This window comes from Ahaetulla prasina, chromosome 11 (genome assembly GCF_028640845.1).
Source record: "Ahaetulla prasina isolate Xishuangbanna chromosome 11, ASM2864084v1, whole genome shotgun sequence".
Taxonomy (NCBI): Eukaryota; Metazoa; Chordata; class Lepidosauria; order Squamata; family Colubridae; genus Ahaetulla; species Ahaetulla prasina.
In genome coordinates, this window is record NC_080549.1 from 23,607,177 (window position 1) to 24,101,879 (window position 494,703).

At 41.9% G+C, this 494,703-nt stretch overlaps 2 protein-coding genes and 2 long non-coding RNA genes across 11 annotated transcripts; 2 read left to right on the plus strand and 2 right to left on the minus strand.

The window, feature by feature from the left end:
• Positions 1-65,475: 65,475 nt before the first annotated feature.
• ARHGEF9 (Cdc42 guanine nucleotide exchange factor 9) lies at positions 65,476-434,894 on the plus strand. Of its 7 annotated transcripts, none has more exons than XM_058154711.1 (14): positions 65,477-65,971; positions 101,923-104,054; positions 113,363-113,513; positions 120,741-120,850; positions 260,423-260,602; positions 286,918-287,112; positions 300,590-300,769; positions 310,185-310,417; positions 320,883-321,012; positions 337,547-337,678; positions 359,656-359,899; positions 362,892-362,960; positions 372,369-372,528; positions 432,269-434,892. In XM_058154711.1, exons 2-14 carry the CDS (start codon positions 101,994-101,996, stop codon positions 432,351-432,353), a joined length of 3,930 nt encoding a protein of 1,309 aa, XP_058010694.1. In that variant the 5' UTR covers positions 65,477-65,971; positions 101,923-101,993; the 3' UTR covers positions 432,354-434,892. The 7 variants fall into 7 exon arrangements, with proteins under 7 accessions (XP_058010697.1, XP_058010694.1, XP_058010698.1 ...); XM_058154713.1 differs by lacking the exon at positions 432,269-434,892 and adding an exon at positions 403,301-403,409 and having other exon boundaries at positions 65,478-65,971; XM_058154712.1 differs by lacking the exon at positions 432,269-434,892 and adding an exon at positions 402,004-402,690 and having other exon boundaries at positions 65,478-65,971.
• On the plus strand, positions 206,077-206,259 carry LOC131183930 (uncharacterized). The gene has a single exon (XM_058154718.1). The coding sequence runs from the start codon at positions 206,077-206,079 to the stop codon at positions 206,257-206,259; it is 183 nt and encodes a 60-aa protein (XP_058010701.1).
• LOC131183933 (uncharacterized) lies at positions 403,827-408,932 on the minus strand. Its single transcript, XR_009151878.1, has 3 exons — positions 405,587-408,932; positions 404,559-404,634; positions 403,827-403,966 (listed from the first exon to the last, which is right to left on the minus strand). It is a non-coding gene; the product is annotated as an uncharacterized LOC131183933 (long non-coding RNA).
• On the minus strand, positions 412,261-430,770 carry LOC131183932 (uncharacterized). Of its 2 annotated transcripts, XR_009151877.1 has the most exons (4): positions 430,553-430,770; positions 424,494-424,799; positions 419,745-419,940; positions 412,261-413,049 (listed from the first exon to the last, which is right to left on the minus strand). It is a non-coding gene; the product is annotated as an uncharacterized LOC131183932 (long non-coding RNA). The 2 variants fall into 2 exon arrangements; XR_009151876.1 differs by lacking the exon at positions 412,261-413,049 and having other exon boundaries at positions 419,114-419,940.
• Positions 434,895-494,703: the final 59,809 nt, after the last annotated feature.

Genomic DNA, 494,703 nt, shown 5'->3' on the forward strand with positions numbered 1-494,703 from the left:
GCAATAAGTTTAGTCTGCATGATCTGTTTTTCTTTCATGCCATCAGTTCATGCTTAGTAAAAGATACCTTTCTCTGCAATACATGGAGTTGGGATTTTTCTTTCTTGAGTTTTGAAAGGAAGCACACTTGACATTAAGCAAGATCTCAAACAATGTCAGCCATTCAGGAACTTACTGGGTGGGGGGCTGAAAAGATAACACTGGTAAGGATGCCAGATCCTGAATGCGAAGTGGTGGAAGAGGAGGGGGCGGCTACCACGTCACATGCCTCTCAGCTAGAAGAAGATTCAGCAGTCTGGCTGGAAAAACTGAAAATAGAGGACCAACGTGAGAAACACAAATAGTCCATAGGAGTGGGCAGATTACCAGAACCAGGGGAACTTCCTTCAGGCATTACGAAAAGGAAAAACATAAAGGAGGACTTTCTACCTGGCAGCAGGAAGAGGAGATCAAGGAGGACCTCCAAATTGCAGAGGCAGTCAGACTTTATAAAGACGCTATCCTAAGATGACAGGCTCGTGAAAGGTATGAGATATCAACCCAGATCACCTCGGGGCTGGGGGAGGAAGAGCCAGACTTAGGCGCCACTGGAGGGGTGACTTTTGCTGAAGACATTCCAGGAGACCGGGAGCAAGAAATACGATCCCCTGGGCCCCCAGATTCTGATAGAGGCTGGAGGCCCTCTGTTTGTCAAATGTTGCCACGCAGGAGGAAAAAGCCAAAAATCCCCCATTACCTGGGAAATTTAATAGAGACCCTAAGGAGCTTGGGCATTTCTTGGCCCTGGTGTGTAACCACATGGAGGACTGGGGGGAGGACTATTTGTCTGATGCAGTTCGAGTGAGGGGCATGACTCAAGTTTTGGGAGGAATGGCAGCTGATTGGTTTGTGACCCTACACAATGAGAACTGTCCACTACTGAGAAATTATGACCATTTCATGGCCGCCCTAAGAGCGAGATTTGAGGATCCTTTGGCTGAGCAGAAAGCCAGGATCCAGATGAAATCCATCAAGCAGGGGAGAAGGCCAGTGGCTGAGTACAACCAAGAGTTTCGTGAGCTGGTGCCCCAGCATGAGACGGTGGTTGGAAGTGGCCCTATTGGATTATTACAAGAATGGCCTAAATGGTGGCTCCAGTGACGTCACCGCTCCTGCTGAGTGCTCTAACAGAAGAGCTGTTAGAAGATTGTAAAAGTCAGTGAAACAGAAAAAAAAATCACTGTTCACTGAGCTTAGCATACCCTTTGGGCAAAAGAGGGTTATGCAGAGTTGTGGGAAAGTGGCAGGTCTGACAGGGGGTTTGCTCTTAAGAGCTAATTTTCCTGGATTTATGACCCCACCGAATTCCACTCCCTCCAACTTCAAACACGCTCCTGTTTTTTATCAGGAAAAAGGAGTGGAGAGTCGCTTCTGCTCAAAAGGACTTATTAAATTGATTGATTTCTAAGCAGACGGGAATTTCTGGCGTTCGATCTTTGATGTAGAATCAGCACGGCAAGTACCGACTCCCTTTTTGAAACCTGAAACCTTTCTTTGTCTTTGATTAATTGACTTTTAAAATGGCGTCTGAAAGTGAAAGTAAAAAATTTTTAGTACGATAAAGTAGCGTTATTTGTGGATTGTTACAAACGGAGTTTTTATACTGAAAGGAGGAAGGAGAGTTATTAAGTTTAAATTCCTGATTTTTTTGAAGACAGAATGGCAGCTAAACCTTTAAAGCCTTCTGGAAGAAGGGGATCTGAACCAAGTCTTGAGGAAATATTGAAAGAACAATTAAAACTTTCTGAAGATAGGCAAAAAGAAATGATGGAGGATTTTAATGCAAAAATAAGAAGATATTCTCATGGCAGTTCAAGGACTGAGTAAAAAAATTGAGGGATTGGAAGTGGAAATGCAACAGATCTCTCAGTCAAATAAGCATTTAGAAGACAAAATGAAAGGTGTTCAGAAAAAAGTGGATCAAAATGAAGATCAGGTTGTGATATTACAATATAAACTTATGGAAGGAGCTCTTAGAATTCGTGGTATGCAAGAAGAGCGAGAGAAGACTTAAGAAAAATTATATCAGAAGCATTGGCTGAATTTATTGAAGTGGAACCCCAAGAGGTAGCTTACCAAATTGATAAAATATATAGAGTTAATTCCTGGATTGCAAGACAGAGAAAGCTTCCTCGGGACATTGTGGTTTATTTTGTGAAAAGGACTATGAGAAATCAGATTCTGCAAGTTTCATATCAGACAACTTTAAAATTGGAGAACAGGAGCTGAAGGTGTTGAAAGAGATTCCTTCAAAGATGTTAAGAGATAGGAAGGAATTTGTTTTTACACAAGAACTTAAAAACATCAGATTCAATTCAGATGGGAGGTGCCAGTTGGACTGACAGTATTCTATCAAGGAAGGAGATATAGAATTGACACTGTTTTAAAGGCAAAGTTTTCTTTCTACAGTTTTGAAAGTCGAAATAGAAGTGATAGAAAAACTTCAAGAGATTCAAGAAGGCGTGGTGATCCAAGAGCCTTCATTGCTGCCAGTATTAGAGGAACCACAAGAGCAAAGGGTGACAAGAGGAGCTCTTAAGCGTAAAGAAGAGCAACAGTCTCAAAGTAAAAGTCAGGATCCCAGTATGGAAGCTGTGGGAGGAGCTAGATGGAAGATACCGGAGGAGGAGCTTCCGTTGTCTGCTTCAAAGCTTCAGGAGGCCAGTAATGGCAAATAGAATTTTGTCATGGAATGTTAATGGCTTGAATTCAGCTCAGAAAAGAAGGAAAATATTTCACTACTTGAAACAATTTAAAAATGATGTGATTTGTTTGCAAGAGACACATATAAAATTATCAGACCAAAAATATTTAATTAATTCAAAATTGGGTAACCATTTTGTTGCATCAGCTTTGGAAAAGAAGCATGGAATTGTTGTATATATCAGGAAGGATATACCAGCTAAGTTAATTGAGGCAGATATTCAAGGAAGATTTATTGCTATTGAACTGGTGATAGATGCAAAAAAGACTTTGTTGATAGGTATTTATGCACCTAATCAGCAACAAGAAAAGTTTTACAAAATGTTACATGAGAGGTTGACCCTCTGGGATTATAGTTCGTTTATTTTATTAGGAGACTGGAATGGAGTAATTGATACAAGAAGGATAAGAGAACCTCCTCCAAGAAGATACCTATACATGCAAAATTACCAAAATCCTTTTTGAAATGATGGAAGACTTTGAGTTTAGAGATATATGGAGGTTACGGAATCCAGATGAGAGAGATTTTACTTTTTTCTGATAGGCATCAATCTTTTCACGTATTGATTTTATTTTAATTTCTAATGACTTGCTTTCTAGGGTGAAGAAAATGAAGATATTTCCGAGGTATTTAACTGACCATAGCCCAGTATGGATGGAATTATTACAAGGGAAAAAAGGTGGTAGAACATGGAGGTTGAATGAAAATCTGTTTAGATATGAGGATAATGTAACTTATTGTAAGAAACAGTTAAAGAATTTTTGATTTTAATATGTACAAAGGGACACCTATAGGAACTGTGTGGGAGGCGAGCAAAGCGTTTATTAGAGGATATTGATTTACTTGGACAATAGGCAAAGGAATAATAAACAAAGGCAGCGTAGGTATTTGGAAGAAGAAATTCAAGGAAGCAACAGTTATTAATTCAAAACCCACAAGATCACAAACTTAAAGAGGCTATAAAAATATTACAGAGTCAATTTAATATGTTAATGGCAGACCAGGTGGCAACGAATATACAATATGCTAAACATAATACCTTTTGTAATGCAAATAAACCTGGGAGATGGTTGGCATATAATTTAAGGAAAAACAGAAAGCACGTGTCATACAAAAATAGAATATAAAGGTAAAGAGATATATCAACAGGATAAAATTAAAAGGCATTCTCAGAATTTTATACTGCACTATATGCAAAAGACAAAATATTGAATAGGGACATTTATGATTATTTGAAAGATTATAAGGTTAATATTCTAACATTAGAACAGAGGGAGGAGCTGAATCGGCCGATAGCTACTGGAGAAATAGTGGAGGCAATTAAACAATTAAAAATGGGGAAAACCCCTGGTACAGATGGTCTTACAGCAACTTATTATAAAAAAACACAGGATGAAATATTAGGCCCACTTAAAGAATTATTTAATCAGATACAATTAGGGTGGGAATACCCCGTCATGGAAAACATCTTTTATTTCACTGATACCAAAGAGGAGCAAGATTGCTCTAAACCTGGTAACTACAGGCCGATTTCACTTTTAAATAATGATTATAAGATTTTGTAAAAATAATAGCAAATAGATTAATGTTAGTTTTACAACAAAGAATTCATACTGATCAATCTGGTTTTATAAAGGGAGGCAGATGAGGAATAATGTTAGACAGATTATTAATATATTGGAATATTTGGAAGAAGAATACTTCAGCAGCACTTATTTTTTTGGATGCAGAGAAAGCCTTTGATCGATTGCATTGGGATTTTTTATTTAAATTAATAGAGAAAATGCAATTTGGAGATTGTTTTGTTAGAATAATTAAAGCGATTTATGGAGAGCAAACAGCACAGATTATAATAAATGATAGCTTGACAGAAGTTATTAAGATTGCGAAAGGAATGAGACAGGGATGTCCCTTATCACCATTATTGTTTGTTTTGACTCTGGAACCATTATTAGATAAAATATGAGAATTAACGAAAATAGAGGGAATTAAGATTAGACAATATGAGTATAAAGTTAGAGCTTTTGCAGATGATGTAGTGGTTACTTTAACAAATCCTATAAATTCAAGTAGATTTTTGTTGGAAGTAATTGATAAATATGGAAAGGTATCAGGATTTAAAATAAATCAGAATAAAACAAAAGTGATAATTAAAAATATGTCTATACAACAGAAACAAAAACTAGAGGAAATGACAGGATTTGAGGTAGTAAAAAAGGTTAAATACTTAGGGGTTTATATTAGCTCATCGAACAAGAAACTTTATAAGAATAATTATGACTTGCTATGGCAAAAAGTTCAGAATGATATGAGTGTCTGGAAAAAATTGCAGTTATCGCTATTGGGAAGGATTGCGGCTATTAAAATTAATGTGTTACCTATTTTTTGTTTCTGTTCCAGATGATACCAATAATTAAAAGGATAAAAATTTGGAAGATTGGCAGAGTGGGATTAATAAATTTATATGGCAGGGTAAAAAGGCGAGGGTTAAAATGAAAATAATACAGGACTCACGGAAAAGAGGTGGTTTAAGAATGCCTAACTTTAAACTATATTATGAAGCAGTAACCCTTTCAGTAATAAGTGACTGGTTTAACTTAACAGAGGAAAGAATTTTGAATATAGAAGGTTATGACTTGTTATATGGATGGCATGCGTACTTATTTTATGAAAAAAAAGTGGATAGGGCTTTTAAGAATCATGTGTTGAGAAGGGCTCTTTATGGTCTGGAAAAATATTCCTATAAACTAGATTACAAGATTCCTATATGGGCGAGCCCTAGACATGCAATAGAGAATATAAATATAGAACAGAAACAGGAAATGATTACTTATAAAGAACTTTTGTATGCTGAAGGAGGTAGATTGCAATTAAAATCATTACAGGTATTAAATGAAGAAGGGAGGAATTATACTTGGTTTCAATATGGGCAAATAAGTGCTAGATGGAAAGAAGATCAAAAATTGGTATAATGCAAAGGAGGAAAATTTAATAAAGCAAATTAGAAATCAGACCCAGGAGCATATAAAGAGATTGTATAATGTGTTGCTTGAAATAGATTCGGAAAAGGATTTGGTAAAGGATTGTATGATAAAATGGGCACAGAATATTCAGGAACCAATAATGTTGGAAACATGGGAGAAAATTTGGGTTAGAAATGTTAAGTTTACACAAGCACAGAATTTAAGGGAAAATTTTTATAAGATGTTTTATAGATGGCATTTAGATCCCAAAAAATTATCATGTATGTATCCTAATATCCAAGCGAAATGTTGGAGGTGTGATTGTGATGACGCTACATATTTTCATATTTGGTGGACTTGCAAGAAAATTAAGGTCTTTTGGATAAGAATTTGGTGGATTATTCAAAATGTACTGAAGAAGAAGATAAAGTTCCTGCCACAATTTTTCCTTTTGGGAATTATAATGGATTGTACAGGGATTGAGACTAAACTGATTCTGAATTTAATAACAGCAGCAAGACTGTTGATTGGACAATACTGGAAGAAAGAAGAGGTACCTACAATAGAAGAATGGATACTGAAAGTCATTAATTTGGCTGAGATGGCTAAAATCTCAGCTTTTTTAAAAGACAATACGCAGGAAAGATATTTAATTGAATGGAAAAAATGGATTGATTATCTACAAAATAGATATCAGATTAAGAAATATCAGATTGCCTTTGAATAATTAGAAAGTTATTTTATGTACTGGGGAGGGGGTTGGGAGATGAAAAGCTTTGGATGTGGTTATTTGGATTGGAAGGGAAAATTTTATTCTATGTTTGGTTTATGTATAACAATACCTTGTGATTGACCCGGAAAGCCGGGGGGGGGGAGGGGGGGGAGGGGTTTTTTTTGGGAGGGAGGGGGGAAAAAAGGGGGAAAAATGTTTTTGTTTTTTAAAACTCTTTCAATAATAAAAAAAAAAGAATGGCCTAAATGGAGACGTATATGCACTGTGCTGGGCGCGACCGTCCACCGCTACCCTCTATAGTTGGTTTACCCTGGCGGCGTAGATGGAGATTGAGTTGGCTAAGGACCGCAACCTAGGCGGCCGTACCTGGAAGCAAACCCCATTCAAGCCCCAGAAAGGGCCCTCGAAGGGTCCTGTTGCAGAGGTAGGTGGGAAGCAGAGATCTGCGGCGTGTTTCAGATGCGGAAAGGCCATAGAGCAGCCAACTGTGTGGTCAAGTTGGTCCCGAAGACGACCCCTGGTGGTGGCAAAGGAACCATGAAGCTGGCAGCCAAGACTCGAGAGGTCGCAAAAAGGGGAGCGGACATCATCAAGGCTGCTCCTCCCACTGAGGAAGAACTGAGAACTCCAACCAGTTCCGATGACAGCGAATCCACATCCGATGCCAATGAAGATCTCCTGGTGAGTTGGAAAGGGGCCCCTCTGACTGTCCCAGTTAAACTGCATGTCCCATCTTCAGGAACACAGGGGGAAATGCTAGCCATCTTAGACTCAGGCTGTATCAGGTGTGTCATCAGCCTCGAGGTGGTGGAAAAAATGGAGCTAAAATTAAAAACTCTAAGTAGACCCATAGCCTTTTGCCAGTTAGATGGGTCAGTGGCAGGGAAAGGCCCTGCCCATTTTATAACAGAACCAATAGAGATGATCGTAGGAGACCACTGAGAGACCCTGAACTTTATTGTGATGCCAGGGATAGACCAGCCTGTCCTGCTGGGACTGTCTTGGCTCTGGAAATGGAACCCGCAAATAAACTGGAAAATGGGGGTACTACGATTCTGCTCCAAATTGCAGAGGGTGGAGAAAAGGGTTGCAAAGGAGAAGTGCCTGTATCCACCGAACTACTGGGGTCAGTGACGGAGCGGCTGGATGGGGAGGAAACGATTCCCAAAGAGTACTGGGACCTTCAGGAGGTCTTCAGTGAGAAGGCCTCTGATGTGCTACCCCTCACATAGGCCTACGGACTATCCTTCTGGGGGTAAAGCTCCCGAAACCAAAAGCTTACCCCATGACACAGAAGGAATTGGGAGAATTGAGGAACTTTATAGACAAGAATTTAGAGCAAGGATTCATTCAACTGGCCAGGCCTCGGGTAGTGGCTCCAGTGATGTTCCGGGAAAAGAAAGATTGGACTTTTTGTCTCATAGTGGACTATAGAAACCTGAACGCGGTGTGCGTAGAAAATGTGTATCCTATGCCACTTGTCATTTGCACCTCTATAACTGTCTGGTTTGGTTCTGCAAGTGTTGTGCCACGCCTGCCCTCCTCTCCTCAGCCGGGCCCCTCCCATCTCCTGCTATCTGAGTCAGAGTCTGATAATGAAGAGGAATGGCCTGGCATGCCTCCAGCCCCCAGCCCTGGCACCATGCCCGGACAGAATGTCAGGAATGAGCAAACAAACCTCCCTCCTACAGCATGTGAGCACGAAGCCAGCCACGTGCTAGAATTGCTGGCAGCAGATCAGGAGGATGGAAAGTCACAGTGGACGGATCCCCGCTTCCGGAGAATGGAGAGGCGACATCAGCAAAAGGAAGGGAGGGGCAGGCCTGGATAAGTTCTGAGTCATGGAGCCACACCCCATGGCCTATATAAAGGATCTGCTTTTTGGCATTCCTTGAGTCAAGCAAAGTCTCATCTGGTTGCGGAAGTCACACCTTGGATTCCTGCCTGCCCTGAAAACTCTGACAGGAATTTGGCAAAGCTGCAGAGGCTTCGTGGCCACGCTTGATACAGACTTCCCAGACCCGGCCGTCGGAGGGGGAGTGGGACACGACAGCAACCCAACAAGAAAGACACAGGCTTCAGAGGATAATTAGAACTGCAGAAAAAATAATTGCTACCAACCTGCCTTCCATTGAGGACCTGTATACTGCACGAATCAAGAAGAAGGCTGTGAAAATATTTACAGATCCCTCACATCCAGGACATAAACTGTTTCAACTCCTACCCTCATGTTGTGCCTCGCCCGCCCTCCTCTCCGCAGCCGGGCCCCTCCCATCTCCTGCTATCTGAGCAGAGTCTGATAATGAAGAAGAACGGCCTGGCATGCCTCCAGCCCCCAGCCCTGGCACCATGCCCAGACAGAATGAGCAAACAAACCTCCGTCCTACAGCGTGTGAGCACGAAGCCAGCCACGTGCTAGAATTGCCGGCAGCAGACCAGGAGGACGGAAAGACACAGTGGATGGATCCCCGCTTCCGGAGAATGGAGAGGCGACATCAGCAAAAGGAAGGGAGGGGCAGGCCTGGATAAGTTCTGAGTCATGGAGCCACACCCCATGGCCTATATAAAGGATCTGCTTTTTGGCATTCCTTGAGTCAAGCAAAGTCTCATCTGGTTGCTGAAGTCACACCTTGGATTCCTGCCTGCCCTGAAAACTCTGACAGGAATTTGGCAAAGCTGCAGAGGCTTCGTGGCCACGCTTGATACAGACTTCCCAGACCCAGCTGTCGGAGGAGGAGTGGGACATGACACCTCAAAACGACGCTATAGAGCGCTGCACACCAGAACAACTAGACACAAGAATAGTTTTTCCCTGAAGGCCATCACTCTGCTAAACAAATAATTCCCTCAACACTGTCAAACTATTTACTAAATCTGCACTACTATTAATCTTCTCATCGTTCCCATCACCAATCTCTTTCCACTTATGACTGTATGACTGTAACTTTGTTGCTGGCAATCCTTATGATTTATATTGATATATTGACCATCAATTGTGTTGTAAATGTTGTACCTTGATGAACGTATCTTTTCTTTTATGTACACTGAGAGCATATGCACCAAGACAAATTCCTTGTGTGTCCAGTCACCACTTGGCCAATAAAAATTCTATTTTATTCTATTCTATTATGAAGGATATGCTGGCCCAGTTGTCAAAGGGGAAGTTTTTCACCAAATTGGACTTACGAGATGCTTACTACAGAGTGCGCATTAAGGAGGGAGATAAGTGGAAAACTGCTTTCAATTGTCCCCTGGGCTGTTTCCAATTTCGAGTGCTCCCATTTGGACTGCAAGGAGCCCCTGCGGTGTTCATGCAATTGATAAATGACGTGCTCCATGAACACTTGTTTAACGGGGTTTTGGTTTATCTTAATGACATCCTTATCTAAACGGAGACCATGGACGAGCATGTGAAACTAGTAAGAGCGGTACTCAAGAAATCGTTGGCTGCAGAACTATATGCAAAACTGTCTAAATGTGAGTTTCATCAAACAAAAATTGACTATTTGGGATACTGTATATCTCCTGAGGGATTGGAAATGGATCCAGGAAAGGTCCGAGCCATTGGAATGGGCACCCCCACGCACTCGCAAACAATTGCAGAGTTTCTTGGGATTTGCTAATTTTTATTGCCAGTTCACCTCCTCATTTGCAAAGATTGCCCTGCCATTCACAAATCTCTTGAAAACAAAAAGAAATGAAAAGCCTAAACTGTCCTTGCCACTAGAATGGTCGATGGAGTGCCAAGCGGCTTTTGAAAAACTGAAATGGCTGTTTGTGGCCGAACCAGTCCTCAAGCACCTTGAGATGGAGATCCCTTTTGTGATTCAAGCAGATGCCAATGACATGGCGGTGGGGCCATCCTGATCCAAACCAACGCTGAAGGGAAGTTGCAGCCTTGTGCACATACATCTCGGAAACTGACTGAAACTGAGAGGAGGTGGGCTATCTGGGAAAAGGAAGCGTTTGCAGTTCACTGGGCACTTTTAACTTGGAGACAGTTCTTAGAAGGAGCTAAACACCCTTTTGAGGTCTGGACTGATCACAAGAACTTAGAGGCCCTGAAAGCACCTAGGAAACTGTCACCAAAACAAGCTTGATGGGCCCAATACTTTAACTGTTTTAACTTCTCCTTGCGTTACATTCTGGGAGGGAAAAACTTCCTGGCAGATGCTTTTTCTTGATTGCCTCAGTATAATAGTACTCGCACGGACGTGGCTCAGCCAATCATCCCGGTGCAGCAACTTGCAGCCCCGGCAGTGACCCGGACCCAATCAAAGACTAATGCATCACTGCCAGATGACCTCACCAAGTTGTTGAAGGAGCCTTAAATCAGGGGTGAAATCTAAAAATTTTCCCTACCGGTTCTGTGGGCATGGCCTAATTGGTGGGTGTGGCTTGGTGGTCAGATGACTGGGTGGGTGTGGCCAATAAACCCTAGTCCCACCAGGCCCAAGGTTGACTCAGCCTTCCATCCTTTATAAGGTAGGTAAAATGAGGACCCAGATTGTTGGGGGCAATAAGTTGACTTTGTATATAAATATACAAATAGGATGAAGACTATTGCTAACATAGTGTAAGCCGCCCTGAGTCTTCAGAGAAGAGCGGGATATAAATGCAAATAATAATATTTTTTTTTGTTTTTGTTTACATTTATACCCCGTCCTTCTCCGAAGACTCAGGGCGGCTTACAGTGTATAAGGCAATAGTCTCATTCTATTTGTATATTTTTACAAAGTCAACTTATTGCACCCCCAACAATCTGGGTCCTCATTTTACCTACCTTATAAAGGATGGAAGGCTGAGTCAACCTTGGGCCGGGCTTGAACCTGCAGTAATTGCAGGCTACTGTGTTCTTAATAACAGGCTTTACCAGCGTGAGCTAAACCGGCCCCATTATATTATATTATTATAATAATAATAATAAAAAAACAATAAATAATAAAAATAATTAACAAAGTATAAAAAAACAATAAGAGGTACCAAAAACCAACTTTCACACTTTACACACACACAACACAACACAACTGATTCACACACAATGTAAAAGCAGCTGCACTTCACACTTCACACAGCCACAAAAAGCTCAAAAACCAACTTTCACACTTCACACACACAACTGACACACACACACACACAAAATGCCACATACAGATTTCTGAGATTTTGTGCGTTTGTGTAGTTAGAGTGAAACACTACAGAAACACACCAAATCTCAGAAAGCTGCACAAATATTTTATTTTATTTTATTATTTTATTTTATTTTATTGTGGACTTCAAATCCCAGAGTTCCTCAGCAAGCAAAGCCAGCCAGTTGATCACCGAGGAAATAGATTAGCTAAGCGATTGATTCTGTCTGGCTGAAAGTGAAACTGCTTTTGGGCTGGAAAAAGAGCCATGCGTTCATCAGTAATCAGGTAAGTGCCTTAGAATCTCTACTCTTACTTGTAGAAAACATGTTTTCTACAAGTCAGAGTACAAGTAAGGTTCTGCTGATGAGGAACTCAGGTGAGATCGCCAGAGGAGACTTTAATTTTTTTTTTTAAAGTTTAAAGTCTCTGTCGATCTCAGCTGACGGGCAGGATCCTCAAAGGCTTTTTTTTACTTTTAAAAGCATGTTTTGGCTGAAGCAAAACCGGCTTTTAAAAGTAAAAAAAAAACCTCTGCAGATGGTGCGGCTCAGCAGAGGCGGTGGGGCGGGGCCAGGGATTTTTGCTATCGGTCCTCTGAACCAGCAGCTGCCATCGCTACCGGATCGCACGAGCTGGTCCGAACTGGGAGCATTTCACCCCTGCCTTAAATACAGATGACTGGTTTTTAGCCCATTCACATGAATGGTACTCTCCGCGATTGTCTGGCCTGGGTGGGGGCTAAGTTGTATGTCCTAGCGAGTGCAAAGGAGAGCATACTTCGGTGTTGCCATGACGCCAAGATGGCTGGGCATTTTGGATTTATAAAAACCTTGCACCTCCTGAAAAGACAGTTTTGGTGGCCAGGTCTTAAGAAGGACATTGAGTCTTACATATCAAGCTATCCTGTGTGTGCAGCTGCTAAAAGACCGCCAGGTAAACCCCCAGGATTGCTACATACAGTTGCCCGCCCTGGAGCCCTGTGGAAAGAGATATCCATGGACTTTATAGTAGAATTGCCTGAAAGTGGAGGAAATACGGTAATATGGGTGGTAACCAACTTGTTCTCCAAACAAATGCATTTCATCCCATGTTCAAAAATACCCTCAGCAAAAACCCTGGCCAAGCTGTTTGTCCAACGCATCTACAAGCTACATGGGGTTCCTGAGCGAATAATCTCGGACTGGGGGTTCAGTTCACTTCCCAGTTCTGGAAGGAATTTTTACGACGCTTAGGCTCCGCCCAGGGATTAAGCTCCGCCCACCATCCTCAGACTAATGGATCGAATTCTCTCAGCGAAGTGAGAGATCGAATTCTGTGCTGGAGCAATATTTGAGGTGTTACATTAATTATCAACAAGCAGACCTACTACCATTTGTGGAGGTGGCCTACAATAACTCTATACATAGCAGCACCGGTTTCACTCCATTCAAAGTGGCTTCTGGTCAAGATTTTGTTCCAATCCCAGAGCTGCCTGAAGATAAACCATCTATTCCATCGTTGGCTGACTGGATAGTACAATTACAAAGCACCTGGAAAATTACTCGCAAGGCTTTAGATGATGCACATCAAGCACATAAGAAACAAGCGGATAAGAAAAGAGCTCCGGAGGAGAAGTTCCAAGTGGGAGATAAAGTTTTCCTCTCGACCAAATATTTACAAATGACTCAGAAATCAAAGAAACTTGGACCTAAATATGTTGGTCCTTTCCCCATTGTGAGTGTGATCAATCCAGTTACCGTTCAACTGGAGCTACCAAAAACTTTGCGAAGAATTCATCCTGTTTTTCATGTTAGTTTAGTGAAACTGAACATACATCTTCTATTAGATCCTTAGTTACTCCTCCTCCAGTGCCAATTCTTATTGAAGGGGAACAACATTTTGAAGTTAAAGAGATTCTAGACTCTAGAAAACACAGGGGTAAAGTCTAATACCTAGTGGTCTGGAAACATTTCCCTTTGTCCCAAGCTGAAGGGGTGAACAAGGAGGATGTGCAGGCCCCCAGAAAACTAGCACTATTCTATGAGAAGTATCCTGACAAACCTTAAGTAATCTCACTTTTCCTTCTAGGACTAACGTCCTTTCAGCAGGAGGACCGAATGTCAGCCTCCGCATGCTACTATAATTGTTTTATTACTTAGTTAATTGTTTTACTGCTTAGTTAATTGTTATATTGTTTTCTTTAGTGTTAAATATTGGGAATGGAGTAATGTGCCTTTAAAGCTGCTTCGGCTGCCATAATGGGGGGCGGGATGAGTTTTATTCAAAGTCCAAGAGCGGGCTCATGCCAACAAACTCTGAATACCAGACAAACTGAAGCCACCAGAAGAAGAACGCCACGTGAAGTGTAAGGAGAAATGAATTGGACTAGACTGTTTGACCTTTGGAGGGAGGAGGGATTTATGAGGGATCTCTATGTGCAAATCACTCCTACTATTCAGATCTTGTTTTTCTTTCGTGCCATCAGTTCACGCTTAGTAAAAGATACCTTTCTGTGCAATACATGGAGTTGGGGTTTTTCTTTCTTGAGTTTTGAAAGGAAGCACGCTTGACAAGAGGCATCAAAAACCAACCAAAAAAATCTAATTAGAAAGAGACAAAAATAAAAATGCCATAAAAGCAGAGGAAAAAAATAAGCACCAAAGGTACGAAGTCATAAAAAAGAGAAAAATAAAGAAAAAATAACCAGCCTCCCCCCATATGCAATATCCCAATTTCTTGGTTTCCTATGTTTCCAATGTTAGAAGAAAGAAAAACCCAAAAGTTTTAGATCCACATAGCAAGAAAAAGTAATAGTACAGTAGGTAATGTATATAAAAGAAAAAAAAATAGCAGTCAGACAGAACAGTCTTTAATCGTTTATTTGGCTGATAGCCCTTTTTCCCCCTTTCTCTTCCCCTTCTCTTCTTTTACTCCCCACAAATCACAAGACAATTTATCTTCAACGTTCTATTTCATCACTTATAAACATTACTCAAGGTCATTCTTCATTCTTTAGCTCTGTTATTTGTCCACACAAAGAAAAAGAAAAAAAGAAAACAACTTTTTGCACCACTAGATGGCACTGTACGCTGTAGCTCCGCAATTCACTTCCACTGATCTTAAGTCTATTTGATCTGACTTAGATCTTTCCACTGTAACTTTAAATTTTAAAAGTCCCAAATTTCCCGATATTTCAACCAAAAATCACTTTACCCAATCTGCTTTCCATTACTTTCCAAATCATTTCATGCTTTTTAAAAAGTTTCTTTTATTTTATGGCCGCCGCCTTTTTGCCACTAGAAAATGGGGAGGGAGCCGGATATCCACTTCCTCCCCTTTCTCTCTGCTGTTTTTCTTCAATTGTACCTCTTTTTAAAACTCAGGGAGTATGCTAAAAATAGGAGTCTTATTTCCAAGACGGAACTTTCACTCTCACCCAGATGATGTGCCTTGCTTTCTTCTGTCCTCCTCTTCACTCTTGGTGGCCCTAGCTTTGTGACAGCTCTCAGTGGCTGTCTTCCCAGCTGCAGAGTCGAGGGCTCTCTGCTGGCACTGCATGGAATTTACAACTTCCTTGTCCACACCAGCCTGTGTCCCCTTCCTTCACTGTTCCTACGGGACAGCTATGGTCCACCATGGACCCCTAAAACACCTGAAACATCGGCGCTCACCCTGGAGCCTCTGAAGCTCACATCATTTTGCTGTGGTGCTGGACATACGCTTGCGTGTGATGCTTCTGCGCATGCACAGAAGCATATGAGCAGGTAGGCGGAGTCCCCCGCCGCCACCGCTACTGGTTTGCCCAACCCGGGGCGAACCGGTAGCAACCCACCACTGTTCTGAATGTTACTATGTTATTATATTTCCCAGGCGTAATGGAGTACTCCCAAGTAAGTATTCCATTGAGAGGAAAATTGTGGACCTGGGTTCATGAAATGAACAAGGCTTTCTTCCTGGCATTTCCAAGAAATATCTTACTGCAGAAAGTTGGCCTACTTTTCATGAAATGACAGAAATTGCCATTATGCTAAGTAATAGAATGGAGATATTTAATAATAATAATAAAAACAACAACAAAAACAACAATAACAGAGTTGGAAGGGACCTTGGAGATCTTCTAGTCCAACCCCCTGCCCAAGAAGGAAACCCTACACCACTTCAGACAAATGGTTATCCAACATCTTCTTAAAGATTTCCAGTGTTGGAGCATTCACAACTTCTGCAGGCAAGTTGTTCCTCTTATTAATTGTTCTGATTGTCAGGAAATTTCTCCTTAGTTCTAAGTTGCTTCTTTCCTTGATCAGTTTCCACCCATTGCTTCTTGTTCTACTCTCAGGTGCTTTGGAGAACAGCCCGACTCCCTCTTCTTTGTGGCAGCCCCTGAGATATTGGAACGCTGCTATCATGTCTCCCCTAGTCCTTCTTTTCATTAAACTAGACATACCCAGTTCCTGCAACCGTTCTTCATATGTTTTAGCCTCCAGTCCCCTAATCATCTTTGTTGCTCTTCTCTGCACTCTTTCTAGAGTCTCAACATCTTTTTTACATCGTGGCAACCAAAACTGAATGCAATATTCCAAGTGTGGCCTTACCAAGGCATTATAGGGCCGCGGTGTGGCTCAGGCTGTAAGAAGCCTGTTATTAAAACACAGCTGCCTGCAATTACTGCAGGTTCTAGTCCCACCAGGTCCAAGGTTGACTCAGCCTTCCATCCTTTATAAGGTAGGTAAAATGAGGACCCAGATTGTTGGGGGCAATAAGTTGACTTTGTAAATATACAAATAGAATGAGACTATTGCCTTACACACTGTAAGCCGCCCTGAGTCTTCGGAGAAGGGCGGGATATAAATGTAAATAAATAAATAAATAAATAATAAAGTGGTATTAACCCTTCATGTGATCTTGATTCTATCCCTCTTTTTATGCAGCCCAGAACTGTGTTGGCTTTTTTGACAGCTGCTGCACACTGCTGGCTCATATCTAAATGGTTGTCTACTAGGACTCCAAGATCCCTCTCACAGTTACTACTATTGAGCAAGGTACCACATATATGGTATCTGTGCATTTTGGGTTTTTTTGCCTAAATGTAGAACCTTATTTATTTTTCAGATGACCAGTTCCAGCTCAGAATGGTTCAGAGGATTTAAGAAAACAAAAAACAAAAATGTTTTTGCAGCTTATGTATATAGATTGCAGACTGGTTCTGAGGGTTTCAAATAACAAAAATAAATGTAATAAAATGCAAGCAGTTATACCAAAAACTTAGTTAAGGGCAAAAGATCAGGGCTGAAATATTTTTGGAAACAGCTAGATGGCATCAGAGAGAAACCCTCATTTTGCTGCCACCTAGTGGTGAACTGGACATGTGCAGTTCCTAAACTTCATAACCAGGTGCCAGTAGTCCTCAATTTATAACCATTTGTTTAGCAACTGCTCAAATTTACAAGGGCACTGAAAAAAATAATGTATGGCTAGTATCGCAGCATCCTCACAGTCATGTGATCAAAACTGAGGTGCTTGGCAACCAGCATGCATTTATGACCTGAGGTCATGTGATTGCCATTTGCAACTTCCAACAAGCAAAATCAATGGGGGAGGCAGATGAATTCACTTAATGACAACATGATTCTCTTAAAAACTGCAATATTTTCTTTAAAAAGAACATAAAATAGGATGTGATTCACTGAACAACCCTCTTGCTTGGCAATAAAAATTCTGGTTCCAATTGTACCTATACAGGTAGCCCTTGATTTACAACTTTACAGTTAATTTACAGTTCATTTAGTGACAGTTCTTTCAGGGAATGTAGATTTAATAGCTGTAAGTTGATAGAAGGTTGTAAGCAGAGGCAACTGAAAGCTGATGCAATGAGAATGAGGCAGCAGGAGACCAGGAAAGGAAGGAGAGAGCGTTCAGCACAAACCAGCATCTGCAACAGTCCAGGATGCCGGCAGAGCAGCTGAAAGAGTTAACGTTGCACAGAGATGCTACATGTGTGGTTTTACTGAACCTTTCCAGAGACGCTGTCCTGAGAGGAGGAACAGAGCGCAGCGAGACAAGGGAGCAGAATTAATCAGCGAACGTGGAGTGGTTCTCCAGCGTTGTTTTCCGCAGCAGCAGCAGCATCTGAACACAACAGGAATATGTGGTTGTTGGACAGTGGGGCAAGCCAACATATCGTTAATGATCCACATGTGTTTTCTGGTTTGAAACCAGTAAGGAAAATGTGGGTTAGTCTGGCTGATATACAGAAAGCTGCTGTAAAAGGGGAAGATGATGTGTATGTACCAGAAATAGATGCTCCATTGTACAACGTCTTATATGTACCTGCTTTAGAGCATAATTTATTAAGTACATTCATGTTAGACAGGCAGGGGTATGAAATAATATTTGCTGGGGGATTATATACAATTAAGAAGAGTGGATATGTATGTGCACAAGGTGTTAAAAAGGATGGTCTGTATGTTCTGGGGATGCAAGAACATAATTGTGCACGTGTACTTAACAATGTTTCTACACATGATAACTGTATACACCTGTTACATAGAAGATTAGGGCATGCAAGTTTTAACGTGTTGAGGAAAATGCCAGACATAGCTGAGGGGCTGAAATTAAAGAAATGTGATGCATATTTAGATTGTTCTGTTTGTAAAGAATCAAAAGCTAAAATGTATCCTGTAAATAAGAAAAGTGCTAGAACTACAAGCAGGGTATTACAATTAGTTCATGCTGATCTGGTTGGTCCTATGATGCCCTCTTTAGGAGGTGCGAGATATGCATTAGTCATAGTTGACAATTACAGTAGATATGGATATTGCTATTTACTGAAAAATAAGACTGAGGTATTGCAGCAGTTCAGAAAATGGGTAACATTTATCGAATGGCAACATGCTTGTAATGTATGTCAGATTCAAACAGACAGGGGGACAGAGTTTATGTCAGAAGTTTCAAAGGTGGTTAAGGTATAAGGCATAGAAAAACAAACCCATTTTCACCTTTGGAAAATGGTGTGGTTGAGAGATGAAATGGTGTGCTACAAACAATGAAAGATGCTTTGCTTGCTGATGCAGGCATGAGTAAGACATTGATCGAGATCGAGATTTGAAGTCCATATTTATTTATTTATTTATTTATTTATTTTATCACATTTATATACCGCCCTATCTCCCTAGGGACTCAGGGCGGTTCACAGGCAAATAAAAAGTACATATAAATACAGACTAAAATAACAGTTAAAAAACTTATTCTACATGGCCGAATTATTAAAAAGCAATGTAAATAATAAAACCCATTAAAACCAGTAAAATTTAAAATCTAATCCAGTCCTGCGCAGATGAATAAATGTGTTTTAAGCTATGTTTTTGCAGTGGAGAAGTTGTAAGTTACATGATAATTTTTTCCTGAAACCAAATTGTTTGTTGGAGAGTAGGTTGTTAGTTTCTAAGTGTGAGGTAATGGATTGGTTGATGATAGATTCCATGACTTTGCAGGTGATGCAGCAAAGGGAGATCGGTCTGTAGTTTTCGACTAAGCTGGGGTCTCCTTTTTTGAAGATAGGGATGACTGTGGCTAGTGACCAAAGTTTGGGAAGAGAACTGGTAGTGAAAGCTTTATCAAAGATAATACTTAGGGGTTCTGTTATATTAATGGAAAAATTTTTTAAGAAGTAAGAACATTCTGGGGAGAAGCCATATTAACAGTGAATTATATTGTTAATAGGTTATGGAGCGAGGCAATACAGGAAACACCATATTTCCTGATGCATGGTGGGAAACCATCTTTAGGTCATGTAAGAACATTCGGTAGCTTTGCCTGGGTGCATATTCCGAAAGCTACTAGGAGAAAAGTTCAGACAAAGGCCAGAAAGCTTTGATTTGTTGGGTATTAGCCAGGAATGAAAGGGTACAGATTTACAGATGGTACTAAACGAAATGTAATCTCAAGGTCTGCTAGTTTTGCAGAGCAGAACTGGAACAAGATACACACTAATCATGAGGTGTTCATGCCAATACAGAGTTCAGAGCTATTGGAAGCTGAGACCGAGTCAGATGAAGATGTAGAAGATAGAGTTATGATAAAAAGCAAAAGTACAGATAACATAGATATAGTAGAGGAGAGGCCTGAAACAAGAACATGTAATTCCAAGGAGATCAGAGAGGAGTAACAAAGGTGTACCCCCTGAACGGTTCACTGCAAGTGAGGTGAGAGCATACAGTGTTAGATATGAACATCGAAGTTACCATGAAATGTTGTTATTGAAAGATGTTACTGAAAAACATGAATGTAAATGTTAAAAAGATGCTGTTTGATAGACATTAAATATTGTAACGTTAGAGAAGCTGTTCCAGTTCCAGTATTGTTCCAGTGAATGTAATTTAGTTGATATGTATCTGTAGAAAAATATAAGCACTATGTGAAAGAGTTCGGATTATCAGATGTACAGCTTTAAATGGGAGGAGGGAATGTAGATTTAATAGCTGTAAGCTGGTGGAAGGCTGTAAGCTGAGGCAACTGAAAGCTGATGCAATGGGAATGAGGCAGCAGGGGTACTGCCCCTTTAAGAAGCTGGGTCAGAAGCTGTCTATATAAGGGAAGCCATTAGAGGGTGCCTCCCTTCTCATTATGTTCTCTCTCGTCGTGTATTAATTACGCTGCCTAAACTCTGACAAGTTCAAAGTTACGTCACTGAAAAAAGTGATTTATGCATTTTTTACTTACGACCATTGCAGCAGCCTCATGATCACAAGACCATGGCAACTGACTCATATTAATGACGGTTGCAGTGTCCTGGGGTCATTTGATCTCCTTTTGCAACCTTCTAATAAACAGCCAATGGAGAAAGCAGATTTGTCAGATATGCCTCCTTCCAGTACTCAAGAAAGAAAAAACCCAACTCCATTTCTGTAGAGAAAGGTACATTTACTGAGTATGAATTGAATGCAATCAAAGAAAAACAAGGTCTGAGACAATAGGCACGAAAATCACATATAGGAAATGTCCCCAAAATCCTCCCCCCCAAAGGTCGAGTCAGAATTATCCAATCCACAATCCTTCAGGGGATCATGTGGGATGCAGCTTCAGTAGCTCCATCCTTCTGGTATGCTGGGATGGTTGGTCTTGACTGGTTATCAGCACGCCTCCCAGCTGCAAAGAAAACGCTGAGGGAAAGTTCCTCCAGTCTTCCCCCTCGCTTTCCCCCTTCCTCCATAACCAAGACAGCTCCCCCCTTCCCCCTGTTATAATGACAGCCGTAGCAAGCAAGCAAAGCATGTAATAATATGAAGCGGAGGCTGACAAGATTCACTTAACAACCGAGTTACTAACTTGACAATGGCAATGATTCACTTAATAACTGTGGCAAGAAAAGTCATAAAATGGGGCAAAGCTCACTTAACAAATGTCTCACTTAGCAGTATAAATTTGGGGTCAATTATGGTCGTAGGTTGAGGACTACCTGTAAGTTGACGACAAATGTCAAGAAACAATGGCTGGAAATTAACCAAGGAGAGAAGCAACCTAGAACTAAGGAGAAAATTCCTAAAGGTTAGAGCAATCAATCAATGGAATAGCTTGTCTTCAGAAGTTGTGGGTGTTCCATCACGGGAGGCTTTCAGGAAGAGATTGGATAGCCATTTGTCCAAAAGGATATAGAGTCAATTTCAGACAACCATTTGCCTGAAATGATATAGGGCTTGAGCAAGGGGTCGGACTGGAAGATCTCCAACATCTCTTCCAACTCTGTTATTCTATGTTCTATGACTACCTGTACTGTAGTGTCAAAAACTCTTAAAGGACTGAAAGGAAGAAGTATCCTCTGGCTTTGTTTAGTTTTATTATAGCTTTGCTCCTCCTCTCTTATTCCCCCTCTTCTTTAATTAAGAGAGCGGCAAGCAGGTGATTAGCATGCCTTAGCATGTTACTTACGGGACCGCCTACTGCTACCGATTGCCTCCCACCGACCCGTGCGCTCTCACAGAGAGGGACTCCTCAGGGTGCCGTCAGCGAGGCAATGTCGTCTGGCGACGCCCAGGGGAAGGGCCTTCTCTGTGGGGGCTCCCACCCTCTGGAACGAACTACCCCCAGGACTTCGTCAACTTCCGGACCTCCGAACCTTCCGTCGCGAGCTTAAAACACACTTATTCATCTGCGCAGGACTGGACTAGATTTTAAATTTTGGTTTTAAATGGGTTTTATTATTTATATTGTTTTAACAATTCGGCCTTTTTAGAATAAGTTTTTTAATTCTTACTTTAATCTGTATTTATATGTTTTTATTTGCCTGTGAACCGCCCTGAGTCCTTCGGGAGATAGGGCGGTATACAAATATGATCAATAAATAAATAAATAAATAAATGCCAGGGAGCAGGTAAGCAAACACCCAAGTTGGAAATTTAGCAGTGAAACTTCTCACACAAAGCAGTTTGATCTGCTGGCATTGCATAAAGTGCTGGCGAGGAGAGCCATGAAGCTAATTTCTGAATGTCCGGCTGTATCAAATGTTGTGTGTGCCAGAAAAAAAACAATAAATGGCAGCAAACTTGGCAAGTGAGCAGAAGGCAGACAGGCCATAGATTCCCCCCCCACCCCCGTTGAGTAGATTCATCTGCAGGCCAAAACAAACCATTGTTACTTGTGTTCTGGATACAGCTGCCGTGAAAGCATGGAAGCTGATCTGAGCCCCTCTCTCCTTGAAGCTGATATTTTCCCCTGCAGGATATGCTTGTTTAAATCACCCTATTCCCTGTACAATAGTTGGAAGGAGGCAAGCAAAGAAGAAGGTGGATCTTTGCCATCAGGAAATGAGTGCCAGGAGAGAGGCTTAAAATGGTTCCAGGAACCAGTTGAATCAGAAAAACCTTCGGCTGTATTTGACCTCTCACCCATCCAGAAGACAAGAAATAATGAGGGGAACCTTGTCAAAGAGAGATCCAACATCGAAGTATAGAAAAGCTTTCTGAAAGTGAGAATCATTAATCAATGGAATAGTTTGCCTCCTGGGATTCTGGGTGCTCCATCACTGGAGGTTTTCAGAAATAGACTGGATAGCCATTTGTCTGGAATGATATAGGATCTCCTGCCCTGAGCAGAAGGTTGGACTAGAACAGTGGTCACCGGCCGGTGGTCCACAGACCACTGGTGGTCTGCGAGAAAATTTTGGTGGTCCGTGGACAAATCTTCATATTTTTGCTGGTGCACCCTGGTGGAGGAGCTGTGGTGCAAGCGGGCCAAAGCAGCAATTGCTATGGCTGGAAGCTGTGGGAGCAAAGCACTACTTGCACTTGCGCAGCATCAGCATTCCACCTTGGTATATTTGCCCAGCCAGTAGTGCAAAGCAGCCCTCGTCTCCTGCTGCTTGGGACTCGGAGCGGTAAATGGCGACTGGTCTGGGGAGCAGCCGGATTTTGCTTTCTATTGTGGATGCCAGTTCAGCCCCCTGCAAGCTCTCATCTCTCGAGGAGCGTTCGCTGAAGCAGCGTGGGAAACTTTGGCCGGGCTGGGGACCCCTGGACTAGAAGATCTCTGTCGTGTCCCACTCCTCCGCTGACGGCCGGGTCAGGGAAATCCGAATCAGGCTTGCCTCTGCAGCTCTGCCCAAAGTCCTAGCAAAGTCCTCAGAGCAGGCAGGAGACCAGAAAGTGACTTCAGCAAGATAAGTTCGACTTTGCCTGACTCAGAGACTGCCAGAAAGCAGATCCTTTATATAGGCCATGGGGTGTGGCTCCATGACTCAGCACTCATTAAGGCCTGCCCCTCCTTCCTTCACTGTTCCTACGGGACAGCTATGGTCCACCATGGACCCCTAAAACACCTGAAACATCGGCGCTCACCCTGGAGCCTCTGAAGCTCACATCATTTTGCTGTGGTGCTGGACATACGCTTGCGTGTGATGCTTCTGCGCATGCACAGAAGCATATGAGCAGGTAGGCGGAGTCCCCCGCCGCCACCGCTACTGGTTTGCCCGACCCGGGGCGAACCGGTAGCAACCCACCACTGTTCTGAATGTTACTATGTTATTATATTTCCCAGGCGTAATGGAGTACTCCCAAGTAAGTATTCCATTGAGAGGAAAATTGTGGACCTGGGTTCATGAAATGAACAAGGCTTTCTTCCTGGCATTTCCAAGAAATATCTTACTGCAGAAAGTTGGCCTACTTTTCATGAAATGACAGAAATTGCCATTATGCTAAGTAATAGAATGGAGATATTTAATAATAATAATCAAAACAACAACAAAATCAACAACAATAACAGAGTTGGAAGGGACCTTGGAGGTCTTCTAGTCCAACCCCCTGCCCAAGAAGGAAACCCTACACCACTTCAGACAAATGGTTATCCAACATCTTCTTAAAGATTTCCAGTGTTGGAGCATTCACAACTTCTGCAGGCAAGTTGTTCCTCTTATTAATTGTTCTGATTGTCAGGAAATTTCTCCTTAGTTCTAAGTTGCTTCTTTCCTTGATCAGTTTCCACCCATTGCTTCTTGTTCTACTCTCAGGTGCTTTGGAGTATAGTTTGACTCCCCCTTCTTTGGGGCACACATATTGGAGATATTGGAACACTGTTATCATGTCTCCCCTAGTCCTTCTTTTCATTAAACTAGACATACCCAGTTCCTGCAACCGTTCTTCATATGTTTTAGCCTCCAGGCCCCTAATCATCTTTGTTGCTTTTCTCTGCACTCTTTCTAGAGTCTCAACATCTTTTTTACATCGTGGCAACCAAAACTGAATGCAGTATTCCAAGTGTGGCCTTACCAAGGCATTATAGGGCCGCGGTGTGGCTCAGGCTGTAAGAAGCCTGTTATTAAAACACAGCTGCCTGCAATTACTGCAGGTTCTAGTCCCACCAGGTCCAAGGTTGACTCAGCCTTCCATCCTTTATAAGGTAGGTAAAATGAGGACCCAGATTGTTGGGGGCAATAAGTTGACTTTGTAAATATACAAATAGAATGAGACTATTGCCTTACACACTGTAAGCCGCCCTGAGTCTTCGGAGAAGGGCGGGATATAAATGTAAATAAATAAATAAATAAATAATAAAGTGGTATTAACCCTTCACGTGATCTTGATTCTATCCCTCTTTTTATGCAGCCCAGAACTGTGTTGGCTTTTTTGACAGCTGCTGCACACTGCTGGCTCATATCTAAATGGTTGTCTACTAGGACTCCAAGATCCCTCTCACAGTTACTACTATTGAGCAAGGTATCACATATATGGTATCTGTGCATTTTGGGTTTTTTTGCCTAAATGTAGAACCTTATTTATTTTTCAGATGACCAGTTCCAGCTCAGAATGGTTCAGAGGATTTAAGAAAACAAAAAACAAAAATGTTTTTGCAGCTTATGTATATAGATTGCAGACTGGTTCTGAGGGTTTCAAATAACAAAAATAAATGTAATAAAATGCAAGCAGCTATACCAAAAACTTAGTTAAGGGCAAAAGATTATTTTTGGAAACAGCTAGATGGCATCAGAGAGAAACCCTCATTTTGCTGCCACCTAGTGGTGAACTGGACATGTGCAGTTCCTAAACTTCATAACCAGGTGCCAGTAGTCCTCAATTTATAACCATTTGTTTAGCAACTGCTCAAATTTACAAGGGCACTGAAAAAAATAATGTATGGCTAGTATCGCAGCATCCTCACAGTCATGTGATCAAAACTGAGGTGCTTGGCAACCAGCATGCATTTATGACCTGAGGTCATGTGATTGCCATTTGCAACTTCCAACAAGCAAAATCAATGGGGGAGGCAGATTAATTCACTTAATGACAACATGATTCTCTTAAAAACTGCAATATTTTCTTTAAAAAGAACATAAAATAGGATGTGATTCACTGAACAACCCTCTTGCTTGGCAATAAAAATTCTGGTTCCAATTGTACCTATACAGGTAGCCCTTGATTTACAACTTTACAGTTAATTTACAGTTCATTTAGTGACAGTTCTTTCGGGGAATGTAGATTTAATAGCTGTAAGTTGATAGAAGGTTGTAAGCAGAGGCAACTGAAAGCTGATGCAATGAGAATGAGGCAGCAGGAGACCAGGAAAGGAAGGAGAGAGCGTTCAGCACAAACCAGCATCTGCAACAGTCCAGGATGCCGGCAGAGCAGCTGAAAGAGTTAACGTTGCACAGAGATGCTACATGTGTGGTTTTACTGAACCTCTCCGGAGACGCTGTCCTGAGAGGAGGAACAGAGCGCAGCGAGACAAGGGAGCAGAATTAATCAGCGAATGTGGAGTGGTTCTCCAGCGTTGTTTTCCGCAGCAGCGTCAGCATCTGAACACAACAGGAATATGTGGTTGTTGGACAGTGGGGCAAGCCAACATATCGTTAATGATCCACATGTGTTTTCTGGTTTGAAACCAGTAAGGAAAATGTGGGTTAGTCTGGCTGATGTACAGAAAGCTGCTGTAAAAGGGGAAGATGATGTGTATGTACCAGAAATAGATGCTACATTGTACAACGTCTTATATGTACCTGCTTTAGAGCATAATTTATTAAGTACATTCATGTTAGACAGGCAGGGGTATGAAATAATATTTGCTGGGGGATTATATACAATTAAGAAGAGTGGATATGTATGTGCACAAGGTGTTAAAAAGGATGGTCTGTATGTTCTGGGGATGCAAGAACATAATTGTGCACGTGTACTTAACAATGTTTCTACACATGATAACTGTATACACCTGTTACAAAGAAGATTAGGGCATGCAAGTTTTAACGTGTTGAGGAAAATGCCAGACATAGCTGAGGGGCTGAAATTAAAGAACTGTAATGCATATTTGGATTGTTCTGTATGTAAAGAATCAAAAGCTAAAATGTATCCTGTAAATAAGAAAAGTGCTAGAACTACAAGCAGGGTATTACAATTAGTTCATGCTGATCTGGTTGGTCCTATGATGCCCTCTTTAGGAGGTGCGAGATATGCATTAGTCATAGTTGACAATTACAGTAGATATGGATATTGCTATTTACTGAAAAATAAGACTGAGGTATTGCAGCAGTTCAGAAAATGGGTAACATTTATAGAATGGCAACATGCTTGTAATGTATGTCAGATTCAAACAGACAGGGGGACAGAGTTTATGTCAGAAGTTTCAAAGGTGGTTAAGGTATAAGGCATAGAAAAACAAACCCATTTTCACCTTTGGAAAATGGTGTGGTTGAGAGATGAAATGGTGTGCTTCAAACAATGAAAGATGCTTTGCTTGCTGATGCAGGCATGAATAAGACATTGATCAAGATCGAGATTTGAAGTCCATATTTATTTATTATTTATTTATTTATTTTATCACATTTATATACCGCCCTATCTCCCTAGGGACTCAGGGCGGTTCACAGGCAAATAAAAGTACATATAAATACAGACTAAAATAACAGTTAAAAACTTATTCTAAAAAGGCCAAATTGTTAAAACAATATAAATAATAAAACCCATTTAAAACCAATAAATTTAAAATCTAATCCAGTCCAGCAGATGAATAAGTGTGTTTTAAGCTATGCTGGGGTCTCCTTACATGATAATTTTTTCCAGAAACCAAATTGTTTGTTGGAGAGTAGGTTGTTAGTTTCTAAGTGTGAGGTAATGGATTGGTTGATGATAGATTCCATGACTTTGCAGGTGATGCAGCAAAGGGAGATCGGTCTGTAGTTTTCGACTAAGCTGGGGTCTCCTTTTTTGAAGATAGGGATGACTGTGGCTAGTGACCAAAGTTTGGGAAGAGAACTGGTAGTGAAAGCTTTATCAAAGATAATACTTAGGGGTTCTGCTATATTAATGGAAAGTTTTTTTAAGAAGTAAGAACATTCTGGGGAGAAGCCATATTAACAGTGAATTATATTGTTAATAGGTTATGGAGCGAGGCAATACAGGAAACACCATATTTCCTGATGCATGGTGGGAAACCATCTTTAGGTCATGTAAGAACATTCGGTAGCTTTGCCTGGGTGCATATTCCGAAAGCTACTAGGAGAAAAGTTCAAACAAAGGCCAGAAAGCTTCGATTTGTTGGGTATTAGCCAGGAATGAAAGGGTACAGATTTACAGATGGTACTAAACGAAATGTAATCTCAAGGTCTGCTAGTTTTGCAGAGCAGAACTGGAACAAGATACACACTAATCATGAGGTGTTCATGCCAATACAGAGTTCAGAGCTATTGGAAGCTGAGACCGAGTCAGATGAAGATGTAGAAGATAGAGTTATGATAAAAAGCAAAAGTACAGATAACATAGATACAGTAGAGGAGAGGCCTGAAACAAGAACATGTAATTCCAAGGAGATCAGAGAGGAGTAACAAAGGTGTACCCCCTGAACGGTTCACTGCAAGTGAGGTGAGAGCATACAGTGTTAGATATGAACATCGAAGTTACCATGAAATGTTGTTATTGAAAGATGTTACTGAAAAACATGAATGTAAATGTAAAAAAGATGCTGTTTGATAGACATTAAATATTGTAACGTTAGAGAAGCTGTTCCAGTTCCAGTATTGTTCCAGTGAATGTAATTTAGTTGATATGTATCTGTAGAAAAATATAAGCACTATGTGAAAGAGTTCGGATTATCAGCTGTACAGCTTTAAATGGGAGGAGGGAATGTAGATTTAATAGCTGTAAGCTGGTGGAAGGCTGTAAGCTGAGGCAACTGAAAGCTGATGCAATGGGAATGAGGCAGCAGGGGTACTGCCCCTTTAAGAAGCTGGGTCAGAAGCTGTCTATATAAGGGAAGCCATTAGAGGGTGCCTCCCTTCTCATTATGTTCTCTCTCGTCGTGTATTAATTACGCTGCCTAAACTCTGACAAGTTCAAAGTTACGTCACTGAAAAAAGTGACTTATGCATTTTTTACTTACGACCATTGCAGCAGCCTCATGATCACAAGACCATGGCAACTGACTCATATTAATGACGGTTGCAGTGTCCTGGGGTCATTTGATCTCCTTTTGCAACCTTCCTAATAAACAGCCAATGGAGAAAGCAGATTTGTCAGATATGCCTCCTTTCAGTACTCAAGAAAGAAAAACCCCAACTCCATTTCTGTAGAGAAAGGTACATTTACTGAGTATGAATTGAATGCAATCAAAGAAAAACAAGGTCTGAGACAATAGGCGCGAAAATCACATATAGGAAATGTCCCCAAAATCCTCCCCCCCCAAAGGTCGAGTCAGAATTATCCAATCCACAATCCTTCAGGGGATCATGTGGGATGCAGCTTCAGTAGCTCCATCCTTCTGGTATGCTGGGATGGTTGGTCTTGACTGGTTATCAGCACGCCTCCCAGCTGCAGAGAAAATGCTGAGGGAAAGTTCCTCCAATCTTCCCCCTCGCTTTCCCCCTTCCTCCATAACCAAGACAGCTCCCCCCTTTCCCCTGTTATAATGACAGCCGTAGCAAGCAAGCAAAGCATGTAATAATATGAAGCGGAGGCTGACAAGATTCACTTAACAACCGAGTTACTAACTTAACAATGGCAATGATTCACTTAATAACTGTGGCAAGAAAAGTCATAAAATGGGGCAAAGCTCACTTAACAAATGTCTCACTTAGCAATATAAATTTGGGGTCAATTATGGTCGTAGGTTGAGGACTACCTGTAAGTTGACGACAAATGTCAAGAAACAATGGCTGGAAACTAACCAAGGAGAGAAGCAACCTAGAACTAAGGAGAAAATTCCTAAAGGTTAGAGCAATCAATCAATGGAATAGCTTGTCTTCAGAAGTTGTGGGTGTTCCATCACGGGAGGCTTTCAGGAAGAGATTGGATAGCCATTTGTCCAAAAGGATATAGAGTCAATTTCAGACAACCATTTGCCTGAAATGATATAGGGCTTGAGCAAGGGGTCGGACTGGAAGATCTCCAACATCTCTTCCAACTCTGTTATTCTATGTTCTATGACTACCTGTACTGTAGTGTCAAAAACTCTTAAAGGACTGAAAGGAAGAAGTATCCTCTGGCTTTGTTTAGTTTTATTATAGCTTTGCTCCTCCTCTCTTATTCCCCCTCTTCTTTAATTAAGAGAGCGGCAAGCAGGTGATTAGCATGCCTTAGCATGTTACTTACGGGACCGCCTACTGCTACCGAATACCTCCCACCGACCCGTGCGCTCTCACAGAGAGGGACTCCTCAGGGTGCCGTCAGCGAGGCAGTGCCGTCTGGCGACACCCGGGGAAGGGCCTTCTCTGTGGGGGCTCCCACCCTCTGGAACGAACTACCCCCAGGACTTCGTCAACTTCCGGACCTCCGAACCTTCCGTCGCGAGCTTAAAACACACTTATTCATCTGCGCAGGACTGGACTAGATTTTAAATTTTGGTTTTAAATGGGTTTTATTATTTATATTGTTTTAACAATTCGGCCTTTTTAGAATAAGTTTTTTAATTCTTATTTTAATCTGTATTTATATGTTTTTATTTGCCTGTGAACCGCCCTGAGTCCTTCGGGAGATAGGGCGGTATACAAATATGATAAATAAATAAATAAATAAATAAATGCCAGGGAGCAGGTAAGCAAACACCCAAGTTGGAAAGTTAGCAGTGAAACTTCTCACACAAAGCAGTTTGATCTGCTGGCATTGCATAAAGTGCTGGCGAGGAGAGCCATGAAGCTAATTTCTGAATGTCCGGCTGTATCAAATGTTGTGTGTGCCAGAAAAAAAACAATAAATGGCAGCAAACTTGGCAAGTGAGCAGAAGGCAGACAGGCCATAGATTCCCCCCCCACCCCCGTTGAGTAGATTCATCTGCAGGCCAAAACAAACCATTGTTACTTGTGTTCTGGATACAGCTGCCGTGAAAGCATGGAAGCTGATCTGAGCCCCTCTCTCCTTGAAGCTGATATTTTTCCCTGCAGGATATGCTTGTTTAAATCACCCTATTCCCTGTACAATAGTTGGAAGGAGGCAAGCAAAGAAGAAGGTGGACCTTTGCCATCAGGAAATGAGTGGCAGGAGAGAGGCTTAAAATGGTTCCAGGAACCAGTTGAATCAGAAAAACCTTCGGCTGTATTTGACCTCTCACCCATCCAGAAGACAAGAAATAATGAGGGGAACCTTGTCAAAGAGAGATCCAACATCGAAGTATAGAAAAGCTTTCTGAAAGTGAGAATCATTAATCAATGGAATAGTTTGCCTCCTGGGATTCTGGGTGCTCCATCACTGGAGGTTTTCAGAAATAGACTGGATAGCCATTTGTCTGGAATGATATAGGATCTCCTGCCCTGAGCAGAAGGTTGGACTAGAACAGTGGTCACCGGCCGGTGGTCCACAGACCACTGGTGGTCTGCGAGAAAATTTTGGTGGTCCGTGGACAAATCTTCATATTTTTGCTGGTGCACCCTGGTGGCGGAGCTGTGGTGCAAGCGGGCCAAAGCAGCAATTGCTATGGCTGGAAGCTGTGGGAGCAAAGCACTACTTGCACTTGCGCAGCATCAGCATTCCACCTTGGTATATTTGCCCAGCCAGTAGTGCAAAGCAGCCCTCGTCTCCTGCTGCTTGGGACTCGGAGCGGTAAATGGCGACTGGTCTGGGGAGCAGCCGGATTTTGCTCTCTATTGCGGATGCCAGTTCAGCCCCCTGCAAGCTCTCATCTCTCGAGGAGCGTTCGCTGAAGCAGCGTGGGAAACTTTGGCTGGGCTGGGGACCCCTGGACTAGAAGATCTCTGTCGTGTCCCACTCCTCTGCTGACGGCCGGGTCAGGGAAATCCGAATCAGGCTTGCCTCTGCAGCTCTGCCCAAAGTCCTAGCAAAGTCCTCAGAGCAGGCAGGAGACCAGAAAGTGACTTCAGCAAGATAAGTTCGACTTTGCCTGACTCAGAGACTGCCAGAAAGCAGATCCTTTATATAGGCCATGGGGTGTGGCTCCATGACTCAGCACTCATTAAGGCCTGCCCCTCCCTTCCTTCTGTTGCCTCCGCCTATCCAGTCTTCTGATGCGAGGGTCACTCCAATCAGCAGCTGTTGGAAATAAACTTTCCTCAGTCTCACATGCTGTGGAGGAGGGGGAGGGGTCTAGCTGCTCCGTTTGCCTGGGCATGGAGCCAGGGCTGGGGCCGGGGGGTGCTCCCTCCTCTGCAGCCTGCTTGGGCATGGAGCCAGGGCTGGGGCCGGGAGATGCCCCCTCCTCAGCCTGTCTGGGCATGGAGCCAGGGCTGGGGCTGGGAGGACATTCTTCAGCGTTCGGAAGCAGATAAGCAGACCCCAGCTGCGGTGAGAGCGGGCAAGACACAACAATCTCTGATATCTCTTTCAGCCCTATGGTTCTATGATTTAGTTCTCCGTAGGACTTTCAGATGCTGGCTATTGTAGCAAAGGGCTATGGGAACTCTACTAGGTTGCTCCCTAGTGGTCATATGGTTACATGGAGTTCTGCAGCCCAAATCTGATGGCTGTAGCCAGCTATCCAAGTGAGGAGTAGAGTTCCTTATTATTGATCCAATCTGTTCGGAAGCTTTGAGTTTCAAGCATAGCAACACCTGGGATAGAAGCAGGACACCCTTCCACAACAAATGCAGGCCATTGGTGGTCTTAGTCCTGAAATATGGTCCTAGGAATTCTTGCCCCAGTAGGTCCTCCAACTTCATTTTTTCAGTTAAAAATAAAATAAAATGGTGTTGCAGGAGAGAATCGAAGGGAGGGAGGGAGGGAGGGAGGGAGGGAGGAAGGAAGGGGGTCTTGAACAAAATCTGACAGCTAAGTAGATGTTGGAAAGAGTCTTTGAACAATGTTGCATTTTCCTAAGTGTAGGTTAGGAGCTTAATGTTTCTAGAATTGCATTTTTTTTAATTTGAAGTGTGGTTATACATTTCCTATTGAAAAATAATGTCTATTTAAAACATTGACATACCGTTTCCCATTATAGGTTTTTTTTCAATACAGTTCAGGTCTCAGTTTAGCCGTCTACTCATTTCATATGACCCGGGCCCTTAAAATACATCTGTCGAAACATGCATTGAAGGAAAATACGAATTGGTCTATGTACTCATGTACACAAATGTAAAGAAACAGGATCAAGAAAGATTATTTATTTGGAAAAGATGCTGAGATGGGACTGAGCAGATCAAGCTCTTCATACTGCACCTGGTTGCCATGGTGATACACACAAGATAAAGATGAAGCGATGATTTACTGGCAAGGAAGGAGAGCAAACAGGTGAAGAAGGATATGGTATATGATCCTAAAGCAATCACAACTAGTCAAAAGGGAGCTTCTAACATCTGGACAGGTAGGCCCAGAAGATCCTGGTTTGCTCCAACAGTGCAAAACAAGCTGTGTTCCCCTTGAAAAAGGAGCTTCAGTTTTTTGTTCTCAGAGAGCTTTGCGATTGTCCTGGAATTTACTTTGCTGATGTTTTGGATTTTTCTTGGTTGTTGCAAGATGATGGAAAAGTCTGATCTCCATCCTGTCCCATCAAATCTCTCCATCATACTTCAGCTCTTAGGATTCTTTGATGGCCTGCCTGTTTTGAAAAAGCCACATAGATAAAGTTCAGGCCTTGCATCTTCATCCTTACAGATAAAAGAATTGATAAAAGACTTACTTGATAAAAGAATTCAGAACTCTGACAAAAGAAAGAGGGGCTGTCATGGAGAGAGGGTGGGAATGGTCAACCTATTTTTCAAAGCACCTGAAGGCCAGACAAGAAACAGTGGATGGAAACTGATCAAATGTCAACTTGTAAAGTTTTCAAGTTGCCATAAACAGGAGGGGGGTGGAAGGGGACGAAGCTCTACCTCCCGGAATCCCTATGAAACCTGATCCTCCAGAGGAGCCACCATGTTAAACTGGCAGGCCACTTCGGGTTCCTAAAGACTTAGATGGAGGCAATTCTGGTGGCCCGGCATAAAGAAAGACGTGGACAGTTATGTGAAAAGTTGAACCATCTGTGCCACAATGAAGAAACGACCAGGGCTGCTACAATCAGTAGCAGAGCCAACGAGACCATGGGAAGAGATTGTAATGGACTTTATAGTGGAGTTGCCAAAAAGTGGGGGAAATACAATGATCTGGACTGTAATAGACCTATTTGCGTAGCTTCTTTTCCAAAAACACCACACTACTAACCAGAGCATATAAAACATTTGCTAGACCAATTCTAGAATACAGCTCGCCTGTTTGGAACCCTCACCACATCTCTGACATCAATACAATTGAACGTGTCCAGAAATATTTTACAAGAAGAGTTCTTCATTCCTCTGAAAACAACAAAATACCCTATCCCACCAGACTTGAAATCCTAGGCTTAGAAAACTTGGAACTCTGTCGCCTACGACAAGACCTAAGTTTAACTCACAGAATCATCTATTGTAATGTCCTTCCTGTTAAAGACTACTTCAGCTTCAATTGCAATAATACTAGAGCAACCAATAGATTTAAACTTAATGTCAACCGCTTTAATCTAGATTGCAGAAAATATGACTTCTGTAACAGAATCATCAGTGCTTGGAATACTTTACCTGACTCTGTGGTCTCTTCCCATAATCCTAAAATCTTCAACCAAAAACTGTCTACTATTGACCTCACCCCATTCCTAAGGGGACCATAAGGGGCGTGCATAAGCGCACAAAACGTGCCTACCGTTCCTGTCCTATTGTTTTTCTTTTCTTCTTCCTATATACATATATGCTTATACCTCCTTATATTTACCCATATATGTGTTTATATATTATATAATCTTTTTGTATGATACCTACATATATTGTTATGACAAAATAAATAAATAAATAAATAAATATTTTCCAAACAGGCGCACTTCATACCATGCAGTGGACTACCCTCAGCCCACCAGTTGGCCAAACTGTTCCTGAAACACATCTACTGTCTGCATGAAGTACCAAGAAGAATTATCTCAGACAGAGGGGAGACTTGGAAGGGACTTGGAAGTCTTCTGATCCAACCTTGATGGAGTAGCAGACCCTGTAGTATTTGGACAAATGTCTGCCCAATCTCTTCTTGAAAATCTCCAATGTTCTCCAACTTCTGAAGACAAGCCATTCCATTGATCAATTGCTCTCACTGCCAGGAAATTTCTCCTTAATTCTAGCTTGGATCTCTCTTTGACATTACTCCAAATGTTGGGGTGAAAAAAATTCTTGGAGAAAATTAAAACCCAAATGCCATTTTCAGAAACAGAACTACTGGTGCCCACATATTGGTGACCTAGTGAGCTGACAGAGAGAACCCAAATGCTCAATTTGTATTTATTAGAGAGTAAACTCCGATTCCCTGCCATTGAAATTCCAGTCATGTTGGTTTCTCAGTAAATATGCCTAAGAGCAAGATGTAGAACAGCTTGACTCTGGGCCTATGGTATGATAACATTTTGAATAAACAGCAGGAAGTAGCAAATCTTTGGGATTTAGGCCCAATTTAATAATTGCTAAATGACAATAACGATTAATGAGTGCATATTCATTCTGAGCTGAGAGATGGCTGAGGGAAGAGCTCCACCTTGTTTGTTCAGCACCCATCATGTGCTATTAATATCCATTCATTTGTAAGCTGTGTGTGGTTATGTAATTCTTTTCAGATTGCAGTTAGTTATATTTCAGATTTCCATTCTATTTATTTATTTTATTTTTCAAATTTATATACCGCCCTATCTCCCTAAGGATTCAGGGCGGTTCACAGGCAGTTAAAATATATATAAATACAGATTAAAAACAACAATTAAAAAACTTATTCTATTGCCCAAATTTAAAATAGTATAAATAATAAAAACCCCTTAAAACCCATAACTTTAAAATCTAATCCAGTCCCGCGCAGATGAATAAGTGTGTTTTAAGCTCGCGACGAAAGGTTCGGAGGTCCGGAAGTTGACGAAGTCCTGGAGGGAGTTCGTTCCAGAGGGTGGGAGCCCCCACAGAGAAGGCCCTTCCCCTGGGTGTCGCCAGGCGGCACTGCCTAGCTGACGGCACCCTGAGGAGTCCCTCAGATTCTAGTATAAATACTGTGAATCATCAGAAAATATATTTTTAACTTGAGCTGAGGGACCTCTTCTCTTCTCTTCTCTTCTCTTCTCTTCTCTTCTCTTCTCTTCTCTTCTCTTCTCTTCTCTTCTCTTCTCTCCTCTTCCTCCTCCTCTCTCTCTCTCTCTTCATGTGTGTTATTCTAAGTTGACCATCTTGTCAATTTTAAAACTTGTGGACTTCAACTCCCAGAATTCTTCTCTTTCTTGCTATTTCTAATTGCAAAAATTCCACTAGAGTTAGTCCTCGATTTACAACCACAATTGAGCCCAACATTTCTGTTGCTAAGTGAGATAGTTAAGTGAGTTTTGCCTCATTTTATTATTTTTCTTGTCACAGTTGTTAAGTGAATCCCTGCAGTTATTAGTTAGTAACAAGGTTATTAAGTAAATCTGGCCTTCCCATTGACTTTGCTTGTCAGAAGGATGCCAAAGGGGATCACATGGCCACAGGACACTGCAACCGTCATATATGTGAGTCAGTTGCCAAGTGTCCGAAATTTGATCATGTTACCATGTCATAAGTGTGAAAAACGGTCATCAGTCTCTTTTTTCAGTGCCAATGTAACTTCAAATGGTCACTAAATGAACTGTTGTATTTTATTTATTTATTTATTTATTTATTGATCACATTTGTATACCGCCCTATCTCCCGAAGGACTCAGGGCGGTTCACAGGCAAATAAAAACATATAAATACAGATTAAAATAAGAATTAAAAAACTTATTCTAAAAAGGCCAAATTGTTAAAACAATATAAATAATAAAACCCATTTAAAACCAATAAATTTAAAATCTAGTCCAGTCCTGCGCAGATGAATAAGTGAGTTTTAAGCTCGCGACGGAAGGTTCGGAGGTCCGGAAGTTGACGAAGTCCTGGGGGGAGTTCGTTCCAGAGGGTGGGAGACCCCACAGAGAAGGCCCTTCCCCTGGGCGTCGCCAGACGGCACTGCCTAGCTGACGGCACCCTGAGGAGTCCCTCTCTGTGAGAGCGCACGGGTCGGTGAGAGGTATTTGGTAGCAGTAGGCGGTCCCGTAAATAGCCCGGCCCTATGCCATGGAGCGCTTTAAAGGTGGTTACCAACACCTTGAAGCGCACCCGGAAGGCCACAGTTGTAAATAGAGGATTACTTGTATTAAAAGCAGTGGGTGTCACTCATAAACTTTGGGATCTACTTCCTGGTGTGTTAAGCCAATATTCTTTCTGTGGGGTCCTTCATGCTCTCTGAGCTTGGTTGTTTTTTTGCAGACGTTTCCTTACCTAACTAGGTAATAGCATCAACACTTTTGGTAATGAAGCGTCTTGAAGAAAACAAGCTCAGAGAGCACCAAGGATCCCACAGTTCAAAACTGAGCTACAAATATTCTCTGTCAGTGTCTTTATATTTCTCTTGTCCTTGGTGCTTTGAATTTTGTTTGCAGAAATTTCATTACCTAACTAGGTAGCATCATTGGTGTAAGTATTGGGTTTGCTCACTGTTTATATACAGTAGTTTCCATTGCCAGTTTTGGTGGGGTGTGTGTGGTTTTTTCTTGGTAGTTTCTTGATTATGGCATTGTTTTCTATCTTTCTTTCTCTTGCTGACTCCTACGGTGTTAGCCAAGGGTTGGGCGGGTTTGGCTTTTGATTTCTGCACTGACTTGTGTTTTGTGTGTTTCTCTAGCTGTGAGTAACCTCTTCTGCTTCTATTACTGCATTTCTGCTATTTCTAACCCCTTGTGTGATGGAATATTTGGAGCATTTCTGAAGATTACACAAGCCAAGGATTTCCCGAACACAACAAGAACATGTCCCATTTATTTTGGTTTCTACTGTCCTGTATCTTCACAATGGAAGAACCGAGTAGGTCTATCCTCTAAAGTCAGTTGGAAAAGTTTCTGACATTCCTGACTGGATTCCCTGATTGGGAAAGCAAAATATTATTCTGTATTTTTCCTCTGCCTAATCAGAAAGGCAGAGAGTTAAAATGTCGGACTGCTCAGACTGCAAGGTCAACTTACAGAGCAGGGCTGGACTTTTCAAGCTCAATCCCTCCAAGACAGAGTGGCTGTGGATGCCGGCATCCCGGTACAGTCAGCTGAGTCCGCGGCTGACTGTTGGGGGCGAGTCATTGGCCCCGATGGAGAGGGTGCGCAACTTGGGCGTTCTCCTGGATGAACGGCTGTCTTTTGAAGATCATTTGACGGCCGTCTCCAGGAGAGCTTTTTACCAGGTTCGCCTGGTTCGCCAGTTGCGCCCCTTTCTAGACCGGGATGCCCTATGCACGGTCACTCACGCCCTTGTGACGTCTCGTCTGGATTACTGCAATGCTCTCTACATGGGGCTCCCCTTGAAGGGCACCCGGAGGCTTCAGTTAGTTCAGAATGCGGCTGCGCGGGTGATAGAGGGAGCCCCGCGTGGCTCCCATGTGACACCTCTCCTGCGCAGACTGCACTGGCTACCTGTGGCCTTCCGGGTGCGCTTCAAGGTTTTGGTAACTATCTTTAAAGCGCTCCATGGCATAGGGCCGGGCTACTTACGGGACCGCCTGCTGCTACCGAATACCTCTCACCGACCCGTGCGCTCTCACAGAGAGGGACTCCTCAGGGTGCCGTCAGCCAGGCAGTGCCGTCTGGCGACACCCAGGGGAAGGGCCTTCTCTGTGGGGGCTCCCACCCTCTGGAACGAACTCCCCCCAGGACTTCGTCAACTTCCGGACCTCCGAACCTTCCGCCGCGAGCTTAAAACACATCTATTCATCTGCGCAGGACTGGACTAGATTTTAAATTTATATTGGTTTTAATGGGTTTTATTATATATACTGTTATTTTTAATTATTTGGCTATGTGGAATAAGTTTTTTAATCGATATTTTATTCTGTATTTATATGTACCTTTTTATTTGCCTGTGAACCGCCCTGTGTCCCTAGGGAGATAGGGCAGTATACAAATGCGAAAAATAAATAAATAAATAAATAAATAAATTAGAAAAACGTGGTGAGCGGAATGAGGCTGCTCCTCTTTAAACAAACTAAGACTGTGTTGTGTTGACACAACAGACATACTCAGGATCCACTGAACCATAGGTTGATTGTATTAAGCCAATTTTCCTCATTCATACAATGCACTCAACTCTACACTGAACTCACAGGCTAAAATATGGTTGCCTGGTGTGTAGCATGAGGTGTCATATGAACACAGCCGCTGTTATGGTAGGCCCTTGGTGCTCTTTGAGCTTGCAGGCGTTTCATTACTCAGACTAGGTAACATCATCAGTGCTAGGTGGTTAGTAAGTTTGCCCCTTTTTATGACTTTTCGTGCCACAGTTTTTAAGCTGTTAAATTAGTAACATGGTTACTAAGTGAATCTGGCTTCTCCATTGACTTTGCTTGTCAGGAGTTTGCAAGAGGGGATCACGTGACCCTGGGACTCGATCTCCGTCATCAATAGTTGCCAAGTGCCTGAATTTTGATCATGTGACCATCAGCATGCTGCAATAGTTGTGTTTTTTCATGTTTTTTCGTGCCATTCGAACTTCGAACTTCGGTCTTAGATAGAGGGCTAGCTATATTTAGGTAGCTATGGCAATACTTGAACTAAATGGGTTCATGCATTTATTGGGCACCGTTTTTATTTATTTTTGCTTAGTGTATAGCATCTACAGAGGTCATGCAATTACTGATATATGATACTAATAAAACATATTATATGGATATACACAAATACATCTGTATTTGGGCATTGTATTTATTTATTTATTTTATTTTATTAAATTTTTATACCGCCCTTCTCCCGAAGGACTCAGGGCGGTGTACAGCCAAAATAAAATACAGAATATATACAATTAAAAGAATTTAAAATATTAATAAAACCCCAATTTAAAATATTAATAAAACCCCAATTTAAAATATTAATAAAACCCCAATTTAAAATATTAATAAAACCCCAATTTAAAATCAACTATTTATGCCAGTCCTGCTTGAATGAATAAATATGTTTTGAGCTCACGACGGAAGGTCCGAAGATCAGGCACTTGACGTAAGCCAGGGGGGAGTTCATTCCAGAGCGTCGATGCTCCCACAGAGAAGGCCCTACTCCTGGGGGCCGCCAGCCGACACTGTTTGGCGGACGGCACCTGAAGGCCCTCTCTGTGAGGCGTCTGGTCGATGGGAGGCATAAGGTAACAGCAGGCGGTCTCGTAAGTACCGGGTCCTAAGCCATGGGCGCTTTAAAGGTGGTAACCAGGATCTTGAAGCGCACCGAAGACTACAGGAAGCCAGTGCAGACTACGGAGCAGTGGTGTTACATGGGAGCCACGGCGGCTCCCATTACCACTCAGCGCAGCTGCATTCTGGACTAACTGCAGCCTCGGGTGCACCTCAAGGGCAGCCCATGTGAGAGCATTGCAATAATCCAGCGAGGCGTAACCAGGCGTGGTGACTGTGCATAAGGCATCCCGGTCAAGGAAGGGCGCAACTGGCGAACCAAGCGAACTTGGTAAAGGCCCTCCTGGAGCGGCCGCCAGATGTTCATCAAAGGACAGCCGACCATCCAGGAGGGCGCCCAAGTTGCGAACCACCTCCTTTGGGGCCACTAACTCGCCCCAACAGTCAGCTGCAGATGCAGCTGACTGTACCAGTGCCGGCATCCACAGCCGCTGTTATGGTAGGCCCTTGGTGCTCTTTGAGCTTGCAGGCGTTTCATTACTCAGACTAGGTAACATCATCAGTGCTAGGTGGTTAGTAAGTTTGCCCCTTTTTATGACTTTTCGTGCCACAGTTTTTAAGCTGTTAAATTAGTAACATGGTTACTAAGTGAATCTGGCTTCTCCATTGACTTTGCTTGTCAGGAGTTTGCAAGAGGGGATCATGTGACCCTGGGACTCGATCTCCATCATCAATAGTTGCCAAGTGCCTGAATTTTGATCATGTGACCATCAGCATGCTGCAATAGTTGTGTTTTTTCATGTTTTTTCGTGCCATTCTAACTTCGAACTTCGGTCTTAGATAGAGGGCTAGCTATATTTAGGTAGCTATGGCAATACTTGAACTAAATGGATTCATGCATTTATTGGGCACCGTTTTTATTTATTTTTGCTTAGTGTATAGCATCTACAGAGGTCATGCAATTACTGATATATGATACTAATAAAACATATTATATGGATATACACAAATACATCTGTATTTGGGCATTGTATTTATTTATTTATTTTATTTTATTAAATTTTTATACCGCCCTTCTCCCCAAGGACTCAGGGCGGTGTACAGCCAAAATAAAATAAAGAATATACACAATTAAAAGAATTTAAAATATTAATAAAACCCCAATTTAAAATATTAATAAAACCCCAATTTAAAATATTAATAAAACCCCAATTTAAAATATTAATAAAACCCCAATTTAAAATCAACTATTTATGCCAGTCCTGCTTGAATGAATAAATATGTTTTGAGCTCACGACGGAAGGTCCGAAGATCAGGCACTTGACGTAAGCCAGGGGGGAGTTCATTCCAGGCGTCGATGCTCCCACAGAAGGCCCTACTCCTGGGGCCGCCAGCCGACACTGTTTGGCGGACGGCACCTGAAGGCCCTCTCTGTGAGGCGTCTGGTCGATGGGAGGCATAAGGTAACAGCAGGCGGTCTCGTAAGTACCGGGTCCTAAGCCATGGGCGCTTTAAAGGTGGTAACCAGGATCTTGAAGCGCACCGAAGACTACAGGAAGCCAGTGCAGACTACGGAGCAGTGGTGTTACATGGGAGCCACGGCGGCTCCCATTACCACTCAGCGCAGCTGCATTCTGGACTAACTGCAGCCTCGGGTGCACCTCAAGGGCAGCCCATGTGAGAGCATTGCAATAATCCAGCGAGGCGTAACCAGGCGTGGTGACTGTGCATAAGGCATCCCGGTCAAGGAAGGAACGCAACTGGTGAACCAAGCGAACTTGGTAAAAGGCCCTCCTGGAGACGGCCGCCAGATGTTCATCAAAGGACAGCCGACCATCCAGGAGGACGCCCAAGTTGCGAACCACCTCCTTTGGGGCCACTAACTCGCCCCCAACAGTCAGCTGCAGATGCAGCTGACTGTACCGGGGTGCCGGCATCCACAGCCACTCCGTCTTGGAGGGATTGAGCTTGAGTCTGTTTCTCCCCATCCAGATTGTGATAGCAAAGATAAAATTGCTTCTGAGTCTCCTTTGACTTCCAGTGATTTCTTGGATCCATCTATCGTGAAGCTCGTTTAGTAACGGTATGGAAATATTTTGGATTTACCTTCTCTCTGTTTGACTACAACCATGGAATTTCATTCTGGGCTTCCATTCAAGTACTAACCAAGCCTCATCCATTTTACCTTATCAAGCCAGACAAGGTCAACTAGCTGCTTCCACCCACTGAGATGACGTCTGCTGTGTTGTGGTCCGCCAGCAGCCTGCAGACCTGGCAATGGAGTCAGAAAGTGAGGAGGCTGAGGATGACAATGGGCCAGTCCTGGAGTCAGGGGAAGGCCCGGACGAGGGCTCTGCATTGGAGGCAGAGATGGGGTCAGGGCCATATGGGATTGATGCACGGACTCCGGAGCCTCCAGGGGCGGATAGCAGAGAGGCAGAGGAACAGGAGGAGCCTGTTCCTAGTGCACACATGCGAAGAGCTGCCAGAAGGCAAGAGTAGCTGAAGAAAAAAGGACAACTCGGGAGTAAGGCCGGAAGATGATTGGCCACTCCCATAAGGCTTAAAAGAGCAGCAATGAGCCGTTGGGTTCTTTGTAGGAAAGCAACATTGATTTCCGTGCTTCTTGTCAGTATCTCTTGAACTGTGGGGTTTTTGCCAAGAAAAGCTTTTGGCAAGTTGCCAAAGACATCAAAGGTTGGTGATAAGGCCAACGGACTGGTTGTTAAGAATTTTGTTTTGGACTAAGCTGAGAATGAATTAATTCTCAGCTGTTTTAATAAAATAAGTTTGTTGAGGACTGAATTGTGTTTAGTAATCACTACTTGGGCCTTGGTTACAACATGCTGAAATAAATAAGAATGCAGGGGATTGAAGATAAGTTTCAGAAACAATCCTGAGGCAGTCAAGAAACATATTTACATTTATTTGTCAAACAAAAATTTCAAATTTGAATGAGCAAAATGAAAACAATTAAAATGTGACAGGGACCATAGGCACGTTAGTGCACTTATGAATGTTCCCTTAGATATGGGGTGAGGTCCACAGAAGTTAAGTAGAATTAAAAACTCTGAAAGTTAGTAGCGGAGACAACTGCATCGGGTAAGATATTGGCAGCTTTAAGATGTGTGGACTTCAACTCCCAGAATTCCCCAGACAACAAGAACAGAGGTGGTATTCAGCCAGTTTGGGCAAACTGTTAGTGGAAATTTGGCATGGTTCACCAAACCAGTAGCGACCTCTGACTGGCCATGCCCCCAAACCAGTCGCCCAGTCCCTGCTTGCTCACCCCTCTCGCCATCTTGATGCTCGCCCCACCTGCCTGCCCTGCCCGGTCCAGCCACTACTTGCAGAATCTAGCCGCATACTTCTGCTCACCACTGCTGGCAAAGGTAAGGCCGAAGGGCACGAACTGGTGGGGGGGCGGGGGAGGGAGAGCTGGTGGGGGGGTGATACCAGCGGCGGGTGGACTGATGCGTGCGGGGAGGGAGGGAAGTGTGCAGGAGATCGTGGCATCAGAGCTCTTCCCGTGTGTTTCCCCAAGCCGGCCTAGCCTGTGAGGGAAGCACAAGGGAGATCCTAGTGGTAGTTTATTCATAAGGAACATTGGCCAGGAGAGACAGGGGAAAGGCCAATGGTGCTCACGAGTAAACATGCTCACAAGTAAACTGCAGATTAGAGGCAGCTGGCAGATTGCTGGCTTACATGCTCTGCTGCTTGCCGCCCGTAGCTCGTAGGCAGTGAAAGAAACTGCCACTTCCTGCCTCCGCGCATCGTGGAGTCTGAGTAGCAGCGAGAAGAGCATGGACCTCCTGACATAGGAAGTGGCTGCCAGCGATGCCCTCAGGTGAAGATGTGATCAGGGAGGCTCGACCCCCCCTTAGGAGCCACAAACCACTTGCCGCCCCTCTGACACCTGCCAAGCCTTCTCCCACCGCGCTTCTCTTCCTCCTCACCATAAGCGCTTGCAATGACAAGACATCTGTTATTTTTGGGGAGACTGTGGGATTGCCCCCATCTGGTCTTGTACCTGGCTCATTGGCCTCCAGACATCAGATTCCCACCACCCAGCACCAGTTCAGAGGTTCCTTCTCCCCCACCCCCCCACATGGACAGAGAGAGAGAGAGAGAGAAAGAGTAATTTTTTTTCTGAAACCAAATTGTTTGTTGGAGAGTAGGTTGTCTCTAGGCGGAGAGTAATGGATTGGTTAATGATTAATTCCATGACTTTGCAACAGGGGTGAAATCTAAAAAAATTCCCTACCGGTTCTGTGGGCGTGGCTTAATTGGTGGGCATGGGTTGGTGGTCAGATGACTGGGTGGGCATGGCCAATAACAATAAATAATAAAAATAGCAAACAAAGTATACAAAACAATAAGAGGTACCAAAAACCAACTTTCACACAATACAACACAACTGACTCACACACAATGTAAAAGCAGCTGCACTTCACCCAAAATGGCCCCTGCAACAAGCAGGAACCTCACACTTTCACAGTTTACACACACACAACACAACTGACTCTCTCTCTCTCTCTCACACACACACACACAAAATGCTACATACAGCTTTGTGAGATTCTGTGTGTTTGTGTAGTTAGAGTGAAACACTACAGAAACACACCAAATCTCAGAAAGCTGCACAAATATTTTATTTTATTATTTTATTAATTAATTTTTTTAGATCAAGGTTCTCCAACCTTAGTAACTTTAAGGTTTGTGGACTTCAAGTCCCAGAGTTCCTCATTCAGCAAAGCAGGCAGTCAAAGCAGGCTGTAATCAGTAGCTGAAGTGGCGTTGCGAGCCCGAAAGGAGCAGTAATTATAGGTAAGTGAGGAGGGGGCATTGGGTGGGCATGGGTGGGGGCTCTTGTAAGTGGGGGCTGTTAAAAAATGATTTTAGAAGCCTGTGAGGATCAGGCAAGTCATCTGGGATCGCTAGAGGAAAAAAAGATTTTAAAAAGCTCCTCTGACGATCTCAGCTGAAGTTCCCTCATAGCAGCCCAGAACCTCTTAAAATAATTGTTTTAACAAGCTCTTCGGCGGAAGAGCTTGTAGAAAACATGTTTTTAAAGGTTCTGGTGATGAGGAGCTCAGGTGAGATCACCAGAGGAGCCTTTTAAAACTTTTTTAAAAAGAGTTTAAAGTCTCTGCCGATCTCAGCTGAACCGCAGGATCCTCAAAGGCTTTTTTTTACTTTTAAAGGCATGTTTTCGGCTGAAGAAAAACTGCTTTTAAAAGTAAAAAAAAAAAAAAAACCTCTGCTGATGGTGCGGCTCAGCAGAGGTGGGGGTGGGGGGTGGGGCCAGGGATTTTTGCCACTGGTTCTCCGAACCAGCCGCCACCATTGCTAACGGATCGGGCAAGCCGGTCCGAACCGGGCGAGCCGGTCCGAACCGGGAGCATTTCACCCCTGGTTTAATTTCATAATACTAGTTACGCTGCCTAAACTCTGACAAGTTCAAGGTTATGTCACTGAAAAAAGTGACTTATGCATTTTTTACTTATAACCGTTGCAGCAGTCTCATGATCACAAGACCATGGCAACTGCCTACCAGGTGGTATAAAATTAAAGTTTTGCTGTTTTGCCACCTACTGCTTTTCTGAATTTAGGTAACTCAGATCTGATAGCCCTGCCATATTGAAAGAGCAAAGGAAGATTCAGAGCTCTCTATTTATTAAACAAACCCCACTGCTAGTTACAGAAGAAAAAGAGAAAACCCATCTTGTTGATTGTATGTGCCCAAATGCAGTATTCAATTCCCAGAATTCCCCAGCCAGCATTGGGGAATTTATTCCAATGCTCAGCCAAACAGTTGTTTGGGGAAATCTGGGAGTTGCCAAGTCTACACATCTTAAAGTTGCCAAGTTTGAAAAACACTCTCCTAACAAACAAGAACAATATCCTCAAATCCCGAGTTTTTGAAATCCCCTTTCCTCCAAAGCTTGCTCTTCTCCTTTATAATTTGCCCTTCATTAAGGACTTGGCCAATTAAAACTGTGGATGGTTCCTCTTTCACCCAGCCAGAAGAAGAAAACAATCTGAAGTGGAAAGGAGCCTGCTGAATTGTTATGAAAACTGCCGAGATGGCTCTTAGAACTGACAGAAGCTACAGGGGAATCCGTGAATTGCTTTATCCTCCCTACCTTTCAAGGTGTGTCCTTGCCTCATGCACGCCCAGTTTAACTATTGCTCACGGCTATTTGCCTACTTTTAAGCAAGGCCTGTGCTAGTTTTGACTTGCTGTGGCTTTGGAAGCAGCCGTCTGACTGCCTTAGCATCAAAGCAAAGGCCTGCGTGCTTTGGAAAGTTGCAACCATCTCTGAGTCCTTCTTATCAAAAACATGCCATGGTTAAAAGAAGAATGTTGTGGCCAAGCAAACAGGTGCCTACTTGGAGGGAGCTCTTGATGTGATGGGGGCTACCAATGGAGCTTTCTCCAGGGGCTTTAAGACTCAGAATCATAGCTTTGCCCCATTTTACAACCTTTCTTGCCACAGTTGTTAAGTGAATCATTCAGTCATTAAACAAATTCCATCAATGGATGGAAACTAATCAAGGAGAGAAGCAACCTAGGACTAAGGAGAAATTTCCCAACAGAACAATTACCGTATATACTCGAGTATAAGCCGAGTTTTTCAGCACGTTTTTTGTGCTGAAAAACGTCCCCTCGGCTTATACTCGAGTTCACGCTCGGAACCCCGCACAGGAGGGGTACCGAACGGACTCCCATGGGAGGGACGGGAGCGGGCCCGCCGAGGTCTCGCGGATTTGTCGCCCCAGGCCGCCCCCATTCCCGTGTCTGGTGGGCGGAGGCGCAAACTTGGCGGGCTGTGCATTGGCGGGAAGCCCTGGTGGTGCAGTGTTCCTGTCACCTGGCCTCCTCCTCCGATCTCCTGCGCTGGGAGCGAGCAGCAGCCAGCGAACCAACCCGGGCACCGCGGACTTTGGCAAGGAGGAAGGTGGGAGGAAGCGGAGCTGCCGGCTGTGGGGGTTGAGGCGTGCAAGAGGAGTGGCGTGGAAAGGCCTTTTGTGTGTGTGTGCGTGTGTGCGCCTGTGTGCCCTAGGGAGGAAGCGGAGCTGCCGGCTGTGTGGGGGTTGAGGCGTGCAAGAGCGCGCCTCCTCCTCTTCCTCCACGCCGCCGCTCCTCTTGCACGCCTCAACCCCACCATCCCCCACCTCCGCTGAAGGTCACCTCCTCTTCCAGGCGGCGGCGGCGGCGGCGGCTCAGCGGCAGCGCGCCAGTCGCAGCCGGCAGCTCCGCTTCCTCCCTAGGGCACACAGGCGCACACACACGCACCGCTCGCAGTCCGCGCGCGGGCGGGGAGCCGCCAGCCTTCTCGGCTGAGGGAGGAGGTTTCAACGGTGAAAGCGCCGGCCGAGAAGGCTGGCGGCTCGCCCCACCGCGGACCTGTTAAGCGAATCCAGCCGAACGGTGAAAGCGAGCGGCGCCGCATGTCGCCACCGCTCGCTGACTGGGACCGTGGGAGGAAGCGGAGCTGCCGGCTGTGGCGCCCGCCGAGCCGGAGCCGCCGCCGCCGCCTGGAAGAGGAGGAGGTGACCTTCACGCTGGAGAGGGTGGGGATGGTGGGGTTGAGGCGTGCAAGAGGAGCGAGCGTGGAGGAAGAGGAGGAGGCGCGCCTCTTGCACGCCCCTCAACCCCCACAGCCGGCAGCTCCGCTTCCTCCCTAGGGCACACAGGCGCACACACACGCACACACACACAAAAGGCCTTTCCACGCTCACTCCTCTTGCACGCCTCAACCCCCACAGCCGGCAGCTCCGCTTCCTCCCACCTTCCTCCTTGCCAAAGTCCGCGGTGCCCGGGCGCTGGCTCGCCGCCGCCTCCCAGCGCAGGAGATCGGAGGACGGAGGCCAGGGCGAACGGGAACAGCCCACGCCCGAAGAGGGAAAGGGAGCGAGTGGGTGGGTGGCTGGGACGAGACCCCACCACAAACACACACACACACGCCTGTGAGACGCCTTGCTTGCATGTCACACACACGCACTCGCTGGGAAAAAAAGGATGGATGGATGGATGGAAGTAAGGAAGGAAGGATGGATTGATGGATGGAGGCGACCGCTTTGAAGCGCAACCCTTCTCCCGCAACTAAGGGGGGTCAATGTTTTCCCAATCCTAGGGTGTGGGAAACAGTCATTCTTTCTTCCCCTAGTCTCTCCGAGATCGCACTGCAGCGCCCATCATCCCCAGCCGGCAATCTGAGCTCGTGCCATCGATGTGGTCCTTGAACTTCCCCTGTTTCTAACCCAGCCTAGGATGGCCGGGCGTGGAGGGTGTGGTGGTGGTAAACGGCCAGGAGAAAGCTTTCGCTCTTTTCGAGAGGTCCTCTTGGAAGGCTGCCTTGGAAAGGGAAAGTGGGAGGGGCAGAGATTTCTCCTCAAAGGTCCCTTGGAAGGCTGGGTTGGAAAGGGAAAGTGGGGAGGGGGCAGAGATTTCTTCCTCGGGTCCTTCTAGAGTCCTTGAGAAACTGATATCATACAAGGTTAATAAATTATACTCCTCCTCCTCATTGATGAGTTTTTCATCCTGAAATTGATTGAAACATTGTACCATCATATGCTGCCATAGTATAGTGTTAACAACATCTGTAAAGATGATATATGAGCATGACACTAAGTTTTTCTATATTTCCCTTTATTGAAAAACTTCCATCATGCTTCTTTCTGAAAACAAAGGTCATTATAATATACCTCATTATATATTTGATTTGATGATATTTCAGTTAATAAATACCATTTAAGGTGTTAAGCTTCTTTTCTTTTTCAGCAGCAAAGTGAATTACAACTTTAAAGAACTTTATTACTTTATATTCATTTATTTTAAGTATAGATTTTAGATTTTTAAACAAATATGTTTAGAGCTTTTATATCTTTCAAGTTATTCAAATTATCCCCTCAGCAGGTATATAATGGCATCCAATTCCAATATCATGTTGGGGCTTTTGAGCAAGGGAGGAGGAATGTGAGCACCGCCTTTCGCTGGCATTCCGGGATTTCCTTTGTTTAGAGCTGGGAATCCTCCTTCCCCTTTGCACTCCTCCTCCTCCCTCTCTCTCTCTCTCTCTCTCTCTCACACACACACACACACACACACAGACTTCTAAAGTCGATTGGCACAATGAAAGGCAAAGACCACAATTGTTTTAAGAAAGAAGCTTTAGCAGGAGGGGGATGGGAGGGTGTTTTAAGTTTTGGCAAACAGCCAGGCCAACTGTATTGGAGAAGGTCACACAACTGGCCTTAACATTTTAGCTGCTGTCTTTTCCTCACACTTGGGTTTAATGATATTAGAGACCCTTATTGCCCTGCCAAAAAAAAAAAAAGAGCCACCCCAACGCCTATGAAAATTAACCTTCTCTGCCAAGAGACACTGTGCAGGGTATTTTCACTATTGGTGTGCATACAGGCTTAGATTTGTGCTGGGTTCTTAGTGCTTAGAGCACTGACCTTCAGAGGCACCCTGGTCCCTTGGAAGCTAAAGGAGGACTCATTTTCATGCTTGCAGTTGTATTGTCAATTTCTGTGAGACAATGTTGTTGAAGTAACTCACTCACTCATTCATTCATTCATTCATTCCTTGAGTGTCCAATCACACTTAGCCAATAAAATTTATTCTATTCTATTCTATTCATTCATTCATTCATTCATTTTATTTTGTCAAATACATATTAAATAATTATATAAATATAAGCATGAATTGAATACATAAAAGGAATACAACTAAAGGGAACATTAGGACAGGGACGGTAGGCACGCTGGTGCTCTTATGCACGCCTTACAGACCTCTTAGGAATGGGGTGAGGTCAATACTAGATAGTCTTTGGTTAAGGCTTTGGGGATTTTGGGAAGAGACCACAGAGTCAGGTAGCACATTCCAGGCATTAACAACTCTGTTACTGAAGTCACATTTTCTGCAATCTAGATTGGAGAGGTTCACTTTTAAGTTTGAATCTATTGTGTTCTCGTGTATTGTTGTGGTTGAAGCTGAAGTAGTCATTGATAGGAAGTACATTGTAGCAGATAATTTTATGAGCTATGCTCAGGTCATACCAAAGGCGGCGTAGTTCTAAATTTTCTAAAGCTGGGAATCCTCCTTCCCCCTTTTGCACTTTTATTGTTTTTCGTTCAAATAAATATTCATGTTATTTTACTTGGCTCTATCTTTATTTTTTACATTGACCAGTAGCTGTCTCATTTCCCACCCTCGGCTTATACTCGAGTCAATAGTTTTTCCCAGTTTTTGTGGTAAAATTAGGTGCCTCGGCTTATATTCGGATCGGCTTATACTCGAGTATATACGGTAACCAGTGGGACAAAGTGCCTTGAGAAGTTGTGGACCCCACATCACTGGAAGCTTTTAAGAAGAGACTGGATAGCCATTTGTCTGGAATGGTCTGGGGTCTCCTGCTTTTGCAGGGGGTTGGACTAGAAGACCTCCAAGCTCACTTCCAACTCTGTTATTCTGTTATAGGGTTGGAAAGGATCTTGGAGCTCTTCTGTTCCAATCTCAAGTCTAGAGTAGGAATCTTTACTCCATCCTGCACAAATGGATGTCCAGTTTTTTCTTTAAAGACCTTCAGCGATGCAGCACCCACAACTCTAGAAGACAAGCTGTTCCATTGATTAATTGTTCTTAATTTCCTCCATAGTTCCAGGTTGGATCTCCCTCTTATGAAGTTCCACCCATTGTTCCTTGTTCTGCCCTCAGGTGCTATGGAGAATAACCAATGCCCTCTTACCTGGGACAGCCCTTCCATTATTGGAAGGCTTCTATCAGCTCACCCCTAACCTTTCTCCTCATTCTCCTCTCCTGCTCTGCTGATGACAATGATTTCTCTGCCCTACAAAGCTCTGCATAGCCATATAGAGAAGACAGCAGGAGAGAACCAAATATGCCCAGCCAAACAATTGTTGCCAACTTGCGAGAGCCATTGCAACTTGTTGAATCCTTCGCAGAGAATGAATGGCAGCCTTGCAGAGATGCTGATACCAATCCTTGGATGGTGTTGAACAGAACAGAGGAACTGGATCCTGTATGCAAGTGGCAGGTCAAGTCATGAATAACATGAATAACAGTTAGCAGAATTCAATGGCACTGGAAAAAGTGACTGTTAACTGTTTTTCACCCTTATCACTTTTGTAGCATCCCAATGGTCACATGATCAAAATTTAGATGCTTGGCAACTGGTTTATATTTTTGATGGTTGCAGTGTCCCAGGGTCATATGATCATCTATTGCGGCCTTCTGACAAGCAAAGTCAATGGAGAAACCAAATTCACTTAAGAATTCACTATGTTACCAATTTAACAATTGCAGTGATTCATTTAACAACAGTGGCAAAAAGGTCATAAAATGGGGCAAAACTCACTTAACAACTGTCTTGCTTAGCTCCATAAATTTTGGGCTCAACTGTGGTCGTAAGTCAAGGACTATCTACACATGAGAAATTATGGAAAATTATACTTACAAATTTGATAGGTATATAAATAAATGTCCTTTTTTTATTCTTCTATGCTGAAGGAGTCGAGAAACTTCACTTTGGATCTGGGGCTACCCAGCCCAAGTGTAACCCCTGATTAAACAAAACAATGAAAAAAAAAATAGAGACGAATCCCTTTTCTTCAAAGTGCAGCATAAACAGAGTCTGGCTGTCATTCTGTTTTCTTGGGAAGCCAAATTTCCTGAAGGGAGAAGAATCAGACTTCGTCCAGTCGAGTGGGTTGTGTGTCATGCTCTTTCATGCTTTCATGACAACATTCCATGGAAGGAAAAGCCCTTCAAATGCACACAGGGGTGTGCCACAGAGGAGCCCTGCAAGTGCACAATCATATATGGTACACACAGCAGAGAGAGAGGGAGGGGGAGAGAGAGAAGGAAAAAACAACAACCCTGCTCTTGACTTACAATTCCTTCACAATCCCTGAGGGAAGGGAGTGATGTTTGTTTTCCTTCTCAGGAACAGCTCTGACTTCAAGCTTCCGGGAGGTTAAAAAATAGATTTCTCCAGCCAAAAGCTGGAGTTTGTGCATGGCCGGGGAGATTGCGGGTACTGCTTGAATCACTTGGGATTGCTGGCAGACTCCTTGGGGTGGGGTTCATGTCCCACTTGGCAAATTATATAGGTAGTCCTCATTTAATGACTGGTTCAAAGTTACAAGGGACCCCCAAAAATGTACCTATAACCCAGATTCCACGTTTTGACATTCCCCTTCCCGTGTAATTATGTGATCGCATCTGGGACACTCGCATTAATGAACATTAGCTGTGTTCAGTGATTTATGACATTTTTTTGGTCAGAAATCAGCATTACTTCCAATTTCAAGCAAAAAAACCCTCTCTTTGCGAACAATGGATTCTTCAGTGTTTGCTCAATGATCACTGCAAAAAACAAAAAACAAAAAAACCACCATGTAAAATCAGGCTGGGTATCACCTGCTTAATGACTTACTGCCCTAATTGCAGGCTCAATTACCGTCATAAATTGAGGTCTATCAGTATAGAGGCATGTGCATTCCCTTGCATGCAACACCACAAAACAGCTTGGAGTGACTCAGTCTGAGGACAATCAAAATAACAGAATAACCGTGTTGGAAGGGATCTTGGAGGTCTTCTAGTCCAACCCACTACTCAAGCAAGAGACCCTAGACCATGTCAGACAAATGGTTGTCCAATCTGTTCTTGGAAACCTCCAGTGATGGAGCACCCACAACTTCTGGAGGGAAGCTGTTGTCATGTCAGAGTTAGTTTTAGGTTAGATCTCTCTTTAATGATATTCCACCTATTACTTCTTGTCTTGCCTTCAGAAGCTTTGGAGAATAGGTTGTCCCCCTCGTCAGGCACATACAGTGGAATCTCTCATCCAGGAAGGAAAAAAAATCCAGCTATACAAATGTCACAGAACCAAATGAGGTGAATGGATCAGAGTCAAATTGTGGGCTTGAACCATTTCTGGCTGGGGAAGGCCCTAGAAAATGGGCCCAACTGGGAAGGGAGGACACTATTTGAGAAGGAAGGGACCAGAAAAGTAACTCCTTCTGACTCTGTGCAATATGTAAGAAAACTGACTGAACCATCCTTGAGAGATAGTTGGTCAGTTCCTTCATAAAAGCCTCCAGTGATGAAGAAGCCAAAACACCTAGGGTTAGACTGTTCCCCTCCGTTTATGGTGGTGAATTCCCAATCTCCATGAAAGCCAGATTGTATGTGGAAACTATTCAGTCGGATCTTTACCTAGGGATTACACAAACTTGGGTATCTTCCCACGACATATCTCATTAACCATGGATTATATTATTAACTTGATTGTCCAGTGTTGTGCTGTACATTGTAAGAGACTGGCTTTGCACAATTCACTAGACCAGTGTTTCTCAACCTTTGTCAACATTAAGATATGTGGACTTCAACTCCCAGAATTTCCCAGCCAAGTTCTTCTGAAAATATGCTGAAATTAGATTGCAATATCTATACACAAACACACATACACAAATATGCATTTGTTCACAAACCGAAAACATCAATGTATTTCTGTTTCCAAAATATATATGTTATTTTTATTAATGAGGACTTTTATAGATTTAGCCAATTTATTTAATTAAATTACATAAATAATCATCTAATTAAAGGAGGAATGAAAATGCATTTTGTACAGACTTGTCAGCTACGGAATGGAAAAAGTTGTGTATTGCCTGTTGTAAAACTTTGAACAAACTGTTGCTTAAACTTCTTCAGACCATTTTTCCCCCCCAAATGCCAGTAATTTCTCCTTTATCTTCTTGATATAGTCCTTTCACTTGTAAGATATCCAAGGAGCTGTGTTTTGACGGCCACAGAAAAGGTTATTTCCTACAATGGAATTTTAAGAGACATTTTTCTGTTTGGGAAATAGCCAACTTGGAGAAACGAAAAAAAAAAAAATCTACAAAGGAAAGAGCAGACAAACCACACAATGGCTAAAGATATTGAGAGAGAAACAGGAGGGCTGGCAAACAACTAGATCTGCTCAGTACAAAGAGAGGTCATGATAACTAAGAAGATAGTTAAGGGCCTTTTGGTCAGCCAAATTCTGTCATTCTTTTTTTTTTTTATTGCAAAATTTTTATTTTTCCATAATAATTCCCACAATTTGACCAGTGTACAATACAATCACTTATCCAACAATCAGTCCTATACTCAAATTATACTCAATCAGGGCTGCTCGACTGCCACTCCCCCCTTTAATCCTTTCTTCCCTTCTCATCCTTCTTAAACTTCCCCCACCACCTTCTCCTCGCTTTCCTACTTCCCCTCCTCTTTCCCACTTCTCACTACCATCCTTTCTAACCCTCTATCTTCTCCTTCTTCTCCTCCTCCTATCCTTTCTTCTCCCTCCCTTCTTTCCTCCCTACCCACCTGCCTACCTACTTTCTTCCTTCTTTACTCCTCTTTCCTTACCCTTTCCCTTCGGGAGTGTTTGCCGAGCAGTCCCGACATTACACCATTCCAACTTGTTTAATTCTACCATTATTCCTGTACAATGGTAACCAATCAATTTATAGTCTTCCCCTTCCCCCCCTCATTCCCCCCCCCCCCGAGATTTCCCAGAACAGAATACAGGGTATTGTAACTAACAAACATAATCTAATAAATTCTGTCATTCTTAAGGACTCTTGTACATAATGTGTTATTAATATATTTAAATGTAAAGACAATTTTTGCTAAACAAAATAAGAAAAAGAATACAGGACTTACAACACTACACTTGCTCATTGTTTGAAGTTACAATGGCACTGAAAAAGGTGATTTGTTACTATTTTTCACCCTTATGAATATTGCAGCATCTTCATGATCATGTGATTTACATTTGGATGCTTGGCAGCTGATTCACATTTATGACAGTTTTTAAAAAAAATTTACATTTATATCCCACCCTTCTCCGAAGACTCAGGGCGGCTTACAGTGTATAAGGCAATAGTCTCATTCTATTTGTATATTTACAAAGTCAACTTATTGCCCCCCCAACAATCTGGGTCCTCATTTTACCTACCTTATAAAGGATGGAAGGCTGAGTCAACCTTGGGCCGGGCTCGAACCTGCAGTAATTGCAGGCTGCTGTGTTCTAATAACAGGCTCCTTACAGCCTGAGCTATTCCGGCCCCAGGGTTGCAGGGTCATGTGATCCCAGTTTTGCAACCTTCTGCCAAGCAAAGTGTCAGGGTTCCAAGTAACACCCCCAACGAAAGAAGACTCCAAGGCTAGAAATTCCACAAAGTTCCATTTTATTAGAGACGTCTAATATTGGCATATCTGGGGGTAGGTGTTCTTCACGCACACGCCATTAATTCTATGAAAATCCATGCAGAGCCTCATCCCATCTTTTTTCTTTCTTTAAATAGTATGGGGACTGCCACTCTGGATTTAGTGGGATGGATAAAACTCCACGCTAATTTGGCATCAATGTATTTTCTTAACTCAGCCATTTCTTTTGGAGTCATAGAGTAAATCTTTGGCTTGGGTAGCTTTGCTCCCGGCACGAACTCAATCACGCACTCTGTTGGGCGGTCAGAGGGGAGGAAGTTGCAATCTTCCTCGCTAAAGGTGCCCGACAGGTCTCGGTATTCCCTTAGCACCTGTGGGCTGCCAGGAAGTTTGTCTGTGGTGGAGGCTGCAGTTTCTTGCTTGCTGGGGCTGCTGGGGTTTGTGGCCTTTTGGCAACTATCTGGTTTGATGGGTGGCAGTGGGCTGATGCCTATTCTTAGCTTTCAGTAGCTGTCTTCCCACCTGACGATCGGTCCCCATTTTCTAGCCAAGCGAGGCCCAATATAATTGATTCAGTCATTTTTGGAGCACTGACATATTGGATGAGTATTGGCGGTGTCCCATCTCCAGTCTAACAAGTTCTGTAACCAAAGTGGTGGGGCTCCACCTATTAGCATCCCGTCAACTTGTTCAAAATGAATGGGATGCGCTAGGGGTCTCATACCTATCCCTAGCTGTTGGACCATGGGGAGGCTGATCAGGCATCTGGTGCAGCCAGTGTCTATGATGGCCTCCACCTCCCCTTGGGCTCCCATTTCTGACACTAAGATCTGGGTTTTGATAGTGAAGGGGTGGATGGCTTCACTTACCATTGGGTCCTTTGGTGGAACCAGCATGGGTTTCTCTGGCTGGAGTTTCCTCATTCCCAGCTGAAAGAAGAGGAACCTCAACAGCCTGTTTGGCAATTCTCCCCTTGTCCAGTGGCTTCCTCAGGGTACTTCTTCCCCAGGGTGCGGAGGGGGTCCGGACCTGAGGGACTGGGCCAGGCAATCAGATGCCCTGTGCCTATGCTGACCACATCAGTAGCACTTGATCGCCCTGGATGGTATGGGTTGCAGCAGAGTTTGAGCAGAGTTCGGCGGCCCAGAGGTCTTCTTGCCAGTTTTTCTGCAATCGGCTTCCGATGGGGATGGATTTTCAGATCCATGGCCACTGCTGTATTGTACCAGGCTTGAATATGCTCTGGAACTCCCCTGCTCTGAACTGCTCTGCATCATCTAGCTCCAGGGCTCCCTCATCATGTAGTTCGGCTATCCACTCCGCCGCTTCTCCTTCATTCATGCCATTCACAATTGCCGAAATCATGTCCCGATTGGTCTGGTATTGGTCACCATAGCAATCAATGTGGGACCAAACCTGATTGAGAAAATAGGCCAGGTTTTCCAGGGTCCCATCAGACGTCACTCTGAACTGTGGAGGAGGAGGGCTGGTGGTGCCAGTTGCAGGCCTGGGGCTGGCTGTGGGGCCAGCGCGGGCAGTGGTGCCGGCTGAATGGCTGGTGCCTGCAGTGGGACCGGAGCTGGTGTCCATTGGTATTGAACCTACTCTTGGCTGGGGTAAAAGGCCCAGCTAGAGGGGATCTGGTTGGCAGGAGGCAATCTGGGGACCGGCTGCCGAGGGGGGCTGTTGGGTAGTCAGCAGTCCCAATGGTGGCCCTTGGAACACTAGACTATATTGGCTTAATGGGTCTTGCAGTGGCGCCACTCCAACTCCAGCAGGAGATGTCATTCCGGTAGACTGGACCAATGGGGAAGGCTATGGTGTGATCCGTTTCATGCCAAGTGAAATAAGGCCAATGCTCCACTCAATGCCACTGTGGTCCCTTGGCCTGGAAAGGTAAATGTGGGCTGACCCAGAATCCAACCAGGTGGGCCGGTGCTAGGAGATTGTGCAATGCTGCCTATGCTGAGCTGGTCGAACCACTCCAGTAGACCCGCCAGCGACTGGCTTTGCGTCAGCAGTGGAAAACCCCACTCTTGGGAATCGCTAAGAATGGCTGGTCCCAGTGCTTTCCATTCGAGGCCTTGGGTCTGTCTACTCTCCTTACTCCCATCTGTTGTTCCCGCAGCCTCGTCCCACAGAGAGGGATCTGGTTGAGCAGCTTGCCTCAGCGCTGGCTCTTTGGGCTGGGCAACCTCTCGGCGTTCTGCTTTGGCGGCCTCCACTGCCTTCACCACGGATTCAGAAGGGAAGTAGATGGTCTCGACGTGAACCATCGAACCAATCCCAGTGATTCCCTTTGTGGTCGCCATGCTCTCCTCCATCTTCCCTGAGTCTTCACACTGCCTGCTGTCAGGTCGGCGCTTGGGGCTCAGGATCCCAGACAGCACCCTGGAGTTCGGGGAGCTGGTTGAAGTTTTAAAGGAGATTCAAGTTAATGTCAGAATTCCAAGTAACACTCCCAATGAAAGAAGACTCTGAGGCTAGAAATTCCTCCAAGTTCCATTTTATTAGAGATGTCATTTTGGCACACCTGGGAAAACCCGAATCTGAAAGCTTCCAGGTTTTTCTCACCCAAAAGAAAGTCCAGGTCCCTTCCTCTGTACCCATATGTCCATCACATGGTCCAATCAATGGACCATCCCAGTCACGCCACTCTAGGTGCAGGCTCGAATGTCTTTGACAATCAGAGAAAGGAATGTTATTATGGCTAAATATCTCCACCACTCTATTTTATCCCCCCCTCCCATATTCCCACAGCATTAAGTGTGGCAGGCCTGAAGAGTGACCTTATGCACGGTCACTCATGCTCTCGTGACATCTCGCCTGGACTACTGCAATGCTCTCTACATGGGGCTCCCCTTGAGGAGCACCCGGAGACTCCAGGTAGTTCAGAATGCGGCTGCGCGGGTAATAGAGGGAGCCCCTCGTGGCTCCCATGTAACACCCCTCCTGCGCAGACTGCACTGGCTGCCTGTGGTTTTCCGGGTGCGCTTCAAGGTTTTGGTAATGATCTTCAAAGCGCTCCATGGCATAGGTCCAGGTTACTTACGGGACCGTCTGCTGCCACCGAATGCCTCCCACCGGCCTGTGCGCTCTCACAGGGAGGGACTCCTCAGGGTGCCGTCGGCCAGGCAGTGCCGACTGGCGACGCCCAGGGGAAGGGCCTTTTCTGTGGGGGCTCCCACCCTCTGGAACGAGCTTCCCCCAGGACTTCGTCAACTTCCTGACCTTCGGACCTTCCGCCGCGAGCTTAAGACACATCTATTCATTTGCGCAGGACTGGACTAGATTTTTTAAATTTTAAATGTCTAAATTTTAGATTTGGTTTTAAATTGGGTTTTATTGTTTATATGTCTATTTTAAATTTTGGCCGATATAATAAGTTTTTTAGATGAATGTTTTATTTTGTATATTTATGTGTTTTTTATATGGCTGTACACCGCCCTGAGTCCCTAGGGAGATAGGGCGGTATAAAAGTATGAATAAATAAATAAATAAATAAATAAGTAAGAGCCAAAGAAAAAGAAGGCCTCCAGGGCTCACACAAAGTTAATGGGGAAGCCAGATTCACTTAATAACAGTGTTACTAATTTAACAATTACAGTGATTCACTTAAACGTGGCAAGAAAAGTCATAAAATGGGGCCAAAATCATTTAATTAATTTCTCACTTAGCAACATACATTTGGGCTCAATTGTGGTCATAAGTTGAGGACTACTTATTCTATATTGTTCCTATTTAATGGTGAATGGTGGGTGAATGCTGATAGAGACACTTTTGGGGGGGAAACGGAACACATCCATTAGTATTGCTAGAGAGAAAATAAACGTTTGCAGAACTACTTCACCATTTGCCAAAGCTCCTGAAGGGATATAGGGTAACCACCAACCTTTAAAAACCGTAAAAGATGTAATTTGGGAGAACCATTGTGGACCTGTCCCATTTTCAAACCAAGTTGTGGGCGTTCTCACAAAATGGTGGCTAGTACTTTTCAAAACAGCTGTTTTTTTTATTAGGTCAACTGGTACTGAGGATTCTTTCTTACTCCCTGCCCAGCCTCTTAGGGTCTGCTCACCCCCTTTTTTGGGTGGATGGGTCCACCTCCAAGCAAACCTTGGTCATAACATTCACATTTATTTTTAAAGAATTGCTGCACAGAGGCATTTTTTTTTTTTGGAAATAAATAAGAAGCTGGCACTTTGATTTGCAGCATGCTTGTTCTCCGCTTTTCGAAAACGCTAGTAAAGATTGGTGATAGGTGTGGGATGGGGATATAGAATTTGCCAGAAACCCAAGGAGTGGTTTACAAGAATATTGGCATCCACAGCTACCATCCCCACAGCTGGAAAAGTAACCAGAAGCTTGATGGATTATAGGCAGCTGCAAGGAATATTCTTGCCAGAAGTAGTCTTCTAAATTAGAGCATCTTGCCAAGAGCTGTTAAATCTGGATTGCAAAATTCCAGTTGAACCAGTAGAGGGCTGCAAGGAAAAGGCGTTTTTAGGTTCTCTTTGCTGCCCTCTCATGGTTCTCTTTTACAGCTTCTTGGAGTATCCTTGGTCAAGATAACATTTCAAGCATTCTGTCTTCCAGATGTGTCCTTTGAAAGGAAATGAGAAGAGCAGAAGGCGGTCTGGCCTGCTGTGCCCTGCCCTTGGCCAAAAACAATGCCTTCTGATTAGAAATTAGAATATACGCAATCGCTTGGTGATATTTGCAAAATAAACTGATAGCCAATGGAACTCAGCAAACTCTTTGGTGTGGCTTTGTATCCTACATGTATCCTTTATTTCATACATGAAATCCTACATCTATCCTTTATTTTATACATGAAACCACCCAACCTGGGATTGCATCATATAGCAGGTGAAAATGGCATTGGTGGTAGTTGTTCTTCCTCCTCCTCTTCCTCCTGCTGCTGCTGCTGGAAAGGACCTTGGAGGTCTTCTATTTCAACCCCATGCTCATGCAGGAGACCTTATACCATTTCAGACAACTGAGCCCCACACAACTTCTGAATGAAAGCTATTCTGTTGGTTAATTGTTCTTGCTGTCAAGAAATTTCTTCTTAGTTCTAGGTTGTGTCTCTCCTTGATGAGTTTCCATCCATTTCTTCTTGTCTTGCCTTCAGGTGCTTTGGAGAATAGGCTGACCATCTCATTTTATAGGAGCTCCTCAAATATTGGACTGCTGCTATCAGCTCAGCCCTAGTCCTTTTTTACACTAGACTAGACATACCAAGTTTCTGCCACTGTTCTTCATTTACTCTGGAGTTAGTGCATTGTAGAAACTCAGTCCTAATGATGTGCATATGCAGTAAGTCTTCCATGCAGCATCTAGATCAAGAACTAGGAAAATTACATAATATGCATAATATGAAAGTGTGAGCAGGAGTTTTCCCTGTCTCCAATTATTTGAGGACTCTAATATATGGAAAAGAAAAGCAATTTGGCACTTTCATTTTTCTGCATTAAATCTTACACTTCTCAAAGAAAAAATTTGTAAGTAGATTTTCTAAAAACAACTGTTCGGTTGCAAAATATTTGATTAATGGGCAGACAATTCCCCTGATTTCTGCAAATCAAGGCATTCTCTCTTGGGAGCCAATATGGAGGTATTGGCTCCCAAGAGAAACTGCCTTGATTTGCAGAAATCAACAGGTGAAACAGTGCTGCAGATAAGCATAATCGGTTGGTAAAGACTGCAGGGGAAAAACTGCTCTTTCAGGTATAGGAGGAGAAGATTTTAAAAGCAGTTGACAAGCCTGCTTTCTGAGCAGGAGCTGAGCTCAGCTTCTCAGTCATCAAGGAAAGTTCATGCACACATGCCAAACCTTCCCTGGCTTGGCCCTCTTCACAAAAGCCAGATCTGCAAAAATCAACTGCTTAGCTCTGGGCAGCAGGAAGAGGACCAACACTGATGAAGATCAAAGAAATATTGGTCTTCTTGAACCAGGTGCTTTTCAGATTTTGGTTCCCAGCTTCCCAATCCACCAGAATGTAGGTGATGGTGATATTTACAAGAATAACTGAGCTGGAAGGGGCTTCTTCTAGTCCAACCCCTTGCTCAAGTAGGAGACCCTTTCCCATTTCAGACACATGGCTGTCCAATCTCTTCTTAAAAATGTCTGGTGTTGGAGCACCCACAACTTCTAGAGGCAAGTTATTCCACTGATTAATTATTCTCATTATCAGGAAATTTCTCCTAATTCTCCCTTGGTTTTCTCCTTGATTAGTTTCCATCCAGTGCTTCTTGTTCTGCTTTGAGATTAGAAATTTTACACTGAGAAACTGGGAGAGTATGCCAGAAAGCATCGTAAACTACAGATAGTGCTTAACTTACAATTGAAAAACCATTTGTTTAGTCACCATTTGAAGTAACAACAGCATTGAAAAAAGTGACTTATGAACAGTTCTGATACTTAATCATCACAGCAGCCCCACAAATTTTGTGGTCAAAATTTGGGTGCTTGGCAACCAGCTTATATTTATGATGGTTGCAATGTGCCATGTGATCACAGTTTGCAACCTGCCCAGCTGGCTTCCAACAAGCAAAGTCAATAGGGGAAACTGGATTTGCTTAATGGCTGTGTGGTCATTTAAACACTGCCCCAAAAAAGATCAAAAAAATTGGGTGTTTAACAGCCATCTTGTTAAGCAACAGAAACTCGAGGACCACCTGTATTTCTACGTTGCTGTCAAGATCGTTGGCCGTGGGATCACTGGGGACTGAGTTCGACTAGAAAGAGACTTTATTTTTAAAGTGTTGTTTTTAAATTTCAACAGTAGGTACTTACTAATAATTGGAAGAGTCACTTGAATACATCATCACAAACCCACCGCTGCTTCCCGAGTCCTCAGACTGCTCAAATGAGACTCTCCAGGCAAACTTTGGGTAAACCAGAACACCACCTGTTATGGGAAACATGGGCATGAGTGAGGAGCAGATTAATCCTTTTCCCCAGTTGTTGAAAGAAATGGGCTCTTTTGCTTTTAATGCCAAATTTAATGCATTTTATCACCAATGTGCTTAGTCTGATCATGAAGGATTGTTTACAAGATGATTTATTTATTATAAGTAATTCTTGATTTAGGAAAAGCAATACTGCGATACAATCCCCAAAATGACAGAATGATCTCAGTTCGAATCCAAGGCAAACCATTCAATATCACAGTAGTCCAAGTCTATGCCCCAACCACTGGTGCTGAAGAGGATGAAATTTGATTAAATAAATAAATAAATAAATACTGGTTCTATGAAGCCCTACAGTACCTGATAGAATTAACACCAAAAAAATGTGCCCAGGGGGATGCTGCAGTGGTCTTAAGTGTGAAAAATGGTCGTAAGTCACTTTTTTTCAGTGCTGTTGTAACTTTGAATGGTGAACTGTTGTTGTAAGTCAAGGGCCATCTATTTGATTCGATTCAGTCCTGCCCAACACCAGATGACTAATACCGCTTGTTTCCATACATAGCAAAGATGTTATTCAATGGTTTAAATCAGTGTTCTTTAAACTTGACAACTTAAAGATGTGTGGACTTCAATTTCCAGAATTCCTCAGCCAGCAGGTTTTAAAGGGTTCAGCTCCCAGAATTAATGCCAGCTGGGGAATTATGGGAGTTGAAATCCACATATCTTAAATTTGTCAAGTTTGAAACACATTGGTTTAAATGATATATTAGAGGCCAGGGATGTGCCAAGAAATCACAGCTATCTCCTGGAAATCTTTTTCAAGCTAAGCTGAGATGGGAGCTTGGAAACACACTCTCTGTGTGTATTCAAAGCATCTCTCTTAGCTACTAGCACATGGGTTTAGCAGGTGATTTTGGAGGCGTGACTGATGGAAACTAAAGTTGGCAACACCTATCCCTCAGGAAAGCACCATGCACTTTTCCTAACATTAAGGGATGACAGTCAATAGATACTGATGATTTCAAGGAAGATGTAAGGATGGGGAAATATCACAACAGCCAGGAAATACAACTTTTATGCTGCATGGGTCTCCAGCAGGAAGCACCAGTGTTTTACATATAAATACCAGGTGTGGGTACACATGTGCACAATTTCAACTCCCTAAAACCTTTGGTGTTAAATGTTGCCACTGTAGTCTTATTACTTGTCATTCTGTCCTATGAAAGAATATTTTATTTCAACCACTTTTTTTTCCTCCCTTATGTTTTCAGTTTTTTAGGGGTGGGCATCTTCCCAGCACATCATTTCAAGGCCAAATGTTACCCAAATCCCTCCCCTCAATTTATGTAATTCTATTGTAATAAGAAAATTGACTAAGACAAGGCTTCAGGGATTTTATTGATTATTCCAGTGATGGAATTCAATTTTTTTCACTACCGGTTCTGTGGCATGGCTTGGTGGGCATGGCTTGGTGGGCATGGCAGGGGAGGGATACAGCAAAATCCCCATTCCCACTCCACTCCTGAGGGAAGGATATTGCAAAATCCCCATTCCCTCCCCATTCTGGGGCCAGCCAGAGGTGGTATTTGTTGGTTCTCAGAACTACTCAAAATTTGCACTACCGGTTTTCCAGAACCTGTCAGAACCTGCTGAATTTCACCCTGGATTATTCCCTTGCAATATTGAAAGTCACTCTTGATCATAATTGATATGCTATCTTTGCAGCAAATTAGTAGGTCTGAGAGAATAGGTTTGAGTGGTACCAAAGTGACTCAGATTTAAATTCAGCCTCAGTTCCCCGCCCCAATTCTTTAGTCCATTTGTTCTCTCTCCGTCCACACTTAGCTGTTGTGAGGAAAAACAATAGGGGAAGCACTATATTTAGAACTTCAAAGTCCTGAATGAAAGATGGGCTGTGAATCCAGCAAAGAATTAAATAATAAAGCATCACAAAACCTAAAGCTACAGTATGTCCCATCTGGAATCTGCATTCATGACATGATGGAACTTCTTTGGTCATCAAGCCCAAAGAAAGTCTGGAATGGAAAGGGAAACACCAGAAGCCAGGACAAGGAACAATGGATGGAAACTAATTAAGGAGGGATTCAACTTAGAACTAAGGAGAAATTTTCTGACAGAACAGTTAACCGGTGGAACAGGTTGCCTTCAGAAGTTGTAGGTGCTTCATCACTGGAGGTTTTAAAGAAGAGATTGGAGAGCCACTTGTTTGAAATTGTATAGGGTCTCTTACTTGAGCAAGGGGTTGGACTAGATGACCTCCAAGGTCCCTTCCAGCTGTATTCTAAGGTATAGGATCTCCTGTCATTGGCAGGGGGTTGAACTAGAAGTCCCTTTTAATCCTATGATTCTATGGAAGACCCCACAGTATGTGGAATTGACATCAGAGAGAACATAGATAGGAACGCATGAGAGTAGGAAGTGAGAAGTGTCTGTTTTGATGTGCCCAAGGGCTTGAATTAATTTGCTGCAATGGTACCTTTCTTATGTGAGTTCCCTGTTAATCCAAGTCAGTGGCGACAACCTTAAAATGAGTAGACTTCAACTCCAAAATTTGTAATTTACACAATAAATACAGTAGGGGAAAATTTGGGTTAATTTCTGGTACAGATGGTCCTTGATTTACAACCATCATTTAGTGACTGTGACGTTACAATATCACTGAAAAAAAGGTGATTTATGCTTGTTTTTCACACTTACAACCATTGCAGCGTCCCCATGGTCGTGTGATCAGAATTCAGCTGCTTGGCAACCGCTTCGTATTTATGATGGTTGCAGGATCCCGGGGTCATGTGGACCAGCTGACAAGCAAAGTCAATGGGGAAGCTAGATTCACACAGATTAACAACACTAAGAACTGCAGTGATTGACTTAAGCACTGTGGCAAGAAAGGTCGTAAAATGGGGCAAAACTCACTTAATGGCCATCTTGCTTAGCAATAGAAATTTGGGGCTCAATTGTCCTAAATCTAGGACTACCTGTATCTGAAAGACCAAGTTGTAATATTTGCTCTCCCTGCTAAATCTGGCTACTTGTAACACTGTTTATTGATTTTTCATTTTTTGTGGCTTAGGGAGCCAGGCCAGAAAAGGAGTTTATTAGGTAACCAGGTTAAGCGGCTTGCATAAACCCAGCTACTTATGCTCAGTTGGGAATTTTCTGAAGCTAGCCGACTTTTAGGACGACACTGAAGGCTTCAGCCATTGGAAAGGAGCTGCGATCCTGCTTCCTCCTCTCCCTTCATGCGCCAGGAGGTCCGCTCCAGACCGCCGATCTTAAGGCTCAGGATAGGAGAGGGGGCGAAGCTGCCTGCAATTACTGCAGGTTCAAGCCCCACCAGGTCCAAGGTTGACTCAGCCTTCCATCCTTTATAAGGTAGGTAAAATGAGGACCCAGATTGTTGGGGGGGCAATAAGTTGACTTTGTATATAAATATACAAATAGAATGAGACTATTGCCTTACACACTGTAAGCCGCCCTGAGTCTTCGGAGAAGGGCGGGATATAAATATAAACAAACAAAAAAAAAGGCTCGCAGGACCAACTGGCATCGGCCTCCTCTAGACCGGTCGCGCTCTCCCAGGGAGCCCCCTCCCCTTTCGTCACTCTCCCAGGTGCTTCCCCTTCACACGTGCGCGCGGCCCGCCTCCCCTTCGCTTGGCCGAAGCTGGGGGAAAAGCCTTTGCGCCGCGCTTCCTCGTCCTGCCTCCGCCGCTCCGCCACCCCCGCCCGGCTTCCCGGGGCTCCCGCAACTGCCAGCCGGCCGCGCGTCACTCCGGCCCGGAACCAGCGCGGTGGGGATGCGGGTGTGCGCCGCGCCGCAAGGGACAAAGTAAGAAAGCCGCGGCTGCCAAAGGCTAGTCTAGAGCTAGAGCCGCTTCCGCCACGCGCAACTTTCTTCGCCCGTGGAAAAGTTCCCCGCCTGGAGCAGCGCCCGAGTTCGGCCAGCCGGGAAGTCGCGGCGCGCCGGAGAGGAAAGCGGGCGGCCGCAGCTGGGGCGCCTCTGGAGCTCGCCTGCCTGCTTGCCTGTCCCGGAACAAGGGACCAGCCGGCGCCGGGCTTGCCTGAAAGCGGCCTCGCCGGACTGCGCGCGGTGTAGGAGCTGCGCCCGCCACGCGCTTCGCCGAGCAGGTAACCGGAGGGAGCCGGGCTGCGGAGGGCGAGGGAGGCAGGGGCTTCTCGCCGGCCCCGGGGGCTCAACTCGCTCAATCGGGTGGGGACAGGGGGAGTTCCGCGCATCTGCCTAACTTGGGTCAGTGGAATCTTGGCTAGTTCTGGGTGCCAGAGCGTATTGCAGCAGCGCGGCGTTGAGGAAGCCGTGGGAATCCGGCCAGTTGGGTTCACTTCTCAACTTTGAGTCCGTGGGAAAACGTGCAGGGCTGGCTTCGCGGCTTCTCTTTCGCAAGTTGCTTTGGAAGAGGAGTTGCTGCTTGGCCAAGAAAGGGTTGCCCGTTGTGTCTCCGCGTGCGGCCTCTTTGCTCTAAAGGGACGGCAGGAGCATCGGCGACCGTGGAAGCCCAGTTTGTTATTCACCCTCTTTGGTTGTCTTCTGCCGAAAGTTAGGGTTAGGGTTGAGACCCTCTTAAGGGCACCAGCCTTGAACCTGACTGGCTCATTTGCAGGTGGCATTTTTCTTTTCCTTCTGATTGACATCGGGTTGTTTGGCAAGCAAAAGACCTTTGTTTAGAATTGTGGCATTGTTGAATGTTAGAATTGTGCTGTTGTGCTGGGGAGTATTATGGGTACAGTGCAGGTAATCCTCAACTTACAACAGTTCATTTAGTGACTCCAAGTTACAACGGCCCTGAAAAATTTAACTTATGCCTGTTTTCCATACTTACGACTGCTGCAGCAACCCCATGGTCACTTGATCAAAAGTTGGACAATGATCTTGCATGCGGTGCATAAATTCTGGCACTTTCTATTACAAGGAAGCCAGAAGTTCCATTAGTTTTTGAATACTAATTTAAAATGGTTTTAATTGTGAATATCATACAGTAAGCAGGATCAGTGCGAGTTAGAATTTGGGTAGGGGCCACTTGGGAATTTTGGGGCCATGGGCTAGACTGGGAATGTGGAAAAGCATGGCAAACCACTTCACTCCTGTCACTTCACTGTTTCTGTGAAGTGTACTTAGAGAAATCTTTACTATTTAATATATGCCAATGTAAGACAGTTTTTAAAAATATTTTGGTTGTTTATCATTGCCAGTAATAAAATATTATTGTTTTTGCTTATGTAAAGGTTCAGAATCATTTTAGGACATGAGTTTGTTCTAGTAGAGACTTGAAAACCAGAATGCAAATATTTTAATCACACAAAAAATTTGCATGTTTAAGCAGAGTACTTCCTGTTGTATTCAGTGGGACTTACTCTCATGTAAATGCTGAGAACTTGCAGCCTAAGTAAACACTTAATGTGCTTAAGAAGATACTTTGTTCCTGGGAATCTCATTTTTGGAAATGGCCAGGACCTCTGTAGGTCATCTTTTGCAATGTTATCGAAAGCAATTATTTTCAGACACCCTCTTTTTCAAAGCAGGCATGCATTTAATTAAAAATAGGTTTTTCTAACTTTCTGTTCGATTATAAAAAGAATGTCTTATCTTTCTAGAAAAATGATCATATAGAAAACAAAATGCATATCCAATAAATCTTGGTTATTTAATTCATCTTTAATGTACAAGCCACAATTGGTTAAATTTCCATAACATTCTGAGCCAAAATCACACAAAATCCCCTTTTGCAAGTTGCTTTGAAGGAGGAGTTGCTGCTTGGCCAAGAAGGGGTTTGCCTGTTGTGTCTCTGCATGTCACCTCAGTGCGCCAAAGGGACAATTACGATTTAGTGGATCAAATGAATTCAGATCATACACACCTCTAATGCTCACATCACACTGTCATGTTTGCTGTAGTTTCTTGAAGGGTGTTTGGCTTTGAATATGGACAACAATCTTTAAATCATATTTCATAAACCATAACACTCAAGTTCACACAAGATACTTAACTCTTAAGTTTAGGTTAACAAAACACAATGGCATAATATATTACGTCCAAAAAAATAAACAAGCAAATGGATTAATGGGATGGGCTGGTTTACATAATATTCCCAGATGGCTTTCTATAACCTTTCAACCACAAACTATCAAGCCACGTTTGAATCTCATCTAATGGGTTGTGAAATTCCTAGCAGAGTGTCACAAAGAGGAGAACCTTACTTTGAGTTAATTCAGAGCAAGCAACATAACAGAATAACGGACTTGGAAGGGACCTTGGAGGTCTTCTAGTCCAACCGCCTGCTCAAGCAGGAGATCCTATACTCGTGATGGCGAACCTATGGCACACGTGCCCAAAGTGGCACACAAAGCCATGTTGCCTGGCACGCACGGCGTCGCCTGTTCATCTTCCATTTTTCTGCGTGCACGATGATCTTTGGCACTCGGTGCCACATGCATGCACGGTCCCTTTTCGGCACTCAGTGCCAAAAAGGTTCTTTATCACTGCCCTATACCATTCTTGCCAATAGAACTCAACAAACTCTTTTGTGGGGTGTTGTATCCTATACTGAAGCATACATGAAACTACTCAAGCTGGGGTTGCGCTACATAGAAAATGGCATTGGTTCCTCCTCCTCCTCCTCTTCCTCCTCCTCTTAATCTAGCCCCCTGCTCAATCAGGAGATCCTGTACCTTTGCAGATAAGTGGCTATCCAATCTCTTCTTAAAACCTCCAGGGATGGAGTACCAATAACTTCTGAAGACAAGCCATTCCATTGGTTAATTGTTCTCACTGTCAGGAATTTTCTCCTTCATTCTAGATTGCTTCTCTCCTTGGTTAGTTTCCATCCATTGCTTCTTGTCTTGCCTTCGGGTGCTTTGAAAAATAAGTTGACCCCCTTCTTCTTTGTGGCAGCTCCTCAAATAATGGAACACTGCTCTCACATCTCCTTGGTCCCTCTTTTCACCACACTAGACATACCCAATTTCTGCAACCGTTCTTCATGTTTTGACTTCCATCCCCCTAATTGTGACATGAAGCCATGCCCCTCCCAGTGCTTCTACTCTTACCAGATCCTGGAAAGTAACAGGTTACCCATGAGAAGTTACTTCATGGGCGTATCTTTGGATATTGGTGCATAGGATTAGATTTTTGGCTAGATTGAAAGCCAATATTAGAGCCACTTTAGTCCAGTGGTTAAGGCACCAGGCCAGAAAGCAGGAGATTGTGAGTTCTAGTCCCACCTTAGACATGAAAGCCTTAGGCCAGTCACTCTTTCTCAGCCCAACCTATCTCCCAGAGTTGTTGTGGTGGGGAAAATGGGAGGAGGAAAGAATGTTGGATAAGTTCACTGCTTTAGGCTATTAGTTAAAAATAATAAAGGGATACAAATAAAATAAAAATATGTTATTCATTAGCAACGAGTAGACAGCCCAGTTTATTCAGTACAGTACTGTAGTGATTCACTTAACAAACGTTGCAAAAAAGGGTTATAAAATCAGATGCGACTCACTTAACCAACTCACTTGGCTCATTTAACAATGGAAACACTAGTCCCAATTGAGGCCGTAAGTTGAGGATTATCTGTACTATAGAGAGAGAGAACATCAGTTATAATGATATACAAAGCTATCTGTGGCTGGATTTGCATGTGATGCTGAGTCCATAATGTGACTTGGTTGGTATCTAAGTCACGTGGGTTGTAAATGACAATTTATGGCTTAGTGTTGTTTCTGATGATTGCTCAACAAACCATGGTTAAGCCAACTGACAGCGCTGTGCGTACCAAACTGTGCTGAGTTTTAGCATAGCACGAAACCATAATGTGTTTTATTTTGTGAATAGGTACTCCTCGACTTACACAACTGAGCCCAAAAAGGACAGTTGTTAAGCAAGTTAGGTCCCATTTTACAACCTTTCTTGCCATAGTTATTAAATGAATTACTGCAGTTGTTAAGTTAGTAACACGGCTGTTAAGTGAATCTGGCTTCCCCATTGACTTTGCTTGTCAGAAGATCACAAAAGATGATTGCATGAGCCGGGACACTGCAACCGTCATAAATATGAATCAGTTGCTAAGTGTCCAAATTTTGATCATGTAACTAGAAGGATGTGGCAACGGTTATGTGAAAACGGTCATTAAATTATTATTATTATTATTTATTATTTATTAAATTTTTATACCGCCCTTTTCCCGAAGGACTCAGCCAACAATAAAACACAATACATATACAATTAAAACCAACAATTAAAACCTAGCAAATTACAAAAGGCTGATAATTAAAAGTTTAAATTTAAAATTATAAAAGATTTTAAAAAACCCAATAAAAACCCAATTTAAGATTAAAACTATTAAAACATTATGCCAGTCCCGCTTGAATAAATAAATATGTTTTTAGCTCACGACGGAAGGTCCGAAGATCAGGCACTTGACGTAGACCAGGGGGGAGTTCATTCCAGAGCGTCGATGCTCCCACAGAGAAGGCCCTACTCCTGGGGGCCACCAGCCGACACTGTTTGGCGGACGGCACCCTGAGGAGACCCTCTCTGTGAGAGCGTACGGGTTGGTGGGAGGCATAGGGTAACAGCAGGCGGTCTCGTAAGCCATGGAGCGCTTTAAAGGTGGTAACCAGAATCTTGAAGCGCACCCGAAAGACCACAGGAAGCCAGTGCAGACTACGCAGCAGTGATGTTACATGGGAGCCGCGAGCGGCTCCCGTTACTACTCGCGCAGCCGCATTCTGGACTAACTGTAGCCTCTGGGTGCACCTCAAGGGCAGCCCCATGTAGAGAGCATTGCAGTAATCCAACCGAGACGTGACCAGAGCATGAGTGACTGTGCATAAGGCATCCCGGTCAAGGAAGGGACGCAACTGGCGGACCAAGCAAACTTGGTAGAAAGCCCTCCTTGAGACGGCCGCCAGATGTTCATCAAAGGACAGCCGTCCGTCCAGGAGGACACCCAAGTTGCGAACCACCTCCTTTGGGGCCACTAACTCGCCCCCAACAGTCAGCTGCGGCTGTACCGGGGTGCCGGCATCCACAGCCACTCCGTCTTGGAGGGATTGAGCTTGAGTCTGTTTCTCCCCATCCAGACCCGTACGGCTTCCAGGCACTGGGACAGCACTTCGACCACTTCGTTGGGGTGGTCCGGGGTGGAAAAGTACAGCTGAGTATCATCAGCGTACAGATGATAACTCACCCCGAAACCACTGATGACCTCGCCCAGCGGCTTCATATAGATGTTGAACAGGGTAGGCGAGAGAATCGACCCCTGAGGCACCCCACAAGTGAGGTGCCTCGCGGACGACCTCTGCAATGGTCACTAAATGAATGGTTGTCAGTCAAGGGCTCCCTGTATTGTAACTCTTGTAATTAGAAACCACTTGCCAACTCATTATTGGACCATAGGCTATGGTTAAACAAATCTTAGATTAGTGCAGGCGTGATTTCAGAAGGTGCTGAGTCAGCCAAGTATTCTTGTTGAAATTATTTTATCTGAAATACTGTTTTATTTGTATTGTTTCCCATCCCTCCTGAGTTTATATGACCCTGACACTGTTCGACTTTTGTGAAGTTGTAAAAATCTAGCAATGCAGTAATTTACTCCCTGAAGGGGCCTTGGTGGTCTCTGCACTTGGTTGTTTTCTTGAAGACGTTTCATTACCCAACTAGGTAACATCATCAGTACTAGGTTGTTACCTAGTTCGGATAATAAAATGTCTTCAAGAAAACAAGCAAGCTCAGAGGCCACCAAGAGCCCCTCATTTCAACCCTGAGCTACAAATACTCTCTTTTATTGGTAATTTACTCCCTGATAGTCTCTTCTGTTTATTAGAAGAGTTTCTGGGTTGGTCATCTTCCTTGTCCCCTGATGTGCTGGGGACATCACACATGTGCTGGGTTTACTCAAGTGTGCCAGTTGCTTACAGACGTCTCAGTAATTAAGGCAGCAGGAAGACAAAGGTTGCATCTGAAGGCTCTCTCCTCTCCTCTCCTCTCCTCTCACACACATTTGGAATTTAACAGAAACAAGAGATACCACAGGGAAGTTGCAGGAAATCTTTCTGAAATTCTTCTGTTCTCAGAAAGAAATTTTGAAATCCTTCCACTTTGGCATCACATTTTGACAGTCCTTCTCCTGAAATTGAATGAAGAAGCAGGTGACCTTGGGCCGGTCACTCTCAGCCCAACCTACCTCACAGGGTTGTTGTGGGGAAAATAGGAAGAGAAAGGTGTGCTGGTTATGTTATATTTAGCACACTCTCCTCCACCTTTGATGAGATTATTTGTAAAAATTATAAAGGCATGATACAAATAAATAAAATAGACCTGTCCATTTTTACTTAATTTGGTTATATCAGTGTTTTTCAAGCTTGGCAGCTTGAAGATGTGTAGAGTTCCACTCCCAGAATTCCCCAGCCTGCATGAAGTCTGGAAGCTGAAGTCCACACATCTTCATGTTGCCAAATTTGAAAATGGCTGGGTTATATCCTCCCTCCCTACCTGCATCTCCTGCCTGGCGATGATAGAAGATATGGATCTACTTGGAGGCTAGCACACCATGTGGGATTGAATAATTCCATCCTTCCTTAGCTGCTGCTTCTCAGAAATGATGCTCAGAAAAAATCAGGTTTTTCCTGTAAAATAAATTGTACCTTGTCATGACGAAGGAAACAGAAGACTTTGCATGCTGATGGGGTAATGGAGAAACAGGTAAGTCCTTGCTTAACAAATGGTCGCTCAGCACCTGTTCACAGTTGAGGTGGACCCTGAAAGGAACTTATGACCTGGACACAATCACATGACCACATTTTGGGCACTTGGTAAGTGGTTCAACTTCACAGCCAGTTGAAGCGTTCTGTGGTCATGGATTCACTTGACAATTGCCATATTCTTACAGCCTCAGCATTCACTTAATGACTGCTGCAAAAAAATCCTAAAATTGGGTAGAGTCATGTGGGTGCTTCAACTTATGACTATCAAGACTATCAAGATGGAAGTTCCAAATTCCATTATCATCATAAGTCAAGGACTACCTGTCTACACACTTTTTTTGCATCACTGTGTGACAATTTCTAGGTGGGGTGATACTACAGTAACTAGGGGCCTGTTGTGATATTGGCTGGGTGTTTAGAGTTCTGCAAAATCTGATTAGAATTAACCGTTTTGAATTTAATAATAATAATAATAATAATAATTTAATTTGTATACCGCCCTTCTCCCGGAGGACTCAGGGCGGTGAACAGGCAGATAAAATAAAAACGATACATTTCAATAAAAACAATATTTAAAAAACTTATTCCAATAGCCTAAATTTAAAATACAATACGAAATATAAAATAAACCCCAATAAAATCCATATTTAAAACCCTATTAAGCCAGTCCTGCTCGGAAGAATAGATATGTTTTAAGCTCGCGGCGAAAGGTCCGGAGGTCTGGAAGTTGTCGAAGCCCTGGGGGAAGCTCATTCCAGAGGGTAGGTGCCCCCACAGAGAAGGCTCTCCCCCTGGGGGTCGCCAGCCTGCACTGTCTGGTTGATGGCACCCTGAGGAGGCCCTCTCTATGAGAGCGTACTGGTCGGTGGGAGGCATGTGGTAACAGAAGGCGGTCCCGAAGATATCCCGGTCAAATTGAGATTGCTTCTGAATTTCAATTTTGAAAATCAACCTAATTCAATTCAACTTTTCAATTCAAAGTTGAATGAATTTGATTCCCATTTCTGTTTTGACAAAAAGAAATAAACCCCTGTATTCCTGTGCCTGACCCATCCAGGAGATTGCTGGGTATCTGATTGAGCTCCTGGAATCAACTAGCCATTCAATATGGAAAACTGATCCAGTTCAGAGTTTGCATCCTATTATCTTTAAATCTCTTTATGTATCCCTACTGAATATGATAAAAATAGAGTCAAAAACATTTAGAAAATGCTTGGGTGGAGATGTTTACCTTATTGCTGTTAAAAAAAAACACCTTAGAAAAATGCTGAAATGACCTCGTCACACATCAGGCCCCAAACCAAGAATGACATGGTGAATCTTCAAGCTGAGTTCTTTATTGTTTTCACACCAATAGACCAGATCTTGCAGACCAAGAACTCTAATATGCATCTACAATATATGATGTGGACTATTAAAAAGAAACTATCTTCATCCTCTTTCTCTCACACATGATCTCTGGGTTGAGTTTTCCTCTTACTCCTCTGAACTCCACTTCCTCCTAGGGATCCACCCCCTCAATTGATTCCATCCCACTATATTCTCTTGAGGACTCTTGTAACTATGTTGTCACCCCTATTTCGCAGTTAAGGACATTAGCATGGTTGGCCTAAGACAACCTTCCCATCTAAAGTCCTCTAGATCGGGGGTGTCAAACTTGATTTCATTGAGGGCTGCATCATGGTTGTGTTTGACCTCTGGGGGCCAGGGTGGGCATGGCCAGGGTGGGCGTGGTCGGCTTGATGTCACTCGTGTGGTGGTGCCTTAGGTGGCCTGAGCATTCTGCCAGTGAAAATGGGCTCCTGAGCTCCATTTTCAGCTGCCAGGGCCTCCTGCAACCTTCCTCATGTGACCCTCCCAAGCTCCATTTTCACTGGCAAAACCACCACGGACCGGTTCTTCCAGGGCAGCCCTGCAGGCCAGATCTAAGTACCCCACAAGTCAGATTCAGGCCCTGGGCCTTGAGTTTGACTCCCCTGTTCTAGATAGAATGTGGAGCTCCCAGAATCAGAATAACAGAGTTGGAAGGGACCCTGGAGATCTTGTAGTCCAACCCTTGCTCATGCACAAGGTCCAATTCCAGAGAACTGGTTGCCCAGTCTCTTCTTAAAAGCCTCCAGTGATATAGCACCCACAACATCTGGAGGCAAGTCATTCCACTGGTTAATTGTCCTCACTGTTGGGAAATTTCTCCTAAGCTCTAAGTTGCTTCTCTCCTTGGTTAGCTTCCATACATTGTTTCTAGTCCTGCCTTCAGGTGCTTTGAAGAATAGGTTGAGCCCTTCTGCTTTGTGGCAGCCCTTCAAATATTGGATCACTGCAGAATAAAAATGGATAGGGGGAAGTATCTCTCAAAAAAGAAGAGAAGAGAAGAGGAGGAAATGGGAAAAGATTGAGGGTGGAAATCATAAGAGTAAAAATTAGAGAAGAGAATATATCTCAGTAAAAATGGAGAAATTAGAACTTGAGGGCGAAAGAAGATGCGGCTTACATAAATAAGCATAGAAATATCAAGATACGATTAAAAATATTGAAAAAGAACATTTTGGCAGAAATTGCAACTAAGTAAAATGTATTTAGATAGGTTAAGTTGTATAAGATATGATATGGCCAATACTCTGTTCATAAAATATGTGGGTGTGTGTGAGGGGGAAAAAAATAAAAAAAATAGATTCAAAAAAATAATAATAATATTGGATCACTGCTATCATGTCGCCCTTAGTCCTTCTTTTCACTAGACTAGACATACCCAATTCCTGCAACCCTTGTTCATATGTTTTAGCCTCCATCCCCCGAAAACGATTCAACTTTGTTGTTTTTCTCTGCACTCTTTCCAGAGTATCATCATCTTTTTTATATTGTGGCAACCAAAACTGCATACAATATTCTAAGTGAACTCTTACCAAGTTTTTATAAAGCAGTACTAATACTTCACGTAATGTGATTCTACCCCTCTGTTAGTGCAATTTAGGATTACATTGGCTTTTTTGGCTGCTGTTACACACTGTTGGCTCCTATTTAAGTGATTTTTCCATAAGATCCCTCCTTCAGTTACTGCTATTAAGCCAGGTTTCACCTAATCTGTACTTATATCCCCCGGCCAGAGGGTTGCGTTCTTCTTCTTACACCCATCTGTTTTGAAATCCTTCTACAAGTGTACCCACCTAAAGCCAACTCGGTTGGCTGAGCTGTCCATTGTTGGACCAAAAGCTTTTGATGGCTTAACTGTGCTTTCTGTTCAATGAGATGCCAGCTTCCACTTCAGCACTGCCCTATTGTCTTCTTCAGAGGGCCGCCCTGCGTTTCATTCATCTCTGCATGGAAGGGCATCAGACTGAAACGTTCTAGCCAGCAAGTTGAGTAAGGCATCAACAATGACAACAATGGGCTGTTGTAAATATGAACCTCTGGAATGAACTTTTTTTATCCCAAAGAATAATGTTATTGGCTATGGTTAGGAGAGGCTGAAAGGAAGGAGGGATAATATGTGATTAATGATGGATAGACTGCAGATGACCCTGTTCATTTACTTTTTTGTCTTGTTTTGTCATGAATCTGGAGCTTCTTTCAGGAGACCACAGAATGTCACGGTGAGCTAAAATAAGTGGTTAAATAAAGTGGGATTGAAATTTAGCTTTGTGCCATGAGAGGCTGGGAAAGTCAAGATTATTTGTATTTAATCTTAAATTTGGTTAGAACACTATTTTTTTTTTATAATAGATAGCCAGGTTGTTTTGACTAGAACTGAATTTAGAACTGTCAAGGTCTGGATGTTCAGAATAGACAACTATTGTTAATGTATGGTATCAGTAACTTCTGTTTTACCCAAGAGTTGAAGACTTTATACATAAGATTCTCCCTTTGTTTTGTTCATCAAAACCCCCCAGATCTATTTCAGGGAGGTGGAACTGAAAAATTATGTCGTGTCCCACTCCTCCGCTGACGGCTGGGTCAGGGAAATCCGAATCAGGCTTGCCTCTGCAGCTCTGCCCAAAGTCCTAGCAAAGTCCTCAGAGCAGGCAGGAGACCAGAAAGTGACTTCAGCAAGATAAGTTCGACTTTGCCTGACTCAGAGACTGCCAGAAAGCAGATCCTTTATATAGGCCATGGGGTGTGGCTCCATGACTCAGCACTCATTAAGGCCTGCCCCTCCCTTCCTTCTGTTGCCTCCGCCTATCCAGTCTTCTGATGCGAGGGTCACTCCAATCAGCAGCTGTTGGAAATAAACTTTCCTCAGGCTCACATGCTGTGGAGGAGGGGGAGGGGTCTAGCTGCTCCATTTGCCTGGGCATGGAGCCAGGGCTGGGGCCGGGGGGGGGTGCTCCCTCCTCTGCAGCCTGCTTGGGCATGGTGCCAGGGCTGGGGCCGGGAGATGCCCCCTCCTCAGCCTGTCTGGGCATGGAGCCAGGGCTGGGGCCGGGAGGACATTCTTCAGCGTTCGGAAGCAGATAAGCAGACCCCGACTGCGGTGAGAGCGGGCAAGACACAACAAATTAGGACATAGGATCTCAATCCAAGACCTATGTTGTACTCACTACAGGTACTCCTTGACTTACAACAATTCATTTAGTAACTGTTCAAAGTTACAATGGCACTGAAAAATGTGACTTATGACCATTTTTCACAGTTGTGACTTTTGCAGCATCCCCATGATCACGCGATCAAAATTCACACTCTTGGCAAGAGGCTCATATTCACGATGGTTGCAGTGCCATCCATTTTTGTGACCTTCTGACAAGCAAAGTCAATAGGGAAGCCAGATTCACTTAACAGTTGTGTTGCTAATTTAACAACTACAGTGATTCATTTAACAACTGTGGCAAGAAATGTCATAAAATTGGCAAAACTTAACAAATGTCTCACTTAGCAACAGAAATGTTGGGCTCAATTGTGGTTATAATCTGAGGGCTTCCTGTATATTACAGCAACTACTTCAGTGCAGTCAACTGTATTATTATGGTTTTTAGAAATGAAAACTTCACTGACCTGGATCTGAATTTGGCACATATCATTCAACTACACAAAAGCCTTGCTCGCAAAAAAACAGACAGAGTTGCATCAGAGAGCAAGAATGCAGACATTAAAATAATACAATAATAATATTCCTGTCCTTAAGGAATTTGCTTTGATGTACAGCAGCCACTCAAGTATGCTAAGATGGTTTCAAAAGATAACACATTTTCTTCTGGGTATAGGTTCAAGAACAAAACAAGTTTTTGAGACGTTTGCATCTCTCTTCCCCTTTGAAGAGCCTTAATTGTTCTTAGCTTGATTGTTGTGCATGAATTATTTGACATCAGGAGCGTCTTAGAGAGAGAAGAATTCACAGAATCATCTATTGTAATGTCCTTCCTGTCAAAGACTACTTCAGCTTTAATTGCAATAATACTAGAGCAACTAATAGTTTTAAACTTAATGTCAACCGCTTTAATATAGATTGCAGAAAATATGACTTCTGTAACAGAATCATCAGTGCTTGGAATACTTTACCTGACTCTGTGGTCTCTTCTCATAATCCTAAAAGCTTTAACCAAAACTTTCTACTATTGACCTCATCCCATTCCTAAGAGGACCATAAGGGGCTTGCATAAGCGCACAAACGTGCCTACCGTTCCTGTCCTATTGTTTTTCTTTTCTTCTTCCTATATATATATATATGCTTATACCTCCTTATATTTACTCATATATGTGTTTATTTACTATATAATCTTTTTGTATGATACCTACATATATTGTTGTGACAAAATAAAATAAATAAATAAAAATAAATAAATAAAAGGGATTGTGGTCACCATCCTAACTTTCTTGGACCCTCCTGCAGATGGTCCTGGTGGTTGAGCTGTGCAGTTGGGGACATTCAGCTCCAACATATAGGTAGTCCTCGATTTAAGACCATATTTGAGCCTAAAATTTCCATGGCCAAGTGAGACAGTTGTTAAGTGAATTTTGCCCCATTTTGCGACCTTTCTTGCCAGAGTTGCTAAGTGAATTACTCCAGTTGTTAAGTTAGTAACACGGTTGTTAAGTGACATTGACTTTGCTTGTCAGAAGGTCACAAAAGAGGATCAGATGATCCTGGGACACTGCAACCATCATAAATGTGAGCCAGTTGCCAAGCATATGAATTTTGATTGTGTGATCATGGGGATGCTGCAACAGTCATAAGTGTGAAAAATGGTCATAAGTCACTTTTTTCAGTGCCGTTGTAACTTCAAATGGTCACTGAACAAACTGTTGTAAGTTGAGGACTACCTGTACTTAAATAATTTGGGGTTGGGCATGCATGAAGAATCCTGAATTCAAGCGGTAGGGGTTTCTACTTCCAAAATGGATACTACAGGTAGTGTTCAACTTACGACCACAATTGGGGCCAGAATTTCTGCTGCAAAGCAAGGTAGCTGTTAAGTGAGACATGCCCAATTTTATTACTTTTTTTTTTTTTGCTATGATTGTTAACAGAATCACTGCAGTTGTTAGTCCTTAAATCATGCAGTCCTTAAATAAATCCAGATTCCTCCTTTGTTGGAAGCCATCTTGGAAGGGCGTAAATGGTGATCACATGACCACAGGATGGTGTGACCATGATAAATCCATGCTGGTTGCCGAGCTCCTGAATTCTGATCACGTGACCATCAAGATACTACAACAGTTAAGTGCGAGGACTGGTCATGAGTCACCTTTTTCAGTGCTGTTGTAGCTTCAAATGGTCACTAACTGAAGGGTTATAGGTTGAGGACTACCTGCATGGGAGCCTTGTTGCATCACAAAATAGTGGCCATGATGGTCACGGCCAAACACTACCTTACCAATGCTCTGTTTTTATTTCAGATTTTACCCATCTTCTATGAACTCAGTGGGACTGTAGGCGTTGCCGTTAATCAGGGGTGGGAATCTTTGGGGAATCTTTTTGCAAAGGGTTGGGGGAAAAGGACTATAACATTGATGCAGTGCATTTTGTCTCTGACCTGAAGTGTCTTTGGAAAGATTTTTTACAATGGAGGGATATCTGTTTTAGAGCTTATAATGCCATTTGAGTGGGTTTCCCATCTCAACATGGAGCACCATCCATTGTCAGCAATTGCATCCAGTGGGTAGCAACAGAAAATCTGTTTTGTGTTGGTTGGACTTCTCTTTGGACATTAATGTGATGTTGGAACCCAGTCTTGGCAACTTTAAGATGTCTGGACTTCAACCCCCAGAATTCTGGGAATTGAAGTTCAGACATCTTAAAGTAGCCACGGTTGAGAAACACTGTGTTAGATGCTGGTTCTTTGCTTGGCAATTCGCCCGCCTCCTCCTAACTTTCTTTTCCTAATAGATTTTTGGGAGAAATGCCAGATAAAGCAGGAAATTTCTTGGATACCCAGTGAGGAATTTGGGGCATGTTGATGGCCGCTGGCACCAAGCTGCCTCCTATGCAATCTCCCCCACCCTGGATCGCATGTGTGAATTCCCCCAAGCGCCTTGCTTGTTTGATCTTGCAGCAAATGGTTCGTTTTGTTTGGATCACTGGATGGTTTTGTTCTATGTTGTTGTGAAAACAATGGAGGGAAGCCACCTGTGTGGGGTTAGGATTCTAGGAGAAAGGAAAACAGATTCTGGGTGGTTGGTTTTTAGTTGTTAGACCGATTGGTGTCCTAAATGGAGACAAAATGGAAGAGAGGCTGAAGAATGAAGGTTAGTAGCCAAGATCCAGATTGGAAAAAAAAAATGCATGTGCAATGGGAAAACATGAGGATTCTTGTATCTATGGAATAAAATGTTGTCATCACTATTTTAAAGTTAAAGACACTAGCATGGTTGGCCTAAGAGAATCTTCCCATCTGGGGTCCTCTAGATAGAACTTGGATTGGATGCTCCCAGAATCAGAATAACAAGAGTTGGAAGGGACCTTGGAGGCCTTCTAGTCCAACCGCCTGCTCAAGGAGGAAACCCTACACCAGGGGTGAAATGCTCCTGGTTTGGACTGGATCGGCTGATCAGTAGCGATGGCAGCGAGTGGTTCGGAGAACCAGTAGCAAAAATCCCTGGACGCCCAACCATGCCCATCCAATGCCCAGTCGCCCACTTCCCCACTTGCCGCTTCTTTTAAAAAATGCTTTTAAAAGGTAAAAAAAAGAGGTTCTGACAATCCTAGCTGAACTGCCTGAACGTCAGAGCCTTTTTTTTTTACTTTTGAAAGCATTTTTTTACAACCTATCGGCCAAATAGGTTGTATAAAAATGCTTTTAAAAGGTCAAAAAAAAGATCACGTGCCACAGCTGATCACACACACCCCTCCATGCGGTGTTCTACTTACCCCATGCCTCCTTTTGGCATGCACTGCGCGCACCTTGCATTTGGTGCATGGTGTGCACTGCGCATGCACGCACAGCCAACGAACCGGTAGTAAACCAGTTCAGATTATACCACTGCCCTACAACATTTCAGACAAGTGGCTGTCCAGTCTCTCCTTAAAAGCCTCCAGTGATGGAACATGTACAACTTCTGGAGGAAGTCATTCCACTTGTTAATTGTTCTCACTCTTGGGAAAACACATCTCAAAAATACTATATTTCAAAGGAATTCTATATTAATTAATTAAATTAATGCTATGTCTCACCAACATGGGGACAATCTTTTATTTTTTGCAAGGGGAAGAGTTAGTTGCAATTAATTTCTTAACCAAAAGCAATAGATAATAGCACTTCGGTTTGTTCGATTGTTCTTTTCCCCCTGAGACATTTGTGCAAATTTCAGGAGGGGGTGGGGATGGTGTGTATGTGTCACAACGTGGCATTGCAAAACATAAAAAAAAAAACCCAGAAGTGCTTCCCTTTGAACTGGGGGAGCGGGCAGGGGTGGGAATTTCCTTTTCTGCCTTTCTAAATCTTGAATGGGATGTTTGCCAACATCGCCCCACATTTTTGGGGGTGGGAATCAATGCCATAAATTATTCATTGTCATTAGTTATTGATTTGGATATTTGGCCTGAAATGGATCCTTCCTTCCTCTCTCTCTCTCAAAAAAAGCCAGAGGTGGAAGTCCCCCCATCCCCAGCCTTCTCCTGCCTTATCCCTCCCATTTCACCAAGGCTGTTCCTTCCTTCCTTCCTTCCTTCCTTCCTTCCTTCCTTCCTTCCTTCCTTCCTTCCTTCCTTCCTTCCTTCCTTCCTTCCTTCCCCGTCCAGCTGATCTGTTGGGCCCTAGCTGTCCCAGGTGTCAAAAAACCTAGGAGGAAACCTTCTTCTGTGCATGGGCTGCAGCGAAGCGCCTGGGAGGGAGTGGCCGTGGCCGTTGTGCCCGGGCAAAAGACTGGGGGAGGGCCAGCCGAGGAGAAAAGTTTGTGGCTAATAACCAGAGGCAAAAACCTTGAGGCGAAACAGGCAAGGAGAAGGGTTCGAGCCGAAAAATCCCATTTCTATTTTCACCTTTGAAAATCAAAGTCAGCATTTAAAGAAGTTCCTTCTTAATGTATCTTATTTATCCATGTGCCATTCCATTTTCTTCTATCAAAATCTGTGGAATCCATAACAGATGGATAATTTCTGACCATTCCTTACATAAAATGGGAATTCTCCATTGTAGAGCAAAACTGGAAGGGATGCTTGTCTGGCTGAGCCCTCCAGGCAGAAACACCAAAGTCTGATGCTTTGCTTGTGTATATGTTAATTTTTGTTGAACTGTGACTGAGCTATTTTCATAGCTCTCATGTTATACAATGTTACATCACATGCTGACACAGTAGGATTCTTCATGTGTAAATTACAAGTAATAATTTAAATTAGCACCCACCCAGCATTCTTAGCGCAAACTGAGAAGGCACGTTGGCTTAGCTTAATTGTGAAAAAACTAGGCCCCATGTCCTTTCCTTGTGCAATGTATAATCTTGACAAAGTACTTGCATAATACTGAATAACAGAGATTGAAGGGATCTTGGAGGTCTAATCCAACCCTCTGCTCAAGCAGGAGACCCTATACAATTTAAGATAAGTGGTTGTCCTAACAATTTTTGAAAACCTCCCATGACGGAGCACTAGCCATTCCACTGATTGTTTTCACTGTCAGGAAATTCCTCCTTGGTTGTAGTCAGAATGGGACTTTTCGGCTGGAACCCTTCTCCTTGCCTGCTTCGCCTCAAGGTTTTCACCTCTGAGTGAAAGTGAAATTAGACACAAACTTTTCTCCTTGGCTGGCCCTCCCCCAGTCTTTCACCCTGGTACAACGTCCCAGGCATTTCACAGCAAGGAGAAGGGTTCGAGCCGAAAAGTCCTAGACCCAAAGGGGGCAAGTGAAAATACAGATGAAACTTCCAAACGACACAGCTTCCTGCCTGTGATTTCCCTGATGCATTTTTCCTTTGAAGGTCTATGATAAACATCTATTTTGGGCCACTTTGTAGGAAACGGACTCCCTAAACTGGCCAGGATTGGATCACCTTCTAGGCCAGGGGTATCCAACCTTGGCAACTTTAAGATCTTTAAGACCTGTGGACCAACTCCCAGAATTCCCAGCCAGCATCGAGTTGAAGTCCACAAGTCTTAAAGTTGCCAAGGTGAGACACCCGTGGTCCAGGCGAAAATTCTGTAGTTTTTATTAATGAGTTAATTATGCAAAAAAGAAAAGAAAAGAAAAGAATAAAAACATTTTGATCCAAAGATTTACCAGATAAAGAAGACACTAGAGAGAGAGAGAAAATCTAAGTAAAGGACCGGTTTGTTCTTCGGTATAATTTATTTAACAGAAAACATAGAATAACAGAGTTGGAAGGGATCTTGGAGGTCTTCTTTTTTTGTTTTTGTTTTTTTGTTTTGTTTACATTTATACCCCGCCCTTCTCCGAAGACTCAGGGCGGCTTACAGTGTATAAGGCAATAGTCTTATTCTATTTGTATATTTACAAAGTCAACTTATTGCCCCCCCAACAATCTGGGTCCTCATTTTACCTACCTTATAAAGGATGGAAGGCTGAGTCAACCTTGGGCCGGGCTTGAACCTGCAGTAATTGCAGGCTGCTGTGTTCTAATAACAGGCTTCTTAACAGCCTGAGCTATCACGGCCCTTCTAATCCAACCCCCTGCTTGAGAAAAGACCCTATACCATTTCAGATAAATGGTTGTCATAATTGTTAATTTTAATTAATTAATTAATTAATTAATTAAATTTATTTATTTAATTAATTGTTTTAATGTTGAAGTCCCTGCTGAACTGTTGTGTTGCATGAAGGATCCAATTTTTTTCCACTACAAGTCTTGCATGCCAGACTGGTTCAAAGTCACCGAGGACATGACTCTTAGCCTCAGTCTTGAATTCCCACCGTACTTCAGTATTTTAGAGTTCCTCTGGATTCCAGGACAGACTAAAATCGTTTTCCCCCTTTGTTTCCATGCTGGGCGTGGCCTGCTGGATCCCTGAAATGAGCAAATGGTTTTATTTTAACTCCGCTTCCGTTCCGTACTAATTTCATGCACGGGAAGAATACATAACTTTCTCCCCCTCGTGTCTGCACACACAAAAGAAATAAGGAAAAAATAACCCTTTCAAATGACTTAGCAGGAACAATAGACTGTGTGCCCCTGGGGAGAATTTGGTCTGAAGGGAGGAGACTAATTTGCTATCAGCAGCCTGGCTGGAAACAATAGGAGCTATTTTGCACTTGGTGAACGAGTGTCCAGCTTGTTGAAAAAATAACATAGGGGACAAGGAGCCTGACCTGAAATGAAAAAAAACTGGGTTTTTTTTCCTTGAAAACGTTTCGCTTCTCATCCAAGAAGCTTTTTCAATACTTCAGTTCAGTTCAGTTCAGTTCAGCGAAAGGTTTTCAAGGAAAAAAACCCAGTTTTTTTCATTTCAGGTCAGGCTCCTTGTCCCCTATGTTATTTTTTCAACAAGCTGGACACTCGTGGTGTCTTGCAAGAAAATTAAGGTCTTTTGGATAAGAATTTGGTGGATTATTCAAAATGTACTGAAGAAGAAGATAAAGTTCCTGCCACAATTTTTCCTTTTGGGAATTATAACGGATTGTACAGGGATTGAGACTAAATTGATTCTGAATTTAATAACAGCAGCAAGACTGTTGATTGGACAATACTGGAAGAAAGAAGAGATACCTACAATAGAAGAATGGATATTGAAAGTTATTAATTTGGCTGAGATGGCTAAAATCTCAGCGTTTTTAAAAGACAATACGCAGGAAAGATATTTAATTGAATGGGAAAAATGGATTGATTATCTACAAAACAGATATCAGATTAAGAAATATCAGATTGCCTTTGAATAATTAGAAAGTTATTTTATGTAATGGGGAGGGGGTTGGGAGATGAAAAGCTGTGGATGTGGTTATTTGGATTGGAAGGGAAAATTTTATTCTATGTTTGGTTTATGTATAACTTTACCTTGTGATTGACCCGGGAAGCTGGGGGGGGGGGAGGGTTTTTTTTTTTTTGGGAGGGAGGGGGAAAAAAGGGGGGAAAATGTTTTTGTTTTTTAAAACTCTTTCAATAAAAAAAAAAAAAGGAAAAAAACCCAAGAAAGTCCAGTTCCCTTTTGGAAAAACATCTTTGGGACACCTGGATGATTGAGAATCTCCATAGGAACTGACTTAAGGATTGGCACCCTTGTGGGCTTGACAGTCCTCTATTAGGCAGCCTTGCTCGGGAGTAAATTTTGAAAAAGGAATCAGAGCTGCCCTTGAGGACAAAGGCATGTTCTACAGGTAGTCCTCAATTTACAACCGTTTGTTTAGTGACAGATCGAAGTTACAACAGCACTCAAAAAGTGACTTATGACTGTTTTACATACTTTATGATCATTGCAACATCCCACATGATCAAAATTCAGGTGCTTGACATGTATTTATGACGGTTGCAGTTGTCCCGGGGCTGCGTGATTCCTTTCTGCGACTTCTGACAAGGGGTGCGCGCATGCGTTGCATTATGAGTGTGTGTGCTTTTACGCACGCATGTGTGCGCTTTTGCCACTCAGTGCCAAAAAGTTTAGCTATCACTGCCCTATACCATTTCAGACAGGCAGCTGTTCAGTCTCTTCTTAAAAGCCTCCAGTAATGGAGAACCCACAACTTCTGAAGGCAACTTCTGTTCCACTGGTTAATTGTCCTCACTGTCAGGGTGTTTCTCTCCTTGATTAGTTTCCATCCATTGCTTCTTGTCCTGCCTTCCCATGCTTTGGAGAATAGGTGGAGCCCCTCTTCTTTGTGGCAGCCCCTCCAATACTGGAAGACTGCTATCATGTCACCCCTCAGTCCTTCTTTTCTGTAGATCAGCAATACCCAAATCCTGCAGCCATTCTTCATATGATTTTGTCTCCAGGCTATTAATCATCATAGTTGATCTTCTCTGCACTTTTTCCAAAGTCTTAACATTTGTTTTGATAAATTTCTTATTGAAAATCCTACTCTAGCCTGATTTTTCCAAGGGTTTTTTTTTTTTTGATCCAATACTTTTATGGGTAGGAACAACTAGAAGTGAATGGTTGTTTTATGGTGGTTTTAAATTAGGATTGAATTTCAGTGCTTTTCTTCAAAGCAAACCTTAGACGGCACTGAAGAGAACATCTTATCTGGAAAGTCAGCATTGTTCGGATTGGGCTCCAGGTCAGAGATTGAAGCGTGTGGATTAGTTTTGAGTTGCGTTTCTTTTTTCTGTTTACTCTTTGCAAGACCAGTGTGTGAAAGTTCTCCAGGAATGGCAGCATTTTAGCGACGTGTCACTTGTCATTGAGCATAGGTTATGCACTGACCCTGCAAAGTGGGTCAAGGGTGACACGTGGCTCTCCTTTTATGGGTCTACACACCGGCCTGTGCTCCGAGCCTTGGCTGGTGAAGTGCAACGAAGCGTCCATCCTTCAGCGGAGACCTGGGCCAAAGCCAAAGGCCCCCCTCTGCAGGCGCCGCTTGGAGGAAGCGCCGGCTGACCTCTTTGCTGGGACCGGGAGGAGGAAGATGCCTCGGCAAATGGCCTTCAGGACTGGAAAATATTAAAACATTCTTTAAGAGGAGGAATTGGGGACGGGGGCGGGGGGGCAGAGAGGCAGAAGGAAAACCAGAAGGGCAGGTTAATATACCATCTTAGCATCTAGCTCCTTCTTCAGGCTTAAAGTTTCTGCCTGAATAATAGGGATCTTTTTGTTAAGAGTATGCAGGAGAGAAGAGGAGAGAGATTTTTAAGGTGTCTTAATCTTGGGTAATACAAAGAGGGAGGGAAGAGGAATGGAGGCAGCCTTATTACAGGTAGTCATAGAACATAGAATAAGAGTTGGAAGGGACCTCGGAGGTCTTCTAGGCCAACCCCCTTGTTGGAGCAGGAGACCCTATTCCATTTCAAACAAATGGTTGTCCAGTCTCTTTTTGAAAGTCTTCAGTGATGGAGCACCTACAACGTTTGAAGCCAAACTGTTCCTTTATCTGATTGCTCTCACTGTCAGGAAATTTCTCCTTGGTTCTAGGTTGCTTCCCTCCTTGGTTAGTTTTCAAGCATTGTTTCTTGTCTTTCCTTTTAGTGCTTTGGAAAATAAGTCCTTGACTTATGACCACAAATGAGCCCAAAATTTATGTTTCTAGAGGAGATGGGTGCTATGTGAGTTTTACCCTATTTTACAATCTTTCTTGCCATACTTGTTAAGTGAATCACTGCAGATTAATAACATAGCAGTTAAGTGAATCTGGTCTCCCCATTGACTTTTTTTATTTTTTTTTATTCACATTTATATCCCGCCCTTCTCCGAAGACTCAGGGCGGCTTACAGTGTATAAGGCAATAGTCTCATCCTATTTGTATATTATATACAAAGTCAACTTTTATTGCCCCCAACAATCTGGGTCCTCATTTTACCTACCTTATAAAGGATGGAAGGCTGAGTCAACCTTGGGCCTGGTGGGACTAGATCCTGCAGTAATTGCAAGCAGCTGTGTTTAATAACAGGCTTCTTACAGCCTGAGCCACACCGCAGCCAGAAGGTTGCAAAAGGTGATCACATGACCCTAGGACACTGCAGCCGTCATAATATGAGGCAAAAGCTAAGCATCTGAATTTTGATCACATGATCGCAGGGATGCTGCCATGGTATTAAGTGCGAAAAACTTTGAACGTCACTAAATGAAGTGATGTACGTTGAAGACTACCTATATTACTAGTAATAGTAATAATCGAATAGAATTCAGGTGACAGAAGAAAGTAAAGTTTGTTCTAATAGTGATAGTTGCCTTGAGTACAATCCCAAAACATTTGGAACACCACTTGAACATCACTGGAATTGGCAAAATCACCATCAGTCAGTTTGCAAAAGCCACCTTTACTTGGAACAGCTTCCATCCTGTGACGGTACCTTTAATATTAAGCAACAGCATCTGCTTATCTCAGGTCTTGGGAAGGACTCCATAGGTAGATAAAAATGCCAAATCTATTCTAAACCTCTGGCTGGCTGTGTGACCATCCACAATAAGTTTGTAGATGATGTACACTATTGTTTTAGGGGCAGGTAGCAGTTGGCTCTTATGGGGAAAAATAAGTGAAGGTACCATTGTGGAAATTGGTGTTCTTGTGGTGCATTGGACTACAACTTCCATCTACCTCAGGCAGAATGGCTATCTGTGGGGGTTGTGGTGATTTCTCAGATGGCAGCTTCAGTATCCAAGCCCAGTTAGTAGCTTGCAAAGAAAACATGGTAGCATTTGTGGGAACAAGGGTGCCCTATTAAAATCCAGGTTCTTAAGCAATCATGTAGAGCTGGGATTGGTATTGTTTTAAAACTTGGTGGAGAATTTTGATAGAGGGCAGAATAACGGAGTTGGAAGGAAGCTTGGAGGTAGTCCAACTCTTGCTCAAGCAGAAGGCCCTAGTCCAGAGAAGTGGTTGTCCAGTCTCTTCTTAAAAGCCTCCAGTGATGGAGCACCCACAACGTCTGAAGGCAAGCTGTTCCACTGCTTAATTGTTCTCACTGTCAGGGTGTTTCTCCTCAGTTCTTGGCTGATTCTATCCTTGATTAGTTTCTATCTGTTGCTTCTTGTTCTGCCTTTAAGTGCTTTGGAGAATAGGTTGACCCCCTCTTCTTTGTGGCAGCCCCTCAAATATTGGAATAGTGCTATTATGTCAGCCTTAGTTCTTCTTTTCACTAGACTAGGCATACCCAATCGCTGAATCATATGTTTTGCCTCTAGACCTCTTATTAGCTTTGTTGCTCTTCTCTGCATTCTTTCTAGATTGCTCAAACTTTCTTTGTAAGAGTAAGTAATTGACAAGAAGGAAGCAAAAGACAGACTTAGCACTTGAACTTTTCCTGCAGTGTTTGGCTGCTATCTCGGTCTATCTAATCCATAATTGGCTAGGTGGAACCAGGTTTCCTGGCAAATCTGGCCCTGACCTGTCCCTGCAGCAGTGCTGATAATAAAAGAGTTCACACATATTTAACTAGGGCAAAATATGAGCTGTGAACTCAACCATTAGTTGAGTTTATAAACTTCATATCCTGTCTTAAATATTGGTTTGTTTTGGTCACAGATTGCTAAACAAGCCACAGCAGTCAGTTATGAGACCATATACTGTGGTTTATAAATCCAATTGTTGTGTTCCTGTTCATGGTTTAATTTGCTGTGGACATGCACTCAAGGACTGGCCACTGTTGAATAAGACAGAGTGAGCATGTTCATATATTATCTTGTTAAGACTCACAAATTACTTTATGATCATGCAAGATATGTGAACCTAACCAGTACCTATTTTCCACGTTGATTCTTAGCCCTATCCATCAATAGCTATTTTCTCTCTTTAATAGATGTTTGTTCCTTAATGGGTTTCTCAATGGAAAATTAGAAGCCACTGTATCTGGACCACCTCATCAGATTTTACAAATGAGCCAGGTTGGTTGCTCAAGACTCCAGCATTTGGGAGATATCAATCCAGGTTTTGCAACCGAAGGCTACTTCTGGCTTTCTTGCAACCAGGCAAGACATCATCCTGTTTTTATCATGGACCACAATTTTGCCTAATTCTCATCTCCGGCCTGTGACTGAGACAGGCTTGAGACTGAATTAATCTTAGCTATCTCTTTAGATGTACCAGTGTTTAAAAAAAGACATCTTTTGTAAATGGCAATAGTGGTGTTTTTAAAGGGACTACAGCTGATCCTCAACTTACAACCATTCATTTAGTGACTGTTGAAAGTTATTAAAAGACTGAAAAAAGTGACTCAGGGCTGGTACTCAAAATTATGACCATTGCAACATTCCCATAGTTACATGATCAAAGTCTGGGCACTTGAAAATTGGTAGGCATTTAAAATGGTTGTAGGGTCCTGGGTTGCTTGATTGCCATTTGTGACTTTCTCATCTGGCTGTCAGACACAAGAAACAGGAGGCAGGATAGAGTCCAAAAGCACTGCAAACCTATTCAGAATAACAGAATTGGAAGGGACCTTGCAGGTCTTCGAGTCCAACCACCTGCTCAGGCAGGAAACCCTCAACCATTTCAGACAAATGGCTGTCCAATTTCTTCTTAAAAACTCCCAGTCTTGGAGCACCCACAACTTCTGGAGGCAAGCTGTTCCACTGATTAATTGTTCTAACTGTCAGGAAATTTCTCCTTCCTTAGTTTTAGGTTGGTTCTCTCCTTGATTAGTTTCTATCCATTGTTTCTTGTTCTGCCTTCAGGTGTTCTGGAGAATAAGTGAACTCCCTCTTCTTCATGGTAGCCCCTTAGATATTGGAACACATACATAAGAAACTGATCTGCTAACTGTTAAGGCAAATTGGCACCTGATAAGAGTCAACAGATTTTTTGGGGGTGGGTGGGTGGGCTTAGGTCTCTTTTGAGGGCAAAGTGACTCCAGACTGATGATACATTTGACCCTGCCCTCAGACTCAGCCTGGTCATCTCTTACATCGACTTCCAACAAGCAAAGTCAATGGGGGAAGACAGAATCACTTAACAAGGGTAGTGGTTTACTTAAAAGATGTGGCAAAAGGTCACTAAATGCAACTCCCTTTACAACCACTTTGTTTAGCAGTGGAATTCCTGATCCCAATTAGAACATTGAATCATAAGGCTGGAAAGGACCTTGGAGGTTCCTTCCAGCCTTATGATTCAATATTTTAGTCTTTTAGTCCAACCCCCTGCTCAAGGCAGGGAATCTTGTACCATTCCAGTCTCAAATGCCTGTCCAGTCTCTTCTTGAAAACCTCCAGCAATGGAGCTCCCATAACTCTGGAAAGCAAGCTGCTTCATTGATTAATTGTTCTCACTGTCAAGAAATTTCTCCTTATTTCTAGGTTGGATGTCTCTTTAACAAGCTTGAACAATTATGTTTGTGCTTTGTCAGAACCCAGCTTGTTATTAACATCCAAACCCTTACACCGAGGTTTGATGGTATGGTCCATGTCAAAATGGTATCTATGATGATGTGATAGAAGAATCACAGGTAAAAAACAAGTGAGACTTTGATCTCAGCATCTCAGCCACCATGTCAACTTTTTGGACCATAACCTCTATTTCAGTATGTGCTTCTTCCCTGTTTAATATGGAGCTTGAGCACCACATAGACATATCTTAAAGATGCAAGATCAGGTTGGGACGTCCTGTTGCTGTCATTTCCACGGGGACCCAGTGGCTGCCTTCTTGGGTGGAGAGCCCCGAGAGGCAGAGGAGAAACAATGAGAGATTGAGGGAGACTCCCTGAAATGACCATACCATCTCTGGACTTTCCCCAGTCAAGGACTCTCAGGTTCCCCAGCCTTTCCTCTGGGGCAAGACCTAGGCATGGCTAGTCTAGTGAAGAGAAGGACCAGGGGTCATAGCAGTCTTCCAATATTTGAGGGGCTGTCACAGAGAGGAGGGGGTCAACCTATTTTCCAAAGACCCCGAAGGCCAGACAAGGAACAATGGTGGAAACTGATCAAGGATCACCTAGAAATAAGACATTTTCTGACAGTGAGAACAATCAACCAGTGGAACAGCTGTCCTTCAGAAGTTGTGAGTGCTCCATCACTGGACTAGAAGACCTCCAAAGTCTTCTGTTTCTGCTAAGGCTGTGGATTCGTGTGCCTTCCTTGCTGCACTGTCAGGTTTAATGAAATTCCTGGAGTGAAATTAACTAGAAGATGCATTAGGTTTAATAAGTTCCAGCAGCCTATTGATTTGCATTGACTGGCTGTGGATGTAATTAAACCGGGTGAATGAGAAAGGCAGAGGTTCTTCTATAGATAACTTTCCTGTTTCTCCTTTATGCATGTAAATGTCTATATGATGACTTTAAAAAGTGATTTGCTCCCTCTAAAGTATAAAAATATATTCATATCTTGTACTACTGCTTCACATTGCTTCCTTTTTTCTCCATCCCAATCATTTTTCTTTTTCTAAGCCTGGAGACAGAAACTGGGTTAATCTTAGAGCTGGTAATCCTGTCTGGGGAGCCTTGGGGTTTGGGGTGGGGTGGGGAGGGGAGAGGAGTTGAGTGAAAATGCCTTTTTCTTATTGTCAGCATCCTCAAGACCAATTCTGACCTTAGATGCATTTGGGACCAGTAACAGAGTGATCTTAAAAGAATTTGTGACATTTTTGGCTTGTATAGTGGTGCAGATACCTGATTTTCACTACTGTACTTATTAAGATTGTGCAAACTCTTCTAACTGAAATCATACAGTTACATCACTATGCAATCAAAGCAAAAACGGGTTTGAGGTTTTTGTCAAACAACCCAAACATCAGAACTCATCAAAAGACTGAAGAAAGTTAATTAGTTTAAAATTGAGTTGATTGTGAGCTCAGCCTCCAACATAAAATGCACCCCTATCTTTTCCTCGCTTCAATTAAATTTCCCCACTGGAAATTACTTTCTTAAATTCTTTCATGCCGGCAAGGAATTCCAAACCTGCTATGAAAATTGAAGTCAAGCAAAATCTTGTAAATTTCTCAGAAATTTAATGTTTAAACCCCAAACAAAGCCAACATTTATTTCTGAACATTTCTTCCAGTTTGGATAGTGTGTGGAAAAATAAAACTTTGGAATTGTGCTGGACTTTTTTTCAGGCAGATCCAGATTCATGGGACTCATGGAGTAATGTTGCACCAGCCCAAGATGATTATTGGGGAAAAAAATTAAAGAAAGTCCTCCCTTTGGGCTGCCCTGATTTCTCAATAAAAATAAAAATAAATAAATGGCAGGGTGTAAATGCAACAAAAAAAAATCAGGCATGAATCATATCAAAGCTTACATATTAGTCATTCACCTTTTGTCTTTGATCAGGTTGTTTAAGTATTTTGTACCACCCTTGTTTTTAAAAGAAAAGCTTTGGAAAGTGTAAATAGAAACAGCACTTAGTCTTATATACCACTTCACAGTGCTTTACGCCTCTCTGAGCAGTTTACAGAGTCAGCCTCTTGCCCCCCAACAATCTGGGTCTTCATTTTACCAACCTTAAGCCAGTCAGAATCGAACTCCTGGCTATGGGCAAAGTTAGTTTGCAAGACTGCATTCTGACCACTGTGCCACCAGTAACTTTCCCAAATTGAGATGAGGTTGCCCAATCACACCAAGTCACATCTTTGTATATTGTTTTAATCCAGCAAGTGCAGTATGTAAATCATAGGTTTTGTCTTACATTAGCACTTAGATTTATATACTGCTTCACTGTGCTTTATAGCCCTTTCTAAATGGTGTGACCAGAGTCAGCATATTGCACCCAACAGTCTGGCTTCTCATTTTATTGACTTCAGAAGGAATGGAAGGTTGAGTCAACCTTGAGCCGGTCAGGATCAAACTCCCGGCAGTTAACTGAATTAGCCTGCAATACTGCATTCTAACCACTGCGCCACCACAGCTGTTCAATGTTCAATGACACTGCTGCAATATTAGCCTCTCTTAACTTTAAAGATAGGTATTATTAATCTGCTCTTCTGCAAGCCAAAGGCCACCAAGCCCAATCTCCTGGTTTGTGAGAACTTTCTTCTTGTTCTCGAAATCACTGTCTGGTGATTCAATGACTATTAAAATAGCCACTTCTGGGACCCACCAAGATATTATTAAGATTTCAATGTTTGACCACCTTTGAGCTAAGTGTGCTTGTATCTAACACCGTTCGATCTCCTCACCCACCCCATCTTAACTTGCTGATGAGATAACATGCCCTCCTAAATATTTTTTTCGACCATGGCGTAAAACATCAGTTCCCGAGCCTTTTCCTAATGCCGTGGTTTGTTTCCTTCCCGGATTTGGTGTTGGAACATCTAATTGAGCTTGCTGAGATCCTAGAGAATCTCTTTAGCAGATGTTAAGCCTGCTGTATATTTAACCTGTCCCCAAATTCCAGTCAGCCTGATGTGGTAATTTTCAGAGCTCTTTTGTTCTGAGCTAATCATTATATTTATTTTGCTTATACCTGCAGGTTGCCATGTCGAATAAAGAATATAAATAACTTTCATCCAAGTCAGCAGTTTCCAGTTCTTTTCTTTCTGGTGCACCATTGTGTAGTGAAGTGGATAGTTACCGTATATACTCGAGTATAAGCCGATCCGAATATAAGCCGAGGTACCTAATTTTACCACAAAAACTGGGAAAAACTATTGACTCGAGTATAAGCCGAGGGTGGGAAATGAGGCAGCTACTGGTCAATGTAAAAAATAAAGATAGAGCCAAGTAAAATAACATGAATATTTATTTGAACGAAAAACAATAAAAGTGCAAAAGGGGGTCCCCAAAAAGAATATGGTATCAAAAATACAGTATCTTTAAAAGTAACAGCAACCAAGCTAACGAGAGCTAAAATCCCTCAAAACTGGAGTTCTCCTCCTCATCATCTGTTTGTCCAAACAGAGCTTCAGCTACTTCAGCTTCTGTGATGTTATCCGCATATACGTTGTCGTCATCACTGAGTTCACAGTCGTCATCATCACTGCTGTCACTCTCATACAATGCGCTGTCTTCACTGCCATCCATAGCATTACTAATGCCACATTTCTTGAAGGCACGTTGCACCATGTCCTCTGGAATATCTTCCCATGCATCACGAACCCACTGTGCTATTAGTTCTATGTCTGGCTTTCTCAGATTTCCAACTTTTGTCAGACGAGCTTGACCAGATGTCATCCATTCATGCCACATCCTTCGCACATGGTCCTTGAAAGGTTTATTTAAACTGACATCTAGGGGCTGCAATACAGATGTAAGCCCACCTGGAATAACGGCCAAAGTGACTTGAGATGACTTTGCCAATTTTTTTATGTCATCAGATGTGTGGGCTCTGAACATATCCCAAACTAACAGTGATCTTCTAGTCCAGTCCCCACTCCTCAAGCAAGAGATCCTATACTGTTTCAGACAAAGGATTGTCCAGTCTGTTCTTTAAAAACCCTCCAGGAATGAAGTGTCCAATAAGGTTCAAATTGCAAGTACCGGTAGTCCTCAATTTAAGACTGCAATTGAGCCCAAAACATTGTTTTGTTATTTTTCCCTAACCGTGTATGTATCCCCCTGCCCCCCATTTTACGTCAGGCTGCCATCAAAGCGAAGCACGGCTGAATATTATTATTATTATTATTATTATTATTATTATTATTATTATTATTATTATTATTATCATCATCATCATTATCATTATCATTATCATCATCATCATCATCATCATTATTATTATTATTATTATTATCATTATTATTATTATTATTATATGATGATGATGATTTTTTTGCATTGGACAGAGCGAGCTTCAGTTTACCAAACTTTGTATCTTTTAATGAAACGTGTTAGTCTGGAAGGGACTGTTTGAACTCACAAAACACTTGCAACTTTTAGTTCCGTGCTGAGGATTTTTGGAAAGCAGCCCAGCAATATTTATTTATTGCTCGGACTGCTCTTATTTTCACTCCCCCTTTTCTTTTCTTTTCCTTCCCTCCCTCCTTCTCTGCCTCTCTTTCGTCCCCCACCTCCCGGGATCCTTGCGGGTCGAAGGTTCTGCCCTGCCTTACACCAGCCGCCCACCTATGCCAAGGTCTCCCTGGCTCTTTCGCTCTCTGTAAGCAGCGGCTTCTCGGCAGCGTCGCCCCCCTCCCCTCCATGGATCGGCTCCTTCCCCAGCACTGAAGGCATCCTTAGGAATACACCTCCACCTCCAGGAAAATAAAAGGAGGCAGAGAAGGTAAATCGCCCGCCCCGTTCGGAAAGGAAGGGGAGAGGACTCCAATGGAAGAAGGGAGAGGAGAATTACCAATAACAAACACAAAGCGCTGGGTTAGAGGTGCCTTGTCATGTACAAGGAGATCAGAGAGGGCAACCACCGCGAAACAATAATCAGACTCAAAACAGGCTGCTTATTTGCCATTTGCTCTGGGTAGAACAGGTTTTTTTTTAAAAAATTGGTTTGGAGAAGGAAAGCTAATTTGCTGATCTGCGCGAGGGTCGGTTTCTTTTGCCTCCTTCTTCTTCCTCCTCCTTCTTCCCACCTAGCTTGCAATGCCCCATCTCCTCCTCCTCCTCCTCCTGCCCCCTCTCGGGGAGAAATTGTTTTGTTCTTGCCGTATTTCTCCGCTTTCCAAGAGGCTTTTCTTTTCACCTCTTTCTCCCCACCTCCCCAATTTCCATAGGGAAAAAAACCTGGGGAAAACTTGGCAAAAATAAAATAAAATAAAAAGTACTGAGTGCAAATGTTTTTTTATACTGTAGTTGGAGTTTTCCACGTTTCTTTTCACATTCAAGGCAGCATTCTCCCCATCCTCGCTGCTTTTCCAAAACATGCTTTGAAACCTTTGCATTTTATTGGGATGTATTCGTGACAAACGCCCCTCCGCCCCTCCGAGGCGAGAGGAGGGCAGTAAGAGGAGGCGAGTGACAAACAAATAAAAGAGAGTTCTTCTCGCCTTGGCGTTTGACACACTCGCCGTCCTCTCCAGCCGAAATTGAGTGCGAGCGGCAGTGGGGGTGGGTGGGTGGGTGGGTGGGGAGGCCGCCGTGAAGTGCCGGCTGGGGAGCCGGGATTGAAGTGCCGGCATGCTTTGCCAGCTCGGCCGGCTCGTTTGGGCGGCGGCTGGCCTCGGCGTTTTCTTCCGCCGCTTTTGATGGCGGCGGCGGTGGTCGGCGGAGGCGGAGGGGCGTTGACATTTCGCCCCTCTCACTCGTCCTCCTCTTGCCCGCGGTGGGGGCGGAGGCGTTGTCACCTCGCCCTCCTCTCCAGCCGAAATTGAGTGCGGCGGCAGGGGAGGCCGCCGTGAAGTGCCGGCTGGGGGCCAGGGCCAATCCCGGGCTCCCCAGCCGGCACTTCACGCGGCCTCCCCACCCCCACTGCCGCTCGCACTCAATTTCGGCTTTCGAGAGGAGGCGAGTGACAAACGCCAAGCGAAGAACTCTATTGTTTGTCACTCTCGCCAGCGGGCGTTGTCACTCTCGCCCTCCTCTCCGGCGAAATTGAGTGCGAGCGGCAGTGGGGGTGGGTGGGGAGGCCGCCGTGAAGTGCCGGCTGGGGGCCGGGATTGGCTCGGGCTCCCCAGCCGGCACTTCACGCGGCCTCCCCACCCACCCCCACTGCCGCCGCACTCAATTTCGGCTTTCGAGAGGAGGCGAGTGACAAACGCCCCTCCGCCCCTCCGCCCCTCCGAGGCGAGAGGAGGCGAGTGAGAGGGGCGAAATGTCGAGCGCCCCTCCGCCCCGCCCCTCCGCCGACCACCGCCGCCGCCGCCATCAAAAAGCGGCGGAAGAAAACGCCGGAGGCCAGCCGCCGCCCCAAAACGAGCCGGCCGAGCTGGCAAAGCATGCCGGCAGCATTTGGGCTCGTCCTGCCGGCCCAGCTGTTCCCGAGGGCAAAAAACCCTCTCCCTGGGTCGGCTCTGCAAGGGTAGACTCGAGTATAAGCCGAGGGGGCGTTTTTCAGCACAAAAAACGTGCCGAAAAACTCGGCTTATACTCGAGTATATACGGTATCTTGCTAACTTTTTCTTCATCCTGCTAATATGTCCTGAAGAACCTCCAGCTTTTTGTCATTTCTCCCACCTTAGGGCTTTGGAGAAGTGTTGGTCTCAGCTCCCAGAATCGTCAGTGATGGCTCCACTGATGGGAAAAATCTGGGAGTTGGAAGTAATCAGAAATTTAGAGATGCCCATAAATGAGGAAGGTTGCATTAGAGTCATTACTAATTGAGTTGAGTTGCTTTCCGTTCTTCAGGTGAGAGGTCTGGCTGTCATTCTTCCATTTGGTGAGCTTGTGAAGAGGTTGGATGCATTGTGTAGAATGGCCACGTCCCAGCCTCTGCTGTTACCTGCAATAAATATTTCAAGCTACCACAATACCTGGGATGCCTGGTGGTAGTTGATTTTGTCCATCATGAGATTGTGTAAATCTTGAGTTTTAGATGATTCTGTCACTAATTTTGGAGAATCCTAAAAGTCTCTGAATGTCATCTGCTCATTGGCCCAAAGTCACCCAACTGGCTTTCATGCCTAGAATTCACCATCTCTTGTTTTCTAGCCTGGTGCCTAGAAGGACTACAATTTATTTTATTTTATTTTTATTTATTTATTTATTATTTATTTTATTTGTCACAACAGTATATATAAACATAAGCATGAAAATAACTATATAATATATAAGAATATATATGAGCATAAGTATGTGATAACTATATTAATTGAATATAATGAAAGGAAACAATAGGACAGGAACGGTAGGCACGTTTGTGCTCTTATGTACGCCCCTTATAGACCTCTTAGGAATGGGGTGAGGTCAATAGTAGAGAGTTTTTGGTTAAGGCTTTGGGGATTTTGAGAAGAGACCACAGAGTCAGGTAGTGTGTTCCAAGCACTAATAACTCTGTTACTGAAGTCATGTGTTCTGCAATCAAGATTGAAACGGTTAACATTGAGTTTAAATCTATTGTTTGCTCTTGTATTGTTATTATTGAAGCTGAAGTAGTCTTCAACAGGAAGGACATTGCAATAGATGATTCTATGAGTTAAACACAGATCCTGTCGAAGGCGACGGAGTTCTAAGTTTTCTAAATTCAAGATTTCAAGTCTGGTGGCATAAGGTATTTTGTTGTATTCAGAGGAGTGGAGAACTCTTCTTGTAAAATATTTCTGGACATGTTCAGTTGTATTGATGTCTGAAATGTGCTATGGGTTCCAGACAGGCAAGCTGTATTCAAGAATTGGTCTAGCAAATGTTTTATAAGCTCTGGTTAGCAGTGTAGTATTTCTGGAGAAGAAGCTACGTAATATTAGGTTTACAACTCTTAAAGCCTTTTTTGCGATGTAGTTGCCGTGGGCTTTGGCACTTAGATCATTGGATATGAAAACTCCAAGGTCTTTAACAGGGTGGGGGTCATCTGTAAGGTAATGTCCATCGAGTTTGTATTTAGTGTTTAGATTCTTTTTTCCAATGTGTAAGACAGAGCATTTGCTGGTTGAGATTTGGAGTTGCCAAGTTTTTGACCATTCTGACACAAAGTCAAGGTCTTTTTGAAGGGTAGCTGTATTGTTGGTAGTGTTAAATAGTTTGACATCATCAGCGAAAAGAACACAATTACTTTTAATATGGTCATAGAGATCATTAATGTATAATATGAAGAGTGTTGGTCCAAGAACACTGCCTTGGGGAACGCCGCTATTGACAGAACAGGATTTGATAGAGGAGGGGTCTGGAGATGTCGTAGGATTTTAGTTTTAGGAGAAGTTTGTCATGTATCACTGAGTCAAAAGCTTTACAGAAGTCTATGTAAATTGCATCTATTGTTTTGCCTTGATCAAGATTTGGGTCTCCCCACGGTTAATTGGCAGCTTCCCCACTACAAACCACGTTGGACCACTCTTATCTTTGGAGTAGCAACTAGTGAAGCTTCATTATTTATCTGGCCCCCTTGAGCTGATAAAACTCAACTATGAAAAAGATCTTCCTGAAGCCGTATGGCCCAAACATCTGCTTCCTCCTTTTTTTCTTTAACTTTTTGGTGACAATGTAGAGCAGTGGAAATGCGGCTTGGGGAGGGGGGGTTGCTTTCTTTTTTTCTTTTTCTTTTCTTTTCTCTCAAGGGGAAGTTTGAGGCTCTCCGTTTAAAGAATGTCTGGGTTTCTCTCAAAGTTTGCCATTTGTTTGTTCCTCCTTCCTCCCCTCCCTCTCGCCTTCCTGAAGGGGGAACGGATATGAAGGCATTGAAACTCAGGCAGAATTTCCTTGACTGACTTGGAGGCCTTTGGGAAAACACTGCTTCGGTCTTGAGCTTTTACTCCCTCAGCAAAACAATGGTCCAGATGGCCAGCCTGTCCTTTTCCTGCTCCGCAACAGAAAGGACAGATGGGAGCAGTTGTTTCAGGAATCACAATCCCATTTAATGTTCTCTGAGTCCTGTAAGACAATGAGTGTGTCATGCAGTGCGGTCAGCTAATTCTGGGGCTACTTATGGACAAGATCCTCTGTGCTACGGCAGATGATATGGGAAGCTGCAGCTGACAAGGGTTGGCCTCTCAATGCTTCCTAAAGCATCTTTGCAGTGGCTGAAGTCACATATTTCCTGGGATTCCCCCCCTCCCCGTTTGTTCAAAAGAGCCAGTTTAGTAATTAAGGCACCAGCTATCATATCATCTGTAGTCCTTCTCTTCATTATGGTAGACATATCTTGTTCCCTTAATTGTCCATCATGTGTTTTGTACTTCCAGTCCCTTTATCATCTTCGAAAGAGTCTCAGCATTTTTTAAAAATTATACATAATATTCCAAGTGTGGCCTCACTAGTGTGGTACCACTACCATTAACCATAAACCGTTACCTATCTGATCTATTGCAAAATCTGTACAGACATGCAGAATCCATCCATCCATCCATCCAATTTCTATAGCCACCCATCTCAATCAATGACTCTGGGGGCTTACTGTATATTCCAGAAATGTATGTCTCTTACAACAAGACAGACTCCCAATTATACAAACATTCTATTCTCCAGTTTGAACTCTAGTATTATTAGAACTCTGTCTAAATCCTGTGTTGCTGTGTGAAAACAAATTCTGCATTTCTTATGATTTTTTTTATTCATTATGCATCTCTATGCCATTTTTATCTTTATTCTATTTTATTCTGTAAATTTTTGATTTGGATCAATGACTAACCTTGAGATAAAAGTCCACTATTTTCAGTTTTTGCCCAGTAGATGTCCTGATTTAAAATAACAGATAGGAGCACAGTAATTTCTGACAGATTAGGGAATAAAACTTCGAAGACCAACCAGACCAGCTAGTCTGGGACACATTGAGAAAAATTGGAGGTTGGAGGAACAAGACAGTAGAGAGAACATAGAATAATAGAATTGAAAGGGATCTTGGAAGTGTTCTAGTCTAAGCCCCTGCTCGAGCAGAAAACCCTATACCATTTCAGATAAATGATTGTCTAGTCTCATTTTGAAAGTCTCCAGTGATGGCGCACCACAACTTTTGAAGCCAAACTATTCCATGGGTTGATTGCTCTCACTGTTAGGAAATTTCTCCTTAGTTCTTCTAGGTTGCTTCTCTCTTTGGTTTGTTTCCATCCATTGTTTCTTGTCTTGCTTTCTGATGCTTTGGAAAATAGCTAAAATAACTCCTTGTCTTTGTAGGAGTCCCTCAAATATTGGAACTGTGCTCGCATGTCTTTTCTAGTCCTTCTTTTCAGAAAAAGTGAAGAAAATAGAGCTGTTAATCAGCCAATTATTTCAAAGCATGGACTAATTTATTTCTTGTTTCTCTGTATGACTGATTGATTACAGGTACCATCAAATCAGTGTCAATTCTTAATAACTATGTAGATGGACTTTCTCCATAGCAACCTGTCCTAATTTGGTTCTTCTGGTCTTCCAAGGGTGCTTCTAGTGCAGCTGTAATGAGTCCTTCCACCTTGCTGTTGGTTGTCCTTCTTTCGTTCCAACTTTCCTAGCATTAGAGCCTTTTCTAGAGAGCTTAGTCTTTGCATAATATATCAAAAATTATGATAATTTGAGCCAGATCATTTGTGCTGGAAGTGAGAACTCTGAGTTTTAGATTCAGCAGCTGCTATTTGCTAAGGAAAAGTATACCCTTTAGTGTAACATAGTGATAGCAAACATCATGACTTTCTCTGCCTGATAGAAGGTGTATCACTGGTCAATGCTGGTTCCTTTTTCTTTCCATCAAATTCTGCTTCTTTGGACGGATGGAAGTATTTCCTGATTCCTTAAGCAAGTATCTGTGAAATATTAATTCAGGAAGGAAGTAATGGTGGTGTGTTTGCTCAGGATCTCATGAATTCTGGTTCATGAATCTAATGAATCAAATGAACCTTTGATATTGTTGAAGTAAGGATTCAGTTGTTAGACTATTTTTGGACATGGAACATTTCTTTTTTATATAACTTTATGTTTTGAGGCAGAAAGCTTAACTGGATTATTTGCTGTTTCCTCCTCAGGTTCTGCAAAGGAGACACTTTTTGTGACAATGGAGGCCTGACATTTGGACCTGAGTGTTACCATTAGAAGTATGGAACTTATTGACCATTGCCAACATGGTTGCTCTACTCCAGTTCCAAATGGATATGGAACCAAGAATTTTCAAGCCAACCCAAAGGAAAGATGTACCGAACAGACGTATCCTAATCCAGGTGCCATTGGTGACCCTGGCAAAGAGGATGTGGGCAAGAATAAGAAGAAGGCCAGGGGCAGCTGGATTTGGAATTTTGTTGGCCGCAAGAAAGGATCCTCCATGAACCCCAAGCGGCCCCAATCCATGATATTCCTTGGAGATCACGTGGAGATCATGGAGCAGAATCGTAAGATGTCTTTCATGGAAAGAATGAGATCCTATAAGAAGCTACGGTCTTCTGGTCTATCCAGAAATACATCCAAAGCAAAGGCTATCATAATCTCGGTGGAAACTCAAGAAGATCTTGAACAAAAAGCACTCCATAGGATTAGAAAGCTCAGTGATGGCCAGCGGCCTTACCGTCATTCCTATGCTGGCTTCATTGAGGACTTGGATTCTTCATTTGAGGATATTGAACTAAACAGCTGTGTGTTAGATATTGAATCCAGCGAAAACAAATGGCACAGGGGGCTAGAGCTGGGAGTCAGTAGTAGCAATGCTGATAATTATTGTTACAACATGTTGGCTCAGAAAAATGTGGCCCCTGAATTTGAAAAAACTCCAGAGTCTCTGGATGCTGAAGGACATTCTCAAACAAGAGATGCTCCGGTAGCTCCTGAGAATAAGAAAGGAAGAAGTTCTGAGGTCTGGGGATATCTAAAGGGGGTTTCATTGACAGGCAAGGACTGTTCCAAGTTGGAGAACTCCACTGCAGAACCGGGTCTTCAGAGTTTGAAAAACGCAATGGAGACTCCTCCTCCTTATCTTGCTTTCGCTGCAGGATGCAAAGACAATGTTGGCCAGACTAAAAAGCCTGGCCATGGAGGGAAGGGAAATCATTTTGGTGGTGTCCTTAGGTTTTTTAATAGCGTGGCTGGGGCAGCTAGGAAATGGCGGGGATCTTCCAAGACATTTTCTCAGGATGAACCACAACAAATCTCCGACTGTGCACCGCAAAGGCTGGAGCGATCTCATAGAAGGCAGCCTTTGATCATTGCGAATGATAATGCTAACAGTTTCTCATTAACTAGACTGTCACCCGATTCTGAGATGTGGGATGACCCTAGTTCCAAAATCTCAGCTGGTCAAGCTCTGCTCCAAGGAGATACCAATGCTGAGATGTCTCATGAAGCCTTGAAGGACCACAGCAGTGAAAGACCTTGTTCATCTCTTAGGAAAAGTATGCCATCTTTTCCCTACTCAGAATGTCCAAATAATTGTCTGGTTCTCAATGGACACAGCTTACATACAGAACTGCTACAGAAGCAGAAGATTCTTCCTAACAAATTAAGTGATGAGGACCCAGGTTCTGCTCCAGGAGATCCCTGGATTTTGCCTCCTTGGGACCCAGAGAATACCCGGTCCTCTATTGCGGTTTCAGCAGATTCCCAGAGCTTGGATACAGAAGATTTAAAGTCTCAAGACCTGATAAAGGTCGAGATGGACATTGCAGGCCTGGAAAAGGATTCTTCTTTGAATTGTGAGGAATGGTGTGATAGTGAAATGGATATCAAAGTGGTGTGTACTTCTGCCGAGGATTTTAATGCCCTCACAAGTATAGCAGATACTCCAGATTTGGAGGAGGGATTAATAGATAACCAGATGTCCAAGCGGGCTCTAGGAGAAGACCCTCGCCATGCCAGTGTGCAAGGAAATAACCCGGGGTATGCAAGGACTTTGCCAAATGTTGGTGTTTCAGGTTCCTCTGCAGAAACTCGGAGTTTAGGAAGTATTTTGGAGGACGTTCGCAATCCTTGCATACCACTAGCCTGCTCATGCCACAGTCAGCAGGTCCTAGATCAAGAACGTTCTTCTATCAGAGCAAATGGCAGCACTTTTCTGCTACGACAGCCATGGAAATCCCGAGAAACGGAACATTTTAAGTGCGGGAATGTTTATTACCCTATTCAGATGAGCTTATGTACAATTGTCTCCCTCAATGAGTTAAACAACGGAAAGGTAAGATCCTGTTCGGTCTGATGATCAGTTTTAACTACTTTCTCTTTTTTTTTTTTTTGTTTACATTTATACCCCGCCCTTCTCCGAAGACTCAGGGCGGCTTACAGTGTATAAGGCAATAGTCTCATCCTATTTGTATATTTATATACAAAGTCAACTTATTGCCCCCAACAATCTGGGTCCTCATTTTACCTACCTTATAAAGGATGGAAGGCTGAGTCAACCTTGGGCCTGGTGGGACTTGAACCTGCAGTAATTGCAGGCTGCTGTGTTCTTAATAACAGGCCTTACCAGCCTGAGCTAAACCGGCCCCTCTTAACTGTTAAATGAAGCTGTGCAGGCAGTCCTTGATTTACAACCATTCATTTAGTGACCGATGTTACAACGACACTGGAAAAGGGACTTAACAACCATTGCAGCATCCCCATGGTCACATGACCAAATTTCAGGCACTCAGCAACTGGCAACGTATTTACAATGGTTGCGGTGTCCTGTGATCCCCAACCACCTTCTGACAAGCAAAGGCAATGGAGGAAGCCAGATTAGCACAATGGCCACTTGATTCACTTCATTGAATGGTTCACTTAACAACCATTGCAAAAAAAAAAGTTATAAAATCAGGCACATCTCACTTAACCACTTTGCTTAGCAGTGGAAATTCTGGTCCCAATTGTGGTCATAAGTCAAGGACTACCCGTAGTGCAGTGTTTCACAACCTTGGCTGGACCTCAACTCCCAGAATTCTCCAGCCAACAAAATGAAGTTGCCAAGATTGAGAAAAAATTGCTAGAGTGAGTTTGATAGAAAGCAGTGATGTATGAAGAGGGGTTTCACCCTGGGGTATTTCTTGAACTGGTTTCTTCAAACTCACAGATTTATGGTTTTTAATAATTTTTTCTTAACGTCCTGGTTCTAGTATTCATGGCAGGTTTCTTTCTGCACTCCATAGGTCGTCTAATATAGTGCGACACAATTGGGCCCAAAATTTATGTTGCTAAGCGAGGCTGTTAAGTAAATTTTGCCCCATTTTATGACCTTCCTTGTCACAGTTGTTAAGTGAATCTGACTCCCCATTGACTTTGCTTGTCAGGTGGTTGCAAAAGGGAATCTAATGAGTGCAGGACGCTGCAAGCGTTATAAACATGGGTCAGTTGCCAACTATCGGAATTTTAATCACGTGATTATAGGGATGCTTGGAATGGTTGTAAGTATGAAGAACGGTCATAAGTCTCTTTTCAGTGCCATTGTAACTTTGAATTGTCACTAATTGAACTGTTATAAATCAACCTGTAGTTAATTTGACTTTATAGTGTGCTTTTTTCTGATATTGGTAAAAATAGAATAGAATAGAATAGAATAGAATTTTATTGGCCAAGTGTGATTGGACACACAAGGAATTTGTCTTGGTGCATATGCTCTCAGTGTACATAAAAGAAAAGATACGTTCATCAAGGTACAACATTTACAACACAATTGATGATCAATATATCAATATAAATCATAAGGATTGCCAGCAACAAGTTATAGTCATACAGTCATAAGTGGAAAGAGATTGGTGATGGGAACTATGAAACGATTAATAGTAGTGCAGATTCAGTAAATAGTCTGACAGTGTTGAGGGAATTATTTGTTTAGCAGAGTGATGGCCTTTGGGAAAAAACTGTTCTTGTGTCTAGTTGTTCTGGTGTGCAGTGCTCTATAGCGTCGTTTTGAGGGTAGGAGTTGAAACAGTTTATGTCCAGGATGCGAGGGATCTGCAAATATTTTCACGGCCCTCTTCTTGATTCGTGCAGTATACAGGTCCTCAATGGAAGGCAATGGAATAAAAATAAAAATCAGTGTATTTCCATTCCCCCCTCCCCAAAAAAGCTTGGAAAAACTAACTCAAGAAACCATCTTCAAGCACCGTCGCCAGCCACAATAAGTGAAGTGCGAAAATACTTGCCTGTACTAGCAGACAGTATTGTCGTCCTCCCATTGTTAATATGGACTTTAAAAAAACGAAAACCCATTCGCCGTTGTTTATGTTCAGCAATGCGGATATTTTCTGGCTTTGCTTTTTCCTGCATCCCATAATAGCTACAAGTGGTCCACCGGTTGCAGAACTTCTTTCTTTCATCGTGGTCTTGAAGTGCCCTCTGCAGGTTGACTGTTAAATGTGGATTTTTTAGGAATTAGAGAAGCAGATTTTCTCTCCCTCATTTTGGTGTATTAAGATTTTGTCCCTAGTTTTCAGCCCAAAGTAATTTAACCCCTGCTGACCTAACTGAGAGAAGAGTTTTAATGTCAAGAGGTCCTTCAGGAGCAGTCTCTTCTTTATTTCAGTCTCTACTGTTGATATTTGAACCAAAGGCACTTTTTCAGAAAATGTTTTCAAAGAAAAAACCCAAGAAAGTCCAGTTGCCTTCTGGAAAAGAACATTTGGGACAACCATGGCCTGAATGACTGAGAGTCTCCATAGAATTCATTTTTTCCCCCCAAGATGGCGCCGCCAAAGGCTGCCTCAGTGAAATGCTCTCAACTATCATTAAATGTTGTACCTTACGATTCTTGATGAAGGTATCTTTTCCTTTATGTACACTGAGAGCATATGCACCAAAGACAAATTCCTTGTGTGTCCAATCACACTTGGCCAATAAAAAATTCCATTCCATTCCATTCCATTCCATTCTAATGACTTTGCTTAACAACTGTCTCTGGTGATTCTCAATCAACCATGTCTGACTGAGACATGGTTGTCTCAGACGTACTTTTTCAAAAGGCAGCTGGACTTTCTTACCCTTTTCCTTGAAAATGTTTCACTTCAAATCCAGGAAGTTTTTTCATAATATTTTCAAGGAAAAAAACCAAAACAGTACAGTTGCCTTTTGGAAAATCACCTTTCCAAAACCATGACCTGGATGATTGAGAATCTCCATAGATGCTGATATTTGAACTTGGTCCTGACTCCTGGTTCATCAATGAAATCCTGGGCCATAATGTATTGTATTTATTTTTGCAACATCCTTGTCCCACCCCTTGGCCAAGTGGTCTTCACTCATCCTTAAGTTAGAACTGAGTTGCCCAACTGGAAGATGTGTAGATTTCAACTCCTAGAATTTCCCATCCACTCATTTTAAAGTTGCCAAGATTAGGAAACCCTGAGTTAGAAGAAACCATAGTAGCATGAAATATAGTTGTTGGTCATTGTTCTTCCTTGGGTCTTGCAGCTGCTGAGTTCCCCCAGCCGTCAAACCTAACAACATTTCTCCGCTTTGAAATTGTCTTTGGACAGCATCAAATATGAGGCAAAAAGTATCTTTAATAATGGAATGATTAAGGAGAACAAGTGTGTCTTCTTGATGATCTGGAGATGAGATGAAGGCAATGCTATGGGAACATGACAAAAGAAACATGTTTTTCCATGGTGAGGGTCACACAGGGGAAAAGTTCACACAAGGTGCTCCATTATGATTGCTTTAGCCATGGTTAATGAATCCCACATTTGGGTTATTTTTGTTAAGCCATGATTTATCTCAGGGATTGAATTCACTACATGTCAGTCAGCCCTGTTAATAGCTTGAGGCCATGTCTGGCCTGCGTCTGTATGATTATGTAAGAGAGCTGGATACAAAGCAATTTTATGTAGTGCTTCCATTAGTCAGCCAAACAGTTGATTGTATTATTCAATTCTCTGTAGTAGAAAATATTTCTACAAAGAGAAGAATGGGGACCTGGCTTGCCACACAAAGAATCAAAAGTCTTACATTGAATCTAGGATTTCCGGCAGAGAGGAAATAGTTTGCCTGGTTTGTGTGTTTTATGCACACTCTTTCATTGGTGAAAAGTTAACACATTCTCAGTGCCGCTGTGATATCTAGTAAATAGGCTGTATGGCCGATAGATAAATACAATCTGAATGATCCCTCTGAGTGATGCACTAGGCTTTGGGGAGAAGAAAGGAATATTTTCAACTGCTAGGATTAAAGGAGACTTCTTCCCTTGTTTTTCATTCAATCCAACCCCTTGCTTGAGCAGGAGACCCTGTACCATTCCAGACAAATGGCTGTCCAGTCTCATTTTGAAAGCCTCCAGTGATGGAGCACCTACAACCTCTGCCGGCAAACCATTACACAGGTTAATTGTTCTCACCGTTAGGAAATTTCTCCTTAGTTCTAGGTTGCTTCTCTCCTTGGTTAATTTCCATCCATTATCTTGCCTTCTGGTGCTTTGGAAAATAGTTTGACCCCCTTGACTTTATAGGAGGCCCCTCAAATATTGGAATACTGCTATCATGTCTCCCCTAGTCCTTCTTTTTATTAGACTAGACATACCCAATACTGGTAAACATTCTTCATATGTTTTCGCCTCCAGCCCCTAATAATTGTTGTTGCTCTTCTCTGCATTTTATGTTGTGGTGACCAGAACTGGATGCAGTATTCCAAGAGTAGTCTTACTAAGGCTTTGTAAATTGGTACTAGAACTTCATGTGATCTTGATTCTATCCCTCAATTAATGCAGCCTAGGATTGCATTGGCTTTTTTGCTTGCTGCCGCACATTGTTGGCTCCTATTTAAGGGATTGTCCACTAGGACACCGAGATCCCTCTCACAGTTCTTTCCAACCCCATGGCAGGTTGAAAGGAAATTCTGTGATTGGGTCTACGGTCTACCTCTAGCATATCACCTGTCAGGGTTCCAAGTAATAAGTCCCATTCAATAAGAACTCTGAGGCAGACGATTGCCTCAAAAAACATTTTATTAGGACATATCAAACTGGCAACTTCCTGGTGGAAAACTGGTTCTAATTTGGTGCTGGTTTCCCCCCTTAATTAAAAGTAAAACTGCATCATTTCCCCTCTCAGAGTCTCAGTGACATGATCCAATCAGCATACAGTCCAATTGCAGGATGACCTTAGCCTCCATCCTGCAGACACCTGCATGAGCTTCCTTGATTTCCAGGGGAAAGAATTTCATTTAGACTACAACACTGCAGCTAATATCTACCAATCCCCTCCCTAGCCCCTTCTATGTGTGTCAGCCCTGAAGCCAGGAGAAAAGAAACCTCTCTAGCAACTACACAATAAGAAAATGGCCACAGTTCGGCCAGCTTTGGGGCTGACATCACCTCTTCTAAGCAGTATTGCTATTTTGGGATGTCTGAATGACAGGCTGGAAGCCCACTTCTTAGAACCCCTCCTGGCAACATTAAGCTGTGCCCATCCTATTCAATTCCTTGTCAATGCTGCCAATTGCCGGTTCAATTCAAAATTGAATCTGAGGCATGTTTTCCCTTGGAGCCAGTTCCATGAACAAGCTCCTGAATAACCATATTGGTCCAATATACAGGTGGACCTTGAAATATGACCACAATGGGGCCTTCCCATTATGGTTGCATGTTATGATGGTTGTGAAATGGGTCGGTCATCATACCGACCCAATTTTGCATAATTTTTTTGTGAAGGTCATTAAGTGACTACTTAAAGCAAATGTTGTAGTCATTAAGCAAACCAGTGGTTTGCTATGGATGTAGTTTTGCTAAAAACCGGAAATGCAAATTTTTGGTAAAATGTTGTCACGTGATTCTGGGATGCTGCAAACTGTTGCAAATGTGACCCTGTTGCTGAGCATCTGAAATTCAGTCAGGTGACTGCAGAGGGTGTCTGATCATGGGAACTTCAAATTTGGGTTGCAAGCCTCCTTTTTCAGGTCAGTCATAACCTGGAATGGTTGTTAAGTGACTGGACATTAGGAGTACTTGAATTGGAATTGACCAGCAGTGCAGGACTGCCTCCATTGAGTTTAGGAGATGAAGATCACATCACACACTGAGTTGTAATGATCAGAAGTGGTGTATTTACAGGCTACAGTTGCTAGTTCACTCTTTTCTATTTTTAAAATTAGTTTATCAAAATATAAAATATAGTGGTGTCTTGATCATCGTCATTACTCCTCAAGCAGTCGAGTACTGAGGTACCAGAGTACAAAGAAAAATGAAATTAGTGGGAAAATAACAACAGTGCTTAGACTTTTACACCTCTTCATAGTGCTTTACAGCACTCTCTAAGCACTTTATAAGTCAATGTATTGCGCACAACGAATAGGGGAAAAGGGGAAAAAGAAAGAAAAGCATTGACTTCTTACTCTTTTTAGCACCATGGAATAAGATAATAACACTACAGCCTCAACTTTTTACTTTTACATGCTTAGATATACCAGCCATTTCTACAACAAACCTTTCTAGTCAGCAAAATCCAAAATCAACAGCATTTTTTTTCTACCTCAAGCACGAAGTTCAGAAGTGGTTTCTAAGTGGAAGCAAAGTTAGCTGTATTCTTTTTCTTTGATTATGGCAGTCAATTTAGCTATCTTTGCTAATTATATCAGTTTTGCTGGTAGGTCATTCATTGTGGTAATTAATTAATCTTTCCATTTTTGTGCATAGAATAATTTGTTTATTCATGTCAGATGCATCAGAATTAAAATAAGGCATGCTGTATAATATAACGTTTAAAATATAAAATGTAACATTTAAAATATGTACAAATTTAACAGATCTTGCCCAGAAACTAGCAACATTAATTGCATTCTGTCACGGTGTCATGAAATCCTCAAGTGTGCACTGATTAAGACACAAAGGCCAGGTATACATATGTGTTGTTGTCTGCGTGTCACCACAATCACAAAGGGCAGAAGTCACCGGATAGTCCCATTTGCTGAGAGTGTCTCTGGATCTTGATGTACCTGTGCACAGCCTATTCAACAATTTCCATACTGCCCAGCTCTCATCAGACCAGGTGCTGTTTATTCCATTCAGTTGTGGTCCATAGAACAGTCGTTGGGTCACTCTTTATGAATTTCTACCTGACCATCATTCCTCTCCATGAGAGAGAGAAAAACAGATGACTAAATCTTGTGTATTTTTTGCACTAAACTCAAAGTAAGATGTTTGCTGTCTCTCTTTCTTCCATTGTGAGTTGCTTCCTTTCTAATCTAATAATGAATTGTGTCTTTCTTGACATTAATTGAAAGCAGCTCATTGATTGATTGATTTTCCCTGTGTTTGGAAGTTAGTGTGGAGGGACAAATCTCTTAATTGAGTTTATTTTGCTGTTATCTCTTTATTTCCTCTAGCAAGTTCATTTTGTTGTGGGACCTTTATCATTTTCTGAAAAAAAGAAGTTCCTTTTAGGGTGAAATGATAGGTTTTGAGTGTTTCATTTTTCAAAACGGCAGAAATGTGCAAAAGGGCCGGATTTTGACCATGGGCTTGTGGTTTCCATTTTGACTTTGTTGGACCCTTATCCCGGTTCCTTCTGAATCAAGGAACGTGCCAACCTCCAGCTTGATCCCCTTGGCGTTACAATTTAATACACATGACCAGAGCAATCTCACATTTCCTCTAAAACAAAAAATCATCTCCCATGAAAGAAATGGCTAAATAAAGACTTTCCAATTTTGTTGCCACAGGCAATAGCATTTCTTTTACGTTTTGTATGCTGTTCCTCACCCATCGAAAAATGCTGCATCTGCTTGAGGGTAAGAAATGTGACATGATACAGCAAAGGAGATGGAAAATTAAATAAAGTATTGCTCTTCACTCATTCCGGTTCAGTGTTTCTCAAAGTGAGTCATTTGAGCTGGGTTTTGTAATCCCAGTGAAGGTCAACCCACTAGTACCAAGACCTTGAAGATGGAGATAACCTAAGGTTGCTCCTTAGTCTTCTGCTCACGTTGCTTCTGCTGCCGCTGCTGTTGCCCATCGGTTGCAGATAAATCTGACAATTTTCCTTTTGGGGAAATGTTGTTGAAGGGGAGCAACTGTCCAGTTGCCATGTGACTTTTGGTGCCTAGAGGCAAGAGGTTGATGAGTGAAGCAGAAGGAAGCTTGCATGCAGAATGCAAAGCAGTCGACTCTGGAGGTAGTAGCCTAAGAGGGTATAGTTGCAACTGAAGCCATCTGTGAAATCTTGTCCTGAAAGCTCTCTGCTGCCTGGCCTCAATACCTCAGCAGAATTAGAAAATAAAGCCATTGAAAACAAAATGAGGGATTAGTGAAGCAGCTCCTCACTGAAGTTAGAAATTGTGTTGTCTTTTTCCTTTTTGGTCCTGGAGAAGTGTGGCTTTGCTAGCGCTGATTATTAGCATAATAGCACTGATGGTGTTACCTAGTTGGGTAATGAAACATCTGCAAGAAACCACCAAGCTTGCAGTATTTCCTGTTGTGTTTTTGAGAGATGGAGAAGTTTTAAAGACATGTTTATGTCTTAGAAATTATGGAGAGAGAAGACTTAACAAAACAGAATCATCTCCATATGCATTGGTTTTCTTGAAGAAGGACTCAGCAATGTTGCGTCTATAGAATCCCCAAATTCTGTAATTGGAGGAAAAGAGGGAAAGTTAAAAGCTTAAGATCTTAGTGATCTCACTCATATCCTATGACATTCTGAGCTGAGAATGGTGAACTATCATGGAGTATTGGACCTTTTGCAAGATCCAGTGGTTCAAGGAAATTTTCTAGATATGTGTTGTTTCTTGTGCCATCATGCTAAGGTTACTGAAAGGATTGTCAAAAATTAAGAGCGGGCTGGCAGCATCTTTTCAGACTAACATTATTAAAAGGCATTAGCTTTTGTGAGCTATAGTTCCCACCATCAGTTGCATAGATGGGCCAATTTGGGGTAGGCTTTGATGCATTTGCTGAAGTTTGCTAACAAAACCATATCTTTTTAAAAAATGCATTGGTCTAAAAAGCTGCTATCAAAAACTTTCTGATTTGAGGCTGCCAAAGACTCTCCTCCTACAATGTCTGAAAGGACTGTTGACTTAAAGACTGGAACCTAATAATGTAAAATAGAGGAAGGGGGGGAGAGAGGAAGGAGAGGAAGGAGAGGAAGGAGAAGAAAGGAAGAAGAAAGAAAGACAGAAAAAGAAAGAAAGAAGAGAGAGAGGGAGGGAGAGAAAGAAAAGAAAAGAAAGAAAGAAAGAAAGAAAGAAAGAAAGAAAGAAAGAAAGAAAGAAAGAAAGAAAGAAAGATGGATGAGTGTATGTTTGTTCCTGCTCATTGTCATTACTTTCTTGTTTGGGCCATTTCTTAAGTAAAAGCACTTTAACTGCACAAGAGATGATGGTATCTTTGAATGTGAGCAAATCCCACCTCAGTTGATGAAGATGTTACACATTGCATTTCAACACTCTGCTGCTCTTTCTTCTTGTACACGAGTGAAATGAAGATATCTTGGCATTTGGGGTGGTTTTTTTTTTACATTTTGTTAAAAAAAACCTTTGCAGTCATTTTGTCTTTACATCAATGTTCTCTCCCTTCCGTAGCCACGATCTCACCCTCTCTGCCCATCTCCAGCATCTCCTCCTCCATTCAAACTTTTTTTGGACCGATGTCACTCCCTCCCACTCTCCAAGAGCACCCCAATGGGATTGGATCAGCTGGAATGGAGACAGAAGCTCTTGATCAGCTCTGCTGGTAAGTCCCATTTTAATGGACCCTCCTAAGCCAGCTGTTGCCTTAAGAGGAAGCAGTGGGTAGAAGGTTGTGTGCTGTGTGAAATTTCCTAAGGGTTGTGCCTGATGTGCAAAAACCTGACTTTCGATTTCATGTGTGAATGCATGTTAAGAAAAGGGGCTAACGCTAGAAGATGGGGTTGGATTTTGGTGGCAGATCTGCTCATACAGGCTTCATGATGGCCATCTTGGGAGAATGCTGATGACACTTTCTGAAACTGCATCTCAGAAAGAGTGGAGGATTCTGTGCTACTTTTTCTTCAAAGCAATAATAAAACCTCACTTTTATGACCCTGTAATCCTGAGTTAGAGTCCTGGCGACTGCCTGGAGCTGAGCATTTACTGTCCGGATGCCCTTCCTGATGCCAGGTGGAATTCACAACAGATATTATTTTTTGCCACCCTAGGAGAGAAAAATCTGCGGCTACTTAGGATTGAACTCTTAACTTTCCGAAAGGGAGGCGAGTGTCCCCACTAGGCCACCTCACCACTCTTTCAAAGCGATATATTGGGCCGGTAAAATAAATTGCAAATCTTGTACAGGTAGTTTCAACCTACAACCATTGTTACGATGACATTGAAGAAAGTGACTTACAACTGGTTCCCATGCTTATAATTGTTGCAACATTCCCCATGGTCATTGTGATCAAAATTCAGGCACTTGGCAACTGTTATGAACAGATAGTCCTTGACTTATGACCATAACTGAGCCGAAAATGTATGTTGCTAAGTGAGAAATTAATTAAGTGAGTTTTGCCCCATTTTACAACTTTCCTTGCCACATTTGTTAAGTGAATCACTACAGTTGTTAAATTAGTAACACGGTTGTTAAATGAATCCGGTTTCCCCATTGAATTTGCTTGTCAGAAGGTTGTAAAAGGAGATCACATGATCCCAGGACACGGCAACTGTCATAAATGTGAGTCAGCATGTAAAGCATGTGACCATCGGGAAGCAACAGTCATAAGTGTAAAAAATGGTCATTTTTTGGTGTGTTGTAACTTTGAACGGTCACTAAGCAAACTGTTGCAAGTTGAGGACTACCTGTATTTATAATGGTTGCAGGGTAGTCACATGATTGCCATTTGCAACTTTTCCAGTGCCTTCTGACAAGCTGTCAGAGAAGGAAACCAGATTTGATTAACAACTGCATGATTCACTTAACAACCATGGCAAAAAGTCGTATGGTTGGGTGCAGCTTTCTTAACAGCTTCCTTGCTTTGCAATGGAAATTCTGGTCCCAATTGTGTTCGTAAGTCGCGGACTACCTGTAGTGTATGTCAGTCAGTCAAACATCTTCTCCTCTAGAATGGGGGCTCAGGCATGGCAGCTCCCAGCCCTTTCTCCTTTTTCATTGGATGTGCGTGTTCTGGAGTTATTCAAGAGCCGAGTCTTCATTGGATGAACTTGGTCCCCTTCGTTTGTTTGGGGCATTTTGGGTTTAACTTTTGTATGGTTCTGTTCTTCTAATTCACCTGGTTCATATTTATGATGGTTGCAGTGCCCCGGGGTCATGTGATCCCCTTTTGTGACCTTCTGATAAGCAAAGTCAATGGGGAAGCCAGATTCACTGTGTTACTAGTATAACTATTGCAGTGATTCACTTAACAACTATGGCATAATGGCTGTAAAATGGGACAAATCTCACTTAACAAATGTTTCACTTGCAACATAAACTGTGGGCTCAATTGTGGTTGTAACTCAATGACTACCTGTACTTTTCAAATTCTGGTGAATTTACATGGAATCAGAGCATTGTTTATCTAAACTGATTCTTAAAATCTCAGTTGGACATTCTTTGGATAATCTGTTCCCCATAATAGTAGACATGGAGAATATCTTTTTCCAATTTTTAAAAAAATATCAACTTACTCTATTATTCATCCTCACTGGAGTCATCTTATTCTGGAATGGAAATATAAAATAAGATGAAATGGGAACAGTTTCTCAAGGGGGATCAGAGCTTAGACTCCAGTTAGTAGAAATCTAGTTTGGTTCACTGCTGGTTTAGAGAGCAGGAGGGGGCATGGAGAGAGTGTAGGAGAGAAAGGGAGAGAGAAAGAGAGAGATGGATGGATGGATAGGTAGATATGGGGATAATGGAGAGTTAGATATAAACAAGATTGGTTAATTAATAATAAGATAATTGCAATAATTTCGACAATATCTTCAATATTATTAAACAACATCTGTCTATCCCAGATCCCTGGGAAGGATTCAGTGGGTACACAGACATGCCAAATTAGTCTAAACATCTGGCTGACTGTGCAACCAAGCCTAATAATAATAGTCCTGCTAGTATAGTTGTCTTTCATTGGTTTTTGGCATTCAACCAACCATCTTACCAGCCATTCAACCAACAGCCATCCAACCAACAATCCAAGCAGCCATCCAAGCAGCCATCCAAACAGCCACCCAACAATCCACCCAACCAGCCATCCAATCAACCATCCATCCAAACAACCTAACTACCATCCAACCATCTATACAACCATCTGTTGTACACAACCCCCAACCTACTAACATCCAAAACTAGGTATGCACGCCCCTTACCTCTTCAACACCAATCACTTCAGATCTCAAATGCAAATTGATAAATGCAAGAAGCATAGTCAACAAATTACCTGAATTTATCCTCTTATTAAACAGTGACACAATTGATATCATTTTTGTTTGTGAAACATGGCTGAACTCATCCCTTCCTGACTCCATTATCTCAAACAAAGAATATCAAGTCTATCGATCAGATCGTGAAAACCGAAGAGGTGGTGGAGTGGCTATCTTTTACAAAAAGTCACTGAATCTAAAAAATATCCAAGTAGCACATAAACTCTCTCTTCCTGAAACTATAGTATGCGACCTATCCCTTGACACTACTCTTCGATTCTTACTATGCTACAGAGCCCCTGACTATGACATTACCCATGCAAATATGCTAACCTCAATGCTAACATGGGCTACCTCTTGCCCATATCTTCTCATTTTCCTGGGTGACCTAAATCTACCTCTCATTAACTGGACAACTAATGAATGTTCAACTGACCCAATCCATACTACACTATACAACACTGTTACAAACCTAGGTCTTGAACAACTTGTAACTAACAATACAAGACTCAACAACTGCCTTGACCTCATCTTCTGCAACAATTCAAACTCAATTTACGGACTACAAATTAAAGAACCTTTTTCCAACAGTGACCACTGCATGATTGATTTTCGTCTCAATATACGTCCATACTTAAATCGTCATAACAACAGTACTCCCAACTACAACTTCAAAAAAGCCAATTACGACCTTATAAACAACGATCTTTCATTTCTGGACTGGCAAAATCTGTTTGCAACCTGCATAACCGCTGAAGACCACTATAGAGTCTTCCTACTTGAAATCAATAGAGTCATTAAACTATATGTACCACAAATGACTACCATGACCAAGAAAAACAAACTACCCATATCAATAAAAAAGCTTCAATCAAAAAAAAAAATCCCTCTGGAAAAGAAACAAAAAAGGCTATGTTACAAATTTCAAAAACCGCTACAGAAACATATGCAACCAAATAAAAACTGAATGCACAAATTACCACACCAAGCAAGAAGAGAACCTTCTGCGCACAAATTCCAATTGTGCCTTTTATAATTTTGTCAACAATAAACTTAAAGACTCAAGATCCATCCCACCACTAAAAGATTCTAACAACAAAGAATGCAATGACGAAACAGTCAAAGCAAACCTCTTCAACATTTTCTTTGGCTCAGTTTTTGTTAACTCCGATAACACATATCCGACATTCCATAAACGAACCAGCAATAATGACTATGATGATTTAACTCATATAGATTTCACAGAAGACAACGTTGGAAAAGCTCTTCACAACTTAAAACCATTGCTTTTTATTGGACCCGATGGACTATGTGCATACTTCTTAAAAAAACTTTCCATTAATATAGCAGAACCCCTAAGTATTATCTTTGATAAAGCTTTCACTACCAGTTCTCTTCCCAAACTTTGGTCACTAGCCACAGTCATCCCTATCTTCAAAAAAGGAGACCCCAGCTTAGTCGAAAACTACAAACCGATCTCCCTTTGCTGCGTCACCTGCAAAGTCATGGAATCTATCATCAATCAATCCATTATCTCACACTTAGAAACTAACAACCTACTCTCCAACAAACAATTTGGTTTCAGGAAAAAATTATCATGTAACTTACAACTTCTCCACTGCAAAAACATATGGACTTCAAATCTCGATCAAGGCAAATCAATAGATGCAACCTACATAGACTTCTGCAAAGCTTTTGACTCAGTAGCACACGATAAACTTCTCCTAAAACTAACATCCTATGGCATCTCAGGACCCCTCCACAAATGGATATCTGCTTTTCTGTCTAACAGACAACAAGTGGTCAAAATTGGCAATGCTCTATCAAATCCTATTCCTGTCAAGAGTGGCGTTCCTCAAGGCAGCGTCCTTGGACCAACACTCTTTATACTATACATTAATGATCTCTGACCACATCTCAAGTAATTGTGTTCTCTTTGCTGATGATGTCAAGCTATTTAACACCACAGACAATACTTCTATCATTCAAAACGACCTTGATCATCTATCCGCTTGGTCTAAAAATTGGCAGCTCCAAATTTCAACCAGCAAATGCTCAGTCTTACATATAGGAAAAAAGAACCCAAACACTAAATACATACTAGATGGACATTACCTTACAGACGACCCCCATCCCGTTAAAGACCTTGGAGTTTTCATGTCAAATGGATCTAAGTGCCAAAGCCCACTGCAACTACATAGCAAAAAAAGCTCTAAGAGTTGTAAACCTAATTTTGCGTAGCTTCTTTTTCAAAAACACCACACTACTAACCAGAGAATTTAAAACATTTGCTAGACCAATTCTAGAATACAGCTCGCCAGTTTGGAACCCTCACCACATCTCTGACATCAATACAATTGAACGTGTCCAGAAATATTTTACAAGAAGAGTTCTCCATTCCTCTGAAAACAACAAAATACCTTATCCCACCAGACTTGAAATCCTAGGCTTAGAAAACTTGGAACTCCGTCGCCTTCGACAAGACCTAAGTTTAACTCACAGAATCATCTATTGTAATGTCCTTCCGGTTAAAGACTACCTCAGCTTTAATTGCAATAATACTAGAGCAACTAATAGATTTAAACTTAATGTCAACCGCTTTAATCTAGATTGCAGAAAATATGACTTCTGTAACAGAATCATCAGTGTTTGGAATACTTTACCTGACTCTGTGGTCTCTTCCCATAATCCTAAAAACTTTATCCTAAAACTTTCTACTATTGACCTCACCCCATTCCTAAGAGGACCATAAGGGGCGTGCATAAGCGCACAAATGTGCCTACCGTTCCTGTCCTATTGTTTTTCTTTTCTTCTTCCTATATATATGCTTATACCTCCTTATATTTACTCATATATGTGTTTATTTACTATATAATCTTTTTGTATGATACCTACATATATTGTTGTGACAAAATAAAATAAATAAATAAAAATAAATAAATAAAAAAAGAAGCAAAACCTGGGTGGGAATACATTTCTCTTCCATCCAGCTGATTTCTGCTTGAAGTAACAAGGCCATCAGTTCTCTCCAGCTGAACATATTAATCTGTTTTATGTGTTCCACTGAATTTGCTGCCAATTAGCTGCCATTTGACTTATAAATTACCGTAAGTTAGTAAATAAAACCATGACTCCTGTCTTCAGTGATCAGTGTGAGCCTGAGAACAGAAGCCCTGCAGTCTGGAACCAGCTCTTTGTCCTCCAGGTGGATGGGCAGAATTGGTCCTGTTGGGCTCTGGGATTCACCAATGAACATAATATCTTTGTTGCTCTATTATCCTTCCTGGTGTGCTCCACGAGAGGTAGTCTTTGACTTACAACTACTATTAAGACCAAAATTTCTGTTGTTAAGTGAGACATTTGTTACGTGGTTTTTGCCGCATGTCAGGATTTTTCTTGCCATGGTTGTTAAGTGAATCCCTGCAGTTGATAAGTTAGTAACCTGGTTGTAAAGTAAATTTGGCTTCCTCCTTGACTTTGCTTGTGAAAAGATTGCGAAAGGGGATCACATGATCCTGAGGCACAGCAATGGTCATAAGTATGAACCAGTTGCCACGGATCTGAATTTTGATCAAATGATCATGGAAATGCTACGAAGGTTGTAACTATGAAAAATGGTCATAAGTCACTTTTTTCAATGCCCTTGTAACTTTGGACTAAATGAACTATTGTAAATTGAAGACTACCTGTATTCTCTTTCAGAACTTGAGAGTTTTCAGCCAGAGAGGGACCAGGAAATCCCCAAGCAAGTTTCCGTCCAGGAGACATTTAACTGAAATTAAAATTAAACACTTGGCTTTCATTGGAGGGCGTTAACGTGACTTAAATTTGAGCATCAGCAGCTTTCTGAATTATCATTTTATGATTGTAAGGAGAGAGAAGGGCTAAGATTGTGCAACATGCTGGATTAGGCTAAAAAGGGATTGAGAGGTTTATAATTCCAAAGAGTAGGAGCCCAGCCCTACAGGTTTGAGTGAATTCTGTCGACTAAGCAGCCAGATTAATGTAAACTGCCCAGAGTCACCCCGAGGCGAGATGGGTGGCAAACAAACTTAATATATTAATAAATAAAAACATGCCGTGGTTTAATTGGGTAGAATATATTTCCTACAAACATAGCAACTGTGCTTTCTGAACCTGACATTGGTATTTAGTACATTGTGTGAATTCAGCCTTGTTTTAGCAATAACCCCAACTCCTAAACTAGTTTGGTCCCTTTCTGCCCGAGCACCAGAGGTGGGTTTCAACAGATTCTGACCACTTCTGTAGAACTGGTAGCTGAAATTTTGAGTAGTTTGGAGAACCGGTAGTAAAAATTCTGACTGGCCCTGCCCCCATCTATTCTCTGCCTCTCAAGTCCCAGCTGATGGGAAGAAATGGGGATTTTGCAGTAACCTTCCCCTGGAGTGGGGTGGGAATGGAGATTTTACAGTATCCTTCCCCTACCACGCCCACCAAGCCATGCCCACAGAACTGGTAGTAAAATTTTTTGAAACCCACCACTGCCGGGCACCGAGGGGACATTTTGGAAACCGGTTGTGACAATGACTTCTCATTGTCTCAATGAATCTCATCCTGGCAGCTGAACATGATCTGGGGTCAAAGACATTGGAGGTGCGCCGAGACACTAAGAATGGCCGAAGTAGATGGAGACCTCTCCAGCCCGGAGCAGAGCAATTGCTACTCAATAAAGTAAGTCATCCTTCCTTCGTTTCTCTAACTGCCTCTGCCCTGACATAAGAGGGGTGTAAAATCTATCTCTATTGCAGGTTTGTCAGCTTTTGTATTACAGTTTTAGCCATTAGATTATGATATGTCATGGCAAAGTAAAAAATGCCACTTGGGCTTGAGATTGATCAGGGACTTGTAATCACCTTTCCTTCCGTTGGGATATTGGAGAGAAAAAAAACATTGGGGCAATTTTATTTATTTATTTATTTATTTATTTATTATTTATTATTTAAATTTTTATACCGCCCTTCTCCCGAGGGACTCAGGGCGGTTTACAGCCAGATAAAATGACAGTACTATTACAAAATAAATACTATTAAAATACCACTAAAAAACTTATTCAAATTGGCCGCAATTAAAATTTAGCAAATAATAAAACCCATTAAAAACCCATTCAAAACCCATTTAAAACCCCTTAAAAACCCACGAATTTAAAAAACTAATCCAGTCCTGCGCAGATGAACAAATAAGTTTTAAGCTCGCGACGGAAGGTTCGGAGGTCCGGAAGTTGACGAAGTCCTGGGGGGAGTTCGTTCCAGAGGCGAGCCCCCACAGAGAAGGCCCTTCCCTGGGTGTCGCCAGCCGACACTGTCTCGCTGACGGCACCCTGAGGAGTCCCTCTCTGTGAGAGCGCACGGGACGGTGAGAGGTATCCGGTAGCAGTAGGCGGTCCCGTAAGTAACCCGGCCCTATGCCATGGAGCGCTTTGAAGATGTTCACCAGAACCTTGAAGCGCACCCGGAAGGCCACAGGCAGCCAGTGCAGTCTGCGCAGGATAGGGGGCACACGGGGGCCACGAGGGGCTCCCTCTATCACCGCGCAGCTGCATTCTGACTAACTGAAGCCTCCGGATGCTCTTCAAGGGGAGCCCCATGTAGAGAGCATTGCAGTAATCCAGGCGAGACGTCACGAGGGCGTGAGTGACCGTGCACAGGGCATCCCGGTCTAGAAAGGGGCGCAACTGGCGCACCAGGCGAACCTGGTAAAAAGCTCTCCTGGAGACGGCCGTCAAGTGATCTTCAAAAGACAGCCGTTCATCCAGGAGGACGCCCAAGTTGCGCACCCGTTCCATCGGGGCCAATGACTCGCCCCCGACAGTCAGCTGAGGACTCAGCTGACTGTACCGAGATGCCGGCATCCACAGCCACTCTGTCTTGGAGGGATTGAGCCTGAGCCTGTTTCCCCCCATCCAGACCCGTCCGGCTCCCAAGCACCGGGACAACACTTCGATAGCTTCGTTGGGGTGGCCCGGTGTGGAAAAGTACAGCTGGGTGTCATCAGCGTACAGCTGGTACCTCACACCGAAGCCACTGATGATCTCACCCAGCGGCTTCATATAGATGTTGAACAGAAGGCGAGAGGATCGACCCTGCGGCACCCCACAAGTGAGGTGTCTGGGCCGACCTCTGCCCCCTGTCAACACCGTCTGCGACCGATCGGAGAGATAGGAGGAGAACCACCGATAAGCGGTGCCTCCCTCCCAATCCCTCCAACCGGCGCAGCAGGATACCATGGTCGATGGTATCAAAAGCCGCTGAGAGGTCTAATAGGACCAGGGCAGAGGGCATCCCTATCCCTGGCCCTCCAGAGATCATCCACCAACGCGACCAAAGCCGTCTCAGTGCTGTAACCGGGCGGAAGCCAGACTGGAACGGGTCTAGATAGACAGTTTCATCCAGGTGCAAGGAAACTGATATGCCACCATACTCTCTACAACCTTCGCCACGAAGGGAAGGTTGGAGACCGACGATAATTACCTAAAACAGCCGGGTCAGGAAGGCTTCTTGAGGAGGGGTCTCACCACCGCCTTTTTCAAGGCGGTCGGAAAGACTCCCTCCACCAAGGAAGCGCTCATAATAGCCTGGAGCCAGCCTCGTGTCACCTCCTGAGTGGCCAGTACCAGCCAGGAGGGGCACGGGTCCAGTAAACATGTGGTGGCATTCAACCTCCCCAGCAGCCTGTCCATGTCCTCGGGAGCGACAGGGTCAAACTCATCCCATAAAATATCCCCAAGACCACCCTCAGCCGTCTCACCCGCGTCACTGCAATCTTGATCTAGACCCTCCCGAAGCTGAACGATTTTATCGTATAGATAACCGTTAAACTCCTCAGCACGTCCCTGCAACGGGTCATCCCGCTCCCCCTGATGTAAAAGGGAGCGAGTCACCCGAAACAGGGCGGCTGGGCGGTTATCTGCCGATGCAATGAGGGAGGAGGCGTAGCTACGCCTCGCTTCCCTCATTGCCACTAGGTAAGCCCTAGTATAGGACTTCACTAGTGTCCGATCAGCCTCCGAACGGCTAGACCTCCAGGAACTCTCTAGGCGTCTTCTCCGGCGCTTCATCCCCCTCAACTCCTCGGAGAACCAAGGAGCCGGTTGGGACCTGCGCCGGGTCAGAGGCCGCAAAGGCACGACACGGTCTAAGGCCCCCGCCGCGGCCCGTTCCCAGGCCGCAACAAGTTCCTCAGCCGAGCCGTGAGCCAGACCGTCAGGAAATGGCCCAAGCTCCGTCTGGAACCCCTCCGGGTCCATCAGGCGCCTGGGACGGAACCAACGTATCGGCTCCGTCTCCCTGCGGTGGTGAATGGCGGTCAGAAAGTCCAGGCGAAGAAGAGTGATCTGACCATGACAAAGGTTCAATGACTATTTCCTTTAAGTCCAGATCTCTCAACCACTGACCAGAGACAAAAACCAAGTCCAGAGTGCCACCCCCGATGTGAGTAGGGCCATCCACTACTTGGGTCAGGTCCAAGGCCGTCATGGAGGCCATGAACTCCCGAGCTGCCGTTGATGACGAGCCGGAAGATGGCAAGTTAAAATCCCCCATGACTAAGAGTCTGGGGGTCTCAACTGCCACTCCAGCCAGCACCTCCAAGAGCTCGGGCAGGGCAGCTGACACGCAGCAAGGAGCCAGGTACGTGATCAGCAAACCCATCTGACACCTATGGCCCCATCTCACAAGGAGGGATTCACACCCGGCAATCTGAGGTACAGTGGTCTCCCTCGGCTCTAGACTCTCTCTAATCACAACCGCCACCCCCCCACCCCTACCCTGAGCCCTCGGCTGATGGAATGCACGGAAGCCCGGCGGGCACATCTCGACAAGGGGCACTCCCCCTTCCGTGCCCAGCCAGGTTTCCGTAACGCCTATAAGGTCCGCAGCGCCCCCCTGAATAAGATCGTAGATTAGGGGGGCCTTATTGACTACGGACCGTGCGTTGCATAACATCAGCCGAAGGCCCAGGCTCTGAGGGTCTTGACCATCCGGGAACGGAAAAGGGCGAGGATCGGGCGCGATCCCCTGCAAACATCGAGCGCGCCCCCCCCTAGGACGATATGATCCCCCCCTTCCGCCATATCTGCCCCTCCCACTTACCGTGCAAATCGAACCACCCTCACCAACAGGAACGTAATCTCCCCCCCTAACCTCCGAACCCGTTAAAAAACCGTCACGAGCACGCGCAGGGACTGGCTCCCCACCCGACGGGCTACCCCCGACGCCCGCCCTAACCCTCCCTCCCCTTAAAACCCTATCTAAAAACCCCCAAAGGCTCTTTTTTTTCGCATGCCACCTCTGTGGGTCCCAAGACCCGTCATTGAGGCCGGCCCTTGATAGTGCGGCGGGCCATTCCTGCGAGGCGGGGGCACCTCGCAGGCGCAAGAGTTCAAGTGCTGAATATCGCATAAATAAAGTGCATAAATAGAGGATAGAGGCCGACGAGAGGCGATGCTGTCCGGAGTGGTCAAATGTCATGCCAAAATCAAATGGACACCCATTGACTAATGATGATCAAATGGTGGCTGGCTTAAAGATGACGAAGGCTGGAACATAGGCAGAGCAAAGTCCATGATGACAAAGGTACTACTGCTCTGCCCAGAGCTCAGTCCTAAAGTCCATGACCTGGGGGAGGTGGTATTACTCTCCCTAACAGCGGTGTCCACAGATGTTTCCAATTAGATGTTTCCAAGTAAACAAGTCCAGAAAGTTACGTCCAGAAATAAGAATAAAAATAGAACTCCCTGTAGATCACAGATCGGTCTCCAGTCTTCTTCCACGGCCATTTTCCAGTTGTCTGCAGCTTTGATCCCCCCACAGAAATAACCTGAGCAATGTGCTGGGGCCATTCATTTTTTACAAAGTGGCTTCCAATTTATAGCATAACTGTTTCCCTCTCAGGTGAATTTGGAATTCACGGTGATATACAGAACCTTACAATAGCTTTCCTGTGGTCATAGACCCAAGTTAGGAAAAACAAGACCATTTGCCAAGAGTTTTAACTAAATATATAATAATATATAATATAAAAATATAATGAAATAATAAAATAAAAATGTATTTATATTAGACACACACACACATACAAAGACACACGTTTATGCTAAGGTTAAGCTAGATGTAGAGAACTTAGGCAATGTGTCATGGATCCACCCCCAGTCCCGTCTCTTGGGACGTGAGCTTAGAGGAGGAGGAAGAGTTTTAGTTGGCAGAGAAAAGTGCAGGGCTGAATGGTGGCCCGGATTGGGGCTTAGAGAGTGCTAGTCTGACGGAGCAGCCTCAGCTGGGTCAACCGGGCGACTGACAGGCTGAGGCTGAGCGAGGCGAGCTGCAGCTGCAGTGAGTTGGCCAGGAGGTTCCCGGCGAGGAACAGGAGTAGCTGCCGCCTGTTAGTGAGGAGGAGGAGGTGTTGGAGTCTACACCTCCTCCCAATCCAAGGAGACGTAGGGCAGAGAGGAGACAGGCACAAAGCCGGTTGTCTAGACTACTTGCAAGGAGGCAACCTCATCCCTTGTGAAGGGCCACCTATAGGTACTTGATCCCACCCAAGGACTGGAGAGTTCCTGGAGCAACGTGCCCAGTTTTGTGCCTTGTGTGTTTGTGGCCAGTATCCTGACCTGTTTGACCTGTGGATTGTTTTCCTGGATTTTGTGTGTGCCCGTTGGACTTGGTTTACTCGGTGATTCTTGCAGTGCTAAGCTCGGAATCCGAACTTGCACAATGAAGTTGCTTTCCAAGGACTTGTTTGTGGGGGTTGAATAAACACTTGTTTGTGTGTGTGAGGGGAGCAGTGCAAAACACAATGGCCTTAAAGTGCAGGAGGAAAATTATTACCAAGGCAACAGTCAGATAAAAGAGTACTGGTCCCAGGGCAAGAAGGTAGTGTGAATAAAAGTCTCAGACATGCTATTCCTAGTTCACACAAAGATAAAGTGAGGGAGGAGGAGGCACATTCAGTCTTCCACAATTCTGTCACTATATCTTGTCCGTTAAAATTAGTTTCAGATTTATATAGCCTTGGTTTCTTGATCTGATCTGGATTATAGGATTGAAACTAAGATCCATTGTGTTTGGATTTGGCCAAGTTGGACCATATCTATATTTTGTTTTATCTAGGCCAGCTTTCTCCACAGGGTTCCTTCTAGAGATCTTCTCTGTGTTCCAAATTGATCCTCCTGGGCTGTTTTCTTTGCTTGAGAGATCTTCCCAATGTTCCAGAACTGAGTCTGAAGATGTAAGGATTGCCTTTCCTCCTAACTTAAGAAAGTGAAAACTCTTGAAACGGAGTATTTCAAAAGGAACCTTTTATTAAGCAGATGTGACAGCAATGGATTCAAAGCAATGTCTGAATTAGGCAAGACAAGTAGGATTAAAGCAGTAGAGACCTCTCCTTTAGCCAGAATGCAGATTTTAGCCAATACACAAGTGTGAAGATTTTTCTTTACCAGCTGCCCTGAGAATCAGAGAAACATGTATTCCCATTGCTATCCTCCATTATCCTTTAAAGTGAAACAGCCCACATGGCCATCATAAACATTCCCCAAAGGTAAGGAGATCTCAGAGCGCTTTGGCGCCAGGATAGCCAGGATATAGGTTGTAAAATATGTGTTGACACAGGCAATGCTAATAAATCGAATCCAAGGACCCCCTTCTCCCAACTGAATGGCAATATCACTTTTAGGGATCTGACAGAAGACTTCTCTGTGTTCTGGATTTGTGTTTCAAATCTGTGCTCCAGAGGTCTTCTCCATTTTCCACATCTGTGTCCCCGAGGACCGATTGGCATTCAAAGCATCTGGAGGGCACCAAGTTAAGGAGAAGATCTGACGAATGGAAGCCAAGACAGACAATGGTCTATAACAGTTTATTTATGTGGAATTGGCAGGCCTTTTTGGGTGGGTGGATCAAAATATAGGCATAAAGATTGTATCTTAGATTGAGGGATACTCAGATGGTTAGGAGTACTAGAAACATGCAGGGAAGTGCCTGGGAAGAAACATGCAGCTTTCTCCATGAACATCCTGTGGTTTTCTCTATGGAGAGTCTCAATCCTCCAGGTCATGGCTGTCCCAAAGGTATTTTTCCCCCCCAAAAGGCACGTTGGACTTTCTTGGTTCTTTGAAAATGTTTTGCTTCTCATCAATTCTGAAAAAGCTTCTTGGATGAGAGGCTAATTGTTTTCAAAGAAAGAACCAAGAAAGGACCAAAGCACCTTTGGAACATGCTGTGGCTTTTACCAGTGTGATAAAATTCCAGCAGGGAGAACGAGTGGCTCTGGCTCGGCTAAGCAGGGAAACAAAGATTTTTGCATTCTGGTGTCAACAAACAAGAAGTGGCATAGTGTTGATCAAAAGACCAGTTTTCTTCTGAGCTCTAAATCCTGGCTGCTTCCTTGAGCTCCTGTATCAGGCCAGCAAGGGGTTGATTTCAAATTCTGGAGTCCTTCTCCTCCCTACAGTGTCCTGGGTGCCTGAAGCTTTGCTTGATTCGGGTGCACAGTCCTGGTTGGCTTCGGATGAGCTTCTACAGAATTACAGGTAGTCCTTGACTTAAGACTGATTGTTTAACAACCATTCGAAGTTATGATGGACTACGACCTATCCTCAAAGTTACTATAAGTAGTCCTCGACTTACAACAGTTCATTTAGTGGTCGTTCAAAGTTAACATGACACTGACAAATTTGACTCATGACTGTTTTCACAATTTCAACCTTTGCAACATCCCCATGATTATGTGATCAAAATTTGGACGCTTGGCAACTGGTTCATATTTGTGACAGTTGTAATGTCCCAAGGCCATGTGATCCATTCAACAACCATGACAAGACAGATTGTAAAATGGAGCAAAACTCACTTAACAAATGTCTCACTTGGCAAGAGAAATTTTGAGCTCAATTGTGCTCGTAAATTGAGGACTATCTGTACTGTTGCACGTGCATGTATGCTCTCTCACACACATACATCATGTGGTCACATCTCAGGTGCTTGGCAGCTGGCTTGCATTCATGTTCAGTTGTAGGGTCCCACGTGACTGGAATTTGTGGCTTTTTTTTTGCCAAATTCTTGCATATTTTGTTGCTTTCCAGCATAAGGGAAGCTGATTTCCTTAAGGACCACATGGTTTGCTTTACAAGCGTAGTGATCTGCTTTATGACCATCATAAAAATGGCCGTAAAATCAAATCTGGTCATGTGGCATCTCGACTTATGACCACAGCAACTTAATGACCAAAATTCCAGGCTGCATTGTGGTTGCTAGTCAAGGACTGCCTGTAAAGCTGTCATTGTCATTCAACCTGATTGACGTTTTATGCTCTTCCTTTACCTGCTACCTTGCAGCTGGCATTAGAGATGCACCCAGCTAGGGAAACAGTTGTATATGCAGGGAATAGCAAAAATCTAAACAAGGAAAATAGCAGTTTTGTTCCCCCAGAGAAGAAATGATGTTAAATAGCTTATCTTCTGGTAGGGTATATAAGCCATTATCTGGGGAGGCTGTTAACTTCATTATATCATAAGATAATGTTACTATTTGAGGGAACTGGAGCAATGCAGTCTGTCTCCGATCAGCCAAATTTAATAAATCAAAACCTTTTTGTTCTCCAGTCACGTACAGCCAACCTGCTATAAATTAACCAATTTACTCTATGGCTTGTTGGCCTTGTGGCCAGATGAAGCACACTTTTGGAGCAGGAGCGCCTTCTCTTGGGGATCATTACTCTCTCAGTCTTTCTGACCGCATTGGGATGGATGAAATGGAAGGTTTTTTATTGAGATTTTGCAGAACGAAAACAGAAGAGAAAACTGCAATTAACTTGAGTGGATTTCTTTGGTGAAAACAGTCCAAGGCTGAGCAATCCTTTGTGGTTTGGGGTGTGGTTGACAAAGGATCTATATGAAGGTTTCTAGCTTTCCGCTTTTAAAATGGTTCAGAAGGGATTAAAATAGGAAAAAAATTAACAGAAAAGAAACCCCATAAAATTTCTTCTCTATTTTATATATGCTCCCAAAGTGCTTTGCCACTATTGTCTCACAAATGGTTTTCTCAGCTCTGCAGTGGAGCCTCCGCACTTTGCATGTTCCCATGGTCTCTCATTCAAGTAATAATCAGGCCTAGTGTGGCTTTCTAGTTCCTGGGGTCAGCAGGTCAGATACTATCACCTGCTCTGGCTGGACATCAGTATATTGAAGATAGTTATGAGGAGCAGAACAGACACTAAAACAGATGCAGATAAAGAATCTCAAAGAGTGAATGAAAAATAGGAATAACACTGAGATGTTTGCAGCTGGATCACTTGGGGGTCTTCTACCCCAACCCCCTGCCCACAGCAAGAGTCCTTATACCATCCCGAATAAATGCAAATCATTTTTTTCATCATTGTCGTAACTTTGAATGGTCATAAGCTGAAGACTACCTGTCGTGTCCCACTCCTCCGCTGACGGCCGGGTCAGGGAAATCCAAATCAGGCTTGCCTCTGCAGCTCTGCCCAAAGTCCTAGCAAAGTCCTCAGAGCAGGCAGGAGACCAGTAAGTGACTTCAGCAAGATAAGTTCGACTTTGCCTGACTCAGAGACTGCCAGAAAGCAGATCCTTTATATAGGCCATGGGGTGTGGCTCCATGACTCAGCACTCATTAAGGCCTGCCCCTCCCTTCCTTCTGTTGCCTCCGCCTATCCAGTCTTCTGATGCGAGGGTCACTCCAATCAGCAGCTGTTGGAAATAAACTTTCCTCAGGCTCACATGCTGTGGAGGAGGGGGAGGGGTCTAGCTGCTCCGTTTGCCTGGGCATGGAGCCAGGGCTGGGGCCGGGAGATGCCCCCTCCTCTGCAGCTTGTCTGGGCATGGAGCCAGGGCTGGGGCCGGGGGGTGCTCCCTCCTCTGCAGCCTGCTTGGGCATGGAGCCAGGGCTGGGACCGGGAGATGCCCCCTCCTCTTCAGCTTGTCTGGGCATGGAGCCAGGGCTGGGGCCGGGAGGACATTCTTCAGCGTTCGGAAGCAGATAAGCAGACCCCGGCTGCGGTGAGAGCGGGCAAGACACAACACTACCTGAATTTCAGTCTAGGCATTGTATTGTGTAACCCACGTTAGTCGTGATCTAAAGACATGCTATGTAAATCTGATATGACTCGCAGTATGACGGAGTTTGTATACAGCTAATCCTTGACTTACGACCACAATTGAGCCCAAAATTTCTAAGTGAGCCATTTCTTACATGAGCTTTGCCCCATCTTGTGACCTTTCTTGCGACAGTTGTTAAGTGAATAGTTGAGTGAAACTGACTTCCCCCAATGACTGTGCTTGTCAAAAGGTTGCAAAAAGAGATCGCGTGATCCCAGGACACTGCAACCGTCATAAATACAAGTCAGTTGCCAAGCGTGTGAATTTTGATCACGTGACCATGGGGACGCTGCAAGGCTCATAAGTGTGAAAAATGGTCGTGAGTCACTTTTTTCAGTGCTGTTCTAACTTTGAACAGTCACTAAAACAACTGTTGTAAGTTGAGAACTACCTGTACTCTCTTTGTGCGAACCCAGTTAATTTTAATATATATGACCAGCCAGGGGAAAAGAATTCACAGCTTAGCAAGAGGTGTTCCGGAGTCAGAATTAAGAGCAAGATTTTAGCTGGGTGTTGTGTCTTGCCCGCCCTCAGAGCAGCCGGGGCCTTCTTACCTGCTCCCCAACACTGAGGAATGTAAGCCTCCCGGCCCAAGTCCTGGCTCCATGCCCCCACAAACTGCAGAAGAAGGAGCATCTCCCTGCCCCAGCCCTGACTCCATGCCCAGGCAAACGGAGCAGCTAGACCCCTCCCCCTCATCCACAGCAGGTGAGCCTGAGGAGGGTTTACTCCCAAGAACAGCTGATTGGAGTGACCCTCGCATCAGAAGATTGGAGAGGCGGAGGCAACAGAGGGAAGGGAGGGGCAGGCCTTAATGAGTGCTGAGTCATGGAGCCACACCCCATGGCCTATATAAAGGAGCTACTTTCTGGCAGTCTCTGAGTCAGGCAAAAGTCAAACTTATCTTGCTGAAGTCACTTACTGGTCTCCTGCCTGCTCTGAGGACTTTGCTAGGACTTTGGGCAGAGCTGCAGAGGCAAGCCTGATTCGGATTTCCCGGACCCAGCCGTCAGCGGAGGAGTGGGACACGACACTGGGTGCATAAAGAGTGCTCTGCCTCTCAAAATATAAGGGCAGCTGGTTAACTCTGGACCAATGTGTCATTTCTCACATCTGTTCCTACAAGACATTAGCTCTGTTTTCAGCCATTGATTTAAAACTCCTGAACTTGGTACTACCCAGTTTGGTCTAGTGGTTAAGGAACCAGGCTAGAAAGCCGGAGACTGTGAGTTCTACCCCGCCTTAGCCATAAAAGTTGGCTGGATGACTTTGGGCCAATCACCAGGAGACAGTGAGTTCTAGTCACGCCTTAGGCATGATAAACAGCTAGTGACCTGGGGCCAGTCCTTCTCTCTCAGCCGAACCCACCTCACAGGATTGTTGTTGTGTGAAAAATAGGAAGCATGTTGGATATGTTTGCCGCCTGGAGTTTTTTTTGAAAAAATATTAAAGGTGGGGTATAAAAATCAATCAATCAATCAATACTCTCTTTTTTGCTGCTGGAGATTGTGCTGGGCAGAACCTTCATTCCCAGGTTTTGTAGGGTTTTGAGGTCACCCCTTCCATGTTAAAAATGCAAGAGGTTTTGCATGAATGTATGAAGGGTCTATGACAATTCACCACGGCCGACTTGCCACGTCCAGCTCACCACGTCCAATTAGCCGCAGCCAACTTGCCGTGGGATAACTCACTGCAGGGCAAGAGTTACACTAATAGCAAAGAAATGGTGGAAAAGAATCATTAAAGAAAGGATGCAAAAAGAGGGACAGAATGAAATGTGAATGACGTTAAAATATTTATTTATTTATTTATTTTAAATAATTAAATCGAATTGTTAAATTGTTCTGCTGTGAGTTGACCAGGGCATGTTGTCCCATGCCAAGTTGGCCGTGGTGAATTGGCCATGGTGTTGTGTCTGTGCCCCCCCGAGCCGGGCCCCCTGCCAGAAAGTGACTTGGAAAGTGAGGGGGAAGGGCCGTCAGGACTTACCTCGGGAGCACTGGCTTCCCTGGCTCAGCTCCAGGAGCCAGAGGCAGGCCAGGTGGAGGAGAGAACAAGGCCTCCATCCCCTGACTCTCCCCCCCCCAGGCCACGCCTTCAGATCCAGCTTATGGCAATCAAACTTGGTTGGACCCTAGGTTTTGTAGGCAGGAGAGGCGGGAACAACAGAAGCAGGGGTGAGGCAGACCTAGGAAGTGCTGAGTCATGGTGCCACACCCCACAGGATATAAAGGCAGCCAGAGCTGCTGTGCCTCTTCGTAGCAGGCAAATCAACTGATTAACTAAGAGCTGAAGTTTGTTCCTGGGTGACTCATAGGCGTCGAGGGAGATAACAGAGACACTTGGCAGACGCTTGCTATTTTGCTGCCAGAGCTGATAGTGCCGGCTAATTAAGCCATCACTCAGACGGAGGCGAAGGAGGACAGAACACATGGAGAGTTTCACGCAGCGGTGCATGAATCCATGAACTACAGCCTACAATCGGTCTTGATGGCTGAAAGGTATTTTTGGGGGAATGGATATGGGGGGGGGGTAATCTAAATCATAGCTATTCAAGATCATAGTTTTAGTCTGTTTTAAAAACAGAACAAATTACCTTCAGGTAAATGCCATTAGGAATGAATTTTTGTAGATGTGGGATTCTGTAAACCTTGCGTACCATAATGGGCTGTGAGAATAACTTTGAGGGACAGGAGGAAGAGAGCTACAAACGAGAACTGTTCAGATAAGAGAAATCTGAGTCCAAAGCAGAATTGTAATTACAGAAAGAGTCTCAGATTTGATCTTGTCTTTACGATAAAGGCAGGAGCAGGGAGGGACATTGAGCAAGATTCTGTTATTGTGTCCTTATAATAAAAGTAGTTTTTATATTCATAAATTTGGTTTCCTGGTCTGGGTTATGTTTTTCACACAACTGTTGCAGTCTCCCCTTGGTCACATGATCAAAATTCAGATGCTTGGTAACTGGTTCATATTTATGACGGTTGCAGTGTCCCAGGATTATGTGATTCCCTTTTGTGACCTTTTGACAAGCAAAGTCAATGGGAAGCCAGATTCACTTAACAACAGGTTACTAACTTGTCAACTGTAGTGATTCACTTAACAACTGTGGCAAGAAAGGTTGTGAAATGGGGCAAAATTCACTCAGCAAATGTTTCACTTAGCAACAGAAGTGTTGGTCTCAGTTGTGGTCGCAAGTTGAGGACTACTTGTAGCATTAGCCGGATCTGAACAGAGATTTATTTCAGCCAAGAATTGGGCTGGGAGATTTGAGCAGGATAATTAAGCTCTGAGTTTTATTGGCGTTCCAGATCTGATGACTGTGTATCATTCACAGAGTTTGGATTGTTTAAACATCCCACATTTGACCTTCTCTAAAAAAAAAAGACATGGAAGAACAAAATGAAAACAGTCCTATAAATGGAAGAGGGGAGAGAAATGGATAATTAGGAGTTCAAATTGAGGTGGGTGAACTCATACCTGCTCTGTGTTGAGTTATTTGGAAGAAATAAAAATTAAACTACCGCTGTGCCCAAATCTGCCCCTCCGTTTCTGAAAAGGTTTCCTCCCCTGCGGAAGAGGCCTTTGTCTTTTAACATTGCTAGCAGAGTTGAAAGAAGAATCTTCCTTTTCATCAGGAGAATCTTCACATGAGTGTCCCTGCTTGAAAGTATTTAAAGTGGCACTTTGTCTCCAACAAGCGTTCCTAAATATACACCGTGCCTCTCTTAGTCTGATGAGAACTGCATTGCACTGTTTTAATTTTGTGCTATAACGGGAGCTGCTATCTGGCAGTGTATATATATATATTTATAAGTAAATATCCCTTTCTGCAGCAGGTTTACATTCATCAGAGAGATGAAGCCAGTTGCTGCTAATTGCCAACATCTGAGTTGGTAATTTCTTCTTCCTCTGGAAAGGAAGGTTCTGGGGTTTTTTCTTATTCCACAGAAACTTGAGAACTTATTTCAATTCTTCTCCCTCCCCCTGTTCACTTCCTCCCCTTCCCTCTCTTGTTGCCCCTCCCTCTCTAACCCTGCTGGAGGTCAAGAGCGTCTGCAGGGTATGGTCCAAAATGCCAAGATGTTCTCCACAAGGCTGGGATAGGAGCTGTGCCTGCCCGTATGTCACATGTGCAAAGAAAAGCATAGGCTGGGCTTCAATTAGAACAATTAGAGCGCGGGCGGGAAGGGACCTCAGAGGCCTTCTAGACCTGATCAAAGCAGGAGACCTTACACCATCCTGATCAAATGTTTGTGCAGTCTGTCGTGTCCCCCTCCTCCGCTGACGGCCGGGTCAGGGAAATCCGAATCAGGCTTGCCTCTGCAGCTCTGCCCAAAGTCCTAGCAAAGTTCTCAGAGTAGGCAGGAGACCAAAAAGTGACTTCAGCAAGATATGTTTAGACTTTGCCTGACTCAGAGACTGCCAGAAAGCAGATCCTTTATATAGGCCATGGGGTGTGGCTCCATGACTCAGCACTCATTAAGGCCTGCCCCTCCCTTCCTTCTGTTGCCTCCGCCTATCCAGTCTTCTGATGCGAGGGTCACACCAATCAGCAGCTGTTGGAAATAAACTTTCCTCAGGCTCACATGCTGTGGAGGAGGGGGAGGGGTCTAGCTGCTCCGTTTGCCTGGGCATGGAGCCAGGGCTGGGGCCGGGGGGTGCTCCCTCCTCTGCAGCCTGCTTGGGCATGGAGCCAGGGCTGGGGCCGGGAGATGCCCCCTCCTCAGCCTGTCTGGGCATGGAGCCAGGGCTGGGGCCGGGAGGACATTCTTCAGCGTTCGGAAGCAGATAAGCAGACCCCGGCTGCGGTGAGAGCGGGCAAGACACAACACAGTCTGTTCTTGAAAACCTCCAGTGTTGGGGCTCATACAACTCCAGGAGACAAACTGTTCCATTGGTAAATAGTTCTCACTTTCAAAAAAATTTCTCCTGACTTCGAGGTTGGCAGCTGTACCACACTACTGGCTCATACTTAAATGGTTTTCCACTAGGATATTTAGGTCCCTCTGCTACTATTGCTACTATTGAACCAGGTACCACCCCTTCGATACCTGTTGGTTTTTTCCTGTCCAAGTGCAGGACTGTATTTTTCTCACCACTGAATCACATCTCTCCCCTCATCTAGATCATTTAGTCAAGTCAGAACTTTATGGCACTCCATTGTGTGCTTCCCTCCCCACTCACGTGTGGCTGTAGTTCCAGCGAAGGCTACACGCTGAGTGCAGTTGGTCAGCCCAATTGTGAATCCATCTGACGGTGATGTTGCCTATCCCACATTGTTCTATCTTACCAAAAGTAGATTGTGGTCTTCTTTGTCAAATGCCTTTCTGCAGTGATCCCCAACCTTTCTGGTTTTGTGGACCAGTGGTGCTGGGGAGGGGGGATGGTTCCGTGCGTAGGTACCCATGTGTGGATTAGCACACAAGAATGCACGCCTGCTACTCGCACAAGTGGAGCAGTGTGTGCTTGTGCACTCGCCTGCCACTTGCATGGCCCGGTTCCAAACGGGCCACAGCCCGATACCAGGCCGCAACCTGGGGGTTGGAGACCCATGCCTTACTGAAGTCCAAGTATACTATGTCCACAGCATTTCTCTGATCCACTAACTGTTGGATAAATTACATGCTACTGGTCACTAAATTGCATGTATCTTAACCTTTCATCCCATAAATACCTCTGAAACAGGGATAATTTATTATATTCCCAAGTCAGATGGCTGGAAAAAGAATTCACGTGTGCATCCCGTAATCACACAACTAAGTGCCAAAATTCCAAGGGAGAGCTTTTCTTTATTTCTTTGAAAGAAATTCTGAAAGCAAATTGTCTTTCCTCTTTTAAAGAAGGGCCAGAGGGAAGAGGGATTGAGGACGTTTCTTTTATTTTTATTTTTTCAGGGCAGTGGCATTAAAGAGGTCTGGGACAAACAGAGGTGGCCCTGTGGGACACCTCCTCTCCAGGCTGAGATTGATCTGTTTGCCTGCCTGCCTCGTGAGCATTTTGTTATTTGCCTCTTCAGAATCATTTCCTTCCACCACTCATGCCCCTCCTCCAAATCCTAAAGATTGCACAGAGAGCCAGGAATACGCACGTTGCTATATGACGACCAAAATCCTGTGTGTCTTTCTCTCCGTGTGCATTTCTCACACACACACACACAGAGGATCTGCAGAAAGCCTGCTTTCTAAAAAGCCCTCTGTGCTAATAGCAATCAAAGAAGGCAGGTCTGCCGCAGAGGAAAGTTATTTAACATTCACCAAGGGTGCCCAGATCTCTCTAAGCCTCCCAGCCTATTTCTGATGGCTGAAGGGGGAAGGATCCCCCGGGAGCCCGGCCATTAGTCCTCTGCCTTTCTGGGGGAAGAGCTGATGAAGCAAATGTCCATAAAGGAAAGGAAAGCTTGCAGATGCTCTTTTCTCCAGGGAAGCACTAGCAGGATCCTTTGACCCGCATATTTCCCAATTTTAGAGAAACGGAAGGTCAAGGATGGGAGGGCATTCTGCCCCAACCTTAGAGGCCATTTATTTTGCACTCCTCTTAGGCGTGCCGATTGAGCATTTTCTTCAGAGGGTGAATCTTTCTCTGCCTTAGTTTCTGTTTCTTGCTGTTTTTTTAAAATGGCCCTGTAATTCTCTCCTCTATTTTGGGACCAGGAAGATACTAGATCAAGGTTTCTCAACCTTGGCAGCTTGAAGATGTGTGGACTTCGACTCCCAGAATTCCCCAGCCAGCTGGGGTGGGGGGGAGAGGGGGGAGTAGGTGGATGGATGGTTGGATGGATGGATGGAGTAAGATAGACAGACAGACAGAGGTAACTGGATGGATTAAGATAAATGATAGAGAGAGAAAGAGAGAGAGAGAGAGATAGTAATGTAGGAAGGTAAGTAAGTACATGGATGGATGGATTTAGATAGTTAGATGGAAATAGAGATGATGTATGTATGCATGTATAGACAGACACATAGATAGGTGGATGGATGGATGAAGATAAAGAGAGAGAGATAGTAAGGTTGGTAGGTACATGGATGGATTTAGATAGATAGATAGACAGATAGATAGATAGATATAGAGATAGATAGATAGAGATAGAGATAGATAGATAGATAGATAGATAGATAGATAGATAGATAGATAGATAGATAGATAGATGATGGATGGATGGATGGATGGATGGATGGATGGATGGATGGATGGATAGATAGATAGATGGATAGATGGATGGATAGATAGATAGATAGATAGATAGATAGATAGATAGATAGATAGATAGATAGATAGATAGATAGATAGACAGACAGAGGCTCCATTTAAACCAGTGGAGTCAACTTAGAGAAGATCAGGCCATCAAATGATGGGCTTTTTTAAAAGGCCCAGTGTAATCATAATACCAGATGTATAAAAACAAACATTACCTGTGCAGCATTCCATGTAATTTGATGCTTGCATCAGGTGCAGCTGCTTTGCTTGCTCAGATCATGCTAACATCGCCCTGCTCCTTCATAGTGAACGAGCATCCATTTTCAGCGTGCAGCTAGTTTCAGGGAGTGTTTTGTGGACTCTACTCCAGCGTAGTTCAGGCTAAAGCTTTGGAGTTGTCTCTTATGAGCGGCTTTTGGCATGCTGCAGATGGATTTGATCCCACTGACATTAATGTGCAAAAAGAGAGAGAGAGAGAGAGAGCTGAAGGCTTTGGATGGCACAAAGATGGAAAAAGTGAACTGAATCACAAGCAGGCTGCCACTGGTACAGTTTGGAACCTGGGGGTTTGGTCAGTGGTGGGATTCATGTAATTTAACAACCGGTTCTCTGCCCTAATGATTTCTTCCAACAACCAATTTGCCAAAGTGCTCAGACAGTTAACAACCGGTTCTCCTGAAGTGGTGCGAACTGGCTGAATCCCTCCACTGGGTTCGGTGTGGTAATTGTTTGATAGTTAGGCAGATGATTGCCAAAGGCACTTCAGCCGAACTTGGCACTTTGGATATGTGTGGACTTCAGCTCCCAGAGTTTCTTAGTAAGCCATGAAGTCCACGCATCTATAAGTTGCTCGCTTTGAAAATCATTGTTTTAGCCCAAGGAAGGAGAATGAAGCAACAGAGTGCAGTGTTGCAATACAGGTGGTCCTCGACTTATAACTGTTTGGAGTTGCAACAGCATTGAAAAATGTGATTTGTGATGGTTGCATCACCCCCATAGTTAATGAACAAATTTTGGGTGCTTGGCAACTAGAATGTATTTATGACCATTGCAGCATCCCAGGGTTTCTGACAAGCAAAGCCAATGGAGGGAGCCGGTTTCACTTAAAATTCATGTGATTCACTTAATAACTGTGGAGATTCACTTAAGAGCAGCAAAAAGGTCGTAATATTGGATGTGATTCACTTAACAACCACCTTGCTTAACAATGGAAATTCTGGTTCTAATTGTGATCTTAAATCGAGGACTACCTGTATAAAATCTATCAAAACCTTCCATCTAGTTTAATAACCCTCTGGTCCAGAGATAGAAATAAGTTCCGCTTTCACTGCATTTCACTGCAATATGACTGCTCGCATCAAAACAAGGCTGGTTCCCATTCTCCTTTCTTGTTTTTAAAAAAATCATGTATAACAGAGTCTCAAAAGAAGGCAAATTGCTGGAAATTGAGTATCAACTGTGATGTTGTTTTTCTTTCTTCCTTTAAAACAGAAATGTAGATCAAAGATAGCCTTATGAAGTACAAATGCATTAAGTTTGGAGTTCTTGGACCATTTCTTTTACAAGTTGTATCAAAAGAGGCTCCGCATGCCAGGAGAGGCAACAGATATAAGTCTTGACAAGTGGGTTTTTTTTTATGAATTAAAAAAAAGGTAAACAAACCACGAGACTGGAACATCATCCCATTAATACAGTTGGTGTAGATTTCTGCGATTTACAGCCCCCCAAACCTAGCCTTAAATTACACCAAGTCAGATATCTGGTTTTGATAATCTCTATTTTATTCAGGACACATTCTAACCTCCCACTACACATTTCTATATTCTATTTTTGCTCAAGGGCAAAACGTTGGCTTCTCTTCAACTCATACCTGTCTAGCCAAATACTGGGAAGAAAAATGGGCAAATTATTAGGCAGTTGCGACATTTTGCAATGCTGATGGGATTGAGATGTCAAGGTGTTGAAGTGCTTTCAAGAGTCCAATGGTGAAAGAGTTGAGTCAGAGGGATTCTTTGGTCTGACAGCATTTTTTGAAGGACGTAATAACAGATGATGTGTTGGAGATAAAACTTGAAGGGTCAGCAAGTACATGGGCATCTTGTGTTTGGCATAGCTAGCAAGGGAGGTTGTTTCCTGGATAGAAAGAATAAATAACCAAAGGTCACTCTATTCTGGAAAGTGCAGTAGGGATCCAAGGGTCCTTGAGTGGCTCAGACTGGTAAGACAGTCTGTTATTAACAGCAGCTGCTTGCAATTACTGCAGGTTCAAGCCCCACCAGGCCCAAGGTTGACTCAGCCTTCCATCCTTTATAAGGTAGGTAAAATGAGGACCCAGATTGTTGGGGGCAATAAGTTGACTTTGTATATAATATACAAATGGATGAAGACTATTGCTTGACATAGTGTAAGCCGCCCTGAGTCTTCGGAGAAGGGTGGGATATAAATGCTAATTTAAAAAAAAAATTCCTTCTTGTCTTGTTTCCCTGTAGCTTTTACAAACTGACCAAAGCTAACAACAAGTCTGTGCATCATTGTCAGGTCTGGTCACAAGAAGCTACTTCTAAAGCTCATTGGAATTTTTTCTTGTCCTTTGTGACCTGAAAATGAATTTTCAGGAGCAAGCTTCCCAATATATGCGAAATTGCAGCTTTATGGATTTCATGGCCAGCCATTAGAGAATAACAGAATTGGAAGAGATCTTGGAGGTCTTCTAGTGCAACCCCCTGCTCAAGCAGGAGACCCTCTACCATTCCAGACACGTGACTGTCCAGTCTCTTAAACCTCCAGTGATGAAGCCCCCCCCAATGTCTGAAAGCAAGCCGTTTCACTGGTTGTTTGTCCCCACTGTTAGGAAATTTCTCCTTAATTCCAGGTTGCTTCTCTCCTTGATTAGTTTCCATCCATTGCTTCTTGTTCTACCCTCAGGTGCTTTGGAGAATAGGTGGAATGCCCCCCCACTTCTTTGTGGCAGCCTCTCAAATTTTGGAGCTGCTATCATGAACTGCTGTCATTTCACCCCAGTCCTTTTTTCCATTAGACTAGACAAACCTAATTCCTATATTAAATCCTACTTTGACTGACTAAGAACATGCACTAGCTGAAGTCAAAAAAGTGGGCCATTGATTTAGAGATGCAAGCAGACTTTTCAGATTACCCAAAAATACTCCTTTGAGCAACTATGAGAACTTTATGATCTGTGGACTTCAACTCCCAGAATTATTGAGTCAGCCATGCTAGTTGCCATAATTGCCCACCCCTATGCTTGAGTCACTGAAGCCCATCTTCTTCAACCAACTAGATATCCTCAGTCGCATAACAATCCCAAAATTCAGAAGGGCATCATCCTTGGCCAGATTCAATGTCCTCCTAACAGCTATGAGACTATGACCATGCAGTGAACTGAATCGATGGGACATGTTGTTCCCTATTGCCCTCTCTATCTAGATACTCACCAGAAATAAGGTCGGGGGTTGGACTAAAAGATCTCCAAGGTCCCTTCCAGTCCTATGATTCTATATAATTCTAGTAATTGTAGTTCTATGCAATTATGATTTCTACTTTTTACTAAATAACCTGGCTGTCCAGATTTCCTTTATCTCAAGATGTTTTTATAAGAGCAATCTGATTTTATTTCCTTGATCACAGCCAAATACTCTTCTATAGTTGGTACAGTATGTCATAGTGTTAATGTAATCCTTTTCAGATATTTTAGAACAATTATGCTTATCCTTTTTATCTTAATTAATTGTGACTTTTATGTTTTATCTACTGGTCTGTGACTGAACAAAGATTTATTTGGTTTGAGCAGGCTTCCAGGAATCTCTGAAAAACTGTGGCACCACAGATTGCTCTATTTTTCCTGTCTCCAAGAATTCTATGTAGAATTCTTTCCCTTCTCATCAAACTGGGATGCTCTAGCCATTGTCCATGTCTGTCCTTCTGCAAATATTCCTAAGAAGGATCTTATTGTAGCATACAACTAAAATGTCAAGTGGTACAATTGAAAGCTTTACCTGGGACCACACCATATGGACACTCCATACCTTATCTATGAAAAGTTGTAACAGTCACTTCTCAACTCTACATGACAGGTTGGCTTCTGCTCTTACCTGCTTCTTTAATTTTGATCTCTTCCTTGGTTTGGCTCCGTGAATTACATCCCGAAAAGCCATCCCTAATGTTAAAACTATACAGTCAGACCATCTTGTACCCTTGAAGCCTGTAGACCATGAGTGATCTGCACAAGCATATTGTGCAAATGTAATTCATCAGAAACAAAGGAAAAGTAATTGCATGCACATTTTAAAAACGCCTTTTCCTTTGGCTTTGCCAAAAGGGAGTGCCTCTCACCAAAGCAGTTCTGATACATAGGATAATTTCAGTGGTGGGCAACAGACTTGTGGAAGTCTTCTAAAAGGGTTTTCTCTGAGGCTATCTGTGAAGCATGTTCTCAAACTGGAAATCAGTCCTGGTGGATCAGATAGTGTTAGAGATATCTGGCTGCTTTCTCTACTTAGACTGATGAATTTGGGCTTGGATCCAAGGTAATGTTGGACTGAAATAGGGAGATTTGACTCGTAGTACCAGGGGCAATCTAAAGCTTCGTAGCAATGACCTCTGAAAGCTGTTCCTAGGCAATGCTGCCATTTTTAAGGGGTCTCAATGGTCTCAAAATTGCCTGGGCTATTGTGGAGGATGGTGAGGGTTCAATAGCATGGATTGGATGCAAGTAAATCACCCTCTTGAAACAGATTCACAAGTACAGATTAGGCAAAACCTGGCTCAAAAACAGTATATGAGAGAGTCCTTATAGTCCTAGTGGATGATCTCTTAAACATGAGCCAGCCGTGTGTGGCAGCAGCCAAAAAAGCTAATACAAACCTTGGTTGTATAAACAGAGGCATAGAATCAAAATTACGTGAAGTGTTAATACCACTTTATAAAGCCTTAGTAAAGTCACACCTGGAATACTGTATCCATTGTCTAGATTTGAGACTTTGGAAAAAGTGCAGAGACAAGTAACTAAGATGATTGAAGGCCTGAAGACTAAAACATATGAAGAACAGTTGCAGGAATTGGGTATGTCTGGTCTAGAAAAAAGAAGACATGATAGCCGTATTCCAATATTTAGGAGCTTCCACAAAGAAAAGGAGGTCAACTTATTTTCCAAAGCACCAGAGAGGCAGGACAAGAAACAATGGATGGAAACTAATCAAGCAGAGAAGCAACCTGGAATTAAGGAGAAACTTACTGACAATGAGAACAATTAACCAGTGGAACAACTTGCCTCCAGAAGTTGTGAGTGCTTCATCACTGGAGGTTTTTAAGAAGAGAATGGACAGTCACTTGTCTGGAATGGTATAGAGCCATGATGGTGAACCTATGGCACGTGTGCCAGTGGTAGAACACAGAGCCCTCTCTGTGGGCACACGGGCCGTCGCCATCTGCTCTTCCAGTTTCTAGCGCTCTGATGTGAAGACCAGCTGGCTGGCGCATATGCGTACACTGGAAACCAGAAAATCAGCTGTCTTCAGGTTTCCAGGCTCCAGTGCGCACACACGTTCCGGTTTCAGCACTCAGTGCCGAAAATAATAATAATAATAATAATAATAATAATAATAATAATAATAATAATAATAATAATAATAATTATTATTATTATTATTATTATTATTATTTAATTTGTATACCGCCCTTCTCCCGAAGGACTCAGGGCGGTGCACAGCCAGATTAAAAATACAAAGGAAAAAACAATACATATAATATTAAGAACACCCCTTAAAAAACTTATTCAATTGGCCAAAAATTTAAAATATAATAACACCCTATAAAAATTTACAATAATTTAAAACCCATAAAAACGAATTAAAAATTTTAAAATCCAGCCAGAAAAGGTTTGCTGTCACTGATACAGAGTCTCCTGCATGAGCAGTGGGTTGGACTAGAAGACCTCTGAGGTCCCTTCCAGCTCTATTCTGATTGGTTCATAGAGCAAAAGTGCCCAATGTTCTCCTTCCTAAATTTAGAAGCTTCTTTCAAAAGAGGCTTCTAGCCTTGGTCACCTGTACGCCAAAGCCTCTTTCAGCTCTTCCAGCTTCTGCTCAAGGTTTGAATGGACCTTTGGAAGAAAGTCAATTTGCTGCTTCAGTTCCTGGGGAGAAATTTATCATGTGAATTATGAAGTAGGTCATCTAGATAGAACTCACGAGGACTTAGGAGAACAGGGAGACTTATAGGATGTTCTATCCCCACTAGATTCTCACAGCAGTCCATCATTCTGGTCCTCCAGACATGACAAGACAATGTGAGATGCTGCGTGGTTCTTTAGTTATTGTACCAGGGTGGAAAACCAATGGCCCCCATACCTTGTACTGTGAAAGATCAAAATATTATTTCTTCACTGTAAAATTGTCAGAGCAATTTTGTAAGTGTAAGAAAACTGGTCTAGTTTTTTAACTGTTTTTATACTGTATTTATATGTTTTTAAATGCCTGTAAACCGCCCTGAGTCCTTCGGGAGATAGGGCGGTATATAAATATGATTAAATAAATAAATAAATAAATAAATAAATATATGTTTAAAGAAAAAGAGGTGGGAATTTGGGAGTCAGATGAAGCTGGCTGGGATACGGAAGGGCTGTTTTCCCTGTGGGAAAATGGACCTATGAAAATGAAGGCTGCCCATTATGGTTTTTGTATTTGTATTTGTAATTTCGTGGTGTAGTGGCAGTTCTGGGATGTTACTTTGTATAAGGTTGTTTGGAGCAAAGAAAGGAGTGTTTTCATTTATTTTTAAAATTTATATGCTGTCCCTTTCACAGATCAGGTGTCTCTGGGCAGCCTTCAAACAGTAACAAGATATAAGGGATCCTTGGTGCTCTCTGAGCTTGGTTGTTTTCTTGCAGGCATTTCATTAGCCAAACTGGGTAGCATTATCTGTGCTAACATCATCACACTAGCATTGATGATGGGTAATAAAATGTCTAGCTGGGTAATAAAACATCTTCAAGAAAACAACTAAGCTCAGAGAGTGTCAAGAACTCTTCATTTCAGCCCTGAGTTACAAATATTCTTTATTAGTAAAAAGATAAATATAGGAACAATTAAGATTATAGTTACAATTGTAACACCACATGATAACTAGACGTAAGGAATCTAGTTCTCATGGGGATGGGGAGTGGGTATTTTCTTTATTTCCTTTTCTGCTTTTTTGGGACTGTCTTTCAAGTCCCCATCTATATAATAATAATAATAATAATAATAATAATAATAATAATAATAATAATAATAATAATAATAATAATAATAATAATAATTATTTAATTTGTATACAGCCCTTCTCCCGAAGGACTTAAATCTAATTCCAGACTGACATAGATATGTAGAAATCTTGTTTGCATGACTAACAAGAAATCTCTTTACTCTGGCTTGTGTGCTCTACTGCAGATGTGTCTGCTTTTATTGTTAGTTGTGAAGTCATGTCCGACCCATCGCGACCCCATGGACAACTTCCCTCTAGGCCTTCCTGTCCTCTACCACCCTCTGGAGTCCATTTAAGCTCACGCTGACTGCTTCAGTGACTCCATCCAGCCACCTCGTTCGTCCCTTTCTTCTTTTGCCCTCCATCATTCCCAGCATTAGGCTTTTCTCCAGTGAGTCCTTCCTTCTCATTAAGTGGCCAAAGTATTTCAGTTTCATCTTCAGGATCTGGCCTTCTAAAGAGCAGTCAGGGTTGATCTCCTCTAGGACTGACTTGTTTGTTTGCCTTGCAGTCCAAGGGACTCGCAGGAGTCTTCTCCAGCACCAGAGTTCAAAGGCCTTGATTCTTTGGCGCTCAGCCTTTCTTATGGTCCAGCCTTCACATTGTAAATCCAGTTACATACATTGTAACTGGAAAAACTATAGCCTTGACTATATGCACTTTTGTTGGCAGGGTGATGTCTCTGCTTTTTAGTACACTGTCTAGATTTGCCATAGCTTTCCTCCCCAGGAGCAAACGTCTTTTTATTTCTTGGCTGCAGTCCCCATCTGCGGTGATCTTGGAGCCCAGGAAAATAAAATCTGTCACTACCTCCATTTCTTCCCCATCTATCTGCCAGGAATTGAGAGGGCCAGATGCCATGATTTTAGTTTTCTTAATGTTGAGTTTCAAGCCAACTTTTGCACTCTCCTTCTTCACTTGCATCAAGAGGCTCTTTAGTTTCTCTTTGCTTTCTGCCATAGAGTGGTATCATCTGCATATCTGAGGTTGTTGATATTTCTTCCAGCAATCTTAATTCCAATTTTTGATTCATCTAGCCTCGCCTTTCTCATGATGTGTTCTGCATATAAGTTAAATAGGCAGGGCGACAGTATATAACCTTGCTGGACTCCTTTCCCAACTTTGAATCAATCAATATAGGTTTCTCAAGAGACAAATAAGATGGTCTGGTACTCCCATCTCTTTAAGATCTTGCCACAATTTGTTGTGATCCACACAATCAAAGGCTTTAGCTTAGTCAATGAAGCAGAAGTTTTTCTGGAACACCCTAGCTTTCTCCATGATCCAGTGAAATTGGCAATTTGATCTCTGGTTCCTCTGCCTCTTCAAAATCCTGCCTGTACTTCTGGTAGTTTTCAATCCACATACTGCTGGAGCCTAGCTTGTAGGATTTTAAGCATAACCTTACTAGCATGTGAAATAAGTGCAATGGTGCAATAGTTTGAACATTCTTTGAAATTGCCTTTCTTTGAAATTGGAATGTAAACTGACCTTTTCCAATCCTGGGGCCACTGTTGAGTTTTCCAAATCTGTTGACAAATTGAGTGTAGGACTTTTACTGGGTCGTCTTTTAAGATTTTGAATAGCTCAGCTGGAATACTATCTCTTCCACTAGCTTTGTTGTTGCTCATATTTCCTAAGGCCCATTTTACTTCACATTCTAGGATGTCTGATTCGAGGTCAGTGACCACCCGTCGTGGTTATCAGGGATGTTTTTTTTTATTTATTTACATTTATATCCCGCCCTTCTCCGAAGACTCAGGGTGGCTTACAGTGTATAAGGCAATAGTCTCATTCTATTTGTATATTTACAAAGTCAACTTATTGCTCCCCCAACAATCTGGGTCCTCATTTTACCTACCTTATAAAGGATGGAAGGCTGAGTCAACCTTGTTAAGCTTCTAACCATCATTTGTGTTGTAAATGTCATACCTTGATGAAGGTATTTTTTCTTTTATGTACACTGAGAGCATATGCACCAAGACAAATTCCTTGTGTCCAAACACACTTGGCCAATAAATTTATTCTATTCTATTCTATTCTATTCTATTCTATTCTATTCTATTCTATTCTATTCTATTCTATTCTATTCTATTCTATTCTATTCTATTCAGCTCGTTCTTGTATAGTTCTTCTGTGTAATTTTGCCACCTCTTCTTAATCTCTTCTGCCTCTGTTAGGCCCCTGCCATTTTGGTCCTTTATCATGCCCATATTTGCATGAAACGTTCCCTTCATATCTCCAATTTTCTTGAAGAGATCTCTGGTCCTCCCTATTCTATTGTTTTCTTCTATTTCTTTGCACTGTTCATTTAAGAATTCATTCTTACCTCTTCTAGCTATTCTCTGGAATTCTGCATTCAACTGGGTGTATCTTTCTCTTTCTCCCTTGCCTTTCGCTTTCCTTCTTTCCTCAGATATTTGCAAAGCTTCCTCAGACAGCCATTTTGCTTTCTTGCATTTCTTTTTCTTTGGAATGGTTTTAGTTGCTACCTCTTGTACAACGTTGCGAATCTCCGTCCATAGTTCTTCAGGCACTTTGTCTATCAGATCTAATTCCTTAAATCTATTTGTCACCTCTACTGTATATTCATCAGGGATATGATTTAGTTCATACCTCAGTGACCTAGTGCTTTTCCCTCCTTTCTTCAATTTAAGTCTAAATTTTGCAAGGAGAAGCTCATGATCTGAGCCACAGTCAGTTCCTGGTCTTGTTTTTACTGACTGTATAGAGCTTCTCCATCTTTGGCTGCAGAGCACATAGTCAGTCTGATTTCTGTGTTGACCGTCTGGTGATGTCCATGTATAGAGTTGTCTCTTGGATTGTTGGAAAAGAATGTTTGCTATGATGTATTCTCTTGACAAAATTCTATCAGCCTGTGCCCTGCTTCATTTTGTACTCCAAGGCCTGTTATTCCGGTTATCTTCCTACTTTATCTTCCTACTTTAGCATTCCAATCCCCCATAATGATAAAGACATCATTTTTTGGTATTAATTCTATAAGGTGCTGTAGGGCTTCATAGAACGGGTCAATTTCATCCTCTTCAGCACCAGTGGTTGGGGCATAGACTTGGACTACTGTGATATTGAATGGTTTGCCTTGGATTTGAACTGAGATGATTTTGTCATTTTGGAGATTGTATCCCAGTATTGCTTTTCATTACTCTTTTATTGACTATGAAAGCTACTTCATTTCTTCTGAGGGATTCTTGCCTGCAGTAGTATACCTGATGGTCATCTGAATTAAATTCACCCATTCCTGTCAATTTTAGTTCACTGATTCCTAAAATGTTGATGTTCAGTCTTGTCATCTCTTGTTTGAACATGTCCAGCTTGCCTTGATTCATGGATCTTACATTCCAGGTTCCTATGGAGAATTGATCTTTACAGCATCGGACTTTCCTTTCACTACCAGATGTATCTACAACTGAGTGTCCTTTTGGCTTTGGCCCAGTCGCTTCTCTCTTTCTGGTAGTACTAGTACTAGCCCTCTGCTCTTCCCCAGTAGCATATTGGACACCTTCCGACCTGAGGGGCTCATCTTCTGACATCATATTTTTTTCCCTTTTGGTACTGTCCATAGGGTTCCCATGGCAAAGATACTGGTGTTGGTTGCCATTTCCTTCTCCAGTGAATCACGTTTTGTCAGAACTCTCTGCTTTGACCTGTCCATCTTGGGTGTCCTTGCACGGCATAGCTCATAGCTTCATTGAGCTATGCAAACTTCTTTGCCACGACAAGGCAGTAATCCATGAAGGGGATGTGTCTGCTACTGTTTAGCAATCTTGATTATTTAAACTAGGGGTATCCAACCTTGGCAACTTTAAGATCTGGGGAGTTCAACTCCCAGAATTCCCCAGCCAGCCATGTTCATGGGTCTTAAAGTTGCCAAGATTAGGCACCCCTGATTTAAACCAAGATGGTCTAGACTGCACTTTGGCCACCCTAGCTAGAGCTTCATGGACTTGGACCAGTATCTAAAAAAGGTTAAAATCATGGCAACTGCACCAAAGTTTGCCATGATCTTAACTCTGGATTTTGCCCTGAATGATTGAATTTTCATTGATAGGGGTTCACTAAATCTTGCCAAGATGGCCAAATAAGACTTCCCACTCCTGGGTAGCCCTGATCTTTGCCAAGCTAAACACAGCAGTGCCCTGTCCCACAATGTCCCCAGCCAAGAAGCTAACCCTAGCTGAGAATCAGCTGTATAATGACCTATAAGAAGAAAAAAAATAGCTTGCACTTCCTCTCCTGTTCAACATCTATATGAAGCCGCTGGGGGAGATCATCCGTGGTTTTGGGGTGCAGTATCATCAGTACGCTGATGATACTCAGCTGTACGTTTCCACCCCGGACCACCCCAATGAAGCCATCAATGTGATGTCCAGGTGTTTGGAGGCTGTGTGGGTCTGGATGGGGAGGAACGGGCTTCGACTCAATCCCTCCAAGACTGAGTGGCTGTGGATGCCGGCGTCCCGGTACAGTCAGCTGGTTCCATCGCTGGCTGTTGGTGCCGAGTTATTGGCCCCTATGGAGAGGGTTCGCAACTTGGGTGTTCTCCTGGATGCTCGGCTGTCGTTAGAAGACCACATGACGGCCGTCGCCAGGAGGGCCTTTTGTCAGGTACGCCTGATTCGCCAGTCGCGCCCCTTCATAGACCGGGATGCCCTGTGCACGGTCACTCATGCCCTCGTCACTTCCCGCCTGGACTACTGTAACGCTCTCTACATGGGGCTCCCCTTGAAGGGTACCCGGCGGCTCCAACTGGTCCAGAATGCGGCTGCGCGGGTGATAGAGGGAGCCACTCGTGGCTCCCATATAACACCTCTCCTGCGCAGGCTGCACTGGTTGCCGGTGGTCTTCCGGGTGCAATTCATCGCTGGCTGTTGGTAACCACCTTTAAAGTGCTCCATGGCTTAGGACCGGGGTACTTACGGGACCGCCTGCTGCCACCAGTAGCCTCCCATCGACCTGTGCGCTCCCACAGGGAGAGTCTCCTCAGGGTGCCGTCAGCCAAACAATGTCAGCTGGCTACCCCCAGGGGGAGAGCTTTCTCTGTGGGGGCTCCTACCCTCTGGAATGAGCTTCCTCCAGGGTTACGATCACTCCCCGACCTCCGGACCTCCCGACACGAGCTCAAGATCCTATTGTTTCATCGTGCAGGGCTGGCCTAATGTGTAATGTGTTGTTTTTTAATTGGGGTTTTATTATTTGATTTTAAAGATTCTTAATTGTTAGCCAAAATTTAATTAGATTTTTATATTGTTTTTAATTTATTTATGACTATTGTGAATTCTGTTTTTATGCTGGCTGTGAACCGCCCTGAGTCCTTCGGGAGAAAGGCGGTATAGAAATCTAATAAACCTAAACCTAAATTGACCTGCCAATTGGAATAAGGTCTCCAGGGTTCTCTTTGCATGGCGATGGGAAAAATAACAGCAGTGACAGCAAAGACCAGTCTCTGGTAGAGCTTTTAATGAAGCTTCTCCCCCCTCCTCCCCCCCCGCTTCCCCTCCCTAGATAACACAGATATTGAATTACTCACTTTCAATACCAATTTGGAGATACATTTTGAACTCCTGCCAGGCCGATAGGTTTATTACAATAATTGCTGAGGAAAGCAGAAGCGACCAGATTATAATGGAAGAAAGAACATCATGAGGATGGAAAAAAATTCATTGTTTGGAATTATAAGTTAGTTCTCAATTTACAACCATTTGCTCAGTAAGCATTCAAAGTGAATTGTAACTGGTCCTTGGACTTAAAACAGTTGCAGTATCACCACAATAATTTCTGCCTGTTTCTACTTTTGGTCCTTTTTCATATCCTTTTGACTTCTTACACATTTGACTTCACACTTTGAATACTGCATCCAGTTTTGGTCACCATTATTATAAAAAAAAATGTTGAGACTCTGGAAAGAGTGCAGAAAAGAGCAACTAAGATGATTTAAGGCCTGGAGACGAAAACACACGAACAGTTGCAGGAATTGGGTAGGGGGAAGATGATAGCAGTATTCCAGTATTTGAGGGGCTGCCATAAAGAAGAAGGGGTCAGTTTATTTTCCAAAACACCAGAAGGCAAGATAAGAAACAATGGATTGAAACTAATGAAAGAGAGAAGCAACCTAGAACTAAAGAGAAATTTCCTGACAGTGAGAACAATTAACTGGTGGCCTTCAGAAGTTGTGGGTGCTCCATCACTGAAAGCTTTTAAGAAGAGATTGGACAGCCACTTGTCTGGAATAGTATATGGTCTCCTGCCTGAGCAGGGGGTTGGATTAGAAGACTTTCAAGGCCCCTTGCAAGTCTGCTATTCTGTTATTCTTCTTTGAGTTCAGAAGCAGCTTACATTAGTCAAAGAAAGGAGATTTGAATTGGTGTCTTTATTTTGATTTGTCTATAGATTTCATTGATTGGGTAGTTTATTCTCCAGAATGCTTGGTTTAATTCCACCAGTTGAGACCTCTATCAAATGAGTCAAAACAAATGTGATTTTAGTGTAAAGCCTGGCTAGAAATGATATAGTTTGAATAGAATAGAATAGAATAGAATAGAATAGAATAGAATAGAATAGAATAGAATAGAATAGAATAGAATAGAATAGAATAGAATTTCTAAGTAGAATTTTATTGGCCAAGTGTGATTGGACACACAAGGAATTTGTCTTGGTGCAGATGCTCTCAGTGTACATAAAAGAAAAGATACGTTCATCAAGGTACAACATTTACAACACAATTGATGGTCAATATATCAATATAAATCATAAGGATTGCCAGCAACAAGTTATAGTCATACAGTCATAAGTGGAAAGAGATTGGTGATGGGAACGATGAGACGATTAATAGTAGTGCAGATTCAGTAAATAGTCTGACAGTGTTGATGGAATTATTTGTTTAGCAGAGTGATGGCCTTCGGGAAAAAACTGTTCTTGTGTCTAGTTGTTCTGGTGTGCAGTGCTCTATAGCGTCGTTTTGAGGGTAGGAGTTGAAACAGTTTATGTCCAGGATGTGAGGGATCTGTAAATATTTTCACGGCCCTCTTCTTGATTCGTGCAGTATACAGATCCTCAATGGAAGGCAGGTTGGTAGCAATTGTTTTTTGGTGGTGTTTTCTGGGTGGAGGTCAGAAGCAGGTCAACATGCCAGGCAATTTTTAGATTTCTTACATGTTTGTGTGTCTATAGTATTGTTTTACTATAACAACAAAGAAATGGATCCTTTTTAGATGAAGTTGAGCTTGATGGTGAGGTGGAAGGTATGGAGGTCATTATGGAATTTGATGAGAGATTCATTTCGAGGGTTGCCCATGATTCTCATGTAAAACAAGGGTTTGACAAAGTATTGTTGTAGATCTGTCACCAAGATGCTGGCTTATGGTGGAGCCATGCATGTGCCCATCATGTGCCATCGATTTGCAGGTCAAAGTTGAAATAGTTATAAAAGAGTATAATGTCAGTCTTGTGGCAAGATATCTTTACTGATATCAGGGATGAAGTTCCTGATGGCTTGAAGCCCACTTGTTGTGGAGCGTGTTGATGTACCATGTCTCAAAATCCACAGTAGCTAAACTGACATCGTTACAGAGATAGCCCACGGAGTTCAATCTTCAAAGAAAGTCTGTGATGTCTCTTACATAGCAGGAGATGCTGGTAGCATGAGGTCTGATTATGGAATCTGTGAAGCCTGATATATACCCAGTTGTCATGGTCCCAGTGTTTGAAACAGGCATTGCCTGTTTTGTGTATTTTGAAAAGTAGATAGAAGATAACAGAATAACAGAATAGCTGAGTTGGAAGGAACCTTGGTGAGTCTTCTAGTCCAACCATCTGTTCAAGCAGGAGACCCTATACTATTGTGGACAAATGACTGTCTAGTCTCTTTTTAAAAGCCTCCAGTGATGGAGCACTCACAACTTTTGAATAGAATAGAATAGAATTTTTTATTGGCCAGGTATGATTGGACACACAAGGAATTTGTCTTGGTGCATATGCTCCCAGTGTACGTAAAAGATACCTTCATCAAGGTACAACACTTACAACACTTAATGATGGTCATAGGGTACAAATTTAGCAATGATACAACAGTTAATGATAGTCACAGGCTACAATTAAGCAATCAGAAAACAATCAATTATAGTATAAATCGTAAGGATACAAGCAACAAAGTTACATTCATCTTGAAGGCACTGGTTTATTATTCTCACTGTTGGGAAATTTCTTCTTAGTTCTAGGTTGCTTGGCTCCTTGATAATTTTCCATCCATTGCTTCTTTTCTTGCCTTCTTCTGCTTTGGAAAATTGGTTGACCCCCCTCTTCTTTGTGGCAGCCCCTCAAATACTGGAATACTGCTATCATGTCATCCCTCAGTCCTTCCTATCCTTCTTGATAGCAGTATTCCAGTATTTGAGAAGCTGCCACAAATTGGGGGGGTCTATTTATTTTCCAAAGCACCAGAGGGCAGAAACAAGAAACAATAGATGGAAACTAATCAAGGAGAAAAGCAACCTGGAATTAAGGAGAAATTTCCTAATAGTGAGAACAATTAACCAATGGAACAGCTTGCCTTCAGAAGTTGTGGGTGCTCCATCTCTGGAGGTTTTTAAGAAGAGATTGGACAGTCACTTGTCTGAAATGGTATAGGATCTCCTGTTTGAGCAGGGGGCTGGACTAGAAGACCTCCAAGGTACCTTCCAGCTCTATTCTGATTCTGATTTTGATTTCCAGCAGACTAGACATAACCAATTCCTGCAACTGTTCTTCATATGCTTTAGCCTTCAGCCCCCTAATCTTCCTTGTTGTTCTTCTCTTCACTCTTTCCAGAGTCTTAACATCTTTTTTATATTGTGGTGAACAAAATTGCATGCAGTATTCCAAGCGTGGTCTCACCAAGGCCTTATATGGGGCTCCTGAGATCCTGGGATCCTTCCATGCAGAAGTGCTCTTGTGTGTTGTTAGGACACTAATCAGGTTATGTAGTTCTTTCTGATATGTTGCTCTATGATCTGAGGATAGGAGGTAATACCAGAGAGTTGCTTGACATAATCCCTCTTATTCACAATGATAACTGCTTCTCATTTGTCAGTTTGTTTGATATCGGTGGTGTTCTTGGATGACCTCTCCTTCTACCAAGCCGAGATTGTTGTGAGGGGGATTTTTAAATTGAGGGCTGTAGCTTGAGCTTGTCGGCTAAAGCATCCAGTGTAGAAATCCGACTGAGTATGAGGCCCAGCTAGGATGCTCATGTTCATTTGTTAATGCATTTGGAGTTGGTGTGATCTGTCCCAAGAAGTTTTGGGTTGACAGTAACTGTATCCCTTGCTTCTTACCTTAAAAGTATTCCTTAAATCTCAATCTGCAGAAACATGTTTTGATATCTCCATAGAATTGCCTATTTTCTTGGGTTTAATGGCTTGGCTAAGCATCATGTGGCCTGGCAGTTTTCAATATTGGTTGTGTGTGTGGTGTTTGTGGAGGCCTCCCATTGTGGTAAGCGGATGCTGGCAGAAGCTTTTTTATTCTTTAAGAAGGTAAAGTTCTGCAGTCTGGGTTCATTGACTTGTCCTGGTCAAGTCCTGATGTAGTCAAAATTCCAGAGGGCGATTAACTTGTGCTTGTCTATGAAGGATCTGTCAGGTGCAAGAAACCAGGAGCCAGAATAGAATTGAAAAGTACTATGAGTTTATTCCATGCTACCCATACAGGTAGTCCTCGACTTACAACAGTTCATTTAGTGGCCGTTTAAAGTTACAGCGTCAATGAACTCACTTAACAAACATCTCAGCAACAGAAATGTTGGGCTCAATTGTGGTTGTAAGTCGATTTTTGTAAGTACACAAAAATCTAATCTACTAACAGTCAAAGCGAATTGGCCAGATAAGAATCAATGGACTTTGGGCGGGGGTGGGAGGGTGGGGGTGGGGGTGGGGGGGTTGCACTGAGATCTCTTTTGGGGGTATAGAGATTCCAAACTGATGATGTGTTGGCTCCACCCTCAGACTCGGTCTGTTTACGTCCCACAGGATGCTGGTTAGATGGATTAGGAGTTAGAGGACATGTGCCATAATTTTTGGCTGTAGTCTGTGGATCGTTGCAGACTTTCAGTCCTTTAGGGATGATGGCTTGTTGTCTGCATTTGGTTAAAAAGATGTCTGTTTCTATCTGTGACAGTTTCTTGAAGTGCTACTCCATCCTGCTTAACCTGGAAGAGGGCCATGGTATAACGGAGCCAGAAAACCAGGAGTCTAGTAGCAGCTTTACAGACTAATAATTTTTTATTAAAAGGCAGAAGCTTTCCTGAACCATGGCTGACTTCAATGGAGCAAAGCTTCTCTGAGAAACGATTTAATTTGGGATGAGACAAGTGAGAACGGAGAAAAGGCAGACACAGGTTTCAGGCAAAACAGATTGTAAGCACTTTGCTCAGAAGTAAAATAAAGAAATGCTACAAAAACTGTAATAAGAACAACTGTTTTTGCAAAATAGCCTTTTTGCCTAGAAGTATATTTAACCATGCAAACATTCACCTACGGGAAAGAGCCACATAAGCCTTCAGACTGCCAGGGGTGTCTAGTAAGTGTGATAATGAATGTCAAGATGGCAGCCACAATTGGAGCTGCGCCCATTGCAGAAAACCAAGGCCCTAAGGAACTGTCTGGGCTAGGAAAGACCCCTAGCCAGGGGAATTGCTTCTCTTTATCCTTGATGGAGCCACAGATCCTTTAAAAAATATTTCTCAGGCTCTTTGGTTTAAAAAGACCATAAAGTCACACAAGTGGGTGTACTTTCTGTCTTTCCATTGTTCAATTTATTCTTGCCAGAATCAGGTTAAGAAGCCATATTACAGATGCTATCGCATCGAAATAAGTGGGATTCTTGGTGCTTAACAACTGCAGTGATTCATTTAACAACTGTGGCAAGAAAAGAGATAAAATGAGGGGGGAATTCTCCTCATGTCTCACTTAGCAACATAAATTTTGGGCTTAACTGTAGTCTACCTTGAGACTACCTATAGAAGTAGTTGAGGACTACCTCTATAGGAAACAGTAGGGAACTATATAGTTTCTATATAGGTACTGCTTTTAACCGACAGATGGATGGATGGATGTGCCTGCTGGTTAAAAAAAAGTCAACCTGGCAATTGTGATGATGCAATCAAAGGACACACAATGCGCATTTAAAAATAAAAGCAGGTGTAGCTTTGCCTGCATCAAGGCAGCAGCGGCTTAACTGTTTTGCCCAGACCCTGCAGCGCCCCCTACTGGCTTCCCTTGCAGCCTGATTCCCACGGTCTCCTTGATACAATTGGAACAGACCCGTCCAGTGCTTGGGTAGGTAGAGCTTGGAGCTTGCCAGTTGTGGCATTGGTTGTATCAAAGGAGATTGGTTGCGCGGCCAACATGTTGCTTTTACTTATTTTTGGAGTTTATTGTTTTTGATGATTTGGGGTTTTATGCAACAGTTGTGAGACATCCAGAGTTGTGTTTCTTAAGGAGGGTGGCCATGGAAGTCTTGTAAATAAATTATAAATATCAGATCTAAGAACACAGGAGGCATGTTTCTTCACTGGCCCCTTTGGAACAGTGTGTAACTTGTGCTCAGAAGCGAGATTTTTGCAAGCCTGGCTTTGAACAAGTGGTCTCCATGGATACCTCTTCCACTTTTAGCAGTGGCCTCATTAGATGGAGGTGGGTGAAAGATTGCATCCTTTTGATTTGTGTGTGTAGGTACTTCACGGCGGCACCATCTTGCCGTTTGCTCCCAGGCTGGGGTGAACTGCAAGGAGAAGAGACCAGTTTTTCCTGACATCCTTCCTTTCCTTCTGGGTCTTGATCTCTGCGTCTTTTTCCCTCTTTCTATAATGAGGAAGAAGCTAGGAAACCCCAAGCTGGGGAGAAAAATGTTATTTTCCTCTTCTTAAATTTTTGCTTTGCTGCTTTGCTATCATTCTGCTTTGCTATCATTGCTGCTGGTGCCGCTGTTTGATGTGATGCCGATGATGCAAAATCTCCCTTGGGCTGAGCCAGACTCCCCAGGACTCTTTGGGACTTGATGCAATTTGCTCTGGAAATCTGAAAGAGATTTGACAGTCCTGCTTTTTTCCATTTCACAGGCCTTGGATTTGATACTTGTCTCCTATCCCTAATTTAACCTGCTCCAATCCTGCTTAGGTTTCTGAAATCAGCCAACATCATCTGCATGGGCTACATTCCCGGTGAAAGTTACAATCAACATAAAATAAAAAACAATAGCATACTGACCCACTCACTTACTATGGAGGATCTGGAAGTGCCTGGAGGTTTGTGCCTAGGTGTTCTGTCCTTCCTCGCCTCCACCCGAGTGATGGCTTAATTAGCTGGCACTATCAGCTCTGGCAGCAGAATAGCCAGCGTATGCCAAGAGCCTCCGTTATCTTCCACGACGCTGGTGAGTCACCCAGAAACAAACTTCAGCTCTTAATCAGTGGATTTGCCTGTTACAAAGAGACACAGCAGCTCTCGCTGCCTTTTATATCCTGTGGGGTGTGGCTCCATGACTCAGCACTTCCTAGGCCTGCCCCACCCCTGCTTCTGTTGTTCCCTTCTCTCCTGCCTACGAAACCTAGGGTTCAACCAAGCCTGATTGCCGTCAGGTGGGTCTGCAGGCGTGGCCTGGGGGGGAAGAGTCAGGGGACGGAGGCCTCATTATCTCTTCCACCTGGCCTGTTTCTGGCCCCTGGACCTGAGCCAGGGAAGCCGGTGCTCCCGAGGTAAGTCCTGACGGCCCTTCCCCCTCACTGTCCAAGTCACTTTCTGGCAGCAGGCCCGGCTCCAAGTCACTTTTTTTTTAAATTTAATTTTGTCATAACAGTATACATAAACACTGTCAAAAGTAAAAAACATATCATGAAGAATATATATATATATATATATATATATATATATATATATATATATATATATATATATATATATATATATATATATATATGTAGATCTTGGTTATTCGGGTTTTCTCCCGCGTAAAATAACAGGACACACCCCCAGCCAATCAGAGCACAGAAAAACCCCCATCCAATCAGAACACAGCCAAGCTCCTACCCAATCAGTTCAAACCCCCACTAGCAGTTAAAAGGAAGAAACAGCTGCGATCACACATTGCTCCCAGAAGCACGAAGCTGAAGCCTGAAGATGACGAATGAGACTTCGTCGAAACGTCGCCAAGACACTTCCAATTTTATGCGGGAGAAAACCCGAATAACCAAAGATCTACATACAAACACCCACGAAAACCTCAGAAAACATATATATATATTTGTTTATATATATTTAAGTAAAGAATATGCATTAGCTATATTAATTTGATATAATAAAGGGAACAATAGGACAGGAACGGTAGGCACTTTTGTGCTCTTATGCATGCCCCTTTCTGGCAGCAGGGCCGGCTCGGGGGGCGCAGACACAACACTAGGCGTGAGGGGTCCTTGGTGTTCTCTGAGCTTGGTTGTTTCTTGCAAATGTTTCATTACTGAAACTTGGTAACATCATCAGCATTACCTACCCTACTTGGTTAATGAAACATCTGCAAGCTCAGAGAGCACCAAGGAACCCCCCACGCCACCCCCTCCTCCTCGCAAAGCTCTCCCCCTTCTAGCACTGATGATAGTTGGGTAAGGAAACATCTGCAAGAAAATAACCAAGCTCAGAAGGCATCAAGGACCCCTCATTTCAACCCCAAGCTACAAAGAAGAGGGCCGTGAAAATATTTGCAGATCCCTCGCATCCTGGACATAAACTGTTTCAACTCCTACCCTCAAAACGACGCTATAGAGCACTGCACACCAGAACAACTAGACACAAGAACAGTTTTTCCCCGAAGGCCATCACTCTGCTAAACAAATAATTCCCTCAACACTGTCAGACTATTTACTGAATCTGCACTACTATTAATCGTTTCATAGTTCCCATCACCAATCTCTTTCCACTTATGACTGTATGACTATAACTTGTTGCTGGCAATCCTTATGATTTATATTGATATATTGATCATCAATTGTGTTGTAAATGTTGTACCTTGATGAACGTATCTTTTCTTTTATGTACACTGAGAGCATATGCACCAAGACAAATTCCTTGTGTGTCCAATCACACTTGGCCAATAAAATTCTATTCTATTCTATTCTAAATATTCTTGGAGTATCAAGCCCTCATTGTTTGACCAAAATGTTGTTAAATGATTCTGTGCATGTGCTCATGAAAAAAGCTGGAGACCATATCTCTAGGAACTTCTTGTCATAGCGTATGTGAAGCAACTTGGAGTGTATCTTCTGATGGTCTTCCAACCGTTTGTGGGAAATAATTTTCTGGTGTCTCAAATACAAAACAGGAATGGTTTCCAAGCATTGGCACTTTTCTAAGATATCCACACTTTCACTAGTCTCAATAGAAGAGAACAGTTATAACTGAAGAGTTGAACCCCGCGGTCTCTGCTGCTCTCTGAGTTTGGTTGTTTTCTTGCAGATGTTTCACAACCCAACTTGGTACCATTTCACCAGCCTGCCATCCATCCTGCAGTTTTGGAACTTGCTTATGATCAGGGCCACATGCTTAATAGCTGCCATTGATTATAGTTTGAGCTCTTGTGGAGGAGCAGAGAAAAAGGAGCCAAGTTGAGAAGAAAAATAGTGATTCAGAAGGCTCAGCGGCTTTGAGAGCAGTTTAACTCCTCTGTCTTGACAGGAGATGTGGGAGGCTTCAGTTTCCAGAGGCTGTGATAGCAGAATATGCACTGTGAAAATTGCAGGGTTGGCAGTAGATAGCACCCCACCTCTCTCTCTCTCTCTCTCTCTCTCTCTCTCTCTCTCTCTCCCTCCCTCCCTCCCTCCCTCCCTCCCTCCCTCCCTCTCTCTCTCTCTCTCTCTCTCTCTCTCTCTCTCTCCCCCTCCCTACCTTTCTAAACAACCTTCCATTGTCAATGGAGATTATGCTTCAGGCTAGGGTGACATGTTACCTTGATGAAAGCTGGTTTCCAAGTTTGCATTTTGCCAAGGAGAACATAAAGAGCCAGCCTAGGAAGATGATCTCTTGGAGTGTTCAAAAATGTCTTGTCTTCACTGGTTCCCTTCCCTTCCAGCAAATGCCTTCTAGGCTATGTTGGTAAGGATGTGAAGACACATGGTGCCATGAGCAATTACCAGCCTAGTGTGATGTTACAGCAACAATTTTCAAAGTGTCAATTGCAAAACCCATGTAAATATGTATCTGTGTGTGCGGGTGAGCCACCCAGAAGGATATGGTGATGTCAACATTGTTCTGAAAAGCTAAAGTGAGTTTTGACAATGTTCTCTTTGCACGCAAGCAACAAAAACTGGAGAGAGGTCAAAGCTTGTACCTTTGTAACTAATTTTATTTAGTTATAGTAAACAGATTTATATAGCCCCCCCGCAATTCATATATAGGTGACTTGGGGTGGTTTGCATATTAAAAAATCCACCATATAATTTTTTAAAAAACCCATAAAAACCACACTTCACCCCCTAGTGTGCTCATCTAGTTATAGTAGCAAGCAAGAGCCTCGAAGTGTGAGCTTGCTGCTAAGGTTTGCACACGTAAACCCCCAGCATTGTTAAAACTCACTCTTACTCAGCCTGAGCCAAACTGTAGCAAAACTCAAAAATGACTTGGAGTCCCAGTTTGCACACAGGAGTGTTGTAGCTTTCCAGTTTTGAGAGATGGCTAAATGCCAGATGGGTCGAGCCATCTGCCAGAACCTTCTGCCAGACAGAGTAATTGCCTTGATCATTTAGTTACTTGGTTATTAGTTATTCATCATTTAATTTTGCTCCTGTGGTTGGTTGCACAAAATAATTCATTGTTTTATGGGGTTATGGTATTGTGACTTTTTGAGGCGCCCCGTGTTATAAGGTTATATTATGACTTCCAGCAAACTAAGTTCAAACCTCTATTGAACCACACTAGATTGGTTTTTCAATTTACCATAAAAGCATGTTGTGAAAATAAAAGATTTTACTATATGCACTTTCTTAATGAAATACAATCAAAAGTATATATAGATGAGATGGGCTCGAGGGCAGAGAGATCTGCTGAGCAAATATTAAAAGTATTCTTGCATTTTTTGTTCTCTTGCAAATCTTTAATCTCAGGGAAGGGATGGGATAAAGTACTATAGACTAGGATGGAACAGAACGGACAGAATTCTTTATTGGCCAAGACCTGTCCTGCCACACTTTTTTAATTATTTTTTATTTTTTATTTACATTTATATCCCGCCCTTCTCCGAAGACTCAGGGCGGCTTACAGTGTATAAGGCAATTGTCTCATTCTATTTGTATATTTTACAAAGTCAACTTATTGCCCCCCCAACAATCTGGGTCCTCATTTTACCTACCTTATAAAGGATGGAAGGCTGAGTCAACCTTAGGCCAGGCTTGAACCTGCAGTAATTGCAGGCTGCTGTGTTTTAATAACAGGCTTCTTACAGCCTGAGCTACCACGGCCCCTTAAGTGAATCCCTGAAGTTGTAAAGTTTGTCATTTGTCAGAAATGATGTAGGGTCTCCTGCTTGGGCGGTGGGGGTGGGAGAGGACTAGATCAGTGGTTGCCAACCTTTCAGAGCTCAGGGACCACTAAATTTATAATTTTAAATCCCACGGACCACTAATATGAATTTTTTAAAAAGATAAATACATTTGTAATATAATGGGCCTAGTGAAGGGGGATTGTGCTCGCCACCTCCTGCACCTCAAAAAAATAAGATCTCCCCGAAAATAAACCCAAGTGCTTATTTTCAAGCCTAAAAGAAAATAAGTCCTGGGGAAACATGGTAATAAAACATAAAAAATACAAATAATGTCCAGATTTTTCTGTGGACCACCAAAATTTTCTTGCAGACCACCAGTGGTCCATGGATCACCAGTGGGTGACTGCTGGATTAGATGACCTAGAAGGTCCCTTCCAACTCTGTTGGTGTAATAATGTAAAGTTAGTAACACGGTTGTTAAGTGAATCTGGCTTCCCCATTGACTTTGCTTTTCAGAAGGTCACAAAAGGGGATCACATGATTTGGTGGATTTTACAAAATGTTTTGAAAAAGAAGATAAAGTTCCTGCCGCAATTTTTCTTGTTGGGAATTATTACGGATTGTACAGTAATTGAGACTAAATTGATTTTAAACCTAATAACAGCAGCAAGATTACTAATAGGACAATACTGGAAGAAAAAAGAAGTACCTACAATAGAAGAATGGATATTGAAGGTTGCCAATTTGGCTGAGATGGCGAAGATATCAGCCTTTTTGAAAGACAATACGCAAGAAAGATACTTAAAGGAATGGAAAAAATGGATTGACTATATTCAACGTAGATATCAGATTAAGAGTTATCAGACTGTTTTTGAATGATTATGATGTATTATTCTTGATTGTTTTTGGGGGAAGTTAGGAATTGATGATTGTAGGGGTATAATTAAGTTGGGATGAAAATTTTTTAGCATATGTTTGTTTTATTTTTAACTATACCTTGTGCCCGTTCCGGGAAGGCGGGGGGAGGGGGGTTGTGAAGGGAGGGGAGAGGAGGGGGGGAAAGGGGAAAAAATTTTTTGTAAAACTTTTTGAATAAAAAAAAAAAGGGGGGGATCACATGACACTGCACCCCTCATAAATGTGAACCAGTTACCAAGCAGGTGAATTTTGATCATGTGGCCATGGGGATGTCCAATGGCCATAAGTGTGAATGTCAGTTTTTTCAGTGCCTTTGTTACTTTGAGTGGTCACTAAATGGTTGTAAGTTGAGGACTTCCTGTACTATTTCCTGCCATCTTATGCTGTCATCCTTTGTTTGAAAGTCTAGGACCTTTTAAAATTTGACAAATAAGATTGAAGGCAAAAGCTTGTGATATACTGTATTTATTTATTTATTTATTTATTTATATCCCGCCCTTCTCCGAAGACTCAGGGCGGCTTACAGTGTATAAGGCAATTGTCTCATTCTATTTGTATATTTTACAAAGTCAACTTATTGCCCCCCCAACAATCTGGGTCCTCATTTTACCTACCTTATAAAGGATGGAAGGCTGAGTCAACCTTAGGCCAGGCTTGAACCTGCAGTAATTTCAGGCTGCTGTGTTTTAATAACAGGCTTCTTACAGCCTGAGCTACCACGGCCCCTTAAGTGAATCCCTGAAGTTGTAAAGTTTGTCATTTGTCAGAAATGATGTAGGGTCTCCTGCTTGGGCGGTGGGGGTGGGAGAGGACTAGATCAGTGGTTGCCAACCTTTCAGAGCTCAGGGACCACTAAATTTATAATTTTAAATCCCACGGACCACTAATATGAATTTTTTAAAAAGATAAATACATTTGTAATATAATGGGCCTAGTGAAGGGGGATTGTGCTCGCCACCTCCTGCACCTCAAAAAAATAAGATCTCCCCGAAAATAAACCCAAGTGCTTATTTTCAAGCCTAAAAGAAAATAAGTCCTGGGGAAACATGGTAATAAAACATAAAAAATACAAATAATGTCCAGATTTTTCTGTGGACCACCAAAATTTTCTTGCAGACCACCAGTGGTCCATGGATCACCAGTGGTGACTGCTGGATTAGATGACCTAGAAGGTCCCTTCCAACTCTGTTGGTGTAATAATGTAAAGTTAGTAACACGGTTGTTAAGTGAATCTGGCTTCCCATTGACTTTGCTTTTCAGAAGGTCACAAAGGGATCACATGATTTGGTGGATTTTACAAAATGTTTTGAAAAGAAGATAAAGTTCCTGCAATTTTTCTTGTTGGGAATTATTACGGATTGTACAGTAATTGAGACTAAATTGATTTTAAACCTAATAACAGCAGCAAGATTACTAATAGGACAATACTGGAAGAAAAAAGAAGTACCTACAATAGAAGAATGGATATTGAAGGTTGCCAATTTGGCTGAGATGGCGAAGATATCAGCCTTTTTGAAAGACAATACGCAAGAAAGATACTTAAAGGAATGGAAAAAATGGATTGACTATATTCAACGTAGATATCAGACTAAGAGTTATCAGACTGTTTTTGAATGATTATGATGTATTATTCTTGATTGTTTTTGGGGGAAGTTAGGAATTGATGATTGTAGGGGTATAATTAAGTTGGGATGAAAATTTTTTAGCATATGTTTGTTTTATTTTTAACTATACCTTGTGCCCGTTCCGGGAAGTTGGGGGGGGAGGGGGGTTGTGAAGGGAGAGGAGGGGGGGAAAGGGGGAAAAAAATTTTGTAAAACTTTTTGAATAAAACAAAAAAAAGGGGGGGGGATCACATGACACTGCAACCCTCATAAATGTGAACCAGTTGCCAAGCAGGTGAATTTTGATCATGTGGCCATGGGGATGTCCAATGGCCATAAGTGTGAATGTCAGTTTTTTCAGTGCCTTTGTAACTTTGAGTGGTCACTAAATGGTTGTAAGTTGAGGACTTCCTGTACTATTTCCTGCCATCTTATGCTGTCATCCTTTGTTTGAAAGTCTAGGACCTTTTAAAATTTGACAAATAAGATTGAAGGCAAAAGCTTGTGATATACTGTATTTATTTATTTATTTATTTATTTATATATTTATTTATTTATATCCCGCCTTCTCCGAAGACTCAGGGCGGTGTACAGCCATATAAAAACAACATAAATATACAAAGTAAAACATTAATCTAAAAAACTTATTAAATAGGCCAAATATTTAAAATAGACATATAAATAATAAAACCCAATTTAAAACCAAATCTAAAATTTAAACAATTAAAATTTAAAAATCTAGTCCAGTCCTGCGCAGATAAATAGATGTGTCTTAAGCTCGCGGCAGAAGGTCCGAAGGTCAGGAAGTTGACGAAGTCCTGGGGGAAGCTCGTTCCAGAGGGTGGGAGCCCCCACAGAAAAGGCCCTTCCCCTGGGCGTCGCCAGTCGGCACTGCCTAGCTGATGGCACCCTGAGGAATCCCTCCCTGTGAGAGCGCACGGGCCGGTATTTATGGCTACTTCATTCACTTCTGAGTTTCAAGCAGCAGTCAGAGCGTTGTTTCTCCTTTTAATATGCCGGCTTGGGAATTCTGGGAATTGAAGATCACATGTCTTAAAATTGCTGTGCTTGACAAAAAGACTTAGAATACCACAAGGAAACAGCATCCGTGGCCTTTTGATTGTAGGTTTAGGGATTTTTTTCCTAGCAGAGGTAGACTTCAACTTACAACCATAATTGGGACCGGAATTTCTGTGGACCACCAAAATTTTCTTGCAGACCACCAGTGGTCCATGGATCACCAGTGGGTGACTGCTGGATTAGATGACCTAGAAGGTCCCTTCCAACTCTGTTGGTGTAATAATGTAAAGTTAGTAACACGGTTGTTAAGTGAATCTGGCTTCCCCATTGACTTTGCTTTTCAGAAGGTCACAAAAGGGGATCACATGATTTGGTGGATTTTACAAAATGTTTTGAAAAAGAAGATAAAGTTCCTGCCGCAATTTTTCTTGTTGGGAATTATTACGGATTGTACAGTAATTGAGACTAAATTGATTTTAAACCTAATAACAGCAGCAAGATTACTAATAGGACAATACTGGAAGAAAAAAGAAGTACCTACAATAGAAGAATGGATATTGAAGGTTGCCAATTTGGCTGAGATGGCGAAGATATCAGCCTTTTTGAAAGACAATACGCAAGAAAGATACTTAAAGGAATGGAAAAAATGGATTGACTATATTCAACGTAGATATCAGATTAAGAGTTATCAGACTGTTTTTGAATGATTATGATGTATTATTCTTGATTGTTTTTGGGGGAAGTTAGGAATTGATGATTGTAGGGGTATAATTAAGTTGGGATGAAAATTTTTTAGCATATGTTTGTTTTATTTTTAACTATACCTTGTGCCCGTTCCGGGAAGTCGGGGAGGGGTTGTGAAGGAGGGGAGAGGAGGGGGAAAGGGGAAAAAATTTTTTGTAAAACTTTTTGAATAAAAAAAAAAAGGGGGGGATCACATGACACTGCAACCCTCATAAATGTGAACCAGTTGCCAAGCAGGTGAATTTTGATCATGTGGCCATGGGGATGTCCAATGGCCATAAGTGTGAATGTCAGTTTTTTCAGTGCCTTTGTAACTTTGAGTGGTCACTAAATGGTTGTAAGTTGAGGACTTCCTGTACTATTTCCTGCCATCTTATGCTGTCATCCTTTGTTTGAAAGTCTAGGACCTTTTAAAATTTGACAAATAAGATTGAAGGCAAAAGCTTGTGATATACTGTATTTATGGCTACTTCATTCACTTCCGAGTTTCAAGCAGCAGTCAGAGCGTTGTTTCTCCTTTTAATATGCCGGCTCGGGAATTCTGGGAATTGAAGATCACATGTCTTAAAGTTGCTGTGCTTGACAAAAAGACTTAGAATACCACAAGGAAACAGCATCCGTGGCCTTTTGATTGTAGGTTTAGGGGTTTTTTTCCTAGTAGAGGTAGACTTCAACTTACAACCATAATTGGGACCGGAATTTCTGTCATTAAGCAAAATGATAGTGAAATGTGTGATTTTATGACCTTTTATGCCATGGACATTAAGTGAATCATGCAGTTGTTAAGTGAAGCCATATTCCCCCATTGACTGCTTGTTGGAAGCCAGCTGGGAAGGTGGTGAATGGTGACCACGTGACCCTCAGATGCGGCAACCATTGAAAACACCTGCTGGTTGCCAAGCCTCCAAATTTTGATCACCTGATGTGGAGATGCTACAACAATTGTTAAGCTCAAGGACCAGTTATAAGTTTAAATAGTCACTAAACGATTGGTCATAAGTTGAGGACTACCTGTAATTAAAATAGGAGAAGACTCTGTGACGAACACTGGCTGGTTTCCCCCCTCTCTCGTACGAATTTCCCCCTTTCTATCTCGCCCTCTCTTTCCATCTCTGTGCATTCATGCACACACCGTTTCAATTTTCAACCTTAAATCTCAAGGCTCACTTCTCCTTGATACAGTAGGTGGCACCAGGTGTGAGAGATTTAGAGGGCTGACAGAGGCCAAAGACATTGTTCTCTAGCCAAATCCTTACACATCACACAAAGGATTTATTCGGATGCATTTATCAAAGGAAACAATAACATGGGTCAGCAGTATCCGGCCTTGGCAACTTTAAGACTTGTGGATTTCAACTCCTAGAATTCCCTAGTCAGCATGGCTGGTTGGGGAATTCTGGGAGTTGAAATCCACAGGTCTTAAAGTTGCCAAGGTTGAACACCTCTGAACCGAGGGATAAGTAACATTTGACACCAAAATGCTTCCCCCCTGCAAATAAACTCATAACAAACAAACACCAGTGCCGCCACCTCTTTGCAAAACACTTTGACAGCCAGTGTTTGCATTCATCCTGTGAAACCTATTTATAGATGCAGAGGCATTCCTGGTATATGAGCTTTCTTACTGCAGCTGCCAAAATGGGAGTGGAAACACAACTCAACCTCATGATTCAGGGTGCCAATCCTGAATCTCAAAAAAAAAAAGTATAAGTAATCCTTGACTTACAACTATTTGTTTAGTGACCATTCGAAATTACAACAGCACTGAAAAAAGTGACTTATGACCGGTTTTCACACAACTGTTGCTGCATTCTCATAATCACATGATCAATATTCGGACACTTGGCAACTGGCTCGTATTTATGGCTGTTGCAGTGCTGCATGCGATCATGTTTGTGACCAAAGAGTGTCTGGGTGAATGGGCCAGGCTGAAGGGCACAGGGCAGAGGGCTGGGGAGAATGACCGGAGAGGACCGGTGGAGGAAGAAATCTGGCTGTAAATGGGCTGGAGACAAAGGAGGTCAAGGGTGGGAGCCAAAAGGCTTCAGTATTGTAATCCATGTAGCTGGAATGAGTGACAAATGCTGATCACAGTTAGTAAAGAACAAACGTGACTAAGATTCACTTAACAACTGTGGCAAGAGAGATCATAAAATGGGGCAAAATTCATTTAACAGCCGTATTGCAATGGAAATTTTAGGCTCCATTATGGTTGTAAATTGCAAACTGAGGACTTAGTCTGCGATAACAAAGATCCCATTATATGTACTTTGGGTTTTATTCTTTTGGGCTGCATGTAATATATACATAAGCTTTTGCCAGTCTGTAAATTCTTTCCTTGTCACCGTGAGACGTATCTTATCAACACATCGGTCCCTGAAAAATTGTGTGGCAGTCTGCTTGACAACCCTGGGGAATTAGAGAGGCATCTGTTTTGCTCCTCATCTTTTCTTGTTTGTCAGAGTCCGGTTATGATCTTGATGGAAATGACCCTGGGCGATAATTGCTGTTCTCTGGAGAATGGGCAACTTCGCTGTGAGGACAGCATTTTGACTGAATCTCTTGCCAGTGAGCGCCTTGTGCTTAAGGCACAGATAATCTTTCCTAGAAACATGGACAGCTGCTCTTATCCTTGCTGTGCCTGTTTATGTGGGCTCCTGTTTACCGCAAGATTGTCAAAATCTTCCCCTGCTGATTGCGGTTGTGTGAAAGGATCAGGAGCAATTTCCTGGTGAGGAATAATGCCCAATTCTGGTCACCATGGTACATAAAACAAATAATGCTAAACAAATAATCCCCTCAACACTGTCAGACTATTTACTGAATCTGCACTACTATTAATCGTTTCATAGTTCCCATCACCAATCTCTTTCCACTTATGTCTGTATGGCTATAACTTGTTGCTGGCAATCCTTATGATTTATATTGATATATTGACCATCAATTGTGTTGTAAATGTTGTACCTTGATGAACGTATCTTTTCTTTTATATACACTGAGAGCAGATGCACCAAGACAAATTCCTTGTGTGTCCAATCACACTTGGCCAATAAAATTCTATTCTATTCTATTCTATTCTAAAAGATGTTGAGACCCTAGAAAGAGTGCAGAGAAAGGCAAGAAAGATGGTAAGGGGTCTGGAGGCTCCACAATATCATGAACAATTGAGGGAACTAGATATGTCTAGTTTAACGAAGAGAAGGACTGGGGTGACATAATAGCAGTCTTCCAGTTTTTGTGGAGCTGTTCACAGAGAAAAGAGGGCTGACCTATTCTCCAAAGCTCCTGAAGGCAGGACAAGAAGTAACAGATGGAAGATTATTTAAGAGAAATCCAACCTAGAATTAAGGAGAAGTTTCCTATCAGTGGGAACAATTAATCAATGGAATAGCTTTGCCTTCTGGAGTTTGGCTGTTCCATCACTGGAGGTTTTCAAGAAGAGAATGGACAGCTATTTGGCCGAAATGTTATTTAAGGTCTCCTTCTTAAGCAGAGGGTTGGACTAGAAGACCTCGAAAGTCTGTTATTCTATTTTGTATGTTCCAGATTCTACAAGAAATGCTGGAATTCTGCTTTCTTGTAAAAGGGTATAAAAACCAAATTTTGGACTTCTGACATTGCTTCCCTCTCTCCCTCTTTATCCCACATGCAACCTGACTTTATTGTTCTAGGATAGAGAAAAGAATTATAAAAAAAAAGAATTTTGAAAGCTTTACAAACATGATGATGATGATTTATCCCACCTCATTCCCAATGAATCTATGCTCTTTTCTATTCCTCAATTTATGCCCCTAGCTGGGACTAGAATTCCTAAGCAAGGTGTTAAGTGACTTGTGCCTGATTTTATGATTTTTTTTGCCATGGTTGTTAAATGAATCATGCAGTTGTTAAGTGAATCCAGCTTTCTCCAGTGCCTTTGCTTGTCGGAAGCCAGCTGGGAAGATTGCAAATGGTGTTCAGGTGATCTTGGGACAAGGCAAGCTTAGTAAATACCTATCGGTTGCCAAGTGCCCAATTTGTTTACCATGTGCTGGGGGATACTGCAGTGATCATAAGTGCGAGGAATAGTTGTGATTTTTTTCAATGCCATTGCAACTTTGAACTAAGCACATGGTTCTAAGTCAAGAACTGCTTGTGCTATGCACACCTTGACTTTATTGTTGAAGGCTATAAAAACAAGATTTTGAAAGCCTAAAAACCTCCCTCTCTTATTCCAAACTGAACTAAGGCAGGCTTAGTTCTGTCTTTCCCAGGGCAGAGCTGTAGTTTAGCACCTCTCTTATCTTCTAACAGTTCTTCCATAATCTCGCCTGCCTTGTCCTCATCCCTAGCTGTGGCTGGGTTCCCAGACTAGGATAAGCTGTGGTTTGCTTCACCAAAGTTGACCGTTGACAGCTCCAATTAGCTGGCTCATGGAACCTGGTGCTATACAGGTAATCCTCCACTTACAACAGTTCACTTAGTGACTATTCAAAGTTACAACGGCAATGGAAAAAGTGACTTAGGACCATAATTCACACTTATGACCATTGCAGTGAAGGGAGCATATATACTGAAATACTAGAATTAGGATTAGTAGAAAACTTGCTAATGATATTTGATGTCTTGTATACCTGATTGGTCTCTTGTTTGTATAACACTGACATATATATATTGTGCCCTTTTGTGGTTAGAACATAAATATGCCATCATGGATGGTTATTGAGGTCACACTGACTAAATTCCTGAATTGTTATTGAAACCTCATCCCAATGAAACCTCATCCCAATGACAGTCTCTGGAAATTGTCAGAGTCCATCATTTGATCTCTCCCCACCCCACTCTGGCTGAGAACGTGTATGTCATCCTCCAGGAAATCAAGTGGTAATTAAGAAGACAAAAGGGGGAAAAGACAACACTGCCTAGAGTTAGATTGCATTCACTGACTTCTACTATGGGAACGTGCAAACCAGATTCCAGAATACGCAGATGCCAGAGTTGAGGATTTATGACTTTTTGGGTATAAGAGGACATGGCTTTCTCTCATGAATTCATAGTTCTTCCCTGCATGTATCTTGTATGTGTTTGGAACAGCTAACCATTTAAGCTTGATCAAGATTTTACTCAAGCCTCTGTTTAAGTCTCTTGATTGGCAGTTATGAGCTTAGACATATTAATAAATGAACCTTACAGCAGCATTTCCATGGCCATGCGATTTACTTTTGGCTGCTTGTCAACTGGTTAATATTTTTGACGGTTGCCGTGTCCCGGGGTCATATGATCATCTTTTGCGATATTTTGAAAAGCCAAGTCAGTGGGGCAACCAAATTCACTTAACAATCTTATTACTAATTTAACAACTGCAATGATTCACTTAACAAATGTGGCAAAAAAAGTCATAAAATGGGGCAAGACTCCCATTGACAAATTTCTCACTTAGCAACATAAATTCTGGGCTCAGTTGTATTCATAAGTGGAGGACTACCTGTATTCTGGCTTCAGGTGACTCCTGATCCCAATTTTTGCCCATCTCAAAATGGAGGGAAGATTGTGGAAGCACCACACACTCTTTGTTTCTCATTGAAGCAGTCCTTTTTTTCCCCCACTTTCACTGTGAGCCCGAAAAAAGATGCAGCTGCTTTCAAGAATTTGGGGCAGTTAATGTGACTCTTGAAGCAGCCACACCTTTTCCCCAATCTTGTGCAGAAGGAAAAAAGAGAAGGTCAGGGGTGAGGTGAGGAGAGGAGACAGAATATAAAGCAGAGAGTACTGTCATGGTGTGAAATCCAACACACAACAAACAAATCCAAATTGTTTCCAAAGTGTGCACAGTCCTAGTGTTTTATTGCACTGTGGGAGGATATACTTTTTAATTGGGACACAGCTTAATTTCAAATGTTAGGGAGTGCGGGCTTCAGCGATCTTTCAAAAGTGATTGAATAATTAAAAATAGAAATGCTTTCGTGTTTTAATTTGCCATTAAATATTTAAAGCAATGCCATCGTCTCCACCTTGATTCTTCAGCCAGTGTCAGGGCCCGATTGGCTGAGTCGCTTCTCTGCATATCTCCTGTATTTATAGCTCCAGTTGATGATTCTTGCTGAAGCTCTGCTCTTTCCTGGCTGGGGATCAGCCAAGTGGCAATTATGCTCACCTAGAGACTTTGGCCCGGAGCCAGCAATGGGTCTGTTGGCAGCTGTATTTGCAGATGTGGAGGCCTCTTTGATGCAGGGGAGGAGGAAAAGAGGCAAATAAAAATCACGGTGCGCTCCTTCCCTCCAAAGAGCTAATCCAGGAATGATGCTTGCCCATCAGCTCTTCCCAACAAAAGCCCTCCGTGTGCTTGTTGGTTTTGTGTGAACGAGGTCAAGCTGACCCTGCCTCATGCATTATGTTAGGCTCAAGTTTATTTTAGGAAGAGAGGGTTGAACTTTCTCTTGGTTGGAGATGAAAGGGCCAAGCTGTCCTCTACTCTTGAGCCTCAGAAACAAATGGATCCTGATTGCTTTCTATCACTATGGCATTCTCTCTTAGAAGAGCCTTTCCCCCCACACCTCCCTCCACAAATGTAAATTTGAGATCAGACTGTTTTGGAAAAAGGAAAGAAAGAGATGCCCTGTTGGCAATTTAAGCTCCCTTGTTTTTCTGCTCCTGCTAAGATTAGAGTATCCTGGTACATTCTGGTTGAGTTCACAAGGTGCCCCAAGCCACAACTTCAGCAAGACTGAGGAGCTGTGGATTTCGAGGCCCACCGGTTCCAGGACTTTGCTATTTTTGGTGCTGATTGGCGTTGCACTACCCTGGACAGATACAGTGTGTAATCTGGGGCAGGGGTCTCCAACCCTGGTCCCTTTAAGACTTGTGGACTTCAACTCCCAGAGTTCCTCAGCCAGCTTTGCACAGCTTTGTCTTCTTCTAAATAACCCCTTGCTGTGAGCTTCCAATTCATCTTCTTTCAAGCAGGCGAAGTCTAACCTAATGAACAGAAGGCCTAGCGGTGACTTGAAAGCAGTTTTCCAATATTTGAGGAGAGATAAGTTTGGAGAGCCATTTGTCTGGAATGGTATGAAAATAGGCAAAATGTTTGGAAAAAGTTCAGAAAAGAGCAACTAGGAGGCCTGGAGACTAAAACATGAAGAACAGCTGCAGGATTTGGGTTTGGCTACTCTAAAGAAAAGAAGAATTAGGGGTGACATAATAGCTGTTATAGAATAGAATAGAATAGAATAGATTTTTTTTATTGGCCAAGTGTGATTGGACACACAAGGAATTTGTCTTGGTGCATATGCTCTCAGTGTACATGAAAGAAAAGATACGTTCATCAAGGTACAACATTTACAACACAATTGATGGTCAATATATCAATATAAATCATAAGGATTGCCAGCAACAAGTTAGAGTCATACAGTTATAAATGGAAAGAGATTGGTGATGGAAACTATGAGAAGATTAATAGTAGTGCAGATTCAGTAAATAGTCTGACAGTGTTGAGGGAATTATTTGTTTAGCAGAGTGATGGCCTTCGGGAAAAAACTGTTCTTGTGTCTAGTTGTTCTGGTGTGCAGTGCTCTATAGCGTCGTTTTGAGGGTAGTGGTTGAAACAGTTTATGTCCAGGATGCGAGGGGTCTGTAAATATTTTCATGGCCCTCTTCTTGATTCGTGCAGTATACAGGTCCTCAATGGAAGGCAGGTTGGTAGCAATTATTTTTTCTGCAGTTCTAGTTATCCTCTGAAGTCTGTGTTTTTCTTGTTGGGTTGCAGAACCGAACCAGACAGTTATAGAGGTGCAAATGACAGACTCAATAATTCCTCTGTAGAACTGGATCAGCAGCTCCTTGGGCAGTTTGAGCTTTCTGAGTTGGCACAGAAAGAACATTCTTTGTTGTCCTTTTTTGATGATGTTTTTGATGTTAGCTGTCCATTTTAGATCTTGCGATATGATAGAACCTAGAAATTTGAAGGTTTCTACTGTTGATACTGTGTTGTCTAGTATTGTGAGAGGTGGAAGTATGGAAGGGTTTCTCCTAAAGTCTACCACCATTTCTACGGTTTTGAGTGTGTTCAGTTCCAGATTGTTTTGGTTGCACCACAAGGCTAGTCGTTCGACCTCTTGTCTATATGCGGATTCGTCATTGTCTCGAATGAGACCAATCACTGTTGTGTCATCTGCGAACTTCAGTAGCTTAACAGATGGGTCATTGGAGATGCAGTCATTGGTATACAGAGAGAAGAGAAGTGGGGAGAGCACACAGCCTTGGGGGGCCCCTGTGCTAATTGTACAGGTATTTGATGTGGTCTTGCTTAGTTATGTGGTTGCTTAGTTATGTGGCTGTTCAGTCTTTCCCTAAAAACCTCCAGTGATGGAGTACCCACAACTTCTGGAGGGAAGCTTTTCCATTGGTTAATTGTCCCCACTGTTACGAAATTTCTCCTTAGTTCTAGGTTGCTTCTCTCTTTGATCAGTTTCCATCCATTGTTTCTGCCCTTGGTTGCTTTGGAGAATAGTTCAACCCTTTCTTCTCTGCGGCAGCCCCTCAAATATTGGAAGATTGCTATCATGTCACCCCTAGTCCTTCTCTTCATTAGAATAGACACACCCTGTTCTTGCAACCATCCATCATATGTTTTAGCCTCCAGACTCCTAATCATGTTTGTTGCTTTTCTCTGCACACTTTTTAGAGTTTCAACATCTTTTTCCTACCTTTGGGGGAGGGGACCAGAGGACATCCTCCTGACCCTGAACTTCATCAATCTGGATTTTGAGTATTTTATGTAGCACTTTGCACAGTGGAGTGGCTCACTCATGAATATAATTAACGTGGCTTGCATGTTTAAAAATATGTATCTTTATGAGTCAGTATGGTTCAACTCATAAACATTCATCACATCCAGTCCACAGGAATATCATAAAAACTGTTCCTCTAAACAGAAAAACCCCTCCTTCCCACACATACACACTGAGTGCTTTTTTGTGCCCTGAAATATAAAATACGTCCTAGAATGATTTTTAATGCATACTTCTTGTTTGTCTTGATTTCAACCCAGCTTGGAAGAAAACAACATGCTGAAATTGAGATGTCAGCATTCCTGTTATTCGTTAACAGTTTATTTATTTACACATTTATATCCTGCCACAATCATATGTTGATTTTCAACCACTAACAACGTGAAAAAAGTAATAAAAAAATAAAAATACAAATGCATCCCATCAGAAATACAAAAACATACATTCAGTGCGTCAGCCAAGAGTGGGATGTTGCTAGAATCGCTGTACAGCTGGAAGATGCCAGCTCAAGGTATCTTAATTCTCATTTTGCTATGTGGATTCTGAAAGTGAGACTTAGTCCTGAGAATAAATTTAGACTGATCATCTCAATTTCAGGGCCACTGGTGCAGTGGTTAGAATGCAGTACAGGTAGTCCTCCACTTACAAGTGAGCCCCACATTTCTGTTGTTAAGTGAGGCATTTGTTAGGTGAGTTTTGCCCCATTATACAACCTTTCTTGCCACAGTCAATAAATGAATCTCTGCAGTTGATAAGTTAGTAACCTGGTTGTTAAGTAAATCTGGCTTTCCCATTGACTTTGCTTGTCAGAAGGTCACAAAAGGGGATCACATGACCCTGAGGCACTGCAGTAGTCATAAGTATGAACCAGTTGCCAAACGCCTGAATTTTGATCACATGATCATGGGGACGCTACAAAGGTTGTAACTGTGAAAAATGGTCATAAGTCACTTTTTTCAGTGCCATTGTAACTTTGAACGGTCACTAAATAAACTGTTATAAATCAAGGACTACCTGAATTGTAGGCTGACCCTCCCACAGCCAGGAGTTTGATCCTGATCGGCTCAAGATTGACTCAGCCTTCCATCCTTCTGAAGTTGGTAAATTGAGGATCCAGATTGTTGGAGGCAATATGTTGACATTTGTAAACCGCTTAGAGAGGGCTGTAAAGTCCCGTGAAGCAGTCTATAAGTCTAAGTGCTGTTGCTATCTCATAGAAATGAAGATTTGACATCCTTATTTTTTTATCTTTCATGACTATTTGCTGATTAGATAGATAGAGCAGCATTGGCTCCAAATGTAACTTAAAACAAATTTTTAAAATTTTATTTTCAACATTGTAAGGGCCCTGGGTCTTTCTTTCCCCAACTAAGACAAAGTTCCTTGGAAATTGTACTAAACAATTGTACCCTTTAAGTGCAGGTGGTCCTCAATTTACAAGCATTACAAACATAGTGACTGTCTGCGGTTACAATGGTACCTAAAGAAGCAACAGGATGGTTCTTGCATTTATGAAAGTCACAGTATCTTTGTGATCACACGATTGGGATTCAGGTGCTTGGCATTAATTGTGTGTTTATGATGGCTGCACCCTCCCAGAAGCAGGTGGGTCACCATTTGTGACCTTCCAATAGGCCAAGTCAATGAGGAAACCCGATTCTCTTAATGACTGCATGATTCATTGAACAACTGCAGTGATTCACTTAGCTAACAGGGCCAAAAAGAGGTCATCAGACTGAGCATGGTTCACTTAACAACCCCCTTATTTAGCAATGGAGAATCTGATCTCAACTGTGGTGGTAAGTCAAGGACTATGTGTACAGTATTTATGTAGAGATACTGAAAAGTCAAAAGACTTCACAAACTTTTAAGCCCCACTCATTAAGCCAATGAGTCCTGAACTGGACCAATTTAGGGAAAAGCTACCCGGTATAGTTGTTCTTTATCTCTCTCTCCTTTTTGCCCAAATAATTATTTTAACATCATGTATGCCATTTAATTATGAGGGGGAAAATGCCAAAATGGATTTTTCCCATGAGAAATTAATCTGAAAAGATTGACAGATGGTTTTGTTTGCATTGGTAGAAATACAAATTTTCTGTAGACGGAGGCTGCATAGAGGGAAAAGTAGGTATCTCTAAACTTGCAGGAAGACTCAAGTGGTCGTGTGAATGCTAATCTTTATTGTGAACAATTTTTTTTTCAAAGAAAAGTTTTTATTTTCCATAATAATTCCAGCAATTTGGCCAGTGTACAATGCAATCAATTTTCCAACAATTAATCATTCCCTTAAATTGTATTCAATCGGGCCTGCCCAGCCGCCTCTCCCTTCCTTAATCCTTTCTACCCGTCTCTACCTTCTTCTACTTTCCCCATTCTTCCTCCTCCTCACTTTCCTACTTCCTCTCCTCCTTCCCACTTCTCATTTCCATCCTTTCTAACCCTCTCACTTCCCCTCCTTCTTCTCCTCCTATCCCTTCTTCCCCTCCCTTCTTTCCTACCTACCAACCTACCTACTTTCTTCCTTCTTTCTTTTCCTCTCTCCCTACCGTTTCCCTTCTGGAGTGGTTGCTGAGCAGGCCCGACTTTACACCATTCCAACTTATTTAGTTCTTCAATTATTCCTGTACATTGGCAGTTTGTAGTCTCCCCCCCCCCATTCCCCCCCCCCCGAGACTTCCTAGAACAGAATACGGGGTATAATGTCTAACAAACATAATCTAAAATAAAACATAAAACATAATCCTCAATCCCTTCACACTATCAATTCTTTCTTCTTTCTTAAACATACTAATACAAAACAAATCCTAATTTCACTCAAAAACTAATTGGTATTTTTTAATCTGATACTTATTTTGAATATAATCAATCCACTTTCTCCATTCCAAAATATATTTTTCTTGTGTATAATCTTTCAAGTAAGCAGAATTTTTTGCCATTTCAGCTAAATTTGATACTTTACTTGTCCATTCTTCAATTGTAGGTAAATCTTCTTTCTTCCAATATTGTGCAATCAATAGTCTTGCAGCAGTTATTAAGTTCAAAATCAATTTAGTCTCTATAACTGTACAGTCTGAAATTATTCCTAATAGGAAAAACTGTGGAGCAAACTTAATCTTCTTTTTCAAAATGTTCTGCATAATCCACCCATATTTTAATCCAAAAGGCTTTAACTTTTTTACAGGTCCACCATATATGATAATAAGTAGCATCCTCACAATCACATCTCCAACATTTTGCTTTCACATTTGGATACATACATGACAGTTTTTTCAGATCTAAATGCCACCTATAAATCATTTTATAAAAATTTTCTCTTAAATTTTGTGCTTGTGTAAATTTGACTTTTCTCACCCAAATTTTTTCTCATGTTTCTAACATTATAGGTTGTTGAAAATTTTGTGCCCATCTTACCATACAATCTTTAACCAACTCTGTTTCTGAATCAATTTCTACCAATACATTATATAATCTGTTAATATGCTGTTGGCCTTGATCTTTTATTTATTTTACCAAATTATCATCACTTTGCCTAATACCAATTTTCTGATCTATTTTCCATCTAGTTTGCAATTGTCCATACTGAAACCATGTATAATTCCTTCCTTCGTCCCTCAATTTATCTCTAGATTTTAGTTGTAATTCCCCCTTTTCTATAATCAAAAGTTCTTTATAGGTAATAACTTCCACTTTCTGAAGTATATTTATATTCTCTATCATGTGTCTGGGGATTGCCCATATTGGTATTTTACCATCTAGTTTATATTGATATTTTTTCCAAACCCTCAACAAAGCACTTCTAACTATGTTATTCTTAAATGTCTTATCAATTTTCTTATCATATAGTACATATGCATGCCAACTATATAACAAACCATAACCTTCTATATTCAAAACTCTTTCCTCTGTAAATTAATCCAGTCAGAGATTAAGGATAAGGCGACTGCTTCATAATACAATTTCAAATTAGGCATTTTCAACCCTCCCCTTTTCCTAATATCTTGCATTATTTTTAGCTTTATTCTTGTTTTTTTACCCTTCCATACAAAATTACTAATCCCTTTTTGCCATTCCTGTAAATTTGCATCTTTCTTCAATATTGGTATCATTTGAAACAAAAATAAAAATCTAGACAAAACATTCATTTTTATAGCTGCCACTCTTCCCAACAATAATAGTTGTAACTTCTTCCAATTCTCCATTTCTTTAATTACTTTCTGCCATAATACCTCATAATTATTTTTATATAATTTCACATTCAATACTGTAATATATACTCCTAAATATTTAACCTTTTTAACTGCTTCATATCCAGTTATTCTTTCTAGTTCTTCTTTTTGGTGTGTATTCATATTTTTAATTATCATTTTTGTCTTCTGTTGATTCACTTTAAACCCAGATACCTTACCATACTGGTCAATTGTCTCCTTTAAATATATTGCTGAATATGTTGGTTGAGATAAAGTAACAACCAGGTCATCTGCAAACGCTCTTAATTTATAATCTTGATTTTTAATTCTAATTCCTTTTATTCGGTCAAGCCACGTATATTATTCAATAATATTTCCAAAGTTAAAATAAATAATAACGGTGACAAAGGACATCCTTGTCTAGTCCCTTTCTCAATCTTAAAAGAGTCTGTTAATCCACCATTTACTATTATTTGTGCTGTTTGCTTCCGATATATAGCCTTAATTGCTTGAATAAAATAATCCCCAAATTGCATTTTTTCTATTACTTTAATAAGAACTGCCAATCCAATCTATCGAAAGCTTTTTCTGCATCCAGAAAAAGGAGTGCTGCTGAGACCTGGCTGTTGCTTTCCAAATACTCAAGTAGATTTACAATTTGTCTCATATTATATCTCATCTGCCTCCTCTTGATAAATCCTGATTGATCATTATGTATTATTTGAGTCATCGATGGCATCAATCTGTTCGCTAATATCTTAGCAAATATCTTATAATCAGTATTTAAAAGCGATATTGGCCTATAATTCTCTGGTGTAGTGCCATCTCAGTCTTCTTTGGGTATTAATGAAATAAAAGCTGTCCTCCATGAGGGAGGAACTTCCCCTCCCATTTGTATTCTATTGAATAACTCCTTGAGTGGTTCAATCATCTCATTTTGTAAATTTTTATAATAAATAGTTGTTAAACCATCTGTACCTGGTGCTTTATTCACTTTAAGCTGCTTAATTAAAGCCGCAGACGGTGTTGGTAGGGGGGGCAGAGATTGACCGCGAGGTGCCTCTTATGTGGGGTGCCCCAGGGGTCGGTTCTCTCACCTCTCCTGTTCAATATCTATATGAAGCCGCTGGGCGAGATCATCCGTGGTTTTGGGGTGCGATGTCATCTGTATGCTGATGATACGCAGTTGTACATTTCCACTCCCAACCACCCCAGCGAAGCTGTTGAGGTGATGTCCCGTTTTCTGGAGGCTGTGCGGGTCTGGATGGGGAAAAACAGGCTTCGACTCAACCCCGCCAAGACTGAGTGGCTGTGGATGCCTGCGTCCTGGTATAATCAGCTGAAACCATCGCTGTCTGTGGGGGACGAGTCATTAGCCCCCACAGAGAAGGTCCGCAATCTGGGCGTCCTTCTGGATGCATGACTGTCATTGGAAGAGCATTTGACGGCCGTCGCCAGAGGAGCTTTTTACCAGGTCCGCCTGATATGCCAGTTGCATCCCTTCTTGCACCGGGATTCCTTGTGCACGCCCTCGTTACTTCTCGTCTGGACTATTGCAATGCTCTCTACATGGGGCTTCCCTTGAAGAGCACCCGAAGACTCCAATTAGTTCAGAATGCGGCCGCGCGGGTGATAGAGGGAGCGACTCGTTGCTCCCATATAACACCTCTCCTGCGCAGGCTGCACTGGCTTCTGGTGGTCTTTCGGGTGCAATTCAAGGTGTTAGTTACCACCTTCAAAGCACTCCATGGCATAGGACCGGGTTACTTACGGGACCGCCTGCTGCTACCGGCGACCTCCCATTGACCAGTGCGCTCCCATAGGGAGGTTCTCCTCAGGGTGCCGTCGGCCAGTCAATGTTGGCTGACGGCGCCCAGGGGGAGGGTCTTCTCTGTGGGGGCACCAACCCTCTGGAACAAGTTACCACCAGATATCCGTCAACTCCCTGATCTTCGGACCTTTCGACGCGAGCTGAAAACATTTTTGTTTCACCGTGCAGGACTGGCCTAGTGGGGTTTTAATAAGGGGTTTTATTGGTTTTAAGTTCTTCAGCCAACTCTAAATTTTCCTTTTAAACTGGTCCTAAAAATTGTACTAACTGTCTTTACTTTGGCTGTAAAGTACTTTGGGAGAAGGGCAGTATAGAAATTGAAACAATAAATAAATAAATAAAAAAATTGCAAACACTATTTCCTCTGAAGTGATTAATTGGTTCAACTCTTCCCTTTGATCTACTGTAATTTCAAGAATACCTTGGTCTTGTAAATACCTATCTATATCTTTATCATTAATCACATCTTTAGCATATAACTTGGTGTAAAATTCTAAAAAAGCTTTTTAAATCAAATTTTGCTGATATACTTCCTTACCTCTATGTTCTATTTTGTCAATTATACGTTGCTTCTGTTTCTTCCTTAATAAATATACTAACCACCTTCCAGGTTTATTAGCATTATTAAACAAATTGTGCTTTGCGTATTGTAAATTAGTTGCCACTTGATCTGCCATCATCATATTAAACTGATCTCTTAATATATTTATTGACTCTTTTATTTTTCTATCTCCTGGATTACGTATCAATAACTGCTCTTTCATTTTAATTTCCTCTTCTAATTCCTTTCTCTTTTTCTGCAATCTATTTCTATATTTAGCATTCATATGCATTAAAATTCCCTTCATATATGCCTTACTTGCGTTCCAAACTATCTCTATAGGTGTCCCCTTATTCATATTCAAAGAGAAAAATTCCTTCATTTGAATTTTACATTCATTTACATTTTGTTCATATTTAAACAAATTCTCATTCATCCTCCACGACCTCCTGGCCTCCTTTTCTCGATCAAGTTCAATCCAAATCGGGTTATGATCAGACAAAGTTCTGGAACAAATTTTAGTCTTTTTCACTCTGAAAAACAAATCGTTAGTAGTTAAAACAAAATCAATCCTAGAAAATGATTGATGTCTATCGGAAAAAAAAGTAAAGTCTCTCTCTTTTTCATTACGTTCTCGCCATACATCTCTTAATTCTAAATCTTCCATCATATCAAAGAAGGCCTTTGGCAATTTGACACAACTTGAAATATTTCTAAGACTTCTTTTATCTTTCTGAATATCCATCACTCCATTCCAATCATCCATTAATACATGAGATTTATAATCCCAAAGTGTTATTCTTTTGTGTAAAAACTTAAAAAAACTTCTCTTGTTGTTGGTTTGGCGCATAAACTCCTATTAAAAGTATCTTTTCCCCCCCTCCAATAAAAGTTCAATAGCAATATATCTTCCTTGATTATCCGCCTCGATTAGTTTTGCAGATAAATTACTCTTTATATATACAACTAGTCCATTCTTCTTTTCTGTAGCAGAGGCAACAAAATGTGTTCCCAACCTTGAATTTATCAAATATTTCTGATCTAGTATTCTAATATGTGTTTCTTGTAAACATACAATATCATTTTTAAATTGCTTCAAATAATGAAATATCTTTCTTCTCTTTTGTGGTGAATTTAAACCATTAACATTCCTTGATAAAAGTCTAATTGCCATTATCAGCAATCGGAAACTTTTGAAGCACCAGCCGCAAATCATATTTTTCTTTGGGCCTTGCTCCTCCCACTATTTCCATCTTAGTAGTTGCTAGTTGAGCATATTGGGCCTTTACTTATTGTTCCTTGCATTTGGTAGCCGCTCTTGTCAACTTTTGCTCTCTTGGGATCTCAGATCCCGTCTTAGAGGTATCCAGCACTTGTAAAAGATCTTCTTCCATCACTATCATTTTTCTTTCCTTGATTTCACCTTCCTTTCTCCTACCACCTGAAGATTGTGGACATGTGCTCTTTGAGCACATAAGCATAAAACTCTCTTGCTTTCCCAACTGTGTTAAGACAATGTGCTTTCCCTTCATAATAAACTATTATACCAGTTGGAATATCCCATCTGTACTCAATCTGACGTTTCTTAAGTTCATTCACCAAGAAAGCAAATTCCTTCCTGCCTCTCAACATTTTGGGGGGAATTTCCTTTAGTATTAAAATTTCTTGACCAGCCGTTTGATTCTTTTCTCCTTTAAAGGAAGCTTGTAAAATCTCATTTCTCACCGTTCTAATAGTAAAGTAAATAACAATGTCTCTTGGAAAATTCCTTTGTCTTGCTATCCTGGAATTCACATGATAAATTTTATCAATATGAAAAACCACATCTGCTGGGTGAACTGCCAAAATCTCCGCAAAGGCCTCAGAAAAAATTTCTTTTAAGTTCTCTTGTTTATTCTTTTAGACCGCGGATTCTTAAAGCAAATTCCATAGCTCTGTATTGTACCAAAACAATTTTATCATCTACTTTGTCCATTTTACTTTGAGCTTCCTCCATCTTATTTTCCAAGTTTGAATTAAATTTCTTTATTTCTTCTACTTCCTCCTCCAATAAAATCACATTTGATGCCAAACCCTGTACAGCTGACACCAAACCTTCCTTGACTTTTTTATTTTCAATTTGGATTTCTAACATCTGATTTTTCATTTCTGACATTTCATCTGTAATTAATTTAAGGTTTTCTTCTATCAAAGAAGTTTGCAAATTTATAGCATCATTAAGGGATTCTCTCATAAAATCTTTCAGATTATCCTGTAGTGCTTCCAAGTTTAATGATTTTGTGTCTGCAGTATGTGCTGGAGAAACTCCCGGTGTAGATGTTCCTGATGTTTTTGTTACAGTTGTCTTTAATTGTTTTGCTGCCATCTTCTAGAAAATTTCTCTTTAACTTAATATTGCTTATAAATCTTCTAAGTCTTTTAAAGGAAAAGAAACAGTCTCAATATCTCTTCCCCCCTCTTGTTACAGTGTTTTAAAAAGTCTCCAGCAATTCCTCAGCAATACACAGCAAGCAGTAAAAGTTCTAACACTTTCGTTTTCAGCTCATTAGCTCGTTAAAGACCAGCCGCCATTTTCACTTTGAAATCAGTTCCAAAACTTAAAATACAATAGCAGGGAATTGTTTTTAATTACTTGCTTTTAAAATTAAAGTTCTCCATTTCTGTTCAGTCCGGTATGTGAACAGTGTGAGGACCGGTGCTAAATCTTTTTTTTGTTCCAGTGCAGTGATAACTTTGAATGGTCACTAAACGAATGGTTGTAAGTCAAGGACTACCTGCAAAGAATAAATAAGTAGCTTTAACTTTATGTGACAGAGATAGTGTCAATTTATTTGAAAGTGATAAAGATTCCTCTTCTTTTCCTAGGGTGTTGCACAGGATACCTCCCTTTTATACTGCATCCAGTTTTGTTCACCACAATACAAAAAAGATCTCGAGACTCTGGAAAGAGAACAAAGAAAAGCAACAAAAGTGATTAGAGGGCTGGAGGGTAAAACATATGAAAAACAGTTGCAGCAATTGGGTTTGTCTAGTCTAGTGAAAAGAAGGACTAGGGGTGACATGTTAAAAGCCTTCCAATATTTAAGGGGCTGCCACAAAGAATAGGGGAGGTCAATCTATTTTCCAAAGCACCTGACAGTGAGAACAATTAACCAGTGGAACGGCTTGCCTCCAGAAGTTGTGGATGCTCCTTTACTGGAGATCTTTAAGAAGAGACTGGACAACCATTTGTCTGAGATGGTACAGGGTCTCCTGCTTCTGCAGGGGATTGGACTAGAACAGCAGCCCCCAATCTTTTGGTCATCAGGGACTGGTTCCATGGAGAAAGGTTTTTCCATGGACCGGAGGGGGCATGTTTCCGCATATTGCCTGCACCCCGTGGATGGAGCTTCGCTTGTTTGCACAGTCCAGTTTCTGGCATGCTGCAGCCTGGTGCCGCTCCATTGACCAGGGATTGGGGAGCCCTGGACTAGAAGACCTCCAAGATCTCTTCCAACTCTGTTATTCTGTTAATTCTTTTATTGGTCACAGATCTCTCCTAATTCATCTTCTGTGAATTTGAACAGTGGAACTTTAGAAGATTTGGTTGCCACAATGGACACACCATCCTTGCTAACAACCCCCACCTAGGCTAAAATATTTCTTGCCCTCTCTCTCTCTTCTTTCTTGAGCATTGGAAAGAATATATCTGCTTTGCAGAAAGAGGAAGAAGAAAGTGGAATTGCTATAATGCAGCTTTACCCTATCATGGTGATTATTATTGCCGTGCACACCCGCAAGAGAGACATGCACACTCTCAAATGTTTATGGCTGCAGAGTAAGGCATGTGCCCCTTTCTCTGCTCAGCATACAGCATGAGTTTAATTTGCCTGATGGTTATTAATTCTCACTTCCAGAATAAGAAGGTTTGGGCAACTGATTGTATGTCCTGGAAACAGGACTGAACAACACGTCAAACCTGGCAAACTCGTAATGCATTTGTGCATGTGTGCACACGTGCTGAGGATTGCTCAAAGAATATTAGCAAATCAAATTAGTCTGAGGAGAGTTAGCAGGGAGGTGCAGTTGTGTGGAAGCCCCCCCACTTCAGTACAAGACTTATCTGATATTGAAAAATGCAGTCAAAGGTCTCTCCTCAGCCTTTTCGGTGGCTAGCTTTCTCTGTTGCCGTCTCACCAATGAGTGAAAATGCAAAAAAATAAATCTTGTCCTCAGGACCTGGGCTTGCTGGGTGCTCTCCCAGGCCTGGCCGAGTGGCTTGTCAGTGCAGGCAGCCAGTCAAATATAATAACCTGGGAAAACAAGACGAAGCTTGAAGACAAGGTCAGGAAGATCAAAGCAGAAAATGTCTCGTGTGTGTGTGTTTTTCTCCACACTGGTTCTCACCTATTTTTCAAACCACCTGAAAGCGAGACAAGAAACAATGGATGGAAACTAACCATGGAGACGAGCAATCTAGAACTAAGGAGAAATTTCCTGACCATGAGAACAATCAACCAGTGGAATGATTTGCCTTCAGAAGTTATGGGTGCTCCATCACTGGAGGTTTTTAAGAAGAGACTGGACAACCATTTGCTTGAAACAATACAGACTAGAGTTGTCTGTTTGAGCAGGGGTTGGCCTAGAAGACCTCCAAGTTCTCTTTCAACTCTTGTTATTCTGTTATTCATTTGGTTTGATGAATATGAGCTTGCTTTTGAGATTCTCTCTCAAAGAAGAGAATTTGAGATGATGTTCTCAGTGTCTTTGGAGGGGACTGGAGGGGAAAAGGACTTGAAGGATATTTTAATTTCATTACAGCAAAGCTAGTTCTGCTCCCTATCATTGTTGGTGTCTGACTCGGGGGGGGCAGAAATGACCATGACATCATCACGCAAATCTATGATGTAATGATCTTATTTGCCTGATGATGGCAGGATGTGTGTGTCTTCTTTCTGATGTCAGCTTAACTTCCATCACATTCTATCAATTCTGCATATAAAGGACAGGTAGTCCTTGACTTATGACTACAGCTGAGCCCCAAATTTCTGTTGCTAAGTGAGACATTTGTTAAGTGAGTTTTATAACCTTTCTTGCCACAGTTAAGTGAGTCACTGCAGTTGTTAAGTTAGTAATATGATTGTTAAGTGACTCTGTCATTGACTTCGCTTGTCTGTAGGTCACAAGAGGTGATCATATGACCCCGGGACACGGCAGCTGTCATAAACAGTAGCCTGTTGCCAAGCGTCCAGATTTTGATCAACTTCCTTTGCAGTGGTTATACCTGCCCCTTCATTTCAAGCAAAGAGCAGAGGGGCAGAGCAGTTTTCTGTATTCATCATTCAACCAACTCTCCAACCCTCCCTCTGTCCTTCCATCTTCCATTCTTCCATATATACATCCATCCATCCACTCAACCAGCCATCCCTCCTGCAATCCCCCCTGCTTTTTTTCCATCCATTCATCTATTCATCTGACTGTTCATCCCTCCCTCAATCCCTCCCTTCTCCATGCCTTCATCCCTCCATTCCTCAGTCCAGCCCTCCACCCACCCACCCTTTCTCCATCCATCCATCCATCCATCCATCTATCCATCCATCATTTCTCCATCCATCCACTCAATTCTCCTTCCTTCCCTCCCTCCTCCTCCCTCTGATTGTTCATCCTTCCTCTCCCTCTCTCCCTTCCCCATCCATCCATCCCTTCATCCCTCCATTCCTCAGTCCAACCTTCCACCCACCCAGTCACCCAACCTTTCTCCATCCCTCCATGGCTCCATCCATCCTTCCACCTCTCCAACACTCCTATCTTTCCCTTTACTCATCTTCACTTTTTGAATACTGTGGTGAGTCTATGACGATTCACCACAGCCAACTCACCACAGGACAATTCGTTGTGGGACAAGGATTACACTAATATCAAAGAACTAGTGGAATAGAATCATTTAAGAAAGAATGCAAAAGGAGGGACAGAATGAAATGTGAATGGCAAAAATTAAAATAGTTTTTATTTATTTAAAATAATTAAATGGAATTGGTAAATTGTCCAGTGGTGAGTTTTTCTGTGGCGAGTTGGCCATGATGAGCTGGGCTATGGTGAGTTGTCCCATTCCTGGTGGAATCCTAGTCTCAGATATACAGTAAGTGGTCTCCAGCTCAGTGAGATACCTGTTAATAATATTTATTTAAAACATTTATAAAGCCGCCCAGAGTTGGTTGAAAGAAAGGCGGCCAGATAAATGTTATCAACAAAGAAACTAATAAATACATTTTGAGAAGCAGACATGGTAGTTCTAGGAATCAGTGGGCTGAATTTGTAGACTCCCTCTCAAACCAGGATATTGATATAAACTCCCTGTAGTGACAGGAAGGGTTGAATTTATTAAGCTGAATAAACACAGAGCTCTGTTAGGATCCTACCTTATCCACTTGGCCCTATATGACAGGTCACCTGGACTTCAGGGAAGAGCAACATGAATGGATGAGGACCAGAATCAGCCACACCTCCCCCCCCTTGTGTGTGTGTGTGTAAGTGATTAGGAGTGATTGTGTTGTAGCTGAGATTAGAGTATGCCTCACATCTATGAAGATTCTGTTATCCAGGTCATAGTTGTATTAAAACTGGTTTTTATTTTTGAAAAAGCAACTAGATTGATTTTTTTGTGGGTGGAAGAAGAAAAATGGGGGAGGGGGAGGAATTCGACACCACTTATCCCCAATTTTGGCATTTCCAAGAAGATTCCACACCTCTGATTCAGGTGACCCTGAGGTCAAAGATAAAACCCCAAGTAACCACAACAGCTCTCAGAGAACGTTAAGACCAATTGACTACAAAGAAAAAACCCCCACAATCTTTCCATTCCCCCCACCATCCTGTCAGAAACTATGATTCCCCTCCCCCACCAACTAATCCCAACTGTCAAAAAACCCACTCTTGATACGAATATGCCTCACCTTCCCTTAAATAGAGTTCGCTGCCCTGAGCTGGATTGGATGACTTTGGGTATCTCTTGTAAATCTATGATTCATAAATAGGGAGAAATTACTGGTAGTTTGCTTACTCCTGTTGATAGCTGAGACCTTTTTTGTGCAAATCATATGGAGGCTATTTTGCTAAATAGTTTCCTTGCTTTGGCATTTCCCCCCTTCTGAATAAATATCAAATCCATTAGATAATTCTGTGATCTGAATCATGATCCTTCAGTGGCAAGCTATGTGTGTTACTGGCGTGCACAACCAAGTGCTCATCCATCACTGTTTTCATCCCCTTCGCCCACTCCTCCCCTCCTACATGGTCCACCCGCCTCCCAGCCCCCCCCCCTCCCTCAAAACCTGAATGTAATATTCAAACTACATCCTTCCCGGTCTCCACATAGAGCTGGAGAAACACAAGCTGTGTCTTGCTGGTAACATTTTCAGGAGAGGATTGCATCATTTTAAAAAAATCGAAGCTCTTCCCAAAGAAAGCTGTATGGCCTTCCCTGGGGGGTGGGGGGGTGGGGAGGGCCCATGGTAATAGAAGGTAAAGAGATTCACTTTTGACTTTCAGGAGATGCTTTTCTACCAGTCTTGCTGTTCTTTAAAGGAGCGTTGCAGTTTCACAGACTGGCCCTTTTCGTCTCTGAACACCGTGAAATAGCATTAATTTGTAAGGTCAGATGTTTCCACAAACCACTGAAATGCCAAAGAGACTGAGACTTGAGACGAGGCTTGCAAAAAAAAACCCCAGCTTTTTATCTTTGGCGAAAGTAAAAAGTCTGGGTGATACTATTTCCAAAACACAGTGTTGTGTCTTGTCCGCTCTCACCGCAGCCGGGGTCTGCTTATCTGCTCCCGAACACGGAGGAATGTATGCCTCCCGGCCCCAGTCCTGGCTCCATGCCCAGACAAGCTGCAGAGGAGGGGGCACCTCCCGGTCCCAGCCCTGGCTCCATGCCCAAGCAGGCTGCAGAGGAGGGAGTACCCCCTGGCCCCAGCCCTGGCTCCATGCCCAGGCAAACGGAGCAGCTAGACCCCTCCCCATCCTCCACAGCATGTGAGCCTGAGGAAAGTTTACTTCCAACAGCTGCTGATTGGAGTGACCCTCGCATCAGAAGATTGGATAGGCGAGGCAACAGAAGGAAGGGAGGGGCAGGCCTTAATGAGTGCTGAGTCATGGAGCCACACCCCATGGCCTATATAAGGCCCCATGGCCTATATAAGACTGCTTTCTGGCAGTCTCTGAGTCAGGCAAAGTCGAACTTATCTTGCTGAAGTCACTTACTGGTCTCCTGCCTGCTCTGAGGACTTTGCTAGGACTTTGGGCAGAGCTGCAGAGGCAAGCCTGATTCGGATTTCCCTGACCCGGCCGTCAGCGGAGGAGTGGGACATGACACACAGACAAAAGCACGTAAGGAATAGACACACACTGCAAGAGTGGCTTAGAGTATTATATACATTTTACGCCGATAGAAACAAAGTTTATCCAATCAGACAAACGGCTGTCACCAACGTGATCTTTCTTTCTTCAGGCCCCTGTCTCTGTCCATGCTTTGCTATCTTCAGAGTTTCCCTTGTCCTTGTGTGTTTGGGCTCCTAGGCAGCCCCCAGCCCTTATCTATGGAGCAGGATGTTCCTGGGAACTGCCTCCAAGGATGTGCCCAGCTCTGAAACAAATGACAGAAGCGAGAAACCAGATAGCAAAGGATACAATTTTCTTACAGAATGAATTCCTAACAAATGATTCCCAACCATAGCAAAATAATACGAACAACTTCTTTAACAGAAGCTAAAGAGCAAAGGTTAGATTGATTTGTATCAATATGGCCTTTCAAATTACTTATTAATTTATTCCTCAGTGTGAAAGAAATGAAGAGGGACAACTGATTCTCAACCAAAGTTGTTTGGTCATTATCACATGCAAGTAATGCCACCTATGCTTAGCCAACCCCCTCTCTCCCTCTCTTCTCCCCTCCCCTTCCTTCCCCCTCCCTTTGTTTTTCTTTTCTTTCCCCTTCCTTTTCTTTCCTTTCTTTTTCCTTCCTTCCTTCCTTCCTTCCTTCCTTCCTTCCTTCCATCCATCCATCCATCCATCCATCCATCCATCCGAAGGGTTGCAGGATTACATTTCCATGGGGATTGTTCCTGCAGAGCCTAATATGCTATTTCTGAGAAGAGATGGAATCTTTCAAATCAAAGACTTGGACTGGACCTCAAAGATCATTTACTGACTTCTGAAGAACACCTCCTTGGCTAAGACGGTTCTTTGGGGTACACTTCAGCCTCTGCTGAAGATGCCTCTAAGCCAAGAAGAGAATCCCAGTTCGGTCCTCTGCCAGACAAACTGCACTGTCAAGAAGTCCTTTTTAATGTTTAGTTGATGTTCCAAGACCACTGATTTGCATCAGGGCTGGTGAATACTATTGGAATTTCAAGTGTATACAGTATATGTATGCTGTATGTATGTTCACTCAAAATAGCTGCCATAAAGTGAGCAACCTCACTTTCTTTATTTTTAAGGAATTCCAAAGGGATATTGGAGGGCCCAGAAACATTCCTGAAAATCAAAACGCTTGTGGCTTTGCAAGAAGGTATTTTAGTATTTCATATTTTTAATAATTCTAATAAAATTGGAGCACATATAGAGCTTATGCTGGAAGGAATATCTGCAGGCACATTCAAAGGCAGATGCAACATGTTGAGAAACCTAAGACTTACATTTCAGCTTCTGGAGCAACAGAAAATAAATTTATTCAGTCATCTGTGGGATAATCTTTTGAATGGTGGAAAATGGCTATCAGATCATCTCTTAATTATCACCCAACTGGGATAAGCAAACAGAGGATTGCATGATGTCACATAAGCCAGAAAGTAGCTTTCAAGGAATGGCTAGGCTAGGGATGGCTATTGAGAGACTGATGATAGTTCATTTTGTGCTGAACTGTTGTGCAGATTAACAGGCAGAAATAGCCAAAGTGTCCTGTGTAATGCTTGGAAGGAGATGCAAGCACTTTTGTAAAGACAGTAGGAAAATATAGTTAAAATAGACAAAAGGTCATTTTGATGCAAAATGCATTACTGCTGGGAATCAGACCAATAGATGAAACTTATGCGGTTTGCAGAGATGGAGGTTTTTTAAATAAGCTAGAAAGCAATGGGATAGAACAATTGGAGAATAATTGGAGTTGGAAGGAGTTATAATTGGATTTGGAAGGGACCTTAGAGGTCTTCTACTCTAACCTCCTGCTCAAGCAGGAGACTCTACACCATTTCAGACAAACAAGACCTAAGTTTAACTCACAGAATCATCTATTGTAATGTCCTTCCTGTCAAAGACTACTTCAGCTTTAATTGCAATAATACAAGAGCAACCAATAGATTTAAACTTAATGTAAACCGCTTTAATCTAGATTGCAGAAAATATGACTTCTGCAACAGAATCATCAGTGCTTGGAATACTTTACCTGACTCTGTGGTCTCTTCCCATAATCCTAAAAGCTTTAACCAAAAACTTTCTACTATTGACCTCACCCCATTCCTAAGAGGACCATAAGGGGCGTGCATAAGCGCACAAACGTGCCTACCGTTCCTGTCCTATTGCTTTTCTTTTCTTCTTCCTATATATGTTTATATGTGTATATACTATATAATCTTTTTGTATGATGTTGTGACAAAATAAATAAATAAATAAATAAATAAATAAATAAATAAATAAATAAATAAATAAATAAATAAATGGTTGTCCACTCTCTTTTTGAAAGCCTCCAGTGATGGAAAACCCCAACTTACGAAGGCAAGTTATTCCATTGGTTGATTGCTTTCACCATTAGGAAATTTCTCCTTAATTCTAGATTGCTTCTCTTTTCAGTTAGTTTTCATCCAATTTCTTGCCTTGCCTTTTGGTGCTTTGGAAAATAGTTTGACCCCATCTTCTTTGTGGCAGCCCCTTAAATATTGGAACCCTGCTATCATGTTACCCCTAGGCCTTATTTTTATTAGACTAGAGATACCCAACTCCTTAACCGTTCTTCGTATGTTTTAACTCCCACCCCCACCCCCATCATTCTTGTTGCTCTTCCCTGCACTTTTTCCAGAGTCTCAATGTCTTTTTTATATTGTGGTGACCAAAACTCAATGCAGTATTCCAAGTGTGATCTTACTATGGCTTTGTAAAACGGTACTAGAACTTCATGTAATCTTGATTCTCTCTCTCCATTAATGCAGCCTAGGGTTGCATTGACTAATTGGCTAACTGGCAATAGTCACTTTGTTCCACTGCTATTCTCATGTTTTTCCCCATTTCAAATCTATTCATTTTTTAAATTTTAATAGTTCAGCTTCATTGTCAACAGTTTGTGTTACGTGTTAGTGATGCTGAATATATTAGCCGAATATTTCACTGGCAATTAATTATATTTTCAAACTAGGAATGCTTCTGAATTGTCCTGACTTAGGTTTGTACCTGAATGTGGAGTCCTGGATGCAGGTAGTCCTTGATTTCAACCGTTCATTTAGTGACCATTCAAACTTACAATGGCACTGGAAAAAGAATTCTCACACTTATGACCATTACAGGATCGATCCCACAGTCACATGATCAGAATTTGGGAGCTTGGCAAGTGGCCAAGTGTATTTGCAACGGTTGCTGCATTCCAGGGTCAGGTGATCTGCATTTGTCAACTTCTCAGCCAGCTTCCAACAAGCAAAGTCAATGGGGAAATCTGGATTTGCTTAATGACCAAGTGACTCATTTAACAACTGCAGTGGTTTGCTTAACAACCATGGCAAACAAGCTAATAAAATCAGGTGTGGCTCACTTAACCACTGCCTTGCTTAGCAATGGAAATTTTGGCCCCAGTTGTGACTGGAAGACAAGGACTTCCTGTAACTGAAAACACCAGGGTTTTCTATTGATTCTTTTAAATCTCTACATAGCAGAGCTCCCTTTCTGACCCAGAACCATCACTTCCCTGATCCCCAAGTAGCTACAATGAAGATTATAAATTTAACCTATTTGAGGGTCAAGGAAGTGATGGTACCTGCTGATTTAGTTATTCTTCACATGTACGATGATTGTTGTGTCTTGCCCGCCCTCAGAGCAGCCGGGGCCTTCTTACCTGCTCCCCAACACTGAGGAATGTATGCCTTCCGGCCCAAGTCCTGGCTCCATGCCCCCACAAACTGCAGAAGAAGGAGCATCTCCCTGCCCCAGCCCTGACTCCATGCCCAGGCAAACGGAGCAGCTAGACCCCTCCCCCTCCTCCACAGCAGGTGAGCCTGAGGAGGGTTTACTCCCAAGAACAGCTGATTGGAGTGACCCTCGCATCAGAAGATTGGAGAGGCGGAGGCAACAGAGGGAAGGGAGGGGCAGGCCTTAATGAGTGCTGAGTCATGGAGCCACACCCCATGGCCTATATAAAGGAGCTACTTTCTGGCAGTCTCTGAGTCAGGCAAAAGTCAAACTTATCTTGCTGAAGTCACTTTCTGGTCTTCTGCCTGCTCTGAGGACTTTGCTAGGACTTTGGGCAGAGCTGCAGAGGCAAGCCTGATTCGGATTTCCCTGACCCGGCCGTCAGCGGAGGAGTGGGACACGACAATGATTCTTGACTTACAGCCACAAGTAAACCCAAATGTTTCTGTCACTAAGCAAGACAGTTGTTAAGTGAGTTTTGCCCCATTTTATGATCTTTCTTGCCACAGTTGTTAAGCGAATCTTTTCAGTGGTTATGTTGGTAACACAGTTGTTAAGTAAATCTGGCTTCTCCATTGATTTTGCTCATCAGAAGGTCACAAAAGGTAAATACTGCCACTGTCATAAATATGAGCCAGTTGCCAAGCATCCAAATTTGGATCCTGTGACCATGGGGACGGTGCACTGGTAATAAATGTGAAAACGGGTCATATGTCACTTTTTTCAGTGCCGTTGTAACTTTGAATGGTCACTAAACAAGTGGTTATTGAGTTGAGGACCACCTGTAAGGTACCTGCCTTCAGAATCTACAGACTCCAGGTGTTTAGCAACCATACAAACAAAATCAAAGATTATATCAGTTTCTTCTATATGATTATATATTCTTTTTATACCATGATTGTCCATTGTGTAGGAACTCCCATCAACAATGTAAATCATAGCTGTCAAAATTTTAATGCAATCTTTTATAAGAAGGCTGGCATTAGCCTGTCTTTTTTAACAGGGTTCTTACTCATGCCAAGTGTGTGTTGATGGTCTAAACAAATTCAAAATATTTATTTATTTTATTTTATTTTATTTTTCATATTTTTATACCGCCCTATCTCCCTAGGGACTCAGGGCGGTTAACAACCAGATAAAAATATACATATAAATACAAATAAAAACATCCATTAAAAAACTTATTATAATTGGCCAAATAATTAAAATGATGATAATAAAAATAATAAAATCCCCATTAAAACCAATTCGAATTTAAAATCTAGTCCAATCCTGCGCAAATAAATAGATGTGTCTTAAGCTCGCGGCGAAAGGTTCGGAGGTCAGGAAGTTGGCGAAGTCCTGGGGGAAGCTCGTTCAAGAGTGTGGGAGCCCCCACAGAGAAGGCCCTTCCCCTGGGTGTCGCCAGCCGGCACTGTCTGGCCGACGGCACCCTGAGGAGTCCCTCTCTGTGAGAGCGCACGGGTCGGTGAGAGGTATCCGGTAGCAGCAGGCGGTCCCGTAAGTATCCCGGCCCTATGCCATGGAGCGCTTTGAAGATAGTCACCAAAACCTTGAAGAGCACCCGGAAGACCACAGGTAGCCAGTGCAGTCTGCGCAGGAGAGGTGTCACATGGGAGCCACGAGGGCTCCCTCTATCTGTGGCCGCATTCTGAACTAACTGGAGCCTCCGGGTGCTCCTCAAGGGAGCCCCATGTAGAGCATTGCAGTAGTCCAGGCGAGGCGTCACGAGGCGTGGTGACTGTGCATAGGGCATCCCGGTCTAGAAAGGCGCAACTGGCGAACCAGGCGAACCTGGTAAAAAGCCCTCCTGGAGCGGCCCAGATGATCTTCAAGGACAGCCGTTCATCCAGGAGGCGCCCAAGTTGCGCACCCTCTCCATCGGGGCCAATGACTCGCCCCAACAGTCAGCCGCGGCTGCAGCTGACTATGCAGGATGCCGGCATCCACAGCCACTCTGTCTTGGAGGATTGAGCTTGAGCCTGTTTCTCCCCATCCAGACCCGTCGGCCTCCAGACACCGGGACAACACTTGATAACCGTTGGGGTGGTCCGGTGTGGAAAAATACAGCTGGGTGTCATCAGCGTACAGCTGGTACCTCACACCGAAACCACTGATGATCTCACCCAGCGGCTTCATATAGATGTTGAACAGAAGGGGCGAAAGAATCGACCCCTGCGGCACCCCACAAGTGAGGCGCCTCGGGGTCGACCTCTGCCCCCTGTCAAAATTTTTAATAAAAATTAAAATTAAAAATAAAAATTAAGATTGGAATTAAATGTATTTTTCAAGAATTTGGTGACATTTGGAAGGGTAATTGATTTTGGCTCAGGTTTCCTTGGACAAATGATCCAAGATTCTCCTGCTACTATCAGAAATTCACGAGGAAAGAATTGCAAAGACCAGAAAATAATGTCTAAATGCTGTTGGGTGAATGATGTTCTGTTAAAATCTGATGCACCTTTCTTGCCTCTATGCAATTCTTGAAAGACCCTGAATTCCACCTTTTTTTTTTTTTTAATAAAAGTTTTATTTTACAATCATATCAAATAATTCATCCAATGTACAGTTATATACAATTAGTCGGGCTTGCCCAGTCACCACCCCTTTTAACACTCTTCCTCTTCTACCTTCTTCTACTTTCCAAACCTTCCTCTCCTTCTCTTATCTACATCCTCTCCTCCTCCACCCTACACCTTCCTTCTCCTCTTCTACCCCTCTTCCTTCCTCTTCTCCTCTTTCCTACCTCCTACTCTCTCTTTTCTCCCTCCCCACCGTTCTAAAATGGTAACTGGGCAGACCCGACCCTGCATTAATTATATTTATACATCTTCAATAATCCCTGTACATTAACCATCACTCCATCTCTACCAAACCCCCAATTCCTCCCCTTACCCCCACCCCCACCCCGACTTCCCAGAACAAAATGCAGGGTATCAAAACTAACAATCATAATCTAAAATAATTCCTAAATTATAATCTCTAGTCACACCACACTTAATCACACTCTCAATTCCCCTCTCCTTCAAAAATATATCTAATACAAAATATTTCCTAAATTTACTCATATGCTATTCGATATTTTTTTATCTGATACTTATTTTGAATATAATCAATCCACATTTTCCATTCTAAAATATATTTTTCTTGTGTATAGTCTTTCAAGTAAGCAGAGATTTTTGCCATTTCTGCCAGATTTGATACTTTGAGTGTCCATTCTTCAATTGTAGGTAATTCTTCTTTCTTCCAATATTGAGCAATCAAAAGTCTTGCGGCTGTTATTAAGTTCAAAATCAATTTAGTCTCTATAGCTGTACAATCCATAATTATTCCTAGTAGAAAGAACTGGAGTAAACTTAATCTTCTTTTCAAAATATTCTGCATGATCCACCATACTTTAATCCAAAATGCTTTAACTTTTTTACAAGTCCACCATATATGGTAATAAGTGGCATCTTCACAATCGCATCTCCAACATTTAGCCTGTACATTAGGATACATACATGACAACTTTTGGGGTCTAAATGCCATCTATAAAACATCTTATAAAATTTTCTCTCATATTTTGCGCTTGTGTAAATTTAACATTCCTCACCCAAATTCTTTCCCAAGTTTCCAACATTATTGGTTGCTGAAAATTTTGTGCCCACTTAATCATACAATCCTTAACCAGTTCAGTCTCTGTGTCTATTTCTACTAATACATTATACAACCTCTTAATATGCTGTTGACCTTGATCTCTCATTTGTTTTAACAGATTATCCTCAGTTTGCTTAACACCTATTTTTGATCTAATTTCCATCTAGCTTGTAATTGTCCATATTGGAACCATGTATAATTTTTCCCTTCTTCCCCCATCTTTTCTCTAGATTTTAATTGTAATTCCCCCTTTTCCATACAAAGAAGTTCTTTATAGGTAACTACCTCCATCTTTTGATATATATTTATATTTTCTATCATGTGTCTCGGGATTGCCCATATTGGAATCTTTCCATCTAATTATATTGATATTTCCTCCAAACCCTCAATAATGCATTTCTAATTATATTATTTTTAAATATTTTATCTACTTTCTTATCATATAATAAATAGGCATGCCACCCATATAACAAACCATAACCTTCTATATTCAAAACTCTTTCCTCAGTTAAATTAATCCAATCAGTAATTAATGATAAGACAACTGCTTCATAATACAATTTTAAATTAAGCATTTTATGACCCCCCCTTTCCCTTGGGTCCTGCATTATTTTTAATTTTATTCTTGGTTTTTTGCCCATCCATACAAATTATTAACCCCTTTTTCCATTCCTGTAATTTGATATCATTCTTAAGTACCGGTATAATTTGAAACAAAAATAGAAACCTGGGCAAAACATTCATTTTTATAGCCGCTATTCTTCCCAGCAAGGATAGTTGTAACTTCTTCCAATTCTCCATTTCTTTCCATACCTTCTGCCACAATACCTCATAATTATTTTTGTATAATTTGACATTTGAAGCTGTAATATATATTCCTAAATATTTAACCTTTTTAACGATTTCAAAACCCGTAGTTCTTTCTAACTCTTCTTTTTGTTGTATATTCATATTTTTAGTTATCATCTTTATCTTTTGCTGATTCACCTTAAATCCAGATACTTTACCATACTGACTAATTATTTCTTTTAAACCAGTAGCTGAGTATATTGGTTGAGATACAGTAAAAACCAAGTCATCTGCAAAAGCTCTTAATCTATAATCTTGATGTTTAACTCTAATTCCCTTTATTTGATCGGAACCACGTATTTTATTCAAAAGAATTTCTAAAGTTAAAATAAAAAGTAATGGGGACAGGGGACATCCCTGTCTCGTCCCTTTCCCAATTTTAAAAGTTTCTGTTAACTCACCATTTACTATTATTTGTGCTGTTTGCTTCTGATATATTGCTTTAATTGCATGGATAAAATAATCCCCAAATTGCATTTTTTCTATTACTTTAAACAAAAACTGCCAATCCAATCTGTCAAAGGTTTTTTCAGCATCCAAAAAAAAAAAAAGCCGCTGAGATTTGGTTGTTTCTTTCCAAATATTCAAGTAAATTTACAATTTGCCTCACATTATATCTCATCTGCCTACCCTTAATAAATCCTGACTGATCATTATGAATTATTTGATTCATCACTGGCATTAATCTATTAGCAAGTATCTTGGCAAATATCTTATAATCAGTATTCACCAAAACCTTGAAGCGCACCCGGAAGACCACAGGTAGCCAGTGCAGTCTGCGCAGGAGAGGTGTCACATGGGAGCCACGAGGGGCTCCCTCTATCACCTGCGCAGCCGCATTCTGAACTAACTGGAGCCTCCGGGTGCTCCTCAAGGGGAGCCCCATGTAGAGAGCATTGCAGTAATCCAGACGAGATGTCACGAGAGCATGAGTGACCGTGCATAGGGCATCCCGGTCTAGAAAGGGGCGCAACTGGCGAACCAGGCGAACCTGGTAAAAAGCCCTCCTGGAGACGGCCGCCAGATGATCTTCCAAGGACAGCCGTTCATCCAGGAGGACGCCCAAGTTGTGCACCCTCTCCATCGGGGCCAATGACTCGCCCCCAACAGTCAGCCGCGGCTGCAGCTGACTGTACCGAGATGCTGGCATCCACAGCCACTCTGTCTTGGAGGGATTGAGCTTGAGCCTGTTTCTCCCCATCCAGACCCGTGCGGCCTCCAGACACCGGGACAGCACTTCGATGGCTTCGTTGGGGTGGTCCGGTGTGGAAAAGTACAGCTGGGTGTCATCAGCGTACAGCTGGTACCTCACACCGAAACCACTGATGATCTCACCCAGCGGCTTCATATAGATGTTGAACGGAAGGGGCGAAAGAATCGACCCCTGCGGCACCCCACAAGTGAGGCGCCTCGGGGTCGACCTCTGCCCCCCTGTCAAAATTTTTAATAAAAATTAAAAATTAAAATTAAAAATTAAATTAAATTAAATTAAAAATAAAAAATAAAAATTAAGATTGGAATTAAATGTATTTTTCAAGAATTTGGTGACATTTGGAAGGGTAATTGATTTTGGCTCAGGTTTCCTTGGACAAATGATCCAAGATTCTCCTGCTACTATCAGAAATTCACGAGGAAAGAATTGCAAAGACCAGAAAATAATGTCTAAATGCTGTTGGGTGAATGATGTTCTGTTAAAATCTGATGCACCTTTCTTGCCTCTATGCAATTCTTGAAAGACCCTGAATTCCACCTCTTTTCAGTGGAGTATAATCTATGGTTATTCAAACTAGTTTCTCCCAGGGGTATTGTTTCATCTGCTATTTGCACTGGATTTCTAGACTCTGTTTCAAGATCATAACATTATGGAATGGCCAGTAATGACTGGAAAAATAAAGATCTGATCAGCAATGCAGTAGAGTAAATGGCTGGTATTGATATAGGGAAATTGCTCCCAGATCAGATACCTGATACTTTCATTCTCCCTTTCCAAATCTTCCTCAACTCTTCATCTATTTCTAGAATTATTCCGTTTCTTCTAACCTACATGTGAGCAGGAACACAAATCCTATTATTGATCTTGCGGCTTGGAGATTATGGCTGTTGTAGCCCAATTATCTGAAATATTGAATAAGGAGAGTTAATTCCTTAGAATCTAAGGAGCCCCATAACAATTACACCTTCATTCCCAAATGACAGAATGCCTAAAAAAAATCTGCATTGAATAATGTACTTGGCTTTATTTTTGTTTCTTTCTTGTCATACTTGTGCTACAAAACTGAACCATTTGCTGTTCTTGTTTGCATGATATTGGAAATCAGTTTGCATTTCACATAGAAATCCCAGTGGCCAAACCACATATTAGTTACTTATTATTTATTTATATATTGCCTTCATTATTTTTTACAAATAACTCAAGGCAGCAAACATATCAAATCCACCTTCCTCCTCCCATTTCGCACACAACAACAACCCTGTACGGTGGGCTGGGACAGGACAGAAGAACTGGCTCAAAGTCACCCGGTTGGTTTTTGTGTATCCAGCCTTTGAATTTGAATGCATGCTGAAAAACTATAGAGGTAGGCCACAAGGAATAGTTGCAGATATTCAGAAAAAAATTTTTTGCACTGAAATATAATAGTGGGAATTTGGCAGATACCATATTGGAAATGACTGTTTTAGACAAATGGTATCTTCAGATCCTCTGGGCAGACTTAATCAAACCACTGCTGACAGGTACAAAACCCCCCAGGTGTGTAGAATTCAAAATATCTAGTAGGTACTTATTGCTCTATACCTATTTCACAGGAATCTTCCCAGACTGGCAGATTCACCTGGGAAAGACTAGATGAGGCTCCATGGCATTCAAGGACAGTCAGACTTTACTCTCTTGTGTTTACCTAATGAGTCCATGCTAATTCCCTGTTTGATCCCTCTTTCCTGCTGGGATGGTTGCTGTCCAACAACAATAGGACAAAACCCAGGGAGGAAATCCTAGCCAAAGTGGCTCAGTTTACATTGAAAATTAAATCCCTCCAGATTATTTCTATTATGTTAAGTTAGATTTGTTTTTCTGTGAACTTGTTTTAAGATCTTGAAACACTGTCTGAACTAAACCACACTGAAAGCAGGCTCATGTACAGGAAGTCCTTGACTTACAGCAATTCATTTAGTGCCAGTTCAGAGTTACAACAGCACTGAAAAAAGTGACTTATAACAGTTTTTCACACTTATGACCGTTGCAGCATTTTCATGGTCACATGATCAAAATCAGATACTTGGCAAATGACTTGTATTTATGACTTTGCATGTGATCCTCTTTTACGACCTTCTGACAAGCAAAGCCAAGGGGGAAACCAGATTCACTTAACAACAGTGTTACTAACTTAACAACTGCAGTGATTTACTTAACAACTTGGGGCAAGAAAGTTGTAACATGAGGCATCATTCACTTAAGAAATGTCCCACTTAACAACAGAAATCTTGGGCTCAATTGTGGTCGTAAGTCAAGGATTGCCTGTATATTTTGTCCGATTAGGATGAACTTACCAAGAGTTACAAATTGAGTTGCTTTTGTGGATGTGTCATAGATGTAGACGTTATAGTATCTGACGGTTAATGCACAATGGATAAAGGTTACCTAGTGGGAGGTTGTGTATCTCTAACCTCAGAATGCCACGTTGCCCTTTTATTGACGGTCTCGGCTGATTAACTCATCTCTGTTGTGAAACAAAGATTGTGATTCAACTGAATGGAATCAATAATGCCACTGTATGAAATTATGGTAAGACTACAGTTGAAATGCTGCATTTTGGTCACTACAGCTCCAAAGGGTATCTCATGGCCGGGGAAACGTGCAAAAAAGAGCAATGGACATAATTAGGAGGCTTATAGCAGTTTTTCTATGAGCAAAGGTTGGAGAAAAGGATATGCAATCATGTATTATAATAGAAAATGTGTCTAGAGCAAAGTTGTCTTCTCACAGAATTCAGAGTCATCCATTCAGAGGTCTCTTTTTGTTTGAAGATCTGTTTGGTCCAGGTTGGCTTAAAACAGTGCGGGGCATAAAAATTCTCCGGCTGTTTTTTCCTAACATTTCACATCCTGGTTGATAAAAATATTTTTTTCAACTTTTGTTTTAAAGGAAAAGCATATTTCTGTGATCTGCTCATATGATGTGGTGTTTTTGCACTTAATTAATGATGGGATGGGCAAAGGGAGGATCTGAATGTCTAGTTTGAAGCCATCTATTAAGATAGGCTGGGAATTGTACCTGGGCAGTACAGGGAATGCACTTGCTCTGGCATATTTTATGTATGGCAAATAGAATAGAATTAATTATGTATGTTTAAGTGGTGATGTAGGGATGAGATTAGGCATTTGAATTAGCTTATCAATTCCCAGAAGCTGGAATATATTTAAAGTCATGCACACTTTCAGAAAAATGCATCAAGTACTCATTCATTGAAATGCATCATTCTGAGTAGCTTCCAGTCATTCACTTCCAGTTGGAAATGGGTCACAATTAATAGCCAGAGAGACATGTTGAGTGTCTTGAAAGCCTTCTTTCTTAGTTAGTGAAACAATATCATACCAAATAGATTTGCTATTATGGTCAGATCTGCAGAGGGAACAGCCATGGCATTTGTGGGTGGGGGAGAATTGAAATAGTCTGCATGAATCTATGAGCAACAGTCTAACCTGAACCATGTTTAGTGAAGCAGGGTTTGGAATCACAAGAAGATTTCATAGAATCATAAGGCTGGAAGGGACCTTTGAGGTCTTCCAGTCCATCCATCTACCTCAGGCAGGAGTACTTGTATCATTTCAGACAAATGACTATCCAGTCTCTTCTTGAAAACCTCCAGCAATGGAGCATCCAAAAGTCCAGGAGTCAAGCTGTTCCATTGTTTTCACTGTCAGGAAATTCCTTCTTATTTCTAGGCTGGATCTCCCCATGAGACGCTTCCACCCATGGTTTCTTATCCTACCCTTGGGTGCTATGGAGAATAAACTGATGTCCTTCCCTGTGGAGCCCTTCAAATAACAGAATAATAGAGTTGGAAGGTATCTTGGAGGTCTTCTAGCCCAACCCCCTGCTCAAGCAGGACATCCTATACCATTTCAGACAGATAGTTGTCCAATTTCTTCTTAAGAACCTCCAATATTGGAAGATGTGATAGGAGATATGATACCAATCTTCCAAGATCTGAAGGTCTGCCACAAAGAAGACAGTATAAATTTATCCTCCATAATTTCTAAATAGAGGATCATGTGTGGAAATTACAGATTCAAGCATGGAATAACCAGAAATGTTCTACCTGTGCAGCCATTAAGCAATGGAACAGTCTGCCTACTGGAATCACATCATTGTGCGTAGTTTTTAGCAAAAGTAGCACTTATCTGGGATGTTCTGAGGACTCCTGTCGTGGACAGGGTGGTGGACAGCCAGTAGTTCCATTCCAACCCTATGAGTCCATAATGTGATTTATATTCCAAAGTGGTGTATTTGGGTTTAGTGGTTTCTTGCTTCATGTCTTATGCAAACCCAACATTATTTATTTATCTATTTATTTAAATTTTTATACCGCCCTTCTCCCGAAGGACTCAGGGCGGTGTACAGCCAAAGATAAAACAATAAAGTATACAAAGTAAAAAATATCAATTTAAAATACATATTCAATAATGTCCGAATTAAAACCGTCAATTGACCCAATTTAAAATACCCCATATAAAATTACAAAAAATTTAAATTTAAAAAATTTAAAAATCAGGCCAGTCCCGCTTGGATAAATAAGTAAGTTTTTAATTCCCGGCGAAAGGTCCGAAGGTCAGATATTTGGCGCAAACCGGGGGGAAGTTCGTTCCAGAGTGTAGGTGCTCCAACAGAGAAGGCCCTTCCCCTGGGGGCCGCCAGCCAGCATTGCTTGGCGGACGGCACCCTGAGAAGACCCTCTCTGTGAGAGCGTACGGGTCGATAGGAGGCATAAGGTAACAGCAGGCGGTCCTGTAAGTACCCGGGCCCTAAGCCATGGAGCGCTTTGAAGATGGTAACCAGAACCTTGAAGCGCACCCGAAAGACCACAGGTAGCCAGTGCAGACTGCGCAGGAGCGGTGTTACCCGGGAGCAACATGGAGCTCCCTCGATCACCCGCACAGCTGCATTCTGGACTAACTGGAGTCTCCGAGTGCACTTAGGGGTAGCCCCATGTAGAGAGCATTGCAATAATCCAGACGAGAAGTGACGAGAGCATGAGTGACCGTGCATAAGGCATCCCGGTCCAGAAAGGGACGCAACTGGCGAACCAGGCGAACCTGGTAAAAGGCTCTCCTGGAGACGGCCACCAGATGATCTTCAAACGACAGCCGTCCATCCAGGAGAATGCCCAAGCCGCGTACCCTCTCTGTTGGGGCCAATGACTCACCCCCAACAGACAGCCGCGGTTGCAGCTGACTGTACCGGGGTGCCGGCATCCACAGCCACTCTGTCTTGGATGGATTGAGTCTGAGTCTGTTTCTCCCCATCCAGACCTGTACGGCCTCCAGGCAACGGGACAGCACTTCAACAGCTTCGTTGGCCCGGGGTGGAAAAGTACAGCTGAGTGTCATCAGCGTACAGCTGATAACTCACCCCGAAGCCACTGATGACCTCACACAACGGCTTCATATAGATGTTGAACAGGAGAGGCGAGAGAATCGACCCCTGAGGCACCCCACAAGTAAGGCGCCTCGCGGTCGATCTCTGCCCTCCTGTCAACACCGTTATGGGCTGTAGACAGTAATTAATGGCTTAATACAAGTTGTGAATGGAAGTTAGTTGTTGGCATGAGGGCAAACAGTACGGTGGACTCAATTTTAGAACACACAAAAAGAAACATTGGACAAGCAAGATGGTTTGAAAGAACATCCATTTTTCTAAAGGATGTGGTGCTTTAGATCATTTTGTTTTCCTAGAGCAGGGATGTCAAACTAAATTTCATTGAGGGCTGCATCAGGGTTGTGTTTGACTTTGTGTGGGGGGAGGCTGTTGGGGCGTAGTCAGGGGGCGTGGCCAGCTCGACGTCATTCATGTCGGGGGCGCTGTGGTGGCCCGAGCACTCTGCCAGCCAAAACGGGCTCCCAAGCTCTGTTTTCGGCCAGGACGGGCTCCTGCAACCCTCTGCCAGCAAAAATGGAGCTCTGGAGGGCGGCCTTCCCAAGCTCCATTTTCGTTGGCAGAGGCACCATGGGCCAGTCCTTCGCTGTTTCCAGATCTGTGGGCCGGATCTGACCCCTAGGCTTGAGTTTGATATCCCTGTCCTAGAAGTAGCTTGAAATGTTTATGGGGGCCTCTTATTTTGGTAGTCCAGCAATGTATAGTAGGTGACAGATGCCTCCGTGTGTTTTAACTAAGTTTATTTAAAGCATGTTTCCTTCTAAAGACAATGTCCGGTGACATGAAACTTCTGAGGTTGACATGGCCACTGATGACGGCAGCCTTCATTTCAGCTGTGGTACACCACAGATGTCACACTATTCCAACATACAAATGAGTGACTAATAGAAGCGAATATTTGTAGCTCAGAGTTGAAATGAGAGCTCCTGGATGCTCTCTGACCTTGATTGTTTTCTTTCAGATGTTTCATTACCCAACTAGGTAACATCATCTGTGCTAGAGAGTAAGCTAACGAGTGACTTCCAGCTCTTTCACAGCTTTCCATATGGGTCTCTTCCCAGTTCAAGTAGTTTTGTCACTTCACGTGGGGGGGTCATATGACTGAAAGTTTTCCCCTGGTAGAAATATCCTGTGGATAGAAAAACAGCATCTTCTGGTTCTGAGCCTAGTTTTTTGTACGGGAGATGATAGATTAGATTAGATTGATAATGATGACAGATATAGAAAGACAGATGATAGCTATATATATAGATAGATAGATATATGATAGACAAGTGAGATAGATAGATAGATTTTAGATGGACATACATAATGGTCAGCAGAGTCTCATAAGACTACAGGTGCAGTCTGAGAGGTGCAGACCAGATGTTTATGGCTTGGTTGATTTGGAAATGAAAAGGTAGGAAAGAAACAAGGAGGGGAGGGCTTCTCTTTTCCTCCCCGCTCTCTCCCCCCCCAAAACCTCGCACGGGCGCCTTTGAGCGGACCGTTTCCTCCCGAGGGGTCGCCAAAGGGAACCGTCCCGATCAAGAGGCGCGGAGGCAGCGTCCGCGAAGGCGAAGAGCCACCCGGGGAGCGCGGCTCTGGCGGCAGCTTCCCTGCCCGGCACGCGCTCCTCCCGCCTTGGCTGGACTTGGCCCGGCGGCGGCGGCGGCAGCGGCTCGGTACCTCAGCTGCGGCGGCTTCAGATCCAAGCGAGGCAGGGAGCGCGCCCGCGCGCCCCCCGCGGCTCCCTCCCGAGCCCCGGCCGCGCGCCGCCCGCCCCCTCCCTGCCTCCCTCGGCGGCGGCGGCGGCGCCAGCCCCCCTCCCTCCTTCCCTGCCTGCCTGCCCCCACGGCGGCGGCGGCGGCGGTGGCGGCGGAGGCGAGAGCCGCGGGCCATTTCTTCGCAGCCGGCTGCCGTCGAGCATGGTGGCTGTATGGACAGTCTGGCCGAGCAGCGGTTGACAGCGCCCGGCCTGCCCGCCCCGCCGCACCTGGAGCACTACAGCGTCTTGCACTGCACCATGACCCTGGACGTCCAGACGGTGGTGGTCTTCTCCGTCATCGTGCTGCTGCTGCTGGTCAACGTGATCCTCATGTTCTTCCTGGGCACTCGCTGAAGCCAGCCAGGCAGCCAGGCAGCCAGGCAGCCAGGCAGCCAGGCAGCCAGGCAGCCAGCCGGCCGGCGAGGAAGGGGCGCGGGTCTCCCCTCTCCGCCCCCTGCCCTGCCGGTGCCCCCCGCGCCTCCGCCAGCTGGAGGCGGCAGCCCGTCCCCCGGCCTCAGCCTCAGCCGCCACCGGCTCGGGGCCCCCGCCTGACTCCGGCCGCCCCGAGAGCCAGTCCGCCGTCCGCCCGTCCCTCCGCCCGTCCGCCGGCGAGGGGGAGCCTCCTGGGCCCGCCGCGGCGGGGCCTCGCTTTGCGGAGGGAGCTCGGAGCAGCCGCGCGATTCAACATGGCCTCGCTGTGAGCTTATGACGTTGGTAACTTCTGCCTCGTTCGCCGCGTCTCGTCTCCGCCGGGTCCCCCTCGGGCCGGACGGGTGGGGGTCGGGGTCGGGGTCGGGGTGGCAATGGGTTGGGAGCTGGAGGGCTCCCCGGTCCTCCGCCTCGCCTTCGGGGATCTGGAGCCTCCCTCCCCCGTTGCAAACTCCGCCGGGCGTGCATGTATGTCTGCATAGTACACGTGAGCGTGCATGCACACGTATCTCCGGAGGGACGTGCGCACGTGCTGCATGCAGACCAGCTGAGCTCGGCCGCCCCGCAGCTGCCTTGGCAAGACGACCGACGCGGGCTGGAACTGCCTTTGCGCTCATTGCTACGCTTGGGTTGCCTTAGTTAAGGGAGGGTTGCGGTTATCCCGTTGTGTGAAAACAACCCCTCTAGTTATCTTTTGGTCGGGTTTAGGAGACAGACTCTTAAAAAACGAGGGGATTCAGTACTCGGGTTAAATGTCTTGTAGGAAAGCGGCTGGCTTCCTTTATATTCTCTTTTAGGCAGGATCGGTGGTGGGTTTTGTGTGTGTGTGTGCGCGCGTTTGAATGTTGTGTATACACGTATACAGCATACATAAGGGAGAGTTTAAGTACTATTCTTTTACATAATACCATTTTCATAGATTCTCTCTCTCTCTCCATCCATCCATCCATTATTTAAATGATCTGATTTAAAAGAACAGTACTTAAGCTTGGTAAGGAACATTTGTGTACTTAAGTAACTATATATGTGTGTATCTATATTGCTAATCTTTTGGGTCTTAAGAGGAGATGTTCCTTATAGTACTTCCAAAAAGGTGTCTTCAAAGTGAAGGCTACAAGAGCTTGCACTGGGTGTCTGTTTTCCTGAGAGATGCTAAAGGAGAAGGAAAATGGTGAACAGCTTGAGTCACAGTTTTGGGACTGGGCATTAGCAAAGTGGTGTTTGTGTTTGTGTAAGTGTGTATATGTTGTTTGATTCTGTTGCCTTGACAGCGTGACTTGAATCCCCACTCTAGCAACATACCTTCCATGCTACTCAGCTTCAACAGGCTGAAAATGCAACCAGCTGCTGTTGCAAGTTTCTATCTTCACAGATAAGTAGGAAAAAATAGTGGAGGGTTTTTTTTTTTTTACAATTTCCTTTTTCATTCTTTTTAAAATAAAAAGAAGGGAGGGATTAAGATGTAAATCTTGACCAGTTGCAAAAGTAAAGGGCTGACTTTAATTCAGAACAGAAGTCTCGAACTGCATCTTACCAGATAAGCAAAAGATGAATTGCATGTCACCAGATAAAAGATGCCCCCTAATTTTTCTGTTGAAAGTGATCCAAAAAGGAGAAATATATTCCCCATGTCAAAGAGTTTAGAGCAGCAGAGGTGCAGAGGAAACCACGGGGGTTGCAGTGAAGGCATTACTTTGGGTGGTATGCCTCTCCTCCAATTTGGGGTACTGTTGCCTTTTTCTTTTGGAATATTTCGAAAATATCTCCCTGGTGTTGCTGCAGAGCAAACATTTCCAAATTATCCCTTTGCTGCCATAAATTATCAATGCTGCCATAAATATAAGTCTAACCAGATACAACCAGGAATGGCTTCCCTACAGACAACGTAACATAGAGCAGGGCAGATCTAAGCATCTGGAAGATGGGTTTTTAAGGGTTTAAATACAAGCTAACAACAATTGCCAAAGTTTAAAGTACAAATTATTAAACTGTGCTTAGTAGTGGTGGGCGCAAATGGACGGGGAGGTTTTAAATAAACATTTAAAATTTTCATTTTCATAATTTTTTCATAAATGTTGATGTGGTTACTTCAATTTCCAACTTTTCTTCTTCTTTTTGTGCTGGGAAGGAGGTGATGAACACCGGGACCAGCCTGAATGTTCTGCAATTTCAAATAAGGGGTGTTTGGAAATAAAAAAAACCAGATAAGTGTCTTAAGCTTTTAGAGCCAGAAGGAAGGTTAGAAGCTGTGTGCCTAAAGAGATGTGAATCACCAATCTGTCTATGGCTGGATGCTGTTGATAATAACAATGATTGCTTGAAGACTTGACAACTATTATATTGTAACAGAAGGTACAGTTTGAATTGCCAAGGACTTGGGCTTCTTACAGACCTTTTAAAAAATATCTACAGGCTATCTCTCTCTCTTCTTGCCCCCATATTTATTAATATAGACATAGAATTTAACATAGACTTTCAGAGTGGAAGGGACCTTAGAGGTCTTCTAGTTCAACCCCCTGCACAAACAGGAGACCATCTACCATTTCAGACAAATGGCAAATTAGACAAATTAGTGTGACCTTAGGATATGAGGCGAACTTTAGATTCAGACTTCTCTTTTTAGGAAAAAGTTGGTTATGTTTCTTCTTTTGATCTTGGATCGATGGAGGTTTGGTCAGAACTGTGAAGGAATTGGAAGAAGGAAGGACATCTCTGAATGTTACCGCTGTCCATAATATTAGTGCTGAACATGTTTGCCCAAAAATACTGTTTTAGGGTTGTGCTTGGTGATGAATCAGTGCTACCATCAGCATCATGTTGGTGGGCAATTCACTAAGTAAGTGTGTTTGTGTGTGTATGTGAGTGTGTGTGTAGCATTCTGTCATTTTTTTTTACACCTCAGGGAGCCCTTTGGAAGGAGGATTGTGTGGGATGCATTTCAGCAAAATCGGACAATTTTAGGTATGTTAAACTAGAGATGCAGATTAGCTGATGGTTACGCATGCTGCTTCTCTTGCTTGAGAGTAAGATATGTTCTATGATACAAGTAGTCCTCGACTTACAACAGTTCATATAGCGACGTTCAAAGTTATGTCACTTAAAAAAGTGACTTATGATAGTTTTTCACAGTTATGACTGTTGCAGCATCCTCATGGCCATGTGACCAAGATTCGGACGCTTGGCAACTGGTTCATACTTATGACAGTGGCAATATCTTAGGATCATGCAATCTCATTTTGCAACCTCCTGACAAGCAAAGTCAATGGGGAAGCCAGATTCACTTAACAACCATGTTACTAACTTAACAACTGCAATGATTTGTTTAACAACTGTGGCCAGAAAGAGCATAAAATGGGGCAAAACTCACTGAGCAACGGAAATATGGGCCTCAATTATGATTGTAATTTGAGGATTGTCTGTACTTAGATACTTCTCTGTGAGGGACACTTCTATAAAGTCCTCCCTCCCTCCCTCCCTCCCTCTCCCCCTCCTTGTCCTACCCTTTAAGCAGCTCAAATATCCAAAATGTCAAGGTTTACACATGTTGTTAAATTGCATGCAAAGGGAAAGCCAGGGTGTTAGCATGAGATGAAGCAGAAATGAAGAAAGCTAGAGTCTTAATTGGGTCAAGGGATGTTGGTGTGAGGAAAACAGCTTATGGCCTTTCTCCCTGCGCTTTGGCTCCTGACCTCCATCACCCTCAGTCAGCAGGACCAGCAGCAAAGGAACATGGGATTTGAAATTCTAAAGCAGGGATGTCCAAACTTGGCCCCTTGAAGAGTGGTGGACTTCAACTCCCAGAATTCTCCAACTAGCAACTTGCTTAAATTTATAGCTCATGCTGGCTGGGGAATTCTGGGAGTTGAAGTCCACCACTCTCCAAAGGGCCAAGTTTGGACACCCCTGTTCTAAAGCTTCAGCATTGTTGCAAATTGCCAGCTCCTATTGTAAATTTTAACCTGAGGTTTAGAGAAGCCCCAAAGCCACAATGGTCAAAAAAACAGGTGACGTACTAGAGGTTGGCTTTTACAATGATAGATGTAGCTCTGTATTCATCTTCTAACTATTAAGGGTAATAATAACAGCAGAATACTCTGTGGGTGGGTGAAACTTTGTGGAGAGCTTTGCACAGCATCCTGTCTCAACAGATTCCAAATCCTCACCTTGGCCTAAAGAAAGAATCCCTGAAGTTAATGAGGCTTCCTTAAAGGAGGCGTATGTCAAGTCACAGGCGGTTAAAAGCCATCTGTAAAGATACAAGGGTTCCTGAAGACTGAACCTAGTCATTTGGAATTGCAAAAGGGAATCTTTGGTGGTCCAAATGTAGCTACAAGCCAAAGGAACTAGATATGGTTGCATTCTCTTTGCAGCAGGGAAACAACCCTGAAAATTAACCCTTGAGGTGGTTGGATCTCAAATCTTCCCTGAATTCTTCTGCAGACTTCAGTTTTTGCTTTCTGGCTCTGGAAAGGGCTCCAAAATTGGACATTTGCTCTGTGCTACAGTTTGGATAAGTCCAGAACCCCAGTATTCTCCCCCCTCCCCAGCTGTTTCCCCAGTTTGTACATCGTGCCTGGGTTAGGTCATAGGCGGAGGGGCTGTGGAAGGGAAGAGTGAGCTGGGTCCCTACGCAGAACCTGATGCTAAATTGGTGGAGACTTCCTTCCAATAACAGTAATGCAAGAGATGAAGAGCCAGGCTAATAACTAAGGCTGCCTGCATGTTGCAGCTGGAACCCGTCAATGCCTGAGTGCCTCCTTAAAGCAGCCTTAAAATTATTGGCTGCCATTTCCAAGCAGGAGGCTGTTGAGTGTATCATAGCAACTCCTGTATCACTGTGTGGCTTGTGGAGGGGAGAGGAGAGGGGGAGGGGGAAAGGAGGAATCCATTTCTCCTTAGCTGCAATCCAGTGCTTTTAAACTCTTGGTCCCTTTATAAATTACAGAACCACATTTTGCTTCCTCTCCAGTTCTCTGGGTTCTTCATGTAAATGTAACCTGTCACATTTCCTCATTTCTGCATTATTGGTGCAAAACCCAGGTGCAAAATCCGCAGTTGGTGTGCTTGAAGCTGCCTCTTTTCAAAAGATGGGGTAGATGACACTCCTTGCTCTTTTAATTTTATTTTTTATTCTTATTGCTATCCTGGATCACTCTTTCCTGTCCTGACTGGTCTTTTCTTATGCCGCCGCCTTCTCCTCCTCCTCCTCCTCCTCCTCCTCCTCCTCCTCCTCCTCCTCCTCCTCCTCCTCCTCCTCCTCCTCCTCCTCACCAGCTAGGTTTTGAATTTCACATGCCGAGGAGTGGTAGTGATGGGAAATCTCCACAATATTTTGGTCTGGTGTTTACTGTCCTGGAATTAAAAGCTAGATAATGAAAACTCTCTGCTGCCGAGGAGGAGAAGCAGAACCGGCAAGGATTTGCTGCTGATCCCTCATTTCAGGCAGTGAGTAGAGAGCTGCCTTCACAATGTCCTACTCTTTCTGCCTGCAAGGGCTCTTTGTGTGTGTGTGTGTGGTTGTGTGCATGCGTGTTGGGGGGAGGAGAGTCGGTCCATTGGAAGCTAAAAGAGACGCTTTCCTCTTAAGGGTCTTAAAAGCCGCATTCCTGCTGTCCCTACGTGTTCTCTCTGTTCAGGATGTGCTTTGGTTTTTCTTTGGATCTGGTCTTCAGTACACAGCCCAACCGCTGTGTATAATGACAGCAGGAAAATTGCCCCGAATCAATGTAAGTCTTCTTTATCCAGTGACATTTAGTTTAAGGGGTAGCAGCCACCATGGTTGGCTTTTGTCTGTTCCTGCCTCCCCACCCAACCTCCTCCTTTGCCCTTTCTTATCTGCCCAATGCTGGATTCAAGGGGGGAGGAGATACTTCTGTTCTCTCCATGCGGTGGGTGAACACAGCATGCTTGCTTGCTTGGAGGTGCTTCTCAGGTCTGATTCAGCTTGCCTTGTGGGTGCAGCTCCCTGGGAGGGAGGCAGATCTTGGGGGTGATAGGGGAGGGAAAGGTGGTGGGGGGCTTGGCTTGCTCTTGATGCCTTTGGTTTTGAAAATTGTGGGGTGGACAGGAGAGGAATTCATTGTGTTCCATTCACAAATCCTGATAATGCAAGGGGGATGGAATAGAAGGGTGAGTTCTCCTGATCAGCCAGTGTAGGGATCCCTTGTGTAGGATAACTCAATAATTGCTTACTTGTTGGGGGTTGTTGCTGGATTTTTTTTTTGAGGGGCTAGCTTGTAATAGCTTTAGGGGCGGGTGGCCTAAAGCAATTTTCTCCATTGTGAGAGGAAGGGGGTGTGGGTTTCCTTCACTTTTTCACTGGGGTTGGAGTGGGCAGTGAAGCATCAGGACTATCCGATGGGCATCCTGCCTTTGGACAATGTCCACTATTGAACCCTAGTGAGATGGTGTCACGTTCTGTGGCCAGCCTCAGCCAGAGTGGATCCATTTGGCTTTTTGTCAAGCACTCCTTTCCAGGGAAACGCTGCCCTGTTTCTGGAGATGTAGTGATTTATTTGCTGTTGCCTAAATATAGATGGTCTTAGAAGCTTTGGAAGAAGACTTGTTCTTTGGGTGAACCTTCCCCGGTACCTAACTTCTCCTTGGGGAAGAGGAACAATTTTATCTCCTAGGTAACTAATCACCGGCAAATGTTTTTATTCTTTATGGGTCTCTCTCAAACCTTGGCTTTTAGACTTTATCTTGGCATCCCACATTGTGGGTTTTTCCCCTTCTCTTCTTTCTTTTCTTTTGGGGAACATGAGCTTCTGCTGTAATGTATATCTTGCTTTCCTTGTAGGTGTTGAACAGAGGTATATCCTCCCAGAGACTTTCTCCTTCTAGTGATTATATTATTTTTCAGTTATATAATCTTTTGCACATTTGCTCAGAAGAAACACCATGATATCCAGTGGTTACTTCTTGTTTAATGTGTGCTGAATTGTAGTCCCAAACTGCATTATTGAATTCAAGAGGTGTGATGTGATTTACAGAGCATTCGTGATAAGATAGTAAAAGAATCTGAATTCATATCAGGCATTTTTAAGACTGGATCTATCCTAAGCCGCTTCCTCTAAATAACAGCTTTTCAAGAGAGTGTATTGTTGAGCTAGCAATTTCATTCCGAGTCAGTCTTGTCTGTTTAAGCTTTGAAAATCCTTTACAAGGTGGAATGAAAGAAGAGCATTAGCTCAATTATTTCCAAATTGTTAAATTAAGCTGAAATCCCACTCATGTACATAGTTTTGGAGGAAGGAATCTTGTATTTCGCCATGTTTTTTTAAAAAAATAATCATAAATAAATAATCATCCCTGGACTTCGACAACTATCTGACCTTAGGACCTTTCGCCGCGAACTTAAAACCTATTTATTCCGCCTTGCTGGACTGGCTTGATTTTTAAAACTTTTAATTTGATTTTATGGGTTTGAAATTTCTGTCAATTTTATAGGGCGTTATTACATTTTAAATTTGGCCATTTGAATAAGTTTTTTAAGGGTTGTTTTTTAGTATTGTATGTATTGTCTCTTTTGTATCTTATTTTGGCTGTTCACCGCCCTGAGTCCTTTGGGAGAAGGGCGGTATACAAATTAAATTATTATTATTATTATTATTATTATTATTATTATTATTATTATTATTATTATTATTATTATTATTATTATTATTATTATTATTATTATTAGAAAATGAGTGAGGCTGTTGAACAAGTATTGTGATGGAAATGAGATCACGAGCAGAGTTTTGACGTGCACCTTAATGAAGTGAGTGCGAGAAAGTGCTGGTGTTTCTTTGCAGCTTGTTCTTCTTCCATCGGGTAAACCCCGTGGGGTCCATGGGTACTTTCTGGGAAAAAAAAACATATTGAGATTTATTTATTTTTTTTTTGCAAAGAGCAGCTGGTTCTGCTTTCAACCGTCATGGTGGATCTTGGAAGGGAATGTCTTAAATTATTATCGTGGTAATTGCTAACTGCCAATTCCTGGATATATCTAGAAGAAAGGAAAACTCCCTTCTGGGCAGAGAAGAGAGTGGAGGAAGAGGAGGAAGGCAGCCCCACTATGCTTTCACATCAAATAGAGCAGTAGCCTGAGTTCCTTGTTTGGAAAAGAGGACAGTGTGAACATCACCAAAGAAGAGAAAAAGGCAGGAATGCAGGATTCTAACTGCTTAATTTCCCCATTTCATTTGTGCTGCGTTTGGTATTTGAATTGAATTAATTGAATCCTTTATTTGGCCAAGTGTGATTAGACACCCAAGGAATTTGCATCCCTGCTTTGGAGTAAAACCTGGTTGCTATTGATGCAATGAAATTGATATTTTTTTCCCTCCACCAATGAATGCAGCATCACTTAAGGGATTAATCCTATTGAAGCCTTTACAGTTGACTTTGGAGAAATGTTGCAGAGCTTCAAGCTGCAGGATCCAAACTGGCTTTGCCTGGAATTCTGAAAACCGCTGGGGAATTAAAGAGAGTCTGATTGGTCCCTTTCTCATTTTTTTTTTTTATCACTTGAAGGGATTTTTTTTGTTCTGCCCTGTTTTGAACTCAGGCATTTGGGAACCAGGAACTGAAAAAACTCCAGAGATTCATTGCCAAATGATGTATGAGGGGTAGCTTCTTTCTTTCAAGGAGAACTGGTAGTTTTGAAATTACCTCAGCTGGTTTGGATTGGAGTTTTGGAACAGGCCATTCGTATCCTGGAAAAATGTTTACTTGTCTGATTCACCCTGCGCTTACCTATAGCAGGCTGAGTTTCAGCCCCTTGCCCAAAATGAGAAAATGCCTGTCTCAGATGTTTTCTGCTTTTGAGACTTAAAAGGGGACCAGAAGACTAGCTGTGGTTTTCCCTGAGCTGTGAACATCGATATGCTCAGATGAAGCTCCCTTTTAGGCTGTGTAGTCTTTGGAAGAAAACACTCTGAAGGATTGCAAATTTAGGAAGTAGCCTTCGTGTGGCTGAGTTGGCATGAAGGAAGACTCAGGAAGAAGGGGAGCTGGGTTCCCCCCCCCCACCCCAAAGCTGAGCTCCGGATTGTGCCAATTTGCAAAGAGAGTCATAAACCCGGAGGAGAAACTCTTGCACTGGAAATTATCTACCAATGCTTGTGCATTCCTTTGAGGGAGCCGTGACAATCCAGTGAGGAGGGGGACACCGATTTACAGAGGAACTGTGCCCCCGATTCTTCCATTTGGTGAGAAACATGGACATTCTGCTCCTGGGTTGCACATGGGACATAATGGCCATTTAATCTTGAATTAACTGCCCATCTTCTTCCGAATAGCAAATGCAGGGCTTTTAATCCGTGACATATTTGATTTTGGAAAGAAAATTCTTTGCGCAAATCAGGCACGGTTTTAGTTTTCTTTGGGACAAGCCTGCTGAGTTTCTCTTTTATTTATTTATTTATTTTTGGCTGGCTGTCTGGCCTGACATTTATAAAGTAGACCTCCTTAGAGGACTTTCCTTAAGGTGCAAGGTCCGGCTTGACCATCCGCAGGAGAGGTGGGAAATGGACAGAGAGAAGCTCCGGGTTGAGGGAGGACCATTTCTGACTTCTTCTTTGTAATTAGAGCAGCAGGGCCAGGCTGAAGCCAAAAGCAGCACATTCAACGTACGCTCAGAAACATCCCGTTCTTCCATTTTTAGCGCACTTCTCTCTTCCTCAGACATTGTTATGAACCTGGCTCTGATCTGAGAAACCTAGAATGCTTCTAAATAAAAGAAATTATTAAATAAATAAAAGAAATTATTCTGTAAATAAAATTGCCCTTGCAAGGCTAAAGTCTATACATGTTTTGACCCTAAATTTTGTTTTAAAAACTTCCATTTGCATCTCTGGTCTTTTGCTCTTATCTAAGGGTAGCAGATTTTGCTGAATATATAGGTAATCCTCAATTTAGAACCACAAATGGTATCAGTACCTCTGTTGCTAAACCATATGGTCATTAAATGAGTCATCATGGGATTGTGTCTGAAGTTACACCTTTTTTGCCACTGTAGTTAAGTGAATTTGGCTCCCCCCATTGACTTTGCTTGTCAGAAGTCAACAATTTCATATTGGACAAAGCAGGTGGGTGTCACGGCTGAGATTACCTGCAGAAATGCTGAGACCACATATGATCCAAGGTGCTGCATGTGTCATAGATACATGCCAATTGCCAAGTTGCTTAAGACACATCTATTTATCTGCGCAGGACTGGACTAGAATTTCAAATTTTAAATTTGGTTTTAACGGGGTTTTATTACCTTATTGTAGTTTTAATATTCGGCCTTATTTAATAAGTTTTTTTAAATTGGTGTTTTATTTTGTATTTATGTGTATTTTTATTAGGCTGTAAACCGCCCTGAGTCCCTTGAGAGATAGGGCGGTATAAAAATGCGATTAAATAAATAAATAAATAAATAAATAAGTGCCCAAATCACAATTGTGTGATTATAGGAACCTGTGACAGTTGTAAGTGCAAGAACTAGTCGTGAGTCATTTTTCCAGCACCATTGTAACTTGGAACAGTTGCTAAGTGAACGATTGTAAGCCAAGGACAACTTGTATAACTTCCAGAATGAGATGCTTCTTGCTCTGATGGATGAGCCACTATGGGCTTCAAGTCACAACTGGATTGTGCAACTTGTGCAACTGCAGAGGGATTAGCTTTCAAGGATAGTTGTCTGATCACATGTGTAGATCTGCCAGTTTTTCATTTCCTCTGCTGGAAATTCCCCTTCTGCCCTTATCTTCCATCTGTGGCAGAGCCCTTCCTTTGCATTAAAGGTTAACCATGATCGGTTAACGCCTGTTTTATTTTTAATAAGGTTTTCAAGTTCTCTCGACTCCGAAATTCTGGGAAAGATTCAGGGCATGAACCCTCACAGTGATTAGTCCGGGTTTTTCTCTTTGCAACCGTATTAGCAAATGTGAGGAAGAAGGGAAAGGAGTGGAAGGAAAATAGTTGAGAGGGCAATGTGCAATTTACTGAAGGCCATCATTTTATTTGCACACATGCTCTATAGATGGCAAAGTGGCCGTTGCTTCCAGCATGGATGAAACAACACTAACAGCAGCACCCGGGCAAAGAAAACCAAAGCATATTGCCAAGGAAATGTGGGGTGCATGCTTGAAAAAAAACAAACTTATTTTTTGTCAGAGAGTAATTTTTTTTTTACTCTTTAATATTCTGCTTTCCTTCTTGGGGAGAGAATATTCATGGTTTCGACATCTTAAATGCTTCCACATGAGAGCAAGATAGTCTTTCTTGGTGAGAATTTGTTTTGGTAATTTCTAGAAACATTCCCTACCACCACCATTACATTAATATTGCCGGCTTTTTAACCTAATTCTTTTCCAGATTTCCAGTTTTGTAGGTTTGTCTAATCAGATGGGTTTTGAAGGCCATGTTTTACCCCGTATCGCTAATGTAATGTTGATCACAACAGCTTTCATTTTTGAGCATCGTTTCTGGCACGTTCTGGCATATGTTCAGTAGGAATATATAAATAGTCCTCAATTTATGACGACAACTGAACCCAAAATTTCTGTTGCAAAGCAAGGATTTGCCCCGTTTTATGATTGTTCTTGCCACAGTTGATAAGTTAATCACTGCAGTCGTTAAGTTACAATAGTAACCCGGATGTTACCTGAATCTGGCTTCCCCATTGACTTTGCTTGTCAGAAGGTCACAAAAGGGAACCACATGACTCCCAAGACACTGCAGCCGTCATAAATACACACCAGTTGTCAAGTCCCTGAATTTGTCTATGGAGATTCTCAATCATCCAGGTCATGGTTTTTTTTTTTTTGAGGCAATTGGACTTTTCTGTTTTTCTTTGAAGATATTTCATTTCTCACCCAAGAAGCTTCTTCAGCTCTGTCTGGATGGTGGAGAATGGAAGGATTTATACCCTTTGTCATTTGCATCCTTTTAGAGAGTCCTTGAGGCCACCTGGAGGTTTATCTGTGTCCTCAGGGTCACCTGAATAGTGCAAATAGCTGGGGAGCCGCCTTGGAACAGTTGCAAGGAGTGTGTTGTAGACTGGAGTTAGATGATGTCATATCCCTCCCCCTCTTTTGAGGGAGGGCCGTTCACGTTTGACCTAGATGGCCTCTTTGAACCCCTCTTTCAAACCAGGAGTCATCTCTGTCCAAAATTCTGATCACATGACCATAGGGATGCTGCAGTAATCATAAGTGTGAAAACCGATCATGTCTCTTTTTTCTGTGCTGTTGTAACGTCAAATGGTCACTCAATGAATTTATTTATTTATTTTTTATTTATTAATTAAACTTTTATACCGCCCTTCTCCCGAAGGACTCAGGGCGGTGTACAGCCTTCATTTAAAACAATTAATATACATATTAAAATAACAATTAAAAAGCTTATTCAATAAAAGGCCGAAATTAAAACCGTCCAATTGACCATATAAAATACCCAGTAAAATTACAATTTAAAATTTAAAATTTAAAATTTAGAATTTAAAAATCAGGCCAGTCCCGCTTGAATAAATAGATAAGTTTTCAGTTCCCGGCGAAAGGTCCGAAGGTCAGGCAATTGGCGTAAACCGGGGGGAAGTTTGTTCCAGAGGGTAGGTGCTCCCACAGAGAAGGACCTTCCCCTGGGGGCCGCCCGCCGACACTGCTTGGCGGACGGCACCCTGAGAAGACCCTCTCTGTGAGAGCGCACGGGTCGGTGAATGGTTGTAAGTTGAGGAATACCTGTATTCATTTGGGCATTCTACTTTTACATTTTGGACAAAGCAAATGAGTGTCATGGCTGGGATTTTTTGTAAAAATGCTGGTATTCATTTGCACCTCCATTTTTTTCTGTTTGCACTCCATGTCACTGGTGTTTCTTTTCTCATATAATTGATCAGAACCCAAGTGGAAACGTCCAAAATCTAGAAGTAACCCTTGGCTTTATCTTTTCACTGATCAGTTTAGATTCATTCACAAGTCCATTTCAAAGGAGTAGGATGCAGAAGTGGAAATTTGGCATCGTCTGCTAAATCTTTCGTTGTTTTTCTGAAGATATTTTCTTCATTCTTTGTGTCAAGTTTAATGAGAATATAAAAAGCTAGAAATGTTCAGTTTAAGCCTGAAATGCACATGGCAAATGCCCAAGGTATAAAGCTGATCCATTCATCCTCCCGACTTTCGGCTTTGGTTTGGCAACTAGCAGTGGTTTTTTATTGCTTGTTTTTGAAAGAAGAAAACCTTCCTTGAGAATGAACTATAGGTCAGTGGCTAGAATCCATGTGCACCACCTCAAATTTAGAAAGATAACTTGGACAAAAGGTACCAAGATGGCATTTTAATTTCTAGAACATAGAATAATACAGTTGGAAGGGACCTCAGAGGTCTTCTAGTCCAACCCCCTGCTCGAGCAAGTGACCCTTTACCATCTCAGACAAATGGTTGTCCAGTCTCTTTCTGAAAACCTCCAGCGATGGAGCACCCACAACTTCTGGAGGCAAGCTGTTCCACTGGTTGATTGTTCTTACCTTTAGGAAATTTCTCCTTAGTTCTAGATTACTTCTCTCTTTGATTAGTTTCCAACCATTGTTTCTTGCCTTGCCTTTTGGTTCTTTGGAAAATAGCTGGACCTGTAGGAGCCCTTCAGATATTGGAAGACTGTTATCATGTCATCCCTAGTCCTTCTTTTTATTAGACTAGACATATCTCAATTTCTTCATATGTTTTAGTCTACAAAAAATACAAATTACATGTCTAATAAGATGTCACATCCAACTTTTAATGCCTTTATGCTATACCGGTCTATGACCAGAATAAAGATTGCATTTGGTTTCTTCAATTGAAGGCTTCAACTAGGGCTACCTCCATGAAATCAAGCAAGGCCCTGATCTGAACCACGATTGTGCAGCGGTTTGAGCAGATGGCTCCCTTTAATTTTTAGCAATAATTTTCCACTCATCTGGTAATGGCTGCACAGAACTGAGTATCATCCAGCTGTTATTAAGCTTTTGATGGTTACTTCCCTGTTCCGGTATGCAGCAAAATTAGATTTAGAAAGTACGACATTTTTTCTTGAAACCATTTAGACCAGATTTCTAAGGAAAGTGTTCCAGGTGGCAAGTTGTTTCCAAAGCCAAGTACTTTTTTTTATTTAAAGGATGAAGAATGTTTGATATATAAATGAAGTTATATAATTATCCAGGGCTGAGGCTGAATTATCACCATTAAGTCTTGCCTATTTTCAAGGTAGTTCCTTTCCTTGAAGATAGAGTGAAATTTTTTTATCGCCACAGATGTTATTAGTGATTTGTCCTGACCGGGTCCTCTCCGCTCCCCCCAAAAATCTGAATCAGGGTAATTTTTGGGGTCTCAGATGGTTTTCTGGTAATCATTTCATTATCTAACTAATTAATATCAGCACTAGAAGGGAATGGGATAGAGGAGGAAGGGGGAAGGAGAACACTGTGGAATCCTTGGTGCTCTCTGAGCTTGCTTGTTTTCTTGCAGACATTTTATTACCCAACTAGGTAATGTTATCAGTGCTTGAAGGATTTGCTCTCTGTTTATATACAGGTAACTTGCTCTGTCAGTGTTGGTGGTGGTTCCTTGGTAATTCCTTCATTGAGGCTAATTCATATGGATGTTCAGGAAGTTCAGAGGAGAATTTTTATAAATACAATAGCAGGTCCCATAATCTCCAGCTGCTGAGTGTCTCAGACACCTTCTCCTCTCATACAATTGAGGAAGGTTTATCCTGGAGGACTTCCTTCAGGATTTCTTAAGGGTTCATACAAGGGCACTCCTGGAGTGAAAGACTCTGCCCATGGGTTGCAAGGGATAGAAACATTTTTAATGAATTGACCCTGTTATGTTTTCTACTTGCCTCTTCCACCATAGGAAAAATCCTTTGGTTTTCCTTACTCAACATTATTACTTCATTAACTGTGGACATTTATGGAATGTGGCTTATAAGAAGTCTCCTATGTGGGTATGGGTGAACCAGACAATTTAGGTAAGATGTTCATATAACATGCTAAACCAGACTAGGTTGAAGGAGATACATTTATTCAGCATGCTAAGGTTAGTTGGACCGAATTTTGGCTTTACATGTTGTGGACATCCAAACCGTTTGGCCATTGTATAGTTTGATGAACTGTGTAGAAGACGACAGTGGATTAACTTTGCAATTACCGTATATACTCGAGTATAAGCCGAGTTTTTCAGCACGTTTTTTGTGCTGAAAAACGTCCCCTCGGCTTATACTCGGGTCTATACGGCTTATACTCGAGTTTTTTGTTTTTTTTAAGCCCCTCGGCTTATACTCGAGTATATACGGCTTATACTCGAGTTTTTTTCTTTTTCACATTTTACCGGACGGCTGGGAAGCCCTGCCGGTGCAGTGAGAGGGCGGGCGGGGAGCCAGCCTTCTCAGCTGAGCGAGCGAAGGTTTCCCCAGCCGGTAGGTGCCTCATTTCCCACCCTCGGCTTATACTCGAGTCCCCAGTTTACCCCAGTTTTTGGGGTAAAATTGGGGACCTCGGCTTATACTCGGATCGGCTTATATTCGAGTATATACGGTAAATGTGTTAATGTCTAAATCAGAAGATACGGTATAAGATATGGTGGATTGCAGCTTTTTGTGTTGAAATGTTTAAAAGCCCCTTTGATGAAGAATGGATGGAAAATTCATGGACACAAAGCCTGAAATTCCCCCTCTTCAGGTTTTTGCGATACAGTGAAACCTCATCTTCATGGATCAAATTTTTGTTATGATTTATATTTTATTCACAAGGCAAATGAGCACAAATTTCTTCCTTTATATCAGTGATGATATTTGAGTGAAGACATTGCAAAAATGGCATAATAAGGACTGAATAATGTGCTTTTTTAATTTAATGAACATTTGTGAATAGGAGACAGCAACTCCTCCAAATTAGGCCATTTCAACAAATTAAGAGATGAGCTGAATTTTGAATAAATGTGTGAGGTTCACGGTTTGACAGTCACCTGTTTAGCATCAATGGAAACTGCATTTCTTGCTCTTGTAGATCACCTCTGATGGGCCTAGGGGAGTGGAAGACTGGTTCTTCTGGTATGGGAGAGAGTAGTGACAGATCTTATTAGATCTGTCTAAATCTAAAGAATATTTGTAGCTCGGGGTTGAACTGTGGGGTCCTTGGAGCTCTCTGACCTTGGTGGTTTTCTGGCAGATGTCTCATTACCAAAATAGGAAATATCATCAGGATCCCCACGCTTGCTAGATCTCTCGGCTGCTTTCAGTACCATTCACCATGGCAGTCTCCTGTGTTGGTTGCAAGAGGTAGAAGGAGAAAGAGGTTTGTTATGGTGGTTCTCCTTGCTGAATGGCCAGTTCCAGGTGTGGGGGATAGAAACACTGAGCTCTTTGCCTTCCGAGTTTGATTCTTCTCCTGGGCAACCTCTGCATGAAGCTACTGGAGAAATCATTCCATGGCACAGAGTGAGGAATCTCCAGTACATGGATGAGATCCAGTTCAGTAGTGGGTTCCACTTACCTTCGTTACCGGTTCGGAACTGTGAGTGCGTGCACACACACACACACGCTTGTTTCATGTGTGCATGGCACTTCTCTGCAGAGCATCAGTGATGACATCCGGGTGGGTGGGCAGAGCCTCCCACCACCACCACTACCGGTTCATGTGAACTGGGGCAAACCGGTAGAAACCGGTTGTGTCTAATTGTGTCTCCACTGATCTAATTTTGTCTCCACTTTGGGGGAGGAGGAGTTAAGGACTGGATGGGGAAAAGCACACTCAGACTTTTTTAAAAATTGCTTTAAAAAGATCAGAAAAATAAACAAAGCTCATAATATAGTTATAATATAGCTATAATGCACGTACGTACAAAAATGAGGCATAAAAGTGCTTAAAAAACAGAAAAAGGAAATGAACTATATTATTATATCAATTAACAGCTACAGTTCTAAATATACTTTCCTAATGGCTCAGCTGTTAAAGATGTTGAGCTTGTCAGCTGGAAAGCTGACAGTCCAGATTTGAGACCTGAACTTCTTGCAAGGGGGCGAGCTCCCATTTTTGTCCCGGCTCCTGGTCCCCTAGCAGTTTGAAAGCATGCAGGTGCAAGCAGATCAATAGGTACCATTGGGAAGGTAACAGGGTTCCATGGGCCTCTGTGTATAGTCACGCTGGTCACATGACCACAGGAAAATGTCTTCGGACAAGGCTGGCTCCCTTGGTTAAGAAACGGAGATGAGCATTGTGCCCTAAAGTCAGACACAATTGAACAGGGAAACCTTTACCTTTATCGAAATATAACTTTCTTTTTAAACTTACTGTATTTTTGTATAAACGAGTTACACTTATTTAGCTCAAAGTCCTTGTCTATAGGCAATCTACTCATAGATGGGAAGTATGTGAATGATTTATTTATTCATTTATTAGGATTTTATCCTGTCTTTTTTACTTTATAAGTAACCCAAGACAGCCTAGTCAGGTCTTCAGTCCATTGAGTTAAAGAAACCATACATTTAAGGTTCCAATGTTGCAATTTCAGTTTTTTTTAGCTATAGTAAAAGCATGGAGAATCTATTGATGTTGTCCAGTTGTCAAATTCCATGTACCAGGTATATAGTATAGAGAATATTATCCTCAGAAAATTTTAGCTTTTGTCACACAGTCATGGTATCAATCTGTGGCTTATAGGCTGGATGTATAATTGAGATTGGTTATTTCTGGGCTGAATGGAAGCAAAAAGGGAAGGTTTGCTGAATATCCCTCTACTCAGTTGTCAAAGCTTCTTGAGAAGGTCCCCTTCTTCTCTGGCCCAGCCCAGCCTCAGATATTTGGATTTCTCTTTTTTGGTGAAGCTTTCAGTGAACTGTTAAAACATGTTTCTTTTAGGGGTGGTTAATGCTTGAGATGGAGGACCATGTTACTCTCCAGATACGTTGGGGTGTAAGCCCTACAAGAAGACCAGACTAAGAAAGTGGTAGGGGCCTAAGTTAAGGGGCCTCTGGTGGCTCAGCAGACTAAGTCTGTCTGTTATTAACACAGCTGCTTGCAATTACTGCAAGTTCAAGTCCCACCAGGCCCAAGGTTGACTCAGCCTTCCATCCTTTATAAGGTAGGTAAAATGAGGACCCAGATTGTTGGGGGCAATAAAAGTTGACTTTGTATATAATATACAAATGGATGAAGACTATTGCTTAACACAGTGTAAGCCACCCTGAGTCTTCGGAGAAGGGCGGGATATAAATTCAAAGAAAAAAGAAAAAAGAAATAGACTCTGTCATAGTTGTCGGCCATTGAGTCATGTCCAACCTTTGACTACTCTCTATGCCAGGGGTCTCCAACCTTGGTCCCTTTAAGACTTGTGGACTTCAACTCCCAGAGTTCCTCAGCCAGCTTTGCTGGCTGAGGGACTCTGGGAGTTGAAGTCCACAAGTCTTAAAGGAACCAAGGTTGGAAACCCCTGCTTTATATTGTCCAGCCAACAGCATCCCATTCTCCTATTTCTATTGATGACGCCCAGCATGACTGACTTTTTGAATGTCAGTTTGCCTGACATAGCCAAAATGTGATAGCCTTTGCAAATCTTGGCCGAGTGATATTTTTGGAAATAGATTCCATGGAAGACTAAAAACTACAGGTGGTCTTTGCTGGCCGACTGCTTTGTTTAAATGTTTTATAATCATTCAAAGTTATAGTGGTTTAGCTTTAGCAACTGGTCCTTAAACTTAATGACCATCACAGCAGCCTATAGTCTCATGATCGCCACCTGAGTGTTTCATAGGAGGCTTCCAACAAGAAGAGTAAATAGAGAACACAGAAGTACAATCATAGGTCGCTGTAACATGATGTTTTGCTTTATCCGCAGTGACTCCCTTAATAACTGAATGGAAACGAAGGTCGTAAGGCCATTGTGATCATGTGATTTACCACTTAGAAATCGCGGTCCTTAGCAATAGAGTTACCAGTCCCAGTTGTGGTCATTAAGCGAGGACTACCCGTGCTTTTATTTAGACATATAAGAACATAATGTTACCAGTCTGATTGTGGCTGTTCTCCTCCTCTCTTATGTTCCTCTGAACTAGGGGGGTGTCTTGAGATATTTTTGTAATGCTCTTCCATCTTCTGGACTCAAACGTTTCCTTTTTGGTAATGGATCTTCCCTCTTTCCCTGAAGGTCAGCTCTTTATTATCTTTGGAGCTGGACTTGATCATCTCCTTTTTAAAAAAATAAAACCTGCTATTCTTTTTAACTCTGTTTTGTACTGGTTGTGTAGCCTGCTAGTTGCTTGGCTAAGACTGACCTGTATATATTGACAGATAATAGCAAATAATATAATAATAAGTGGAAGTTTGCACTTTCCAGCTAATTGAATTCAGAACCAGAGTGCAGAGAACTCTCCAACCAGTAGGACAATAGTGTGTTTCCATGGTGTGACTCTGCCACATGTATTACCTGGTATGGTAGCCCAGTTTTGTTATACACATTTATAATTGGATTCCAGACTTCGGAAGATCAATAGCAAAGTAGCGATTATATTTTTGCAGGAGTTTGTTCTAGCAGTCTTCACTCTGCTAGGAAGCAAACACCATCTCTCTATAGAGCTTTCAATGTAAAAATAGGGTCTATTGTCAACATATTGAAGGAAGAGCACAAAATGGTAATCTTTAGCTTTATGTTACATTTAGCCAGGTATAAACATCCTTCCTTCCTTCCTTCCTTCCTTCCTTCCTTCCTTCCTTCCTTCCTTCCTTCCTTCCTTCCTTCCTTCCTTCCTTCCTCCCTCCCTCCCTCCCTTCCCTTCCCTTCCCTTCCCTTCCCTTCCCTTCCCTTCCCTTCCCTTGCGTTCCTCCTTCCTTTCTTCTTTCTTCTTTCTTGCATTTGTATTGCTAACCATCTAACATAGTGACTGGGCAGCATACATGGTAACTGTCAAAAACATATAAAATCATTAAAACAACCAATTTATTTATTATTTATTTATTTATTTATTTTATCACATTTATATACCGCCCTATCTCTCTAGGGACTCAGGGCGGTTCACAGGCAAGTAAAAAAGTACATATAAATACAAACTAAAATACAATTAAAAAACTTATTCTACATAGCCGAATTATTAAAAAGCAGTATAAATAATAAAACCCATTAAAAACCAGTATAAATTTAAAATCTAATCCAGTCCTGCGCAGATGAATAAGTGTGTTTTAAGCTCGCGACGGAAGGTTCGGAGGTCCGGAAATTGACGAAGTCCTGGGGGGAGTTCGTTCCAAAGGGTGGGAGCCCCCACAGAGAAGGCCCTTCCCCTGGGTGTTGCCAGACGGCATTGCTTAGCTGACGGCACCCTGAGGAGTCCCTCTCTGTGAGAGCGCACGGGTCGGTGAGAGGTATTCGGTAGCAGCAGGCGGTCCTGTAAGTAACCCGGCCCTATGCCATGGAGCGCTTTAAAGATGGTTACCAACACCTTGAAGCGCACCCGGAAGGCCACAGGTAGCCAGTGCAGTCTGCGCAGGATAGGTGTCACACGGGAGCCACGCGGGGCTCCCTCTATCACCCGCGCAGCTGCATTCTGAACCAACTGAAGCCTCCGGATGCCCCTCAAGGGGAGCCCCATGTAGAGAGCATTGCAGTAATTTAAAATAAAATAAACAAGATAAAACAAAAAATGGAAATGGGAGGAAAACCAGAGGCCACATTCTATTAACTGCCATGTAACCATCTAATAGTCTTTCTTGGCAAAAGGTGTAGAAAGCAAATTAGGTTTAACAGATGTGAAGAGGCTTTCTCTAACTTTGAGGAAGATGCTTGGTTAAAGGAGTATTTATAATGCAATCTGAGCGTTTCTTTCTTTCACCGTAATGGCACGTACAGTTTAAAGCGTTGCAGTTAAGTTTCATTTTAAATGATAAGTCCAGAATCTGTGATCTTTTCTCCTGCAGGTTATGGCCATTAAAAATTGTAGCTCATTAAAAGCCACAGCCTGTTACATTGCCTACTGCTGAAAGTTATGGATCTGTATAATATCACTCTGCTAAACAAATAATTCCCTCAACACTGTCAGACTATTTACTGAATCTGCACTACTATTAATCGTTTCATAGCTCCCATCACCAATCTCTTTCCACTTATGACTGTATGACTATAACTTGTTGCTGGCAATCCTTATGATTTATATTGATATATTGATCATCAATTGTGTTGTAAATGTTGTACCTTGATGAACGTATCTTTTCTTTTATGTACACTGAGAGCATATGCACCAAGACAAATTCCTTGTGTGTCCAATCACACTTGGCCAATAAAATTCTATTCTATTCTAATTCTATTCTAATATAGAGAAGTAGGGGTCTTTTGCTTCCAAAATGAGTCAGTTTTTCTGTCAGTCATGTCCAATTGTCAAATGTGGTGATATAGCACAGGGTTCTCCAAACATGACAACTTTAAGATTTGTGGACTTCAACTCCCCCAATTCCCCAGCCAACATGGGGCTAACGGGAATTGGGGGAGTTGAAGTCTACAAATCTTGAAGTTGCCAAGTTTGGAGACTCCCCAATATAGCACATTGGTTCTATTACATTCAATGCAAGAAAAATTAATTTCTCTGCCGTTTCTTCGGATTTGAAGGCACTATCAAACTTCACTGGCATTTCTTCCCATTAATACATTTTTATGGATAAGAGCTGAACGCAGCTGTACCAAAAATATATCTACATCAAAATAGAATTACTTGTCAATAGAAAAAATATTGCATCATGCTGATTGTCAAGCTATGTTCTAGGCTTTGCTAAATTCTTTGGCAGCATGTAGTTCCCCTTTGGTGAGGTCAGTGATGATAGATAGTTTCCCTTGGAAACAGATTGTTGAATCAAGTTTGAAAAGCAGAACAGGCTCTGGAATGTTCTGACATTCTGCTTTCTTCCAGAATGTTCCATTTCTGTTCCAGAGCAGGCTGTCCAGTTGTTTAGTGTGTGTTCACATATTTCTGGACTTATATTATTCAGTACTCCTGCAAGGAAATCAACACTGACTATTCCTTGGAAGGACAGGTACTGAAGCTAAAGCTCAGATACTTTGGCCACCTAATGAGAAGAGAGAATTCACTGGAGAAGAGACCCTGATGTTGCTGAAGATGGAAGACGGAAGGAGAAGGGGACGCCAGACAATGAGATGGTTAGATAGTGTCATCAATACAATGAACATGAATTTGGGCAAACTTTGGGAAACAGTGGAGGCCATGGGGGCCTGGCTTGCTGTGGTCCATGGGTGTGTGAAGAGTTGGGACACAACCTAGTGACTGATAACAAAAGCAAATTATTCAGTGTAGTTTAGGTTTGAAGCTTGAAATGCTTCTTGTTCTGGATTTGCAGCAATGCTCGAACCACCCAGAATGGTCTGAATCACTTCTTTTAGGGAAAAAACAGATGACTATTTTTCCTTTATTTGGGTAGAGAAAAGTGGGATTTATTTTTTCATCTTTTGATGTGGATGTATCTAATGTAACCCTTTTGCATCAATTCACGAAGCACAATTAATTTTTCTGAATATGTACTCCAAATTTTGCAGTGAGGTTCACTAATCAAAACTGGTAATATAAATCAAGGCTATTAAAAGAAATACATAAAATGGCTCTATTAGTAAAAAGTAATTGCTAAGATGCTTTATGGTGGAGAATTAAAAATATACATTTGTTAGGCAGCTTGGCAAACTTTCGTATTTTAAAAAAAGGACTGTTAAAATATGTGTATTATTTTTTAAAAATAATTCTCAAAACGCGCATTGTAATGAAATCAATAAATAAATAAATAGGTGGGGGAGAAGGAATAAAGTGAAATGGGCAGATCTACCCCAGAGAGGAGAGAAGCAACTGCATTTCCAGAAAAATAGTTTTAAGTCTCAATTTGCATCTAAATGTATCTCGGAATAGCTTTCGCATTAAGCAGGAATTTTTCTGGCAGCTTATTTGAGCTATATTTTCCCGAAGTATTCATTAATGTGTCCAATCACACTTGGCCAATAAAATTCTATTCTATTCTATTCTATTAAGATCCAACTGATTGCAGCAACCACTGCAACTTGTAGGTAATTTGACGTAGTTTTTCCTTGACCTGGGAAATAGTGGTGTGATGCTCAAAAGGGCCCAGCTTCTTGTTCTGGATTTGCAGCAATGCTCGAACCACCCAGAATGGTCTGAATCACTTCTTTTAGGGGAAAAACAGATGACTATTTTTCCTTTATTTGGGTTGAGAAAAGTGGGATTTATTTTTTCATCTTTTGATGTGGATGTATCTAATGTTACCCTTTTGCATCAATTCACGAAGCACAATTAATTTTTCTGAATATGTACTCCAAATTTTGCAGTGAGGTTCACTAATCAAAACTGGTAAAATAAATCAAGGCTATTAAAAGAAATACATAAAATGGCTCTATTAGTAAAAAGTAATTGCTAAGATGCTTTATGGTGGAGAATTAAAAATATACATTTGTTAGGCAGCTTGGCAAACTTTCGTATTTTAAAAAAAGGACTGTTAAAATATGTGTATTATTTTTTAAAAATAATTCTCAAAACGCGCATTGTAATGAAATCAATAAATAAATAAATAGGTGGGGGAGAAGGAATAAAGTGAAATGGGCAGATCTACCCCGGAGAGGAGAGAAGCAACTGCATTTCCAGAAAAATAGTTTTAAGTCTCAATTTGCATCTAAATGTATCTCGGAATAGCTTTCGCATTAAGCAGGAATTTTTCTGGCAGCTTATTTGAGCTATATTTTCCCGAAGTATTCATTAATGTGTCCAATCACACTTGGCCAATAAAATTCTATTCTATTCTATTCTATTAAGATCCAACTGATTGCAGCAACCACTGCAACTTGTAGGTAATTTGACGTAGTTTTTCCTTGATCTGGGAAATAGTGGTGTGATGCTCAAAAGGGCCCAGCTTCTTTGTTCTGAATTGTTCAAAATGTCAGTTTGATTTTCTTAGCCGGTCATATGGAAAATATGAGTGGTGTGGTGGTCTAGTGATGGTGCCTCCACTTGGATGCTTGCCTCTACTTGGAAGGTTGAGAGTTCAATCCTAGGCAGCGACAGATGTTTCTCTAATAGGCTACAAAGAGAAAATATCCACTGCGAACTCCGCATAGGCATCAGGAAGGGCATCTGGTCAGTAAACTCTCAGCTCCATTCAGTAGTCCCAACTCTACTTAAGGGATTTCAGGGTCATAAAAAGGAAGTTATTAATCAAATCTGTGTGACCGCTCATCTTACAAAAAATGACTCTCAGTCATTCATTAGCACATGAACTGCCCTGGAGGCCATCTTTTTTCTCCTGCAGTGGCAGTATCCATTGATATTTTTTTTTATTTTTTTTTATTTTATTTGCATTTATATCCCGCCCTTCTCCGAAGACTCAGGGTGGCTTACACTAAGTTAGCAATAGTCTTCATCCTATTTGTATATTTATATACAAAGTCAACTTATTGCCCCCAACAATCTGGGTCCTCATTTTACCTACCTTATAAAGGATAGAAGGCTGAGTCAACCTTGGGCCTGGTGGGACTTGAACCTGCAGTAATTGCAAGCAGCTGCTGTTAATAACAGACTGTCTTACCAGTCTGAGCCACTAGAGGCCCTATATAATATAAACAGATATAAACAGTCCTCAATTTATGACCACAATTACGACCATAATTTCAATTATTAAACAAGGTGATTGTTAAGCGAATTGCTCCTGATTTTACAAGCTTTCTTGCCACAGTTGCTAAGTGAACCACTGCAGCTGTTAAGTGAGTCATGGGGTCATTAAGTGAATCTGGCTTCCCCCATTGGCTTGTTGGAAGCTGGTGATTTTATTATTAATATTTTATCTCCAGTATTGTATTGCCCATATAGAGCAGTGTGGCGGCTGGTGGTGAAGATGTTCACCTGTCACTCAAAAGGCTGAGAGTTCAATCCAGGGAGCGGCAGATGTTTCTCTCCTCGGACACACACACACACACACACACACACACACACACACACACACACACACACACACACACAATCTGCGAACTCCATGTGGCATCAGGAAGGTCGTCCAGCCTGTAAAATCTCATCTTCATCCAGTTGCTCCAACTACCCTGAATTAAGGGATTACAGGGTTGTGAAAAGGGAATCTTTATTGTAGGGCAAGTATGTGGGCCAACATTGGAGGTGGAGCAAAATATTATTTTGTAATTTCTTTCCTCTTTTCCTTTATTTTTATTTATTTTATTTTTATTTTGCTGTGATGCAAGACTTTTGCATCTGAAATTACTGTGGCCTCCCTGGCTTCCCGCAATTCCATTACAATCCAAGGGACCATCGAGAGTGGATCTCCCTCTTGCATTTTTTCAGACCGGGAAGAAGGACCGTCCAGGGAGGCTACAGCAGGATGGAATAAATTCTCACAAGAAAAGAAGCTTGTGTATATCTGCAAAAAAAAATTCTGAAGAATTTTTAGAATGAGAATGAGGTAGAAAAGCCTCTTCCTTGCTTTTCCTGGCGGAAAAAGTTCTCTAGGGGAAGGAGAAGTTTTCCAACTACTTCTCAAGAACAAGATTTCCCTTGTGCACCTTCCTGAAGACGTGAGGTGATGTGAACCATGGGGAGAAACCAGGGATGCTGTTCACGGCATGATGAAAGAATAGAAGACTTTCACCTTTTTAAAAAATTTATTTATTTATTTATTTTTATTTTTGTCACAACAGTATATATAAGCATAAGCATGAAATAATTATACAATATATAACATATATAGGAGTGTAAGTATGTAATAACTATATTAATTGGATATAACGAAAGGAAACAATAGGACAGGAACGGTAGGCACTCTTGTGCTCTTATGCACACCCCTTAGGAATGGGGAGAGGTCAATAGTAGAAAGTTTTTGGTTGAAGCTTTGGGGATTTTGGGAAGAGACCATAGAGTCAGGTAGTGTATTCCAAGCATTAACAACTCTGTTACTGAAGTCATATTTTCTGCAATCAAGATTGGAGCGGTTAATATTAAGTTTAAATCTATTGTTTGCTCTAGTATTGTTGTGATTGGAGCTTCCTTCAACAGGAAGGACATTGTAATAGATGATTCTATGAGTTAAACTCAGGTCATGTCGAAGGCGGCGGAGTTCTAAGTTTTCTAACCCCAGGATTTCAAGTCTGGTGGCATAAGGTATTTTGTGACAGGGTTCCAGAAAAACCTCTTCTGCATAAAAAAAACTCTGAAGCCATTGTCTTTCAAAGTTCTTTACTAGCATAAGGAACCTGGCACACAATGAGTGAAATTCCAAAACTGAAACTTGTATTCAGAGGAGTGGAGAACTCTTCTTGTAAAATATTTCTGGACATGCTTGTTTGCTCTTGTATTGTTGTGATTGAAGCTGAAGTAATCCTCAACAGGAAGGACATTGCAATAGATGATTCTATGAGTTAAACATAGGTCTTTGAAGCTACTGTGGGGCTTTGTAAAGTGTGAATCGACATCCCTACCAACAATGTCCTTTTCGCCATAGTTTTTCTGGACTGATGATTACATACCACCAGCAAGTCCCTTAGAAACCAGATATATGTTCTTTGTGATGATCTGTCCCTAACCTGATCCTTCAGATTTTCCAACAGTGGACCCATCACTGCTGTAATCAACTCCCTCCACCCTTCTTCTGGTTGTCCTCTTTTCTTTCTTTCCCAGCGTTAGAATCTTCTCCCGAGAGTTGGGTCTTCCCTTCATGTGTCCAAAATAGGACAATTTCAGCTTGGAATATCCTAATTATATCCAAATGAGAAACATGTCCATCACCAGAGCCACGACAAGTCTCCTTGACGCTATTGGAGTGCAACTCGCATCATTGTGCCTCCTACCAGGGTGATGCATTCCCTCAAGTGTGCAGTCTGGGGGTGTTAGGAAATTGAAAAGCATTTTCAGAAGAGAATTTTGCAGCCTGGAGGAAATTGCTAGAATAGTCTATATTGGCAGGATGTGCAGGTGTCTGTGTTACATACAGCCAGCTAGAGTCATGTCGCAGTGACATGGGTAGTTATATAAATCAAAGGAATAAATAATGAGATTAGCATTGGGCAGACCCACTTATGCCCCTCTGCCCCTTGGTTAAGCTGCAGAGATTGGTGGGCTCTGGAGGAGACCCCCTGATTTGCATCCCCTCCCAATCCCTGTACAATCTTCTGCCTTTCTTCCGTTAAAAATAACAATTTTGGGGCTGTGGGAGCAGCAAGGAGGTGAGAGACACCCCCTTCCTTCTCCCTCCTCCAAAATTGCCATGCATTTCTAGAAATAAATTCAGTGTCCTTTCTTCCAGCTTCCCCCACACGCTCACCCACACACCCGCCTACGTAAGAAGAGCTGGTAATCAACAGTGGCTTTTAAAGCCTCCATCCATCCTTTTTCAGCAGACTGATTTTAGACTCTGCCGACCCTCCCTCCCAGTTCCCACTGGGTACAAGGCTGTGATTGCTGTAGATATTAATGGTAAATTAGGAATGCTTCTGAACCTTGTATTAATTAGCACGGCAATTTGCTGAAGCAGGTCCACAGAGTTTCATGCTACGAGGTCCAATTTTTTACAAGAGGGAAGATGATTTTTCTCGAGCTCTGTCAGTTCCAAGAAGGTGTCAATGTGGGCTCTGTTGAATGTGCCTCTCGTGCATTCTTTTGGTTTTATGGGGTTAACCTGAACAGCAGCTTGATGGATTATGTAGAACAGGGTTTCTCAACCGTGGCCCCTTGAAGATGGGTGGACTTCAACTCCCAGAATTCCCCAGCCAACATTGCAGGCTGGGGAATTCTGGGAATTGAAGTCCACCCAATTTCAAAGGGCCCAGGTTGAGAGAAACAGATGTAGAACAAGGATTGTGCGTGCTGAGGAAGAAGTTTCAAATATCTTGATTGGAATGGAATAAAAGTGGACATGAGGTTTGCTGCTCCTGTATCTCAGGTACTTTGAAAGCCAAGAAGGAGAAGGAATTGTGCGGGGATTCAGTTACTGCAGAGTATGAAATAATACTGTTGCCCAAAAGACTTTACAACTCTTTGAAATCTGCCAGCATGTCTGCTTTGGGTTTGCTTGAAGCCAGGAAGGTTCTCCTGACTTTCACCTCTTTTTCTTTTGGAGTTGTTCTGTGGTCATGTGTTCAGTCCCATGTGCTCCCCTGTGGGAGATCTCAATATCCTCAACATCATTTGTCTTTGCCACCAGGAGTCCAATCAGTCATGACACTCCTACCACTTGTGCAGCATACGGTAAAGTAGATAATCTAGGAATAGATAACTTCTACTCCCCCAGTGGCATTTGGCTAAAGTTTATGGTCGTGGACATTCCAGGGTAACTTTAATGCAACAAGTATAAAACATAGAATAATAGGGTTGGAAGGGTTCTCAGAGGTCTTCTAATGCAAACCCCTGCTGGAGCAAGAGACCCTGTACCATTCTGCACAAATGGTTGTCCAATATCGTTTTGAAAACCTCCAGTGATGGAGCACCCACAAATCCAAGAGGCAAGCTGTTCCATTGATTAATTGTTCTCATTGTCAGGAAATTTCTCCTTAATTCTAGGTTGGATCTTCTTTGATAAGCTTCCATCCGCTACTTCCTGTCCTGCCCTTGGGTGCTTTGGAGAAAAGGTCAACCGATTCTTCTTGGTGCAAGCTTCTCAAGTACTGGAACCCTGCTATACCAGCATCCTTAGTTCTTCTCTTCGGTAGAGTAGCAACTCACCAGCCCTGGAACAAAACCACATGGACAGCTTTAAGCAATGGGATGAAACCCCACGGGGGTGCATGTGTGGAAAACGATTCAGAAGACCTCCCATTAAAGCAGCAATGCCTTTTTTCGGACTTTGCGTGGCCCTGAAAGAGGATATAGGTGTTTCGAGGGATTGATTTGTTAATGCAATTCTTAAGCAGAGACCATTTTTTCAGGCTCAAAATAAATTAACAGTTTTAAAGAATAATAGGGGAATGGTCCTCTCTTTCTTTGAGGCCTAGAGTAGGCCTTTCTAAAGTAATTTCTAAAGTGTGCAGAATAAAACTATTGGAGCCAAGGAGTAAGAAAGAAAAGAGGAGAACTTGTTCCAGCAAGTAGATCAGGGATGTCCAACCTTGGCAAGGTTTGTGGACTTCAACTCCCATAATTCCCCAGCCAGCCATGCTTGAATTCTGGGAGTCCCTTGGACACCCCTGAAGTACATTTTACTGGGTGGTACATGTCACATTTTGGGTTGGAAGGTTTTTCTTTTACAGAGCACAATGGTGCAAACTCTAGCAATCACTCTCATCGCCCCATCATCACCCCATCAGTTAATCAGGCAGAAGCTGCATTTGTATAATTTAGTAAACCTAATTTCACTGCTGAGTTTTTTCTCCCCAGGTCATATGGCTAGTTTAGGGTTCATTGTATTGGGAGAACCCAGAAAATGAATTGGGTTAGCAGATCAGGGGTGTTAACACCAACACCACTAAACAGAATTCACTTGGATGAAATTTCTGCTGCTAGAGCTTTGCCTGTTGATCAGGGGCTCCGTAGGATTTTTTCCAAGGAATGGATTTTATGTCATAAAAAAAGTTTGAAAACCTCTGATATGTAGCATAGAAGCAAGAATTCTCCTGTTTTCAGGCCATGAGTTGCATATGACCCTTTTCCTTAAAGTTTGCCGAAGGGACCTGGAAGATGGTTAGTGTTGCTGTGAGGGTTTCTGCTTCATATTAAATATGAAGGAAAACAGCAACTAAGGTGCTCTTCTCTGCACTTCCCTTCTTCTTCTTCTTTTTTCAAAAAAAGATGTATTTTTAAACAAATTCTTCTATACTGTACACATCTGGTTTTGAATTTTATTAGACTGGAGAATTACACTATGGGTTAGTCACACAGTTTTGCTATCTTCTTATATATCATTTGCCAGTTGCTAATATTTTCCAGTTATAAAAACTGAAAGGGAGGGAGGGTAATGGGGAGAGAACTAAGAATGACACTTGTGCATTCAGATAATGAAGCTTCTTCTCTGAACTTTTCCCAATAATGGAGAATGGTTGCAGGAATTGGGTCTGACTAGTATAGAGGAAAGAAGGACTAGGGTGACATGATAGCAGTGTTCCAATATCTCAGGGGCTATACCACAAAGAAGAGGGTGTCAACTTATTTTCCAAAGCACCTGAAGGAAGACAAGAAACAATGGATGGAAATTAATCAAGGAGAGAAGCAACCTGGAATTAAGGAGAAACTTCCTAACTGTAGCAACAATTAACCAGTGGAACAGCTGGCCTTCAGAAGTTATAGGTGTTTCGTCACTGGAGGTTTTTAAGAAGAGACTGGACAGCCACTTGTCTCAAATTGTATAGGGCTTGAGCAGGGGGCTGGACTAAAGACCTCTAGCTTCAAGGTGCCTTCCAGCTCTATTCTGATTGATTGGGAGAAACAGGAAGGAGGTAGTGGAAAGACAGAAGCTATCTTGTCTGGGACCTAATAATTTTTTTTAACTGTTTGCTAAAGAAAAGGGAGGAATCTCAAAAACAAAGGAACCAGTAAAATGCTAGGGTGGTTTTTGTGTTTCAGCATAGGACTAGGTCTGGGTTGAAGTCCATCCTTAATCATGAACCCTTATTGGGTGATTTTGGTGCAGGCACTGCTCTATCAGCATGTGGTGAGATGGGTGGCAAACAAATTTAGGTAAAGTAAAGGTTAAGGTTTCCTCTGTCCAGTTATGTCTGACTCTAGGGTGGAGTGCTCATCTCCCTTTCTTAGCTAGGGAGCCAGCATTGTCCAAAGACATTTCCGTGGTCATGTGGTCAACATAACTATGCCGAAGCACATGCAACATTGTGCTATCAAACTTGATGATAGATAGATAGTTGAATAGATATCCCATCAGATGATTGTTGAAAGATGTGGAGGAGTATTTGCTTTATATGCTGCCTGTGTACAGGAGATACATATAAATAATAATAATAATAATAATAATAATAATAATAATAATAATAATAATAATAATAGGCATTAATACATGGGCAGTTCCAGGATATGCTACTCAGCTGGAATCATCAACTGGACTTTGATTGAACTAGAAAACTTGGATCAGAAAATGCTCAAACTTTTGAATATGTATCACACTTTACGTCCACGAAGTGACATCGACAGGTTATACTTGCCAAGAAAAATAGGGGGCAGAGGACTATTGCAGATCCATCAAACTGTAGAAGAAGAAAAACGAAGTTTGAATGATTATATGAACCAAAGTACAGAAAAATTGTTGCAGGCTGTGAAAATGGAGAACATTATAAAAACAACAGAAACAAAGGCAGAATATAAGGAAAAACAGCTGAATGACAGATTAAATAGATGGAAAGCTAAAGCTTTGCATGGACGGCACTTGAAAAACATTGAAGGAAAATTTGATGACAACTTTACATGGGCATGGCTTAAGATGGGAACCATCAAGAAATAAACGGAAGGTTTAATACTCGCTGCTGAAGAACAAGCACTACAAACTAACGCCATGAAAGCAAAGATACAAAAATCCACCAACATACCAAACTGCTGACTTTGCAATGATAAAGTTGAAACTGTTTCACATTTAATATGTGAATGCAGCAAAATCACACAAACTGATTACAAAGCTAGACACGACCGAGTTGCTAAATTAATCCACTGGTCATTATGTAAAAAATACGACTTGCCTGTATCCAAAAAGTTATGGGAACATAAAGTGGAAAAAGTTATAGAAAATGAGAAGGTGAAGATCTTGTGGGACTCTCGAATACAGACGGATTGTCACTTGGAACACAACACACCAGATATCACAGTTGTGAAAAACCGAAACGTACAATTTATTGACATTGCGGTACCAGGAGATGCCAGAGTTGAAGAAAAAGAACTGGAAAAAATCATGAAATATCGCGACCTGGCCATTGAAACTACACGGCTATGGATGAAACATGTAACAGTGATACCCATTGTCATCGGGGCACTTGGTACCATGTCCAAGAATTTTATAAGATACATCAAGAAATTGCAGCTTCCTGCAATAACACCAGCAGAACTGCAAAAAACTGTGCTGTTTGGAACATCATATATTTTAAGAAGGTACTTGTTTGATACCTAGGACGCTGGCAGCAACCCGTATCAACCATCAACACCAGTCAATGGTATTTGTGATGCATTTTTGAATGTTCAGTTGACTGAGTTTCATGTTTAATGAATAAAGTTAATAATAATGATAATGATAATAATAATGATGATGATAATGATGATGATGATAATAATAATAATAATAATAATAATAACAACAACAACAACAACAATAATAATAATAATAATAATAATAATACAACTTGAAAAAGTGACCAGATATCAAGATTTGAGAATTGAATTGCAGAGACTCTGGCATAAACCAGTGCAGGTGGTTCCAGTGGTAGCTGGGAGCTGTGCCTAAAGACCGAGGCAAGCACTTAAAAACGATTGGTGCTGACAAGATCACCATTGGTCAGCTGCAGAAGGCCACCTTACTGGGATCTGCTCGCATAATTCGCCGATACATCAGGCAGTCCTAAATGCTTGGGAAGTGTTCGACTAGTGATTTGTGATACGAAATCCAGCATAGTTATCTCGTTTGCTGTGTATACTGTCATTTTGTGTAAATAATAATTATGATGATGATGACGATGACGATGACGATGTTGTTGTTGTTGTTGTTGTTGATGATGATGATGATGATGATGATAATAATAATAATAATAATAATAATAATAATAATAATAATAATAATAATAATAATAATATACTAACCCCAAAACATCTCTATCGCCATTTGAACACTGTGGACATTGACAAAATCACTATCAGTCAATTGCAAAAAGCAGCTTTACTTGGAACCAGCTTACATCCTGCAACAATAACTTTGACACCATCAAACAAGAACATCTGCCTATCCCAGGTCTTTGGGAAAGACTCAATAAATGGATAAAAAGGCCAGATCTTGTCTAAGCATTTTCTCAATCTGGTGTTTTCCTGGGATTCTTGCTGTTGGTCATGCTGGCAAGGAATTCTGGAAGTCATTATCCAACACATTGGGAGGTTACCAGCTTTGGGAGGACCAACATTGTAGAACTCAGTTCTTCTCTCCTTTGATCTTTTGAATAAGTTATATTTAACTGAATAACAGAGTTGGAAAGGACCTTAGAGGACTTCTAGTCCAACCCCCTGCTCAAGCAGGAGACCCTTTGCCTTTTCAGACAAATGATTGTCCAGTCTGTTCTTAAAAACTTCCAGTGTAGGAGTACCCACCACTTCTGGAGGCAAGCAGTTCCACTGGTTAATTATTGTCACTGTCAGGAAATTTCTCCTTGGTTCTAGCGTGCTTCTCTGCTGGATGAGTTTCCATCCATTGTTTCTTGTCCTGCTTTCAGGTGCTTTGGAGAATAGTTGATTCCCTCTCCATTCTGGTAGGCCCTTAGATATTGGAACACTGCTAACATGTCCCTAGTCCTTCTTTCCCCAATAGCCATACCCAATTCCTGCAAATATTCTTCATATGTTTTAAACTCCAGCCCCCTAATCATCTTTGTTTCTCTTCTCTGCGCGTCTGCATCTCCCTATAAATCTAGATCTGCATCATTTTCCTTTTGCTGAAAGAAGATTTTTGCAATCTTCAGTAACAGCTCTGGGGCATTGGGAATCTCCATTGCAGCTGTCTGTTATAAGGGTGGTCAATTCACAGGAGAACTTAGTCAGTTGGATAATTGGCAGCTATTTTTTAGCTTATCTCCTGGATTGTATCCCAGGTTTTGAGTGAGCTGAAAAAACAATCTTTGAGATGATTGACAAGCTGATGCTCTGGCCCATCTAGCATGAATACTTTGCAGCTTTCACAGTTTTGCATTTTGAGCGAGAAGCTGCTATAATTTTAACCACTATGGGAGTGTAATATGTCATTTGTTCTTGTGCTCAGATTTGGAATGCTTTGTTTTTGTCACAACATCTGCATTTTATTTCAATTATGGTCTTGGGTTTTATTTTTGTATATGGTGATTGTAGCGTGTTATTATAAGCCCCACTGTGAAAACGTGGGTTGGAAGTCCATGTTCCAGATTATAATGCAATCCTACATGCACATAATAGCAAGACATCAATTAGAGTAGGGAAGACAAAGTTCCTTGTGGAGAAATGTCCAGGGTGCAGAAGTTGGAGAGTAGAGGCTGCTGCGATTCTATTAGAAACAGATCAAAAATGACCTGTCAATGTGACTCAGCAAGGTAGTCACCAATAACCTCACTGCCCGTCATGGGTCAATCTTTGGTGGGTGCAGGCTGCAGGATGAACTAATTGGTGACCTGCAGTTGGCTGATTATCTCCTTCCAGAGGGACAATAGACCCAGAACACAGCTTTTATGGAAGAAAAGGATGTGTCTTGTCCGGAGATCAAAGATGGATTTGAGATGACAGAGTTCTAGTAGGAAGATGTGGTTTGTGTAGCAAGATGTGATTTGCTTTCCATTTTCAGTCAGACAGTTCCTCTCCTGGAGGGGGAGAAAAGCTAACCAAAAATCAGGAACTATTAGTCAGTTCAAAGGAGACCTTTTTAGTTTATCTTTTCATTGTCATGCAAAAGAGGGTGTTCATTTCTCAAATAAAGCAGTGAATCATTCTGTCCCATTGGGTTTTTGTCATGCTTCACTCTCCCACATCGTGAGAAGTGGATACAGTAGATTGAAATGGCTTTTCAGAATTAAATGTAGCTGGACGTATGGAAGAAAAAATCATTGGTCTGTTGAGCGGATTGCTCTAAAAATTTAGATTAAGAGAGCAAAAAAAATATGGTAAGTTCTTTCTTACCCAAGACAGTATGCTCACTGGGGATAGTTGAAGATTGATTCCAATCTGCATTTTTCAGTAAACAAACTTGATCTATAATCCTATTAGAGCCTGGGTACGCTTCAATTTGCACAATTCCTTGGATTTTGAGATGGGTTTCCTTTTGCATCGGGCCTTCTGAAAATGGCCCTGCTTTGCATTTCCTTCTTATCCACAAATGCTTCATTCTCCTGCCGCCTTGCTGCCGAGTGATCAGCTGCGAGAAAGCAATGCGAAATGTGCTGCTATTTTTGTTTTACATGCTAATAAGGAGGTCTGGGCTAAAATTGCTTTCTGCACGATTGGGCATTGATGAAACAGGATGGGCTGGGCAAATGGGAATAAGGACAAAAAATGTGCCTTCTTTCTCCTTTCTGTTATTTAAGGGAGAAATCATATCTAGCCAAGTAGATTTTGGCTCACATCTCACTTGGTTGAGGTTTATGTAACCATGGTTTCTTCAAAAAGCTGCAGTTGTTGGGGTCCACGTAACTCAAATCAAATCAAATCAATTTTTATTCAGTCACAGACCAGCAGATAAAGCACAAAGTCAGAGTTAATTAAGATTAAATTGAAAAGTGTAATTGTTCTAAAATATCTAAAAAGGAGTAGAGTTAATACTACAATGTACTCTGTGAACTAGTATAGAGCAATACTTGGCTAAGGTCAAGGAGATAAAATCAGATTGATCTGATAACATTTTGAGATAAAATAACTGATATTTAGTAAAAAGTGGGAATCATTTTCTGGCAAGCACCAGTGAAAGTAACTCACAGTACAGTTGGTTGCCTCTAGCTGAGACGGCTGCACTTAAATCTAATGACTGACTGACTGATTAACTGCTAGAAGCCAGTAGGTCAGGTAGGTAGATGGCAATTTCCTGTGTTTGAATTTACAAAAATAAGCTATAGCAAGGCTTTCTCCCTTATAGAAATTAGGAGAGATAGGGATGCAGAACTTAGATTCATACAACCAATAAGCCACTATGGTCATGTTTGTGTTCATTTGGTCTGAGCCTCCCATGCTGTGCTTTGTACAAATGCTTTGTGATCTAAGTGTTATACAACCCAATGAATTCTGGTTCATTGACTAAACCAGAATGTTTGAATTGGACAGTCTTCCTCCTGTTTCCCTTTCTTTCTTTCTTTTCTTTCTTTTCTTTTCTTTCTTTCTTTCTCTTTCTTTCTTTCTTTCTTTCTTTCTTTCTTTTTTTCTTTCTTTCTCTCTCTCTCTCTCTCTCTCTCTCTCTCTCTCTCTCTCTCTCCCTCCTTCTCTCTCCCCTTCCCTCCCTCCCTCCCTTTTCAGAACTCACAACAACTAGCCTAACAAGCCCAGTGCCTTGGGTGAAAGATGGTTAAATCAAGACCATCTCCAAGCCTGCTTCTAAACCATTCATTTTGGAAAGAGCTTATAACAGCCAGTGCTTTTACGGCAACTTCTGTTTTATGTAATTGTTCATAAATTGTCCTGCAATTTTTTCTCATGCAAATCACCCAGCTTTCATTTTTAACAGGTCCTTTTCTATGCTACAAGCTGTTAAAATGGAGCTTTTCCCTTTTTTTAAAAAATATAACTACTGCTTTTTATATACAACTCATAGGAACAGTTCCTTCTTTTTTTAAGTTGAAAAAAGGACAGAATCTAGTACTGCAGATGTGTAATACAAGAATTCAACTTCCGGCTGGTGGAAATAGAATGTCCAAATCTACTTGCAGAATATCCATTCCATTTCATCCACTCATCCATCCATCCATGCCACCCAGTGGTGAAATCTGAACTGGTTTGCCACCAGTTCACTGGCTGTGCATGCACGATGCACTACGTGCAAGCGCATGCATGGTGTGCACTAAATGTGTCCTGTGCATATGCACAGTGCGCACCAAATACGTACTTTGTGTGGAAAAAGGAGACTTGAGAAAGTAAGTAGAACAGCAAGGGGGGGGGGAAACAGCTGTGCCTTGTGATTTAGATTCACTAGAAGGCAGGTTTTCCTGCTTTCTAACGATTTAAAATCGTGTGGCACAGCTGATTGTTGGAAATACCGGTTGAGAGGAAGTGGTAGCTTTTTTTTACTACTGGTTTTCCCGAATTGGTAGTAATTTTTATCACCACTGGTTCATTTGAACTGGTATAAACTGGTACCATTTCAACATGATGCCATCCATCCATCCATGCCATCCATCCATGCTATCCATCTATCCATCCATGCTATCTATCCATCCATCCATCCATCCATCCATCCATCCCATCTATCCATCATCCATCTAATCCATCTATCCATCCATCCATCCATGCTATCTATCCAATCATCCATCTATCACTTCATACTTAGGTTCATTTATGAATTGTAAAGTCTTTGTTTTCAAGTACCCCCTTTCAAAGTTGTAATTTCCAGTATTAATTAGCTGCTCTCTAAGCTTTTCTGAGCTTTGCCAATTTCCTCCACCTTGGAACATCTTAAAATTTCTACTGTGATCACCAAATGATGTTTGATCCACAGTCATAGGATAATTGTTAAGTTTTGTATGTGCTTGCCCATAAAAAAGGAGTTTAGCTCTTCAGAATCAGGACTGAATTCTGAACAGAAATATTTGGGGAAAAAATTCCTTTCCTTATAAGCTGACAGTCTATGGAGATTCTCAGATATCAAGGTCATGGTTGTATCAAAGGTGCTTTTTCAAAAGGCAACTGGACTTCATTTTTCCTTGAAAACATTTCACTTCTCATCCAAGAAGCTTCTTCAGTTCTGAACTTCTGAAGAACCAAAGAAGCTTTTGGTTGAGAAGTGAAATGTCTTCAAGGAAAAACAAAGTCCAATTGCCTTTTGAAAAGCACCTTTGGGCTAAGCGGACAGCTTCAATTTCAGATATTTGAGTGTTTAAATGTTTTAAAAATGAAAAATGCAAGGCTAGTGCATCAGGAAAGTTTTTAAATTCTCACCTCTTCTTGGTGCAATTGAAACTGAAAACAGGGAAAAGAGAATTCAACTTCCCCATCATTAATGATGTTGCAGACAGTCACAAGGTCTGATTTATTAAACCTCTGTTTGAAAACCAGAATTATACAGGCATACGGACTAATATTGAGAATGGCCACTAGCCCAGTCTTCTTTGAAGGCCAGCTGAAGGAACTTCATTTCCCAGAATTCTCAAGCCAGCACATTTGCTGAGACTTTTGAACATTAAACTTCCTGGCCTCAGACAGCATTTTAAGAGGGATAAAGAAATTACTTAGTAGTAGAACTTGGGTGAAAGTTAATAGCTGATCCTCTGTATTGTGTTGCACATTGAATACACGAGTTTTAATGGACCACTTTTATTTTTCAAACATGCCAACCAGCAGAGATCAACGAAAGCAAACATATTAATTCAGGCATAGTGCAGATAACAAAATAGTATTATTTTCTCCCCTGAAAAAAGTCTTATTATAATTTACATGCATTTGATATATTCACACTATGCGGTGCGTATAGAATTTGACTGCAAAGAGCTTGGAGCCAGTCTTAGCCTCCAAGGGCCCTTAGAGTTTCCATTTTATGGCTCTGAAGAGGGTGTTTACATCAGATCACTGGAATTCAGTAGCAAAAGTTGCTAAGCTTGGAAGACATCACTTGCTGCTTCTTTACTCTCCACTTGAAAGGATGCCCAGTAGAAGCTCCACAAGGTTTCTTCATACACCTGTTACATTTTTTAAACTTCTCTTCAGACAAATTAAAAAGAAAAATTCTGGAAACTTTCAGCCATGGCTTCTCTAGTCCCACTCCCTGCTTGTGTAGGAGAGTCTATACCAGGGCTGTTAAACTCCCAGCCCATGTGCCGGATGCGTCACATGCTGGCTACCCCCATGCCCATTTTAGTGAAGGGGAAAAAAGTCCCATTATGTCATGTGACACCGCTATGACAACATGAGTTTGACACCCCTGGTCTAGATTCCATTCCAGACAAACGGCTGTCCAGTCTCTTCTTAAAAGCCTCCAGTGATGGAGCATCACAACTTCTGGAGGCAACTTCTGTTCCACTGACTAATTGTTTGTAGGAAATTTCTCTTTAGTTCCAGGTTGAATCTCTCCTTGATTAATTTCCATCCATTGTTTCTTGTCTTGCCTTCTGGAGCTTTATTTATTTATTTTCTGAGTCCAGAACATCTTACATTGAAAAGAGAATGCATATTTAAAACCAATATAACAATCTAAACAAAGAAAACTTTCTATAACTATTACAAATGGAAACAATTTAACCCAGAGGGAATTTAAAACATTTATATAACATTTGAGGCCCAGAAATTAGCAGTCTGAATAGTTTTGTCATTGGGCAGGAAAAAAATTGTCCATTGTACATGGTCCATCAAGATTAAGGGATATGAATAAATGTTCAGGATTATGTAGTTTCCATCTCCTGTGATATTGTCCCACGTCTTCAGGTTCTTCTTTAGTGACAGCACCAAACCCCTGGCTGTGCTCTCTTTGTTCTCTCAAAACCAAAATTGCAATGATTAAAAGAACCCCCAAAACTAGTGAGGTTTCCAAGTGAAAAACATTTACTTCTGCCTGCATCAGAGGTGGCATCCATTGTTTATCTTCTTCACTAGGGTCAGGAAAATGACCATAAGACACTTAGGTGATGTAGAATGTAACATGGACTCATTTATCTGTATGAAAATAAGCAAAAACGGAGGATTGCCATGAAGGTCCATTGGAAAGGATGAAAATTTAGGGGAGTATTGACCTTAAGTCATTAAACCCTCATGAAGAATTTCATTCTTGGCCGAGTTTAGCTCTTTTTAAGAAAGCAATAACTTTTTCCAATATGGTGTCCTTGTAGAATCTCAGGTGAATACCTTGCAGCTGAAATTCAGCACATCTGGAGGCTAGGTTATTCCAAATTTTTACATCTCTTTTGCCTCTATCTCTACATACTATTTGATTACTATACCATACTTGTATATGTATATGTGTGTGTGTCTTCATCTATCTACTGTTTGTCTATCATCTATCTATCATGTAGATCTATCTATCTATCTATCTATCTATCTATCTATCTATCTATCTATCTATCTATCTATCTATCTATCTATCTATCTATCTATCTATCTATCTATCTATAAACTATTATATATATTATGATCATCTCCATCATAGGCATTTGAGCACATAACACAACATGAAGTTGAGGTAAGGGTAGTTTGCTAGCCAGTTTTGATCAAGAGTTGGGTTTGAAAAATATGTGAAGCAATGACTGAAAATGACTTCTTATTTATTTATTTATTTATTTATTTATTTATTTATTTATTTATTAAATTTTTATACTGCCCTTCTCCCGAAGGACTCAGGGCGGTGTACAGCCAAAAGATAAAAACATAAGAAATATACAATTAAAACAACAATTTAAAACCGAGCATATTAGAAAAAGGCCAAATAAAAAATTTAAAATTTAAAATTAGAAACCCTAAAATGATAAAACCCAGTTAAAAGAATTTTAAAATTTTTTAAAAAATATTAAAAATATTAAGCCAGTCCCGCTTGGATAAATAAATAAGTTTTCAGTTCCATGAAGGTCCATTGGAAAGGATGAAAATTTATGGGAAAATGAGATGAAAGTCAGGAGTAAAATGCTGACTGAGTGGAATCAGGGCCTGCAGGTTCTGAGTTTCCACCCCATCTTCTTGCAGGCAAGAAAGCAATAACTTTTTCCAATATGGTGTCCTTGTAGAATCTCAGGTGGGTGGGAGGCATGAGGTAACAGCAGGCGGTCCCGTAAGTACCCGGGCCCTAAGCCATGGAGCGCTTTGAAGGTGGTAACTAAAACCTTAAAGCGCACCCGAAAGACCACAGGAAGCCAGTGCAAGCCGCGCAGGATCGGTGTTATATGGGAGCAACGAGTTGCTCCCACTATTACCCGCGCAGCTGCATTCTGGACTAGCTGCAGCCTCCGGGTGCACTTCAAGGGCAGCCCCATGTAGAGCATTGCAATAATCCAAACGGGAAGTGACAAGAGCGTGAGTGACCGTGCATAAGGCATCCCGGTCAAGGAAGGGGCGCAACTGGCGAACCAAGCGTACTTGGTAAAAAGCCCTCCTGGAGACGGCCGCCAAGTGATCGTCAAACGACAGCCGCCCATCCAGGAGGATGCCCAAGTTGCGCACCCTTTCTTAAAATTCCTGCCTTCGTTTATTTGTGAAAGCTAGTCAAGCCCGCACACATTTAGTAGGTAATCACTCTCAATCCCTGCTCTTCTGTTCTTTTCCTCACTCTTTTCCTCACTTCATTTTTCCCCTTCTTGTGAATCACAAAATAGATTGTATTAATCGCCCACCTAAGGTGGTGGCTAATATCTGCTTTTTTTGCATCGAGAAGAATGAGTTCTTTGCATATTAAGTATTAAGCAGCAAATAACACATTTCCCCTTTTCACACACATTTCTAAAGTACTGGGATCCACTTGGTCATAAAATAATGAAGTTGGAAGGTACCTTAGAAGTCATCTAGTCTGATGCATGGGATTCACTAAAGCCGCCCTGAACCTCTTTGAATATCTTCAGCAAAAGGGATCTCAGTACTTCATGTGGTAGCCTGTTCCTGTGGCGAATGCCTCATAGAAATCCAGCTTTAGTGACTATTGCTTCCAAATTGAGATGAGAACCTGCTGGTTCACAGAGTCCTAAGTAGGTTAGGAAGTTCCTTGTCAGATGCTAAGTTGAGCTTGGAAAATGAAAAATTTATGGGAAAATGAGATGAAAGTCAGGAGTAAAATGCTGACTGAGTGGAATCAGGGCCTGCAGGTTCTGAGTTTCCACCCCATCTTCTTGCAGGCAAGAAAGCAATTAAGAGGAAATTCCTGACGAGAACAATGAATCAGTGGAACGGCTTGCCTCCAGAGGTGATGGGTGCTCCATTACTGAAGATTCTCAAGAAGAGACTGGACAACCATTTGCTGAAATGGTATAGGCTCTCCTGCTTAAACAGGGCATTGAACTAGAAGACCTCCAAAGTGCCTTCCAACCCTATTATTCTATGATCTACCGGTAACTGTCCAGAGTTTCCTTGTAGGCAGAAAAGCAATACTATGGATTAAAACTCCAAATGCCATTGTCACCTTGCTTCCCTGGGGAGAGGTCTTTGCAAATGATGTGGGTGCTTTCATGCTAGAAAACAGCTCTCTAGGGGGCTGTGCCCATTTGTAGTGGACAGACAGCAGGCTGGGGTCCCCCACTGAAAGTAAATGAAAATCATTTGGGCGAATGGCAGTTGTGAGCTTCCAGCACCACAGTAAGATGATTAAAATTTGATGGCATGAACTGGGAAATTTGGCAAAATCAGAAAATCTATACGGGTGAGTCCCCAACTTACGACCACAATTGAGCCCAACATTTATGTTGCTAAGTCAGAAATTTGTTAGGTGAGTTTTGCCCCAAGTTACAACTTTTCTTGCCATGTTTGTTAAGCGAATTACTGCAGTTGTTAAGTTAGTAACATGATTGTTAAGGGAATCTGGTTTCCCCATTGACTTTGCTGGTCAAAGGGTTTCCAGAGAGGAACACGTGACCCCAGGACACTGCAACCATCATAAATATGAATCAATTGTCAAGCATTTGAATTTTGATCACAGGATCGCAGGGATGCTACATTGGTCGTAAGTGAAAAATGGTCATAAGTCACTTTTTTCAGTGCTGTTGTAAATTTGAATGGTCACTAAGCAAACTCTTGTAAGTTAAGGTCTGCCTGTAAATAACTCACTTTTCCAGCCTCTCCTGCCATGCTTCAGCTCCAGTTTTTGGAGGGATAAATGTGTTGCGATAAGCCTCAGTTCACCTGTCTTTCAAACCAGGCTGGGCTTCCTGGGACCTCATATATTGGGAAACCTCCCTCTGTTTAAGTTTTTTTATATCTGCTAAGGTTAGGTAGCCACCGTAGACAAACCTAAAGTCCATAGGCAAAGGGAAAACTAGATAATTCTAAACTCTCCCTCAACTTCTGATGATTTCATGATCATGTTCAGTTCTCTGACCTTGAATTCTCTGGAGGTCTTCCATCTGCATTCATGGAACATACCTAATTATTATTGCAATTATTATTATAATGTGTGTGCTGCCTAACTCCCGATTACTCTGCATGGCTACAGATTAAAAACATTTAAATCAAGAAAGAATAAAACAATAGACAAAAATAAAGATCAAGATGAGAAGGGTGACCAAAAATACCCATTCAGGAACAAACAAAATAAACCCACATAATCCAAAGAGGAGGTAAAATCAAATTTTCATTTTTTCCCATTTTGAGCAAAATGTTCAGAAGTGGTTTCCAGATAGAAAACTAGATAGGTTCTTCTCTGTAATTAAAACTCTTTAAGTATCACCATCTCTGCCAGCTCCCTCTCCTTTGCTATCCAATCTTAAAGTCATTTCTGATCAATAAGCACGTTGGTTGACATTAATTTCCAGCATAAGGCTCACTCTATTTTCTCCTCATTTTCCTTACTTCTCTAGAGAAGGGAAATCAGTCTGGTGTTCTGCAGCCATTTGGATTTCATTTCCCATCGTCCCCAGTGGCGAGGTATTATGAGGACTGTACTGTACCCCAAACTATTGACAGGGCCCCTTTGGAAATGCCTGCGTCTCTGTTTCAATTGAGATGTTGGCTACTTTTCTCTTTGTCTGGGTGATGACTTGTTCTTGTCCTTTATTTTGTATTGCTCTGACATTTTTTTTGCCTCCACTGTCTGAAATTGGTCTCTGGTTCAACCTGTAACTGCTCCTTTGTGGTCAGGGCTATTTGTCTGTCAGTTCAATCCTCACTTTCTGAGATTTTTCTATTGTTGGTACAAAATCCCCAGTTCTGATGCTCCTTAGCTGCACATTTTCCTTCTTGGAATGGAGGAGAAAGTTAAGAGGAGGGGCAGGAGAAGGAGAAGAACTGTGGGGCCCTTGGTGCTCTCTGAGCTTGGTTGTTTTCTTGCAGACGTTTTATTATCCAAACTAGAAACATCAATAGTACTAGAGGTACTAGCACTGATGTTGTTACCTAGTTTGGGTAATGAAACATCTGCAAGAAAACAACCAAGCTCAGAAAGCACCAAAGCCCCCACAGTACTTCTCCTCCTCCTCTCTGCAAACACCACTCCCTTCAAGTACTGATGATGTTACCTAGTTGGGTAATGAAACATCTGCAAGAAAACCACCAAGTTCAGAGAGTACCAAGGACCCCACATTTCAACCCTACGTTACAAATATTCTCCTTTATTTGTACATTTCCTTTCTTCAGATGAGTATGAGGCTCACTGTAGGCCTTTTCTTTTCACCACAGTTCACTTCATTTATTCCCCTAGACCTGTTTGCTTATTGACTTTTTAATTTATTTTTGGAACCTTCTTTAGCTGAAGTTCTTCACGTGGTTTTCAGAAAAAAAGCAGTTTTCAAAAACCACAAGATTCAAATGGGACTCAGGAAGACAGCATTACAATGCCAATGTGAAATTGCATCTGTCCCCAAGGTTTAGCAGAAATTTATTTTTTTTATTTTTTATTTTATTTATTTTGTCACAACATCATACAAAAAGATTATATAGTATATAAACATATATATGAGTAAATATTAGGAGGTATAACCATATATATATATATATAGGAAGAAGAAAAGAAAAACAATAGGACAGGAACGGTAGGCACGTTTGTGCGCTTATGCACGCCCCTTATGGTCCTCTTAGGAATGGGGTGAGGTCAATAGTAGAAAGTTTTTGGTTAAAGCTTTTAGGATTATGGGAAGAGACCACAGAGTCAGGTAAAGTATTCCAAGCACTGATGATTCTGTTACAGAAGTCATATTAGCAGGATTCCACTGGATTTTCTAGGGTGGGATGTAAACTCCAGCAGATCAAGCTCAGTTAATAACACAGCAGCAATCCAGAGCAGGATCTCAGAATTGCAGGACCAGTAAGACCTGGGGATCTTTTGAAAGTCAAAGCCACCATTTTGAATGGCCTTGGGTGAGACCAGCAGAACCCCTTCAGAAGCTGCTAACAATTCTGAAATCCAGTAAAAGGAGCCTTAGTTGCATATAAACAATTTGAGTTGAGTTTATATTCCATTTAAGTCAAAATGTTTCATTCTCCTGCCTTTGTCTTGGATCCTGACCTGACCTGTTTGGAGGAAGGGCCTACACCCTAACTTCTAATGTCACATTTTAAGTTTTTTTGCCTTATATTAAACTTTTATCCACAGGGTTTTTTATTTTTTAAAAAACGTTTTATTTGTTTTTAACATTCTATTTGTATACTGCCCAGGATCTCTTGGTGAGGGATATGGGTGGTTTCTAAATATGATAATATAAAATTAATAAATAAAATAAGTCCCATATAGGTGTGCCTTAAGCCTTGCAGAAGCTTCATGTCCTGTTTGCAATGTAATAAGGGGGTGGGGTGGGGTGGGAAGCAAAAAAAAAAAAAAGATGCTACTGAAAATAACTTGATTTGCAAGGGAGGGTTGATGGTAGAATCTCGAGATGCTCTGAGAACTACAAACTGGACCTCAAGGTCACACAGCTCTTTTGGATTGTGTGTAGCTCATCAGAATGGCTGTTGCAGTCAGGATTTCTTTGTGAATTTTTCCTTCTGCTCTTCGTACATCAATTTTGCTATTTTAAAGGAATTCAGCCACCTTCCCTCAAAAATAATGAAAATAGAGCACCACAATTCAGCTTTCTCCCCAAACTTTCTATTTTGATGGACTGTCTTTAGACCAAGTGCCCCCCCAACCTTTGGGGTACCAGGGACCGGTTCCGTGGAGAAAGGGGCCATGGTTTTGCATTATGCCTGCATCCTGTGGATGGGGCTTCATTTGTTTGCGCAGCCCAGTTGCTGGCAGGCTACAGAATGGTGACGGTCCAAGGATGGGGTGGGGTGGGGTTGGAGACACCTGCAGTAGATCATTCAATTATTTAGGAATAGAAGGGAATGAAGGCAGGACCAATGTGAACGGAGTTTCTCCTGCTTTTATCATCAATATCAGGCTTGCTTTCTTCAGTCTGGGTGGCGGTTGTGGTGGTGGCAATTAACTGAAGATTTTTTCATATTCTGTCTAATCACCTAATCATCTCTTATCTTGAAAGTTGTATCAAGAGGTGATAGCAGAGGTGAGATTGCTTTGCCATCATGGAGCTGGTCAATAGCAATTAGATTTTTAGGATTACGAGTGGATTCAATTAACTGTTTCCTTTGTCCTCTGTCTGATTTCGTGCACAATCACCAATGAGGACCCTCTAAAATAGTCTAGAGGTGAAGGCAGTGGTCATCAGGTTAACTGGCATTAAAGGGGGACTAGACAAATTAATTGAAAATTGGGAAATTAATGGCAACTATGCTTGATAGTTGTTTTGAGTCATAGGAAATAAGCCATAACTGCCTGGTTCTGGGCATTGGATGATCATCTAATGAAGAGAAGGACTAGTGGTTACATGATAGCATCTTCCATTTTCTGTTATTCTGTTATTCCAATATTTGAGGGGCTTTCACAAAGAAGAGGAGTTCAACCTATTCTCCAAAGCTCCTGAGGGCAGGTCAAGAAGTAGCAGATGAAAGCTTATCAAAGGCAGATCCAGCCTGGAACGAAGGAGACATTTACCATGAGTGAAAATAATTAATCAGTAAGAACAATGACTTCCAAAAGTTATGGGTGCTCCATCAGTAGAGGTTTTCAAGAGTAGAGGTTTTCAAGAGTAGACGGGACAGCCACCTGTCCAGGGTGTCTCCTGCTTGAGCAGTGGTTTGGATTAGAAGACTTCCAAGGTCTCTTCCAACTCTGTTATTCTCTATTCTGTATCCCTTTGTCTTGAGCTTCCAGGATATATCATGTTGGCTGTTGTGGGACACAGAATCATAGAATAAAATAATTTTGGTGCCCTCAGATGTTCTTAATCACATTGCTTTTACACAAAAGGTTGGCGTTCCAAACTACCTTTGCATTGCAAAGGTCCAATATTCAATGTCTAAGTTTTAATATTTTTATACTTATAATTGTTTTTATATCCATATTCTTTATTAGTTTGTAAGCCACTCAGAGTTGCCTCAAACCATGAGATGAGCAGCATAAACATTTAATAAATAATAAAGGTGATGAGGCACCATCTTGATGTGGTTGTGAGATTTGTGGGCTCTAAGGAAGTTGACAGCTATGCCAGAGGTTCAACTATATTGGACAGGCCTCACCAGAGGAGCCAGACAGAGTGTGTCTCTCCCATAGCAATATCAATAGCACCTAGACTTATATACCACTTCATAGTGCTTTACAGCCTTCTCTAAGCAGTTTACAGAGTCAGCCTTTTGCCCCCAACAATCTGGGTCCTCATTTTACTGACCTCAGAAGGATGAAAGGCTGAGTTATCCTTGAGCCCGTCAGAATCAAACTCCTGGAGTGAGCAATGAGTTAGCCTACAGTATTGCATTCTAACTACAGTGCCACCATTTTGTGACCATAGACAACATGGGGAGATATAAATTACAGAAACCCATATTGGCTCAGTTGTCACCCTGGTCAACAAGGACCACACTAGGAGTTGGAGTTTTTGAACCTCTGGTGACAAATGGGCTACGAGACTCAGGACTGTTGGCTAAGCAACCAAGGCCAGCAGATGTAGAACTGCTAGAAGAAAAGATCCCTACCCATCACAAATATACAGAGATTGAAAACATCCTGCAACAATAACATCAACATCTGCCTATCCCAGGTTCTTCAGAAGGACTAGATAGGTTGATAAAAATGCCAAATCTAATCTAAACTTCTGTCTAACTGTGTGAACAATCAACCATAATAAAATCTGTGGGAGAAAAGCATTTAGCATCAGGACTATTTATTGGGTTCAGCTTGACTGGGATTGTCCTTCATTCTAAACTGTGGCTTGTTGAATAGCAACTTGGATGATTCTGAAAAGCTAACATGCCCTTGGAGTAGAACGACTTGCTGAGATGCATTAATCCAGCCAGAATAAGCCTGCTTCAAGTACATGTGGGGAAAATATTAAATTCATTGAAACAAAAATACATTTCGCGCTCAAGACCTTTGTATTCAATTCCTGCATTTTTAAATAGAATGGGGAGAAAGGGAGACCACAGACACAGAGAAGGTCAGGATCTTCGGTAGCATTCGATCATTGTTGAGTGCATAATGTGGTATCATGGCCTGATGTTGCAGGGGAATATGTCGGGTTTAATGTTAGGAAAAATGTTGAGGAACAACAACATTGGAAGCAATAACCCAGCAAAGTTGCAGGCCTTTCTTCCTGGATGTATTCAAGCTAAGGCTAGACCAGTGTTTTTCAACCTTGGCAACTTGAATTGGTGGACTTTAAGACCCAGAATTCCTCAGCCAGCATTGCGGGCTGGGGAATTCTGGGAATTGAAGCCTGCACATTTTCAAGGGGCCCAGGTTGAGAAACATGGACGTAGAAGAAGTTTGTGCCTGCTGAGGAAGAAGTTTCAAGTATCTTGATTGGGATGGAATAAAAGTGGACATGAGGTTGGCTGCCCCTGTATCTCAAGTACTTTGAAATCAAGAAGCAGAAGGAATTGTGAGGGGGATTCAGTTACTGCCGAGTATGAAATGATGCTGTTGCAAAAACTTGCTAAGGTTGAACAACACTAGGTTAGACAGTCATCTGCTTTCAGGGATGCTTTTAATTTGGATTTCTGCACTGGGCATGGACTCCATTGTCCCCATGGATCCCTCCCAACCAGATTCTATTATCTCTTCCCTACTGGGGCAGAAGGAGCCTTGTCTTTGATGCCCACATAACTGTTTTGCGTTGTCCCCTAAGGTCTAAAAAGCTGTTGAGTAATTAAGCACAAATGCCTTCCTCAACTCAAGCTTTCCCCTTAGCAGCTGGAGGCAAGATGGGGTAGAGTTGCAAAGCAAAAAGAGAGAGCTCTGCCAGGATAAAATATCTGCTAAATTATTGCTTTTCTGTCCTATTCTCAGCACTGCCTCTTGCCAAGCCACAGAGGGAAGGGGGAAAAATGAAAAGGGAAGGTCAATCTGTAATCATTTCAAATAATAATTAAAAATAACCCATACATTCCAAAAGGCCAAAGCAATTGAATTGCTCCTTAGAGCGGTCTCAGAATAGCAATGGGGAAGATAAGCAGAAAGGGAGGTGGGATTGCCAAGGGCAGTGGGGCAGAAGGGAACGGGAAATCAGTGGATTTTTTTTTTTTTGGTCAAATGGAAGGTTTTTTTTGTCTTGACTGGTTGGATGCCCTTGAGTTGCGTGAGCTTGAGAGCAGCAAGAAGACTTACCCAGCATGACTGGTGTCAGAGAATAATAGAATAAAAGAGTTGGGAGGGATCTTGGAGGTCTTCTAGTCCAACTCCCTGCTCAGGCAGGACACCTTTAACATTGCAGACAAATGGTTGTCCAGTCTCTTTTTGAAAACCTCCAATGATGGAGCAGCCACAACTTCTGCAGGCAAGCTGTTCCACTAATTATTTGTTCTCTCTGTCAAGAAATGTCTCCTCCGTTCTAGATTGCTTCTTTCCTTGATTAGTTTCCTTCTGTTGCTTCTTGTCCTGCCTTCAGGTGTTTTGGAGAATAGGTTGGCCCCTCTTCTTTGGGGCAGCCCCTCAAATATTGGAACACTTCTATCATGTCTAGTCTGATGAAAAATCCTTCTTTTCACTAGAGTAGGCATACCTAGTTCCTGCAAATATTCTTCATATGTTTTAGCCTCCAGTCCCCTAATCATCTTTACTGTTCTTCTCTGCATTCTTAGTGCATTCTTAGTGGGTTTCTTTCTAGATATTAGCCATACCTTGCGCATGCAGGGATACCCACCGACACACCATAATTTCCCACAGTGATAAGGAAAGCTTGAAGGAAACTGTAATCTAGTTCATCCTGAACAACTGTCCCGAAGCTCCTTTCGTTCAGCTTCAGTTCAAGTCTCATTCCATTCTACTCTCCAGCATCCTCTGTGTCTGCCTCCCCACCTATCATCTTATGAATCTTCTAACTTATTTTATTATTATTTATTCAGTTTTAAGGCTTCTCACTCCCTGAGTGATTTTTGGGTGGCTTACCAGAGGGTTAAAAGATCAAAACAGAACAACCACTTAAATCACAGCAGTCAAACAACTGCAGTCAAACAACCACACTGTGGAAAAACTCAGTGTTCAACATTTTAGTAGATTCTCCTGGCTTAGTGCCTACCAGAAGAGCTAGATCTTTACAGTCTTTGAAGGCTTTATCGTTGTACTGAATCCTGTTCTCAAAGCTGACTGAGTGAAGGTCATCAATTTCCTCCTGGATCCTCTGGAACTGCATCCTGATCTCTTGGGCATCACGTCAATTGGTGGAGCAATAGCTTAGTGGGAGTCCCATGTTTAACATGGCATCTTCACTTAAAAAGGACATTGCGATCAGTTGCTGGATGACAAGTGATCCAATTCTGCTTTATGGGCGATGTAGTTATACTTACAGGAGGATGGGCATCCAATGAATAAGACGAGGCAAAGTAGGTTAAGGCTTCACCCACATATGGTCAAGCCATGTTTTTCTAATTTTCTGGAGTGAGGTCTAGATTTTTCCTTTGGGTTTCCTAAATCTCCCATTTTAGGACAGCCAAGATGACAATTTCTGGGTTTTTCTGGCTTGAAGGTAATAAGGCCCCTTGCCACCAGATTTTAATGGAGGTGATTGGGTAACTTCCAGCCATGTGGTAAGGAGATTCTGGTCAAAGACAGAGCTCAAGACTGCCATTCATGAACTGGGTGGCCTGATGGTGCCTTCAGTGTCTCTAGATCCATGATGGTGTGAGTGTATGAAATGAGGACCTGTAACAGTATCTTAAGAGAAAACTCTTAAGATACTACCTGGTCCATTCACCTTGATGGTCTTCAACTAACAAAGGTGTGCAACTGAAAAGAGTCAAAATAATCCTGGAATGAAAATTAACGCTTCTATCTAACCATAGAATTCTCAGCTTTATTTAGAGGAACTGCTCCACACACAACCTCCATTAGCAAGCTTCAGCAATAATTCTGCATTTTAAGGTTCTCCTGCCTAAACTCCTCTTTTTAGCCTTTGGTTCTTCTTTTTTTTAAAGCAATAAAAGCATCAGCAGCTTCTAGGGTCATGGCTGATAGATCTTGCTGAGGGTGGTACTTGTGGAATTCCACTTGAGAGGCCTGAAAGAGAACAAGGGAACAGAGCTTGTAAATAAGTAATGGGAACTTTTCCTGACATTTTTCCTTTTGAAAGCACTGAAGGAAAGAGAGGGGAGAAACACTGCAGCAGAGAGATAGAAGGATGTTGGAAAAGTAATAAGAAATTGGTAAGCCAGAAGTCCACCAATGGCTTCAGAAGAATCAATTTTCGTGATTGGCAAGACTTGATAAGAATAATGGAATAACAGAATAATAGAGTTTGAAGGGACCTTGGTGGTCTTCTAATCAAACCCCCTGCTCAAGCAGGAGACCCTATACCATTTCAGACAAGTGGTTGTCCAATCCCTTCTTAAAAGGCTGGAGTGATAGAGCACCCACAACCTCTAAAGTCAAGTCCTTCTATTAGCTAATTGTTCTCACTGTCAGGAATTTTTTTGCTTAGTTCTAGGTTGCTTCTCTCCTGGCTTAGTTTCCATCCATTGTTTCTTGTCTTGCCATGCTCTTCAAGTGTTCTTTCCTTGTGCTTTTTTTTTTCAAAAGTTACATTAAAAAAAGTTTAGTAGAGCCAGCTAAATTCTATAGCAGGTTTCTATCCCTCCATATCCACAGAGAATAGTATCAAGGGCACGTGAAGTGTTAGAACCATTTTATACTGCACTGTGGAGGCCACACTTCGAATACCACATCCAGTTTTGGTCACCACTGTATAAAAAAAATACATTTGAGACTCTAGAAAGAGTACAGAGAAGAGCAAGAAAGATTATTAGGGAACTGGAGGCAAAAACATGAAAAATGATTGCAGGAATTGGGTATGTCTAGTCTAGTGAAAAAAAGGACTAGGGATGACTTGGTAGCAGTCTTCCAATATTTCAGGAGCTGTCACAGAGAAGAGGGAGTTGACCTATTCTCCAAAACACCTGAAGGCAGGACAAGAAATAATGAATGGATACTTATCAAGGAGAGATCCAATCTAGAACTAAGAACAAATTTCCTGACAGTAAAAACAATTAATGAATGGAATGACTTGGAATGGCTTTGATTCTATCTTGGACCATCCTAAAATGATGGTGGCTTTGGGACACTCAGCCTCTTGTTCTCTTGTTCAAGAGAGGTTGTGAGGAAGGAGTCTTCCAAGAAGGCTATTTCTCCTATACCAGTTCAGATATTGAGTAGCACTTACACTCTTGATGTTGCAGAGATCTGTAGTAACAGACAAGTGATGGTTGATGTTCTTAGCCATCAGCCACAAATTCCTAACTTGAATAGAATAGAATAGAATTTTTTATTGGCCAAGTATGATTGGACACACAAGAAATTTGTTTTGGTGCATATGCTCTCAGTGTACATAAAAGAAAAGAAAAAGAAATAAAAAAAATACCTTCATCAAAGGTGATGAAGTGAAGATTCATAAGGCGAAGATTTGTTCATTATGTCAAATTATGTCAGGTGCAAAAAAAAACAAAACACCCCAGATCCAAAAGCAGATGTTCCAAATTACTGGTTTATTGCTAAAGCCTGTGCACAGGAATCTTCTCAGTTAGCACTTTGTTAGACGTGGATAAGGGTCAGTGGTATTCAAGGGGGTTTGACTTAGTTCTCTTGTGTCTATGTAATGATTCTAAATTGATGCCTCATTTAACTCTACCCAGTTCTTCTCTTACATCTTGTCTAAATATTAATAGTGCTTATACCATTACTTACTGTTACTTAGCATTAGATGGTAGAAAATGGAAGAACTAATTAAATATCCTCCCCATTGCAAAGAATGATTCTGTTCAGCCAACCAACTAGCTAGCTTATTCTGTTCCATACTCCATTTTTTTTCTTTCCCATCTGATATTCAGTATTCTGAGTTTATTTCATTTGTCACAACAGTATACACAAACATTGTCATAAAAAAAACATATCATGAAATATATATATATATATATATATATAAGTAAAGAATATGCATCAGCTATATTTATTTGATATAATGAAGGGAACAATAGGACAGGAACAGTAGGCACTTTTGTGCTCTTATGCACGCCCCTTATAATATATTATATTATATTATTATATTATATTATATTATATTATATTATATTATATTATATTATATTATATTATATTATATTATATTATATTATATTATATTATATTATATTATATTATTATTATATTATATTATATTATATTATATTATATTATATTATATTATATTATATTATATTATATTATATTATATTATATTATATTATATTATATTATATTATATTATGTGGAATGCTTAATCTTTATTGCACTCTTTTTGCCCTCTACCTGCCCAATTTTTTAAGATGATGCAGAAAACATTCTTCCATCTATTATGTCAGATCCTCAGTGGGAACCCTGATTTGAAAGCTTTCTGGATGCAAGGATAGATGCTGAACATGTGGCTTTTTGCATGTGTCTTCATTTGCAGCCTATAATGGCAGTCCTTGATTTATGATCACAACTGGGACCAGATTTCACATTTTCCAAGCAGGACAGTTGTTACACACCCAACTTTATAATCTTTTTTGCCATCGTTATTAAGCAAAGCACTCCAGTTGTTAAGCAAATAATGCAGTTGTTAAGCAAATCTGGCTTCCCCCATTGACTTTGCTTATTAGAAGCTGGCTGGGAAGGTTGCAGATTCTGATCCCCAGATCTCTAGGATCTTGCAACCATTGTAAATACATGCCGGTTATCAGGTGTCATAATTTTGATCCTGGGATCTTGCAGTAGTTGTAAGTCTGAGGATTGGTTGTAAATCCCATTTTTTCAAAGCATTGTAATTTTGAACATTTTTAAATGAATGGTGGTTCATTGAGGCCTGCCTTAGTCCGGTAGAGAAAATCCTATAAAAAGAAGATCTTCCCTGAAATGACTTGCATGGCATCATTTGGGCACAGAACTTCCCTGGCCAGGTGGTCCAAACTCCTGTGTTCTTTCAAAAGGAAGGGACTGGCATTCCCACCAGGTGCAAGGCGCATGGCTTCCTCATCCTCTCTGAACAGGGTGGCGGGGGGGGGAGGTGGTGGGAGGAGGTGGCTTCTCCCTGGGGGGAGAGAACGTGGCTGATGGGCCTTGTGTTTGTCTTTCAAGCTGATCAGTGGCGGTTCGATTGTCAGTGCCGAGGCAGTATGGGATCACGTCACCATGGCCAACCGGGAGTTGGCGTTTAAAGCGGGAGACGTTATCAAGGTGCTCGATGCCTCCAACAAGGACTGGTGGTGGGGACAGATCGACGATGAAGAGGGCTGGTTCCCAGCCAGCTTTGTAAGGGTGAGTAGCGTCCGTTTTTCTCATTTTCCCCTCCTTACTCCATCTAGCTGGCTTCATGATAAGCAGGTGCGTCTGGGCCCGGAGTTGGTGGGGCCAGGCCAAACGGGTCATTTTGGTCACCCGTTTGGATTGATTGAGTGAGTGAGCGAGTGAATGAGTCTATGACATATCATACTTGGACTTGCAATATATATTAATAATTCCCTAGATTAAAAAAATGCAATAAAATATGAATGTTAGAAAGAATCTATGTTCAAATACTAATATTTAGGCCATCTAATCATTGCGGCGCAGCATTGTTTATATGAAACAAATCCGATACTGGACAGGTATATACGTTCAGGTCATACTTATAAGCTCCAGTTTGACGTGGGACCCTGAAGTCACACTGCGGGGACAATGCTGTGCCCCATTTATTCAGAGACTTGTGGCAGTTGCCGTGCGAGGTGCGAATCCTATTCAAGATTGTCCATTGTTGGCATGGAAGCTCAAAGCCTGGCACTTTTTTTCATGGGGTCCTTTATATTTCTTCCTATGTCTGGGCATTCAGCAACCCATTTGGCTTTCCATTAGGAATCATTGTTAAAGTTGTCGAGCAGATGTTGTGCAAGTGCCAATGGTGGCTTCCTGGATTTGAGTCTCTGGCTGATAAATGAGAAAGTTCAGTGGAGTTGTTCATAATTTTTAGGTCAACTCTAAATTGCACAAAATGCTAAAAAATAACTTGTGCAAATGGTTGCAGCTGCTACCAAATTGCAACCGCTTTGCAACCAAAAATTACATCTGCTAAGCAAAATCTTTCAAGGGGTCTGGATGCACCAGCTGCTGAGGGCATTTGGAGCTTTTTCCTGGATTGGATTCACACTTGGCAAAATCATAAATGTTGTGGTAGAGGTGTTATCACATCAGAGAAAACTGGGGGTGACCTACCAGCTTTTGAAAAAAATCAGATAAATTCAAGGGAAAGGCAAGATCCCCAAATGAGATAAAAGTGCAACAGCTAAACATGAACCTCTATGTGTAGATGCAGTCTATATTTGCATCAGCTGCCTTTGAAAAAAAGCATCATAATTTACCAAACTCAGGATCTGAACTGCCTTCTGGCTGACGCTGTGAGAAATCAGGTTATGAAATGAATGGATGTTTGGCCACATCCGTTATATTTTTCTTATGTTCTTATGTAATGGAGAAACTGGGCTATTTTCCGTTTTGCATCCATTTATTTAAAAGCATGCTCTGCCCCATTTCTGTATTAAATCAAGTAAATGAGAGATGTTTTCCCCAAACATGCAATTTTTTTGCATTTTATATACTTTTTTTTTAAAAAAAAAATTAAAACTCATTCTCTATGTTTTCACTATAAATTAAATGCTACCATTAGGGAATATAAGATTTAAAATGTTCTGAGTAAATCTTATAATTATGGAATCTTTTCTTCTTGGAGATGTTGCAGAAATCTGTTTTTGTTTTTTTGTTTTTTGCTGCTTTTTTATCCAATTGGTGTTCTATTTTCCATTGGCTGCAAAATAAACTTTGCAACAAATTCTAATATTTATTGTAATGACTTTTTACTGCTTTGTTCCGTTTTTTTTAAAAAATGTGCTTCAATGGTTTCTAGGAAAACAGGCTTAAAACTACACATATTCTAGGATACAAATGGGTCCCCTCTGTGCCTAGCACTTTTGATCTACAAGTATTCATTCTGAATTCTGTTTCTCAGCTGTATTTAGAGGGATACAGAAAATTGCAGGAAAAGGAAATAATAGACACATATTAGTCCACTGGTATTTTAATCTAGGAATAAAACTCAGTTGGGAATAAGATGCAAAATGTGAATTTAAGAAGTTCTCTTTATATGCCAACAGATTTTTCTAAACAACTATTCTTCCAAGTTAATAGTTAGAAAGGGAAACAAAACCAGGAGACTTGCTGATTTTTTGAAATGGTCTCTCACTGTTTATTTGAATGTTCTTATTTACTTAGCCAGTTATTCTCTCCTGGTTTAGAGGCAGTGCTTTAATAAATATTCTGGTTGATTGTGGGTAGCTAGCTGAAGTCCTTATAGCTCTGTGTGAACACACCAAATATGGAATTTTGATCCCTGAGCCTTCTGGGGTAGAAAAAAATATTTCTCAAGAACCAACTTGGAAAATATTTCCTTAACTGAGAACCTGGAGACATGAGGTGGGACAGGAATACTAATCCATAATATGATAAGCTGCCTTGCCTCTCTAGAGATTTCATTTGTGTGAATTAATTCAGATTGATTATTGAGCCCTCGTCCAGTCAATTTCAGCTCCAGGGGACAGTGCTCATCTCCGTTTCTTAGCCAGCAAAGTGCCCAAAGACACTTCCGTGGCCATGTGGCCAGTGTAATTATATGCTGAGGCACACAGAATGCTGTTGCTATCCCACCAAAGTGGTATCTATTTATCTACTTGCATTTGCATGCTTTCAAACTGCTAGGTGGCAGGAGCTGGAGCAAGGAACTGGAGCTTACCCTGTCACGCGGCACTTGGGTCTCAAACCCAGGCTGTCAGCTTTCCAGCTGACAAACTCAGCATCTTTATTCACTGAGCCATCACACCTCCTATTGATTGATTATGTGTCATCAGATTATTGTCAATGTTTAGCAAATACACAGACAGACTTTCTCCATCACAATCTGTCCCTAACCTTATTTTTCAGGTCTACCAACAGTACACCCATCACCTCTGTCCATCTCCTTTGCTGCTGGTCCCCTCTACTTCTAGGTGGGCCAAGCAGCTATAAGAAAATTAACAGCCTTGCAGGGAGGACAAAAGATAGTTTCTCTCTATCTTGCCATCCTTCCATTCCTTTCTGACAGGACCTTTAAATACATTTCTTGTATATAAGTAAGCTTTCAAGACAATAGGTGTGGCTCAGCGGTTAAGACGCTGGGCTTGTTGGCTGGAAGGCCTCGAGGCCTGAGCTCCATGCGACGGGGTGAACTCCCATCCTCGCTACAGTCCTGCCAACCTAGCAGCTTGAAAGCATGCAAATGTGAGTCAATAAATAGATATCCCTTCGATGGGAAGGTAACAGCGCTCTGTGATGTCCTGCTGGTTACACGACTGTAGAAATGTCTTTGGACACCACTGGTTCAATGGCCTTAAAATGAACATGAGCACCGCCCTGTATAGTTGGCAACGGCTAGCGGAGTAAAATCCTCAGGACTTCTTCAGGACAACAGGATAGTGCAAACAAACAAGAAGAAATTATACAATAATGGTACATGATGTATTGGCTATGAGGTGGAGCTGTAAGAGCAGTTAAGGGGACTTATTTAGATAGATGCTTAAGAAAAGCGAAGGATAAACATGGAGAGTTTCAAACAATGTACATCTGAGGTCAGGTGAAGTTAATCCTCATTGAGCTTCATCGGAGAAGCTTTTATCTTTTCACTAATGGAGGAAAGACTTAGCAATGCTGAAGATGCCTTGGAAGAAAATGAAAGAGCAGAGAGGAGAATTGACAGGCAGGAAGAATAAGAATGAAGAACGAGTGAAGGTAGCGCTGTCGTTTCCTAAGTCCAAGATGGCCATGAGTAAAACAGGGGAAAATGAAAAGGTGATTTACTTCTTAAAGTCACAATAGCAAGAATAACGTCTAACAAAGTAAAAACCATCATATTCTAAAATTTCTATAACATAACCTGATTAAAAGTATTCAGACATAAATCTTTGAAATCCTCAAAAGTGGCTGCTTCTAAGTGAACCACTTTCTTAGTTTCTTGGTTTCCTGTGATTTTTGTGTATATCCAAAGCTTGCAAGCCCTCCTCAGATGGATGGGCTAAGGAGAGTGTGTGTATTAAAAAATAATTTTCTGTACCTTTAATTAAGCTATTCAGTTACCAGACCACCTGAGATGGCTTCTGAATTTGTTTCTATTTAGAAAAAAATGTACATTTTGTAAAAGTATAAATCAGAATTAATTCATGGTTTCCATAAATTGCAAGATTCACACAAAATCAAAATTGTTTTAATAACATTTACCATATATATAGATATACAAATCCAATAAAAATGTAGTTGATTCTTCTGTGTACTTAATATTCTATCAGTAACTTTTTTAAGAACAAGAATTGACTATATTTAGTATGCCATTTCACAGCCATTAAATCATCAAGGAACTTCCACTGTTGAGCAATTATTAATTAGCAGCTAGAAGTAAAAATATAAAAAGTTCCTTATTATGTAATGTAGCAATTACTCCCTTGAAGATGGGTAGTAGTGGGGTGCATTCTGCTCTTTGATTAGAAAGGAGTTTTACTTCTTTAGATACTTTCAGAACAGCACACTTCTTCAAACATCCACCCCATACAGGTAGTCCTTGACTTATGACCAAAATTGAGCCTGAAATTTCTGTTATTAAGTGAGATATTTGTTAAGTGAGTGTTGCCCCATTTTATGACCTTTCTTGCCACAGCTGCTAAGTGAATCACTGCAGTTGTTAAGTTAGTAACAGAGTTGTTAAGTGAATCTAGCATTCATTTTGCTTGTTCGTAGGTGATCACATGACCCCAGGACAGTGCAACCGTCATAAATGTGAGTCAGTTGCCAAGCATCTGAATTTGGATCACATGATCATGGGGATGCTGCAAAGGTTGTAACTGTGAAAAACGGTCATAAGTCCCTTTTTTCAGTGCTGTTGTAACTTTGAATGTCACTAAATCAGGGGTCTCCAACCTTGGTCCCTTTAAGACTTGTGGACTTCAACTTCCAGAGGAACTTCAAGTCGTCCATAAGTCTTAAAGGGACCAAGGTTGGAGACCCCTGCATTAAATGACCTGTTATAAGTGAGGATTAATTGTATTGACAACTCCTCCAACTTTTTGTTGAGTAGTTGTGAGAGATATACACTATTCTTATTGGAATTAAGTGCCAGCTGTCTGCTATTTTCCGCCTTTGTTCTGATATAGACTGATAAAAAATATTCTCCTGATTTCCATAGTTTGCCATTTCATATCTTTCATTTGGCTTTCGGGGCCTGTATCTTAACCTTTTTTAGACCTACAGGAACACATGGACACACCCTGAAGTGTTCAGGAAGCCGTTCATAATTAAGCCCATAATTTCCTTTCCTAAGCAAGAGAGTTGTTTAGTGTTGTTCTGACCCATTTTATGACATTTCTTGCCACAGTTGTTAAGTGAATCAATGCAGTTGATAAGTTAGTAACTCGGTTGTTAAGCGAATCTGGCTTCCCTATTGACTTTTCTTGTCAAAAGGTGTTGTGACCCAGGTTTCTGGACCCGGACTCCTGGACTCGGATGATTCAGAAAGTGAGGGAGAAGACCTGGCAAGCCCTGCTTCTCTTGAGCCCTTTCCCTCCCTGGCACCCACTCAAAGGGAGGAGGAGGGGCCGGCAAAGCCTGATTCCCTGGAGCCTTCTTCTGATTTGGCAACGCCCCAAGAACAGTTTTGGAGTGATGCAAGACTGCGCAGGCGTGACCGGCGCGCGCAGCAGAGGAAGCGTTGGGACAAAGCCAAGTCATAATTGTCATGCAGTGACATCTGCAGAGACTATAAATAGGAGGCGGGACTTCCTGGTTTTTTGTCTTGGACAAAGCAATGAATTTGCGCGGGCAAACTGTATCAATGGAGGGAAGAATATATTCGTGAGTAATTCTGGCCTTATCTGTAATTTCCTTGTTATCTCCAGAAACTTGGCAGGCCCGTGGGTAGACGTGGCCAGGACATTTATATATATGTAAATAAATCAGAAAAGGAGGCCTCTGACTGACTCTTTGCTGGGAGTATTGGGGGAAGGGAAACAGAACAAAAGGCCTTAAAAGGTGAGCACACGACCCAGGGCACTACGACCATCATAAATATGAGTCAGTTGCCAAGCATTTGAATTTTGATCAGGTGACCACAGGGATACTGGAACGATCGTAAGTGTGAAAAATGGACATAAGTCACTTTGTTCAATGCCGTCACAACTTTGAACAGTCACTAAATGAATGGTAGTGAATCAAGGACCAACTGCACTGTCAAAATTCCTTCAGGACGTAGGTCTCTCTATGCCATTTATCTTTGAATGGTTACGTAGGGCAAAAAATGTATTTTTATTAAATCACAATTCTACTTCAGGTTAACGTAGGCAATAATCTTATCAAAAGATCTTAAAATTAGTTCCGCCTCTACAGCCTTTATCCAAGCCAAGAACATTTACACCTCATGGCTTATGAATCACTTAGCTGGTCTCTCTTGAAGTATTGTTAAAAGCTGAAGTACTTTCTCCTGAGTTTGCATTTTATACTCCTACAAATCTAATATTTAATTAATCATTCATCTCTTAGGTTGGGGGACTGTTTACAAGCAGGTAACCTGAGATCACATCATCTCCTCTCCGAGTTGTAAAATATTGTGTGTCAAACATCTTGATCAACGTAGGTTGACCTGAGATAAATTTACATAGGTAAAATTAACGTTCTCGCTTCCTGCACAGCGTTGACCGCTTTTCTTCTTATATTCCAGAGAGCCATGTATGTAAAAAGAACCAATTTTTGACCCAGAATTTTCTTCATTTTTATCTCTCTCATCTCTGAATTTTTAAATTTATGATCAATTAATTAAATAGGAGAAAGCAAGGGTTAAGGACTCAGCTACAATGGTAAGGACTGTACCACTGGAAGAGCCGAAAGACCAAGTTAGAGACCGATTATCCTGAGAAGATCGTTGTGAGTGCTAAGAGTTGACACATAATCATTTGATGATTGCAATCAAATCATTTTAGCAAAAAGACAAGTGAGCGCAGTGTTGATATTGATGGATTAACCAGATTCCAGTCCCCTTTCAGCCAGGGACGTTTTTTTCTCCAAGCTCAACATACCTCATAAGGTTGTTTTTGTGGGGAAAACAGAATGAGGGCATGCTTATCCAAGACTTCTTGAGCAAAATGCACTCTCTCACTCACTCAACAAACAAACAAACCATCCTAGAATCATAATCCTTCTAAGACTCTTCCATTATCTAAAGAGTCTCCTCAAATTGCAAAAGAACTCTTTTATATACTGCATCCAATTTTGGTCACCACAGTATAAAAAGGATGTTGAGTTCCTGGAAAGAGTGCAGAGAAGAGCAACAAAGATGATTAGGGAGCTGAAGTCTAAAACGTACGAAGAGCAGTTGCAGGAATTGGATATGTCTAACCTAGTAAAAAGAAGGACTAGGAGCAACATGACAGGAGTGGTCCAATATTTGAGGGGCCACCAGACAGAAGAGGGGGTCAACCTGTTTTCCAAAGCACCTGAAAGTAGGACAAGAAGTAATGGATGGAGACTAACTAAGGAGAGAACCTAGAACTAAGGATAAATTTTCTGACAGTGAGAACAATTAATCAGTGGAATGGCTTGCCTTCAGAAGTTGTGGATGCTCCAACACTGGAGGTTTTCAAGAAGAGACTGGATGACCATTTGTTCAGAATCATATAGGGTCTCCTGCTTTAGCAGGATGCTGGACTAAAAAACCTCCAATTTCCCTTCTAACTCTCTTATTCTGCTATTCTTGATGGCACTTCCATAGAACAAGGCATTTCTGGAAGGTTGATATGCCAGATGCAAAAGTGAGAGTTACAAGATCGATGCAAACTTGAGGTTTCCTTCTATTTTTTATTCCTAGAAGAGATATTTATTGCCACTTGTAGTGAAGCTCTGGAAAGGGGAAACAATCTCTTGATTGCTAGATGATGTGGAGATGGAAGGATTGGGGGAGAAGGAATGCATTAGCTTTGGAATAAATTTGGAAGAACCAAAGCATTCTTGTGGGTATGACCAGCTGTGTCTGGAAGTGGCCCTCCCCTCCATTACTGTCTGTTCTCTCATTTCAGAAAATGTGGGGGGAATAATAATAATAATAATAATAATAATAATAATAATAATAATAATAATAATAATAATAATAATAATAATAATAATAATAATTTACTTTTTATACCGCCCTTCTCCCGAAGGACTCAGGGCGGTTAACAGCCAGATAAAATACAGTACAATATAATGCAATAAAATCAATTTAAAAAACTTATTCTATATGGCCAATAGTTTAAATTATAAAATACATACTATAAAACCCCATTTAAAATCCAATTTAAAACCCATTTTATGCCAGTCCTGCTCGGAAGAATAAATACGTCTTCAGCTCGCGACAAAAGGTCCGGAGGTCTGGAAGTTGACGAAGTCCAGGAGGAAGCTCATTCCAGAGGGTAGGTGCCCCCACAGAGAAGGCTCTCCCCCTGGGGGTCGCCAGCCGTCATTGTTTGGCTGACGGCACCCTGAGGAGACCCTCTCTACGGTCGGTGGGAGGCAAATGGTAACAGAAGGCGGTCCCGGAGATATCCCAGTCCTAAGCCATGGAGCGCTTTAAAGGTGGTAACCAACACCTTGAAGTGCACCCGGAAGACCACAGGTAGCCAGTGCAGCTTGCGCAGGAGAGGTGTTATATGAGAGCCACGAGTGGCTCCCTCTATCACCCGCGCAGCTGCATTCTGGACCAACTGGAGCCTCCGGGTGCTCCTCAAGGGGAGCCCCATGTAGAGAGCATTGCAGTAGTCCAGGCGAGAAGTGACGAGGGCATGAGTGACCGTGCATAGGGAATCCCAGTCTAGAAAGGGGCGCAACTGGCGAACCAGACATACCTGGTTCGCTCTCCTGGAGACGGCCGCCAAATGATCTTCAAAAGACAACCGTCCATCCAGGAGAACGCCCAGATTGCGCACCCTCTCCATTGGGGCCAATGACTCGCCCCCAACAGTCAGCAGCGGTTGCAGCTGACTGTACCGGGATGCCGGTGTAGGTGTCTGCTCCACGAAGAATTAAATTATACTGGAGGGACTAACTTAAAGATTAGGGATTTTATGCAGTATTTTGAACCTTCTTTCCTTTCAGTGGGACGGGTGCACAGCCATTAAGCCTCAGGTGAAATTCAAGTTTTGAAGCTAAAAAGCCAATTGGCTATTGAGGATTGGGGTATAATTTTTGGCATGGGGTGACCAGAAGGGTTCTGTGAAGTTAAATTAATCCAAGGAAAATGGGCATAAACCCTTCTCCTTGAGACACATTCTGCTTGCAGTCAATGTCTTTAGCTCAATGTTTCTTAACCTTACCCAATTTTAAGGTGCATGAAGTCCAGAATTCCCCAGGCTGAAATGTAAGATCCATTGACTTCCTCTCCCAGAATTCCCCATCCAGTGTGTTAAGATGTGTGGGTTGCAATTCCCAGAAATCCCCAGCTAGTAATTTGAGATCCATGGATTTCCTCTGTCAGAATTCTCCAGCCATAGTTTTAAGATGCATGGACTCCCCAGCTATGTTTTAAGATGGGTGGACTTATATGTGCCAGCTGGGGTATTCTGGAGGTTGCCCCGCCCTTCTTAAAGATGCCAAGTTTAAAAAGCACAACTTGAATGTACAGGTAGTCGTTGACTTACGACAGGGGTGTCCAAACTTGGTCCCTTTAAGACTTGTGGACTTCAACTCCCAGAGTCCCTCAGCCAGCAAAGCTGGCTGAGGAACTCTGGGAATTGAAGTCCACAAGTCTTAAAGGGACCAAGTTTGGACACCCCTGACTTACGATCACAATTGAGCCCCAAATTTCTGTTGCTAAGCAAGACATTTGTTAAGTGAGTTTTGCTCCATTTTACAACCATTCATGTCACAGTTGTTAAAGTGGATAATTGCGGTTATTAATTTAGTAACCCGGTTGTTAAGTGACTCTGGCTTCCCCATTGACTTTGCTTGTCAGAAGGTCTCAAAAGGGGATCACATAACCTCAGGACATTGTGACCGTCATAAAGATGAGTCGGTTGCCAAGGGTCTGAATTATGATCACGTGACCGTAGGGATGCTGCAATGGGTGTTAAGTGTGAAAAACAGTCATAAGTCACTTTTTTCAGTGCCATTGTAAATGAACTGTTGTAAGTTGAGGACTACTTGCATTTGAATGGGAGATACAGAGAGTTATTCATTGGCTGTGAATTTCACTTGGCATCAGACCAGATTTAGGAATCCAAATTGCTTTCTGTCAGGTTCACCTTAGCATTTTCTTCACAGAATCCTTTTAGTTTAATTGGCTTAGGATCAATGCTTTTTCTTAGAGATTTTCTTTATGTGACTCACTAATATCCTCATCTAAATTGTGTAGGGGATGCTTTCTGTAACGGTAATGGTGCGGGAATGACCTTGGGCGATGGGGTGAACAGAGGCTGCCCAGGGAATGGTCAGATAACAGAATAATGCTGTAGCGTTGGAAGGGACCTTGAAGATCTTCTACTAGTCCAAGCCCCTGCTCAGGCAGGAAACCCTAGACCATTTCAGACAAATGGTTGTCTAGTCTCTTCTTAAAAACTTCCAGTGATGGAGCAGCCACAATTTCTGGAGGCAAGTTGTTCCACTGATTAATTGTTCTCACTGTCAGGAAATTTCTCTTAATTCTACCTTGGTTTCCTCCTTCCTTATTTTCCATCTATTGCTTCTTGTCCTGCTTTCAAATGCTTTGGAGAATAGGTTGACCTCCTCTTCTCTGTGACAGTCCTTCAAATATTGGAAGACTGCTATCATTTTGGATAGCTACCAGATTGTTGGGGGCAATAAGTTGACTTTGTATATAAATATACAAATAGAATGAAGACTATTGCTTAACACAATGTAGGCCGCCCTGAGTCTTCGGAGAAGGGCGGGATATAAATGCAAATAAAAATAAAATAAAATCATGTCACTCCAGTCCTTCTGTTCCTTAGACTAGACTAGATAAACCCAGTTCCCACTACCGTTCATCATATGTTTTAGCCTCCAGTCCGCTGATCCTCTTTGTTGCTCTTCTCTGCACTCTTTCTAGAGTCTCAATCTCTTTTTTACGTTGTGGCAATCAAAACTGGATGCAGGATTCCAGGAGTGGTTTTACCCAAGGCATTATAAAATGGTATCAACACTTCACACGATCTTGATTCTCTGTTAATGCAGTCTAACACTGCCTTGGCTTTAAGGGAGGCCATTGCCCACAGCTGCATAATGGGGTAAAAATAATCTCAAAAGGGACCCTCCTTAATTTGTTGGACTTTAAAGGTTAATGACAGGAGATTTGTACAGGTCCTTGATTTACAACCATTTTTAACTATTTTATTTATTTTTATTATTTATTATTCGGATTTTTATACCGCCCTATCTCCCAAAGGACTCAGGGTGGTTCACAGCCTTATAAAAACATAAGAATAAATGCAAGTTAAAACAACAGTTAAAAAACTTATTACGTTAGGCCGAATTTAAAACTATCGTTAAAATAATACAAAACCCCATTTAAAACTAACTTTAAAACTAAACTCTAGGCCAGCCCCGCACAAATAAATAGATGTGTCTTAAGCTCGTGGCGGAAGGTTCGAAGGTCCGGAAGTTGGCGAAGACCTGGGGGAAGCTCGTTCCAGAGGGTGGGGGCCCCCACAGAGAAGGCTCTTCCCCTGGGTGTCGCCAGTTGGCACTGCCTAGCGGACGGCACCCTAAGGAGTCCCTCCCTGTGAGAGCGCACGGGTCGGTGGGAGGCAGTTGGTGGCAGTAGACGGTCCCGTAAGTAACCCGGCCCTATGCCATGGAGCGCTTTAATGATGGTAACCAAAACCTTGAAGCGCACCCGAAAGGCCACAGGTAGCCAGTGCAATCTGCGCAGGAGTGGTGTCACATGGGAGCCACGAGGGGCTCCCTCTATCACCCGCGCAGCTGCATTCTGAACCAACTGAAGCCTCCGGATGCTCTTCAAGGGAAGCCCCATGTAGAGAGCATTGCAGTAATCCAAGCAAGATGTGACGAGCGCATGAGTGACCGTGCATAGGGCATCCCGGTCTAGAAAGTGGTGCAACTGGCGAACCAGGTGAACCTGGTAAAAAGGTCTCCTGGAGACGGCTGCCAAATGATCTTCAAAGGACAGCCGTCCATCCAGGAGAACGCCCAAGTTGCGCACCCTTTCCATCGGGGCCAGTGACTCGCCCCCAACAGTCAGCCACGGCTGCAGCTGACTGTACCGGGGTGCCGGCATCCACAGCCACTCCGTCTTGGAGGGATTGAGTTTGAGCCTGTTTCTCCCCATCCAGACCCGTACGGCTTCCAGACACCGGGACAGCACTTCGATAGCTTCGTTGGGGTGGCCCGGGGTGGAAAAGTACAGCTGAGTATCATCAGCGTACAGATGGTACCTCACCCCAAAGCCACTGATGATCTCACCCAGCGGCTTCATATAGATGTTGAACAGAAGGGGCGAGAGAATCGACCCCTGCGGCACCCCACAAGTGAGGTGCCTCGGGGACGACCTCTGCCCCCCCGTCAACACCGTCTGCGACCGATCAGAGAGATAGGAGGAGAACCACCGATAAACGGTGCCTCCCACTCCCAATCCCTCCAATCGGTGCAGCAGGATACCATGGTCGATGGTATCAAAAGCCGCTGAGAGGTCTAATAGGACCAGGGCAGAGGAATAACCCCTATCCCTGGCCCTCCAGAGATCATCAACCAACGCGACCAAAGCCGTCTCCGTGCTATAACCAGGTCGAAAGCCGGACTGGAACGGGTCTAGATAGACAGTTTCATCCAGGTACCGGGGTAATTGACATGCCACCACACTCTCTACAACCTTCGCCACAAAGCGAAGGTTGGAGACTGGACGATAATTTCCTAAAACAGCCGGATCCAGGGAAGGCTTCTTGAGGAGGGGTCTCACCACCGCCTCTTTCAAGGCGGCAGGGACGATCCCCTCCAACAAAGAAGCATTTATAATCCCCCGGAGCCAGCCTCGTGTCACCTCCTGTGTGGCCAGCACCAACCAGGAGGGGCACGGGTCCAGTAAACATGTGGTGGCATTCAACCTCCCCAGCAACCTGTCCATGTCCTCGGGAGCCACAGGATCAAATCCATCCCAAACAGTCTCGACAAGACGGGTCTCTGACATCTTGACCATTCAAGGTTACAACAGCACTGAAAAAGTGACTTATGACCATTTTTCACCCTTATGACTGTTGCACATCCCCATGGTCACATAATCAAAATTCAGATGCTTGACAGCTTGTTCATATTTATGATGACGATTCCCTTTTGTGACTTTCTGATGAGCAAAGTCAATGGGGAAGCCAGATTCACTTAACAACCGTGTAACTAACTTAAAAACTGCAGTGATTCACTTAACAACAGTGGCAAGGAAGGCCATAAAATGGGCCAAAACTCACCCAACAACTGTCTCGCTTAGGAACAGAAATATGGGGCTCAATTGTGGTCATAAATTGAGAATTACCTATACTTTTAGACTTGCGAGATTGTGTTCATGTAGCCTTATGATAAAATAGAATTAGCTCATGCAGTCTGATCTACCTGGGAAGGCTGGTACTCCTCTGTCAGGTGATGGCTCAGACATTCACATCTTAACTGAACTGATTTGCAGAAAAAAAAAGTTTGCTATCCGTGACATTTTGCTTTGCTTTGGTGGAATCCTATCAAAATGATAGCAGGCCTTGCAGGAAGTGACCCTTTCTCCCTGAATGTTTCAAAAGATGGCTGTATTCAGAGATAAGGATAAGCCAAGAATTATTTATCTTTCCTAAGCCCATACCTTCTAAACTCAAATGCGCTCAGCAAACCTGATAGGATTTGGGTGGTTTCTTTCTTTCATAAGAGTATTGATTTTTTTTTTGCAAGATTGTGGTGTTCTTGAGTAGGCCATATTTCAGGATGATGTGCTTATATTTCATGAGATCTCATAGGATTTCTGTTAAATTTATTTTTTAATGTATTTAAAATCATAGGGCTAGGGGGCACCTTGGAGGTCTTCTAGTCACTCCTTGCTCAAGGCAGGAGACCTTACCATACCAGACAAATGGTTGTCCAGTCCAATCTTTTATGATTTTATTTGAATTAATTTGGGGAGACACTTGAACCATTCCAAGTGCAAGCACCCTGGTTATTAGCCATGGTTATTAGCCTCTTTATTAGCCATGGTTGAACACTGTGAGCAGACTTAGATTTGGAGGCTGCCTCTCTCTTTCTCCCGCTCTTCCATTGGTTTTACAAAGGGGGAACATTCATTACAATTGTTAAACATACTTTACTTTGCCTTTCAATCTGGCTCAGTTATGGTTTATTTATTTATATTTATTTATTAAAATTCTATGCCGCCTGCCTCTCCTACAAGGTGATTCTGGGCAGCTTACAAATCATAGTTCAATTTAACTAAACAACTTCACTATTTTGTCAAAACAAAATTGCTTTAAAACCCCCCAGAGAAATACAGATTAAAAACCATTGCCTGTTTTTTTTATGCCCCAGACCAGCGATTCTTAAACTGGGGATAATTACCCAAGGGAATAATTTGGACATCTCCTGGGAGTAATGGAGCAATTTGTAATAACTTGTTTGTAAGTCGAGGATCCAGAATGGATGCTTGTGTGAAACAACAGAGAATCTGGTGAAGTTTTTGGGGGAGGGCTGATTGTTAATAACATTATTCACGACCAGGAAAAGAGTTAATTGGGTCAAACATTTTGAGAACTACTGTCCCAGACTGTATTGCACTGGGAAATCAATCTTGTGTTCTCGTACTCACACCTAGACACATTAAATTTAATAAGAGTACCGATAAAGATGTCATTTATAGAACCTTTAACATTTATAGGTTCTTAGGAATGACTGATTTATTTAGATCTTGTCTCTTAAAGCTTTAATGCTTAGTAGCAGAATCAGATGTTCCACAGGCATTCCAAGAAGTGCAGCTCTTAATAAGTTTCAGAAAGAGGCATAAGCACTCCAGAACCTCTTTTGCTTCTGCAGGGTGGGGGGGGGGCAGCAGAGGGAGAAAATATGATAGTCTTAGACATTTCAGATTTTTAAGGATAATAGTCATTATATTTCCCTCTTTTGAAGATGTCAGGAAACCAGCAGAATATTGCAACCCATTTTCATAGGTGGAACAATTTTGGACTGAAAATTTGACAGTGCATTTCGGCCCAATTATTTTGATAGTGGATTTCCCCAAATATATGGCATTTCCAGCATAATTGTCAATGAATGAAGGCAAATATACGTGTCTCAGGATAATATTGCAAGATCCAATCTGGGTCAGTCTCTAGGACCAGAAGTTTAGTCTTCCAAGCTTTCGGACTCATGTAGAATAGCTTCGTTTAGGCTATTCTGCGCATGATATTTATGTGGTGCCACACACAACCAGGCACCGGCATAAATACTACGCGTAGAACAGCCCAGTGCACCCCTTCTGGTGAGAGAGGCAAGTTCCCTGAGGATGGGCTTCAACACGTGTCTGAAAGCTCGGAAGACTGAATCTCTGGTCCTGGTGACCGACCCAAATTGGATCCTGCATAAATGTCAACCTTCAAGGATTTGGGGAATGTTGTTATATAGGTAGTCCTCTACTTACAAAAGTTCATCTAGTGAGCGTTCAAAGTTACAAAAGCATTAAAAAACCTGACTTGTGACCATTTTTCACATTATGAACTCTGTAGCATCCCCACAATCACGTGATCAAAATTTAGACACTCATTTATGACGGTTGCAGTGTCCCAGAGTCATGTGATCCCCTTTTGCAACCATTTGACAAGCAAAATCAGTGGGGAAGCCAGATACACTTAACATGTAACTAACCTAACTACCGTCGTGATTCACTTAACAACAGTGGCAAGAAAGGTTGTAAAATGGGGCAAAACTCATTTAACACTTAACAACAGAAATTTTGGACTCAATTGTGATTGTAAGTTGAGGACTGCTTGTATTGTTGCGGGATAGAATACCAGAATCTTGAAAGCCTGTTCAATTTTCTCTCTGACCTTCTACTAAAGAAAATCAAAACATGGTTATTTTGAATTTCTTTCTCATACTTCCTTCTATTCCTGGACTGTGTAACCTCTTATCTTAGTCTCCCCACTTAACAACTCCTTCCTTCCTTCCTCCCTTAACAGCTCTTACATACCTTCCTCAAGGTTAACTCTAAATTCCTTTATAATAACTCCATCACCACCAGTTAGTTCAGCCCTAAATCATGTCATTTTTTAAGCCAACAGACACATATTGAGCTGTGATTCAGTTCAAGGGTCTCTGAATAATGTACCTTCCCAAGGCAGATAAATTTACATGGCTGATAAATTGATTAAGGGCATTAGCAGTGAGAGAAAAGCACTCTGCAGATTGCATACTATTGCCCTGTGCACAAGGCAGTCTATTTGGTTTATAGCTTTGTGCCATTTGCGAAAGCAGCCAAATTTGGTGCATCCAGCAAATTCTGATTAAAACAAACAATGGTAAAACAGGCATGCAGAACTGGTGGCTTTAGAGAACAATCCTTGGGCTGTTGAGCATTGTAATTCAGCTACATCAAGTTCCTTCTCTTTAACTTAACCCAGAATATTTACCCCAAGTGAAAACAAGTTTAAAAAATCGTGCTCAATATGCATTGTAAATAAAAAAAAGGGGAAAAAAACCACAGACAAGTCCTGGGTAATGCCAAGATTCCGCACTTCTTCACACTTGTTCTTAAGATAGGCAAACAAAAAACAAAAATACTTCGGAATTAGTAATTACTTATTAAAATAAAGTGTAAAAGAAGAGACCTTGTGAATAAAATCAATTAATCCCCATCTGCACATGGCAAGAATTCCATCTCTCACAAATTGAGTCAGTCTATCTCTCTCTCTCTCTCTCTCTCTCTCTCTCTCTCTCTCTCTCTCTCTCTCTCTCCACACACACACACACATCCTTCCCACCTTTCAGAAGAATAACAGAGTTGGAAGGGACCTTGGAGGTCTTCTAGTCCAACCCCATTCTCAGGCAAAAGTCCCTGTAGCATTCCAGACAAACGGTTGTCCAGCCTCTTCTAAAAAGCCTCCAGTGATGGCGTAACCACAATTTCTGTAGGCAAATAGTTGCACTGGTTAATAAGATCTGTTAGGAGATCTTAATCTGAGGAGCTACCGTTGGTTTGGTCATTGGTTAACTAACCTGAATCTGGTTTGGTAAATTATAGCTTTGTCAGTCCTCGCTGCAATGTCTGAATTGATATATCATGGATGTAGTTGTTGCTTTACCTATAGAAATAGCTACATTGTGAATTTAAAAAGCAAACTTCTGAGAAAGTGGAGAATGGAAGAAAAAGATAATCCTTGTTGCTATGTATGCATGTGAGCTTAGTCATGCTATAATGATACCACAGTTGCACCACCCACCTTTAGTATCAGTTCCCACAACCAAATCCTGCAAACCAGGGCTGAAATGCTGGTTGCTAGAGCAGCCAGTGAAGTATCAGCTGCTTGATGCAACTTGCACAAAGGAGTTTTAAAACGTAGACATCCAGGAAAATATACTGTACATATTCCATTAAATATGATGTTCTTGAATCCTCAGTCTGTTTCTGGGTAGGTAAGAAGTGATTGGTAAAAGGGTCCGCACAGGACCGGCTGGTTTTTGGATGATGGACTTTTGACCCCAGACTTTGAAAGGGTCAGCTTGGCACTGTGGAGGGAATGTTTGTACACCTCTTTCCGCCTCGGTCTTTGATGCAAGAGGACATAAAAATAGACATTGACGGTTCTGTTCTCTCTCTTTCATTTCTGCTTCATCATACAAGACATTCAAACTGACACTTAGCTGTATTATCCCAGGAAAAGTGCAAAGCCTTGTAATCAAAAGTTGTTATATAACTGAGTGGCTGAGAGATGCAGTAGCAAGGACGTCATTCCAGGGAATTTTTATTTAGGAGGGGTTCTTTGTTTTGCCTAACCTCTCACTTGTTTTAGTTCAAATCTGGCACAGCCTTCCTGAAACCAGGAAATCCATTCCAACCAAACCCACCAAGGTCCAGATTCCCATAGATGGCAATAACGCTCAAACTTCAACTCTGCCAGGAGCAATTATTCTCCAGAGCATGCACTCCTTGACCCTTCTGCCATAACTTGCTTACCTCCTCCGTTTCAAACCTAGTTAAATCTCTTCATTGATTCTTCTGGCAGCTGCAGTCACACCAGCGGGGTAAAGTACAATCCCTTGAGGAATCCGAGATCCCCATTTACCATCTCCAGGAAGCGGGGAGGACCCATGAGACAGATAGAGAGAGAGAGAGGGAGGGAGAGAGAGCGAGAGAACACTTAAACAAATGAGGGAGTTGGTTCTAAACACCTAAGATGCTTATACAAACATAGTGTAAGCTAATAGACAAGGTAAAATATAATTTACAAACCTAGTACAGGTAGTCCTTCATTTAGTGACCATTTGAAGTTACAATGGCGCTGAAAAAAAGTGACTTATGACCATTTTCCAAACTTAAGACCTTTGCAGAATCTCCATGATCAAAATTCAGATGCTTGGCATCTGGCTCATATTTAGGATGGTTGCAATGTCTCTGGATCATGTGTTCACCTTTTGTGACCTTCTGACAAAATCAATGAGGAAGCCAGATTGATTTAGCAATCGCACTACTGACTTAAACAACTGCTTAACACTTAAAATTCACTTAACAACTGTCATAAAATGAATAGAATAGAACAGAATAGAATTCTTTATTGGCCAAGTGTAAAAGAAAAGATACATTCGTCAAGAATCATAAGGTACAACACTTAATGATAGTCATAGGGAAACAGTCAATATAAATCTTAAGGATACCAGCAACAAGGTTACAATCATAAGTCGTAAGTGGGAGGAGATGGGTGATAGGAACGATGAGAAGTTTAATAGTAATGCAGACTTAGTAACTAGTTTGACAGTGTTGAGGGGATTATTTGTTTAACAGGGTGATGGCATTCGGGGAAAAACTGTTCATGTCTGGTTGTCTTGGTGTGCAGTGCACTATAGCGTCGTTTTGAGGGTAGGAGTTGAAACAGTTTAAGTCTAGGATGCGAGGGGTCTGTAAATATTTTCACAGCCCTCTTTTTGACTCATGCAGTATACAGGTCCTCAATGGAAGGCAGGTTGGTAGCAATTGTTTTTTCTGCAGTTCTAATTATCCTCTGAAGTCTGTGTCTTTCTTGTTGGGTTGCAGAACCAAACCAGACAGTTATAGAGGTGCAAATGACAGATTCAATAATTCCTCTGTAGAATTGGATCAGCAGCTCCTTGGGCAGTTTGAGCTTTCTGAGTTGGCGCAGAAAGAACATTCTTTCTGCTTTTCTGATCATGTTTTTGATGTTGGGTGTCCATTTTAGACATATTTGTGAGATATGGTAGAACCTAGAAATTTGAAGGTCTCTACTGTTGATACTGTGTTGTCTAGTATTGTAAGCAGTGGTAATGGGAGGGTTTCTCCTAAAGTCCATCACCATTTCTATGGTTTTGAGAGTGTTCAGTTCCAGATTGTTCTGGAGGCTAGTTGTTAAACCTCCCATCTGTATGCGGATTCATCATTGTCTCGAATAAGACTGATCACTGTTGTGTCATCTGCGAACTTCAGTAGTTTAACAGATGGATCGTTTGAGATGCAGTCATTGGTATATAGAGAGAAGAGAAGTGGGGAGAGCACACAGCCTTGAGGGGTGGGGGCTTTGCTAATTGTAAGGTAATTGATGTGATTCTGCTTAGCTTCACCTGCTGCTTCCTGTCTGTTAGGAACCTTATGATCCATTTACAAGTGTGTTCAGGTACCGCTAGCTGGTTTAGTTTAGTTGGAAGACTGTCTAGAATGATGGTGTTAAATGCTGAACTAGAGGACCCTTGTGTAGGTCTTTGGAGATTCAAGATGTTGTAGGATGTAGTGCAGAGCCATATTAACAGCATCATCTGTTGATCTATTTGCTCGGTATGCAAATTGCAATGGGTCTAACAGCGGATCCATGATGGTTTTCAAGTAGGAAAGCACTAGCCTTTCAAAGGCTTTCATGACTACAGATGTTAGAGCAACTGGTCTGTAGTCATTCAGTTCCTTGATGGTGGGCTTCTTCGGCACTGGGATGATAGTAGAGCATTTGAAGCAAGAAATGGAGCAAAATTCACTTAAGAACTGTCTCCCTTTAGCAATGGAGATCTTGGGCTCAGTTGTGGCTGTAAGTAGAAGACTATCTGTATCTCCAACACCCGTGAGGGGGGAGGGGGGGCAGGGAGCTTGGCAGACTGGTAGGGGAGGAAGAGGGGGTGGTTGTGCTTGAGTGACAGGTGTGGCAGGCGCTCACACCTGTGAGGGGGGAGGGGGGCTCACACCTGTGAGGGGGGAGGGGGGGCAGGGAGCTTGGCAGACTGGTAGGGGAGGAAGAGGGGTTGGTTGTGCTTGAGTGACAGGTGTGAGCGCCTGCCACTCATTCAAATGGAACTTTGTGTGTGTCTGCCGCTCACACAAGTGAAGCTTTGTGCATACTTGCCTGCTGTTTGCATGGCCTGGTTCCAAACGAGCCACAGCCCAGGGGTTGAGGACCCTTGAAGCACAGCATTGTTTATCCGAAATAAATCAGATACTGGAACAGTCTATGCCCTCATCTTATAGCCAGTCATGATGTGATCTACAGTTTGTTGTGGTGTTGTGTCTTGCCCACCCTCAGAGCAGCCGGGGCCTTCTTACCTGCTCCCCAACACTGAGGAATGTATGCCTTCCGGCCCAAGTCCTGGCTCCATGCCCCCACAAACTGCAGAAGAAGGAGCATCTCCCTGCCCCAGCCCTGACTCCATGCCCAGGCAAACGGAGCAGCTAGACCCCTCCCCCTCCTCCACAGCAGGTGAGCCTGAGGAGGGTTTACTCCCAAGAACAGCTGATTGGAGTGACCCTCGCATCAGAAGATTGGAGAGGCGGAGGCAACAGAGGGAAGGGAGGGGCAGGCCTTAATGAGTGCTGAGTCATGGAGCCACACCCCATGGCCTATATAAAGGAGCTACTTTCTGGCAGTCTCTGAGTCAGGCAAAAGTCAAACTTATCTTGCTGAAGTCACTTACTGGTCTCCTGCCTGCTCTGAGGACTTTGCTAGGACTTTGGGCAGAGCTGCAGAGGCAAGCCTGATTCGGATTTCCCGGACCCAGCCGTCAGCGGAGGAGTGGGACACGACATGTGGGATCCTGCAGTCACTCTGATCGGAGAATGCTATACACCATTTATGTAGTGAATCCTGGCAGGTATTTATGAGATGCAAATCCTATTCAGGATTGTCCACTGCCGACCTGGTAGTTCAGAGCCTCACCTACCTCTTTTTATATCTTATATCCAGGATACATAGAGGTGCCATTCCAGCATTTTCTCCCCTTCTGCATGTGTGCTGATAGGCTTGTACTGAGTTACATGCCTTCCCTAAAAAGAAGCATGACCCGGCATAAACCCAACCACTTTCCTTTGGCCAGCCACATCGACCTGCCACTGAGTGTTTTATTTATTTTATTTAAAATGTTTATATAACCTCCCACCTTTCAATCAGCTCTGAGTGGCTCCAAGACCAAAAGATAGACAAAATCACATTAAAACTATAACGCCCAACCAATTATCACTGGTCCTTTCTCCATTAGTGAGACAGACAGCCACTGCAGCCAATCAGTGTTTGGGAGGTGTGCCCTCTGCTGCCCCACCATAGTGGTGAGTTTTGGAATGGACCGGTGTCTTTTTCAGCCCTACTTTCTAGGGCTGTGCTGAGTTTCAGATTTGAAGGGAGAAGGGTGATTCAGAGCACGTACAAGTTCACGCTCATAGCACCTGTCAAAAACCACTTAAAGCGGTTGTTTCTTGGGCTCACAAAACTGTCTTTTGTAGTTTCCGCATGATCCTTGGAAAAGGTGCATAATTTAAGGTATTCTCAACACGTAGCAAGCGTACGTATTGTTCATGCAAGTCATATTTGTCTGCTTAAATCTTTTTTTCTCCAGCATTAGGAGGAATGACTTCTCAGTTGATTAGATTTCAGCCCTGCAAAATAATTCTGTGGAATTAGTTTAACCTGTACATGACTGGATTTATTTGTGGCTTAATCGAACCTCCTGGGATTACTTGGCCAGTTCTATTTGTTGCAGGAGTTCCCATGACACCTTAACCCTTTGTTGGCCCAGTTAAACAAGTTGTGAATGGGCCAGAGAAGATGTTGCATGAAGAACCTTTGTATGATCTAGCACTTTGGTTTTCCTTCCTGTAGATGAGCCATATCAGAAGACCAGCCGTTCTGCCATATTTTAGCATTGAAGTTAAATCAAATTGAAGAGATGAATTTGATTGCTGCATCTCTTCATTAATTATGATCCATGGTAGTCTTTCCCAACCTCAGCAGCTTTAAGATATATGGACTTTAACTCCCAGAATTCCCTAGCTAGCATGGCTGAGGAATTCTGTGAGTTGAAGTCCACAAGTTTTAAAGTTGCCAGATTTGGAGAGCCTTGACCTAGTAGATCAATGTGCCCTTCTGAGGACTGAGTCAAGTTGCTTAGACTGAGATATAAACTTGGAATAAAAGCTATAGATTTTGCCGTATTATGTATTTGTTAGTTTAGAGCACTGTTTCCCAACCTTAGCCATTTTAACATGTATGGACTTCAACTCCCAGAATTACCCAATCAGCATTCTGGGAGAAATAGCTGTCAGATCCGTGTATCTGCCATTCTTTGTGGAAGAAGTGGGGGATTTGGATTTGTCACATTTAGTTTTCTTTCCTATGTAGCCTAAGTATCCTATTTCCTGCCTGGTCCTCTTTGTATAAACCTGATTTATAACCGTTGCCTGATGCCAGAAATGCCTGCAGAATTCTCACCTCTTGGGAAATGAGAGGGGAGGGGGGGAGGTATGGATTGCAAGATGGTCCCAAGAAGCTTTTCTTATCTGCTTCTCAGAGAAGCCGGTAAGGTATCATCTTTACACCTGTGGATTAATGGGAATCTACATCGGATGGTGGGGAGGGGAATCTAATTTCCTTTATCCTGGACTGCATGCCCTGAGGGACCTCAGAGTCTGCTTTGAATTTTGACTTGCTTTCATCCCCTTTCAGTAAAAGGTTCCTTTTGAAATACAAAAGTTTTCAAGAGTTCGTACTTTCTTGCAAGGGGGGAGAAGCTGGTCCTTACAATAGCTAAGGTTTAGATTTATGTTTTCTAGACCAGCTAATTTCTAGATGTTTGTTCTTCAATAAATGGTTGTATGCTGAGGCCTAGTGATGCCCATGCTGACCTGAGGAAATTGAGGTCTACACATCTGGAAGAAGCCCACGCTGAGAAACACCGGTTTAAGGGATTCTCTGAATACAACCATGGAAGTTTCTACACCACACTTTACAGTTTGACGTGATGCATGATCTCTGCTAGGGCGGTGTAGTAGTTCAGCAGTTAAGACTGCTGGAAAGCCAGCAGCCCAGGTTCAAGACCCGAGCACCACATAACAGGGTGAGCTCCCAGTCTTGCTCCAGCTTCTGCCAACCTAGCAGTTCGAAAGCATACAAATGCAAGTAGATAAATAGATACCACTTTCGTGGGAAAGTAACAGTGCTCTGTGAGGTCGTGCTAGCCACATAACCGTGGAAATATCTTCAGACAGTGTTGGCTCAATGCCTTGAAATGGAGATGAGCAGCGAAGCAATGATTAGTGGAGTAAAATCCTCAGGGATCTCTTTTTTATAATATCTGCTGATTGTGCCTTATTCAACAAAGTACTCCTCTACCAGTTCGTGTGTGCTAAATTTAGAATGTGTATTCTGCCACATCTCTGTCCCATTTCTATTTCATATTTTATTTATTCTGTGGTACTGAATTGCTAGATTTTCAGGGTTACAATAAGCCAGGAGGAGCTATGGAGATTTTTGGAAAAGCAACACATTTTTCATTTCTTTTTGGAATGTCAGGCTGGGAAAGGAGGACTAAAAACTAGTTAATGCGTCACCCAAATAAAATGCAAAATTATCACTTTGTATATTACTTTTTTAGCCTGAATAATTTTAAGCATATTGTAAAAAACATTAAAAATATCAGTGTAACTATGGTAAATATGTGTATCACATGAATGCACTGATCATTTCTGATGTCATCCTTTTCCATGGGTATCCAATTTTTTTTTATAATGATGTTTGGTCTTGAAAGGGCCATCTTGTCATTTTTCCACCTCAGTTCGCAAATCAGTTTTCTCGTGTTCATTGCATCTTTAAATCAATTGTTAGAAAAATTGGTGGGTTGTCTCTGCGCTCTCCCAATTCTTGACCTTTAAAGCTCTAGTGCAGTAATAAAAGGAATGTTGTTTAGCAAAACATAATCAGCAGTTGGAAAAGCAGAGAACATGAAAAAGGAGATTGATGGAGATTTTTTCAAATTAAAGGGACCACCACAGTTCCTAAGGTACATGTTAAAAACAATGCATCAGCAGCTGTATATTTAACAATATGTTAAGCTGTGAAAATTGAACACCTGTTACTATCCCTTTCAATGCAGAGTATAATTTATGTTTCTTGTGACTTGAACACTGAACACAAATGAAGGAAAATAACATTGGCTGCATTATTTTCAGCTGTTTGCCGTTTGAAGAATAGTCATGCTATGCTATGTATTTAAAGCTGAATGCAGGAGAGTATTCTTATGTTTTCTTAGACCCTCCTGGTGTTTCAACTTAAAATTGTTGGATCTTTTCAGAACTATCCTTCTGGTTCATTTTTTAAGAATTGCGAAGGAAGTTCCCCCAGCCTTGTTAATAGGAGTTGGTAAGACTCGAGGGGGGTGGGAATCAAATTTTAGGATTGAACAAGTCTAAAAGAAATGGAGTTCAATCCAATTCATATTACAGATAGAACTCGACTTACAACAGTTCATTTAGTGACTATTCAAAGTTACAGTGGCACTGAAAACATGGCTTATGATCATTTTTCACACTTACGATTTTTGCAGCATCCCCATGGAGACATGATTTACATTCAGATGCTTGACAACCGGCTCATATGACGGTTGCAGTGTCTTGGGGTCATGTGATCACCTTTTGCGATGTTCTGACAAGAAAAGTCAATGGGGCAATCAGATTCACTTAACAACTGTATTACTCATGTAACAACCGTAGTGATTCACTTAACAAATGTGGCAAGAAAAGTCATAAAATGGGGCAAAACTCACTTAACAAATTTCTCAGTTATGGTCATAAGTAGAGGACTATCTGTATTTCTATTTTTCTAGAAATAGTTCCCACAGAACTGAGTAGCTTAATCTTAATACATTAAGGGATAGGCTGTATTGAATTTTGTTTCCTTCTTATTTGAACATGGGGCTGCCCTTGAGGTGCACCCGGAGGCTGCAGTTAGTCCAGAATGCAGCTGCGCGAGTAGTAATGGGGGCCGCTCGTGGCTCCCACGTAACACCACTGCTCCGCAGTCTGCACTGGCTTCCTGTGGTCTTTCGGGTGCGCTTCAAGATTCTGGTTACCACCTTTAAAGCGCTCCATGGCTTAGGACCCGGGTTCTTACGAGACCGCCTGCTGCAACCCTATGCCTCCCACCGACCCGTACGCTCTCATAGAGAGTGTCTCCTCAGGGTGCCGTCCGCCAAACAATGTCAGCTGGCGGCCCCCAGGAGTAGGGCCTTCTCTGTGGGAGCATCGACGCTCTGGAATGAACTCCCCCCTGGTCTACGTCAAGTGCCTGATCTTCGGACCTTCCGTCGTGAGCTAAAAACATATTTATTCATCCAAGCGGGACTGGCATAAAAGGATTGATTTTAAATTGGGTTTTAGTAATATTTTAAATTTTAAATTCATTTTAATTCTGAGCCATTTAGGAATTTTATATTTTAAATTCGTTTTAATTGTATATATTTTGTATTTTATTCTGGCTATACACCGCCCTGAGTCCTCCGGGAGAAGGGCGGTATAAAAATTTAATAAAATAAAATAAATAAATAAATAAATAAATATGAATTAATTCACTAAAATTACAGTCCTTGTTACAGTTACAGTTGACTGGCCAGTGTAAATTGTGCAGGCTAGCCCAACGGAGTAGAGAATGTATCCCGTATCTACAAAACTCTGCATTTCTTTAGCTTTGAGATCAAATTAGGGCACATAATTGGCTTCAATCCTTTAAACTTGCTGGGCATTAAATGCATCCTTCAATAATTAGAATATAAGAGAAAAATGTTGGCATGGCTTAACACTTGTCATGTGCCACATGTGTAGAATTCAAACTAGCTACTTTATTGTTTTATGCCTACGCCACAGGAATCCCCTGTGCTGGCAGCTTTCACCTGGGAAAGACTAGATAAGGTTCAAAGTCATTCGGAGGGTGTCAGTCTTTGTCCTCTGGGGTTTATGTAGCAAATCCAAGCTAATTCTCCACTTAAACTCTTGTCTCATCTGGGTTGGCTGCTCTCAACATCACTAGAAAACCAGCGTAATGGGCTGATATTGCCTTTGGTTACAGCTCTGGGTCAACCAAGAAGATGGAGTTGAAGAAGGCACGAGCGAAGTACAGAATGGACACTTGGATCCAAATGCTGCTGACTGCCTCTGTCTTGGGAGAACCCTCCAGAACCGAGACCAGATGAGAGCCAATGTCATTAATGAAATCATGAGCACAGAGCGCCACTATATCAAACATCTGAAGGACATTTGTGAGGTAAGCCAGCCTCTTCCTCAATATTTTGTTTAAGATTCAAGTCTCGGGTGGAGATGGATTAGGGGATCAGGTGGATTAATTTCATCTCTCTGTCTAACCTTGAAGTTCTTGGGACCAATGTAAGTCATTCTTTCACAGTCCATTTTTCCAGTTTAATTGTGAGAATCAAATGAAGCAACATTTGTGTATTGTAGGCACTAGAATATGAGGATAGCTACTGTTCAGGTGCACTTTTGTTGATATGGTAACTGTTTAATTTGTAGGTAATCTAACCATAGTCCTGCCCCTTTATTCCCTTGATAATGTTTGTCATCACTGTACACTTCTGCATTTTTAATCTTCAGCTGGGGAAAAAAGAAAGTGATAAAAGAATCATCTCACATGCCAATCATGTGAGAAAAATCCAATTTCCTTGAAATCTCATTCTATGACTTAATTTTTAAAAGAACAAAATAACAGAATTGAAGGGATCTTCTAGTTCAGGGGTCCCCAACCTGTGGGCTGTCGCCCACTACTGGGTCACAACCTATTGGCCACTGGCCGCATGAGTAGCTGGCCTCTACGTGTGTATGTGCACATGCAAACAGCCCAACTCGTGTGAGCATCGCCGCGAGCATTGCCTGCGGCCCCTGTTGCGTGAGCATTGTCATAGGCACTCATAGCCCCAATCGCACAAACAACCGGTGTTCGAGCACCTGCCCCTCCACAAACCACCCCCTCTTTCCCCCCTCCCCCAACTCTGGGCTGCCAACCCAGAAAGGTTGGGGAACTCTGTCCAACCCCCTCCTCAGGCACAAGACCATATACCATTCTGGACAAATGGCTGTACAATGTTTTCTTGAAACCTCCAGTGTTGAAGCACCCACAACTTCTGGAGGCAAGCCATTCCATTGACTAAGTGATCTTACTGACCGGAAATTTCTCCTTAGTTCTAGGTTGGATCTCTCTTTAATGATCTTCCACCCGTGACTTCTTGTCCTGTCCTCAGGTGCTTTGGAGAATAAATTGACTCCCTCTTTTTTGTGGCAGCCATTCAGATATTGGAAGGCTGCTATCATGTCATCTCTAGTCCTTCTCATTTTTAGATTAAACACACCCAGTTCCTGCAACCATTCTTCATATGTTCAGGCAGTGTAATTCACACAGTAGGATACACTAGCGTAAAATGGGATCGTATACTTTGTGGTTGAGTGTGTTGTGAGGAGCCCAGCTTTTGACTGAGTATATTGTTTGAACCAACCATCTCATAAAATCTTCAAATGGTTGGTATGTCCATTGTTGCATGCTGTGTGAACACAGGAATTCGATTTTGTTAATCCAGATATAAACTTCAGCATACATATGAACACAGCCTTTGAGTATTAAAATTATTTTCTTCAGAATATCTCTGAAGTTGTTTCAAGCATCCACTTTCGAGAGTTTACTTTTCAGCAACTATGCAATAGCAAACATTTAAGGCTTATACTCATTGATGAGCAACCATTGATGGTTTGATGCAGAAGTGGCTGCATCAAAGGTTCTTGCGATGACATCAGAGGTTCTAAGGGTTAATTTATACGACAGCTAGATTGCTATCCAATCTCAGGAAGTCTATTGCTGATATTTAAAACAATTAAGTCTTTTCAAACAACTAAGTGTGGAGAATAGTGTTGTCTCTCTGTGTTTGTGTCTCTGTGTATTTATGCGTGCAAATATACAGCCATGACATTTTTAAAAACAAAAATATCGATCCCATTCTGTGCCTAGAGGTTCAAGGATGAATGAAGGTTTGAAAACACAAAAAGTGTTTGTTTCAATAGAACTATAATGGAAAAAATTAATTTCATAATATTTGAGGAAGTCTTTTTCGCTTTTGGCCTTATGAAAAACATGGCAGTTTGGCCCTGCCTTCCTGCTTTTTAAAATTGATGTAGCACTTCACATAAAACTAATCAATTCTGATATAGTTGTATGGATTTATGGTGGGTATTCATCACTGCCACCTGTCAAGCTGGAGTGCATTTGGTTTGGTAAATAAGCATTTCCAAATAAGCAACATGTAAAGAAATGTGGAGATAATCTTGATGAAGGAACACATGAGCCATTAAGGGAGGAAAAACAATTTAGCCTTAGTAAAGTGGAAAGTTGAGAAAGAAACTTAAAACCTTGATTCTGCTTGGTATAAGAGGGAGGGAGAAAAAAAATTCTAGCAGGTTTCACAATTATGTTATTTTACATATATTTAAAAACTAACATTTATGGAATCTTTGTGGTATCTATTTTCTGACCTACCTTATCTCAGAAGGCCATCCCAACCACAGATAACTTTTTGGTATAATGCATATTTATTGGTTTGCAGTTATTTGTGGAAGTGAGTGTATGAGGTGGAATAAGCCATCTTAACAGAAAAACAGAGTTGCAAGGGACCTTGGAGGTCTTCTAGTCCAACCCCATCAAGTAGGAGACCCTGTACCCGTGATGGCAAACCTATGGCACGCGTGGCCGAGGTGCCATGCAACGCCTTCTCTGTGAGCACGCAAGCCATTGCCCCGGCTGAATTCTGCTGTGCATGCGCGCGCATCTCCCACTGGCCAGCTGCTCTTCAGGCCTCTGCCGTGCATGCGCAGGGGTGGAGCGCATGTGGCGGGTGTTGGATGCTCAGGCGGCGGGGGGCATGTGTGGGGCTGCGTGTGTGTGTGGGGGTGCACCCAGGGGGTACACACGCATGTGCGGGGGTGGGGCACATTGCATTTTGGGGCTTTGGGCACTTGGTCCAGAAAAGGTTTGCCTATACCACTTTTGACCAGTGGCTGTCCAGTCTCTTCTTAAAAGCCTCCAGTGATTCAGTGATCTACGATTTCTGAAGGGAAGCCCTTCCAATGGTTAATTCTTCTCACTGTCAGGAAATTTCTCCTTAGTTCTAGATTGGTTCTTTCTTTGTTCAGTTTCCATCCATTGTTTCTTGTCTTGCCTTCTGGTCCTTTTGTAAAATAGGCTGACCCCTTTTTCTTTGTGGCGGCCCCTCAAATATTGGAATCTTGGAGGTGGGATGATGATGATGATAACGCCCTTTTTAATGAGTTTTAATGAGTTTTAATAGGTTTTCTTAAACAGTGCTCAAAAATGAGCAACACTCCAGCACAGAAACAAGCACCTTCTCTGCTTTATTGCACACGCTGAGGGCAGAATCAAGGGAGAACTGATTATTTGCTCATAAAATAACTGGCATCTGAGTCAATTCCAGGTCAATTCCACCATTTTCCATGTTGCTCAAGTCAATGAATGATTCCAAGGCTGCCCTGTCAGTAGTCCTAACTTGCAACCATTTGTTTAGTGACTTTTGTTTAGTTGCTAAACTAACCGTAGGTCAACTATGGAAGTTAAGGGATTCACCTGCCCTTTAGGACCTGAAATGACTAAATGAATGGAAGTGGTGCAATATATGGGGGTCGTTAGTGCTCTCTGAGCTGGGTGGTTTTTTTCTCCAAACTAAGTGACATCAGCACTACTTGCATTGATGATGTTACCTAGTTGGGTCATGAAACGTCTGCAAAATAACCCACCCAGCTCAAAGAGCACCAAGGACATACAAATATATTGCAACAGTCATATTGTAAGTGTGAGGACCGATCATGAATCATGCTATGATTGTTGCAGCATCCCCACAGTCGTAATTAAAATTCAGCGCTTGACAACTGGCTTGTATTTTACAATGTTTGCAGCATGTCAGAGTCATGTGGTTGCCGTTTGCAACCTACCCACTACAGAACTATCTTTATGCCATTGTTGGTTGGGAAACATATTGCATTGATAAAGGGGAATATTTGTAGCTCGGGATGGATATGAGGGGTCCTTGGTGCTCTCTGAGTTTGGTGGGTTTTTTAAAAACGTTTTATGACCCAGCTAGGTAACATCATCAGGGATAGCAGTGATGATGTTACTTAGTTGGGAGAATGAAATGTTTGCAAGAAAACCATCCAGCTGAGAGAGCACCAAGGAGCCCACGTATTGTATCGTCTCTATCCATTTAGTCACCCCAGGTCCTAAAGGGCAGGTGAATCCCTTAAATTCCTTATTCGAACCTATGGCTGGTTTAAGGTGGTACCGCATCCGTTCATGTTCTCCAGGAATTTCCATGTATAAATGGCAGTGACAGCCTCTTAAGAAATTGTGTCCCTGCTTCTGGAGTGACATTGCAATCTGCAGAAGGAAAACAGTCTTCCTTTTCTTCGTTAAGTTTTCCACACTCCCCTCCCTTCTGCTCAACCTCAACAAACTGCAGCCTTTAGAAAACCATCCAAATGAAAGGTTGCAACTACTGTGTGCCTCCAGCTAGCTTTAATATTAACAACCTGGTTTCCAGCTTCTGAGAACCGTCAGCATGTATGCTGCTCTCCCTAACTCAGATGGAACATTCTTCCAAATTGGCTCTTTTTTACCAGACAGAAAAAAAATAAAACCACACAGTGAAATTGAATGTCACTGGTGTGTGTGCATGTGCGTGTGTGTGTGGGGTGCACCCAGGGTACACACGCATGTGCGGGGGTGGGGCACATTGCATTTTGGGGCTTTGGGCACTTGGTCCAGAAAAGGTTTGCCTATACCACTTTTGACCAGTGGCTGTCCAGTCTCTTCTTAAAAGCCTCCAGTGATTCAGTGATCTACGATTTCTGAAGGGAAGCCCTTCCAATGGTTAATTCTTCTCACTGTCAGGAAATTTCTCCTTAGTTCTAGATTGGTTCTTTCTTTGTTCAGTTTCCATCCATTGTTTCTTGTCTTGCCTTCTGGTCCTTTTGTAAAATAGGCTGACCCCTTTTTCTTTGTGGCGGCCCCTCAAATATTGGAATCTTGGAGGTGGGATGATGATGATGATAACGCCCTTTTTAATGAGTTTTAATGAGTTTTAATAGGTTTTCTTAAACAGTGCTCAAAAATGAGCAACACTCCAGCACAGAAACAAGCACCTTCTCTGCTTTATTGCACACGCTGAGGGCAGAATCAAGGGAGAACTGATTATTTGCTCATAAAATAACTGGCATCTGAGTCAATTCCAGGTCAATTCCACCATTTTCCATGTTGCTCAAGTCAATGAATGATTCCAAGGCTGCCCTGTCAGTAGTCCTAACTTGCAACCATTTGTTTAGTGACTTTTGTTTACTTGCTAAACTAACCGTAGGTCAACTATGGAAGTTAAGGATTCACCTGCCCTTTAGGACCTGAAATGACTAAATGAATGGAAGTGGTGCAATATATGGGGGTCGTTAGTGCTCTCTGAGCTGGGTGGTTTTTTTCTCCAAACTAAGTGACATCAGCACTACTTGCATTGATGATGTTACCTAGTTGGGTCATGAAACGTCTGCAAAATAACCCACCCAGCTCAAAGAGCACCAAGGACATACAAATATATTGCAACAGTCATATTGTAAGTGTGAGGACCGATCATGAATCATGCTATGATTGTTGCAGCATCCCCACAGTCGTAATTAAAATTCAGCGCTTGACAACTGGCTTGTATTTTACAATGTTTGCAGCATGTCAGAGTCATGTGGTTGCCGTTTGCAACCTACCCACTACAGAACTATCTTTATGCCATTGTTGGTTGGGAAACATATTGCATTGATAAAGGGGAATATTTGTAGCTCGGGATGGATATGAGGGGTCCTTGGTGCTCTCTGAGTTTGGTGGGTTTTTTAAAAACGTTTTATGACCCAGCTAGGTAACATCATCAGGGATAGCAGTGATGATGTTACTTAGTTGGGAGAATGAAATGTTTGCAAGAAAACCATCCAGCTGAGAGAGCACCAAGGAGCCCACGTATTGTATCGTCTCTATCCATTTAGTCACCCCAGGTCCTAAAGGGCAGGTGAATCCCTTAAATTCCTTATTCGAACCTATGGCTGGTTTAAGGTGGTACCGCATCCGTTCATGTTCTCCAGGAATTTCCATGTATAAATGGCAGTGACAGCCTCTTAAGAAATTGTGTCCCTGCTTCTGGAGTGACATTGCAATCTGCAGAAGGAAAACAGTCTTCCTTTTCTTCGTTAAGTTTTCCACACTCCCCTCCCTTCTGCTCAACCTCAACAAACTGCAGCCTTTAGAAAACCATCCAAATGAAAGGTTGCAACTACTGTGTGCCTCCAGCTAGCTTTAATATTAACAACCTGGTTTCCAGCTTCTGAGAACCGTCAGCATGTATGCTGCTCTCCCTAACTCAGATGGAACATTCTTCCAAATTGGCTCTTTTTTACCAGACAGAAAAAAAATAAAACCACACAGTGAAATTGAATGTCCCTGGTGTGTGTGCATGTGCACGTGTGTGTTAATTGGATTGTTTCTATGAAGAAACAGAATAAATTTAATTGTGATTACATTGTTTGAATTGGAGAGATCCATCTATTTGCCTTACAGAAGAAATAGCACATTTTATAAATGTCCTCATTTCTCCTTCTCATAATTTTAATGCTGGTATAAAGAGGGAAAGCTGGAACCGAGGACGCTGCCTACTGTTAAGCATCTCCTGGGTCAAATTTGCTGGGAGGCTGATGGTTTTTTTGCTGGAATTGCTCCAGTTTATGGTGACTCAACTCACTCTATCAAGGCAGGTGGCTGTTGCCTAACCTCGTCTGCTGCTCTTTATTACCCCAAATGGAACTGAATGAACAATCTTCCCCAAAGGTGGAGAAACAAGAACCTTTCTAGTGTCTTCTTAAACAGAACAGATTGCAACGAACATTCCTATTTGCAAAATGACAGCCCAGGCGCAGCTTCAGGAAAGCTCATTTTGGCCAAATTAAGTGGACAAAACCAGAGTGTTTGGGGCGGCATTGGAGAAGGCTGGAAAAGACAACGGAAACTCTTTAAGTGTCAGCCAAATGCATTGATGCTTGTCTGGAATTCAGTGAAATCTGAGGATGTTGGGATAGTCTCCGGTTCTGGTTCTGGTTCTGGTTCTATTCTATTCTATTCTATTCTATTCTATTCTATTCTATTCTATTCTATTCCATTTTCCCTATATTATGTCCTGTCCTGTCCTGTCCTGTACTACCCTATCCTATCCAAACCCCAATAATCCGCCGGCCCCCCCGCAATAACAATCAAGCTAATCACTTGATGGGCTCCAATTCCTCCCGGGGTCCCTAGACTCACTGGTCAAATATGACTTTAAGGTCTTTTGAAAGAGTGTCAGGATAGTGGCCAATCTTATTGCCACATCGATGATGTTCCACAGGGAGGGAGCCACTACAGAGAAGATGTGCTTGGTCCCATTAGATGGACCTTCATAAAAGAGGGGAGCCGTAACATCCTATTCCTCCCCATCCTGGTGGTTTAGATAGATATAAGGGGAAAAGACATTCCCTCAAATAACCTGGCCCTGATGACAACCAGCACCTTGAACTGGGCCCTAGCAATTCGGGACTCAATGCTGCTCCCATGAGAGAGGTGACACACGTGCAAATCTAGACTTCCACTAAAGCAAGCAGGTTACCACGTTTTGAACCAACTGAAACTTCTGAATACTTTCCAAGGGCAGATCCATGTAGAGCACATTGCAATAGTTGATGATTAGCCCCAAAGTGCAGGAAAAACAGGAGAAGGAGTCAATTCATGCCATCCCCTCAAACTGTCCTCAAAGACCAATATAGGAAAATTCTTTACCTGGAGAGACAAGATCCCTGTGACTCTATAGACATGTAGAAACAGAGCAGGTCCTTCCCCAGTGCCTGTATTACAGAGACATTCATACTGGCTTCATCTCATCATTATTGCATAAATACCCAGAGTGCCCAGGACCATTTTATATCATCTTGTTGTTTTCAGATACCTGCCCTGCTAGGTGTTGCCAGATGTTGCCAGATTCTGCATAGCTACATCCATAATTTCAGCAGACAAAGACTGGTACCATAAACTAGACTTGATGGCACCTAGTTTGCCATATTAGAGTATTCTGTAATTTGATAGCTATAGTCTTCCACAGTACTAAACCTTTATGTTCCCTACACCCTTCTCATCTCTGACTCCTTTTAGTTTCTTATGGGCTTGTATGTGTGCATCTGTGTGTGTGTGTGTGTATATATGTGTGTCTGTATATGTATATGTATATGTGTATATCTATATCTATTATCTATATCTGTCTGTCTGTATTCTGTTTTAATATGTTCTAGCTTTTCATAATTTTTTTCTTTTTTTAAGACTCCGGAGTTAGTCATCAGTGGACAAAATCAATACTCTGTAGTCTATAATGTGTCCAGGATCAAATCCAAGAATTTGAACAGAGCCAGTAAAATTGGGCCCAAAGGTTACTGCAAATGGGATCAAAGGAGTGCAAACCACAAGGCAGGCCACAAAGTACAAACCCAGTTCAGGAACACAGTAGCACAGCAAAAGAAAAAAAAATGAGACGTGAAGAATTACAGAACATAAATAGAGCTGGATCAGATGACATTGTCATTTCCAGGAAACTGAGTCTTGACTAGAAATGCTTTATAATTAGAATTCATAATTCCTCATTCAGACCTTGTCTGAATTCAGAGAAATGAATCTATTATGGGGCTGTCTGGGTAGAGAGACATTATCCTGAAATTGTTGTATTCCAAAGGAATGGGTTAATTGCAGGTACAAGTTGACAAAGTGTTCTTGAATCCTATTCTTGCCTCTTTGAGATTTCTGGTTAAATTATCTGGATGGGATGACAATGCTTTAAATTAAGTGTCTAGGCCATCCCTTGAATTTTCCACAATGCTCAGACATTGGCTTGGCAACGTTGTAGGAAATTAATGAGCTCCATGGATCCAGTTGCTTCTCAGCGTGGGACAGCAGCCAAGGATTAGTTTCAGAAATGGAGCTAGCATGGAGCCATCGTTCACAGCTTCTCAAAGATGTCCAAGATGTCCTTTTTCTCCTTGGGGAAAAAAAGAGTCTATGGGTTCGGGTCTTTCAAAAGGAATACTGTGTGGATTTTTGATTCAGAGATTAGTTTGACGAGAATTCAATTGCACCTTCTAATTAATCCCATAGTCAGAAGAAATCAGTTCAGTCATTTGGTCCAGGATATCCACAAAATTCCAATGTTCTAAATTGAAAAATCATTTAAAATAGAAAGGAATGGCCATTTCAGTTTTTTTTTAAAAAATGCTGGAATCAGGATGACTTGTAATCAGGAATCAAAAGACAATACCAGTAACAGTAATGAAAAATATCTTTGCTTGTTTGCTGCTTCTTCTTTTATACACGCATTATGAAATTCTCCCCCGGAAGAGTATTATTTCAAACAAAAAATAAATTTGAGAATGTTATCAAGTTTATGAATGTTTACTCTGACTTATAGATGTCATCTTTGGCCCCATTTCTCCAAATTTGCTCCACAATTTGAAGGAAGGAGCAGTTGACCTCTTCAAAATACAGCAGACGGATGCTAGTTGAAAGCATTGGGGGATATACAAAAGTGAAATCCATATTTCTTGGCACTGCCACTAACAGCAACCAGAGTGAAGAGGACCACACTGAAGAGCTTGCCAATGGTGGGCCTCATCCTGGAGAAGTCCCTGATTTTCTGGAGAAGTAGAAACATGGAGTAGACAACCTTCCTTTACTCTTCAACCCACAGATAGGATGGAAAATTATTTCTGTTCAGCTCTTGTAACAAAACCTTTGGATTCTCCAAGACAGAGGTCTCCACCTTGGCAATTTTAAGCCTGGAGGACTTCAACTCCCAGAATTAGAATAGAATAGAATAGAATAGAATTTTATTGGCCAAGTGTGATTGGACACACAAGGAATTTGTCTTGGTGCATATGCTCTCAGTGTACATAAAAGAAAAGATACGTTCATCAAGGTACAACATTTACAACACAATTGATAATCAATATATCAATATAAATCATAAGGATTGCCAGCAACAAGTTATAGTCATACAGTCATAAGTGGAAAGAGATTGGTGATGGGAACTATGAAACGATTAATAGTAGTGCAGATTCAGTAAATAGTCTGACAGTGTTGAGGGACTTATTTGTTTAGCAGAGTGATGGCCTTCGGGAAAAAACTGTTCTTGTGTCTAGTTGTTCTGGTGTGCAGTGCTCTATAGCGTCGTTTTGAATTCCCAAGCTGGCTGGGGAATTCTGGAAGTTAAAGTCCACCAGGCTTAAAGTTGCCAAGGTTGGAGACCCCTGCTCCAAGTGACCCCTCTTCCATAACAACAATTATATGTGGTCTGCCCATTTCTTCCCTTGCCAAATCCCCCAGAATAGGAATGGTTGACAAACAGTGATAGGTACTGCATCACAATCCCCAAATCTAAGGCTCTAAAGCCTTATCTAAGGCACTTAACTTCCTGGAAAAAGAATTGCCCCAAACCTAGTCCAGAGGGACTACATGGAAAAGTACTTTAAAAGGAAAGTCTATCACTTAGCAAAGTTCTCTCCGGTATGAGAAATCCATCATTTTTTTGCTTGTTAACAAAGCAAGCAATGGATAGATGACTTTTCCCCAATATAAAAGTTACACTATAATGAGTTGTTCATTTAGAATTGTTCCATAGATAGCTGTTGCCCTTTTTCTATCACCAGGATCAGGAACTGAGGTATGCTGCTGGAGGTGGCTGGTGGATTAAGAGAAGACGCCACTTTCCCTGTACATATCCTGCTCCCTTCCTCCCATCTTTTAAATTATTACTGCTACTAGCAATATTTATTCATGGTTTTATTGGCTTTTAATAGTTATAAGCTGCCCAGAGTCCCCTCAAAGCAAGTTGGGCAGCAAACAAATGTAATAAATCAGTAAATAAACTCAGTGAGTCCTTCAATGAGAGGAGGTGTGTGGCCTCACTTCAAAAGTCCTCATCATCTTTTCTTCTGATGTTCCAGGTTAAATTTGTAGCTCAGATACAACCTGCTTGAGTTAACCCATCTTCTGGGATTGCACAGTGCATGAACTAGAAAGGAACCAAATGGACCTGATTCAGAGTAGGCTTCATATGATGGCTTATGTTATTTCAGCAAGGTGCATCATGATGCAAAGGTGATGCAATTATCTAAGTTGAACCAAGACAAAAATTTACCTTAATGAGTGTTCTGCACTGCATTGGAACCTCTTTCAAAGACTGGGTACGTCTAGTCTAACAAAGAGAAGGACTAGATGTAACGTGATAGCAGTTGTCCAATATCTAAGGGGCTGCCACAAGGAAGAGGGAGTCAACGTATTCTCCAAAGCACATGAAGGCGTAATAAGAATAGGTCTAGTCTTATCAAGGAGAGAAGCAACCTAGGAATTAAGGAGGAATTTCCTGACAGAACAATTAACCAGTAGAACAACTTGCCTTCAGAAGGCAAGTTGTTCTACTGCCTTTGTTCTACAAATGGCTGTCCAACAAGAGATTGGATAGTCATTTGTCTGGAATTGTACGTGGTCTCCAGCTTGAGTAGGGGGTTAGACTAGAAGACCTCCAAGGTCAGGAACTGTCTGAAAGTTTCAAAAGTGTCATTGTACCAAATTTAGCTGCTTGTGCAAATGCACCACTACTTCTTTAACTGATCCATTTAAGTATGGTTTGTGAATCCAGCAGCAAATAACTTTTATAGTCTCTACCATTTTCCAGGCATGTGCATCTCAAGCTTCAGAGAAGATCGAAGGAAGGGTCAGCAACTAGTAGGTGTAGAGTTGAAGTATCTGGGTCTACCAAGCTTCTTAAGCATTCGGTTGGATCCCAGCAGGTGCTGAGAGACCAGTTTTTCTGTTGGGAGAAATCCAGGAATTGACTAATTTTTTCCAAATAATAGGCAGTACTGGGGGATTACATACAGTACGCATTCCCCTTCTTTTGAAAAGATAAAATACATAAGGGTTATTTAGTTTACAGGTACTCAGTTACGGTCAAGGCCAAGCAAGATAAAAAGATAAATTGAATAGGTATGATAAAATAGTATATAGTTAAAATAGTATGAAGTAAAATATTAATGAAGTGAATATAAAGGGAAAAACAAAATTGTACAATGTCATCCATCAAAGATTAGGATGCATTATGCTAAAGACAATCACTGCAGATAGAAACTTAGTAGCAACTCTTCTGAAGAGCTTAAGAATCTGATCTGCCAGCAAAAACAAAAGATCTCAACTTTGAGGAGATTAAGAGATGGTAAAAGTATCCCTGCATGTACATTGGCATTAAACGGGCAGCAGAAAAATATATCTGATAGTCTCGGGTTCATTCTGGCCACCAGGAGACCATCTCTCAATAAAGGGGCTACCACTGAATCTTCTTCTCTCTGGCACTGCTAAGGGTAAGGTGTTGCAACAAATCAAAGAAAAGGTTGGGTCAAAAAGATTAAATCAATAGTTCATGAGTTTAAAAGGTTCCACACTCGAGCCCACCACTGAGAGAAAGCTGAGTAGAGCTTTCCCTTCCCTTCCTCCCATCCATCCATCCATCCATCCATCCATCCATCCAGCACCGAAGGGGCATTTTGCCAAATCTTGCTGTGCACACTCACCACAAGCTCCACTCCAGGATCTTACAGACTTTTCTTCTACCACAACTCCAATCTGACCCTTTCCCCTTGGTTGCTTCCCTGAGGAGCCCATTCTCCGAATGAATCCTGGGTCATAAAGTAAACTAATTGTGCTGTATTTGTGCAACAAAATCCATGCAGAAAAGAAAAAAATTCTGAGTCTAACCAAGCTCGGCTTGTTCTGCAACTGGAACACTGGATTTTTGACCAACTTGCAAACACAATCTGTGAACTAGAGCAGGGGTAGTCAACCTTTTTATACCTACTGCCCACTTTTGTATCTCTGTTAGTAATAAAATTTTCTAACCGCCCCCCGGTTCCACAGTAATGCGCCGTGTATCGTCGTCTGCGCATGCCTCTCACGCATCATGGATTGGGTTTGGGGGGGGCGCCGGCTACCAGCTCTGCATGCCTGTTACAGCTGGGTGGTGTGGGGGGGGGGAGATGCGCGAGCTATTCTGGGACGAGGCTCTTTTGTTTGTGGTCGCACTATACCGCCATTTAGTTTCACTTACCTAACGTGAACTAAACTTATGCACGGGCGATACAAATAGTATATTTTCAGAAATTTAAATTGTCACGGGGAATTTTATGAAAACCTAATGAAAATGTTTTTAAATAATGCTATGAAAATTTTTTAAAAAGTCAATTAAATTAAAAAAAAGGAAAGTGCTTCAGTATCGGGCAAAACCCCTCCTGCCCACCATGAAAGCTGGAACGGCCACTAGGGGGCGGTAGGGACCAGGTTGACTCCCACTGACTTAGAGTGTGGTTCTTTGGGGCTCCCAACTATGCCAAAGGATTGACCCTGATTCTTTATGAAGACATCTGGGAGGAGTCAAAATATTGATTACACTGGGGATTGAATTCTACTTCAGTACTAATCTTGAGGTAATCTTTTTATAGTGTCCAGCCTTAGAGGGTGAGGGGAATGGACAGCTTGTTTGTGATGGGATCCTTGACTTGTAAACTTGGTCTCTTTTTGTACTTTCCTCCAGGGTTATTTAAAGCAGTGTCGGAAGAGAAGAGACATGTTCAGTGATGAGCAGCTGAAGATCATTTTTGGCAACATTGAAGACATCTATAGGTTTCAGATGGGCTTCGTAAGGGACTTGGAGAAGCAGTACAACAACGAGGACCCTCATCTCAGTGAAATAGGACCGTGTTTTCTAGAGCATGTAAGTTTTTCAGAGAGGAAGAAACTGAATGGGAGGCATCTTCAGTTTAGCTTGATTATCTTTTGGGTTGCTAGACATGTTTTGCATGTTCCATCGGAGGCAATTTCTAAACAGCATTGACTAGATTCTTGTATCATGCTCACTGTGGTTTCCTTAACCATAATTTGCTGAATGAATCACAGTAGGTTGAATGTTCACAATAAGCTTTCCCTGAAGTTCCACAGTGGCTTAATCAGCTGGGCCGTCCTTGATTTAGTTTGCTTCAGTGATGTGGGGCTGCGTTGTCAAACTCCAGATATAATTTCGTTAAGATGTGAGTTTTTGTTTGCAAAGGACGGATGTGGGATGTTAATAATGAATGCTGACCACAGAAAGTGAGCTAATGAAGAATAATATCATCTGTCCATTCCTAAAATCTGAAGATCTTGTTTTCTGATTACCTGCTAGGAAGCTGCTTCTGCAGTGCACCAAAGGATTCTCCACTTACAGAAGATAGCAGCAGTTCTTCTGGCCCCCTTTTTCCTTCTTTTTATCCTTTTTTTAAGGTGATTCACCTAGTGGAAATTACAGTGTAGCGATCCTGCCTTAAAATGTGTTGCGGTAAATTAGGGCAACTAACCAAATATATTTTAACCAGCAGGGGTAGGGGTTAATACTCTATCTGGGTACTGTTGTTATATAAGTGTTTACATCAATTGTTGTATATATGGATGAATTGAATTGTCTTCCACCCAATAAGCATTTTTCAGTGCTGCTGTAAATGGCTCATTCTGCTTTTTTCAAACCTCCATTTAGCTCAGACACCTTGGCTGGGGAATTCTGGGAGCTGAAGTCCAGACATCTTAAAAGTTGCCAAGGTTGGGAAACAAGGCACCAGGCTAGAAACCAGAAGACCCAAATAATGGAATAAACAGAGTTAGAAGGAACCTTAGAGGTCTTCTAGTCCAATCTCCTGCTCATACAGGAGACCCTCTACTATTCTGGACAAGTGGCTGTCCAGTCTTAAAAGCCTCCAGTGATGGAACACCTACAACTTCTGAAGGCGGGCTGTTCCACTGGCTTACTCTTCTCACTGACAGGAAATTTCTATTTAGTTCTAGGTTGCTTCTCTCCTTGATTAATTTCCATCCATTAATTCTTGTTCTGCTTTCTGATGCTTTGGAAAATAGATTAACCCCCTCTTTTTTGTGGCAGCCCATCAGATATTAGAACACTGCTATCAACTCAGCCCTAGTCCTTCTTTTCATTAGACTTCACATACCAAAATCCTGAAACTGTTTTTTGTACGTTTTAGCCTCCAGACCCCTAATCACCCTTGTTGCTCTTGTCTGCACTCTTTCCAGAGTTTTTATATCTTCTAAGTGTGGTTCTCATCTTGGTTTAGACACAAAGCCAGGTAGGTGTAAAGGGCTGTGAGAAAAAGAGCCACAGCCTAGACAAACATCAGATAAAATCTGAGTTCAAACCAGAAACGTAATTTGAGAAAGCATCTCTTTTCTCATTCTCTGGAACATAAAGGCAGGGAGGGAAGAGAATTCTGTTACTGTAATGCAGGTTTTTTTCAACCATGACCCCTTTAAGATGGGTTTGAAGAATTCTGGGAGTTGAAGTCCACTCATCTTAAAGGGGCTGTGGTTGAAAAAACACCACTGTAACTTTACAATAAAAGTAGTACTGTATTTGTATTGATGATTTTGGTTTCCTGGCTTGAATCACCTTGAAGGGCCAACACAGGGTGACATTGGGTCAGTTATTCTCTCACAGCCCAAGAACGCTACCCAAACCACTTCTGAAAACTGCAGGGATTGATTCAGGCAGTGACCTAGAGGTAAGATGGACTCAAAAGCATGAAAGAAAACAAAAATATAACCCACGCGTGAGGAACAGGATGTTTTTGCTGACTGAAATGGCTCTCGCGAACTCTTTGCTCTTGCCGGTTACATAAATACCATTTTACAGGGCTGATGGGATTGTAGATATATCCAGAAATGTCAAGAAAATCATGCAATGTAGCTTTTGCAGCTTCTCCTTTGGGGAGGAAGCAGCTCTAAGTTGGTGCTTATGTAAGAAAACGCCACTTATCCAGGGCACTGGATCCTTTGAAGCGTAACCGAGTTGCTTTTGGTGTCAACTCAACCAGGCTCCCTTTCATACCAGGAAGGCTTTGGAGAATGTTAGCGAAATGCATCGCAGTTGCTGATCATTCCTCTACAGGATGCCGGTAAAATCCTTCTCAGCATCTTGTGTCATAATGCCATTGCCACATTACCAATTCACATTCTTTGCTCGCTTTCATTCATAAATTGTCCTTAGCGCAACCAGTTATGAAAAGGCTCTGAAAAAAAGGGAAAGGAAATAAACCATAATTGTCACAATCCATCTGGAGTTGTCGCAGTTTTGCCCCAAGGAGGGTTCTTGCCACCTAGTTTGACTTCAGCTATCTATTTCCAAAAGAGGAAAATAAAGCAGCAATGGTGGTCGTGTGGTTAGAATGCAGTACTGCTGGATGCCAGCATTTCAGCAGTTCGATCCTGACAGGCTCAAGGTTGACTCTGCCTTCCATCCATCCAAGGTGGGTAAAATGAGGACCCAGATTGTTGAGAGCCATATACTGGCTCTGTAAAACTGCTTAGAGAGGGCTGTAAAGCACTGTGCTAATCTAAGTCTAAGTGCTAATGGTAGTGCTGTAAAGAAATCAGATTTGTCAAAGAGATTGGGGAGAATTGCATTGTTTTTGGAGGGGAGAAACAAGACTGTTAAAGGAATGGTCCATGTTATGGGCCTCTCCAAGGAATCAGATTCTGAATTAATAGGAGCAATGGGGTGGAATGTATCTGGATCCCCAAGAGGGAGGGATTGCATTCCAGAGGACCAAGAGACAGAGAAGTTTAGATAGTTTGGATGGGAGGAAGAGAATCAAGATGGGTACAGGTAGTCCTCGACTTAACAACAATTTGCATAGTGACCCGTTCAAAGTTGTAATGGCACTGAAAAAAGTGACTTATAACCAGTTTTCACACTTGTGACTATTGTAGCATCCCCATGGTCACATGATCAAAGTTGAGATGCTTGGCAACTGACTCATATTTATGATGGTTGCAGTGTCCCCGGTTGATGTGATTCCCCTTCTGCAAAGTCAGTGGGGAAGCCAAATTTACTTAACAACCATGTTACTAAGTGAACAACTGCAATGATTCACTTAATAACTGTGCAAGAAAAGTTGTAAAATGGGGAAAATTTACTTAACAACTATCTTGCTTAGCAACAGAAATTTTGGGCTCCTCAATTGTGGTTACCTATGTATCTTTAAGGATGCAAGTAGTTGTTTTACCAATAAAGGAGCGTGGAGCATATTTGTAGTTAAGGGTTGAAATAATGGGTCCTTGGTTTGCCTCACCCAATTCTCTTGCTGCAGCCAATTCGCCATGGGACACTTTTTGGAACAATCTCAGCGTGACCAACTCGCCACAGGACAACTCAACACGGGACAATTCAATTTAATTATTTAAAATATTTTTTAAAAAATATTTTTTTGTCATTCACATTTTATTTTATCCCTCCTTTTCATCCTTTTTTAATGATTGTATTCCATCCCTTTGATATGAGTGTAATTGGTTGTGGCGAGTTGTTTTGCAGCGAGTTGACGGCGGTGAACTGGCCATGGGAAGTTGGCCATTGTGAATTGGCTGCTGCAAGTTGTCCTAGATCAGTGATGGCTAACCTTTTTGTTGTCGCATACCGAAAGCCACATGCCCCCCCCCCCGTGCCCCGGTTGGAAAGCCTCCTGCACCAACCTGGAAGCCAATACGGGGCACGGAGGTGCCACGTGAGGCCCCAAAATGCCATGTGAACACCCCCTCATGCATGCCCCCTGTGCCCTGTGCATGCGTGGCAGAGACCTGAAGACCAGCTGGCCGGTGGGAGGTGCACACATGCTCCTCCATGCATGGTGGAGCTGGGCTGGGGCTACGGCTGGCATGCCTGCAGAGAGGGCTTGTTCTGTTTCCCTCCCCCCAATACTCCCAGCAATACTCCCAGTCAGTCAGAGGCCTCCTTTTCTCCTTTTATTTACATAGATATATGTCCTGGCCACGTCTACCCACGGGCCTGCCAAGTTTCTGGAGATAACGAGGAAATTATAGATAAGGCCAGAATTACTCACGAATATATTCTTCCCTCCATTGAAACAGTTTGCCCGCGCAAATTCATTGCTTTGTCCAAGACAAAAAACCAGGAAGTCCCGCCTCCTATTTATAGTCTCTGCAGATGTCACTGCATGACAATTATGACTTGGCTTTATCCCAACACTGCTTCTGCTGCGCGCGCCGGTCACGCCTGCGCAGCCTTGCATCACTCCAAAACTGTTCTTGGGGCATTGCCAAATCAGAAGAAGGCTCCAGGGAATCAGGTCTTGCCGGCCCCTCCTCCTCCCTTTGAGTGGGTGCCAGGGAGGGAAAGGGCTCAAGAGAAGCAGGGCTTGCCAGGTCTTCTCCCTCACTTTCTGAATCATCCGAGTCCAGGAACCTGGGTCACAACAGGGCTGTGCCATAGGTTTGCCATCACCGTCCTAGATCCTCCTTGGTGCTCTCTGAGCTTGGCTATTTTCTTGCAGATCTTTCATTACCCAAACTAGGTAACATCATGACTAGCACTGAGGTTATTTAGTTTGGATAATGAAATACAAATAGAAATAATACAAATAGAATGAGACTATTGCCTTATACATTGTAAGCCGCCCTGAGTCTTCGGAGAAGGGCGGGGTATAAATGTAAACAACAACCAAAAAAAATGTCTGCAAGAAAATAAGCAAGCTCAGAGAGCACCAACCTTTAGTTTGGCAAGATTTCAGTCTTTAAGTGAGGAAGAGTAAAACTGCTCAGAAGTAACTCTTCATGTCTGTCTTAGTTTTGGGAGCCTGACAAGCAGAGTCTAACAGATGCTGATCTTGCAAGCCAGCAGGTATTTGGGCATGTGCAGAGGGAACTCAAAAAAAGGTTGAGACTTGTGCATTCAGCTCTGATCCCTGCATCTTGACCCTCCCTGCTGGGAACCTCTCTTTCTCAAGCATGCTTCTCTTTTTTTCTGGAATTTTCCAGAGGTCTCGCACTGTGGTGAGATTTAGACTCCCATAAAAGATTCTGATCTAAATCTGACCTGCTGCACATGTAACTGCTGGCACGGGAAAGATTGCCAACTGCCAGAAAAGGACTCTCCTCCTCTTTGCTGCAGCCCTCAGCAGGAGCAGTTACTAGCAAGCTTGAAGAATGGAAACTTAGCATGTACAAATATCCTCAATGTCAGCGTTTCAGAAGAACCCAACTACACTCAACTTACGATCACAATTGAGACCAGAATTCCCATTGCTAAGCAAGGCGGTTGTTAAGTGGCTTGTGCCAAATTTTATGATCCTTTTTTGCCAGTCGTTAAGCAAATCATGGCAGTTATTAAGTGAATCACATGGTCATTAAGTAGATCGAGCTTCCACTTTAGATTTTGCTTCCACCTGGAAGGTTGCAAATGGCAATCACATTATAAATAAAGATTGTCCTCAATTTACGACCACAGTTGAGCCCAAAATTTCTGTTGCAGATGAAACAGTTGTTAAATGAGTTTACCCCATTTTACATCCTTTACTTGCTACAGTTGTTGCTTGTTTGTCTTTTTTTGAAATTTTTTAAAAAGTTTTTTAGACAAATTAAAATCTTAAAAAGATTACAAATCTTTTGTGCAATTCCAACATATATGTATCATTGATTTCTCTAATTTTACATTTTATCAATCTGATATGTATCCAAATATTTTATTCAATTAATCATTTAATTAACTATAATAATTCATTCTCTCATTTCATATAAAATATTCTAAATTTAATATTTAATCTTATTACGTCATTCATTCCATCATCTTCAATCAATATGTATTTAAACAATTCTTTCATTATAAAAACCTCTCTCAAATCTTTTTTAACATATTTTTCCCACTAGAATAGAATAGAATAGAATTTTATTGGCCAAGTGTGATTGGACACACAAGGAATTTGTCTTGGTGCATATGCTCCCAGTGTACGTAAAAGATACCTTCATCAAGGTACAACACTTACAACACAATTGATGGTCAATATATCAATATAAATCATAAGGATTGCCAGCAACAAGTTATAGTCATACAGTCATAAGTGGAAAGAGATTGGTGATGGGAACTATGAGACGATTAATAGTAGTGCAGATTCAGTAAATAGTCTGACAGTGTTGATGGAATTATTTGTTTAGCAGAGTGATGGCCTTCGGGGAAAAAACTGTTCTTGTGTCTAGTTGTTCTGGTGTGCAGTGCTCTATAGCGTCGTTTTGAGGGTAGGAATTGAAACAGTTTATGTCCAGGATGCGAGGGATCTGCAAATATTTTCACGGCCCTCTTCTTGATTCGTGCAGTATACAGGTCCTCAATGGAAGGCAGGTTGGTAGCAATTATTTTTTCTGCAGTTCTAATTATCCTCTGAAGTCTGTGTCTGTCTTGTTGGGTTGCAGAACCGAACCAGACAGTTATAGTACTTGCTACAGTTATAGTATTTGTTATAGTACTTGCTACAAGTTATAGTACTTGCTACAAGCCATTGTACTTGCTACAGTTGTTAAGTTCATCTGGCTTCCCCACTGACTTTGCTCGTCAGAAGGTTGCAGAAAGGGGTCACATGACTCCGGGACATTGCAACTGTCATAAATATGAGTCTATTGCCAAGCATTTGCATTTTGATCACATGATCATGGGGATGCTGCAACAGTCATAAGTGTGAAAAATGGTCATAAGTCACTTGTTGCACTGCTGTCGTACCTTTGAACTGTCACTAAATCAAGTGTTGTAAGTGAAGGACTGCCTATATATACTGCTTACCAAGTGACTGAATGTTGATCTTATGACTGCAAAGGTTGTAATTGCAGAGTCTGGTCATAAGGTCTATCCAGCACGTGGCATATAAGCGATGCTTGACCAGGGTCCACAGGATTGTCTGGGGCTCTGCACATCCCCTCACAACCTGTTTTCCTTCTTGCCTTCTGGGAGGGGGCTTCGGAGTATCCAAAGCAGAACATCCGGATGCAGTCACAGTTTTGTTCCATATAGCATTAACCTTGTGAACTCTCAAGTTTCCTCTTTTCACTAGGTATTTAAAATGGACAGTGATTATTATATATAGGTTTTGAGAGCAGGCAACAGAATTTCATTTTTAATGTGTGCCAGTGTGCCCACAGTAAAAAATGACAATAAAGGTTATCTATCTATCATCTATCTATCTATCTATCTATCTATCTATCTATCTATCTATCTATCTATCTATCTATCTATCTATCTATCCATCCATCCAGTCATTTTTTTCAGTTGAATGGTCATTAAACAAAGGGTTATAAGTCGAGGACTATCTGTTCTGGAGAAATGGGATGGTTCTCTTGGCCGGGCTCCAGCCTTTTTGCCCCAATGTAATCTTCATCCTGCAGATTTTTCCATAGCTCAAACTTGCCCTCAGTTATTATCAGCCCATTTCAAGGCTCAGTGGGCTGTTCCACAATAAAGCTGCTATCCAGCTGAACTGAAAGTTCAGGTTTGAAGATGCTCCTAAATCTGCCACAGCAGAAGAATCTCATTGGGCACTGCAGCATCTGTTGCTCAGCCTGACACCATGCCAAGGATCAGCCCAAAGAACCCTGAGACCTCTTGTTATCTCTGTCCTTGGAAGAAGTAGCCTCTCTGCTTGTCAGGGCAGATTTGCCCAAATCAGGCACAGCAGATAGTTTACTTGTCATTTATGGAAAACTTTTGTTTTCCAAGATGGCAATTTCATCTTTCTTGGGTTTTTTTCCCCTTTTGTTTTGCTGATTGGTCAACAGCCAGTTATTCTTCAATCATGTTTTCTGGTTCCCTGATTTATCTTAGCACCTGATATTGAACAGAGCTAGCCAATTCATAGTGCGTTTTGATAGGCTTTCTTTTTTAAAAAATAAAAATAAAAAGATATTTAGATTTTTACCTGTCACCAGCCCTCTATCCCTAGTTGGACATTCAGACAAGAGAAGGTTAGTAATCCTGAAGCAAAATTTATACTTCTATATTAGATTCCAGGAGAATCCCACAGAGTTTGCATACAAGTTGCTCCATACATACAAAATCTGATGGCCTAATATCCTTAAGAGTCACCCGAATTCAGAGTTTATACAGATAAGGACACAGGGGCTGCCACAAAGAAGAGGGAATCCACCTATTCTCTAGAGCAGGGGTCTCCAACCTTGGCAACTTTAAGCCTGGAGGACTTCAACTCCCAGAATTCCCCAGCCAGCAAAGCTGGCTGGGGAATTCTGGGAGTTGAAGTCCTCCAAGCTTAAAGTTGCCAAGGTTGGAGACCCCTGCTCCAGACACCTAAAGGCAGGACAAGAAGCAATGGATGGATAAATTTCCTGCCACTTAGAACAATAAATCAGAGGAACAACTTTCCTCCAGAAGTTATGGATGTTCCATCACTGGAGGCTTTTAAGAAGAGATTGTACAGCCACTTGTCTGAAATTGTATAGGGTCACCTGCTTGAGCAGTGGGTTGGACTAGAAGACCTCCAAGGTCCCTTCCAACTCTGTTATTCTGATTGAAAGTGACCTCTATAGCTCTCAGAAAGCGAAGGATCAACTCTCAGAGTGCTAACAACCAGATGACTGCAAAGAATATAAATTCTTCCATTCCCCACTATACGTTAGAATTGAAGAAGCTTCCTGGGTGAGAAGTGAAATGTTTTCAAAAAAAGAAAAAGAAAAGAAAACCAAGAAAGTCCAATTGTCTTTTGGAACAGAACCTTAGGACACCCCATGACCTGCATGAATGTCTAACTTTTGTCCCTCATTAAATTCAGGATATGGCATAACCTTCTGACATTCCAGAGGGTTGGACTAATCAAAGAGAAATTTCCTGACAGAACAATTAATCAGTGGAACAGCTTGTCTTCAAAAGTTGTGGTTCTTCCATCACTGGAGGCTTTTAAGAAGCGATTGGATAGTCATTGTGCAGAATGATATAGGGCTTCCTGCTTGAGCAGGGGTTGGACTAGAAGGCCTCCAAGGTACCTTCTATTTTCTGTTATTCTGTGTCTGGTTGAATGTTAGGAAAACCACCCCAACAAGAGAAAAAGCTTGACAGTGGGACCAAAGACCCATTAAAATTTCAGATTTTCATTCATGGCGAAGTTCAAGCAGAGGCTTGAGAGTTGTTTGTCAGGAATGCTTTTAATTTAGATTCCTGCACTAGGTATGGGGTTGGACATCATAGTCCCAGTAGCCTCTTCCAGTTGCAATTTTTGTCAACCTGTTCATTGTGATTGAAATCTGCCCTGTAGCTACTTCTTTATGATACATCTCACTCTCCTTGTCTGTTTTTCTCTCTGTAGCAAGACGGATTCTGGATCTACTCCGAGTACTGTAATAACCACTTGGATGCATGCATGGAGCTTTCCAAACTAATGAAAGACGGCAGATACCAGCACTTCTTCGAAGCTTGCCGTCTCTTGCAGCAGATGATTGACATCGCCATAGATGGTTTCCTGTTGACCCCTGTCCAGAAGATCTGCAAGTATCCTCTGCAGCTTGCAGAACTGCTCAAGTACACTGCACAGGATCACAGGTAGGTGTGTGTAGGAGGTGGGGTTGGATTCAGGGCTGGGAGGAGCAGCAAAGCAGGGAAGTCTTCTGGGACTGTTGGAGATGGATCCTTTTAGTTTAAGCCGTTTCTTTCCAACACATGACTCTGGGATTTTCATTGCTAAGCGTGAGCTACTACCATAAAATAGAATTTGGAATGGAAGGACAGATGATAGTCAACATCCACAATAAAGATAGTGTTTGTAGGCGTGTAATACACCAGTAGTTCTTGACCTGTGTCCGTTTGGTCAGCAACAGTTCGAAGTTATGATGGTGCTGAGAAAATGGTGATGATGGTCGGAATTCCTAGCACCCCCATGGTCTGGGTCCTTGGCAACCGATCCATACTTACCATCCATTGCCAAGGGCCCTGCAATCGTATAATTGCCATTTGCACATGTCCGTAATGGCTTCCTGGGGAAACCACATGGAAGGTCACCAATTACTGGGGTAAACCTCTACATCTGTGCACCCGCCCCCAGCCCTTCTCTGGTCATGTCACTGTGCACCGTTCCTGACCCATGCTGTTCTCTTTCCCTCCCCCAATACTCCCAACAAAGAGTCAGTCAAAGGCCTTCTTTTCTAATTTATTTACATAGATAAATGTCCTGGCCACGTCTACCCACGGGCCTGCCAAGTCTCTGGAGATAACTAGGAAATTATAGATAAGGCCAGAGTTACTCACGAATATATTCTTCCCTCCATTGATACAGTTTGCCCGCGCAAATTCACTGCTTTGTCCAAGACAAAAAGCCAGGAAGTTCCAGCTATTGCTTTTATAGTGTCTGTAGATGTCACTGCATGACTCATCATTCATTGGCTTTGTCCCAATGCCTCCTCTGCTGCGCGCGCCGATCACGTCTGCGCAGTCTTGCATCAAGCCAAAACTATTCTTGGGGCGTTGCCAAATCAGAAGAAGGCCCGAGAGAATCAGGCCTTGCCGGCCCCTCCTCCTCCGTTTGGGTGGGTGCCAGGGAAGGAGAGGGCCCAGGAGAAGCAGGCCTTGCCAGGTCTTCTCCCTCACTTTCTGAATCATCTGAGTCCAGGAACCTGGGTCACAACACATGCTGCACCTACACATCCCTTTCCTGACTCATGTGGTGCCTCTTGCAACCTCCACAATCTTCACAGCACTTCTCGCACATCCCCGCACATCCTCCCTGACCCAGATGGCACCTCTCACACACCTCCTCCCCAATCCTGTGGTGCCATTCATGCATCCCCTTGCACCCCTCCCCAGTGTGCACCACTCATGCAACCCTGCACACATTCCCTGACTGATGCAGTGCTTCTTATGCAGTTCCGCTGCACAGCACCTCTCATGCAACCTCCCTGCTGCAGCTACTTCACCACCTGCCAGCCGGGGACTTGCAACTTCCTGCTGGCTTCCCCACTGACTGGTTGTGGGAAGCTGGCAGGAAATTGCCTCACCTAAAGACTGTGGGTTTCAGCTAACTGTGATAACCAGGACTGCAGGAATTGTGGTCACTAAACAATGTGGTTGTGCTTCACGACTGCATTGCTTAGTACCAGAAATTCTGGTATATACTTCCAATTGTTAAATAACTGTTATTATTTTCTGCAAATGCTGACGGGATCTCAATAGCACCTTGAGCCATTCTTGGAAATAAAGATGTGATTCCTTTGCAGAAGGACCACCTCTAATTTAATTTATATTTCAAAGCTCAGCCTCCATTTGGATAGGTAGCTGTTTGTGGGCAGAGAAATCTCCCCCTGACATCAGCAAGTGAGTCTCTTTCTTTCCTGCCCATTAGCAATCATTTTTATCTTTCGGCCATCTAAATGTACTCTACAGGATGCCATCTGGGTGGAAAGCCAGACTTCTGGTCCTTGAAACACCTGGCATTGTTTGGCTAGGAGCCTCGTCCTCCCATGAAATCATTAAGGAAAAGATACAGTTCCCCTCCAGGGAACCATTCCATAGTATTAATCCATCGGCCCCAGCAAACGTCCCTGGCCATTTCTCCTCTGTCATTTGCTCATTGAGCTGGAGCCGTTGGGCTTCTGTCTGCAAAACCTTGTTTTGTTAATGAGTGGATGGCAGGGGAGGGGAAAGCAGGGAGGGGAGGGGGTGAAGCTCCATTCATAAATGACACCCTAAATTTTTTTTAAAAAAAGTGAGGGAACACAGCTAGGACAGGAAGCATATGTACCTGCCATTGAAAAGAGGGATGCTGAAGGCAGAGGTGGTTCTGGATGCCTTGGTTTAAAATCTAGGCATCCAGAATGTAGGAGGGGAGATGGCTCAGTTTCCTAAAGGCAGCTGTTGGGCGGTATGTGTGTGTGCCTGTGTTTGTGTGTGAGAGCTGAAGATCAGCTGATTAGATTGTCCTCTGTTCTTTGCCCCAGTCAACAGTCCTCTTCTGGCTGGAATAGCTTGTCTCCAGAAGTTATGGGTGCTCCATCACTGGAGGCTTTCAAGAAGAGCACTTGTCTGAAATGCAATAGAGTCTCCTGCTCAAGTGAAGGGTTGGACTAGAAGACCTCCAAGATCCCTTCCAACTCTATTACGTTATGTTATATGTTCTAATTTGTCCACACTGGCTTCTGAGTTCTAGAGAATAACTTGACTTCCTCTGGTGACCTATAGGTTTAGGGAAGCCATCTTACCTATTGGCAGGTAATTACAGGATACATGCCTCTGGCATTCTCAATATTAGTTTATTTATTTATATTTCATGTTTCTAGAGGAGAGGCCCTGAACAACATTTCCCAGCACCTCCAGGAAGCAAGGCAGTGTGTGGAGCACTGACCTTTGAGTTGGGTGCATAATGTTTGCTTAGTGACATAAGACGGCGTTCAGTAATTACAGGTAGTCCTTGACTTGCAGCCATTTCTTGAAAGACCATCCAGTTATGATGGCTCTGAAAAAAGTGAATTACAACTGGTCCTCGCACTTAAGACCTTTGCAGTATTCTCACAGTTGCGTGATCAAACTGCAGTCTCTTGGCAAAACATTTTGTAATGGTTGCAGTATCCCAGGATGATGGGATCACTATTTGCAACCCTTCCCAGATGGCTCCCGAGATGCAAAAGTCAGTGGAGGAAGCTGGTTTCATTTCATTACTGAGTGATTGACTTAACTGTAGTGATTTGCTTAACAATTGTGGCAAAAACGTGGTAACATCAGCTGCAGCGCCCCTAACAACCACCTTGTTTAGCAGCAGAAATTCTGATCCAGGTTGTGGTCATATGTTGAGGACCAACTGTATATGGACTGATCTGTTGGGTAGCCTAACCATTTGCCCAATGATGCTTCATGAAATCAGCTGTTAAGCCATCTGATTGATCAGTTTATTAGGTTTACAAGCCACCTTTTCTTCAAGAACTCAAGACAGCTTATGTAGGGATCTGTTTGCACCAGGGAAATCAGGAGATCCAGGCAGTGCAAATGGGTATAACGATTTGTTAAGCTCTCTATAGCAGAGGTCCCCAACCCCAGCTGTGAGCTGTTCACAACCAGGCCATGGAAGTGTCAGACGACCATGCGCATCGCCACTTGCGTGAGCAACAGAGAAGCACATGCACGTGTGCTCCATTTGCAGGAGCCGTGTGTTTGCATGCCTGCTGTTTGCGCAAATGGAGGCATGTGTTCTTTTGCCAGCCACTCACGAAGAACCCTCCCCTCCCCCTCTCCAACCCTAGCCATTGACAAAGCCGGAAAGATTAGACAATTCTGCTGTACAAGAATCTGAACTAGTAACTTCCAAGGAAAATTAGCAGGAATGAAGAATAGAGAGGAATTCACGATGGGCTGGACTTAGATCTCTTGTGGGCACTTAGGGACTCATGACTGATGATGCTTTTGACTCCTCGCTCAGGCTCAACTTGGTCAGCTTCTATAGGATCTGCATTCATTTTATTCTCCAAAAAATAACTTGACTGGCCCCAAGTAATCCAGCAATAGTAATTCCACTAGAGCTGAGAATGGATTTCGACTCAGATCGCCCACTCATGTTCCCTAACCTTAATCACTCCATCAGCTTGGCTCAGCTTGATGGTTTGATTTGGGAGAAGAAGGTGATTTTCTATGTTATATGACAATAGAAACTGTGATTTGTAAACCCTGCTTCCGGCTTGAGCTGTATGAAGCCAGTCTCTGACTTCTGCTGGTTATGATCTCTCTTGCAACTTATCTTTCAGTCTCTGTGTGTTTAGTAATCTGCATTTGCCCTATCATCCTTCTTCCTTCCTTGTTCCATTTAAAATAAACCATAAATTTTATTTGTCTATGGAATTTCTCAGTGATCCAGGTCATGGCTGTCCCAAAGGAGGTTTTTCCAAAGGCAGCTGGACTTCCTTGTTTTTTTCCTCTTAAAATGCTTCTAAAAAAATGAAGAAACTACTTGGATGAGAAGCGAAACATTTTCAAAAAACAACAAAAACAACAACCAGGAAGTCCAGTTGGTTCTTGGAAAAGCACCTTTAGCAGGGGTGAAATGTAAAATTTGTTACTACCGGTTCTGTGGGCGTGGCTTGGTGGTGGTAGATAATGTGACTGGGTGGGCGTGGCCAACTTTTTTTTTACTTTTAAAAGCATTTTTTCTACAACCTCTTCGGCAACCTCTTTTAATGCTTTAAAAGCATTAAAAATGCTTTTAAAAGCCTCTGCCGATCCCAGCTGAGCTGCGCGATCATCAGAGGCTTTTTTTTTACTTTTAAAAGCATATTTTGGCTGAAGAAAAAATGCTTTTAAAAGTTAAAAAAACCCAACTCTAATGATTCTGCAGCTCAGCTGGGCATGGGGGTGGGGGCAGGGATTTTTGGTACCAGTTCTCCAAACCAACCGCCGCCATCGCTACCGGATCATGTGATCCGGTCCGAACCGGGAGCATTTCACCCCTGACCTTTAGGATATAAATTTTATTTAAAGTTTTAAAGAGAACATTAAAAATTAACACCCACTAATATAGAAGAAAAAAAAACAAAGCAGAAAAAAAAAGACTAAAGTGCAGGGGGAAAAAAAGAATAAGAAAGAACAGTGGTTTCTGTTCAGATGGTATAAATCTTGCCCCTTTCCTTCCCTTGCTCCTTCTACTCAGGGAGCACACTCTTCTGTGTGCAACAGCATTTTGTGTGGTAGCAACGCAGCCAGAAATAACAAAGGAGTTTCTTGGCAGGAGCTGATGTGGCATTTTTCTGACATAATGCTGAGTGGGAATACACCAGGTGTTTGTGGGAGGCCCACAGCCAACCTCATGCTAAAATGAGCAGCTCTTTGAATGTGGAAATGTAACCGGCGCTCTCTGCCCAGGTTCCCCCATTGGGATTCTGTCGGAAACGCTGAGGTGTTTGTCAAAGTTGTGAGAGGAGTAATGGCTCAGTAACCAACCCATCTCAGGAGGCAGTGTTTGGAAATTGCTTGGAAACTCCCACATCTCTTCCTAGTTGCTAAGTTATTTACTAGTTACTAAAGAGAATTTCCTAACGGTGAAAACAATCAACCAGTGGAATGCCTTGCTTTCAGAAGTTGTGGGCGCCCCAGCATTGGAGGCTCTCAAGGGGATACTGGACAGCCATTTGTCTGAAATGGTATAGAATTTCCTGCCTGAGCAGGGGGTTGGACTAGATGACCTCTAAGGTCCTTTCCAGTTCTGTTATTCCATGTTAGCTTTCATTTTGGGTCTGATGAATTTGCTTTCAGAGCAGCCCTGGCGATAGGTTCTTGGGTGGAGTAGTTTACTCTTGTCTCTTGACAGGCAGGTCAGATTGATGTATATGTGAATGACCAATCCGTTGTGCAATCATTGTCCATCAGTTTGCATTCACCTTGGCTTCCTTGCTTCCTTTTGAACCCCAAGGGAAAATGTCAGGATGAAAATAATCTCATAACCTTTTTTAGACTGAGAAACATGGGCAGTTGAGAAGGAAGAATGAGCCATAGAAAATAATTCACCTTCAGGAATGCAGTAACAGAAGCTCAAAAATACCACCAGAATGTATTTGAAATCACTTCTCAGGGGCCATGAGAGGAAGGTGGAGAAAACTGGACGTTGCAGAGAAGAGAGCAAGACAGAATTCAGCAGAATGTTGGTGTAGGCTGTAGGGCAATGTTTTCCAAACTTTGACAACTTTAAAATGTGTGGATTTCAACTCCCAGAATTCCTCAGCCGACAGAAACACTGGGATCAAAAGTCGGGGCCCATTCAGCAATGAAGAGAGAATTCTTTAGCAGGCCATCTGGGTGGACATTTAGAGAGACAGATATGCTTCTATCTCCACTAAATCGTTTATTCACATTCTGCTTTGCAGGGGATAGATTGAGACCTCTCTATGGACTCTCTTGGCCAGGAACAGGATGGCAAGGAGCTGTCCATGGTTTTGAACCTGAAAAGACCATTCTTTACTCTGAACCACGGGTCCCCAACCTGTGGGACATGGGCCATTACTGGGCCATGGATTATTGGCCACTGCATCATGTGAGTAGCTGGCTGGTGCACATGCATGCATGCGCACATGCAGCTCTACTCACACAAGAGTTGTTGCGGACACTTGCAGCCCCACGTGCAAGCATTGTCATGGGCACTTGCGACCCCACTCATGCGAGCAAGGGTCTTCGCCTGGGTGCACGCACCCATACATGTGCCTTCTCGTCCAGAGGTGAGTTTCAGCAGGTTCTAACCAGTGCTGGAGAACCAGTAGTAAAAATTCTGACTGGCCCCACCCCCATCTATTCTCTGCCTCCCAAGTCCCAGCTGATCAGGAGGAAATGTGGATTTGCAGTAACCTTCCCCTGGATTGGGAAGGGAATGGAGATTTTACAGTATCCTTCCCCTGGAGTGGAGTGGGAATGGAGATTTTACAGTATCCTTTCCCTGCCATGCCCATCAAGCCATGCCCACAGAACTGGTAGTAAAAAATTTTGAAACCCACCACTGTTCCTCTCCCACAAAACATCCCCTCTTTCCTTCCTCCCCCAACTCTGGGCTCCAACCCAGAAAGATTGGGGAACTCTGCTCTGAACCATTAAGATGGCACAGAATCTTGGTTCTTGTTTCTGGCTAGACCGACCTTCCCCAGAATGTTATTGTCTGCATTTATGGACTTTAAATCTCAAAAGTCTCCACCAGCTTGGTTATTTCTGAGAACTTGGAAAATCCAAGACAGTTTCACATAATAGTAAACAATGTATATAAAAAAAATAAGGTTGTGCGTCATACTTGTGTTTTGTAGACCCCTGGAATCTATTTTGAAAATTCCAAACGTGTATACAAGTTGATCCATGACTAATTGCCACATGGATTTCACAACATTAAGCTAGACCTGCTATCTGAGGTTAGTAAAGAAGTCTGGTGTAATTTATATCAGGCTGCTCTATTGAACTCATATGTGAAGGGATACATGACTGAAGATGTTCTCCAAAGATCAGTGCTTCTAGACTGTGGTTTTCTCCCAAAGAAACCTGATCAGCCTTTCCAATCGGTCTCCAGATTTGTGGGTATCAACTCTCATCATACCTTGAGACTAAATCATACAATGATCAGTAAAGGAAGTAGGCATGCTTAGCCTATCAAAGCGAAGGATTAAGGGAGACCTGATAGCAGACTTCCAGTACTTGAGGGCCTATCGCAAATAAGAAGAGGTTGACCTATTCTCCAAAGCATGTGAGGGCAGGACAAGTAGCAATTGGTGGAAGCTCATTAGAGGAAGATCCAACCTAGAAACAAGGAGGAATTTTCTGACAATGAGAACAATTAATCAGTGGAACAGCTTGCTTCCCAGAGTTGTGGGTGCTCTTATCACCTGAGGTTTTCAAGAAATGATTGGACGCCCATTTTTCCAGGATGGTATAAGGACTCCTACCTTGGGCAATGTGTTGGACTAGAAGACCTCCAAGGTCCGTTCCATCTGCATGATTTTATTTTAGTCAATGTAGCTAGAGAAAGAAGATTAAAGCACATATCTAAAGGCCCCCATATTAAAGTATATAGTTGTGGGTACATCTCCAAGGATTTTCAACCTAGTTTCCTGAAATGGGGTAGGTAGACCAACTGCAATGTTGATTTTTTAAAAAATCAATTATGTCTCAACAACCTACTGTTTTCTTTTTCCTCATTAGTGAGAAGCCAATATTACACCCTGAGTTAATAATAAATTATGACACCAAGGAGGCAATTAGGTAGTCCTCCCTCTCTCTCTCTCTCTCTCTCTCTCTCTCTCTCTCTCTCTCTCTCTCCCTCCCTCCCTCCCTCCCTCCCTCCCTCCACCCACCTCACTGAAATCAATGGTATGGTCTTGGAATGGAAAATACAGCACAAGGTAGAAATCAAGACCATTGACTCCAATAGTTTTTTAATTTTTATTTTGCAAAAGTTTGATCCTTGCTGTCCCTGGCAGGACTTGCACTCACACTTGTGCTCACACAGAGACACCTAGGCCATTGCATAAGTGTCCATAAACATGTTATAGAGTTTAATTACCTGCGTAAGATTCTGCTAGGAGAACAAACATCGGTGGCAGGATCCAGTCCAAAGAAATTAGGTTAATGTATGTCATGTTAACTTCTTTGCACTTTCTTAAAATACATCTTCCCTTATGAAAGAGATTTTTTGCAAAATCTTTGTGTTGGATCCAATCTGAATTGGTCACTAGGACCAAAAATTTATTCTTTTAAGCTTTCCGACTCCTGCTAGAACCCATCCTCAGGGAAGTTCTCTCTCTCCAGAATGCGTGCACTGTGCTGTTCTACGCTTTGTATTTACATGGGGCCTAGTTGTGGGTGGCTTTTAGTTGTTAATTAGGGTGTTGATGGCATGCTATTAAGTCCTTAGTTATTGTTTCTTTGTGGCTCCTAAGAATCTGATAACCTGATAATAAATCAGCACTCCTATTGACTGACAAGGGGCCTCATTTCCCAGACATCATTCATTTCTCTGGTTATTGGTGCTCATTGCCTCAATTCTCAACAGAGAATTCCTTTATTGTTTCTCCTGGTGGGCTGTTTGAGGTTGCAATGGATGCTACTGCTGTTTGGGGTCTGTGTGTGTTTATGACGTGGCTTTCCATCTCTCTTGTAGACTCCCTGACTGTCGACACTTCCTGTTATACAAAGGCTTAGGGTAATAGGAGTACAGAAAGCCAAGGAATTTATATCATCCTAGAGAAGGGATTGCATACTTAAAGACTGGACATATGTGTGCAGATTTTTGATGATTTCGAAACAAAATAATACTACACTTACACTTATGAGAAGGTCGCCAAATTTTTCTTTTCTGTTGAAGAAATTCATCAAATGTCATCTGATTAAAGCAGGAATGCTGGAAAAACTTGTACAATAATTATAACATAATTCCCCAACCATAAAAGAGCTTGTTGTAGTCCATTTGAACTGAGCTTGGGATCTGTCTGAAAGTTCCTCAGGACCCTTGGCTAAGTTGCTACCTCACTTAGGCACCATTGGATGGTTTATTCAAGAAACCATAGCTAAGGATTCTTTGGCTGGACAACCCATTGCAGCCTTTGCTGGATCTGGTGAGAAAGTTCTCAACTGGAATTCAGGGCCCCATACTTCCATGTGAAGATAATTTGCCAACAATATAGTATGAAGAAAGGACCACAGATCTCATGAAAAAAAGTAGAATATAGAATAATGGAGGCCTCTTCTGAGACCTTGGAGATATTCTAGTCTAATCCCCTGCTTGAACAGGACACCCTATACCATTCCTGATAAATGGTTGTCCAGTCTCTTTTTGAAAGCCTTCAGTGATGGAGCACCCACATCAGAAGTCAAGCTGTTCTAGGAAATTTCTCCTTAGTTCTAGGTTGCTTCCCTCCTTGGTTAGTTTCCATCCTTGTTTCTTGTCTTGCCGCTTGATGTTTTGGAAAATAGTTTGACCCCCTTGTCTTTGTAGGAGCCCCTTAAATATTGGAACTGTGCTATCATGTCAGCCCTAGACTTTCTTTTCATTAGGCTAGACATAGCCAATTCCTGTAACCATTCTTTATATGTTTTAGCCTCGAGTCCCCTAATCATTCTTGTTGTATCAGGTTTAATTTTGTAGTTGAAGGTAGTGGTGAAATCCAATTTTTTTCACTACAGGTTGTGTGGGTGTGGCTTGGTGGGTGTGGTGTGGCTTGGTGGGCATGGCAGGGGAAGGATATTGCAAAATCCCCATTCCCATCCCACTCTGGGGCTAGCCAGAGGTTTATTTGCCGGTTCTCCGAACTGCTCAGAATTTCCGCTACTGCTTCTCCAGAACCTGTCAGAACCTGCTGGATTTTACCCCTGGTTGAAGGGCTAGGTAGCTAAAATTCTTTGGGGGACAGCAAAGAACCACTGCTTACCAGAATGGCTCCCTTAGACTTAACTGGTTTGATCCAATTTTCCATGCACATTTCATCATGTTTCCAGGTGACATCTCCATTGTTCCATCGCTTCTGTGATTTTACAGGCTCTTCCACCCCCACCCCCTCTGTTTTCTTCCCAGTGATTACCGGTACGTGGCCGCTGCGCTTGCTGTCATGAGGAACGTGACCCAGCAGATCAATGAGCGGAAGAGGAGACTGGAGAACATAGACAAGATCGCTCAGTGGCAGGCGTCTGTCCTCGATTGGGAGGTAGGCAACCCTCCTTCCAGTATTTCCCTTCTGCCTGTGGCTCAGTGCAAGACTTCAGAGCAGATCAGGTTTTCCTTTCCTGACAACTGACCTCTGGGGATTTATGTAGTTATTTGCATAGACAATTTATGCCCTGCATTTTCATTAGGGAATGGCTTTCCCACCCTCTCCAAGTCGTGTTGCTTTGATGTCTGCATTGTAGACATGTTTAGGGAGGGCCATTGCTCATTAGGAAACTCAGGGGTTTCTTTGGCTCAAGGCCTCCCTTCCCCGTTGAGTCCACTGTGATTAAGTTAACTTGGGCAGATGCGTGTGAAACTCCTGCAATGCGCTGATGTTGGATGAGCCCCATCTTTGGTTAGTTACAGCTACTACGATTAAAACGCTTAGGGTTCTTTTCCTATTTCCTTCCTTGGACTTTCACACATATTTATCTAAATTGCCGTTGCATTTAGAGCCTCCCTTTTCTTGGGAATTAAATGCTGAACAGGAGAGATCTCTTTGTTTTATTCCTACAACACTCCCACGAAGACAGATGAACCGAGAAGCTGTATCTGGTCAGCTGTCTTAGTCATAACACTATTAATAACTGTTTCTCAGGGGGAGAGGCTAAGAATTGGACTACAGTGATTTATTTTATTTTGGTTTAGTTTGGTTGAGAGCATCTTTTCAGAAGCCCGTCTTTGTGGCTTGTGTACCATGGTTTTTTTTTATTATTAATACAGGTAGTCCTTGAATTATAACAGTTCATTTAGTGACCGTTCAAAGTTACATCACTGAAAAAAGGACTTGTGACCATTTTTCACACTTAGGTCCATTGCAGCATCCCCATAGTCACGTGATCAAAATTCAGATGCTTGGCAACTGACTCACATTTATGATGTGGTCGCAGAGCCTTTTGCAATTGTCTGCTGGTGATTTTGTTGATGCCGATGGTATTCAAATGGTGCTCCAGATACTTTGAGATTGCACCCAAGGCACGTATGACTATTGGGGCTATTACTACTACTACTACTACTGCTGCTGCTACTACTACTACTACTACTACTACTACTATTATTAATAATAATAATAGTAATAATAATAATGTGAAATGAAAATAATAATAGTGAAAAAATGGAAAAAGAGAAGGTAAAATGGGTGAGAGAGGAGACAAAAAAGAATTTACTTCCAATATGTTTCAGTGCAGTAAAATAAAAATATAGCCTCATTTTTTTAACTTAATAACTACTAGCTATTTTTGTAATAAGCTAGTTTAATCAGGAAAACCAAAGTCAAAATTTCATATATATTTTTTCTATCTTAAGCACAAAATACAGAAAGGGCTTCCAAGTAGAGACAAAACGGGATATTTTCTTTTCTCTACATAAAGCAGTTAATTTTGCTCTTTCTGCTCCTTTTCTGTCCATTTGTCTTTCGTGGGATTTGTGTCTCTGGTGATAGCATTTAATGTAACCTAACCTGTTACATTAACGGAAGCTACATTTGTGGATGTGTGACTTGAACCACTGATGTGTTGATCTTCATAGTGATTAATTACCTTGATTTCTATATTACTGTTCTCTTGTTGCAATTAAGACAATTAGCCATTTATAACTTAGGACACAAATCTTATCTTCGTCTACTGAAATGCTGAGATGTGATCTCCACGCTCTTCTCTCGATACACCTAATTTGGGCAATTTCTCTATATTAAAAAAAAAAAAAATCTCCTAATGTGATTCTCTTTCAGCCAAGTCATTAGCTGAAACATTTGCAGGCACATTTCTAATGTTTGAAATATACTTGCCTCTTATGAGCTCTACACGAAGTATTTATTCCAAAGATTATTGGAAGTTCACTTTCTTCTATCCAGGACATGGCATATAAGCCCTGTTTGACCAGAGTCCGCAGGATTGTCTGGGACAGAATGGGACAAATCGCCACGGCCAACTTGCTGCAAGACAACCCAATATATTTTATATGTTTTAATTTTTAATTTTTGTCGTTCGCTTTTCATTTTGTCCCTCCTTTGGCATCCTTTCTTTAATTATTCTATTTCACTATTTCTTCGATATTAGTGTAACTCTTGTCCCGCAGTGAGTTAGCTGGGGTGAGTTGTCCATGGCGGGTTGGCCTTGGGGAATTGTCATAGACCCCGTCTGGTCTGTGGTCTACACATCTTCTCCATGGCTGGTTTTCTTTGTTACCTTCTGGGAGGGGGCTTCAGGGTATCCAACACAGAGCAGCTAGATTCTGGAATTTTATTTATTTATTTATTTATTTATTTATTTATTTATTCATATTTTTATACCGCCCTATCTCCCTAGGGACTCAGGGCGGTGTACAGCCATATAAAAACAACATAAATATACAAAGTAAAACATTAATCTAAAAAACTTATTAAATAGGCCAAATATTTAAAATAGACATATAAATAATAAAACCCAGTTTAAAACCAAATCTAAAATTTAAACAATTAAAATTTAAAAATCTAGTCCAGTCCTGCGCAGATAAATAGATGTGTCTTAAGCTCGCGGCGGAAGGTCCGAAGGTCAGGAAGTTGACGAAGTCCTGGGGGAAGCTCGTTCCATAGGGTGGGAGCCCCCACAGAAAAGGCCCTTCCCCTGGGCGTCGCCAGTCGGCACTGCCTAGCTGACGGCACCCTGAGGAGTCCCTCCCTGTGAGAGCACACGGGCCGGTGGGAGGCATTCGGAGGCAGCAGACAGTCCCGTAAGTAACCCGGCCCTATGCCATGAATAGCTTTCTACCATAGAGTATCAGTCCTATTATCGCTCAAGTCTCTTTTTTCCGCTATGTATTCAAAACATATATGTGTGTATGTATATACACAGCATATCTATGTGTGTAGGTGTGTATTGAGAGTAGGCATCAGAATTTCATTTTTAATATATGCTTATGTGAACACAGAAAAAAACACAATAAACATTATCTTCTCTATCTTATCTTATTTTAGTCCAGACTGGATTGTCTATCTTTTTGTGATTTAAACACAAATCCTGGACAGGATTAAAAGAGGGTAAACTCATATTAAAGAATTGCTGAGTTAAATCACATCTTATTCTCACAATCCAATCCCCAACAAATTTTTACTTAAGGCTAGTGTAGTAAATGGCTTAATGAATATATCAGAGCTATGCTATAGTCAGGCAAAATTAGCTGTCTCATTTCCAGAGAGATGAAATAGCCTTTGTTTTATTTCTTGTTGCACTTCTAATATGTAAATAATATCACATTTTTATCAGGCTTTGATCAGCCAGGAACCTAAGATAATACAACTTCTCTGGCAAATTGTAGAATATTCTTTTGCTAAACATCTTTTCCAATGTATGCATTCTTGAAATAGTTTTTTTTAAAGGTGAAACCTTATTCTCCAATATTTTCTTTCAGATATTCCTTATTTCAAAAGAGCAGTGGCTTTGTTGTTCAAGTTCTACACAGAAATAAAACTAATGTGAAATAAATACTTTATTTGGATATTTGTTAGTTGTGCATGGCCATCTAATTGGCATGTATTAATTATTTAATTTAAATTAAGAGATATGATTGATGGGGATTGGTGGGAGGAACTGAAATTGGTGGGAGGGGGAGTTTTTGGGGGACACACACGATTAATTATTTTTTCTTTCTGTTCTTTCTTTACTCCTTTGCATGTTTTAATGCAAATAAGGAATTCTTTTCTTAATGGAGATTAACTAGGTGTCTTGCTTGTTGTCTTTTAAGAGCCTTGTTGATTCTTTAATATTCACCAGAGCATGATACATGGATATATAACTTGAGAACAAATGGAGAAGGACAGGATTAATAGTTTGACCCCCCCTTCTTTGTGGCAGCCCCTCAAATATTGAATCACTGCTATCATGTTGCCCCTAGTCCTTCTTTTCACTAGACTAGACATACCCAATTCCTGCAACCGTTCTTCGTATGTTTTAGCCTCCAGGCCCCTAACCATCCTTCTGGCTCTTCTCTGCATTCTCTCCAGAGTCTCAATGTCTTTTTTTTAGTATAATACAATAGAAAAACCTCTCAACTGTATATCATCTTAGGTTAAGAAAAGAATAGCACGAGATACTTAGTATTCATGAGAAGATGGAAAGTTGCAAGTTGACCTTTGAGCTGGATCAATAACTATTTTAGTCCCGTCATCATTAATACTGTGAGAGGTTGGTTTTTAGAGCTATGGCACCCATCCAACTATGCAGAGATGTCCCCACCCCCCTTTCTCCTGCCTTATTTAACAATTCAAAGCTACCAATGAGAGCCACTTCTGGGAGAAAAAGAAGCAGCTGCATTATGGAAATGAGTGGCAATGAGATTAACCAGAATTCTCCATTGAAACAGGAAAAGTTCAATATAATTTTGTCTCTGGAATTTTAGGGCATAGTTGGCTGTACAGTTGCAGCTTCCAAGAAATGTTCAGTTGCGAGTGGAGATAAGTAATTTTCAGCTGGGATGGACCAACTGACAGCAGCTGCCTTGGAAATGGATTGGGGCAACCCAGTCAGGGAAGCTGCCTCCTTGCAATGGCAGTTCTGTCTTTTTAGGGAATTGTGTGTAGGGCCCCAGATCAAGAATGGCACATGGCAGTTCTTCCAAGCTGAGTTCTTTATTGTTTCAGACTCACAGACAAAAGCTTGCCAGACAGAGGAGTCCATTATCTGCATTTACAATATATCCTATGGGCTATTATGTAGGGACTGTCTTTACCCTCTTTCTCTCGCACATGATTACTGGGCTGAGCTGCCTCTTCCTCCTCTGGAATAAATGCCCTCCTTGGTGGAGATCCACTTCCTTACTACATTCTATTGTGTTGAGTTTCCATATGAAAGCATCTACTGTCCTGTTACACCTTCCTACATATGATAGATGTCCATAATCTCCTTAGAGTTATCTTTTTATAGTCCATCCTTATCCTGTTTGCTCGGTAGCAGGATGACCCTGAACCTTCTGGGCAAAGGCAAACTTTTCATAGAGTAAATTGAAAGAAAACTGGAATGGAAGCCATTTCCCTCTCCCCTGCTCCCTTGTTGAGAAGCCAGTTTTCCCTATTTTTATCTCTGACTTCCATTTCAGACCATTGTGTTGCTGATGCTCCACATATGGACAGATTCTGAGGTTACCATAACCCTATTATGTCCACCCAAACTCACAGCTCTTTGGCTGTGAATATGTTCAAAATCTGAAGTCAGAACAAGACATGTAACCTCTTTGTGTGAACTTCAGTATGGAGAGAGGCCTTGGAGTTCAAGATTGTCCCAATCTGAGGGTTTGAAAATTAAATTTTCAGCTGGGATATCCAGATAGGGTCTGTTTCCTAAGACAGGAATGGGAACCCAGCTCTGACTTTTATCTTCCCTTAGCCTTATTGAGTTTTTAACAGAGACCGAGGTGGCAAAAGGGAGAAGAGGCCTAAAAGAAAGACCTTCAGGTTCAAAACAAAACAAAAATAAAAGTTGCTGGTAGGTTTGGTTGGAACTCTCCCAACAAGGGCAGTGGAATGTATTCCTTAGGACAAAACCATAGGGTCGAGCAGAATGTTTGGCTCTTGGTCCTAAGGCTGGAAAACAGCAAGCAACAATGATGCCCAGTGCTGCGTGCCCCAAGTGGTTTGGTGTGCTCCCCCCTAAGTTGGTCCATTGCCAGAGTGGAAATGAAGTTCAGCCTAGCCAACTTCTGCAGTAGAAATAAGTGTGATCTTACCAAGGCATTAGAAAGTGATACTAAAACTTCATTCTTGCTCTTGATTTGATCCCTCTGTTAATGCAGATGTGTGTCTTCTCATCTAGAGTAGCAGTTCTCAATGTTGGCAACTTCTATGTGCTCCCCTCCCATCATTCTAGAAGTCCAGCTCCATATATCTTAAAGTTGCCAAGGTTTTCACTTCCCTTGATGAATCGGGTTGTCTGAAAGAAACACAAAGATACATTACAAGCTTATTTTCCTAGCCACTTCTGATGCTCATTTTCATGGTTGAGTCTTCTTGGTAAGAAAGCCACTGAGATATTTTTCTGCTGGCCATTGTTCCTTCCTTCTGATTAGCACATCTAATTAGTATGACATGACCCCTCTGTATTACATCCTAATTCACTTCTATATTCTCATTCTCTAAGTGGTTTTTTGGCAGGTCCCGGTATTATCAGATTCTAGGAAAATGACTAACTGTACAGAAATGTAATTGGTGCTGTTCCTTTAAATTGCTTCTGTCTCCCACTTCTTTCAGTTATTTGTGACGCCTCTAATGAAAACCTCTGTGCTGTTAATTATGTAACATACGGGAGAGCAATGCCTCATCATTAAATCCAGAGGTCAGCGTGAATAAAAATGTGATACACACAGCCAACATCCTGTTTTTCAACGCTCAAGAAGCGTGATGAGATAGGACCTCCCCCCCTCCTGGGAAAGGAGGGGAGGGAGAAAACAGCCTTGCTACCCCTCCCCAACCTACTGCCAGAAGCAGAATGAAAAAGAGAGGGGTTGTTGCTCTGTCCCTCTTCTTTTCATTCTGCTCTTTCTGCCCCCAGAACGTTAATCAAGTAATCAGCCACTCATTAGCTCACAAGAGTTCCAGTGATGGAAAACATTTGCTTTGCAGAATAATACAACCCAAAAAAAGGCTGCCTGGTTCCAAGCAACCGGGTCCCTCAGAGGAGGAGGCACAGCAGCTCTGCAGTTGTTTTTTGCACAAGAAACACGGTAATCCATGACACTTATTGGGAGAATCCACTCTTGTGGAGTTCTTTTTCCCCTCATCTGGATCATTATCTGAGGCTGTAGAGGTGAGAAAGACTTATTTCCAGTGCTTAAATCCTGCAAGAAAAATTAGGGGTTTGTGATCAAGAGAAAGACCTCTAGAGATGATTGTATAGTCATTGAATTATAAGAGTATAATTATAATTAGAAGACCTTGGAGGGCTTCAATTCCAATCTCCTGTCCAAGGCAAAAGCCCTTAAACTGTCCCAGACTATAAGAGAAGTAGTGGAAGAGTCTGGAGCAGAGTTAAATTCGGATTATCCTAGAATCCCTACATTATTATACAGTAAGTGGACTAAGACCACTACCACCCCTTGAATTCCATTCACCCTTATCTAGCTCCAAGCAGGGGCTGACCACTGGATGAGAAGATTATTCCTGTGGGGAGGTTTTTAGCAATAAACCAATTTATTATTATTTTATTTTATTATTATTATTTATTCGATTTTTATACCGCCCTTCTCCCGAAGGACTCAGGGCGGTGTACAGCCAAGGTAAAACAAAACGGTACAATATACAATTAAAATACAAATTAAAAAACTTACTATATAGTTGGCCTAAAAACTTTAAAATATATAAAACTAAAAAACCCCTTAAAATTAATAATAGAAATTTAAAACCAATAAAATTTAAGACAGCCCCGCGCAAATAAATAGATGTGTTTTCAATTCGCGGCGGAAGGTCTGAAGGTCAGGTATTTGGCGTAAACCCGGGGGAAGTTCGTTCCAGAGGGTGGGAGCCCCCACAGAGAAGGATCTTCCCCTGGGGACCGCCAGCCGACATTGCTTGGCGGATGGCACCCTGAGAGGTCCCTCTCTGTGAGAGCGTACGGGTCGGTGGGAGGCATGAGGTAACAGCAGGCGGTCCCGTAAGTACCCAGGCCCTAAGCCATGGAGCGCTTTAAAGGTAGTGACCAAAACCTTAAAGTGCACCTGAAAGGCCACAGGTAGCCAGTGCAGTCTGCGCAGGAGCGGTGTTACACGGGAGCTACGCGAAGCTCCCTCTATCACCTGCATTCTGGACTAACTGAAGCCTCCGGGTGCACCTCAAGGGGAGCCCCATGTAGAGAGCATTACAATAATCCAAGCGAGAGGTAACAAGCGCATGAGTGACTGTGCACAAGGCATCCCGATCAAGGAAAGGGCGCAACTGCCGAACCAGGCGAACCTGGTGGAAGGCCCTCCTGGAGACGGCCATCAAATGATCTTCAAATGACAGCCGTTCATCCAGGAGAACACCTAAGTTGCGCACCCTTCCTCCAACAGTCGCCTCCAACAGTCAGCTGCAACTGCAGCTGACTGAATCGGGGTGCCGGCATCCACAGCCACTCCGTCTTGGAGGGATTAAGCTTGAGCCTGTTTCTCCCCATCCAGACCCGTATGGCTTCCAAACACCGGGACAGCACTTCAACAGCTTCATTGGGGTGACCCAGAGTGGAAAAGTACAGCTGAGTATCATCAGCGTACAGCTGGTATCTCACCCCAAAGCCACTGATGATCTCACCCAACGGCTTCATATAGATGTTGAACAGAAGGGGCGAAAGAATCGACCCCTGCGGTACCCCACAAGTGAGGCACCTCGCGGCCGACCTCTGCCCCCCTGTCAACACCGTCTGCGACTGGTCGGAGAGATAGGAGGAGAACCACCGATACACGGTGCCTCCCACTCCCAATCCCCCCAACCGGCGCAGCAAGATACCATGGTCAATGGTATCAAAAGCCGCTGAGAGATCTAATAGGACCAGGGCAGAGGAATAACCCCTGTCCCTGGCCCTCCAGAGATCATCCACCAACGCGACCAAAGCTGTCTCTGTGCTGTATCCGGGTCGGAAGCCGGACTGGAACGGGTCTAGATAGACAGCTTCATCCAGGTATTGGGGTAGCTGCCACGCCACAGCATGTTAATTCACATGTGGACCTGGTCTTCTGCATCTGACATGGACAATCTTGAAAACTACCATTGATGGAGTATCCATAGTTAAGGGAATCAAGTTGTTCTATTAAGTAATCATTCTCACTGTCAATGATTACATAGTCATTTGTACTCATTCTGGAGCGAGCTAGGTGGGTTTGGTTGGAAGGTCACTTTCAAGAGGCCCATTTAGAAGGTGGAGGTTTAGTCTAAAGGCTGAGCCAGACAGAAGCCTGCAAAGCTTAATTTTGATCCTCTGAGCAACAGGTGAGAAGACATCCATTATCTTCAGGTTGCGGGGGGACCTTTAGGCTTTGCGTATAGGATGTAGTTGTTAGGGCCCAATAGCTATTGAGGCCCCCTCCCAGGACTACAGAAGCATTTGGATTCATCAACATTAGATCAGTAGCAGATGTTTCCTGTTCAGTTCAGTAATCTGGGCTTTCTGTCTCATTGGGCATGAATAAGAATTTATTATCAGCAAGGTACCAGAGTTAAATTATATTAATACCACCATGGTGTCTGTCTTGAGTGGATGGTTTGTGATCACTAGGTGGCTTGAAGGTGGACAGTTGCCCTCAGCAAAGTTGTTAATCTTCAGAGCCTCTTTGAACTTGATCTCTGAGTCTCTTCTTTGATGTCCAAGGAAGATATTGCTTCAAGGAGGATGAGCCTTGCTCTTCAGACACAGATGATCCATCTGAAATTATGCAAGATTTAGATGCATCTGTTTAAGGGCTACAGGTGATTCATTGCCCCCGAGATAACTTGTTCTTTTAACAAGGCTAGCCACTAGTATATAAAATGAGAGCAAACACCACTTTCTTTTAACACTGATGATGTTACCTAGTTTGGTAATGAAACGTCTGCAAGAAAACAACCAAGCTGAGAGGGCACCACTGACCCCACAGCATTGGACTGTTGATTACCAACCATTGCAGACATGCCAATTTCTTCCTCCGTCACAATGAAATGCCCGAAGTCAAGATTATATCATTTTCTTCTGTGTATTCTTGTTTTTCTCTAGCAGTTATCCCCGAGGGCCACACGCATCTACTTGGCACTGCATTAGGGAAAGTTATTCTTAGATGTAGACATCTGCATATTCATCACTGCTGTGGAGTCAGTGGGATTTTGCCATTCACTACCACTAATAATAATCTTTAACTGCGTCACCATCCCAGCAGCATTCTCAGGTTTCCTTTATGGTGGCGTTGAAAGAATCCAGGACTTTTTAAATACTGCTTCCCTAGGGAAAAAAGGAGATTTTACATAGCATCTGATATCTGGGTCAAGGAGATAAAGTACTGGGGATTTTAGCGGCTTGCTTCTAAATTGGTTGTTCTTGGAGATGAACTTTGGATGGGGATGGACTGGATCTTCTGGCAGCTTTTGATTCCAAGGACCATGGATTCTTCGGGAGCAGCTTCAGAGACTGAGAGGAGAGGATTCTGTTTTGCAGTGTTTTTTCCTCCTTCCTTCATGGCTAATTCCAGTGAATGTTAGTGTGGGAGAAGAGGAGAGGTCCAACCTTAGACCTTCTTCTGTGTGGTACCTCAGTATTTGGGTCTCTCGTTGCTCTTCTTTAACATCTACCTGAAAGTTTCGGGTGAGATCATTTGGCAGGATGGGATGCAGCACTAGTATCATCTGCATGATGCACACTAGCACATCTCCACCCCTGGCCAGGCAGGCGTTGCTTTTCAGATGTTCAGATCTAGAGCAGAGAGTCCCAGGCCACGCCCTACTAGTGGCCACATCAGCCATGGGCAAGCATGTGCGCAAAGCTCTACTTGCACAAGCGGCGGGCAAGTGCGTGCAAAACTCCATTTGAGCAAATGGAGCTTCGCATATGAGCGCAAGCACCCTCCATTCATGTGCAAAGCTCCATTTGTGAGTGGAGGGCACGTGTGCCTGCTGATCATTCCAATGGAGCTGTGTGGACACACATGCGGCTATTACTTGCATGCCTCCCTCTTGCTCCGCGCTGGGTCACCAAGGTGGAAAGGTTGGGGACCACTGGTCTAGAGGATGTGGGAATCAAGATGGGAGGAACTCAGTGCTAACTTGATGGATTGACTTGGGGTTTTTGGTATCCCTTGATCCTGAGAGATTCACCTCTGACTCCCTTGAACTTGGTATGCAATTTAGGGTCCCCATGAATTCACTACTCTTGTTGAAGAAACAGGTAGCTATCCTAGCTAGGTGGACCTTTACACAGATCTATCTTGTGTACCAGTTGTGCCCATTTCTGGATAGGGAGGCCTTGTTCATTGTCATTCATGCCTTGATGACTTCCTGGTTGCATTACTGAAATATGCTCTACCTTGAAGACCATCCAGAAATTACAACTGGTCCAGAATGCAGCAGCTTGCTGCTGTTGAATTGTACTGGCTGCCAGTCCAATCCATAGGCGTTGGGATTAGGTAAGGCTGGAGCTCAGTGACTGTGATATTTTTTTAGCTATTGGGGAGTGTTAATTTAGAGCCTAGGAGTTGGTTTTTTGTTTTTATTTATTTAGGAATGTTGTTTTGTATTAGCTTTGTTTTTTAATGTTCTTATCACTGCTGCTGTGAGCTGCCCAGAGTTATGGCACATAAGATGAGCAGTTCTCTTAAATAAATGGACAATCCAGATTCTTCTGCCTTCTGTTTGTCCTTAAATGAACTCTGGTTATCTCTAGCTTCTGAAACACTGCATGAGAGTCTTTATTTAAAAGATACTGAAAAACAAGCAGTGAGGACTGGATTGTCTCCTTCTTTTAGGGGCTTAGCAGAGCTGCCTTTAATTCACGTAATTGTGAATTAAAACTGTCTTGAAAGTCAAATAAATCACCTCTGGTGTGAATTTGGTTCCTATATTAAGTCAGCTCAAAAGATACGATGGAACTAAAAGACAAAGTGAGATCCAACTATAAGAGACTACAGAGCTTTTCAGCACCTTGGACAGATCATTTTGGTAGAGTTGTGTCAGCAACGTAGTTTGCCTTATGAAGGCTCCCTTATCCCACTCTCTGAAGATTTAACTATATCTATAACCATTCATAAAGTAGAAGACGATCTTTAGATGCTTTCAAAATTTGAAAAAAAATTGTTAGATGGCTTGAATGGCTTACTAGACATCGGTTCACTAGGTGATTTTATTTTTCTTTATTTAATTTAAATGCTGCCCGTCTGACTAACAGCAATTCTGTTACTTTCCCCCCCAGTGTCCTCAGGGTCATAAACTGGGACAAGGTTAGACAATGTGGTAGTCAGGTTACATCTGGCCATGTAATTGGACCATAAAAGGAACTGTGGTGGTACAGTGTTAGAATATAGTATTGCAGGCTAACTCTGCATTCCACTGTCAACAGTTCGATTCTGACCAGCTCAAGGTTGACTTAGCCTTCCATCCTTCCGAGGTCCTAGGAAATGCTGACTCTGTAAACAACTTAGAGAGGGCCGTAAAACACTATGAAGCGGTATATAAATCTAAGTGCTATTGCTATAAACAGGTTTGGTTTCATTGATGGCCAAGTTCCTTGGCTTGCTAAATCCTAAATTGGGATTATGCATGCATAATTGCTATATTCATATAATAGGTTATACCCAAGACAGATAAATATTATTATAGCTTGTTACGGGGGCTTGATTTAAACAACTTAAAACAATAAGTACAGCCCCCCTGCCCCAAACACTGCGAAACAAACTGATTTTAACCTAGTTTAGTAAATGGCATCAATCCAATCATTCTGATAAATGAGGAAATGTCTGGTGTAAAAATTCATTACAGTGAATGCAGATGTCATGATTTGCATGATAATGCCATCAGTGTCTTGTACCTGCTTCATTTGGAGAATGTTTCTGGGAGTGTCATACACATGGTATCTATTTACAGTGTGTGTGTGTGTGTGTGTGTGTGTGTGTGTGTTGAAACAGGGATCTACTGCACTAGATGGGACCTGAGGGGCATACTTTGCAAAGAGACAGTCCAACACATAGTGGCAGGTGTAAGATGCTGGTATACATTGGACAGCACAATCAAGTAGCTAGTAATGTGGATGGGAATATCTACACAATGTATGGGCTAGACTCCCTCCAGATCTGGATGGGAGACCCCCACAGAAGGTGGTGAAGAATAAGAGGGCTATGATCCTGTGGAATTTCCAGATCCAGATGGACAGGCAGGTACTGTCAATCACAAAGAACATCATGGCAGAAGAAGTATGAGAAGCTGGAAAAGTACAGGACATGAAGGAAGAGCTTGGAGATGATATGGAAAGTAAAGGTCAAAGCAGTAGGTGGAGCACTCGGGGCTTGGCTCCTAAGCTGGAAGAGGGGCTCCAACAGATCCCAGGAACAACATCAGAACTCTCTGTCCAGAAGAGTTCAGTGCTAGGAACAGTGAAGATCTGTTGTGTCTTGCCCGCTCTCACCGCAGCCGGGGTCTGCTTATCTGCTTCCGAACGCTGAAGAATGTCCTCGGCCCCAGCCCTGGCTCCATGCCCAGACAGGCTGAGGAGGGGGCATCTCCCGGCCCCAGCCCTGGCTCCATGCCCAAGCAGGCTGCAGAGGAGGGAGCACCCCCCGGCCCCAGCCCTGGCTCCATGCCCAGACAAGCTGCAGAGGAGGGGGCACCTCCCGGTCCCAGCCCTGGCTCCATGCCCAAGCAGGCTGCAGAGGAGGGAGCATCCCCCGGCCCCAGCCCTGGCTCCATGCCCAGGCAAACGGAGCAGCTAGACCCCTCCCCCTCCTCCACAGCATGTGAGCCTGAGGAAAGTTTATTTCCAACAGCTGCTGATTGGAGTGACCCTCGCATCAGAAGACTGGATAGGCGGAGGCAACAGAAGGAAGGGAGGGGCAGGCCTTAATGAGTGCTGAGTCATGGAGCCACACCCCATGGCCTATATAAAGGATCTGCTTTCTGGCAGTCTCTGAGTCAGGCAAAGTCGAACATCTTGCTGAAGTCACTTTCTGGTCTCCTGCTTGCTCTGAGGACTTTGCTAGGACTTTGGGCAAAGCTGCAGAGGCAAGCCTGATTTGGATTTCCCTGACCTGGCCGTCAGCGGAGGAGTGGGACACAACAAGATCCTGCACAGAACCCACAAACTTCTGGTAGAGATCTTGACATGGAGGAAGACACGGACCACTCATAGTAGTGAGAAGGGATTTTATACATCAGTTGGCAGTGTATTTATTTGTAATCAGATACTAGAAGTGTTTGTGTGTGTGTAAACTTGACACATATCTTAAAGTTACATAGTTCACTGTACTCTCTCTGTCTGTCTTTCTCTCTCTCTACACACACACAGAGTATATATACAGTGTATGCATGTATGTATGTATGTATGTATGTTTACAGATAGCCCACATCTTTCAACAGTTCATTTAGTGATTGTTTAAACTTACGACGGCTCTGAAAAATGTAACTTATTCACATTTTCAGTTATGACCTTTTCAGCATCTCCATGATCATGTGATCAAAATTCAGATGCTTGGCAACTGGTACATATTTATGACCGTTGCTGTGTCCTAAGGTCATGTCACCTTTTGCTACCTTTTGATAGCCCGATTCGCTTAACAACTGGATTACTAATTTGTCAACTGCAATGATTCACTTAACAACCATAGCAAGAAATGTCATAATATGGGACAAAACACACTTAACAAATGTCTCACAACAGAAATTTTGGGTTCAGTTGTGGTCTTAAGTCAAGGACTTTATATGTATGTAGGTATGTGCAGTATATTTGAATATGTTGTTACATTCCTCTTATAAAGTCTTTATTTTTGGGCATCTGTGGGAGGCAGGTGACATCATGTGCATTGTGTCATTACACATGATATACAATACAATATGACATAATTTCTCATGACATGCGTTATATTACAATGGCTTTTACCAAATGCTGATCGCTCTTAATCCAGCGGACATATTTAAGGAGAATTTTTATACCCTTAGGCTTTTTTTGTTGCTTATTGTTCCTGGAGCATCACAGCCAATATTCTATTTTTAGCATTTTTCCCCCTTTATTTTCAACAACAACGCAACCTCAATGACCCATGAATGCATTAGACCCCTGCTCCCTGGAGGAGCCTCTCTTTTGAAACTAGAAGTGGTTTTTTTGTAAAAATTACAGCCGAGTCAAAGGATCTTAAACCAAATTCTGCTGTGAACTTTTCAAGGGAACTTTTTCATAAAGTGAAGGAGAAAATGGGAAAATGAAAAAGCAGCTTATTGATGGAAGATTGTAGAGAAATTACAGACTATTTAGAGGTTCAGAATCAAAAATCTCCCATAGAACCGGAGCCTGCTCCAATCTTTAATATCCACCCCCATTCTCACTTCAATATGAAAATGCAGACGGAAACTTTTTCCAAAGTTCTCAAGATGCTATGCAAGGTCTTCTGAATGGTACCAGGGCAAATGAGGAAGTTTTGGGGTGCATGATAGGTAGTCCTTGACTTGTGACCCTAATTGAAACCAACATTTATGTTGCTAAGTGAGACATTTGTTATTAAGTGAATTTTGCTCCATTTTATGACCTTTCTTATCACATTTGTTAAGTGAACCACTGAAGTTGTTAAATTAGTAACTCAGTTATTAAGTGACTCTGGCTTCCCCATTGACTTTGCTTGTCATAAAGTCACAAAAGGAGATCACGTGGCCCCAGGACACTGCAACCGTCATAAGTATGAACCAGTTGCCAAGCATCTCAATTTTGATCATGTGACCATGAGGACACTGCAACGGTTGTAAGCGTGAAAAAGGTCATAAGTCACTTTTATCAGTGCTGTTGTAACTTTAAACAGTCACTAGGACTGTTGTAACTCGAGGACTACCGGTATTGGACAAATACGGGCTGCAAAGGCTCATTTGCAAGATACACTCAGAATGTTGCTGCATTGCAAAATAACCCTTGGAAAAGACCCAGAAGCTACAACACTTGTAGATTTGTGATTATGGCTAGCAAAACTTGAGAAAGAAGTCAGCTAGTATTTTACATGGCTTCTTTTAGGGGAAGGAAATGTAAGATAGGATTAGATAGGTTTAGCTCTGCCTGGTAAGGCCTGTTATTAAGAACACAAAGCCTGCAATTACTGCAGGTTCGAGCCCGGCCCAAGGTTGACTCAGCCTTCCATCCTTTATAAGGTAGGTAAAATGAGGACCCAGATTGTTGGGGGGGCAATAAGTTGACTTTGTAAATATATACAAATAGAATGAGACTATTGCCCTATACATTGTAAGCCGCCCTGAGTCTTCGGAGAAGGGTGGGGTATAAATGTAAAAAAAAAAAAAAAAAAAAAAAAAAGTAGGGGTGAGTAAACAAAACCATGAAGTGATATGTTCATGGATACAATTGTACCTTTACAGAGGAGAACAATTGCACAGTTCAGCATCTCAAAACGAGAAAGCCTTTGTAGAGGTGAAAATATGCTTAGCAAGCAGCAGCACCTTGCTAACCTTGGCTGATCTCATAAGCCAAACTTGGTTAGGATTTTGGTAGGGGAAACACACCGGAATTCTAGGCCTGTTAGGTAGTAAGAAATTGAATGAAGAATAAACCTCATTTTATTTAATGCTATATAAATTCAGCTATGATTAGAGCATCATATAGGCCCAGGTAACAAAATAAAATGAGTCAATTATTGAGTTTAATTGCTGAGTCTCTTTAACTTTCTAATCTATTCTAGAAAACGTTGTGTATGTAGCTAAGAAAGAGAGGCCAGTTCTGAATAAAGCTAACCTAAACGTAGGAACCTTCAAGTCTCTTTGCTCTGATGTTAGGTTTTCAGCCAATCTGATATCTTACTTTTTACAAGAAGAAAGACAAACTCGAACGGGGACAGTCATATCCTCTGTGGGGTGTTTAGCTCTCCTTTCATTTCAGGGAGAGGACATTTTGGATCGCAGCTCTGAGTTGATCTACACGGGAGAGATGTCGTGGATCTATCAGCCTTACGGACGAAGCCAGCAGCGGGTCTTCTTCCTTTTTGATCACCAGATGGTTCTTTGCAAAAAGGTAAGGACATTTATGAGTCTCTTCTGGATGAACAGTAAATTTGGGTTTAAGGCAGGGAAAGTCAACCTGTATCCCTAAATTGTACTGGGTCCTGCAACACCCATTTTGCAGCTGACTTAACAGAACATCAGAATTGGAAAGGACCTTGGAGGTCTTCTAGTCCAACCCCCTCTGCTCAAGCAGGAGACCCTATACTATTTCAGACAAATGGCTGTCCAATCTCTTCTTGAAAAGCTCCATTGATCTCCATTGCTCTTCTCTGCAAAGTCTCAAGATTTTTTCTTATATTGTGTCTTATATTCTTATATACATCTTGAGCCACTGAATTGGTTCAGCCTCCCCAGGTGGAGTAGACAGGAAACGTGACCAGCTGAGTTGATTCTAATTTATTGTAAGGCTACATTAAAAGAATCTTGCAAGCCTGAAAGTATAAATCTTCCCCCGTCTCTTTTACAGCCTGAGAAGTTACTGAGATTTCTTTCTGAGTTGCTTTCTTTGCCTGTTATGCAGCTCTGAGCCATGGCCTTGTCCCCTACCGTCATTCTCACATACTATTACAAATGGTCCTTGCCCAAATAGTCAATCCCTTGCAGGCTAATTCCCCTTCTCCAAACATGATATGAATTAGTGGGGTTGTCGTGTCCCACTTCTCCGCTGACGGCTGGGTCAGGGAAATCCGAATCAGGCTTGCCTCTGCAGCTCTGCCCAAAGTCCTAGCAAAGTCCTCAGAGCAGGCAGGAGACCAGTAAGTGACTTCAGCAAGATAAGTTCGACTTTTGCCTGACTCAGAGACTGCCAGAAAACAGATCCTTTATATAGGCCATGGGGTGTGGCTCCATGACTCAGCACTCATTAAGGCCTGCCCCTCCCTTCCTTCTGTTGCCTCCGCCTATCCAATCTTCTGATGCGAGGGTCACACCAATCAGCAGCTGTTGGGAATAAACCCTCCTCAGGCTCACATGCTGTGGAGGAGGGGTAGGGGTCTAGCTGCTCCGTTTGCCTGGGCATGGAGTCAGGGTTGGGGCAGGGAGATTCTCCTTCTTCTGCAGTTTGTGTGGGCATGGAGCCAGGACTGGGACCGGGAGGCATACATTCCTCAGTGTTCGGGAGCAGGTAAGAAGGCCCCGGCTGCTCTGAGGGCGGGCAAGACACAACAGGGGTGATGTTATGGTGGCCTTATACCACCTGCTGTGATCTTGGGATTTTTTTAATAAAGTGCTTTCCTTCTCCAAAAAGATAGTCACCCATCTTAGATCAAAGACCAAAGACTTCCTTCTTGTTGATCAGTTGCTAAGTCATTTCTGATTCTTCACGACCCCGTGGACCATTGCATGCCAGGCTCCCCTGACCTCCACTGTCTCCTAGAGCTATTGGACACCTTCTGACTTGATGGGCTCATCTTCGGGCATCATGTCTTTTAGCCTTTTGGTACTGGCCATGAGGTTTTCTTGGCAAAGATGCCAGAGTGGGTTGCCATTTCCTTCTCTAGAGGATTACCTTTTGTCAGAACTCTCCACTATGACCTGTCCATCTTGGGTGTCTCTGCACAGCTTAGCTCATAGTTTCTTTGAGCTGTCCACGTCCCTTCGCTACAGCAAGGCAGTGATGGACAAACGTGTCCAGTCTTCCTTTCAGAGATACAGTATGTCTGAAGCACACATTCATTGAAAGTGATAAAGGAAAATGCGCCACTACACATTGGCTGCTTATTTACTCTCACAAGCCACTTTCTCCAGCAAAAAAAGAAAGGAAGGAAGAAATGGAATGCATGAATGTCAGATACAAACTAAAACGTTCAACAATTAGGAAACGCTTGGTTAGATTCTTGCATGTCTTAAAATTTTAGCTGGTAGATAACAGCGTCTTCTCTCTCCATTGCTCTGTCATTGCACGATTGTGACACAACATGTCCTTTAAAGGTATAATCAGAGGTGGGCTTCACATAATTTAACAACTGGTTCGCCCCAGCACTGAAAATGTAAGCGTGTGGTTGCTTTGCTTGCACATGTGGCCTTCTACGCATGCGCTTTGCTCACAGGTACACTTGCACACATACACACAGCTTAAAAAACACAGCTAAATAGGGTGGCATAGCACCTGGGCGGATGCGCGGGCCCACCCGCAGGTCACAATTACCAGTTCGCCTGAACTGGTCTGAACCGGCTGAATCTCATCCCTGGGTATAATAAGAGCATTTGGAAATTTACAGTAAAAGTTGCAATAGTAGTATTGGGAAATGTACAGCAGACATTATCATCACAAGAAATTGTACTCAAAAGCTAGAAGATATAGACTATTTTTTAAAAAGAAAAACCCTCAAATCCTCGGGTGTCAAGAATATCTTTCCAACTTTGACGCTGAAAGTGCCACAATTTATGTCAATCTGTCTAGTGTTAGATTTATTTCCAGGGAAATTATTATAAATATGTAGCTTAAAAGATTCCTTAAAAGGAAGAAGGGGGGTTTAGATGAGCTAGTCCTAAAATCAGTCTCCCCCATGAGTAATTTTCCCTTGCACTTGAGTTGTTTTTTCTTGAAGGGCTTTCAAATTTGTATAGATGAAATCAAATCTATGTGATTCATTTCTAGATTTGTTCTTTAGCAGTGGAGGAATGAACTGTGATTTCATTGACAGCAGGTCATATGAGGATACATTAAGTCTATCCCTCATCTCATCAGGTAATCCAAATGGGGCCGAAAGAAATAATGCCTTTTGTGGATCGCCTTGAATCCCTGTTCTTTGGTGATTCCATCTTGGAGGTGCAACCTAATTAATCAGAATAGAACTGGAAAGGACTTGGAGGTCTTCTAGTCCAAACCCATGCTCAAGCAGGAGACCCTCGACCATTTCAGACAAATGGCTTTCCAGTCTCTTCTTAAAAACCTCCATTGATGGAGCACCCACAACTTCTGAAGGCAAGCTGTTCCACTGATTAATTGTATATACTCGAGTATAAGCCGAGTTTTTCAGCACGTTTTTTGTGCTGAAAAACGTCCCCTCGGCTTATACTCGAGTATATACGGCTTATACTCGAGTTTTTTTTTCTTCTTTTTTTCACATTATACCGGATGGCGCAAACTTGGCGGGCTTTTGCATTAGCGCGGGGAAGCCCTGCCGGTGCAGTGAGAGGGCGGGGGGGGGACTCCGCCAGCCTTCTCGGCTGAGGGAGGGAGGCTTTCCCTGACCGGTAGCTGCCTCATTTCCCTCCCTCGGCTTATACTCGAGTCCCCAGTTTACCCCAGTTTTTTGGGGTAAAATTGGGGACCTCGGCTTATACTCGGATTGGCTTATATTCGAGTATATACGGTAATTGTTGTCTTTTTTATATATATATTTTTATTTGTACACATTAAAACATAAGACAAACATATGACATTTATATATCTATATATCACTATTTCTTATCAGCTATTCAGAGCGGTCCTTTCTTACTATATATACATATTTTAATCCTATCTTATTTTACTTTTATGATCTATCTTCCTTTATTTCATCTACATTCTACCCTATTGTTCAGTGTTCTTATCTTTCCTATTTGCTAACCATTCATACCATCTACACCAGACCTTACACCAGACCTCACCAAAGAACAGGGATTCTACACCGGACCTTACAATATTCTGTATCTTCTTTTTCTTTTGTGAGTTTGATTAATTGTTCTCTCTGTCAGGAAATTTCTGCTTGGTTCTAGATTGCTTCTCTCCTTGATTAGTTTCCATCCATTACTTTTTTTCTGCTTTCAGGTGCTTCAGGTTGACCCCCTCTTCTCTGTGGCAGCCTCTCAAATACTGAAACATTAGTATTATGTCACCCCATTATGTCCTCCTTTTCTCTAGACTAGCCAAACCCAATTCCTGCACCCATTCTTCGTACGTTTTGGTCTCCAGGCCTTTAATCATCTGCACTTTTTCCAAAATCTCAAAATCTTTTTTGTAATGTGGTGAATAAGATCCTGTGTCAGAAGCTGAGTGTCTTGGCCTGAGCTGGGTAGTTCTGTTTACAAAGCCAAAGTTGGTCCTTTCTGATTATTCAATTAACTCTGATGTTAATTGCCTTGGAGTTCACTCTGTCTCTAGTTCGATTCCCCATATCTAAGGAAAAGTGCATTCAAGTGACTCATTCACCCTTTTGTATGTGCTGTCTGCGTGACACAAAGAGAAAAGCTGAATACAGGTAGTCCTCAACTTACAACAGTTCATTTAGTGACAACAGTTCAAAGTGACAACAGCGCTGAAAGAAGTGACTTATGACCGCTTTTCACACTTACAACCATTGCAGCATCCCCATGGTCACGTGATCAAAGTTCAGACACTTGGCAACTGACTCATACTTATGACGGTCACAGGGTCGCAAGATTCAGTGATCCTCTTTTGCAACCTTCTGACAAGCGAAGGCAACGGGGAAGCCAGATTTGCTTAATAACCATGTTACTAACTTTTAAGAGCTGCCGTGATTCACTTAACAACAGTGACAAGCAAGGTCGGAGAATGGAGCCAAGCTCGTTTAACAAATGTCTCACTTAGCAATATAAATTTTGGGCTCAATTGTGGTCGTAAGTCAAGGGCTATTTGTTGCAATCCATTGTAATAGCAGCTTGTGTGATTTTAATAGATGTGACATTTTTACTGGTTTATCAGTAAAAAAGTTCCTTTTGGCTAGGTATTTGATTTTTAGCATTTCAAAATGCTAAAGAAGGAGCTTTTGAATTCAGCCACTTCCCCAGTGTTTTGGATCTAAATCTTCACATAGCATCATGCAGTTAGTCTTGGGCTTTTTATTCCTGAAATGTATTTACATTTTTCGCCTTCTCTCCGTTTCAATTTTCAAGGGAGCATCGATAAAACAGAATAAAATCAGACTTGGTAAAATCTATTTTATGTAGTGTTGCTATGAATCTCTAGAGCTGGGTCCATACATCAATATGATTGCAGCTTAAAGGGGAATAAAGATACAGAGGAAATGCAGATTGTAACAAATTGCACAGGTCAAAATTTTAGAATTCATTAAAGGTGTCCTCTTGTTTAGACCGACAGTGGGTAGTGTGATAGAGTGAACCGATAGCTAAAATAAAGACAAGGGTGATGTAGAAGCATCTGCCCCTATTTCAGTTTCTAACTCAGCTGTTACAGTACCTAGGTCAGGTGTTGCACTATGATACCTTGACATAATAATATCACAGATCAGCATTAATCAGAGCATGAGAATCAAATGAAAGCAGTGGTAGGTTTGAGAGATTATGAGAGAAAACAAGAAACCCAAAAGCCAGTTTGAAACAGTGGTTAAAGGCACTGGGCTAAAAACTGGGAGACCAGGAGTTCTAGTCCTGCCTAGAGGACTAGAAGGAGGCCATGGCAAACCACTTCTGAAAATTTTGCCAAGAAAATTGCAGGGACTAATCCAGGCAGTTGCCAGAAGCCATGAGTGATTTGAAGAGGGAGGGAGGAAAGAAGGATAAAGAGATGGAAAGAAGGAAGTAAAAGATAAAAAGAGATGGAAGGAAGAAAGGAAGGGAGGAAGGAAGGCCAACAATAGCCAACAGAAGAAAGGAATTTATTACTAGCTTATCTCATAAATGGAAGCTCAGGCTGAGTTGCAGAAAGGTCAAGAAGAGGATATTTACCTCAGATGAAATTCCATCTCAGTAAATTCACTAATAGAAGAGAGCTGAAGTTCCTACTGAAATTTCCAAGATTCCTTATTGTTGTATTCAAACTCCCGATTGAAGTTGGAGTGGCTCGAGCTTCTTTAATCATTCCTTGCAATACTGAGCTTGGCAAAAGTCAGTTGGCTCCAGGCTGGGAGTATGTCATGGGAAAATATCTGTCCAGGGGCTGAAATCATTCTTAGAACTAAAACAGATGACAGAGGCCAGTTATCCCTTTTTTAATAAAGAAGTCACATTGGCATCTCAAAGTACCATCATACTTGTTTTTTTCACAGCTTTGAAGAATCTTCTCAGCTCTTCTGCAGTCTTTTAAAGCAGGGCACAAAAAGCCTTTGAAAAGACTCATTTCCAGCTAGAAAAATGGAAGAAGGAGAAATTCCAGAATTTCTCAGGGGCAGAATTCTCCATCAGCAATTTTGAAAAAGCCCCAAGGAAAGGGTCCTTCTGCATTACTCCATTGGAATATAAGAGCCAGTCTCGTTTTGTGGCTTAAGGTGCTGGCTCAGAAACCAGGAGACTGAGTTCATGGCCTTAGCCATGAAAGTAGGTTGTGTGACTTTAGGCCAATCACCAGGAGATGGTAAATTCCAGTACAGCCTTAGGCATGTAAGCCAGCTAATAGACTTTGGGCCACTCACCAGAAGACTTAAGTTCTAGTCCAGCGGTTCTCAGCCTGTGGGTCGTGACCCCGTTGGGGGTCGAATGACGATTTGCCAGGGGTCGCCTAAGACCATCGGAAATATGGGAAGTATACTTGCGAGTCGGAAGAATCACGCTCCAATGGTTGACTCCACAAGCCAGCTGCAGGCTCTTCAAATCGCTAGCCGAATTCGGCTTCAGGCGTGATGAATTAAAAAAGAGAGAAATCTTTGCTCTGATGTCTCCCTCTCAAGCCAGCTGCAATCACTCCCAATTGCTAGCCTAATCTGGCTTCAGGCGCGATAAACTTAATAGGGGAGGAGCCTCCGCTTTAATGCCTCCGTCCTCAAGGCAATCGCAAGCAGTTCAGATCGCTAGCCAATACGGCTTCAGGCGTGATAAATTCAAAACGAAAATAATTTTACGGTTGGGGTGGCCACATCGTGGGGAATTGTATTAAAGGGGTCACAGCACTATAAAGGTTGAGAACCACTGTTCTAGTCCCTCCTTAAGCATGGGTGGCTGGGTGAGTTTGAGTCAATTACCAGAAGATGGTGGGTTCTAGTCCCCCCTTGGACATGAAAGCTGGCTGGGTGACTTTGGACCAATCACCAGGAGACAGTGAGTTCTAGTCCTGTCTTAAACATGAAAGCCAGCTCCATGCTTTGGGCCATTCACTCTCTCTCAACCCAACCCACCTCACAAGGTTGTTGTGGGGAAAATAGGAGGAGGAAGGAGCATTAGATATGTTTTCCCCTAGAGTTATTTGATTAAAAATAATAAAGACAGGAAGGAGTCTAATAAATAAATACTGGATCATGGGAAACCAGATTGGTTGTAAACTTCTAGAATCTGTGACTGCAGAGCAAAACCGCAGGCAACTCTCTAATCCCCTTAGCCATCAATTAGCTAAACTTTTCAGTTTCTTCTAAGCCCTTATCTTAGAAGAAACTGAAACCATATTTAAAGTTCTTCCATCGGCTGCTAGATGTTGTACGCTGTGACTTGCAATGTCAAGTTTGAACTGGATCAGTTGAGTGTAATAGTTGACATTATCAGATGGTCAGCTGATTCCTCAAATCAACAAGCAAATCTCTAAGTGTATCACATTGCTTGACTAGCTGGTTGGATGGCTTTCATTGATGCCAAGAAGCTGGAGACCAGACAATAAAGCAGATTTTGTCTCTGAAAATGGTTTTGGAAGAGGAACTTAAGGCTCCCATCTGATTGAGTGGGGGTGTCAGGACTAAAGGAGGCCCCCAGATGTTCCATAGCTGCTCCTGACTTACTTGAGAAAGGAAAGGAAGCTGTGTTAATCTGTGAACGTGGTTCTCAGTAGCACCTGTGATCACTCAGAGAAGAAAATGTAGTTTTCCCAGTTGCCTTCAGGGCCCTGCTTTCTGGGTGAGTTTGCAGTCTTTAGAAGTTGGGATAAGAAAGGGAGAAGACTGTGGAGTCTCTCATCGCTTTCAGAAAGGAGAAAAGGGCAGCTGAAAAAAATCTTCGCTGCTCTTTTCTCCTTACTCCTTAGCTCCTTTTCTGCAGACTTCTTCATGTGAAATTAAAGAGCTTTCTTGTCTGGATTGTTCAAAAAGAGAAATTGGCCCCTTTCTGAGTCTTCCCTCCAGCAAATTCCTCCACAGAATTCTGCAAGGAGGAGGAGAAAACATCTTCAAAAAAACACCCCTTGAAGCCTTTACAGAGTGTAAACAGAAAAGCTGGGCATAAATTAAATAATAATATCAATAAAACTAAAAAAAAATATTTGCAGATACATACCGTGCAATATAATTTGGTGTGGAGCTGACTATTAGAAATGTTGCACCGTTATATTACTTGCAAGTATTATATTTCTAATATTTCTAACAGTATTAGAAATACGCTACAGTGCTATTTTGACATAAATGCATTTATAGTCACGCTACTGTATTACAGAAAAAATTGAGGAAGATACTTGAAGGACCCTTCTGTGGAGGTTTAAGGTTAGGAAGCCAACTTGTAGTAGAGATGCTAACTCCTTTGACCTTTCTTTATGTCATTTTGTAACCCGCCAGCTGGGGTGTTGGAGATAATGCACAAATTAGTCCTCAATGGGACAAAGCTACCATAATTCATCCAGAACTCATTGGTAGCCTCAAATTGCAATGAACAAGGACATGCATTCAATTTTACAGCTACTATGATTGTTGGCGGAGCAGGGACAAAAATAGCCAAAGAGATGATTGAAGCCTGGGAAACGGGCTCTTTGTCAGTCAGTAGGAGTGCTGATTTATCATCTGCCTAACAGGTACTTAGGAGAGGTGTGGCAGCAGAAGGAAACAATTAATCACTTAATAGCCAGCCATCAACACCCTAATTAATAACTAAAAGAGCTATGCCCAACCAGGAACCATATCAATGCAATGCATACAGTGGCCCAGTTCATACTCAAAGAGCACCAAAACCCCCTTATTTCAACCCTCAGCTACAAATATTTTCCTTTATTGGTATGTTCTTAATTCTTTTTCTGTTTTGTTAGAAATTTCATGCAAGTTTCATGCGAGCTTCTGCAGCCTTGGGACTGCTAGTTGCACTCACCAGCCCCAAACATAGTTGGCCAGCCTTCAGATGCAAGCAGTGTGCTCCATGTGTGGTTCATGTAGAGGAGGAGGAGATTGTGGAATCCTTGGTGCTTTCTGAACTTGGTTGTTTTCTTGCAGGCATTTCATTATCCAACTAGGTAACATCATCAGTGCTAGAAGGGAAAGGGGTTTACAAGGATAAGGAAAAGGAAAAGGAAAAGAACTCTGGTTTCCTGGGGCTCTCTGAGCTTGGTTGTTTTCTTGCAGGCGTTTCATTACCCAACTAGGTAACATCATCAGTTGCACCAAGGATCTCACAGTTCATCCCTGAGCTACAGAGATTTTCTTCTGCTGGTACTGTGCTCCTTCCTTATGTATTGCTTGTTTTTATTCAGACTGCCAAAGTTAACAGCAGCTTCCTTTGTACCGCTTTGCTCACAGCAAACTGAACATAAATGCTGATACTTAATGGACCACTTACCCCATTATTATCTCCTTATTAGAGCTGTTGAAAGGAAACCTAAGTCAATTGTCCTTTAATGTTTTCCCTTGTAGTAATAAATAGCAATATAGCAATTCCACTCTCTCGAACATCTGATTCTGATAAGAGGATGCAACTGGATTTTCCCATTGTTGTTCGCTTCTTTTAATCTTCGTTCCAACACCAAGATCCTTGAAAAACTATGTCAGATCCTTTTGCATCTCATGTGGAGTGGAAAATGCTCCTAGGTGTAAGGCTTCAGATCTGATTTAGATCCTGCTAAAAGAAGAATCCCACGAAGTGGGTCAAACTGAAGCCAAAATCCAAACACAGCAGGATGTATTCTGCAGTACAGTAACTGTTGCTCAGACAATCCAGATTTTAGTACCCTGGGGAAAAAAACCACTTTGCTTTCTAGGCTTAAAGATTGGAGTTATTGATAGGCTTGGAATCTAACAGGAAGTTGATAAAGATTTTGACTAGATAGATACACCATGACAGACATAGCTCACTCTCTTGCTTTCACCCTGGAAGCTTTTTCTCCCTTGTAAATTATAGTATTTATTTAGTTATTTATTTAGATTTATATCTGTTCTTCATTGAGAAGTTCAAGTTGGTAGACATAGTGCTCTTTCTTCCTATTTTTCCTTACCACAAGCCCTGTAAGCTAAATTGGACTAAGAGAGCCATTTTGATATAGGCTAGATGTTAGGAGAAGGAGTTCTAGTCCCATTTTAGGCATGAAAGCTAGGTGGGTGATTTTGGGCCAGTCACACTTTTTCAGCCCAATCCTCCTTACAGGGTTGTTGTGCAGAAAATAGAAGGAGAATGAAGTAGTAGTATGTTCGCTACCTTGAGTTACTTATAAAGTAACAAAGGTGGGATAAAAATATAATAATAATAATAATAGTAATAACTTTTCAATAACTTTTTCCACTTTGTGCTCCCATGACTTTTGGGATATAAGCAAGTCGTATTTTTTATATAATGACCAGTGGACTAATTTAGCAACTTGATCATATCTAGCTTTGTAATCAGTTTTTGCACGATTTTGTGGTTTCACACTTAATATCTGAGTGCAGCAAAATTGTGCAAACTGATTACAAAGCTAGACATGATCGAGCTGCTACATTAGACCACTAGTCATTATATAAAAAATATGACATACCCATATCCCAAAAGTCATGGGAGCACAAAGTGGAAAAAGTTATCGAAAATGAAACGGTGAAGATCTTGTGGAACTTTCAAATACAGACAGATCACCATTTGGAACACAACATGCCAGATATCACGGTTGTTGAAAACTGAAGCATACAATTTATTGACACTGTGGTACCAGGAGATGCCAGAGTCAAAGAAAAAAACAACGAAAAAATCATAAAATATCGTGACCTGGCCATCGAAACTACACAGCTATGGATGAAACACGTAACAATGACACCCATTGTCATCAGGGCACTTGGTACCATGTCCAAGAAATTGCAGCTTCCTGCAATAAATGCAAAAAAACTGCGCTATTTGGAACATCACATATTTTAAGAAGATACTTGGTTAATACCTAGGACACTGGCACCAACCCGTATCAACCATTAGCACCAGTCAATGATATTTGTGACACATTTGAAATTATCAGTTGACTGAGTTTCACGTTTAATGAATAAAAGAGAAAATAATAAATATTGCCTGGCCCCAAAATTACTTGGTCAGCCTCTGTAACTGAAGAAGTTGGCTCTCCCAACTGTGGATCCAATGCTGTCACCCTTCCACCATACTGTCTGAACTCTTGTTCAGTTTTCTCTCATACTATTTTTGAGTACACTTAGTTGAGTTAAAATTATTTTTAATTTGTAATGCCGCTTGTTCTGCTCTTAACTCATTGCTGTGCCTATTTTATTTATTTTTATTTATTTATTTTATTAAATTTTTATACCGCCCTTCTCCCGAAGGACTCAGGGCGGTGTACAGCCGAAATAAAATACAGAGTATATAAAATTAAAAGAGATTAAAATAAACTATTACTAAATGGCCGGTAATTAAAAGATTTAAAAATTTAAAATATTAAATTAAATATTAAATATTAAATATTAAATTAAATATCTACTTCTAGTTCTTTGGCTCCTCTGATCTAAGTGAAATGCAGTCACCCCAAAATGGAATGCAAAGGATAGCTTCATAGCAAAACCAGTTTCCTGGCCAATGATTGACACCTATGTTGTTGGATGTGTCCACACGGACATGGACAGCTAATGATCAGGAAAATTTTATTTTGATTTCTGCACTGAGCAGGGGTTGGATTGTGTGTCCTGAAGGGCCCCTTTCAATTCTAGGATTGTTCAACTTTTTCTTGCTGAGATATGATATATGTAGTTGTGTAAGATTAATTCTATTTTAAGACTATCACCACAAAACACACTCACTTTTCTTTTTTTCTTTTTTTAAGTCTGCAGGCAAGCTTTGATCAGGTAATATCTTTCAAGAGCATGTGGCAAAGTTGATTAAGCTTCAGATTAAATTTTCATTATTAGGGAGAGAAATTGGAATGAAGTAGAACTCGATTTAAGCAATCAAGGCTGAGGTCCCAGTCTCCGCAGACGGCAGCTCAGAGTCACTTTTCTAAAGTAGCTCAGTTTTTAATGCAAAGCAGGATATGATTTCTGGTTAATCATTCCAACAGTCCTCTTTCTCCAAATTATTTCCAGGATCTTTGACCTGAAATAAAGGGAAAGGGAAAAAAGCAGAACAAAAGAGGGCAGGGATGCCAGCCTATAATAATATTCTTAGAGAATATCTGCTTTCTGAAATTGTCCTTGTAAGAGAACAGTTTCCATTTTAATAACAGTAAAATCTGGCACCAATAAGTAGGGACACTAACTTTACAGAGCAGTTTAAACAGGAAATGAAGAATGTTAGCATATCAGTTATGGATTGATAGATGCAGAAGGATAGATACTCAAGCAGGAATCTCTTAAGGCATCTCTTGATGGTTCTGCATGCAACTTTGGAGAGTTCCACCATTTGATTTTAGCTCTAAGACAAATATCAGAATAACTTAGTTGGAAGGGACCTTAGAGATCTTCTAGTCCAATCCCCTGCTCAAGCAGGAAATCCTATATCATTTCAGACAAACAGATGTACAATCTCTTCTCCAGTGATGGAGCATCCACAATTTCTGAAGGCAAGCTGTTCCATTGGTTGATTGCTCTCATCATTAGGAAATTTCTCCTTAGTTCTATGTTGTTCTCTCCTTGATTCATTTCCATTTATTGTTTCTTGTTTAGTTTGTCTGGTGCTTTTGAAAATAGCTTGACATTCTCCCCTCTTCTTTGTAGCAGCCCCTCAAATATTGGAACACTGCTATCATGTCACCCCGAGTGCTTATTTACACTAGACTAGACATTTTTAATTTTCATTTTATTTAGAAAATTTATATAACCACCTACTCACAGAGACTCTAGGCAGTTTACAAACAATAAACAGCTTACAAACATACCCAATTCCTGCAAACCTTGTGCATTGTTTTAGCCTTTAGCTCTCTAATTCTAACTAAGCTAAACCAGCTAGCGGTACCTGAACACACTTGTAAATGGATCATAAGCTTCCTAACAGACAGGAAGCAGCAGGTGAAGCTAAGCAGAATCAGATACCTGTTCAATTAGCACAGGGGCCCCACAAGGCTGTGTGCTCTCTCCACTTCTCTTCTCTCTATATACAAATGACTGCATCTCAAACAATCCATCTGTTAAACTACTGAAGTTTGCAGATGACACAACAGTGATCGGTCTCATTCGAGACAATGATGAATCTGTATACATGGGAGGTTGAACAACTAGCTTCGTGGTGCAACCAGAACAATCTGGAACTGAACACACTCAAAACCATAGAAATGGTGATGGACTTTAGGAGAAACCCTCCCATACTACCACCTCTTACAATACTAGACAGCACAGTATCAACAGTAGAGACCTTCAAATTTCTAGGTTCTACCATATCTCACAACCTAAAATGGACACCCAATATCAAAAAGTCATCAAAAAAGCACAACAAAGAATGTTCTTTCTGCACCAACTCAGAAAGCTCAAACTACCCAAGGAGCTGCTGATCCATTTCTACAGAGGAATTATTGAGACTTGTCATCTACACCTTTATACCTGTCTGGTTTGGTTCCACAGCACAATTCCTTCTGTGTCCAATCACACTTGGCCAATAAAGAATTCTATTCTATTCTATTCTATTCTATTCTATTCTATTCTATTCTATTCTATTCTATTCTATTCTATTCATCTTTGTTACTCTTCTCTGCACTCTTTCCAGAGTCTCCACATCTTTTTTATATTGTGACTTGCTAAAATATAAAATATTAGCCTGGCTTGCTCAAAATTGCTTTCAGCAGCAATCACAGCCTATTCCCTAAGCAGTTCATAAAGCTGAAACAGCAGCTACACCTAATTCTTCCTTGCCGCTCCATTTTAAGCCATGTCCTCTAATATGCTGATTATGTGTCGTTGGTCCTGCCACTGCTGATTTAAGATGCTAGCAGATATGTTCATCTCAAATGAAGGGTTGGGTTGGAATTGAGGTATCCATCAGATGTGGCTGGTTTTTGAGAGGTCTGGTGCAGCTCTTGGCATTAAAAGTATCAGAATAGGAAAGAAAAGTGCATCCCAAAGTTTTGAATTCTAAATTGATTCAGAAATGTATTATTTAATAGCACATATGTCAGTCTGATTGGGATAAACTGTAGAAATGATACATAAATATGATTTGCATTCTCTTTTTTAATTTAATCTATTTTGTTCCATTTTTATATATGGTTTTATTAATGTTTGTATTTTACATTCTGTATTTTGATTATGTCCTATTGACTGATCAAAAATAAAATTACATTTGGAAAAAGAATTGGAGATTTTCTTCAAAATAAGTAAAAAGAAAGACACATCACTCCAAAATGTATGAGATACAATGAAAGCATATATTAGAGGACTGGCAATAACATATTTGGGGTGAAAAACAAAAAGAAAAGACAAACAAAAAGAAATTAGAAGAAGAATATAAAAGACTAGAGAAAGGATTACAAAAAAATCCACAAAAGGATAAAGTTAAAAAACAAATGGAACTGAAAAAACATGAATTAAATTTAATTGAACAAAAAATTTTGGCACATAAATTGAAGTCTGCCAAACAGAACTTTTTTGAAAATGCAAATTAACCAGGCAGATGATTGGCATACAAAAGGAAAAGGAAAAAGAGAAGAAGTTAATTAATCAACTACAAGATGAAGAAGGAAATATATGTTATAGAAATGAAGAAAAGAAAAAAAATAATTCAAAACTATTATGAAAGACTATATAATCAAGAGAAGATACCTGATGGAAAGATAAAATAATGTCTAGAGAAATCTGATTTACCTAAAATACCTGAACTATATAAAGAAACCTTAGAAGAAAGAATCTCAATGATGGAATTGACAGAGGCAATTAAAAAAAAAAGGGAAAACACCGGGTCCAGATTGACTACCAGCAGAACTATATGTAAATCATTTCAATATGTTGAGTAATGTAATGTTGAGTAATATGTGAGTATGTTGAGTAATGTAATGTTGGATTTATTTACTGAATTACTGGTGAAAGAAAAGATTCCAGACTCTTGAACGGAGGCTTATGTCACACTTATACCTAAAGAAGATACAGATCTACTACAAGTCAACCTCATTGCTGAATGTGGATTATAAGATCTTTGCTGTAGTAATGGTGAATAGATTAAAAAAACTTTTAAATGAAATGATTCATATGGACCAAAATGGGTTTTTACCAAAGAGACAAATTAGAGACAATATAAGGATAATTTTGCATACTTTAGAATATTATGAGGTACAATCAGGAAAAGAAATGGTGATGATGTTTCTAGATGCACAGAAAGCATTTGATAACATGAATTGGCAATTTATGATAGAACGATTACAGATGATGGAGTTTGGGGAGAGATTCATAAATATGATGAAAACAATTTACAAAAAGCAATCAGCAAAAATAATAATGAACGGAGAGATGACACAAAAAAGTGAATATAATGAAAGGCACAAGGCAAGGATGCCCATTATCACCATTGTTATTTGTATTAACATTAGAAGTGTTAAATAGAAATATCAGAAGAAATGAAAAAATAAAAGGAATGAAAATTAAGAAAGAAGAATATAAATTATAAGCTTTTGCAGATGATTTAGTTTTTATATTGGAAGAACCGCCAATAATGGGCCCCAAACTATTAGAACAAATAGAAGAATGTGGCGAGGTTGCAGGACTAAAAATAAATAAAGACAAAACAAAAATATTGGTTAAAAATATAACAGAAAAACAGAAAAGAGAATTGATGGAGAAACTAAACATTCAAATTGTGAAGAAAATGAAATATTTAGGAATATATTTAAACTCAAGATATGTAACGATAAAGGAAGATAATTGCTACAAACTAAAGATACAGATTGAGGAAGACTTGGAGAAATGGAAAAATCTACAGTTACCATTAACGGGAAAGAGAGCGATAGTAAAGATGAACATATTGCCGAGACTATTGTTTCTATTTCAGACAATACTATAAAAGTGGAAAAGGCATATTTTGAACACCTTAATAAAATAATAAGGAAATTTATATGGCAAGGGAAGAAAGAGAGAATAAACATAAAAATGTTACAAGATGCGAGACTACGTGGAGGATTTAGATTGCCGAATTGGGAACTATATAACTAGGCAGCAGCGTTGACGGATGAGAGAATGGATTGGATTAAGAAATATAAGATTATTAACTTTGGAAGGACATGATTTACAAATGGGATGGTATGCCTTTTTATGGGATGGCAGAAGCAAGATACATACTTATTTTCAAAGACATTGTGTTAGAAATGCATTATTATTGGTGTGGGAGAAGGTTAGAGATAAATATTATTTGAAAATGCCAACATGGTTATCAACAATGGAAGCGTTAATACATCCAAATATTATCAATATTAGAAATATTCTTAGTATATCTGTACTAACAGATAAGGGGGAATTGAAGGGGGAACAAGAAATAGAAGAACAAGGGATTGAGATGGATTGGTATACACATATGCAAATATAAACAAGACATGAAAAAGATGCAAAATTATATGGTTTTTATTTAGAAATGACAGAACTGGACACAATACTCACAGGAACAGATGATAAACTAATTATATATATATATATATATATATATATATATATATATATATATATATATATATATATATACACATACATACACATGCACACACACACAAATACATACACACACACACACTTCCTTAGTTTTGATTTAGAAGAAGAACAAGTAAAAGTAACAATGGGCAAAAAAATTTGGATACTCAATTGAGTTAGATAAATGGCAACAATTATGAGAAAGGAATTACAAATTTATTTATTTATTTATTTATTTATTTATTTATTATATTTGTATACAATGTCCACAGCATATAAAGAGAATCAATTTAAAATGTTTTACAGACATTTTGCCACCTGAAAGACTGCCAAAAATGTTTAAAGATAAATCAGCTAAATGTTGGAAATGCCACCAGCTACCAGGATCCTATTATCATATGTGGTAGACATGTCCAGAAGAAAAAAATAATTAAATTAAAATTAAAACATGATTAGAAGAAATGATACAATAACATAGATTTAAGACCTGAACTGTTCCTATTGGGTATCCTATCAGAGAAATTTAGTAAAGAAAAAGGTAGAAATCAAAATTCTATGTTTTCTTTCCTTAAAAATACTATTTAAATAATACCTGTAACTTTATTTTGTTTTGAATTTTTTTTTGTAAACAAACAAACATACAATACATAATCATTTGTTCAGTGCTTCATCTGAGTACATTTTTTGTGTCTTCTTGTTCTCCAATAGAATAGAATAGAATAGAATAGAATTTTATTGGCCAAGTGTGATTGGACACACAAGGAATTTGTCTTGGTGCATATGCTCTCAGTGTACATAAAAGAAAAGATACGTTCATCAAGGTACAACATTTACAACACAATTGATGATCAATATATCAATATAAATCATAAGGATTGCCAGCAACAAGTTATAGTCATACAGTCATAAGTGGAAAGAGATTGGTGATGGGAACTATGAGAAGATTAATAGTAGTGCAGATTCAGTAAATAGTCTGACAGTGTTGAGGGAATTATTTGTTTAGCAGAGTGATGGCCTTCGGGAAAAAACTGTTCTTGTGTCTAGTTGTTCTGGTGTGCAGTGCTCTATAGCGTCGTTTTGAGGGTAGGAGTTGAAACAGTTTATGTCCAGGATGCGATCATTTCATAATAGCATCATTTCATTTATTGTAACATTTCTCCCACATTTCTTGCTTTACTATTAATACATCTCTCTCCTCTTTCTTCTTCCCATTTTTCATTACAACATTATCCTATATATATTTCTTCTCTAACCAATGATAAAATTGTCCCCATATCTTAAAATATTCAGATTCCTCTCTTTCTTTAATTGTCAAAGTCAATCTATTCATTTCTGCACAATCCAATATTTTCTTAATTACTTATATGTATGATCAAATATATATTCCCTCCCTCTTTAACCCTTTCTAATTTTCCAGCCCATAAATAATTAGTTCTGTCTTTTCTTCTTTCAACAAAAAAAATCATGTAAGTTTTCTAATCTTTCAAAATGTCTTTAACTTTTATATATTTATCTTTATCTATCCAAGCTTAATCAACTTTGCCACAAAATGGTGAGATTTGCCATTTTTGTGTGTTGCATCATGTTTACAATTCAATCTTCTACTGTGGATATTATTTAAATAGCATTTAGGTGTGCAAGATAGGAAATATTTGTAAAACAATAAGATGTAAAGATGTGCAGAGAAGAGCAACAAAAATGATTAGGGGCCTTGTGGCTAAAATGTAGAAATGTAGAAATGTAGTATGCTTAGTCTAGTGAAAAGAAGGACCAGGAGAGACATTGAGGGGCTTCTGCAAAGACAAGAGGGTCCACCTATTCTCCAAAGCACAAGAAGGCAAGACAAGAAACAATGGATGGAAACTAATCAAGGAGAGAAGCAACCTAGAAACTAAGGAGAAATTTTCTGACAGTGAGAACAATTGGACCTCCCCTGAAGCTCCACCAAGAGTGATGGATGATAGAAATGGCTTTTCAGCAACAGCAGGTGGTCTAGAAGCTCCCTATCTGGCTCCTTTGGTCTCCACTATCATTGCATTAAAAACTCCACAGAATCTTGCTTCAGTTAATGTTCTCCTTGCCTTGATCATAAAACTCTCCTCTCCTTCTACTGCTTCTTCCTTCCTTCCTTCCTTCCTTCCTTCCTTCCTTCCTTCCTTCCTTCCTTCCTTCCTTCCTTCCTTCCTTCCTCCTCCTCCTTCTTTCCCTTTTTTCTTCTCTCTCCTCCTTTTCTCTCCTGACTCATTCCTTAAAGACATGATTAAATCAGTTGACTGCATGTTCAGCCAACTGGGACTCACCTAGATCAGGGGACCATCTGCTGTACCCCTATGTCAGCTGCTCAAATAACTTTACCTTTTAAAATTCTTTTAAAAATAGGTCTAGCACCAGCTGTTCCAAATGTTTAAGTAAACTTGTATAAAATTAGTCTTGGCTGAAGCCTCCGCTGTGCAACTGCCTATTAAATTGTGGTGATGTTTGCTCAGTTTTTATTTCTAATTTCTACTGCAAACATTTCATATTTCAATCTGACACTTCTCTTAACAGTGTCCTTTTTTTTCTCCAAATGTGACAAAAAATATGACCAGAAACTTCAACTCTGTCCTGCTTGAGGAATTCTGAGTTCAGCACTAGGAAGCCAAAGATTTATTTATGACTTCTTTCGTCAAACACTGTTTCGGTTCATTTCTCATTAAATTGGCTATTAAAATTTAAAAGAATAATGATGTGTTGGGTCTTTCATTATACCAGGGTTCACACTAGCGATGAGCTGTCTTCTGGGCCATGTGTCTGATTTATAGCATGCAACCTTTTTGTTGTATCAATGAAACTATTCAGAAATTACTTTGTTGTCCAGTTGTCTTTTGAAAAAGCCTTTCCTTCTACACCCCTAATGTGGAACGAGGAGAAAACCTCCCTTGTAGAAGGATGAATAGAATAGAATAGAATAGAATAGAATAGAATAGAATAGAATAGAATAGAATAGAATAGAATAGAATTTTATTGGCCAAGTGTGATTGGACACACAAGGAATTTGTCTTGGTGCATATGCTCTCAGTGTACATAAAAGAAAAGATATGTTCATCAAGGTACAACATTTACAACACATTTGAGATTTGCAGATTTCAGCTGAAGTCTCAGGAACATTTGTTTGCTGTGCTATTCTCCCTCTGCGCTCACTGAATCAGAGGAAGTTGCAATTCCTGTGCGTCCTTTTCTGATTCACCCTTAGACATTGGGTTTGATGGGAACAGTAGTCCAACAAATGTGAGAGTGCTAGGTTGAGTAAGGCATAGGGAGTCAGCTCACAGGTTTGTGTAACCTGGTGGTGCAGGTACATATAAGAGCAGGAAGTGAAGGCCCTCAAGAGTGGCAAGCGGAAGAAGAATTCTTAGAGAAAAGATAAAATCAAAGTAGAAGAAATGTGTGTTAGCTAAGGCTAAGGAAAGTTGAAAGGCTTGTCTTGCTAATCTACAACCTGTCTGTCTGTCGACTGTCCCACTCAGGCATCTAGCAAAGAAAGACTCCTGGCCATTTGTTTTTGCCAAGCGTATAACTTTATTGAAGCTTAAGTGAGTACAGAGAATCTGAGGTTTTCCTGTGCAAACAATGCAAAGTAAATTTTCCTCTCCCCACCCCCACCCCAGCCATCCCAGCTCTGCATATCAATCGTTGACCTTGGCTGGCTGAAGTAGTTGGGCTTCCACCACTCCCCACTTCTTCCTTGCATTCCAATCCCTCCCTCCTCTCCCACCTCACCCCACCCCATTGCTAATGTCAGGCTGCCAGTTCCTGAAGCTTGGATAGGACCGGTGCAGCCAGGGCCTTCTCCTTGACTGGTGATCTGCATCAGTCTCTTTGCCCACATCATCCAGCACAAGGGTCCCCAACCTTTTGGACCTCAGGGACCACCAAGTTCATAATTTTAAATCCCGCGGACCACTAATACGAATCCAGCACACCGCTTGCTGAAGCGCCTGGACTCCCAGTGACGGGATGGGGTCCTTCAGGCACTCTCCCTCCTCTCTCTTTCTCTCTCTCTCTCTCTCCCCTCTCTCTCCCACTCTTTCTCTCTCATTCTCTCTTTCTCTCTCTCTCTCTCTCTCCTCCTTTCTCTTTGTCTCTCTCTCCCACTCATTCTCATTCTCTCTCTCTCTGATTCTCTTTCATTCTATCTCTGTCTCTCTCTCATTCTCTCTGATTCTCTCTCTTTCATTCTCTGTCTCTTTCTTTGTCTCTCATTCTCTCTTATTCTGATTCTCTCTGATTCTCTCTCTCACACTCTGGTGGAGGAGCTGCTTCGGGATGACCAACCGGCCAGTCCTGTGACTATTACAGTCCCACCGAGAGGCCTTGCAGAAGGAGAGATGTAGGCCCGAAAGGCAGCTGAACCCCACCCCCCCCCGGCAGCTGTTCGGGTGAACATGGCGAGCTCTTGGTCTTACCTTCCAGTTCCAATAGGTGTGGCTCGCACCACTGTACTCAAGGCTAGGTTTGCACTCGGCCTTAAGAGTGGGGGCTGGTGTTTGGGCGGGGTGATATGGGTAGTGCAGCCACGTGTTCCCACGCGCAGGCCGGATTAATTGCTCTCAGGGGCCATATCCGGCCCAGGGGCCATAGCTTGAGGATGAGTGCAATACAAAAAATGCAAAAATACGAACATTTCTCCACGGACCACCAAAATTTTCTCGCGGACCACCAGTTGGTGACCATTGGTCCAGCATACACAGAAGACCTGAGATACTTCTCTTATTTATTTGACATATTTCTATCTTTAGTAGATCCATGGAGTAGGGAGGTAAAAAGAGTGAATCCTTCTTCTCCTGCTTAAAATTGCAATGGGCCTCTGTGGTGCTGGGGAACCCGTTTGCTAATTGTTTGGGAAGAATTTAGCCCTGGCAAATGGATTTGCTCAAATCCATCAGAAGCATCACAATTAAAATAAGGCATACTTTATAAGATAAAACAATTAAAATAAGGCATACTTTATAAGATAAAATATAAAACACCAGATTGAAGTATGTATAATTAAACAGATCTTCTGTTTTACTGTCATGAGGTCCTCAAGTGTACTCTGATCAGGACACAAAGGGCAGGTATACGTATGTGTTGTTGTCTGCATGTCACCACAATCACAAAGGGCAGAAGCCACTGGATATCCTCATTTGTTCAGAGTGTCTGTAGATCTTGCTGTACCCCTGCGCAGTCTATTCAATGATTTCCATACTTCCCAGCTTTGGTCTAACCCAGGTGCCATCTCCTCCATTGGTTCCATCTAGGGTTGGTTCTTTCTAGCCATCTTAATGAATAGCCTTTGCATTCCAGTGATTGTGTTCATTTCTCCCGAGGAGAAGAAATCAGAGTTTTAAACGTGACACAGGTTTGAATGGCTGTCTTGGTAATGTCTGTTTTCCTGCAGGATCTGATAAGAAGAGACATCTTGTACTACAAAGGACGGATTGATATGGACCGCTATGAAGTTTTGGATATTGAAGATGGACGGGACGATGACTTCAATGTGAGCATGAAGAATGCTTTCAAGCTACATAATAAGGAGACTGAGGAAATGCATTTGTTTTTTGCCAAGAAGCTGGAAGAGAAATTGAGGTGGCTCAGAGCTTTCCGCGAGGAGCGAAAGATGGTGCAAGAAGATGAGAAGATAGGTAAGACATGAAGTTCTAAGATGGTGGGTCTTAGAGCTCAGGAATAGGATTTGCGTCTCACACAACATCTGCCAGGACTCTCGGGATAAACAGGGCGGAGCATCCTCCCCTCAGTGAGACTGGGGGTCCCATGTCAAACGGTAGATCAGATTGCGACCGGCTGTAAGCTGAGGGCATATATTGGGCCCAGTAGCTGATTTTTTTTTTAATATAAACAATGCTGCATTTCAGTGGTTAGATGGCATAGACCAGTGATGGTGAACCTTTTTGCCATCATGTGCCAAAAGCAGGGGGAGTGCGGGGAGGGGGGGTCGCACACATGCCCACACCCATAATTCTATGCACCCTGCCCCGGCACATGTGCACATGACACCCGCCACCCTCCACCTGATTTTTGGCACAGTGGGTCCGGTAGGCCCATTGTTTGGTCTCCCCAGGTTCCAGAGCATTTCTAGGAGCCTGAAGGCCTGAAATGGCCCATTTGCCGACTTCTGGTGGGACCAGAACTTGGCAAATAGGCCGTTTACGGCCTCCAGAGGGCCTCCCGGTGGGGAGGCCATTTTGGCCCTCCCAAGGCTCCTAGAAAGGCTCTGGAGCCTAGAGAGAGCAAAAATCAAGCCTTTCCCACCTCCCCAGGCCCTCCAGAGGTAGGAAACAGCCTGTTTCCCTACTGCCAGTGGGCCCAGAAGGTCCGAAAATCATGTGTGCTGGAGCTGAGCTCGTGTGCCCCCCAATATGGCTACACATGCCACCTGTGGTACATGTACCATAGGTTCACCATCACGGGCCTAGACACTGGTATTTGAAAATAGATCTTTTTAACATTTATATTTTATTGTGTTTTACTAATCTAGTTGCAGGGGTGAAATGCTCCCGGTTCGTACCAAATCGCCTGATCTGGTAGCAATGGTGGCAGCTGGTTCGGAGAACCGGTAGCAAAAATCCCTGCCCCCCCATGCCCAGCTGAGCCGCCCGATCTTCAGAGGTTTTTTGTTTTTTTTTACTTTCAAAAGCATTTTTTCTTCGGCCAAAAAAATCCTTTTAAAAGTAAAAAAAAAATAGGCTCTGACCATCCCAGCTGAGTTGCCTGATCATCAGAGGCTTTTAAAAGCATGTTTTTACAACCTCTTTGGTTGAAGAAGTTGTAGAAAAAATGCTTTTAAAAGTAAAAAAAAAAAGTTGGCCATGCCCATTCAGTCACATTACCCCCCCCAAGCCACGCCCACAGAACCAGTAGTAACAAACTTTACATTTCACCATTGTCTAGGTGAAATGTTGACATGCATTGCCAGTCCATGCATGATATGCCATACACTAAATAAATAAATGGAGATCAGGAATCCTTCTTCCTTCCTGATAAGATATTGAGCGTTGGCCTCCTGTTGCCCCATTTGTCCATTGGCTTCCAAACCCATCTAGAAAAAAAAGAACCAACAGGTTGCAATATCCCTTCCTTATTATCCATTCTTGCAATGTGGAACTGCAACCCTGTGTTTTTCCTTGCATGATTGCAATAGCACTTAGATGTATGTACTACCCCATAGTGATTTACAATCTCAGCGTATTGTCCTCAATAATCTGCGTCCTCATTTTACTGACCTCGGAAGGGTGAAAGGCGGAGTCAACCTTCAGTTTGTCAGGGTCAAACTCCAGGCTCTGGGCAGAGTTAACCTGCAATAGCACTTAGACTTACAAACTGTTTCACAGTGCTTGACAGCCCTTTCTAAGCGGTTTACAGAGTCAGCCTCTTGCCCACAATAGTCTGGGTCCACATTTAACTGATCTCAGGAGGATGGAACGCTGAGTCAACCTTGAGCCTGTCAGGATCGAACACCTGCTAACGGCCAAAGCAAGCCTGCAATACTACATTCTAACCACCACGGCTCCTCATATAGAAAAGCCTACTTTTGTTCCCAAATCTGTCTTTCTTCACATGGGCTCCAGGCAAAGGAAATGCTTGTGCTGCCTTCAAAGTAGCAACATGGCTGACTGTAAGACAGAATGGAGCAAAGAAGCTTTGAAGAGAATATCAAACTTTTGCTTGATGCCCTTCAAAGGATAGGAAGGTATTGTTTCTTTAATTTCCCAATGTATGATGGGGCTCCCCAAGTTCCCAGCTATCCCGCTACACTGATGGGAAATCTTAAGAGTTTAGCCCCAACTTGTCTAAAGGAGCCAGTGGTTGGACGCAGCAGTCATGTGGCTGGCAAGCATTTCAGAAAATGGAACTGGTTGTCTGTTCAAGGAGTGTATACACATCAAACTGACTGACGGTATGGAAGAACAATTCCATTGGTTGGCATTTTCATAAAAATGCATCCACTTTGCAATTTCCAAACCAGGACATGAACTTGTGATATCTCATGTCATTTGACGAAGGAGAATGTGCTCTATAAATTATGGAGAAGAGCGAGTTGGTGAAATGACTAGGAGCAGAGGGTGGTGTTTTTGCACTTATGCACTAATGGCAAAATTCAATTATGCACAACAGCACACAAAGCAAAAGCAGGCCTAGGAAACATATAGATACTAAAAAGCGGTGCCCAGAAAGTGGGAGGCACAGGGGAGGGGGAAGGGGAGAAGAACCACACCAAAACTGTGGAACAAGAAGTTTTCTATGAAAAAGGTTGACTTGCAAACAGTGGGGCTATCTACAAATGTCCATGTGGGTACAGGGGAAGAGTGCATAAAAAACTGTGTGTAAAAAATGCATGGGGGTGGGAAACTAGCATGAGGAATGAAAAGGAAGGGGGGAGGGAGGGAGGGAGGAAGCGAGAGAGAGAGAGAGGAAGGAAGGGAGTCAGAGAAGGAGAAAATGGAGGCAGAGGAAAAAGAAAGGGAAGGAAGGAAGGAAGGAGAGAGAAAAAAATGAGGGCCTAATCAGGCCTGTTTGATTAATCCCTCTCTTCAAGCCTTCAGGAAATCCAGGTGGAGAAGAGGGGCTATATTTCTGCAGAGCGTTCACTCCCCCCCCCTCCTCTTCCCTCTCCAGGCTTTGAAATTTCTGAGAACCAGAAACGACAAGCAGCCATGACCGTAAGAAAAGTCAGTAAGCAGAAAGGTAATTCTCTCCGTGCGTTGTGGGCAGTGAGTGGATGACAGCTGGCCAAGAGCCTCCTCTTTGCCCTTCTGTTCCTCCCTCTCAGTGCTGCCTCCCTTCTCCTGTCCTGTCCTTTCTTCTATGCACCTTTTATTGGCTACAGGTTATGATGGCAGCTGAGCCCAGAATTTCCATTTTTAAGCAACATGGTTGTCAAACACGAAGGCCTGTGACCCCATTGCTTAGGGAAGTAACCCAGAGACCCTGCGGGGCATTAAGAGAGGACCTCATGTGATCAAAGTCCCAGAGAAACAGGCCAGCGGTGGGGGGGGGGAATTGTGGAGGGTGTTCCTCAGTCATGGCTTAACCCAATATGTAGTTGAGATGTCAATTCCCAAGTTGTTGGGCGGAGGTTTTAGGAATTGTAGAACTGCTGCATCTGGCGAAGGTAAGGTTGGAGAAGACTGTCCTAGATCATTATTACAGCATGCATAAATGCATAGGAAAGCCAATGAAGAAGAATATTTGCAGCATAGGGTTGAAACGAGAGGTCCTTGGTGCTTTCTGAGCCTGGTGCTTGTCTTGCAGATGTTTCATTACCTAAATTAGGTAACATCATCAGCATTAGTCAGTTATTCAACCCTAGTTCTGATGAGGTAGCCTAGTTTGGGTAATGAACCATCTGCAAGAAAAAAACCAAGCTCAGAGAGCACCAAGGACCCCTGCATAGGAAAACATGGATCCTCAATGATGTTGTGTGAAGATGTTGGACTAGGAGTGAGGAGACCCAAGTTCTAGTCCCCATGCCATGGAAACCCCCTGAGTGACTTTCAGCCAGTTCCCCTCACTTAGCCTGAGAGCCAGCTTGGTGTAGTGGTGAAAGAGTTGGAGTAAGAGAGGGATAAAATAAGCTTCTAGTCTCCTCTCAGCCATGGAGACCCTCTGTCAGCCCAGCCCACTTCCTAGACCTAGATACTGTGGGGGGAAATGGGAGGAGGGAGTCCTGTGCACACCTTCCAGTCCCAAAGGCAGGATGTAAATCCAGAAGTAAATAAATAGACTGAATTGTCTATTAGACAATTGATTATTTCATGAGAAACGCAGAAGAAGAGATGTCAGACAAGGGTTGGTCACCTCCTGCAGGGCAGGTGAAGCCATCAGAAGCTGAACCGGACAGAACTGGCTGAATCCCACCCCTGGTGATATGGCTATGATATGGTTTCCTGATGCTTAGAATCAGTTGGAGCTCTGGATAAATGGATCAAGCCAAGTGGCACCAACATGTTTAGCCCTTTTTTTATTTGGGAATGGAGGTTGAAGGGCAATATCGATACCTTAAGGTCTCCAGTATTTGTTTTACCTCTTAAGCCCCTTGAAACCTTCCAGTTTTGGATTGCTGGCTTCAAAGTACCACAGAAACCTTGCATGTCCTTCAGATGAACACATTTCTGCAGCGGTGTAAGATTAAAGAAATGGATTAAGAAGGCACAAAAGAATCTCATGTATGAGAAGACAGTTCACATTCAGAAAAAGGTTCAGATTTTGCCTGACATAATTCAAATGGCCCAACACAATTCAGATTGCCAGTTGACTTCAAACTAGTTTTCTACAATACACTCCAGACATAATGGATAAAAATCCGCTTGATCTTTGTAAATCTTGCAAATGATAGGCTAGCTGAGATTGATGGGAAGTAGAGTTCCTGTCTTCTCAAGGGCATCAGATAAGTAAGGCTGTTTTACACCTTCATCCAGAGAAATATTGAGTACTTAATTGCATTTATCTGCTTAACTTAGCAATTGCTCTCTGATTATCTCAGTATCTCTCTGGACCCCTTGGAAAACGGTGGTGTCTTATTAAACTAGACTTCTTTGAATATAAATTAATTGATTTCTATCACCACCTTTTTCCCATCCCTTCCTTGTGCAGCCTTGGCTGTTTTTGAAGAATTGGAAATTGCCTTCAGAAAAGCCATTCTTGTCTTTTCAATTTTGGTGAATTAAATGGTGTAAAGTCAAGTAGCTTTTTTGGGAATTGAAGTCATGAATATGGAAGTGCTTAAAGACAAATCAAATATATGATGATGAGCAAAGATCAACATATCAAAGAAAATAAAGACAGCAAGAAAAAAATAATCAATTAATCACATTAGTCCAGACTGGCCAATTTATCGTGTTTGCACTAACTGTTGATGTATTTTCATTACAGCCATAAAAATTTGGTAGCTTAAAGATGTCTGTGCTATTCTTTCCACCTTGGGACACTTCTCAGAAGGGGTAATACAAGTGGTCCTCGACTTATAGCAGTTCATTTAGTGACCATTCAAAGTTACAGCATCACTGAAAAGAGTGACTTATCACCAAGGGTGAAATCCAGCAGGTTCTGACAGGTTCTGGAGAACCGGTAGTGGAAATTTTGAGTAGTTCGGAGAACCGGCAAATACCACCTCTGGCTGGCCCCAGAGTGGGATAGGAATGGAGATTTTGCAATATCCTCCCCCCAGGAGTGGGGAGGGAATGGGGATTTTGCAATATCCTTCCCCTGCAATTGTAGCTGAATTTTGGGTAAATCTCTGTTTCATAGAATCATAGGCTTGGAGAGAACTGTTGAGGTTTTTTAGCCCAATCCTTTGCCCAAGGCAGGAGCCCACATACCATCCCAGACAAATGCTGCCCAATCTTTTCTTGAGCACCCACAACTCTGGGAGGCAAAGCTGTTCCTCGTTGATTAATTTTTCTCATGGTCAGAAAATCGTTTGCCAACCAGAATGGTGCTTGATGTAAGCCAGACTAGCTGCACAAGAGCTTAACTTTACCAGTCCCACCTCTGCACTCTCTCAAAGGAGAAAGAGCTGTCATTCTAGGCCAGGCTTTCTCAACATTGGAAGCCTGTGGTTGTACATAAATAACACAAATATAAAAAATAATAAAATAAATAAATTAAAAAGACAATGCAACCAACCAAAAAAACTCAAAAAACTCAATGGACCACTGGGTTTTTTCTGCTGTCAGTTTTCTATGTTTCATGGCCAAAGCTTAGAATAATGCTGGGTCTTGATCTAGTTCATAGAATGGAATGGAGGGGAGGGGAGTGGAATGGAGTGAGTTGGAAGGGATCTTGGAGGAGAGGTGGGTTTCTACCGGTTTGCCTTGGTTCGGGGGAACTGGTAGCCGCAGCAGGAGGCTCTGCCCAACCGCCCACACATCATCAAAAACACTCTGTGCATGCGCAGAAGCGCTGCGCACTCACAAAAGTAAGCATGCGCGCACACACACTACCGATAGCAAACCGGTAGCACCAGGATTTTAATCCCATCTCTGCCTTGGAGGTCTTCTAGTCCAACCCCCTGCTTAGGCAGGAAACCCTACACCACTTCAGACAAATGGTTATCCGACATCTTCTTAAAAACTTCCAGTGTTGGAGCATTTGCAACTTCTGGAGGCAAGTTGTTCCACTGGTTAATTGTTCTCACTGTCCAGAACTTTCTCCTTAGTTCTAAGTTGCTTCTCTTCTTGATTAATTTCCACCCATTGCTTCTTGTCCTGCTCCAAAGAAGAGGGAGTCCCCTCCATTCCATTCTATGAACTAGATCAAGACCCAGCATTATTCTAAGCTTTGGCCATGAAACATAGAAAACTGATGGCAGGGTGCTTTGGAGAATAATTTGACTCCCTCTTCTTTGGAGCAGCCCCTGAGATATTGGAACACTGCTATCATGTCTCCCCTAGTCCTTCTTTTCATTAAACTAGGCATGCCCAGTTCCTGCAACCGTTCTTCATATGTTTTAGCCTCCAGTCCCCTAATCATCTTTGTTGCTCTTCTCTGCACTCTTTCTAGAATCTCAGCATCTTTTTTACATTGCAGCGACCAAAACTGAATGCAGTATTCCAAGTGTGGCCTTAACAAGGCATTATAAAGTGGCATTAACACTTTATACTTTACTTTAACACTTTATTAACATGTGATCTTGATTCAATCCCTCTGTTTATGCAGCCCAGAACTGTCTTGGCTTTTTTGGCAGCTGCTGCACACTGCTGGCTCATATCTAAATGGTTGTCCACTAGGACTCCAAGATCCCTCTCACAGTTACTACTATTGAGCAAGGTACCATATATACGGTACCTGCGCATTTTGTTTTTCTTGCCTAAATGTAGAAAAAAATCACTTTTTTTACCATTGAATTTCACTTCGTTAGATAGTGCCCAATGTTCAAGTCTGTCAAGATCCTTCTGTATCTTGAGCCTATCTATTGACTAATAATGAAATTGCAAATAAGCCGAGAACAGCCCTGCCGCCTCACACAGTTCAGCCCACAATTCTGCTAATTTGAACTTTTGCCTGCAAAAACCTCTAAATTAAAAATACAGCAGCATTTGAACCTAAGCTCTCCTTCAGCAAGGCCTTTGTTCCCATAAGGTTTTTTTTTCCTACCGGTAATTTTCCATTCCATCCCTTAAAAGAATTATTCAGAAAGAATTCTTCTGCCTCCTGGAGAATGAAACTTTTTTTTATGTTTGTTTGGGTTTTTTGGTGTCACAGTTCTGGAGGTAAGAAAGAACAAAGAAAAAAGCGAGATTAAGGGGTAGAGAAGAAGTGCAGGAGGTGATCCAACCTGAAAGCCTCATTTTCTACTTTATTTCAGGAGAAATGAGACCTCCTCTCTCTGGAGCATTCAGAAGCAGATGATCAATTGACAGGACGCAGAAATGCTTAGCTGTTTGCTTCACACGGGGCCTGAAAAGAGTGAAATTAAATAAGGGGCACAAATGCTAGGAATAGGTTAGATGAAAGGCTAACACAGCATGAGAACCAACAAGGTGCCCTCAATAAAGTCAGGATCTTCCCCACTGCATTCATGTATTCAAAGCAGGAGTCAGGAATGATGGCCCTTTTGGGACTCCTGAGCCATCAATCACATCAATTAGGGATTCTGGGAGTTGAAGTCCGGGAATCGTAAAAGGACCATCATTCTCCTCCCCTGATTTAAAGCATTTATATAGCTTCTAACCAACTCTGAGTGGGTCCCAATCAAAAGTTAAAAGAACATATAAAATCAGCTTAAAGGTATAAAATTAAAGCGATTGAAACATTGAAAACAACAAAGACCTGGCAAAACTTCTTGGGTGAGAAGTGAAACATTTTCAAGGAAAAAACTAAGTCCAGCTGACTTTTGGAGAAGAACCTTTGGGACATTTGGTGTCAAGTCAACCTTTTAATGTACAATTATCCAAACTTAACCCAGCACTTGGAGGGAAACCAGGTTTTCAAACAAAGCCTTATAGCAGGCTAGGAGAGTGGAAGTCGCTCAAGCTTCAGGCTGCAGAAGGTCCCATAGGGCAGGGGCTGCCATAGAAAAGCCACTCTTCCTAGATCCCATCAGATGGCAATATTTAGGGGAAGGGTGCGCCCCTGTCTAATCTGGTGGGATGGATAGATTCCCCTATGATTTATTAACCAGATCAACTGGGGTTCAGTGCATAGATAATATATGGAATTTGCTACCACCGGATGTAGTGGCCAACATCTTGGGTGGCTTTCATAGGGATTAGAAAAATTCCCAGGGATTAAGATTATTAGTGGCAGTTTGTCAAACTGGCTACCATGTATGATCTTCATAATGGAGGCAGAAAGTCTATCAATGCAGTGGCAGGGAAATGGATGAACATTTTGGTCTCCAAATGTGTCTGGCAAACCACTCTGGGGACATCATGAAAAACATGTGGAGTTTTATTTTTAGCCTGATTCAACAGGATAGTTTTTACTTCTATTGCAAGTAGTTGAACTAGATGACCTCTGAGGTCCCAGTCCCATGATGTTCTATTTATTTACACAAATGACAAAAATCTTTAAACTTTAAAAAAAAGAAAAGAGACGACTCCAAACAAACTAAAAATACTACCTAAAAGAGAAGAGCAGGAAGACGATTGGGGTGGTGATGTATGCCTTATATTTTATATTTATCAACTGTCAGTCATAGATTACCTGACTTGGACGAGGGGATAGATGGGGAACTCATCAAATTTGCAGATGACACCAAGCTGGCAGGAATAGCCAACACTCCAGAAGATAGGCTCAAGTTACAGAAAGATCTTGACAGACTTGAACATTGGGCGCTATCTAACAAAATGAAATTCAACAGTGAAAAAAGTAAGGTTCTACATTTAGGCCAAAAAAACAAAATGCACCAGTACCGTATATGTGGTACCTTGCTCAATAGTAGTACCTGTGAGAGGGATCTTGGAGTCCTAGTGGATAACCATCTAGATATGAGCCAGCAGTGTGCAGCAGCTGTTAAAAAAGCCAACACAGTTCTGGGCTGCATAAACAGAGGGATAGAATCAAGATCACGTGAAGTGCTAGTACCACTTTATAATGCCTTGGTAAGGCCACACTTGGAATTTTGCATCCAGTTTTGGTCGCCACGATGTAAAAAAGATGTTGAGACTCTAGAAAGAGTGCAGAGAAGAGCAACAAAGATGATTAGGGGACTGGAGGATAAAACATATGAAGAACGGTTGCAGGAACTGGGTATGTCTAGTTTAACAAAAAGAAGGACTAGGGGAGACATGATAGCAGTGTTCCAATATCTCAGGGGCTGCCACAGAGAAGTGGGAGTTGGGCTGTTCTCCAAAGCACCTGAGGGTAGAACAAGAAGCAATGGGTGGAAACTGATCAAGGAAAGAAGCAACTTAGAACTAAGGAGAAATTTCCTGACAGTTAGAACAATTAATAAGTGGAACGACTTGCCTTCAGAAGTTGTGAATGCTCCAACACTGGAATTTTTTAAGAAAATGTTGGATAACCATCTGACTGAGATGGTGTAGGGTTTCCTGCCTGGGCAGGGGGTTGGACTAGAAGGCCTCCAAGGTCCCTTCCAACTCTGATATTATGTTATGTTATTAATGAATTCACTAATATTCCTCAATATGATTCTTTTAGCCACCTCCCTCCCATGTTCGATACAACCATAATTTCTGATGCAATAAAATTCCAAAGCTTTGGAATTAATAATCTTTAACACAATCTTTAACATTTATTTGATCATATTTATTTGATCATATTTATTAACATTTAAAGACTTTCCCATACTGTAAATCTGTGGGGTCCTTGGAGCTCTCTAAACTTGGTTTACCCAACCAGGTAACATCATCATAGAAGGAAGTGAAGTTCATACTCTGTAAGTTTAAGTTTATACTTAAACAATAGCCTAATCAAGAAACCACCAGGACCATTCCCACAAACACTGGCAGGGCAAACCCCACTCTCTTCTAGCACTGATGATGTCACCTATTTGGGTAATGAAACATCTGCAAAAATATCATAATAATTTAAAAAGCACCAAGGACCCCAAAGTTCAACCCTGAGCTACCAATGATTTCTTCTATCAGTACTGTAAATCTGTTCATGCTCATTAACTTATTTATGCATCTGTTTATACACATTTCATGGGAACAGGGCTCCCTTTGGAGCTCTAGCGTGAATGGTTTTATGGGGTTTATCTCTTACCCATAACTGTGCTTGGTGTTTCTGTCTTCACAGCGGATTGACTCGGCTGCTTTCTCTCATTTTGTTCAACCTCCTTTATTATCTTCCAACTTTTCTGCTTCTTCATTTAGTCCTGACAGGACAACAACAGCTCAGGGAGCACAGAGTTGACATGAAACAATGTTAGTTCAATCTCAGGCCCTCAAAAGGTTTCCCAAGATTCCTCAGGCAATCATCGCTATTGGTCCAATGATCTGTTTTGCCATAAGGCAGCTAATGAAAGTTGTAATTCAGCAGGAATCCCTCAGAACCCTTCTGGCTTTTGCTTGAGTAACGGTGCCCTGATTTCTTGAACATAGAAGAGGAGAATGTGACACTTTCTGAGGACCAAAGTAAAAGTAGCACTTGAGCAGTGTGCTTGGGGAAACCAAGAAACCAGAAACCAAGAGGTCGGTGTGGCCAGGACAAAAACAAAAGTTGATTTAATTTCAAGTTATAATAATTGGCGTTTGCAAATATTTTCCTTGATAGTACAGACAAGTTCTTGACCTATAACAGTTCATTTAGTGACCATTCAAAACTGCAACAACACTGAAAAAAGTGACCTATGACTATTTTTCACACTTCTGACCATTGCAGGATCCTCATGGTCACATGATCGAAAAGCTTGGCAACTGGTTCACATTTATGACAGTTGCAGTGTTCCAAGGTCATGCGATCACCTTTTGTGATCTGACAAGGAAAATCAATCGGGAAGCCAGATTCATTTAACAACCGTGTTACTAACTTGACAGCTGCAGTGATTCACTTAACAACTGTGGCAAGAAAGGTCGTAAAATAGGGCAAAACTCACTTAAGAAATGTCTTGCTTAGCAACAAAAATTTGGGCTTGATTGTGGTCATAAATCGAGGACTGCCTGTATCTCATATTTGCTTGACTAATTCCCCACTTTGGTCACATTAGATTGGCCACTTTTGGAGGGGCCATGGGCCATCATCAAGATTTAGTTGGATATTTTCATATTTGGTGGACTTGCAAGAAAATTAAGGTCTTTTGGATAAGAATTTGGTGGATTATTCAAAATGTACTGAAGAAGAAGATAAAGTTCCTGCCACAATTTTTCCTTTTGGGAATTATAACGGATTGTACAGGGATTGAGACTAAATTGATTCTGAATTTAATAACAGCAGCAAGACTGTTGATTGGACAATACTGGAAGAAGGAAGAGATACCTACAATAGAAGAATGGATACTGAAAGTTACTAATTTGGCTGAGATGGCTAAAATCTCAGCTTTTTTAAAAGACAATACGCAGGAAAGATATTTAATTGAATGGGAAAAATGGATTGATTATCTACAAAACAGATATCAGATTAAGAAATATCAGATTGCCTTTGAATAATTAGAAAGTTATTTTATGTAATGGGGAGGGGGTTGGGAGATGAAAAGCTGTGGATGTGGTTATTTAGATTGGAAGGGAAAATTTTATTCTATGTTTGGTTTATGTATAACAATACCTTGTGATTGACCCGGGAAGCCGGGGGGGGGAGGAGGGAGGGGGGAAGGGGGTTTTTTGGGAGGGAGGGGGGAAAAAAGGGGGGAAAATGTTTTTGTTTTTTAAAACTCTTTCAATAAAAAAAAAAAAGATTTAGTTGGATATTGGGGTCCAAAAGTGGGCTTTGCATTTGCATCTGGCAGGGACATCTTTGTTGAGTTGGCATTTCTTTGAAAAAGCAACATTCAGATTCAGGGAAACGTCATGGCTTTTTCAAGGAACAGCCACCAGGAAGAGAGACAATAACTGCTCCAGGTCCTACTGCATCGCTTAATGTCCAATTTGGGGAAATTGAGAAAGATAAATTTGTGTTTCCATTTAATCCTTGCATTAAGATGGACTTCTTTTTCTTCTCCTCCCTCTCCTTTCTTCTCCACCTCCCATCCAGGCGTCAGCTACTCTCGATCCGTTCCTCCGACATACCCACCACCCCAGGAGCCACTAAATCAGGGACAATACTTGGTAACTGACGGCATAGTCCAACCGCAGGTCTATGAGTTCACCGAACCGAAACGTAGCCAGTCACCCTTCTGGCAAAACTTCAGCAGGTTAACGCCATTCAAAAAATAATATATAGAGTGAGGGGGAAAGTTTTAAAATAAAGTTTAAAAAAAAATTAAAAATGAATAAAAATATATTTATAGATGGACCTTTTTTGGAGAAGCACTGTTGAAACTTAACATTATATATATATATATATATGAATGAAATTTCATATATATATATAGATATAGATATAGATATATAGATATATATATATATGAATGAAATTTTGAAGGACCAAAAACATTTTTTGTTATACTTGTTTTAGGGAAAAAACAGTATCTGCTGCATTATCTTAGGAAGCACCAAGTATTTCGAATCATGTAACTTTCTTTATTTTGGCATCCTTGGAAATGTTGTTAAAATTTGTTCTTGAAGTTTTTTTGTTACAGAAATGGTGTTCCAGAATGATTCATATTTGCCTTGTGCTCTGCCTTTGACAGGTTCCATCCAGGGCCAGTTGAGGGGCATATTTGTTTTGAGATTTCATTTACCAAAACTGTCTTCTAAAAGCATCTCTGTGCAGGGAGAGCTGTTTAAACCCCTTCCTCTCCTGTGCCCCTTTCTCTCAGAGTACCCTGGATGGAGCCTGTCGGAGACCCAGGGAGAGAAGGATTGAATTCTCATTTGTTCCTCTGGAAAGAGCTTGGCTGGAGCAACTACCTCGCCAGCAATGAATGTTCAGGGTCGGCTCAGTTTGGTTGTTTGGAATGAGCTGCAATTTGTGCCCCATGTTCTTTGGTTCTGATCCAATGCTCCTTTGTACTGTGCAATTGATACTTGTGTTGCTTTGAATGCAGTTGATGGAGGCACACCAGCTCTGCGGTTCTTCAGCTCTGCAAATTCTCTGGAAAACAGGGATTGCAGCTCAGAAGCACCCAGGCAGCTGTATCCGAGTGCGGGTGGGAAGAGATAGGATATGCATTTTTATTATGCAAGAAAGTATGCCTTTGGCTGCTGCTGATGCAGTCTTTTTAATTGCAATCACCGCCCTTTCTTCTGTGGGACTCCTCCGTTCCCCAGCAAAACCAATTAGGTTACCCCCATTTCAGTTACATGTTCTTTGGGGATTTGATCCATTTCATTTTTATATTTTATTTTTGGAAGAGCTCAGAAAGCCTAGACCTTTCCTGCATAGTTTCCAAAAATCTATGGAAAGTCCACATATCCCAGCTTAAAGCCGTCAAACTGATTCTCAGAATTCTGGTCAGTTGGCCCATTTCAGTGCTCCTGAGGTTGTGGCCAACATGCAAGCACACCATAGGCCAGCAATAATGCGCTCTTAGTCTGGGGATCATTGGCTCCATAATCTCAAACCTTGTCCTTATCAGAAAGGTGTGCAGTGTTACGAAAGAAGGTTTAATGCTGCGTGTCCGAACAAAGCCAACTCGTTTGCAAAGGATGCATTTCATAAACATCCTTTGGATCACAAAATGTCAGGAACTGGTAGTCAGAGAGGCTTGGGGGGTCGGGGTCAAAATAGGACAACTTGCCACAACCAATTCACCAGGCCAACTCAACAATTCAGTTTAATTATTTAAAATAGTTACAAAAACATTTTAATTTTTATCTTTTTTTTTTTGTCATTTAAATTTTGTCATTCACATTTATTTTATCCCTCCTTTGGCATCCTTCCTTTAATGATTCTGTTGGACTATTTCTTCCACGCCAGTGTAACTCTTGTTCCACGGCAAGTCGGTCATTGCTCAGCAAACAGGCAACACTGCCAAGAAATCCCCAGTCTTGAGAGTTTTGCCTTTTCGCTCACCTGCTGTGGCCCACATGGATAAAATTACCCAAATATTTAACCCCACCCACTCCAGGACTCTTGGATCCTAAAATATATATTGGGGGAGGAATTGCCAGCAGTCCCATTTTTGTGCCCTATGGAATGTATTTTATTTTTTTTAGAAAATATATTTATGCATAGAATCATAGGGCTGGAAGGGACCTTGGAGGTCTTCTAGTCCAACCCCCCAGTCAAATGGTTCTCCAGTCTATTTTTGAAAAGCTCCAGTGATTTTCCAATGATCTAGTAGCATTATATTCCCCCAATTATATTGCACTATCTCAGAATTACAGAGTTGGAAGGGACCTTGGAGGTCTTCTACTCCAACCCCCTGCACAAGCAGGGCACCCTATACCATTCCAGACCAATGGCGGTCCAGTCTCTTCTTAAAAACCTCCAGTGATGGAGAACCCGCAACTTCTGAAGGCAAGCCGTTCCACTGGTTAATTTTTCTAATTGTCAGGAAAGTTCTCCTTAGTTCTAGGTTCTTTCCATCCATTGGTTCTTGTCTTACCTTCTGGCGTTTAATCTCTATTAAACACGTTTAATTAGACAGGGAGCATCAGATCACTCCCTGCTTCGAGACCTCCTGAGCCCCACCCGTAGAATTTGTGGTGTATTTCTCATGGTTTTCCAGGGAAATAAGGGGCTCACCACACATAAAGAAACAATTTATGTCCCTTTTGCATCACTCCCTAGCTGCCTTCTGCATCCTGGGCATTGAAAATATGGTTTGTGTTTATTAAAACACCCCCCTAAATTCCCTAGATGTGTATCAAAACAAGTTGCCAAATTTTTAAATGAGCTAAGGTGGAATTTGCCTTTTATGTCCCTTTTGTAAGCCAACATGGATGACGAGATGCCAGTTGTATTATTTTGGAGTTTGTTCCTTGCTTGCTGTCAGCTAAGAGAATATCCCATCATACATTTTAGCTTCCAAAATGTTACCAGGGGAAACAGAATGAGAAGGAAGATGCTCAGAGGTTGCATTAAGTAAAGCTCTTGTCTCCCTTGCTTAGCTTGAATTGACTTTGTTGAAGAAACCCTTTGAAAAATGAAAGGAAAGCAACCGCACTTCTTTTCATTCCTGAGTGGTTACGGTTCCTTTTGTGGATATTCAGGCTCAGCAGGAAAACCTGGCTGCCTCTTTAAACAGGAGGAATTCCCTGGTTCCTGCTGATTTCATGTTTATTCCAACAACAGCAATATTTTGGACAGATTTCTCAGCCAGGTAAATGATAAAGGGGCAAACATTTTGTGTCCTGCTTTTAGTTGCGGACTGAGTTTTCCACAACTCCATTTTTATCAGTTGCCTTTGCTTTATGCATTGACCTGTTGAGATGGGCAGATGCTTTAAGAATGGTATAGCCTCCATTACTGTAAATAGTAACAATAACAGAGTTGGGAAGAACTTTGGAGGTTATCTAATCCAAGCCCCTGCTCTTGCAGGAGACCTGCACTATTTCTGATAGATGGCTGCCCAGTCTCTTCTTAAAAGCCTCCAGTGTTGGGGAAGCCACAATTTCCAAAAGCAATTTGTTCCCCCAGTTAATTATTCTCACTGTCAGAAATTTTTTCCTTAGTTGTAAGTTGCTTCTCTCCTTGGTTAGTTTCCATCCTTTATTTCTTGTTCTGCCTTCTGGTGCTTTGAAAAATAAGTTGCCCCCCCCCTCTTCCTTGTAACAGTCCATCAAGTATTGGAAGACTGCTATCACATCACCCCTAGTGCTTCTTTTCACTGGACTAGGCGTACCCCAATTCTGCAACCGTTCATCATCTGTTTCAGCCTCCAGGCCCCTAGTCATTTTTGCCATTCTTCTCTGCACTCTTTCCAAAGTCTCAACCTTTTCTTTTTTTTTTTTTTTGTATTGGGGTGACTAGAACTGGATGAAGTATTCCAAGTGTGGTCTTACCAAGGCTTTGTAGAGCAGCACTAGCACCATGTTACAAATGGAGCAAAAGAGAGACCGAAAGAGAGGGAAAGAGAGAAAAGAAGAAGTAGAAGAGGGAAAATGCCAGGGAATTGGGAACAATGCAGTGGACATCTTTGTCTTCTTACTTCTTTGCCTGCTTATTTATTGGGAGGGGGGAAGGTACCAAGAGTGATAGTTAAGCCTTTTCATTTGCTTGTTTTATGCCTCAGAGAGCGCAAGTGAAACCTCCATTATTTTTATCTGAAGATGCTTCCTAAAAAATTCAATCCTAGGGGAAAAACAAGGAAACCACCATCGGTCACCTCCTTAGTCCCATCATAAATCGAGACTGACATGGTCTGACAAGAACCCCCTTGTTGGACTGGCAGCTTCTTTCTAAATATAGGGAGTGGGGAAGTGAATGACAAGGAAGGGGAAAGGGCTGGACTGACACATGGGCAAGGTAAGAGAGATGCTGGCATTTGTTCCTGAGCAAGAGAGTCCGTGCGCTCCTCTCCCCAAATTCATCTGGCAGGAACAACCTTCTTCCCGTACAAGGTGCTATGAGGACCGAAGCTTAACTTCCCACAAATCCCAACGATGGGTTGGAGTCCCCCACAACCCAGCATTCTGGACCAGGAGACCTGTTGGGACCGGAAGCGTCTTGTTTCTTTGAAGGCCTACATCTGATTAGACTTGGGGAGGGGACACTGGAGGAGAGGGAGGGAGGGAGAAAGAGAGACCTGGGCAGGGTTGATTGAACATTGACTTCTGTGCCAAGCCCAAAGAAATCTGGAGGCATCTGTTGAAGAAGGACGTTGGCTGTGCCTGAGATGCCTCAGTCTAAGCAGAAAGGAAGAATGTTGACACTTTAGATACAGAGACAGGGAGGTGACCCTCCGTCTGTAGACTGATGAAATGTTTTCCCTTGACTGCAGATACCAAAATTTTCTTTTCGAGATCTCCGCTTCCCCCGTTCTCTTTGAAAATTTAAGGCAAACAAAAACAAAGCAAGAATCCAAAACTAGGTGCATCTAACAGTTGTAAATAGACAATAAATATAGGAGAGAGAGGGGAAAAAACAAAGAGAAAAAGCATATATTTGAAATTTGTTTCAGTTTTTGGATGGACAGTAGCTGTCCTTTTCAGTGTTATTGATAGTACATTTGTGATCCTTTGGGATTCTGATTTTGTTCTCTTTTGATGCTTACTTTTTCATCGCGGCTACATTTCAGGGAACATGTATATTTAGTAGCTATTGTAAGTTCTGCATGGCACCACCAGGCTATTTTCTTTTTCCTGGAGAAGAATAAAGAATGAGCTTTGGGGGACATAACAGTCGTTGCACTTGGAATGGAGGAACATATGCCAGGGAATGCGAGTGGGGGAGGGGAGGAAATGCTTCATTTGGGGCTGGACATTTTCTACAGGGGAGGCTCTACCTGTCCAAGCAAAGGATTTCGGTAACCCAGCTAATTCTCAGTTGCCAGTTCTATTCTTTTGTTTTTATTGGATTGTTTGACCCTGTCAAACAAATGTCGGAATTGTGTGTATTAAAAAAACAAACAAATCAAAACAGTGTTTTAAAAAAAAAAGTGTTGTAAAGACACTGAGCCTTATGAAAAAATATTTATGGAGTTAAATAAAAAGACCTGAAAAGACATCTCAAGCGTTTCTTCCTAAAATTAATACAATGGTCTAGACGTGTGCGTCTTTATGAATCGGATGGAGGCTAAGGTGTGGGGCTGGATTTCCTGGGTTGAGTCATTTCAGAGGGTGGGGATAAAACGACGTTTGTGCATTTATATGTATGTTGCAGTGATGTAATACAGGTAGTCCTACACTTACAACGATTCATTTAGCAACCTTTGGAAGTTACAACAGCACTGAAAAACATGACTTATGGCCATTTTTCACATTTACAACCATTGCAACATCCCCATGGCCATGTGATCAAAATTCAGATACTTGGAAACTCATATTTATGACAATTGCAGTGTCCCATGGTCATGTGATCCCCTTTTGTGACCTTCTAACAAGCAAAGTCAATGGGAAAGCCAGATTCAGTGACTAACAACTGCATTGATTCAGTTAACAACGGTGGCAGCAAAGGTCGTAAAATAGCAATAGCAATAGCCCTTAGACTTATATACTGCTTTACAGTGCTTGTACAGCCCTCTCTAAGTGGTTTACAGAGTCAGCCTCTTGCCCTCAATAATCTGGGTCCTCGTTTTACCCACCTCGGAAGGAAGGAAGGCTGAGTCAACCTTGAGCCGATCTTCCAAACTGCTGGCAGCCGGTGATCGGCAGTAGGAGGCTGAAGTACTGCATTCTAACCACTGTACCACCGTAAAATTCATTTAATAAATGTCTCACTTAGCAATAAATTTTTTTGACTCAATTGTCATATGTCAAGGACTAACTGTATTACAGGTAGTCCTTGACTTACAACCTTTCAGTTACTGATTGTTTGAAGTTACAACAGCACTGAAAAAAGTGACTTATGACTGTTTTTCACAGTTATGACTGTTGCAGCATTCCCATGGTCATTCAGAGCCTTGGCAACTGACTCGTATTATGATGGTTGCAGTGTCCCAGAGTCATGTGATCACCGTTTGCAACCTTCTGACAAACAAAAGTCAATGATTCACTTAACAACTGTGACAAGAAAAGTCATAAAATGGGGCAAAACTCACTTAACAAATGTTTCACTTAGCAATAGCAGTGTTGGGCTCAATTGTGATCATAGGTCGAGGACTACTTATATAGTACCTAGATGCAACATCTATCCATCCCTCTTTGGCTGGGCCCCCATTGAGATGATATATTAAAGCAGGATTTCTCAACTTCGGCAATTTTAAGATGTGGGGACTTCAATTCAGAGCTGGCTGAGGAATTCTGGGAATTGAAGTCCATACATCTTAAAGTTATCAAAACCTTGCATTGATGGCTGGAAAACGAATGTTAGGTTGCTACCTCTTGGGTGGGAGATCTAAGCAGAGTCCTGGTTTGCTATGAACATTTCCAGAGATTTTTCTTTTATGAGTGTCTTCCTTTTGAGTGGGTCACTTTTGCCTGGCTTTGGTGCTGTATCTGCTGCCTATGTTCTCTTCCTTTTCTCTTTTCATCCTTTATACTCTGCATATCATTCCTCTTCATCACACTTTGGGATCAAAAATGGCCCACATCATTAGGAGGTTATTTCTGAAGGCATCATAATGATATTTGTGGCATGGTCACATTGATGTGAAGAAAACGGGGTGTCCCAGCCAATGGGGAGATTAAATGAGAAGGCCTTGAGGTCAAGGAAAGAGAAGCAGCAGATGCCCCGAAAGAAAGCAAAAAGAGAAAGCTGTCACAAAACACAGATCATCACAAATGTTGACCGAAGTCCATTTCTGTATCGTTTGGTTGCAGCAGGGATACAAAATTGGAGGATGGCGTGAAGATTAGAATGTATTGATTTAGCTACAACATTCACAGCCCATTTATCAGCTTGAAAACTGCCAGAGAAGCTCATGGAATAATAACAAGACAATCCCTGTCCTCAGGTTCACACCTTTAAAAACAATTCAACAGTATCCTCTTTTTTAAAAAAATTGCCAGCACACTTTTCAGATGCATTTTTGCAGGGGATGAATATGCTTGTCGAATACTACATCAGCAAAGGTGGGTTCCTCAATTCGTTATCCTAATCCAGTTGCTTTGAAGTTTATCGCCCAGATGAGTTTCTTCCACTGAAGATGAATGGGTCTTGCTGCACTAAGGTTCAAGTCTCCATTCAACCATGGAAGTCCTTGAGTGATTAAGGACCAGTTTTGGTTTGCTGTCACCCATCAATTGTTGTGGATTAATTAGGAATCCACACCTATTGCAAGTCCCTGATTGATTGATTGATTGATTGATTGATTGATTGATTGATTGATCCAAACACAGTTCTCCTCCTAGAGTGTCAATAGTGGGAAATCTTAAAACTCTGAACTGAGCACTGAGGCTTTGGGCCAAATTAGGTGCAATAGGCTTTTTTTTAATTTACTTAATATATTTCATTAGGTCACCCACAAAACATGTCTGCGGCTTACAAGTCATTAAATATGTAAATGGAGTTTTAAAAACTTGGATAGTGCTTTCAAGAACCACACTAAAAAGTCTTTGTAGTTTTTAAAGAGTTCACTGATTGCAAATTTCTGCAAACCAGAATGTAACCCAATGAGAATGACATCATGTGAAACGATAAAGATACAAATGCAGATCTATCCAACCTCAAATCAATCTGGATCTAAAATTAAGGCATTTGGAAAATTTAAATTGCAAGTTTCTTGAGGATACACATCCTGCTTTTATATACTACTTGTCATTTGCAGCAAATATATGCTGCCCTACCTCTGTACCAAGTTCACAGGAATTCGTTCCTTTAGATAATTTGGCCCTTCCTAACTTTTATTGTCATTTTTTTTTTTACTGTGGGCCCACTGGCCCACATTAAAGATGAAATTCTGTTGCCTGCTCTTCAAGAGAAAGTGTATATCTACTCAAACATATACATAACACACGTATAGACATGCTATATACATACATAAATAAATGTATACCTGCACACACACACACACACACACACACACACACCTATATATCTATATATATATATTAATCACTGTCCATTTTAAATACCTAGTGAAAAGAGGAAACTTGAGAGTTCACAAGGTTAATGCTATATGGAACTGAGGTTAATGCTATATGGACTGAATCTGGATGTTCTGCTTCGGATACCCCGAAGCCCCCTCCCAGAAGGTAAGAAGGAAAACAGATTGTGATAGGATGTGCAGTGCCCCAGATAATCCTGCGAACCCTGATCAAGCATTGCTTATATGCCATGTGCTGGATAGAGGGAAGTGAATTACCAGTGATCTTTTCTGCTGTCCTCACCACTGTCTACACCACCTTCCTGCCTGAAACAGTAATCCAGACAGTAAGGCATTGCAATATGACAGGATGCTCTCAGTCATCCCTCTATAGAAAGTGGGAAGGATGGGAAGGAAGACGGAAGGAAGGAAGGAATCCCTTCATGAAAGGGCTGTTGTGTGGATGATCTTCCTCACTTTCACTTTTTCCACATCTATTCCTCCTTTCATGATGATCCCAAGGTTCTCCATGAATTTATCCGGGTGGAACTGATCCCCTGCTGTTCCTGTTACCAGACTTCAGTGGGGTTCTGAAAACATGACCATTATAGGAGTTCTCAACTTACTACATTTAACACAGCTGAAAAAAGGTACAGGTAATCAACTTACAACAGTTTGTTTAGTGACCAAAATTACAACAACATTGAAAAAAGGGAGTTATGACTGTTTTTCACACAACCATTGCAGCATCCCCATGGTCATGTGATCAAAATTCTGCCGCTTGGCAACTGGTTCATATTTATGATGGTCTCAGGGTCCTGTGATCCCCTTTTGCAACTTTCTGACAAGCTAAGTCAATGGGGAACCAGATTCACTTAACAACCGTGTCACTAACTTAACAACTACAGTAATTCACTTAACAACTATGGCAGGAAAGGTCCTAAAATGGGTCAAAATTCACTTAAATGTCTCACTTAGCAATAAAATTTTGGGACTCTTATTGTTTTTGTAAGTCAAGGATTACCTGTGTTTATGAATGGTCTTCACACTTATGACCATCACAGCATCTCTTTGGTCACGCGATCAAAATTTGGGCATTTGGCAATCAGCATATAGGTGCGAGAGTTGTAGCATCCCAGGGTTACCTTTGCAACCTTGCCAGTGGGCGTCTGCCAAGCCAACTCAAGGATGGGAGCTGGATTTACTTAATGACCATGGGCAAAAGGTCATAAAGTCAGTCATGACTCAGTTAATGACTGCATGACTTAGTGACAGACGTTCCAGTCCCAATTGTGATCATAAATTCAGGACTCCCTGTAATGAAACAACGTCCGTGACTCAGTCACGTAAGTTATAAACCAGTTTGGTTAAGTATAATATATACTTATATATATATATATATATATATATATATATATATATATATATATATATATATATATATATATATATATATATATATATATATATATATATATATATACACACATACATATATATATATATATATATATATATATATATATACATATATATATATATATACACACATACATACATATATATATATATACATATATATATATATATACATATATATATATATATATATACATATATATACATATATATACATATATACACACATATATACGTATATATACATATATATACATATACATATATACATATATATATATACATATATATATATATATATATATATATATATATATATATATATATATATATATATATACTTGATGGACATTACCTTACAGATGACCCCCACCCTGTTAAAGACCTTGGAGTTTTCATATCAAATGACCTAAGTGCCAAAGCCCACTGCAACTACATAGCAAAAAAGGCTCTAAGAGTTGTAAACCTAATCTTGCGTAGCTTCTTTTCCAAAAACACCACACTACTAACCAGAGCATATAAAACATTTGCTAGACCAATTCTAGAATACAGCTCGCCTGTCTGGAACCCTCACCACATTTCTGACATCAGTACAATTGAACATGTCCAGAAATATTTTACAAGAAGAGTTCTTCATTCCTCTGAAAACAACAAAATACCTTATCCCACCAGACTTGAAATCCTAGGCTTAGAAAACTTGGAACTCCATCGCTTTCGACAAGATCTAAGTTTAACTCATAGAATCATCTATTGTAATGTCCTTCCTGTCAAAGACTACTTCAGCTTTAATTGCAATAATACAAGAGCAACCAATAGATTTAAACTTAATGTTAACCGCTTTAATCTAGATTGCAGAAAATATGACTTCTGTAACAGAATCATCAGTGCTTGGAATACTTTACCTGACACTGTGGTCTCTTCCCGTAATCCCAAAAGCTTTAACCAAAAACTTTCTACTATTGACCTCACCCCATTCCTAAGAGGACCATAACGGGTGTGCATAAGAGCACAAACGTGCCTACCATTCCTGTCCTATTGTTTTTTTCTTTTTCTCCTTCATATATATATATATATATATATAGATAGATAGATAGATAGATAGATAGATGATAGATAGATAGATAGATAGATAGATAGATAGAGATAGATAGATAGATAGATAGATAGATAGATAGATAGATAGATAGATAGATAGATAGATAGATATAGATATATATAGATATAGATATATATAGATATATATATAGATATATATATATTTGTTTTCTGAGGTTTTCGCGGGTGTTTGTATGTAGGTCTTTGGTTATTCGGGTTTTCTCCCGTGTAAAATTGGAAGTGTCTTGGCGACGTTTCGACGAAGTCTCATTCGTCATCTTCAGGCTTCAGCTTCGTGCTTCTGGGAGCAATGTGTGATTGCAGCTGTTTCTTCCTTTTTAACTGCTAGTGGGGGTTTGAACTGATTGGGTGGGAGCTTGGATGTGCTCTGATTGGATGGGGGGTTTTTTGTACTCTGATTGGCTGGGGGTGTGTCCTGTTTGGGTGGGGGCTTGGTTGTGCTCAGATTAGTCTGAGTTGCAGGGGGATTTGAGCTGGTGAGCTGTACTGCTGCTGTTTGGCTTCGTGTTCGTGGTCGTGCTACATCTTCATAGTGGGTGTCAGTCTGCTGCATGTATGGATTGGAGGGGTTTGAAATGGCTAATGTTAGAAAATCAAGGAGTATATGAAATCCCATGCACCGCCTGCCCCACCACATACATCGGACAAACCAACAGAAGAATAAGTGCACGCATTGAAGAACACAAGAACTCAGTCAAAAAAGAGGAACCAACTTCTTCCCTGGTCCAACACCTTAAAGCCACAGGACACGATATTGACTTTAAAAAGACCAGAACCATTGCCAAAACTGAACACTTTAACAACAGAATAATCAGAGAAGCCATCGAGATAGAAAAACGCCCACACAGCATGAACAAACGAGATGATACCTCCCGCCTACCAGCCATTTGGAAACCCGCCCTTATTGACAAACGAGTCCCTAACACAAGGAATGACACCAGACCCACACTCACGAGGTCCACACAGGATGTCACCACCACACAACCACCCAGAAAGCAGACCCAAACCCACACTGATCAGGAAGCACGACCAAGGACCAGAAGCCAGACCGCAGCTGCAACATTAGCCATTTCAAACCCCTCCAATCCATACATGCAGCAGACTGACACCCACTATGAAGATGTAGCATGACCACGACCACGAAGCCAAACAGCAGCAGTACAGCTCACCAGCTCAAATCCCCCTGCAACTCAGACTAATCTGAGCACAACCAAGCCCCCACCCAAACAGGACACACCCCCAGCCAATCAGAGCACAAAAAAACCCCCATCCAATCAGAGCACATCCAAGCTCCCACCCAATCAGTTCAAACCCCCACTAGCAGTTAAAAAGGAAGAAACAGCTGCAATCACACATTGCTCCCAGAAGCACGAAGCTGAAGCCTGAAGATGACGAATGAGACTTCGTCGAAACGTCGCCAAGACACTTCCAATTTTATGCGGGAGAAAACCCGAATAACCAAAGACCTACATATATTTATCATCAGATCACCCAGGTATACATCTCAGCCATGGATCAAACAGGTAAGACAATAGAAGTGTTCACCCAATTCCTGGTGGTTGTTGTGTCTGGATGAAGAGAACCTCAAAATGAATCTCTCCAAGATGATGTTGATTTGGATTTGTGGACCATTTTCAGGGAATAACTTTGACTCTAAATGAGGTTGCACTGTCACATGGAGATGGTCTCCAATTTGGATGTCCTCCTGGATGTACAGAGTCTGGTCATATATATATCAGGAGCTGGTTATTTGTAGGATCACCTTCTCCCATCTGACCAATCAGATCAACTATGCTTTAATTCTCTCCAGATTCCATCCATGGCAGAAGTTTGATTAAACTTCAGAGGTGAACATTTCAACCCAAGGATATCTAGTGTCCTCCTTTCCTTATTGGTTTCAGGAGAGGAGAGCTATTGTTGCATCCACACAGGAGGAGGACGCCCTGTAATTGAAAGTTTCAATGTACCAAACATGTATCTTTTTTCCTATATTATCTCTTTTTGCATAAATCTAATGATGAATTTCCACCACTTTATGGGTGGGTTTATTATTGATTATATAATCTTAGAAGCTACCAGAGGCTTTGGAAGTAAGGAACTAAGTAAAATATTTGTATATGACAATATTGAGAAAATAGAATCAGCTGCACTCAATATGACAGTAAGTTAATTTGTGATATTCCGCACCACAACTCATGGAAATAAATGCCAACTAATTAATTTAAAAAATCTGGGCAAGTGGATTTGGAATAAAAATGGTTTCCTTGTCTAGGACAAGGAATTAATTCTAAAGTCTAAGGGCCATAAAATAAACAACCCTGCCCTTGCAACCTGCCCTCCTTAAATCTCCTCTAAAGAAGAGATGCCAGACTCCACCTGCAAAGAATGGAAAATGCTTATCCTATTTGTAGGCTGAATTGTGTGGAAGAACTAATAGGCTGCTCAGATCCTCAAAGAGGCACTTGGAGAACCAATCAGAGAACCCTTGAAGCAAAGAGGCAATCCTTAATGAATACCTAGGAGAACAAACCAAAATCCAAAACTATCTGAATATATAAAGGGTGGATGGTGTTGCTATTTTACTCCCCACTGTGCAGAGGTCTATAATCAAGCTTTGAAGTTTGCAATGCATGAATTTGAAAGGATCACCAAGGGATCTGAAAATCCGCAACCTTTATTTTTTTAATTATTTTTATTCAATTTATATGGTTGTCCATCTCAAATAAGTGACTCTGGGCAATGAGTAATCATAAAATCAATTAAAGCCAATTAAAAACACAATAGTATAAAAATAAATATATAAAGCAACTGAGAAAAATTATATTTAATAGATATATTATCATACCCTGCCTTGACACTGAAGGCTTTGGTGGTTTACAATAACCAACGAAAACTGGGGGGGGGGGGAACGCAACAATATAATAAAAACATCACGAGAATACAAATATACACTTAACAAATTTAATAAACAGATGTTGCCAGGACTTTGGAAAATTTACTTTGAGTCCTTGGGAGGTTTCCTCAACACAGCCATTCAGAAGTGCAATACTTGAGCTTGGGTGGTGGGTGGTGGATGGAGTTGATGATCGGGTGCCTCATGGGAGGAGTTGATCAACTGATTGAAGGAAATGATGTTTGTAGGGAAGGATAGCAGAACCTGAGGCAGAGTCAAAAGAGGGATCAGCCTAGAATCCCTAAGTCCATAGTACTATGTCCCTGCTATCCATGGTACTGAGATTTATCTGATTGGTGTAGGACAGGGGTGGGGAACTATGGCCCTTTTATGATTTGTAAACTTCAACCCCCAGAAGTTGAAGTCCACAAGACATAAAGGGCCATTGTTCCTCATCTCTGGTGTAGGACTATGATTTCCATCCAGATGACAAGAGATGATGGGATTCACAGTACAGTATGACAGCATTGAAGGTCTTAGGCTACAGAAGGCCAATCTAGAAGCTGCTTCTAGAAAACAAAATTGGAAGTTTATTTTTTTCTTGACTTTATTTAACCTGACATTTAAAATGTACACGCCAGATGAAGTACTGTTTCTTTGAGTCCACCCAATCAAATACCATGTTATGTAGCCTGATAGCTAGTTTCTGGGAGACAAAACAACCACCCTGCCTTAATGAGAGTAGCCCTCTCTTCCTAAAAATGATACAGGGTGGGTTGGATATCATGACTTTTATCATTTGCCATTCCACCCTCCTTGGAAAACTGGGGTGAAATGTTCTATTCATGAGGGGGTGGCGTGGTTGTCATCATGACACCTTCTCCAAACATAAAAAGGTATGGGTTCAACCTCTGGTACCTTCAGTTCAATCAAGGGTGGAAGACCTGGCCCCAAAACTCCAGATGTTGCTCAGCTATAGCTCTTGGCAATCCCATCCGGTGATGAATTATATTGAGAACTGTAGTTCTCAATATCTAAAAGGACAAAACTTCCCATGCCCCAATTAAAAGAATAGGCTGGAAAGATAAAACTGAGCTGGAAAGATAAAAATGATTTTCACCTAAGCTGGCTACCACAGTACTCATTTCCTCTTGATCCTGCTACATTCTCTGTCCCACCTTTCAAGATGAATTAGTTGAGGCTGGCAGGCAGCAAAGACAAAAGTCAGCATCTAACAGAAGCTTTATTTACAAAGCTGCCTCTGGACTGAACATAAGCTCTCTTTGAAGCTAAAAAGGATGACTCATTCAGTTAGGAAGGAAGGAAGGAAGGAAGGAAGGAAGGAAGGAAGGAAGGAAGGAAGGAAGGAGGAAGGAAGGTCTTAACTGATTGTGTCAATATCTGGATGTGCTATTATAGAGATGGCAATAAATATTCACATCTGTTTGTCTTTACATAAGTATTTTTAAGGCAGCCATTTTGTAGACCCCTGATGGCAGCCATTTTGTTGCCAAATTACTACAATATTGTCTTGTTTTGGCCAAAGTCCTTGAAAAGCAACTGTTGATGACATTATCTACTTGACTAGTTCTCCACTGTAATGTCTAAAAGTCCTGTTGTCCTTCACCTTCCACTGAATCACAGGTTGGCCACATTCTTCATTTATGCATAGCTGCATACACACACACACACACACACCTACACACAATCACACCCACATGTGGACCTTGAGAAATGTACTGGGACTTTTCCCTAAAAGTTGGAAGGGCCAGAATAAAAATAAAGTTGGATTTTTTCCACTGTTAACTGAATTTAAGTTAAATTATTGCAGTTAATGTGATCATAAATTTTATCTTTTTTTTTCAGCATGTTGCATGAAGAATTATAATAATTAAAACTGCTCTAGAGGCCACCCTCAGACCTTAAAAAGTCCACATCTGATGAGGTAGCTAGGGAAAAGAATGAAGTGGCCTTGGCTAACTTTGAAACCCTGTCAGGAACTAGAATTGGGTTGGTGAATTTCTTAGTTGTCTCCAACCCTTAGTTAAAAGCTGTCCTTAAGTAAATAGTGTAATTATAGGCAATGGCACCAGATGGCACTGGAACATACAAATTGGTTTTCTTTGTCCACAAACACAAAGACAATTCCATGCTAAAGCAAGAGGAAAATTGTTCTCCTCCCAACTCCTCTGTTGCCAACAAATGAAAAAAATCTCCTCCCTTGTAAGAAGCTGCAGAAAATTAATGGAGAATCACAGAAGGGCTGGATCAGACTTTGGACAACTTTTAGTCCAACCTAGGCCCAGTACAGCAATCCATTAGTAGTAGTCCTGACAGAGTTGGACATCCTGTCTCTGTTAAGTATCTCCAACATAAGAGAATCTTCCACCTCCTAAGACAATCTCTATGGTGCCTGAACAGCCCTTCTCATTATGACATGTTTCCTGATGTCCACCTGAAATCTATTGTATTGTAATTTATACCCAGTTTCTCACACATAAAGCTCCCTTTGGGCAAGAGGCAAGATTGGGGACCACTGGTATAGAGAGAAGGTGATTCTGCAGGTATTCAGGTTCCAAAACATGAAAGGCTTAAAAGTGACAATTAGCACTTCAAATTACACCTGGAAGTCAACTGGCAATCAGTACAGTTCTTGGAACAGAGGTCTTATGTAGGTGCCTTGGGATGCACTGAGGAATCCCTGAACCATTGGACCAACCGTAGCTTCCAAATTCAGAGCAGCCCTACATAAAACATGTTGTGATGGTTGAATCAAGAGTTAGTAAGGGGTGAGTGACAGTGAGTAATAGCTGCCATTCCAAGAAAAGTTGCAATTGATGCACAGGACGGAGCTGTATATAAGCCACAGTTTCCATCTGCTCCTTCAGCAGGAGCTGTGAAACCATGAGGAACCTCAACTCTGCCCAATAGGGTGCAACTCATCCAGAGTTAATGATGGGTTTTACTGCAGTTGGCAGACTTTCAACCTTGATCCTTTCTTTCTTGCTGGGGTTGAGTTTCAAGCTATTTCTCCCGATCCAGATGCAAATAGCCTACAGAAACCTTGACAGCCATTTGAGAACATCACTTATTCAGCCATAGATTGAAATAGGCAAGTGGGTATCCCATGCAGATAGGTGATCTTGCTCCATAATTTCATATAAGTGTGAAATAACAGTGGGGATAGTATTGAGCCCTGCAGTGGCCCCTTATGGGGCTTTTCTCACTGGCCCATCCAGCTCCCACCAGTTCTTTTGAGATGTTCACCACCAAGAGGGATCCAAACTTGAAGTGGATGACCTATGGATCCATCTCCTGCAAGATCTCCAGGACATAACTGATCCCAGATGTCATCTCAGCCATGTCTCTGGAGCTGCCTGGGTAGCATTAAGCTCCAAGTGAATCTGAACATTTTGTCTAAGCTAGAAAATTCCTGGTAGCAGCTCCTTAAATGATCTTCTTGCCTGGTCTTGTCCCACAGAATACGGGTTTCCTTAAAAAGGGACACTAGATGGCAATTGGTGGATGTCAGAAGAGTGGAGTCATTTCAACTTTTCATCACTCAGGTTGTGGGGTTTCTTACCCACGCTGCTTCCTTGTGTCAGCCCAGCACTGCTCAAGACATCCCTTGGTTTGCTTCATTCCTTGAAGCTCCTGGGATAACCAGGGGAGGCCCTGGATCAGTTAGAAAAGCAAAAAGTTGTGCAGTTTTGTGCAAGGCCACTGCTGCCCCTCTATTCCAGGAAGCGCTTAAGGCCTCAACAGGACTTCTCTCCATCAACTCAGGAAAACCTCAACCAACTCTGAAAGCCAAGTGGTTACAGTTGAGACCTGGAGCAGACCACTGAAGTGGGTTCCTCCTCTCTACAGATGACCAGACAACCCTACTGTAATCAGTGGATGAGAACCACAACAAGGGAAGGATATGAACGTCCCTAACATTAGACTTAGAATACAATCCGGCTACCCTGAGATAAAAAATGGGTATGATGTGTGGTCTCCAGCATGCCTATGATTTGCCATGATTGCCAAGAATTTCTCAGTTGCTTCTGCCCTTCTCTTAGAGAAGGCAGTTGAAGTCTCTAAGAACAATTGGGAATCACTGCCAGCCCCACAGGGAGTCCAGCTGCCCTGCCTCAAGGAGGAGGATGCACGTGAACATTCTCACCATGTCCCGATATCCCCAAAGCCCAGTTTTGTCCCCAGTTTTGTCCCCAAAGCCCAGTAGTGTTATTCACTTACTTTCACTACCGGTTCAGAAATGTGAGTATGTGCACCACCTCTGTGCATGCGTAGAACATCCGTGATAATGTCCGGGTGGGAGCATCTCGCGGCCACTGCTTCCGGTTCACCCAAACCGGGTAGAATCCCAGTAGTAGAATCCCACCACTGGTACAGCCTCACATCTGCAAGTGAAGTGCCCCTTGATGCCAACAGAGTCTCCTGGATGAGAACTGATCCTCTGACTCACTCTGCTATCTTGTCACTGATGTAAGACCCAGAATCTAGAAGAAGGCCACACTTCTGATAGAGGAAGACTTCTACCCCAACCAGGTTTCAGTAAAACAAGCCAGGATTCATCCTCAGTAAGCTTGTGAATGTCACAAAACTTATGATTGGAAGACCTGGCATTCGGGAACCACAGAAAGATAGAGGTTCCAAGAATCTGATCACTTAACCTGGTCTTTTTGTTGAGAGCAAAGAGCCAGAAGTGGGAGTTAGTCTCAAATGTCCAAACCCCTTCAGTTGAAAATTGCTGTCCACTTCCTTCTGTCACATCTCCGTCTACTCACTGCCATTCTAATTACTGTATTGGGACCTTCTCTGAATCCTTGCCTCCTTCCACAATGCTGCTTCTTCCCTGTTCCCAAGGAAGGTTCCCTCCTATCCATCTTTCTAAGTTCCACTTCATCTTCACTCCACAGTTAAGAGCCCTGGCTGCTGTTGACAAGGACAAGAGTCAAGAGACAATGAAGTCCTGAGCATAATTGGGCTTGGAGATTCTTATGCACAACAAAAAAGATTACCTGGCTGAAAGAGCTAACTAGATGCCATAGTTGCTAAGTAACTGGATCTCAAAGCAACAGAGATGGTTCACCAATTATAGCTTGGCCCCTGAACAATTTATTTTGTTCTTCTTTTCCATTATAAGGCTTAAGACAAAATCAAGGAAGAGAGAGAGATTTAAAAGCTTTGTAAGCCATTACTTTCACAGTCAATGACTATGAGAAGTGAGTGTATTAATAAGAATGAGCTATTCATTCTCAGGTACTTCTTGTGTGGATTTCCTACAAGTGTCTTGGTGTCCAGTAAAAAAAATAAGATGCCAGATAATACTGTATAGGTCTATCTGTTCAGCAGAATGATACTTTTTGATTGATCAGAAAACCATCTTCTTGCATCTATAATATAGGCAGAGCTAACAGCTCCTTCTGTGATGCTATAGCAGAGATGGACTGTAGATGTCGTGCTGGATATGCCTGTGATAATCTAAGAAGAATAAGAATAGAACAGAGCTGGAAGGGTCCTTGGAGATCATCTAGTCCAACCCCCTGCTCAAGCTATAACATTTCAGACGAGTGGCTGTCCAGTCTCTTTTTGAAAGCCTCCATGGATGAAGCACCCACAACTTCTGAAACCAAGGCATTCCACTGGTTAATTGTTCTCGCTGTTAGGAGATTTCTCCTCAGTTTTAGGTTGCTTCTCTCCTTGGTTAATTTCCATCCATTGCTTCCTGTCCTGCCTTCAGGGGCTTTGGAGAATAGGTTGACCCCCCCCCTCTTCTTTGTGGCAGCCCCTCAAATATTGTTAACAGTGCTATTATGTCACCCCTAGTTCTTCTTTTCACTAAACTAGACATACCCAATTCCTGCAATCTCATTAACATGTATTACTGCTCTCTCAACCCATTTTATTCCAATTTTACATCACAACATAATTAACAAAGAAAACAACAGTATTCAGATTTGCATCAGCTATTGCCTCATTTTCACGGTGACAAAATTTAGCTTCCATATGGGTGAGAAGTACGCTAAGTATGGATGAGTAATTGCCCAGTCTTCCTATGTATGATACAGCAAGTTTAAGCATATTCCCTTCAGGGGCTTAAAAAACTATTAAATATAGTAGCACAAGACGAACTGATCCTTTCTTCCCAGGTCAGCATGGATAGATGCATTTGATTAGTGGGGTTTGGAGACAGCTACCCTGAACAATTGCAGAAGGAGGTTGCAGGATTTGGGTATTGCTGATCTACAGAAAAGAAGGACTGAGGGGTGACATGATAGCAGTATTCCAGTATTTGAGGGACTGCCACAAAGAAGAGGGGGGTCAACTTATTTTCCAAAGTACCCGAAGGCAGGATAAGAAACAATGAATGGAAACTAATCAAGGAGAGAAACAACCTGGAATTAAGGACAAACTTCCTAACAGCGAGGATACAGCTTGCCTTCAGACATTCTGGGTGCTTCATCACTGGAGGTTTTTAAGAAGAGACTGGACAGCCACTTTTCTGAAATGGTTGAGGGCAGTAATGGCAAAACTTTTCAGCACTGAGTGCTCAAACTGGAACATGTGCACGCACTGGAGCGCCGGAAACCCGAAGACCAGCTGGCCGGTGTGCATGCGCGCTACCCAGCTAGTCTTCGGATTTTTGGAAACCAGAAGAGCAGCTGGCGATGGCATGGGCTCTGCAAGCCCTACCTCTGGCAAATGTGCCATAGGTTCACCATCACGGGTATAGGGTCTCCTGCTTGAGCAGGGGTTGGATTACAAGACCTCCCTTCCAGCTTTATTCTGAATTTGACTCTGAGGGTGTTGTGCCTGGTCCTAAAAATTATTTTTCTGGGAGTAAAGAAGCTTTTGAGAGCCTGTTTGGTGTAGTGGTTAGAGCACCTGGTTAGAAAGTGGGAGACCATGAGATCTAGTCCTGCCTTAGGGAAGAGAGCCAGCTGGGTGACCTTGAGCCAGTCCCCCTCTCCTAAGGAAGGAGGCAATGTCAAACCACTTCCAAAAGCTTGCCAAGAAAATGACAAGGACTTATCCAGGAGTCAACACTGATTTGAAGGCACCAAACTATAAATAACAAATTTTCTACAGAGCATAAGCTTGCAACATATGGATTATCAACAGCGTTGCCAAGCTAGGAAGCCCAGCACAGACAAAAGTCCATTGTCAGGTGCACCCTGAGCAACAATTATTTATCTAGACCAGTGTTTCTCAACCTCAGCTCTTTTAAGATGTGTAAACATGTGTGAACATGCTGCCTAAGGAATTCTGGGAATTGAAGTCCATACATCTTAAAGTGAAGACAAATATAGATGTCCCAGGATAATGTTGCTGGATCCAAACTGGGCCGGTTCTTCTGAACTTTTAGACTCGTACTGGAGCCCATCCTCAGGGAACTTCTCTGTAGCACAGGGGTGGGGAACCATGGTGCTTTTATGACTTGTGGACGTCAACTGCCAGAATTCCTGAGCCAGCATGGCTGGCTGAGGAATTCTGGGAGCTGAAGTTCACCAATCATAAAAGGGCCACGGTTCTCCATCCCTGCTATAGCAGAATGTGTGCTTTGGGCTATTCTGTTTCTTTGTGTGAAGGACTTGGCAGCACAGGGATACAACAGCCAATGACTTAATGGCCAGCCATCAACACCCCAACCAACAACTGAAAAGCTACACCCAACCAGATACCAGAGGTGGTATTGAGCCAGTTCGTACTGATTCAGGTGAACCAGTACCAGTGACTGCAGGTGGGCCCCTGCCCTTTTGAGCTCGTAACCAACCACAAGCCTCTCTTGGGATTCTTGACTGGGGACTGCCAGACTCCTCAGATTCTCTCACCGCAGATGACCTGGTGGACGGTATTGCTGGCAGCGTATTCTTACACACTGACCTATCGCCTGGGAAAGCACCTCGGACACACTGATGTGCTTACCTGCTGCCCCCTGAAGACTGTAGTGGAAGACCTGGTGCCTGCCTCGCCTGTGCTCCTGATGGACAGCTCCTCTCTTCTGCTGACCGCCTCTGACATTGCCCAGTTTTCTGCTAGGGATCAAGTAAATCTCCCAGGTTTTAGACTGGGTGCACAGGGGGTGACCTCAGGGATCTCTCAGCCCAGAAATGCAGCCTTATAAACTGAGGCAGCATGAGTTCTCGACCCAAAGGAACTGCCTAATGTGGGGACACCGGGTTGTGGTTCCCCCACTCCTCAGACAGTCCATTCTAAAGACTTTGCACCAGGGACAACCGGGCATAGTGAGAATGAAGGTCCTGGAGAAGAGTTACCTTCGGTGGCCCTGGTTAGATAAGTGTCAGGCCTGGAAACCATACTAGGCCTTAGGGTTCCAGACGCTGCCACGTTTTTCCCCTGAGGGGAAGAAGGGGGGTTGAGGGGTATGGTAACATTCTTCAAGCGGTCAAGGTCGGATGGTGTTCACTTCTGCAGGAGGAGTGGCGAGAAGATATTCGAATGAACTGGGAGAATGTGGGACCATGTGACCAGCACAGGGGTTAGGGGGGTGGGACTCTTGGGGTTTGTATAACTGGGAAAAGAATCCGGAAGTTCAGTTTTGGAATTTCACTCATCGTGTACCAGTTTCCTTATGCTAGTAAAGAACTCTGAAAGACAATGGCTTCTGAGGTTTTTTTATGCAGAAGAGGTTTTTCTGGAACCTTGACTATAAGGACATAACTGAATGGGCCTCCTCCTTCAAAGGTGCCAGGAGACCAGACCCTTGCCGCCTAAATGGGGCATTTATTTATTGTGAAGTGTCTGCATTTGCATTGGCTGATGGATGTGTGTGTTCTGTCCCCCTCACCTCAGTCCGAGCGATGGCTTAATTAGCCGGCACTATCAGCTCCGGCAGCAAACTCGTGAGCGTCTGCTAAGTGACTCTGTTATCTCTCTTGATGCCAATGAGTCAACCAGGAACAAACAGTACTTCAGCTCTAGTTAAGCAGTTGATTTGCCTGCTACGAAGAGGCATAGCAGCCCTCACTGCTTTTATATCCTGTGGGGTGTGGCTCCATGTCTCAGCACTTCCTAGGCCTGCCCCATCCCTAAAGCATGCCTACTTTAGTAGGGTTGTTCCTACCTCTCCTGCCTACGAAACCTAGGGTCCAGCCAGGCCTGATTGCCCTCAGCTGGGTCTGGAGGCATGGCCTGTGGGGGAAGAGTCAGGGGACAGCGGCCTCTGCCTCTGGCTCCTGGAGCTGTGCCAGGGAAGCTGGTGCTCCCGAGGTAAGTCCTGATGGCCCTTCCCTCTCACTTTCCAAGTCACTTTCTGGCAGGGGGCCCGGCTCGGGGGGCACAGACACAACAGTGTGTGTATGTGTGTCATGATTGTTTATATGAATGTTTTTGCTCTCCCCCCCACATTTATCAAATTATCTAGGTGCCTAGTTATCCACCTGCACATCTCTTATTTATCTGCCTAATTAAAAATGTACCTATTTCCTACCCACCTATGATCCATTTGTTTTTTAAAAAACATTTATTTAAATATTTTTGCTGCAGCACCTAAAGCAAAAGGCCAGCCAGAAACCAGTTCCTAAAGGGAGCAATAAAAGGCTTGGAAACTTTTTTGAGAGCTGTTTCCTGTTTGACTGATTCCCTTTAGGACTCAGCCTCCTCTGCGATCGTTTGCTGCCCGTGTTGAATCCCCACCTGGCTTTGCAGTTGTTCTTCCACTGCTCCAAACAAGCAGCCTCCGGAAGGACCTTCCTTTCCTTTATCCTTTCCTTTCTTCTTTTTTTCCTCCCTCGAAAATCAAATCCCTTTTTCGTCTACTCTTCAGCCTGCCAGTCATTCATCAAGGTTGCATATAATTTTGTCACCCACTTTCCAGGCATGCCTACTTTAGTAGGGTTAGCAAATTAAATTGTTCTTCAAGGGGATCAAGGCTGGAGGCCAGAGCTGCAGATTGTAGCTTTAGTACCTAACTGGAGGTAGGGAGAAAGATGAACAGTCTGTCCCGCCTACCAGTTTTTCTTGGGTTTTCTTTATTGGAAGAATGTGGATTGGGTGTGGGGGGCAAGCAAGGGAAGAGTTTGAGCAGCTGCCTTTGCATGCTAGCAATCGCTTTCCCAAAGCCTTGCAAGAACCAGAACCTCCTGACTGGCTCCCTTCTTTTGCAAAGCCAGCGATCTAGCTAGTCTCGATTGCAAGGGGCTAAAAAGTCCATCTTCTCCTTTTGCTCCTTGGCTGCTTGTCTGACTCCTTTTTAGCATCCAGCTTTCCTGCTGCTGTTTGCAATCCATGGCTAAAGGCCTGAATTTGCTTCAGAGGTGGGTTTCAGCAGGTTCTGACCAGTGGTAGCGGAAATTATGAGTAGTTCGGAGAACCAGTAGTAAAAATTCTGACTGGCCTTGCCCCCATTTATTCTCTGCCTCCTGAGTCCCAGCTGTTCAGGAGGAAATGGGGATTTTGCAGTAATCTTCCCCTGGAGTGGGGAGGGAATGGAGATTTTACAGTATCCTTCCCCTGCCACGCCCACCAAGCCACGCCACACCACACCCATCAACCCACACCCACAGAACTGGTAGTAAAGATTTTTGAAACCCACCACTGGTTTGCTTGCAAGGTGCCAGGGCTCCGAAAGGCATGGAGTGGGAGGGGAGGGGGAGGGGGAGGGGAAGGGAGTTACAGCCCTTGGTCGTACCTTTGGACAAATTGCCAAGCACCCATATTTTCATCGTCTTGACTGCAGGGAGTGGCACCGCCGGGTGACAGACTATGGGTAGTTTGTTAAACTTGGGTTGGGAGAGGCTTGCTTCCCATTCTAGTATAAAAGTAATTGTAATAAATGGGCTAAAAGTTCAGCCCTTTATCAGAATAACTTCTACATTTTAAGTCTTTAAAGGCCTTTCCCCAAGACTGTTATTATTAGAGAAAAGTGGTTCCTCTTGAGGAGACGTATAAAGTCTCCTAGGAGAAGTACTTTGCTTATTGCTACAACTGCCAAGAACGTTTGCAATCCAGTTTTTACCAGCAATCTCACCCTGTTTTGCAACAAGTGTCAGATTTTATTTTATTTTATTTTAGTTATTTTATGTAAATGTAATGCAGGCCCTGGCAAGAGGGGCAGAGCAGCAGTGGGTTCTAACCGGTGTTACCACCAGTTCGCTTCGTGCACGCGCATGCCGCACAATCAGCAAATTACTTGCAAATTACATTTAGTTTGCCAACAAGAAGCAATGGGTGGAAACTAATCAAGGAGAGAAGCAACTTAGAACTAAGGAGAAATTTCCTGACAGTTAGAACAATTAATCAGTGGAACAACTTGCCTGCAGAAGTTGTGAATGCTCCAACACTGGAAATTTTTAAGAAAATGTTGGATAACCATTTCTCTGAAATGGTGTAGGGTCTCCTGCCTGGGCAGGGGGTTGGACTAGAAGACCTCCAGGGTCCCTTCCAACTCTGTGATGATGATGATGATGATGATGATGATGATGATGATGATGATGATGATGATGATTAACTACAGGTAACACACCGTTCAATTTCATTTATTTATTTATTTATTTATTTAATTGGATTTTTATACCGCCCTATCTCCCAAAGGACTCAGGGCGGTTTACAGCCAGATAAAATAGAACAAAAATAAATACAAGATAAAAACAATATTTAAAAAACTTATTAAATTGGCCCAAATTAAAATATAATTAAAACAGTAAAAACCCCATTTAAGACTAAAATCCTACGCCAGTCCTGCGCAAATAAATAGATATATCTTCAACTCGCGGCGAAAGGTTTGAAGGTCAGGAAGTTGGCGGAGTCCTGGGGGTGGGAGCCCCCACAGAGAAGGCCCTTCCCCTGGGTGTCGCCAGCCGACATTGCTTGGCGGACGGCACCCTAAGGAGTCCCTCTCTGTGAGAACGCACGGGTCGGTGGGAGGCAATTGATGGCAGTAGGCGGTCCCGTAAATAACCCGGCCCTATGCCATGGAGCGCTTTAAAGGTAGTAACCAACACCTTGAAGCGCACCCAAAAGACCACAGGTAGCCAGTGCAGCCTGCGCAGGAGTGATGTCACATAGGAGCCACGAGTGGCTCCCTCTATCATCCACGCAGCTGCATTCTGGACCAACTGGAGCCTCCGGGTGCTCTTCAAGGGGAGCCCCATGTAGAGAGTATTGCAGTAATCCAAGCGAGAGGTAACAAGAGCATGAGTGACCGTGCATAGGGCATCCCGGTCAAGGAAGGGGCGCAACTGGCGAATCAGGCGGACCTGATAAAAAGCTTTCCTGGAGACCGCCGTCAGGTGATCTTCAAAAGACAGCTGCCCGTCCAGGAGAACGCCCAAGTTGCGCACCCTTTCCATCGGGGCCAGTGACTCGCCCCCAACAGTCAGCTGCGGCTGCAGCTGACTGTACCGGGGTGCCGGCATCCACAGCCACTCCCTCTTGGAGGAATTGAGCTTGAGCCTTTTTCTCCCCATCCAGACCCGTATGGCTTCCAGACACCGGGACAGTACTTCGATAGCTTCGTTGGGATGGCCTGGGGTGGAGAAGTACAGCTGTGTGTCATCAGCGTACAGTTGTTACCTCACCCCAAAACCACTGATGATCTCACCCAGCGGCTTCATATAGATGTTGAACAGGAGAGGCAAGAGAACCGACCCCTGCGGCACCCCACAAGTGAGGCGTCTTGGGGTCGATCTCTGCCCACCTGCCAACACCGTCTGCGACCGGTCAGAGAGATAGGAGGAGAACCATCGATAAACGGTGCCTCCCACTCCCAAACTCTCCAACCGGTGCAGCAGGATACCATGGTCGATGATATTGAAAGCCGCTGAGAGGTCTAATAGGACCAAGGCAGAGGAATAATCCCTATCCCGGGCCCTCCAGAGATCATCAACCAACGCGACCAAAGCCGTCTCCGTACTGTATCCGGGCCGAAAGCCGGACTGGAATGGGTCCAAATAGACAGTTTCATCCAGGTATTGGGGTAATTGACATGCCATCGCACTCTCTACAATCTTCGCCACAAAGCGAAGGTTGAAGACCGGACGATAATTTCCTAAAACAGCTGGGTCCAGGGAAGGCTTCTTGAGGAGGGGTCTCACCACTGCCTCTTTCAAGGCAGCAGGGACAACCCCTTCCAACAAAGAAGCATTTATAATCCCCCGGAGCCAGCCTCGTGTCACCTCCTGCGTGGCCAGTACCAGCCAGGAGGGGCACGGGTCCAGTAAACATGTGGTGGCATTCAACCTCCCCAACAACCTGTCCATGTCCTCAGGAGCCACAGGATCAAATCCATCCCAAACAGTCTCAACAAGACGAGTCTCCGACCTCTCACCTGGATCCACCCAATTTTGATCCAGACCATCCCAAAGCTGAACGATTTTATCATATAGATAACTACTAAACTCCTCGGCATGCCCTTGCAATGGGTCATCCCACACCCCCCGTTGAAGGAGAGAGCGGGTCACCCGAAACAGGGCGGCCGGGCGGTTATCTGCCGATGCAATGAGGGAGGAGACGTAAAAACGTCTTGCTTCCCTCAGTGCCACTAGGTAGGTCCTACTATAAGACCTAACTAGTGTCCAGTCAGCCTCCGAACAGCTGGATCTCCAAGCACTCTCTAGGCGTCTTCTCCAGCGTTTCCTCTCCCTCAGCTCCTCAGAGAACCAAGGAGCTGGTTGAGACCTATGCCGGGTCAGAGGCCGCAAAGGCACGACACGGTCTAGAGCCCCAGCTGCGGCCAGTTCCCAAGCCGCGACTAGTTCTTCAGCCGTGCTGTAGGCTAGACCCTCAGGAAACGGCCCAAGCTCCGTCAGGAACCTCTCCGGGTCCATCAGGCACCTGGGACGGAACCAACGTATTGGTCCCATCTCCCTGCAGTGTTGAGTGGCGGTCCGAAAGTCCAGACGAAGGAGAGAATGATCCGACCATGACAACGGCTCGGTAACTAGATCTCCGAAATCCAGATCACTCAACCACTGTCCAGAGATAAAAATCAAATCCAGTGTGCCTCCCCCAATGTGGGTAGGGCCATCAACTACTTGCGTCAGGTCCAAGGCCGTCATGGAGGCCATGAACTCCCGAGCCGTCATTAATGACATGCCGGTAGATGGCAGGTTAAAGTCCCCCATGACCATAAGTCTAGGGGGTCTCAACTGCCACCCCGGCAAGCACCTCCAACAGCTCAGGCAGGGCTGTTGTCATGCAGCAAGGAGCCAGGTACATGACCAACAAGCCCATCTGACCTCTATGGCCCCACTTCACAAAGAGGGATTCACAACTGGCAATCTGAGGAACAGTGGTCTCCCTCGGTTCTAGACTCTCCTTTATAACAACCGCCACCCCCCCCACCCCTACCTTGGGCCCTCGGTTGATGGAATGCTTGGAAACCCGGTGGGCACATTTCAACAAGGGGCACCCCCCCTTCCGTGCCCAACCAGGTCTCCGTAATGCCCATAAGGTCCGCGGATCCCCCCTGTATAAGATCACAAATTAGGGGGGCTTTGTTAACCACGGACCGTGCATTGCACAACATCACCCAAAGGCCCAAGCTCTGAGGATCCTGACCACCCGGGGAACAGGAGAAGTCTGAGGGGTCGGGGCGCGTGATCACTTTCAAACAGCGAGCACGTGCCCCCAAAAGTTGATACGACCCCCCCACTTCCGCCATATCTGCCCCTCCCACTTACCGTGCCGATGGAACCACCCTCACAAATAGGAACGCAATCCTCCCCCGTTACCTTTATATGTTTATTGTATCACCTTCCATTGAGATCTGTTGTCCAAGGTATATATAATACCTAACACATAAGCATAACATACACAGTAAATCGTGTGAGACTGCCAGGTAACTATACGTAGAATGTTTATGCTGCCGTATTTTATTTGCATTAGATATTTTCCATTCATGCCTTGTGAAACCTTGATAACCTCCTAAATGATACAAAAACGATTTCTCAAAACTATTTTCAGAACCTAGTGGCAAACCCTTAATGTTGCCCTCATTCATCTTGCTTAAATACCGGAAAGTTTTGCTCCTGAAAACCATTTCTATTACCCACTAAAACAGGGCAAGGAATTGATGGCTGATGTTCGATGCCCATCATTAAAACTTAAATAGGAATCCAATTCATTTAGGCAGAATTATTACTTTTATTTTTAAAAATGTCTGTGGAGATTCTCTGTCATCCAGGTCATGGTTGTCCTGAAGGTGCTTTTTCAAGAGGCAACCGGACTTTCTGGTTTTTCTTTGAAGATGTTTCGCTTCTCATTCAAAAAGCTTCTTCAGCTCTGACTGGATGGTGGGGAATGAATGGATTTATACTCCTTGCAGACAGCTGGTCATTTGCATCCTTTTAGAGAGTCCACCTGGAGGTTTATCTGTGTCATCAGGTGGTGCAAATTGGTGTGAAGCCTTCTTGGAACTGTTGAAAGGACTGTGAACTGGAGATAGATGATGCCCCAGCCCTCCCCCTCTGTTGAGAAAGGGCTGTTCAATTTTGACATCAATGGCCTCTTTGACCCCTCTTTCAAACCAGCAGTCCTCTCTGTCCAAAATGTGGATTTTGCTGTCTTCAAAAGAATGGTCTTTGTCTTTTAAATGCAAATGGATTGCTGAATCTAGTCCTGATGGGTTTGTTCTCCTATGTTGTGCCATACAATTATGAAGTGGTTATTTTGTTTCCCCAATGTGTAATTCTGCACATGGCGCACTGCATTGTACTGCATGTACCACGTTGCTCAGTTTATGTCTGTTTTATCCTTAGGGTTTTATCCTTAGGGTGGACAAGCTAATGTATTCTTGGGTTTGAGCCAAGAATACAAGTGACGCAGTGGTTAGAGTGCAGTACTGCAGGCTACTTCTGCTGATCACCGGCTGCCAGCAATTTGGCAGATCGAATCTCACCAGGCTCAAGGTTGACTCATCCTTCCATCCTTTCGAGGTGGGTAAAATGAGGAGCCAGATTGTTGCGGGCAGCAGGTTGACTCTATAAACTGCTTAGAGATGGCTGTAAAGCACTGTGAAGCGGTATATAAATCTAACTGCTGTTGCTATTGAAGTGTGCACGTATGTTGTGTTGGCTGAAGATCCTCCTCAGTTTTTCCAATATTCCTGCAACTTATGGAATGACAACATTGCTTTCTTTATTATTCTCTTCTTTGTCTTTATGGAGGAACTCCAGTAGGGTCTTTTTTGAGATTTGATGAAGGCCCACCTGGGATAGCCACATGTTCTGAGGGCTACCTTGATGTGTTTTTGTTCTTTTTTCTTTCCCATCTTCGCTGGTAGGCAGCTCGGTGGTGTAGGGTTCTGATGATTCCCATTTTGTGCTCCAGTGGGTGGTGGGAATAAACATAAATATTGATCTCTCTGTGTGGGTTTTCTGTAAACTTCAGTGCTAAGGCATCTGTGTACTGCACAGTCCAGGAAGGCGAAATGTTAAGGCTATTTTCCTTAACCTCCTCCTGTATGAATTTGATGTATCTGTCCACAGAGTTTCAAAAGAGAAGAGTTAAATCATATCTGTTACAATTAAAATCTATAGTAAAGAATTATTTGGACCAATTCAGACAATGCACAAATGTGCAAGTTTCTAAAATATTGAAATCTTTTATCCTGGGAAGAAGGTTTGGAAGTGAGAAAAGAAGCAAAAGAAGTAATCCACCATCCAGTGTTTATTTATTTGTAGTATTTATTTTTAATAGCCATTATTTACATTAAGAAATCAATTATTTTGTTATTGTAAAATGAAAACTGGAAATATGATACTACAATAGAGTAGACAAACATTAGACGTTTGTGCTTACTGGCATGGAGTAACAGCTATAACAGGGATTTTCTTACTGTTGTCAAGCAGTTGAGGTTGAATCGATTGTGATGAATCTTTTTTTTTATCATAATTTATAGATGTTAACTCATCATCACTGAAATCAGGCTCCTCTTTGTTTATTACATTAATTATCAACGAGGAACCAAAGTTTGCACTAAATTGATTTGTCAGTGATACATCTGCTGCGGGTGAAACTTGTTCTATATGTAACTGCAAAACACTTTTGTTACAGATAATCATAATGCCACTCGCCAGGAATAAAACAGCAGCACTATAGCCGACATAAATAGCAGTACCAACCTCCTGGTGCTTTGGAACCCTAGGCATTTTGAAGAACTCTGGAAACGTAATGTCTCTGTTCTCCAAGATGGAATGCAGATTCCAGAAAATTGGAATTAAGGTAATGATTCCTGCTACAAAGTTCAGAAGACCTCCAACACTAAACAAGATGAACAATTGTTTTGTGTGTCCGATGTCTTTGACAACAATCCCTAAAGAAAAGCTCATGATGGTTATGGCCCCGGCTCCTATAATGCAACTCAAGGTCATCAGATCTTGAGCCAAAAATATTTCTTTGGGCAGCATCTTCAGGTCTTCAGTCAATTCCTCACAGTGAACGTATCTGTTTTCTGGATGGGTGCTGTGCAGATAACAGACTCTCCAGATTCCAACCCACACCACACCAGGGTACAAGCCATCCTTACTTTCTACATGCCATTTTCTCCAACACTCAATGGCTGTTGAAACAATGCACATAATGGATCCTAAAATACCCAGGAAATAACCACCTAACTGGGCCCTATTAATCCAAGCTAACCATTTTGTAATTATTGATTCTTTTTCACTTGCTAGTTGCTCGTTAAGTGATTTATTGCTCTTGTAGATTAACATAGGATTCCTGAAATCAAATCAAAAGAAAATAGCACATCATATATTTATATGGCTATGCAGATCCTTGCACATTAAAGCATGAATAATCAAGATGCGTTAATGAGTTTCACTATTCATTCCTTTGGGAGTAAATTTCCCTCCCATCTATTTTTTAGCAACATTAATTTATGTATTGATCAAATTTATACACTACCCATATCACTATCTAGGTGACTAAATGGTTTACAAGTAAAAAATAAATATTGCTTTTCCGCAATCAAATGTCTCAAAAATAACATATTCTAAAATATTTTAGTTGCTTAAGGAGCAATGCATTTTAAAAAGCATAAATATATTGTTAAAATACCAGTCAGCTAGCCAATGGTCAAGAAAAAAAATATGGCGTTACATTAGCAGTTTCAGAACTTCATGGGATGTAGACAAATGTCACATAGGTTATGACTATCAAAAGTTAAGTTGTCCCCCTTTAACATAGTTTAGTATTTGTTTTTACACGTACAAATTGAGCAATTTATATTATTTAAATATTAAACTTGAGTCCAACTTAGAATACCAATAAAAGTTCACATAACTGGAAGCCAGAAATCTAAGTCACCTACTTTGTAGACAAAGGATCTGCAGCACCTCTGATTTGCAAATAACTTAGATTATCGATCATGTCAGTGACTAAGTTTGCTGAAACAAGAACAAAATAGAATTGTTGCTTCAAAACTCAGGCATCTCAAGTGTGTGTGGAGCTAATGAGGTGGAGAGGCTTTCACCTTGCAAAGGGACTTCTTTGCCTCCTGAAAATATGAATCACTAAGTAATTCTAGCAAAGCACAAATAGCATTTATTAAGTGGGGTCGTGTAAAGTCTTTATGGGTTACAGCAACAAATGAAACATGCAGTATCTGTTGTACATCAGTAAGCAAATGATCAAACAATAAAATACACTGATTGCATGTGAACTTTGAACAACAGAAAACATTGATTCTAGATAAAATTCTGCAAGTGACAAATGTATGGGTTATACCAGTTTTCCCCAGCTAGGTAAATATCTTTCATGATAGTTGCAAGTTATGTTCAGGACTTTCAGAAAATACTTTCTATTGTGTAATTGCTGAGAAGGCTGGTTGTTGCATGCCTAAAGAAATTAGCTAAAAGAAAAACACTCTCTCTTATAAATGGGGAAGAGGCCTGAACTGCCATGTTAAAAGGGCTAATATCCTTCTCATTAATATATTAATAATGAAGCCTAAAAATCCAGGTAAGAAGAATACTTTTGTTTTCATTTACATAATGCATGTCTATGCAATACATAATGACACACAAGGTATGACATAGCTGAAAGAATTTCTTCTTGGATAAATAAAATATCTATGAGAGTTGTATAACTTAATGTAACCTATAACTTCTTGAATTCCTCATACCTTACAAAACTGACTACCGGTACATGTTTCCATCACATGTATAACATAGTCTTGTAAAGTTTTACTACTGTCATCCAAGTACTCCAGGCCATACACTAAATAAATGATTTTATTTTGATTTTCAATTATAAATGCAGTGTGGATTGTATTTGAAGTTAAAATCCCAAATCTCCTCAATTGGTGACTATGGATAGATAGTAGCAGCTGTCTCTCACCGTCTCCAATGCCAAATGACCAGCATCTCTTCCTTTCTCCTCCAAAACGTCCGTTTTCAACTGTCATTGGATATTCCAACTCCCACTCCTCAACTGACAAACGACAGAATTCCAGTGATACATCTCAGTGAGCAGCCCCCACTTTCCAACTCGCAATGCTTAAAACACCTGCATTAGGATGGTTTATTTTCATTGATCTTCATAATGTTTGGGAGCAATTAGAAGCTATTCAGAGAAAGGAACAGCAGCCAACTGAAGAAGTGGCTGCTTTTAAAGATCAGCTGATTCTTCCGGACAAGGCAGGTGGAGACATCCTGTGTTGGCTATCCATGACTGATGCAAGTTAGATCCTGCTATCCACGTTACCCTGGAGTTCAGTTGTGGCTTGACTTGACAAGTTAGGAACATCTAGGGATTAGAGGGCACTTTAATTTCCTAGTGGGGATCAGGTAGTGCCTGGGAATTTTATACAGTGTAAAAAAATTGGTTGATTATTCTAGTTTTTAGTACTGCATTTGAGGGGCACTTTAGATAAAAGGGATGAAGTTTGATAAACCCTTTGTGAGGCTTTAAGATCTAATTCAATGTGTGCATTTGGAACTCCTTGCCATTGCAAAAGGGGTACCAGGCTGTTGTCAAATGTCTGTGCTTTTTTCCTTCCTTTCTTTTAAAGCCAAGGAAAGGAAGGGCTAACAAATTTTTATAGACAGCCGGTTTGGTGTTGATGTGATTAAAGGTACCAGGATAAAAATTAGGAGTTCCAGTTTTGCCTTTTTTTGTGGCATTCAATTGGGTCTCTCAGCCCAAGGAAGTTGGTGCTGCAAGGCTCTTCCCCAGAAGTTGCCAACGATGCCAAGAGTCAAGGCTGCCTCAAAAACAGAAAGGAAAAAAAAATATTAGGGGAAAACCCACAGCCTCTCGTTTTTGAAAGAAAGTAGGAATAAACGACATTGCTTCTACTTCTGACAGGTTCTCTGAGTTAAATCAATTACTGAGAACCTATAAAAGTAAATTGTTTGTAAACATGGCAGGACTTGTTAACTAGAGCCACATGCAAAGAAAAAAAATGACAAGCCAAACAACACAATTTGGCAAAAAATTGTGGGAAGTCCACCTAGAAAGATAATTAATTAGCCAGGGGGTCAGAGGTCGTATAGTACTGTTCTGTTAATTTGAATTAACCATTTATTGGGGGGGACCCAGAAATATGCAATATAATAATAATAATGTGGACATGGGAACTGAATGCATCCTTGTGCATGGAAATTCTGTAAGATTTCAGAGACCCTGATGATTCTGGGAGCCTGAATTCCCTGGAAATAGCAGAACAGAAGCTGTAAAGAAATTATTTTGGTCTGTTAAACTTGGAGGGGTGGGGAGAGGCTTGCTTCCTATTCAGGTGAAAAGGGGATTGTAATAATTGGGCCAGACTTTATTGGAATAACATCTATATTTTACGTGTACAATAGTAAATGCCTTTTCCTAGAACTCCTATTGTTATGAAAAGGTGATTCCTCCTCTTGAGGAGATCTATAAAGTCTCCTAGAAGCAATAGTTTACTTATTGTTATTGCTTATCTGTTGGGCAGCTCCCAAGAACCCTTTCCATTCTGGTTTTTATCAGTAATCTCACCTGCTGTCTTCCATCAGGAGTCCAGCCTTTATTTTATTTATCTAGTAAATTTAATGCAGGCCCTTGCTAGAGAGAAAGAGATGGAGGGAGGAGAGGCTGAGTCTAGAAGAAAGACAGAAATGTTAGCTTGCAGGTGCCTCTCTTTATGGCGGCGATAGGAGGGAACCAGAGTAAAAGTGGAACAAGGAGAAAAGATCCCAATCCATAAAGAGGAAAGCTGAAAGTGTCTTGAAAGGACAAGAGAGGAAGTGGTGGCGGCAGTTTTTTCTCCAAGCTTTGTTTAGTTTCTGAACATTTCGTCACCAGGCTAGGTAACATCTTCAGCAGAACTTCCGTTGAAGTGTTTTGTTTCAGTTCCCTTCCGCTTTTATTGGTCTTATTGCTCATATGACTGGTCATGCCATGGGAGGGTCACCTGGTAGGGAGGTCAGCCTCTCTGAAGGTCCCGTAAGTCGGCTGGTGGTCGACGCTGTCATTATTTATTTTATTTATTTATCAAACTTATATACTGCACCATCTCCCGTAGGACTCAGGGCGGTTCACAGGCATATTAAAACAATATAAAACAATGTAATAAATAAACATTTAAAACCCAGATTAAAACTAAATATTATCAAAGCCTGATCACTAAAACAGTAAGAATCAATAAAACCCCCATTAAAATTTGGTTAAAACATTGTTCTTAGGCTAGTCCCGCACGCTGAAATAATAGAGTCTTCAGTTCACGTCTGATGGTCCGGAGGTCAGGGAGTTGTCGTAATCCTGGAGGAAGCTCATTCCACAGGGCTGGTGCCGCCACAGAGAAGGCCCTCCCCCTGGGGGTCGCCAACCTACATTGTTTGGTCGACGGCACCCTGAGGAGGGCCACTCTGTGGGAGCGCACCGGTCATTGGGAGACAATCGGTGGCAGAAGGCGGTCTCGAAGGTATCCCGGTCCTAAGCCATGGAGCGCTTTAAAGATGGTAACCAAAACCTTGAATTGCACCCGGAAGACTACCGGTAGCCAGTGCAGGCCGCGCAGGATAGGTGTTATATGGGAGCAACGCGGTGCTCCCTCTATCACCCGCGCGGCCACATTCTGGACTAACTGGAGCCTCCGGGTGCTCTTCAAGGGGAGCCCCATGTAGAGAGCATTGCAATAGTCCAGGCGGGAAGTGACGAGGGCGTGAGTGACCGTGCGTAAGGCGTCCCGGTCAAGGAAGGGGCGCAACTGGCGAATCAGGAGGACCTGATAAAAAGCTCCCCTGGCGACGGCTGTCAAATGATCCTCTAAGGACAGCCGGTCATCCAGGAGAACGCCTAAGTTGCACACTCCCTCCCTGGGAGTCAGTACTTCCTCCCCCAACAGTCAGCGATGGTGTAAGCTGACTGTACCGGGACGCCGGCACCCACAGCCACTCTGTCTTGGAAGGGTTGAGTCGGAGCCTGTTCCTCCCCATCCAGACCCGTACGGCCTCAAGACACCGGCCCATCACCTCAACGGCTTCATTGGGGTGGTTCGGGGTGGAAATGTACAGCTGGGTGTCATCAGCGTACAGATGATAGTCCACCCCGAAACCACGGATAACCTCACCCAGCGGCTTCATATAGATGTTGAACAAGAGAGGCGAGAGGACAGACCCCTGAGGCACCCCACAAGTGAGGCGCCTTGGGGTCGACCTCTGCCCCCCTGCCAACACCGTCTGCGAATGGTCAGAGAGATAGGAGGAGAACCACCGATACACGGTGCCTCCCACTCCCAATCCCCCCAACCGTCGCAGCAGGATACCATGGTCGATGGTATCAAAAGCCGCCGAGAGATCTAATAGAACCAGGACAGAGGAACAACCCCTGTCCCGGGCTCTCCAGAGGTAATCCACCAACGCGACCAAAGCTGTCTCGGTGCTGTAACCGGGTCTGAAGCCGGACTGGAACGGGTCCAGATAGCCAGTTTCCTCCAGGTGTTGAGGAAGCTGATTTGCCACCACACTCTCAACAACCTTCGCTAAAAAGCGAAGGTTGGAGACTGGACGATAGTTCGCTAAAACAGCCGGGTCCAGGGAGGGCTTCTTGAGGAGGGGCCTCACCACCGCCTCTTTCAAAGCAGCAGGGAAGACACCCTCCAACAAAGAAGCGTTGGTAACTTCCTGGAGCCAGCCTCGTGTAACCTCCCAGGTGGCCAGCACCATCCAGGAGGGACACGGGTCCAATAAACATGTGGTGGAGTTCAACCTGCCCAACAACCTGGATCATTGGTTGATCGCATGATTGATGCGAGTCCTTACAGGCTCATAGGCTGGTTGCCAGTGGATATGTTTGTTGGTTGACCCATTCGTTGAGGGAGGAAATTCTCATTGATGATAATGAATGTAAGGAATTCAGAAAGGAAGCAAGTGTTAAACTTTATAAGGAGAGGTTTCTTGTTTTCATTAGTCCCTCAAAACATGATGAAGAAAAGGGTAAGCAATATAAATTTAGAACAATGTCTGATAGAGCTTCCATTGACTGGCATGGTCTACCTGATTTTTTTTTTAAATGCTTTAGTTGTTAAACAGCCACCTAATAAAGGGATAGATCAGCAATTCCAAAACAAAAGAGGTGGAGGTCAGCACAAGCCCCTTCTTTGGAAAGATTATTTATGACAGAAAATTGTGCTAGGTTTATCACCATTAAGAATTAAACAAGTGGTGGTTTAGGGACCCATCACATTCCTTTCTTGGTCCCCCTGTCTCTTTGCCTCCCTTTTGCCATGGATTTGAACATCATCTGAAGTCCTCGCTTTGGCTTTGATGTACAAATAAACGCCTGTCAGGGACCCTGGAAAAGCCGTCGGACTTGATCTCTGGAGCTGCAGATCTGTGGCAGAGCTTCCCCATGACCAGGTGGCCCTGGAGTCTAGTTTGGCTGTAAAGGAGATCCAGGTATTAAGGACTATCAAAGACCCCAATTTCAGAGTGGAGGGCACTGTGTCTATGGAGAGAGGGGATCGGATGGCCCAGCTAATTCTGGAAAAGCTACGATTTGCCCAGTAAAAGAGATAGATGGGCCAAAAAATAATACCTTGAAGGGTCAGGATGGATTGATGTCCACAGACAGTACAAAAAACTAGATAAACTAGGACAGAAGTGGTTATAGTAAACCTGTGACTCTTTTTAACTATCCCCTAAGTGAGCATCTCTCTGAACCTACTATGGTTTTGGTGTTGCAGTAGCTTCTGTATATCATTGAGGTCACAAAGAGTTTTAGCATGAGTTGCCTCAACAGACGATTGTTATAACAGTTGGATTTGTTCTCTTTTACTAGTATGTGGACATGAGTTCTTGGACACCATCGCTGATGTCTTAGTGGCAGTAAATTTGGGCAGCATAATCTCCTGCTGCTAACAAGGAAAGTGTGCCAGAAGCAAGAATGTTGTGTCTGCATCCTGCATCCACAGTTTATAAAAGCAAAGCAGGACCATCGAATATCCAGAAGTTGCTGGAGGAATTCAGTCAAGGGTTGTCAGGATAGAGCCCAGTCATGGCCAATATTTTAAATTTGGGCATAGCATGCCAATGGTGTATATTTTGTATCTTAAAGTTAACTGACTGTATCCAGTATATTACTCAGAAATGTAAAATTGATGCAAAGCAAAAATATGAAAGGAAATTAAAATATGTCAGGGGTGGAATGTAGGGACATCGCGGAAGACCATTGTTATTTCGAGGAGTTTAGTGACATATTTTGAGTTCCTCTTCATATTAAGAAAAGATTAGAGGTTTGCACAGCTTGTTTTGAGCTAACCTGCTTGTTTTTTTTAAAACTTGTTTTTACTGAATAAAGGAGAAGGGAAGGAATATTCACGTACCTTCAAAGCCTCAGATTTTCAATTCCTGTCCAGAGTCAGGTGCCACCCATTCAAGGCCAGGTCTTGCGGTCTTCTGACCACAGCAGAGCCATGAAGTCACGGTGCCGGGTTTTGATAAAAACTGTGGGGTTGTTGTTGTCTGAGGGGAGCTTTTGCATGATCGACAGTGGCTCCCAAAGGTCCCAGAAACAACATCAGAGCTCTCTATCTGTCATTGTGGTCAGCCATTCGGTCGTGTCTGACTCTCAGCCACTCTGGGTCAGCCCTCTCCATACCCCTCTGTCTGTCTTGCACTGCATCCTTCAGCTCTCTATCCGGGAGACTATAGATTGTAAGTATTAAATACTGTAAGTATTTACCTATAGCAGGAAACAAATTATTTTGTAATTGTAAAATGAAAAGTAAAACCATAACGCAGTACGGTAAATAAACATAAAGAATAATCAAATAGGGAATGCTGAAAATAACATTACAAAAGCTAGCATCCACCATGCAATATACAGTATATAATATAATATTTAATAGAAAATCTACTTAAACAATACAGTGGTGTAGAACATTGTTTAATACCAATTTTTAAACTGATAACAACAGAGACTACATTTGAACTGCATTGTGGTCTATGACTAAATAAAGAATAGTTTTCAAAACTACTTTTTTCTCATTTGGAGTATTTGGGGTGAGATAGGTAGGTGAGCTGAACTGATCTCTGGAGCTGCAGATCTGTGGTAGAGCTTCCCCATGACCGGATGGCCCTTGAGTCTAGTTTGTCTGTAAAGGGGATCCAGGTTTTAGGGCGTGTCACAGACACCCCGATCTCAGACAGGAAAGTTCAAACTGTTCTACGTAATGGAGGGAACAGCACCGTGTCTATGGAGAGAGGGGATCAGAGGGCCCAGATAACTCTTGAAAAGCTACGATTTGCCCAGTATAAGGGATAGATGGGCCAAAAAATATTACCTTAATAATCTAATCTCTTAATCGTCTACAGATGTTAAGTCATCTGGGCTGGGCTCAGGATCCTCTTTTTCCCGGAGGTAGATTATCACCAAAGGACCAGAATGCACACCAATCTCAATTGCTGTCAGGGATTTGTCTACTGGCGGCAAAACATTTTTTTTCTCCACATTTACCAAATGCTTTTTTTCTAAATAATCAGAACGACCCACCAGGAAGAGCATTACAACCATAAAGCCAAATTAAACGGCAGCTCCAACCTCCTGCTCCTTGGGAAGTGCAGGCATGTGGAAAGCCCAAGGAAATCTAATCAGTCTTCATTAAGATGGAATACAAGTTCCAGGAAATTGGAACGAGGACTAGTAGTCCTGATAAAAAGCTCATAAAACCTCCAAGATTAAAAAGGGTGAGCAAAGCGTTTCTCTGTCTTGTCTTTGGCAGTCGTGCATAAGAAGAAGGCCATAAAGCAAATCCCCAGGGGCCCCCAAGTGACTTACCAAGGTCATTAGATCTTCAGCCAAAGAAATTGGAGGCGGGGGGACATCTTCCTGCATTCTATGAATCTCCCACAATGGTGGTATCTGGTTTCTGGATTAATGCTCTGGAAAAGTAGGCATTTGGAAAGACTCAGGAAACCGAATGTCTCTGTTATCCAAGATGGAATAAGTGTGCCAGAAAATTGGAATTGGGACCATGATTCCTGCTACAAAGTTCAGCAGGTGAACACTAAACAAGATTTTTTTTTTCTTTGTCTGATGGCTTTGACAACAAACCCCTAAGGCAAAGCTTCTGAAATGTATGGCCACAGTTCCTACAGTGCAACTCAAAGGCATCAAATCTTGAGTGCAAAATATTTCTTTCGGAATCATCTTCAGGCCTTCAATGAATTCCTCACAGTGAGCGTATCTGTTTTCTGGATTGGTGCTGTGCAGATAACAGACTGTCCAGATTCCGATCCATACCACACCAGGATTCATGCCATGCTGACTTTCTTCGTACCATATTCTCTAATGTTTGGTGGCTGATGCAAAACATGCAATGTTTTGACCTGCAGAGAGTAATTTGCAAAGATACATGCTAATTGAGAAAACCTTAGAAGGGTTATTCTGACAGCCAAAACTAATAGAAGTCAGGCTTCTATGCCTGATTCAAACACGGAGTACAGCTCAATTAATTGTACTTTTGGGGGGAGAATTATTTGAAAATTGCTTATAGTTTCCTACCATTCAAATTCAATAGAAGAAAAAAATATGAACTTGGAAAGTCCCAAAGAAATGCTTTTCAGATTGTTGAAGATTTTTGACTTTTTCAGAACATCTTTTTAACAGCTTCAAAAGTTCAACTGTGATTTCTGACTGAATATAAATACATAAAGAGCCATTGAATTGTTATTCCAGAAAAGAAGGACCCAAAGCTTAAGCAGAATAGTGTTCATGAATTGAACTGTGTTGAGTAATCTCCCAGCGACTTTGTCATAAGTCTCACTTTTAACTTCTGCAAATCTAAAAGGAAAGATCTTTTAAATGATCAGCCACGTATTTAGTGAGGTCCTATTATAAAGTATTTAAAATAATTTATCTGAATAGGAATTCACTTACTTTTCTTCATTCTAATGTTGGGGAACCAATGGCCTTCCAGAGATTGTTGCATAATAATTCTGAATATCCTCCACAGTTGACCCTGATGGAAGAAGTCAGGTTCAGCAACATCTGGAAGGCCTCAATTTTCCAAAGTTTGGGCTAACCTAGTTTGTTTTATAAACCATCTATCTTTCTTTCATCTGGAACTGAAAACACACAGAAAATTGGAATCATATAGGCTCTTTAGTTTCCCAAGAAACCGGATGACGAACAAATACATGATTGAGAGGCAGTTGGTGACCAGATTGCCCTCAAGTCTAGTTTGGCTATAAAGGGGATCCAGGACTGTCAAAGACCCCGATTTCAGAGAAAAAACTTCAGGATGTCCTACGTAATGGAGAGAACAGCACTGGGTCTATGGAGAGAGGGGATCGAATGGCCCAGCTAATTCTAGAAAAGCTACCATTTGCCCAGTAAAAGGGATAGATGGGCTGAAAGATAATGCCTTAAAGGGTCAGAGTGGATTGATGTCCACAAGGGAAAAAAAGGCTGGAACAAAAAACAGATGGTAAACTAGGACTTATAGATTATATAAGGACTTAGATTTATATAAGTGCTTATAGTAAACCTGTGACTGTTTTTAACTATCTCCAAAATGAGTGTCTTTCTGAACCTGCTATGGATCTGAGATTGCAGTAGCTGGTGTATATCACTGAGGTCATATAGAGTTCTAGCATGAGTGCCTCAATAGATGATAATGGTTGGATTTGTTCTCTTTTACCAGTATGTGGACATGAGTTCTTGGACACCATCGCTGATGTCCTAGTGGCAGTAAATGGGGGCAGTATAATCTCCTCCTGCTAACATTTTCCTTGTTAGCATTCTTGCCAGGAAGCCAGAATGTTGTATCTCCATCCTGCATCCACAGTTTATAAAAGCAAAGCAGCGCCGTTGAATATCCAGAGGTTGCTGGAGGAATTCAGTCAAGAGTTTTCAGGATGGAGCCCAGTCATGGCCAATATTTTGAGTTCGATATTACGTCCAATAATTATTTTTCTAATGTCTGTGCTGATGTGTCTGTCAAATGTTAAATGATTTTATATAGATGTAAAATTTATTATTTAGAGAGTTGGAATTCATGCAAAGCAAAAATATGAAAAGAATGTGAAATATGTCAGGGGTGGCAATGCTTAAAGGTAAAGGTAAAGGTTCCCTCGGACATACGTGCTAGTCGTTGCCGACTCTAGGGGGCGGTGCTCATCTCCTTTTAAAGCCGAAGAGCCAGCGCTGTCCGAAGACATCTCCGTGGTCATGTGGCCGGCATGACTCAACGCCAAAGGCGCACGGAACGCTGTTACCTTCCCACCAAAGGTGGTCCCTATTTTTTCTACTTGCATTTTTACGTGCTTTCGAAACTGCTAGGTTGGCAGAAGCTGGGACAAGTAACGGGAGCTCACCCCGTTACACGGCAGCACTAGGGATTCGAACCGCTGAGCTGCCGACCTTTCGATCGACAAGCTCAACATCCTAGCCCCCGAGCCACCGCGTCCCTTGGCAGTGCTTAAGACCGTTGTTATTTTGTCGAGTTTAGCAGCATTAGATTTCCCCTTCATATTAAGAAAGGTCTAGATTTATAGCTCATTTTTTCAGCTAACCTTGTTTTTTTACTTTTGTTTACTGAATAAAGGTGAAGGGAATGAATATTTATGTTGCTTCAAAGCTTTTCCAGGTGTGAAATACTTTCAATTCCTGTCCAGAGTCAGGTGCCACCCATTCAAGGCCAGATCTCGCAGTCTCCTGGCCACAGCAGGGCCATGAAGTCATGGTGCCCTGTTTTGATAAAAATGGTGCGCCAGAGCTGCCATCATACACTTAAGCTCCGCATTCATTAGATGCCAGTCTGTCATGAACTATGGCAGAAGGGAGCTGGCAGGGAGGAAAACTTAACTACTCATCATACCTTCCAGAGACACCAACTCAAGGTGAAGCCCTGGGAATGAAATGCAATGGCTCTCCAACTAGTTCGCCATTGAAGAGACTGTTCCCAAAACCATATATTCAAATTTAATTGGGCAATGAGGGAACTGCAAGGGAAAGGAACTGGAGGGGAAAAGTTAACCGGGAAACTTTGGCACACGAACCTAGTTCTGGCTTTGCTATACTGTGAACCACTTGACTTTTAGTAAAGTATACCTTTCAGTCCAAATGGAGTCAAGGGTCTTTCTTGCCTAAATGTCCAAGTTGGGGCAGGTCTAACACTGTGCGATTGTTATTTAGTTGGGACTTTCTACAACAGAACCTAATTCTGTACACTGTGGAGAAATTGGCCAGCATGGGATATCTCTGCGGTCATTATTAAGGAGCTCCTGGCAGGTTATAAGAGATTTGGCTGTCACCTGGATTGGTATGTATGCCTTTTATGTTATGCTTTTTAACCTGTTTGCTTCAGCTAATGATGTTGTTCATCTATCGTTTTCGAAGAGGATCTTGACATCTAACAGATTGTGGGCTGTCCACGGTGTGTCCGCAGGTGGCGGGTAAGGCCTAAAAGGGCACCGAATGTTCTGCCACATGTCGGGCAGATGTGTGAGCATCATTATTGCAGCATTTAGAATTCCTTCACTTACTGGTGTCTTTATTGTCTCTGGATCCAAAAGAACCAATTGGTGGACAGACTGGATAGCCACTTGTCTGAAATGGTCTGGACTATAGGGTCTCCTGCTTGAGCAGGGGGTTGAACTAGAAGATCCCCCCCAACTCTATTCTGTTATTCTGCAACGAGCTATAATGAGTTCTGATGGAGCAGTTCAAGTAATTCAGACCACAGAATCACAAAAACATGAAAAGCTAGCATGACAGAAAGCAGTGGACAGCAGCACAGAAGCAGCTGGATTGTCCCTTCTCAGAATCGTACAATAAGCTTTCTTAAAGAAAAGTCCCTGCAGTCTTGGGGCACTAGAAAACTCAGCTTCATTTAGAATGGGTAAGAAACAAGCTTTTAAAAAGGTGATTTTTGGATAATTATGGTAAACAAAATTGGCTAGAAGGGGAACTTTTAATTACTGGGAACTGAACTTTGTGGGGGGGGGGGGGAGGTGATAAGAAAAATACTAAAGTTTAAAAAAATGGATTACAAATATTGTTAGGCAAAAAGCTCAATAAATTTCAGGTGAAATTTGTTGCTGCAATCCAGAAGCCAATTACAACACTATCATCAAACTTTCTTCCTGAAATTTGGCCAGAAAGCAAAATCAACCCTGTTAAGAGTATTCCAAAAAGCCCCATTCTTCAGACCTTGATGACACTCAGGATGAATTTTACACCAAGCATTAAAAGAAACATTGAAGCGTGCACAGCTTAGTACTAAAAATGAAAAAGATCTTTATAATAACTTTTTATTCTGAATAAATTTACTGCATAGTTTGCATTTGTGCCCTTTCAATATTGCTCAACATGAGTAATAAGCCAGTTGGGAATCATAATCACTGCAAGACTAGTAGAATAACAGACTTGGAAGGGACCTTTGACTAGATTTCTAGTCTAACCCCCTGCACAGGCAGGAGACTCTAGACCAGAGCTGTCAAACTCATGGCCCACGGACCGGATGCATCACGCGCTGGCCATGCCCTCCCCCAGTTTAGCAAAGGGGGGGAAGTCCCAATACGTCACGTGATGCCGCTGTGACGATGCAAGTTTGACACCCCTGCCCTAGATAGGTGCCACCTCTTTCAGACAGGTGACTGTCCAGTCTCTTCTTACAAACGTCCGTTGTTGGAGCACCCACATCATCTGGAGGCAATTTGTTTCACTGATGAAATGTTCTAACTGTCAGGAAATTTCTCCTTAGTTCTAGGTTGCTTCTCTCTTTGGTTAGCTTCCATCTTTGACTGAATTGACTGAACATATGAACACATTTATATTTGTAGCCCACTTTTATTTTATAAATAACTCAAGGTGGCAAATATACACAATACCCTCCCTCCTCTTCCTTCCTCCTCTCACCTCCCCTGTGAGGTGAATTGGGCTGAGAGAGGAGGACTGATTTGAAATCACCCAGATGGCTTTCAAAAAACTAAGACAGGTTTGGAACTCTTGATCTCCTAGTTTCTAGATTGGTGCATTAACCATTACACCAAAGTGTGTACTTTATTTGATGTGTCTTTAAAAGCTGTATTAATGCTTTCTGACATACCTGATAAACCTTATTTTACTGAAGTACAGGACTTATCCCATTCCAGAATCAGGTCTTAGCTTTTTAAACTATTTGAATCCTGTTTGGATTGATCTCTAAGTAATCCTTAGTATTCATCTTCCTCTCCTGTTCTCCACTGCTGGTTCTTTGTTTCCACCTCGATCATGTACATTTGATCCCTTTGGTTTGTTGTAAAGCATCTTATCGGAACATTTCGTACTTCTAAATTGCTTTAGGAGGGAATTCAGTGGAGATAAATAGTTGATAACTTAAAATGGCAGATGGAGAGACGAGATATTTAGCACATTATCTTACATTAAGAGTTCACGACATCTTTGGCCTATTTTGTTTGTATATAAATGTGTGTGGTAATTCAAAAGAAAGGATGGGGACTGTTGACTGAGATTTGTCCTTTGGAATTCTGTCATTTGCCAGTTGAGGAGTGGGAGTTGGAATGTCCAATGACAGTTAAAAACGGACGTTTTGGAGGAGAAAGGAAGAGGTGCTGGTCATTCAGCTTTGGAGACGGTGAGAGACAGCTGCTACTATCTATCCATAGTCACCAATTGAGGAGATTTGGGGTTTTACTTCAAATATAATTCCACTGCTTTTGCATAAGATACCTGGTACTCTGGATACCAGCTCATTCAAGCCACACTGTATTTAAAGTTCATGAAGTTCAAAAACTCTGGTACAGCATAGAAGAATCATTTGTGGAAAACTACCTCAGATATTATATTTATCCATGAAGAAATCCTTCCTACTATGTTGTACCCTTGTTTGTGTGTCATTAAGGATTACGCACACATGCATTGTATAAATGACTGATAAACTATTCCATCTTGGTTTTGTTTCAGCAAACTTAGAGTCACCAACTTGGTTGATGGACTCTTGGTTGATAATCTAAGTCTTTTGCAAATCAGGGGTAATGAAGATCCTTTGGTTACAAAGTAAGTGGCTCAGATTTTTGGCTTCCAGTTATGTGAACTTTCATTGGCATGGATTTATGTTTCATATTTAAATAAAATATACTGTTCAGTTGTAGTGGGTGGAAAGAATTGTTAAAATATGTTAAAGTGGGGGACAGGATTTCTTAACTTTTGATCATCATAACATATCTAATGTTTGTCTACATTTCATGAAGTTCTGTAACTGCTAAAATAAAACCTTGCTTTTTTTCCTGACCATTGGTTGGTTGACTATTAATAACTATATATTTGACTTAAGCCTTTTACAATACATTTCTTTTGGTAAGCAACTTAAATATTTTTAGAATATGTTATTTTTCAGACTTTTGAATAAGGAAAAGCAAGCATTAATTTTTTTAGTTGTAAACTGTTCAGAATGACTTAGAGAATCAAAGTGGGTGATGTATACATTTCATAAATAAATACATCATTAAATGTATATTGCTAAGGAATAAAATGGGAGGGAAATTTACTCCCAGTGTTTTACTCCTTTAACTTAGTCATTTTTTTAACCATATAAATAAATATATGTTGCACTATTTTGTTTTGATTTAATTTCAGGAATCGTACATTCATCTATAGGAGCAATAAATCACTTAATGAGCAACTACTAAGTGAAAAGGAATCAATGGCTACAAAATATTTAGCCTGGATTACCCAGTTAGGTGGTTATTCATTTAGTATCTTGGGATGGATTTTGTGTATTCCTGCATCAGCCACTGAACATTGGAGAATATGGCATGTGGAAAATCAGGATGGCATGTATCCTGGTGTGGTATGGATTGGAATCTGGAGAGCCTGTTATCTGCACAGCACTCATTCAGAAAACAGATACATTCACTGTGAGGAATTCACTGAAGACTTGAGGATGCTGCCCGAAGAAATAATTTTGGCTCAAGATCTGATGACCTTGAGTTACGTTGTAGGAGCTGGCCGCAGGTTTCATCAGCTTTTCTTTAGGGATTGTTGTCAAAACCATCAGTCAAAAAACCTTTGTGCTCACCTTGTATAACGTTGGAAACCTATTTTTTATCAGGGATCATGGTCTTCCATCATAGTTCCATCTTGGTTAATTCAGCCATTATGTTTCCTTAGTCCTTGCAAATGTCTACGGTTCCAAAGCACTAGAAGGTTGGTGCTGCTATTTATGTTGGCTATAGTGCTGCCTCTTCATTCCTGTTGAGTGGCATTATGATTATCTGTAATAAAAGTATTTTACAAAAATGTGCAGAAAAGGAGGTTTTACCTCCAGCAGATGTATTACTGACAACCACTTGTTTTTGTACAAATGTTGGTTCCTTAAACATTAATTGGTGATAATTAATGTACAAAACAGAGTGGAACCTGAGCCCAGCGACGATGAGTTAACATTTGTATATTATGTGGATATAAATAAAGATTTGTCACAATCAATTCAACTTCTGCTTGAGGATGCTAAAAAAGTCTCTATTATATGAATTATTCCATTCCAGTAAACACAAACTGCTAATGTTTGTCTATTCTTAGTGTATCATATTTCCACTTTTCATTTTACAATTGCAAAATTATTCATTTCTTATTGCAAATAAATGCTATGAATAATAAATACAAATAAATAAATATTGGTGTGTTAATTTAATAATAATAATAATAACAACAACAACAACAATAACAACAACAACAACAACAGAGTTGGAAGGGACCTTGGAGGCCTTCTAGTCCAACCCCCTGCCCAGGCAGGAGACCCTACACCATTTCAGACAAATGGTTATCCAACATTTTCTTAAAAATTTCCAGTGTTGGAGCATTCACAACTTCTGCAGGCAAGTTGTTCCACTGTTCCTCTAACTGTCAGGAAATTTCTCCTTAGTTCTAAGTTGCTTCTCTCCTTGATTAGTTTCCACCCATTGCTTCTTGTTCTACCCTCAGGTGCTTTGGAGAATAGCTTGACTCCCTCTTCTTTGCGACAACCCCTGAGATATTGGGACACTGCTATCATGTCTCCCCTAGTCCTTCTTTTCATTAACTAGACATACCCAATTCCTGCAACCGTTCTTCATATGTTTAGCCTCCAGTCCCCTAATCTTCTTTGTTGCTCTTCTCTGCACTCTTTCTAGAATCTCAACTTCTTTTTTTGCTAAGATTATCTTTGGAGTCCCTTCCAAGTTCACAATTCAAGGATTCTATGTCTTCTGAGGTTCTATATTTGATTCCATCGAACCAGTCTAGCCTTTGGCTCCCTCAAGATATGTCTGGGGTTGAGGTCAAAAAAGTCAAGATGATGCGCACCAATATGTGAATAAAGTCTTACCCTCCTTCCCCCTCTTTTTTTTACAAAAGAAACAAAAGGGGGGTTCTTTGCATGGTTATAGCTGCCAACTTTCTTGACCCCTTTCCTTGAGCTCCATGGGACTCCCTTTAACCTAATTAGAAAATTTTTTGGCTTCACTTGCGTGGTGGACAGCACTAAAACAGAAGGTGGCTGCTGGAGCAAAGTCAGGAAGCATGAAATAAAGCCGGAGAGCAACAGGAAAACTATTGTGGATCAAACCAAATAAACAGGGACTTCCTGTCTAGGAAGAACCAAGAGCCATCTTGATTAGATGGAGACATTCCATATCCTAAAAATACTTCACTGACTGTAAAAGTGCTCCAAATAGCCTCCCTGCTAGACAAGACAGAGCCAGGGATTCTTGACAGTGTGGAAGTGGGTGTCCTGACATACTTTTTCTCAGCCACGTATTATTTAGGCTTATCCTGCCTCTTGCATGCAGCGTAACACTGGGACAGTCCCATTCATAATAAGTATTTTTATATAGCTATTAGCAAGTTTGGGAATCTGCTAGTAGCTCAGAGCTGGGGTGACTTTGGTTAGATAAATTTACAAAGGAGAAGATTGTTTATTGCATCCATTCTTGTCATGGTGGAGAGATGGGGCCTCCAGTAAAAATACCACATGTGGAATATTGCGTTCAGTTTTGGTCACCGCAATATAAAAAAAGATGTTGAGATTCTGGAAAGAATATAGAGAAGAGCAAGAAAGGCATTTAAGGGACTAAACTTGACAAACTTGAACAACAAAATGAATTTTAATGTGGACAAAAGCAAAGTTTTACATTTAGGCTGGAAAAATCAAAGGTATACGTACAGATTTGGCAAGACCTAGCTCAAAAACAGTGACTGTGAGAGGGACTTTGGAGTCTTAGTAGATGATCATTTGAATATGAGCCAGCGGTGTGCAATAGCAGCCAAAAAAGCTAATACAATCCTGGGTTGTATAAACAGATACATAGAATCAAGATCACGTGAAGTACTGGTGCCACTTTATAAAACCCTAGTAAGGCCATACCTGGAATACTGCAACCAATTTTGATCACCATACTACAAAAAAGAGAGTTTGGAAAAAGTTCAGAGAAGAGCAAGATGATCAAAGGTCTGGAGACCAACACATATGAAGAATAGCTGCAGGATTTGGGTCTAGCTAGTCTAAAAAAAAAAAGAATTAGAAGTGACATGATAGCAGTAGTCCAGTATTTGAGGGGCTGCCACAAAGAAGAGGGGTCAAATTATTTTCCAAAGCACCAGAGGACAGGATAAGAAATAATGGTTGGAAACTAATCAACCAATCAGAAGCAACCTGGAATGAAGGAGAAACTTCCTAACAATTCAATAACCTCAACAACAACAACAACAACCACCACTACAACAACAACTCCTACCACCACAAGCCATCTACCCAACAAATGACATTTCTTTACTCATCAAAGATGCCATTGAACAGAACAAAAACGTCACAATGGCTTGATTTTTAAATTTTTGAATTTTTAATAATTTTAAATTGGGGTATTTTAGTATAGGTCAATTCGACGGTTTTAATTTTTGGCCATCTTTGAATATGTATTTTAATTGTTATTTTAATTTTGTATATTATTGTTTTAATCTGGCTGTACTGAGATCTGAGTCCTTCGGGAGAAGGGCGGTATAAAAATCTAAATAATAAATAAATAAAAAAATAAATAAAAAAATAAAAAAATAAATAAATAAATAAATAAATAAATAAATAAAAAAATAAAAAAATAAATAAATAAATAAATAAATAAATAAATAAATAAATAAACAAACAAACAATGCCATTTTATTTGGTCTTGTGGATACCAATGAATCTAATGATATTACAAAAATATGTGACATCGTCAGCAATTGTCAGACACCATCCATCTCCCCAGAAGAAATCATTGTTTCCCGAGATGGCTCTGAGTTTAAATACAAAAGTAAACAAAATACCAGAATTCCTCCTTCTACTAAATACAGCTATATTTGACATTATATTTGTATGTGAGATGTGGCTGAATTCATCACTACCAGACTCCATTACCACAGTAAGAGACTATCACGTGTACAGGTGCGACCGTGAAATCCTCAGAGGGGGTGGTGCTGTTATCTTCCATTAAAAAATCCCTAAATCTAAAAATTATCCAAGTTACACATATCCAAATAAGAGAGATGCCACTAAAGTTGGATATGGGATACATTTGACCTTCTTTTTTCTATTAGCAGAAAGGACTAGGAAAGAAGGACAATAGAACCTGTAAATCTCTATGAGTGAGGTAGAGCTACTGCAGAATTAGAAACTCTGTCAGAAGCATCCTCTTCCTATTTATTATTACGGTTAATTAATTCTTAAATAACTTGTTTGGACTTTGGCAGGAAAGAAGATTCAAAAAAGACCATCTTGGAAACAGAACACAGAAAAAGGACCAAACCACAACAGAGGCAAGTTATTCTAGTTTTCCTGCTTGTGTGTTTAGAGCTTTTAATTTTTTTTAAAAAAATATTCTTTTTGCTTGCCTTCGATGGGATTACAATCACGAACGGAAACCTCGCCCGCAGCAACATTTTACAAGGAAGTTGGCAGAGAGTTCAAGAGGGAGGCAGAGAGAGAGACATGGGAAAACACACAAACACACACCTACCCTGCTAGGCAGAGGCTCAAAATAAATGTGCTTGACTGCTATAACCAGATTGCTCAACTCACATTCCACAACACAAAAGAAATAAGAGTTTAGACTTTAGAGGAAGAATACACTCTGCTGGATACCGTCATTGAGAGAGAAAAATAAGGAAGGAGCACATTTCCTAGCGACAGAAGCCAGTGGGTGGAGATGCACTGAGTTGCGGAAGGGGCACACTCCACCCCTCTGTCTGAAAACTCCTTTCTGGTTTAAGAAAACAGGTCAGGCAATACGGGAGGCCTGGCTCAAGGCAGAAACAACTGTTAATTTAGAAGATCAATGCTGGATCAGAACAGAGCAACCTAGAACTAAGAAGATATTTAGATATTTCCTAACATTGAAAACAATTAACCAATGGAATTCCTTGCCTCCAGAAGTCGTGGGTATCCCCATCCCTGGAGGCTCTTAAGAAGAGACTGGACCATTCAGCCATTTGTCTGAAATAGTATAAGGTTTCCTGCTTGACCAGGGGTTGGGCTAGAAGACCTCCAGGGTCCCTTCCAACTCTGCTATTCTAGGGTCCACCTCAACTACTGAAGCAATTCCCAACCCTACAAATAAAAGGAGTCCACCAGTTTCCCCGTCTAGACTGGGACTCCCCAACATGTAAGAGTGAAGAAACATAAGAGAATAACAGAGTTGGAAGGGACCTTGGAGTCCAACCCCCTTCTCAAGCAGGAAACCCTCAACTTACAGCAGTTCATTTAGTGACCGTTCAAAGTTACAACACCACTGACAAACGGTGACTTTCCACCACTCACTTTTGGTTTCTTCTGGACTGCAAGAATCTGGCGGTTCAGTCGTAAGGATGGGACTGAGTTAATAGCTGTACTCCAGAGTTTGAACCACAGTATGCTAATTTCCTTTCTGTACGGACAGAGCTGACTGGGGAGAAGTAAGCAGAGATGGATTTCCTTCATCAGGGATAGGTGCTATGAAATATCAGAATCCGGGTCCTTGCAACCATAAAGAAATTCTCCTGCTGCTACAGCCACTGGCCAATGAGCTGAGTAAACCAGATGATAGACATTTTCACCGTCTTCTGGAGTCAGAACTTCTTCACTACTCTATAAAACAAGAGTAAGTAGTTTTATTGCTTGCACTGCAAACATCATATTCTTTGTCAAGAGTCATAGACATAATTCTGTCCTTGAACCGGCTGGTGAAGAGTTCCAATTTTGAATTCAGTTCTTTATTATAGTAAAGCCCTTGCAAAGCTGTAAGACATTTGAGTCTCATTTCCCCTTGCTTGTCGTGCATTGTCCAACCCACATATTTTAAATAGCTGTCATTGAGAAAGGCATCACTATACATCTTTGTCAGGATTTGTTGCAAAAAACAAATCCAGAAGCACACACAGATAAACTGATGCAGCAGGATTCATTAATTTCTTTATATACACAATAATACATGAAGGAAGTTTTCAATACCAACAGCAGTTTCACAGTTTCATTTCAGCTCAGATCAGCAGACAAGTTCACACACACTGGTTTCAGTTTCGTTTCTCTGCACAGACTCAGAAGCTGCAGACTAAGATATGCCCTGGCTCCAATCTGTCACAGTTCTCATTGGCTGGCCTTGTTACCATGTCTTCCCAGTCATGAATATTCTGACAATCTTCATCCAAATTCCAATATCTTCAACACTTATCTATGATGGTTGCAGCCGCCTGGAGTCACATGATCACCGTTTGCAAACTTTCCAGCCAGCTTTTGACAAGCAGTGAGGGAAGCAACTGCATGATACACTTAAATCTCTTTAACATCCGTAGCAAAAAAGTGTAATAAAATCAAGCATGGCTCACTTAACAATCACCTTGCTTTGCAAAGGAAAGTCTGATCTCAGTTATGGTCATATGTTGAGAACTACCTGTATGTTGAAGTGAAAACAACAGAAAATGAACATCCTTGTTTACAAGAGTAAGTACATATTAAGTTTTAATTTTTAAAAACAAAAAACTTCTAAAGTAACAGGTAGTCCTCAATTTATAACCACCATTGAGCCCAAAATTTCTGTTGCTAAGTGAGACAGTTGTTAAGTGAGTTTTACCCCATTTTACGATTTTTCTTGCCACAGATGTTAAGCGAATCACTGCAATTGGTAAGTTAGTTACCCAGTTGTAAAGTGAATCTGGCTTACCCATTGACTTTGCTTGAGCAAAGGTTACAAAATGGGATCACATGACCCCGGCAATCTATAACCATCATAAATATGAGTCAGTTTCCAAGTGTCTGAATTTTGATCACATGACCATGCAGATGCTGCAACGATTGTAAGTGTGAGAAATGATCATAACTTACTTTTTTCAATGCCGTAACTTTGAATGGTCACTAAATGAACTGTTGTGGATCGAGGACTACTTGTACTGATGCAAAGCCAGTTTGTGTTGTGTCTTGCCCACTCTCACCGCAGCCGGGGTCTGCTTATCTGCTTCCGAACACTGAAGAATGTCCTCCCGGCCCCATCCCTGGCTCCATGCCCAGACAGGCTGAGGAGGGGGCATCACCCGGCCCCATCCCTGGCTCCATGCCCAAGCAGGCTGCAGAGGAGGAAGCACCCCCTGGCCCCAGCCCCGGCTCCATGCCCAGGCAAACGGAGCAGCTAGACCCCTCCCCCTCCTCCACAGCATGTGAGCCTGAGGAAAGTTTATTTCCAACAGCTGCTGATTGGAGTGACCCTCGCATCAGAAGACTGGATAAGCGGAGGCAACAGAAGGAAGGGAGGGGCAGGCCTTAATGAGTGCTGAGTCATGGAGCCACACCCCATGGCCTATATAAAGGATCTGCTTTCTGGCAGTCTCTGAGTCAGGCAAAGTCGAACTTATCTTGCTGAAGTCACTTTCTGGTCTCCTGCCTGCTCTGAGGACTTTGCTAGGACTTTGGGCAGAGCTGCAGAGGCAAGCCTGATTCGGATTTCCCTGACCCGGCCGTCAGCGGAGGAGTGGGACACGACAGTTTGTCTCTTCTTCTTAACTACAACACTATAGTACCAAGATGGCAAACTGATCAGTGGTGGGTTTCAAAAATTTTTACTATCAGTTCTGTGGGCGTGGCTTGGTGGGCGTGGCAGGGGAAGGATACTGCAAAATCTCCATTTCCTCCCAATCAGTTGGGACTCGGGAGGCAGAGAATAGATGGGGGCGGGGCCAGTCAGAATTTTTACTACCGGTTCTCCAGAACTGGTCAGAACCTGCTGAAACCCACCTCGGAAACTGATGGCATGCGAGCTGTCGCCCCAGTTCAGCTCTGCCACGTATGCGCATGCAATTCCCGCTGGCCAGCTGGTTTTTGGGTCTCTGCTGCGCATGAGTGCATGCATGGGGCTGCACACGCATGCAACGGAGAGCAGGCTGCGTGCAGGGGGGGGCGCGCACGCATTGTATTTTGGGGGTTTGGCCCCCCACATGCTTTGGGCACTCAGTCCGGAAAAGGACTGAGCTGTCACTGCTATAGTACAAGCTTTGCACCACTGACTTTCATTTATTGGACTATGAATGCAGAAAAATAAATGCAAAGCTACACTGAGTTGGTTTTTTGTGCAATTATCCTTTTTTTTTTTTTAAAGTTGTCTTTGTCAATGTTGCAATTATGTCTCGGAAGCCTCTTCCGGGTGTCCAGAGGCTGTGAGGAAAAATTAAGTTAGTAGCCACAACCAGGTGATCCAAGTCTCACCCTTTTTACTGTGTTGCAAAAAGGGAGCAGTGCTTAAATCCCTGGGGAAAACCTCTGGCCTCCTTTTCCCCCAAACTTTCAAGGTCAAGGATGAGTTGAGAAATCTTGGCTTTGAAATGAGAGCAAATTATTATTCAACATAAATAATAAAGCCGCTGCAGCAAAAATCTGTAAGAATATCGTGACACCCTTGGGACCCACAGATTTATCACTCGTATCATCCTCTTAAAAAAACAGCAAGGAAAACCTCATTAAAATTATTTATGATCCTTAGCAACTACATGCTGTCCACCCAACTAAGAAATTATTGTAATCACTTGTATATCAAATTTGAAGGGCCAGAATTGATGGCGATAGCCAAGTGGTTTGACTGCCCAGATGCCAAATGTCAGGTTTCTGGGTAGGCATCAAAACGTATGACTTAATTCAACTGTGGCACTAATGGCTACAACATTTTCTCCAACATTTGTGCAACTACGGGTTGTATGCCAGTTATGCCCTTTCCTGGTCCAACAATTCCTGCTCACAATGACCAACACCCTAGTCACCTCCTGACTTGACTATTGCAATGTGCTTTACATGGGGCTGCCCTTGAAAAGTATCCAGAAGCTTCAATTGGTTCAAAATGCAGTGGCCCACATAATTTGGTGCAGACCCAGATGTTCACAGGTGTTATCTCTCCTGCAGGAGCTGCATTGGCTGCCAATTTGCTTCCGGATCCAGGTCAAGATATTGATTATCACCTGCAAAACCTTACATGGCTTGGCTTGGGATCAGTCAGTGTACTTGAAGGACCATCTTTTCCTCATCACATCTATCCAACCCTAAACATGCTTTCAATTAAACTTGATGTTGGTTCTTAACCAACACCAACAGATCTGCAGCAGGAAAAAGATATCAAAGCATTGATTCCATGGTAGGACCATATTGGCAAGTTACCAAAAATCCATATGTCAGGGGTGCCAAACTTTTGGCCTGCAGGCTGGATGCATCACACACTGGCCACTCCCACCCCCAAGAGGGGAAAAGTTGCAATACGTCGTGTGATGACGTCAGTTTGACACCCCTGCCATAGCTGCATAGAAACCAGGCAGAGCTTCAATTAAACCACCGTGTGGCCAGCATCATGTCTTTTTAATCACACCACTCAGATACCCCGATACCAGGGGTGAAATGCTCCCGATTCGGACTGGTTTGGCCAAACCGGTAGCAATGGTGGCTGGTGGTTTGGAGAACCGGTAGCGGTGGCGGCACAAGGCTCCGCCCACCCACCCCGTTGTCATTACTTCCTGGTTTTAACACGTGCGCAACACATGCATTTCCGAACCTGTTGGGAAGGTAAGTAGATTTCACCCCTGCCCTGTACTAAATGGTTCCTTCCTTCTTCTTTTGTATAGAGAGGGTTAGGATTAGGGTTGTCTTTTCTCTCTCTCAAAACCCATCCAAAACAGGAAATCATTCTCTGTGGTTGGAACAACTACCTTTCAAAGAGAGTTTTTGCAGAAACAAGTAAACATGCCAGAGAGAAAAATGTTATAATGCCATACTTAAGACTCATGAATAAGTCTTTATTTGGCAGCCACCTAGTAGGAACCAACCAGCCCAATTTTATTTCCCCCACCTTTCCCCCTATGGAATCCTCATTTGCATAATTTTACCTGAACATCTGCTGCAGGTACTCAATTAGATACAGAAGCAACAATAGTTCAAAAAATTCTTCCTCTCTTACTCCCAGATTACTGTTTAATTATTGCCTTAGGGAAGGATTTCTGGGCAGGGATCCCACAAAGCTTGAAGAAAAGAAAAAGAGAAGAAAAGAAAAGAAAAGAAAAGAAGGGAGGGAAGGAGGAAAGGGAAGGAAGGAATGAAGTAACAAGGTGAGAGGCATAGAGGAAGGGTAATTTAAACTTTTTGTTCAGGGTTTCTTTTAACCCCATTTGTAATGGATGGCACTCCTTTGTAGGAACATGTCCTCAGTTTGGGGTCCTCTTGAACTCCCAGCCATGCTGGACAGGCAGCTGGAGGCTGTGGTCAGGAAGAAATTTGTCCACTTCAACAGGTGCACCAGCAGCAGCCCAATCTGGAGTGGGATGTTCTGGAGCTGAAACCTGCTTTGACCTGTCTAGGTTACTCCCATGTGCTGTACAAAGGTCTGCCTTTGAGATTATTTGGAATCTGAAGCGAATGCGAATTAGCACCCCATTTTCAGCAGGGGGAAAATACTACTGGCATATAGGACTGATATTGTAGATCTGGCACTGGGTGCTAGTAGTTGTCAGGATGCAATTCCAAATTCTGCTCAAACTGCTAAAGCACCGTATATTGCTTTTCTTTAGGATGATGATCAATTATCCAGATTTTAAAAAAAAGCCCTATATGGCTTGGTTCTGATTCACCCCAAGATCTCCTCCATTTGTGGTCATAGTGGTATTATAGGTAATCCTCGACTAAGACCACAATTGAGCCCAAAATTTCTGTTGCTAAGTGAGATATTTGTTAAGTTAATTTTGCCCCATTCGATGACCTTTCTTGCCGGTTGTTAAATGAATCATTGCAGTTGTCAAATTAGTAACACAGTTGTTCAGTGAATCTGGCTTCCCCATTGACTTTGCTTGTCAGAAGGTCACAAAAGGGGATCACATGACCCTGGGAGACTGCAACTGTTATAAATATGAGTCAGGTTCCCAAGTGGTTGAATTTTGATCGCACGACCACGAGGGGGCTGCAATGGTCATAAGTGTGAAAAACCAATCACAAGTCACTTTTTTCAGTGCTGTTATAACTTGTCATTATATGAACTATTGTAAGTCAAGGACTATCTGTACCAGATGTATTCCAATTTATATGCTGTTAGAGCTTTAGAAGAGTTTCTTGCTAAAGATTCCTGTGGGGTCAAACTCAATTCTTTTTTTTTTTTCAAAAAAGTTTTATTTTAACATTCATATCCAGTAACATATTTAGTGTACCATCATATACAAATAATCGGACCTGCCCGGTCACCACCCCCTTCCTTTAACTCTCTTCCCTTCTCTACCTTCTTCTACTTTCTACAACCATCCTCCCCTTCTCTTATCTACATCCTCTCCTCCTTCCTCCCTACTCCTTTCTTCTCCCTCTTCTATCCCTCTTCCTCCTCTTCTCTTTCCTACCTCCTTCTCTCTTCTCCTGGGTCAAACTCAATTCTTGGTGACTTCATGGAGAAATCGAGGACAAGGGGGCTATTCTTGCTTCTTTCCATGAAGTCCATGAATTGCTTCTGCCTTCTCAGGCTGATCTATAAACTTAACAAGAAGTATTGAAACCAGCCCAGCCCTGCGGAGATTTCCTGCTTAGACAAGACTGAAAGGACCTGCCATCTACAGAAGCTTCTTGCTTTAACATGCTCTCTTAACTAACACCAACAGAGCTCCAGCAAGAAAAAGTTTTAGCTGCCTTTATACCAAAGCATTGATACTGTGGCAGGGCATTGGCAAGATACGGTTTTTAAAAAATCCATAAATGCATGTAAACCAGGCAGAGCTTCAATTAAACCACCATGTGGCCACCATCATGACTTTTTAGACACACCACTCAAATATCCCTGCACTAAAAGATTCCTTCAGGAGCCAACCTGGGTCTCTCACCAGACCAGAGGTTTTGTCTTACAAGCTGTCGGACTCCTCTGTGTGCTGTGTGGTATTTATATGGTACCTGTTGTGTATAGCTTTTTAGATATAGATTGGAGAGTCGATGGCTGGCTATGAAGTCGTTGGCTGTTGTTTCCTTGTGCTACCAAGCCCTCAGCCTCTTAAGGACTTGATAAGCTGGGGATAAATCAGCACCACTGTTAACTGAAGAGGGCCCCATTTCCCAGGCTGCTTGGGGGCCTGCTCATCCAACATCTTAGATAATCTAAACGATCCCTTCCTTCTTTTATGTATAGTGAGGGAAAGAGTTAAAGGTCTTTGTCTGTATGCAATCTTGCTAACCATCTAATCAATTTTGTCATGACCACTATTTTTTTCAAGTCTGTTCACTGGAACCCATGCATATGGCTTAAATCCCAAACAAAATCATGAATGCCACACAAGTACCAGGCTTTGCAATGCATTCACTGACATTACAGCTACCCGACCCTCCAGAGCAGGGAGGCAGGGGATGTTATGGGCCTCCTCACTTAAAGAGTTCCATTTAATGGGACCAAGAAGAAGGGCCTTCTCCATGGGGGTTCCCTTTCTCTAGAACAGGGGTATCAAACTCAATTTCATTGAGGGCTGCATCAGAGTTGTGTTTGACCTGGGGGGGGGCAGGATGTGTGTCTGGCCAGGGGGCATAGCCAGCTTGACGTCACTTGTGTCAGGGGCGCCTTTGGTGGCCCGAGTGCTCTGCCAGTGAAAATGGAGCTCGTGACGGCCTCACACAGCCCTCCCGAGCTCTGTTTTCGCTGGCAGAGGCACCACAGACCGATCCTTTACTGTTTCCAGGGTGGCCCTCTGGGCCAGATCTAAACACCCCCGGGACCGAATCCTTCCTGTGGGCCTTGAGTTTGACCTCCCTGCTCTAGAACATCATTCTTGTGGAGATAAGACTGGCCCCACTTTGATGCTCTGTTGCAAGACCCTGAAGACATGGTTTGGCTGGTGTGTATGGAGTGATAGGGAGCCCATCAAATGGTTGGTTTGATTGTTGTCACTGGTGGGGATGGAGGTTTATTGAGTTTTGTATTTGGGATTTTCCAAGCCACCTGGAGTGAGTTGGGCAGCCATATAAATTTTCTAAATAAATAATAAAATGATTACTCAGCTTCTCAGGGATGAAAAGAACAGCTGAGTTGTTACTCTGAATGTAGGCCTCACTTTCCACTTATTTGCTTTCGTTTTCCTCAGAAATGACATCAAGATTTGCTATCCTGGCTGGAGAGATAAGAATTTTAGCTTCTTATTGGGAACTGATCCAGATAGTCCAAAGTAGCAGCAGCTGTCCAAGAGAAAATGTGGCCAACAAACCATCCTGATCAAAATATGGTGTTGAACCTGGAGGGAAGATGAATATTCATATCAATGTGTTATTTAGGATTTTCCCCCAAAACGATCAAAACCAGAGTTTTTTCCATACTGCTGAGAATAGATGTTACATGTGTAAAATGTTGAGTTTAGCTCAGACGCAAACTTGAAACATCTTGTGCCTGATATAAATTGTTTAGAACTTCCTTCTGAGGAACTGTTACATCACTGTCCTTATTTTCAAAATTAGAATAAATTGGCTTTGATCTGATGAATCTTCCTTGTAGAAGTTGTTTCAATGGACTTTATTGTCGTTTTGGTGCCAGGCATATACTTGTTTTTAAAATATTTCCAGGCCTTTTAATAATATGCTAATGCTAATCTACTTGGTGTTATTTTGCATTTTATTAAGCATCTTAATGTAGGCATTTCTTAGTTTGTTTTAAGCAATTGCTTTTTAAATCGTAACTTTTAATTGCAAACTGCTCCAGAATCTCTTTCCAAGGGGAGAGGTGTTGACGTCTTTCTTTAAAGGTTGCAAATCTGGAGGGTTTTTGACTACCAATAATGTTTGATGATCATGTTAGACTTCGTAGCCTGCAAAAAGTAGGGCAGCTTTTCCCAACCATTAGCAGGAAAAACTGGTGTAATGCAAGTACAAGATCCAGAGTGAGGGTCACCAAATAACATGCAGGATGTTTCTGGAGAGAGTGCAGAGAAGAGCAACAAAGATGATTAGGAGGCTGAAGGCTAAAACATATAAAAACAGTTGCAGGAATTGGGTATGTCTAATCTAGAGAAAAGAAGGACTGGGGTGACAGGACAGCAGTATTGCAATATTTGAGGGATTGCCACAAAGAAGAGCGGGTCAACCTGTTTTCCAAAGCACCAGAAGATAAGACAAGAAACAATGGATGGAAACTAATTAAGGAGAGAAGCAACCTAGAACTAAGGAGAAATTTTCTGACAGTGAAAACAATGAACCAGTGGAACGGTTTCCCTCCAGAAATTGTGGGTGCCCCATTACTGGAGGCTTTCAAGAACAGACTGGACAGCCATCTATCAGAAATAGTATAGGTCTCCTGCGAGAGTAGGGGGTTGGACTAGATAACCTCCAAAATCCTTTCCAACTCTGTTATTCTGTTATTCATGGCATGGAACCAGGTTACCATCTCATCCTGATTTCATTGATCCATCTCTCCAAGCAGGAAGGGCATATTATGGACCCCTTTGATGAAAGAAGTCCAGTTGCTGGGCTCCAGGAAGAGACCCTTCTCCGGACACCCCCATCTTATGGAATAGCTTGTCCCTGGTGATTTAGATGTGGGGTTTTTTTAAATGGAAAGTTGTAATGAGTCATAGTATAGAGCCTCTTGTTTGTGCAGGGGGTTAGACTAGAAGATCTTCAAGGTCCCTTCCTACTCTAGGCACAGAGGGGAACCTGCCCCACTCTATATCAAGGGGTATGTGCAGTGGTGGGATTCAGCCAGTTCGCACAGCTTCAGGAGAACCGGTGGTTAACTTTCTGAGCAGTTTGGTGAACTGGATGTTGGAAGAAATCATATGGGCAGAGAACTGGTTGTTAAATTATTTTAATCCCACCACTGGGGATGTGTATGTGGAGAGAGTTTCCTCTTTAGTCAAGATCTCACCTGGAAAAACAACATGTTTTTCATCAGAGTCCTGTGGAAAAATCAGGTGGAACAACGACTGATGACTTCTTTCTGTCGGTCCATGATAGAAAATGTCCTCACATACTGTATAACAGTATGGTACACTGGTCTAACAGCTGGCACTAGAGAGTGATCAATTCGGCACAAGAAACCATTGGTTGCCCTCTAACACCACTGGATGACATCACCAGATCTTGCTTTTTCAGCAGAGTAAGGATAAGTAAGTAAAGATACTTAGGGATGATTCATATCCTGGCCAGTGTCTCTTTTCACTTTTACCATTGGGCAGAAGACATCAAAGTATAGCCAGCCGAAAAAACAGGTTTAAAACAGGTTATTGCAGAAAGCTGCAATTTTGTTATATCTTATAAAATTTTTGGACATGGTACCAAGTGCCCCAATGACAATGGGTATCACTGTGACATGTTTCATCCATAACCTTGTAGTTTCAATGGCCAGGTCACTCTATTTCATGATTTTTTCCAGTTCTTTTTCTTCGACTCTAGGGTCTCCTGATACAGCAATATCAATAAATGGTATGCTTTGGCCCTCGACAATTATGATATCTGGTGTGTTGACAAATGACAATCTGTCTGTATTCGAAAGTCCCACAAGATCTTCATCGTCTCATTTTCGGTAACTTTTTCCACTTTGTGCTCCCATGACTTTTCAGATATAGGTAGGGCGTATTTTTTACATAATTACCAGTGGATTAATTTAGCAACTTGATCATGTCTAGCTTTGCAATCAGTTTGCGCGATTTTGCTGATGTACAATGCAATCATATACAATGATGTACAATCTTTATACATGATGTACAATGACAATAAAGGCTATTGTGTATTAATAAAGGCTATTAATAAATCTAACCCAACTCATTTATTACTGTGCCAATAAAGAAAACCGATATAAGGTAGGTACAAGGTTCCAGAGTGAAATAACAAGCAGGACACCTCTGGAAAGCATGCAGAGAAGACCTTGTGCAGGAAATTGAACTAGAAGACCTCCAAAGCCCCTTCCCACTGTGTTATTCCATTTTCTGATTTTTTATTGCATTTTAACAATGCAATCTTGTGGCTCTGGAGTTTCAGACAAAGGATAGGGTTTAACTGTGCTTCATGAGCTATGAATTTACAGTTCCTGATCTATGGGCTTGCTAAGGGGACTTGGAAGCACCTCTGAACCTGGAAAAGGAGGAGTAGAGATTGGTTGTGGACTTTAATCTAAAAGCGCCTATTATTCTCACCCAACATTGTATATTTATAGCACCAAAGCAAAATTAAATCTCTTGAAAAAAAAATCAGTAATGGAAAAACACAGCATTTCTGGCATCGATTAAATTTCCCGGACATCTTTTTATTTATTTCGTTCCCACAGGATACTGTGTTTTCCCGGATGTACCATTGGTCTCTCTTACTAGATATAACTGACTCATTCTGAAAGCCAGACTTGGGTTTTTCTCCAAACTTGATTCATCTCTTTGCCTGGGAAGATTATAATGGTGCATTATTTATAGGCTGAGCCCTGTTCCTATCAATAAATCAAGAAAGTCTCAATGGATTCAGCAGTCAAATCATTGGAACTGTCAAAAGCAAAGAAAGAAGAAACTGGACAGCAATTTATCCAGAATGGAATAGGGTCTCCTGCTCATGTAAGGGGTTGGACTAGAAGACCTCCAAGGTCCCTTCCAATTCTGTATGTACAGCTAGAATGATTCTTTGTCTAGATTTCCAAGTTGGGTGCAGTTTTGGGCTTCTCAATACTCACATTTGATCTCAACATCTATAGTACAAATATTTTGGAAGAGCAACTGGATGTCTCTGTGCAGGATCTAACTTTTTTGACTGGTTAAATGATGTTTCCAAATGTAGTTTGTTCCATTAAACCCTGCAGCCAATACCTGCATCTCATCTGTCGGCCATTTCTAGACAACTGTTCACTTCATGATGCATTTATGTCTGGCGTCGACATGAAGTGGATGGCAGTTGTCAGGTGCTATCAAAGGCTTCCATAAAACCTTCAGATGTCAAAAGATGGATATGAAGCCGAATAACAATTATAATAGTTGCCATCAAGAATACAGCACAGCAAGTATAATAGCGATTAAAAACAGAGTAATTTGTTGATGTTGCCATATTTAGGGACAATTTTATTGAAAAAAATAGGAGAAAATTGCAAACTATGAAGATCTAACAATCAAAATGGACAGATTAGGAAAAAGATTTTGCAAAGTCACCTCTATAGCTGGTGCCTCAGGCAGACTAGCAAAAAGATTAAACCAATGTTTACAAGAACTATTTTGGTTATATCACCTGTAGACTTGCAGGTCTACACACTGTGCACACACAGACACAGACACAAATACACACGGCATATGTTACATCTTATGCTGTTATTTAATTCCTAAATTCCTGGCTGAATCCAAAGAGCATCAAAATCAAAGATACGATACCTTCTTAGTTTTTTCGGTCATATATTTTTTTAAATGAAAATAATACAGATAGTCCTCATCTTACAACCACAATTCAGCCCAAAATTTCTGTTGTTAAGTGAGACATTTGATAAGTGAGTTTTGATGCAGTTTACAACCTTTCTTGCTACTGTTGTTAAGTGAATCACTGCAGTTGTTAAATTGGTAACAAGGTTGTTAAATGAATCTGGCTTCCCATTGACTTTGCTTGTCAGAAGGTCGCAAAAGGGAATCACATGACCTTTGGACACTGCAAACGTCATAAATATGAGCCAGTTGCCAAGCATCTAAATTTTAATCACCTGACCATGGGGATGCTCCAAAGTTAAAGTAAAGGTAAAGGTTCCCCTCGCACATGTGTGCTAGTCATTCCTGACTCTAGGGGGCGGTGCTCAACTCGTTTCAAAGCCAAAGAGCCAGCGCTGTCCGAAGACGTCTCCGTGGTCATGTGGCCGGCATGACTCAATGCCAAAGCACACAGAGCACTGTTACCTTGCCACCAAAGGTGGTCCCTATTTTTCTACTTGCATTTTTTACCTGCTTTCAAACTGCTAGGTTGGCAGAAGCTGGGACAAGTAACGGGAGCTCACCCCGTTATGCACCATTAGGGATTCGAACTGCTGAACTGCCGACCTTTCAATCAACAAGCTCAGCATGTTAACCGCTGAGCCACCGCATTCCCTGGCTCCAAAGATAGTAAGCGTGAAAAACAGTCATAAGTCACTTTTTTCAGTTGTAACTTTATATGGTCACTAAATGAACTGTTATAAGTTGAGGACTACCTGCAACAATAATAGGCAGAGTCAGGCACACTTTAAATAATGGTTTCTTTTGCAACGGAGGCTGATTTAAGCCCACTTTGGCAAAGGAAGTTCTTTCGTTACGTGTTCAGAGCTGATCTGGAGGAGATTTTGAGAAGGTGACTGGGCTGCATAAAGGTTGTAAAGTTTTTTTTACACAGAATAAAAAGAAGAAAGACAGAAAGACAGAAGGAAGGAAGGAAGGAACGAAGGAAGGAAGGAAAAAGAAAGAGAAAGAAAGAAGAAAGAGAGAGACAAAGAGAAAGGAAGGAAGGAAGGAAGGAAGGAAGGAAGGAAGGAAGGAAGGAAGGAAGGAAAAGAGAAAGAAGAAGAAAGAAAGAAAGAGAAGAGAAAGAAAGAAGAAAGAGAGAGACAAAGAGAAAGGAAGGAAGGAAGGAAGGAAGGAAGGAAGGAAGGAAGGAAGGAAGGAAGGAAGGAAGGAAGGAAGGAAAAAGAAAGAGAAAGAAAGAAGAAAGAGAGAGACAAAGAGAAAGGAAGGAAGGAAGGAAGGAAGGAAGGAAGGAACGAACGAAGGAAGGAAAAAGAAAGAAAGAAAGAAGAAAGAGAGAGACAAAGAGAAAGGAAGGAAGGAAGGAAGGAAGGAAGGAAGGAAGGAAGGAAGGAAGGAAGGAAGGAAGGAAGGAAGGAAGGAAAAAACCCTGAGGTTTAGAAATATAGGAATAAGTTCTGATTTTCTTTTCAACAGATAATTACAAATTTAACATCTGCTCCTCCCTCTTGAATGATATACAAATCCCTTCAGCCCCTATTTAATCTTAATCTTCCAATCCAAAAATCATTCTTTCATTTATTTCTTCTTTCCGCAAAACATTCATATAAGTTTTCCAATCTTTCAGAAAGATTTTTGTTATGATTTTTTCTCTCTGATCAGACAGGTCAATTTTGCCATTTCTGTAAATTCTGACATTTTTACATTCCATTCCGCCACTGTGGGAATTTCATTATTTTCTGGGTTCTATCATATTGCAAGATCTCAAATGGACAGCTAACATCAAAAACATCATTAAAAAAGGACAACAAAGAATGTTCTTTCTGCGCCAACTCAATAAGCTCAAACTGCCCAAGGAGCTGCTGATCCAGTTCTACAGAGGAATTATTGAGTCTGTCATTTGCACCTCTATAACTGTCTGGTTCGGTTCTGCAACCCAACAAGAAAGACACAGACTTCAGAGGATAATTAGAACTGCAGAAAAAACAATTGCTACCAACCTGCCTTCCATTGAGGACCTGTGTACTGCACGAATCAAGAAGAGGGCCGTGAAAATATTTACAGATCTCTCACATCCTGGACATAAACTGTTTCAACTCCTACCCTCAAAACGACGCTATAGAGCACTGCACACCAGAACAATTAGACACAAGAACAGTTTTTCCCCGAAGGCCATCACTCTGCTAAACAAATAATTCCATCAACACTGTCAGACTATTTACTGAATCTGCACTACTATTAATCGTCTCATGATTCCCATCACCAATCTCTTTCCACTTATGACTGTATGACTATAACTTGTTGCTGGCAATCCTTATGATTTATATTGATATATTGACCATCAATTGTGTTGTAAATGTTGTACCTTGATGAACGTATCTTTTCTTTTATGCACACTGAGAGCATATGCACCAAGACAAATTCCTTGTGTGTCCAATCACGCTTGGCCAATAAAAATTCTATTCTATTCTATTCTATTCTATTCTATTCTATTCTATTCTATTCTATTCTATTCTATTCTATTATTAGATGGGTAAGGGTGAATAAACCCAGTAGCTGGTACAGTCTGCTTCTTTTTGTGCAAAGAAAGAAAATAAAATCAAAAGGGAAGTGGAAATAACCGCCCTGAGTCCTTAGGGAGATAGGGCGGTATATAAATTTGAAAAATAAATAAATAAAAAATAAATAAATAAATAAAATATCATGCGTTGGGATTTAATTCATTTTTGTCAGGCTCATGTTGTGTTAAGAGAGTGTGAGCCTTGCTAAACCGCACCAATTAGGACCCCTCCTTGGTAGAAATAGGGCTGCATAACAGAGATATTGCAAAAGGGACCATGCTGTGGGTGACCAAATGCCAGTTTTGCCTCCAAATCTATTCAGGCAATTCTATAACGTGGCCCAAAATTGTCACCATTATATTTCATGCACTTATTCCTCCTTCCTTCTGTCCCATTTCAGCCGTGCTGCGTTCAATTTCCACCTCAGACAAAACAGCCAAATTCTACACAAAAGAATGAATCAGCACAAATCTGTCATCGGAAACAATGTAAGAACATTTCCGCTCCCGGGAGAGTTTATAACGATCAGAATAGAGCTGGAAGAGACCTCGGAGGTCTTCTAGTCCAACCCCCTATACCATATTATTGCAATGCTCTCTACATGGGGCTGCCCTTGAGGTGCACCCGGAGGCTGCAGTTAGTCCAGAATGCGGCTGCGCGAGTAGTAACGGGAGCCGCTCGTGGCTCCCATGTGACATCGCTGCTCCGTAGTCTGCACTGGCTTCCTGTGGTTTTTCGGGTGCGCTTCAAGATTTTGGTAACTATCTTTAAAGCGCTCCATGGCTTAGGACCCGGGTACTTACGAGACCGCCTGCTGTTACCCTTTGCCTCCCACCGACCCGTACGCTCTCACAGAGAGGGTCTTCTCAGGGTGCCGTCCGCCAAACAGTGTCGGCTGGCGGCCCCCAGGAGTAGGGCCTTCTCTGTGGGGGCAGTGATGCTCTGGAACGAACTTCCCCCTGGCCTGCGTCAAGTGCCTGATCTTCGGACCTTCCGTCGTGAGCTCAAAACATATTTATTTATTAAAGCGGGACTGGCATAATTAGTGTTGAATTTTAATTGGGTATTCTTAATTATTTTAAAATTTTAAATCTAAATTTTAATAATCAGCCTTTAAAATTTGCTCTTTTTAAATGTTGTTTTAAATTGTATATATTTTGTTTTTATTCTGGCTGTACACCGCCCTAAGTCCTTCGGGAGAAGGGCGGTATAAAAATTTAATAAATAAATAAATAAAAATAAATAAATATTAGACAAAAAAAACGCTTCTTAAAAATCTCCATTGATGAAGCACCCACAACTTCTGAAGGATAACAGATGCGGATGAGTGAAGGAAACACAGTGTCAGGATTCTGACTGACAAACCCAGCCAACCAAGCACTGTGGAGGCAATCCAATCTCTTTATGCAAAACTTTATTGAATACATTATTTCAGCACAATTTGAAAGCAAAACCAGCTCTACTTAATTCCCACGGTTTTTGCATAGTTAAAGAATAGTTTCTTCCCTCCCCCCATTAGTGCAGGTCACACTGTCCAATTAGACCTCTAGATATTGTTGTGGAAACCTGTCCTAGTCCTTGCCGACCATCTGGTTAGATGATCTTGGTTCCCACAGAATGACTTCTTGTCACCTGGAACTGGCATTCCAAACCTAGAGTTCCCTCCCCACTTGGTTCTGGGGCAAGCTGAGAAACAAAAATGGCTACAACAGCATAGTCACACTTTTAACTTGACACACAGCATGGTCTCAATGAGAGGCAACCAGGTTAAAATTCATTAGCAAATTGATAGTATTTTACATCAACCTAACAAAGATCTATGCTTCCTATTGCATACATCTAGGTTTCATCTATCTTGCTAAGCCAGCATGTGGTAAACTATGTGTGGAATAGTGTAAGGCAGACAAATTGCTTTCCAGTTTTTTTAATTTAAATTTTTTAAATTGAAAAATTATTTTAAATTTTAAAATTGTTTTAATTGAACAATTCTCAATTTTTTAAAAAATTGAGAGAAATTTTTCTTTTAAACATTGAGAACTTTTCAGGTAGTAGGAATAGGAATATTTTTCCTTGAATAACCTCTTTTAAGGCTTTCCACATTGCCAGTCAAGGGAAAGCAGCAGAGGGAACTTCTCCATTACTCACGGTGAAGTCCATGGGTGGATCAAAAGAGAGGGGAATAGAGGACATTATGCAATGAAACAATGTCTACTGAGGTTGTAATAATTCAACTTTGTTGTGGGTGACTACTATATTTGAAGAATCTGGGGAATTCCAGGACTAAGATAGAGGAATCAGTTCCTTGCCTTATTGCAATACTTCCAGAATGGGAGACTTGCATGGCCCACTGAACAGGGAATTCTGGCAATTGAAGTCCACACTTCTTAAAGTAGACAAGATTGAGAAACACTTCACTAGAATATTAACCAAACGTGGTTTCTCTTGGGCAGAAGACTCTGATGGCAGAGCTATTTGTCCATGGAGAAATTTTGTCCCCTTTTCTTAAAGCTGTCAAGCTCTTGAGCAGTGCCTAAGCCTGGAAATTGCTCAGTTTTTTAATTCTTCCTAGAAAAAGGCTTCTATTTTCCTACAACCAGGCTGTTGTAGAATTCCCTTCAAATTTCTTATTCTTAGTCTACCTTAAGAGCTGTGGTGGTGCAGTGGTTAGAATGCAGTATTGCAGGCAAATTCTGCCCACTGCCAGGAGTTCTATTCTGAATGGTTCAACGTTGACTCAGCCTTCCATCCTTTCGAGGTTGATAAAATGAAGACCCAGATTGTTGGGAGCAATATGATGATTCTGTAAGCCACTTAGAGAGGGCTGTAATGCATTATGAAGTGGTACCGTGTTTCCCTGAAAATAAGACCCTTATATTTTTTTGAACCCTGAAATAAGCGCTTGGCCTTATTGCCATGCACTCAAAAGCCTGATTGGGCTTATTATCAGGGGATGTCTTATTTTGGGGAAAACAGGGTATATATGTCTAAGTGCTATTGCTATTTATCTTCGTCTTCAGCAGAGGCAGAAAAGGGGCTGCTTTGGGTGTCCATCAGGGGAAAAGGGCAGGGATGCTATTCTGCAGGTTCTGACAGGTTCTGGAGAACCAGTAGCAGAAATTTTGAGAAGTTCAGAGAACCGGCAAATACCACCTCTGGCTGGTCCCAGAGTGGGTGAGAATGGAGATTTTGCAGTATCCTTCCCCTGCCATACCCACCAAACCACACCCACAGAACCTGTAGTAAAAATTTTTGAATTCCACCACCATGGAAAAGGAGGTGACAAAATACATCCTTATATATCAAATAAATAAAAACTGGGTGGTGGTACAGATGGAGGAGTATAGTAGGCTGAGTTGGAGGGAGGTGTTAAATATATCATTACTTTTGAGTTGCTGACAACAGCCTCTTGCATCAGAATATCTTGTGCAGGTACACAAGGGGTCGTGGCTTCTCATGTGATATCATAAGTTCTTTCTCCTCATTTTGAGAAAAGTTCAAATTGCTGCAGACATCTATGGCTGCTGAAAGTACATATTTCATCAATCAATCAATCTTTATTATGGCCACGAACCAGCACCACAAACACAGACATTAAAATGTTCAGTCCTGCACATTGGCAATAGAAATAAGAACTTCAAATATTTGCTGGCTGGTAATGATCTAAAAGTTGACCCACATTCCATGAAGGACCTAGGAGTACTCATTTCAAAAGATCTAAGCCCCAGATCTCACTGTTACATTATTGCCAAAAAGGCATTAAGAGTTGTAAATCTTATTTTACGAAGTTTTCTCTCTGATAACGCTATACTACAGCATATAAAACCTTTGCCAGACTTATATTTGATTACTGCTCACCTTCCTGGAACCCTCACTGTATTTCAGACATCAATACATTAGAGAGGGTCCAGAGATATTCTACTAGAAGAGTACTTAAATCTTCTGCTGGAAATAAAATTCCCTATACCACCAGACTTGAAATTTTAGGTCTAGATTTATTTATTTATTTATTTTATTTGATTTTTATACCGCCCTTCTCCCGAAGGACTCAGGGCGGTGTACAGGCAAGATAAAACCAGCAATACAAATATACAGGTTAAAATACCATTTAAAAACTTATTTAAAATTAGCCTGAAATTAAAATTACCGTAAACTAAAAACCCCGTTTAAAAATTAATAAAATTTCACATTAAAAATCCAATTTAAGCCAGCCCCGCGCGAATAAAGAGATGTGTCTTCAGTTCTCGACGGAATGTCCGAAGGTCAGGTATTTGACGTAGACCCGGGGGAAGCTCGTTCCAGAGTGTGGGAGCCCCCACAGAGAAGGCCCTTCCCCTGGGGGCCGCCAGCCGACATTGTTTGGCGGACGGCACCCTGAGAAGTCCCTCTCTATGGGAGCGTACGGGTCGGTGGGAGGCATGTGGTAACAGCAGGCGGTCCCGTAAGTACCCAGGTCCTAAGCCATGGAGCGCTTTAAAGGTCGTAACCAACACCTTAAAGTGCACTCGGAAGGCCACAGGCAGGCAGTGCAGTCTGCGCAGGAGCAGTGTTACATGGGAGCTACGCGTAGCTCCTCTATCACCAGCAGCTGCATTCTGGACTAACTGAAGCCTCGAGTGCACTTCAAGGAGCCCATGTAGAGAGCATTACAGTAATCCAAGCGAGAGGTAGCAGGCGCAGTGACTGTGCATAAGGCATCCCGATCAAGGAAGGGGCGCAACTGCCGAACCAGGCGAACCTGGTGGAAGGCCCTCCTGGAGACGGCCGTCAGATGATAACGACAGCCGATCATCCAGGAGGACACCTAAGTTGCGCACCCTATCCTTTGGGGCCAATAACTCGCCTCCGACAGCCAGCTGCGGATAACCTCGAACTACATTGTTTATGTTTCAACTTATGCTTAGTTCATAAGATTATTTACCAAAATGTTCTACCTGTAAATGAGTACTTTAATTTCAACCATAATAACACAAGGACTATCAATAGATTTAAACTCAATGTAATTTGCTCTAATCTTAATTGTAGGAAATATGACTTCTGCAATAGAATAGTAAATGTCTGGAACTCTCTCCCTGATCTTGTTGTTAGTCTCTCTAATCCCCATACCTTTCACCGTAAACCGTCTACCGTGGACCTTTCGTGTTTCTTAAGAGGTCCCTAAGAGGGTTTATGTACCTTGGTGTATAAGTCCACCAGCGTGCCTACCGTCCCTGTCCTACTGTTTCCAATTATATGTAATCATTCTATGTGTTTATGGCTATGTTTTGCCAATTTATATCCTTTTTTTGTGCCAATTTTTTTTTCATTTGTCCATGTCTATGTCTATTTTGTTACTTGTTTTCTTGTACTTGTTGAAAAATAAATAAATAAATAGAAGAGAAGAGAAGAGAAGAGAAGAGAAGAGAAGAGAAGAGAAGAGAAGAGAAGAGAAGAGAAGAGAAGAGAATTTTTTATTGGACAAGTGTGATTGGACACACAAGGAATTTGTCTTGGTGCATACGCTCTTGGAGTACATAAAAGAAAAGACACGTTCATCAAGAATCATAAGGTACAAAACTTAATGTTAGTTATAGGGAAACAGTCAATATAAATCTTAAGGATACCAGCAACAAGGTTACAATCATACAGTCGTAAGTGGGAGGAGATGGGTGATAGGAACGATGAGAAGTTTAATAGTAATGCAGACTTAGTAACTAGTTTGACAGTGTTGAGGGGATTGTTTGTTTAGCAGGGTGATGGCATTCGAGGAAAAACTGTTCATGTCTGGTTGTCTTGGTGTGCAGTGCTCTATAGTGTCGTTTTGAGGGTAGGAGTTGAAACAGTTTAAGTCTAGGATGTGAGGGGTCTGTAAATATATTCACAGCCCTCTTCTTGGTTCGTGCAGTATACAGGTCCTCAATGGAAGGCAGGTTGGTAGCCACTGTTTTTTCTGCAATTCTAATTATCCTCTGAAGTCTGTGTCTGTCTTGTTGGGTTGCAGAACCAAACCAGACAGTTATAGAGGTGCAGATGACAGACTCAATAATTCCTTTGTAGAACTGTATCAGCAGCTGCTTGGGCAGTTTGAGCTTTCTGAGTTGGCGCAGAAAGAACATTCTTTGTTGTCCTTTTTTGATGACATTTTTGATGTTAGCTTTCCATTTTAGATCTTGCGATATAGTAGAACCTAGAAATTTGAAAGTCTCTACTGTTGATACTGTGTTGTCTAGTATTGTGAGAGGTGGAAGTATGGAAGGGTTTCTCCTAAAGTCTACCACCATTTCTACGGTTTTGAGTGTGTTCAGTTCCAGATTGTTCCTTTCGCATCATGAGGCTAGTCGTTCAACCGCCCATGTGTATGCAGATTCATCATTGTCTCAAATGAGACCAATCACTGTTGTGTTATCTGCGAACTTCAGTAGTTTAACAGATGGATCTTTAGAGATGCAGTCATTGGTACACAGAGAGAAGAGAAGTGGGGAGAGCACACAGCCTTGGAGGGGGCCCCTGTGCTGATTGTACAGGTATCTGATATGATTCTGCTTAGCTTTACCTGCTGCTTCCTTGTTAGGAAGCTTATGATCCACTTACAAGTGTGTTCAGGTACCTGTAGCTGTTTAGCTTAGTTAGAAAAGTGCCTGGAATGATGGTATTGAATGCTGAACTAAAGTCTATAAAGTAGACTCTTGTGTAGGTCTTTGGAGATTCAAGATGTCATAGGATGTATGCAGAGCCATATTAACAGCATCATCTGTTGATCTATTTGCTCGGTATGCAAACTGCAAGGTGTCTAACAGCAGATCCATGATGGTTTCCAAGTGGGACAGCACTAGCCTTTCAAAGGTTTTCATGACTACAGAGGTTAGAGCAACTGGTCTGTAGTCATTCAGTTCCTTGATGGTGGCTTCTTTGGCACTGGGATGATAGTAGAGCATTTGAAGCAAGAAGGAACATAGCACATCTCTAGTGATTTATTGAAGTTATGGGTGAAGATGGGGGCCAATTGGTCAGCACAGACTTTTAAGCAAGAAGGAGTTATCTTTTCTGGGCCTGGAGCTTTTCCTGGCTTTTGTCTGTGAAATAGGTCTTGCACTTCCTTTTCTGTGATCACTAGGGGTTGTGAATCCAATGGGATGGGGTCAGTTGTAGGAGGCTTAGCTGTTGTTGGTGTGTCTGAGATGGGAGTTGTGGAGATAGGTGGCTGTAGTTTACTTTCAAACCTGCAGTAAAACACTTTCAGGTCATCTGCCAGTTGTTAATTTCCTTCAGCCTGGGAAGGAGGTTTGCCATAGCCGGTGATATTTTTAAAAGTTTTCCGTATGTTTGCTGGTTCATTTGTTGAGAACTGATTCTTTAGCTTTTCAGAGTAGCTTCTTTTTGCTGCTCTGATCTCTGATTGTTAATACATTTCTGGCCTGACCTTTTCTGTAGGCTTCCTCTTTGGAATGACATAGCTGCTTAAGTTTAACTGTGAACCAAAGTTTGTTGTTACTGTATATTCACAAGTTCCTTGTCGGTACACAGAAGTCTTCACAAAAGCTGACATGATGTTACAGTCTCTGTGAGTTCATCTAAGTCTGCAGAGGTACTTTCAAAAACATTGTAATCAGTGCAGTCAAAGCAAGCCTGTAGCTTTAATTTTGCCTCCTCAGTCCAGGTCTTCATTGATTTAATTGTTGGTTTTGTGGTTTTACGTCTTTGCTTGTAAGCAGTTACAAGGTGAATCATGCAATGATCAGAGTGTCCCACAGCTGCTCGTGGTAAGGACCGATAAGCATCTTTTAGTGTTGTGTAGTAGGTTTAAAGTATTCTTGCCTCTAATGGGACAATTGACATATGTGTGTGTGTGTGTGTGTGTGTGTGTGTGTGTGTGTGTGTGTAACATTCTTGGCTGCACACACTTCCCATGTAAATAAATCCTTGGAAGATTTCCCTTCTGGATATTCAATGAAAGTGCAAGAAAACAAATTCTTCTACCAGTGAGAATTTAATCAACGTTGACTTCTCACAATGCAAAATCTCTTTTTGCAAAGAGAATGAGAATTGGACAAGTGAAAACTGGTGGTTACTACAAAAGCATGCATTGGAGTGAACGAATAATGGTTGGCTTTCTGCCTTCCTACTTTGCCAGCTGCTTGATGCAATCTAGAGTTATACTAAATTCTTCCCTGATGGAATTTCCCTCCTTGTTTAATTATGTTTCTTGATAGGCAGTTGTGGAGGATGGCATGCTTTGGCAGAGACAGAAAGAGACAGAGAGAGAGAGAGAGAATGGCCATGAAACATTTGCTATGAAAAGAATTTGAATCTGAAAAGTCCCAATCTGTAAGAGCACCCAATTTGTCCTTAACCCCGTTCAAATTTTAAAAAAATAAAGTCAAAGTTGTGCAGACTTTTTTTTATAATTATTTTTTTTTATTTTTCAATATAATAATTCCATCTTCAATTAAACAGTGTTTTGTCTGGATACAGCTATCTTTGTAAAGTAATAATTAAAATTCACAGCAATATTCATTACTTTAATATTAATTCTATATTAAAATGATAATATTAAATATAATAATCATAATATTTGCTTTTCTTTCTTAACATATCTTCTTTATTTCACTAATCTTTTTCTTTTGTTTCCCGGTTTCTAATTTCCATTTTTATTATCTAACCATTGATAAAATAAGCCCCATATCATGTAATATTCAGTTTGTTCTTTTTCCTTGATTGCTAGCGTTAGTCTATTCATTTCTGCACATTCTAATATTTTCATGATCACATTCTCATCTATAGGGATCTCTTCACATTTCCAATTTTGTGCAAATATGATTCTAGCTGCAGTTAATATATGAATAATTAAAAATGCATTCTGCTTATTATTTTTTTCAGGTAAAATCTCCAACAAGAATATTTCTGGCTTTAAGTCAATGTGCTGCTTTATTATTTTTTCCAACTATGCATGTTTTTTGTCCAATACTTTTTTACCTTTGAGCATATCCACCACATATGATAATATGACCCAGTTATCTGTTGGCACTTCCAGCATTTAGCCGACTTATCTTTAAACATCTTTGCCAACCTCGCTGGCGCAAAATGCCATCTATAAAACATCTTATACAAATTTTCTTTATATGCAGTTGACATTGTTAATTTATAGTTCCTGTCCCACAGTTTCTGCCATTTATCTAACTCTGTTGTATAGCCAAAGTTTTTTGCCCATACTATCATCATCTCCTTCACTTGTTCACTTGTCCATTTTAATACAATAATGCATTCCTAATGTAAAGTCTTTGGAAGTAACCAAGTATCTTATTTTTCCCATACCACAAGAAGACATGCCAGCCCAATTGCAAACCATGCCCCTCCAGAGTCAATAGTCTTGTATTCCTCAATACAATCCATTCTTTCACCCATATTAAGTACCACAGCCTGGTAATACAATTCCCAATTTGGTAGACCAAAGCTTTCTCTACTCTTTGCATCTTGCAGCATTTTTAAACTTATTCTTGCTTTTTTTCCCTTGCCAGATATATCTTAATATTACTTTATTTGAGTTCCTCAAAGTATTTCCCCTTTTATTGGAAATGTTTGAAACAGATACAGTAATCTCGGTAATATATTCATTTTCATTGTAGCTATTCTTCCTATTAATGATAATTGCAGATTTTTCCATTTCTCCAGATCTGCTTTAATTTGTTGCATCAGTTTATAATAATTATTTTCCTTAATAGTTATACATCTTGCTGTCAGGTGAATCCCTGAGTATTTCACTTTCTTAGTAATCTGAATATCTTCAAATTTCTAGGTTCTATCATATCGCAAGATCTAAAATGGACAGCTAACATCAAAAACATCATCAAAAAAGGACAACAAAGAATGTTCTTTCTGCGCCAAACTGCAGAAAGCTCAAACTGCCCAAAGAGCTGCTGATTCAGTTCTACAGAGGAATTATTGAGTCTGTCATTTGCACCTCTATAACTGTCTGGTTCGGTTCTGCAACCCAACAAGAAAGACACAGACTTCAGAGGATAATTAGAACTGCAGAAAAAACAATTGCGACCAACCTGCCTTCCATTGAGGACCTGTATACTGCACGAATCAAGAAGAGGGCCGTGAAAATATTTACAGATCCCTCACATCCAGGACATAAACTGTTTCAACTCCTACCTTCAAAACGACGCTATAGAACACTGCACACCAGAACAACTAGACACAAGAACAGTTTTTTCCTGAAGGCCATCACTCTGCTAAACAAATAATTCCATCAACACTGTCAAACTATTTACTGAATCTGCACTACTATTAGTCTTCTCATAGTTCCCATCACCAATCTCTTTCCACTTATGACTGTATGACTGTAACTTTGTTGCTGGCAATCCTTATGATTTATATTGATATATTGACCATCAATTGTGTTGTAAATGTTGTACCTTGATGAAAGTATCTTTTCTTTTATGTATGCTGAGAGCATATGCACCAAGACAAATTCCTTGTGTGTCCAATCACACTTGGCCAATAAAAAATTCTATTCTATTCTATTCTATTCTATTCTATTCTATTCTATTCTATTCTATTCTATTCTATTCTATTCTATTCTATTCTATTCTATTCTATTCTATTCTCTTCATTAACTCTTTTTTCTGCACGTCTGTAAGATGTTTAACTAATATCTTAGTTTTCTCTTTATTTATTTTCAATCCTGCCATTTTGCCATATTCCTCTAATTTTTTTAATTAATTTAGGCCCATTTTGATGCTTCCAAAATGAAAACTAAATCATCTGCAAATGTGTGTAGTTTATGTTTTCCCTTTTTTATTTCCATACCTTTTATCTCTGTGTCTTGCCTAATATTTCTATTTAATACTTCCAGTGTCAATATAAATAATAGGGGAGACAAGAGGCATCCTTGTCTTGTACCTTTTTTAATGTTAACCTTCTCTGTCATATCTCCATTTACCATCATCTTTGCAGTTTGTTTATAATATATCGCCTTGATCATGTTAATAAATCTCTCCCCAAAATCCATACCTTTTAATTGCACTAATATAAACTGCCAGTTCAAATTGTCAAATGCTTTCTGTGTGACTAGAAAAATCAACGCCATTTGCTTCCCTGGATGTGTTTCGTAGTACTCCAGTGTATTTAGAATTGTTCTCATATTGTCTTTAATTTGTCTCTTAGGTAGAAATCCATTTTGATCTGAATGTATGAATTGATTTAAGAACCTTTTTAGTCTTTCTGCAATTATTGAAGCATATATTTTATAGTCAGCATTCAATAAGCTATGTAATTTTTTATCTGTTGTGGATCTAAATCTTCTTTCAGTATGAGAGTAATATATGCTTCCGTCCATTATTTTGGTACTTTCGTTTCTAGCAGTACTTCATTAAACACTTCCAGCATTAATATATTTAAAATATTTTGTAAGTCTTTATAGAGTTCGGTTGGTAAACCATCTGGGTCCCCTGTTTTGCCATTCTTTTGTCTCTTACTTGCTTCTGTGAATTCCATCATGTGGAATTCATGTTTATGTTTACTACATGTTTATCTAACATAGCTTTCACTGTTTCAGGTATTTTAAGTAATTCCGCTTTTTCTAAATATTGTTTTATTTTGTTTTCTGAAACTGTCTCTTGATCGTATAATTTGTTATAGTAATTTTGGATCACTTTCTTTTTATTGTCATTTTGATGATGAAGGTTTCTTTCCTTGTCCATTAATTGGCGTATCAGTTTTTTTTCCTTCTCATTTTTTAATTTATATGCCAGCTATCTTCCTGGTTTATTTGCATTTTCAAAAAAACATTTGTTTAGCACTTTTAATTTTTTGTGATAATACTTCTTTATCTATTAAGTTCAACTTATGTTTTATTAATTCCATTTGATTTTTTAGACTCTTTTTTGTGGTTCTTTTTGTAATTCCATCTCTAACCTCTTATATTCTTCTAATATCTTGGTTTTGTTTCTTCTTATTATTTTTCTTTCCCATGTAAGTTATGACTAAACCTCTAATACGTATGGCTGTGCTGCGTCCCATACTTTTTGTAATGAGGTCTCTTCTTTTCTATTCTCTTTAAAGAAAAAGTCTAATTCTTTTTCCATGAATTGAATAAATTCCTTGTCTTTTAATATTGATTGATTCAACATCCATCTTAATTTCCTTTTTTGTCCTTTCCATTTAACTTTTATTAGATCGTGGTCTGCCCAATTACTTGTTTCTATGTCTATTTCTTCTACATTAGATCTTAGTTCAGCTGTCATCTGAACTAATACCATACCTATTCTCGACCAAGACATATGACTATTTGAATAAAATTAATATTGCTTTTCCTTGAGATGTACCTCGCGCCATACATCTTGAATACCTAAGTCTTCCGCCATTTTAAGAAAAGCTTTTGGAAGTGTCTTCCTAACTTTATTTACTTTCCTAGTTTTATAGTCCAAAGATGTGCAGACTGTTGGACCCCTCCCCCGGGAGGGGGGGGGGCTAAAAAATGTCTGGTCTGTTTTGCTCCTCTGTCCTTAGGAGATGAAATGGCCCGCCCTCTCTTAATATGCTATAGATCAAATCAGATCAGTTCAAATTTTTCACGGTCATAATTCATCATAAAAAAATCCTAAAACACATGTGCTATGACAGAGAAAGTAGTAAATAACAGGTCATCACCCAGACTGTAAAGCTCGACATTTGTTCAGATGTTGATTGGTTAATTTGTAGTTTGCAAACAGTTGGACAAACCTTTGCTACATTTAGAGTGATAGATGGCTTCCTCTTTCAAAAGAGGTGTCCTCAATAAAATAAGTCTGAGAGGACAGGATGATTTGTTGACAGAAAAGGAGGAGATGGCTTGTGGGGTTGGATGGCACTGACACCATGTGGACAACTCTGTCCCCATGTAGAGATTTCTGAAATTTTCCTTCTGTGACTGATGTAAGAAGGGCATTAAAATGGGCAAGGTAAAGGCCCTTTTTTGACTTTGGGACCTGCAATTCAATTTCAGCTGTTTTTAATGTTACCAAAGGGTTGTTTGCATAAGTGCCTTTCCAAACTCACCAGAAGAGCTCAGAATATTGTCAAAGAAAATACTTGTTTTGTGTGGATGAGGTGGAGGCTGTGGTAGGATTCAGCCAATTCACACCACTTTGGGAGAACCGGTTGTTAACTTTCTGAGCAGTTTAGCAAACTGGTTGTTGGAAGAAATCATTAGGACAGAGAACCGGTTGTTAAATTACTTGAATCCCACCACAGGGTGGAGGTGAAAGTAAAAGTGGAGGAGGAGAAGGAGATGAAGATGGAGGAGGAGGAGGCAAACAAAGGATGAAAGGAAGAGGACAATGTAAGAAGGATGAAAAGGAGAAGGAATGATGAAAGGAAAGGAAAAGGAGAATGATGGGAGGAGAAGGAGGAAGAGGAGGAGCAGGAGGAGTCATTATTTCCTTCTACATTCTGACTTTTTCGCTGGTAACATCTTAGAGAGATGAGAGAAGGCTGCAATAATTGAGCTCAGTGGGACTCTGCCAGGAAAGTACAGAGATATGGAAGATGGTTTTTTAAAAGGGGAAATGTGCCAAACATAAAAGGGGACAAAAGAAACCAGAAAATGGAACAGAAAGCAGTAAGTGGGGTTGTTTGGCTCTCATGTCAATAGGTGAATTCTTATAATTATCTAAGATAAGACACTAAGCTTACCTGGAGCATGGATGCATAACCTGGGGCCAGGGCTATATGTGACCTCGTTTTGTGGTCCTTGGAATTCCATAAGCATCTTTCCTGAAAACAGAAGGAATGGTTCCTTGCCATTGTGAGGTAGAAATAATTAAAAACTGTTGCATGGTCCGTGGTTAGCATTTCATAAATGATTAGCGTTCATAATTATTATGCAAACCCCAAACTTCCTCAGAATCTGATTTCATGGGGGTATTTTGGTGCCCCAACCCCTCTGCTCCAATGTGAAACATGATCCAAGGGTAATCAAACAAGGAACTTACACCACCAGGAAGTTAGAGCATCGTCCTTTTCTGGAATTGGATCCAAGAAGAGTGAGATCAAGGGTTGACTCAGTCCTATGATTCTAGAAAGAAACAGACAGGACAAACTACATGTTACTCTTAAGATATAGCCTGAGGCTCACATATCACTATTTGTTTAGAATACATATGGGGGAAACAGAGAAACAATGAAAGAACCTTCCATTTTTAAATGGCTCCTTTTGATTCTATAACATTTTTTTTTGCTCTTTGCCATGTTTCGTTTTGTTTTCTTGTTTATTTTCTTATTGTATTCCTATCCTGTAAACTAACAAGAAAACTTTTATCTGACTGCCATAAATAGAATATATCAGTTCAACCATTAAAAAGAGCAAATGCATTTTGCATGAAATGTTTTCATCTCAGCCTGAGGCATGAAATATTTGCAAGAAGTGAGTCTAATGTATTGCAAAACCAGGAAGAACATCCAAAACAAAACAGTTTTCTTGACTCTCCCCAGTCGGTATAATTGTTTTTAGGCACAGTTGCTTGAGGTCTGCCTTCTTTTAAGCTAAGATCAATAGAGAGTTAGAGTGGTGCTTATTATTTGTTTCTTTGGACACATGTAAAGCAATGTCAGTATTGATCTAGTGACTTCAATAGAATTCATAGCATAAATGCTAAAAATATCTTTATTGCATTTGTGTCCCACTGCAGTCAGAAAATATACTCAGTGGAATACAAATTTGTAATATAAACAAGCATAGAAATATTAAGATATGATTAAAAATTGGAAAAAGAACATTTTGGCAGAAATTGTAACTAAGTAAAATGTATTTGGATATGTTAACTTGTATAAAATGATATGGCCAATACTCTGTTCATAAAATATGTGGTGGGAGTGGGTGAAGAAAAAAAAATCAATAAAAATTAATTCAAAAAAAAGGAATACAAATTTGTAATCAGTCAAACAATTGGCTAGGATTCTACCAATTTTCTTTAGCAGAAATTGCAGGGATTATAGCAACCCAACTTATTGGCGAGTCAATGATCAGTTATATGTTTAATAGAAAAAACTAGATTAATTCATGTTTTTTCTTTCCTCTTTTTTTTTGCCCTAGAAAGCTGGAGTATGACATCCCTTAGCAGATTTTTTTCATGATAATGATAACTTGAGGATACTGGAATGACTTTGAGGCACAGAAGGAGAAGGAGGAGGAGGAGGAGAGGAGTAGGAGGAAGATGAGAAGAAGAGAAGAAGAGAGAAGGGAGAAGGAGAAGAAGATTTTGCAAATGACAAAAAGGGCTTATCATTCAGGGAAATTGACAAGAAATCTAGGAATGACTCCAGGGACATCTAGGGGGTGGGAGAATTTATTTATTTATTTATTTATTTTATTTATTTATCAAACACAACAGTATATAAGTATAAGCATGAAATAACCATACGAATTGGATACAATCAAAGGGAACATTAGGACAGGAACGGTAGGCACGCTTGTGCTCTTATGCACACCCCTTAGGAATGGGGTGAGGTCAATAGTAGATAGTCTTTGGTTAAAGCTTTGGGGATTTTGGGAAGAGACCACAGAGTCAGGTAGTGCATTCCAGGCATTAACAACTCTGTTACTGAAGTCATATTTTCTACAATCAAGATTGTATCAAAAATAATATAATAATATTATAAAAAAATATAATAATACAATCAAGAATGTATCAAAAAATAAAAATGTTACTATTGATATAAATGTTTTCTTCCTTATTTTTAATCTTCCATTAATTTGTACATCTATGCTTAATTTAGAATTTGCAGGATGGGTTCCAAAGAACAAGAACATTAAGGAAAATGTCAGGAGAACAATATATCTTGAAAAAGGTTTATTTAGAAATTGACTCTGAATATATTTACAATGCCAGAAGTCGGGCAAGCCCAAACGGAGGGGAAGGTTTACAGAATTCAACTCACAATTAAGTCCAGTAAAAAGGCAAATTAGGCCATATTTCCTAGTACCCCACCCTTTGGAATGCTCACCCCAATGCTGGGATAATTAGCAACACAGAATTACTATTTGCATTTGTAGTCATTGGAGAGGAAGGGATTACAAGAGACTAAGCAGGCACATAGTGGGGAATTCACTCAAGCAATGCTGCGATGGAATGTAGTGAGAAGGTGGATCTCCAAAAGAGACTTTGCAGAGGAGTAAGAGGCATCTCAGTCCAGAGATCATGTGTGAAAGAAAGAGGGTGAAGACAAACCCTCCCTATTAGTTCCCAGAGTATATCATAGATGCAAACAGTCTTCAGTCTAGCAAGAATTGATCTCTAGGTGTGAAACAATAAGAACTCAGCTTAGAAGAATTGCCATGTGGTTTTGGGCCTGACAAATGTGCTGGCACTGGCTGTTTCCCTAGTCTGCTTGCAGGGAGCCATTTAGGAAGCAGAAGAAAGCCTTCCTTGTATAACTGATTGAAGGCCTTGCAAATTTCAGACGGCAGTGATGGCTGAGGGGTGCTAATTAATTAAGGTCAAGAGCTGAGCTTGTTACCTTGCAGGTAGCTCCTCTTAGGGAAGTGCTAACGTAGCTCTGGAAGGGATCTCTTGTCTTAAAAAAAATCTCTCCTCTCTGCAAAGGAGGTAAAAAAAATAGTTCTAGGTCAGGCAGTGGGACACAGAATAGTTATCTAGATCAGGGGTCTCCAACCTGGAGGACTTCAACTCCCAGAATTCCCCAGCCAGCAAATCTAGATCAAAGATGATCTAGATCATCATCATGTTAATGATACAGTGGAGACAGACAGTTAATACTGTCTAGTTCCACTGTACCCAGGTAATATAATTCATTGTACGCATCTTATTAAATTTATTGTATTAGTAAATAATACATTAATTATTGTTAATTAATGTAACAATTAATTGGGAGAAATAAAGATGATGACCACAACTGCACAATCGCTGGTCCTGCTTTACATGTTGTTGTAATCATGCAGTCATGACTGTTATTGTTTTCAAACCCCTCCTCCCCTTCTGCTCCTCTCCCTCATGTCACCCCTGAATAGCTGATAAGTAATGTTCATTTATTACATTTATGTAACCACCCATCTTGTGCAGCGACCCATTGAAGTAAGAAGCTGCTCCATAGAATTTCAACAACTGCTGGGATTTACGAATGAGCCCCATTTACAAGGTGAGGATTCCAACTCACTTAATTTTTTAGTTTTCATTCTCTCTTCCTAAATGTGGCTCCCTGTTTGAGCAGGCTAATCGGTCTCCATCACTTCCTCATTTTAGTGTAGCGCTGTGTATTTTTGCTATTATATTTTTTTTACTGACTGTGTGAGAACTATGGCGAACCCTGTTTCTATAAACTGATTGTGCATGACATACATCTGGTTTTCTTCTTTCATTCCTATCTACTGGGCAACTTTTGAATCTTAGGACCATTTTCAAGGGCGACTTTAAAGCCTCCAACAGTTTTTCAATGAAACCCTTATATAACAGTCTGAAGCTGCAGCCTGGAGGAGTTAAACAGAAGGAACAGGTTAGGAATGAAAAATTAACAGAATGTTTATACAGAACTACAGTATCCAGCAACATTTATTAATCTGGGGCTGATGGGGCCTGTAGTTCAAGGAACAAAGAAGAGGAATCAACCTATTTTCCAAAGCAAATAGGGGTGACATGATAGCAGGGTTCCAATATTTGAGGGGCTGCCACAAAGAAGAGGGGGTCAACCTAGTCTCCAAAGCATCTGAAGGTAGGACAAGAAGCAATGGATGGAAGCTAATCAAGAAGAGAAGCAACCTTGGAGACATTTCCTATCACTGAGAGCAATCAACCAGGGGAACAAATTGCCTCCTGAAGTTGTAGGTGCTCCATCACTGGAGGCTTTTAAGAAGAGACTGAACAGCCACTTGTCTGGAATGGTCGAGGACACGGGTGTCAAACTTCTTTGCTATGTGACGTATCGTGACGTATCACAACATTTTTTGCCTTTGCGGAGCTGGGGTAGGCATGGCCTGCATGTGACACATCTGGGCTGTGGGCCAACAGCTTTACACCCCTGGTATGGGATCTTGCGATTGAGCCCAGGGCTGGACTAGAAGACCTCCAAGGTCCCTTGCAACTCTGTTATTCTGCTACCTGAAGTCTACATTCCTGCCTTTCTGTAACATTAAACTGCAAATATAGTACCAAAATGTATTTTGATAACTTTGTTGAGCTATTCTGACTTGGTTGAATCAGGAAGTGAATAATAAAGTACCAGGAAAGTTGAAAAGGACCCTTTGAGTTTTTCTGTGGAAACAATGGGGTATAAAACCCCAAAACAAATCACTTGTCCACAAAGATGATTCTTTGCAGTGATTCCTAGAAAGATTATAGCAGAAATTCTTCAAACATCCCTTTTTATAACCAGGTCAATCATGGCAGATGGCAGCACCTCACTGACTGGCTAGTTTTGCAAAAAAAAAAATTTAAAAATTAAAAATGTCAATCACCTGGAGATTTGCTTTCATGAAAAGTAGTAGAAAAATCTGATACATGAACAATAAATAATGCATGTGGCCCCAATTGTTCTAAATGGGAGCTGAAGAATAAACATAAATAAACAAACCAGTGTAAACTCACACTGAATTCTCTTAATTTCTCCAAAACCTTTTTCCTCTTACGATCAAAATTTCCCCTCTAGGGTATCTGAAAATATCTTCTCTATCTCTCATCTTCTGATGCAGGACATCTGGGACATAGGATCTCATTGTTTATTTATTTATTTATTTATTCATACTTTTATACTGCCCTATCTCCCTAGGGACTCAGGGCGGTGTACAGCCATATAAAAAACACATAAATATACAAAGTAAAACATTAATCTAAAAAACTTATTAAATAGGCCAAATATTTAAAATAGACATATAAATAATAAAACCCGGTTAAAATTTAGTTGTAAAATTTTTTAAAATATTAATAAAGCCCCAAATTAAAATTTGACACTATTATGCCAGTCCCGCTTGAATAAATAGGTGTGTTTTGAGCTCACGACAGAAGGTCCGAAGATCAGGCACTTGACGTAAGCCAGGGGGAAGTTCGTTCCAGAGCGTCGGTGCCCCCACAGAGAAGGCCCTACTCCTGGGGGCCGCCAGCTGACACTGTTTGGCGGACGGCACCCTGAGGAGACCCTCTCTGTGAGAGCGTACGGGTTGGTGGGAGGCATAAGGTAACAGCAGGCGGTCTCGTAAGTACCCGGGTCCTAAGCCATGGAGCGCTTTAAAGGTCATAACCAACACCTTAAAGTGCACCCGGAAGGCCACAGGCAGCCAGTGCAGTCTGCGCAGGAGCGGTGTTACATGGGAGCTACGCGTAGCTCCCTCTATAGCCCGCGCAGCTGCATTCTGGACTAACTGAAGCCTCCGAGCGCACTTCAAGGGGAGCCCCATGTAGAGAGCATTACAGTAATCCAAGCGAGAGGTAACGAGCGCATGAGTGACTGTGCATAAGGCATCCCGATCAAGAAAATAGACATATAAATAATAAAACCCGGTTAAAATTTAGTTTTAAAATTTTAAAAAATATTAATAAAGCCCCAAATTAAAATTTGACACTATTATGCCAGTCCCGCTTGAATAAATAGGTGTGTTTTGAGCTCACGGTGGAAGGTCCGAAGATCAGGCACTTGACGTAAGCCAGGGGGAAGTTCGTTCCAGAGCGTCGGTGCCCCCACAGAGAAGGCCCTACTCCTGGGGGCCGCCAGCCGACAATGTTTGGCGGACGGCACCCTGAAGAGACCCTCTCTGTGAGAGCGTACGGGTCGGTGGGAGGCATAAGGTAACAGCAGGCGGTCTCGTAAGTACCCGGGTCCTAAGCCATGGAGCACTTTAAAGGTGGTAACCAAAATCTTGAAGTGCACCCGGAAAACCACAGGAAGCCAGTGCAGGCTACGGAGTAGTGGTGTTTCGTGGGAGCCACGAGTGGCTCCCGTTACCACTCGCGCAGCCGCATTCTGGACTAACTGTAGCCTCCGGGTGCACCTCAAGGGCAGCCCCATGTAGAGAGCATTGCAGTAATCCAACCTAGATGTAACCAGAGCGTGAGTGACCGTGCATAAGGCATCCCGGTCAAGGAAGGGATGCAACTGGCGGACTAAGCGAACTTGGTAAAAGGCCCTCCTGGAGACGGCCGCCAGATGTTCATCAAAGGACAGCCGTCCATCCAGGAGGACGCCCAAGTTGCGAACCACCTCCTTTGGGGCCACTAACTCGCCCCCAACAGTCGGTTTAGAAACTTTCCTGGCTGCCCCAGAATATTATGATTAGTTGCACTATCCAGATGCACAAATCCAGATCCTTAGACTGGATTTGGCATTTTTATCCATTCATCAAGTCCTTCCCAAGGACCTGGGATAGGCAGATGTGGATGTTTAATGGTGTTAAAAGTCTTGTTGCAAGCTGTTAACTGTTCCAAGCAAAGCTGCCATCTGCAATTGACTGAGGAGGATTTTGTCAGTGCCGATGGTGTTCAAGTGATGCTCTAGTCTAGATGTTTTCAGATTGCGCTCAGGGTACCTTATATTATTGATACTGTCTTTGCTTTCTTTTGCCATAGTCGCTCTACTTCTATTTTTTTTTTTATAAATAATTTTTATTTCCATTTTCCAACATCATATTTATGTACAAACTATTATCCATCATTAATCATTAAATTTTTATTTATTACTGATTCAGGCCTGCCCGATTGCCACTTCCTTTCTTCACAACCTCCCTCTCTACCCTCTACTACTTTCCCATCCATCCTCATCTCCTTCACTTTACTACTTCCTCTCCTCCTTCTCCACTCCTCCCTTCTTCCACCCTATCTAACCTTCTTATTCCCCTCCTCCTTCTCTACTCATTCCTACCTACTTTCTTCCCTCCTTCTACTCCTCTCTCCTTTTCTTCCTGAAATGGCAGTCGAGCATCCCCAATATCATTTAAAAAAATTTAATTTCATATCTTCAAAAATTACTGTACATTAATAACCAATCCATGTATCATTTTCCCCCCTTCCCCCCCCCCCAGACTTCCCAGAGCAAATACCGGGTATTATGACCAACAATCACAAACTAACGTATACAAAATATACATAACCTCCCACCTTTAAAAATTTAAAACTTTAGATCCCCTCACAATAAAAATAAAAAGATAGGAAAGAATAATAAAAAAGAAAAGAAAAGAAGAGAAGCAATACCAACTTCACATATTACTTCTTCTTACAGTCCATTTTTAAAATTAATCCATCTTCTCAAATTCAATTTTTTTCCCCCACTTGTATATTCCTTCAAATTTCATAAGTCCATTTCTCAAATTACTGTCCATCTTCTCGAACTCAATTTTTTATCACTTATATATTTCTTCAATTGCCATAACATTTAATGTCCGTTCTTCTTACAGTCCATTTTAAAAATTAGTCCATCTTCTAAAGCTCAATTTTTTTTTATTTATTTTTTCAGCCACTTGTATATTCCTTCAAATTTCATAAGTCCATTTCTTAATTTACAATCCAGCTTCTCAAATTCAAATTTTCATCACTTATATATTTCTTAAATTGTCATAAGATTTAATATCCAATCTTCCAATACTACTCCATCAATCAAATATCATTTCGAATAAAATCTCTCAAATATAGTATTTCCAGCTTAACTTCATAACTTTTACTATCTATAAACGTATCATTTAAAACAAATAATCATTTAAACTACAGCCACAATATAACAGTAAGCAGTTAAAATCATTACATCCACATTATCTAAATTCATAAATTTCACTTTCCATCCTTCACAATTGAATAATATCATCCCATAAATTTATACCATACGAATAGCAAATAACAAAAATCCTATAATTTATATCCTAAACAAATCAATTCCAAAAATTAACCATAATCATCATATTCACATCTTAAACATTCCTCCCCTCTCCCATTCTATTTTCCATCATTTCCAAACCAATTAACTTAGCATCTAACAACAAAGGATTCCCACTCTTTAAAACATTAATATAAAAATGTCTCGCTTTCATAACTGAATTAAGAAAATACTTTCTGCCTCTAAAATTCATTGACAAACCCATTGGGACTTCCCATCTAAAATATATCTGATGTTTCTTAAACTCATCTACTAAAAAAGCAAATTCTCTTCTCTTTCTTAACATTTTAGGAGGAATTTCGTTCATCATTTTTATATCTTGTCCCAATATTTGGAATTTATTTTTATAAAAGGCTTGCAAAATTTCATACCTAACCTTTTTAGTTGTAAAATAAATAACCACATCCCTCGGTACTCTATTTTGTCTTGCCCACCAAGAATTAACACGATAAATTCTTTAATATTAGTCTCAAAATCTTCTGGCTCCACAACCTTTATCTGAGCAAAGGCTTGCGTAAAAATCTCCTTTAAATTTTCCTTCCTATTTTGTTTCAACCCCCTCACCCTTATAGCATATTCTATTAATCTATATTGTAATATTACTCTTTCTTCATCTGTCCTATCTACCTTTGCCTGTATATCTTCCATCTTATTATCTAAGTTCCAATTGTTTTGATTTTTTTGAGTTTCTTCTATTTTCCTTTGCAACTCTAAATTAGCTTTATTAATTTCTGCAAGATCATCCTCCATCTGAATACAAGAGCTCAATATTTGCGCAATTGCATCCTTTACCATTTTCATTTCCCTCTTCTGCTCTTCCACCACTTCCTTAAAATCCAACATCTCTTTCTCTATTTCATCAAATTTTTGATCTATTTCTAAAAAATGACTCTCCAAAAACTCCTGTAAAGAATTTCTTAATTCCTTTTTAATTTCTTCTTTTAATTTTTGAATCTGAGCTGAAGAAATTTCAAAGTTTTTAATGACTTTTGGCACTATTTGCTTAAAAGCCATTTTTAAAAAAAAAAAAAATATATAGCTTGATAATGGACCAAGAAGAAGAAAAAAAAATTAAAAAAGAAAAATTCAAAAAACTTTTCTTCTAAATCACTATAATCCCAAAGAAGAAGAAAAAATATAAATCATAAGATTCTCGTTTCTTCCATTTAATCATTCCTATATATCTTCTATTTCGACACTAGCTGTTAGCTTTAACTTTCGTTTTCAATACACACATTCCACAAAACCGCCATTTGCTTTCTTCTCTCCTATCTTCGCAGCAAATATATCCTCAGGGGCTTGCAGTCTTCTTACAAACAAGTGTTAAAACTCCAGTTTCTGCTCCGTCCACGTTACAGTCCATCATAAATCAACTCCAGCCGTGGAAATTGGACGCTTCGTTTGTCCGCCATAAAGGCAGAAGCCTCACCCAGCCAGGAGCTTATCAGGCTATGGAAGGAGAACTCCCCGTAAGCCTTAGAAGCTTATTAGGGTATCTCAACTTCAAACCTGAATGCTCATCTTTCCTTCTTTGCCCGAAGGAGAGAATTCCAAGCTGTCGGACCCAGATTTATGATGTCCTGACAGCTCTACTGACTAGGGAGTTAGCAGCTAAATCATAGCTGCTCTCCATGAAGCGGAGCCATACCGGAAGTCCATCACTCTACTTCTATTTGTACGTCTTTGTATTTTGTGATTATATCCAGTCATTATTATTATGTACTTTATTCATTAAACATGAAACTCAGTCTCTTCCCAAAATCCCCAAAGCTTTAACCAAAAACTGTCTACCATTGACTTCACCCCATTCCTAAGAGGTCTGTAAGGGGTGTGCATAAGAGCACCAACGTGCCTACTGTTCCTGTCCTAATGTTCCCTTTGACTATATTTTTTTATTTTTTATTTGCATTTATATCCCACCCTTCTCCGAAGACTCAGGGCGGCTTACACTATGTTAGCAATAGTCTTCATCCTATTTGTATATTTATATACAAAGTCAGCTTATTGCCCCCAACAATCTGGGTCCTCATTTTACCTACCTTATAAAGGATGGAAGGCTGAGTCAACCTTGGGCCTGGTGGGACTAGAACCTGCAGTAATTGCAGGCAGCTATATCCAATTTCATATAGTTATTACATACTTATGATTATATTTATGCTTATATATCATATAGTTATTTCATGCTTATGCTTATATATAATGTTGTGACAAAATAAATAAATAAATAAATAAATAAATAAATAAATAAATAAATAAATAAATAAATAAATAAATAAATAAATAAAGTCAACTGAACATTTAAAAATGTATCTGTCAGGCTGCCTCTGATTATATCTAGGAAAGAATACACCTTGACTTCATTTGCAAATAAAGAAAAGTACTTTTACTAGGTACATCCGGACTGCAGCAGTATAAAGTTAGATCTGAGACAAAACATGGCTAACATTCCATATCCCCCCTGTTACTCCCTCCTCTCCCCCAAGAGGTCATCAGGTCTGGTCCAATGCCAGCTCCTTCTCGGGGCCCCGTGGTAATCTTCTTCCGCAGGTCTCTTGCTGTTAATCATATCAGGAATGCAATGTCTGTTGAAAGTTCGCACTCTAGCATTCCTGTTGAATTCAAAGCATCAATCTCCCCTCCCTTCTTAATTATGTCAGACCGACACTCTTAAAGGGCCCTCTCTACTTAACCTGAATCCAAGAGCTATTTACATTACAAATAAAACCCCATGCAATCTAACAACTGAATATAAAAACTACAAAAAGATGTGAGGATTGGAGTGGAGGCTGACATTCGACCCTCCTGCAACAAGGACGTCAGTTCTAGAAAAAAAAGAGAAAAGTTAGGGTTTGTCAGGATATTTTTTATAGAATTGTGCTATCTTCTCTGAAGCACGAACATCTTCCTTGTTCACCCATTCAGCTTGGGACAAAGGGAAGTGCTTCCAAGCAATAAGATATTGAGTTTTATTTCTATGTTTTCTTGAATCCAAGATTTCTTTTACTTCAAAATGTTGTTCACCCTCTATGAGAATTGGTATAGGAGGGGGTGTATGGTTCGCACGGAAAGTAGATGTGTGTTCTGGTTTGAGCAAGCTCACATGAAAAACAGGGTGAATTCTTCTAAGTGTTTTTGGTAATTGTAGCTGTACAGTCACGGGGTTGATGATTTTCACTATGGGGAAAGGTCCCACATACCTAGGTCTCAGTTTTTTAGATTTTTGAGTGTTTTGTAAATATTTGGTGGAGAGATAAACTCTATCTCCAACTTGGTATTTGTTCTCAGGGGATCTTTTTTTATCCGCTTGTTTTTTATGTGCATGGTGGGCGTCATCAATCGCCTTGCGAGTCATTTTCCATGTGCTTTGTATTTGATCTATCCATTCTGACAAGGATGAAACTGTGGTTTTTTCCTTTGGAAGTTCCGAGATGGGAACAAAGTCTTGGCCTGAAGCTACTTTAAAAGGAGTAAATCCTGTGCTACTATGAATTGAGTTATTGTAGGCTACTTCTGCAAAAGGCAGTAGGTCTGCCCAATTGTCTTGTTGATAGTTAATGTAACAACGTAAATATTGTTCTAGTACCGAGTTTGAGCGTTCACAACTTTCATTAGTCTGGGGATGATGGGAGGAGCTTAATTTTTGGGCGGAGCCAATCAGTCGCAAAAATTCTTTCCAAAATTGAGAAGTGAACTGAACTCCTCGATTTGAGATGATGCGTTCAGGAACTCCATGGAGTCTATAAATGTGTTGCACAAACAACTTTGCCAGAGTCTTTGAAGAGGGTATTTTGGAACATGGAATAAAATGGACTTGTTTGGAGAAAAGGTCTGTGACTACCCAGATTACAGCATTGCCTGCACTTTCGGGTAGCTCCACTATGAAATCCATGGATATTTCTTTCCATGGGGCTCCTGGCTGGCCTATTGTTTGAAGTAATCCAGGAGGTTTTCCTGGAGGCCTTTTAGATGATGCGCAAACAGGGCAACTTGCTATATACGATTGAATGTCCTTTTTAAGACTTGGCCACCAAAATTGTCTTTTAAGAAGGTGCAAGGTTTTCACAAACCCAAAATGTCCTGCCATTTTAGCATCATGGCATCGTTGTAGGATAGTTTCTCTGAGTGATAGAGGAACATATAGTTTTGCTCCAATCCAAGCTAGTCCATCACGGAGCGTGCATTCGTGCGAATGGTGGGCGTCATCAATCGCCTTGCGAGTCATTTTCCATGTGCTTTGTATTTGATCTATCCATTCTGACAAGGATGAAACTGTGGTTTTTTCCTTTGGAAGTTCTGAGATGGGAACGAAGTCTTGGCCTGAACTACTTTAAAAGGAGTAAATCCCGTGCTACTATGAATTGAATTATTGTAGGCTACTTCTGCAAAAGGTAGTAAGTCTGCCCAATTGTCTTGTTGATAGTTAATGTAACAACGTAAATATTGTTCTAGTACCGAGTTCGAGCGTTCACAACTTCCATTAGTCTGGGGATGATGGGAGGAGCTTAATCCTTGGGCGGAGCCAATCAGTCGCAAAAATTATTTCCAAAATTGAGAAGTGAATTGAACTCCTCGATCTGAGATGATGCGTTCAGGAACTCCATGGAGTCTATAAATGTGTTGCACAAACAACTTTGCCAGAGTCTTTGAAGAGGGTATTTTGGAACATGGAATAAAATGGACTTGTTTGGAGAAAAGGTCTGTGACTACCCAGATTACAGTATTGCCTGCACTTTCAGGTAGCTCCACTATGAAATCCATGGATATTTCCTTCCATGGGGCTCCTGGCCGGGCTATGTTTGAAGTAATCCAGGAGGTTTTTCTGGAGGCCTTTTAGATGAGGCACAAACAGGGCAACTTGCTATATACGATTGAATGTCCTTTTTAAGACTTGGCCACCAAAATTGTCTTTTAAGAAGATGCAAGGTTTTCACAAATCCAAAATGTCCTGCCATTTTGGCATCATGGCATCGTTGTAGGATGGTTTCTCTGAGTGATAGAGGAACATATAGTTTTGCTCCAATCCAGGCTAGTCCATCACGGAGCGTGCATTTGTGTGAATGCGCCAAGAACCAGTCATCGGAGTTCAAAGCTTCTTTAAACAATTTAGTTAATTCATCTGGCAGTGATGTCTCAGTTTTGGTATGACTTTGAGTTATAGCCCGAGCTGCTAATTGCTGAATGGGAAGTATTGGGCGAACCACCTCGGAGCGTGTACCATTGTATTGGGGCAGACGTGAAAGAGCATCTGCCAAAAAGTTCTTTCCCCCAGGAATGTAATGTAAGGTGAAATTAAAACGGTTAAAATATTGAGCCCAGCGGGCTTGTTTAGGCGAAAGTTTTCTAGGAGTTTTTAGCGCTTCCAGATTTTTGTGATCAGTCCAAACTTCAAAAGGATGATTAGAACCTTCTAAGAATTGTCTCCATGTGCGAAGAGCCCAATGAACTGCAAATGCTTCTTTCTCTCAAATAGCCCACCTTCTTTCAGTTTCAGTCAATTTTCGAGAAGTGAAAGCACAAAGTTGTAGGTTACCATCGGCATTGTTTTGGAGCAAAACAGCTCCGACCGCTACATCACTAGCATCTGCTTGTACCACAAAAGGAACTTCCATGTCGGGGTGTTTTAAAATAGGTTCAGCAGCAAATAGTCGTTTCAATTTTTCAAACGCTGCTTGACATTCCATTGACCATTCGAGAGGTAATGATGGTTTGGGTTTTGTATCTCCTTTAGTTTTTAAGAGGTTGGTGATTGGCAAAGCAATTTGAGCAAAGGAGGGGATGAATTGACGATAAAAGTTCGCAAATCCCAAGAAACTTTGCAGCTGTTTGCGTGTGCGTGGGGGGGGGGCATTCCAAGACAGCTTTCACTTTCTCTGGGTCCATTTCTAATCCATCCGCCGATATGCGGTACCCTAAGTAGTCTATTTTTGTTTGATGGAAATCACATTTGGATAGCTTGCAATAAAGTTCTGCAGATAATAACTTTTTGAGAACTGCTCTTACTAGTTTAATATGTTCTTCTATTGTTTCTGTATAGATAAGTATATCGTCAAGGTAGACAAGAACCCCTTTAAACAAATGTTGATGGAGTATTTCATTTATTAGTTGCATGAAAACTGCGGGCGCCCCCTGCAGTCCAAACGGCAGTACTCGAAACTGGAAGCATCCTAGAGGGCAGTTGAAAGCGGTTTTCCATTCATCCCCCTCCTTTATACGAACTCTGTAGTAAGCCTCTTGTAGGTCTGATTTGGTGAAAATCTTTCCTTTCGCTAGATGTGCTAACATATCTTTCATGAGCGGCATGGGGTATACGTTTTCGGCGCATATCGCGTTAAGGTTTCTATAGTCAATGATAAGACGAAAAGAGCCATCTTTCTTTTCTCGGAACATCACTGGTGCGGCCACACGAGGCCTAGCCGGTTGGATAAACCCCCGCTCTAAGTTTTTGTCTATAAATTTACGTAGCTCCCCCAATTCTTTTTGGGTCATGGGATAAGCTTTTGGTTTTGGAAGCTTTACCCCTGGAAGTATGTCTATTGCGCAGTCAATTGGCCTATGGGGAGGTAGAACATCTGATGCTTTCTCACTAAAGACTTCTCGCAAGTCCCAGTATTCCTTAGGTATCCTCTCCTCCCCTTCTATCTGCTCTGTCATTGCCCCCATCACGTCGTGGGGCACGGCCACGGTAGATCCCTCCTTGGTTTCTCTTTTCTCCCCTCTTAGTGTCTTAGAGTGAAAATGTAAGACTCCCATCTTCCAGTTAATATGGGGGTTCCACTTCCGCAGCCATGAAAACCCTAGCAACAGGGGTTGGTCCATCCGCGGGGCTACTATGAAGTTTAGGACCTCACGATGGTCTCCCATCATCATTTCTATGGGTTCTGTTACAAAATGGGCGGGCCCTCCCCCTGCCACAGAGCCATCCAACTGGGCAAAGGCTATGGGCCTACGTAGGGTTCTCAGTTTTAGTTCCATTTTCTCTACTACCTCGGGACTGATGATGCACCTAGTACACCCAGAGTCTAGAAGCGCTAGCATTTTCCCCTTATTACCCGAAGAGGGGACATGCAGTTTGACCGGGATGTTCAAGGGACCCCGTGTCCAACTCATCAGAAGATCTTCATCGGATTCTGACGTAGTTTCGCTGTCATTGGATTTGGTCGGCGTTTCACGCTCCTCCCTGATGGGAGTGGCCTTCTTGGCGACGCCTTCTCCCACTTTTGCCGGCTTTCGCACCTTAGCAGCTGGTTTCACTGGTTCCTTTTCACCACTAGGGGTCGTCTTAGGTACCAGCTTCACCTGACAGTCGGCTGCTTCGTGGCCTTCTTTTCCACATCTGTAGCATGCAGTCAAGCATTGCCTCCCACTCTCCGACATAAGAGCGTCCTTAGGAGGGCCTCTAGGAAAATGGGCAGGGTATGGCCTTCCAGTGCGCTCTCTTCTGCACGAACCTTCGCTAGCTCGATTTCCATCTCCGTTGCCAGGGTGTACCAGCCATACAACGTGGTTGGAGAGGCCCGTGCCCGGCACAATTAATAGAGATCTCCATTCAGGCCATCTTTGTAAATGTCCACAAGGGTCACCTCCGACCATCCTCTCATCAGGGGAACCAAATCACTGAACTCCTGGCTGTAATCAGCCACCGGTCTCCTCCCTTGCCTGATGGTTTTCATCCGGCCTTTGGCCTTCTGCTCTGCCAGGGGGTCCTCGAACCTCCTCCTCAGTGCAATCATAAAATGCTCGTAGTTTTGCAGTAAGGGGGGGTGGTTGGTATATAGTGACACAAACCATGCAGCTGCTCTCCCTGTTAGATTTTGGGTCACAGCTCTAACTTGTGCTGCCTGTGACCAATGATCTTCCCCCCAGTCCATCATATGTTTATTCACTAACAGTCCTAGCTCCTTGGCATTTCCGTCAAATTTCCCAAATATGGGGGGGATTTTAGGCTTTTTCCTTCCTCTGCGCGGCCTTGCTTGGCCAATAGGTGGTGTTCGCCCTCCATCCGACTCCTCTGCCTCTGGGAAGGGGATTTCTGGCTCTGGTTGTTCCAAAATTTCTACGCATTGGGAATCTTCCCCAGTTGCTCCCCTGGTAATTTCTTCTTCCTCTTCTCCCTCCCCCCCCGGAGGACCGAATAGGAGATTCATACCTTTGGCGTGCTGCTTGCCTTACTTTCACCACACGGTAAAGATGCAATGCCTCGTCCAACTGGAGCTTGTCTCTGATCTCCTGTTCTTCCTTCCAATCTGAAAGTCTTACTCTCCCCTTTTTTTTTCTTTTAGTCACTCCAGAAGGAAACTCTTCAGGGTCTGGTTTCCACCCTTTTTCTTCCAGCTGTAATTGCTCCATCCACCGGGGTCTGCAATCCTCCAGTTAAAACTGATAGAAGGAAATCCTCCGGACGCCTCCCCCAGTTTAGCAGTTGGCTGGCTTCCCATCAAATTTTTTCTGCCAACCGCCTTGGTATTTTGATTAAAATCCTGGTTGGTCGACATGCTGCGAGATCCAACTTAATGTCAGGCTGCCTCTGATTATATCTAGGAAAGAATACACCTTGACTTCATTTGCAAATAAAGAAAAGTACTTTTACTAGGTACATCCGGACTGCAGCAGTATAAAGTTGGATCTGAGACAAAACATGGCTAACATTCCATATCCCCCCTGTTACTCCCTCCTCTCCCCCAAGAGGTCAACAGGTCTGGCTCCTTCTCGGGGCCCGTTGTAATCTTCTTCCGCAGGTCTCTTGCTGTCAATCATATCAGGAATGCAATGTCCGTTGAAAGTTCGCGCTCTAGCATTCCTATTGAATTCAAAGCATCAATCTCCCCTCCCTTCTTAATTATGTCAGACTGACACTCTTAAAGGGCCCTCTCTACTTAACCTGAATCCAAGAGCTATTTACATTACAAATAAAACCCCGTGCAATCTAACAACTGAAAATAAAAAGTACAAAAAGATGTGAGGATTGGAGTGGAGGCTGACAGTATCACAAATATCGTTGACTGGTGCTGATGGTTGATATAGGTTGCTGCCTGTAATAATAATAATAATAATAACAACAACAAGAACAACAACAACAACAACAAGAACAACAACAATTTAATTATTATTCCCATGTAGGCCACTTGAGAGATGATTTTTTTTTATTGAAAAAAAAAGTTTTGCAATAATTTTTTTTCCCATTACATCCCCTCCCCCTCCCCCCACCCACCATCAACCCCGTCCCCCCTCCCCCCCTGACTTCCCAGAGCAGAATACAAGGTATACGATCTAACAATCATAAGCTAGAATACCCTAATTATCCATAAATTCCCATCTCTCCCCTAGAACCTCAACTCCCCTTCTCCATAAAGAAAAACAAAAAAGAAGGAAATGTTCGTTCATAAAATATTTGATGTTTCTTCATCCAATAATTATTCTAAATATAGTCAGTCCATCTTCCTCATTCCGGTATATTTTCTTGTGGGTTTTCAGTCTGATACATTGAAGTTTCCAACAAATTCAATATTTTCAACCTCTGGTCTTTGATAACAAGCATATAATCCATCTTCCAATGTTACACTAGCATCATCACAATAAGTTACAAATATTTTATTACTATTTTAACATTTTAACCTTAAGCAACTCTCAGAGGTTGCCACAAAGAAAAGGGAGTCAAGCTATTCTCCAAAACACCTGAAGGCAGGACAAGAAGCAATGGACGGAAACTAATCAAGGAGAGAACCAACCTAGAACTAAGGAGAAATTTCCTGACAGCTAGAACAATTAATCAGTGGAACAAGTTGTCTCCATAAGTTGTGAATGCTCCAACACTGGAAATTTTTAAGAAGAGATTGGATAACCATTTGACTGAAATGGTTTAGGGTTTCCTGCCTGGGTAGGGGGTTGGACTAGAAGACTTCAAGGGCCCTTCCAACTCTTCTATTCTATTCTATTCTATTCTATTCTATTCTATTCTATTCTATTCTATTCTATTCTATTCCATTCCATTCCATTCCATTCCATTCTTCTATCCATCCTTCATAGGTGGGTAAAATGAGGACCCAGATTGTTGGGGACAATATGCTCTGTAAACCACTTAGAGAGGGCTGTAAAGCACTGTGAAGTAATATATAAGTCTAAGTGCTATTGCTATCCTATCCTATCCTGTCCTGTCTGAATTTTGCATTGTGAGCATCTGTTCTTGTCCCTCTCTTCATGTATATTGATTGAACAGGACATAACTCTAAAGACTAGAGACAGTAATGGTATGTGGGATCAGTCTTGAGAAATGGGCGAAGAGATGCTATTTAGGGAATGGTTAGATAAGAGACAGCATAGCTCACAGCTGAATAATGGGTGGAGAAAGAGACTCAAAAGGTCTCTTCTCACACTGTAAAAGAGTCTGGAGATTTGTACAAGTAGTCCTTGACTTACAACCACAATTGAACCCAAAATTTCTGTTGCTAAACAAGATGTTTGTTAAGTGAGTTTTGACTCATTTTATGAATTTTCTTGCCACAGTTGTTAAGTGAATCATTGCAGTTGTTAACTTAGTAATACAGTTAAGTGAATCTGACTAAATGAAGTGTTTTAAGTCGAGAACTACCTATGCTTTCAGATTTGCAAAAGTTTGTTAATGTTTAAAATAAAGACAATGAAGATTTCACAGTAAAATAGAAGTAGTTCATCTGGTTGTCCTATCTGATCTACTTGGGAACACTGACAGGGACTGGCAATAACAATCCCATTCTATTAGGGGGCATGGCAGCTCAGCGGTTAAAGAGACTAAGCTTGTCACACAGCAGAATGCCATGTGACATGATGAGCTCCCATTCCTTGACCCAGCTCCTGCCTTCCCAGCAGTTCAAAAGCATGCAAATGCGAGTAGAGAACTAGGCACCACTTCAGTGGGAAGGTAACAGCATTCCATGTGCCTCATCATATAGCCATGCTGGTCACGTGAGCATGGAAATGTCTTCAGACAACACTGGCTCCCTCGGCCAGGACATGGAGATGAGCACCACTCTCTAGAGTTGAATACAACAGGACAAGGGGGAAACTTTAGATAGATAGATAGATAGAAAGGAAAGGGGTCCAGCTAAGGATAGATCCATCAAGCTTTCAGTGTGGTAAACAAATTATGTGCTAAACACACAGAAGAGGATTGAGTGGATTGAAACCAAAGGCCCATTTGAACCAGGCATTCATCAGTGGATCACATCCTGGTGCTACATCATCTGATTGAGAAGCACGTCCACAAATGGAAGTCTCCATTCTAGATGGCTGTTCTTGACTTTAAAATGGCATTAAAGATTCCATTTCCCAGATACTAGTATGAGAGAAACTGCAAAAAACTAATACTGATAGGCAATTACTCCATCTTAATCAAGAGCTGAATTTAAACCACACCTCAAAGTGAGATGTAATGCTCAAGAAAAGTTTTCTAATACCAAATAGAGAGGGGGGGGGATACTAATGGCCCTCAGTACAACAGGGGTGCATTTGGCCTCCACTTTGTTTCAATATTAGATGCATTCTGGTCCCCAAACTTTCATATGCTAAAGACTGCAAGTCGCAAAAGGCCCAGATTGCTTTACGCAGATGGTGCTGCAGTGATCTTTCCCACCCCACTTGGAAAAAGACACTGTTGCTTTAACCCAAGGGGTCTTCCAAACATAGCAACTTTAAGACTTGTGGACTCCCAGAATTTCTCAGAAAGCATGACTGGCTGGGGAATTCTGGAAGTTGAAGTCCACAAGTTTTAAAATTGCCATGCTTGGAGACCCCTGCTCTAACCTGATTGCCATTCCCCCCTGCATTTTCAGCAATGGGAACCATCTGTTTCTCTGCTGACTTTTAGAAACGAATGCCGCATGATAAATGAGGACTTTGCCATTCAGAGACATTTTATCTATTTATTTTGTCAAGTACATATCAGATAATATATATAAGTATAAGCATGAATTGAATACATAAAGTGAATACAATTAAAGGGAACATTAGGACAGGGACAGTAGGCATACTGGTGCTCTTATGCACGCCCCTTACAGATCTCTTAGGAATGGGGTGATGTCAACAGTAGACAGTCTTAGGTTAAAGTTTTTGGGGTTTTGAGATAAGACCAGAGAGTCTGGTAGTGCATTCCAGGCATTAACAACTCTGTTACTGAAGTCATATTCTCTGCAATCGAGTTTGGAGCGGTTCACTTTAAGTTTGTATCTATTGTGTGCTTGTGTATTGTTGTGGTTGAAGCTGAAGTAGTCATTGACAGGTAGGACATTGTAGCAGATGATTGTATGAGCTATGCTTAGGTAATACCCAAGGTGGCGTAGTTCTAAATTTTCTAAACTCAGAATTTCAAGTCTGGTGGCATAAGATATTTTATTGCAAGCAGAGGAGTGGAGGACTCTTCTAGTGAAATATTTCTGGATGCGCTCAATTGTATTAAATGTCTGATATGCAGTGCAGGTTCCAGACAGATGAGTTGTATTCAAGAATTGGTCTAGCAAATGTTTTGTATGCTCTAGTTAGTAGTGTAATATTACCAGAGAAGAAGCTACACAAGATTAGGTTACAACTCTTAATGCCTTTTTGGTGATGTTGTTACAGTGGGCTTTGGCACTTAGATCATTTGATATGAGTACTCCAAGGTCCTTGACAGAATGAGGGTCATTTACAAGGTCATGTCCACTTAGCTTGTATTTTGTGTTCTGATTCTTTTTGCCAATGTGTAAGACACAGCATTTGTTGATTGAGATTTGGAGTTGCCAATTTTTTTACCATTCTGACACAAAGTCAAGGTCTTTTTGAAGGGTAGCAGCATTGTTGGTAGTGTTAAGCAGTTTAACATCATCGGCGAAGAGAATGCAGTTACTTATAATATGATCACAAAGGTCATTTATGTATAGTATGAAGAGTGTTGGTCCTAGGACGCTTCCTTGGGGGACACCACTATTAACAAGTGCAGGAATTGATAGGGCACTCCCTATTTTGACCACTTGTTGTCTGTTTAACAGGAACGCAGTTACCCAATTATGGAGGGGTCCGGAGATGCCATAGGATTTTAGTTTTAGAAGTAGTTTGTCATGTACCACTGAATCAAAGGCTTTACAGAAGTCTATGTAAATTGCATCTATTGCTTTGCCCTAGTCAAGATTTGTAGTCCATATGTTTTTGCAGTGTAGAAGTTGTAGATTACAGAATATTTTTTTTCTGAAACCAAATTGTTTATTAGAGAGTAGGTTGTTTGTTTCTAGGTGGAGGGTGATGGATTGGTTGATGATTGATTCCATGACTTTGCAGGTGACGCAGCATAAAGAGATTGGAACCAATAATGTTGGAAACATGGGAGAAAATCTGGGTTAGAAATGTTAAGTTTACACAAGCACAGAATTTAAGGGAAAATTTTTATAAGATGTTTTATAGATGGCATTTAGATCCCAAAAAATTATCATGTATGTATCCTAATATCCAAGCGAAATGTTGGAGGTGTGATTGTGATGATGCTACATATTTTCATATTTGGTGGACTTGCAAGAAAATTAAGGTCTTTTGGATAAGAATTTGGTGGATTATTCAAAATGTACTGAAGAAGAAGATAAAGTTCCTGCCACAATTTTTCCTTTTGGGAATTATAATGGATTGTACAGGGATTGAGACTAAATTGATTTTGAACTTAATAACAGCAGCAAGACTGTTGATTGGACAATACTGGAAGAAAGAAGAGATACCTACAATAGAAGAATGGATATTGAAAGTTATTAATTTGGCTGAGATGGCTAAAATCTCAGCGTTTTTAAAAGACAATACGCAGGAAAGATATTTAATTGAATGGAAAAAATGGATTGATTATCTACAAAACAGATATCAGATTAAGAAATATCAGATTGCCTTTGAATAATTAGAAAGTTATTTTATGTAATGGGGAGGGGGTTGGGAGACGAAAAGCTTTGGATGTGGTTATTTGGATTGGACTTTACCTTGTGATTGACCCGGGAAGCCGGGGGAGGGAGGGGGGGTGTTTTGGGTTTTTTTTGGGAGGGAGGGGGAAAAAAGGGGGAAAAATGTTTTTGTTTTTTTAAAACTCTTTCAATAAAAAAAAAAAAAAAAGAGATTGGCCTGTAATTTTCAACTAGGCTGGGGTCTCCCTTTTTGAAGAAAGGGATGACCGTGGCTAGTAACTACAGACTGGATAGGGATCTGGTCCTGAAAGATTTTTCAAAGATTATGCTTAGGGGTTCTGGTATAACAGTGGAAAGCTTTTTTTAAGAAGTATGCACATTATCATTATTATTATTATTTATTAGATTTCTATACCGCCCTTCTCCCGAAGGACTCAGGGTGGTTTACAGCCAAAAATAAAACAGTAACAATATACAATTAAGAAAAAATTAAAAAACTTATTATCCAATTGGCTGAAATTATAAAACATTTAAAAACTAAAAACCCATTAAAATTCATCTAAAATTTAGAAATTTAAAAAATTTAACAAAAAAACTTAGGCCAGCCCCGCGCGAGTAAATAAATACGTTTTCAACTCGCGGCGAAAGGTCCGAAGATCAGGTATTTGGCGCAAACCAGGGGGAAGTTTGTTCCAGAGGGTAGGAGCCCCCACAGAGAAGGATCTTACCCTGGGGGCCGTCAGCCGACATTGTTTGGCAGACGGCACCCTGAGAAGTCCCTCTCTGTGTGAGCGTACGGGTCGGTGGGAGGCATGGGGTAACAGTAGGCGGTCCCGTAAGTACCCAGGCCCTAAGCCATGGAGCGCTTGGAAGGTGGTAACCAAAACCTTAAAGTGCACCCGAAAGACCACAGGCAGCCAGTGCAGTCTGCGCAGGAGTGGTGTTACATGGGAGCCACGTGGGGCTCCCTCAATCACCCACGCAGCTGCATTCTGGACTAATTGAAGCCTCCGAGTGCACTTCAAGGGGAGCCCCATGTAGAGAGCATTGCAATAATCCAGGTGAAAGGTAACCAGAGCATGAGTGACTGTGCATAAGGTATCCCGATCAAGGAAGGGGCGCAACTGGCGAACCAGGCAAACCTGGTAAAAAGCTCTCCTGGAGTCGGCCGTCAAATGATCTTCAAACGACAGCCGTCCATCCAGGAGAACACCCAAGTTGCGCACCCTTTCCCTTGGGGCCAATGACTCGCCCCCAACAGACAGCTGCAGCTGCAGCCACTCCGTCTTGGAGGGATTGAGCTTGAGCCTGTTTCTCCCCATCCAGACCCGTACGGCTTCCAAACACCGGGACAGCACTTTGACAGCTTCGTTGGGGTGGCCCGGGGTGGAAAAGTACAGCTGAGTGTCATCAGCGTACAGTTGGTATCTCACCCCAAAGCCACTGATGATCTCACCCAGCGACTTCATATAGATGTTGAACAGGAGGGGTGAGAGAATCGACCCCTGAGGCACCCCACAAGTAAAGCGCCTCGCGGTCGACCTCTGTCCCCCTGTCAACACCGTCTGCAACTGGTCAGAGAGATAGGAGGAGAACCACTGATAAACGGTGCCTCGCACTCCCAGCCCCTCTAACCAGCGCAGCAGAATACCATGGTCGATGGTATCAAAAGCCGCTGAGTGGTCTAATAGGACCAGGGCAGAGGAATAACCCCTGTCTCTGGCCCTCCAGAGATCATCCACCAACGCGACCAAAGCTGTCTCCGTGCTATATCCGGGTCGGAAGCCGGACTGTAACGGGTCTAGATACACCGCTTCATCCAAGTATTGGGGTAGCTGCCGTGCCACAGCACTCTCTACAACCTTTGCAACAAAGCGAAGGTTGGAGACCGGACGATAATTACCTAAAATAGCTGGGTCCAGGGAAGGCTTCTTGAGGAGAGGTCTCACCACCACCTCTTTCAAGGCGGCAGGGAAAACACCCTCCAACAAAGAAGCATTAATAATCCCACGTAGTCTGTCAGGTCCAATAGACAGAGATGGTTTCAGTCTATGTAGTGCCTTTTTAACATTATCTTCTGTGAAATCTATTTGTGTTAGATCATTGTAGTCATTAGTGGTACCACTAGGGAATGTTGGGCATGAGGCATTGTTGTTTACAAAGACTGAGCCGAAGAATGTGTTAAAGAGGTTTGCTTTAACTGCTTCATCATTGCATTCTTTACCTTTAGGTCCTTTTAGGAGTGGGATGGATCTCAAGTCTTTAAGTTTGTTGTTTACAAAATTATAGAAGGCGCAATTGGATTTCGTGCGCAGAAGGTTTTCTTCTTGTTTGATGTGTAATTGGTGCATTCAGTCTTTATTTGGTGGAATATATTTTTGTAGCAGCTTTTAAAGTTAGCTACATAACCAGTTTTGTTTTTTCGCCAGAGGGAATTTTTTTGATTGGAGCTTTCTTATTGATATGGGTAATTTGTTTTTCCTGGTTTTGGTGGTGATTAGTGGAACATATAGTTTAATATTGACTTTGAGCAAGAAAATATTATAATAGTCTTCAGCAGTGTTACAGTTAGAGAATAGAATTTGCCAATCAAGAGATGAGAGGTCAGTGTCTGTGAGATCATAATTGGCTTTTTTGAAGTTGAAACATTTCCATGTGAAAAATTAACAAAACCATGAAACATTGCTGAGCGAAATATGAATTGGAGATTGACTTCTTGTGTGGTTAGCAAAAAAAACCCCTGAAAAATGGATAACGTTTATCACAGATTAATGAATGAGCGATTTCCAGAGAACTGAAAATTCTTCCCTCTCAAGTCTGACTCATCACTTCGCCTCTTCAACACATTTACGTCACGCTTCTATCTTCCTCTCTCTCCCACTGGAGCAGCAGGCAGAAGAGCTCAGGGACTTTAGGATAAAAATGGAAAAAGCTAGGCAGGATTAGGGATGTGCATCAGAGAACTCATGTCACAGAATCACAATTATCCATCCCCTGTGGATTTTTGGTTTTAAATTTAACTTTTTAGGAAAAAAATGATCAGTCAAATATTTGCTAAATTCCAAGCCCTATATTTTGTATTGTGCATTCATCATAGCTTAAAACTCTTCCATGAAATATTTTCTCTTGGAGATATCAGATTGCATTTGAATGATTAGGATGTATTTATCTCTGACTTGTATGGGGGAAGTTAGGATTTGAGAAGAAGGGGAGGATTATAATTTGTGTTAGGGAAAATTTAGCGTATGATTATTTCTTCTTTTGAACTATACCTTGTGTTTGTTCTGGGAAGTCGGGTGGGGTGGGGAGGGAGGAGGGTGGTTTTGGAGGGAGGGGGGAGGGGATGGAGGGGAAGGGGGGGGAAAGGGGGTGAAAATTTTTGTAAAAACTTTTTCAATAAAAAATTTTTTTAAAAAAAGAAATATTTTCTCTTTGACAGAATAACAGAGTTGCAAGGGATCTTGGAGGTCTTCTAGTCCAACCCCTTCCTCAAGGAGGAGTCCTTATACCACACAGACAAGTGGTGGTCAAGTCTCTTCTGAAAAGCTTCCAGTGATGGAGCCCCCACAACTTCTGAAGAACTTAACTGTTCTCACTGTCAGGAAATTTCTTCTTGATTCCAGGTTGTTTCTCTCCTTGATTAGTTTCCATCCATTGTCTCTTGTCCTACTTTCAGGTGCTTTGGAAAATAGGTTGACCATTTCTTCTTTTCTGGCAGCCCTTCAAATATTGGAACCCTGCTATCATGTCACCCCTAGTCCTTCTTTCCACTAGCCTAGACGAACCCAAATGGAGACAGCATACTAAAAAGCAGAGACATCACCCTGCCAACAAAAGTGTGTATCGTCAAGGCTATGGTTTTCCCAGTTGCAATGTATGGCTGTGAAAGTTGGACCTTAAGGAAGGCTGAGTGCCAAAGAATTGAGGCCTTTGAACTATGGTGCTGGAAAAGACTCCTGTGAGTCCCTTGGACTGCAAGACATTCAAACTGGTCAGTCCTAGAGGAGATCAACCCTTACTGCTCTTTAGAAGGCCAGATCCTAAAGATGAAACTCAAATACTTCGTCCACCTAATGAGAAGGAAAGACTTACTAGAGAAGAGCCTAATGCTGGGAACGATTGAGGGCAAAAGAAGAAGTGGACGGCAGAGAATAAGGTGGCTGGATAATAGAGGACAGGAAGGCCTGGAGGAATGTTGTCCATGGGGTCGCGATGGGTCGGACACGACTTCACAACTAACAACAACAAGACAAACCCAATTCCTACAACTATTATTTGTATGCTTTAGCCTCCAATCCCCTTATCATCTTTGTTGCTCTTTTCTGTACTCTTTCCAGAGCCTCTACATCTTATTTATAATACAATGACCAAAACTGGATGCAGTCTTCCAAGTGTTACCTAGAATCCCCCTGAGTACTCACACAAAATTTAATGCTGGCATTCCAGAAAATCTTTTGTATTAGAAGAATCTTATAACCCTTGCTTTCTCTCAGCAGATTTATCAAGGTCTATAAGGAATGTTTAACTGTCAGTATTGAGTTGAGGAGTAATGTTCATTGATGAATGAACATACCCTGAAATCTACATCATGAAAGATAAGTTTAAAATTTAATATAGGACGTCATGAATATAAGAACCAGTTTATAGTAGTTAAAGGCAATGAGTACTAAACATGAGTACTAATCATGGCTTAGACATAAATCTAGCTGTCTAACCATCATCAGTTTATTTCTGTTTTGCGCCAAAGATCCATAAGGGGTTTCCACTGAACAAAAAAATTTGATATTGTCTTTTCTTTGATCAAAAAAGTCAATTACAAAGAAGCTCTCACATTGGAGGATTTTAAGAAAAGATTAGACAGCCATTTGTTTGGAATAGTATAAGATCTCCAACTTAGCAGGGGCTTGGACTAGATCACTAGAAGACCTTCAAGGTCCTTTCCAACTGTGTTATTCTGCATCCTATATCATGTCATTAACCTATCCCAGCAAGTTTCATCATATTCACCAACTGTTCCTACTGTTACCATATGCCTCCCACCGACCCGTACGCTCTCACAGAGAGGGACTTCTCAGGGTGCCGTCCGCCAAGCAATGTCGGCTGGCGGCCCCCCGGGGAAGGTCCTTCTCTGTGGGGGCTCCCCCACTCCGGAGTGGACTTCCCCCGGGTTTTCGCCAAATACCTGACCTTGGAACGAACTGAAGACGATCTTTTATTCGCTGGCTGGCTTAAATTTTATGGATTGTATAGTTTTATTATTAATTTTAAACGGGGTTTTAATTTCTATATATTTTAAAATTTTAGGCAAATTATAATAAGTTTTTTAATTTTGCATTTTATAGATTATTGTCTTGTCTGTTTTTATTTGCCTGTACACCGCCCTGAGTCCTTCGGGAGAAGGGCGGTATAAAAATCAAATGAATGAATGAATGAATGAATGTTCCTCCATTGTGGGTAGTACCAGATCTTTACATCTCGGTGCATACTATAATCTCACTGACACAAACCACCCTTGCATTGCACTGAATAATATTCGGTATAATAACTACACAGACTCACACTAAATTACAATTGTGATTGGACAGATGTTTATAATTTTCTATACAGAAAGCAAAAGGTAAACCAGATTCTGCCATGCAACTACAGTAAATTAGTTCCCTCCTGGATTCATGAGCAATTCTTTTTTTCCATTCGCGAACAAATCTTTTCGCCCACTTCCTGCGTGAGATGTAACTCTTGGGATTGTATTTTAAATGATTAGCATCTGGAAAATGTAGATCCATCTGATCATTTCAAAAGCTGTCCTGTATACTCTTCTGCATGAAGACCTCAGCAACTAACCACATTGCCTTTGTGTCCTGAAGACTCTGATTCTCAACCCCTGTGAAGTTTCAAGCACATTTTGGTACAGTGTTAGTTTATGTCACCATACTATAGATTTTCAAGATGGAAAGGTGATAATAAACAGGTGTACGCCCTGATTTCTAGGGAAAGCATTGTTTTTAAATAGATTTATAATAGCTACCCAATTCAAACGATTCCAAAAGGTACAAGGGGCATTTAAATCCATTATGATAGTTAATTTTAGTTTGTGTGTCTATGGCTCAAGGCAGGACCTGTTGCAACTACTGCCACTCTAGTATACATTCATAAAAACCACAGGAAGGAAATAACGTTTGGCATAGAAAAATAGCTTAGTAGTATCATGGCTAAATTGGGAACTGAATATCAAACCTCCTCCTTTTTTTCTCCTGCCAATTATTTCTTGTATTTGCTTATAAGCAACCACAAGTATATCTGACATTTAAAAGAAGAAGAAAAAAAACACCATTCAACCATTGTTTCATTCTTGGCTGGATGAGTCCCTGCAGTTTTCTTGACAAGGTTTTTCAGAAGTAGTTTGCCATTGCCTTGTTCCTGGGGCTGAGAGAGAGTGACTGATCCAAGGCCACCCAGCTGCCTTTGTGCCTAAGGTGGGACTAGAACTCACAGTTTCTAGCTTGGTAACCTAACCACTATGTCAAATTGGCTCTGACTTAGTAGCAGAGAAATGCTGCTACTGGAGCAGCACTGGTGAGAAGTCTTCCCCATACCTTTGCCACCTTTAAGAGAACGTCTTCCTTTCACACACTTTTCAGAGACTGGCATGATCTCCATAGACAAACAATCAAGATGGTTAAGTGCAGGACAAATACCTGATTTCCTTCTACTAGCAAAATTGTGCATGTACCTTAATTTGATGTCTCTGTTCATTGCTCTGAAGCTTCTTCAAAATTTGGGGGGAAAACATAAAAGAAGCCATTGCTGGTGGCGATGTAGTAAAACACCAACTTTCCAGGTAGAAATTTTTGACAAGGTTATGGTTCCATACTGAAGAAGAAACTGGTGGGTTTTATAAGCTAAGGAGAAAAGGACCAGAAAATCCTGTTGCTGATGTTACCTAGTCTGGTAATGAAACCTTCAGAAACTAAATTGAAACAAGCTTGGAGACCAAATCACTACCAAAATCTAAAACCTGAGCTACAAGTATTTTCTATTATTTCAGAGAAATTGATGTCTCCATATCGGGAAACAGGCTAACAAAGTTACTTGCAGGTTGCTTTGTTTGTTTTTCTTTCTTTTTCCTGTGACACCCCAGCCAGTGAGTCTATGTCATCCGTTTTCCAGGAAAGAGGTAAGCCCTACCTTAACCCTCCTCCAGTCACGTAAAAGGTATCACAGAGCAAACATTTCAAGTCAGTGGTAGAATGTAAAATAGAAGCTCTGAAGAATTTCAAACTTTTCTGAGAGGGGGAAGAAAAATTATATTAATTCATCTTTGCAATAAAGTACATCCAGGTGTTGGAATAAACAGGTCGGGACCTGTGAGCAAATGTTGCAATATTCATATGTATTAACCTTCATTTATTAAAATTCGATTATTAATTCTCTTATCATCCTTCATCTTTATTACTCTGGAGGGAACGGCTCTTGTTCACCTTGTCAACCAGCCAGCTGTCCTTCCTGCCAGGGGTCAAGCTAAATGAGGATCAATGATTATAAATCTCATCTGATTTATTGGCTGCTTTCCAGGACAGGTTTCGGCTCCCAATGTTTTTCACTGCCCTGGATTTTTAATTTTGAAATGGTTTTTAAATGCTTGACTAAGCATATTTCTTAAAATGTATGCAGAATGCATTTGTGCTTCACAACGAATGTGCTTTATGGATTCATAGGCATTCAAAGTGTGCTTTTTCTTTACTGGACAGGCAGTCCTCGACTTACAAACATTCATTTAGCGACCGTCCAAACTTACAATGGCACTGAAAAAATGATTTATGACCATTTTTCACAATTATGATCATTGCAACATCCCCATGCTTATGTAACTAAAATTTGGATGCTTGGCAACTGGCACTACTATTAATCTTCTCATTGTTCCCATCACCAATCTCTTTCCACTTATGACTGTACGACTGTAACTTTGTTGCTGGAAATCCTTACGTTTTATATTGATATATTGACCATCAATTGTGTTGTAAATGTTGTACCTTGATGAACGTATCTTTTCTTTTATGTACACTGAGGGTCCTTGAGTGGCTCAGACTGCTAAGACAGTCTGTTATTAACAGCAGCTGCTTGCAATTACTGCAGGTTCAAGTCCCACCAGGCCCAAGGTTGACTCAGCCTTCCATCCTTTATAAGGTAGGTAAAATGAGGACCCAGATTGTTGGGGGCAATAAAAGTTGACTTTGTATATAATATACAAATGGATGAAGACTATTGCTTGACATAGTGTAAGCCACCCTGAGTCTTCGGAGAAGGGCGGGATATAAATGCAAATAAAAAAAAATATGCACCAAGACAAATTCCTTGTGTGTCCAATCACACTTGGCCAATAAAAAATTCTATTCTATTCTATTCTATTCTATTCTATTCTATTCTATTCTATTCTATTCTATTCTATTATGACGACTGCAGTCTCCCAGTGTCATGTAATCCCCTTTTGTGACCTTTCTGACAAGCAAAGTCAATGGGGAGGTCAGATTCACTTAAGAACCATGTTATCATCTTTACAACTGTAATGATTCACTTAACTGCGGGGGGGGGGGGAAAGGTTGCAAAATGGGGCAAAACTCACTAACAACTATTTCACTTGGTAACAAAAAAGTTGGGCTCAATTATGGTCATAAGATGAGGACTATCTAAACTACACTTCTTGCAATGACTTGGAACACATTGTGTATTTTACTCTAAAAATTATTTCATCCTGTTTCAGAATTTATTCTGTGTCTGATGTTGTTCTTTCGGTCGTCCTTTAGCAAAGGAATATGAAAGAGACTTCTTGATTTATGTCACCAACGTTATGAAAAAGACATAATTTCTCACCTAAATTTCTCACATTCTCATTTTAGGGGAATGCCCCACATTGCAGCGTGCAAAGAATAGTTGTTAGAGTAAAATAATACTTTTTTACCCCTTTTTATTTTTATTGCTGTCCACCTTGATAAATGATGCTGTTTTGACATAATAATAGTTATACAACATTAATTAAAAATAATTGAAATACAACCAACTTACAGCAGGGTCCCCCAAAGTGGTCTTTTAAGAACTGTCCAAGAAGTTGATCTTATTGTTTTTGCTACTATTATTATTCATAGTGCTATTAGTTAAAGCAGTATTTATTAAATTATTTAATATAATAAATGCTTGGTGTGTGTGTGTCAATGAACAATCTGAAACTTCATGAAGAGTTTGATGAGCTGAACAGTTTTGGGACTCCTTGACTTAGATTATTAGAAAAAATAATAGAATAGAATAGAATAGAATAGAATAGAATAGAATAGAATAGAATAGAATAGAATAGAATAGAATTCTTTATTGATGAAATGTGATTGGACACACACAAGGAATTTGTCTCTAGTGTAGAAGCTCTCAGTGTACATACAAGCAACAAGTACTAAATCATGATCATAATCATAAAATATAATTTTCATAAATTATAAGATACAAACACAAGGTGATAGTCATAAGATACTAAATAAAAGTAATCAACAAAACTCATAAGATACAAACAACAAAGGGTTAGTCATAAGATGTTAGATGATAATTCTTAAATTAGCCTTCTCCAACCTTCCATCTTACCTGTACTTCCCATGCCTGCTGGTGCGGCAATCTAACCCATCAGGCAAGGCAATATAGCCCATTTTAAAAATGACTATTCTCAATCAATGGGAAGTTTTTCTTTTAATGATTTCTTTGACTCTCTACTCTCTTAACCTTCAAGTAATTTTAAGTCTACATTAATATATTCATAATGCAAATTTGATGCTGGAGCAAAAAGGAGGTAAATATATTTTAGCTTCAGTTGCAAAACCAACAAACTACAATTCGCTTCCTGCAAGTATGAGGGGTATAAATATAATATTATGAACGCAAGAGGTTTTGTGGAGCTGAGGAGATAGATGCAGGTCATGTAAACAAATCAGAAAGAGAGAAAATAATGGAATGAGATCACAGACCCCAAATATTCATAAAAGAAGCTCAGCCAGGTTGGAAATAATCCATATTGACTTTTCTCTGAGTAAACAAATACAATCGTGCTGTTTATTTCGTTAAAGTTAAATAACAGCACTTTTTATATCAACTCTGATACTTTTCCTCCTTAGTTTACATTTTTAATTTTTTAAAATGTTTCTAATTTAAAGATGAAAGATTGCTTTGTTACAAAAAAATAAAGATACCAAATAAATAAATGATCTAAAAAAATAAACATGCAGTTAAAATAAAATATGGTAAGACAGCTTTTGAATCTCCAGCAAGCATCTTATTACTAAGTGCATTATTAATTATCAACAATTAGTAATAGTTAAAGTTGATTAATATAAATATACTGTACTTAATAATCATCCTGATTAGGGATTGAGTATGATAATTAGTTCATTGTTAATTATTATAATGAGTGACTAACCCAGTGGCATATTTTCCCTCTTCCACATTGTGCTCTGTCTCTCTTTAATCTAATATAATTAATTAATTAACCTAATTTAATTTAATTAATTTATAAGGCAGCTCTTATAATGTAATTGTTGTAAAATGAGATAGAATTTACAGTGAAACCCACTTCTTGTAAGGCTATCCCAAAATTAGCTCCTTTTTTTGGGCTTCCAGTTGGCACACAAGGTCAAATCATATATTTTTCATGCATTTCTCTACAGGCAGTCCTTGACTTACAACCAGGGGTGAAATCCAGCAGGTTCTGACAGGTTCTGGAGAACCGGTAGCAGAAATTTTAGTAGTTTGAAGAACCAGCAAATACCACCTCTGGCTGGCCCCAGAGTAGGGTGGGAATGGGGATTTTGCAATATCCTTTCCCTGCCACGCCCGCAGGACTGGTAGAGAAAAATTAAAAAAAATTGAATTTCACCCCTGCTTACAACCACTCTTACTAACTGTTCAAAGTTACAATGGCACTGAAAAAAGTGACTTATGGCCTGTCGTTGCACATGTAACCGGTCATGTGACCAGAATTGGGTGAGACATCCTGTAAAGCGGATGCATTTACCTGAATGTTGATGCTTTGTATGTACCACGTGTGTACTATATTGCTTTATTTTTTTTATCTATTTTATCCTGGGATTAGATTATTTTATTGATATGACTGGTAGACTAATCTATTAATAATTTGTCTATCTCACTTTCTCTCTGTTTCTCTCTCTGTCTTTCTCTTAGTTTCCATCTTTCTCTCTTTCAATCTTTCTCGGTCTCTATCTCTCTTTCTCTCTACGTCTGTCTGTCTGTCTTTCTGTATTTCTGCCTCTCTGTGTGTGTTTGTCTCTCTCTCTCTCTCATGTCTCTTACTCAGGGTTGAAATGAAAAATTTGTTACAACCGGTTCTGTGGTAGTAACAAATTTGGTGGGGGAGGGGGTAATGTGACTGGGTGGGCGTGGCCAACCCTTTTTTTTCACTTTTAAAAGCATGTTTTCTACAACCTCTTCAGCCGAAGAGGTTGTAGAAAATATGCTTTTAAAAGCCTGTGATGATCAGGCAATTCAGATGGGATCGCCAAAGGAAAAAAAGCTTTTAAAGGGTTCTGATGATCCCAGCTGAGTTGCCTGATCGCCAGAACCTTTTAAAAACATTTAAAAACATCACCAGAGGAGCCTTTTAAAAGCCTTTTTTTTTAAACAACCTCTTCAGCCAAAGAGGTTGTAGAAAAAATCCTTTTAAAGGGTTCTGACAATCCCAGCTGAGCCACGCAATCATCAGAGGCTTTTTTTTTACTTTTAAAAGCATTTTTTCGGCCGAAGAAAAAATGCTTTTAAAAGTAAAAAAAAACCCACACCTCTGATGATCGCGCAGCTCAGCTGGGGTGGGACGGGGCAGGGATTTTTGCTATTGGTTCTCCGAATCACCTGCCATCATTGCTACCGGATCAAGTGATCCGGTCTAAACCGGGAGCATTTCACCCCTGCTCTTACTCTGTCTCTCTGTCTCTATTTCTCTCTGTCTTTCTTTCTCTCTGTATGTGTGTGTGTGTGTGTGTTTATCTTTTTATCTCTGTTTCTTTCTCTCCCCCAATCTATGTACTTACCTACCTACCTACCTACCTACCCACCTTCCTTCCTTCCAGGAAACTATGAGAAGAGCTACAGGAGATCGGACTCAGCTATGGCAGACCAGGCGCCAAGGCCAAGACAAAGGTCTTCTTCAGTCAGTTTCTCTCAGCCAATTTGCATTGAAACATCCACTTCCTCATTTTGCTGGGATGGGTGGAGGTGCTTCTGGTGGTACTGAGTGTCCTTTTCAGATTTCCTGTAGCCATAGTTAAGGCCGGCATTCCCACAAGATTTGTCCCAAAGGAAATGTCAGTAGATCACACCAATTAGTTCTTTTCTAATAAGATTGGCTCCGCCTCCTTCTGGTTCTCCTCTGATTTCTGTGTTGTCCTTCTCCAGTTGCCTCTACCAATGAATTCCTGCCTCTTGTCATCGTCCCACATCACACCATTCAGCTCATGTTTTGTTTCCTTGTTCATCAAAGTTGCATTGTTTCATTGTGTTCACACCTACCCTTCAAATTCCCAGCAAGGAAATCCACTGTTCTAAAAGAATGGCACACAAGCACCGGGGAAACCTTGATTCATAGCTGTGATAACAACACCCTTTGCATAATATAAAAGGGGGGGGGATACGCTCTTAAGCACAACTTCGAAGAGAATGGCTGAGTTACAAGAAGAAGCCAGAGGCCTCCCTGTGGTGATGCCAAACACGCAAGGCAGGAATCACTCAGGCTTGCCAACCCAGTGAAGGGTATTGCTCAAATTCTTCTCCCTGCGTTTGCCAATTTCAGTTTCTTCCTCCTGAATTTAAAGAAGCAGATTGCACATTCACTCTTACGGGGCCTTTGCTGCTCTCTGACTTTGGCTGTCAGAAACCCCACTCCTTTCCAGGCCACCACTGATAATGTTACCTAGTTGGGTAATGAACTGTCTGCAAGAAAAAAAAACTGCAGTTCTCCTTCTCTCCCCACTTTGCAAATCCCACACCCTTTTAGCCCTCGTGATATTATGTAATTTGTTAATGAAACAACTGCAAATAAACAACCAAGCTCAGAGAGCACCAATAACTCCACAGCCTCCTCCTCCTCCTCCTCCCCCCCCCCACTCCCTTCTAGTGCTTATGTTGTTCCCTAGTTGGGTCATGAAGTGTCTGCCAGAAAACAACCAAGCTCAGAGAGCACCAAGGACTCCACAGTTCAACCCTGAATTACAAATATTCTCTTCTATTGGGACGCTCACCATTGCTTTATTTAAAAATAAGTAGCAATGTATTTGATTATTATTATTATTATTATTATTATTATTATTATTATTATTATTATTATTATTATTATTATTATTATTATTATTATTATTATTATTATTATTTATTGAATTTTTATACCGCCCTTCTCCCGAAGGACTCAGGGCGGTGTACAGCCGGAGATAAAATACAAAATATGTACAATTAAAACATATCAAAATTACAAAAACGGCTAATAATTAAAATTAAATTTAAAATATTTAAGAATATTAATAAAACCCCAATTTAAAATCAAACTATTATGCCAGTCCCGCTTGAATAAATAAGTATGTTTTTAGCTCACGACGGAAGGTCCGAAGATCAGGCACTTGACGTAGGCCAGGGGGGAGTTCATCCCAGAGCGCCGATGCCCCCACAGAGAAGCCCCTCCCCCGGGGGGCCGCCAGCCGACACTGTTTGGCGGACGGCACCCTGAGGAGACCCTCTCTATGAGAGCGTACGGGTCGGTGGGAGGCATAGGGTAACAGCAGGCGGTCTCGTAAGTACCCGGGTCCTAAGCCATGGAGCGCTTTAAAGGTGGTAACCAAAATCTTGAAGCGCACCCGAAAGACCACAGGAAGCCAGTGCAGACTACGGAGCAGTGGTGTTACGTGGGAGCCACGAGCGGCTCCCATTACTACTCGCGCAGCTGCATTCTGGACTAACTGCAGCCTCCAGGTGCACCTCAAAGGCAGCCCCATGTAGAGAGCATTGCAGTAATCCAACCGAGACGTAACCAGAGCGTGAGTGACTGTGCATAAGGCATCCCGGTCAAGGAAGGGACGCAACTGGCGGACCAAGCGAACTTGGTAAAAGGCCCTCCTGGAGACGGCCGCCAGATGTTCATCAAAGGACAGCCGTCCATCCAGGAGGACGCCCAAGTTGCGAACCACCTCCTTTGGGGCCACTAACTCGCCCCCAACAGTCAGCTGCGGATGCAGCTGACTGTACCGGGGTGCCGGCATCCACAGCCACTCCGTCTTGGAGGGATTGAGCTTGAGTCTGTTTCTCCCCAAGCTTTTAGTGATCATCCATAGCATAAAATACTCTCAGATTACTATATTGGAAGGTTTGTGCTGAGTCAGTGGTGGGCTGCTGCCGGTTCAGACCGGTTTGGGTGAACCGGTAGTTGCAACCTGTGGATGGGCCCTAGCCTGCCCACCCGCCCGGGTACAATCCCATCCTATATCGCTGTGTTTTTGATGCCGTACACATGCCACATGCGTGCATGTTCACCTTTCTGGTGCTGGGCAAACCGGTTGTTACAGTACCTGAATTCCACCTCTGGGCTGAGTTAATTTCAGGCCATTTCTAGGCTGTAGCCTGCTTCTAAACCTACAAAGTTACTTCTGGACTCACCCATATTGACAATAAAATTAAATCTGAAGAAGTGACTCCCCACCTAGAAATTATTTAGTCAAGAGTTTGATTCTAATAGGCTGGATGCCCAGGTCTGAAGCGGAATTGCTACATGACATACCAATTCCCCCTAATTTTTTTGGCATTAATAGCTCCTCTACAGGGTGAAGAAGGGGTACAGTCCTGAGGGAGAGAACTAGTACAGTTAGCCCTTGATTTAAAATGTAGTTTGTTTAGTGACTGTTCGAAATCACATTGGCAGTGAAAAAAGTGACTTATGACAATTTTTCACATTTACAACCATTGCCGTGTGATCAGAATTCAAACACTTGGCAACTGACTCCTAGTTATGATGGTTGCAGTGTCCTGGGATCACGTGATCCCCTTTTGTGACCTTCTCACAAGCAAAGTCCATGGGGAAGCCAGATTCACTTAACAACGATGTTGGAGGGATTCACTTAACAACTGTGAAATGGAAAATGGGACAAAACTGACTTAACAAATGTCTTGCTTAGCAACAGACAAGTTGGGCTCAATTGTGATCGTAAGTTGTGGACTACCTATATAATATTTGAATAGGTGGATTGGGAGAAACAATTTTTTTTTATTTGCATTTATATCCCACCCTTCTCCGAAGACTCAGGGCGGCTTACACTATGTTAGTAATAGTCTTCATCCTATTTGTATAATTATATACAAAGTCAACTTATTGCCCCCAACAAACTGGGTCCTCAGTTTACCTACCTTATGAGTCAACCTTGGGCCTGGTGGGACTAGAACCTGCAGTAATTGCAGACAGCTGTGTTAATAACAGACTGTCTTACCAGTCTGAGCCACAGAGGCTCAGACTCACTAATTTGAGTTCTCGTTATGTAAAGGACAGACTTAAAGTAAAGAAATAAAAGATAGAAGCAAGTTGAATCAGAATTAAGTCTATTCTAGTTTTTAAAACTGACCACAAAGCTGGGTATTTTCAAAAAAGGGGCATTAAATTGCAGCCACCTGTGCACTAAATCGCACACACAGCACCCTCCACTGTCTTACTGTGCTGAATTCCTTTGCTCAGAAATATAACAAATGATCTGAGTTTGTTCAAGACTGTGTACAACCCAACCCAAACAAGGCTAGCCATGGTTAACATTAACTAAGTTTACTAAGTAGTGCGAATGCACAACCAGGGGATTGTTAAATCACCCACTGGAAAAATGTGATTTGTACACCACCAGGCAGTTTTGAGCCATGCTTCCCTCTGCTGCTTCTCTGCTTTTGATGTACTGATTTTCTCCCCATGAAAATAGAGCCCGTGGGCCTTATTTTCTGGTAGTTATTTACAGGTTTTGGTGATTCTAGAGTTGCACATAAAACATCTCTACAAGGTGAATCACTTTGGGTGCCAGGGTGTATCTGGGTCCAGTTCAGAGTGTTGGTTACTACATTTAAATTATCTTACTAGCACCGCTTTATAAAGCTTTAGTAAGACCACATTTAGAATGCTATGTCCAATTTTGGTCACCATATTATAAAAAAAGAGTGCAGAAAAGTGCAACAAAGATGATTAGGGAACTGGAGGCTAAAATATAGGAAGAACAGTTGCAAGAATTGGGTATGGCTAGTCTAGTCTAGGGGCAACATGATAGCAGTGTTCCAATATTTGAAGGGCTGCCACAAAGGGAGGGGGTGGGGTGTCAACCTATTTTCCAAAGCACTGGAAGGCAAGACAAGAAACGATGGATGGAAACTAATCAAGGAGAGAAGCAACCAAGACCAAACGAGAAATTTCCTATAGTGACAAAAATTAACCAGTGGAACGACTTGCCTCCAGAAGTTGTGGGCGCTCCAACACTGGAAGTTTTTAAGAAGAGACTGGACAACCATTTATCTAAAATGGTTTCCTGCCTGAACAGGGGGTTAGACTAGAAGATCTCCAAGGTCCCTTCCAACTCTGTTATTCATGGCATGGGACCAGGTTACCATCTGATCCCGATTTCATCGACCCTTCCCTCCTGAGCAAGCAGGGAGCACATATTTTGTACCCCATCGATTAAAGAAGTCCAAATGTTGGGGTCTAAAAAGAGAGCCTTCTTTGGACTCCCCCTCCCTCTGGAATAGCTTGTCCTTGGAGATTTATATGTGTTTGTTTGTTTTTGTTTTTATCGAAAGTTGCCATGAGTCACCTAGGATTATCCTGTAAAAAGTAGATTAGCCATATAACTTTCCTAAATGAATAATTGTTGCCCTGTTTTCACTGCAGGCGCACAAAATTGGCAACTGTGTTGGGGAAAGCCTGGTCTGAGAATGGAAAATTGACATCAGCTTCTTTTGTCTTTCCCGGGAGGTGTTGCAACAAAGGTAATATAACATCCAGGCACTGATCCGTGGAGAAATGGAAGTGAGATCTCACACGTTAGGCAAGTTCTCTTTCCCCAGAATGACATGGGAAAGTTCATTCGGTTGGTGGTTTTGCTAAACCTGCCCTGCAAGAATGCTGATGTTCTATTTTATAGATTTGGGGGCCACAAAAGGGAAGAATGGTATGGAATAAAGAAAAGCCCCCCCCCCCAGTTATATACAGTTCAGGAAACTTTGCCAGAGAGAGGAAGATGCATCTTATTGACTTGCCAACATGATGTTGAATGTCACACTTATAAATATTTACATTTATCTTACATTGATAAATAAAATTCTTTTCTATTGTTTTCTATTTTATCCTTTTTTTCCTTGATGAAATTCAGTCCTTCATTGCTCTGTATAGCATAAAATTTGTAATGGAACAACAGCTCTCTCTCTCCCTCTCATACACATGTCTATCTGTCTATCTGTCTGTCTGTCTGTCTGTCTGTCTATCTATCTATCTATCTAATCTATCATCTAAAATCTATCAACCTATCATCTATTTCCCTATCATTTGTATGTCTATCACTCTCTCTCTCCCTCTCACACACACGTCTATCTGTCTATCTATCTGTCTGTCTATCTATCTATCTATTTATCTATTTATCTATCTATCTATCTAATCTATCATCTAAAATCTATCAACCTATCATCTATTTCCCTATCATTTGTATGTCTATCACTCTCTCTCTCCCTCTCACACACACCTCTATCTGTCTATCTATCTGTCTGTCTGTCTATCTATCTATCTATCTATCTATCTATCTATCTATCTATCTATCTATCTATCTATCTAATCTATCATCTAAAATCTATCAACCTATCATCTATTTACCTATCATTTGTATGTCTATCACCCTCTCTCTCTCTCTTTGGTATCCTCTGTCTATCTCTGTCTCTCTCTCTGTCTCTCTGTCTCTCTACCTATATATCCCTCTAATCTACCTTCTATTCTATCTTAACCTCTAATTATCTAGATCTAGCTATTTATCTTCTACTCTATCTACCTCTAACTCTGTCTGTCTGTCTGTCTGTCAATAAAACAATAAAAAATTCAATTCAATTCTATTCTATTTTATTCTATTCTATTCTATTCCATTCCATTCCATTCCATTCCATTCCATTCCATTCCATTCCATTCCATTCCATTCCATTCCATCCTATCCTATCCTATCCTATCCTATCCTATCCTATCCTATCCTATCCTATCCTATCCTATCCTATCTATTTTCTACCTACAGTATCCACCCATCCATTCCATCCACCCACGGTTCTTAGTAGGAGAAAACCTGGTGAAGAAGCTGTTGGCTCCATCTTGAGTTCTTTGGGGAAAAGGCAGGCTACTTCTATAAATTAGCAGATGAAAAACTCAGGGGTATCATCAATGTTCCTTTAGATTTTAAAATCTGGGTGACACCACACACTCTGACCCAGACAAGCAATCACAGAGGTGTCTGCAGGGATGGGGGGAGGTTGTTTAAAAAGTGAAGGTGGGGGGGGGGGTGTCAGAGCCATTGAAGCTCCGCCCCACCCCCATTTTATGTGCACCGTAACAGATATCAAAAGGGGAAAGATTTCAATTGTTGAGTTGTGATAGACATCTTTGCTTATTTGACTCTCTCCCTGTTGACACTCAGAGGAAATCCCATTCAAGCTGAGCTGCTGGGATTTATTTTTATTTTATTTATTTTATTCAATTTTTATACCGCCCTTCTCCCGAAGGACTCAGGGCGGTGTACAGCCAAGTAAAAAATCACAGTATCAATATTAAAAGAAATTAAAACAAACATATTATAAAGTGGCCAAATTTAAAACGAATTAAAATATTAAAATATAAATAACCCAATAAAATTTTAACCCAATAAAATTTTAGGCCAGTCCCGCTTGAATAAATAAGTGCGTTTTCAGCTCACGGTGAAAGGTCTGAAGATCAGGCACTTGACGTAAACTAGGGGGAAGCTCATTCCAGAGCGTGGGAGCTTCCACAGAGAAGGCCCTGCCCCTGGGGGCCGCCAGCCGACATTGTTTGGCGGATGGCACCCTGAGAAGGCCCTCTCTGTGAGAGCGTACGGGTCGGTGGGAGGCAAACGGTAACAGCAGGCGGTCCCGTAAGTACCCAGGTCCTAAGCCATGGAGCGCTTTAAAGGTGGTGACCAAAATCTTAAAGCGCACCCGGAAGACCACAGGAAGCCAGTGCAGACTGCGCAGGAGTGGTGTTACATGGGAGCAACTCGTAGCAACACTATTACCCGCGCAGCTGCATTCTGGACTAACTGCAGCCTCCGGGTGCACTTCAAGGGCAGCCCCATGTAGAGAGCATTGCAATAATCCAGGCGGGAAGTTACGAGGGCATGAGTGACCGTGCATAAGGCATCCCGGTCAAGGAAGGGGCGCAACTAGCGCACCAAGCGTACTTGGTGGAAGGCCCTCTTGGAGATGGCCGCCAAATGATCGTCAAACGACAGCCGCCCATCCAAGAGGACACCCAAGTTGCGCACCCTCTCCGTTGGGGCCAATAACTCGCCCCCCACAGCCAGCTGCGGCTGCAGCTGACTGAACCGGGGTGCCGGTTTAATTTAATTCCCTACTATGAAGTACCTACCTCATCCCCTCAAAATATACTCACACTCACTATCATATACATTGTCTAGAGAAATCTGAAAGTAAAGATCTGTTCCCAAGATATCTCTTCATAAATATTTTTTAATTTTATTATCACCACCTCCTCCATGGCAATCCCATAAACTGCCGCAGTCCAGTCTGATAAGTTTTCACAACCTCACCCTGTTTCCCTGCCCCAATCCAG

Coding starts and splice junctions, on each gene's coding strand:
- ARHGEF9 (XM_058154711.1), top strand. CDS start 101,994: ATGGAACTTATTGACCATTGCCAACATGGTTGCTCTACTCCAGTTCCA. Junction 321,013..337,546: donor CGTCTGTCCTCGATTGGGAG/GTAGGCAACCCT, acceptor CTTTCATTTCAG/GGAGAGGACATTTTGGATCG. Junction 362,961..372,368: donor AAAAGTCAGTAAGCAGAAAG/GTAATTCTCTCC, acceptor CCTCCCATCCAG/GCGTCAGCTACTCTCGATCC.
- LOC131183930 (XM_058154718.1), top strand. CDS start 206,077: ATGGACAGTCTGGCCGAGCAGCGGTTGACAGCGCCCGGCCTGCCCGCC.